We start from the raw sequence: 460,965 nt of genomic DNA, 5'->3' as shown, positions 1-460,965 counted from the left end.
TTTGCTTCCTGAAGAATGTTTTGCCAAGATCTTTAGCAGTCCAAGCCAAAGAACAGGAGGGTGCCCTTTCCCCAAATTATGTACAGAAATAAGTGCAAGAGAGGCTGAATTGTAGATCGACATTGGTGATCAAGTAAAGGCAGTCTGATAGGTGAAGAGATAAACTAATTTAGGAGGTTCAGCAAATTTCATCTGGTTATGCAACATGCTATGCATTAATAAAATTTAATTAATTAGGAGTAAATTGTTGTAAGCCATTTCTATGTTTAGTCTATAGGGTGTGACACCAACAGTTATGGTCTATTCAATAAAATACATTGAAGAAAACCATGATTTGCTTCTGGTGGATATCCCAGACACCATACAGCACATTCAGATGCATCTTTTAACAGAGAGGAACAGCCAGAGTGCATGAAGGCCACTACATTTACACTGGATGTAAAAGTTTCATCCAATGATGTTCCTCACTCTGCCTAATGATAGGATTGGTCTGAGGATGTTCTGTCTTAATAATAACATTATTAATTATTATTAAGTAGTTATTATTAGCATTAATAACTACTTAGCATCTAGTTCAATAACTGCAAAAAAGACATGGTTGATTAAAATCAGATATTTAGTCTGGTTCACATAGAACATAAACTAAGGTTTACAACTGATATTAACAAGGTTCAGACTTTATTTATTTATTTATTACATTTCTATGCTGTCCATCTCATTGATACAGTGATTCTGGGCAGCTTAAATTTGATAAAAAATAAACAAAATACTAAAATCAATTAAAATTGGAAGAATTAAATAGATTAGTTAGAAGACTTTATGCTAACTAACAAAACAGTATGGTTATAGTATAATGTATGAATATGGCCAAAATGCATGGTCTTGATCATGTCTGTTAAAGTACACTATTTTGGGACATTAGGCTTTTATTTGGGAATGTGCCAGTCCCTTACAGTGTTTCACACTTGAATTGGGAAGTTATTGGGGTGATTTTCGCCTCTGATAACAGAGAGAAAGCAAGAGGGGTTAATTCCCCAAGACCAGTGCAAAACAAGTGACACCTTATCAATACAAATCTCTAGCTAGGGCTCTTCTGCAGATCATAATGACCCTTCAAGTCACTGCAGGTCTAGCCAGTATGCCACTCACAAGCACCAATCAATTCTCCACCCACAGAAAGTGACTTAATAAATGGGGGGCCTTGCCAGTTATTATCCTTGCTCACAGCAAACCCATCTTATTTGTCCTAATTAGTAAGACCAGAGTGTCAGAGGAAAGAAGGGAACATATTCAATAAAATCTAAATTATTGAATGACTGAAAGATTGCATCATTTGTTTAGCCCGATTTTTTAGACTCTTCAAAATGTCAAATGCCAGAGGAAGCACATTTTCAATCTGATGTTCACAGCAATTGGAAGATATACATTAAACATCCAGTCACTGCCTCAGCATAAGATTGGAAATTATTAATGAGAAAATATGTAAACAAAGGAAACTAATGTGATGCAGTGACTTCAAAGCTGTATTCACCTGGTTAGATCTTGTAAGTGTTTTGGGACAAGAATGCTATTTGACCAGTTAAATATTACATTTACAGATTCAACAAAGGAAATAAATTGAACCCAAAATGGCTTGAAAGAAGATCAGGCTATAACTATAATCCTGAAACAGAATGTATGAATGCTAGCTTAAAAGTAAATAGGCCAGATCTTGGTACTATTCTTTTTTCATTGGCATTTGAATAATCAATGAATGGCAAATGTACTGGTGAGCTACAAGTGGCATATTAATCCTCTTTCTATGGCCACAACCACCTCACAAAATTATACTATCAATTTCTCGTACTTTGTATTTTTCTTTTTTAATTTTTTTATAAAAAACAAATTTGGAAATCATGTAAGCCTTATTTTAGATTTAACACTGTCTCCCACAAGAAACAAATAATTCTTTAAGGGCTAGCCTTCCTACTAGAGACCCAGTTTTCAAGAGTTTTTGATTGATCATTATATAACTGCTTGAATTACTGAGGTACTCAAATATATATATATTTTAAAAATGCGAAGTGCTTAGCACAATGTGACCTACCTTCTTTCTTGAGGAGTGTTGCTCAGGTGAATTCATGACAATTTGTTAAGACATTTGGAAGTGAATTTCTGAGGATAAACATGCTTGTCCTGTGGATGTTTGTGGAGAAACTCTACTGGAAAGTTTCCTGCTGTATTTCATTCATTCAGATAAAACCAAATTTGCTTCACAATATACAGTACTTTTTTTCCAAAAGAGAAAATAATATCAGAGAAAAGAGTGGAATGTGGCATTTTAAAATTAATTTAATTACAAGATGATTAAGGACTGCAGCCTTCCTAGTTTTCTGCGCTTCAATTAAATCTCAAGGAAAGGTATCATGAAGGATTTTCTAACATTGAGCTTTTTCAGTAGTGGTACAATGATCATTGCTAAAGAACAGCCCTGACCATGGAAATGTCTCCACCCATTAAAGAAGTTCTGAAAAATTTCCCATGCACTTTGAAGAGCACTAGGATATGAATAAAGAATAAAAGGTTTTGCACTCATTTAATGCCTTTATTAATGTGACCAGTTATTAATATAAAGCTAGACATTGCAGTAAACATGAAAGAAAAATGAAAATGGATTCTCCTCAACAATAAGTTCAGCTGTAATTGATGGTGGGTAACTCATCTATATCCCTTCCAGCCTTTCCTTTTTTATAAAAACAGAATTGTGGGTATAATAAGAGCCTAATCTGCACTATATATGTTAACTTATTGCTGTTGGGTTGCTAGCCAAATTCATCTGACAGTCTAGCTGTTTTTCCTACATGCAACACAATACCTAGTAATCGAGGTAAAATACTATCAATCCCAGATGTGTGTGTGTTTGCGCAATGTGCGCGCACACACACACAAGTTCTGCCTATCTACTCATATAGTCCTCAAGAAAAATGTGTTGAGTTGGTTTTGATTGTGCCAGCTTCCATGAAAGAAATTTGAAAAAAAAAGTTCTGCCAAGAGTTCTGATCATCAATGCAGAAGCAGAATGAGGAGGAATAACACAAAATGATTTATTGTGAAGTTTCTTGTTACACTCAGTTGTGAGAATAAGAGAAACTCTAAAAAAAAGATAATGCACAGTATTTTTCTAACTGTTTTGAGCCCAGACTAGATTCTTCAGTCCCTTAGCTTTCCTAAGGAGATTGTTCTAGAATTTTATACCACTAATAATAAAAAGTCTCACTGATTGCTTTTCTTCACAATAAAATTGGGGAGGGGAAGAAGCCTCATCAAGTCAAAGTGAGTATTAAGAGAGAGGTTTTTATTGGCTGCGCTTTAGGGGATAAGAATAATTAGTGTCACTATCGCCTCTCTAAATACACAAGTGAAAATGAAGCAGTAAATATAATTAAAGGCTAATGTCTAATTAAATATTTTTAGGAAGAAAAAAAGACTGATACTTGATGGAATACGCTATCTCTTTTAATTGCATTACGCTGATGGGATCTCATTATTTTTTTGATGTTTGGAACCTTCAAAATCTTCTCGAGTACACTAGCCAAAAAGAAAATAGCTAATTTGAAAGATAGTATCAAATGATAGAGACACTAAGTGTGTCACAAATACCATACTTTTCCACCAGTCAATTTGACTTTGCCTATTTTACTTGGGAATTTAAAAAACTGAAGCCCAACCTAAATGAAGATTACAATGCAGTGAAGAATTATATTACATAAATAAACTACACACTTTAAATTAGTGTTAGAAGTGCTGGACAGAAAATGAAAGATATCATGTTACTACATATGAATTACAGCGATAGGGAGGAAAATTTTGAGTCTGATTGTTTTAACCTATAATGGATTATAAACATAATTTTCTTATTACAAAATGATTGGAATTGGGTATTTCTATTCTACAATTGTTCCATTGTGGATATGTTTTCCAACATGTAAAGCCATTAATGTATTAAAGTTAAACTGATATTTTAGTTGATTTTTTTAATTAATTAGCTTTAAATACAATTGCCTGTTATCCATCAACATGTATACTGGTACTTTTTGAGACATTTTGTGCATTACATATGTAATATTTTAGATGTTTGGAAACTAATTTCCTTTTTATATTTTCCATGTCTTTTAAAGACATTTCTTTTTTTCTCAGAATTCTCTGTAATGTTGTATTTGATTTAGATTACCGATCTGTTTAATGCATTTTGTATGTATTTGTGAAGTCAGGAGTTAAAGTTTGAAAGAGATTTTAGCTTTTTTATAAATAAGGAAAAATAATTTTGCATGATGGAAACAGAGGAATGTGAGATAACATGAATCAAATAAATTCCTGGAATATCCAGGGAAGAGATATAAACTCTGAGAACATGTTGGCACAACAAGTGTTTGTCCATTCAGTCACCAGGAATCAAGAGGAACAGTGTGGTATTGAGACAAGTTAGAAGTTATCTTTTTATTTACAATATAATTAGTTTACACATTTTTAGAAAGTAAATTTATTTTTAATTTCCTCTTATAGTTATTGAGCTATACAATACAATCAAAAACCTTAGAAATACTTTTAAGGCCTAACCAATATAATTTACTGTTCTTTATTGGAATGGATTCTGTGTTCTTTGATTAACTAATGCTCAAATTGATTAGATTTGTTGACTATTTTGCATATTAGAAATGAAAAAATGTTATATTTTGTTATTTGCAAGTGTATAGATCTAGGTGGAGAATTTTGGACATGGGCCAAGCAAAATGGCCATTTTAGATGCTTTCCTCTAGTCCACAGGTGTCAAACTTGATCGCGTCATGTGATGTATCGTGATGTTTTTTGCCTTTGTGGTGGGAATGGCCTGTGTCTGACTCATTCAGCTGCCAGATTGACAGGCTTGCAACTAGTCCATGATCTGGCAGAAAAGTGTATCAGTATAAGGGTTGATAGAAATATAAGACCAAAAGAAGAATTCATTGCTGTTCTCTGTTCTATCTCTACAAAAAGTCTGGCAAGTGGTAGTATTGTCCTTATTGTTTTAATGCAGAACTGGTTATTCCTCCCTGCTTGAATTTTCCCTCTGGCTGGTTGTCATTGCTAATAGAAAAACAGCTACCATTTGCTGTCCATAAAGTGTAGTGGGCAAGGAAAAGTGAGTAAATGTAAGTGTTTCTGAAAAAAGCATTAACCTTATGTCCCAAAAAATAACATGGCTGAAGGATCATAGGCATTGAAGAGGGGCACCAAGAAGGAAACTGAATTGACTTTTCTATGCCTGTGACTTTACAATTAGACAATTTCTGAACATGAGTTTATCAGTCTTCTGAAATTGCACTACACTGGTATTCAAAAAACAGTCCATCTGGAAGATAAGAGGTGCAGTGGAGGGTGTGGAATGAAAAAGAAGGGGGTGATCAGCAAATATCAAAAGGGAATTGTAGTGCTGGCAATGACTAACTAAAGCTGGCAGTGTAAAAATGACATAGGAGTAAGGAAAAGTTATTTATTTATTTATTAGAATTTGTCAAACAAAAACTAGAACAAGAATAAAAGAATAAAAATACAGTGACGGGGACCATAGGCACGTTAGTGTACTTATGCACTCCCCCTCTACTAACCAGTTAAGTATGATGTAAGGTCCACGAAAGTCAATTTGTGACTGAAACTGTGAAAATGTGTAGCTGAAACAACTGAATCAGGTAGAGCATTCCAGACTTTGACAACTCTATTACAGAAATCATATTTTTATAGTCAAATTTAAAACAATTTACATTAAGTTTAAAATGGTTGTTAGCTGGTGTATTATTGTGATTAAAACAAAAAAGTCATTTACAGATAAAATATTACTATGTATAATTTTGTATGCAGTATCTAGGTCTGACCGCAAGCGACACAGTTCTAACTGAGAATTTTGAGACTAGTAGCATAAGGAATTCTATTATGTACAGAAGAGTGCAAGACTTTTCTTGTGAAATACTTCTGAATCCGCTCAATTGTACTGATGTCAGATATGTGGTGGGGATTCCAAACAGTTGAACAATATTGTTGTCGCCTTCCCCAAACTTATTAATGCAATTAAAATGTGAAGTTCCTTGTGGTAGGAGCAACAGAATACCTTTAATACACTCACTGGTGACAAAAGTAGCAACATATAGCTGGCAGAACCCATATTCCATTTCCTAATTTAAATTTATCTTCTGAGCACAAAGAATTAGCACTCTCTCAAGAGATCACTAATAATATTTTAAACACAGATCTAGTGCTTTTTAAAAAGCCATGTTTAAAAACAGAGTGGTGGGCTCTTTGAAAAAAAATCACTAAAACTACGTATATAAGGATTCACATAACAGCTGATAGTATCTTTGGAGAATGTCTGTCAGGCATTATGCATGCAGAGGTTTCTATGGAAGCCAGATGCCCAGTCTTTCCTGAATCCCAAGTGCCATGGAAGATGCAGCCCAACAACCAGATGGAAGGAGCATGTAGCAGCAGCAGCCTGAAGTGTCCAACCATTGACTGCATCATAAACCACACAATCAGTGAGTTGGAGAAGAGGGAAAGCACCACTTTAAAACAAGATTTGCAAAAGGCTACTTTAAGCTGCCTCAGCTATGGGCTGTGCATGAGATAAAGGATGTGTATTTATAAAAACCCTAATTGGGGCATGGTCATGTCAGACTCTCCACGTATTAAATGAGAAAATAGTAAGATGCCTCATAAAGAAGAGGAGAGAGATCAAGAATATCTTCATCTTCCTTGGCTTGACTACTTTAGTTATCTTTTTAGTTAGTTCTTACTGCTCTTCCTGGTAGTGTATTCTTCCCAAATAGGAAAATCTCAACTTGAATCCTTTAAGTTCTGTATTTTTCAACAAGCATGGTTATTGCTAAGAAGACTTAAAGTTGAAATCCACACATATGTGAAGCACTTAGGTTGAATAAGCTCCAGATCCAGGGGAGAAACTGATGTAAAATATGACTTACGGTACATCATTATAAAGCTGATGTCATAGTAAGAGCAAACAGCCAATAAATATATTGCAATATATCCATAAGAACTAGATGAAAATTAACTTCTACTTTAGGGCATCACTGTCATTTGATACCATACCAAAATTTGAGACTGTCCAGATATTTTGAAATACAACTTCCACAAACCCTTCTAAAATGGTTAATAATTAGAAAATTATTCAAATGAACATACTAATACTTAAACATATATTTTCTTCATTGATGCTCTACCATTCATAACTGCCAATATTGTATTGGTTTTTGAAGGTACACATAATTAATACTACATAATGTAGCTTTAAAATTAATTTAACACTTTTGTAATTTTTAAAAATTCTGAAAATTTAATGAGAAGGAATTTGGGTGGTTTTTCCCAAGGGTATCTGAATTAAGATACAATTCATAACTGCTTGTTCTTGCCTGCTTTCAGAACGAAACTTTACACCCACATTTCCCTTTTGAAAAGTTGTTATAAAACCTTTTAGAAGGTGTCCACAGCTCTTTATGAAGGACCAGTTACAAACTTTTCCTAAGACGATATCAGACTCTTTTTTTTGTTAACTTGCAAGCATGCAGTCACCTCCCAAGATTCTTGCCACACAAGATATTTTGCAAGGCATAAGAGGATGGTGACGGTGGAGGGTGGGAAAATCAGCACCATTCAGGAGCAGATGGTGAGCGGCCACTGAGCTCCAGAGGGAGGCAAACCTGGGGGTTCAGCAGCCAGTTGCTCTGACGTGGAGAGGGGGGGGGGTATAAAACTTTCTGGATCCAGAGATCAATCGACACTGAATGGTCTTTCTGGATTATATTTCTGAAAGAAGAATTGTAATTATAACATATTTGAGGCACCCATTCCTGCTTTATATTTAGCACTTTAAACTGGACTAGTTGCAAGCTAGTAGTTTATGTGGCATAATTTTTAATATTCATAATTCTGTGAATCAAATGATAGCAGCAGGAAGAGAATGCCTTCTTTCCTCTCCTTAAGCTATACCCAACTGCCTGTATCCCTTGCTGGATGACAAACCTTTGGTGGAGAAGATTGTAGGATTTAGGAAAAGGAAACCAACAAATGGAAAATCTGCAAATTGATGAAGAGTTTGTTCGTCGGGCTACGGATGCTGTAACTGGACCTTATGTTCCCTGCAAAACAGGCATTTTCCTGTTGAGCCAGAATTAAGATATTCTTTATACCAGGAAACGACACTCAGGAAGTTGATTCAAACCAAGCACTTTCCATTAACGTCCTCTTTCTTGCATTCCCCTTCCCCCCTCCAATTCCTATCCTGCTTTTTTCCGCTATGGTTTAATATGGAACCCAGAGCCCCGGAAGAATTTTCTTACCTAATGATTAGCCTTCTGGGCTTGCTTCTCCCAGCCTTTAAAGAACCGCTTTCCCCCAACTGGAACAGGACTCAAAATAATTATTTGAGTTTCTTAAATCCTTACTCAAATAACCCTTTAAAACCTTCCTTCCCCACCACCCCTTCGACTTCTAAAGCATTGACTGGATTTGATAAACGACCCTGATTTTTATTTGGGCTTTAAACCTGAAAAAAAATATTTATAACTTCTTCTCCATGACAGCAATTTGCCGTCTCTTTTTAATAGGCCAGCTTTCTAAAGGGAGTAGGGTGCAGGGTGGGGCGGGAAGGATAAATTGACACTTGGCATTAGTTTTATATTGCAAAGAGACGGGAGAGGAAAAAAGGAAATTATTCTCCATGGACCCTTCCGTTCTGCCAATTACAGGGCCCTCATCCCTGATAGCAAGCCTTCCCACTGAGGACATGCTCATGAGAAGTCCCCTGGTAGCATTCACATGATGTTACTCTTCCTAATTCTTGTGCTGGACAAGGGTATCGTCAATGGCATCCACAGGTCTGGGAGCACAAGCTTCCCAAGGTTTTCACTGGCTTTAAAGAGCCACTTTGCACCTGAAGCTTTTAGTAATCCTTGGTTAGGAAATAATGAAGAAAGAAACGAGGAAACAATTTTTCCAACCAAAAGCCTGTGATTTGTAATGCAGGAAACCTAATTTGATCGGGATTTAAAGACCGGACTACACTGCAAAACCTGAAGTTAACTCTTGTTAACTGTCATTAATGAGGGAATGACACTCCCCCCCCCAAATTATTATACATGTTTTCTAGGCAAATATTTTCTCTCATAAAATGCATTTTTTATTTTTTTTTAAATGTAAAAGACTCTAATCCTTCCCCAGGTTTAATTTAAATTTTTCTCACTTGGTATGTCTTTCTTGATTTTCTTTCCTTGAATCCTTCATTTATTTCATTGTGTACGGACATCATTAGAATAGCCTCTGTGACACCTTCTGTCTACAGTATATTATATGAAGATAAATCCCTCTGAGAGGTTGGTCTCCTTGTCCTTCACTTCCTGAAAGAAACTACAAAAATAAATGGGAGTTCTGATGCTCCCTCCAATCACATATTCAATATTGGCACTCCGTTTATATAGCCTTTTGGTGGACTCCAATGCCTTTCCACTACCCAGTCCTCCCATTCTTCCCTTTTCTCAGTTCTGAGACATGAGCGTCTTTCATTTCTAGAGTTCATAAATGGGTAATTACGGACTTTCTTTTCCAAGGGAATCTCCTCCTTTGGCCCACGTGTATTGACAAAGAGGAAGAAGCTCAACCACTCTGGGATGCTGAATATAATGGAAAGCCAAGGCAGCAACATTTATTTACTTGTTAGCACATGGAAGACAAGAGTAACTTGCAGGCTGACGCCTACAGTCATTTGTTACTTGTCAGGATATTTACTGGCTGTACAGCCCAGGGGGAAAGCACCAGAGGTTGAAGTAGGCCAAAAGTTCATTTAAGAGCCAGATTCGCAACTCTAAGGATTTGGCTCTGACCAACATTTATCCCGAAGGTAAATGAAAAGGTGAAGTTTCTGTCTGCTCAACGAAAACAGCTCGTTTTCCTTTGCTTCCTAAAGCAATAAGCACCTATTTCAAAACACCTATTTTATTTACTTGCCATAAAAGAAAAGAAGGGATTCTTTGCTCTTCCTCTTGTGCAAAACAGGATTAAGAAATGGTGGCTCTGAAAGTGGCCTTTGGGAGTTGTTTGCTTGTCTTTATTTAAGTGTGAAGAATGATTTGCAACAATTAAAATTCCTCCCTCCCAATAACAGACAAATCAAAGTCCAGCATCTACAAGCTTTTTATTGAATAAAAAAATAGAAGGGGATTGCAAATGATATCAGGGGATAGAGATGGAAAATGGATGGCTAGTCAGAGCAAATAAATAACTAATAGATGGATAGGGTAGATCGAATTTCAATTTCATTTGCCTTTCTCTCCCCTTTCAACAAAACACAATTGTGTTTCTAACTTTATTTCACAACTCATTAGAATGTTGATTGAATTAAATTGCTCTTAAGAACTCTGCTTCTAGACACAAAGGCGATATGCAAAGCAAAGCTATTTGGATTTTTTTTAAGAGAAAGCAAAAGACATTTTAAGCAAACCCCATAAATGTTTAAGTATCTCTTCAGTGATTATTTTTTAATGAGGAAAAGGAACATTTTCTATCATAAAGAAGTCTTCAATACCTTTTACTCTCTTTCTCACACACACATTTCTTTCTCTGTTAGGTGAGTCCCTTATAGCAGAAATGGAGTGAAAGCTCTTTTTGTTTCAGTGAAGGAGAAAAGTTCTGATGATTTTTGTCACCGTCTTTTCTAACACATAGAATAGACTTTGAATAGTTTTAACTTTCCTCTTCTTTTCTTCCTCCCCCAACCTCTTTTCTATCACTTCCTTTTTCTACCCCTCTTCCAAAGTCTTTGAGGGAAAACCCTTTTGACGTATCCATGTTGTTAATCAGATTGATGGGGAAAAGTTTGATTGAAGTCCCTTTGTCATGCAAATGCCAAGGACTTGATGGATGATGGCAGATATCTGACAAACTTTGGGAGGCATTTGCTCATAGGGCTTGAAGGGAACCACGTGTTACCACGTGGTTTAGATCCCCTTCCACCCCACCACCACCTTCTCCCATCCCCCATTCTGAAGCTTCAGGAAGGAGGGGGGGGTTTAAGTCAGGAGATCCATAGATGGGAAGGGTGGTTCTCTTCATCTCTCTCTCTCTCTCTCTCTCTCTCCTCTCTCTCTCTCTCTCTCTCTCTCTCTCTCCCCTTTTCCCCCTGGTTAACTTTGACATACTATCTAAAGGTTGTAGGGCAGAAGGAATCCCCATAAAACAGGGCAACCCTCTTCCATCATTGGCAAAGGAACAATACCTAGAATGAACTTCTTTTTAGACTATGCAATTTGTAACCGTGGGATGAGCGCCTACCCGCCCAAGGAGTACCAGCACCTCGACCAAGGGACCACTTCCTACCCAGCTTGCTCAGGTACCACTCCAGCCTGTGACAGCTATCAGTCAGATGGGCGCTTTGGGGTGATAGGGGTGGGTGCTACTGGGTCCAATGCCCACCACCAACAGGGCTATCCTCCTCCTCTTCCTCATAGCCCAGCTAGCCTTGGTATCTCCTTCACCAGTCCTTCTCATCAAGGAGGAGGAGGGGGATACGCAAACTCAGGTTGCAACCTCAGCTTCACCAACCCTCAGTTCTACCATGACTCCCCAGAGACGGATGGAGCTTACTTTCAGACCTCGGCCTATCCTGCCAGCTTGGCTGCAGCTTCCTCCCATTCCTCTTCCCATCTAGTGGGAAGTATACCTGATGCTTTTTGTGCAGCCACCCCGGGCCAATTCCAACCACACCAATATGGTTCTGATCAGGGGAGCTACTTGCAAGGGGCTTTGGGCAATCTTTCCCCACCTCTATCTGAGAACAAAGAGCCGAGAGCTTGCCGGGCCCATCCTTCTCCCATGGCTGCTGCTGCTGTTGCTGCTGCTGCTGCTGCCACTGCTACCACCAGCCAGACCTTCGACTGGATGAAAGTGAAAAGGAATCCTCCCAGAACAGGTAAATCTCTAACACACCTGGACACCCAGAGAGATGAGTGTATGCTCATATTGCTGCCTTGCCAGGATCCTATGAAAAAGGGAAAGGGGTGGGGGAAAGGAAGCAAGTAGGAATGAGGCTTCTGCACTGGCTCAAGATTCCTTCATCTACCTCTCACTACAGACTCCAGAGACACCTTCTGAGTTGGCTACTGTTGAAAAGAGAATCTGCTCCTGGAAAGCAGGAGTGTCACTCCATCATTAACCTTGGTCTGAGAAGGCAAATCATAAGATGGAGGGAGGGGTGGTAGGAAGGAAGGAAAGAAGGAGGAAAGAAGGAAGCAAGGCCAGATTGAGAATAATTGAGATGGGAAAGACCTCTCTATTTGCAGAATTGCCAAATGGAAAAATAGAAGGCCAGACTCATTTGGTGACTGTGCAATTGACAGTTTCAGAAGTAATTGGATCAAAATGTAGGAAGAGAAAAATGGAAGTATAATGATACATGTGAACTTACAAAAAAATAGGTGAAAGAGTTCCAGAAACTATGGTGCTGCGATGGGGCAGCTAGTGCCATTGTATTATTTATTTTGTAATATGATAGGTAAGGCAGAAAAAAATAATGCTTCCCAATGCTGTTGAATCAATTTTAAAAAATCCAGGTAGACTAGAGCAACTGCAAGCAAATAATAGGTGCTTTGTAGAATTCTCAACATTTCTTGACAATTCTGCCTCAGGCTTATAACAGTGGAAGTCGCCACATCCACCTCCCCCCCCCCAAAAAAAGCAAAACAAAACTGGAGGCAGAAGTTTGTCTAATCTTGATTTAGAGTTTGAGAAATGGACAGTTTTAGAACATACAGGAGCCACAACAGCTCATAGCTTTTCTTTTCTTTGATTCTGCTTCCATATTTTGATCCATGGTTATTCAAAGAGATGTGGGCACTGGGGAGATTTAGTTTTTCTTATATTTCCTAGTGAAAATTAGAGTTGTCTTTTTATTCACAAGAACAGAATCCTTGCCCTAGATGGGCCCAGCCCTGATGAAGGAAACCACCTTTTTACCACTGTTAACCAGGGATTAAGAACCAGAAAAAAGCATTCCCATGAAACAGATGAACATACATGCAGAAGAATGTTCATGGAAAACCAACCCAATTAAGATTTTACTGGGTGATTATTATTTGAATAGGATCCTCTAATAGGAGTTGGTTGAGATTAATTTTTATGCAATTGCCTTCATCATTTGGGTTGCTTTTTGAATCCTTCAAAAGCCATATACTAAACAGTGATTCCCCCCACCCTCAATGAATTGGGTTTATTTTAGACCTTAGTCCTGCCTAGAGTTGGTCCAGATTATTATTTTTTATCTTATCCAATTTTCATCAGCTCCAGGGAAAATAAATCGGAGCAGAACTAATGTCCCTCAATTCAGAAATTGGGATTGAAGTTAAAAAAGACCCTGGTCTGTACAGAATATGTTGAAACAGTTTGAGTGAGGTAGCCATGACATTAAAGGTGAATTCACACATAAGTCAGTGCAATTTATTTTGTTTTGATATTGTAATGGCTTATGTAAACTGTGGGTTTTCAAAGACTTGTTACATGGCTTATTGCTATGTAGAAATCTAATCATAGATTAGATATTGGACCATCAACTACCAGTAAAGTGGAGTTTCCTTCCCAATATTTTTAGTATATAATAAGGCTGGTGGGAAATGTCTTTCTATAGACACAACATACTGTTGCCTCAGCATGAAACGGATGAAATCTTATCACAGCAGGATTTAGGAGAAAAACTTTTAAACAGAGGCAGAAGTTTCTTTCAAGGCTAAACATTTCAGAGTGTCTTTTCCCAGGGGGTTAAAAAGAGTAGTGTTTTGGGGATGAAGGTTTTATCAGCCTGATCTGAGATTTTTTAAAACTTTGTTTTCCAATGTTTTCCTGGATCAGGTTATTTCCCTACTTATTCCAAATCAGATTGACAGAGGACTGACTGATCTAGAATACAAATAACCTTTTGTGCCTAAACCTTGCAGGAATTCTTGTATAAATATAAAGATCAGATCAGAGCACAATATGTAACATAAAGATCAGAGGAGAATCTTTCCTAAACCTAGAATTAGGAACTGAAAAATCTTAATGGGGAGTGAATGGATTGCCATGAAAGCTAAGCCCCCATTTCTGAAAGGCTCAAACTATGTCCAGAATATATAGAGACACCTTTTCAAGTTGATGCCCTCCAAGATGTGTTGTATCACAATTTCCATGCCATCTTGAAAGTACAATATAATACATCTAAAGATTACGGCCAGGAATTACTAAGGTAAAGTAAAAGGTGCCACTCAACATCTTCAAAGGGCTGGACTTTTGTGAGGCACACACCTGCTTTTATCTAGGTTTATACCAGAGATTAATTAATATCAGCTGATTGCTGGTTTATTTTGGAAATAATTCTAACCAATGGTTTGATTGTTTCCTTCTCCGTTTCTGGCTCATCCCAGCAGCGAAAGTGACTGACTATGGATTAGCCGTCCATGCCAGCACGATCCGGACCAATTTCACCACCAAACAACTGACGGAGCTGGAGAAAGAGTTTCACTTCAGCAGGTATCTCACTCGAGCCAGGCGAGTGGAGATCGCTGCTACTTTGGAGTTGAACGAGACTCAGGTAAAAATCTGGTTCCAGAATCGGAGGATGAAACAGAAGAAGAGGGAAAAGGAAGGAATGGCTGGTTCCCATCCCATTGCCGCCGCGGCTTTCCGCGACTCTACCAAGGAAAGCAGCGAGGCTGCGTCGTCGGACAGATCCAGCGGGCCCTCCACCCCCGAAACTTCTCCGAGCTCGGTGTCCTCTTGAAGGGGAAGGAGGGCTAGTTAGGTCGAGTCCTGCCCACTGAAGTAACCTCCCCTTTCAAACAGGCAGCTGCTCGGTTTGTAAAGTGAATGGATTGTCCTAAGCTTATAGGCACAAAAGACAAACCCACCCGAAAGAACCACGAACACAAGCGCATATAATATCTATGCACACGCGCCCCTCTTATGAAATAGAAACGCGTATTTTCGAATGTAGAGCTACAGGAACTTTTGCACAATTTTTTTTCTAGATACTCAAGTGTTAGTTACAATTATACAAACGACTTCCAACAGGATTGCTCATAAAATGTAGATTTTGAAGTTCTCTCCCCTTAAGCTTGTGTTTCTACGCCTTTGTTGTCAGATTCGTGTATTACCAGTATATGTTTCTTTGTTACTTCAAGCTTCAGAGTAGCACGAATGTGAATGTAATCTCCACATCACTAGAATATCAGCAAGGCAAATCCTCATTTCCTTCCTTCCTTCCCTCCTTCCTTTTTTAAAACACGAGATGGAAGAGGGACCTAGATAAAGCTATCTCCAAAGCTTTAAACCTTTCTCTCTTCTATGTCTTGCTATGCTCTTTTTTTATTTCTCATTCTCATAAGGACCGGAACGATCTATATTTTAAAGGCTAGTTTACTACATCTAACATCTCAGGGACAATTCTTTTCCTTCCTCCATCTACTCCCTGAAAGTTAGGAGATACACTTTCAGTAGTAGGAAATTTAGAGGGGAGGGAGGGAATAACATGTTTTTTTCATAAAGAGCCTAGAGATTTTAATTACAGAGGTAAGATTATTTTTGTCTGTCTGCTTTCCTGTTTGTTTTATATCCTTACTAGTCTTACAGTGAATAGTTTAAAAAAAAAATCTACTCACTATTGTAATTAAAAAAAACAACTAGTTTTTTTTAAAAAAAAAATAGAGATGTATAGTAAGAAGAGAAACAAGAGGCCTTGGAGAAATACTTTTCCTTCCACCCAACTTCAATTTTGCATTAGAAGAAGATACCTCTGCATCTTGACTATTGCTCATCTACATTAATTTTTGGCTGAAATTGCTTTTATGTATTAGCTAGTCCATACTGGCTGTGGGAATGAAAAAGTATGTGAGGACCCAGATTGTTGGGGGCAATATGCTGACTCTCTGTAAACCGCTTAGAGAGGGCTGAAAGCCCTATGAAGCGGTATATAAGTCTACTGCTATTGCTATTGCTATTGTTGTTTTTGATTTACCTTTGAAGCCAACACCAAAGTTCTAAATTCACAACCATCATTACATGATTGTGGGAATATGCCTATTTGTTTTAGGTATCTCACCTCTTCTAAGGTGGGTTTTAAGATAAAACAAAGGAAAAGGCAAATGTTAATTTGGATTAATTTAGAAATATGCAAACCTATAAAACTCACAGATTTCTCAACCAGCCATTGAAAAACTTCCTTCCAAGGAGCCTGAGGGTATAATGCAGGAAGGAGGGGAGAAGGGGGAAGAAAACCTTAAATCTGCAGGTGTGCATGCCAGTCCTACGGACTGAATAGAGACAAGACTTACAGCATCACTGATGCTGACTCCCAATTAACCAATGAGTCATAATGCCTGGGACTTCTTGGATGTCATATCCCAACACATGTAGAGAGCACTAAATTTTTTTTACAGAAATTAACCATTTTGGAGAAGATATGCTTCAGGTCTTGGGTTTTGGAACCCAAATATTGAAGTCTGTTTAAATCCATCAACAGCCAAATAAAATAAGACGAAACCTTCAAATTCTAAACATTCTTATTAGGGAAGTTAATTCCTTCCTTTGGACTTCATTTACTTTAGTAAAAAAAAAAACGCCAAAGAATTGGATTGAAATAACTCAGTGAATCCATTTCAACCTGAAAGGAGACTCCAATAAATTCCTTTGATATGCAAATAATTTCAAGGGGGGGGGGAAATCCCAAAATATATTTTCTTCTCTTTCCTGATATTCAGTCCAAATCTTTGTATATTTAAGCTACTCCCATTTCCTTCAATGCTTATTCAGATGACTAGAGCCTTGCATCACTAAGCATGTCAGCTGTGAAGGAAGCCTCACTGAGTTTAACAGGATTGAAGTATTAGAGAGAGTGTATCTAGGACTGCATCCTTATTGCTAGTGTATTCATGTGTGTGGGAAGGTGGGAGTGTTCTTCCAAACTGATGGCCAAAAGGATGAAGGATATGCCCACCTTGGAGAACATATTTTGACCTGTAAAGATGCTTTACAATCTATCAGCCTGTGAAACAGCCTGCTGCACAAACAGATCAAGGGTTAGAGAGATGCATGTATAAAGCAAGGAAGGGTTTCTCCAGAGAAGCAGTAGCTATCTAGTTCACGTTCAGATGCTCACTATTGGAAGAGAATTGTTTTACTTGATGTATTAAATTGGAAAACAATTGAATTGTATTTGTTAGTCATATCTAATTTTAGTATAAATATGGCTCCAACCCTTCGAGATCTTACTTAAGACTTTATTTATGCAGGATGAATTTGGGTTGAATCTATTTATGTATACTAACAGATTATCCTCTATTTATTGTATTTACCTTATAAATCTATCCTTTTTTCCTATGAATGTGGGTGGAAATGGGTAAGAGATGTTGGATTCCTCCCCTCCCCCATCATATGAATATTAATTTTCAACACTCTTCCTCCATATTTTGCTTTCCATGCTGGTTGAAAATGCTAAAAAGCCAGTAAAGAAATAATAAATTGGGGTCTGGGAGGCTGGTTTGAAACAAATATTTAAAAACTTGAATTAGTATTATTTAGATTCTAATGCAATAATCTAGAATTTTAAGATGAAACTAGAGATGCTTCTCCCCATGCTTTATATTTGGAACCAAACCTACCTCAGAATAAATAAAGTTTACTTTTTCTCAGGACTTAGAACTAATGATTTGTTTATCTGTTCTTTTCTCACCCGCTCCACTCACTTTTGAGGGTAGTACCAATATCTCAGGAAAAGCCAGATCACAAGGCAACAAAATAGTGTTGCACTGTCCTAGGAAGTCTCCACTTATACTTGCCATGTGTGTACATCTCACTCTTTACCAAGCAGGAGCAAAGGCAATATAGTACATTTTTCATTTTTATTTTAAGGAAAAAAAAACAATGAACTGGACAAATGAAAATAGACCCAATATCTTAATTTCCAAGATAGCATCTTGCTTGGGACCCATAATCCCTGGCATAGCCATATCATGAATTGAGATTTGTCATATACCTCTGTGTCTTACCCAAAGTTGTCTGTCCCAGCAGTAGGGAATGTATGACTTTCTAAATGCTTTTGGACTATATTTCCTGGCATCTCAGACTATATGCCATGTTCTCTGTGACCAATGCAAGTTAGCAACATTTGCAGATCCACAGGTTTGCCTTCCATTGTATTAACTGAAGATGCTAGGAATTAAAGTTGGATCATTTATTTACTCAGTCATTGAGCTGTGACTAAGGCAGATATTGACAGCTTATTCAGGAGCATTCACTATGGTGCTACTATTATGTGAATAAAATTTTAGGGAAGAAATCAACAACTTTACTCAAGAGGTGGCATGGTGGTGGAGGTTTCCAATTATAGAAAAGTTAATGTCACATTTTGAATATGAATTAAGAAATATACTTAAAGTATTCCTATGGTCATGTCGAAGGCTAAAATCACTGTACCTTCAGTACCAACAAAACATGAGAAAGCCAGAATAATGTCAGTGACAATATATTTAAGTGGACTGCTTAGGAGTTGTACTCCCCCAAATAGATGTATTACAAAAGTTTGCCAATTAAGACAAATGCTTATAAATGACTTGATTTAATAAATGTAAAAATAACATGCTGTAACATGAGCAATATGATCATTTAATAATATTTCCATTTGGCTACATTAAGAATGACAATTTAGTAAACTTTCTGAGGGCTTGAGGGTTACACAAGCCCTGGGGTGTTAAAATTGTACACTCTGACAGAAAATGGTGTTGGTTTCTTTTGTCTTTCTCTCACTTTATGTGGCTTCCATTTTCAGTTAAACTTCTAATGTAGATAAAGTTACTGACGAAGATGGATTTCCGCACTGTACTTTAGATCTCATCTACTCATGGTTTTGATTTGTTAACCGCTTTTTTTTTTTTTTACAAAGCCTGATAGAATCAAGTAGCTAGAAAAGGTCATGCTTGTGTCAGCTTGTCCAGATACAAAACAACTCTTCTGGGCTTCATCTAAAATTCAAAGGAAGTTGCTGGTATTTCTTTTCTTTCTTTTCTTTCTTTTCCCTTTTTTCTTTTTGCATATGTCAAGCTTTCCTCTCCTTCAGAAGCAACAGAACTGGAGGGGATCTTTTCAGTCTCAGGGTCACTGTTCCATTTTCTCCAGATAGCATCTCTTATCTTCTGTTAAATACCACTGCTTTTCTTAATCTCTGCCTTTCAGATTCAAGCCTTATTTGAGCTCTAAAGGAGCTCAGAATGATACAAATATCTTTCTGATCCATTTTATTTCATAACTTATTTGTCTGAGGTATGCTAGGCTGACAAACATGGATTGGCCCAAGGTTAATTCAGCACATTATCATTGTACCACACTATATCTTCAACCTCTGTTTTCATAAAATGTAGCTAATATAGACATAAACAGAGTTCAATAACTTCAAGAGACACACACACACACAAACACACAAAAGCAAAACATCCTGCTGAGGAAACATTAGAAAAGAACACAGTGGTCATAGAATTTAATTCAATCTTTTATTTTGGTCCCAGAAACATAACACAGTGATCAAAGAATGCCAACTAATTGTTGAAGGAGGAATTATCTACATAATTATGAATTATGTTCATTTACCTATGAGTATTAAATCATTAACTATGCAAAAAAAATGTTGTGAATAAATCTGTACAGAATTGCACTATTAAGCTACTGAAATTATTCTAAATCCTTGAATTCTATTCATTTTAATTGTTAAACAATTCCATACATTATTTGTGAGATCTGGTTTTCTTTCTGTTCCATTTGCCAATTATTTATTTTCTCTATTAATTTGCTTAAAATCCATTTTCATAAGCATTCTCTCCAGTTATCTTTGTTTTTTCTTTGCCCTTTTGTCCATCATGGTACTGTTGCTTCATCTCATCTCCCCAATATTTCTCCTTTTTGTTTTATCAATTTTCTCGTTATTCATTATCTCATCTTTTCTATTCATCACCTGCCTTATGTCTCCCATTCCTGTTTTCCTCTTTCCTAAAGTAAGGCTGAAAATGGGGGAAATAGGACTGCCATATTCACTAAGTAGCTCTGTGTGCTATACAGGAGGGATTTTGTGTATAGGTATCTGTGTGAGCATGAATATGTCAGGCAAACATTTCTGACATGGATCTTGAGTTAAACTGTTAAAACCACAGTCTTTCTCAAAGCAGCTGGAGTTCCTCCATTATTACAAATTAAAAGAAATTCCCAGGTTGTTTGTCTGTCTGTCTGTCTTTTTCTTTCTTTCTTTCTTTCTTTCTTTTCTTTCTTTCTTCTTCTTTCTTTCGTTCTTTCTTTCTTTCTTTTCTTTTCTTCTTTCTTTCTTTCTCTTAAAAAAGGCTTCTAAATAATTTATGACGGTGACTTGACTGGTTCTTCTAGTTGTGAAGATCTTCAGAAGGAATGTTGAGCAGTTCCCAGTCATTTCCTTAAAAGCGGCAGAGCAAGAAAAGACGTTCAAGAGACTGTGTGGCTCCCTGGCAAGTTTGTCAGTGCCATCTGTTCTTAGCCCTTGGTGGGATTCCTCTCTCTTCCTTGCCTTAAAGCGTTTGTTCTCGCCATGTGAAGCCTTTTGATCTCAGGAAATCACTTCCTATTTAAAGGGAAGAAAGAGAGGACTTTTGGTCAACTTGTAACTTTTTCTCTGAACTAAAAGTTTAGCTTCCCAGCTTTTTTCTGGTGTTTGTGACAGTTTGTCTGAACAACAGACAAGTGTAATAAGAAATGGTGTTTTGCACACTGTTACTTTATATGCTATTTCTTAAAGCAAACTCCTTAGAGTTTAATCAAAGAACTAACCTTTAACAAGTCTCTGATCAGCCTGACAGTTGATGAAAATAATAACCTTTTGCTTGTGTAAAGTGTGTTTTGTTAAATAACAGCTATTTCTAGCCCACTTTTATTTATTACTTCCTTGACTACATCTTGGAGAAAGACACCTTATTATTTCTTGTGTTTTATTCAGAGGTGGATTGCAATTTTTTTACTACCGATTTGGGTGAGCTTGTGCAATGCTTCTGCACATGCACAGAAGTGTCTGGACGGATGGGAGTCTCCCGTTGCTGCTACTACTGGTTCGTCCGATCCGGGCCAAACTGGGAGCAACTCACCTCTGGTTTCATTATGAGTGTTATAGTTAGTTGAATTAAGGTTCCAGATTTGGGCTGAAAAAATCTAGGTGATCCCTACATGGCAGCAAGCACAACATTAGCTCTTTGCTGCTGTCCAGACATTTGCTGATTGGATCTGGTAGCCTTCCTTGAAGGAATTTCAGAACACAAGTCATTTCCATATCTTCTGAGAATGATGGGAGACGGCTAAAGAAAGCTGGCACTCATCTATCATAAGAAAAGAGACATGGCTACCTTAGTTAACATATTGGATTTTTGGAGGATGTAGCAAGATCTTGGAATGCATGTTTATATGTGATGAGGGGCAGTTTTGCACACTCTAAGCAAGAACCTATCCTGTCTCTGGTACTACAATCAATTTTTATCTGTAAGCCCTTCGGTTCTGTCCATGGAATAGGAGATGTTGAGTTGATAGCTTCTCCTGAGCCAGGACTGTCAGAAATCATTTTGGTAATGATTACTTTCTTCATTAATTTCCAAAGTGAAATGTCTTCAGATTTGAATTCTGAAATGCCAATACATTTAGAGTTTTCCATTTAGTGGCATATTTATAACATATAATTATGCATATCTACCAAATTTCTACCAAAAGATTTATCAGAAGAAATGTGTATGTTTCTGCAGGACAACTTGGAAGAAGGTGAAATAAGCTACCCTACAATATCTTTGTTAAGAGTGGAAGCCAACTTTGAAATTGGAATTTAGTTGATTTAGCTGCAACATTTTCCAGAGAAGAACTGTTTTCTATACATTTATAATGTTTGGAGCTCATTCAGATGGCATGTGGTTCACAACAAATATACACATTTTACTCATTTATTAGATTGTAAATAACTTCCATCAAGACTGCATTTAATTATTAAGGATGGTGAATTTTTCTCCATTCAACATTTTTTTCCACTAGAAAATGTCATGTTTCACTTCCATTGTGATCATGAGAATAGAGTATAGAAACCCTTCTCAACTGAATGTGCCAAGACTATGAATCCCATCATTCACAATGTACTCAATTTACAACCATTCATTTAGTGAGCGATCAAAGTTACAATGGCACTGAAAAAACGACTTGTTTTTCTCATGTACAATCATTTCAGCATCTCCATGGTCACATGATCAAAATTTGGACACTTGGCAATTGGCTCATATTTATAACAGTTGCAGCATCTCAGAGTCATGTGATCATTTTTTTGTGACCTTCTGACAAAGCCAATGGGGAAACCAGATTCACATAACAGCTGTGTTACTAACTTAACAACTGTAGTGATTCACTTAACAACAGTGGCAGGAGCAGTGGTAAAATGGGGCAAAACTCACTTAACTAGCATCTTGCTTAACAACAGAAATTTGGGGCTCCATTGTAGTCATAAACTGAGGACTACTGTATTCTGAAAATTGCAGTCCTAGAGCATCTGGAAGGGAACACAATGCAGAAGACTATATGAACTGTACTTGCCTGAATGTCTCAGAAAATTTAAGTAAAGTTACAGGTATGCATTTACAGGTAATCCTCGACTTACAGCCATTTGTTTAATGACCATTCAAAGTTACAATGGCACTTATGACTAGTTCTCACACTTATGTCTGTTGAAGCATCCCTACAGTCACATGATCAGACTTCAGATGCTTGGCAATTGGAATATATTTGCGATGGTTGCAGCGTCCTGGGGTCTCGGGATTGTCATTCGCGCATTCCTAGGAAACTTCTGACAAGCAAAGTCAATGGGGGAAGCCAAATTTGCTTAATGATAAAATGACTCACTTGACAATTCTAGTGATTCACTTAACAGCCATGGCATAAAGGTCATAAAATGGGCAATGACTCACTTAACAACTGCCTTGCTTAGCAAAAGAAAGTTGAGACTCAATTGTGGTTGTAAACTGAGGACTATCTGTGTTAGAAAACAAAATGTGTTAAAATATAAGTGAAGTGATGTTTCCTGAACACTAATCACAATACCATGGAATTTCTCATGTGCTGACACCTGATTTTTGTTTAATCAGTAAATGTTATATCTCCTCAAGAAAACAATCCTCTCTGAAACCCCTGGTTCTATTTGATTAAGATAACATCATTGATAATTCTATGTGTCTATTACTTCATCAGATTAAGTAAATCGGCTGACCACTTCTGGCCCTTGAGACTGCAGGAAAGTATCAAAAAACAAGGAGCAGGGTTACTTTCTTGTTTGTTGCTCACACAGGTATTCTTTAGCGGAACCCAAATTAAATCCCATGACTCACTCCTCACCCCAACATATAGGGATGCAAATAATTCCCTTGTAGGTTTGAGCCTAACCTTGCTGTGTTTAGAATGAACCGGTGTCTTCTTTGTTGCTCAGAAAAATATACCTATCTTTTCTTCAGTTTACATATTAGTCTGACAGCTCCATTTCAAATCTTCACGTGGTTTCATTCAATATTTATTCAGCCTGAAGGGTTTGCCTAGAGTTTTACTCTTCTGTCTACCTTGTCCTGCTAGCTCCTCTTCCTCTCAAGCTTTGGTTCACCGAAAGTTCAACCCTAAATGAATTCACCAAAGGACCGGCTTGGGCTGTCCAGAGGTCCAAGAATGGGGTCATACATAGGTCTTCCCACACAACAACCCATGCTTTCCGAGGCCTGCCAGTCCATCAGCACTCCAGGCAAGAGGTCTACTTTGAAAAATTATTTTGGGCTAGAAGGGTGGGGGGGGGGGAACAAACTGCAAACTGGTAACAAGAGAACGCCAAACATATTTAGAGACAGGCTTTCAACAAACGGATCAGAGGTCAAGCCTACAGGGAAGGTGAGAAAAGTTCACAAATGTCTTTAATTGTAACAGAGCCCTAACTGAGAGGTGTTCTGAGCTTTTTGTAACCCTGTACTGTACTGTACTGTATATCATACAGACCAATATGATTGGTAGGGTGTGACAGCATAAGGTGTGTTTGGTATGGTATATTTTGTTTACTCTGGTCTAAAATAATTGTTGATTTTGAATAGGAAATAGAAAGCAAATATTATACACAGACAAACACACAAACACACAACATTTTGGACTCTGTTTCTTAGCAAGACTAAAGCAAGACAGGAAGATGGAAGGAGAGATAGATAGGTAGGTAGGTAGGTGACTCCAACCACTATGGATCAAGTCTGTGGATGGACTTGATCCATAGTGGATCATATCCACTATATCTATCTATCATATCTATCATGGATCATATCTATCTATCTATCTATCTATCTATCTATCTATCTATCTATCTATCTATCTATCTATCTATCATCTACCTACCTACCTACCTACCTACCTACCTACCTACCTACCTACCTATCTCTCCTTTCATCATCCTGTCTTGCTTTAGTCCAGTTAAGAAACAGAGTCCAAGATGTTATTCTGCAGAAAGAAACAGACTTGATCCATAGTGGTTGGAGTCACCAAGGGCAAGAAGCAGGCCTACCCCAGAACTGCCCCTTTACTTTTATAAGTGAATGGTTGCTATTCATTCCTGCAAAAAAATGAAAGCACTGCAGTTGGAAAAAGTGAGTAACTAGGATCTTGCTGGCAGAGATTCAGTAGGCCCCTCTCCATGCAGTTGACACAAGAGAGCCTTCTCCCCCTTATGATGACAGGTCTTTCACTAATGATATCATAAACACTGGAATTGGGTTTATGCAGCAAACTAAAAACAAACTCAGATTAATAGAATGTAATTACTGTCTATTTGTTATGTGCTATCTTCAATTAAATCAATAAATCATACTCGGTTTTGAATGATATTTTACTTTGTAGAACATCTTAAAACAATAAAAAGGGACTCAGCTACAAAATAATACATTGTACTTTAACCCAGACTTCTGCAAACCTTGCCTATAACATCTAAGTGATTATTGTACAACTGCTGCCTGAAATTGAGATTGTTACTTGCCACTGCAAGTCCCTCCATCTGAATTAGCTTCTGATCTATTTCTGGGCCCAGTTTAGAATTGCTAAATTCAAAGCTCGGGGCAGTATGTATGTATGTATGTATGTATGTATGTATGCATGCATGCATGCATGCATGCACACACACACACACACACACACACACACACACTGTATATGTATGTGTATATGTATGTTGTATACACACACACACACATACTGTTTATATACTGTGTATATATGTGTGCCTGTGTGTGTGTGTGTGTTTATATATATCAGTTGCTGTAGCCATCAAAGCTGAAGGGTGTGGTAGCCTGGCCGAGGAATGCTTTTCTCAAATAAATTTTTCTTGATACTTCATTCCTTCTATTTTCAGCACTTTTACTTTCCCAGACCTTTTAATTAACTCTGAAACAGTTCTCATGCTATTTTAATGCTGTTTTTATTTATTGCCAAGTTTATAAGTGTTGTATATCTTAATGAGTGGTGTTTTATTGATAGTTATAAACTGCCACGGGAAAAGGCATTTTGTACAGTATTGTAAATGTGAAAAATTAATCACTCAATCAAGTAAAAGTGATTAGTTTTGAAATTAGAGATGCCAGGACTCAAGTTTATCTGAGTCACTCTCTTCTGCTTAATTTCACATGCTCAGGGTATATTTTTAAAATAATATTGAAAACTCACATTGATCAAAATTAGAGGCATGCATGTATTATTACTGATGTTATAATTATTATCCATGCTGAAAAAATTGACCAGATCTTTTCAATCATTTATTGCCTGGTTGGGTAGGAATGAATCAGTTTTTATGTTGCTGTGTATGTGTGTGTGTATGTGTGTGTGTGTATGTAGGGGGAAGAAGTTGCTTTGAAATTTTTAGAATGGGTCTTATCACTTAACCTAATGTTATGATGTGGCTGGTGTTTTTCTCCTTGATTTATTAGCTGGAATCAAAATGCCAAACTACACTCTTGACAAATCAAAGATCCTTGCACCATTCATGTCAGCTGAATTTCCTGTAATGTGAGTGACCTCTCTCCCCAATATATAGTTCTACCTTTTAAACCTGTTAGAAAGCCAATGCTTAGTCTGGGAATAAAGGAGGTAGCTCCAAAACATGTCGGAGGATGTGCAGAGTGCACTTTTTTCACTACTTCATAATCACACTCTCTCCAACCTAGCGACAGAAAGGAAGGTATGTCAAGGTCAGAGATGCACATTTCTAGGCAAGTTTGAATTGTTTCCATCATTTTGTCTTTTCATCACAATTATATTTAAATTCCTCTTGTTCTTCCATGTTTAAAAGCTTGAAAGCATTTCCTTTCTTCTAACCCTCTGCTCCCCCCAACAACTCCATCCCACCTTCAACTATTATATACATACAAATACATACTGTGTTGGTACTCTAGAAGACAAAACTCTTATTCTTCTATTATTGAAATTTTAGAAGGTAACCGTGTTGTATGATTTGCAGCTTCTTTCACCTCTCAGCTGGAAGAACTGACAGATTTCATATTTATTTGCTAGTAGAGAAATGGATAAGAGTGAAGTAGCTGGGAGCAGCAGGGGAATTTTTGAACAAGTTATAAAAAGGAGCATCCAGTTTCAAAGGCAAATTTCTCCTGTTTTCTCCTTCCAATTCCATGAAAATGATTTGAGAACAGTTTTATCCAGAGCTACCACATGCTTAATATTGGAGTTGCCTTAAGAAGCAATTCCTTAAAGCAAACATTAACTAGGCATATTACAGTCTATAGGAATATAGATTGCATCTAGATATAGTCTTACGGTATTTAGATCAAAATTGATGTGATTTAAATTAGGCATTGAAAGTTAAGGTGCTGGTCTAAAAACCAGGAAACTGAGTTTTAGTCCTCCCTTAGGCATGGAAAATCACTTGAGTGACTTTGGGTCAGACATTCTCTCAGCCCAACCCACCTCACAGGGTTGTTGTTATGGGGAACATAGAAGGTAGAATTACTATTAAGCATGCTGCTTTAAAAATCTAATAAATATGTAAATAAATACATTTACTTCAAAAATATATAAATAGGTACAGAGTCTGGGCTTTGCACAATGCAATAGACATGGCTAATATGAAGTTCAACATGCTATCTATAGCAATAGCAATAGCAGTTAGACTTATATACCGCTTCATAGGGCTTTCAGCCCTCTCTAAGCGGTTTACAGAGTCAGCATATTGCCCCCACAGTCTGGGTCCTCATTTTACCCACCTCGGAAGGATGGAAGGCTGAGTCAACCCTGAGCCGGTGAGATTTGAACCGCCGAACTGCAGATAACAGTCAGCTGAAGTGGCTGCAGTACAGCATTCTAACCACTGCGCCACCTCGGTTCATATCTATTGGGAGCAAGTCATTATTTTAGAATGGTGTGATAAACAAATCTATCATATTGTTACAGTATAAGTTGATTTGTAAGAAAACGACGTAATGGATTGTGCTTCATAAGCTGAACCTTGTTCCTTCTAAACAATTGCCTGATATTACTTCCTCACGTTGCATTACATAATTCTAGTTCTGAATGAAAGAGGAAACAGAATAAAAAATTGGGGTTTGAGAGTATGGATATAACGTCACTTCAGGGAGATATTGTCTCTTGTTCCTACTTTTCCATAACTGTTATGAAGATATCCATCTCTCATTTTTCCTTTCTCCCTTTTTCTCTTTCTGCTTCCTCAGCAAACATTGTAAGTAGATCTTCAGACTGGGCCAGCAAACATAAGGCTTCCCTTGATGAATGAGGATTAACACTTTAAATCAGTTCCCAACTGATACAAATTATTTTAGTGTGACCCTTTATGATTTACTGAGATTTTATGAGGTAGCCATTTATATTTTAAGACTTGATTATAAGCCTGGGCAGCCTTAAATGATTAATTCCCTCCAAGGACTAGTTTTTATATATTACTATTTCTATTACTATTATTATTATATATTGATGATTCAGAAAATTTATGAAAGGTGAGCAGCTTGGATAAAAATAATAGAAACTTGATATTTTAATTTTTGGGAAATGTGCAATATGTGTGTGCGCGCCCATTACAAATAAACAGTGTGTTTATGTACAAAATATGTATGTATGTATGTATGTATGTATGTATGTATGTATGTATGTATGTATGTATGTATCTATCTATCTATCTATCTATCTATCTATCTATCTATCTATCTATCTATCCATCCATCCATCCATCCATCCATCCATCCATCCTCCCATATCTCTCTGTCTGTCTGTCTGACTGTCTGTCTATGTATCTCCCTCCCTCCCTCCCTCCCTCCCTTCCTCCCTTCCTCCATCCATCCTCCCATATCTATCTATCTATCTATCTATCTATCTATCTATCTATCTATCTATCTATCTATCTAATATTTTCGCAAAACGATCTGTCCTCAACCTGGTCCTTCAGATTGCTACTATAAAGAAGTCCACCCACTCAGCTGATGCATGTCCTCATCTTCTTCCTTCTACTTTTCTTAGAAGGACCTTGTCTATTTGAGTTTGGCTATTTACACTTCGGGTGATTTGTTTGATTATCTACTGCTTCATGTATGACTCCTCAAGACCCTGCTTACAAAATCCACATAAAATTAAAAATTAAAACTTACATAAAGAAGCAGCCTGGACTAAAACAATTAGAAAAACAAACAGTGCAGATAATAAAATAACAGTACAATATGGGGTTGACCAATGGATCACATCCATATTAACTCAGTACTGGGAACAGAGCCAGATCTTAAGGATTTTCAAGAATCTCAGGAGAGTGGGCATTCTCCATATTTCTGTGGGCCATGACAAAATGGCAACTTTATTGATCTTTCAGGTTAATTACAGAATGTAATTGAAGGTCTGTAAACCATACACTCTGACCAAATATGCTAGACAGGCAGAAACAATTGGGAATAGGCAGTCCCTCAGATAGCCAGGTCTATGCCATGAAGGGCTTCATAGGAGAAGACTAGCAACTTAAATTGCAACCCAAAGCCTACTGGCAACCAATGCAGCTCACACAACACTGGTAACATTTGGGCATACATTGAAGTGCCTGTTAATGCTCATGCCATTACCTTTTGTTTGCAACACTGCAGCTGATCTTCCAGGGCAGCCCAATGTGAAGCACATTGCAGTAGTCCAATTGTGAGATGACCAGGGTTTGAATGACTTTATGAAGAGCCTCATAGTTGAAGAAAAGATGGAGCTGGTGTACAAGATGAATCCATGCAAAGACCTGCATGGCCATAGCTACCACCTACTCTTCAATCAAGAGCTATAGATTCAAGAGAGCCCACAAGCGGTTCACCAGTTTTGAATAGTGAAACATAACCTCATCCAAGATCAACAATGGAAACATTTCCACCACAAGGGAGCCAAACAGCCACAGACTCTTAATCTTGTCAGATCTGGGTAGAAATCTATTCTTCTCCATCCAGAATGAAACAGCCTCCAGACACTGGATCACTACAGCATCAGTTTCACCTGTGCAGCCTACAGTGTTGATATACAGCTGAGTATCATCAGCATACTGATGATCTTGAACTCCAGACTGACATATGACCTCTCCCTGATTTTGTGTAGATATTAAAAAGAAGGAAGGGGAAACATAAAACCCTTAGGCACCCCACAAATGAGAGGCTATGGGTACAATCTCTCCTTTTCTACCGACTGAGACCGGACGCTGAGGAAGAAGGTGAACCACTCTCAACCCATGTAGCTGATCCAGAAGGATATCACTGACAGTGTTGAAAGAGGATGAAAGATCGAGGAGCACCAATGGATAGCTCATCCCAGCTCCACCAAAGGTCACCAACAAACATAACCAATGGGGTCTCTGTACTGTACCCTGATCTGATTAAAATGGGTCTAAATAATCTGCTTCTTTTGAGTTCCTCTACAACTGCTGTCTGATTACCTTTTCAATAATTTCCCCTCAAAATGGAAGATTGGAAATCAGCTAATAGTTATCCAAAATAGAGGGATCCAGGGATGGCCTCTTGAGAAAGAAGTGCAACACTGTCTCTTTCAAGGCTGGTGGTATCATCCTAATGCTCAAAGAGGCTGTTTCCATTATATGGGCCAATATCCTGGGCACCTCCCAGGCTACATTAAAAACCCAAGAGGGGCCAGGTTCTAACAGGCAGGTGATCAGACCTAAAGATTAGAAGACCTTATCCACATTCTCATGAGTCACAGTGTCAAACTCAGTTGAGGCAATTTCAAACATCGGGCAACTCTCTTGGGCCTATGCAGCTGGCTTAGGGCCTAAGGCTGGACTGAAACTCATTGGTCTCCTGGGTTTCTAATTCCTTTAATCAGTACACCAAATTGGCATACAAGCTTGAAGACGTGTGCATGTACACACATATGCACATATTTAACCAAAAAGAGAACTGATTTTTAGAATCTTGTGGAGGACTTGAAAATATTTATTGGGAGAAAATTAAAAAGAACTGGGATGGCCAAGACATTCTATTGCCTGAGATTGTTCTCATTTCATTTACAGAATGAAATTGTCAGTAAATTTAACCTTACTTAAATATTGGTAATGGATAATCTGAAAAAAAATGGCATGTACCCATAATTCTATTTGCTTTGTGAAAGGAATGCCAATGGGTTGAAGAAACAGTTGACATTATTGCTATTTCCTAATAATGATTTGCCTCCTGAAGCATTTATCTTCCTATGACTAATGATAGGGCCATTCCCTCCTCATCCAAAGTCTCAGGAAAAGTTACAGATGTTTTATCTTAAGATACCCATTGCAACAAGTAAGGACCTGAGAATTTTTAGTAACTTTATAACGTTTCCAGATTAGGTTCTACACTAGAGCTACTGAAGAAATACTGGTACAGTATCAGGAAAGAAAATCTTTCTGTCTTTCCCAATAATATTGTAAACATTGCAGTTAAGAAAAGAACTGATTGCAACTTCAGTTGCTTAAAAGAAAAGGAAGAATGTAGTCTCAACATCTTTTTTGAGAGTCAAAGAGGTTATCAAAATGTAAATGCCTTTGCTGGGGCTAAATGTTTGAGAAAGACCAGAAAACATTTTAGACATATTTATAGAGCCTGCCCTTTCCAGCTTCTGTATCTCTTTCAACTGAAGTTTCACAAGTAAAAGGTGTGATTGTAATCATCAAACTGATAATGCCAAAGTCTGGTTTCAGAAAGTCTATTGATGTGGAAACCTGGCCAATGTCAGGTAAAAAAACAGGATGTGTGTAGTCTCTGAGAATTGGACACAATTGAATGGAAGAAAATTTAAAAAGGAAAAACATATTTTATTTCCTCTGTAGCATCCAGGTTTTCATAATAGAAGAGATTATTGAGTCCCATGCTTTAGATGTAGGACTTGAACAGGAGTTTTGATAATCTATTGCCCGGCAGATGTTTCATCTTCAATTCCCATCAGCCCCTTTATGGCCACTGACAAGGAATTCTGCAAACAGTCATCTAAAATATATTGAGGATACCCGTTTGCCTATCCCTGGCTGAAAACTGTTAGCTGAAGCCTTTATTTTTCAAGGATTTCCTAAAAGCAAAGCATATAATAGTAATATGACTCATGCCATTGGGAATACCTCTGAGGGGCAATAAAATATTTTTCTGCTAAACATAGGATCGAGGGATGAGCAATTTCAGTTGAGCTAACTGGACAAAATGAGAAGATATGGCAAAGCTTAAGTCAGCCTTTTCAAACCAAGTGCCTTCCAATTTTAAGAAGCCAAAGTCAATAGGCCTGAGGGTTGAATTTTTGAGTCTTGGAAATACATCTGAAGGATGGCATTCTGGAAAAGATTAATCTACATATGTATGAATTTTCTAGAAAAAGTAAACAGCAAAATTTATACTGCATAAAATATCAATGTTGCCCTGGGATATTAGGTAACTGCAGGCAAAAGGAAGAACTTTGTGCAAAATAAAATTCATTTGGAATCAGATGCATAGAATTCTTATAGATAGCCATTAGCAAATATGATCTGGCCAGATTTATCCATGGAAAATAAATATATTATTACAGATAGCTGAAAATGGAAGTTTTGGTGTAAGTTCTTTCACAAAATTGAACAAAAGGTGGAGGGGGGAATGGTAAGAAACTGACAATTTCCAACATACTTTGCCTGTAATTTTCTCAAGATATTTAAATTGTCTTTGTTGAAACTCTAAGTCAGTGACGGACTTTACCATAGAATCCTGAGACTGTGATCAAGATAACATTGATTTTGGTGATATGGTCTTTTCTTGGGCTGGCATCCTCTAGAATGGCAGAACTTTGCTGCTTTTGACAATCTGAAAGTTGCAATCCTATTGCCCCTGGGGAATACTAGTTTGGGACTAGGGTTAGAATAATGGCTCCTCAGGCAAGTTTGAACATCAAAACTCACGGAATTCTAACTTCAATAATCAAATGGATACGATCAGATTATTCAAAAGGGTACCAAATACATTTTATCAAACATCAGCATCAAATATTTAGCTACTGAAGCTTCCATGGAGCTTTTCCAATATCATATGTTCTTTCTGTAGGCATAGTAAACCACTGTTGAGTAATAGCTAAATAACCCGAAGCATCTTATTTTTATCACCAATGCTGCTGTTATCACCACTGTGTTTAGTTCTCAAAGCAACTAGGCAAGATAGAATCATTTTTCCAACCCCACACCTCATCCTAAAGCTCTTTCACCTTAAAATGGTTGATTGTTTACAGAATGTGAAAAAGGTCTTATGCACCACCTGGTTTCTGTCTGCAGTTACCCTGGACAAGAAGTGAAACTGCTGTTCCATTTATCCTGGCCAGTTCCCTTTGGGTTTAAGATATTTCTGTTCTTTGTGGAAAAATAGGGAGAAAGTTTTGAGACAGAATGCTGTAAGCAATCAATATTCCCCTCAAATGCTCTAAAATAAATGAGGGGGTAAAAATAACACATGTAGCAGCCAGGAATGTGGAACAGTTTTATGAAAACATCAGAAAGAACCTGTTGTTTTCTGGGGTCTTGGCTGTAGCTGACTGGGATCAGGATATGATATTAGTTCCTGTAAGATTTCCCTTGGCCCACATAGGCACTGGGCTTTCTCTTATCTGTCATCAGAGGAAGCAGGATGTTGAGTGGCATGGAACTGCACCCAATACAATTTCCTCAAAATGATAGATTTTATTCACACTCAGAGACTGAGTAATAATTGTTATAGGGGCACTCAAGACAAAAAATATCTCCAGGTCATATTGATTCTAGGCCCAGTATCTTTATTCTGTTTTGCAAGGGAAAAGGGATAAAGCAGTTGTGTTTTTCATTTTTCTTGTAATCATTCTTTCTAGCACATGACTTTTGAATATCATTTGAAAAGTTTTTGGTCCATAGTTGGTACCCTAACTGAGATGTACTTTTTCTATTTCTATTCATTGTGTTCTGTAGATTGTGAGACTTTTGTATCTGTATTGTGGACAAGAAGATTGATTATTATGGAACTGTGAGCTCATATATGCCAATATTTATTGGTTTCTTTTTTCAATTTTCCTCAATCTTCAATTGTAATGTTTCCAGCCACATTGGGAATGAGGCAAGAAATTGTTGCAAGGGATTTTTACTGGGCAGCTACAATCTAACAAAGCAGCAGTAATGCTTTGACCAAGTCTGATGTATCTCATCCAGGTTGACAACTAGTTTTTGGGACACCTTGTTCTGTGGACAAGACCCAGATAAAAAACAAGTCCTCATAATGGACACTAAGTTGTCACCAGATAAACTGTCACCATTAACATTTTCTGTACTCCCTCCAGACTCCTTTTCCATTCTAAATGGAATGGACTTATAAGAATGGGAGTAATGTGAATACTAATTGAGTAAATAGTGTGAATTGCTGCTAAAATTAAAATACATGTGTTGTGTAGCATTTACCTCATGTAAATTTATGGCCTTGGGAAGTTGAATTCTTTTATGGCTGTATCCTTGAATACTTATCTTTAAAAAAAGCAAAACATTTATATAAGTTAATTTTCAAATTCTTGTTTTGATTTCATTTTGCATTGTCAAATATATTATATTAATAAGAATGTTTTTTCACCTTTCATATATGTAAGGGTATATATGTAAGTAAGTCTCTATCAACAAATGATGCTCAAGGTCATTTTGCTCAGGGCCTGAGGAGATAATTCTCATTTAAAATGTGCACATTGCATTTTACCATTATATTATGCACAATTCCTATTGACCCTTAAAACAACTTTCTGAGGAATATCTGAATAGCTATATGTGATGATATTGCTTTCCAAATATCTACAGAAGGATTGCATAGAACAAGACAATGATTGTTTTATCTTGTTTTAGAGTGCAAGCCACAGAATAATTGTCTTATATTAGAAAAAAGGCAAATTCAGGTTCAGTGACAGAGAAAACTTCCTAACATAAGAATAGTTTGACAAACAGTAGAACCAACTACTAAGGTCTTTCCTTACTGGATTTATTCAAATAGAGGTTGAACAACCATTAGTTCTAATTAATTTAATTTGGCCAGATGCTTGTATTTGATTTTATATATGTATTTTATGTATTTGTTTATTGAACTTATTTCTATCCTGCAGCAATGAAAAATGACACTTGGCAGCTTAAATTTCCTTTCTAACTTTAGAATTCATAGAGAATTTCATAGAATACTGCCCCCCCTTTCCATTGGGGGGGGGATGCAGTCTCATATATACTTCTTATTTTGTACCCATGCAGTACAAGTAGCAGTTTTACCAAGCTCTTGACGGGCCACTATAAAAAGGTGGTGGCCAATAAGCTACAGAAGTTATGAAGACATGGATTGCCTACAATAGATACCTCAGCAAGCAAGAATCTGTTTTGTCCTGACAGACCGTGACTTTGCCAAGAACTCACAAGAGATGTGGGAAGTGGCTGTACACTATAAATACTCACTTTAAAAATAAAGTTGCCCATAAATCTCCAGATATGCTGAGTGAGACAGTAGAGAGAAACATTAAACTTAAGACTGAAAATACTCCCCTGTCACCACGCAGGAGGGCTAGCTGAGCCGTCAGCCTGTCTGCTAGGCGTCTATGTCTCCCCTACTTTCTGTGGTTGCTTCTAACAGCTTTTAATTCACAAAACTGAAATGAAGCAATCAGTTTTCATTTCAAATGCAGCCAGGCTTTCAAAAGAATGAAGTCATTTCCTTTCTTTCCCTCCTCCCTATCTACATTTTTCTCCCTCTCTTTTCCATCTCTCCAAAGTTCTTTTAAAAAAATATTGGAGAAGAGGAAGAAGAATAAAGAAAAGAAGGAAAAAAACACACAAAAGATATTTCTCTGATGAAAACAGGCAGCTGGTAGTTGATTTATGAAGTGCTGAAAAGCATCTTCAGAACTGTCATTTATCTTAAAGTCTTCTGCCTAAGCAAACAAAGATACCTCCTCTTCCCTCCCCATACTAATTATAGTTACAGTAGAAACACAACCCTGAGGCCCATTAATGAGCAACTTAAAAAGGAAAACACTTTGAAAACATATAAAGGTAAAACCTATATTTAAGGATATATAGAATTCTGTAATATACTATGATACCTGATATATAAGGAAATATATTTGGGTTTGAGATACACAAAAAAAAATGCAAGCCATTAAGAAGAAAATATGGCCCAAATTTATATATATTTCAAAGATTGTGGAATTTTAGATGACAGGAAAACAAAATCCTAATTTCTGGATGTCTTTATACCATGAGACATTCTCCCTTATGATCCCCCTCATCTCCTACAATCAGTGTAAGTAACCTAATATATGGGGTCTGGACTTAATTTGTGGTGAAGCAAGGACAAGTGAATGTGGGGAAATGAGCAGGTAGCATTATGCAGATGCGCAAGGCCTACTTTTTGATTTTTTTAAAAATAAGAGAGAATGAAATTTTTATTCTTTAATTACTCTAAACTTTGGTAAACTTATAGTATGGCATTTTTCCAGAACAAAATGGCAAGAAATTGCATCACCATGTTTTGGAGATTGTAGTCAGAATGGGATCCAAGAGTTCGCTGATACTTTAGGAACAGATTCTGTCCTCCCTTGCCATAACATGTGGTTTTGGTTTCCTGAATCTTTCTGTGTGAAACCTGGTCTGCATGTGTGACTAGATTATCCTTCTTTACAGAAGCTGGCCCCAGATAATCCTTTGATCTCATTCCTTTTCAATTAAAATTATTTAAACTCATTTGACAGCAAAACTCTTAAATTATCAGTTACAAATAACTTGCATTGATCATATGGGACAGTGGTGGATTTCTGCCAGTTCGCATCGGATCGGAAGAACCAGATGGTGAAATTTATCGATCCAGTGAGAGGAGGTTCCACCGATGGACCCGGAAGTAAGTTCTGGAACGCCTGCCCTGTCCATCTCCCTGTGCTCAGAAAAGCGCTGTGCATGGAGGTCTATTACTGGCAGGCAGGCATCCTAGAACTTGCCTGCCAGCAAAGGACTTAAACGGAATCGCTTTTCTGAGCATGGGGAGACACACAGTAGTTTGCGCCGTCTGTCTCTCCGTGCTGAGAAAAGCGCTGTGCATGGAGGTCCCTTACTGGTGAGCAGGCGTCCTAGAACCTGCCTGCCAGTGCCACACAAACTTCTCCGGTCCGCTGCACCCAAGCTGGTGGAGCTCCTGCAACCGCCCGCCTGTTGCCAGGGAGACAGCCAGTGCAGGTGAGCCACGCGGTTGCTCCGATCGCACGGGTGCTCCACCAGCTTGGGTGCAGCCGGCCCAGAGAAGTTTTTCTTCTCAGAAATGTCTTCTCAGCGAAGCTGTGGCAGCCTGCCTGTCCCTTTCAGGAGGGTTCCCGGGAGGAAGGAGGCCACGGGGAGCATAAAGGGAGCCGCAGCTCCTCTGTGAATGGAGGGAGAGGAAAAAAGTTGGGATTCTCCCTTCTGCAGCCTTTAAATGGCAGAGAGAAGCCAAACTCCCCCCCCTTCACAAAGGAGTTGCTGCTCCCTTTATGTGGATGTGTGATATTTAGCAAGGACAGGGAAATCTCTCATGCAGTCTCTGAACAAGAAAAATGTATTTGCATGCTAATGGGGGAAACAGGTGGGCTAATTATAATCTTAATCTATTTTTGTCTTACTATACAGATAATTTAGTGCATAGCTGTGCACAACAGTATTAGATTTCTGTGGTTTTATCTTCCTTGGTTGGTTTTGGGGAGAGCTATGGAAAGCTAAAACAAATGCTGTGTAACAAGGAAGCATGAAACATTCCTTTTGATTCATTGGAGAATTAAAACCAAACATTATTTCAAAGGAGAGAAGTTTCATATCATGCAACTTTCATCAAAACTGTTTCACATGCCCTTAAATCTTGGGGGGAGGGAGAGACAATAGTGAACATCTAGGAAGTAGGGTAGTTGTGGCAAATATCTTAGAATAATACTTTGATGCAACTATTATAAATTATTCAGCAATAATTTAACTAAGAGAATTGTGCATACTATATATAAATTGTTACTTCTTAGCAGTCCAATATTTTTTTCTTTGAATTTTCCCATTTGGCTGAGTTTTTCAGTACTCCAACATACTATTCTTTTTTTAAAAAAAATTTTTAAATTTTATTTTAAACACATAAGCACATCAACAAAAACAAACACATAACTTAAAAACAACATAGGAACAATAAGTTCCATCGTACATCATACCGTAGTTCCAAATCGGTTTCTTTGCAGTTAGTGTTTTTCCTATTATACATTTCTATCTTTCATTCATAATCTCCTTATTCATTATCCATTTTTATGTACATTTCTTTATTTATTTAAACTTAGCTACTTATGACCAAATATTATTTACCTATATTATGCTTTATATTTTTACTGTCATTTATTCTCTTACATACAGATTATAGATATACATTCGCATAATTATTCTTTTTCTTTGCCATTATTATATTATTATTATTCCATTTGGAAGGTTATAAGGTATAGTTTAAAATGCTTTGTTTACCATCCTTCACACCTGCTAAGACACCACCTTGTTTTCTCTTTCTTTTCTTTTGTCCCTCCCTTTCTTCTCTACTTCCTTCCTCGTCTCCGTCCCCTTCTTCCTTCCCTTACCTCTTCCCTACTCCTACCCTTTTTCTTCTCCTTCCTACCTTCTCTCCTTCTCTTTCTTTCTCTTCCTCCCTCCTCTTCTTCTTTTTCTCTCCCTTCTGCCCACCTTCCCTTACCTCTTTCTTCTTCCCTTACCTCTCCTCCACACTTCTTCTTCCTCTCCTTCTTTCTCTCCTTATCTTCCTCTCTCTTCTACCCTCCACTCCTTTCCTTCGTCCCTCCATTCTCTACTTACTTCCTCCCCTCCTTTCCTTCCTTCTTCTCTTCCTTTCTTTTTATATTGTTATAGGTGTCTCTTTCAAATCCCAGTTCATGTTTTCTTGGGGATGGTATTTCCACACACCCAACTTTGTTTCATATCCTTTCCTTTTTTCTTTAGGATTCTACAGCCTATTTTCCAGCTATCATCCTGATTTGAATTCACAAATCTTGGCCCCTTTGTTTTACTCATAATTATTATTTTTGAATGTTATTCTATTTTTCATTTTATTCCCTTGCTCCATCCAACTATACCAATTATCCCATATCCGATAAAATTCTGATTCTTCTTTTCCCTGTATTTCTTTCGTTAATTTATCCATTTCGGCACAGTCCATAATTTTTCTTATTATTTCATCTTCATTTGGGGTTAGTTTATTTTTCCATTTCTGGGCGAAAGCGATCCTTGCTGCTGTAAGTATATGTAATATTAGATATTGTATTTCTTTTTTGTATTTCGTCGGTATACTATTCTTTTTTATTGGGGATATATTTATGAATTTATTTTTTCAAGCAACAGGTCAGAACCTGTTCATATTAATAAGTAGGAAATCTGTTGGACATTAAACTTATTTTAAAAGTATCATTATGTAGAACTCTTTTTAGTAGTCTGGATTATGGAAGAATTGCAGGAAAATATTAGATAAGACAGAAATAAACTAAAATAGGGGTGGTGGAGTGAATCAACTTGTTTCTTGCCCATGTTTTGTTACAAACTACTCTAACTGCTGCCGTTTTTTTTTAGCAATAATGATTACATTGAATATGATATTAATATATAAAGCATGTAATATGGTTCCAGGATCAGAGCTAGTCTATATTTGAATGGCCTGAAGGTGTGTTAACATTCAAGGAAGCTAAAGCTGCAATCTAGGAAAGGCAGTTCTTGGCCCTCTAAGTACTTGGAAAATAGACCACCTGTGAGCCATACGCAAAACCACCATGATCGCCATATAGAAGAAAGTATGAAATAGGCTTGTATAAATCATTTGGTGGGATTTCAAAGCATTGGAAAGTTGTGTGAGTACTTTGGAACATCTGCTTCATTGACCAGATCTGGAAAAGTGCTCAGAGCCCTGTAAAATAACTTGCCTAGCTTTAGTACAAATGCTAGGACAGCATGGTACTTTGGATTCTGTTCCAAACAAAGTACTGTAGAGAATACAAGACTGTAAATATAGTACCCCACCCACAACTCTTTAAAGTAGATATTTCATGAATCCAGGAAAAAGGTGCTGCTGCTTTAAAAAGTACCATATAGATGCTGTGGGCTTTACATTCCTATATATTCAAAAACAGTGCATAGCACTAACAAACATTATTATTTAATGAATTTAAGTTGTTGCCACTGCTTTGAAGTTAAATTCAGGTGTATGGATGCCTCTTTCTTTTCTGTGTAATTTATACCTCTATCTTGACTAGCAATGCTGACATCTTTGCCACTCCCACCCAGTCACATGACTGGCAAGCCACTCCCAACCGGTCATATGGCTGGCAAGCCACTCCCACAAAGCAAACCACACCCACAGAGTAGGTTCCAAAAAATTTTGAAACCCACCACTGATATGGGATCTTCAACATCATTCAAAAAATATAAATTGCATTAGCACAGAAATGTTGCAATTCTATGAAAATTGGATGGAAAGCTACATTAAATATTGCCATTTTACTTTGGGAATGAATGTGCACAGAAATGCAGTATAAATGTACAACTGAATAAGAACATTAGCTTTCACTTAAGAAAAAGAAGAACAAGCAACAGCAAAATTCCTCTCTGTGTGCCTTAATATATATAAATGTCCTTGATGCCTTTTAAGTGTTTGGGATCATAAGTCCTGCCATTCTGTAACTATTGGGCATGTGGACTGAAGTATGAAGTTTGTCTGATGAAAATATAGTCACCAACAAATGGCCATGTAACGCAGCCAGAACAATGTGGAGTTGAACATGCTTAAAACTGTAGAAATGAGAATAGATTTTATGGAAAGCCCGCCTGTTCTACCATCTCTTACTATATTGATTTGGTTTGGTTTGGTTTATTAGATTTATATGCCGCCCTTCTCTCAAGGATTCAGGGCGGCGTACAAAATTAAAAGAAACTCATAATACCAAAGTTAAAAAAAAAAATAGAATATCCAAAACAAACCCAATTAGAATTGACAATAACATTTTTTTAAAAAAAATTGAATTAAAATTAACAATAATCAATAATTTATTTTGTTTTGTTCAGGGCAGGCTGGCTTGCTGGAAAAGCCAATTTTTTAGGGTGCGTCGGAAGGACCGGAGGTTGGGGATTATACGAAGCTCCGGGGGCAGCTTATTCCAGAGGGAAGGCGCTCCCACAGAGAAGGCTCTACCCCTGGGGGTCGCTAGCCGACACTGTCTGGCCGATGGCACCCTGAGGAGGCCAACTATGTGGGATCGCACTGGGCGGTGGGAGGCTACCGGTGGCAGTAGGTGGTCTCGCAGGTACCCTGGGCCTAAGCCATGGAATGCTTTAAAGGTCATAATTAGTACCTTGAAGCGCACCCGGAAGACAACCGGCAACCAGTGCAGGCTGCCTAAAAGGGGTGTAACATGGGAGCACCTAGGTGCCCCCATGATAACACGCGCAGCCACATTCTGGACCAGTTGAAGCCTCCGGGTGCTCTTCAAGGGCAGCCCCATGCAGAGAGCGTTGCAGTAGTCCAGGCGAGAAAGGACGAAGGCATGAGTGACTGTGCACAGAGCATCCTGATCCAGGAAGGGGCTCAACTGACGTACCAGGCAAACCTGGTAAAAGCCCCCCCTGGTCACAGCCGTCAGGTGTTCTTCTAAACTAAGCCGCATATCCAGGAAGACTCCCAGATTGCGGGCCTTCTCTGAGGGGGCTAAAATTTCTCTCCCTATCATCAAAGATGGAACAAGATGCACAAAGCGAAGGTTGGAGACCGGACGATACTTGGCTAAAGAAGCTGGGTCCAGGGAAGGCTTTTTAAGGAGGGGCCTCACCACCGCCTCTTTCAAGGTGGTGGGAAAGAACCCCTCTCTCAACGAAGCATTGGTAATCGCCTGGAGCCAGCCTTGTGTCACCTCCCGGGAAGCCGAGACTAACCAAGAGGGACACGGGTCCAGCACACAAGTGGCAGCACTGAGTCTCCCCATAATCCTGCCCATGCCCTTGGGGGTCACATGGTCAAACTCATCCCAGATGGTCTCCACAAGATTCATCCCCGTCGACTCGCCTGAATCTACCCAGTCAGAGTCCAAGCCTGTCCGGATCTGAGCAATTTTATCCTGCAGATACTGAACAAATTCTTCAGCCCTACCTGCAAGGGGTCTTTCCCAGTTCCTTGGTTAAGTAAGGAGCGGGTCACCCTAAACAGGGCAGCTGAGCAGTTATCTGCGGATGCGATAAGAGCGGAAAAATGTTGTTGTTTTGCTGCTTTTATCGCCACTAAGTAGGATTTAATATGAATTCTTACTAGTGTTCAATCAGATTCGGACCGGCTGGTTCTCCAACTACTCTCTAGGCATCTTTTCTGGCGTTTCATCTCCCAGAGCTCCTCGGTAAACCAGGGAGCTACCCAGATCGACACAGGGTCAGAGGCCGCAAACGCACAACACGATCCAAAGCCCCAGTGGCTGCCCTATCCCAAGCTTCCACTAGGGCTTCGGTCGAGTTGTGAGCAAGGGATTCAGGAAAAATCCCAAGCTCCATCAGGAACCTTTCAGGGTCCATCAGGCACCTGGGGAGGAACCATCTAGTCGGTTCCACCTCCCTGCGGTGAGGGGTAGCAGTATGGAAGTCAAGCCTGATGAGGAAATGATTCGACCATGACAAGGGTTGGATAGAAATATTCTCTAAATCTAGATCATTCATCCACTGCCCAGAGACAAAAATCAGGTCGAGCATGTGTCTCCCATTATGGGTGGGGTCTTGAATTAACTGAGTTAGGTCCATAGCCGTCATGGAAGCCATGAACTCCCGAGCTGACTCGGATGTCTCGCCAATGGAAGGCAGATTGAAATCCCCCAGGATCCTAAGCCTGGGGAAATCAACCGCCAATCCAGCTAACACATTAAGCAGCTCCGGCAGGGCTGATGAAACGTAGCAGGGAGACAGGCCCACCTGAATTCCAAGGCCCCATTTCACAAAAAGGGACTCACACCCACCTATCTGAGGCACAGTGACCTCCTGAGGTCCGAGACTTTCCCTAATAACCACCGCCACCCCTCCACCCCTGCCCTGGGCTCTTGGCTGGTGAAGCGCCCGGAAGCCTGGTGGGCATAATTCACTAAGGGGAACACCTCCCTTATGGCCCAACCAGGTCTCTGTAATGCATGCCAGGTCCGCTCTACGCTCTTGTATGAGGATGTAAATGAGGGGATCCTTATGTACTATGGACCTGGTGTTAAGCGACATCAACCGGAGACCAGGGTCCTGTAATCCCGAGCACCCAGGGGTGTGAGAAGGATGATGAGGGTTGGAACGCGTGATCGCTCTTAAACAGTGGACCTGGATCCCCGAACATAATTTGGCCCTTGGCCCCCACCATCTCTGTCTCTCCCACAAACAGTAGAGATGGTGACCCCCCCCAATGGAATGGCTTGATGTCTCCCCCGGAATCCCAACCCTTCCCAGCACTCCCGACCCGCATCCATTAGTTAGCTCCGGTCTGTGCCCTGGCAGACTCCCCCCCAAGCCTGTCTGAGCAATCCGTATCAACCCCCCCACCCCTTCCTTAAATTTTGATTTAAAAACCCTTGTAAAAAACCCCTAAGAAGTCTCTTCTTCGCATGCCACCTCTCGGGATCCCAAGATCCATGATTAAGGAAGCGTCTTGATAGGCAAGCAGGCCATCCCTGGGAAAGGGGGAGTTCCCAAAGGGAATAAAGTTCTGTCGCAGTATAGCATAGAGGAGAGTGTGGCATTAACCAAACGGGATGACATTACGGAGAGATGGAATGAGGAGATGACATGTCCACGGGGGAGGGGAGCCGACAGTGTTCAAGGGGGGTAGCGGGAAGCTGCTGCTGAGTACATCCACGCCGGTTGCAGAGATCCCAAGCCGGGCATCCTGCCGCCGCCGCTGACCACACACACACTGGCAGCCTCCGACATTCTTCATTCTCCTCTCACCGCCAGCTGCCCCCTTTCACTCACGATGTTCTGGCTACGAAGCAGTAAATCGCAGCTCAAGGGTATCCCCGAGGTCCCAGGAAGTTCTCATAGCTAGACCTGGAACCAATGATGGGATAGGGTACCCCTGCAAGCCCCCGAGAAGGACAATCATCTCCCCGAAGCTCTCCTCAAACGTGACAGGACACCATCTTGGGCATGCACACAGATTGATCATCCCTTTGCTTTAAACCAGGAGAGACAACACATTACCGTACTTATATTACTCAAAGTTAGTTTCATGATATTGACAACTATAAGCCATAAGATTAGGAATTAGTTATTTTATAATCAAGAATTAGGGTAATGCTCCACTGAAAAGAGTTATAATAATTTTATTGTTACTTTAAATGTACATTAATCGGCATACATAAAAATGAAATTTCATTGTATACAATTCTCAAAGGGTCACCACCCGCAATATACACTACATAAACATGACTAAATAAATAAGTAAAGAAGTAAATAAATAAATATGCATATATGCATATCCACATATATTAATCTGTTGGTACCCTTGAAATAGAGTTAGACGTCTTCCTACTCCTTTAGCTGTGCTACCCTTTTTTTCCATCACATCATCTGCCTATATACCATCACATATTGGAGGAGAAGGAGGATGTGAACTCCCCAAAACCTAGAGCTTCCTGCCACATGTGGCAATAGGTGAGTTTATGGACCTGAGATGGAAGTGGCATGCTATGGCTCCATGGAAACCTACAGCACCTCTTGAATATAGTGCACTTGTTATAAAACTGATCAGGAATTTTCCAGCACATTGGGTAGCAATCATTGTCTTCTTCAACTGAGATAAGAAATAGCACTGAATCAACAAGGTCTCCTTTGTGTCTGCTCCCTTTCTCAACCTTTATGCTCCATGCGTATAGGAGCAGGTTCCAAATAGCAGTGATCAGATAAACACAGGCCTTCTTTTTAATATCATCTGGCTTTGGCTATGGTTAAGAGATCAATTCTGAGCAGATTCTAAGGTTGCATGTTATTGGGCAGGAATCACTGTTAGTCAGTTGAACTGACTGGTTCTGTTGCTGTTGCTGATCCTTCTTGTTAATGTTGCTCACTCATACCTGTTCCATCTGAAGGGTGAAGGGAAAATTTGGACAAATGACAACTGAAAGGACTACAAGATCTAGGCTGAAAAATGCCAACTACTATGCAGCCACAAGGAATGAAAGTTTTTATTTATCTCTGTTACCATTGAAGGGATTATCTAGATTTCTGTACTCAAACAAAGAATGCAAGAATTGCCTCTTCCCCTCAGGCAACAGCAGTGATCCAGTGACCAAATGAATGGACAATAATGTCAAACAAGTGTGGGGTTAACTCTTACAGGGTATTTTTTCCAGAACTTGGATATATTATTTTTGGGAGATAGTGTAGTGTTTTGGCTATTTTTTTTTTAATGTTAAAGCAAATGCAGGATTTGTCATTTGTTGGATAAGACACGGAAGACATGATATTATATATGGCATGATTATATATATGAAATAAGATAAACACTAATTTTTCAAATTTAACCTAGCTATTAAATCATTGGTTGGTCTTAAGTTACTGTATGGTGTTTACCTTTGATGCAGATGGGGACCCTGATCTTATTATATACATGAAGTTCCTGCTGACCTATTTCTTCTGTTTTTTCCCCACTGCTTACCAGCAACAAAGAGTTATTTGATGTATAAATTCTCTGAAATCTTGAAATATGAACATGTAGTTGTCCCTTCTGTTCTATGTTATAGCAAGTTTATTGTGGTCTTTGACAAAATGGACAGTTGTTATATGGCTTTCCTATATGCAGTTATTGGAAAGTTTAAAGTGGATACAATATTTTATGGCTTTGTATAATGTAGGACTAAGTTTGAAATAGAATTACATAAAAATGTTGATCAACATGTTATTGCTAAAATGTATAAACCTTTATTGAAATATGAGACAGAAGAAGAACTAGTGACAGAATGAGTAAAATGGGCTAAAATTTTGGCTGAAATATACAAATGGATCAATGGAAAAATATATGGTTGAAAGGATTGAAATATACATCCTGTTCTAAACTTAAACAAAAAAATAATGAATGATGTGTGCTGGTGTTTGTCTCTAGACTATATATGGGTACTTTGAATCTTTGATGGAAATGTGAACAACATGAAAATATATTTTATCTTCTATGCAAGACATGTAAAAAAGCCAAAAACAAAATTGGATACAAATAGATACACTAATTCACATGATCTTTAAAGACATACAATCGAAACCAAAGACTTTTCTTTCAGGAATAATGGGCAAACAATTAGGAAAAAATATGGAACTTTGTATTTATATATGATGATGGAATTGAGATTACTATATGCTCAAAAGGTTGACACTACCCATTAGAGAGGAATAGATCGGGAAGATGATGGAACTCACAGAGATGGCTAAAATGACTTCTTTGATCAGAGAAAAGACAATATCTACATTTGTGGCTAATTAGAAACCGTTTGTAGACTTTGAATAAAACAAGAAAAATGCTTTTATATTATAAATAGATAGAAAAAATAGTAGAAAAACATGAGGTTTTTTTTTTGTACTCATAGAGATAACTTTGTAATTGTATTTATATTGGCTGTAAAAAAATCAGGAGCTTCTTTCTATTTTTTTGTATGTTTGCCTTTTTTCTTTTTCTTTGATTTATTTATTTATTTATTAGTTTTTATGTTCTCTTTAAACATTTTATCAAAATTTAAACAAAAAAGAGAGTTTTTAATGTCACACATCTGCTTTTACGGATTGGGGGTGGGATGGAAATAGTGGTTTTCAATGTTATTTACTTTACTCTTATTTACAGTCCAGATATGAATTGAAGAATCAGATGATCACTAGATAGCAACAAAGAGTTGGTGTTTTCTTTATTTCTTTGCTGCCATCTGTTAGTCATCCAGATATTTGTAACTCAGATGTGGTAGGCCTAAATTTTTCTGTGATGCAGAAGATAAATCTATACTTGATTTCAAACATACCTGAATATTTGAGAATTTACAGAATTATATGCAGGCATTGTAGAAAATACCTGGTAATTTATGTCTCATGACTGAAGACTTCTTTTGATCTGGAAACACTTTTCAGTTGTAGTTCATTGACATGCTTCTAAGCAATAGTGGACAGATCGGAAAAGCATTAATTTTCATATTGAATACTGGTTCTTCTTATGAAATGCATAACTGCGATGATATGTGGGAATGATCTTGGAAGACAGGGAAAAAACTGCAATCCAGGCAATGGTCTCATGAGAGGTCATTCCCCATCTTCAGATGGGGAGAAAAGCATGGGACACTTTTCAGAAGTGATTCTCCCTAGTTTTTGGGGTCTAAAAACAAAGGAGGGGAGAAATTATTTCTGACTTGCAAGATTCTGTTTAATGTAATCTTAAAATGCTCTAAAGATAGTGTTAATTCTCCAGGTTGTACTACTCACTTGAGCTGTTTGAGTGTAACCATAATGATTATGTAGATTAAGGCCATACTTGTCTTTATGCAAAATGAAGTATTTGCCTTAAACAGCAAGGACTGATGGATGACAAGCAGAAAGACCCCAGGATTGAGTGAACACAGTGCATCTTGAGATGCAATTGTTTATGGATCAATGTGCATTGAGAATCTAGAAATTACTTTACTATATTGTGTGAACCAGGCCATTATGTTAAACCATAATATGATTAATTATTAGGGTATTACTTGTTAACTAATGTTTAGCATGTTGTGTGAATTTAACCAGCATGAAATGTAGTTTCCCTGCACCCTTGGCCAAACTACTGGGTCAGGTGCAGTGGAAGATGCTTCTTTGTAAATTAGTTTTGCAGTAAAATTCAACTGCCAGTTTACTTGAAGGGAGATGGCTGCATCTTGTCCTTTTTCTCTCAATGTAGATTTACCTTTGAAAGTGATGTCTCTTCGATCATTTGTTGTCTCTTCAAGTCTTCTAACTGCTAGGATGGCAAAAGTGATAAGAAAATTATTTGCAGAAGCAACTGAGTACCCAAACTGTATTTGAGAAAATGATGGCCTTTCATTTCAATTGGCCTCTCTGTTGTGAAGGTAGATTACCTCTTCAGAAAAATGGAACACCAAGGTGGTGGAGAGAGATTGCCACGATGTCTTGCCTATGAACTTCTACGAGGCATCTTGCTAACTGGTGCTATAAACATTAGACTTCTTGTTCCACTGATCTGATCCTCCCACAAAATGGGAAATTACCTTCTATCAACAGGAAAGGCAGGAGTCTTTCCAGTTATCTGCAGTGATTAGCAACAACTCTTCAGGTTTTCTGACAGGAATTTTTTACAGCCTTACTTGGAGATGGTGGAGCTGAAACTGGAGTCATTTACATACAAAGCTTGTTCTCTGTCAGTGAGCTATCACCCTCTTGACCATGTCTTTGTCTACTTTCACGTACATATTCATATTGTGGAAAGGTCCAAAGCAACATTTTTTTGCAATTAAGCCATGCTGTCTGTTCATACACAAACACTGGCATAAGGTCTATTTTCAATCATTCCTGTCACAAACAGCCCACTGTAAAAATTCATTTCCTACACTTTTAATATTGCTTTGCTCTTTCCCCCCTCCTTTAATTGCTCTGAGACAAGTAGAGCATTTGTGTTAACAAAGCCATAGATTTTTGATCACATACTGCCCATGGACTCAATTGCACATAACAAAAATGCATGTTAATGCCTCTAGGTTTGGAGCCCAATCCAAAACACCAGATGCTTGTCAGCCACAGAGCTAGCTGGAATGAACAGATGAAAAGACATTGCCACTTCTGAGTGAATTCCATCAGATCATACACAGCTGCTCCTGGTGGCTCTGAAAGCACCAAATACTCATGAATAAATATTAAGCAACGGGTTGGGAGGAAGGGATTAAGCAGTCAAAGAACAAAAGGAGGAAAAATTGAAGATGCTGCCAAAAGAGACTCATTCTGGCAAAAATATATCAGCATTTTTATCAACACACAGGCACACAAGCACTTCACAGTTAAAAGAATTTAGGATGGCTATAGGCAATGTATAGGGAAATAATACAATCCACTCACCTTCCAACTATCTGTGACTTTATGTAGCCTTCTAAATATCTTGGATGGATATAAAAAGGGATATGCAAAAAAATCACTTTCCACCAGAAACCTATTACAATTTTCATTTTCTTTGACAACAGATGTACTATAAGAAAACTTGCCTGTCTGCCAGCTACTCTACTTCTTTTTAATTTGGAGTCAATCAGATATAAATGCATGCATTCCTCTGGGTTGCACGACATTGTGGATTGCACATTCTACATTTGCTGCATCCATAGTAACTATACTCCAAATAGGCAGAGCCCCTAATTTCATCCCTAATTCTAGTTTGAAGGAAGTCCAACTGCAGTCCTAAAATGTTAAAGCTGCTTTGTTGTGATTCACTTCAGTTTATGGGCATTGCTACCATTATATGGCAGCAAGGAGACTTCTTCTAGAAATAATCAGGGGCACTGTCTAAATGGGTATTTGTGTTTTTTTGGGGGGGGTCACAGTTATGGTGGAAGAAGATTAAATATGTGTATGGTGCAGTTTTAATGAAGAAAAGATGGACTTGTACTTACTAATATCCACTCCATTCCTCTTATTTAATTAAAACATCATGTTTAGCTCAATTCCAAATATGTCTTAAGCCAGGGCTCCCAAAAATCACAAATCTAGCAGAGCCACCAAAGGTCACTTTTTCAACAACAATGTCGATTAAAGATGGCCAGAGATATGATGTCATAATACTAGAGCACCAAACTGCACTATCACCTAACTTAATTTTTTTTCAGTTCAAGCTTTACCATGGCTTGATGTCCTATCCTGAAAAGTGTGCTCTTCAATTTGAACTGTAATCTGAAGATCATTCTTACTTTTGTAAATAGATAGATATAGCTTGAAAAAATTAACATTACCAGCGTTTATGTCTTCCTAGCTGCCAAATGTTGCAGGTGAGCAAAGTAGGTCCCTTGCCCATCACCTCAGCTCCTCCAGAGGAACTATACATGTTTGGATAAAATAAAATAAAATTCACAAATTGATTAGAATCAAGTACTAATTGATTGAAAGCTCTTTCTCTTTGTATGCCTAACTGTGTCCTGTATCTGGTCAATTCTTTGCAATACCAGGAACAAATAATAGCTAGAAGGATTTTCAGAAAAGAACTAATCAGCCATTGACCCTTAACTGGAATAATGATATAAGTGAAAGCTCCCTGATTGCTTCTCTTTGAAAATAAAGAAAAACATATATTTTATAGTTGGCCCTTTATTCTCCCCTCTTCTGAACAACCTATCAAGTTATCAGATTCTTTTGTTCCCTAAAGGGTTATTCCTCCCCCGCCCCACTTTCCACGGTTCTTTTTGATTTTCTACGTTTCATTTCTTTAAAAGATGAAATATGAGTGCTTAATTTGTTTACCTTTGCTTAACTAGAGATAGTCTGTTTTTTTCTGGTTGTATGTGTATGTATGTGTACTTATATAAATACTTATATGTTTGTATACTTATACAAATATACATACATAGACACATACACAAACACACTGTAGTGGATATATTCCTATAATTATATAGTGCAATTTTAATGCATTTTGATTTAGGAATACTTGTTTTGAACATTTTATAAAATAATTCAGGAAAAGATAAATCAAAACCAAATAAATTCATTTCTCAATATGTTTGATAGTGAAGACACAAGAATTATAGGAATTATCAATTAGCTCCTATTTGTTTTAGTTTATTATATTATATATTACATTTTGTGACCCAAATAAAGATCTCCAAGGTGATTTTTTCTGAAAACTAATAAAATATATTAAAAACCTCTACAGTTTTTAAAAATAAAATATTAAAGTATTAAATATCAGAAGAGTATTTTGTTTGTTTTCATTTTCTAGATTTAAATATAGCTTTTCTTCGAATCAAATATAGCATATTACAATTAAAAATAATTGAATGTTATCTAGGAGATATGATAAACAGTCAGAAGAGTTAGAGAAAGGGAGAATAATGTAAGAAATCAAAGAAGCAGCTCTCACTTAATATTCCATAATTTTATTTTGACTTTAAGCTTTATTCTACTGTGTCATTCATCTTGTCTCTATTATTTTTGTCCCCCAAAACATAGGCTTATCTTTGATAACATCCTACTTTTTGCTGTTTAATTGAGATCTCTGTAATCCAGGTGGATTTTAAGGCTCCAAAAGAGCAGAACATCATTGTCATGTGCTAATCCCTCTGTGTTATGAGAATATATTAAATACTGTCACTTTCTAACTCTGGGGTCATTTTCCAATGGCCAAGTGAAAAGTGAAAGGGGAAGCAAATATTCATTCATTCATTTTATAATAAGCATATAATGAGTCCAACAAAATCTTTGCAGATCTAAAATATGCATGGTTTAGTGTCTGTTTTTTGAGGAATTACATCATTATTATTCCCTCAAGGTTCTTGATTCTCTTACTGCTGTTTCTTGTGTGTGCACCTGCCCTCCCGAAGCAAACAGGTAGCAAAAGCAAAATTATTCTCATTTTTGCCTTTTCTATGTGTGTTCAAAGTGGGTTTAGAAGGACAGGACTAGTAAATAGGCAGCAGAGAATGATATTAAGAGGCAAATTGTAATATAGCTCAGTGGTTAACATGTAATTTGTATGCCAACCACACTGTTTTATCCCTAGCATTAGATATTCTTGGCTGAAATGTTACCAAGAAGAGTAAATAAATATTGAGAGAGTATTATGTTTTCTAAAAAATTGGAGTATTCAAATTTAGGTAATCTGGAGGGCATCAAATTGGGGATTTATAAAGATCTAGCAGCATAATCTCTAATGTTTCTTTCTTTGTGCTTCTTGCCACCACCTTCTATCATACCCCATGGTTTTCCTTTCAAAATGCAATGTTATAAATGTCTGTTCAGCAATAAGCCCTGTTGAGCTCCTTTTATTGCGGTATAGGATTTCTTGGAACAATATTATTTTGCAATAATTTACCAGTCCTCCTTTAACTGCTACATAGTATTAAGACATTGAATCCCTTGGCAAAACTCCAAACAATTTTTTTAGCAATGTTTTTTAAAATTTATTTTAAACTCTCCATTCTCTAAGAAAACACAGATTTTTTTGGGCAGCTCAGCATCCTGCAACTTCAACTTTGTGTTGCTCTGTTCAATTTTCTCCTCTTCCAAATCTTGTCAGGTTTAATAACAATAAATCAGCAGAATTGCTGCAATGCAACATGTTTAGCCTTTGCCTCTTAGAGTTTCCCTTGTATGAGTTTCCACATCTGGACTTCATTCAGTCCAAAGCGATGACAATCTCCAATAAATGTTAATGGGGAATCCTACACAGTCCATACATTGCTATCATAATTCAGTTTTCTGTACACCTGTCAAATGTTATACAGATACATTGTTACTAGGAAGCTAAGTGAGGCACCATCTTAAGAATTTGGATTTGGGTATTATTTAGGATCTATCAGAAAGGGAAATAGAGAGAACTGATTCACAGGGCAATAGAACATTTTCTAATTGATATTTCTAGGAAATATATAAGAAAATTTAAATAGCTTATGCAGGGTACTTTCCCAACTGGTTATCTCTCTCTTTTCCTTAATGTCAGTTTAGATTCTCTACAATAGGAATTAACATTCTGAATGCAGGAAACGAATCATCTCATGGGATAAATTTTAATACCTAGGTATTCCCTTCCAGTCCCACATAGTGGGGTCATCAATATATGACAGTTAGCGATGAAAACTCAGAAAGTATGTCAAGTGGTCAACATCTTTGCTAATTGGTAGAGAAACAACTTTTTTTTTGCAGCAATTAAGCTATTTAAGGTCAAAGTTCTTGGCACGCTGCTATATGGATGTCAGATATGCATTTATAAAATCTTCTAAAACCTTGAATGAACACAACGTACAAACAAAATTCTTAAAATCAATAGTATATCTCGGCTTTTAACACAATAACCAGATTAGCACTACGTTGCATCTTATTCAACACCTGGCAAGGGTATATCAGTTTAGATTCTGGACAAAACAAATCATTTGGAGAATCTCATTGGTGCATCTCATTCTATATTCTGCAAAAACAAATTAGTCAAAACCTAAGACAATGTGGACTGTCAATACCAATCCTACATATTTTCAACCTAGAAAAAAAAAACTGGCAGAAGAGGTACGTTTGGAAGATGTTTTCTAACAGGCCAGATTATTACACCATCCATCCAGATGGTGGCAGAGATGATGTAGAGGCTCCCAAACAAAGATTTTTCTCATATGGCAATTGCTTATGTTGGGAATGAACTTTTAGCAATTCAGAGCATATAGTTTGTCACTGATTATGGAAGAACAAGCATCAAAGTGAGGAGGTTTCTCACAATCTGAGAATCAGAAAAGTGATTCTCTATATTATCTGTGTTCTTTTTAGATAGACTGGCTTTCTCCTTTATTGCACCTTAAGTAAAACCAAGGAGATGGGAATTGTTGCTATACCCAAAAGTTTCTAGATTGATCTCTCACAAAAAATCAAAAGATTTTTATGTAGCTTTACCTTTTACTCTTTTGCTCAGGAAGAACCATGCACTTGGTATTCTTAGTCCAGGGAAATTATCTTCCCAGTGTCTAATCTTGCGTGCATGAGATTGTCTTTCTTTGAAAGACTGTTGATCCCAGTAGAAACAACTTTTTTCCATCTTCATCCCATAACCTGACTTACCTTGCAGCTTTATTTTGAGCATATAATAGGGGAAGGGGAACTAGATACACAGGCTACTCTTTGTAGGCGGAAGAATGGGTTAAAAATTAAAAACATCATATTATTTAAAATGTAGGCTTACTTAAAGGTAAAGTGCATCAAATTATATATAACAGATATTTATATTTTAACAACAGAATAATAATTTCAAACATTTGAAACAGATATCTTTTAAAATGAAACGTAGGAGCAAGTGTGTCTTGAAAAGACAGTTTTATTTTCCTCTGGTAACTTCTGGTATCTTACAACTCTGGTAATTTACCTAATTTAGAATCAGATATTTTTATTTGTTTCAATTGATAAAAGGAGAAAGGAGCTTGGTCATGTGTATGGTCATTGTGTACATAAAGCAGGTAATGCGGACAATAGAAGTCGGGGCAAGGGTAGTGTATCTGTAACCTCTATGAACTGTACAATCTAACTCTGATATAGAGGAGTTATTTAAAAATAAGCTTGGAAGTAAAATAGGGATATATTAAAATTGTGTTATGAGTGGGCTCTTAACCATGTCAATAAAGTAAATTGGATTAGTTTATGATTAAATTGTAAAAAGATAGGGAATCTATTTCATATCCTTTATATTGTTTTTATTTGCATTACTGCAGGCCTCTGACTTCAAGCTAATAAAATCTAACTTGCCAGTTATTGTTGTCTGAAAATGAATTATCTGCTGTCAGGTTCTGATGTAATAGTGAGCAAAAAACAAAACAAAACACCAAAACCACAGTTTTGAATTGAGTATTTTTTATATCCCTTACAACCACTGGCATGAATTCACATCCATTAACAGGCAATTCAAAGTCAGGATTAACGTCCAGTACCTGTCCCATCTTTTAAAACTGTTCTCTAGCTCCCCCCACCCTTGATTCTTCCCTAAGCTGAGTCTATAGCCATTTAGCAGGGAAGCCAGCAGAGTTCCTTTATCAGCCATATTTAGTTTGCATATCCACAATCTTCCATTTTAGTTTCAGCCACTTGTCCGCCCATCAGCTGTTCAGAGTTGATGGCAGCAGTGGCGACAGGTATGGTGTGGGCTTTGCGGTTTGGTAGGTTTAGCATCATGGTGGCTGTGTCCCTACGTAAAAGGCAATCCCTGCTTCTTGGTTTCCCTAGTAGTCCTGGGTTGCCAGGCACACCAGGGCTAACATGCAGCCCCCCCTCACCATGGAAACGGCACCTGGAAAACAAAAGGCACAATGAGATGGTTTCCTGTTTCTACCTGGCTCCCTACCCAGGTTCCTTGGTTTCTGTCTCTGTTTATCCCATGGAGGTCCCCGAAAGGGGTTGGTCTGAACTGGACGTAGCAAGCAACAATGGAAAACTGGGAGAGTCTTCCCTAATAGGTGCAGGAGTTGGAGTTTCACTGTAACTGGGTTAATCATTTTCACAATTGGGAATGGGCCAATAAACTTAGGGGCTAGTTTTTTGCATGGTACCTTTAACTTAATGTATTTAGTAGACAGGTAGACCAGTTGCCTGATATGGAATGGGGTTTGTAGGCTTCGTTTTTTGTCTGCCTGGTTTTTCTAATTCTCTGTTGATTTCTTTAATTTCACTGTTCCCCACAATATTTTCATCTTAGCTATCCACTCTTTAAGGTCTACATCCTCGGGGTTCTCTAAGGGGCACTCTGGTATGAGCATAAATTCCACCCCATTTGTTACCTAGAAAGGGGTGAACCCGGTGCTACTATTTTTATAGGCTACCTTGGCAAGTGGTAGTAATTCCTCCCAGTCTGCTGGTGCTTTATATAGCAGCATAGATACTGCTCTAGTTAGTTAGTTAGTTAGCATTAGTTCTCTCAGAGGCTCCATTAGCAGCTGGGTTGAATGCTGAGCTGAGGCCTTGGGATGATTCTATTAGGGTTAGGAACTGCCACCAAAATGTAGTGGTAAATTGCACCCTTCGATCGGATACAATTCTCCTTGGTATGCCGTGTAGATGGTATATATTAGTGATGAATAATTTAACCAGTTTTCTGGCTGATGGGAGGCTGGAACAAGCCACTAAGGGGGCTTGTTTGGAAAAATGGTCTATGACTATCCAAATCCCCGTATTTCCTTGGCTCTCTGGTAGGTCCACTATAATGTCCATGGCTATCCCCTCCCATGGTCTTACAGGATTCGCTACTGGTTGTATAAGTCCAGGAGATTTTCCTTGCTGCTTATTCATGGTATTGCATATAACACAGTTCCGTACATAGTCCTCCACATCCTTCTTCATATGAGGCCACCAGAACTGCCAATTTGTTATATGTAAAGTCTTTAGAAACCTGAAGTGCCCGGCCAAGCAGATGTCGTGACAGTGTCGAAGCACGTCCAGATGGAGAGCGCTGGGTTCATAAATCTTGGACCCCTTCCATACTAGGTCATCTTGTTGTATGAGTGTATGTTAGTTTTCCTGGAACCATGGATTATTCAGAAGCGTGGCTTGGATGGAACTGGGCATGTCTCCTTTTTGCTTTTTCTGTCAGATTATTTCTGGTGCTTGGTGAACCGCTTGTGCTCGAAGACGCAATGGTGGTATCATGGCTTGAATTATTTCATCTCGGCCACTAGCATATTGTGATTTCCGGGATAAGGCATCAGCTAAAAGGTTCTGGCCACCTGGTATATATTTCAGCATGAAATTGAAGTGCCCAAAGTACAACACCCATTGGACTTGTTTGGGTGATAATCTTTGTGAGTTTTGGAGGGGATCTAGATTTTTATGATCCATCCAAACTTCAAAAGATAAGTTCCCCACTTCCAGTAGGTGTCTCCAGGTCATTAGAGTCCACTGAACTACAAATGCTTCCTTCTCTCATATTGCCCATTTGCATTTGGTGTTGTTTAGCTTATGGGACATGTAGGCACATCGTTGTAAGTCCCACCTCATTTGTTTGCAAAAGAACTGCTCCTACCACCACATTGTTAGCGTCTGCTTGTACTACAAATGGTAGTGTCTGGGTGTTTTATCACCAGCTCTCTGGCAAATAACTTTTTCAGCTGTTCAAATGCTTGCTGACATGCTAATGTGACCAGGGTGTGGCTTCCCAACCAGATATTTAGTCCATAGGAGATCCATTAATGGGAGAGTCACTCAAGCGAAGGAAGGGATAAATTGACAATAGAAATTAGCAAAACCCAGAAAACTTTGTAATTGTTTGCATGTTTTGTGCGCCTGCCAGTCCAATACCACTTTCACCTTATTCGGGTCCATTTCTATTTCCTTCTCTGAGATTTGGAATGCCAGATAATCTAGTTGTGTTTTATGGAATTCATATTAAGATAATTTTATGTATAGTTTCGCATCTAATAGTTTGCTTAAAACTTGATGCACTAGGGTGACATATTCTTCTAGGGTTTTAGTATATATTAGAATGTCATCTAAATAAACAAGTACTCCTTTATATAGAAGTTGTCAGGCCTGCAATTATATCCCTTTTAGGATATTTGGCCTGCCACACTCTCTATTTCATTATGCTTTTTCATTAGTGTAATAGTTGGGAGGGGGGAATAGAAAGGAGTAGAATTGTGGAATGTGTTGTCATTCTTTTCTAGAAGCTAAGGTCATCTTTTGTCTCCTTACCTGACCAGAACCAGCTGGATGGAGATGCCAGTGTGGAAGAAGAAGATTGGACCATGTGATGGATTTTTTTAGTGTGGGGACAAGATCATGAACTTTCAACTGGGTGGGAATCCTAGGTAACTTCCAGAATTGGGATTCCACAGCCGTTGCCAATGTGTCTGTATTATTAAATTGGAATTTTAAGGATAACTCTGTTTTGGACTCTGATTTAATTCTGCATGATATTTGGAACGCTGACATCCCAATTCTCCTTTTAAAATATATCACCAATACCCTGGCAATGGGGGCTGGTGAGGGGTTGCTGATTCCCAATGCTGATCAGGTCAGCATAAAATATCAGCGAACAATTATGATAAAGCCTTTTGAGATAAGAAGCTGAGATGAGACGCTTCTCTGCAAATCTTCAAAGGCGAAGGAATTTCTGTTTCAAAATTTATTGCATCTGGCAAGAGGCACGGCCTGAGGGGGATGGAATGGAGACAACTGGAGAGGCTTATTCTCCACACGACTAGAGGATGGCCAGAAGATCTGATGAATGGAGATCCCAGTCACCCTCACGCAGTCATCTCTGATGGGCTTCCCATTTTGGACAACTAAACGTGAGTGCATGCTCCCCCTCCTTCCCCCCAGCCAATGAAATGAACCAATACCCTGCAACTGAGTTGAAGACAGATTCCCTATCAAAATGGGAAATTCAACCCAGCCAGCAAGAAGGGATTTGGCCAGCATCTTTCACTTGCCAGCCACCAGAAATTGGGCTGCAGCTTGTGAATGAAGCACCACCAACTTCCCAGAGTATGGATGGATAAGATGCCAGTGGGCACCTCCTTGGCCATCAACATGGGAAAATCCTCCAAGCCAGCAGAGGGGGCTTGGCACATAACCCCCCCTAGCCAGTCATCATTGGTTGAACTGCAACCTGTGAATCAGGCAACCCTGGGATGGGTCTTAACCCCAGATCATGCGTGGAAGGGATGCCAGTGGGCACCTGTCCTCCCTCAGCCGATGGCACCATGGCAGATAACTGGGCAGTGGCCAACTGAGAGATTGACCTCCCCACCGGTTCCAGTCCCCCCTGCAATGCCCCAACAGGTTCTTACCCCACCTTCCTACAGAGAAAGGTTCTCAACAATGGAAGAAGGGATTACCAAGGGGGAAGCTATAGAATGGATAGCGGAACAATGTGATGAGGTAGTTGCTAAGTTTAGAGATGTAACTAGGTTCCTTTCCTCGTGGGGGCCAATAGAATACCACCATTGCTGTCAACTTGGTCACAAAACGTCAGAGTGTTTGGCTCCAGCCCCAATGCCACAAACGTGTGCACCAACCACCACGGCAGTAAAGAGAAGGCCCCAGATGCCACCAGAAAAGAGTCATCTGGGCCAACAACCTCTGGAAGATGATCCTCAACTTAAGGTGATGAAGAGTCCTACCAAGGGGGAGGCCTCAGAGGAGGAAAAGAGCAAACAACCTCTGGAAGGAGATCCCCAACCTAAGGTGATGAAGAGTCCTACCAATGGGGAGGCCGCGAAGGAGGAAAATGCTGAAGATGACCCAATGGTGAATGCACCCACCCACCCCTTCTCCTTCCAAGTCAACCTCCAAGTACCTGAGACAGGGGTGGAAGGGAAATTTGAAGCAGTTGTGGACACCGGTTGCACTCAATACTTAATCAGCATGTCGATTGTCAAGCAACTAGGCATAAGCACAAGACTTATTGAGCAGGTAGATGGAATGCTAATTGGAGGGGCCCAAGTCACGCTAATAACTGAACTGGTGAAGTTACAAGTGGGCCGCCACTATGAGCTTCTCAAATTCACTGTGGCTCCAGAGATGCCGGAGAAAATAATCATGGGCTTGCATGGTTTGACAAGTGGAAGCCTACGATAAAGTGGGAAGACAGTGGAAGGAAATTGATGATTGTGGTTGAGCTGCTACCACTGGTGGAGGAAAAGGGCCAGCAAGGGATTATTGAATTCAAGAGCCCAGAACCTGCAGCACCTGCAGCAGAGACAAAAACCCCAGGGGTCCAACAAGTACCAAAAAACTTGTTGGGGGATGTTTTGTCAAGAAAACTGCAGTACGACAGTAACCGAAGCCAGGATAAGCTGATGACAGCTATGAAATTGGCACTCCCAACAGACCAGTGGCTCAACAATAACCAGGAAATTCTAACGATGGAAAATGGATTAGCCTGGAAGGGGTCCAAACTGTACGTCCCTGTGGGGTTGAGGCTGGAAGTTCTATAGCAAAGCCATGAGGTGGAACTAGGAGGCCACTTTGGATTCCTAAAAACGCTCTACCTTGCCAGGCGTCAATTTTGGTGGCCAAAGATGGAATCGGAAGTAGAAGATTAGATCAAAAGCTGTGCTACTTGCGCAACAAAGAAACCACTACCAGAGAAGTCTCCAGGACTATTACAACGAGTGGCCAGCCCTAACCGACCATGGGAAGAGGTTACAGTGGACTTCATCGTTGAACTCCCAGACAGCAGTGGGAACAGAGTAATCTGGACAGTTATTGACTTGGTTTCCAAGCAGACACACTTCATCGCTTGCTCAGGGTTGCCGTCCACAAAGAAATTAGCCACAATGTTTGTGAAACACATTTATCACCTGCATGGATTGTCCAAAAGGATCATTTCAGACCACAGAGTCCAGTTCACAGCCAGGTTTTGGAGAGAGGTCCTGAGATCCATTGGGTCCGCACAAGAACTGAGCTCAGAGGTTCATCCTAGCATGAACTGCGCAGCAGAGAGAGCCAATGCAGTGGTGGAACAATACATCCGGTGTTATGTGGACTATCAGCAAGACAACTGGTCGGACTTGCTACCCTTCGCTGAAGTGGCGTACAACGATGTGATCCACAGCAGCACGGGATTAACGGCTTTCCATATTACCAGTGACATGGAATTTGTTGCCATGCCTGAGCTGCCTAGAGAACCCCCCTCCTCCATGTCTTTGAATGAATGGATGGACATGCTAAAGAAAGGATGGGAGAATATGAGGAAGGCTCTAGCAGATGCGGCAGAAGCATACAAGAAGGGAGCTGATAAACACCTCTCGCTCCAAACCCCCTTCCATGTGGGGGACAAAGTTTTTGTGTCTACCAAATACATAAGATTAAGAATGCCTAGCAAGGAATTTGGTCCAAAATTTCTAGATCCATTCCCAATAGTGAAGATAGTTAACCCAGTTACAGTTCAACTCAGTCTACCCAGAAGTCTAGGGAAAATTGACCCAGAATTTCATTGCAGCTTGTTGAAACCAGTAATTGGGTCTAGCATAAGAGCATCCACCCAAGCTTTCTCTCCTCCTGTAGTGATAGAAGGGGAAACACAATCTGAGGTGGAAAAGATTGTAGACTCCAGGCTGAATAGGGGTCGCTTACAATATTTAGTGCAATGGAAAGGTTACCCTTTGTCTGAAGCCACTTTGGTGAAAAACTGGAATTTAAAAGTGGAGACGTTAGTAGAACAATTCCACAAGAAGTTTCCCGATAAGCCAAAGGGTCCCCTGGGGGGAGGGAAAGAGGTGGTTAATTGTGTTATGTTAACTTTTATGTTATTCTCTTTTCAGGAAACGGTTTTCTTCTGAGGAGAGGCCGCCTATCAGGCCTGCAGTTATATCCCTTTTAGGATCTTTGGCCTTCCACACTCTCTTTTATTTCATTATGCTGTTTCATTGGTGTAGTAGTTGTGAGGGGGGAATAGAAAGGAGTAGAATTGTGGAATGTGTTGTTGTCATTCTTTTCTAGAAGCCCAAGGTCATCTTTTGTCTCCTCACCTCTGCACCTGACCGGAACCAGCTGGGTGGAGATGCCAGCGTGGAAGAAGAAGATTGGACCATGTGATGGATTTGTGGGTGTGGGGACAAGATCATGAACTTTCAACTGGGTGGGAATCCTAGGTAACTTCCAGAATTGGGATTCCACAGATGTGCCAAGATGTCTGACTTATTAAATTGGAACTTTAAGGATCATTTTGCCTTGGACTCTGATTTGATTCTGCATGATACTTGAAACGCTGACAGAAGTTCCTGTAGGATCTCATTAATGAGCAGCATGAAAACAACTGGGGCCCCGTGTAACCCGAATGGCAGGGCCTTAAATTGGTAACTCCCTAGTGGACAATTGAAAATGGCCTTCCATTCATCTATGGCTTTGATTCTAACTCTATTATGCTTTCCGTATATCTAATTTTATAAAGATATAGCCTTCCGCTCATTGGGCCAGCATATCCTTCATGAGTGGGAGGGGTACATATGTTCAACACATACTGCAATTGTCCCTTGGAAGTTAATGCATAAGAGCAAGCCTCCATCTTTCTTTTCCCTAAAGAGGACTGGGGCCGTTAGCCGAGATCTGCCCAGTTGTATGAATGAATTTTATCTATGTACTTTCTCATCGCTTCTAATTCTTTAGGGATCATTTAATACATTTTGGGCTTCGGTAAACTGGCCGCCTGGAGTATCTCTATTGCACAGTCCATGGGACAGTTGGGATGAAGTGTATCACTCCTTTTCACTAAATACTTCCTTCAAGTCCCTATATATGGCAGGGAAAGCCATTGGTTTACCCATTGGCTTAGCCCTCTCCAGAGCACCCCTTCCTGATCACCTTTCTTCTGGCTTATGGCTGTGTGTTTCACTTGGTGTTGGGTTAGTCCCAACCTCTATCTGAATGTGTTGGCAATCTCCGCCCTCCCAACTTATCGAGCCAGGCCAGACCTAGGATGACTTCTTCTGTTATTTTTGGTACTACAATGATCTGGTATGATCTCTTGGTATGGTCCTATTTCTAAGATGATCCTTTCAGTGATATGTGTCACAGGTTTGTCACCCAAAAGAGAGCCATTCATTTTCTCAAAGCTTAGGGGTCTTAACATTTTCTGGACTTTCACTCCGAAACTGTCTGCAATGGCTATACTCATGAGGCAACGTGTGCAGCCTGATTCAATCAGGACTTTGCACTCTTGGTGCCTACTTGCCATTAACACTACTGAGACCAGAAAGGGTTGGATGGCCATACATACCATGGGATCATTCTCTCCGTCATCATCACTCCCACCAATATTGAGTTCCTCATCCATTTGGCCTCTCCACTCCGGGCCCAACTGGGGTTGATGAACTTGCTTGCTGCATCCTTCTTGATTTTTCCGGGGTTTTCTTTATTGTTTTCCTCTCCAATCCTTGTCATGTCCCTGAGGGGTTTTTGGGACCTGCCTTGGGGCAGTCAACTGCCTGATGGCCCGGCTTTGCACATTGGAAGCATATTATTGGTGGCCTGGAATTTGTGGCCTTCTCAGTTGTTGTCATTGGTGCTGGTTGTGTTCTGGGGTCATTGCTGGCATAATCCAGTCCCTCTTGGTCTATCATCCCATAACTCCACTTCCAGCTCTGTGGTGGCCTGGAACCAGGTTACCATGCATGGAGGTAGGTCTAAGTACACACAAGCCTGCTGCAACGTGTGATCAAGGCCTGTTTTGAAATGGTGTACTAACAACTGTTCCAGCCATCCTTGCAGCTTGCAGGACAGCCTTCGAAACTCCTTGACATATTCAGTCACTGGTACGCTATGTTGCCTGGCCACCAATAACTCCCCCTCTGCTCGCTGGATTCTGGTGTTGTCCTCAAATCATTCCTGAAGAGCTGCTAGGAACATGTCTATGTCCCCTAGTTCCACATCAAGGTCACTGTATAGTTCTGTGAGCCAGTCAGCTGTCTCTCCTTCCATTACTTCTGCTGCCACCATCACCATGGTCCATTGGGATGTATATAGGTGAGCATATTGGTCATGTGATTTAGCACTTGGCCCAAAAAGAGAACCACTTCAACTGAACTACCGTCAAAGGATACTCACAGTGCCGGTGGTTTCCAAGAGCTTAATGATCTTTGGTCATGCCCTGCCTCAGATCAGGAAGGTGTTGAGGTTTGTCTCTCATATCTTAAGGGCCCTGACTTCCTTCGCTCTCCATAGGGAAACTGGGTAATAGGTGCTGTCTCTGATCTCTGCTCTGCCTCCCTAATCCGTCCAGGCCTTTCATAGTGTGCTGTTGGGCTAACCTATCAAAAGTGGATTGAAGCCCTTGCTAGGTATTGAGGCTCAAGAGGAGGGCAGGTCACCTCTCCTTTCCCCCTCCATCTTCTCTCAGGATCCAGCTCTCTGAAGCTAGCAGCTCCAAATTTTTCTCCCAGTACTTCCATTGTTTAGCTTCTTATCATTCTGGAGTGACTACATTTGCCCTCAGAGATACATTGTTCCTTCAACTGGGTGAAATGTCTCCCAGAGGGAATAACCATGGGACAGGGAGGTAGAGGGGTCCCATATCCCACAAGTCCCTGAGGAGCTTAGCCACAACTCTTCTGTTCCCCTGGTTTTTGGGCCCATATCCTGGAAGATTTCTAAGGCCTCCCAGCTGTTTAGGATTTTTTTTGGATCTGGATGTTCATTGGTCAGATGTCCTGGGAAGGGTCTTCTGGAGGCACCGTAAAGGTCTCCAGAGGGGCAGGTTTCATTGGCTCCATAGTTTCTACCAAGTCTGCAGCCTCCAGGCTTGGCTCCATTTCCTCTGCCATATGTTTTATTAAATGGGTAGTTCTGACTTCCTGTCAGGTTCCGATGTAATAGTGAGGGGGATGGGGTGGAAACACCAAAACCACAGTTCTGAATTGAGTATTTTTTTATATCACTCACAACCACCGGCAAAAACTGACATCCATTAACAGGCAATTCAAAATCAGGACTAACCATCCAGTAACTGTCCCACCTTTTAAAACTGTTCTCTAGCTCCCCCCACCCTTGATTCTTCGCTAAGGTGAGTCTGTAGCCATTTAGCAGGGAAGCCAGCAGAGTTCCATCATCAGCCACACTCAATTCGCATGGACACAATCTTCCATTTTGGTTTCAGCTGCTTGTATTGAAGCCTGGACCAAAACAGAGGTGTCGGACTTGTTGAGGTAACTTTAACAACTTCATTAGAACAAAACAGCAAGCAACAGCAAGATAACAACTTCAGCACCTATTTATATCAGAGCTGTCAAGCAGAGCAGCCAATGGCAATAGAGTAAAAAGTCCGCTTCTAGCCAGGCACATCTTAATCAATAGGCATGGACTTTTGGTTGCCAGCTGTTGGTCATAAGTTGAAGGCTTGCGGGAGGTCGTAAGTCGAGGACTTTAGACTGATTGTAAGTTGAGGTCTTTACACTCCTTCCCCTCAAGTGGGTGCATGCACGGTAGATGCGTAATCTGGTAAGTAGGCAGGGCTCTGCCAGCTCTGCCCTGATTGCCTCAGTCCAGGGCATCAGCTGAAGAAGTAGGTTGCACCAGCTCTGGCTCCTCCCCAGCCGGGGATGGGCCATGGATGATGTCATGTGGCTCTACCTGCATAGGTTCACCGACAAAACCGCGAAGCCCTTATCCGCGCCAACATAAGTGCGGAGGGCAAATCGGCGCCATCTGAAGTACTAAGGAAAAAGGCGACCCTAGCGCGATGACATAACCATGGAGGGCAAATCCGCGCCTTCCGAAGCACTCAGCACCCTAACCCTAACCCTAACCCTAAACCTAACCCTAAACCTAACCCTAAACCTAACCCTAAACCTAACCCTAAACCTAAACCTAACCCTAACCCTAACCCTAACCCTAACCCTAACCCTAAACCTAAACCTAAACCTAACCCTAAACCAAACCCTAAACCAAACCCTAAACCAAACCACTAAACCTAATCCTAACCCTTACCTTAATTTAAATTGGCTTTCTGCCGCCGTGCTGTTTTAAAGAGCCCTTAAACCAACCCCCTAAACCTAATCCTAACCCTTACCTTAATTTAAATCGGCTTTCTGCCGCCACGCTGTTTTAAAGAGCCCTTCTGTCGCCGCGCTGTTGTCGCCGCGCTGATGACGTCATGGTGATGACGTCGCGGCTTTAGCGACATGGTTTTGTCGCTGCTATTTTGACGAGTGCGGTTTTGTCGGGCCACGCCTGCATAGGCTGGCCCAGCTCTCTAGGTAAGGTCTTTGATGGGATCGTGGTGGCTTGTCGTGTAGTATGTGTAAGTCACCGGTAGGAGGCGGCTGGTTGCAGGTCTGTTGAGGAAAGGCCTGACTGGGGGAAGGCCTCAGTTGGAGGGCGGCGCCTCAATTGGTTGATGTGCTACCACCATTCACATCCATCTTGCAGGAAGACCCTATAGGAACAGGCTCCTATTAGGTGTGTGACAATGGCTGGCACCCATCTAGGTTCTCCTGTGAAGTTTCTCATGAAAACTGCATCCCCTCCAGGATGTGTGATTCTAAGTTGGTCTGTGCATTGGGGATGCAGTCTGTCTAGGGTTGTGCAAATGTACTGGCCCATCAATAGCTCCACGGGGCTTTTGTTGGTAGTGGGGCAAGACATGGAGTGTTGGTTTAATAGGTAGGATGCCACCTTGTCAGGCCACCCTGCCTACCCCATGCGCCCTAGTGTTTCTTTGGCTGAGCGGATGGCCCATTCCGCCAAGCCATTGCAAGAGGGGGTGATATGGGGCTGTCAGGTTGTGCTGGATTCCTAGGCCATCTAAGAATGCCTGGAACCCGGCAGTGATGAATTGTGGCCCATTGTAAGACATGAGGGTGTCTGGCAGGCCATGGGTGGCAAAGATTCTCTGCAACCCCTTAATTGTTGCCTCGGTGGTGGCTCCACCCATTTGGAGAAGGTGTCCACCACCACCAGGAAGTTCTGGTCGTGCAATGGGCCAGTGAAAGCCATGTGAAGCCTGGAGCAGGGTCCTCTGGGCAGCTCCCATTCCTGGACTGGTGTGGTGGGAGGTGTTGGCTGGGACTCTTGGCAGGGGCGGCAGTTAGCCACCCATGCCGTGATGGGCCACTAGACATAGCTACAGGTGAGTGTCCATCTTGGGCACTAGACATAGCTACAGGCAAGCATCTTCATCTGAGCTATGCCAGGATGGCCCAAGTGTAGACGGCCAGGACATGGGTACGCAGGTTGGGGGGAACCCCCACCCAGTCTCCTCATAGCAAACACCTCCAGGAATAGAAGGCAATGGGGACCTCTGAGCCATTAGGAAAGACATGGCTGAGGACCGCCCCATGCCAAAAAGGGAAGCATCACATGCCAACATCAGCGGTAACCTGTCATTGTAACTGAACAAGGACAGCTGCTAGTGTCAGCATGTATTTGACAGCCACAAGAACATGTGCTTCATGGCTGCCTCAACACCAGGCTGCCGCTCTGTCAAGTAGTCAATGGAACAGCTCAGCTAGCAATGCCTTATGAGGTATGAAGGGGGCATAGAAATTTAAAAGGCCAAGGAACACCTCTAGTTTGGTTTTGTTAGTTGGGGTGGGAGCATTCCTCACTGCCTTAATTTTAAAGGGGGTGGGGTGGAGTCCTTGAGTATTGATGAGGAACCCCAAGAACTCCACCTGGAACACCCCAAAGCAGCACTTGCTGAGTTTTAATTTAAGCCAGCTTCCATGAAACGAGACAGGACCTTCCAGAGCATTTTGATAAGTTCTGATCAGCTGCCAGCAGCGATCAGAACATCATCGAAATATGGAATGACCCCTGGGAGACCATGGAGCAACCACTCCATGCAACCCAGGGGCCACGGACACACTGAATTGCAATCTCCAGCAACGGAAAGCATCCTTGTAGGTGACAATGGTCTGTGGCCTCATCATCCACCGGGAGCTGCTGGTATGCCTGGGCCATATCCAGTTTCACGAAGATGCAGCCCTGCCCCAAAGAGTGGAGCAAGTGCTGCATGATGTGAACTGGATATGGGTTTGCCTGGAAGTCCTTATTGATGGTCGATTTGTAGTTGGCATAGATCCTGATGGACCCGTCAGCCTTAATGGGAATGACTATAGGAGTCTCCCATTTAGAATGGTCGATGTGTTCAAGGATTCCTTGAGTCAGGAGCTTGTCCAGCTCTGCATCAACCTTGGGCCTCAAGGCAAAGGGCACCGAGCGAGCCTTCAGCCAAATGGGGGCCATCTGGGAGTCTAGGTTCAAACTAATAGGAGAACCCCTATATTTACTTAGAGTGCCTTCAAAGAAGTCAGCAAACTCCTGGGTGATGTCTTCTACAGGTTAAAATCAAAATTTTTGAAAATGTATTTTTTCTTTTTTTAAAAAAGTGGTAATTTTTATTTTATTTCTTTAAAAAAAACACAAATATTTCATTATTTGTCAATCATTAAGACATTGAAGTACAATTTTTTTGTGTGTGCCCCTCCCTCCCTCCACGCCCCCACCCCCTCCTCCTTCCCCCTCCCCCGATTTCCCAGAACCCATACACGGTATGGATTTTTAACTAACACAGTCTAAAATCTATTAAGAAAAAAGAAATAAAGAAATTAATGACATTCTACATTGACCTTAGCTTCTTCTTACTGAACTAACTTTTAACCGTTTAAATCATTTCTGATCTTAAGCATAGGCTAACTGGAATTTCTTGGTCCCGTATTTATTTTGTATATAGTCAATCCATTTTTTCCAGTCTCGTTTATATATCTCATTTGAATGATCTTTGAGATATGCCGATATTTTAGCCATCTCGGCTAAGTTTGTTACTTTCAATGTCCATTCTTGTATTGTAGGCAAGTCTTCCTTCTTCCAATATTGCGCCACCAACAGTCTTGCTGCAGTTATCAGGTGCAGAATCAAATTAGTCTCTACCACTGTAAAGTCAGTACATATACCTAGTAAAAATAACTGAGGAATAAACTTTATCCTTCTTTTAAAAATATTTTGCATGACCCACCATATGTTTATCCAGAATGCCTTAACCTTTTGGCAGGTGCACCATATATGATAATATGTAGCATCGAGAGAACCACACCTCCAACATTTAGGCTGTACATTCGGATACATAGAAGCCAACTTTTTAGGATCTAAATGCCATCTATAGAACATCTTGTAAAAATTTTCTCTCAGATTTTGAGCTTGTGTAAATTTCACATTTCTTACCCAAATTCTTTCCCATGTATCCAACATTATTGGTTCCTCAATATTTTGAGCCCATTTTATCATACAATCTTTAACTAATTCTGTTTCCGAATCCATCTGTATTAATACATTATATATCCTCTTTATATGCATTAAGCTTTGATCTCTTATTTGTTTAAACAGATTATCCTCAACTTGGATAAAACCAATTTTTTGATCTATTTTCCACCTAGCCTGTAATTGCCCATACTGGAACCATGTTTGAACTACCTTCTCCTCTTTTAATACCTCTAAAGATTTTAATTGTAATACCCCCCTTTCCGAGGTAAGAAGCTGTCTGTAAGTAATTCTGTCCTGTTTTTGTGCTGTATTCATATTTTCAATTGCGTGTCTAGGAATTGCCCACATGGGTATCTTGTCATTTAATTTATATTGGTATTTCTTCCAAACCCGCAATAAAGCATTTCTTAAAATATGACTTTTAAAATTCTTATCCAATTTTTTGTTGAATAACAGGTAAGCATGCCAACCAAATACCAGATCGTGTCCCTCAATATTCAATATTCTATCATTGGTTAAATGAGTCCAATCACTAATTACAGATAATGCCACTGCATCATAATATAGTTTTAAATTAGGTAGTTTCAATCCTCCTCTCTCACGTACATCTTGCATTATTTTCATCTTTACCCTCGGCTTCTTTCCTGCCCACACAAATTTGTTGATACCCTTCTGCCATTCTAAAAGATTCGCATCTTTTTTAAGTATAGGTAACATTTGGAAAAGAAATAAAAATTTTGGTAAAATGTTCATTTTCACTGCCGCTATCCTACCCAGCAAAGATAAATGCAATTTCTCCCATTTTTTCATCTCTGTCTGTATGCTATGCCAAAGTGGTTCATAATTATGCTTATATAATTTCCCATTTGAAGTTAAAATGTTAACTCCAAGATATTTGACTTTTTTAACTACCTCACATCCTAGCATCACTCCTAATTCTTCCTTTTGTTTAATATTCATATTTATAGCTAATATTTTGGTTTTTCCTAAATTTATTTTAAAGCCAGACACTTGACCATATTGATTAATCGTATTCATTAAAACCATACTGGATTCCTGCGGTTGTTCCAATATTATGACCAAATCATCCGCAAAAGCGCGGACTCTATATTCTTGCTGCCTAATCTTGATCCCTTTCAAACCATCCAAGCCCCGTATTTTATTCAACAATACTTCCAAAGTTATAATAAACAATAATGGGGACAAAGGACAGCCCTGTCTTGTACCTTTTCCAATTTGAAAAGAGTCTGTTAAATTTCCATTGACTACTATTTGTGCTGTTTGCTGTTGGTATATTGCTTTAATTGAGTGTAAAAAATTATCTCCTATCTGCATTTTTTGCAGTATCTTCAGCAGAAATTGCCAGTTAACTCGATCAAAGGCCTTCTCAGCATCCAAAAATATAAACGCAGCAGGGATCTGGTTGTTCTTTCCCAAATATTCTAATGCATTAATAATTAATCTGACATTACTTTTCATCTGTCTCCCTTGTATAAAACCTGTTTGGTCCGTATGTATCAATTGTTGAATGACCAACATTAATCTATTTGCTAATATTTTAGTAAAAATTTTATAATCTACATTCAGTAATGAAATAGGCCTATAATTTTTGGGTTGAGTAGTATCTTGATCTTCTTTGGGTATCAAAGATATAAACGCTGTCTTCCAAGATGGAGGGACTTTACCTTCCATTTGAATCATATTAAATAATTCTCTAAGAGGTTCTACCATTTCTAACTGTAAGTTTTTATAGTAAACCGCTGTCAAGCCATCTGTACCTGGTGCTTTCCCTGACTTTAATTGCTTAATTACCTGCAGGATTTCCCCCGAGGTTATTGGTTGATTCAATTTTTGCCTGTGTTCTTCTCTAACTGAAGGTATTTTCTCTTTGTCTAAATATTTGTCTATGTCTAAACCATAAATTTTATCCCCTTTATACAGTTCTGTAAAAAATTCCCAGAAAGCCTTTTGAATCTCTTCCTGTTGAAACACCTCCTTCCCTCTGTAAATCAGTTTAGATATATTTCGAGTTTTCCTTTTTTTCCTAATCTGATAAGCTAACCATCTGCCAGGTTTGTTTGCATTACAAAAAGTATTGTGTTTTGCATATAATAAATTAGTAGCTACCTGGTCAGAGATCAACATGTCAAATTGAGATTTTAATATGTTAATAGCTTCCTTAACCTTTGTATCGTCTGGGTTCATTGTTAACTCCAGCTCTTTTCTCTTAATTTCCTCTTCCAGTTCTGTTCGTTGTAACCCTTGCTTATTTCTATGTGTTTTATTTATATTCATCAAAACTCCTCTCATATACGCTTTGCTTGCATCCCATACAAATTCCATAGATGTGCCCTTATTCATATTCAAAACAAAATATTCAGATAGTAATTTTTTACAATCATTAATATACTTTTCATATCTAAATAAGTTTTCATTCAATCTCCAAGACCTTCTTGCCTGCACTACCCTTCCCAACTCCATCCAAACTGGGTTATGGTCCGAAAGGACCCTAGCCGCAATCTTTGTTTTCTTGACCCTAGAAAGCAAATCATTAGTGGTTAGAATAAAATCAATCCTTGAAAGGGATTGATGCCTGTCCGAGAAGAAAGTGAAGTCATATTCCTCTGCATTTCTTTCTCGCCAAATATCTCTCAATTCAAAATCATCCATAATGTCAAAGAAAGATTTGGGTAACTTTGCTCGCATCTTGGTATTTAGGCGGCAAATCTTCTTATCTCTCTTAGTGTCTATCACTCCATTCCAGTCACCCAATAGTATACAGGAACTATAGTCCCACTGTACTAATTTAGCATGAAGATTTCTATAGAATCTATCTTGCTGTTGATTGGGAGCATAAATTCCCAAAAGTAATGTCTTTTTCCCTTCTAAGATTAAGTCTAAAGCAATATATCTTCCGAAGGGATCTGCTTCTATTAATTCAGCTTTCATATCTTTTCTTAAGTATACAACTATACCATTCTTCTTTTCCATAGCAGAAGCTGCAAAATGTTGACCAAGTTTTGAGTTGATCAAATATTTTTGATCAGTTGACTTGATATGAGTTTCTTGCAAACAAATTACATCGTTCTTAAACTGTTTGAGATAATGAAATATTTTCTTCCTCTTCTGTGGAGAATTCAGTCCGTTGACATTCCATGTTAAAATCTTAGTTGTCATCTTTGGTTGGTTGAAGCATATTTAGAGCTTCCTGCATGGCCTGTTTAACCTTAGGTCTAGCTCCTCCCACTGCTTCCAGTTTTGTTATTGTAGTTCCTTGATCGATGGCCGATGATTGTTGATGCTGTTGCTTTTTAGCTTGTTTCTCCATACGTCTAGTAGTCATGCGGCTAGGTCTTGGTTCCATAGGACCTTGCACTTCTAGGGAAGAGAGATGCTCCATCTTGTCTGGTGGTTGTGTAGTTTGCTGTCTATCCTGTCCTTCTTGTGGTCTTTCTCTAGGTCCAGATGGTGCAGGGTGTCCGGCCTTCAATATATTATAATAAAAATCTCGGGCTTTCCATACAGAGTTGAGGCGGTACCTTTGCTTATCAAATGTAAATATGATGCCAAATGGTGCATCCCATCTATACTGTATCTGACGATTTCTGAGTTCTTCGACCAAAAAAGCGTAGTCTCTCCTAGCTCTTAACATTTGAGGTGGTATCTCTTTCAAAACAGCCAGGTCTTGACCGCCAATTTGAAGCTTAGTGTTATAAGACGCTTGCAGTACCATATTTCTAAGCTCTCTTGTAGTAAAATATATAACGATGTCTCGAGGAAGCTGCTTCTGCTTTGCCAGCCAGGAGTTAACGCGGTAAGCTTTGTCAATTTGCCAGTCTAGGTTGGTCCCTGGTCTTCCCATCAGGCGGTCAAAAGCTTCCGATAGGATCTGTTTCAGGTTCTCCTGTTTCTCCTCACGCAGCCCCCTTACTCTTAATGCGAACTCCATTTGTCGGTACTGTATCATAATAATTTCTTTTTCAGCATTTTCCACTTTTTGTTCCACCACCTCTGTTTTCAATGTCAAATTAGCATTTGCATCATTAAGAACCTCTAGAGTATCTTCCATTCCAGAAATATGTTCTGTTAATACAGTTACAAGTCTCAGCATGTCGTCTCTAATTTTACCAACCTTAGCATCAAATTTCTCATACAGCTCCTGTTTAAGTCCTTTTATTTCACTTTTAATTTCTTCTTTCATTTCTTTTATTTCCTCTTTTCTCTCCTGCTTTACCACCTCTCTATTATCTCTAAACTTATCTTCCATTTTAATTGTCTGTGCATTAAGAGCCTCGCTTTGATTACTCAGGAAAAATTCTTTCGTTAACACATCCCCAGCAGGGGGCGTAGGAAGTGGAGGCTGCAGCTTTGTGCCAGGCACTGAGGATGTGCCCCTGGAAGTAGAGGGTGACGACTTCAAGTTAATATTTGGTTTTGAGGCCATTTCAAAATTTATCTGCCTGCAGTTAATAAAACTCTATTGCCTGAATATGCAGCTTTAAGTAAAGAGGCTGAGTTCCCCTTTTATTTTGAAGTTTAAGGCTTGGCAAAACTTTCAGTGAGTAAACATTGTAACAAGACCGTTCAGCAGATTCATCACCATTTAACTTCAAGATAAGCAAGGTTAATGAAGGGGTAAAATTCTTGTAGAAATGAAACTAATTAAAAAGCTTCTGCTGGCCTATTGTGAAACCAAAACATATGATAAGCAATCTCTTTTGTTTTGAATTCTTGTGAGGATTAACAAAAAGTGTTCGTTATTACCGGAGAAACCAGCCTGCTCGGCGCCATTTTAAAAGCCTCTAAGTAAATAATTTTTCGGAGGAGAAAAAGAAAAGAAGCTAAAATGTTGATAAACAATTATTGTCCACGCAAACGGATTCAGCTCCTGATAAGATTAAATCAAACAAAACTTTGAACAGAGTGGGGGAGACCTACTTTGTCCTGCACAAGGCAGTTTGAAGTTCCCAGCATGGACAGCCGTTCTGCCTTGGGCTAGCCCCCCTTTCCCTGCAAGCACAATAGCTGCAAAAATCGAAGAGCATTTGCCAGCAAAACAGTTTCTTCTTTCCTTCTTGCCTGAAGGATAAGAAAACCTGATAAGACGTCAGATGGAAGATCCTCTAAACAGGTACGTAGCCAGGAATTTGGAGGCAGCTGATTTTTTGCTGCCACCACCAGCAGGCTCCTCCCAGGAAGTCGAAAATGTATTTTTTCTGTTTGCGCATGCTGAAGATGGTGTCCTGTCGTGTTTGAGGAGAGCTTCGGAGATATGATTGTCCTTCTTGGAGCTTGCAGGGGGTACCCTATCCCATTGTTGGTTCCAGGTCCAGCTATGAGAACTTCCTGGGACCTCGGGGATACCCTTGAGCTGCAATTTCCTGCTTTGTAGCCGGAACGTCGTGAGTGAAATGGTGATGGCAGTGAAAGGAGAATGAAGAACATCGGCGGCTGCTGGAGTGGGTGTGGTCAGCGGCGGCAGCGGGACACCCAGCCTGGGGTCTCTGAAGCCAGCATGGGTGTGGTCAGCGGCAGCGGCGGCAGGACGCCTGGCCTGAGGTCTCTGTGGCTGCCACTCCCCACACCGTGGTGTTATCCTGATTGCTCCTCACTCCACCTTGCTTATGGACATGATAAATTGTATCGGCGGGGAGTGGCTGAGGCAGCTGGCATGGATATTGACGCCAGCGGCTCCGGTAGTTAGCATGGGCGCAGTTGGAGTGGGGGGGGGTCCTTTGTTGTGGTCCCCTTTGGTATCACTGCCATTGCCTGGGCCACCATAGTGGGTCATTTCGCACCTCCTCTTGTGACACTATGGACTGGGTCAACGGAGTGCAGACTGGCGATGGATATGAGTGCAGCTGGCGTCGATGGAGCTTAGCTGTTGGAGTTGTTGAAGTTGGAGCAGCCACCGCTGCCACCGCTGTCCTCACTGCCACCATTATTGGCCGCTTCATCACCTCGTAATTTATCATCTGCTGCGATTTTGACATCTGGCCGTTACTCTTACATATTGTCCTTAACATCGACCATTGCTATGATGGACATAAACTTCCTGCTTGAACACTGTCGGCTCTCCCCCCCGTGGACATGTCATCTCCTCTTTCCATCTCCCTGTGATGTCACCCCGTTTGGTTGATGCCACACTCTCCTCTATGTTATACTGCGACAGAACTTTATTCTCTTCGGGAACTCCCACTTTCCCAGGGATGGCCTTCTTGCCTGTCAAGACGCTTCCTTAATGATGGAGGGATCCCAAGAGGTGGTATGCGAAGAAGAGACTTCTTAGGGGTTTCTTACAGGGGTTTTTAAATCAAATTTTAAGGGAGGGTGGGGGGTTGATTCGGATGGCTCAGTCAGGCTTGGAGGGGAGTCTGCCGGGGCACAGGCCAGAGCTAAGTAATGGGCACATGTCAGGAGTGCTGGGAAGGGTTGGGATTCTGGGGGAGACATTAAGCCATTCCATTGGGGGTTCACCATCTCTACTGTTTGTGGGAGAGGCAGATATGATGGGGGCCGAAGGCCAAATTATGTTCAGGGGATGTGGGTTCGCTGTTTAAGAGCGATCGTGCGTTCCAACCCTCATTGCCCTTCTTGCACCCCCCAGGTGCTCGGGATTATAGAACCCTGGTCTCTGGCTGGTGTCACTTAATGCCAAGTCTGTGGTACATAAGGCTCCCATTATTTACAACCTCATACAAGAGGGTAGAGTGCAACTGTCGTGCATTACAGAGACCTAATTGGCCATGAGGGGGGTGTTCCCCTTAATGAATTATGGCCACCAGGCTTCCGGGCGTTTCAGCAGCCAAGAGCTCAGGGCAGGGGCGGCAGGGTGGCGGTGGTTAATAGGGAAAGTCTCAGACCTCAGGAGGTCACTATGCCTCAGATAGGTGGGTGTGAGTCCCTTTTTGTGAAATGGGGCCTTGGAATTCAGGTGGGCCAGTCTCCCTGCTACATTTCATCAGCCCTGCCAGAGCTGCTGGATGTGTTAGCTGGATTGGCGGTTGATTTCCCCAGGCTTAGGATCCTGGGGGATTTCAAACTGCCTTCCATTGGCGAGACATCAGAGTCAGCTCGGGAGTTCATGGCTTCCATGACGGCTATGGACCTAACTCAGTTAATTTAAGACCCCACCCATAATGGGGGACACATGCTCGACCTGATTTTTGTCTCTGGGCAGTGGATGAATGATCTAGATTTAGAGGATATTTCAATCCAACCCTTGTTATGGTCGGATCATTTCCTCATCAGACTTGACTTCCATACTGCTACCCCTCACCGCAGGGAGGTGGAACCGACTAGATGGTTCCTCCCCAGGCGCCTGATGGACCCCGAAAGGTTCCTGATGGAGTTTGGGACTTTTCCTGAATCCCTTGCTCACAACTCGACCGAAGGCCTAGTGGAAGCCTGGGATAAGGCGGCCACTGGGGCTTTGGATCGTGTTGTGCCTTTGCGGCCTTTGACCCGGTGTCGATCCCGGGTAGCTCCCTGGTTTACTGAGGACCTCCGGGAAATGAAACACCGGAAAAGACACCTAGAGAGTAGTTGGAGGGACAGCCGGTCCGAATCTGATCGAACACTAGTAAGAATTCATATTAAATCCTACTTAGTGGCGATAAAAGCGGCAAAATGGCAACCTTTTTCTGCTCTTATCGCATTCACAGATAACTGCCCAGTCACCCTGTTTAGGGTGACCCACTCCTTACTTAACCAAGGAACTGGGAAAGACCCGTTGCAGGGTAGGTCTGAAGAATTTGTTCAGTATCTGCAGGATAAAATTGCTCAGATCCGGACAGGCTTGGACTCTGACTGGGCAGATTTGGGCGAGTCAACGGGGATGAATCTTGTGGAGACCATCTGGGATCAGTTTGACCCTGTGACCCCCGAGGGCATGGACAGGATTATGGGGAGACTCAGTGCTGTCACTTGTGTGCTGGACCCCTGTCCCTCTTGGTTAGTCTCGGCTTCCTGGGAGGTGACACGAGGCTAGCTCCAGGCGATTACCAATACTTCGTTGAGAGAGGGGTTCTTTCCCACTGCCTTGAAGGAGGCGGTGGTGAGGCCTCTCCTTAAGAAGCCTTCCCTGGACCCAGCTTCTTTAGCCAACTATCGTCTGGTCTCCAACCTTCGCTTTGTAGTGAAGGTTGTTAAGAGTGCGGTAGCACGTCAGCTTCCCCAGTCCCTGGATGAAGCTGTCTACCTGGATCTGTTTCAGTTGGGTTTCAGGCCCAGATACAGCACGGAGACAGCATTGGTTGCGTTGGTCGATAATCTCTGGTGGGCCCGGGACATGGGCTGCTCCTCTGTCCTGGTCCTATTAGACCTCTCAGCGGCTTTCGATACCATCGACCATGGTATCCTACTGCAACGACTCAGGGGGTTGGGAGTGGGGGGCACCATTTTACGGTGGTTCTCCTCCTACCTGTTGGATCGGTGGCAGTTTGTGTTGACTGGAGGGCAGGGATCAACCCCAAGACGCGTCACTTGTGGGGTGCCCAAGGGCTTGGTTCTCTCACCCCTCCTGTTCAACATATATATGAAACTGCTGGGTGAGATCCTCTGTGGTTTGGGGGTACGGTATCATCAATATGCTGATGATACCCAACTTTTCAACTCTACCCCAAACCACCCAAACGATGCACTCGACGTGATGTCCCGATGCCTGGAGGCTGTGCGGATCTGGATGGGGAGGAACAGGCTCAAGCTCAATCCCTCCAAGACTGAGTGGCTGTGGTTTCCCTCATCCCGATTTGTGCATCTTGTTCCATCTTTGATGATAGGGGGAGAAATTTTAGCCCGCTCAGAGAGGGCCTGCAATCTGGGAGTCCTCCTGAATACGCGGCTTAGTTTAGAAGAACACCTGACAGCCATGACCAGGGGGGCCTTTTACCAGGTTCCCCTGGTACGTCAGGTGGTACGCCCCTTCCTGGATCAGGATGCTCTGTGTACAGTCACTCATGCCCTCGTCCTTTCTCACCTGGACTACTGCAACGCTCTCTACATGGGGCTGCCCTTGAAGAGCACTCGACGGCTTCAGCTGGTCCAGAATGCGGCTGCGCTGGTTATCATGGGGGTACCTAGGTGCTCCCATGTTACACCCCTTTTAGGCGTCCTGCACTGGTTGCCGGTTGTTTTCCGGGTGCGATTCAAGGTACTACTTATGATCTTTAAAGCGCTCCATGGCTTAGGCCCAGGGTACTGCGAGACCACCTACTGCCACTGGTAGCCTCCCACCATCCAATGCAATCCCACAGAGTTGGCCTTCTTAGGGTGCCGTTGGCCAGACAGTGCCGGCTAGTGACCGCCAGGGGGAGAACCTTCTCTGTGGGAGCGCCTTCCCTCTGGAATGAGCTGCCCCCGGAGCTTCGCATAATCCCAGACCTCCGGTCCTTCCAACGCACCCTAAATAGTTGGCTTTTCCAGCAAGCCAGCCTGGCCTGAACAAAATAAAATAAATGATTGATTTAATTGTTAATTTTAATCTAATTTTTAAATGTTATTGTTAATATTAATTGGGTTTGTTTTTGGATACTCTATCTAATGTCCTTTTTAACTTTTGTAATATGTGTTTTTTTTAATGTTGTACGCCGCCCTGAGTCCTTTGGGAGAAGGGCGGCATATAAATCCAATAAACAAACAAACATACAAACAATAATTCTTGATTAATTCATATTTGGCAGTTTACTGATTGATTTCCAGGCATCTCTTTGTGGAAGTTAAACACTGAAATCGTATGTGAAGAGATGTACTGATAGAGTGGAAACAGAAATTTATTTCACACCTGAAAATAAGGCCAGTAAGACATATTTCTGAAGAATTATAAAAAATCATAGAGAGTGTGTGGGTTTGTGTGTATACATGCATTTGTGTTTTTTGTATATTGTATATGTCCTTGTGCACGCACATATACACACAAACACATTTTCTATAGCTTTTTGTGTCAGACAAGTGACTCTGGGTGGTAGACAATCATATATGAAAAATAAAATAGACTGACCTTTCATAAAACCTTGAAGTGGCTGCTTAAGACATTCATTGTGCTGTACAAAATGGTAGAAATGATCTTGTTTGAGAAATGGTGGCTATTGACATTTCTTGTCATTGTTATTGTTATTCGTTCTGCATGATATGCTTTGCTAATCTTAGTTACATGAATATTGGTTGCCTACTTAGCTTTGATTAACTCATCTTTAGATAAACTACAGTACATTTCCTATAAACCTTGTATATACAAAGCCCCAGAAAATAGGATTTTTGTTATAAGAAAAGAGGCAACTTAATGGATCTTTTCATTATCATGATGCTGGATTCTGCACCCAGCCAAATTGTATTTCTGGGTTTGCAGAGAAAACAGAACCGGCAGCCAGTCAAACAGTGATTCAAACAGTGTTATGGGTACTTAATTCAGCATGTAGTCAGTTATTCTTGTTTTCTGTAGGGAACTCCCCACTCATTACACTGAAAGAGGCTTTGGATTTCTGTCTCATAGTTCTGCCCTAATGGCCTTACTATGTGCAGCTCTGGACATAGCTCTAATTCCTATTGTGAAAACACTTCCATTTCAGCTCACTGATACACAAGAGACAATAAAAAGCTTCTTAAGGTACAGACTGAATTAACTAATTTCTTCAATCTCTTCAGGAGTGGTATTAACTTACTTTCCCACGGGTGGACAGGCCCACCTGTGATTTTCACTGAATACCACCTCTGAATCTCTTCCTACATAACATATTAATTTCAGATCCTGTTTATTTGAAGATTATCCTTTCTCCATTTCTCCTCACAGTGGTTGAATCACTTAGCCTGTTTTTTAAAATATATAGTTTAAAAAACATTTGGCCATTTAATGAAGCTATAAGGAACTCCAAGAATGTTTTGCTTCTCTGTTTTTCTAAATAACTAAGATTTATTCTGCCAGAATGGCAAAAGGCCTAGAAAATTACAAAGATCCTGTTAAGAAGCTGTTGAACAAATAAGTTGAACAGAGATATGGGATGCTGGCATCAAAGATAGAACCTATGACTTGGTTAATATGTCAGAAAAGAATTATCCCTCCCCAGCCACCAAATCTGCCCTCCTTTCCTCCTCTCCCACACACCATGACCTTAATTATGCTGGATGGGAAAGAGGAAAGATGTAATGCAACACATTTGCAAAACACTGAGCTAAAAGAAAGTGGCAGTAATTCCCCCCACCTCTGCTTGAGAAGCTATAACATTTAAAGCAGGCACTTCACCTACTCATGAAAGGAATGCAACCAATATTGATACATAAAGTATATGAAAGATCTAATGGTTTATTATGTTTTGCTGGATCTTCATCTTCTATGAAATATTTCAAAGTCTTTCTAAACTGCGCACTCATGTTTACAAGTTTCTACCAAAAATGTTTCAGTTTGTCTGATACAACAACTTTGATGCTGACTAGAGTATGCATAGGAAGTCACACAAACTCCCTGCTTCTAGTTTCACTCCCAACACCTGAGGCAAGGGAGTTCAACGGGAGTTTCTTTTCCTGCCCAGTTAAAATGACAAATTGGTACATGAGTGTTTAATGAAAGATGCTGGAAACGTTCATGAAGATCAGAAAAATCACCTCGTGGAGTTGACAGGCAGGCCATCTGCATTCCCACGTCCCTATTAATTCCCTAACGATAAACGACAGGATAGCCTAGAGGGTTAACAGCTTAATTCAATCTTCCTCAAACTCCCCTTCCAAGGCCCTGTCTGTATTTAGAATTAGAAAGGCATTTATAAAGTATTATTTGCAGACTGAGTATTTATTTTCATGTGGCTGTTTGTGTCAAATATCAATCACAGCCTTTGCTCTATCTTTGCTTTCACTCCCATATGAGGTCTTCCTTATCAGCACCAATGTAATTTTGTTGTGTACCACATCTTTTCCAAGGATACAAATGATCTGCCTCTTTGTGATAGTTCCTATCCAAATGGGTGACTTCAAAGATCTTACAGTACCTATTATATGACTATACTCACTAGTTATTCAATTTTATGTTTCCTGGCAATTTACACAGCCCAATATTTTGCAGGTTTAGTTGGGAAAGGAGAGAACTCCATGATGTTTGCATCTAAGAAAGTATGCTTGGTAATGAGCATCCTCAGCATCTAGATTACATTATTTGTGACTCTATAATTGACAAATGCAATTATTGTGTTATTGTTGTTTAAGTTTGTAAATATATTTTCAAATCAGAACTAAATAGAGCTCATAGATTTTTAGACAGTTCCCTTCTTTACTTCAACAGTTTAATATTATTTTATTATTGCTAAATATTTGAAAATCAGAAACTCTTGCAAAAGGGGTATTATACAGAGATCTTCCAATGACTTCCGAGCTACCTTTCTAACAATACAGATAGTTCTCAATTTATGACCTAAATTGAGCCCAAAGTTTCCATTAATAATCAAGAGAGTTGTTAAATGAGTTTTGTCCCATCTTTCTTGCCACTGTTGTTAAGTGAATAGCTGCAGGTTGTTACATTAGTGACACAATCCATAGCTAAGGGGAAACAAGTGTTCTTTGCAGGGAAGGGAGTAAGGAACACCAAGATACAGTACAACTGAAAAGTAGAAGCTTCAGCAACTGCAACAACTTATTGTGATAAATTATTTAATTATTTCTTCATTATTTATTTGATTTATACCTAGTCATTCAGCTGAGATGATTTAAATCATTGATAAAAAATATAGTATATAACATTTTATCCAGCATATCCCTTTCAGACTGGACTACAACGCTCATATGTAGAAATATATAGTCCATTTTCTTTTTAAAGTAACTATAGTTCTTGTCTACCTTCCTGACTGGATATGACCTCATATTAATTCCATATCAATTCAATTTTTATACATACACATTAAGGATAGGGATGATGCTATACAGTATTATATGTTTTTCTACCTCTCTTAATTACTCTTAATCTGGAGAGTAATTAAAGTAAATAAAGATCCAGTTCTGGGATACATGGATTAATTGATCTAATGCCAGTTACTTTCTGTATAGCTAATGGAGAACACCTTCCTTAGTTTGCAAAAATTACTCAACTCTTCCTCCCATGTATATTATGTATTTTATCTCTCCAACTCTAGATTATGTAGATATGTGCCCAAGATACTTCAGGCATAAAATGTTTGCTATTATCAGGTTTTAGGGCTTTGGTTAGGGTGATTTGGGGGGTTCATCACTTCATGTACTACTGAGCTGAACCTTGGCATTTGGTATAGAACCTAAGGTGAAGATCTGATTTAGCTGCTTGGAAAAGATCTATATAATCTTTTCCTTTCTAGTGATTTTGGAGAGAATGTTTTTAAACCTTCCCTTATGGCATGTCATTTTGAGTCACTTGCTTGAGAGTCACCTGGATTTGTCGATTTAGCTAGAATCTACCAGTCCCCTAATTTCTGCTTAGCTACATCTCTCAGGTTTATGACACTGAGCAATTGGTTTTCCTGCAAAGGATCAGACTGAATGACTACATTTATATTTCATTTTTCCTCTACTGAATTGAGGTAAGTAGTCCTCTATTTATGACTGCAATTGGAACTAGAATTTCCATTGCTAAGCAAGGCAGTTGTTAAGGACCTTTTTTGCCATAGTGAATTGAATTACAGCAGTTGTAAAGTAGTGAATCATGTGATTGTTAAGGAAATCTGAGTTTCTCTATTAACTTTGCTTGTTGGAAGCTGACTGGGAAAGCTGCAAATGGCAAACATGTGATCTTGGAATGCTGTAACCATTGTAAATACATGACAGCTGCCAAGTGCCAAAATTTCGATCACATGACTGTGGGGAATGGTGTGATGGTGGTGAAGATTGATCATAAGTCACTTTTTTCAATGCCGGAGTAACTTTGGAGTTCAAAAATTTGTAATAGTTTATAAAAGCATAAAATACAAAAATATAAAGAAAAATAAAAAAGTAAAATATGGGAGGAAAATGGGAAGAGAGAAAAGAATGGGGTAGTAGGGGGAAAGAAAAAAACACATTGACCCAACTATTTTGGGGGCAGTAGAATAACATGAAACCTCAACTTTTTACTTTTATATAATAATATATACTAGCCACTTCTATAACACCAAACTATCTGCAAAACCCTAAATCAAAGTTTCATTTTTGTCCACCTCAAGCACAAAGTCCAAAAATAATTTCCAAATAGTAACAAAATTAATGGTATTCTTTTCTTTAATCAAAGCAGTCCATTTAGCCGTCACTGCTAACTCCATCAACCTTTGCAGCCATTTGTCGATTGTGGGATTCACATTGTGTCCTTTTTTGCACATTTTTTTTTTAAACAGAACTTTTTTATTTTTCTTTAAAAAAAAACACAAATATGTCATCATTTGTCAATCATTAAGACATTGAAGTACATTTTTTTTGTTGTATGTGCCCCTCCCTCCCTCCACCCCCCCACCCCCCCCTCCTCCTTCCCCCCCCCGACTTCCCAGAACCCGTACACGGTATGGATTTTTAACTAACACAGTCTAAAATCTATTGAGAAAAAAGAAATAAAGAAATTAATGACATTCTAGATTGACCTTAGCTTCTTCTTACTGAACTGACTTTTGACAGTTTAAATCATTTCTGATCTTAAGCATAGGCTAACTGGAATTTCTTAGTCCCGTATTTATTTTGTATATAGTCAATCCATTTTTTCCAGTCTCGTTTATATATCTCATTTGAATGATCTTTGAGATATGCCGATATTTTAGCCATCTCGGCTAAGTTTGTTACTTTCAATGTCCATTCTTGGATTGTAGGCAAGTCTTCCTTCTTCCAATATTGCGCCACCAACAGTCTTGCTGCAGTTATCAGGTGCAGAATCAAATTGGTCTCTACCACTGTAAAGTCAGTACATATACCTAGTAAAAATAACTGAGGAATAAGCTTTATCCTTCTTTTAAAAACATTTTGCATGACCCACCATATTTTTATCCAAAATGCCTTAACCTTTTGGCAGGTCCACCATATATGATAATATGTAGCATCGAGAGAACCACACCTCCAACATTTAGGCTGTACATTCGGATACATAGAAGCCAACTTTTTAGGATCTAAATGCCATCTATAGAACATCTTGTAAAAATTTTCTCTCAGATTTTGAGCTTGTGTAAATTTCACATTTCTTACCCAGATTCTTTCCCATGTATCCAACATTATTGGTTCCTCAATATTTGAGCCCATTTTATCATACAATCTTTAACTAATTCTGTTTCCGAATCCATCTGTATTAATACATTATATATCCTCTTTATATGCATTAAGCTTTGATCTCTTATTTGTTTAAACAGATTATCCTCAACTTGGATAAAACCAATTTTTTGATCTATTTTCCACCTAGCCTGTAATTGCCCATACTGGAACCATGTTTGAACTACCTTCTCCTCTTTTAATACCTCTAAAGATTTTAATTGTAATACCCCCCTTTCCGAGGTAAGAAGCTGTCTGTAAGTAATTCTGTCCTGTTTTTGTGCTGTATTCATATTTTCAATTGCGTGTCTAGGAATTGCCCACATGGGTATCTTGTCATTTAATTTATATTGGTATTTCTTCCAAACCCGCAATAAAGCATTTCTTAAAATATGACTTTTAAAATTCTTATCCAATTTTTTGTTGAATAACAGGTAAGCATGCCAACCAAATACCAGATCGTGTCCCTCAATATTCAATATTCTATCATTGGTTAAATGAGTCCAATCACTAATTACAGATAATGCCACTGCATCATAATATAGTTTTAAATTAGGTAGTTTCAATCCTCCTCTCTCACGTACATCTTGCATTATTTTCATCTTTACCCTCGGCTTCTTTCCTGCCCACACAAATTTGTTGATACCCTTCTGCCATTCTAAAAGGTTCGCATCTTTTTTAAGTATAGGTAACATTTGGAAAAGAAATAAAAATTTTGGTAAAATGTTCATTTTCACTGCCGCTATCCTACCCAGCAAAGATAAGTGCAATTTCTCCCATTTTTTCATCTCTGTCTGTATGCTATGCCAAAGTGGTTCATAATTATGCTTATATAATTTCCCATTTGAAGTTAAAATGTTAACTCCAAGATATTTGACTTTTTAACTACCTCACATCATAGCATCACTCCTAATTCTTCCTTTTGTTTAATATTCATATTTATAGCTAATATTTTGGTTTTTCCTAAGTTTATTTTAAAACCCGACACTTGACCATATTGATTAATCGTATTCATTAAAACCATACTGGATTCCTGCGGTTGTTCCAATATTATGACCAAATCATCCGCAAAAGCGCGGACTCTATATTCTTGCTGCCTAATCTTGATCCCTTTTAAACCATCCAAGCCCCGTATTTTATTCAACAATACTTCCAAAGTTATAATAAACAATAATGGGGACAAAGGACAGCCCTGTCTTGTACCTTTTCCAATTTGAAAAGAGTCTGTTAAACTTCCATTGACTATAATTTGTGCTGTTTGCTGTTGGTATATTGCTTTAATTGACTGTAAAAAATTATCTCCTATCTGCATTTTTTGCAGTATCTTCAGCAGAAATTGCCAGTTAACTCGATCAAAGGCCTTCTCAGCATCCAAAAATATAAACGCAGCAGGGATCTGGTTGTTCTTTCCCAAATATTCTAATGCATTAATAATTAATCTAACATTACTTTTCATCTGTCTCCCTTGTATAAAACCTGTTTGGTCCGTATGTATCAATTGTTGAATGACCAACATTAACCTATTTGCTAATATTTTAGTAAAAATTTTATAATCTACATTCAGTAATGAAATAGGTCTATAATTTTTGGGTTGAGTAGTATCTTGATCTTCTTTGGGTATCAAAGATATAAACGCTGTCTTCCAAGATGGAGGGACTTTACCTTCCGTTTGAATCATATTAAATAATTCTCTAAGAGGTTCTACCATTTCTAACTGTAAGTTTTTATAGTAAACCGCTGTCAAGCCATCTGTACCTGGTGCTTTCCCTGACTTTAATTGCTTAATTACCTGCAGGATTTCCCCCGAGGTTATTGGTTGATTCAATTTTTGCCTGTGTTCTTCTCTAACTGAAGGTATTTTCTCTTTGTCTAAATATTTGTCTATGTCTAAACCATTAATTTTATCCCCTTTATACAGTTCTGTAAAAAATTCCCAGAAAGCCTTTTGAATCTCTTCCTGTTGAAACACCTCCTTCCCTCTGTAAATCAGTTTAGATATATTTCGAGTTTTCCTTTTTTTCCTAATCTGATAAGCTAACCATCTGCCAGGTTTGTTTGCATTACAAAAAGTATTGTGTTTTGCATATAATAAATTAGTAGCTACCTGGTCAGAGATCAACATGTCAAATTGAGATTTTAATATGTTAATAGCTTCCTTAACCTTTGTATCGTCTGGGTTCATTGTTAACTCCAGCTCTTTTCTCTTAATTTCCTCTTCCAGTTCTGTTCGTTTTAACCCTTGCTTATTTCTATGTGTTTTATTTATATTCATCAAAACTCCTCTCATATACGCTTTGCTTGCGTCCCATACAAATTCCATAGATGTACCCTTATTCATATTCAAAACAAAATATTCAGATAGTAATTTTTTACAATCATTAATATACTTTTCATATCTAAATAAGTTTTCATTCAATCTCCAAGACCTTCTTGCCTGCACTACCCTTCCCAACTCCATCCAAACTGGGTTATGGTCCGAAAGGACCCTAGCTGCAATCTTTGTTTTCTTGACCCTAGAAAGCAAATCATTAGTGGTTAGGATAAAATCAATCCTTGAAAGGGATTGATGCCTGTCCGAGAAGAAAGTGAAGTCATATTCCTCTGCATTTCTTTCTCGCCAAATATCTCTCAATTCAAAATCATCCATAATGTCAAAGAAAGATTTGGGTAACTTTGCTCGCATCTTGGTATTTAGGCGGGAAATCTTCTTATCTCTCTTAGTGTCTATCACTCCATTCCAGTCACCCAATAGTATACAGGAACTATAGTCCCACTGTACTAATTTAGCATGAAGATTTCTATAGAATCTATCTTGCTGTTGATTGGGAGCATAAATTCCCAAAAGTAATGTCTTTTTCCCTTCTAAGATTAAATCTAAAGCAATATATCTTCCGAAGGGATCTGCTTCTATTAATTCAGCTTTCATATCTTTTCTTAAGTATACAACTATACCATTCTTCTTTTCCATAGCAGAAGCTGCAAAATGTTGACCAAGTTTTGAGTTGATCAAATATTTTTGATCAGTTGACTTGATATGAGTTTCTTGCAAACAAATTACATCGTTCTTAAACTGTTTGAGATAATGAAATATTTTCTTCCTCTTCTGTGGAGAATTCAGTCCGTTGACATTCCATGTTAAAATCTTAGTTGTCATCTTTGGTTGGTTGAAGCATTTTTAGAGCTTCCTGCACGGCCTGTTTAACCTTAGGTCTAGCTCCTCCCACTGCTTCCAGATTTGTTATTGTAGTTCCTTGATCGATGGCCGATGATTGTTGATGCTGTTGCTTTTTAGCTTGTTTCTCCATACGTCTAGTAGTCATGCGGCTAGGTCTTGGTTCCATAGCACCTTGCACTTCTAGAGAAGAGAGATGCTCCATCTTGTCTGGTGGTTGTGTAGTTTGCTGTCTATCCTGTCCTTCTTGTGGTCTTTCTCTAGGTCCAGATGGTGCAGGGTGTCCGGCCTTCAATATATTATAATAAAAATCTCGGGCTTTCCATACAGAGTTGAGGCGGTACCTTTGCTTATCAAATGTAAATATGATGCCAAATGGTGCATCCCATCTATACTGTATCTGACGATTTCTGAGTTCTTCGACCAAAAAAGCGTAGTCTCTCCTGGCTCTTAACATTTGAGGTGGTATCTCTTTCAAAACAGCCAGGTCTTGACCGCCAATTTGAAGCTTAGTGTTATAAGATGCTTGCAGTACCATATTTCTAAGCTCTCTTGTAGTAAAATATATAACGATGTCTCGAGGAAGCTGCTTCTGCTTTGCCAGCCAGGAGTTAACGCGGTAAGCTTTGTCAATTTGCCAGTCTTGGTTGGTCCCTGGTCTTCCCATCAGGTGATCAAAAGCTTCCGATAGGATCTGTTTCAGGTTCTCCTGTTTCTCCTCACGCAGCCCCCTTACTCTTAATGCGAACTCCATTTGTCGGTACTGTATCATAATAATTTCTTTTTCAGCATTTTCCACTTTTTGTTCCACCACCTCTGTTTTCAATGTCAAGTTAGCATTGGCATCATTAAGAACCTCTAGAGTATCTTCCATTCCAGAAATATGTTCTGTTAAAACAGTTACAAGACTCAGCATGTCGTCTTTAATTTTATCAACCTTAGCGTCAAATTTCTCATACAGCTCCTGTTTAAGTCCTTTTATTTCACTTTTAATTTCTTCTTTCATTTCTTTTATTTCCTCTTTTCTCTCCTCTCTATTATCTCTAAACTTATCTTCCATTTTAATTGTCTGTGCATTAAGAGCCTCGCTTAGATTACTCAGGAAAAATTCTTTCGTTAACACATCCCCAGCAGGGGGCGTAGGAAGTGGAGGCTGCAGCTTTGTGCCAGGCACTGAAGATGTGCCCCTGGAAGTAGAGGGTGACGACTTCAAGTTAATATTTGGTTTTGAGGGCATTTCAAAATTTATCTGCCTGCAGTTAGTAGAACTCTATTGCCTGAATATGCAGCTTTAAGTAAAGAGGCTTTTATTTTGAAGTTTAAGGCTTGGCAAAACTTTCAGTGAGTAAACATTGTAACAAGACCGTTCAGCGGATTCATCACCATTTAACTTCCAAATAAGCAAAGTTAATGAAGGACATTGCACATTTTTGTGCATAAAGTAATCCTGCTGCTATAATGCTGGTGTAACTTCAAACAGTCACTAAATGAATGGTTGTAAGTCAAGGATTATTGTATTACACTTATCATCCAAATATATCCTCACAATAACCTTGAGACATAAATTAGGCTAATAAGGTACAAGTATAGTTTTAATCATATTTATCATGCCAGTTTGAAATCCCACTGAGTTCAATGTATGCCATGAATGACCAACTTAGAAACTAGTCTGAGTGCATTTAAATCCAATTTCCCTTAACTTCCCTTTCTCGAGATATTTGGACTTCATCACCCATGATCACCTAGTTTATTATGACCACAAAATTAAATACCTCTGGACAAGATCAGATTTCAGACAGCTGCTTTATATCTTTGCCCCTTAATAAGTTTTGAGGTAATCTGAATGTTTACTTTTCCATTTCAGTTTTTTTTTTTTTTTTTTTTTACTCTATGGCTCCTTTTATCTGAATTTATTTTCAGCTTATCTCTTTGTTCTGAAACTGCAAAGTCTGAGGGTATGGAAAGAGCAAAAGGTGGGTTCCTTTAGTATCTGAGCTAAGTTAGTGAAGTCTCTTTACCTTTAAAGATGAGCCACCCATGGCGAAACAACTCTGACTCCATTTTGGCAGTGCAAGAGGTTTCCATAGAGACGGAAGTGCAGGTCACAACCTCTGTAAATGTAATCAGAACATTGGAGATGTTTGTATGTGTGTAGACAGGTTTAATTCTCTCAGTAGTGGGAGTTCAGTAATGCGGCATGTTATGTATAAGCAGCACTCAGATGACTGACAACCTGTTATCTCCAAGATGGCTTAGCTCAGTGCATGGCTGCCAGTCCATCTTTTAGACCTGTCTTCTTGGCTGCTTTTTCATACACTAATTTCACCACTGAACCCCACTGGGCCTGCTTGTCAGCATGCAAGAGCTTGAAAATATAATAACCATTCCGGCTCTACTCCATTTGTCTAGGTTTACAGCTCCCTCTTCACAATGCCAATTTTATAAAATCAGATTTGGAAATACTTTCCCTCCTGCCCAATTGTTTCTGGGATTGACTGTTTATTTTACAAGATAAAGTGATGATGAGGGACACTGACACCACCGCCCCAGGATTGAGGCTTCGCGATCCACTTTTTCTTTCCTTCTTTATGATTATTGTCCCTTTTCCCATAATTTCTTTTATCACTCTCTTGCCTTGACTAATAAGAGTATAACCTCTTGAGGCTGTGATCTGTATTATATGAATGCTGCTTCTTCAATCTGTATGCATGCTTGTTGCTTAATAATGGAAGTACCTGTGCTTGCAACTGTCCAGCCACACTGGAGCCAAATTCCATTTGTAGTTCTTAAACAGAGCTTGTTTTTGTGGGGATTAAGGTTCTGGACTAAAAACTGAGTCTTCTAGTCCTCTTTTAGCCATTAAACTGGCTGGATGATTTTGGGCCAGTCTTGGCATCTTCTCTCTCTTCTAACCCACTACATAGGGTTGTTGTGGAAAAAAAAAGTGATGGGAACATTATGAATGCTGCTTGAATTATAGAAAATCAGAAAATCCAATATAAGAAGTAAACAATGTTTGATAAGCATTTCAAATACTATATTGTTATGGATCTTGATGTTGAAATTAAAAAACCCAAAGAAATTTCCAATGAAAAACATAACTACAGTTTAATTATTGTTTTAATCTTCTAAGATTTGTTCCTGTTTATATCTCTACACAATCATTAGAATGTGTATTTGTACTATATGGTTTTATGAGTTTATAATTTCATATTGCAATTATATATGGTAATACTTTGAAAATTCTTAGGGCTTAACATGCTCGTTGACTGCTTGATATTCTGGATTTTTGGATTTTTTTTAAAAGAAGAAATCCCAGTGAGTTCAACTGGATTTCTTTCATCTGGATAGGCTGGAAACCTCATAGGATTCAGTTACTTCTGAAGAGATGTACGGTATATAGAGTTGCGCATTGTTAAGCCTTATGGGCAATAAGAGCAACAGATGCTTTAGACCCAACCAGCCATGGCAAGAGATTCTTGGAGATGTATTCTGAAATATCTGCCCTCTATTTCTGATGAACCATGCATTGTTGAGCATTAGTATACACCTCATGGAAAATTAATGGAAACTACAAGTGGTTAACTCAGTTATATTGGGCCTTTGATATTAAGGGTACTAGTTATGTAATCTGATTCACTGTGCTTTTTATTTGCACTTCACTTTTATATAATATGAAAGGAAGACCAGAAAAATAAACACTTAAAACCTTAAATATGAATTAGATAGGCAATTCTCCTGTTTAATTGGATCCTTTCCATATAAGGCTGCACTAATTTGACTAGATTTCCTCAGCTCTAAGTAGAAATAGGAAATATACCATACAGAAAATGGGGAGAGGCAACATAGTTTTCTATTTCTGGGTGCAGCTTTTGTGTAAAAGAATTGGTTGGCGGAAGAGAGGGGACGGAATAGCAGGGAGATGGGAGATTTTTCCACCTTTGATCTCACACTGTCCTGTTCAGCTGAGTGGAATACAAAGTGAGGCTACCAGAAAGCAAGCGTTTTACCTCCGCCGCGCCACCGACGGGGGAGAAGCACTGAGCGAGACCGACAGACTGTCACTGGCAAAATGAACTGTCACCTCCCATTTTTCAGAGGCGCGGAGGGATGAATTGCGGCTTTGAACCGCTTGGCCCGTGGTTGATTGAGTTCCGCTGTCTTCGAACCTCGGCGAACAAGGCAAGTTCATTTCAGGCTGACGTCCCCGCGCTGATCAATTTGGGAGCCCGAGAAATTAACCGCTTCAGAGCTGATTTCCTCCAGTCCGGACTTGCTTCTCCTCGCCAGACTGCTTTGGTCGTTTCGTTATTCAGTATAGCTGGCCAATGAGGGCGCCATGAGGGTGGTTGGGAAGATTTAAGGAGAGGGTACAGTGCCAGGCTACGAAGGATGCTACGAGCCATTCGGGTGCTATCACGCACCAGCACGGAAGAGAGGCCTTCAAGGGCATGCACGGAAGGCAGAGATTGTAACCATCTTGTTTGGAGAAAAGCTACAGTCAGATGCTAGGAACTGAGGATGCACAGCATCGTTTTCCTTTGGCATATTGATCCCTTGTTGGAAAACCCAAAGCTAAATTAAATGGTTCAATTACTGTTCCAGTATGGTTATGTTGGTATTTATCTAGCTTTTTAGGGGTGTGTGTGTGTGTGTGTGTGTGTGTGTGTGTGTGTGTGTGTGTTGCTCTTTTCTCCTTAAAGAAGGACAATTGATGAACGAGATAACTTAGGAAAGATATCCAAAGAAATATTCTTTCCCTTGGAAAACATTCTTCTTAATGCAGATACTGTATGTAGATAGGCTATGATTGTAAACAGCACTCTGCTCATCTACCAAAGTCCTCTAATATTCCACAGACTTTGGGGTTCATCACTTGCACTGAAGTAGATGAGGCAACACTGAGAAGGAATTGCACAGATGAAGATCTCTCTCTTTCTCTCTTTCCCTCCCTCCCTCCCTCTCCCCCCCTCCCTCTTTGGAAATTGGCATTATAATATCTGAGAATGCCCACACAATTTATGCTGTGATGGCAGATTGCTGTACATGAATTTGATTTGCATATTAAAGCAACACAAGTGACACATCAAATTCATATAACTAAATTTGCCAGTATGCTAGAAATTGTTTGGATTAATGGTAATTTATTGATTGATATTTTTCCCTTTTGGGGTTCTTTGGAAAATAAAATATTGATGAGAATTTATCAAGAAATAGGAAATGCGACAAGACTGACTTTCCCAATTATCTTTTTATAACTATGGGAAGATACATTCTGGTTAAGACCAACCAAGTGGAAAGATAAAAAGTCAGGCACTTCAATGACTGAACGTTAAATATATTCACATGACACTCTAAACCAAAAATTAGTCAATGACATTTTATTTAGAAAGCTATATAAACCAAGTCAGTGTACTTAGCTTATGCTTTGTTTATATCTTGGTGTGTGCTACAAACCCAGAAAAATGAATGAGTTGAGTAAATCATAGTTTAATTAATAATAAGTAAGTTTATTGTGTAAACATAGATAGCATTTGTGGAGTGGACAGTGAGGATTGGAAAGGTTCTTAGCCCCTGGATCCCGTTTTAGTGAAACAGAGACAATTCTATGAATTCCTTCTCTCTAGTGATCTATTAGGGAGGAAAGCAATATTAATACCACTGCTACATTGTTCAAAGTATACTGATCATAGGATCCCTTCTTTTTTTGAGAAAGGAAAGTAGATAAAGTATCAAGGATGCTATTAAAAGTATCTACAATTCATCCCCCCTTCTAAAATTAGCACTTTTCAAAACCCTAGAGAAGATGGACTAATAATGACAATTTAATTATGCAGTGTGAATACTTTTGTTCTGTATGGACGTATTATCTTATAAATTATTACATGACTTCTATTAAAATATATCAGTATAGATTAACAATAAAAACTAGATTAGTTGTATAACCCATTGATTTTATGTGATTTGATACCAAGAATGAAAAACTTGAATTGAAACTATGACGACTTCTGAATATTCCTTTGTCTCTTGATTTATTCTTACACATGATTTATGGTACGTCTGTTGTTTGTTGGTACACATATGTTTTGTAGATTTTTAAAAAATTTAATCAGTTACATAAGCAGCGAATAAAAAAAGGGTGGGAGTAATTTTCCTGTAGGTATGGAGCTTTTGAAAGGCTAACACATTTAATCTTTAAACTCTGCCTTTCTATAAATTATTCTCTGGAATAATGAACACTAGATTCAGTGTTATTTAAACATGTTTTACCCTTCTACATGTACAAAATGGTTTCTGTTATTGCATATTTATACTTCCCTGTATTTCTGCAAACATATATGCACTGATCAGTTAGCAAAGGTATTGTGTTTTTTGGGTGTTTGCATAGTATTTAATTTAATTTAATTTATTTATTTGTATCCCATATTTATTATTTTTACAAATAACTCAAGGGATGAACTTATATAATACCTTCTATTTTCCTTAAAACAATCTTTGAGGTAGGTTAGACTAAGAGAAAGTGACTGGCCTAAATTCACCCTGCTGGTTTTCAGGGCTAAAATGGGACTTTAATTCACAGTCTTGCATCTTCTAGCCTGCTGCATTAACCATTAGACAAATGGAGAAACTTGGAATAGTATTGCAAGATATTCATTATTTATTTTACATATTTATTCCATATATCTGATTCCAGAACTTTCTATGAGATCAAGCATGATAGTGATGCATAGCTGTTGATCATTGTTTGATTCACTGTGCATGCATTTGTGCATTTGTTTAGTTGTCATTTGGATAGGAGTGTGGATGTAACAACTTTAATATAATAATTAAATCTTCCAGGTTTGCACTCTCCCACCCAAAGGTTATTTTTTCTATTTTCTATCTCTCCATATGGTACTCTTTATCATCTGGACCAGAAGGATAGCAGCACATGATCTACAGGTTTTATACTGTATATCAGTTCCATTTTTGTGATTTTGGAACACCACAAAATCATATTGCTGAATTCTGAATAAAAATTGGATTATGCCAAACTTCACTAGAACAAAATGTAATTAGGTTCAAATAAGACTATTTTAGTCCCTAGATTCACATTTAGATTAATAATATATCTGTTTCATATTCCCTAGAAATCTGAAAAATCATAATTTGGGAAGAATTTAAGGGTAGGGATAGGAGTAATTGGGCTTCCAGTTACTTCCTATTCCAATTCCCATTATGATCCCTTGGGGAGGAGGGAAACTGATAATATTCTAATGCTATCAAACACCTTCTTACAGTCCTAAAAAAAAGTTGGGAGTTATAGCCACAGACCCATTAAATGATTATTTTGTACTCTGGATTAGAGGAAAAAGAATGCTCTTATGCCTTGATATAGCCCTCATAATCTCTTCATGTGTTGCCATTATTATAATTTTTAATGTGAAAGAAAAATAAATTATTAAAGATTTAGAAAATTATATTAATTATATTTAATGAATCAAATTACACTTAGTATTTATCCTGTACTCACTCCCTTTAGGGAATGCTATTCTAGCATGCCATTCACAGGTCAATATAGTCATCAGCCACCAAATAATATGGATATTGTAAGTAAATAATAGGACAAACCTTGGAGCTAGATTTTCTTTTCATTCTCAGTATGGCGGTTATACTTTTTGGATATGTTTGGGATTAGACTGCAAATAAAAAGTGCATTATCTAAGTAACTGTTGGGATTAGATTGTAAATGAAAAGTGCTGTATCAAAGTAACTATTGTATTATTTATGTCTCATAATAATAAATACATGTCACTCATTCTTTTTCTTTTTAAGCAAAATGACTTGTGGCTTTGGCATACCTAAATAGAGCCATTTATTATTTTTATAATCACACCAATATTTTATTATATAGAATTATAGAATAAGGGTAGGACTATTCAAACATTTAAATTTGATATCTTCAAATATTTCCACCTAAGGACTAGAATGGAGAGTAGTGTTTATAAAATACAAAACAGAAAACTGAATCCAATTAAAGGGAAAAAAATCAGTGTGGCATTGGATTACAGTTTGAAATGACTGTGGGGCAAAAAAGATTGTTTAAATGATTCCAGAGCTTTCAGTTAAATCAAGCCATATGCCATAACAAGTGTCTTGGTATGGAATAACTCCATAAAGGAAACAGAACAGAACAGTGGTTGATTTTTTCACAGATTGTAAAAAATGGATAGTGTGCTGGAATATTTGTTGACATCGGGCACTTAATTTATTTAAACCCAGTGTTAGCATAATAAGAAAAAAACATTCTGTGCTTATTTATGTTTGAACATAGCAAGTTGATATTTAACATTGTTGATTTAATAATCAGAAAGATTAATAGCACTAAGTCTATAATTTTTAGATTTCTACACCAACAAACCTAAGTATGATCTAAACATCAGTAATCAGGACCAGTTGCTTTCCGTTTCACATTACTCATGCTTTATGTGCCAACTAATATAATATAGTTTTAGAATGACTTTGTGAATTACATAAATGTGTTATTGTACTTTTTTCCTCCTAGAATACATCTTGCATTTGTAGGTCAACTGCACATGACAAAAACCCAATGCAATATTCTGCCCAGCATTTTTTCGTGTCTCTCTTCAACAGGGCTATCAGATCTGAGCTGCAAAAATTTGCATTACCACAAATAGCAGGAAAATATTTGTTTTGCATCTATCTCTTTATTGGCATATAGTAATAATTTAAACTTTTCTAGCCCTGATTTGACAGCCCTAATGTCCAAGGATAAATGAGAAGGCATGATTATTACATGGAGGAAGGAGTTCTATTCATGATGGAAAATGTTCTGCATTTGTAAGCCTGAGTTTTGACTTTGTTCTCACAAGTGCCATCTTAATTTGTACAGGGATTTATGTTTGAAATTCACAGGTATTCTGATAGGACAAGAGCCATGGTGCTGCAGTGGATGGAATCAATCCTGACCAGCTCAAAGTTAACTCAGCCTTGCGTCCTTCTGAGATCAGTAAAATGAGGACTCAGATTTTGGGGGGCAAAATGCTTTTGTAAATTGTTTAGGGAGGGCTGTAAAACACTATGAAATAGTATATAAGTTTAAGTTCTGTTGCTATTCTGAAAGATTTTGAACTATTTAGGTGACCCTGAGGAAACAGATAAACTTCCAAGTGACCTCAATGATTCTCAAAAAGAGTGCTAAAGACCAGATAACTGCAAGGTATACATCTTTCCATTCTCCACCATTCAGTCAGAACTGAAGAAGCTTCTTGGATGAGAAGCAAAGTATATTCAAGGAAAAAAACAAAAGTCCAGTTGCCTTTTGAAAAAGCACCTTTGGGATATCCTGGGAGATAATATATCATAAGGGCACCAAATTAATGTACATAGAAATAGGAATAATATGATATGGGATATACTATTGGCAGTATTCTAGGTAACCAAGTTCCAGATGTCACGTGTACCTAAAATAGAACATAGGAAATGCCTTGATGAACCAACTAATTGAGCTGATATTTCCCAGATCTTTTTCTTCTCTACCACTTTTGTTCATACTATTCTGCAAATACTCTATAAATCAACTCCTGCTTGTCGTTCTATAATCCTAGTTCTGTTCCTGATGCAAGTGTGAAAAAGAAATTCTTCCTAAGCAGCCTTTAACAACATATATGGCATGGTAAACTTCCTCATTAAGACTCTGCCTTGTCAATAAAAAAGTCATTAGAGGAGATATTGGGAGAAAGTCTGCAGCGCTGAAGACATCCAAGGGACAAGGAGGTGTAGCTCCATTTCATATTCTGATGGCAAAGGGAAAGAATCAATAAACACTTCAGCTTTAAACCAAGAGCCATCTGTCAATGAAACGGTGGGGGAGAGGAATAAAAGGAACAAGAGCATATATTGTATCATTGCCTATCCTGGTGTGCATTTCCTCTGGATGTTTCTCTTTTGTCTATCAAAAGCTATGGCTAGTATCTGCACCCATCTCTCCTGATTTTCCCATTTATATTTTCTGCTCCTCATATTAGATATTGTTTGCTTTTGGTTGGCTAAAATTTTGGTTAGCTGGGAACATGAGAGGAAAAATAATATAACAGTTTAATAACTCATTTAATCCCCCTTTTCAACAGGTATATTGGAAAGAACATGACAATTGGGAATGTTTAGGATCCTTGTACCCTGTCTCAGTCCCTAGCATCTCCTACAGAGCCAGTTACTGAATATGGCCAGGAGATTTTTAAAAAATCTGATGTTTGATACCTGTAAGAGGAGAGAATGATAGCAAATTCTATCTCTAATGTCCAACATCAGAGAGAGGAATCCAAGCCATCCTCTGAACATCTATCCCAAGGTTTGTAGAATTTTAGAATAAGGATCTGGGCAGTATCTAACCCAGCATAAATATGACTGAATAGTTCAATGGGACTTACTCCTATTTAAGTATGTTAGGAGTGCTAGCCTCAAGCAGTGTTAAAATATGTACAAATATTACTTTTTGCAAGTTGATGTCTCTATATTTAAAATATCAAACAACATGATTTTGTTTGATTTTCTCCACTATAAATGGATTTTCCTCATTTGCTGAAATGAAATTTTTCCCAGTTTCAAAAATGAAAACTGGAATCTTGTCAAAGTTTATATACTGAAAATTTGATTGATGAGGGGCTCTTAGAAAATCAAAAGCTTGCAACTATTATATAAGCTTTCAACTGCTCTAATATAGGTATTGCTTTGGTTTTTCCCCCCTCGTGGGAAGCATACTTTTTTAAAAGCACTACTAGCTATCACTCTCCTATTTGGACTACTGAAATTTATTCTATTAATTGCACCCTCAAGAAGCATTGCCTTTATGCAATTCTTCAGCAAGATCAAGAAAAACATTAATCCTAGGTTCAAGATTTACAGGAAAAATGGTATTTCTAATATAATAGCTTGCTTTGCACAATATACATAACCAAGAGAGTGAAAGATCTAATTGTATTTGCCTAAGTTGCTTAATTTTAATCTTAGGTTTTTTTTCTAATGGCACAATACATTGGGAAAATCCATCCTGTTTAGTTTTTCATCAATTGAATTCTGTGAATTGGGAAAATGACTAATTTAGTTACGAAATTGGACGTCTTATGCAAATTCAAATGGAAAGATTCTATTAGCAATAATAAAGAGGGAAACTTTAATTTGCAAGGATCACAGTATATCTCTATGTGTTCTGAATATAGAAATACTTTGCAAACCATATGGAGTCACTCAGAGGTAGTTGTCACACACCTGGTCACCTAGTAATGAACAGTGTTTCTCATATTACCACAATGTCTCCAACATAAGTACATAGTACTTGACACCACTAGGAAGGGTTATATTTATACTTTTAGAGAAGGTTTCCTCTGCATCGAAACCTGCACAGCCAATGAAGCTCAGTGGCAAAGTTGCATTGTACATGTAGCAGACAGTGCTTAGAAATTACAAGGTGTAATGATGGCAACCGAGACTTATTTTCTTGGGAATAAAGAAGTATTATTATTTTGCCCTTACTTGTGTCATTTGCTGGCTTTCCAAAAATATCTGGCTGGCCACTAGAGAACTGGACTAAATAAGATGGACTAAATAATATGGGTGTTTCAATATTCTTAATTTTTGCATCTGTGATGTTTTCAAATCAATTGCTTAATTGACACAATTTATTTGTGAATATTTTAATCCTTATTTTCCACTTAAAAAGTATGTTTTTTGAAGCAGATTAAAAAAATTGTATAGAGAAATATGTTTTCTGCATATATTTCTCTTGAAATCTGGGAAAGAAGATATGTCCACAACCATTTCCTTTCATTTAACTATTACTATATCGGAAAGTTAAGTTTTCTGGAGAGATGAAGAACAAGATCCCCTGTTGCTGGGGTTCACTTCAATTAAAATACTTCCCTTGCAGGGGAAACCATTACACTTAATCCTAGTTTATTTGGCACTTTACATATACTTAAAGGCACCTCTTTCCTTACCTTCTAAATGCGTTAGCCTTCCAAGGTTTCTGAGAAAGGCAAGAGAACTGCTTCTTATTAGTTGCAGTTGTTGAAACCACAAGAAAGTGAGACACTGTCAAACCTCAAAATGAATGGAGATAACAAATCTCTCAGGGTGAATTCAAGCTGGATTCTGCTGGGGAAAAAATTGGAGAAATTGCTCACCATAATTTCTACAAAATAAGATACCTTAATGCCTAGGTCTAAATGGTGTTCAACATAGCATTAAAAATACATTCTAAACTAAACTTTGTTACAATTTAATGATTCTCTTCTCAGATGGATTGCATGAAGCAAATTGCCAGATAGTTGCCTAATTGGGTTAGATTATCCTCTCTTCTGTGCAGGTACAGGTGAAATTCGAAAAATTAGAATATTGTGCAAAGTTCATTTATTTCAGTAATGCAACTTAAAAAGTGAAACTAATATATGAGATAAATCCATTACATGCAAAGCAAGGTAGTTCAAGCCGTGATTTGTCATAATTGTGATGATTATGGCTTACAGCTCATGAAAACCCCAAATCCACAATCTCAGAAAATTGAATATTGTGAAAAAGTGCAACATTCTAGGCTCAAAGTGTCCCACTCTAATCAGCAAATTAAGCCATAATACCTGCAAAGGGTTCCTGAGCCTTTAAATGGTCTCTCAGTGTGGTTCAGTAGGAATCACAATCATGGGAAAGACTGCTGACCTGACAATTGTGCAGATACCTTCCATAAGGAGGGAAAGCCTCAAAAGGTAACTGCAAAAGAAGTTGGATGTTCCCAAAGTGCTGTATCAAAGCACATTAATAGAAAGTTATGTGGAAGGGAAAAGTGTGGAAGAAAAAGATGCACAAGCAGCAGGGATGACCGCAGCCTGGTGAGGATTCTCAGGAAAAGGCCATTCAAAAGTGTTGGGGACTTTCACAAGGAGTGGACTGAGGCTGGAGTCAGTGCATCAAGAGCCACCACACACAGACGGATCCTGGACATGGGCTTCAAATATGGTATTCCTCTTGTCAAGCCGCTCCTGAACAACAAAGTCAGAAGCGTCTTACCTGGGCTAAAGAAAAACAGATCTGGTCTGTTGCTCAATGGTCCAATGTCCTCTTTTCTAATGAGAACAACTTTTGCATCTCATTTGGAAACCAAGGACCAGGAGTATGGAGGAAGACTGGAGAGGCACACACTGCAAGATGCTTGAAGTCCTATGTGAAGTTTCCACAGTCTGTGTTGATTTGGGGAGCCATGTCATCTGCTGGTGTTGATTCACTGTGCTTCATTAAGTCCAGGGTCAATGCAGCCGTCTACCAGGAGATTTTGGAGCACTTCATGCTTTCTTCCACAGACAAGCTTTATGGGGATGCTGACTTCATTTTCCAGCAGGACTTGGCACCTTCCCACACTGCCAAAAGCACCAAAATCTGGTTCAATGACCATGGGATTACTGTGCTTCATTGGCCAGCAAACCTGTCTGACCTGAACCCCATAGAGAATCTATGGGGCATTGCCAAGAGGAAGATGAGGGACATGAGACCGAACAATGCAGAAGAGCTGAAGGCCGCTATTGAAACATCCTGGTCTTCCATAACCCCTCAGCAGTGCCATAGGCTGATAGCTTCCATGCTATGTCGCATTGAGGCAGTAATTGCTGCAAAAGGGGCCCAAACCAAGAACTGAGTACATATGCATACTTATACTTTTCAGAGGTCCGATATTGTTCTATGTACAATCCTTGTTTTATTGATTGCATGTAATATTCTAATTTTCTGAGATTTGGGGTTTTCATGAGTTGTACGCCATAATCATCACAATTATGGCAAATCATGGCTTGAACTATCTTGCTTTGCATGTAATGAGTCTTATGTCATGGTCGGACCACTACCTACTGAGGCTTGACTTTCGGAGACCAAACCCCACTGTAGGGAGGAGGAACCGATTAGGTGGTTCCACCCCAGGGCGCCTTATGGACCCTTTGGGCTTTCAGACGGAGCTTGGAGTTATTCCTGATACCCTCGTCTGCAGTCCGGCGGAGACTCTGGTTGCTGCCTGGAATTCAGCAGTGACAGAGGCTCTTAACCAGATTGCGCCTTTACGGCCGATCTGAGGCAGTGGATCCAGGAGGGCCCCTTGGTTTACCGAGGAACTCCGGGAGATGAAGCGCCGAAAGAGACGCCTAGAGCAACGATGGAGATCCAGTAAGTCTGAGTCAGACCAAGCGCTTTTAACATCTAGCATCAGAGCTTACCTTCGGGCAATTAGAATGACAAAAAGGACACACATTGCCTCTCTGATTGCTTCCGCTGAGTCGCGCCACAGCCGCCTTGTTCAGGATAACCTGTTCCCTCCTTAACAGGAGGGATACGAGCGATCCTTTGCAAGGCGAGCTGAGGATTACGTCCAATTCCTTGCGGATAAAGTTGCTCGGCTTTGGACAGACCTGGACTCCAATTGCGCAGAGCCAGCCGAGGCACCAGGGGAGAATCTGGAAGGACATCACTGGATTGATTTCAAGCTGTTACCCTGAGGACGTGGACAAGGCCATGGGAGCTGTAAGTGCCTCCACATGTGTACTGGACCCGTGCCCCTCCTGGCTGGTCGCTAACAGCAGGGAGGTGACACGGGGCTGGATCCAGGCAGTTGTTACCACCTCCCTTCGGGAGGGGTTCTTCCCCCGCTCTAAAGGTGGCGGTGGTGAGATCCCTTCTGAAGAAGCCATCTTTGGATCCAGCCGTGTTAAACAACTATCGTCCAGTCTCCAACCTCCCCTTTGTGGGGAAGGTTGTTGAGAAAGTGGTGGCCTTTCAGCTCCGGCTGGTCCTTGGAGGAAACCGATTATCTAGATCCCTTCCAGTAGGGATTTAGGCCTGGCTACAGCACGGAAACCACTTTGGTCGCATTGATCGATAATCTCTGGAGAGCCAGGGATGGAGGTTATGCCTCCGTCCTAGTGCTCCTTGACCTCCCAGCGGCCTTCGATACCATCGACCATGGTATCCTTCTGCGACGACTGCGGGAGGTGGGGGTGGGAGGCACTGTCCTACGGTGGTTCTCCTCTTACCTCTCGAACAGGTCGCAGTTGGTGTTGGTCGGAGGGCAGAGATCGACAACTAGGCCCCTCAATTATGGGGTGCCGCAGGGTTCGGTCCTGTCCCCCTCCTGTTAATATCTACATGAAAGCCGCTGGGTGAGATCATTCGACGGCACGGGATAAAATACCATCAGTATGCGGACGATACGCAGCTGTATCTGTCCGCCCCGTGCCAACTCAATGAAGCAGTTGACGTGATGTGCCAGTGCCTCGAGGCTGTTAGGGACTGGATGGGGGTTAACAAGCTTGTTCTCAATCCGGATAAGACCGAGTGGCTGGTGTGTTTCCCTCCTACTAATTGGCCAAGTTTTCCATCTCTCAGGCTGGGGGGGGGGGGGGTCAAACAGTACGCCCCTCAGACAGGGTTCGCAATTTGGGAGTCCTCCTGGACCCACAGCTGACTTTTGAACACCACTTGTCGGCTGTGACCAGGGGGGCATTTGCCCAGGTTCGCCTGGGCACCAGTTGCGTCCCTACCTGAACCGGGAGGCCCTCACAACAGTTACTCGTGCCCTTGTGACCTCTAGACTGGACTACTGCAACGTGCTCTACATGGGGCAGCCCTTGAAGAGCATTCGGAGACTTCAGCTTGTCCAGAATGCAGCCGCGCGAGCGATCGTGGGTGCACCTCGGTTCACCCACGTAACACCTATCCTCCGCGAGCTGCACTGGCTGCCTATTGGTCTCCGGATACGCTTCAAGGCGCTAGTCGTCACTTATAAAGCCCTTCATGGTATTGGACCTGGGTACTTGAGAGACCGCCTGCTGCCAATCACCTCCACTAGACCGATTAGATCCCACAGATTAGGCCTCCTCCGAATTCCATCCGCCGGCCAGTGCCGACTGCGACTACCCGGAGGAGAGCCTTCTCTGTGGCTGCTCCGACCCTCTGGAACGAACTCCCCATGGAGATTCGAACCCTCACACTCTCCAGGCCTTCGCAAAGCCGTTAAACCTGGCTGTTCCGACAGGCTGGGGCTAACGAGCTGTTGCCGTCTTGAATGGTATGACTGTTGTGTGTTTTTAAATTATGTATTGTTATGTTGCGTTTTATTTTTATTTTTGTCTGTACCCCCCCTTCCCTGATTTGATTTGTTAGCCGCCCTGAGTCCCCTTCGGGGGAAAAGGGCAGCATATAAATATAATAAAATGGAAAAAAAATGAATTATGTCATATATTGGTTTCACCTTTTAAGTTGCATTACTGAAATAAATGAACTTTTGCATGATATTCTAATTTTTTGAGTTTCACCTGTATATACAAAATTGCAGGTATGTAGCAAAGTATTGTTTGCTGTTGTACTTCTTTAAACCTTTTCCTTAATTGTATTAATAGGGATTAATATCAGAAACCAGCCACTAAGCTGGTGCCTCAGTTTAACCTTGTCACACTTAGTTGTTAACCTTTTGGGAAAGGTGGAAGAAAGCAGACATGCCAAGATTTGGATGTAGTTTGGACAGAAGAGGTGGGGGTGCCTTCAATACATTTGAGCATTTAGATATCTTTCCACCTTATGACAAAAGGATAAGTTGAACAGAAGTGCATTCCTCCCCTGACAGATCCTGGATCTCAGCCATAAAGAATACACTTCACAAAATCAGTTTTGCAGCAAACCTTCCTAATCTGTTGATATTCTGATGGCAAAGTATTGCCTGACTTTTGATTATGTTTTTTTTTTACCTTGCTGCTCTTTCAACTCTCTTCAAGTCTTTCCTCTCTCTCCTGAGCTTAGTTTCCATAGTTACCCCCAATCACATCTTCTGCATTTGCTGGGGAAAATTGATTTCAAAATCAGAGGAGACTTCAAAGGAATGTGTCTGTTTAATAGGCTATCACTAAAGAGAGAGCCTGGCTGTTGAACTCCAAGGAGCCTGAGCAAATAAGGTGGAGGTCTTATCATCGTATGTTTGGGCAGGCAGCCTGGCATCTCAGGCAAAGAACATATTGATGAGATATGGCAGCGGTGTGGAGGATTTGCCATTCACTACCAGCAACCAGGGGATTTTTTTTTGTTTCAATTGGTCCCTTCAGTGATTCATTTCTAAAAGCACCAGACCTTTAAGTCTATAAGTTATATGCATAGCTTTAAAACTGTATACAAATGTAAGGGCGTATTGGCTGTGATGACAAAGTAAGGAAAGAATAATTTGCATATGCAAAGATAATACTCATTTCAACTATTATAACTAAAGGTGGTAAAAAATAGCCCTAAAAAATAACATCTCCCATCTTGTGCAAAAGTGCTGATCATAAACCTCACTTGCTTTCTTATTAAAAAACATTCCTCTTTGTACTATTGTTATGGCAAATGCTAGATTTATACAAAATGGCTATAGCTGTGTAATGTGTGTTTAAATATTTGGGGTTTGGAATGAGGCTGGATACTAACCTTAGTAATAGACTCATTACTTTGCATGCCTATTGCAGGTACTGCTACTGTTGACTCTACATAAACCCTTCTTAGGGTTAACTGCAATTTTATATGTGACCAAGTTCACATATACTGTAATGTAAACCTAGTTTGTGATTTATTGAAAGAAATAGTGGGATTGTAAAAGCCCACAATGATTTATTAAAACAGATCATGCCAAGGTAATCATATTGCTCTCTTTAACACGGTACTAGATTAGACAAGGGGAATATTATGGATGTAGTATATTAGATTTAATTTGCTAAACTAGGACTACAGGCTCCTTCTGGACCTGGAATATGAGATAGATATAGAGATATATAGATATCCCGACAACCATAGGGATTTATATAGTTGGCTGAACAAGCAAACTAACATGTGATCCTTAGTGAATCTATGTCTTACTTGGAAAATTATGTACTGGGGTACTCTTTAACATCTACAAAAGTGACTATACAAGAATAGAAGGAATGCTCATATAATGTGAGAATGACAAAAAGCTGAGCAGTTTGTTAAAAGCCCAGAAGTCAAGCTCAAGATTCAAAATAATTTTGATATTGATAACTGGTTCTATCCAACAAGAAATTGTTCAGTGATAAAATTCTGAGGCAGAAAAAAGGATGCATAAGAAAGGATAGGAATTTCATGGCTTAGCAGTAATACGTGAAAGAAGGAACTTTGACAGAACAGAGAATAAACTGAGACTAATATGCCAAAGCTGTCAAGAAACCAAAGCTTCTTTGGGCCATATCAAATACAGTGTGAAGTACATAGGAAGCAATAGTTGTTGCTATTTGCTGCATTGGTCACATCTACCTGGAATACTGTGTACAGTTCTGGTCACCATCATACAAAAAGGATACTGAGGAAACTGGAAAGAATGCAGAGAAGAACTGCAAAGTTGATAAAAGACCTAGAGTAAATCCTATGAAGAATGGCTGAAGAAACTTGGAAGTTAACCTAAAGAAGAGTAGAATAAGGAGAAGGTGATAACAGTCTTCCAATAAACAAAGGGATATTGTTAGGAAGATATTCTGAATCCAGAATATGAAGATAAACAAGAAATAATGGATGGAAACTTTACAGTGAGAGATCCAGATATGAAATAAGGAAGAATTTCCTGATTGTGAAGCTATTAAACATACAACACTTGCCTCCTGAAGTTATGGATGCTTTGTCACTGAAGGTTTTCAAGGAAAGGTTGGATAGCTATTTGAGATGATGTGAGGATACCTGTACTGTGCTGTCTTGGAATAAATAATCTGCAAGATCAATTTCAACCCTATGATCTGACTGACATCTGGTTCATGCAGTATGCTAAAATGATGATGATCCTATCCACTCAATTGTGTCCAGTTCTTGGAGATTTTATGGACCAGCTTTCTTCACATTTTCTGATATTGTATGGTTTCTATCACTTGTTTTATGCTCTGCCAGGGTCAGCTTTGATGATGTAGTCACCATGTTTTTTAGGGGCCTCGTTTCCTTTTACCACTGACTATTCTATGCATGACTGACTTTTGCAAAGAGTTTCAGGTTCCCTCAGTCGATACCCCTGTCGCGACCCTGTCTTCTTTTGCCTCAGTGGTCAGGAGATGTTGCGGACAAACTGAAGCCTGAGGATAAAAAAATCTGAACTCATTTTACGGAAGGGTTCCAGGCTTCAGCAGGGGCCATCAAATCAGCAGCGGTTGCTTCTTTCTTTAATAGAACCACTCTTTATGGTTGCAGAAACTGCAGGAGTGCATACCACCTGAATACGCTCGTACACTAAAAGACCTTACTAAGATTATTGCTGCAACACAATTCTCAGCAGATGCTACACTTGACTCCTTCAAGTTCGCCTCTCGGCGTTGTCTGCTTCTGTAGCTTCCACGAGCCTCCTCTGGCTTGGCACTGGAGGCAGACAACAAAATCAAAGTTCCACCTAGCATCTGCGTCTTATGCAGCAGGGTCTCTTTTTGGTGATCTTGGAACCCATATTAATTGAAAACAAGGACAAATGAAGTGCTTTTTTCTCTCCACTCCAAACAAGCGACAGAGAACCACCAGCTCCCTACCGTAGATGACCCTCTTTCCATCCCAGTCAGCCTTATTACCATCAGAATATTTACTATGACTCTAGGGGTGGATCGATTCTAAAACAGAAATTATTTTTCTGACAGGAGTAGGAAACCAGGGCCAATCTAAAACGGCCTTTTCGGGGGGAGGCGTTTGTCTCTTCTTCTCAGAGGAAGTAAGAGCAATCCCCATTTCCTATAGGGTCTGCCTGTATCACTTTGCGTCACAATGGGAAGAAATGACTGGACACTTGGGTCCTCGCAACTATGCAACAAGGCCTCAATTAGAATTTCTCCCCTCCCTTCTGAATCTCTCAGGGCCTTCCCTTCTTCTCGGAACCCGTTTTAAGTGCAATCTTGTACGCGCTTGCAATTCGACACTTACTGGAATTCGAGCAATAGAGCTGGTTCCATGGAGAGTGGGGGTTGGGATTTTATTCCAACTCTTAGTCCCTTAGGTCCCTAAAGTTTGGGGTGGGGTGGGGTGGAGACCGATACTGGATCTGAAACGTCTGAACAGATATAGTCGTATACAGAGGTTTAAAATGGCCCCATTGAGGTCAATATTACAGAAATCAGGCAAGGAGACTATATGGCCTCCATCCTGAAGCTACCTGCACATCCCAGTATTACCTTCCCACCGCAGGAACTCAGGTTTAATCATGAGGGGTCTCATTATCAATACCAGCAGGTCGTTCCCTTGGGCTGGCTTCAGCCCCGAGGTCATTCACCAAGGTTCTGGCAGCATTGGCAGAACCTTCGTTCCATCCTGTAGACTCCAATGCTACCTTGATGATGTCCCTGTACAGGCCCATTCTTATGATCAGGCAGTTCAGGACCTTACCTCACCATTAGGTGGGTTTCTGTCAATTTTGCTAAAGCCCACCTTAACCCCCCATGAGGATATTGCACCTAGGAGCAATAACAGACTCTGGGGTGGGGTTAGTTTTTCTGTCACAGGACCCGCAGTCCAATTTACAAAAATTGTATGTAAAATACGACCCAGGGGGTGATCCCTATAGTAGATCTGTCACTCTTTTAGGCACAATGATATTGTGCATAGGGATTGTTCCCTGGCACGCCTTCATGCCAGGACATTACAGTGGGCCTTAATCCCATATCAAAGACAGATAATGAACAATTCACCTTTGGCCATTCCAGTTCTCCACAGGTCCGCCCGTCTCTCCATTGATGGCTTTCTGCGGCACTCAACCGGGATCGCAGTTCAGAGAGTTGACGAGAGTAACCGTGACTACAGATGCAAGCCTTTATGGCTGGGGTGCGTTGATGGCTTGAAGCTTGGCAGCGTCGTTGGATGGCCACGATCAGCGCCACAATATAAACTATCTACAGCTCAAAGTGCCTCGTCTAGCTTTTACGCCCTTTCAGCCAGACTTGCAGCACAACATGTGCTACTTCTCACCGACAACAAAGGCAAATGTGAACAGGCAAGGTGGGACTCACTCAAGGCTCTGTGGACAGAGGCACACAAACTCATCTCATGGGCAGAGACACATATGGCCTTGATCATAGCAGACCATATTTCGGGACTGCAATCACCAGGCAGATTCTCAGTCAGGCCACCATGGACCATGGGAGTGCCACCTCCATCCGACCTTTTTCACTGCACCTGCTGCTGGCTTGGCATGGCGGTGATACATCTTTTTGCAACGCCGGCGAATGCCAACTCCTGCGCTTTGTGAGCATATACCAGATAGTGCCGAGGACACGGACGCTCTGAGATGCAGATGCCGTCAAGCCTCTTATGCCCTCCCCCTTCCCCTTCTTCCAGGGACCATCAGGAAGATAGTGTTAGAGGGGGCAGAGATATTCTTCTAGCACCAGACTGGCCCAGGAGACCATGGTAGCCAGACCTGATTCAACTGTCTGTGTCCCACCTTGGAAAATCCCCAGGGTGGAGATTTGTCTGTGCCAGGGGGTCTTGATACACCCAGAGTCCCAGTGGCTCAAAACTGACTGCCTGGCACTTGAACGGGGCCTCCTGAAGGAAGCAAAGGTTTCCGCTAGAGATATTTACGCCTTGGAGGTATCCAGGCTACCATCGCCCAAGATACAATGCCACATGGTCAGCGTTTGTCAGGTCGTGTCAGTGTCCATTTGCCTCCATACCACAGGTCCTGGACTTTTTGCAGGACAGACTGGACAGGGGACTTGCCCACAATACTCTGCAGCATCAAATTCCCTTATCACACCTACCGCTTATCAAGGTTCTTAAAGGTGCAGTAAATCTGACCTCTTCAATCATACACCAATTCCTATGTGAATTTAACACTGGTCCTTCAGGCACTGACAGGACTTTTGAGCCCATATGCACAGTTTCTCTTCAGCTCTGGACTCTGAAAGCCACATTCTTATAGCCATTACATCAGCGAGATGCATTTCAGAGCTTGGAGCTCTTTCAGCTCGAAACAATTTGTGCATTTTCCATCAGGACAGGGTAACACTAAGGTTAGATCCTTCTTTCCTCCATAAAATTAACACTCCCCTTTCAGGAGGTGGTATTACCCAACTTGTGTCTGGCTCCTTCCCTCAAGGGAGCATTTCTGACACAGGCTGGACGTCCGCAGGGCACTGAGGATTTATCTCAGATGAACAGTCTCGTTTCGTAAGTCAGAGGCGTTGCTGGTGTCTTGCCAACCAGCCACGCAAGGAGCTAGAGTAACTCCAAACACCAATAGGCTATTGTGGAAGGCTATTTCATTGGCCTATGAAACCAAGGGCAAGATTCCACCCCAGGGTATTACCACTCATTCTACTCGAAGTGCAGGTACCATGGTGGCTTGGGTGACTAGAGCTTCATTGAGGATATCTGAAGGCCAGCCTCTTGGGTTTTTCCTACATCCTTTATTTGTCACTATAGATTAGATGCCTATGCATGAACTGAAGCGTCCTTTGGACATAGAGTGTTGCAGCAGGTAGTGGCTCCTACAGCTGCTACGGATTCATAACTTTCTTCCCTACCCTATGAACGGTAGCTTGAATACCAATGGTAGCACCTCCCGCTCCCCATCATGGAGAATGAACGTTGGTACTTTACCTGACATCGATTCTAATGATGGGATGAAAGGTGCTACCTCCCACCCTGCTTAGTCATCCGGAGAGGGGACTCTTGTTGTGAATTCTATTACAGATCATTTTACTCCATGTGACCTTGAGGAACTGGGTAAAAGGTAGAGGCGTGGCTGCAACACTTTTCTCTCAGTCTATGTATTTTGTATTTATTTTGTATTTATTGCACATTTTAGGCCGCCCTTTTCCCTGAGGGGACTCAGGGCGGCTTACAATCAAGGGGAAAGGGGTGTAGGACAATACAAAAAGATGTGAACAAAAGTAATTAAAGTAAAACTCAACATTCACTCGGCATTCGGGAGGGGCGAAAGTAGACTTATCCCAGGCCTGACGGGCTAGCCAGTTCTTGAGGGCTGTGCGGAAGGCCTGGACGTGGTGAGGGTACGAATCTCCACGGGGAGATTGTTCCATAGTGTCGGAGCCGCAACAGAGAAGGCTCTCCTCCGAGTAGTCGCCAGTCGGCACTGACTGGCGGATGGAATACGGAGGAGGCCCACTCTATGCGGTCTGATGGGACGCAGGGAGGTAATTGGCAGAAGGCGGTCTCTCAAATAGCCAGATCCACTACCATGGAGCGCTTTATAGGTGGTGAGTAGGACCTTGAAGTGCACCCGGAGATCAACAGGTAGCCAGTGCAGCTCACGGAGGATCGGTGTTATGTGGGCGAACCGTGGTGCGCCCACAATCACTCGCGCGGCCGCATTCTGGACTAGCTGAAGTCTCCGGATGCTCTTCAAGGGCAGCCCCATGTAGAGCATTGCAGTATTCCAGCCTGGAGATCACAAGGGCTCGAGTGACTGTTGTGAGGGCCTCCCGATTCAGGTAGGGTCGCAATTGGCGCACCAGGCGAACCTGGGCAAATGCCCCCCTGGTCACAGCTGAAAGATGGTGGTCAAAAGTCAGATGTGGGTCCAGGAGGACTCCCAAGTTGCGGGCCCTTTCTGAGGGGTGTAAGTTTTGTCCCCCCAGCCTGAGTGATGGTATGTTGGTCAAATTTTTGGGAGGAAAACAACAGCCACTCGGTCTTGTCTGGGTTGAGTATCAGCTTGTTTGCTCTCATCCAGTCCTTTAAACGGCCTCAAGACCCCGTTCATCACGTCCACCGCTTCATTGAGTTGGCACGGGGCGGACAGATACAACTGTGTATCGTCCGCATATTGGTGGTATTTTATCCCGTGCCTCCGAATGATCTCGCCCAGCGGTTTCATGTAAATGTTAAATAGTAGGGGGGATAGGACCGACCCCTGCGGCACCCCATAAGTTAGGGGCCTCAGGACGATCTCTGCCCCCCCCAACACCGACTGCGACCTGTCCGAGAGATAGTAGGAGAACCACTGCAAAACAGTGCCGCCCACCCCTATCTCCCACAGTCGTCGCAGAAGGATACCATGGTCGATGGTATCGAAAGCTGCTGAGAGGTCCAGGAGAACTAGGATGGAAGCATGGCCTCCATCCCTAGCTCTCCAGAGATCATCGGTCAATGCGACCAAAGCGGTTTTCTGTGCTGTAACCGGGTCTGAAGCCAGACTGGAAGGGTCAAGATAGTTAGCTTCCTCCAAGGTACGCTGAAGCTGGAGAGCCACCACCTTCTCAACAACCTTCCCCACAAAGGGGAGGTTGGAGACGGACGATAGTTATTAAGGACAGCTGGATCCAAGGACGGTTTCTTCAGGAGGGGTCTCACCACCGCTGTCTTAAGCACGTGGGGAAGTACCCCTCCCGAAGAGAGGCGTTAACAACCGCCTGGATCCAGCCTCGTGTCACCTCACTGCTGCTGGCAACCAGCCAGGAGGGACACGGGTCCAGTATGCAGGTGGAGGCACTCACAGCTCGCATAGCCTTGTCCACATCCCCAGAGGCACTTCCTGAAACTCAACCCAGAGATGGTTTGCCAAGTCTTCCCCTTGTGTCCCGGCTGGATCTACTGGGGTGGAGTCCAGGTCCGCTCGAAACCGGGCAACTTTGTCCGCCAAGAACTGGACATACTCCTCAGCCTTACCCTGTAGGGGTCCCCCGTCTCCCTCCTATTTAGGAGGGAGCGGGTTATCCTAAACAGGGCGGCTGGGCGGGACTCGGCGGACGCTAACCAAGGAGGCAATATATGTTCTTTTTGCTGTTCTTAGAGTCCGAATATACTCCGTGGTGCAGGCTGTTAAAAGTGCCCGCTCCGACTCGGACCTATCGACCTCCACGAGTGCTCTAGGCGTCTCCTCCCCGGCACTTTATCTCCAGAGCTCCTCAGTAAACCAAGGAGGCCTCCGGGGCCGCTGACCCAGAGGGGCCATAGTGGCGCAATCCGGTCTAGAGACTCCGAAGCTGCCGAGTGCCAGGCAGCGACGAGGGTCTCCACCGAACTGTGGGCGAGGGTATCAGGAATAACCCCAAGCTCCGTCTGAACCTAACAGGATCCATCAGTCGCTTGGGGCGGAAACCAGCTGGTCGGTTCCTCCTCCCTACGGTGGGGGTTTGGCCTCCGGAAGTCTAGCCTCAGTAGGTAGTGGTCTGACCACGACAGGGTATGGTCTCATTACCCCTCAGACCAAGATCGTAACTCCACTGCTCCGAGAGGAATACGAGGTCAAGCGTGTGACCCGCTGAGTGAGTTGGGCCTCGGATTACCTGAGTCAAGCCCATGGCTGTCATGGAAGCCATGAACTCCTGCGCTCCATCAGAGTGTTCACCGAGCGAAGGCAAGTTGAAGTCCCCCAGAACCATAAGTCTAGGGAACTCAACTGCTAGCTCGGCTACTGACTCGAGGAGCGAGGGGAGGGCTGCTGGCAATGCAGTTGGGAGGCAGGTACGTAAGCAGCAGACCCACTTGACCCTTGAGGTCCAGCTTCACCAGCAGGGACTCACACCCGACAAGCTCCGGAGCAGGGATCCTACGAGGTACTAAAGACTCCCGGACTACAATAGCCACACCGCCACCCCTTCCCTGGCTCTCGGCTGATGCAGCACCTGAAATCCGGCTGGGCACATCTCAACGAGGGGGACTCCTCCCTCCGTGCCCAGCCATGTTTCAGTAATACATGCCAGGTCCTGCGCCCTCATCAGTTATACAAGTCCCGGATGAGGGGGGGCCTTATGAACGACAGACCTGGCATTTAGCGACAGCAGCCTGAAGACCAGGGTCCTGATTACTCGCGCCATCTGACCTTGGAGTGGGGACTCCTAGGGCCGGAAGGAGGGATCTCTATGACACAGCGAGCCCTCCTTCCCCGATGATGGCCTGCCCTAAAGTCCCCGCCATATCTGCCTCTCCTGTTATGACCGCAATGCTCCGACCCTCATCCCGGGGATATAACCCCCACCAACCACCCCCGGTGGCCCCCGCATACCCGCCAGGTCCTCCGAATCACTCATACCAAACTCTCACACAGACAGTCCCTCACTGAAAAAGTTAAACACCAATACAACTATATATAATAAAAAGTGAGATCATTCATATCATCTCAAACAATCCCATGCACTCAACATACCGATTAAAAGAAATATAGGAAAAAGTTGCGCAGGTTCACAGCGTCTGTGTTAAGTTCGTAATAGTCCAGAGGTGCCTTCCACCTCTCCTGAGGAGGGTACACCTTAATGGGAGCTCCACTAAGGAGACCAATATCGTCCAAGGGGGGGGAGAAGGGGGACAAGGTGGATCTGGGCAGCAGCTGTAACAGGGGGGAGTCAGGGGGCTAGTCATAGCGAAGAAAGTCCGATGGTTAAATTCAGTTCCAGCCATCCCCTTGATGTTATTTCCCGTTAAGTCCTAGGGTTGGGGAAAAGAATATCTGTCTCTGATGGGAAAGGGTAGGGGAGAGATGTTCTGGTCACCAATCACGCTCTCCTTCAATTCCGTCCCCTCGAGCAGTTTCCTCCCTCACCAGTTCTTTTCTGTGGTTACGACGTGGTGTTCGTCGATGCTAGACAGCCTCCCTAACCAACAATGTCGGAGGCCAGCAATATGCCAGCACCAGCGGCAATGGGAAGGGAAATGCTTTCCAGCGTCTGCGTCGCTTCCCAGACTCTCTCTCAAAACACCAGTTCTCTCAAATAGTCCCCCAGCGGTCTTATAGTTCTCACCCAGTTCCTACCGTTAAACAACAATGTTGGTAGCGTTTGGCGTTAGGCGATGTTCGGAAACGCCCGTAAAACCCCTCAGCGCTTCCCTCGGCCCTCAGAGCTCAGCATCTCCTGCAATTCTGTCGCTTCCGTAGCTCCGCTTCCTCCAAAGCTTCCTCCAGAGCTCAGCAACTATTCGGTGACTTCTCGGGCTAGCAGCCTGGAGTGATGTAATTCTCCATTACCGCTGCCAGCCCCCGCGCCCACGACCAACAGTATCTCAGCGCCTCCGTGTCTTCCGGAGCTCGCGTTCTTTCGAGGATCGGCGTTTCTCCGGAGCTCGGCGTTTTTTTCGGACTGGCAGCCCGATTGATCGAATTTTCCGTTCTCCGCTGCCAATCCTGGGTCGCTAGGTGTTCGGACACTCGTTCCTCCTTTGGGTTGGCTCCCAAGTATGAATACAGACTCTTTTTAGTTTTTAAATTTAATGTAGAAGCCGAGCGAAAGACCCGGCAGCCATTTTCCCTCGCCCATGGCGCAGGAGGAAAATCAGGATTGGATAACAGCCCAATGGTAACACCTTCCTGTCCCCATAATTAGAAATCGACATTCAGGTAAGTACCAATATTTGAGTTCCAGTTCTGTGGACATGTACTGTATTTGTTTCCTATAGGCCAAGCCCAAACACAAGACAGTGAGATCCAGTCAAGTCCAATCCCTTATTTCTTATATCTAATTGATGGAATTTATTAAACTAAGATAGAAGTACTAAATATATATCCTGAGTGATTCTTAGGAAATAGCTACTTTAAACTTCTTCCACTTTCCCCCATCCAGCTCGGGCAGTGCAGTTACTTGATCTGGATGCTTTCTGGGAAAATTCTGAGTTGGCAAAATGCTCCTCCTTCTGTGTTCAGGTGCACATTCCATCACATTTCCTAATTTTCTCATATAGCATTGTGATGATTATGGGCAGTACAGGCCTCAGCAATTCTGTGGGGATAATATCATCAATATCAATATTGGCAGTTGACTCATTCCTATATACTTCCTGAAGGATGTCTAGTTCTATTTTTGTTTCCCTTTCTTCATCATCCTGATGGGCTGGGCCTCTGTTGTTGACATGCAGCTTTTCTGAATATTTTCATTGTCTGATCCCCATTACATCATATTTTCCTGCTTCACTCTACCTTTTAACTAATAATATAGATATGATTCATGGTACAACTACAACATCTAGGCCATGGAAACTTGGATGATTGCAAAATGTAGCAAAGTGTTTGAATTTTGACATGGTTTTTCTGCCATCCGGTAGTCCCTTGGAGATTTTGTCGTACATATTGATAGTCTTAGGTTTTGTGTGGTTTACATATTGTGTGAATTTATCAATTTGTTTGTAAATCCTTGTGTTTCTTACCACGTTATGTAAACATAACCAATTATGATATACTGTAGCTTCCATTAATGTTGCAGTAGACACCTGAGTAGGTAATGGTATTGTAACTGGACAACAGAGGCAACAGACTCGCTGAGGTAATCTTAAAATAACTATTAGAACCAAACAAGCAATTATAGAACAACAACTTCAGCACTAGGCTATCTATGCTTGACAGCTATTTATACTTGAACTGTCAAGCAGAGCAACCAATAGGGAAACAGTAAAATTCTTGCTTCAGCCAGACGTGTCCTCAGCCAATAGGCACTGTCCTGTAGTTTCTGGGCTGACAGGTTGTAGGTTGAGGACTTGCAGCCAGTCGTAGGTCAAGGACTTGCGGATGGTTGCAAGTCAAGGACTTTACACCCCTTCCCTCCAAGATGGCGCATGCATAGTTGTCCTGGTAGGCCTCAGTGACACCAGCTCCGCCCAAGCGCCTCAGTCCAGGGACGTCAGCTGAAGAGGTAGGTCGCACTAGCTCTTGCTCCTACCTGGCTGGGAAAGGGCCTTGGATGATGTCATGAGGCTCCACCTGTGGAAGCTGACCTGGTTCTCCAGGTAAGTCTCCTGCCAAGAACGCTGCGGCTTGAGCTGGGGGAGTGTGTGTAGGTTGTTGGCTGGCAGGGGTTGGCTGTCTGATAGTGGAGGAGAGGCCAGACTGGGGGAGGGCCTCACTTGTTGCACAGTGCCTCAGTTGTCGATGTGGCACCCGCCATTCTCGGGCCATCTTGCAGGAGAACCCTGTAAGAACAGGATCTTGTTAGGTGGGTGACTATGGCCAGCACCCCCAGGGATCTCTGGCATAGTTTTTTACAAAAACATCCCTCTCCTGGAACTGCCGGGTGTCTGGGCCTTATCTGGCTGGTAGTCGCTGCATACTGTGTGTGTGTGTGTGTGTGTGTGCAGCTGCTCTAATGTTGTGAGAAGCCACCAGCCCATCAGCAACTCCGGGGGCTTTTATTAATGTTGGGGCAAGGTGTCGACTGTTGGCCCAAGAGATAGGAGGCCACTTTGTTTGGCCAACTTCCTTGCCCCGTTCACCCTAGGGCCTTCTTGGCTGAGAGGATGGCCTGTTCTGCTTGGCCGTTACAAGCTGGGTGGTAAGGGGCTGTTAATGCGTGATGGATTTCCAGTTCTGCTAGGAACTCCTGGAATCCCGTGGCCATGAATTGCAGCCCACTGTCAGACACAATGGTGTCTGGCAGGTCATGGGTTGTGAATATACGTTGCAACCCCAGGCTGCCAAGCTGTCAAGTAGTTGATGTAGAGGCTCAGCTAGAGATGCCTTATGTGAGGAAGGAGGCATAGAAATTTAAAAGGCTGAGAAAATGCTTGCAGTTCAGCTTTATTGGTTAGTGTGGGGCGTTCCTTATGGCCGTATTTTGGAAAGGGTGGGTGAAGTCCTTGAGTGTTGATCAGGAATCCCAAGAACACCACTTGGAGCACCCCAATGCAGCATCTGCTGCTCTTTAATTTAAGTGAGTTAGGACCTTCTGTAGCATTTTGTTGGGTTCTGATCTGCAGCCAACAGCAATCAGAACATCATAGAAATATGGAATGACCCCAGGGAGGCCATGGAGCAACATTTGAATGTGTGGGGAGGTGATATGATAGCAGAGACAGCAATTTGAGATCGTTTTAGAGCGGAGACGGCAACTTGAAGCATTTGAGAGCGGAGACCCGCGTTTTGGCTGACAGCTCTGTGCTGAGGCTAGGCTGAGCGGAACCAGCCCTGGAGGCAGTGGCTTCTTTAAGAGGCTTGAGAGCAGAGACTGGCCCTGGAGGCGGCTGAGATGGGGAGGCGTGTGAGTTTGCGATCCTGGGCTCGTTAGGAAGGCGGCAGGCAGCAGTTTGAGAATGGAGCCCGTCGGATTTGAGCGCGGAGCCGTTTAGAAGTTTGAGAGCGGAGGCGGCGCCCTGGAGGCGGGTGGCGTTGGACGAGGTCTGTGAGCCCTGGAGGCGGCGTGGAAGTTCCTGCTCGATCGGGAAGCAGCAGGCAGGCTTCTGAGCGTCTAGAGGCTTCAGTGCGGTTAAGTTGCTAGAGTTGCTCCTTGGGAGGCAAGCACCTTTGTAAGGCAAGTGCCTTGTAAGGCAGGCAGCTTTGTAAGCGCAGAAGCACAGCCTGGGCTCGTTCGGAATGCAGCATGCAGGCTTATGAGCGGCTAGAGGCTTCTGTGCAGCAGGCAGGCTTCTTCTTGGAAGGCTGTATGAAGAATCAGAGGCGTCTTAGAAACAGTATCTGTTTATTGCAACAAGACCGTTTGTAACAGTAGCAAACAGTAGACCGACAGTCTCAGTAGCTGTGCGCGGTAGATCGGATAGTATGTAACAGTAGACCGGATAGCTTCCGTAGTTATGTGGTAGATTGGATAGCCGTTGGAGTTGTGCTTGGAAGATCTTCGCGGCAGAGAGGCAGGCAGACAGGCAGCTTCAGCCGCGTTGAGCCGACGCGATTCGGAGCTCGTCCCTGAGCAGAGGCGGCGGCTCCAGCCAAGGTTAAGCGTAGGTTGCCCGTTCCCTGTGACTGAAGGAGTCCGCGCCTGTGGATCTACTCAGGTTGGCGTGATCGGAGGCGAAACCTGAGGCGAGGCAACTGCTGCTGCAGCTCTGACAGGTCTTTAAAGTATTTTCCGTTCGCGTTCGCTTGGTTGCGTTGTGAGTGGCTTAGTGTTCGTTGTTGTTTTCCAGGCTCTGCGGAATCGCATTCAATCCCATCCTCGTCGCCAGTGTTGAATATGTGTGAGGGAAAGATGCAGGAGCCATGGAATCAGAGAGTAAGATGTTTATTGCAAGATGACAAGCGATTCGGAATCTGTTACAACGGTCACTGTATTATACCCTCAGGCCCAACTGTCATTTAACTGTCATTACAACCTCCAATCACAGGCTGTGCTTCGCCCGACCAATTAGAGCGCAGCACAGGCTGTTGCTGGGCTATAACACATACAGCATGGAGCACCCTCGAAGTATAGAGTAAGGTGGATTTTTTTTTACTGTCAGACGAGCAGGAATACATACTACTAATCAAGGCGACTTTGTGGTGGTGAGTTCTGGTGACGGCAAAGCATCTTCTTTTGGTAGGGCCGGGCAGCATTTAGGTCGTATTGTCGACGGCCAGAAGTTGGCTGGGTTGGTGAGGCAAGTTAGCCTGGCAAACGTGGGCTAAATGCTCCTTCTTGTTACAGCATCGCAGAATGGCCTTTTTAAACTGGCATTCCACTCGGGAATGGGTGCCTCTGCAGCCTAGGCACCCTCCTGGAGTAGATCTGGTGGGAACAACGGCTTGCCTGTTTGGCATTGTCTTGAGGCGGCCAATCTGATCATCATCGGGGTCTTCCAGAAGCTTGATGTCTTCTACTTGGAAGGCTTGGCAGCCAGAGACAATAGCTGCTGGCACTTCTGGATTTCAGCCATGGACTTGTCAGACATTTCAGCTGCTCTGGCTTCGTCCATGGCTATTTGCAGAGTCAATTCTGAATGTGCCAGCCGCCACTGTTGAAGGCAAATGTCCCGGACTCTGCATATAAATTGTCTAGAAGTGAGTTGTCCAGATCATGGAACTTGCATTGTGTGGCTGCTGTTTTAAGTGAAGCCAGATATTGGTTCACTGTTTCCCCTTCTGCAGGCATTGCCAGAACGAGTGATATCTGGCAATGTGGCAAGGAGTTGGGGAATAGTGGTTTCAGAGCTTTAAGAGCAGAATGTCCCATGAAATAGAGTGCGAGGGAGCAGCTAGAACTCGAGTGGTGGCGAACATCTCGGGTCCGCAGGAACTGAGGAAGGAACCTCTCTTTCTGTCTGCAGGCAATTCGTGGATGTTGTTAGCTAGCAAGAAACATTCAAACTGCGCCAGGAACCCGTCCCATGATTCCATGATAGAGCAGAAGGGAGCGAAGTGTGGGAACACCGCCATTCTCAGATCCAACGTGCTGAGTTGTGAGGAGGGTCATGTGAGGGAAAAATGTTTTTTTCTCTTGTTGAAGTTGTTAGGCTCCTCTGTATTCCATCCTTATCGCCAGTATTATAAACTGGACAACAGAGGCAACAGATTCGCTGAGGTAACCTTAAGGAACTATTTATTACAACCAACAGCAAGCAATTGTAGAACAACTTCAGCACCATGCTCTGCTTGATAGCTATTTATACCTGAGCTGTCAAGCAGAGCAACCAATAGGGAAACAGTAAAAGTCCCGCTTCAGCCAGGTGCTTCTCAGCCAATAGGTGCCGTCCTGCTGGACAGATAGGTTGTAGGTTGAGGACTTGCAGCTGGTCATACGTCAAGGACTTGCAGCCGGTCGCAAGTCGAGGAGTTTACATAATGTGAAAGCATTAACATGTGCAATGTGAACCTGCAAAAAATGGTGAAGCTACTTCCTCTTGTTTTATGCTTAGTTCACCATCATAGCCATTTTGTGAATGGCAACCATTTTAACGATCCACTAGATGCTTTTAACTGTCCAAATGCACTCTGGTTCCAAAATGGTTGTTTACATGTTGCTTTATGGATTAGTGTTATGTGTAAATATGGCCATTGTGCTTTACTGAATAAATGACTATAAAAGAAACAGTGATGTGTGAAGCAAGCCACAAAGTTACATGAGCTATACAAAGAGAAAATTAAATGCATAAGGAACAACAGTTCATGCATGCATATTACAAAGAGAAGCCTGTTTGTACCAAAGTCATAGATGACAAATTAGCAGATTACTAATTTCTAAATAATTCAATGACAGAGTTTAAAAATGCTTGAAACTATTGAACTTTATCATAAATCAATATTTTCTAAATTAATGAATAAGAGTTGGCTTTAGTTTATATACAGTAGATATACAGGCTTGAAGTATGAACACATTTCCTCAGAATAACTTTTAAGAAAGGATATTACCTTTACCACCTCAGAGCCATCCTGCTATACATTCATAAACCCACTTCCTTTTTCTTTTTCTTTTAAGCTCCAAAACAACCCAAAACAAAGCTCTTAAAAACTGAGTTACCTTTGGTTCATTGCAGCTGCTTATTTAAAATATAAAGTCTTTGTCCTATTTATATTCATACTTACCAGCAATAAGTCTTGTGAATACATGCTTTTCAATGAACGTATTACTTTGCTAAAGTTATTTGCTGCTGCTCTTAGTCTATTTAAATCTAAAAATGTAGACTGCATATCCAATGTTAAAAGCTTTCAGCATGTGTTATAAAGACACTTTCAAGATCAGAGATATTTGACTGCACAGGAAGTCTGATATCAGAGATATTTGGAGCATGTACAGATACATATAATTTATATTTAATCTATACTGCTCTTATAAATTAAAATATATTTGAAATTTGATACATATTCCAAGCAAGGTGCTTAGTTCAGGGGTCTCTAAGCTTGGCAACTTTTAAGACTTTTGGACTTCAACTCCCAGTATTCTTCTGCCAGCTATGCTGGCTGTGGAATTCTGGCAGTTGAAGCCCATAAGTCTTAAAGATGCTAAGGTGGAGACCCCTGGCCTAGCTGACCTTAGTTGATCCAGGAAACTAAGCAGAGCTAGACCTCATTATGCTTGTGAAAGGGACTCAACCCCCCCCCCCCAAATCCCAACATGGTATATTAGATCGAGAAGTTGAAAAAAATCCCATAACGAATTGCAAAACCCTGGTGCACTGATACTCAGAAAATGTTGAGTCTGACAGAAAACTTAGCTCAAGGAAATCATTTATTTACTATTATTCATTTTTTTAAGCTCATCTACTCTGAAAGACTGGGCAAGTTATATTATCTCTAGAAATATTTATTTTTTAAAATGAATCTCCACCACCACCAAGTGTTGGTTATTTTTGAATTAGATTACTTGGTGGATTTGTTAGAGAATCTCTCCAGAAGAACCAACGAGATTGTCCAGCCAAGGAAATAGGACATATTCAGTCTCTGTTCTTGCAGAATTGCCTTTTCTGTCCTATTGCATGAATGTTGGATTTCCTGCTCTAATAAACAAATTTAAACTGATAATATTTAGGAAACATTCTGAATGTTAGGGTTTAATGTTAAAAAAAACAACACTATACATCCAAACAAGCAGGCACTTAAAAAGCGGCCTTTCTAAAAAGCTGGGCCCTTTTATGGTATCCTGTGGAAGCTTCTCTGGCCCAAACTTCTGTGAAATTTGTACACGCTACAGACAGCAAAAACATATCCTTACTATCACTTTAGGTTAAATCAAGGCATATGGTTTGGATTACAATGATGAAGAAGGAGGAAATGCTTCCCCCAAATAACTGAATTACAGCTGCATTTCTGACTCTCACAGGTGCCTGCTCAGCCTTTTCTGTTAGAGAAGGAGGGACTTGCAATTGTAAAGGAGACAAACAGGCCCTTCCCTTTCTTTGTACAGTCTGTTGAATATCCTTGCTTCCTTTTTCCTTCAGCAGCTGCTAATAGTAGAAGAAGCAATAAATCCTAGCAAATTTTGTTTGGGTTCATTTGTTGTTGTTTTTACTCTAGATTTGAACCTAATGAAAGCTGCAGCAGATATCCTTCCTGAGGACGTCCAGAAGCTCTTTGGAGGTAACTATAATGTTTCTTTCAATAACTAGGCATTTCGCCTATAACTCAGATGTTTTGCGAGGGAAATAAAGGTCAAACATGGTGTCTTTAGTTAAAGACACTTGAATACAGCTACCCCTCGCCACACTATGTAGATTGTATTATTTTATTTTTAACCACTAATTATTATTGAAGGTATTGGTAGATTAAATTATTATCTCATGAAGCGGTACCTGATGGTCATCTTTTGAGAAAGCCGATTTCGCAGCAGGAACACCAGTTTAAAATTGCAGCTTGATAAATAAATAGGTATCTCATATTTGAATGATGGATATTGCAGAAATGGAACTTGGCCATGAGTAGGTTAAAAAGCAAGTCAATGTAGAAGTCCAAACCTTTGTTATACGAAAATCCTCAGATTAAAATATTACTTACTGCTAGCGAGAGCATCAACCTCCCTCTCTTCAGGACGTTAAAAATACCTATGGCTTCAATGGAAATACAATCCATCTTGTAGTGGAAAAGTCTTTGACAACTATCTTGTGCCCACTTAGTAAAGGCTAACTGGTGAAGGGCAACATTAGGACATTTGTATTTGTTTCTTGCAGTGCTTTAAAACCAGATTAGGAAAAATAGCTCTTTCAAACAGAAGATACCTGTGTTCTGTCAAACAGGGCAAGCAGCAACTTTAGTACTTCATGTGCCTTTTGTGCTTCCTTTTAAATTTCTTCTATTATGAAAATCTACCCAATTCCTATGTTCTCTATTTCCAATTTCTATATTTTTTTAATCTTACTTCTAGTAAAACAATGAAAATAACTGCTTAAATTATGACAATTGAATGATAAAAATATGATTTAAAAAACAGTAGTTTCTCTCTGCCTTTTAATAGATTACTGTACTCAATTTACCGGTAAATAAAGGGACAAATTGTGGAATCCCTTTGTCCCAGGCTTTATGAAGTGGTAAAAGAAAGGTAAAGATTCAGAAAAAGGACTATTATTGTTAAATGTTAAATTAAAATCTTTAACATTTTATTTCACCCTTTTCTGTAGTAATACATGGATTAAGGCTTGCCTTCATTGGTTTATCAGTTAAAATTTTAATGCTCCGTTGGAGCTAAATTATAGATTAGGGTTGTAGTCCGATAGTATAAGACTGAACAATGTGCTGGTAACATAGGTGACTCCACACTCTAAGATTGCAATAGCAATTTGTATCAGTAAATTGCTTATTTTCAGAGCCATGTTTTGGCAGGATTTTAAATTAAACGTTTAAACATGAAAAATATCTTGTGGGAAAACTATATTGAAAAAGGAAACATCCTCTTTTGGGAAAACTGGCCCCAAATTTTTAGCCCTGTTTTGGTGATGTTACTTAATCTACTTAAACTTTTCTTGTGCTTTCACAGGCCTGCAGAATGATTTGCAATCATTCATTAACAAAGCTTCAAAATTATGATGTCCTTAAAAAAAGTGACTTTTCATCTTTTCACCTGACAATCATTTATGATCGTCACACCAACTTTGTTGTCATGTGATCATAATTTGGATGCTTGGTAACTGACTTGCATTTAAGACCAGTGCAGTATCCTGAACTCATGTGATTGTGATTTGTGATTTTTTTTGTTGATTTTTGCCAAAAATACGCTTTGATAAGATGGATTTGCTTAACAATCACATGATACACATAACAATTGTGGTGATTTGCCCTAACAATTGCCAAATAACAAATTGATTGCAATAGCAATCAGATCTGACTCAACTTACAGCTGTTCCGATTTACAATAGAAAATCTGGTGCCAACTGTGGTTGTTAAGTCAAGGATTATTTGTACTGTAAGTCAAGGAGTATTTTGTTTTTTAAACGTGATCTCTGAGTTTCCTGTGCTTGTTATATATACTTCTTATGAGTAGATTCAATGAATGCCAACATATTTGAAATTGGGGTAAAGAGGGCTTTTCCTTATTAACATGCATTCCTTAATTCCCTTTTAATTCCTTTAATCTAATTGGCGGAAAAACGTTCTGACATATATTGCTTTTATCAACTGCCCAACTAAGAATATTTAATATTGTAAGCCACCCAGAGTTGCCCTGTAATAAGATAGGCAGCTGATAAATTTGATAAATAAGTAAGAATGGTAGAAGACCAATGTTCTTCCTTCAGACAGAACCAATGCATTTTTTTTATTTTATTATAAATTTAGACCTTTTTAGGGGCTCCCACTGAGCTCAGTGGGATCAGTGTAGCAAATTGCTATATACAGGAGTTTGTTATAAGGCGGTACTTGTGTAATTCCCTTCCCCACAAAAAGTTCATCTTGACTGTAATTGGGTGATCATTTGCTGTTTCACATCCAAAAGCAGAATGATTTGAGCCAACATTATACATGGAATATAGTTGAAATATTATGGAAACTGATTCTAATGCAGCCATTCGGACTACCAGAGGCCCTGCAACAAACCCAGATGTCAAGTTTGGCCCTACATCAAGCCAACAATACCATCACAGGTCCCAACAAGTAAATAAATGGTTTGGGGTGGCAGATGTCATCATCTGCTAACAATGCATCTCTACAGGACAAATAAGACAATTTTGCTCGACATAATTAATGGACACAAGTTCATATCAGGACACATCTACTCAAAATAAGGACAAAGTGGTATTGGGACATTTTAACCTCCCTGGGCACTGTTTTGCACATTTTAAAGTGATCTTTTTGGAAAAATGAGATTTTAACTGCACCATTATTAGAAAGGTTGTTGAACTCATATACATTAAAATGTTTTAGGCTGAAAAGGTCTCAACAAATAATGGGTTTTTAACTGAGACGATAATATATAATCTGCTTCACATATAACCTTTATCTGCATAATCATCTCCATTTCCTTTCCCATATTCTTCCTAATTTAAATCCTACATTAGTCAAACCACTTCCAAGCATTTGATGACTTTTAATAACATTTATTAGTTGGAAAAAATGCTATCAGATTCCTTAAAAGACAGGAAGGTGTCTGCATTCTATTATTTTGCCCTATATAAATTGCCTGCATACATTAATATAAAAACAATAACAAAGCATTTCATTCATTGATTATGTATGTGTGTATTTAAATGCTGCAATGCACCTAATATTAGCTTATCTAATCTTTAAAAAAATGCAGAATACTTATGTATTTTCTTTATTGATAATATAACATAACTGTATACTTTGGTCATTGACAAACATATGACAAAAGACTTAAAAGTTTACAATCATGCCATTAATGGTAACCTATGATTGCAAGTTTTGAAAAGAGTATTGTATTCATTTAGAAAAAAAGAGACTAAAGCATATAAAATTACTGTAAAAGTACTTGAGAAGTTACAAGATTAATTAAGATTAAAGCTACATTTGAGGAATGTTACATAATGTATAATAATGTAATATTCTGTGGTCCAAACAAAAAAGAACTAAAACAAGCTATAGCAGTATAAACAGTAATACATAACTATGAGTTAAGGACAACAGGGCAGATATAAGCTACCTAAGTGTTACTATTTCTAACATCATTTCTTCACAAATTTTGTACACTGCTGCATAAAACAGTAATATAATGTGTTAGAAATATAATTAGAAAGTGATATGGTGACATAAAATTGGCCTGTAGAGTCAGGCAATTTATAAGTAATGAAAAAAGATGAGTATTAGGAGTATCTCTATAAAATAAACAATATATAGTAGGATATGCTGGATGGTTTCATTTTTTGCAAGGGGCAGTTGTTTAAAATGAGAGGTTATATATTTCCAAACTATGGTATAACATCGCTTAATGCTTATTCATTTCTGTTTCTTGATCTTTCTGAACCAAGCCTCATTTAGGGTTGAACTTACAACTATGAACTTGTAAGAAGTAGGTGACAAACATTTCCATCCTGCAGAGTTTCTCTAAGCCAAGCCCTTTGCAGCATCAGAAAAATAAATAAATAAGAAAGAAAGAAAGAAAGAAAGAAAGAAAGAAAGAAAGAAAGAAAGAAAGAAGTGAGGAAAGGGTTTGATCAGAAGGTTGGTGACCTTGACCATCTAGCTCAGGGGTGTCAAAAACAAGGCCTGCAGGCCGAATCTGGACTGCAATGTGGTTGGATCCAGCCCCCGGGGCTGTTCTGGAAAATGTAAGGGACCAGCCAGCGTGATAATACGAAGAGGAAACTACGGGCCAATGTGGCTTCAGTCCGGTCTACCCAATACAAAGAGGAAACATGGGGAGTGGCGTCAAGCTGGCCCCACCCAGTCAGCCACACCAACCCAGTCAGCCACGCCCGCCCATCATGAAATTGAGTTTGATCTAGCTCCCCATCAAACAAGACAAGTCTAATTTTATAAAATATGCTTCACACAAATAAACAATTTCATCAATAGACCTCAACTATTGCTATGTGTATTATCATCCATCTATTTAAGAATTTTAATTATAATAGTGAAATGTAGTACAAACTAAACTTAAAGAAAGAAAAAAGAATAGAAAAGAGGAAAAGGGCAAGAAAAAAGAAAAAATAGATAAAAATAAAAATATAATAAAGGGAAAGAAAATATATAAAGTACTGACTTTAGTCCGCTCTAGTATCATATTCTGAAATCATGAAATTGCTTATCTTTGCTTAAAACCCAAATAGAATCTATTTCCTAAGAAAAGCTATTAATTTTTTCTAATGCATTCCAAAAATCTTATTGTAAAAGTTTCAATGTTTCAATTTATCTGGATCCTTAGTCCATTTATAATTTTCTAATATCAGAATGTTGCAGATGATGGTATATTTTAATGATTTATAAAAAAAGGATTCTAAGGTATAATCTTTAGTTCATTTTGGTATGTGGTTTTCTTAATGCTAACCAAACAACTTTACAAAGATACATGTTGAAGGAAATAGAACCTTCAATGCCTTTAATTTATAAACTTATATTTCTACCCACTCCCCTTTTAAGTTATATTCAGATAAGAGTTAGACCATAAATTTGAACTAGAACGCTATCCTATACTCTGTTTGCAGTGCTAGCATACATTTGCAGAACATTTGAAGTTAAAAAAAATCTCTGTATATGTGTAGAATTGTACATAGAAGTATTTAGCAAGTTTCTAAAAATTAATAGCAATATCACTTAGTTTCTTCTGATGCTTACACTTAGCTCCATAGTATTGATTTAACTCCTCCCTTCATCTCATTTGTCTACCTATTTAAGTTGGTTTTTATTATTTTTAATTGGCATAATTAAGTTTCTTCCCATTAAGTTTTTTCTCAGTATTTTTTGTGGCAGGAATGTTTAATCTGCTAAATAAGTTTTCGATTGCTATTTCCACTATAGTGTTAACAAAAAGTTTCAGTTGGCTTATCCAGTGTTGCAAAGGATTTAGTCAGAAAATATTTTAGGGAGTTGCTTTTATAACTCGATCACAACTATTTGATCAACATATGTGTGAATTAGTGAGATGAAAGCTGCAGAGGCTTGTGGATATTCTTATTAATTCATATGTCTCAAAGTTGAAACAAGAAACTAAAAACAGCTTTAAAAAAGATTTTTAGCTCAAATATAAATTTCAATATTTTGGGCTCTGGTTTAGAAACACTTTTTTTTTACTGAATTATCTTACCATCTGAACATGTGGTATTCTTTTCCTTTTTAAAATGGAGGATGTGATACTGTCAACTCATTTCATTTTGCTTCTTTTTAATGTTCGGTGCTTTATTGTTTTGAGCTGACATTTCTCGTAAACAGCTCATTTTCGGCACCTGCCACCTTTCCTTTAGCTTAGATTATTTTCTTGTTAGCTGACTCTTTTTAATTGAAGTCTTCAGATCTCCTTCTAAAGAAGGAGTCTTCTTTTTCTGACAAGTAGAGCAGGCTATGAATGGAGATTAATTGCATGTCATGCTCTCCTATTATCAAACTTGCTGCATTTTTTACAACCCAGAAACTCTCTAGGCCTTCCAATAGTGAAGGCACATTCTATTAATATAAGCCAGAAAAACAGGCTGCAGTGTCAACTACCATGTCTGTCTTATATGTCATCAGAAGTAATCATATTGTTTAGAAAACATAGATCAGAAATATAGAAGTTGGATTGTCAAGTGTGTCATCTACATATAGAGATGTTCATTTGTAAGTAAGAGTGTGTTACTTTACAACATCATCAGAATAATAACAAGAAATTAATTTATAAAACAATAATTGCTAAGGCTTGAGGCTGCATGTAAAACTGCTTCCTAATCTTGGCAGGTTTGAGAGGACAAGCTGTGTTTATTCAGTACTGAAGACATTTATTTAGTAAACATACTTAAAGTATTTTTAGTACATCAGGTTTTAGATCTAATGTCCTCTGGCTAACAATAAACTAGGGCTAATCTGAAATGCAGTTTTTAAACTGGCAGTCCAGAAGACCTTTTTCATTGGATTTTTAAATGTGAAGTTCTGTGTCTTTTCAACTTTATATTTAAATAGAACCTTCTATTTGTAATTATATAATAGCTAATTTATTCTGTTTACAAGTTTTTCTAATCCTTCCTTCCCCATTCCAACATCTTAAAAATGTATTTGAATAGACATACCAGTCTAGGTTAGACAAGGCTGCTTTTGTCTTTCTTTGTTTTTCTCCTTCCCTGGGAAATGTTGTCATGTGAATTTGTTCGCTTGTATTGCCTTTTCTGGATATTTTATAAGATCACAGTTGTGCAGTAAAAATAAAGTAATTCAATTTTTACAGTTTATGTACCATTCTTCCTAGTCTACTCTGAATTTTTTGTTCAGCCATCCTATCTCATTTCCTATGAAAATGGCTGATATCTGTGGAAATGTGAGAGAAAGTTGTGCATTAGAGAAATTTGCAGAAATGATTGGCATTTTTATTACATTACATCCTATTGTTGATCTAATATAACACAGTAATTATAATTAATTATGTACCTTTGGTATTTTTATCAGTCTAAATAATCTAGATGTACCGAAGAATAAGCCATGTTATCCCTTTATATGGACATTTGGTGGTGCAAACAGTTATATATTGTAGAAAAATATATGATCATATGTGATGAAATGGCTCAGATAGCAATCTCATATCCAGGAAATAAAATGAGTAAAAAAAATAAGTTTCTACCTTTTCCTCCCTTCAGAAGTGTTTTTTTAATGTGATTGATAAAATATTTCAAGAAATATTGAATTTTTGTGGCCATTATAAATCATAACAACAAACCAGATTTCTTCCTCTATTTACACACATATATTTATTTACTTCTGGTTTTCTAATTTGCTTTCTTTTATTTATTAATAGATTTAGCTTTATTATATTTTTTTTTACTGTCTTTGTCTATGAATGGCCATTTACCTTTAATTTATTTTATATGAGTTGGGTTATGCTTATTTCTTCTGAGTTCAATAATTTTCAGTATATTGTTTACATTGCTGAATAAAGTCTAATTATTTTTTTCTTTGCAATCTTTTCCCCAACAGAAGTTGAAGATTATCTGGAAAACCTACAGAGTGAGAGCCTTAGTGCTAGAGCACGGATACAGAGAGATGAAATCCTATTTGATATTGAACAACTTAAAGAGAGGTGTGTACATCTGCATATAATTCTCATGAGAGCAATTTCTGTGAGGGGAAGACGACATTGTCTTTACTGTTTTCACAATTATTTCTGGCAAGTTCATAATCCACTCTCCTGTGTCTGACATATCCAAAAAAGATTGCTTCCATTGAGGCAATCCAGAGCTAACAATCTGATTGCCTTTTGTATAGGTCTTTTGTGTTTTCCCAACTTGTGAGAGCCAATCTAGCATGATCAAACTATATGACCAATATATAACATGACGAATATATGAAGGTCATCAAAATACATTTTTAATCATAAAATATGGCTGCATGAGGAATGCAGGATCCTTTCCCCAACTGAAATTTAATTTCCTGAAGTTTGCCTCCACAGTGTTTTCTTTTCAAGCAATAATCTAATACTGAGAGTGTGCTTGGATGAGAGAATTATATTTGGAAATCCATCCTTATATATGTTTTTCTTATGATTACTGTATATTAAATCCATACTTAAATGTATATATCTCCTATATTCAGAAATATGTTGGCTTTTAAAATAGAAAGAGGTAGGTAAGCTTGTTGTCTTCAAGATACTTCTGACTTCAACCTCCACTATGTAACTTGTATGGCAATGACAAGTAGTTCATAAGAACCTGGTAGCAATAAAATGTCTTTCTTTGGTATAATAAACATATGGGAAATCCATGCCTCAAATGCTGCATACTGTATGCTCGGGTTTTATTTTTATCTGTTTCATAGAACATCTCCCACTGAGATGGTACTGTTGAAATTGGATGGCATAGCATATCACTTTATATCCTGGTAATATCATTCTTAAAACAACTTTCTTCCAAATAAACTCTGATTTGCCACCTCTGGGTTACATATTTTCTTTTGGAATGATAGGATTCTAACCTAAATCTTTAATTTGCACTTATTTATGTTCTTCTTTGAGGAGGTCATAGAATTTAACTAGGAATTATAGGCTGATAGCTATATATATATATATATGTATATGTATACGTATACGTATACATATATGTATATCCCATATTTAGTAGGGCCTATCACTCTCATTATTTTGGATGTTGGTGTCTCCAATGTGTTTTTGTGTTCTAAAGTGTAAGAAATTAAGTGTTCCAGAAAGGAAGAATATAGTGAATGTGCTATTTATTTCACAGGTTAGCTAAGAAATTTGAAGAGTTTTGTTGCGAAAACTATTGGCAATACCAGGATTTCAAAAAGAAATAAAGATAAAGACGTTGTCAACTTGTGGAACAACAGTGGAAGCTAAAAGAAAGATGTATCTATTGCCATAGAAAGTTATTCAAAAAATTAATATTTAAAAAGCTCAAATTTGGAGCAGTGTTTACATTCAAAGTATCTACAAAGTGTAATTTACAGTAGCTCTCTATTTCAAGAATAACATCAGGCATAATTGTGGAATAAGTAAAAGGAATGTGCGGCCATGGAGATAATACAAATTTAGAATGCTTGCTTATTTTGTTGTTTGCTGTATTTGTCTTAAGCAGAAAGTCAAATGTATGCACAGTAGAAATATACATTTTCATTTCATCCACTGTTTATTACTTGTGCTATTACCTGCGTCATGTACTGTGCTTACTCTTTTTTGAATGCATTTCTCATTTGTTACAGTGCAATTTGTCTTTACATAGCACATAATAATTGGATTCAATTTTATAGTAGGAATGCAGCCAAAATATTTAACAATGTTAATGTATTGGTTGCTAGACTATTAGCATTAGTGAACAATTAATGAGATAGGCCACTGAAGTTTTTTATGATTACAAGAGCAATCTAAGGTAATTTGAGGAACTTTCATTGGCAAATGGAAGTCTAATTTAGTGACAATGTTTTTCTCCCCTAAGATTTCTTCAGTCTCACATATCTCTTCAGAACTGTAAAGATTAGACATTTGATATTTTGAAATTACAATATATTTCCTTGTGGAACATTGTCCAAATACTGCATTTTATGTTTGACTAGCATAGCCATGTAATACCTCTAAATGTGGCACAAGAGAAGGAAGAAGGTAGGCCTCTTATTGTGATGAGCTGTCTTAGACTCTGGGTATACGGAAGAAGGAGCAAGACCTTTACACGAGAGAATTGGACTGTTATAAAAAAAATCCTTAGTTGAAGAAAAGGGGTAAACATATATCAAGAAAGTAGCTCCACCTTTATGTTGCTGCATATAAACAAAGATGGAGAACTGCTTTGGAAGGCTTTCAAAATTCTATTATATTTGCTATAGTGGCAAATATCTGTCACTCAGATGTAGGATGAGGGTAAAGGTTCATTCTCTGAGCTGGTGGGTTGGTTTCAGAACGTTTCATTATCAGGTTAGGTAACATATTCAGCAGAGTTTAAGGAATGTCAGTGTCAGTGTATATTCCTAATATGGCATTTCTCATATAATTAATTTTGAAATCTACAAAAATAACTTTATCATACTGTAAAAGCCCATGTCAATCAAACTTCAAATTTTGACCTTCAAATTCTAACATTATCCCCAGGTTTGGACTAGAACTATGAGGCCCCTTTAGCTTTATTCTAGAAAAAGGATGTATAATCTGCTTGGTAGTGCAGACACTGGCAGAGATAATTTTGTAGTTTGTAGTTACAAAAACAAAATCATGCTTTAAGTTGGGAAAAGCAGGAAAGTAGAAAAAAGAAATTGGAATTGGCTCCATTCTAACTATGGGATATAGGGGAAAGGAAGGGAATACACACAGGCTTTCCACATTCTGTTACTGGACTATATCTGTAAGGTAAAAGCTGAGGGGTCTGTTTTCTGAGCTAGCTTATCTCATAGGTATGATGGGTATGAAGAACTATGGATCAGTATGGTTATCAGACTTCTCTCAAGTTAGGATTAAGTAGAAACCTTTCAAATAGTTCAGTTGGACTTTATCTGAATAAAACAAGAACTATCACCAAAGTATAAAACAGCACCTAACTTGCTATCTTATTCTTTTAACTGGAAATGCTAAGGATTAACACTGAGATCTGCACACAAAATTATGATCCTCCTGGGCAATGTATGGTAGTGTTAAGAGCTCAGATTTGCTAAAACCTGAGGATTATTGTAAGGGGGAAAAACCCAATCCTCCACAATAGAAATAGATATGTTCAAACCGAATGACTGTATTTAAGAAAGGATTGATGACAACTTTCAACTGGAGAGATATTTGATTCAGGATAATTGAGCTTTCAAGAATGATACACACATATTTATAAACAAATATTGGATAAGGTTGGGTTTTTAAAATCAAATCTTATTAATTTAAAATGCTATAAAATTATTTTAAGCAATTGATTCTATTCAAATAAGTAATCCACTTAAATCCATGTTCTAATTTGTATACTTCTTGTACAAGCATGTATTCTAAAATTAGAAATGCTGGCAGCTAAAAAGAGTTTTGATATCAGAGTTGGACAATATTTAATTGCCCAGGTATTGCTGGATTGTAGCTATTATTATTGCATTTAAGATCTTCATTCCGTAGTTAGGAGAATGGAGAAACAAAAACAAGCATGTGCAATTTGGAATTAGGTTCCTCATTAATTTTTTTAATATATATTTTTATTCTTTTTCTTAAAGAAAAAACAAAACAACACATACAAAAGCAAGAAAAAAAAAAACTTTCCTCTATTTCATCAAGCATGTCGTTTGGTTACAAGTTTTTGTACATCAATTCTTAAGATTAAGAATAACATCACTGGTTTTCCATTAAACATAACTAAATATTTCACTGTCATTGAGCATTATGTGTTCAAATTACCATTAATATTCTTTCATTTGTAACAATCCTTATTTCCTTGAATTCATAATTATCTATCAAATAACAATAAGTCTTTAAAGTATTATTAGAACAAAGAATTCCATTTAATACATTCATATTTTCAATTGACCATAATGTCACTAATCATCCAGAGTTCCAAAAATAGTTCTCCATTATTAATTATTAATCCATATAGTGGTTAAGTATTTCAATTCATGTATATATATATATATATCAATTGTTCATTACATCATCATTGATCCATTTAATATACAAAGATCTTTCTAATATAAAATGGTCACTACATACAATTATACCAAAGTGTTCAAATCATCCCACTCTTATACATTGAGATCATTATTGTCCTTTATATATCATGTGAATAGTGCTCTGTATCATAACAAGAAAAAAAACTTTCATAACAATAACTATAACTTCTATTACTACATAAGTAAATAGTTTCATTCCCAGGTTTTTTTTATCTAACCATTGGTAAAACAAGTCCCATACTTTATAAAATTGCTTGTCCTCTCATTCTCTAATTTCAAATGAAAGCTTACTCATTTCGGCACATTCCATTATTTTACGAATAGTTTCCTCCTGTGATGGTACTTTCTTGTTTTTACAATTTTTGGCAAATACAATTCTAGCAGCTGTTAAAACATTTATGATCAGATATTTCAAGTCCTTATTGTATGTTTCTGGTATTATTCCCAATAAAAAGAGTTCCGGTTTTAAGTCTATGTGTTTATGTATTATTTTCTCCAACCACATGTGGATTTTAGTCCAATCACCACATGTGGTGGTATGTACTCAGCGTGTGATGACATTTCCAACATTTTTCGGATTTATTCTTGGACATTCTTGCAATTCTCGTTGGGGATAGGTGCTACCTGTAAAACATCTTATACAAGTTCTCTTTATATGCAGTTGACATTGTCATTTTATAGTTTTGAGTCCACAGCTTTTGCCATTTCTCTAATTCAATCCCATGCCCAAAGTTTTTTCCACAGGCTAACATAGTTTCTTTGACTTGTTCTTCCTGAAGTTTCACCTCTAATAAGTAGCCATAGAGTTTTAAAATTACTTTTTCATCGGTACCTGTTAAGATTTTATCTAATTCAGTCATTTTATCATATAAACCATCCTTTTTTTGATCTTCATTGTATCTAGAATGTATTTGCACATATGAATACCAATTAACTTCAATACCTTCTGTTTCAAATCTTCTATGGATTTAGTTCACCCTCTGTATTTAATAATTCAGCATATCTAACTGTTTGTTCCTTTTTGTATATTATTGAATATGAAAAAGCTTCAATGGTTGATATTCAGACTGGAATTTTTAAGTAGTGTAACCTCTTAACCTTCTCCCAGTTTAATAACAAAGCCTCTCTTATATAGTGCCTCCTAAAATAACCATGTGCTTTAGTTCCCTTATACCATAAAAAAGCATGCCATCCCAACAGCAAGTCGTGACCCTCTAGGTTCAAGAGCCTACCATTTCTTAACATTATCCATTCCTTGATCCACATCAGATTAGCTGCCTGATGGTATAGCTCCCAGTCAGGTAATCCGAACCCTCCTCTTGATGTAGCATCTTGCAATACTTTGTGTTTTATTCTTGCTTTTTCCTCCCTGCCATATGAATTTCAACACCAATTTATTTAAGTCTTCAAAATAATCTTTCCCCAACCTAATTGGGATTGTTTGGAACAAATATAGGATTCTAGGTAGAATGTTCATTTTAATCGTAGAGATTCTCCCAATCATTGATAGTTGAAGATTTTCCCATTTCACCAAGTCCGTTGCAATTTGTTGCTTCAATCTAAAATAGTTATCCTCTTTGAGGGTACTGCATATAGCTGTTAAAGAGATCCCCAAATATTTGACCTTGTTCGTATCTTGTATCTCCAAGATTTCTGCCAATTCTTATTTTTGTTTTGATGATATGTTCTTTGTCAAGATTTTTGTTTTGTCCTTATTAATTTTCAAGCCTGCTACTTTTCCATACTCCTCAATTCTTTCTATCAATTTAGGTGCGGATTCAAGGGGCTCCTCGAGAATGAAAACTAAATCATCTGCAAACGCTTGCAACTTATATTCTTCTTTTTTAATAGTCATTCCCTTTATTTCTTCCTCTTCGCTGATCCTTTTGTTTAAAACTTCTAACGTTAAGACAAAAAGTAGCGGTGATAATGGGCAGCCTTGTCTCGTATCTCTCTTTATTGATCTGTCAATTCTCCATTTATCATTATCTTAGCTGTTCGTTTGTGATATATTGTTTGTATAGCTTGAATAAAATTCTTACCAAAGTTCATTTGTTCCATTTGTTGTATCATGAATATCCAGTTCACATTATCAAAAGCCTTCTGTGCATCAAGACACATGAAGGCCATTTATTTTTCGGGGTGAGCTTCATAGTATTCCAAAGTGTCCAAGATTATTCTTATATTATCTCTAATTTGTCTCTGGTAAAAAACCATTTTGATCCGAATAGATAAACCCATTTATATATTTTTTCAGTCTCTCTGCCAGTATAAAAGCAAATAATTTGTAATCTGAGTTTAACAAGGAAATTGGTCTGTAGTTCTTAATTTGCGTATGGTCTGCCTCCTCTTTGGGTATCAATATAATGTATGCTTCTAGCCAAGAGTTAGGTATTTTACTTTCAATAATTACTTCATTCATAACTTCTAACAGGGGAAGAGACAAGGATTCCTCTAGTGTTTTGTAAAATTCCACAGGTAAGCCATCCGGACCTGGGCCTTCCCATTCTTTTGTCTTTTAAGAGCTTCAGCTAACTCCATCATTGTTATTTTACCTTCTAACATAGTTCTAATATCGTTGGGTATTAGGGGAAGATTAACATTTTGTAAATATTGTTTAACTTCTTCCTCTTCTTCCTCTTTTATATTCTTTTGTTCATACAACTTGGCATAGTAATCTTGTATGATTTTCTTCTTTTCCACATTTCCATAGTGGGTTTGTTCTTGTTCGTCTTTTAGTTGTTATATTTTCTAAGCCTCTCTCTCCTTTCTCAGTTTATATGCCAACCATCTGCCTGGTTTATTTGCATTTTCAAAATAATTATGTTTAGCGCCTCTAATTTTTTGTGCCAGTTCCTCCTTTTCCAGTAAGTCCATTTTATGTTTAATTATATCCATTTATATTTTAATCTCTTTCTTTTGTGGCGATTTCTGTAGTTCTTTTTCCAAAATTCTATAGTCTTTTTCTAGATTTTTGGATGTTTGTCTTTTCTTTGAGTTTCTCATTCTGTTTAGTCTATTATCAGACCTCTAGAAAAGGCCTTCATTGTATCCCAAAGGTTCTGCAAGGATGTGTCTTCTTTTTTATTTTCTTTGAAAAAGAAAGGTTCCTCATTAAATTTTGTAGACAGGCAATTGCATTTTTTTTCTGAACAGTTAATGGATTAAAACATCCATGAGCTGCACTGGCTACCTGTTGGTCCCCGGGTGCACTTCAAGGTCTTACTCACCACCTATAAAGCGCTCCATGGTAGTGGATCTGGCTATTTGAGAGACCGCCTTCTGCCAATTACCTCCCTGCATCCCATCAGATCGCATAGAGTTGGCCTCCTCCGTATTCCATCCGCCAGTCAGTGCCGACTGGCGACTACTCGGAGGAGAGCCTTCTCTGTTGCGGCTCCGACACTATGGAACAATCTCCCCGTGGAGATTCGTACCCTCACCACCGTCCAGGCCTTCCGTACAGCCCTCAAGAACTGGCTAACCCGTCAGGCCTGGGGATAATCTTATTTCGCCCCTCCCGAATGCTGAGTGAATGTTGAGTTTTATTGTCTAATTTACTTTGTGCACAGTTTTATTGTCTAATTTACTTTGTGCACATTTCTTTTTTGTATTGTCCTACACTCCCCTTCCTTTTTTGATTGTAAGCCGCCCTGAGTCCCCTCAGGGAAAAGGGCGGCCTATAAATAAACTACAAACAAACAAACAAACAAACAAACATATCTTATGTTTTTGAGTTTCAGAAAGATTTCTATTCCTGCTTTTTAATTGACAGTTTTTGACATATCTATTTTATCAGATATGTTTCTGTTGTTTTAAATGTAATATTGCCTCACACATTTATTGGAGGGAATGATAATTTATAAGCATAATATTTCTAATAAATAATCCCAAATAATCCCAAATCACTATGGTTTTTACAGTACAAAATGTATATCTGTTTAAAGCAGTGATGGGTTTCAAAAATTTTTGGAACCTCTTCTGTAGGTGTGGCCTGCTTTGTGGGAGTGGCTTGCTGGCCATGTGACCAGGTGGGAGTGGCCAAGACGATGTCACTGAATTCTTTGCCCCAATGGATGAACTACAATAAGATTAAAATAAGTACACAAAACAATAAAAGAGCTACTTACAGAAGGAAGATGACTGTCCTTGCCAGTCTTCAGTATCACTGACTCCAATGAATGGCCTGCACAAATAAGAGACACAGAAATGAACTCTTCCATTGCATACACTGCATTAGGATGAAACCAGCACACAAAACAATAAAGACAGCTACTTACAGAGGAAGATTACTGCCTTGCCAGTCTTCTGCACCACCACCTCGCCACCTTGCTCCAATCACCTGCACAAAGAAGAGACACAGAAAGGAAGACTTTAATTGCATGCACTGCATTAGGATGAATCAAGCACACAAAATAATAGAAAAGGAAGATTACTGTCCTTTTCTGCGTCTTTTGCACCACCACCTCACCACCTTGCTCCAATAATTTGCACAAAGAGACATAGAAAGGAAGACTTTAATTGCATGCACTGCATTAGGATGAAACAAGCACACAAAATAATAGAAAAGGAAGATTACTGTCCTTTTCTGCGTCTTCTGCATCAACACCTAACCACCTTGCTCCAATAACCTGCACAAAGGAGAGATACAGAAAGGAAGACTTTAATTGCTTGTACTACTATATTAAGGATGAACCCAGCACATCCATCAATAAGACAGTTACTTACAGAGGAAGGATGACTGGCCTTGCCGGTCTTCTGCACACCACCTTACCACCTTGCTCCAATAACCTGCACAAAGGAGAGACACAGAAAAGAAGACTTTAATTGCTTGCACTTATTATATTAAGGATGAACCCAGCGCACCCAGCAATAAAGACAGCTACTTATAGAAGAAGGATGATTGGCCTTGCCGATCTTCTATATCACTAAATCACACTTGCTCCAATGAATGGCTTGTACAAAGAAGAGACACAGAAAGGAAGACTTTAATAGCATGCACTTACACCTTACATAAGAGTAATACAATGAAAGGGATACACTCAAGTACTTATTTGTGTTATTGGTTTTCTGGTTGTTGATATTTCCATATTGTTCTTAGGTTTCCAGACTCCTCAGTTGCAGCTTTCTTGGTCTTTACTCATGGATCATAAGTCGTGTGGTGGTGCACTCTGAGTCACTTTTTCACTGCAGGAATTGGGTCCCATCTCTCAACAGGCATGCCAAGAACACTTATCACCATCAGGTTACTTACATTTGGAACAATTAGGCAGGTTCTTTGCTCTTAGCATATGAGGTTCATTTTTGAGAACCCCCTTTCTGCCTCTTCTGAACTAACAGCAATTGTCTTGATAATATCTTTAGCTTTTCTGATACTGTCAGGAATTTTGTATTTGTTTGTATTTTTGAGCACATTTTCCAAAAAATCTCTGTAGTTGTTCAAATTAATTTCGTAATTAAAAATTTCACCAAATTTAAACAATGCTGCCTCTGCCTCAGCCCATGGAACGGTCGCAATCCATCAGTTTTTTCTTCAAATTGGTGATGATGCTTGACAAAATCTTGTCACGAGGAAGGGCAACAAATCATTGATTTGGAGCTAAATTGATGTTTCTCCATAATGGTGGAGGTAGCATCCAGGCTGGGTTGATCTTCATCCACTCATTGTGAAGACTGAGCCTGACAGTTAATTGAAACCATGCCCCCGTCACTAGGCAAAGGCCAGTTCCGATTCAGTTCCTCAATGAGAATGGATGCATCATTGCCTTGTTACTTGGTTGAGAGGAATAGTTGTGGTATTACCTCAAATCATCTTGATTTGATTCCATCATGCAGGAGTGACCCTGGCTGACTAAAGCTCCTCACAGAGCTAAAGAGCCTTCATGGGTCGGTGTCTTTGAGCCCTTTCAGGGTGTGATGGCATTGTCAGGCGAAGGCGGTTTAAAGTGCTTGTTTGTGGCTTGAAAAAGCGAGAGTGGCTTGAATTACTATATTGCCTATATTACTATATTACTTTCCTATACTATAATTACTATATTGACACTATCACGTCAGGAAATGCTCCGCCGCTCCTGCTTGCAGTAGAGCAGCGAACCACGGTATCCTTGATTTATTGGTAATCACTTGAGCGTCTTTCAGCTACCACGGAGTGATCCGAGCCTTCTAAAGCGGGGAATTCAGCTTGTGGAGCAGCATGCAGTTAAAAGACCCACCGTGCTTTCAGTGACCGGGAATGTTGGAAAAAAGGCGCAAAGCGCCATTTTAATATTTGTGCGCCCTTTCTCCTGTCAAAATGGCGGCCGCCATAGCCTCTGAAGCAATGGACGTTAGCAGGGAGATTACTGCTGAGGCTAGCATTCCCCAGATGGTGGAGGAACAAGTGGGAGCTCCCTCCCCACCCCACTGCCTCCACCTCTGCCTCCTCTGGCATCACCAGGGGGTGCAAGAAGCCCTTAAGGACCTCAGCAAAAACTGGCAAGTCTAAGAAATCCTCTAAACCTGCTTCTTCTTATGAGAAGCAGAAGGAGAAGGCATTAGAACGCATTTAAGGAAAGCTGCTTCCAAGAAGCTTCCCTCCTCTAATCCTACTGATTCGCCTCAGCTTGCCCAGATGCAATTGGCTTTACAGCTTTCTCCTGGGGATAGACAGGGCAGGGAGGCTTCCCTTAACCCTCTTTTTCCCATTGATGTGTCAGGCATCTGGGGGCCAACACAAGAGATAAATTCAGCTGTGACTCCTGCAGCATCACTGGCACCTCCCACTTTGCAGAGAGGTAGACAGTATCCCATCTACTTCAGCAGGCATTGGCCAACCTAATCCCCTCTGCATGGTCAATTTCCAAGACATCATTGCAACTGCCATTTCACAGGGCATTGCAGCTGGTTTGCAGCAAAGGGATGCTCAATCCAACAAGCAGCCAGCCCAACACAGTCAGCTGATAAACCTACGGTGCCTCTACCCTTGGCAACAGTAGAATCTTTGGCCCCAGATGAGGAGGAATCAGACCACTCTTCTAAATCCAAGGAAGGGGAAATTAAAGAGGCCAAAATGTCCGAGGATGAGGGCAGGGAACCCGACCAGGAGACCTTTTCTGGCCTTTTTCCACCAACTCTGTTCCCTTCATTACTATACAAGGCCAAAATGGCTTCAAATTTCGGCACACAGCTGGTGACCCTCCCCGCCCGTCGACTGTGTCCGCAGACACCCTGTTTTCTGAGCTGGCTTCTCCATCAGAAATGATACCTACCCCAAAGGTCTTCGTTGACCTGGTGCAGCGTCAGTGGGAAGCTCCCACCTCGGGTCCGACTCCATCGGCTCTGACAAGAAATTCTTCAACATGGCCAATGAATTGGCTCAGTTCCTGTGATCCCAGCTATCGACGCCCCAGTGACTGCTCTCTATACTTCAGCCAATATGTCCCGGGGGGGGGGGGGAGAAGATGTCCTTAAAAGGACAAGAAAGCAGATCTCACTCTGCAGTGTGGCCACCAGGCAGCGGCATGGGCAGTCCGGGCCTCAACCACTGCCACATTCTTCACCCGTTCCTGTCTTCTCTGGCTGCAGGACCTGCAACAGCATATCCCCATCACAGACCTCTGTCCCCATCAGGATATCACCAAACTTGTGGCAGAGGTTCAGCTTACATCTGATGCTACCCTCTCTTCCACCAGATTCGCCTCCCGAGCCATGGCATCTTCTGTGGCATCTCGCAGACTGTTGTGGCTTTGCCAATGACAGGCTGATGTGCGCCACAAGTGGCATTTCACCTCAGCCCCTTTCAAGGGCAAATCTCTCTTTGGAGACGCATTGGATCCTTTTCTCATTGAGAACAAGGAAAAGAGAAAGGTTCTCCCTATGGTGCCCAAGAAAGGGTTCTCCACTCCCTATCCCAGGTGGTCCCAGGCGGTCTTCCTTTTGGGGCCAAGATGGGGGGGGGGGTCGCTGGTCCTAATTTACTGGCATTTGGAGGCAGATTGGCTTTTTTTGCTGATCAATGGGATAGAACCACCTCCGATGTTTGGGTTAGATCTACTGTTCGTTCAGGGCTCACCCTCGAGTTTATCTCCAACCCTCTTAGGCTCTTCAGGGCCTGTCTGTTATCTAACAACTCAGCTCGACGATGACTTATGCAAGAGGCGATTCAACATCTTTTGGACATATGGGCAGTCCAGTTGGTGATGGCGGACCAACACGGCCAAGGATTCTATTCTATATTTTTTGTCATCCCCAAGGCCTCAGGGGGCTGGTGAGCCATCCTTGATCTTAAAAAAAAATAAACAAGTTTATTCGTTATAAACATTTCAAGATGCATTCCTTCCAGACTATTTTGAGTAGCGTTAGACACAGAGATTTTCTAACATCAATTGATTTAACGGAAGCATACCTCCACATTCCCATCTTACCCTAGCATAGGCAATTCTTATGTTTTTCCTACCTTGACCATTATTTCTAATATATGGCATTGCCCCTTGGGCTGTCCTCTGCTCCTCGAGTGTTCCCCAAGGTGCTTGCTGCACTGCGAGAGGTACCTGTCAGATTACAAGCATATTTAGATGACATTCTCATACAATCTTCATCACCTAGTCAGGTGCGAAGGGACCTTGCAACCACGATGTAGGCCCTTCAGGTCCATGTGTTTTCAATTAACATACCCAAGAGTCATCTCCATCCGACCACCAGGTTAATGCACCTTGGTGCCTTAATTGACACAATTGAGTATAGAGTTTTCTTGTCACAGGAGCGTCAGGGATCCCTTAAGTCATCGGCAGGCCAAATGGTCAGGGGACACACAGACTCCTTAGCCAGACTTTCTAAATTGCTGCGACCATGGTGTCTGCCATTGGGATAGTTCCTTGGGCACGCTTGCATTCCCGCAAACTCCAATGGTTTATCTTGCCTTTTCAGAGGAGACTCTTAAACTGGTCCCTGGCCAAGGTGTGTATCCCAGCAGAGGTTTCCCATTCCCTCCTTTTGTGGACGTCTCAAGCCATCACCAATGGCCGCCTGTTCAAGGACCAGAACTCACTGACTCTCACCACATATGCCAGCCTGTTTGGCTGGGGGGGCCCAACTCCAGGGGTAGATGGCCCAAGGGCAGTGGGACCAGGTGGACCGGACTCACAATATAAACTGGCTGGAACTACAAGTGGTTCACCTGGCTCTCTGCCACTTCAAAGACACAGTGGCGGGCAAACACGTCTTGGTATTGATGGACAATATGTCGGCCAAGATGTATATAAACCGTCAGGGGGGGGGGACCAGATCACATTTCCTGATGGACGAAGCCATGCAGTTGGATCTTTGGGCTAAGAGGAATCTGCTGTCTCTCACTGCGGAGCATATTTCAGGGGTGGCTAACATCCAGGAGGACTGGCTCAGCTGTGAGGTTGTGGACAGTGCCGAATGGCGCCTGCACCCATTGAGCTTCCGGAGCATTGTGCACCATTTTGACATGCCAGTGATCAATTTCTTTGCCACTCCCCCAGAACACCCAGCTCCCTTAGTTCTACTCTCGGTTCTCGGCACAGCGGTCAGAAGGAGTGGATGCCCTGAGATGCAGGTGGGCTCCGGGCCTCCTCTCTGCCTTTCCCCTGCTTCCTCTCCTGCCTCGTGTCATCCAGAAAATCATGGGATAGAAGGCGGAGGTGATCCTGATCGTCCCCCACTGGCCGCGCAGGCATTGGTTTGAGGACCTACGGATTCTTTCAGTGGACAGGCCCTGGAGGATCCCTCGGGACTGAATCTCCCTCAGCCAGGGGTTGCTGGAACATCCCAATCCTCAGTGGTTCCAGTTGACCACCTGGCGCTTGAGCGGAGTGTCCCAAGGGGGGACAATTTTACCTCCAGGGTCATCCAGACGATCCAGGCTGCACGACACCCGTCCACTGAATGAATCTACAATTCCACTTGGCAGTCCTTCTGTTCCTGGTGTGATGGCAAGACCTTGGACCCCATTAGGGCCACCATCCTGCATGTCCTGGAATTTCTACAGGACAGTTTAGATAAGGGTTTGGCCACTAACACCATCTGGTGTCAATTGGTGGCCATCTCATCCATTTTGACCTAGGGGGCTTCCAACCTTAAACAGCCAGCAGTGCACAGATATCCTTCATGGGATTTACCCAGGGTCCTGGATGCTCTTACTTCAGCCTCATTTGAACCCCTTGGAGACACTTCCCTTAGGTTCTTGACTCTGAAGGTATCCTTTCTGGAGGCCATTACCTCTGCCAGGAGGATCTCTGAACTACAAGCGCTCTCGATCAGAGGAGACCTGTGTGTTTTCCATTGGACCAGGTGGTGCTATGCATGGATCCCTCCTTCATTCCCAAGGTGTGCTCCTGTTTCCACCGAGCATGGGAACTTGTGTTACCCAACTTCTGCCCCCGTCCTGCTCATCCTTTGGAACACAAGTGGCACACCTTGGACGTGAGGAGGCCTAACTCGGCCCTTTTGATCCTCAGAGTCACTTTTCGTATATTTCCAACCATCATCTCTGGGCAGGAAGGTTTCGTCCACCACCATAGGCAGATGGTTGCGGGCCTGTATAGCTACGGCATACCAATCCCACTCTGTTCCAATTCCACGCAGATTGACTGCACATTTTACAAGGAATGCTGATGCTTCAGCGGCCTGGGCAGCCCAGGCTTCCTTAGTGGAGATTTGCAGGGTGGCGCCATGGGCTACCCCGTCCCCCTTCATCAAGAATTATAAGTTGGACATTTTTACATCTGCAGCTGCAACTTTTGACCGGCGGGTGCTTTAGTTGGTCCACAGGACTGGCACTTGACAGAATCAGTCATAAGCCCGCCCGAAGGACGGATACTGCTTTGATACGTCCCAGCCTGGATGCTACCTCCACCACTATGGAGAAAGAGCATTGGTCCTTACCTGAGACGCCACTTCTCATAGGGTGGAGGTAGCATCCAGCCCCTCCCAGGGCAGGACTGGTTCCTTTGTTTAACTTTTCCGTGTTATAGTTTTTTATCTCATTGCAGTTGGTTATTATGTACTTTTCTTGTGGCTGACTGTTGCTTTAGAATTCAATATAGTACTTACCTGCATCAGAAGATTGACATTTGACGGACTGGATTGCGGGAAGCGATGATGCATCGAGTCTGACTTCCTTCATCGGAACTGGGCTTTGCCTAGTGATAGGGGCATGGTTTCAATTAACTGTCAGGCTCAGTCCTCACAATGAGTGGATGAAGGTCAAGCCAGCCTGGATGCTACCTCCATCCTATGAGAAGAGGCATCTCAGGTAAGGACCAACACCCTTTTTGAAGGCTTGTGTTTGTAGCGTTGCTTCAAAGTTTGTTTCACAAGTGCCCTTTCTCTGTCTAAGCACTTCAAAAGCTTTGATTGTTCGCAATACTAACTTTTTGGCCTTGATGATATCTGTGTCTCCCCCCTGCAGGGCATTTGACAGAAGAGAAATCTCATTTAGAATATTGATTTGAGGGCCAAATCCTTCAAAATCCTAGATTTTCAAAATGGGAAGCCATGCCTGGGAATCTTTCATTGCCCAGAAAAAACTGATGTAGCGCTGGATAAGAATGCCACACAGGCATGGTTGCCTTTAAACTACAGGCAGCCCATCTTGGTCCCAAAACTCTGCCAATTTTCACATTGCCCAATTATTCAGATATTTGGAAAAAGTCATTCTGGCTCTTGCAGGATTTGTGGAAGGTGGTGTGTATTTTATCAAGGAAGATAAGTGGTTGAGTTGCTTTATATCTCTTATTGCATCATCCAGCACAAGTTGGAGGTGGTGGTTCAAGCAGTCCCAGATTACGATGTTTGGGAAGTCTTGAGCTATTCTGGTGCTGACTCCAGATTTTCTTCCAAGCATAACATTGGCACCATTGGAGCAGAAAGCGATTAAATTCCTCTGCATTGCTGCAGAACATATGGTCTCCACATCTTGTTTCTCTAATTCCAAAAGCTCAACGAAAAAGGTTGCTGGGCATTTTGGATCCTCAACTCTAACAAAAACTATCAGCGCTGCTTTCATTGAAAGTGTTGAGGCTTCATCGATTATTAGGCACACCTTTAGATTCTTTGCAATAATCCTAGAAAATACGGTTTTGATTTTGTTCACAATAAATTCAACTATTTTCACTGCGGATCTCCATGAATGCACGCCAACTCTCACATCCACTCCAACCATAGTTAGCAAATTTACTTGTGCTTCGATGTCTGAGAATGGATTACATCTTTGCACCAGATCATAAACAGTAGAAAATATTTTCGAAGTACTAGATAAATGTTTGTCAATTAACTTATCTACGGATTTGGTTAAAGCATCCTGCTCCCATTGTTTACTGCTCTGCAAACAAATAAGGTGTGCTTTTGATTGATGTATTTTGGATAAAATATTTTTAAATCATTTTATTTAAAAGTATTGAGTATAGAATATTATTAAATGGTTTATTTTAATTTATTATTGATAGAATATTTTTTTAAAAATAATCTAAGACAATTAAAAAAATATTCTACCAACAATAATTTAAAATAAAACCATTTTAAAGTATTCCACACACGATAATTTAAAATAAAACCATTTTAAAGTATTCCACACACAATAATTTAAAATAAAACTATTTTAAAGTATTCCACACACAATAATTTAAAATAAAACCAATTAAAAGTATTCCACACACAATAAATTAAAATAAAACCAGTTAAAAGTATTCTACACACTATAAATTAAAATAAACCATTTTTAAAAAATCTATACTCAATACTTTTAAATAAAATGATTAAAAATATATATACAATAAATAAAACATTCTTTAAAAAAACATTAAAAGCATAAAAGAAAAAAAAAGCCAGGTCACTTACCAGCAGGCAGAATCAGCAGCTCTCTGATGCAATGGATGCAGCAGGAAGCAGGCAGGTGATGAGGCAGCAGATAAACTGGACTGAAGCTTGTGTATGCTAGCCTTCTGCCGCCGCCGCCAATCCTCTTTCGGCCATTGGCTGGCATATGCCCCCCATCACGCTTAGTTGTTTACGTGAGGGAAGCAACAAGCTGCTGGAAGGCAAAGCGAAGCGAGGACCCAATCAGCAGGCACAATGCGACAGTTGCTCGGGAACGAGAAAAATTCTTTTCAAAAGAGATTCTTTTCTAAAGAGGAATGTTGGCCATTGGTGCCACACTTTTAAATTGGTGTTAGAGGTGGGCGGGTTGACTCAAGCCTGCTCACTGATTAGCTGGACTCCAACCAATCAGTGAGCAAAGGGCTGGATTAGTTTAGTACGGATGGGTGGGGGAGCGAGCAAACTGCAATGGAATGGGTGGGCGAGCGAGCGACAAGGCTGGGGCAGGAGTTCCGGAACTTACTTCTGGGTCCACTGGTGGAACTTCTTCTAACTGGTACAGCAGATTTGACAAACCTCTTCTACCGAACCGGTTAGAACCTGCAGGAACCCACCTCTGGTTTAAATGTTATTTTTTTTCTTTTTGGATCATAGTTGGGTCATATTGATATACTTAAAGATACTTAGTAAGATTACCAGCTTGAATACTGAGGCACAAGAAAAAAGAGTGTGTTTTACTGTCAGCAGCAAATGCTGAATAGAATAGAATAGAATTTTATTATTTGTATGCCTCCCTTCTCCGGGAGGACTCAGGGCGGCGAACAATTCAAGGGGGAAAAGGGGGAACATAAAAAAACAAAATACAAATAATAAAAGTAAACAACAGTCGCACAACCATACATGTCGAGAGGGGAGGGAACTCATTACCCCCAGGCCTGCTGGCAAAGCCAGGTTTTGACGGCTTTTCGGAAGGTCTGGAGAGAGGTGAGGGTCTGAATCCCTGCGGGGAGTTCATTCCAGAGGGCCGGAGCTGCCACAGAGAAGGCCCTCCCCTGGGTAATAGCCAGGTGGCATTGGCTGGTAGATGGCACCTGGAGGAGGCCAATCCTGTGAGATCTAATGGGTCTGTGGGAGGTAATTGGCAGCAGGCGGTCTCTCAAGTACCCAGATCCAATACCATGAAGGGCTTTATAAGTTACGACTAGCACCTTGAAGCGTATCCGGAGACTGATCGGTAACCAGTGCAGCTCGCGGAGGATAGGTGTAACGTGGGTGTACCGAGATGCACCCACAATCACTCGCGGCCTGCAGGCAGAAAAGGCAAGAAACTTCAGGCGGCTATCAAATTTAAAATGGAGGACATAGTCATGGCAAGCAGCAAGAGGGAATCTGACAAGGGAACAAGCTCTCCCAGCGCTATCAACTGCTACCTCAGCCCCAATGGCCCAGTCATAGGGCACAAGCGCAGCTCTAAGATTACAAATAAGCAGGCTAAAGCCCATAAGGGCTCCAAGTCTACTTCAAAGCACAGGAGGGATAAGACCCTAGAATGCCTTTGTTCCCAAGCCAGCAATCAAAGGGTTCAGGGCCCCCTGAATAAAGTTGACCCTATTTCTACCTATGTCAGACACTCAGGAGCTCTGTCATCAGGGGGCGCTGAAGAGCAAGTCTCTCCATCCAGCCCTGTTTTTCATGTAAACACCATAGGCCTATGGGGATCAGTATCAGATCTGAATACTTCTTCTGGCATTATAGACCAACCTCATTCCTCAGTCAGGACAGTGCCAGCAGCTGTCTTTAACCCAACCTCTGCAAGCAGTTCCAGTGGGCAAGCCTAATTTGCAGGACATTATTCCCAATGCAATTAAATAAGGCATTGCAACTGGGCTCCAACACCAATCTGGACAGGCATCCTGGGCAGCCTCTGACTTATGTCTAGAGCAGGCAAATATCTTAACAGACCCTGGGCTCATTCACCTACCCACTCACGGCGAAGCCAGTCTCTACCCTCTGAAGAAGGGGAGATAAGCAAAGCAGACTTGTCAGATGATGAGGGCATCACCCCAGATCAGCCTGCCTTCACTGGGTTATTCCAGCCCAGCATGATCAAGTCTTTTCTTTTCAAGACAAAAGACTCAACCAATTTCAGAACAAAGTCTGCTGATCCAACATCAGAGGCTCTATCCACCACAGCAGACCTGCTTTTTTCAGAGCAAACCACACAGGCAGAGTCCATTCCAGAGCATAGACTATTTGTTGATGTGGTGCAAAGGCAATGAGTATCACCTATTTCAGGCCCTATGCCAACCTCTGTAGACAAGCGCCTTTACAATGTGGGTCCTGAGCTCATCCAGTTCCTTCAAGTATCTATGGTAGACACACCAGTAGCGGCACTCTACACTTCATCCTCCATGCCCAGTGTACCTGAGGAGGCCTTGAAACCAGAGGATAGATGGGTGGATTTCACTCTACAGAGAAGCCATCAGGCATCGGCATGAGCGGTCCGGGCATCCACAACCACATCATTTTTTTTAACCGGGGCTCATTATTTGGCTTCAACAACTGCAGGAGAGGATTCCAGTGATGGATACCAGGGCACATCAAGATGTTAACAAGCTGGTGGCGGTGATTCAGTTTTTGGCAGATACCACCCTCAATGTAGCCAGATTTGCATCTTAGTTTCTGGCTTCCTCAGTTGCTATGCAGTTGTTGCTTTGGCTCAGACAGTGAGAGATGGATGCTCACCACAAATGGTCCCCGGCATCAGCCCCATTTAAAGGGGATCCTTGTTCGGAGAAGTCCTAGATCCCATCTTAGTGAAAACTAGGGATAAGAGAAAGGTGTTACCATCTGTCACCAGGAGGCGATTTTCTCATCTCTCAACTTACTTGAGGCGTCCTTCCTTTTGGGCCCCAGAATACAGACCAGCAAATTTCAGGCCATAGGGGAGGTACAACCTGAGACAGCAACAGTCGGATCAACCATCTAGAGATAGACAGTCTAAGTGGCCCTTTTGTGGTGGAGGGGGTCTGTTCTTCCATCATCCCTAAATCGAATGTGCCCATTTTCCCCATCGGAGGCAGCCCTGCCCTCTTTGCCAACTGATGGGAGAAAATTACTTGATTTGTGGGTCAGGGATACAGTAAGGTATGGGCTATCTCTAGAATTCATCTCCACAACACCAAAGTTTTTCCTTCGTTGCCCGGTCTCAAACAATCTAGTAAGGAGAGCCCTCATGCAATCGGCAATTCAGCACCTGCTGGATATTTGAGTCATCCAGCAGGTACCAGAGAGTCAACAAGGACAAGGGTTCTACTCTATTGTCTTTATGATACCCAAGGCCTCGGGTGGGTGGAGAGTGATTTTTGACCTCAAACACCTAAACCGCCATCTGCTCTACAGGCGTTTTAAGATGCACTTGCTGCGCACTATCCTGGAGGAGGGATAGGTGATGGCAACTTCCTTATGTCCATAGATTTAATGGAGGCCTATCTCCATAGTCCCATTTTGCCACTCCATCAAAAATACCTCCAATTTCATTATGAGGGCTGTCATTATCAGTATAGGGCCCTACCATTGGGCCTCTTGTCAGTGCTCAGGGAGTTCACTAAAGTTCTAGCAGCATTGGTGGCTCATCTGCGAGCTATCCATGTGTGGGTCCAATGCTAGCTAGATGATATATTGATCCAGTCCTTCTCTATCATCCAGGCAAGGGAGAACTGAGACGGCCCCAGACATTACAATCTCACGGCTTTTCCATTAATAAAGACAAGAGCCACCTTGAACCAACTAACCAACTGCTCCACTTGGGAGCTCTTATTGATACAGCAGCAGGCAGGGTTAACCTGTCCCAGAAGTGACAGACCAGCCTCAGGGAACTAGCAGAGCAGATCGTGAGAGAGCAGATTATATCTTTGGCCATGCTCTCACAGCTCTTGAGCAAAATGGTGTCCAGTATTTCGATTGTCCCCTGGGCGCCACATTTCCTTACCCTTAAGGTGGCATTCCTTGTGGCAATCAGCCAGAAGAATTTCAGAACTGCAGGTCCTCTCCATAAGGGAGGACCTCTGTATTTTCCACCCCGTCAGGGTAGTGCTGCATCTTGATCCCTCCTTTGTCCCCAAGGTATGCACCTGGTTCTACAGGACTCAGCTCCTCATCCCTGGAGAAGAAATGGTACACCTGGACATCAGGGGGGCTCTCAAGATATACATAAAAGACTACCTTTCAGGAAGTCAGAGTCCCTTTTCCTCTCCTTCCAGCCCTCATCCCTAGGCAGGAAAGTAACATCAATGACTATAGGTAGATGGTTAAGGGCATGCATTGCAAAGGCATTCCATCTTCAGGCTACTCCGTTACCTGCCTAAATCACTGCTCACTCTACCAGGAGTGCAGCCACTACAGTACTGTGGGCAATGCAGGTTTCCTTAGAAGAGGTCTGCCGAGCATCTACATCCCCATTCATAAAGAACTATGAAATGGACACCTTTGCTTTGGTCAAAGCAGTGTTTGGTTGAAGGGTGTTACAGACTGTTCACATGGCAGGGGGAAACTCAGACCAGGCTGCTGTAGCCCACCCATAAGGACAAGCCAGCTTGATATGTACCATTCCTGGATGCTATCTCCACCTCAATGGAGAAAGGGTATTGGTCTTCTCATAAGGTGGAGATAGCATCCAGCCCTACCCTGAAGGAGGCTGTTCCTCGCTCCAGACAAGCAAGACTTTACAAGACTTTATCACAAGACACGTCGAGTCTGTCACTTCAACTTCGCCAAAGTTGGGTATTCTTACAACAAGGGTGTGGCCTAACAGCTTTGACAGACTCTGTCCAATCAGCGAGCAGACAAAGTCAACCCATTCCTGGATGCTATCTCTATCTTATGAGAAGAGGCATATCAGGTAAGACCAACATCCTATTTCGGACATGCAATAGGGATTCTTCTGGGTCCCACACTTAAGTTCTGGGTACTAATATGGCTATGTGGCTTCTATTTATGCATTCATTCTACAGAGGTGGATTTGAATCCAACATAGATTGTACTATGAAATTTCAATGGAGAGAAACTATGTGAAAAAGCTTGATGGAGTTCATATACTTAAGATTCTTTAAAACTGTAATTGCTTTGTTTTAGGGTAGTGGCAGTGTAATCACTGATACGTAGCATTTCTCTGTTATAGACTGGTTGAAACATCTGATCTTTATATCTCCATCTTTAAGTTTAATAACTGAAATAGCAGCCATTTTATCTTTCACAATGTCACAGTCAGATTATTCCTTGCAGAAGAACTTCTGTGATGCTTGCACTGTGGTCAAATCAATCTCTTCTGTTGCTTAATTAAGTAATTACAACTTGAGACGGTGTAATTAACAGCCCTGATTGCTGTGAATAATGCAAAGCTAGAAGTGCTGAATGCAGGAGATAGATAGAAGTTCCTGGATAAATAAACAGGGTGACTTTTCTTCAGGCTAAAAAATTGTGGTTTCTGCTTTCTGATTGTGTGTGTTTTTTCTATTGATGCAGGGAAGTGTGAATAAATACATAAAGAATAGCCCTGTCAAAAACTTCTTGATCATGCTGTATCTTCTTTCTTGAATATATTGCAGGAGGAGAGCTGTGTTAGTTTATGATAGCCAAGAATCAGGAAGAGTCAGATGGCATCTTTTCATACTTAATAAATTATAATTAAAAGGCATATGCTTTCATGAATCATGGCTGCATTTTAATCTCCCAAGATATTCCATTATAGATTGCAAAGCAGCCATTCTGGGATAAAAAAACTTCACCAGTGAAAGAGAGACTACTCAGCCTACATAAAACAAAGGGTTTCAGTCTATACTCAGGCTGTCTTAACAGGTATCAGTTTTTGAATATGTTACTATTTTTTATGATGAAATACTTGTTATCTGTCTCACATATAACCTTTATTGGCATTGATGCTGACTAGAAGTCAGGAGCCTGTGTATTCTAGGCATCTCTTAGGCATAAAAGCTGTCTGGGTGTCTTTAGGTCAATCATTTTCTCTCAACCCAACTCACAGAATTGCTGTGGAGAATAAAGGTAGGAGTATTAGGTATGTTTACCACCTTGAATTATAAGTAAAAAAATGGGATAATAATGTAATACTAACCCACCTTCTGTTACCTACCCCACTCTAGCCCAATTTAAATCCAATATTAGCCATTCTGTATATTTAATGAAGTTAACTCTATTTAATAAAAGTATACACTTTTTAATAATATTTCTAAGTCTGAAAAAAGGGTGCTTTCAGACCTCTGATGTTTCTCTTTCTTGAGTAATGGTTGTCAAGGTGTGCAGGACTAGGGTGTTAGCTTGGGAGAAGAGTTTATTTATCACTTTGCTGCTTTTCATCTCTTTCCCCAAACTCTCTCTACGTGTATCATCAGTGAAGGGACCCTTCTCATTGAGTTTTGTTTGCTGCCTTCTAATACAGTATTTGCAGGCATATATTGCATTTTCCTATTTCCTGTTCGAAACTGCCTAATCTCCTAACTGCCTAATTAACAAATTTCTTGTTAAGACATGCTTGTGTCAGGGTTCCAAATGATGCCCTAATTAAATCATGAGCCTCGAGCCAAGCTTCAAAAGAAATCCAGTTATTTATTAGGAGCTTCATGTCAGCACGGATCAAATGAAGCTAACTCTGACTTCACTTAATTCGCATCCAGGCTCTAAACCTGTTTCCCGTCCCCGCAAGGTGAGTCATCACTCACATTCTCCAACGAAGCAATTTCGCAGGTTGTGGAGGTCCCTGCCTCTGGTCGCTGTGGGTCTGCATGGATATGACTTTGATCTGGCTGACTTAAATGTGCTTTGTTTTGACTGAAGTACAAATTCCTCAATGCAGCTGCGAGGCTCAATTCTCAATAAGGGTGGAGATAGCATCTATGCATGGGTTGACACTGTCCGTGCTCTGATTGGACTGAGTCTGATTACTAATTAACCACTATATAACCCCTCCATTAGTGGTACTGCCCAGTTTTCCGACTCAGTCCACTCTGGGACAGTCGTGTTACCTTTTGCTTCTTCTACAGCTTGTGAGAGGATAAATACTGAAGTCTAAATTCGAATCTGTCACCCTGCTCTCCATTGCGGTGAGCTCTGAGGCTTCTGAAATAAGGACTGCTGCTCACTGCCTTAATGTTCTCCCCCTGCTTGCCTCAGTGAGTTGATTACCTCACCTGACTGACTGCTGCGGCGGCAAGAAACATCAGCCGCCCACACAGGGGGAGCGAAACGCTGCTCAGCGGCTGGGCGGCACACACAGACTTGCCAGAGCGCCCCTGAGGCAGCTGAAGGGCAAAAAAATGTGGCGGTCAGCAGGCTTGGGGAGACCGCAGCCCACTCCGTGCTCCTCGCAGGCCTTCCAGGGGCCTAGCGCAATGCAAGAGACCTTGATTCCGCAGAGAGAAAAAGGCGCAAATGCCATTTTGAAAAAGGGGCAGAGCCAGGGCTGACAGCTAGTCACAGACGCCATTTTGAGGCTCACTACAGCTCCCTGGGCAGCATGGCTGACAGCAGCATACCAGAGTCAGCCTCTAATGGGGGCAGAGAAGCAGCACTGGGGGAGCCTGGCCTTCTGGCTGTGGTGGAGAACCCCCCCCCCCAACACCACTGAGGCCTCATCAAAGCCGGCACACAAGGGATCCTCTGACAAAGGCTCCAAGGCAAGGAATGCCTCTAAGGCCTCTTCAAAGAGTAAGCATTCTGAGAGCCCCTCCCAGCACCACTCTGATAAAGACCTGTGGGCGCCACCACCGCCCAGCCCTCTACACCCACTTCAGTTAAATTTGGCTCAGGGACCATTTAGTCCAATGCTTCCAATAAACACAGCAGGCCTTTGAGGCACCCTTGGCATGCAGGGACAAGGCAGGATGGTTGAGGCCACATTCACTTCGACCGCAGCTGGGCTCCGCCCAAGAGAGACTATCGTACCCACCCTGTATGCTCCCACTACTATACAAAGCCTGCCTCCTGCTTGTCAGGATATTATAACAGAGGCTATAAAGCAAGGGATCACAGCTGGCCTGAGGGAGAAAGCTTTGCTAACCACAGCAGCTCAGGGGCCTGCATGTGCAGGAGGCTTCCCGCCGGCTTCAGATTCTGCCCACACGCTTGAACCTGACCACTGCTCATCCCCCACCTCCGAGGAGGGCGAAATCAGAGATGTCGAGCTATCAGATGAGGAGGGGCCAGTTACAGACAAGCCCTCTTGTACAGGCCTCTTTCCATCCAACCTGTTCACACCATTACTCTGCAAGGCCAAAGCGGCATCTGAGCTGGGGGATCAGACAGCAAAGGAGATGCTTCCCAGCCCCAATCTCCCAGTGTTTGGTTTACCAAACACAAGCTGGAAACCAATATCCTTCTGGCCCCACAACTTTTTGTCGACGCTGTCCAGCCCCAGTGGTCCATGCCCCATCAGCCAACGACAAACATTTCTATAATGTGGCAGACGGCCCCACCAAGGCATTGTTATGGCCAACAATTGACCCACCCGTGGCAGCCCTTTACACCAATACCACCATGCCGAGGGCACAGGAGGATATCCTCAAACCCAAGGATCGACAGATCAACCAGATCATCCAGCGGAGTCACCAGGCAGCTGCCTGGGCGGTGTGGGCCTCGACAGCGGCTTCCTTCTTCACCTGTTCCAGCCTCAGTGGTTGCAGCAGTTGTAGGGGTGAATCCCGGTCGAGGATTCACGGTCCCACTAGGACCTGAATAAAATTATTGCTGCTGTGCAATTCACCACAGACGCCACTTTGAGCGCCACCCGGTTTGCTTCTAAAGCAATGGTGTCATCGGTGGCATCACGCAGGCTCTTGTGGCTGCGACAGTGGCAGATGGAGGTCAAACATAAGTGGCGCTTGGCGTCCAAACCCTACATGGGGGGCACACACTTTGGGGGTTCTCTCACTCCCCTCTTGATCGAGGGTAAGGATAAGCATAAAATCCTCCCTCCAATCCTAAAAGAGGGTTTGCGTGTTCAGTTCCTTATCCTAGGAGGCAAGCCTTTCGCAACCAGGAGTATGGGGGGTCTGGCAGACAAGAGTATTCCCCATCAGGGTATTGCCCACAGGGGATCCTTTCAGAGGTATAGACAACCATAGTATCAGCAGCAGAGAGGTAACCAGTTTAAGCGCTCCTTTCGTTGAGGCGGTAACCAATACTAACGCAGACCTTAATTCCCCCCAGGGACAGCACCCCAGTGGTGGCAGGTTGCGTTTCTTCGCTGACCAATGGGAAGTCATGACCACTGATGCCTGGGTTAGGGCCACGGTCAGGTTCGGTCTGGCCTTGGAGTTTGTTTATACACCCCCAAAGTTTTTTATTCATTGTCCAGTTTCTAACAATCCCCAGAGGAGATCCCTTATGCAGTCCGCCATTCAGTATTTGCTTGATATCAGGGCTATTCAGGAGGTACCTACCAGTCAAGCCGGCTGGCGTTTCTATTCTGTTCTGTTTGTCATACCTAAGGCCTCTGGAGGATGGAGGGCCATTTTGGATTTGAAACGATTAAACAAGTTTGTTAAATACAGGCGTTTCAAGATGCATTCCTTGATGACTATCCTAGAGGGTATTCGTGAAGGTGATTTTCTTTCCTTCTTTGACCTCACAGAGGCTTACCTGCATGTGCCTATTCGGAGGGACCAAAGGCAATTCTTGCGTTTTTTGCTACAGGTCCCACCATTACCAGGATAGGGCTTGGCCTTTTCGCCTTTCCTCCGCACCCCAGGTATTCACTAAGGTTTTGGCAATGTTAGCGGCCCACTATGCTCGGTCCCGGTCAGGGTCCAACTGTATCTGGATGATATATTGATTCAATCTAGTTCCAGGGACGGGGCGGTGTCGGGTTTACACCTCACATTAAGAGTCCTGAGGGAACATGGGTTTTCAATCAATGAGGCCAAAAGCCACTTTGTCCTCACTACTCGTATCTTACACCTGGGGCCGTGGATAGACACGGTGATAGGTCAGGTCTTCCTTTCAGAGGATCAGGTCAACAGCCTTAGGCAACTGGTGACAGAGGTACTACGCAGTCACAGGACATCTTTGGCCACTCTATCCAAGCTGTTGGGCAAAATGGTCTCTACCGTCTCCATAGTACCCTGGGCTAAGTTACACTCGAGGAAGCTGCAATGGTTCCTCCTCCCCTACCAGAAGGCCGTCTGCAGTGCCTCCTTGGCCAGGGTTTAGTTGCCCAAGGAGATTCGACAATCGCTCGACTGGTGGAGATCCCCGACTGTGGAGAGGGGATGTCATTTTAGGGCGGTCGATAGAGTGGCAGTGACCCCTGATGCCAGGCTCCAGGGTTGGGGGCCCTATATGGGTACCCCATTGGCCCAAGGTCTTTGGTCAAGGGAGGAGGCTGAAAGGAGTATTAACTGGTTGGAGCTGCGGGCCATTAGACTAGCCTTATTGAGTTTCCGGGATTCTATCTTGGGCTGTCATGTCCTTGTTCTTATGGATAATATGACAGCTAAGGCCCACATCAATAAACAGAGGGATACTAGGTCTGGTGGCCACATGGTTGAGGTGAACCTCTTATTCTCCTGGGTTGAGGGGAACCTTAGGTCCATCTCCGCTGAACACATATTGGGAGTCACTAACATCACGGCAGATTGGCTTAGCAGATCTATGACCAAGCCGAATGGCGTCTACATCCTTGTCTTTTTCAGGAGGTCACACGACTGTTCGGGCTCCCCATCATTGACCTGTTTGCCACCTGTTTGCCACCGCGGACAACACCCATCTCCCGAGGTTTTTCTCACGGTTCAACGTACCTGGGACAGAAGCAGTGGATGCCCTTCACTGCCCCTGGCTCAGGAGATTGCTTTATGCATTTTCCCCGATCCCTTTTCTTCCCAGGGTTATCCGCAGGATCATCTGTCTGGAAGTGGAGGTCATTCTTCAGGCTCCTCACTGGCCTTGGCGCCCCTGTTTCACTGACCTGTGGTCGCTCTCAATGGAGAAACTGTGGAGAATCCCACCGGATCGGATTGTTCTCACCCAGGGGTCGATCTGTCATCCAGAACCCCAATGGTTGCAGTTAACCGTCTGGAGGTTGAGCAGGTCACGCTGAGGGAAGAAAACCTTTCTGATAGGGTCATTTCCACCATACAGGCCTCCAGGAGGCCATCCACAGTCCGCATTTATAATGCCACCTGGAAAATATCTTCACATTAGTGTGTGGGCAGGCAGATCTCACCAGTTCAGTCTACCATCCCCCAGGCTCTGGAATTTCTGCAGGATGGGTTGGAAAAGGGGCTAGTTCCCAACACCCTTAGGCGACAGATGGTGGCCCTTAACAGTGTACTCACCTGGGGCGGGGGTCAGTCATTGACACATCACCAATGTCTGGGGATTTTTAAATGGGGCAGTCAACCTCAAACCCCCAGCGATACATCAGTACCCAACCTGGGATCTGGCCAAGGTCCTTGAAGCCCTAATCGATCCACTGTTTGAACCCCTGCAGGAAGTGCCCTTGCAGATACTTACCTTGAAGACAGCCTTCCTGGTTGCCGTTACATCGGCGAGTCGTATCTGAGTTGCATGCATTATCTGTGAGGGAGGATCTATGCAGGTTCCATGAGGATAGGGTGGTCCTCAGACTGGACCCTTCATTCGTACCTAAGCTGGGATCCTGGTTTCATCGCACTCAAGAGGTTGTACTTCCAAATTTTTGTCCCTCTCCCACTCATGAGTTGGAACATTGCTGGCACAAGTTAGATGTGCGTCGAGGGCTGAACATTTACATTGAGCGAACGGCGGACCACAGGCACTCAGAGACCCTGTTTATTTCTTTCTATTCTTCTTCCCTGGGCCAGAGGGTTTCCACAGCCACCATCAGGTGGTATATTGCTGCAGCGTATGACTTGCGCCAGGAACCAAGACCGGTTGGGGTGATGGCCCACTCTACCAGGAGTGCTGCCACGATGACGGCACGGGCAACACAAGTGTCTTTGGAGGAGATTTTTAGAGCGGCTACGTGGACTTCCCCTTCCCCCTTTGTGCACCATTATAAACTTGATAAGTTCGCTTCGGCCAAAGCAGCATTCGGACGCAGAGTGCTCCAGGCGGTTCATTCGGCTAGACCAATCCAGGAACAGTTGCTGGCCCACCCTTGAATGTTATGGGGCTTGGGTACGTCCCATGCATAGATGCTATCTCCACCCTTATTGAGAAAGGGCATTGGTAACTTACCTGATACGCCTCTTCTAATAAGGCGGAGATAGCATCTAGCCCTGCCTCTTCTTTGCCTGTTCCTCGTAATCCTTGTACTCCTTATATTCCTTGTACTCCTGAGACTGTTGTTCTTAGAAAGTTGAGCTCGGGCCCTTCAGGGTTCCATTGAATGTTGTAATCTTTTGTTCTTTGACTTACTAAAATTGTTTTTTATTGGGGTAACACGAGGAATCTGCATTCTTTTTCTTCGCCGGAAAACTGGGCAGTACCACTAATGGAGGGGGGTTCTATAGTGGTTAATTAATTAGTAATCAGACTCAGTCCAATCAGAGCACGGACAGTGTCAACCCATACATAAATGCTATCTCCACCTTATTAAAAGAGATGTATCAGGTAAGTTACCATCGCCCTTTTCCCCGTGACCCATCAAAACCGCGCTCGACTAAGCCGCGCCTGATTAAACCGCGTCGCTGACGTCATCAACAGGGCGACAACAGCCAGCGCAGAGAAAGAAGGGCACTTTAAATAGCACTTTGAAAGCAAGCCGATTCAACTTAAGGTAAGGGTTAGCTTTAGGGTTAGCTTTAGGGTTAGCTTTAGGGTTAGCTTTAGGGTTAGGTTAAGGGTTAGGTTTAGGTTTAGGGTTAGGTTAAGGGTTAGGGTTAGGTTTAGGGTTAGGTTAAGGGTTAGGTTTAGGGTTAGATTTAGGATTAGGTTTAGGGGGGTTAGGTTTAGGTTAGGAGTTAATTTTAGATTTAGGGTTTATAGCGTGCTTCTGTCTCCGCGCTGTTGTCGCCCTGTTGATGACGTCAGCGACGTGGTTTAGTCGGGCGCGGTTTTGTGGTGGAACCCTTTCTCCATCCTCCTGCCTATGGCAACTTGAGAGTAGGTCAGGAATGCTTTACAAGTTGACAGCCTGGGGTGTGTATTGGCCTCATTGCTATGGTAGCCTAGATGGGTTGTTGGTTCTGTCTGTTATAAACATGACAATTGGACACATAGTTATTCCACCAGTAGCTCATGTAAGAGAGTAGATATTTAAAAAAGAATCTTAGGCATCCTAAAAAGCACTAAGCTGGGAGGTTGAATTTTAATGAGTTTATAATACGAACTAACTTATAGAAAAAGCTTTTTATTATAGCTCACCAGGCATCACTTTGTCTATTTTCTTAAAGAGCATATTGGCATCAAACTCATTGAGTAGTTGGGGAAAATCAAATTCCTACCTCATTATTTCTATTTTTAAATTGAGCTCTCCACAGTTGTTGCCACACACTTTATGTCTATAAGTTGAAAGGATTAGCTATGGATTTACCCTTGTTGATATTTGGTGTTAGAATACTGTGACCAAGGTGATATAACCTGAAGCAAATTATAATTTACAGTTACAGTTTTCTGGTTAAGGTGCTGTTCCATAGAATAAAAAGGAGAAATTGTTTCTTCCAGCTCTCTTGTTATAATATCTAGTCAAAATGGCCAGTGAATTCTGGAAGTTGAAGTCCGTGTAAAGCTGCCAAGATTGTGAAACTGCTCTAGTTACTATCAAAATAATTTAACTTGAAATGTATGTTCAGTGGTTTTGGCAATTTGAAATGGCTTGTTCTCCATAGAGGTGAAGATAGCATCCAGACATGGGTTGACATTGTCCACTCTCGGATTGAACTAAGTCTGATTAAAGATAGTTAAGACATGCCTCCATTGCCAGGCATACCCAGCTTTTGACTCAGTCCATTCCGAAGGGACAGGATGTGTCATCAAGCTTCTCCAGATTAATGGTTAATGGTTGGACTATCTAATAGTACTTGTAATGTTGAATTGGTGCTATTGTGAGTACCTTTATTGTTCATACCTAAGACTTCCAATATTTGGGTCAGACTGCCACTGTTGGACACTGCATTGGGCTAAGGGGCCTTGCACCCACTAGCTTGCCCAAAAATCGGGGCATTTGAGCAACTACCCATGAGGTGGAAGAGAGCTTACCACTCTTTGCCTGTAGTCTGAGAATGATAAGAGTAGTTGTCACGTTGCTAGACTACAGGTTTCCACCCTCTTGGAACTGTACTTTAAGAACTTGTTAGCGAAGCAGTTCAGTGCATTTGCAGGACTCGGCAGTGAACTACGCTGGTTTTGTCTCACACTGGCACCCTTTGATATCTTTTGGTCGGGTGCAGCCACTGTGGAGAAAGTGGTGAGAGTGGCTTCGTTCTAGTGCCATGATCAAGAGGCTGTGCCTCATGCTGGCAAACCTTGAGCCTAGTCACGGGCAGAGAAAGAACAAGGGCTGTGTGCTCTAGTAGCAATTTGAGCGCCGACAGTGAGTGGCTAAAGCATACAAACACAGCCGATAGCCGTTTTTGCACGACAGTCCCTCCACCACTGTAATTGAAAATGGCATGAACGCCATTTGAAACTCCAAATAAGGGCGGGAACGCCATTTTGATCTCTGGAAAGGGCGCGAACACCATTTTAAATATTGAAAGAGTGCAAACCACCATTTTGAACAGAGCTCAAGGTGGCCGGTACAAGATGGCAGACACAAATGGCACTCTCAGGGAGAAGAGGAGACTGGGAGTTCGAAGAAGGCCTTTAAGACCTCCAACGGGTCTTCTAAACTGAAAAGGGCCTCCAAGTCATCCTCCACTAACTGACAAAGCATAAGGACAAGTCCCTAGACAGGGTGAGCGAAAGATCTAGCTCTCAGAGGCCATCTTCTGCCTCATCAAGAGGGGAGCGTAGCCAGCATTTGGATGCACATTTCTTTCCCCTGTCCCCTGTCTGGTTGGAGGAAGATTCAGCTCTCTTTAGCTCTTTATTCCCCATTTGCACATCAGGCCTCTGGGTGGGTGGGACTGACATTAATACTTCCAGCACAGCAGTGGGTCTTAGTACTCCAGCAGAAGCATCCTTCATGCCTACCTCGGCGGGGCTCTGCCCAGAACTGCAGATAAATACCATGTCCATGCCCAATCTGCAAAACATCATTGCAGATGCCATTAAGCAGGGCATTGTGGCGGGACTGCAAGAGAGCAGGGGAAAAGATTATGTGGCTCCTATGGTCCCACAGGTGGAGGCGGCTCCGGTTGAGGCCGAGGCTCAGTCCCTGGGTCAGTCTCCCCATAGCCAATCTTCCAGTTTCAGAGGATGGAGAGATCAGGGATGTGCACTGTTCTGAAGATAAGAGCCTAGTTCCAGAACAACCTACCTTTTCTGGCCTTTTCCAACCTTCTCCCATTAAGTCACTTTTGTGCAAGGCAAAGGCCTCGGCAGACCTTGGTAGACAGGGGTCAGCGCCTATAACCACAGCTTCTGGCACATCAGCTAGTTCCTTGTTTGCCGAGTGAAAGATTGAGGCAGAGACCATTCCAGTGCCTCAGTTCTTTGTTGATATAGTGTAGTGGCAGTGGCCAGCCCTGACATCGGGGCCATTATCATCCACCAATGATAAGCATTTTTACAATGTGGCAAATGAGCTGGACAAGCTGCTTCAGTTACCTTCTATCGGTGCTCCCATAGCAGTACTTTATACCGCTGCCACCATGCCGGGATCGCAGGAGGAAGTCCTCAAGCTGGAGGACAAGAGGGACGACCTAACCCTTCAATGAGGTCACCTGGCGGCTGCTTGGCCAGTGCGCACATCCATAGCAGCTTTGTTATTTTCCAGATCCAGCCTTTTCTGGTTGCAGCAACTGCATGAGAAGATTCTGGTCACTGATTCCAGAGCCCTCCAGGATCTGAACAAGATTGTTGCAGTGGTTCAATTTATGTCGGACACCACCCTCAACCCCACAATATTTGTGTCCTGGGCCATGGCCTGCTTGGTCGCTTCCCAGCACTTGCTATGGCTGCACCAGTGGCAGGCTGACATGCATCATAAGTGGCGCCTGGCATCAGCACCCTACAACAGGGGAGCATTATTTGGGGATCCTCTTGAACAAAGAGAAATGTAAGATCTTATCATTAATCTCCAGGAAGGGATCCTCCCAGCTGGCTCCCTACAATGGAGGCAGCCATTTCGGGGCCCCAATTATTATAATCAGCATGAACCTTTCATGCTGATTATGCCAACTCAGGTTTTAGGTCCCATGGGGGCTCCACCCAGAGACAGAGGCAGTAGGGACACAGGGCATAGTGGGGCTATTACCGCAGGCGCTAGTTGTGTTGGGGCAAAACAGGTTCCCATTAGCGGTTGTTTGGCGCCTTTCTCTGACCATTGGGACGAAACCACTTCTGATGTCTAGATTAGGCACACTGTCAGGTCAGGCCTAGTTCTGAATTCATCTCCACACCCCTGAGGTTTTTCATTCAGTGCCCCATGTCTCGTAATCCACACAGGCAATTCCTCATGTGATCTGCAATTAAATACCTGCTGGAGATCAGGGCTATTCAGCCAGTTCTTGCGGATCAGTTGCATCAAAGGTTTTACTCCATTTTATTTATTATCCCCAAGGTGGTGGAGGAGTGAAATATAGACCTAAAATGTCTTAATCACCACTTATTATACTGTAGATTTAAAATGCATTCCTTGCAATCCATCTTAGCGGAGTCCGCAGGGGCCACTTCCTCACATCCATCGACTTGACGGAAGCATACTTGCATATTCCCATTCTTTACAGCCATCGCCAATTTCTGCGTTTTTGTTATGGAGACTGCCACTACCAATATAGGGTGCTGCCTTTCCTTTTGGTCTTTATTCCACACCCTGGGGCTTTACCAAGGTTCTGGTGGCATTGGCGGCACATTTGCGAACCATACCTAGAAGGGTACAATGTTACCTCGATGACATTTTGGCACAACCGGTCTCTCAGAACAAGGCTAGGGAGGACTTATCTACCACGATGCAGGTGCTTCAGTCTCATAGGTTCTCCATTAATAAGATGAAGAGCCATTTGGAGCCCATCACCAGAATTCTCCATTTAGGGCACAGATAGATACAGTGGCTTGCCAGGTGTACCTCTCTCAAGATAGGCAGAACAGTCTCTGGCAACTAGCTGCAGAGGTAGAGAGGAAATACAGGGTCTCTCTAGCCATGCTATCATGATTGCTGGGTAAGATGATGTCAGCTATTTTCCATTGTGCCCTGGGCATGGCTGCAACCAGAGATCTCCAATGGTTTCTTTTACAGTTTCAGAAGAAATGAACCAGCATGTCCCTGGCAAAAGTCACCATCCCTTTGGAAGTTCGGCGCTCACTTTGTTGGTGGAGATCCCCAGGCATTCCACTTCAGTGTAACCAACAGACTGACTATTACCACCAATGCCAGCCTATTTGTCTGGGAGGGCCATCTGAAGTCGCAGATGGCCCAGGGCCAGTGGGACCAGATGGACAGAGCTCACAGCATCAATTGGCTGGAGCTCAGAGCTATCCATCTGGCCCTACAGAGTTTCAGACACCCTATTCTGGGATACCATGTACTGGTCCTGACGGACAACTTGACCGCCAAAGCCCATGTGAACCATCAGGGTGGGACCAGATCCAAGCATCCTATGTTGGAGGCCAAGAGACTAGGTACATGGGCAAAGAGGCACCTCCTTTCAATTACAGGGGAGCACATTTCGGGGGTGGCAAATATTTAGGCAGACTGGCTTAGCTGGGCCAGAGTAGCCCATGCCGAATGGTGGCTGCATCCTTGTCTCTTCCTGGAGATCACGCTTCGCTATTCCCGTTGTGGACCTGTTTGCCACCCTGACCAACTCACAACTCCCCAGATACTTTACGAGGTTCCACACCCCAGGAGTAGAGGGGGTGGATGCCCTTTGGTATCCCTGGCCTCCTGGCCTCCTCTATGCATTTCCACCTCTTCCACTGCTGCCCCGTATCATAACCACCAGAGCAGAGGTCATCCTTCTCTTCCGCACTGGCCATGGTGGCCATGGCTCGCCGACTACAGACCTTATCTGTGGACAGACCCTGGAGGATCCCACAGGACAGAGTCTCCCTCAGTCATGGGTCACTGGAACATCCAGACCTTAGTGGCTCCAGTTGACCGCCTGGTGCTTGAGCGGAACACTATGAGGGAGGACAACTTCTCCAGTGTCATTGACACAATCCCCTAGGAGGCCCTCCATGAACTGCATATAGAGTGCCACCTGCCAAGACATTTGTGTCTCGTGTTTGTACAGAGACATTAATCCTACCTCTTCATCTGTACCTCAAATCCTGAATTTTCTTCAGGACAGGCTGCACAAAGATCTGTCCCCTAATACAATCAGACGATAGGTGGTGGTGTTAGCAACCATCTTATCCTGGGGGGCAGTCTTTAGATCATCACCTTACTGTATGGCAGTTTCTGAAAGGGGTGATCAACCTTAGACTGCCAATGGTACATTGATACCCTACTTGGGATTTATCTAAAGTTCTCAATGCTCTCACGGTTCCATGCTTTGAGCCCCTCTGCAGTGTCTCATTGCAGTTCCTCACTTTAAAGGTGGCCTTCCTGGCAGCTATCACCTCCCCCAGGCGGATTTCGGAGCTGCACGCCCTGTCGATCAGGGAGAATCTGTAGTGTAAATCTTATATCTTAGAAATAGTTTAAATATTTAAAGTTTAAGGAAATTAATTCTAAGTAGAACTCTTGTAATTTCTTATTATTGATCAGTCATCATGTCTCTACTTCCATGATGTTTAAGCAGGAATTAATCTGTATAACAGAATATGTGCAACTGAGTAGAATGAAAAGATTTCTACTCCCCAACTTTTTGAAATGTTGTTCAATTAACACTTTTCTTTATTCTCTGTCTCATGTTTTAAAATCATATTAGTCTTCATGAAAAGTCTACAACGGAGGATTTGAGGAAACTGAGGAAAGATTGGATTGCAGAATAGAATAGGGAGACATGTCTACTCAATGAGTAACTACATGTCAACCCAAAGGTGGGATATACAACTTTTTAAAAACTACTTTGGTTTTTAAGCAGTTTGTGAGTTTTCAGTTTTCAATGGAAGAGAATCTGTCTTGTATCTGAATATGGGAAAATATGGGGAAAATACACTTTTAAACAAGTCTTTTGTACATTCTTTGCTTTTAAAAAAATAATATAAATAGCACAAGATTATAGATAAGAACCAGTTTTATTACAGGCCAGGCAGATTTCAGTGCTTTATAATTCATAGTGCTATGGCTAATTTCAGCCTTCCCAAAAAATTTTCAACTCAAAATATTGGCTGTAATTTTCATCAGTATTATCTAGCACGGTGATGGAATAGTATGATGGGAGTTATTTTTCTGGTTTTTTCTTATAATTCACTAAATAATTTCCAAACTTGAAACTGTAAATAATGAATACTGATTAGTCAGGTTAGTTTCACATTTTCTACACTTCACCCCTGTTACTGTGTCAGAAATGTACTTTAAAGGGCTAAGGCAATGATGACGCATTTTGCGATTTTCCTTTGTACTTCCGGCCTCCTTTTCCCTCTTCCCTGCTTGTAAAGCTGTTTAGCTTCAATTATTTTTCCTTGGGTGGACATTACAAGTTAAACCCAGATTTGTTGAGATCTAAGTTAAATACATGCTGTGTTGGTTTTAGTGTTCTCTGTTGGCCAGAAGTGCAGGAGAGTGTAATTATACCTAGACTTTATGGATCTGTCTCATGGCTTGTTTATTTGAAACAGTTTTGCAGGGTAGAGATTTTTACTAAATGGATTTCTTTACCTGCCAACTTTCTAAAACCCTTGGTGGCTCCTTGTCCTTAGTTTTTATATCACTGATGCTGTTATGAGCTTGATGGAACTTTGCACTCAGAACAAAAACCAAATGCTGACTGTATCCATATCTTCTGTATCAAAATGAGAAGTTGAACAAATCTGACTTTGGGAAACTATCTGCTGCAAAATATTATATGTAAACCTCATGGAAAGTGTTTTATGCTATTTGTGTGCAGCTTTGCTTTCATGTTAACAAGGACTTACTCGGGAAAATGTTCTATACCAGGGGTCCCTAAACTCTTCAGCTTATTGATCATTTCATGAAGTTTCAGATTGTTCATTGACTAGCAAATATTTATTATATGAAAATAAATTAATAAATATTATTTTAAATAATAGTAGTTCAAATAACAATATTGACCACAGTAATAATAGCTTTGGAGAATCCTATGCTATAAAATATTTTAAATGTTTCATAGTATTTGATAGATTTTTAAAAAAAACTTATAAATTTATTTTATCATTAGATTCATAGCATCAGGCTATTCAACGCAGAAATGTGGGTAGTCTAAATCTAAATCATTATAGTATTTATCTTCTAATTATAAAACTAAGCATATGTTGTTAAATCTGTTGTTGGAAGTTAAAATATTAGATCAAGTCTAGTGGGAAGTTGAACAAATAAACTAGCAGTTGATATTTTATATATTAAAAAAAATCATGCCCTGTAATGAGCTGTGAGTTGAGCTTAACAGCTGTGAGTTTGTAATGTTAGTTTTATTTCCATCCAGTGCTACAAAATTATTTGCTTAATACGCTAAGTGTCAGAAATAATACACCCAAAGCAAACAGAACTCCAAGGCAGGTAGATTCTTCAAATAATAGTTTTATTGAATATATCATATTGGCACAGGCTGGTGAAAACCAATTCTGAATGATCCCATGGTTTTCACCTAATTAAAAGTAAAAGATTTTCCCCAAATAATCAGTCACATGGTTCAATCACCACACCGTCCAGTTGCCTGGTAACTTCACTCCTCCTCTCTCCAGCCACCTGTGGGAATGTCCTTGGTTTCAAGGAGAAAGTATTTTGTTTTGGCTACAAAACCCTAGCTATTTCTATTCCCCCCCACCCTATCCCTCACTCCAGTGTGGCAACAATGAAGCTTCAAAATGACTTCAGTCAGGTCAGCTTCAGGTTGACAAGCTCTCCCCTCCCCTTAATTGAAAAGGAATTCCTGCAAAGAAAAGAAATCAAAGAGAGTTTACTCAAGGTTCAACTTAGCCTTCCCTTCCTCCCCCTGGAGGCCCCTTAGATTTCTGGGGGTACTCGTGAAACCGTTTGATCAACCTATCTGCCTTCACATCCCAGCTCTTGACCAAGGTGGCTTCGGAGAATGGATATCCCTTCCATTGCACTAGATATAGCAACTGGTCTCTATGTAATCTAGAATCCAGGATTTTCTTTACCTTGTAATGTGTTTCCCCTTGCACCACTATTGGTTTTGGGGCTGCGAGATCTACCAGCCTGATCTAGGAGCCTACTGCCAGCTTTAACAAGCTGTTGTGAAAGACTGAATGCACTTTCACTAACAAGCAAGGGAGTTTAAGCTGTACCATAACAGGATTGATTACTTTCACTATAGGGAAAGAACCTATAAACTTTGCCACCTCAGCAAATGGCAGTAACTCTGCCCAATTAGACTGCTGATAGCTCACATAGCACCTCAAATACTGCTCCATCATGGAGCTTGTTCTGAGACCCCATTGGTACTCAGATGAAATGTATTAGGTCCTAATGGACCTAATGAACTCCTTCCAGAATTTAGTGGTGAATTGGACTGCTTCAGGGTTAATACTAAGTTTTTATTACACAAAAGTAGTGAGGAATTGATTCCAGTGGAATCATGAGATGGATAGAATAGAATAGAATTCTTTATTGGCCAAGTGTGATTGTACAAACAAGAAATTTGTATTTGGTACATATGCTTTCTGTTCATAAAAAGACAAGATACATTTGTCAAAAATCATAAGGTACAACATCCTTAATTATAGGATACAAATAAGCTATCAGGAAAAAATCAATATCAATCTAAATCATAAAGATACAAGCAAAAAAATTACAGTAATGCAGTCATAAGTGGGAGGAGATGGGTGATAGGAATGATGAGAAGACTAATGGTAATAGTAATGCAGCCTTAGTGAATAGTTTGACAGTGTTGAGGGAGTTTAGCAGAGTGATGGCATTCAGGAAAAAACTGTTCTTGTGTCTAGTTGTCTTGGTGTGCAGGGCTCTATAGTGTCGTTTTGAGGGTAGGAATTGAAACAATTTATGTCCAGGATTCGAGAGGTCTGTAAATATTTTCAAGGCCTTTTTGACTTGTGCAGTATACAGATCCTCAATGGAAGGCAGGTTTGTAGTAATTATTTTTTTCTGGAGTTCTGGTTATCCTCTGAAGTCTGTGTCTGTCTTGTTGGGTTGCAGAACCAAACCAGACAGTTATAGAGATGCAGATGACAGACTCAATAATTCCTCTGTAGAACTATATCAGCAGCTCCTTGGCAGTTTGAGCTCCCAGAGTTGGTGCAGAAATAACATTATTTTTTGTGCTTTTTGATGATATTTTTGAGGTTAGGTGTCCACTTTAGGTCTTGAGATATGATAGAACCTAGAAATTTGAAGATTTAGCATTTATAAAGCATTTAGTATTTATAAATAGTTACTCAAGGATAAATCATGGGAACATCACTTTCACTTGTGACCATAATTTTTGAAAAGCATTTCATAAATACCTGTACTATTTCCTCTTTTCTCTTTCTTTTTCTTCTCTGTATGTTTTCAGATCATTCAGATTAATATAACAGACACAAAACCTATGCTCAGGCTTTCCCTCAAAAAAGAGAAAAGTGGAAATGATGAAGATAAAATGCTAGAATAAAGATAAAATCAGGATATGAATTATAAAATGAGTGGGAGAAAAAAATGAAATGATATCCTTGATATACCATGCTGTGTCTATTTGTAACTGAAGTGGTAAAAATCAGTTGATTTCCATGCTAAGTTTCTGCATTGAACTTACTTATGTCAGAATTATAGTGTCCTACTGAAAAATTTTCTTGGCTAGTCTAATGTAACTAATATAATGTAATGCAACTCAGACTTACTTTTGAAAACCATCCAATGTATTGTATTCAAAGTGACAGGGGTTAGGGACGGATATACTAATCCTTTTGGTCAAACTGAAATTGAAAGTGACAGGAAATCATTTTTGGCACCTGGCATGATAAATGTTATGAAGAAGACACATTCAAGAGAGATTAAGCATCCCTCTCAAGAAAAGAAGACACAAATTCACTAAACAAAAAGTATTAGTGGTTTAGAATTAATCTTTCTGATTAAAAATCATTCAGTATAAAACAAAGAAAGAATCCCCACACTGGGGGAAAATAATCTTAACAAATGGGGAAATGCAACTGAACAAATTAATAAGTCAGTAAGAAAAAAAGTTTTGTTAGAAATTGCAAAGAAAGGTTTGTAAAGAAGGAATGTCTGCTTTCAGTTGATAAAACTATTAAATCCATTATTGTGCAAAGAATCAGAACCATGTCTGTAGTTTGTTGTATAAACTATTGAAGCCTATACACAAGAATCTGACTGACCACTAAATTGGTGCTAGATAGGTCAGTGCAATTCAAGGGGGTCTGGACTTGGATCCCTTGTGACAATGCAGACTCTAAATTGATGGCGCATTTTACTTCACCCTCCAGTTCTTCCTGCTGTTCTCTTAAATTGTGCCTGCAATTTCACATTCTCTATTTTTAAAAAATGATTTGATTAGCAGCTATAATTAGGCATACTGAATATTAAAGTTTAGGAACTGAAAGCCTAAAAACCTTTTGTCCCCAATGCCTTTTATAATTGTATTAAACCATGGTTTGCTTCATCATGGCTTACCAAATATATTAAAATTAATTAAATTCACATATTTGTACTAAGCCAAAAATTAAACAGACCATATTTTGACTTAGTTGCTGGGTCATTATCAGTGCAATCCCATGAAGCCTCTAGATTTATAATGGGGAGGGGGGAAGAGGTGATTATTGCTTAAAAGATTAAATATATTTTAAGCAATATTCAGACATTTTGGGACCAGTATTCAACTCTCTTTTCTGAAATTCTGACAGTATACAGTACACTACATTATTAATAGAGAATCTTATTTTATTATATCAAAAATACATACCTAGTTACGGTATATGATAAAACACTAGATTAAAAGTGTTATGTTGGAACCTTATATTAGCAAGTTCTTTTTTTCTGTAGGATTTAAAAAAAAACACCTTCACAACAAAAATGCTTATAAAAATATAACATCACAGACAGTAAGTTGTATATTTCTATTTTATCTGGTTTTGTATTTTATGTTTTATCCTATTGCTATCTGCTCAGAATCCAATGAATGGTGTGGAATGTAAGTAATAGAAAGTTAAAAAGAATGTATCATTTATTACAGCTTAATATTTAATAATATTTATTAAAGTAAATATTAAAGTATCATTTTTATTGCCGATACAATAAAAATATTCTCAGAAGTTTACATTGAACAGATATAAATTACAACAACTACAATAGGAAAAAAACTGCAACAAAAAAAGAAAAAAATAATTATGTGAAATAAACTGCTAATAAACATAAAGATGCACTATTCATACCAGGAAAAAGTTATATGAAAAAAAAATTGGTCTTCAAGGAACTTCTGAAGGACCAACAGAGAATTAGTTGGTTTGGGAAGCTGATCCACATGGTCGGCACTGCTAATTAGAAGCAGCATCACCTCTCCTCAAGGCCCAAATCTCCCCAAAATGCAAGATTTGCAGCAGTTTTTACTTGGTATATCTAACTGGTTGAGCTTATAATTATGGGTGTGAGTATGTAGTTATGAAAGCATATGTGTGCCAAGTCATATAAGGCTTTTAAAGAACAACACCAGTGCCTTAAATTTAACCAGATTCCCACTGTAGCAAAACTGGTGTAATATGTTCCCAATGTTGATCATCCAAAGGATGTGGGTGTTTCATTTTGGGCTACTTTAATTTCTGAAAGCTCTTTAGGAGCAGCCCTAAGTATAAAATACTACAGTATTCTAACTGTTGAGAAGGGAATGGGCTAATGTAGCCAAGTAAATATAACCTGTTCTTATCAAAGTTTGCCCCCCCCCGATACACACCAAATTTCTTTATGATTCTGTGATTCTGTGTATTTCAAAGTTTATTTACTGCCTTTATTATTTTTATAAATAGCTTGCCAACAAACATATCAAGAACTATTTCCTCCCCTTTTGCTCACAATAACAAGTTTGTGAGGTGTGCTGATTCAAGCCAACCTTCATGCTTAATGTAGGACTAGAACTCAGTTTCCCAGTTTCTAGCCTGATGCCTTAGCCATTAGGCCTTATTTTCTCTTTAAAAGTATAGCAGAAATGTCATTTTTACTGCTATTCAAAGCAATATTTGACAAAATAATATTGAAAATTCCTCAAAATATTTCAAAACTCCAATAATGCATGTCCTTGATTACCATCTTCTAACCATATCCTTTCATATTATTGTGAAGCATCCTCTTGTAAAGTATTATCAAAATGAAAAAAAATATATGAATGAAATCAAATATTGATCATGTTACATTACTTTCCAGGACTAGATTCATGGTAATATTAACAGTAGGAACCCAGGAATTACATTCAAGGCAATATGGAGGAAAAAGAACTATAATTTATTAGCAGTTTGTTACTGCTAAAGTGAAAATTGACAAAAGCCTTGAGGTCTATGTAGTTTTATTCCATGGCTCAGTATAATTTGTATATCATACCTTTGCCTCTTAAACTAAGATCCAAGTTATATGTGTGCCATTGAATCAGCTTTTATATTGGGATAGATAATTAAATGATTGAAAGCATGTATTGAAAAATCTTTGTATGGCTCTAGAACCCTTCTTTACTGCGACTGAAATTTCATCATATGATTTCCCTTTGAAATCAATGATATGCCATTATATAGCTTCCACCTGTTTAGTTTTATTGTTTCACTTCCTCTACATTTTTATTTTATTTTATTATAATGCTTAATGTTTTAAAAAATTCCCCTGATTTACTGATTTTGGGTGGGTCCTTTTAAATATTAAGTTTTACTTCTCAAGTAAAATTCAAAAATTGGTTCATTTTTGCTCTAGATAAGCAATTTGCAGGTGATTTTATGGCCAATTCTGCACTTTAGACAAAGCGTCTTGTCTCCTGTACAGCTCCTAGCTGTTTTTAAAGCCAAGTTCAGAAATTCCAAACTGAATTGCAGTTATCAACAGTGTCTGGCTGGTGCTTAGACTGAACAATGGCTACTGTGTAGTGAGCTCAGTAGGCAAGAAACAACCAGCATAGATATAATAGCATTTATTGAATGAAAATTTTTAACTGAGGAACAGCAGGCAATGCCTCTAATTTATACCCTGGGCCCAAAGGGCCTTAACCAATCATAATACTTGAGAAAGCCCGCCCAAATATGAATGTTCTAAGTTTCCCTCCAAATAGTTGGAGCTGTTCATAGGGTCATCTAAAGGTTCGTTTCACTTTAGCAGGGCTTTACACAACTATATATATTCAATACATAACAATAGCCATTGCAAAACCTGATTGATTGTTCTAGCTTTTTGTCCTTTCCACCCTTGCAGGAAAGGCAAATCTCACTGGCTGAATTCATCTACCAATCTTCTTTTATCTCCTCACTAATCTCTGTGACTTTCCTTTCCTTTCCCAGTTATTTGCATACGTGGATACATTCATATCCCGTCCCACACAATTTTTTGGACACTAACACTGACTTTTTATTTTTTATTTTCTCCCTTAGATGTTACAATAATCAAAGCATTGAGAAAACAGGTTGTTCTTTCATTTTTACATTCTTTTGAAGGTCCACAGAAACTTCAAATCAAATCCTTATTATGGTCATAGGACAGTACAAATGCTTTGTAGCAAGAAAGAACAGATTGTTCAGTTTCTTAAAAACAAAATTGTTCATAACTTGCAACTTAAAAGACTTAAAAAACATTTAAAGAGAAGTAAAGTGCTGCATAGGCAAGGAGTGTGAAAACAAAGGTAACAGGGTTTATTCAGTCTGGGCAGGAATGGAAAGGGTCCCCAGTGAGAGGCATCAGAATTGAATACATGACTTTTTAGACTTTAATGGGGCATTACAATATTATTTTTTTAAAAAAACCCAACAATTGCCAACTAACATAGAGCATAGCAGCCCAATAGTTCATGGTAACCAACCAATTGCTGAAGGGAAATATTCCCAGCAGACAGTACTATCAGTTGGATCTAAGTCTGTTACAAAAATACATCAAGGTGCTGGAGTCCTTTTCCTATAAAGTACTTAGACCAGGGTGTCCAAACTTTTTGCAAGGAGGGCCAGATTTGGTGAGGTGAAAATGTGTGGGCCGACCATTCAGCCTGACATTCTTTGAACCATTAACATTAAATGAAAATGAACTATTCTTTGAAAGACTAAATAAATAACTCCAGTGGGGAGAAGAGGCTACGGGCCACTCAAAATTGAAAAACGGGCCGCAATTGTCCCCAGGGCCGGACTTTGGACATTTCTGGCTTAAACTGTCTTGGAGGTGCCAACAGCAGATTTGAACTGCAGCTGGGAAATACAGGCATTTGCAATAGGCCTGGGATAGAAAAAAGAAAAAGGTCACCCATGTCTGCAGTCAGGAAGTGGTGATGGTCAATACTGGTGATTGCCCAAGCAGGAAATGTCAAGCTGTCCTAAACTGCACTTAATGTGTCTGATATAACTAATGGAGCATCTTTCAACTGAAAGAACTCTTCCGGAAAATTCTTAGCGCTAACATTACTTTTTCATCAGTTTTACAATTAGGAATCAAAAGATACTTACTATTCATCTTTCATCATTAAAGATAGTAGAATTTTTGGAAAAAAAATGTAAGTTTGAAAATACAGGTAGTTCTTGACTTGTGACCACAATTGAACCCAACATTTCTGTTGCAAAGTGAGACAGTTGTTAGTTGAGTTTTGCCCCATTTTATGACATTTTTTTCCTACAGTTTTAAATAAATCACTGCAGTTGTTAAATTAGTAACATGGTTGTAAAGTGAATCTGGCTTCCCCACTGAATTTGCAAAAGTGATCACATGACCTTGCGACAGTGCAACATAAACATAGGCCAGTTGCCAAGCATCCAAATTTTGATTATGTGACCATGGGGATGATGAAATGATCACAAGTATAGTTTTTCATTGCCATTTTAACTTTGAACGGTCACAAAATGAAAGATTGTACAGTAAATTGAGGAATATCTGTATGACAATCAGAGAGATAGGTTGCTTCCGGTTTGGCCGAACTGGTAGTAGCGGTGGTGGGAGGCTCCGCCCACCCACCTGGATGCTTCAGCACATTGTGCATGCATGCAAATACGCGCGGGCGCACACCCAAACTGGTAGTAAAAAATTGGTAACCCACCTCTGATGACAATGCTATTTAAGTTGAACATTTTAAAAATCTCAATTCGTTTGATCAGGTTTGGCTAATTTTACTTTTATAGATTTGGATTTGCTAAAAATAGTAAAATAACAGTAGAAAAATTGATTCCAGGTAAATTCCATATAAAATGGAAATTAAAAAACTGCTTAATATACAGTCTGTTAAGATGTCTGGAAATAACGGCAGTCAATAGAAAATACAAACTTTATAGATACAAACTTTTGTGCAGATTCTGTTTTTCAACAGATCTTTGTCATATTTTTTTTTTAGGTATCAGTGGGGATTCCTACCGGGAGGTGAGTGTACATTAATATTTTTTTAAAGAAAGTAGATGATGATGTAGACTAACAGTCTGTTTACAGATGCTAGGGGGATAATATATTACATTGAAATAAATCTGCAAACTTTATTAGCTAGCAAAAACTTTTTCCTAACATGTTGACCTGGGATGTCTGTTTCCTCGCTCAACAACTCTTTACAGTTCATTATATAGCATAGACATGGATCTTCTATATTTTGGCAGTTTGCTTGAATTACTTTTAATTTTGTTCAAGTCTCTGAAACTGGTTTGAAAAAAAAATCTGAAGTATTATATAGAGAATCAAGTTTTTTTAAGTAAAAATCTTGCTGATTCTTTTCCATCATGTTCTTTGATATCCATCTTTTCCCTATTTCCTGGGGGTATTTTTCCTTTTATTTTTCTTCTTTACTGTATATACTCAAGTATAAGCCTAGTTTTTCAGCCCACTTTTTGGGCTGAAAAAAGCTGCCTCGGCTTATACTCGAGTCAGTGAAAAATTTGCCCGAAATGGAGGAGAAAAAGGGGCGGGGCCATGCCGCTGGGTGACACTCGTGAATGGCCCGGTGCCCCTGTGAGTTTCCTCTCCCTCTGTGTCAGTTTGCCGCGCAGCGCACACCGCACCATCCCCCCTCCTCACGTTCTAATGTAATGCAGGGCTGTCTTACGATTCCCCTTCCTCCCCCTCCTGCCGCTCTGCAACGATGTCCCACCTCCTCCTTGTTATGGCAAGCAGCCACATAGCGATGTCCCACCTCCTCTGGTACAGTGATCCAATGATAGGAATCACTGTGCTGTGTGTCATAGGAGGCGGGACATCGCTCCCGCGGCTGCATGGGACATCATCATCACAGCGGGACATCAGCATCATGAGGTGAGTGAAGTATTTCATTGAATACACCGCTAGTTTACTGTTTTTCTTTGAAATAAATATTCAAAAACATTATTGGTATCTATTTTTATTTTTGAAATTTACCAGTAGCTGCTGCATTTCCCAACCTAGGCTTATACTCGAGTCAATAACTTTTCCAGTTTTTTGTGGTAAAATTAGGTGCCTCGGCTTATATTCGGGTCGGCCTATACTCGAGTATATACGGTAATTTTGTATATGATACTTGCTTTGAAGTAAAAGAAGATAAATTTTTAAAGCTTTTTAATTTATGTAATATTAGAAACTGCTTTTTAATGAATTATAAGTTTTACAATTCAATAAAAATGTACTTAATGTTCAGCCATTTTAGTATAGTTTATACAAAAGTGCTACAGATCCATATGTGTTTCATTTTTGTGTATGTCAGTTCTTACATTTAGGAAATCAAATGGAATTCGTGGTATTAAAATGCCTTGACGGATTCAGCATGGTTCCTTACTAGGTAGATTTGTAGAAGGAAAATATTTTTAAGAGACATGATTTGCAGTCTATGTGATACAGATTTCAGGTTCTCTGTAGTACATTGCCAGTTACTCCTTGCCATAAAAAGAAACGGTACCTTTGTATACTATATACATGCTAAAATATGCTCAGAAATTGATATTGGTGCAAGATAATACAGATAGCCATGGACTTATGAACACATTTGAGTCCAAAATTTCTGTTGCTAAGATATTAAATGAGTTTTGGTGAATTTTATGACCGTTCTTGCCACAATTGTTAAGTGAATCAGTACAGTTAGATAAGATAAACTTTATTGTCACTTTTTTCTGTGAACACCCTGGCAGTGCCCACTCTCAAAAGAACACACACATACACACACACACAGACACACACAGACACACACAGACACACACAGACACACACAGACACACACAAACACAGAGTATATATACATATGTATGTACCAGAGGTGGCTTCCGGGTGGTACGGCCCGGTACGGGTGTACCAGTGGCAGCTGGGAGCAGTGGTCACCATACCGGAATGGTGTTTCGGTGTTCTGCTTTGGAAAGCATCTCCTCCTAGAAGGCAACAAAGAAAACCATTTATGGAGAGGATGTGCAACATCCCTGACTCGGTCCAGAATTGCTAATATACTATGTCCTGGATAGAAGGAAATGAACTTCCAATAATGTTTTCTGTCATCCGCACCACTCTCTGCACAGCCTTTCTGTCTGAAACAATACTTTCAAGCTACACAATAATACAATACAACAGGATATTTTCAATTGTTCTTCTATAGAAAGTGGTAAGGATAGGGGAAGGAATCACACAGAAAATGCAGTTGCTGCTGTGACTACTTCATCGGTGTCTCACTGTTGAGTGACCAAGTTAACCTGCTTGTCAGTTCCATACTAAAAAAGCTGATATTATTAACCACCTCCACAGTTAAATCGTTAATACTCAGAGGTGTATGGCTTTGCCTGCCTTTTCTGAAATCAACAGTGATATCTTTTGTTTTTCCTACATTTAAAACCAGGCTGTTTTTATTATACCATTTCATCAAACTCTCAACCTGCTCCTGGTAATCATCTTCATTATCATCTTGAATAAGGCCCACCACTGTTATATCATCTGCATACTTCACAATATAGTTGGTAGCAAACATCACACAACAGTCATGGGTCAGCAAGGTGAATAACAGCAGGCTTAGGACAGAGCCCTGAATAGAATTTGTGCTCAGAAACATGGTGTTAGAAATATTAGTCCCAACTCTCACAAAGGGGGGTCTATCAGTGAGAAAAGTTGTTAAGTTAGAAGCACAATTGTTAACTGAATCTGGCATCCCCATTAGCTTCATTGCCAAAGGTGATCGCATGACCCTGGGACATGCTACCTTCATAAATATAAACCAGTTCCCAAGTCTCCAAATTTTGATCATATGACCATGGAGATACTGCAATAGTCGTTAAGTGTGAAAAACCTGTGAGATTAAACAAATGATTTAAGTTGAGGACTATGTGTAATGATCTGCTTTTTAAGGTGAGAGACATTTTTCCATAAATTGCTCCTTGCATGAAAATAAGTTTATAAAATCACTGTATGAGAACATGACTGCTTCTAAACTAGATGTCACTAATATCAGTCAATTTGTAGTGGCACAAGACATGCCAGACACTGGCAAAACAGTGTTCATACTGCTATACACTTTTACATGGAATCTATCTATCTATCTATCTATCTATCTATCTATCTATCTATCTATCTATCTATCTATCTATCTATCTATCTATCTATCTATCAAAAGACCTTGCATGTTGATGGCTGTGATGTTTTCTGCCTCCCATCTCACAATAGAACTGGTTTGGTTAATATTTGCTTCATGTTCATGAAAAAAATCTGGTAAGGTAAAGATTTTTTCTTCTTAAAAATACGTTTGAACGCATGGATTATTTTTAAAAATGCCTTATATTAATTTAATTTCTTTCATTGGCTTTAGAAATAAAATTCCCACATGATAGCCACTCATCCTCATTCAATGTCAAGGGGAGGGGGAACTCCATTTCTAACACATGTTCATCTCTGGCAACACAGAAATGTCAGAAATGCAATGGTGCCTTGAATTCCCACTAGGATAGTGTTATCACATTTTAATATGAGTCTCGGTACTTCTAATTGCTTTCAAATCATTGTTTTCCTGCATTTCCTTGATGAACTGGGCATCTGGCGTCATTGGAGAGACAGTGAAGATGACAGCTGTGTTTAGAATTTTTTAAAAAGACCTAATTAGAACACATAAAAGGATATTTTTTTCTTCATAGAAATGTTTACATCCATTAATATAAATTCTGCTGTTTGGGTTACTTTGCTAAACAGTCACAGAGATCTTTATACCCATGAGCTAGTATTTTTAAAAATTCATTTATACTGCATACTTGCTTTAAAATTTTGAGTTCACTCTTGCCTTTTTAGTTTGACAGGTCTACAGGGATTTCAAACCACAGCAGTTGGAATGGTTGCTAAGTCTGTTTTCCATTTAAAAGGATAAATTAATCTCTCCCTTTTCCTTTCTCTATACTGTATCTACTCTTTACTTCATAGACAATATATCTATGTGGGGCAGAATATATCCAGATCAAATTGTTTATTATGTGCATAAAACATGTTATCAATGATTAGTATAAAATATGTTGGCCAAGCCATATAATTTACCCCAATCCTTTTGCTAGATAGTGCATCATTTCCAGATCTGTAGAAGAAATATGGTAATTATGATGTTGATTAGAGATTTTTTCTGGTAGCTAAAATTTTTTTCTTTGTATTTCTTCATTATATTCATGTAGTTGTCCTAGTACTCCTTGAAAAATTACCTCTGAAAATATTGCTTCATCATCACTTGTGGCTATTTAAAGGGGATTCTAAATCAACTGTTTTATTTCCCAGAAACATTAATAGAGGGCTTTTGCTAAAGAAGAAAAACACTTTTTCTCATATACTGAATTTTGTCCTTCCTCAAAAATTAGTATTAAAATTTTCTTAATTTTTTGTCTCTATAATATATGAATAAGTAAAAAGTATGTATACAAATAAAACAAAACACGTGTATTACAATATATATGTAAAAACAAATAATTTTTTAAAAAAGAAATTAAATCTTGCATATTTGGAAACATATCAATAATTTTTCTATTATATTGATTCCCAGTTCAGAAGCTGAAAGTGAAATCATTTATTTATTAATCACATTTATATAACCACATTTAATAACTACAGAGAATTGAAGTTAAAAACAATGCAGCCATCTCATCAAATCCTCAGGCCTGTAATAAAAGCCATGTTTTGAAAGGCTTCTGAAAGAATGTCAAGGATGGGGCAAATCTCTTATTGGGATGAAACAGAGTTTCACAGGGCAGATGCCATGGAGGAAAAGCCCATCTTCTGGTCCTGTGGTTTCTGAAGATGGGAGCTGCAGCATAACACTTCTACTGGGAAGAAGAGATATAGTCAGGGGAGATAGTCCCTCAGATAACTTAGTCCCATGCCATGAGGCCTTTAAAGATCAGAACAAACAGCTTTAATTGGACTAGAAGCAAACTAGCAAGTAATTCAATTCATGGAACAGATGTGTAATATACGGAGGGGGGGGCATATAGCTTTCCATTATGAATTTTAAACTAGTTGAAACTTCCAGATATTTATTTTATTCAGAATGCTTCATTAGTCAGTATCCAGTAGCACTATAGTGCAGTGTAGCAGTATCCATCTAATCTTTACATTTGACAAATCTCTCCATTTGTATAATTGTGAATATAATTTTTTAGTTATGCTAAAAGATAAAATGAAATTAATGCATAAAATAACAGTCTATTTTGCTATTTTTGCAATATTGATAATAGTAATAGGGGGGTTAACCCATTTGTATATAAACTTATTTTCTTTTATGCCATTAAGTATTATCAAATGCAAGCTGTTGCCTGTCTTCTTTCAAATCAGGCAGCACTGATAGTACTTTGCAGTTTTTCAGTTGAATTAAAGCATGGAGGGATGTAATGGTTAAGGATAATTAAACATATTGATGTATGTTAGATTACGCCTATTATTTTGGGACAGAAACTCAGGGACTACTGTAACTTCTGCAGTTAATGGAAACATAAATACCTTGGACAAAATTTACTGAATCCTAGGCAAAAATGACATTCTCTTTTATTGAAACATGACATTCCTTTCATTAGAAGAATTGGAGGTTAATTTTTGGTGTTACTGTTTTTACGAAAGTTAATTTAAGACAAATTTCTAGTTTCATCTAAATATTTTCCTGTTACTTCTAAATATCATAGTCTCCTCCTCCCTCCTCTTATACCATTTGTTACCAGAAGGCTGATTGAATGCATGTTTAGGACAGATAGGTAATAGGGGATCTCTATTAATGAAGAAGCATGCTACTCTACTTTTTTTTGAGGAAAAACATGGTAATTTGACTTACTTTTCTTTTCTTTTTCTATTTTGTCCTCTGGATGACATGCAGTAGTTGCTATAGGCTTTAGAGTCTCAAATATGTCTTTTTCTTCTCAGTTTGTTATAAGCACTAAAGTTTAGGGAAGATTGTCTAAACTAAAAGATGACACATTTTGTAAAATGGCAGTTCTTAGGCCGATGCTCCCAATTCTTTAATTCTAACTGCATAATTCTTTCCTTGAGCTCCTGTTTTATATCTGGGCCCAGTTGATGGCCCTTATCTTTTACCTACATCTGTATGAAAAAGTCCTGCACGCTTTACAGTTTACGGTTTATGACATTTTTTAGATAAGCCATTGATTTTATGATATTTTATGCTAACTGCTATGCAAATATTATTATATTTAAAAAAATACTGGTGGTTTTTAGTGAAAAGCATACCCTTTTTGCAATTTGATGCTGTTTGGATGGGGATTGTGAACTTTCTTGCATGCTTATAATGCATGCTTACAATGACTATGAAAAGAAATTAACTGATGCATACCCAGTGGCATACGTGTGGCAATTACTAAGGCTGATGTTAGTGTTTTGTTAACATTTTTATTGTTTGTGGCTCAAAAAAGGACCATTTAGTTAACCAAACATGGTTACTAATATAAAATTGGCCAGCCCTTATTGCTTATCACCAGGCGGCATCGCTTCGGCATAGACTGTATAAGCCTTTGTATGTGATCTTTGGTGACAATGTGGTGCCAGGGTGCAATAATGGATTCAGTCAGCTCCTGCTTGGTCTTCGGATGCTTCTTATTTCATAACCAAACTTGGACCACAGTTCTCAACTGGATTCAAATCCGGGCTCTGAGCTGGCCAATCCAGGAGTTGAACACCATGCTTCTTCGTCCACTGCTGGACAGACTTGGCTCGATGATAGCATTGTCATCCTGGAAGTAAAAGTCCTTCCCTAGAAGTTGCTGAGCTGAAGGAAGCATGATCTTTTCCAGGACTTCAACATACTGCTTGGAATTCATGATTCCCTGCACAATTTGTATTCCACCAATACCAGAAACAGCGATACAGTCCCAGATCATTCATGCAATGGATGCTTCACAGATAGATTCAGGCAATATGGCCTAAATGTCAGAGTTCCAAGTATCATGTAGAATTAAATCAGAGTCCAAGGCAAAACGATCCTTAAAGTTCCAATTTAATAAATCAGACATATTGGCGCATCTGTGAAATCCCAATTCTGGAAATTACATCAGAATCCCACTCAGTTAAAAGTTCATGATCTTGTCCCCACACCTACAATCCATCACATGGTCCAATCTTCTTCTTCCACGCTGGCGTCTCCACCCAGCTGCTTCTGGTCAGGTGTAAAAGTGCGGAGACAAAAGATGACCTTGGTCTTCTAGAAAAGAATGACAACAATACATTCTACAATCCTACTCCTTTCTATTCCCCCCTCCCATCAACTGTACTAAACAAACAGCATAATGAAATAAGAGAAAGTGTGGCAGGCCAAAATTCTAAAAGGAATATAATTGCAGGCCTGACAGGCGGCCTCTCCTCAGAAGAAAAACATTTCCTGAAAAGAGAATAACATAAAAGTTAACATAAAAAAAATTAACCACCTACTTCCTTCCCTAGGGGACCCTTTGGCTGATCGGGATACTTCTCGTGGAATTGTTCTACTAACTTTTCCACTCTTAAGTTCCAGCTTTTCACCCAAGTGGCTTCAGACAAAGGGTAACTCTTCCATTGCACTAAATACTGTAAGCGACCCCTATTCAACCTGGAGTCTACAATCTTTTCCATCTCAGATTGTGTTCCCCTTCTATCACTAAGGGAGGAGAGAAAGCTTGGGTGGATGCCCTTAAGCTAGACCCATTTATTGGTTTCAACAAGCTACAATGAAATTCTGGGTCAATTTTCCCTAGACTTCTGGGTAGACTGAGTTGAACTGTAAATGGGTTAACTATCTTCACTATTGGGAATGAACCTAGAAATTTTGGACCAAATTTCTTGCTAGGCATTCCTAATCTTAAGAATTTGGTAGACAAAAAAACTTTGTCCCCCACAAGGAAGGGGTTTTGGAGTGAATTGTGTTTTTCAGCTTGCTTCTGGTAGGCTTCTGCTTCTTCTGCTAGAGCCTTCTTCGTATTCTCCCATCCTTTCTTTAGCATGTCCATCCATTCATTCAAAGACATGGAGGAGGGAGGTTCTCTAGGCAGCTCAGGCATGGGAACAAATTCCATGCCACTGGTAATCTGGAAAGGAGTAAATCCAGTGCTGCTGTGAACCGCATTGTTGTACGCCACTTCGGCGAAGGGTAGCAAGTCTGACCAGTTGTCTTGCTGATAGTCCACAAAACACCGGATATATTGTTCCACCACTGCATTAGTTGTCTCTGCTGCACAGTTCATGCTGGGATGAACCTCTGAGCTCAGTTCTTGTGTGGACCCAATGGATCTCAGGACCTCTCTTTTTTTTTACTTTTACTTTTTTTTACTTTTGCCTTTATTTGTATGCCGCCCTTTTCCCTAAGGGGACTCAGGGCGGCTCACAATTCAAAAGGGAGGGGGAAGCAACAAACAATAAACAATATAGCATATTAAAAGAGAAAAACGCAACAATCACACAATTCGAGTGGGGCTATAATCTTAGCCCCAGGCCAGCCGGGACAGCCAGATCTTTACAGCAGCGCAGAAGGATTGGAGGGTGGAGAGGGTCCGAATCTCCACGGGGAGTTCGTTCCAAAGGGACGGAGCAGCCACCGAGAAGGCCCTCCTCCGGGTAGTTGCCAGTTTGCACTGGCTAGAAGATGGGATTCGGAGGAGGCCTAATCGATGCGATCGAATTGGTCTGGTGGAGGTAATTGGCAGTAGGTGGTCTCTCTCTCTCCAGAACTTGGCTGTGAACTGGACTCCACGGTCTGAAATGATCCTCTTGGGCAATCCGTGCAGGCGATAAATGTGTTTCACAAACATTTTCACTAATTCCTTTGCAGACGGCAACCCTGAGCAAGCGATGAAGTGCGCCTGCTTGGAAACCAAGTCAATAACTGTCCAGATTACTGTGTTCCCACTGCTGTCTGGGAGTTCCACGATGAAGTCCATTGCAATCTCTTCCCATGGTCAGTTAGGGCTGGCCACTTGTTGTAGCAGTCCAGGGGACTTCTCTGGCAGTGGTTTCATCATTGCGCAAGTAGCACAGCTTTTTACATAACCTTCCACCTCCGACTCAATTTTTGGTCACCAAAATTGACGCCTGGCGAGGTGGAGCATTTTTAAGACTCCAAAGTGGCCTCCTAGTTCCGCCTCATGGCTTCGCTGTAGAACTTCCAGCCTCAATCCCGCGGGGACGTACAGTTTGGATCCCTTCCAGGCTAATCCATTTTCCATCATTAGGATTTCCTGGTTGTTGTTGAGCCACTGGTCTGTTGGGAGTGCCAATTTCATAGCTGTCATCAGCTTATCCTGGCTTCCATTACTGTCCTGCTGCGGGTTTCTCGATAAAATATTCCTCAACAAGTTTTTAGGTACTTGTTGGACAGTTGATTTTTTTGTCTCTGCTGCAGTTTCTGGGTGCCTGGATTCAATCATCCCTGGCTGGCCCTTTCCCTCCACCGGTGGTAGCGGCTCAACCACAATCATCAATTTCCTACCCCCGTCTTCCCACTTTATCGTAGGCTTCCACTTGTCAAGCCATGCAAGCCCCAAGATTATTTTCTCCGGCATCTCTGAGTCACAATGAATCTGAGAAGCGCACAGTGGTGGCCCACTTGTAACTTCACCAGTTCAGTTACAAGCATGGGTTGGGCCCCTCCAATTAGCGTTCCATCTACCTGCTCAACCTGAATGGGACAGGCTAGAGGTCTTGTGCTTATGCCTAGTTGCTTGACAATTGATGTGCTGATTAAGCATCGAGCGCAACTGGTGCTCACAACTACTTCAACTTCCCTCTCCAAACCCGTCTCAGGCACTTAGAGGTTTACTTGGAAGGAGAAGGGGTGGATGGGTGCATTCACCATTGGGTCATCTTCAGCATTTTCCTCCTCCGAAGCCTCCCCATTGGTAGGACTCTTCGTCACCTTAAGTTGGGGATCTCCTTCCAGAGGTTGTTGACCCTTTTCCTCCTCTGACACCTCCCCCTTGGTAGGACTTTTTGTCACCTTAAGTTGGGGGTCCTCTTCTAGAGGTTGTTGGCCCAGATGACTCTTTTGTGGTGGCATCTGGGGCCTTCTTTTTACTGCCGTGGCGGTTGGTGCACACGTTTGGGACTGGAACCAAGCACTCTGACACTTTGTGGCCAAGGTGACAGCAAAGCTGGCATTTTATTGGCCCCCATGAGGAAAGGAACCTAGTTACATCTTTAAACTTAGGAACCGCCTCATCACATTTTTCCACCATCCATTCTGTATCTTGCTCCTTGGTAATCCCTTCTTCCATTGTTGAGAACTTTTCTCTGTAGGAAGGTTGGGTAAGAACCTGTTGGGGCATTGCAGGGGGGACTGGAACTGGTGGGGAGGTCAATATCTCGGTTGGCCACTGCCCAGTTATCTGCCATGGTGCCATCTGCTGAGGAAGGGCAGGTACCAATTGGAATCCCTTCCATCCATGACCTGGGATTAAGACCCATCCCGAGGTTGCCTGATTCACAGGTTACAGTTCAACCAATGATGGCTGGCTAGGGGGGGGTTGTGTGCCAAGGGCCCCTCTGTTGGCTTGGAGGATTTCTGGCCCAAGGTCCCTCTGCTGGCTTGGAGGACTTTCCCATGTTGATAGCCCAGGAGGCATCTTATCCAACCATACTCTGGGAAGAAAGCCCAATTTAGTGGTGCTTCATCCATTAGCTGCAGTCCAATTTCCGGTGGCTGGCAAGTGAAAGATGCTGGCCAAATCCCTTCTTGCTGGCTGGGTTGAAAATCCCATCTTGATAGGGATTCTGTCTTCAACTCAGTTGCAGGATATGGCTCATTTCATTTATCCCTGTTTGGAAGGAGTCAAAATCTCAACTCCAGGAGTTTTTCCAAGCCTTGGCTGGGGGGAAGGAGGAAGAGCATGCACTCACGTTTAGTTGTCCGAAATGGTCCAGAAATCCCATCGGAGATTACTGTGTGAGGGTGGCTGGAATCTCCATTCACCAGGCCATCCTTTAGTCGCGTTGAGAATAAGCTTCTTCATTCCCCTTCTTTCCATCCCCCACAGGCTGGGCTTCTTTCCAGCGGCAATACATTTTAAAAGAGAAACCCCTTCACCTTTGAAGATTTGAACAGAAGCGTCTCATCTCAGCTTCTTATCTCAAAAGGCTTGCTCATAATTGTTCGCTGAGGGGGCGGGGTGCTGGTGATTTATTTTGAAGAGAGAATTGGGATAATGTCAGTGTTCCAAGTATCATGTAGAATTAAATCAGAGTCCAAGGCAAAACGATCCTTAAAGTTACAATTTAATAAATCAGACATCTTAGCACATCTGTGAAATCCCAATTCTGGAAATTACATCAGAATCCCACTCAGTTAAAAGTTCATGATCTTGTCCCCACACCCACAATCCATCACATGGTCCAATCTTCTTTTTCCACGCTGGCGTCTCCACCCAGCTGCTTCTGGTCAAGTGTAAAAGTGCGGAGACAAAAGATGACCTTGGTCTTCTAGAAAAGAATGACAACAATACATTCTACAATCCTACTCCTTTCTATTCCCCCCTCCCATCAACTGTATTAAAGAAACAGCATAATGAAATAAGAGAAAGTGTGGCAGGCCAAAATTCTAAAAGGAATATAATTGCAGGACTGACACTAAATTCTTCAGCTGGAAATCTTCTGACATACTTATTGCACTGATTCTCAGTCAAGTAGAAATTGCTCTCGTCACTGAAGATGACCTTGGCCCACTGTTTGTTGGTCCACTTGGCATACTTCTTGGCCCATGCACATTGACGAGAGAGGGGAGCATGAGCAAAGGTTTATTTCAAGCCTTGCAGCCTTTGAGCCCTCTGGCAAGCAGTCTGCAACGCACTTTTACATCACATGTTTCACCCCAAGTTCTTGTAATCTTAGGTAAGATGAGCTTCCTGTCAGCCATCAAAATGCACTGCAGAGCCTGATCTTGCTGTTTTGTCGACTTTCTTGGTCTTCCAGAGTGGAGCCTGTCATGAACTGAACCAGTTATTTGTATTTTTCAACCACTCTGCTCACTGTGGTGTGATGGCATTTCACTCTCTTGGCTATTTCTGTACAGGAGTAACCCTCATCATGAAGCACAATGATTCGATGCCACTGCTCAGTACTGGTGAAAGCAAAGGCCTTCATCCTTGTCTGCAGCCACAGCTAAATTAAATTTCTCAATGCTTTTCATGCCTATTTATAGTCAGAGAGTATGACAATATTAATTGGCTCATAGATTTAGCCTCTGTGCATTTTGATTGGCCAGCCAAAGCTCGCTGCTCATTGGCTACTTTCGATCCTAAGATTCTCGAAAATTCAAGTTGTGTTTGTTTTAGCACATAAACTCACTTTAAACCTTTAAAAGATTTTGGTTATATTAATAAAAATTATGCATCTCAATCCAACTACAGAAATTTTCATCAAAGTACTAATTTTGTGTGGTTTCTAGGAGTGAAAAGTTGATTAAACATATAAATCAGCTTAAAACTGAAAGCGTGCAGAACTTTTTCATGCAGCTGTAGAGGCGTCGAGTAGACTGAAAATGTTTGTTCATCCCTTTCTCTGGAGGAGTCATAATAGATAGAATACCAGTAGAGGAATAAAATGTTTCTTGTTTCAGAATTGTGAGTCGTGGCTCAACCCCCAAACCTAAGAATGAAATGTGTTTTTCTCTCACCCCCTCAGTGACTATGTAGGTGGTGGAGATGAGGTTTAGCATGCACAACACATGTATGTATTGTCCAGCCACTTCTTCTGTAACTGTTCTTTCTCTGTCAGTTTTGCTATTCATATAGTTATGACAAGGATAAGTGGCAAGTCATTAAAGCAGCAACCAAGAACTCAAGACTTTGCAATAAGAAAGGGACAGGTCAGCTTTGAAGAAAAAGAAGAGTGTTTTTGAATTAATAGCGTGTGCCCTGATTTCTTGGTTAAGTTCTGTTTACTCAAACATCTTTGTGCTTTTGACATGCTGAGGGGTTCTCGCATAACTTGTAAACAAAAATCAGAAACTCTTGCTTGCTTTGATTTTAAGATGTGATGTTAGCTGCCAGGAATAAATGACGAGATTATCAATATTTATACCTCACTGTTAAAATATATATTACATTGAGTACTTCAAATTTCTCTCTCTGTGAAGTGCCAGTAAGGATCTGGAATCTTTCATTTTCTAAGTGAATTTTGATTTTTAAAAACATTTTTGTTCATACAGTTAGCATGTTATTGAAGAGCTTCATTTGAACTATGATAGGATGTATGAAGATGCATACCTTTCTGCCTGGATGGAATGCATTTCTTTCCAAGACATAATTGCAGTCTGTTTTAATATTTGTGTTTGGGGACAGAATAATGGAAATGTGGCTGCATCCACATTTTAAAATTCAGAAGTTAGAAGTTGATAACCAGTCCATATTTAGCTTCATTTGTACATGCTAAACATTATCTTTCTCCACTTACCTTACAATAAAGTAATCCTCTATTTTACTACTGTTAGGAATATAATCTAACGGTTGGGTTGGTAATATATAAATCATGTAATAATGCTATATCTGTTTCTTTAAATCATACTGTAAAATGTGATTGGTTGCTGTTTTCCTCAATCAGCCATAAGAGGGAGCCAGAATGACTGTTAGCTCTCTGTTTTGTTAGATGCTGGGTTGATCTGATCTGAGTGTTTTGGAAGCTGGCTGTTAGAAAGTGCTGTGAGCTATTGTAAGTTTTGCAACTGCTACCAAACTTTGAGTACTGAACTGATTATATGATACTGGACTATGTTATTTGGATTATCCCTTAACTGAAAGACATTGATGACTGACTGTCTTATCTGTGTATGACTTGGACTGTTTGATGGACTCTGATACCTCTATTTCCATGAAAGTAAAAGCCTATTTAAACTGCAGCATCTCTGTATGCTGGTTTGTGTGTTTTCCAACACAACTCTCACAACGCTTCTCTGAACACACTTGCTCTCCCAATTGGAGCTTACATAACAACTAATATGTTTCACCAAAAATAAGACAGGGTCTTATTTTCTTTTGACCCCTGAAATAAGCGCTTGACTTTATTTTCAGGGAGGTCTTTTTATTTTTGAGGTACAGGAGGCAGCAAGCATGGTCACCTCATGGCTCCTCCTGTGTTGCAATATTTTTGGGGAGGGCTTATTTTTGGGGAGGGCTTATTTTAGCACATGTGCTCAAAAGCCCGACTGGGCTTATTATCGGGGAGGTCTTATTTTTAGGGAAACAGAGTAGATACCTAGAAATGTAAACTAATCCTTGCTAAAATCTAAGAGCAAGTATGCAAAGAAGAAATATGAGATTATTTACTTATAAGCATCATTTTATTGTTTTTATGCTGAGAACACATAGAAGTGAATACAGGACATTAAACTAAAATAACAAAAATATACCCAAACATATGATCCAGTTTAATAATTATAGAAAATATGTACTTGTTAGTCTGAAATTCTGGAAATTATGATCTAATATATCAAGTATAATAACTGGAAAAGCTGTTCTAAATATTTTAAAGACTTCATGCCTATCTGCTTAAATTTATATTAATAAGGGGTTGAAGATTCAGAAGCAACTGAGCTATTCAACTGCTAATAGCTTGGGGATTTATACTATAATCAAATGTAAAATATTAACTGAGAATTGATCTTTATCTTAGAATATATCAGGTAATTTTCTCTTTACTTTATTTTTTGGGAGAATTGGTGATCAGCAGTTGTTTGGCTTTCATCAAAAGTATCAAAAGATAGCCTGTTATCCCTGACATATCTGGGGGGGAGGGGCTAGTGTAATTAATGAAAAAAATGATTTTTGCCTTGGTGGCCCTTCTGTAAAATGGGAGTGGTTGTATGCTCTGACCTTGTAATTCTAGCATTCTAGATGAATAAAAACCTATGCAATTTTCTTTTAAAAGACTGCATCAGACTTCTACTGCTACTTAGTCTTGGATGTGAATTGCATATGCACAATTAGGCATTAGAAAAAACATATTCTATGCATGCTCAGATATTCATGTGTAATTCGTGTAATTTACTAAACATTTTGTTTGAGAGAGCTGAACCACAATACTGGAAAAAAATTCAGCTCTTTAGAACATTAAGTTTGGGGTTTGTATTTTTAGCTGATAACCTTTGTTCTTTAATTTTACAGTTAGTCCTCAGTAATGAATGGCCATTTTATAATCATTGGAAGTCAGCATGCATGTTAAGCAGGTCAGCTTTATGACCCATACTGGCATTTTGTGATCACGACAATAATTTGTAATGTTTTTGGTTGATTTCTGGCAAAAATATGGTTGCCAAATGAATGGGTTTGCTTAACAACTGCCATGAACAAGCTAGAAAATTACCTTGACTTGTGACCACAGCATACTTTCAACTATAATTCCAGAGTCAGTTATGGTTGTAAGTCAAAGATTACCTGTATTTTTCTTTCTGAGTAGGAGACTGAAAGTATGACATGATTTTATAAACAACAGGGAATTATCTGGGATCATGGAAAAGCTGCCAAATGTGTAGCAGTTTGGAAATGTTAAGCATTCAAGAAGTTTTTTCAGATTTGCTATTTTAATGCAATATCAGAATTGTGCTCTAAATATCCTGGCACGAAGATTCTGTTGGGAGCAAAATAACTTTTTAAGAAGTTACATCTCCCTGAGATTTTAGAAGCTATGCCTCTTCAGCAAAAGTGGGGGGAGGAGGGGACTACTGCTTTCTATTTGATGATGAAATCTCAATATTTAAATGAATGCTCCAGACCATCATTATTCCATGTTCATGATGAACCAGGAAGGGTCAAGAAATAATTCTGTTGGGAATTCTATACATGATGTATAGTCTCCCTGTAGTGTCACCTGAGTTTAGGATTAGCACAACAGAATCTAAGGAATTATTTTATTTCTCCTAATTTTTAAGGAGGAAATTTTTAAGCAGGCACCATCCAAATACTTTTAATATTCTTTTATCATGAATCTTAGAAACTTTTGTCAGCTTGATAAAATGATTAATATACCCTGCTTGTTATTTCTCAGGAAAAGGAAATAGGCTGAAACTTGATTAGAATATAAAATCTTTTTAATCTGATGATTACAGTTTAATAAATGCAAATCTGAAATCAAAATATATAACAGGACATTGTTTATTTCCCTTTGCTGTTGGGAATAGTCATACCATTTGGTTTGTGTAGATTGCCTTGCTACAGTTTTAGGCAACACAATTCTTTTTCAAGATACGTATGTAGAAAATGATAATCCTTTCTAACCATGGTCCAGAAAAACATTCTCTGATTAGTCACTATGTCTGTACAGACAAATTCTTATTATGCAACCAATCTTTTATCTGGAAATTTTTCCCAGAGGTAATCGTATAATTGACAACTGTTAAATACAAGGCTGGTTTTGTAGGTTGAGGTCCTCAAGCACCTGCTGAGATCCATGTGTATCAGAGGCTGGCTTCAAATCTGTGAAGATCTAGCTCTGACATGACTCCTTGCAGCTGCATTTTCATTCTTATTGAAGTGAGAACAAGAAGTAAGAATGCTATCTCCACAGATATCATCTATTTCCTCCCCCACCTTCCCCTCAGCTCTCCTTTTCTGTAGAAGGCATTTGGCCTGGAGAGAGAATTGAGCAAATGAGTTGTGGTAATGGGGATCAGTACCTTCAAAAGTTCATATTATTCAGGGATCTCTAAATCTGGAAATTATGACTCTTATATGCATGTGCATTTTCACAAACGGCCCAGAACAACATTACCAGTTTATCTCGCAGAATTGTTGATCCACTTGAAGATAGCATATTATGGTTTTCCCATTTAAAAAGATTTCTAAGGGTTCATCTTCAGTTGTTGTGAGTCAGGCACAGCCTTTATGCAAAACATGCAACTTACCTAACAAAAGCATTGTTCTCAAATTTCTGATGGGCCACAATCCATTTTGACAGCTGCAAAATCAGTTAGCATTTTAGGAAGCAGGAAGCACAAGTTACGGAAAGAACATGTCCATACAAAGATGATGGAAAAGGTGCACGGAGCATGACCTGCAAATATAAATCTACTTCCATTTATGTATTTATTTTTAGTATTTGTAATACATTATTCTGTTAAAACCATCAAGGCATTATGCAACAAATCAGAAAGAATAAGGCATTATCATAAAATATACAACCGTGCAAAACACTAAATTCTGTAAATATGCGCAGCACAACATAAAATGACATGCAATTAATATGTCAGAAAGACATATAAAAAGTTCTGAGAAAGGACTAAAAGGCATTGCAATGACTGTGGAAATGTCAACTTTCCAGAGGATTTCAAACGAAGTATTATATAATGTATAGAGATGTCCTAACAGATATGATTGTCAGATGCGGGATCCTAACAGATAAATACATAGCAACATGTGTATGTTTTAAATATTACTCTTTATTCCACAGACATCCTAGGAGTGGGTAAGTGATGTTTGGATTGCATTATAGTGTAATGATATCCAATTTGCAGAATTTGAATCTGCAATATTCAAGCTATATTTCTTTATCGAAATTCATAATTTTCTGCACTTCATTCTTCAGCACACAGATCTGTAAAAACATTGTATGTACAAACTGTGCATATAAGGAAAATGCTTCTCACAACAGTACTGTTTTTTTTAAGTGTATACTGGAAAAAAGTGCAAACAACATTAGATACAGGTTTGTAGGCTGTATTTTTAGAAATACTCCCAAAGTGTTTGCCAAAGCAAACAGAAGGATTGAAAATGATAAACTGAGCCAAAAGGGCAGAATCAAGCATTCTTACCTTACCTCTCTCAATTTAGCATTATTTTCCATGACTGGCACAGTAGATCAATATGTATTTATTTTTATGCCCTGAAAATCTTACCATTTATTTGCCATCATGCCTAAATTCTTGTACAAATTAATTCATTCTTTCCCAAACATTATTTTCAAATTCTGTTCTTTTTCTGACTTCCTTACAGTCTGTTGAGTTTTAAGAATAGGATCCCCCCCTCCTTCTGCAGGTCTTACTCCTTTTTCGAAGGCCTCTGTCACATTAGTAACTTGCCATCTGCCTCCTTTATGATGCCAAGGAGCTTGTCATTGGCTGCAATAGGCTAGCATCTTAACTGATACTAGCGTTTGTATATTGTCATTTAAGTATTTCCTTATTGTTAAGGGAAGATTTTCCTTCTTTTTAAAAAGAGAAATACAAAAGCTGCACACTGCAGCTCTCCCTACTGGCCACTTTTAGTCAGTGCAGCTTGGAAGAGTACTATTCTGCAAAAGAATTACACTATTGAGTCTCTATTTGATAGTTTGCCTGACAATAGCAGTGAAGACCCCTTTTGGGTTATGAATATACAAATTTGCATCTCTCGCTTCCAGACATTGAAGAAAGAATGGTGCTCTAGAAAAGAACATGTATCTAAGGTCTTTCGAAGACCTCTTAGTGAATTAAACAACATAAATATAATATTAGAAAAGCATAGGGCAAGGATATTAGTCAGTTGGCACTAGTATTATATAAACAGAATTTTATTATTATTATTATTATTATTATTATTATTATTATTATTATTATTAATACAATATTGCATTTATTAAATAAACATGCATAAAATAATTTGTACATTCTATTTATTTAAAAATACCGTCTAAGATGATCTAGTATGCTTTTAAAACTTAGTTTTTTGTATAGATTTATATTTTTTGATTTTTCCCTGTTGTGAGTTATGATTTTGGTTTCATACCTAGCCCAGCAAGGCCAAATATACTATAACACTATTTCTAAAAATCTTCCATGTCTGCATTCCCTAAAACATTATACTAAAAGTAGTGTAGACGTAGAATGGATTTTCATTCTATATAATATAGAATTCCTTGTTTTATTTGACTGTATCTGAGGAAAAAAGTATTATTATAAAGCTTGTATTCAACACGTTAATTGATCCAGCATAAAAGTCCTGGTACCATAAAGATGGTACCTCAGCTACCAACAACCTTTTCCTTACTGTTTTTCCAATCTATTTGGATTCTTTCAGGATCCTCAGTTAATCAATTCTGAGTGTTTAATCCAAGCACATTTTAAATGTTCCTTGTAAGTGAAGGCTAAGATAGCTTGAGTGGCTGAGAATTCAAATTAGGAATCAGGATTCTGTTGCTTATTAGATCTTCTTGCAACAGATGCTTTTATACCTGCCAAAGGCCACTTCTTAGAATTGGTCTACAGTACAAAGATATTATAAGAATATATAAAACAGTTACATAGTTGAAAATGTTTTTAACATTTAAAAAATACTATATAATTTAAGTACAGTATTTTTATTTATTAGTTTGTCTTATGGGAATCATATAATTGGAAGAAACATTTCCATTGCACTTTGGCCACTAAGAACCTTTGGAAAATTCTTTTTGTTTTTTTCATGTCTGCCATCAGCTGAGCATTGCTACAACTTTATGATTTCTTAGTAACTTGAAAAATATGTATATTATTAGCTCATAAAACAGTTGCCATTTTTACTGATCTGCTCAGAAAAACATTGATCCTTATCAAACTATTTTTTCTCCGCTGATACTTTCTAGGAGCCTGAGAAGGGCAAAAAACAGCCCAATGTGCAAACTGGAAGTTCCGGAATGGACTTCCGGGTTGCCCATTGGGCCACTTTTCTCCCTCTAGAGTCTAGAGGTTTCAGGATGCTTCCCTGAAGCCACTGGAGGGCGAAAAACAGCCTAACGCACAAACTGGAAGTCTGTTCCCAAACTTCCGGTTTGTGCATAGGGCTGTTTTTCGCCCTCCAGAGACTTCAGGGAAGCCTCAAAAAGGTGAAAAATGGCCGAAAATCAAGGGTGAAAATCAGTTGGCTAGCATGCACATGCGCACTGCAGCTGACAGTGCAATGCTTCGCATGCAGTCAGAAATGACTCTGCGTGCCTAGTGTTAGGGCACATACAACTTCTGGAAGCAAGTCATTCTACTGGTTAATTATTGTAACTGTCACGAAATTTCTCCTTAGTTCTAGGTTGATTCTCTCCCTGATTAGTTTTCATCCATTGCTTCTTGTCCTGCCTTCAGGAGCTTTGAAAAATAAATTTATCTCCTCTTCTTTATGGCAATCCATTAGTTAAGGCAATAACTGTTATTATGTCACCCTAGTCCTTCTTTTCATTAAAATTAACATACCCAATTTTTGTAATCATTCTTCATATGTTTTAGCCTCCAGTCTCCTAATCATTCTTGTTACTCTTCTCTGGACTCTTTCAAGAGTATCCACATCTTTTTTTATATTGTGGCAACCAAAACTGGAAGCAGTATTCCAAGTGTGGTTTACTAATGCATTAAAGTGGTAGTAACACTTCATGTTAATACCATATAGATTGCATTCTCTGTTAATGCAGCCTGTGTTGGCTTTTTTGTAGATGCAACCCACTCCAGGCCATATTTAAATAATTGTCCACTAGGACTCCAAGATGTAGTAGTTGTAGTTAAGTTTATTTATAGGCCGCCCTTTTCCCTGAGGGGACTCAGGGCGGCTTACAACTTATATAGGAAGGGGAAACATACAAAGACATATAGGACAATACATAATTAAAAGAGCAAAGCAACATTCATTCAACATTCGGGTGGGGATGGAATATAACCTTTAACCCCAGGCCTGACGGGATAGCCAGGTCTTGAGGGCTGTGCGGAAGGTCTGGAGGGTGGTGAGGGTACGAATCTCCACGGGGAGATCGTTCCAAAGGGTCGGAGCTGCAACTGAAAAGGCTCTCCTCCGCGTAGTTGCCAGTCGACACTGACTGGCAGATGGAACTCGGAGGAGGCCCAATCTATGCGATCTAATGGGTCGTGAGGAGGTAATTGGCAGGAGGCGGTCTCTCAAGTACCTAGATCCACTACCATGAAGGGCTTTATAGGTGGTAAGTAGCACCTTGAAGCACACCTGGAGATCAACAGGTAGCCAGCGCAGCTCGCGGAGGATAGGTGTTATGTGGGCGAACTGAGGTGCACCCACAATCACTCGCGCGGCCGCATTCTGGACTAGCTGAAGTCGCCGGATGCTCTTCAAGGGCAGCCCCATGTAGAGCACATTGCAGTATTCCAGCCTAGAGGTCACAAGGGCCCGAGTGACTGTTGTGAGAGCCTCCCGGTTCAGGTAGGGTCGCAACTGGCGCACCAGGCAAATCTGGGCAAATGCCCCCCTGGTCACAGCTGACAGGTGATAATCAAAAGTCAGCTGTGGATCCAGAAGGACTCCCAAGTTGCGAACCCTGTCTGAGGGGTGTAATATTTGACCCCCCAGCCTGAGTGATGGTACACTGGCCAAATTATTGGGAGGAAAACACAACAGCCACTCGGTCTTTTCCGGGTTGAGTACAAGCTTGTTAGCCCTCATCCAGTCTCTAACGGCTTCCAGACCCCGGTTCATCACGTCCACCGCTTCATTGAGTTGGCATGGGGTGGACAGATACAACTGCGTATCGTCCGTGTATTGGTGATATTTTATCCCATGCCTCCGAATGATCTCGCCCAGCGGTTTCATGTAGATGTTAAATAGTAGGGGGGACAGGACCGACCCCTGCGGCACCCCGTATGTTAGGGGCCTAGGGGTCGATTTCTGCCCTCCAACTAACACCGACTGCGACCTGTCTGAGAGGTAAGAGGAGAACCACTGCAAAACAGTGCCTCCCACCCCCACCTCCCACAGTCGTCGCAGAAGGATACCATGGTCGATGGTATCGAAAGCCGCCGAGAGGTCAAGGAGAACCAGGATGGAGGCGTGGCCTCTGTCCCTGGCTCTCCAGAGATCATCGGTCAATGCGACCAAAGCGATCCCTCTTGCAGTTATTACTATTAAGCCAGGTATCACCTTTACTATACCTTGCATGTGTTTTTTCTTGCCTAAATATAGAACATTCCTTTTTTATCTTTGAATTTCATTTTGTTAGATAGTACCCCGTGTTCAAGTCTATCAAGATACCTCTGAACTTAACATATCTTCTGGAATGTTGACTATTCCTGCCAGTTTAGAGTTGTCTGCAAATTTGATGAGTTTCCTATCTATCTCCTCATCTAAATCATTTATATTGAAAAGCACTGGACCTAAGTCAGAGCTTTGGGATACTACATACTTCCCTCCATGTAGATGCAGTTCCATTAAGAATAATAGATTGAGTGTGGTTGGTCAGCCAGTTACAAATCCATTGGTGTTACTGTTGTGTAACCCACATTTTTCTTTCTTAACAAGTAATAAGTTTTGGTCTACTTTATCAAGTGCCTTACTGAAGTCCAAGTAAATTATATCCACAACATTTCTCTGTCTGGTCCACTAATTTTGTCACTTTGTCGAAGAATGCAATAATATTTGTCTGGCATGATGTATTTTTGACAAACCCATGTTGGTTTCTGATTATGACTTTGTTTACCTCTAAATGTTCGCACATTCATTGTTTGATTATCTTTTCCAGAATCTTCCCAAATATTGATAGGTCTGTAGTTTCCTGGATCCATTTTTCCCCCTTTAGAAGATGGGAACTACATCAGCTCTATTCCAGTCCTCTGGTAGTTTCCTGGTGCTCCAGGAGCCTTGAAAGTTATGGTTCAGTGGTTCTAAGATCACATCTGCCAGTTCCTTCAAAATCTTAGGATGTAATTCATCTAGTCCTGGTGATTTGAACTTGTCTAGGATGGACAGGTGTTCTCTTACCATTTTCTGGCCTATTTTAACTTGTATTTCTAATCTGTCTTTTACAGTACTGTTTTTGATAGGTTGAATTGTTTTTCTCCCTTTTGTTTAAAGACAGATGTAAAAAACAAGTTAAGCAGTTCTGCTTTCTACCTGTTGTCAACTCCTTCTTGCCATTATCTCCCATTTATGGACCAATAGTTTCTTTGACTTTTTTCCTGTTTTTTAGATGTTGAAAGAAGCATTATTATTATTTTTTGACTTTTCTCACAAGCCTTTGTTCATTTTCAGCCTTAGCTTTCCTGACTTCATCTTTGTAGGTCTGAGCTATTTGCTGATATTCTGCCTTGGTTATATGCCCCTCTTTCCATTTTTTACTATTCATCTTTCAATTTATCAGAGAGCTTTTCATGCAGTCATGCTGGTTTCTTTTGAGATATCTTATTTTTCTTTTTCATTGGAATTGTGCTAGACTGGGATTTTCTAATTTTGCTTTTCAAGGTTTCTCAAGCTTCTTAGATTGTTTTCTCCTTGAGGATTCTCATCCACAGAATCCTCCCCAAATCCAAAAGTTTATTGAAATCAGCTCTTTTAAAGTCCAAGACTCTAATTTGTTTTATTACTTGTGCTTGCATAATATTGAATTCCAATATTGCATGATCACTTCCCCCAACATTTATTGGGAAAACATACTTTCCGAATTGCTCTGCTGCCTTGGATAGAAGACTTTTAAAGAATTATCAGTGTGTTTGCCAAACTTTTTTTTCCAAAAATCATTCCTATCTTTCAAACACTATCTTAATAGGTCTGTTAGGAGGAATGTTTGCAAATTAACAGGCAAATCTAGACAAAAAGCATGTTAACTGAATGGTTTTGAGTGTGTATTTGTTAATGTATCACTTGAAACTTTGGAAATAGTATTTCAGTGACTGGCAAAATTGATACAGAAAGAGTGACATGCCATTCTCCATACTGAGCTAATTGGGCTGAATAATGATTGGTTGCAGTTCTTTTCTATAATTTTCAAACCCATAAATATACAGACAACTATAAATGACCTTAGCTGAAAAGCTGATAAGACACACAATCATGAAAATGATTGGTAAAGACAATTTGGAGGAATTGCAGGTTGGTCTTGAACTGCATCGTGAATGATTTACAAATGGGAAGGGTGGTGGTAAGACAGAACTCTGTATTTTGATTGGCATCTAATAGAATTTCAGAAGACCATGGCAGACAATTATTATCCTGTTCTGGCAGAACTGAGTATGGTTTCAAATTTAACTTTCTTTTGCTCAGCTTTAGATTGATTTAGGAATTTACTTATTTTTAAAAGTTTCAATAATGTCTTGAAGTGATTCAGTGCTAGGTTCTTCAGATATTGTAAAAAAAAAAAATAGCATTGTTATCCATCTCCTCAGATCTTAACTGAATAATCAAAAAACTAAAGTAATGATAGGTGATGTATTGGCATAAGTATTAACATGGGCTTTGGGAGCTACTAGAATCTGTTGAGTGCTGACACCAATTACATTTCAAATGAAAAGTTGATCAATTCCAGAAACTATCTACACTTGTTAAGGGTACAAATAGAAGACAGTGTCATTAGTTGCACTTTTTTTGCTACCCTTACATAAAATAAAATTATGTGAATTAGGCAAAATAATTACATGGTAACAGCTTTGGGTGAAAGCACCCAAAGTTTATAGAACTGAAAATGTTAACCTACTTAAGATCCTCAGCTAAGATCTTCCACCTTTATGCATTTTTGTAAAAAAAATTAAAGGTAGTCCTTGACTTACAACAGTTCATTTAGTGACCATTCAATGTTACAACAGCACTGAAAAAGTGACTTATGACCATTTTTCACATTTATGATTATTTCAGTATCCCTATGGTCATGTGATTTATATTCGGATGCTTAGCAACTGACTCACATTTATGACTATTGCAGTGTCCTGGGGTCATGTGATCACCTTTTGTGATCTCCTGACAAGCAAAGTCAATGGGGAAATCAGATTCACTTAACAACCATGTTACTAATTTAAAAACTGCAGTGATTCAGTTTACAAATGTGACAAGAAAAGTTGTAAAATGTGGCAAAACTCACTTAACAAATTTCTCACTTAGTAACATAATTTTTGGGCTCAATTGTGGTTGTAAGTTGAGGACTCCCTATACTTAGTTTTATCAAATCAAATTGCCATAGTGAAAGTGACCAAAGAGAAAACATGTATTTACCAGAAGACAATGTGATAAGGATGGTTCCCCCATCCATAAGATGTTCCTACCATCTCACCCCTTCTTTTGCTTTTCTTGGATAAATAGGCATCTTTGCTAACAAAGCAAAAGAGTACCCATCTAATATTTGGCTTATGGATGATCCTGGAGTATGATGCATTTAACTTTGTACCATGTGAATTCTTTATTTTCTTTTTCAATTAAACAAGTCTAGACTTTTATTTTAAAATCCAGTTGCATATTGCACCTATGGACATCACATCCCCAATATTGCTCTAGAATAGTGATTTTCGAAGTATGAGTCTGCTGCAGGGCTCCAGAGCCACAGCTGTTCAGTATCTTAATTCCTGCCTGCTCACTATTTCAGCTCCAAATCCCCACATGCACAAAAGTAAGCTGACGGGACCTTGGTCATTGCCTCAATTCCTGATTCTTTGCATATCTCAACAGCCACCTACCTTGTGAAAAAATATCTGGCTGAAATCTGTTCACTGAAGCATGCTAATTTAAAATACGGGTAACAATATGAATATGGTGATTCTCTGATTCATAAAATTCTCTGTGATTCTCTGTGAAAGGATCTCATGTAGCTACTGAATGTGTATCTACATGTGTGATGCTAAGTGGAACTGTGATCTCACGCAAGCACATTCCCTCAAAAGGGTGAATAGGAAATTCAATGATGGATATCTGAACTGGAATTTCATTGGGTTGGAAAAATTTGCTCACTCTTAGATTCTCTATACTCACAAATTTCTATTGAAGCACACTTTTGTGCTAAGAATTATTATTATGGTATGAAGTGCATATAATAGTTCAGAATATAAATATTTAATTATGGATTGGTTTTGTATAAAAGAAATTAATTACATTCCAAATTAATTGATTAAAATGTAAAATTAATTAATTTTGGAACAAAACATACTTTAAAAAGATGTAAAAATCAAGGAGCTAAATCTATAACGATTATCTTACAGTACTTAATGTACCTTCTATACTATCTGTAGCTATTTTTTACCATACTTGCTAAAAACTGTGAGCTATTATGCCTTTAAAGATAAATTCAAAGAAAGAAAGTTCTATAACAGGATGCAAACAATACAGCTGAAAATTGTAATTGAAATGCTAATTATTGCCTTTCTCCCACCCCACCCTCTCCAAATGTATCTCACCTACCATCTACTTTTGCATCAGTTGCAAGGTGAACTGTATGCCTAGTGCTCACATTGCTAATATAGCAGAAAGATTGCGCGCCACGTATCTATTAAGCAGCAATCACATTTTGGAAAACTGTGGCCAGTCAGTCAGATAAGAGTGACTTGATATTGAACTTGACTAAGTCATGCTGCAGTAGGATATAAGGTAATCGCGAGAGACTTCACTCATTGATTTCAGTGGGATAAGTGCAACTATCTTAGGATAGATCTAATTATTATCTTTGTCCCTAAGCTTGGGTTAAAGAATTGTCCTGTTTTATTGTTTCAAAAGCTCCTATTGTTTGTTTTGCCTTCTAAAAACAAATTCATTATCTGCATATTCAAATATGTTTTCTACATATAAATTGTAACTCTAATAGGACATGTTATTAAATTATAGAAAAAAAGATCTTAGAAGTTTATATTCTGCTTTGATGCTGTTTATTCCACTTCTAATTGCATGGACCCACACAAAATAACTGGAGAAAAAAAAATGCACTCTGTATTTGCTCAGAGCTGCTCTTTTTAATACTACTCCATTTGTTTCCATCAATCAGCCTTTGCATTTGAGAGCACATTCTTGGCCTGAGATATACTGACTGAGTCCTGGGTGGTGCTGCCCCATAACGTTTGAATTGGTTCCAAGATTTGCACATATTGGTGTTGAAAGCTAGCTAACAGCACCATTCAAATGGGTATTTAGGAACCGATGAGGCCTACAAGCCATTCTTGCTGAGAAACAGTGTGCGTTTTTCTAGTTCATAAATGTGTTCAAAAAGGGTTGTAATTTATAATGGCAATGTTGACAGAGCCTTTAACTACAGCCTTGCAGAATGGAAGGCCACAATATCATTTTTATGTGCGAAAAAGGTTTACAAGTGCAGCTGCATTTCTTCTCGATAGCCAATAATTCAGGGGAATGGCTGCAGTAAGGAGTGTTAAGCTGCAGTATCAATAACACTTCTGTAAATCTGTTTTGGGAATGTGCATTATTGTTAAAATCTGAAGATACTGACACCATTGAGCATGAAGGCAGATGTACTCTGGATCATCAGCTTTTATTTCCATTGAGATACTTGAGGGTTCATTAGTTAGAAGCAAAATTTTGTTTTTTCATATAGACTCTCAAATATTTAACCAGAATAAGGATTTTTACTTTATTCTTGGCTGGAACTAGTTCTTCATAAAAGTAATCTCAATAAATATATTTTTTTCCTTAACCTAAAAAGATCTTATGGACATTTTATGTAATCATTGAAACACAGAAGTGGAAGTGAGAGAAATTCTTTTTAATAGTCTCTTTCTTACTCATCTTCTGCAAGATAAGAAAGCATTTTTCAGTTCAAACCCTTTTCAGAAATTATGAGAAATTATGAAGCCAGAGTCAGACTTCTTCAAATGAAGATCAAGCACATATCTTGCAGGGGTGAATAAGAACTGTGCAAGAACCTGACATTATTTGCATGGACCCCTCTATTTTACTGGGACTTGTATAGAGGAAATTAGAAGTTGTCTATGGGTAATAGAGATAGTATTTTGGTTATAAATGATAGATGAGTGAATATTAATCTACATTTTTAAAGACTAGAAGGCTAGAAAAATCTCAAATGTTAAATGAGATGTAATTCTTGTTTCTTTAAAATTCAAAATTTCAGCATTGTTGTTACCCTGTTTACCCATGCTATGATCCATCCACTTATTTTCATTTGCATTCTACTGTATTTATCAAATCATGAAGTAGAGTATGTATCAATGATGTGCGGTGAGGCAGCAATTTTTTTAGACTTGTGGACTTCAACTCCCAGAATTCCACAGCCAGGCATGCTCAGTTCCAATTTAAAGTGACAGCATTTGTTTTTCTCCTTTGCTAAATAAGTTTCCTTCTTTCTTTTTCTTTTTCTTCTCTCCTTCCCTCCTTCCTCCCTCTCTCTCCCTCCCCCTCTCTCAAACACACAAACACACACACACACACACACACACAGTTGCACCAGGATTCAGAAAATTTAGTTTTTCCTCCTCAGCCCATGTTAGCAATACCAGTAGCAGCATTTTGGCTGGCAGGTGTAAGTAGAAGTGGAAATTCATTCTACTGAAAACATTGTTTTTGCTTATGATTGGATAATTAAAATTTCAGAAGACCCAAAGGCATAATATTAGAGTGTTACATAGTGCATAAACTAAAGAACTGTTTCAATATGCTCCTCCCCTCTAAAAAACACACACACACACACACAAAATTGCACCAGGAAGATGAAGTTTGAATTCCTCCCCCTCCCTCCAACCCACACGTACCTTTTCCAGCTGTTTCAGAGAAGATTTCAACTCTGCTCTTGCCTGCCATCATGAAAAGAAAAAAAAATGTAAAAGGAAAAAGGCAAGAGCTGAGGTCAGGCTGAGCTAATTGATGTCAGAGTCACCATGGATAACTCTGCTTAGTGCTTAACTGTTTAAAAAAGCTTCTAAAAAGCCCCCTCTACAGGAGGAGGCAAGAGAACGACGTGCCTCATCTACATCAGGAATTTTTCGGCTTTTAACCGCTTAACTCTGCTCGAGTGATCATAAAACTCCAGATTAGATGAGGCACGTCGTTCTCCTGCCGCCTCCTGTAGAGGGCACTTTTTAAGAGGCTTTTTTTAACAGTTAAGCACTAAGCAGAGTCATCCATGGTGACTCTGGCAGCAACTAACTCAGCCTGACCTCAGCTCTTGCCTTTTTCCTTTTACATTTTTTTTCTTTTTATGATGACAGTGGTGAGGCTCTGCCTCCCCTGCTTCCACTGACTGCACGTCCCTGGTATGCATAGGTACAGCATCTTAATATTTCCCAGAATTAAGTAACCAAATATGTGAAGATACATTATCATAATTGTGGGGATTTTCTCTGTATCTTTATGGAGATATTTCAACATGCTATGTCTACATCAGTAGAATGTAAGTAATTATGTGTAACTTGAGAAAAGTCTGCAGTAAAGTCATATCTGGGCAATCAGAAGCTCTGGACATACAGAAGATCTGACTTTCAGCCTATGGGATTGCCAACAACTGGAAATGATAGGTTAGTAGTTTTAAATTTGGAAAAAATAGTAGCTGAGATTGGTATAAACAGTTTCCTATGTGAACCAGCTGTGAGTTAGTAAAACGTGATCTGTTGCTGACCAACTTTTCTGATCCTAGATTAGTTGGGAATGAGTCATGGGCAAAAAGGAATTAAATACATTTTCAAATAAGGAAGCAAATTGATTCAAATCCAGATAATGACTATGCACTCAGTTGTTATGTGGGCTCCCCTAGGTTTCAAGCCATGCAGTGCCATCTGGTGGCATTTGCACAAAAAATGAGGAAGCAGAAATGAATTCATAAGCAAAGACCTTTCTTTGTATTTTCGATTTGTATTTTAGTCCTGGACTATGTTGTTGTGCTGCAACAATAATACTGTTTTGTGTTCAGGATAACAAAATTATATGGCTAATACAAAATTCACTAAGTCATTTTATGCTTTAAAATACATATTTTTTATGTTTTACTATTTTTAATCTGTTTAATAATTAGAATTCTCTGAGTGGATTAAAAAGTTGTTAAAATATTATAAAACAGTAAAGATATCAACAAAGAAAATAAAATATGTAGGAACCCATCCTAATTAATTCAAGCATTTTCACATTTAAAAAAATATTAATAGCTGAAAGAATCTGTTTGAGAACCTGTGAAAGCTTTGTTATATGTGGCGGGTGTCTAGTAGATCAATGATTTTAACGTGGAGTTTAGAAGATGCACATATGTGATTCAACTTTATATTCATTTAGATGTGATGTGTAATCTGACTAAAATTCATCTAATAACCTGAATTTACAAAAGAAGGAAAAGAAAACAGACATTCTGTATTCACTACCAAATGAATCCCCAAATAAATCTCTGAAATATTCAATTTTCTTTCTCCTCCTTGCTCTTTGATTTTACTGCTCTGAAGATTTTGTTGAAAATTCTATTTCCCATCTCCATTCCAGGGAAACAGTCTTGGAATACAGTAACTCTTTCAACTCTGTCTAAATTTAATGTCTTATTGAATTGAATTGAAATGAAATGCTTGCGTAGGTCATGCAAGCCAGGAATCATGGTGGTTGCTAATAATGATACTTGCCAACTAACCTATCTAGAGGTACCATATTTGGAGTAGGCTGATATATCCGAATGCAAATGAAGATGATTACAATCTCAATGGACCCTTTGTGGTGTTCCATAAAAATGTTCAGGATAGCTCAAGCTTATCTGAAGTCACCCTGTGGGCCTGGGTAATACAACTTCTGCTACTGCAAAATATTCAGGATGTGGTTGTATTGAGTGGTTGGTGAGACAGAAAAGCCATTCTGCTTATGGTGAAAATATTTTATTGCTTCTTTCTACCAAGCACCAAGTTATGCAATATTATAACACTTCTCCCCTTCTTTACACAGCAGAATGGTTAAGTCTATTCTGGCTTGGAGTTTGTGCTTCTGCCATCTAGCTCTGTGCCACCAGAGATAGAATCCCAAACTAACACAGCTCGCCTTCAATCAATATATATCAAGCACTCTCTCTTCATTAATTACACATTGCACCTTTGGGCCTGTCGTTTCAGCATAGCAAGGACACAGTGGCCTTATAAAAAGCATGTTAGCTAATAGATACCATGGTTTGCTTCTGTCTTTCCCAGCCATGCTATAAAAAAAATCAAAAGCAAGGTACAGCAAGGCTTAATATACTTCTTTGGAATTAATGCAGTCAGTGCTAGACCTCCTTTGAGATATTTCAGCCTGTGTTGCCTCACTTGCTCCTTCCCTGGGACTTTGTCTTATTTTTGAACCTGTACCAAAGAATAATAGTTCAGGGGATTTGGGGGACAAGCTAATTACGGGTGCTTCTGTGCTATTAAATGTTTAATTCCCTGCATTTTCATTAAACACTAATGAGGCTCCCAGTTTCCTCCCACCCCCAAACAACTTGGGGACAATAGATTCTTAGAATCTGATAAAGTTGTTCCCTTGCATTGTTTTTTTTTCTTTGCAACTTGGACTCATCTAATTGTAGCTGCTCCATAAACTTTATGGGAAAACAAATTGAATAATGAAAAAGTTTATTTTTAAATTTGCTCCTTCATTTCAATTTGGAAAGGACCACATCTTCCAAAGCAAATAGTGATAGAGTGTTCTCCATGGAACTGTGATCTGAAGCTTCAAGGATGTCAGGTTCATGTATATAACTATTTCTCTCCACTCATGTTTTTATTTATATATCTTAGTATTTATTGAATAGAACCTTATTTCCCAAGAAAAAGAGCCAATACATAATGTGCTCAGATGAATATACTTTGCATTTATCAAACACTTGCAAAATTTATACACAAGATTTTTTAAATTGTGTGCATACTGCATGTGCAGATTTCTGTGGTATGAGTATAAATCTATACAAGCTACAACAGGAATAGGCTGTTAGATAGTCAAAATGCTTTGGACTACAACTCCCATGATGTCTCACATTTTGAAAGACATTAAATTATTTCTTTCTGTGATAAAATATAAAGCATGAATTGAGAAATAGCTTTTGGTTAACTTTGGCAGCATGAAGCTTTACATACTGTATCTTGGTGAATAAATCTTCCTTCTATGAATGCTCTAGTTTTTAAGATTGGCAGGTAACTGAAGTGGATTCTACAGTAGCTCATAAAAGAGTATGACATAATAACACTGTTATTCTTTAAGATGCCATAAGATTCTTGTTGAAACAGACTAACATGGTATATAAATGTGCCACATAAATAAGTGAAATGGCTACTCCTATACAGATAAATAATTCAACTTTTTGGAAATTCATCAGTAAAAGAATTTAGATTAGTGTGTGCTAGTAGTAGAATACTTTTCCCTGCAATTGCTCCTCAGAATCTGGAATGAATTCTTGGTTGAAATATAGCAACATAACTCTTAATCAACATTTAATGTTTCCTCTTCTTACTAAAGAATAAGTGCCATTGAACTTATGGGGACTTTCTGAGGAGACATTGTAGTATGTCTTAAATGTACTGTAAAGATGCATAAAGCTTGCACATTTCAGCTGATGTTTAATGTTCAAAGCTTTAGTTATAAATTGATTGTCTTTATTGTTTTATACAGGAAATTTCAGGGACTATTTGTTCATAGGTGGCTTCCTGTGAGATGATTTTGATGAATAGATGTAATCTGATTGTTTACAAAAAAACAAACCAAGCATGAGGATTAGCCAAGTATTCAGATATGTAGTGTTATCATCCACTGCAATATCTCCTGGAAGCCCACCAACCTATTTTTTAACAAGTATTCTATTGTTTTACATTCCAGTTGTTAAATTATTTCTTTCTGCTTCCTATCCAAGCTGATTGGACGTGTTTGGTAGCCTAATAGTTACTAGTTATCCAAGTACATAAGCTGTATTATTGAATAGAAGTGTCTTCTAATAAGCTGTAGCATCCATTGGAGATACATCTTTAGATTTTCACTAAGTAAAAATTTCCTTTGAAAGCTGTAAGAGATTCTGCTGCTTTTTTGTGAACTAAACTTTTGGTTAGTTTTGACAGCTGATTGAGAATTTTAGTTCTTTTCATATCATTAATTCATGATCAAATTAGCTTTCCATATTCTATATCTTGTCTAAAATTGTGTTAGTTCACTAATCCATGTGCTGCTTATGACAAAAACAGGCAGGGTTGCTCTCATGTTCTTTGTTATTAGCCACAAAATAAGTATAGTAGGAAATGTAGTCCAAAATATATGATTTGAACTGCTGGTCCCAGTAAGCAGCTTTCCAGATTTCAGGCAGAAAGCTTTTCCTGTTCTATTTGAAAATGCTGGCTATTGCAAATAGAAATATATTTGATAAAATTATAGTATAAATAAATTTATTTATAGTCTAGTATAAATACAGGATCATCTTGGAGAAACTTGAATCCTTGACCCAACCAGGTTTTATGAAAAACCATGTTTTGTAAATTGCCTTTTAGCAGGCCAGAATGGTAGTAATCTTGATTCTGTAATCTTGATTCTGTAATTATGAATTCTTAGGAAATATTGCTCTGTAAGAGATGAATGGACAGATGGGATTTAATATGTGTGAGTGCAAAGCAGTACATCTAGAAGTAAAAAATAAAATTGGTTTATAGTTGCTGACAGACTCTGAATTGTATATTGGCTAATTCGTTAAAAATCTCAGTAAAAAATAAAAAAAGGCAAATTACAATCATATTTTCATAGTGCTTCCAACACCGGAGCTTCTGAGGAATCTAAGACTAGTGGCAAACTGGCAGGATGGAACAGAGAAATGCTCCAACATACTTTATACAATGTCTAGACTCTAGAGCATATAAAATACTTCCTATGTTGGTCATATGCTACCTGGGGACTGAGGGAAGTTTACAAATAACTTTATATCTATTCTTTTCTAGCATGTTTCCTTTACTGAAAATGAAGGTTTTGCCTTAAAAGTTCTAGACTGAAATGAAGAGTAAGGCAACATCAAAACATTTCATGCTAATATTCTCTTCAACCTATAAGTTTTCTTTTTTATTTTAGAAAGCAAGGCTCAAGCAATCTTATGATTCCTGGCTTATTTTCCTAGAAATTATTAGTTTTCAGCATTAATGTTTAGAAATGAAAAACAAACAACTACTAAACTCAGTCATTATAATAACAGCATTATTTAATTTATGATTTCATTTCATTTCATTTCATTTATTGAATTTCTATGCCGCCCAATCCCGAGGGACTCTGGGTGGCTTACAGAAATGAAAAAATTAAAAAAAAAATTAAAAAACAATGGGACACAACAAAGTTAAAAAAGGAACACAGCAAACACCCAATCGAAAGGGGGCTGGACCTCAATCGAGAGGTCAACAGCCCCAGGCCTGCCGGAAAAGCCAGGTTTTAATGACTTTGCGAAAGGCCATGAGAGTGGGCAGGGCCCGGATCTCTGGGGGCAGCTCATTCCATAGGGCCGGAGCGGCAACAGAGAAGGCCCTACTCCTAGGCATCACCAGCTGGCATTGTCCCGCTGAAGGCACCCGGAAAAGGTCCATCCTGTGCGATCTTATTGGCCTAAGAGAGGTATGTGGTAGAAGACGGTCTTGCAGGTATCCGGGGCCTAGGCCATGTAGGGCTTTAAAGGTGATAACCAGCACCTTGAATCATGCTCGGAGACCAATGGGCAGCCAGTGCAGCTCGTGGAGGATAGGTGTGATACGGGTGTACCTTGGCACACCCAGTATCGCTCGTGCGGCTGCATTCTGGACTAATTGCTGTCTCTGAACACTTTTCAGGGGCAGCCCCAAGTAGAGCGCATTACAGTGAAGTGGTTGACGTGATGTGCCAGTGCCTCGAGGCTGTTAGGGACTGGATGGGGGTTAACAAGCTTGTACTCAATCCGGATAAGACCGAGTGGCTGGTGTGTTTCCCTTCTACTAATTGGCCAAGTTTTCCATCTCTCAGGCTGGGGGGTCAAACAGTACGCCCTTCAGACAGGGTTCGCAATTTGGGAGTCCTCCTGGACCCACAGCTGACTTTTGAACACCACTTGTCGGCTGTGACCAGGGGGGCATTTGCCCAGGTTCGCCTGGTGCACCAGTTGCGTCCCTACCTGAACCGGGAGGCCCTCACAATAGTCACTCATGCCCTTGTGACCTCTAGACTGGACTACTGCAACGTGCTCTACATGGGGCAGCCCTTGAAGAGCATTCGGAGACTTCAGCTTGTCCAGAATGCAGCCGCGCGAGCGATCGTGGGTTCACCCACGTAACACCTATCCTCCGCAAGCTGCACTGGCTGCCTATTGGTCTCCGGATACGCTTCAAGGCGCTAGTCGTCACTTATAAAGCCCTTCATGGTATTGGACCTGGGTACTTGAGAGACCGCCTGCTGCCAATCACCTCCACTAGACCGATTAGATCCCACAGATTAGGCCTCCTCCGAATTCCATCCGCCGGCCAGTGCCGACTGGCGACTACCCGGAGGAGAGCCTTCTCTGTGGCTGCTCCGACCCTCTGGAACGAACTCCCCGTGGAGATTCGAACCCTCACCACCCTCCAGGCCTTCCGCAAAGCCCTTAAAACCTGGCTGTTCCGACAAGCTTGGGGCTAAAGAGCTGTTGCCCCCGTCTCGAATGGTATGACTGTTGTGTGTTTTTAAATTATGTATTGTTATGTTTCGTCTTTTATTTTCTGTCTGTACCCCCCTTCCCTGATTTGAATTGTGAGCCGCCCTGAATCCCCTTCGGGGGAAAAGGGCGGCATATAAATATAATCAAATCAAATCAAATCAGTAATCCAGTCTTGAGATGACAAGGGCAGGAGTGACTGTCTGAAGTGCCTCCCAGTCCAAATAGGGCCGCAACTGGTGCACCAGGCAAACCTGGGCAAAGGCTCCCCTGGTCACAGCCGACAAGTGGTGTTCCAAAGTCAGCTGCAGGTCCAGGAGGACCCCCAAGTTGCGAACCCTCTTTGAGGGGGGCAATTTTTCTCCCCCCAGGGTTAAGGACGGACTGGATGGACTGTCCTTAGGAGGCAACATCCACAGCCATTCGGTCTTGTCAGGATTCGTTTTAAATGTGTTTTTATTTTCCATTTCATTTTCGTACAGTCACATATATACTGTGCATAACCAGGGCCATATAACATTAAACAATAAACACAGCCATTCCTCTTGTTGACAATACCCCCCAAAATAGAAACCCAATGTACCTCTTCAACCCTCCATACACCCTTTCTTTCGCCCCGCTCCAACTTCCCTTCTTCCCTCCATCATTCCCCTCTACCATACTTCCCCTCCCCCTCTACCACTCCTCTCTCCCAGTACACTCCCTCCCTTCCTTCTCCCCCTCCTTCCAATCCTCTCTCCCACCCTCGCTACCCCTCTTTCTTCTATCCCTCTACTCCTCCCTTCGGTGTATTTCTACAGTCTATTAATATATTCAGCTTGTCCTATTTTTACAGTGGAATTAAAGAGCAACAGTATACAAGTGCCGTCACATTACTTTAAAATCTAGCACATACTATATATCCCCCTCCCCCCTCCCCCCTAACACCCCACCTCCCTTCCCCCCCGACTTCCCAGAGCCCGTAAATGGTATAGATTTTAAATAAACACAGTCTAAAATATATTGAGACAAAGGAAATAATTCCTTTGTCAGGATTGAGTGCGAGTTTGTTCACTCCCATCCAGACCCTCACAGCTTCCAGGCACTGGCACATCACTTCCACCGCTTCACTGAGTTGGCACGGGGTGGATAGATACAACTGAGTATCGTCCGCATACTGGTGGTATTTAATCCCGGATGATCTCACCCAGTGGCTTCATGTAGATGTTAAATAGGAGGGGGGACAGGACGACCCCTGCGGCACCCCATAATTGAGGGGCCTAGGAGTCGACCTCTGTCCTCCGACCAATACCGACTGCAACCTGTCGGAGAGGTAAGAGGAGAACCACCGTAAAACGGTGCCTCCCACTCTCACCTCTTCCAGCCGTCACAGAAGGATACCATGGTCGATGGTATCGAAGGCCGCTGAGAGGTCAAGGAGTACAAGGACAGAGGAGTGCCCTCTGTGCCTGGCCCACCAGAGATCATCGGTCAGTGCGACCAAAGCGGTTTCGGTGGAGTAACCAGGCCTGAAACCAGACTGAAAAGGATCTAGATAATCTGCTTCATCCAAGGTCCGTCGGAGTTGGAGGGCCACCACCTTCTCAACAACCTTCCCTAAGAAAGGGAGGTTGGAGACTGGACGATAGTTTTTAAAAATAGCTGGGTCCAGAGAAGGCTTCTTAAGGAGGGGGTCTCACCATCGCCTCCTTAAGAGGCCGTGGAAAGGATCCCTCCAGCAAGGAGGCATTCGTGATTCTCTGGAGCCAGCCTCGTGTTACCTCCCTGCTGGTCGAAACCAGCCAGGAGGGTCACGGGTCCAGTAAACAGGTGGAGGCACTCATCGCTCCCATGGCCTTGTCCATTTCATCAGGAGTGACAAGCTGGAACTCATTCCAGAAAGTCTGAGCAGGACACTCCCTCGGCATCTCTACTGGTTCTGTCCAAATGGAGTCCAGGATCTGAGCGATTTTGTCCGACAGAAACTGCGCAAACTCCTCAGCTCAACCCTGCAAGGCATCCCCCATTTCCCCCCCCCATTCAGGAGGGAACGGGTTATCCTAAACAGGGCGGCTGGGCAAGATTCTGCGGATGCCATGAGAGCTGAAAAATGCGCACATTTTGCCGCCCGTATCACCACTAGATAAGTCCTAATAAAGGCTCTTAGCAGTGTTTGGTCGGATTCGGAGTTACTAGCCCTCCAGCGTTGCTCTACACGTCTCTTTTGACGCTTCATCTCCTGGAGTTCCTCAGTAAACCCAGGAGCCCTCCTGGATCCACTGCTGCGGAGAGTCCCGAAAGGCACAATCCGATCCAGGGCTCCAGTCGCCGCTATATTCCAAGCGGCGACCAGGGACTCTGCCGGATTGTGGGCAAGAGAGTCAGGTATCTCCCCAAGCTCCTTCGAAATCCCAACAGGTCCATCAGGTGTCTGGGGCGGAACCATTTAATCTGTTCCACCTTCCAAAAATCAAGCCTCAACAGGAAGTGATCCAACCATGACAAGGGCGAGATGTCTATTTCCTTAACTTGAGATCACGTCTCCACTGCCCCGAGAGAAACACTAGGTTGAGCATGTGTCCCGCTCTATGAGTCGGACCCTGAATTACTTGGATCAAGTCCATGGCTGTCATGGAAGCCATGAACTCCTGGGCCCCATTAGAGCGTTCGCCTAAGGACGGCAGATTAAAGTCCCCCAGTACTAACAGTCTGGGGAACTCAATCGCCAACCTGGCTATTGACTCCAGGAGCGCAGGCAGGGCTGTTGTGACGCAGCTAGGAGGTAGGTATGCCAACAACAAGCCCACTTGAACCCCTAGGTCCAACTTCACAAGAAGGGACTCACACCCAACAATCTCCGGAGCAGGGCTCCTGTGAGGCGCTAGAGATTCCCGGATAATAATTGCCACTCCCCCTTCTCTGATGTCGTGGTTGATGGAGCACCTGAAACCCTTCTGGGCACATTTCGGAGAGGGGGACTCCTCCCTCATAGCCCAGCCAGGTCTCAGTAATACATGCCAGGTCTGCCCCCTCGTCAAGTATTAAGCCCCGGATGAGGGGAGCTTTCTGGATCACAGACCTGGCATTTAGCAACAGCAACCTGAGACCAGGGCCCTGGCTTCTCCTGCCACCTGGTCCTTGAGTTGAGCTTACAGGGCCGGAACGAGGGATCGCTGTGATGTAGCGAGCCCTCCTTCCTCGGTAATGGCTAGCCCTGTAGCCCCCGTCGTACCTGCCCCTCCCCAACATGACCGGAATGCTCTGGCCCGCCCCATCCCAGAAGGCCCCTCCCACCCTCCCATGGCCCATGCTCCGCCGGCAGGACACATCTATCAAACATTCTAGGATGAGGGGTAGGCCTGGGCCCCCCTACCACTTCTGCTTGTGCACTCAGTGAGGGAGGCACCAGGCCATGCCCTCAATCCTCTTAGATGCACTCTCAATCACTCTCTCATACATACCCCACTAAAATCCATTAAAACATATAAAAATACAATAGTATAATAAAAATAGTTAAAATTAGGTGGGTTCATTCATCCAGCAATCACGCCATACACTCTCCATACACAAAAATTGCGTAGATGTTAACAAAAGTACCACTCAAGTGGGATGGTGCAGAGATCGCGGTCGAAAATCAATGATAATAAATAATAATAAAAAAGGAGAGAGAGTTTCACAGTTCTTCTCCCTCTTGTAGGTCCGGAGATGCAAGGAAGGGGGGGGGCAAAGGCCCAGAGTCCAAAATGGCTGGAGTGGTTGTGGGGGGGGGGGTAGACGCCCGTTGAAATCGATGATAAGATTGCAGTGTCATCCCCCCCACCTCACGATGATGACCCAGCTGACCCGGCCTGGAGTGCGCTCGCAAAAGGTCTTCTTGAGGAACAGCAGATGGCGGATAGTAATATAAAAAGAGAGGGAGGAGGGGAGGGGGGGCTAGAAGGGCTGTTGCAACAGCAAAGGCCAGCCGCCCAGTCCTGGCAAACATGGTTAGTCCACTCACAGCTCCTCCTCGGGGCGCCACTCTAGAACACCAGATCCAAAGGTCCAACAGTCTGAGTCTGGAGATCCAATAGGCCCAGATCAATAAACTCACTTCCTTCTGACCACGCCGCTCAAGCGCCGTCGCCACCGCCGCCACCATTCGCAAAACGCTGCTGTCTGGGAGCTGCCCAAGAGCGACACTCTCCAGCAAGCCAGCACACCTGGAAGGTCTAGGAAGCCCAGCGCAAATGGAGGCTTCAATCCACCACTCAGTGCCCAGCGCAAATGAAGGCTTCAATCCAGCACTCACTCCGGCATTCCCTCCAGCAATGTGGTCAGGAGCCACTCGCTGTCCCAGCGCCGCCACCACCGCTGTTCTCAAAGTGCCGCCGCCATCGTCGCAAGCCAGCATGGGGGTGAAAAAATTATAGGAGCATTCAAAGCGCCTTCCAGGGGCCGCGAAAGCGACCCCTCCCACCAAACGCTTCCCCGGCCTGCCCAATCAATAGCCCCTCATGGGGGGCCCTCCCTACCAAAGCCTGGGAGCTCCATCCCTCGAAGTTTCCGCTTTTCGCTCTTCGCCAGAGCCTGAGCGTTCAGCTCGAGCAGCCATCTTCCGTTCCTGCACATGCCCAGCTTTCAAATATTATATGCAATTATGACTCAACCATTCCTTTACAATAATTCCTTTATTTTTAAAAAGTTTATGCTGCTATTTCTTTCCAATTAGGCTTCAGGCTGGACTCCACAGTTTTGAAGTTTGGAGACACAAAATATACTTTCTCTGATACTTTGTTTAAGTACTTTCAGCAAAATGCTTATTTTCGTTATACTGAGAATTTTGGGATAAATTATATATTATAGGACAGTGGTACCTTGGTACTCAACTAGTTTAAAACTCAATGAATTTGGTATTCAACGCATTTTGACATGAAAATTTTATTCCAATACTCATCATTTGTCTAGTAATGCACAGCTAGAACTTGTCTCTGACGACTGCCTTGTGACTCACTATTTATAGGAAATGTTTGGTATTAATCATTTTTGGTACTCATTGCACCTCTAAGAACCAATTAACAATTAATAGTGAGGTACCACTGTGCTCAAGTTGGTTGGAATTTGAGCATGCAAATAGTGCATCCTGATTTCCTCAAGAAAGAGAAAATATTTGATTTCAGGATGAAAAGGGTTTAGGGGGAGGGAATAGGTGGGTTTGTTTCTGCTTTTAAAGTGAGAGAGCCCCAGTACATCATCCTAACTGAGGTGCTGAAGTATGGAATATATACTTATTATTTTGCATGCTTGAGTGAGATGGGGAAAACCTTTATGTCTCCAGTAGTCATTGGAACTGACTTTTCTGGAAGCTTTTCTGGTTCTAAATTTAATATGATGAACTATTAATTCTCCAACTGATTTTTCCCCTCTTTCTGTTATATGTTTGAAGTTTCCAATTAAAAGTACATGTTTGCTCAATTTGTTGAGATGGGAATGGAGTAAGTAGTTAATAGCCTTGTGTTAAGTTCCATGTTGAAATTAGATAAATCCCTTCTCCCATTTCGGCTTTCATTCCTGATTGTGTTGAGAGAGCTCAGCAGCTGCCTTTGTCCCTTTTATCAGCTGCCTAGCATCTCTGAACGTGTATACATTCATGTGTATGTGCACACACATACTTACTATTAAACCTTTTTTGAAAGGATTCAAGTATGATGTTTGCACATCAGTTTCTCTCCCATCTCTCACCCAATGGTGATTAAAATAGTCTATCATCTGGGTCTATTAACATCACTGTCTCCATTTTTAACACAACTTAGCTGTGACACCTGCACAGGAATATATGATTTTTCCCTTCTGAATGGGAAATGCTCCACCTTTGTCATCATCTCCACTCTTTCACCATTATCTTATTTCTGAGCTGTTACTGGTTGACTTTCTTTGATAAGCACAGCTGATCAGTATAGCAAGGTATTTTTCAGATATAAACGGGCAATACAAGTTAGGAATCTCTCCTGGAGGATTTCTTAATGGTGCCATTCTCTGGAGAATGACTGCAATTTACATTAATTAAATGGTGAAATCTGTACTGTAAAGATTCCTTATATTACTCAGCTGCTAGGAACTTGAATTGTAGAAGATGATTCAGAAAAATCACCCTCATTTACTTTTGGAGTGTGTCAAATTCTATTTTAGTTTCGTAACAACAACCATAAGACAATATGAGGATTAGCATATTGTAAGTCAATCAAATATATTGCTTGTAATAGTATTAGATTTCAAGCAAAAGTGCTATCACACCCATACACATGCACACCCACACGCACAAGCACACGCACAAGCACAAATGTATATATCAACTTAGTTCAATAAGAGATGAACTATCCAGTAAATGGATTTAGAATTGCAGCCTTCATGACTTTTTGTGGAACGATCTACTCATAGAGACCCGGACCCTTACCACTCTCTCGGCCTTCTGAAAAGCCACTAAAAGCTGGCTATTCCGGCAGGCCTGGGGCTGTTGACTTCATGAACGAGGTCCAGCCCCACCTAGATGGAATGTATGGTGTGTTGTTTTTAATTTGTTTCTCTTTTTCTCTTTTTAACTTTTATCTTTTATTTTGTTTTTGTAAGCCGCCCGGAGTCCTATGGGATTGGGCGGCATATAAATTTATTAAATTACTAAATTACTAATTAATTTTCATTTCAACATGCCCAGCAGGGACGTGCAGTCAGGGGAGGCAGGGGAGGCGGGGCCTCACCAGTGTCATGAGGAAAAGAAAAGAATTTTTAAAATAATTAAAAAGGCTAAGGTAGTTGCTGCCAGACTCCAGAGTCACAGTGACTCTGAGTCTGCTTAGTGCTAACTGTAGGGAGAGGCGAGAGAACTATGGGCCTCCTTTGCATAAGGAATTTTTTGCCTTTGAACCCTTGCTCAGAGTTAAGCAACGGTTAAAAGGCAAAAATTTCTTATGCAAAGGAGGCACGTGATTCTCCCGCCTCCTGATCTGGGAGCAGCAAATCATGCCTTGGCAGCCTTGCCTAAGTAAGTTGCTTTTTCATTTAATTTTTTACATTTTCATCATGGCGGGCAGACAAGAGGAGAATTGAAATCCACAGCTGGAAAAGGTATGTGGATCGGACAGTGTGGGGGGGATTCAAAATTATTTGTAATGTAAGTAATTGTAATTTATTTTTATTATTTGTGTGTATGTATGTGTGTATGTGTGTATGTGTGTGTGTGTGTGTGTATTTACCTGCCTCTGCTGGCGCGTGGGCTGGCACATTTATTTTTATTTTTTATTTTTTTATTTTTTAAAGCCATGCCGCTTCAGCCCGCCATAGAGTGAAACATGTCCTGGTTTGTGGCCGGGAGGCACGCTGGCACTTTAAAGTGCATGCTGCCACCCCGCTGTATGGCCGGGGCGGCGGTATACACTTTAAAGTGCCGGCGTGCCTCTTGGCCACAAACCAGGATATGTTTCGCTTTATGTCGGGCCAAGGCGGCATGCACTTTAAAGTTACGGCATGCCTTCCAGGCCGGCCATTCAGAGGGACATGCTGAATGGCCGGCCCGGAAGGCATGCCAGGACTTTAAAGTGCATGCCGCCTCGGCCCGCCATAAAGCAAAACATGTCCTGGTTTGTGGCCGGAAGGCATGCCAGCACTTTAAAGTGCATGCTGCCTCAGCCCGCCATACAGTGAAACATGTCCTGGTTTGTGGCAGGGAGGCACGCTGGCACTTTAAAGTGCATGCCACCGCCGCGGCCATACAGCAGGGTGGCGGCATTCACTTTAAAGTGCTAGCGTGCCTGTTATTATGGCTTGTTCTCTGCTTTAAGGGGGCTTTGTGTGGGAAGGGGGGGCTCTGTTTGGCTTTCCCATTCTCTTCAGGTGCAGCTGGGGTGAGGGGTGTGGATGGCCTGTGTGCGCGCCCTATTCCGGCTGGTGGGGGGGAGGCGAAATGCCACAAGGAAAATCCTGGTGCGCGAGGATGGGCGGAGGCAGGGGGCTCTGCCAATGCCAGCTGCTGCTACCCCTCCTCGGTGCTTCTGGTGTGCGAGGCTGCTCGGGGAGATTATTCATTTCTTGCGTTTAGACACTTGGCTTAAAGCCCCCCGCCGCCCCCCTCACTCAGCTATAGTGAGCAAGCGCGCTCGGAGAGACAGGCTCCGAGGCGAGCCCTCCGATCCTTATGCGGTGGGGAGATGAACCCCGCAGCTTGTCCTATCCCCCCTCCCCAAGCGGGTGCCTTCCTCCTCCTCTCCTTCAAAGGCAAGAGGTAGGCAGGTTTTTTTTTTTCCAGAGCGGCTTGGACCCTGCCTAGATTGGAGGGGTGGGGAGAGGAGAATATAGAGATCCTGCCCGCTTGCCTCACCGGCGGTGAACCTCACCGCACGTCACTGATGCCCAGTCATAAAATGACTATAGATACATTGCAATGACCATAACTTTGTGACTGTTGTGCTCTTTTAATGATGTATTGTTTTTGTGTTTGTAACTTGTTTGTCCTCCCTCCCCCTGAATTGTGAGCCGCCCTGAGTCCCCTCAGGGAAAAGGGCGGCATACAAATAAAGTATCTAAATCTAAATCTATCTAAATCTAAATAAAACTGATCTGAAGATCATGAAAATTTCAGTTCCAAAGAAGTAATTATTCCTGGAATTTTAATGTATTTTTTAAGTTAGTGGATTTTAGGTAACTTTATTCAAAAATTATTATGGAATGATTCACTATTTGAGCAACCTTGAGAGTACAAACAGACAAATACAATGAGAGTTATAGTAGTATATAGATTGGAGAAAAGTCAACAGTTTGTTAAATAGAATGCTTCATTTTACTGGACATGTGTAGAATGCTTTGGATATCAGTATGCATCAGTTCTAGCTAAAAGATCATTGATAACAAATTATAGGAATAATAATCCAAAATATCCTTATAAATATTCTTAGAAAATAAAAATGCGCAGTCCTTCAAAACGTGCCCACCTGGCACAAAAACACAAAAGTAAGCTGGACAACATCCTGGAGAAGTAATGGTAATAATGGGAAGCAGTCTTTTGAGAAATAAGTGTTTATTACTGATTGAACACATTATGGCAGTCTTTTATTTATTTCAACATCACCCAACTCCAAGTGATATTAGGTGTTTCACAAATAATAGCATACAAACAATACAAATCAAAATCAATAAGATTTAGGCACAGTATACAGAAAAAAATAAGAAAGAATGGTCTTCAGGAAATGGTAAATATTACACACAAATGGCTGTGAGGAGTTTGAATGAACCCTTCATTCTGTAAATGAAATACTTTCTGGATGAATGGACAGGATACAGTTTCATTGGGAAGACAAAAATTGTTAAATAACATTAATTACGCTAGTTTGAATTCCTCTGGGGAAAAGAGAGAGGGATACACCCAATTGATACTTAGTAAATAAATGTGGCTCAGGTCCAACAATTTACAATATCACTTAATGACCATAATTAATGACCTTGAAGTGGATTTTTTGTTATAGGTTGACTAAAGAATCAATATTAATGAAAGATTTGGCCCCATATGGTTGCAATAAAAAGGATGTATATTTTTTGTGATTTAAAGATAGTATTCAGCAGGTGGCAGCACTCACCTGACTTGGCTAATTTTAGAAACTTTAGGGTCCTCCTGGTTATTAAATGAATTGGTATAGTGTGGATATTCTATGGTTTGGATTTTTTATATTATAACAAAGCTTTTAAGAAAACTGTGATAAATCATTCATATAACACTAGAAGGAAAACTGCATAGATGCAGTCATCTGCAGGTGAGCTATATAACTTTTATTTAACACACAACATTTCTCTTGTGGAATAAGATGGTGCTATCTGTAATATTCTAGTCAAATCTAGGTACATTATCTCATTTTCGAGATTATTTAAACCTTCCATGTTCAAGGCCATCCTCACTAAGGCCAAAGCATCCTCCATCCAGTTGGGCCTCCCAGGCCAGGCCAGCAAGGACACCACAGAGCAAGGCAATAAGGAGACCACTGGATCCCCGGACCCAGGCGCTGGCCTCTTCAAGGAGGCTTCTCCGCCCCAAGAGCTAGTTCCGGCTCTCCAGCTGTTCCAGGATGTTATCCAACGTCAGTGGGCTCAGCCAGGGTCCTTGGCCAATCCGAGTGGGATAGATAAGAAGCTCTACTCAATGGAGAGCAATATTGAGGATCTCTTAATGGTGGATGATCTCATAGTTGCCCTAACTTCCAACTCCGTTCTTCCAGCCGATCTGCTGGAAGGACTTAAGGTGGAGGATAAAAAGGTGGAGAAGGCCTGTCATAAGACCCGTCAGGCCACTTCATGGGCCATGAAGCCTCTTCCTCCTTCTCCTATTTCAGCAGGGCCTCACTTTTCTGGCTCCATAAACTACAAGCCAAATTACCAGCTGGCGACACTAGGTTGTGCCAGGATGTCAACAAGCGTACCCTGATGCTTCATTTAATGCCACCAAATTTTCTTCAAGGGTGTTAGCTTCCAATGTAACATCGTGCCATCTGCTGTGGCGTAGACATTGGCAGGCAGACATGAAGGCAAAGTGGAAGCTCGCTTCCGTTCTCTTCAAAGTGGGAAAGCTATTCGGAGAGACCTTGGATTCGGTCTTAATAGAATCCAAGGACAAATGCAAGATTTTGCCAGCCATCACCAAAAGGCTGATCGCAAGAACCAATCTTATTACTGCAGGCAGCCTTTTTGGAACACGGATTGTCCAGCTGCCTCTGGAGGTTTTAACCATTCCTACTCACAACCGCAGGATTGCACCCATGATAGGGCATCATTTAGGGATAAGAACAGGCAGCAGGGTAACTGCAAGTCCTTTCGAGGGGGGTTCTCAAACCACTCCTTTCATAGGAATAAGTGACCATCTCCAGTCCTCTCCCACAGGCAGGCGTCTGCAACTCTACACCAACCAGTGGGAGGAGACGAAGACGGATGCCTGGGTCTTGAACGCAGTCCGTCATGGCCTTACCTTAGACTTCCTCTCAGTTCCCTCACGGACATTTGTCTGCTGCCCACTCCCAAAGTCAGCTCACAAACGCCATCTGATGCAGGCAGAGATCAGATATTTGCTGGATATAGCGGCCATTGAGCAGGTTCCCATGAGCCAGGAGCAGAGGGGATTCTACTCCATCCTCTTCCTGGGTCCAAAGTTCTCGGGAGGGGTGAGAGCCATACTCAATCTCAAGAAACTCAACATCCATCTAGCGTACAAGTGCTTCAAGATGCAATCACTTCAGACATCTTGGGTTGCATCAGGCAGGGCGACTTCCTGACGTCAATTGACCTGAAGGAGGCGTACCTGCACTTTCCCATTTATCCAGCGCATCACAAGTTTCTGAGGTTCCAGTTTGCAGACCAGCACTATCAATACAAGGCTCTTCCCTTGAACCTCTCATTGGCCCCCAGGATATTTACCAAGCTTCTGGCCGCTGTAGCTGCACATCTCCAATCTCATCCAGTGAGACTCATTTGTTATCTGGACAACATCCTGTTGCTGTCTTCATCCAGGGAGCAGGCGTGTTGGGATCTCAACGTCATCATCCACATGCTACAGCAACATGGCCTCTCCGGCAATCTGAAGCCAACCTCCAGAATTCAGCATCTGGGCACGGTGATTGACTCCAGAACCTGTAAGGTGTTTCTCACGCAGGAGTGAATGGACAGCATCACATCCCTTGTGCATCAGATCCGGAGGTCCAGGTTAGCACTTCTCGTGACTCTATCCCAGCTGCTGGGGAAACTGATCTCGTGTATTGCAGTAGTTCCCTGGGCATGGCTGCATGCATGGGATCTTCAGTGGTTCCTTCTCCCGATTCAGCGACACAAGGCCAACAACTCCAAGAAGGTAGTGAGCGTTTCTCCAAAGGTGTTTGTTTGTTTGTTTGTTTATTGGATTTATATAGGTGCTTTGGTCTCTCGGGTGGTGGCAGTCTGCAGCACTGAAGAGGGAGTCCCTTTTCAAAGAACAAGAGCGCCTGGTCATAACAATGGACACCAGCTTGTACGGCTGGGGAGCCCATCTACAGACGCACGTGATGCAGGGCAGATGGTCGCAGGTGGAGCTCGCCCACAAAATAAACTGGCTGGAGCTCAGAGATGTCAGGCTACCCTGCACCACTTCCGTCAGTTTATTGAAGGATCCCACATCTTAATACTGATGAACAACATCACCACCAAGTCCTACGTCAACCACCAGAGTGGAACTCGATTGAAGACCCTGATGATGGAGGCAGAAGCCCTAAGGCAATGGGCAGAGCGCTACCTTGAGTCATTGAGAGCGGATCACATGGGAGGAGAACATGACAGCAGACTGGCTAAGCAGAACGACCATCAGCAACTCAGAATGGCGACTTCATCCATCTCTGTTTCACCAACTGACCCAGAGGTTCAGCCTTCCGACGATAGTCCTGTTTGCCAGTCCGGTGAACACACACCTCCCCTGATTCTTCTCAAGATTGCAATGTTCCGGCGCGGAAGGGACAGACGCCCTTCAATGCCTCTGGCCTCCCAGCCTATTATATACATTCTGCCTCTCCCCTTGATACGTCATAAGATGAGGAAGATCTTGTTGGAGTGTGCCAAGGTGCTGCTAGTTGCCCCGCACTGGCCAAGGAGGTTGTGGCTCGCCGACCTTGTCAGCCTCTCAGTGACCAAGCAAATCTCCCTCACTCAAGGGGCCATTCCGCATTTGGATCCTCAATGGCTCCAATTGGCTGTTTGACACTTGAAGGGGACTTCCTGAGGCAGGACAACTTATCTGATAAGGTCATCCACACTATCCAGACATCCAGACAATCTTCTATGGCGCGGATCTATGACACAACATGGACTATCATTTCTTATTGGTGACAGTCCTATCACATTGATGCCACAGCAGCGGCCATTCCACAAATCCTGGTTTTCCTCCAGGAGGGGTTGGGCAAGGGCCTTGCCCCCAACACGCTTTGGAGGCAGATGGCTGCCCTAGCCACCATTTTGTCCAGAGACACTTCTCAACCACTTAGCAGACACCCAAGGGCCCGCAGTTTCCTAAAGGGGGCTACCAACCTCTGCCCCCTGACTGTACACTGATACCTACTTGGGACCTAGCGATTGTCCTACAGACCTTAACATCAGTGCCATTTGAACCGATTTGTTCCATTAGCCTACGATATTTGTCATTTAAGACTGCCTTTCTCGTAGCCACCACTTCAGCACACAGAATTTCAGAGCTAGCAGCACTCTCAGTTAGGGAGGACCTTTGTATTATACATTTGGACAGAGTCATTCTGCGATTGGACCCAGCGTTTCTCCCGAAAATTAATACCTTATTCCATAGGACACAGGAGGTCATCCTCCCCGACTTTTGCCCAACACCCCAGACATCTCAGGGAACGTGTCTGGCACAAATTGGATGTACGCCATGCTGTGCAGGTATACAAAAAGAGGACAGCTTCCTTTCACAAGTCGGAATTTTTCTTCATATCATTCCAACCCACCTCCATGGGCAGGAAGGTGTCATCTTCCACCATAGGACGTTGGCTGCATGCCTGCATTAAGCTAGCTTATGAACATCAAGATAGGCCTGTTCCTCCTCATATAACAGTGCATTCCACGAGGAGCACTGCGACTATGGCTGCTTGGGCCACACAAGCGCCTGCCAAGGAGATCTGCAGGGCAGCTACCTGGTCCTCATTATCTCTGTTCTTTCAGAATTACAGATTGGACACCTTTGCGACCGCAGAAGCTTCCTTTGGAAGACGAGTCTTGCAACGGGTCATCGCGACTCCCACTAACCAGGACATTCTTTATTCCCACCCTGGGACTACATAGCTTGGGTATGTCCCTTGCTTGGACACTCCAAGCAGCGCCTAGGAGAATGACAGTTGGCTTATCTGAATGGTCGTTCTCTAGGCACTGCGGGAATGTCCAACCCCACCCTGGAGTTGTCCACGGGTGCATATGTTACCACCTCTGAGGACATAGGACACCTGGGTACAACATCCTTCTAGGACTCATCCCTTCGTTTTTTAAAACTGGGAGCAGGAGGCTTTGAACTTTGAACTCAGTCCTTGGGCAGCAAGCTGAAGTTAACCCATGCTTGGACACTCCCGCAGCACCTAGAGAACAACCATTCAGGTAAACCAATGGTCATTCTTCAACACACAGCTTCTCTCTTTCTTTTATCCTCTCTTTCTGGCAGAGGGAGATCATGATGAAGAGGTAATTCAACAAATTGGAGAGGGACGGCTTTATTCAATGAGGCACAACCATGTTCTAGATGATGGCCCCTAATGAGCTATTAAGGAACTAATGTTTGTATGGCACTGGGTGGTCCAGGGCTTTCTTAAATGCTAACTTATGTTACTGTGACAAAACCCTGAGATTTTCAATGCTCTAGGCTATGCAGGATGCTAGATTATATGTCTTTCTTAGTCATTTTTCTTTCATGTCTGGGTGTATATGTATGTATCTAATTGTAGGATGCAGCAATTCCAAAGTTTTTACTATCTTTATTATAATATTTATTTTCAATTTCAGAATTTATTTTATTTAGAAAATCAAATCACTTCAGAAAAAGAATAACAAAATAAATTGTTTGACAGAAAGCAGGAAATAGACATTGAATAGATGATGATCTGGCTTCAGTTTTTTATGTAGCTATCTCTGAACTTTTAGATTAAAATAGGCCATATAACAATACTTTCAAAAGGTGGAAATTTGTGTACTGGATATAGTACTGTTGAGTACTGCTTGGTACTTATGGCAGACCAAACTGTGGAAAATATGAAGAAATTCCTATTGTGTTCATAGTGAAAGTAGCTTTTTAAAATGTGTGGGATCATGCTTTTAAACTTGATTCAGGGTCCCTTGGCCATAGCTCTGGGAATCAGTTTTAAAGAGAAATGGCAAGCAAATAGTTTGCTGTAATATTGCTTAGCATTAAATGTGGGGTTATGAATTTTTGATTGTATAAGGTGTTTATAGCAATTCACCCAAGCCCTTGTTCTCATTCTTCTAAATCTGTTATAGTCCTCTGTGTTTCTATGAGTGACTATAATGACCTGTATCAAGATATACTTTTGTTGGGATTTGTAGTTTTGATGATTAGGAGAAAAATCTAATTAAGATTTAATTCATACTTGGAGGAGAAACCATTAAGAAATGAGAGTGCTAGAGACTAGACTAAGAATGTGAATTTAAAAAATTTCAGAAAAAAAACACTGGCAATTCGTTTCCAAATCACTGCTAAAAAATTAGCATGGATTTGTGAATAGAGTCAGCAGGAATTGAATTCAGATAGAATTTATACTTTATTTACTATTTTGAAAAGGAAATGATATAATTGAAAATGAGATACAATTGAGCATGTGAATCCAATTGCTGCTTCAACTGAGACAGTATTTTGGATGTAGGAAAACGCTGAAAGAAAATGCTTGGTATGAATGCCTGGCAATGCAGAAGTCCTCAGAAGAGCTCTTTGAACTGTGGCCTTGTTTGTTTTGATTCCTGACAATGCAATAAAGAAGAAGTTTTCTATCACCATGAAATGAAAGCCATCTACTATTTTGAATTATTTGGTTGCTTCTTTTGGAAAACCAGCCATGTAATGCGGTACTTGGCCCTTAGAAGTAATCCTGGGGCTATGCTGTGACAATATGTGGGCAGATATATGTTACATTAATGGCTTAACGCCTTGTGTTGTAATTGCCTATAAAGGAGCAGTTAAAGGAGGGGGATGGGACTGGAATTTATAGACCAGAGAAAGTAAGAAGAATTCTGCATCCCCCTCTTGTGGTAAAAGGAGATAAATACGGTTGGCATTTGTTTTTCTTAAAAAGATCCTGGGAGAATGTAATATATTTTCATATACACATACGTAAGAGACTGCCTTTGGCTAATATTGATGTCTCTTGCACAGTATTATGTCTTTCTAACAAGCAGTACTGTCCTGAATTTTCAGGATTCTTTCAGGTAGAAATATTCTGTTCTTAGACTTGTCAGTGAGTCCTAATGGAAGCCATACAATTCTCTTTACAGATACATGCCTGAAAATTTTGATAAGAAGTCTTATCACATATCTCTGCAATAATCCATATATTGGAAACTGAATTTAGGTAGAAGAGAAACATCTGTATGTAGACTCTCCAATGGCTAAGAACCCTGTGTAGGCTTTCATTTATGTCTATCTATCTATCTGATCAGAGAAAACTTCCTTCTGAAGAATTTTACTTCCATGGAGGGCTGTGGAGTTAATTCATCTAGAACTGTCATGGTGAACCTATGGCATGCCATTCTTAAGGCATGCAAGGCATTGCCCTGTCAGTTCCAGCGTGCATGTGCATGCTGGCTATCTGATTTCTGCCTCCATTTTTGATCATTTTTTGCCCTCCACAAGATTTCCGGAAAAACAACCCAACGCGCAAACCAGAAATTTGGGAATGGACTTCTGGTTTGCGCATTGGGTAGTTTTTCTCCCTCCTGAGGCTTCAGGGAAGCCTCTTGAAGCCTCTGGAGGACAAAAAACTACCCAACATGCAAACCAGAAGTTCGGAAATTGACTTCCTGGTTGCCCGTAGGGCCATTTTTCTCCCTCTGGAGCTTCAGGGAAGCCTTCTTGAAGCCTCTGGAGGGCAAAAGAAAACAGCCCAACAGGCAAACTGGAAATTCGGGAATGGACTCCCTTTGTGCTTTGGGCCATTTTTCTCACTCCGGAGGCTTCAGGGAAGCCTCCTGATGCCTCCAGAAAGTGAAAAACGGCCCAACATGCAAACTGGAAGTTCAGTAACGGACTTACAGTTTCTGCATTGGGCCATTTTTTGCCTTCTGGAGGCTTCAGGAGGCTACAAGCAAACTGGAAGTTGGAAAACGGGCCGTTTCTAGCTTCTGGGGGAGCGAGGGAGACTTTTTGCACTTCCCAGGCTCCTAGAAAGATGTGTGCACATGTGCCAGGCAGCAGGAGGGGTCACATGTGTATGCGCAGGGGGCACAGTACGGGGGGCATTGTTATGGGGTGGGCACACAATACGAGCAATAGCACGATCACTTGCGCTTTTGGCACCCGAGGTGAAAAGGTTTTGACATCACTAATCTAGAATGTGATTTAGAAGCATAGCAAACAAGCTTCTTTTTGCTTTTCTCTTAACATAGTTCTAATTTTTATAATATCAATATATGAACAAAGTTATTTTGTTTCCTGTATTAAATATTCAATTTGTTTGGAACATTTGGGTTGAATACTATCAACTCTTTCAATCTTTTATTCTGATTCAAGTCATAACTATTTGCTAAAAATACAATAAAAGTGACTATTTAAATAATGGCCTTACATTAAAGGATATTCCCTTTGTATCTTGCAAAGTGTTGCTTGTATTGGGAGTAGGTAGCATTGTCAAGAAATATACTGCAAGCTAGCATTTATTAGAGCAGGCATGAAAGAAAAGATATTCAAATGCTGGGATATCTACAGAGATCAGTATACAGTAAGAAATGCTATTTCTCTGTGGCATTCTATGGAAGTAAAAGTTGGACTTTGAAGCAGTGGGTTAGTACTGTTGAATTTTGGCATTGGGGAAGACTTCTAAAAATATCATGGAAAAATGGGTTATTGAACAAAGCAATCCAGATTCTCATTTGAGGCAGAAATGACCAGGCTGAAATTATCATATTGTCCAAAGATTTAGCTCTCTGGGACAGGGAAATGATGGGGAAGGTAGAATGAATGAAAGGGAACAAGAAGATGACTATCAGAAATGTGGATGAAACCCTACAGTGTCAGGGTTCCCAGAGATACCCTAATTAAATAATGAGCCTCAAGCCAAGCTTCAAAAGAAATCCAGTTATTTATTAGGAGCTTCATGTCAGCACAGGCCAGGTGGAGCCAACTCTGACCTCAGTTAATTTGTAATTTGCCTTTGACCCTATTTTACCCTTCCCCCAATATGTGTCATCAGTCACACCAAACGAAGCAATTTCACGGGCTGCAAAAATCGCTCCCTCGGCCACTGTGGGTTTCCATGGAGATGACCTTGGCGTATCAGTTGGAACATGCCTTGTTTTGAATGAGATGCCAGCTCCTTGATGCAGCTGCAAAGTTCACCATCCCCTTCCCATATGGCAACTCGAGAGCAGGTCAGGGATCCTTTGCGAGTTGACATTAGGCTCCCCTCACTTCCTGAAGTTAACCTCTGTAAAGTACAGGTATACCATGTTTCCCCGAAAATACAACCTGTCCTGACACTAAAGCCTTGCTACATTTTTCGTGTGGGCAAAAATATAAGCCCACCCCTGAAAATAAACCCCCTGGACAACCCCCCTGCCTCCGGCCAGGCAGAACACCGCTCACCGACATAGAGGTTTCTTGAAGACTCCAAGCTGCAGGAGCCGGGGGGAGAAAGGCACTCACATTGCTTGCCGCCTTCAGATACCGCTAGGTTGGGGAGTGGTGTTCTGCCTGGCCAGAGGGGGGAGTGGCCCAGCTCTCCCTGCAGCAGCCGTTGCCGCCGCCGTGCTCCGAGCATAACGTCTTCTTCGGTTCCAAACTCCCAAACTCGGCTGCCGAGTCCTCCAGCAATGGCTGCTCTAGAAATGCACTCTATAATTGTGGGCTGGCTGCTGAAATGCCAGATAATTAAAAAAAAATCTTTGAGCATTCATTTCTTTTAAAAAAAAATATAATATTCCAAATATATGATTAGTTAATTTTCTGCTTAATTGAAACAGTGGGTTTGATATGGTTGAAGGCAGTGACCTCATTTAGTTTAGTAGGGGAACTAATACTATTCCATTTTTCTGACAACTGCTATCCCAATGCACTCCTACACAGAGGTTAATAGAGTGAAATAACTTAAGAGTTAGGAGAGCTATGCCTTTTCACACAGTTCTCACCACTAACATTAGCAATGCTTTTGAGTCAAAGAACCATCCCAATAAGATGATTTATGGGTTTGAAGTGCTGGGAAACGACTGGATACTCATCTTAGACGCACTTGCTGAAACAAAATGTTATTTGAATAATACTCATTATATTAGTTATTATCTCCCTACAGGTAATTACAGAGTAACCCCTTACCAGTTGGAAAGGCTCAAGCTTAATATGCATACTTGAATTTTAAAAAGAAAGTAGAGTAGGAATAAATCTCTATGTGGAGATAGATTTAGGAAAACTGCTTCCTTAGATGAACAGGACAAGCACTGCCTCAGGAAGTTCTGTTTTTCCTTTTCCTTGAACATTTCCAAACAAAGGAGGGAATAGTTTTGTGCATAGGATATCCTGTCTGGGGCTAGGGAAGGTTGGTTTAGATGCTGATAATGTTACTTTTACACATTGTCAACTGAAATACTTTAAAAAATAATTGTCAATGGCTATGTTTTCATGTTACATTTACTGAGAATACTCTTTTATTGTACCTTAGCACCACATTTTTAGAGGAGAGAAAATAGCACTAATTAAAACACAGACAGATTTAAAACACAAACAAATGCAAGAGCTCTTTTACAAAGACAATTATCTAAAAAAAAAAAGCAACCTTGAGATTAAAGATCCTAACAGCATCTCCAAACTGCAGATTTTATCTGAGTGCTGAAAGCTGCTAGATCTAGGTTGATTAGCTACTGCTCCTTTTTCTACTCTGTAACCTTTTAGATGCACCCAGATTATTATCTATTGCAGCTTTCCCCATGCAGAAGCTCGATATTTTGGAATTTAACTTCTGCAACTCCCAAATTAGTTGAGACACAAAGTTCAACAGACCTGGAGGGTATCAAGTTGGGGCATCTTTCAACCTTTCTGTTTTTATTACTTTGTATTAGTGCTGCTGTTCTGCTTTTTCTGAAGACCCATTGTGGGTGCAGAACCCAAGGAAACCTGAGCAGAAATATTTACAGGTGAATTTTTAAACAATGAATGTATCCAAAATTCAAACTAGGGTTGGGGGTGCCAATGTAGTTGAGTGATTAGAGATAGAATTACCGTTTTGCCTCTCAAATATCCAGGAATCCCTTTTTGTTTTAACTGTATTGTGACATACTTGCTGTTGACATTCTTTTTACTCTACACAGGGAGTGTTCTAGAACTATAGAGCATGCAAGTTGCAATTTAATATTGCTGTTCCAGCTGGCTTGTTTCCTTGAGATAGTGGGCAGTACTATATATACAATTTCCATAATCTGGCATGGAAGCATTTTTTTTAGACAACCATTTCAAAAGAAGCATTTCATTTCATTTCATTTATTTGGTTTGTATGCCGCCCTATTCCTGAGAGACTCAGGGCAGCTAACAATAAAAAGGGGAGGGGATACAAAAAAAATAAAAATAAGAAAACAGCAATTTAAAATTCAACAACAGTCGTACCTTGAGTGGGGTTGGATAATTCAACAGCCCCAGGCCTGCCGGAACAGCCAGGTCTTAGTTGCTTTGCGAAAGGCCGGAAGGGTAGTGAGGGTCCGGATCTCCACGGGGAGATCGTTCCATAGGGCCGGAGCAGCCACAGAGAAGACCCTCCCCCGAGGGGTCGCCAGCCGACATTGGCCAGCAGATGGAATTCGGAGGAGGCCTAGACTGTGGGATCTAATAGGTCTTTGGGAGGTGACTGGCAGGAGGCGGTCTCTCAAGTAACCAGGTCCGATACCATGTAGGGCTTTAAAAGTAACGACTAGCACCTTGAAGCGTGTCCGGAGCCCAATGGGCATCCAGTGCAGCTCGCGGAGGATAAGTGTAACGTGGGTGTACCGAGGTGCACCCACAATCGCTCGCGCGGCTGCATTCTGGACAAGCTGAAGTCTTCGAACACTGTTCAAGGGCAGCCCCATGTAGAGCGCGTTACAGTAGTCCAGTCTTGAGGTGACGAGGGCGTGAGTGACTATCCGAAGGGCCTCCCGGTCCAGATAGGGTCGCAATTGGTGCACCAGGCGAACCTGGGCAAAGGCCCCCCTGATCACAGCTGACAAATGATGTTCTAAAGTCAGCTGCGGATCCAGGAGGACTCCCAAATTGTGAACCCTCTCTGAGGGGCGTATAATTTTACCCCCCAGGCTGAGAGATGGAATGGTTGGACCATCTTTGGGAGGGAGCATCAATAGCCACTCGGTCTTGTCGGGATTGAGTGCGAGCTTGTTTGTTCCTATCCAGACCCTGACAGCCTCCAGGCACTGGCACATCACTTCTACCACTTCACTGAGTTGGCACGGGGCGGAAAGATACAATTGTGTATCGTTCGCATATTGATGATATTTAATCCCATGCCAGCGTATGATCTCACCCAGCGGCTTCATGTAGATGTTAAATAGGAGGGGGGACAGGACCGAACCCTGCGGCACCCCATTATTGAGGGGCCTAGGGATCGATCTCTGCCCTCCGACCAACACTGACTCCGACCTGTCCGAGAGGTAGGAGGAGAACCACCGAAGAACGGTGCCTCCCACTCCCACCGCCCGCAACCGTCGCAGAAGGATACCATGGTCGATGATATCGAAGCCTGCTGAGAGGTCAAGAAGCACAAGGATAGAGGAGTGACCCCTATCCCTGGCTCACCAGAGATCATCGATCAGCGCGACCAAAGCAGTTTCCGTGCTGTAACCAGGCCTGAAACCGGACTGAAAGGAATCCAGATAATCAGTTTCATCCAAAGACCATCGGAGTTGAAAGGCCACCACTTTCTCAACAACCTTCCCAACAAAGGGGAGGTTGGAGACTGGGCGATAGTTACTCAAAATGGCTGGATCCAGAGAAGGTTTCTTCAGGAAGGGTCTCACCACCGCATCCTTTAGGAGGTGCGGGAAAGACCCCTCCCGGAGAGAGGTGTTAACTATCATCTGGATCCAGCCACGTGTCACCTCCCTGCTGGTCGAGACCAGCCAGGAGGGACACAGGTCCAGTATACAGGTGGAGGCACTCACCGCTCCCATGGCCTTGTCCACTTCCTCAGGAGCGACAAGTTGAAACTCGCTCCATAAAATTCGCTCAAGATCTTCCCCCGGTACCTCTGCTGGTACCGTGCAATTGGAGTCCAGATCTGTCCAAATCCGAGCGACTTTATCCGTTAGAAACTGAACAAATTCCTCAGCTCTACCTTGTAAAGGGTCGTCCGCATCCCTCCCTTTCAAGAGGGAGCGGGCTATTCTAAACAAGGTGGCTGGGCGTGATTTAGCGGATGCAATAAGAGTGGCAAAATGCGCACATTTCGCCGCCCGTATTGCCACGAGATAGGTCCTGATAAAGGCTCTCATCAGTGCTCGGTCTGACTCAGAGTTACTGGCCCTCCAGCGGCGCTCTAGGCATCTCTTTTGGCACTTCATCTCCCGGAGTTCCTCGATAAACCAAGGAGCTCTCCTGGATCCACTACCTCGGAGAGGCCGTAAAGGCGCAATCCGGTTTAGGGCCTCCGCCGCCACTGTATTCCAAGCAGCGACTAAGGACTCTATCGGATTGTGGACAAGAGTGTCAGGTATTTCTCCAAGTGCCGTCTGAAATCCCATAGGGTCCAGGTGCCTGGGGCGGAACCACCTAATCGGTTCCTCCTCCCTACAGTGGGAGATTGGTCTCCGAAAGTCAAGCCTCAGTAGGAAGTGATCAGACCATGACAAGGGCAAGATCTTAATGCCCCTCAAACCTAGATCATGTCTCCACTGCTCCGAAAGGAATACGAGGTCAAGTGTGTGCCCCACCGAGTGAGTCGGACCCTGGCTTACTTGGGTCAAGTCCATGGCTGTCATGGAAACCATGAACTCCTGCGCCCCATCAGAGTGTCCACCGAGAGAAGGCAGGTTGAAATCCCCCAGCACCATAAGCCTGGGGAACTCTACCGCCAGCTCGGCTACTGACTCGAGGAGCGAGGGGAGGGCTGTTGCAACGCTGTTGGGAGGAAGGTATGTTAGCAACAGGCCCACTTGACCCACAAGGTCCAACTTCACCAACAAGGACTCACACCCGACAAGCTCCGGAGCAGGGATCCTACGAGGAACTAATGACCCTCGGATGATGACAGCCACTCCGCCACCCCTTTTCTGGGGTTGTGGCTGATGAAGCACCTGAAACCCTTCTGGGCACATTTCAGTGAGGGGGACTCCTCCCTCCGGGCCCAGCCAGGTTTCAGTAATACATGCCAGGTCTGCCCCCTTGTCTAATATTAGGTCCTGGATGAGGGGAGCCTTGTGAACCACAGAACTGGCATTTAGCAACAACAGCCTGAGACCAGGGCCCTGACCACTCTTGCCATCTGGCCCTGGAGTGGAACTAACAGGGCCGGAAGGGGGAATCGCTGCAATGTAGCAGACCCTCCTTCCCTGGTAATGGCTAGCCCTGAAGTTCCCACCGTACCTGCCCCTTCCCATCATGACCGTAATGTTCCAGCCCACTCCCGCGCCCTTAGACCCCATTTCTCCTCCCGTAGCCTCCACACTCTCTGGCAGGCCATTTATCTCAGTCATTCTAGGACGGGAGATAGGCCTGGGCCCCCTACCACTTCTGCAATAGCACTCAGTGGAGGAGGCACCCGGTTGTTCTCCCAGTCCCCTCATGCATACACAGTCACTCACTCATATAGTCCCCACAAGTTAGTTAAAAATTACAAAATACAACGACAGTAGAATAATAAAAGTGGGTGCAGCATCAAACATCCATCACATACATACCACATACATATCCCATACAAAGGCAAAAGATTGCGCAGATGTTAAAAGAGCAAAGTGCATATAAGGTTGGTGGCAGATTCGCCAAAGTCCAGTCTGCCAAAGATGTGGAAAAAGGCAAAGTCTGGGTGGCTGAGGTGGCGTCCCTGGGCGGCGAGAGATGATGCTGGTCGAACAGATGGAATGAGTTCGTAAGTCCAAAGGCCCAGGGTCTGCGGCTGCATGAAGGTAGATGGGTGCCAGCTGCTTGGAAGATAAACTGGTGAAAAGAAGACGAAGAAGGCACCAGTCAGGGCCGGCAATGGCGGCCGTTGGAGAGAGTCTGAACCCCAGGTGCACTGCCTGTCCAGAATAATGGCTCCAGGAATAAGATGGTCCAGAAAATGGTGCTGTCTGGAGCGGCGCTCCTAAGGCAGTGGCAGCAGCAGATGACACTGGCCACAACAGAAGGCCAGTCGCTGAGCTCTCGGGGTCACAGTCCAAACAGGTGAAAAGTAGGGCGCATGGAGCCCTGCAGCGGCAGCAGCAAGGTAGAAAGAACGCTGTGCCAAAAGGGAAGGAGGGGGGGTCAGAAGAACTGCGGTGGGAGCAGGAATACAGCCCCCCAGTCCAAGTAGACATTCCTGTAGAGCTCCCCACCACCTCTTTGGGGCACAAATTGCCACGCCGGCACCGCTCGGGACAAGTCCAACGCCTCCCAGGGCAACGAGGCCGAAACTGTTGCCGCCTGCGCAATGCCGTCTCCGCTGCCGTCTCCGCCGGCCAGCTGCAGCCCAAAAGTTCAGAGAAGCCGCCAAGGGAGGCAACGCCGTCCAGGAGCTGCCCGAAGGCAGCCCCCCCAGGTAGTTACCTCCCCGAATAGCCCAGACGCTGGTCTCTTACGGGGACCCCTCCTTTACCATGTCCGAGGTCCAGGTCCCCAAGTTTGTTCCATTGTTATTTTTCAATAAGCCAGAGCGATGAGGCTCGGCTCTCTCAGGCCTCCCAAGTCCCCAAGGTCCCAAAGTAAAGGCAAAAAAAAAAAGCCATGGATAAACCTTAAATATATATTATTCCTGAGTTCATATTATATTAATATGAAATATATTTTCAAAAGCTTAAGAGCAGCAACAGATTGTGACTTAGTTTATGAGGAATATTGACTATTTCAGGCATGCTATTTAGTTACCTGTCTTTTTTGAACAGCTTGTAAAGGATGCAACAGTTACATGACTTTTACTTCCAGCTGAACTAATAGCATCTGGGGAATGGTTAGGTCATGGCTGGTGAGTAAACATATTTTTTCTTGAACCAGTTTGGAGTTCCCTGATCCTGTAGTTGCATTTGCTTTCTAAAAGAAGAATTGGGGAGCACCACCTTTTTCTGTGTCCTGAGCAATTTTACTTTTGGAATATTTGAGTATTTGTGCCAAAGGGAGCTCATCATTATTCTTAAAGAAAGATTGATATGCTAATATAAATTTACCTTATTGTACTTTTAAATCAAGAAGTAAACTAAAAAACAGTGATCCATTTGATTTCTACACTTCATTTCACACTTTCGTCATTCACTGAAAATGTTGAGAAACAAATATACATAAAGCATGAGTACAAAATGTTATTTAAAGTAATATTAGGGAAAACTGGCTCTAATAATATATTGTAAAATATTGATAAGGATCGTGACCCGTCAAAACCATGGTCCACTAAAGCGCGCCCGATCAAAGCGCGTACGTGACGTCATCAGCAGCGCGACAAATAAAATTAAAAATAAATAAAATTAAAATTAAAATAAAATTAAAGCAAGCCGATTCACATAAAGGTAAGGGTTAGGTTTAGGGTTAGGGTTAGGGTTAGGGTTAGGTTAAGGGTTAGGGTTAGGTTTAGGGTTACGTTAAGCGTTAGGGTTAGGTTTAGGGTTAGGTTAAGGGTTAGCGTTAGGTTTAGCGTTAAGTTTAGGGTTAGGGTTAGGGTTAGGTTAAGGGTTAGGCTTAGGGTTAGGTTTAGGGTTAGGTTTGGTGGGGTTAGGGTAAGGTTTTCGCGTTAATTTTAAATTTACCGCTCACAGCGTGCCGTTTTCGTCGCGCTGTGATGACATCACGTACGCGCTTTCGTCGAGCGCGCTTTAGTCTACCGCGGATTTGTGGTGGAACCGATAAGGATATGCATACAATGTGCAAGTGCAGATTGGAACAAATTTACAAAAGTTTTAAAACTAATTCATAAATGCAAAAACCAGAAAACAAAATAAAGATTCATCTATTTCTATAAAACAAGCAATTTGCAAGCTCCTATTTTACATTTTGGATGGTTTTTGGTTCTAATCGTTTGAAGTGTCCTAAATAGATTATTGACACCATGATGTTTTGCATAATTTTATACCATCATGAACAAACATTCCATAAATGTTACTGTTTAAATCTACTGATCAGGGCCAGCAACTGTTTTGTATCAGAGGCATGGTTGGTAATAAAGGTACTCCTCTACGTACGACCTCAATTGAGCTCAACATTTTTTGTTGCTAAGTGAGACATTTGTTAAGTGAATTTTGCCACATTTTACAACCTTTCTTCCCACAGTTGTTAAGTTAGTGACATGGTTGTTAAGTGAACTTGGCTTCTCCATTGACTTTGGTTGTTAGAAATTTGCAAAAGGGGATCCCATGACCCCAGGATACTGCAACTGTTATAAATACTCTGGTTTCTCTTCAGATTGTATAAATCTTTCGCAACTGTTATAAATATGATTCAGTTGCCAAGCCTCTGAATTTTGATCACAGTGCTGTGATCTGGGGATGCTGCAACGGTCATGAGTGTGAAAAGCATGAGTCACTTTTTTCAGTGCTGTTGTAACTTTGAATGGTCACTAAATGAAATGTTGCAAATTGAGGATTACCTGTATAGCAGGAGTGAAATCCACTTACCTTTGCTACACATTCAGTAGCAATGTGAGTGTTTGCGCATGCACAGAGCACCAAAAACGGACGTGATGATGTCAGGGCAGGTGGATGGCGTCTTCTACCAAGTGCACCTGCAAAGGTAAGTGAACAGAATCCGCTGTGCCACGCTTTAGATTAGCCAGAAAGCAGGAAATCTGGCATACAGCTGATCATTGGAAAAACCAGTTCGCCCAAACCGGTTTCATTTTTTTACTACCAGTTCGGGTGAACTGGTAACATTTTGATTACTGGTTTGGGAGAACTGGTCCAAACCAGTAACATTTTACCCCTGCTGTATAGGTATGTCTTTGGAGTAGACGTGGTGAAATATAGGCCCCTTTTGCATTTTCCTGGGAAGTTGGGGCTGCTATCAATTTCAGGGCCAGAATCACTTAGCTGAAAAATGTTGCTGCAGTTGATCTGCATAATAGGAGTGAAATATTTCCTAAGATTAGAATGAGAGCCACAGGGGTAGGTGCCCATATAAATCAGGGGATTAAACTGGGACTGCTTAGTTCCCAGTTTAAGTCTCTGATTATAACAGAGAAGCAACCTACAGAAGTTCCGGGTGCTTCATCACTGGAACCTTCAAAAAGAGTTTGGACAATCATTTCTCTGAAATAGGTTTTCTGTTTGAGCAATGGGTTAGAATAGAAGACCTCCAAGTTTCCTTCCAATTCCATTCTATGTTCCATGCATCTGTATCACATTTTGGAACATATATTGAACTTCCAGCAATTGCCTCAGTTCTGTTTTGGATAAGGTAGGAGAATTTGTGACATTTACCATATAAATTGTTTAATTCTTTAAATTTAGTGTACTCTTAAATACTGTATTTTTCAGAATATAAGATGCACCTTTTTCCCTCAAAAAAGAGGGTGAAAATCTGGATGCGTCTTATACACTGAATATAGCATTTTTGGCCTACCAAAAGGCTGCCCCCTTTGCAAAAATGGATGTGCAGAGGGTTTGGGAGGCTTGCAAAGTGGTCCTGGGGGCTGGGGAGGGCAAAAACGAACAAATAATGGGCTGTTTTTGCTAATTTTTGACCCCCAGACCCCAGGAGCACTCTACAAGCCTCCCAAAGACTCTGCATGCCCTTTTGTTTTTGCAAAAATGACCCATTTGTGCACAAAATCGCCTGTTTTTTGCCCCCTCGGTGGCCAGAAGCACTCTAGAAGCCTCCCAAAACTCTGCGTGCCCCCTCTTTTTTTTTGCAAAAATGGCCCGTTTTTGCAAAAAAGAGTCTATTTTTATAAAAACAGTCCATTTTTGCAAAAACGGCCCATTTTTTTTTTTAAAAAAAAAACAGGCCATTTTCACTTGTTTTTGGCTCTCCCTAGCCCCCAGGAGCATTTTGCAAAAAATGAGGTGTGCAGAGGGTATGGAAAGCACGCAGAGTGCAAAAACTTTTAAAAAAAATTTACCTCTTCAAAATCATGGTGCGACTTATATTCCAGTGTGTCTTATAGTCCGAAAAATACGGTATGTAAAGTAAATAGTAAGAAAGTGAATCCGTAGAGAGCTATATGAAAGAGTTGGGTTAAAATCTGAATGCAGTAAAACCTTGTTTTAACAGAGTTGGGATAATGCCTGCTTATTAAATACAAATGTCCATTAAATCCCTATTCATATTCATATTTATATTGTTTGTGTACTTTTACATCATTTGTCTAATTGCATGAGTATATAATTTATGCAAAGGAGATAATTACACGAGTCCGACTAAATTTAGGTTAACATACTGCTAAATAAATGGTAGAATCTGAACATGTTTTTTCCCTATTAAATCCAACATCTTGTAGATAGGATGTTTTAGATTGATATTCTACTATGGTTTTGTTTTGATTAACAACCTTATTCTTTTTTAATTCAATCAAATGTATTTAACCAGTAGGGAGGAAAGGTGAGAAAGTAATTTGGTTCAGATATTGGGGTAAATTGAAATAAATTATAATTCTTGCAAACAACTGTAGAAAAAGCATTTTTTTAAAAAAAAAAAAAGCAGAGTGGAGTTTTCTATTGTGAACCCACATGTATGTATTAAAGAAAATACACCTGGCTTGACAACAGAAAACTACACTTTAAAAAAATGCCTTTTCTATAGTAAAAGCATGCATTTGGGTGAAGATAACTCATAAAACATTTTAAAGGAAAATTGCAAAATGTATAGATATTCAAAAAGTGAATACAAAACTGTCTACAATAAGACAAATATGTGTAAATTACATAAACATATGAAGAAGAATTTTTCATAAATATTTACTGAGGTGGCAATTGAATATGAATCTACGTATAGAAGTAGGATAAGATGTTGATAGCTTGTTTGTCCTCAGAATCTTACAATGAAGTTAGTCATCTTTGAGCTGTGCTTATTATTTCTTACTGGATTCATAAACAAATCCTCAATCAATTTCATTGGGTAGAGCTCTTCATATTGTTCCTTTCTCTGTATGATTGGACAGAAAATCGGATATTACAACAGATGTATCCTCTTAAGAAAGTGGGTAGTTTATTGAAAGGAAAGAGATAAGTCTGGGACAGAGATGAAAGTAGATGCATAGGTATTTAATGTAACAAGTGTTGGAAGAAATAACCATCCTGCTTAGAGAATGGATTGAGAAGAAGAACTTCTAAGAGAACTGATGGTATGAAAAGGGGTTGGATGAGAGCCAGACTAAGAAAAAAACAATGCAAAATCATTGATAAATGTTGGTTCTTTTGAACTTGTTCCAAATTCTGGGAGGTGTTTTGCTCTTTTAGATCATTCCTGATGCATGAGGTGAAAAGGAAGAGATAAGGAATGGAACAGAGAGGTGCACCTGGAGAACAGTTTTCTTTCACTAATTTGTAGTGTTTGAATATTGTGATAAAAGGAAGGCCAAATATTTCCTTGTGTAATTTTGCCCACCTAGAATGAGACTTCATGCCTATATTCATTAAGTTTCTCTGCTCTGTAGAATAGTTAAGATGAGAGAGAAATTATACAGAAAGTGGTTCAGATAAGACTACAACAAAAAACAATGGTGCTGGAACATGCAGTTCAAGGATTTTAACAATTTTATACTGAGAAATGATTCCTACCAATGCAGAATTTTTAAGTGTAATTTTATACAGGCCATACTGATCTAGTTCATATATAATATTAAACTTGGTTCAGACATTATGCCAAGCCAGATAATGGCTTAGTTTTATTGTGTATGCCTCGGAGGAATGTAGAAATGGTTTTGGCATTTGAAAATGTTGACTGGTCTGAATAAAACATTGCTTATTATTTTTCTTCCAATGTTGATTTTCTTTTCTAACACAATATATTCAATCCTCACTGGCTATTGAAGTTTGATTTTGTTTTTTAGTTATTTTTTTAAAAAAATTCTACACAATTTAATTTCCCCCCCAATACCATTTACTCCTTTTTAGTAGCTGTTTCAACTTGGTTTCTGTTTGCTGAATAGTTGATTATTAGAGTTGGTATTTTCTTCAAATCTTCTATCCCATTCAAACCTATACCATTCCGCTGTTTTGAGTCTCTTCAATAAATAACAGGTCTTACAGGGAATTGTTCCTGACTATTCTACTAGAATGTGTTCAAGATTAAGGGAAATGTTTAGTATAATTATATTCTTTATTAAGCTAAATGTCTGTAAATCCTATTGTTACCAATCATACTAAAGTCTAGAATAATTAAAAAGCAATTAAAGTGAAACAGTTGATTATAATCTGAGATGAAGAAAGAAAGGTTAGTAAAAATCTGGAATCCATTTGTTTCACATGACAGATGCCAAATAGGATCTTTTGATTGGTGATGTCTGTGCTGTAGCAGAAGCTATGGGGGGATATTTGATTTCTATTCCATGACAATGGATTTCTTTTACATTACTACCTAATTGTTATGTTTCCTAATATATCCCTAGTATATTCAAAAACTGAAATGAACTTTTGCATATTTAGCGCTTTCCAATTTTAGTATGTTTTATTTTGTCCTTCATTAACATAAATATTTTCAGTCAATTACTGAACAACTGTGTGAATTATTACTATAAGAAAGATAAAAATGTTTAGGCAGCTTGTTTCTTCATCCTTGCATCCTTCTATCTATTAGTTGTTGCTAAAGATTAAACTGGTAGTTAATATAGGGATAGAGTTTGTTCAAGCAAAAAGTTGTTGATTTGTAATCTCTGGATAATTTCAATCTTTAAATGAGTAATCTCTGGATAATTTCAATCTTTAAACGAAATAAATATTTCTTAAATACTAAGAAATTGACATTGAATATATTAAATTAAATAATTAATTTAGTTTTAACAACTTTTAAAATCTACTGAGCATTAATAATTAATCTATACCTATATACATAAAACCTACCATATACAAAACCTCCATCATTCCTCTCAAATATGTTACTGCTAATAGTATGTGGACAGACAGTAGTTCTTAATGCCAAAAGGGAGGCAATATGCATCATTATAATGAAGATTTAGAGACTGAGCTCTAGTCCAAAAGAGAAATGCTTTATAAGTATAATGCAGCGGTTAGATAAATGGTTCTTGATCTTTAACTTGCTGCCATTCACCTAGTATGCAATACCATAAAAGCAGGGACATAAAAACAGTATGTTGGTCAGGGTAACTTAGTATGCTATAAATTATATATGAATACAATACTTAGATGTTAGTTATATACTCAGAATTTCATTTAGTCATGAAATTTGCCAGTTAATCTTTGGGGAGTCATTGTTTTTCAGATATTTTACTCTAGAACATTCTTGTATCAGATTTTCTGAATGAAGAGAACTATAAAGTTATTTGGTGGTAATGTATAATATATTGGTATGATAATAATGATAATAAAAACGTGTATATTGTACTATAAGTATTCCTGACATTTGTGAAAATGGCCAACTATTTATATGGAGATATATAAATCTGTTTAGAATCAGTAGGATATTGGATGGGCATGGGAAGGAGAGTCCAGCCGCCTGGATGTACAAATAACAGGTGCTGCTAAATACACAAGAACACTGGTAGCAGGACTCTAGTGGCAGGCATGGAGTCATGTCACTAGAGTCTATGTGTCAATCAGTTCTTTGGCGATTCTTTCTGGTGCTGTAGCAAGTGAGGCAAAATGTGTGTTTTCACTCCTGCACTTTTCTCTATTTTTCAGAAATGGCCGGCCAGTTCCTAGGGCTGAGGGAAGTGCTCAATGTTACCCATCTAACTTTGTGCCTTAGGTGGTCTCAGTTTCCTGTTTCTGGCTCGATGCTTTAACTACTATTCCATACTGGGTGGTGGTAATGTTAAAAGCCATCCTCTGGGTTTCAATACAGTGTACTAGGTACACTAGTATAGAATGTATAGAATAGGTCAGTGGTTCTCAACCTGCGATCCACAGACCCCTCGGGGCTATGATGTTGTCACATGGGGTCCACAAAGGCTTGAAGAAATGTTATGACTTAAATGTTGAGTTAAGTCTTGGTGGTCTGTGGTCATGATACATGGCCACAAAAGAGTTTTAAAGAAAAGATTGAGAACCACTGGAATAGGTGGTCCTTATCTTGACAATACATGTTCAACCTGTTCTGAAAAGGATAGCATTTTCTCTAATAAATTGTAATAAATTGTTTGTAGATTTGGGCTGCTTATGGATCAGCCTTCTCCCAGATGATTGTATTTTACTGAGTGCCTTTTACTAGTATAGACTAGGAGCTCACTAAATTAATAGAACTGCTCAGTTCTTGGTGGATACCACCTGAATGCAGCAAAGTATGCTTCCAGAACTCTTTCATTCTCCATAATATCTAGGAGGATGCTTTGGCTTCGTCACTGGCAAGCTGATGCCAAATCCAAATGGAGGCTAGCTTCCGCCCACTACACAGGTGGCCCACTATTTGAGGATTGGATTGGATTGGATTTATTTCATTTATATGCTGCCCTTTTCCCTGAAGGGGACTCAGGGCGGCTCACAATTCAGTCAGGGAAAGGGGTACAGACAGGGGATAAAAAGACAAACATAACAGTACACAATTTAAAAACACACAACAACCATACCATTCGAGGAGGGGGGCAGAAGCTCTTTAGCCCCAGGCCTGTTGGAATAGCCAGGTTTTAAGGGCTTTGCGGAAGGCCTGGAGGGTGGTGAGGGTTCGAATCTCCACGGGGAGTTTGTTCCAGAGGGTCGGAGCAGCCACAGAGAAGGCTCTCCTCCGGGTAGTCGCCAGTCGGCATTGGCGGATGGAATTCGGAGGAGGCCTAATCTGTGGGATCTGATCGGTCTATTAGAGGTAATTGGCAGCAGGCGGTCTCTCAAGTACCCAGGTCCAATACCATGAAGGGCTTTATAAGTGACGACTAGCGCCTTGAAGCGTATCCGAAGACCAATAGGCAGCCAGTGCAGCTCGCGGAGGATAGGTGTTACGTGGGTGAACCGAGGTGCACCCATGATCGCTCGCGCGGCTGCATTCTAGACAAGCTGAAGTCTCTGAATGCTCTTCAAGGGCTGCCCCATGTAAAGCACGTTGCAGTAGTCCAGTCTAGAGGTCACAAGGGCACGAGTGACTGTTGTGAGGGCCTCCCGGTTCAGGTAGGGACGCAACTGGTGCACCAGGCGAACCTGGGCAAATGCCCCCCTGGTCACAGCCGACAGGTGGTGTTCGAAAGTCAGCTGTGGGTCCAGGAGGACTCCCAAATTGCGAACCCTGTCTGAGGGGCGTACTGTTTGACCCCCCCAGCCTGAGAGATGGAAAACTTGGCCAATTAGTAGGAGGGAAACACACAAGCCACTCGGTCTTATCTGGATTGAGTACAAGCTTGTTAACCCCCATCCAGGCCCTAACAGCCTCGAGGCACTGGCACATCACATCAACCGCTTCACTGAGTTGGCACGGGGCGGACAGATACAACTGTGTATCGTCCGCATACTGATGGTATTTTATCCCGTGCCGTCGAATGATCTCACCCATAAGGATGCCCAAGAGCCAATCCTTATCAAAAATAAGGACAAAAGGAAGACTCTTCCATCTTCAGTTAGGTGGGCTGACTGGTGCCCCTCGCCATACTACCGCAAGTCTTCCTTTTGGCTCACTGAATCAGCTTTTCTCCAGCCACAGAGATTATTTTATCATAGATTAGAATGCCAGCCAGAGCGATAACATCAGACACCAGTCTATTCAGCTGGGACGTCCATCTCTAATCTCACATGGTTCAAGGTCATTGGGCTCAGGAAGACCTGAATAACATTGGCTGGAGCTTCAGGCAGCACATTTGGCCCTTCGATGATTCAAGGACTATCTCAGCAGGTCCACAATAGGCCACTCCAAATGGAGGCTACATCCAGACCTCTTCAGGAGTTGTCCAAGAGGTTCTCTTAAGTTTGCCAAAGCCTGAGTTTAGTGCTAGGTCCAGATTCCTGCCCAGTTTATCGAAATCTAGTATCTTTCAGATGGTACTGGACCACACCTCCTGTAATTTCTAACCAGCATAGCTAATAGGATGCTCCCAAATTGTGAAAGATTATTCCAGAGTACAGCTAGCATCCTGGCTCAAATAAGCCTGACAAGGAATGCTTTGTTTTACTACCATCATACATTGTTATAATTTGACTTTTTAAAAATCTCTTTTACACTGATAGTATAAAATGTGAATTTTCCATGTTGGTGGTAGCTGGACATTTCCCCCCCTCATTAAATTGATATGAGAGTACTTCGTTAGTAGTCTTCTTGAAAAAACACAGCTTTATAAAATCTATTTTAAGTCTTATGTATAATATACTTACATATAATACTTTGTACACTGCATTCAAAGATTTTTTGCTAACCATCATTTCAATTACCATTATCTTTACATGTTTATTTCTCGTGTTTTTGTAATGCAAGATAATAGATAAAACACTCTTCTATAAATGCCTTTCTTCTTTTCTGTATCCTTGCTCAACAAACCGAACCTTCCCAAAATGCTTAAGTTTTGAACACGAGATGGCTTGAAAAAGAATTCCTCAGGGAGCTTTGTTAAGTCAAAGGACATATCCAACAATGATAGGCACAAAACAGTGAGTCTGAACAAAGGATTGCTTAATAAGATGGAGAACTTGCTTTGTAATAATTAGAATAAAATTGTGGTATCAGGAATGCTGGGTCAATTTCACTTTGCACCAATCTGCCTTTCACCTTGTATAAAGAGGCCTACACCAGGTAATTAGGTCAAATCAATGATTATATATCTTAAGGCCAAGTGGAAGGGGCAGTAATTGTGATGAAATTTGTCTGAAAGACAGGGAAACACAGAGTTACTTGGGAAGCAACTTGCTTTAAAAAAAGGTAACAAGTTCAAAGGGGAAATTAAGTTCAAGGTTCAGTTCCTGTTCACTTCTCATACTTGAAAAAGAATACTGCAGTTAATATTTATATTTCTATTCTATTCCATGTTGTTTTATTTGGTGCTGAAGAGAGAAAGCAAGAGATTATATCAGAGTGACAGAAGACAATTAAAACAGAGACAAAGGCCTCTAATGAGATTCCCCACCCCCATCTTTAGAAGGGGAGAAGGGGCAAATAAAATGCAGTGAATCTCCCTAGGTTTCTCACATCCAGTTGTTAATGTACAAATATACCACATCTCTTGATATGATATGTCACTAATGTAGCTGGTTAGACCCAGGAACACTTTGCTCATGGTGCTGCAGAAAAATACAACTGCTTTAACAAATAGATTGGCTGAGATTATGAAACATCTTTTCTTTTTTTCTTTTTGTTTAATTTTGATAAAAAGGTGTGGCTAAACTATACAAATATTTTAAAAAAATATTTTCATTGGATCCCACCCACAGCATCGCTAGTTCTTCAGAGTTTCTTAGGCATCAATTTGTCAATACTATTGACATTTCCCCCCCCCCCCTCTACAAGCTATCTGTGGGCTATTTTTTACATGCTCTTGCCAGGTTTGCATGTTTGGTATTTCTTAAGATGCTACCATATTGATAGCAGCAAAAGAAAACTGTGTTGTATACATGTATGAGATTATATTTCTGTTAAATAGCATATGCCAAGTTTCTGCAAGAAGAAGCAATATTGCTTAATGATGGAGGCTTCACTCTTATTCAATGAGTATTATCTCCAGGTGGGCTGATGAAGATTATTCTCTCAAAACTGGAAAACCACTGCAAGTCAGTATATCTTAGGTTAGGTTAACATATTAATGAACTGATATAATATTAGGCAATTTATTACTTCCTAAATTCTATGAAGCAAGCTAGAAATGAAGCAAAATGAAACAAATCAATAATTAGGACCAAGTATACTACCATGGAATGAAACTCTATGATGGAAGTGTTGAGGGGAGAGGAATGAATGAGTTAATTGCCTTTCATTTGCCATAAAGAAAGAAGGTAATTGGTTGAAATTATAATCATGTAATATACTTGATCTTAGATGTGGAATAGTAAAAGAAGCAAATATAGTATAGTTTATGACATGGAGTTATTTATTTGTACTTCTTAGTATTCTGTTAATTTCAGATCTATGGTTATGGCATTTGAGATTTTTAAAACTAAACTTAGATTTGAGTTTAGCATGTAAATTTTCCCATAACTGAGAGAAAGGCTTAACTGGTGAAAATATTTAATTTGTTCCCACAGAATTCCTGAAGTATGGGAGAAACCATTGTAGGCCCACCATGAATCTAGATCTGACTATTGAAATTTATAGGTAAAATCTCCACAAAATAATTTTCCATTTGATGCCTTTAAAAAAATGGGAGTTGCAGCTTACAGACAAGCTTATTACTCAGATAATTGGATTCGGGGTTGAAAAGATGGACATAAGAAAAATTATCTGGAGATTCCAGAAAAAGATCATTCATAACATGTAGTATCATTTTGGGATATAGAGCTGCTAAAACATCTTTCAGATGTTTCAGATCTTTCAGCCTCTGTTCATCAGCCATTATTTCTTGAAGTGATTCTTATTTATGGTACTTTTAAAAAGGTTTTTAAAATGCTATTATAAATATAAATCTTGTTATAGTTTTCTTAATCAAAACCTGACTGAAAAAAATGGTTTGATAAATGATTGCCCCAATTTTCTTCTATATAGACTATTAAAAACTTTTGAGAACTACCAGATAAACTTAATATGACACAAACATGACACTAATGACTCCTCCATGGTATTTTATAATGCATGAAAACTTATAGGATTTCTAAATATCATTTTAATATTCTTCCTGAAAATATGTTGGTAAGGGTGCCAAACCTTCACAAGCTTTCAAGTAATAATATTAACAACTTGTGAGATGTTGCAAGTTCTTGAAATTCTTGACACTAAATCAAGATTTACAATTTCCTTAAGGTTCATCAGTGTCCCAAGATCAGAAATTTGAAAAGATTAGTAGCTATAGTCTCAAAGAATCAGTTAGCTTGTACTTACCACATGAATTCCATTTGTATTTTATTGGTCTTTTATCATTTCCTAATGTTGTACCTAGTCTAATAGGCAGAATGCTGCGGTGAAGAAATAGAATTTTCTACAATATTTCCCTTTTGTTTTTAAAAATTCCCATTCTAACAAATGGAACAATTACATTTTTCTCAGCTTCCTCTAGGACTTCCCTTTTTGTTAAAAATGGTTCAAGGGATAACATCTCAGCTTTTATCCAGACCAATGCTCTTCCTATTGATACTAGAGAAATGCTGAAATAGATGTCCTGTAGAAATTTCCAGGGAAAAATGTGGTTTTCTATTCCAATTTTATGCATATTTTATAAGATATGGCATAGAATGGCATATTTTATATGCCATTCTGAATGGCATAGAAGAATTTTGCATCACTAAATAGCTTCCCTAAATAGTAACCCTAAATAGTTATTTTAAAATGAAATTCAAATAATGCTCAAGCCTTGCTTTTGCCTTTGACCTTCTTTTATAATGGGCAGCATTTAGTATTCACATTTTGATGCTATTGATCTAGCTGTATAAAAAATAAACATAGCACTTTGTGGTGTCATAAAGCCATTATTAAAGGATTAGCTTTTATGGAGTGCAGTTTACTTCAGCAAATTTTTGAAATGTTATATATAGATTGTGTGTGTGTGTGCGTGCGCGCGCGCGTCTGCATGTGTGTGCATGCTAGTACTAGTGGAATTTAAAGAGAAAGCCTAAAGGGAAAGAAAACACATAGAAAATGTACAATGAAATTTTAGTATTGTGTTCATACTACAGAGTATTAGTTATCTGCTTTTATCTATATATTTTCCATCGTTTTTGCTCTTAGATTTTTCTGCCCATGTATTAAAGTTTATAGAAATATTTTGGCTTTTGAAACTATAAACCTGATAACAAGTTCTTTTTGCAAAGCATTTTAACCATCATTTTACCCACCAACTTTTTTACTGTATATAATAAAAGTTGATTTTTGTCTAGTCTCCCCACTCCTGAATCCCAGTAGGATAAAAATACATTAAAACTTATAGCTTTTGATTTGATAGCCTTAACAGATTATTTATACTGAATACAATTGGAAGCTAACTGGACAGAAGGAGGAAAATTGTTACAGTAAGTAAAATCTCATGCTTTACACAACATGAGTAAATGGCAAAATTCACTAAAAGTTCATGGCCTAGCCTCAGTACAATATTAATGACCACTGAGGGCAAATGAAGTTCAAAGTCCGTCTTTTATTTTACAATTTCTTTCTTTCTCAATAATTCCTCCCTCAATTTCCAATATAAATTTCCCCCAACTTTCGCCTTCTCAAATCTTTCTCTTGTCATTTAAAATGACATCTATGTTGTTTTCTCAAATTATTTTTTAAGGGAAAATATTATTCACAATATCCACAAATAACGTAAGTTTTATCTTTGGTGTAATAGATGAGAGGAATAGCAGTGGAGAAATGGAGAAAAGAAGGGGGCGATGGATCAGACAAGGTTCATCCTTTGTTTGTGTGCCATAAAAAGTCCTCAGTTATCAGGTATTTAAACCCAAATCAGCAGTTCCATATCCGTAACCCAAGCCGAATGTTTTTCCACCTAATAACTGCGCTGCTGTCGTTTTGCACCAACTTGGGTGACACTCGATTTGTACTCTCTGACAGGAACAGATGGGCCTTCATTGTGAAACCCCGCCTGTATGCAAATGTGAACCTAGATTCACCCGATCCCGAGGCCTGACCTGACCGTGTCTATGCATTTTACACAACACGCTTCAGCCTTGCCAAACAGGGGGTGGGGTGGGGCAGTGTAGATAAAAAATGGCTGTCAGATAGTACCAGCGTCAGGTCAAGTTTATCATCTGTCTTTTCACAAGACCAAGATGGCAATACAGTTATTTAATTTTATTATCTGATGTTTTCTGTAATAAGCTCCAGTTTTACCTGTTTTTGAACCTAATCTCTTCCCATGTTTGTTGGTTTTCTTACAAAATTGAGCAGACTTGTAATAGTGATTCCTTTATTTTCAACAACAGTAGGAATGTTAAGGTGATGAGGTACTTTAAAAAAGCCTTTCTCCCAAATGCTGCATTTTTAAGCCTACTTCTTTTCCTCATTATTTGTGTATATTAATTTCTTCCCTCTGGAAGCAGCGAGAAATCTTGTCTGTTTCAAATTGGTAGCAGCATGGAAATGGTAGGTTATACACAGGCACAGCCACATACTCACACCAATATATATATCCATATACTCTAATCCCACCACTTCTTTTTTCTTTTAAATTAAAATAGAGAAAAATGATAATTGATGTCAAAATAAACAAGAAGCATTTTAGACATCAATTAACAGTTTTGCCTGTACACAGACGTTATAGACTTGCACCATAAATCTCACTATTTAAATGCACAACCCTTCATTAGAGTGAAAATATGAACAGCTGTAATGTAATCGCACATTTATGCCAGTGACAGAGAGAAATCTGGCTGGGGTTATCATTTTTCATGCTGATGAAGAGCTGGAAGCGGATTCAAGACATGGTGATTCTAGAGCTCTGGCAGACATCCCTCACTTGTTTACTTTAACTCTAATATACACGTGTGTGCACACACGTTCTCCTAGAGTGTGGCAAATTGACAGTCTTTGCTTCCAGCGTTTTCTATTTTATGTTGTTTTTCAGTTTGCCATAAAACAAAGTAAGTTTCCCCCTTTATTCTATATCTCTAGGCCAGAAAGTCTTAGGGGACAAGGCCCCTAAACTGTATTTAGGATGAATTGTCGTAATCCTTTCTTTCTTCTTTCTGTTTCTTTGCTGTTCAGCAATATTTTCGTAGCTGGTCTGTAACAGAAGAGTAGAACTATTTATTTGAAAGAGTAAAAGCAATGTTCTTCAACAATCTTGCATCTTGCCTTTAGGCATGCCAATACTACATTGTGAATGGAAAGGTGTCACACCTAATTACATTTATAGCACAAAATTTGAGGGGCACTTTAAAAAGTACTTTTTTTAAAAAAAAATGAAAGACTGCTATAGAATTTTAATACTTTTTATGAAAATTGTTTCATATAATTAAGCCATACTAAATAATTCTTCATTCAAATATAATAGCATGAGAAATGATTTCAACAGTAGGAAACTATTACTGTATATATTATCAAATATAGGAGCAACCAATACTTACTTTTTCTTTCTTTGTAGTTATCAAAACCATGTTTCATTAGAAATATCTGGGAAAGGACATATTAATTTCAGAACAAACTTATGTTCACTATATTTCTCTATATGCTATGTATGTGCAAGCAAGCACATGTGTACTATTGTTAACAATACTGTACTATTGTATTGCTACAGATATTTAGTTATCAATTACAAACTGAGGAATCAGACAGAAAGCTGTGTTTGTGTGTGCACATGTACATATTTGTATAAAGACTAGACCTCACTATTCCCCTTAAGAGAACTTTGTTTTAAACTGTGATTTGGGCTGCTTTAGGGTTCTCAGAGGTTAATGAAGGTTCCATAATAAGGCAATTATTGAAGGTAAACAAGGAACCTGAAAAACAGCTTGTTTACCACAAGTGACTTTTCCTGAATGTTTCAGCTGTAAGGAAGGATATTGGGAATACTGTAAGTCTTATGGCATATACTCAGTTCACATAAAACAGTGGTTAAGCATTTGGCAATACCCTTTATAATATTCAAAAAGTTTGTAATAAATATGATTTCCTTAGCAAACAAGTTACAAAAGGAAGGAATGTCTCAAGGAAAAACCTTTGAATTTTCTAGAATTGTTTGATCACTTTTCTTTGATTTCTAGTAATTTCAACAGTTTGTAGAGTTCTTAAGAGTTTCCACAATAGATCTTTATGGGGATAGTTACTTCCTATATGATACTACAAAAATATTTTGATATAGAATTCTCTTAGAACATCTAACATGGGAATTTTAAGAGAAAGGAGACTAGGAGCTCTGGTGTAGCAAATGTAGTTTTTATAAAGAAAAAAGTTTATGCAGGTGGAAGTTTAGAAAAGGACAGCTTGAAAAGCTTGTGTTGAGCCATGAAAAGATGCATATGACATTAGATAATTTGCCTCATAGGAATCCTATATCCATCCCAAATTGGCCCTACAATATATTGATCTGCTCATAAAACTGCTTTGGTGTAACAAAGATGAGACAGTAAGAAGGTTCCTGGTAGAACGGATCAAAGATCATTCTAGTCCAGAATCCTATTTCCCAGAGTGACCAACCAGATGCTTCTGTGAAGCCTACAGGCAGTACATGAAAGTAATAGCCCTTGTCTGTTGTTCTGTTCAGCAGCTGTTACTTAGAGCCATATTGCTTCTGAAAACCATGTGATCTGTTTTCTTTTAAAATCCATCTAACCTATATCCTATGGCATCATATCTTATGATACAACTTCCATAAATTAGTTATGATTGGTATAAGTATTTTATATCTTATCTCACTTCATTCTTGTGCCATTCAGTTTAATTGGATAATTCTTAGCTTCAGTTTTATGATAGAGGGGTAAAACTCTAAAAGCCAAATTAAGCTATTACAGAATGAGGTAATGTTTCATAAGCAGACATTTCATTTATGACAAATTAACTTTTTTGCCTTTGGTGAAAAGTTTTCTGCTTTTGATAAAGGTAAGATATTACTTTCATTTTATAAGCACATATCACTTGAAGACTGATTTTAAAAGAGAACTAAATATGACAAAGCGTCAGCTCTTTGATTTTTGAATATCAGCAAACTGTCAAGGGAAATGCATATTTCTATGAATATTTTCAGAAACATTTCATGTCTATAAAAAGTCTTATAGGAAAAGAATATTTGGCTTTATCTTAGGGATTTTCCCCACGGTTGAGCTGAAAACTGTACCGGAATGACATTTACTGTTCTTCTTGCCAATCTCTACTTTGTTGCTCTAGCCTCTGGTTTGAGTCACTGAAGTCAGTTGATTTTCTCCCAAGAAAATTGGTGATTTTGCCTATATTGAGCTGTCCCTGGGTCATTACAAAACAAGGGATTCTGCTTTAACTGTTGCTACATATGATTGAAGTACGCTGTCTTACTCATAGTATGGCAACAAGATGGAGGCAACCTCCCAGTTCAAGACGGAAAAATGGTTTATAGAACATGTTTGTACTGTGATTTGCACAAGAAGGGAAAGGGTAATGATTTATCTTAAGCTTGTTATACAGTATTAGCCTTATCAATAAATATACAAAAATTTCTTGTGTATTAAAACTTCAGTGGCTTGTATAAATTAATTAAAAAAATGAAGAACTGTTCATCAGTGATGGGTATTAATGAGGAGGATAAAGCTACTTTTCCTTAAAAACTTGATTTCTCCACTGGGCACAAAGGAAAGAGAGTATACTAAACTACATCTCTCCTCTGCCAGCCTATTCCTGACTGGGACTACTATTATTCATTGGTTTCAAGTAAGATAATACAGAGACATAATAATTGACTATTTCTTTCTTTTTGAACTTGTATTTCACAGAACAAATAGAACAAATGCTTTTTCATACCTATAATCTCTTAATGCAGTCAAATACAAGAAGTTGGAACATTGGAAGTCTTTGGAAGAAAAATAAGAGAAGCATCTGTTATTCAATATTCTGTATATTGGAATATAGTATATGATGTGAAAATAAAAACTATTTTGAATCTCTTTCTGTAATTCACATTAAAGTTTTCCTTAACTGAACATTTTCTATCTCAGTATCGCAATTATTAAAATTCTTAAAATTATTTTTTCAAATGTAGTTCTTTGTTAACTATAAAGAACATCTTTGCTCATTAAAATTAAGACCAGTTTTCTGATTTTATAAAGTTAGTTCTGGATTTTGGAAGATCGTATATCAATATGGGTGTCTCAATTACAATTTCCATTGTTAACATTCCTGAGCTATGTGTCAAACACTGATCAAAATAATATTAAGTTTTATTCTCTAAATGGTTTGAGTTTGCTGTGCTATTATATAGCTCAACTTACCACAGCTTTTTGTTTGTAAAGTTAAACTTGGATAATATCCAGAACATGCAAATTGCTAATCATCATTCCTTAATCTATGAAGTAAAGCAGGATTTACATTTCAGTGACATATTTTTGACATTCATTTTTATTTGTCTGAAACAGAACAGGTAATCTAGATAATTAATAATCCTATTATAGAGCTTGTCTATCCTATATTCCACATTTTTATGCTCCTGTACAAATCAAAATCAAAATCTTTAGTTTGGTATCCCTAAACTTCTGACTCAGAGGAAGACATCTGAAATATTCTGAGGGTTTTAGTTCTTATGGCAGAAGGCCCTTTGTTCCATAAAATGGCTGCTATGATGGCATTGCCAATCACATAATGACAGATAGTCACCCAAAACACCATGATGGGAACCTGGGTTTTAGATAAATAATATAAATTAAAACTGAAAGTCTTAATACTGTATTCTCTGTCATGATCTTGCTTCTTTACTTACTAGTGCTGTATTGCCGAATAGCTAAAATAATACAGAAAATACCCATATGGAACAGAAAAAGCTGTCTACTGTCAACCATAACTTATTTGTCTGGTTGTTAATATTTTCCTGTATAACTTTCTAGGCATCAGGCTTTTTGTTCTACCTTTACAGGTAGTGAGTAGCTTGGCAGGTCTGCTTATTCATTTTGTAGATCTTACATTATAGACATCTTTTTATACTGAATCAGTTCCTTGTGTCTCAAGTATTGTATAGGTGTAGGATATGTTCAAGACATTTTTCTGCCTCAAACTAAAGAGAAAATTATCTTACTTCCAAGTCTCAATATTAAGAAATAATATGTCAAAGCCAACTGGCAACTTAGAAAAATATTATTTCTTCCTCAGGCAATACTTTCCCATACAATAATAAATTATTTAGCTAATATGTTGTCCTTTCATGACCTTTCAAATCAGCTGAGATGGACTGGCCCTGTAGGTTGCTAAATTTGTATCTGGATTTTACCACATCAAATTGTGGAAAGAGCTTGTTTAACATTATTCCTTAACCATGCAAAAAATAAGGTGCATTTTCCTTTATAATATGCAAAAAATATTTTTGTACGGAAGAATATTAAGGCATTCCTGTTCCTGTATGCAGTTTCAGAGATAGTTCAGACACAGTTTTGACAACTTTATTACTGAAAATTAGCCAGTGGTAGAAATTGGGTAGTCTGCCTTATATAAGTGTGGCCAATCTGAATAATAGCTTTTTAGTTCTGTTTCTCTTTTTTTTGGCATATAATCTATTTTCTTTCATTTTTACAGCAGCAAATAAAATATTTTATGCTACTATATAGAAAGATGGATTTATGAGGAAAGTTAGTGTCAAGAACATCATGGCTGATCTGTGTTCTTTTGCATTCCAGCTTATTGCACCAGTGATTATGCTGTGGTGTATTTAAGTCACAAGAAAATATCATGGCATTTATGAATCATAGTTGGATCCTTCCACTGTTATTCTAACAGAAACTTTAGCATGTTTCCAGTCTGAAACCAGGTGAAGGAAGGGGTACAGGGAGCCATCTTGTGGTTGGTTTTGCATCTAACATCTTGGTTTTATGAAGATTTTATGTTTTGGGGAATAGGGGAAGAGAGAAAACACCAGTTCATGGTGATGATGGTTATCTGAAATCAGAAACAAGAGGAGGGTAGATCCAAATCAAATTCAGAATCCAATCAAATAACTATAAATTTGGAGAAAATGGCATGGAGTATAAATAGGAATTGGAACAACAACAGTTAGACAGTATCATGTGTGAATATTCATTGTGACTGACTTAGAATGGCAGAACCTCAGGAAATTAAAAAAAGATCAAGAGGAGATAAAAGCGATAAAAGTAAAATGAATTAGAATGATGCAATAATATTTTTAATATTTTTAATTGGGTGTAGTAGCATTTGTTCCTTGAAATAAGTTAAGAGAAAATTCCCAGATATACAATGATGTTTGTTTTGTTTTAAATAACAACCATACAAGTTATCAAGTATTTAGATGTTCTGTCCCTCAAGTTCTGAAGCCAAATAGGAACGTCCTAGTTTCCTTTCCATCCCTGAACATCTGGTTGCGTAGACTTGGGTGTCAATCCACATGAGAGCTGAATAGAATTTATCTAAATTTTATACGCATGGGTTGATGTAAATTGAAATATATTGTACAGCATACCCCTCACTGCCGACATATTGGTTTTTCCACTGCTGCTTGAACTTTTAACCTTAGGGTTTCCAGCCGGTCACATGCTGACCTGTCTGAACTCTGCTGGTACAAGCCAAGTCTAGAAGGCACACTGAGCAGCCATGGCAACCAATGCAGCATCCCCCCAATTTTACCTCTTCTTTTCCCCACCCTTTTCTCTCCCCTTATTTAAACAATTAAAAAGGTCTACAGTCATCATTTAGAACACTTGGGAATATTTTTTTTAAAAAAAGCAAAAATGGTCACTTTTGGTACAGCTCCCCTGTTCAGCAATAAGAAACTTTTTTTGTATAGCTATTTCCAAATCACACTTTCTTCATGCACAGGTTGTTGCACAACTGTAGGAGAAGGATGAAATTTAGATTTCAAGTAGGTATTACTTTAAGCCAACATTTACAGAGGCTAAATTATGGAACATACTATGAATAGGAATGAGATTCATTCAATTTATAATTTCATGAAAAATTATGTAATTCATACTTTTTGAATAAATATGAATTAAAGTGCAAGTGTACAATATTTTAACCTTTTCACAATCTTTCCGTTGAAAACTACTTAAAAAACTGACCAATAAATCCAGTAATAATGAAAATAATATATAACATGTTTTACAAGTATTAGATATATTTCTTCCCAAAATTTGAAGAAATAACCAAACTGAAGTGAAAATAACCTAAAATAAAACAAGCATTAGAAAATCTAGAAATGCGAGAAACTAAAATTGATAGATCATTCACATCCAGTTTAAAGGTTAAATTTAAGTTTGAAATATGGAAATAATAAAAAATGAGCATATGCAAACCCCACAAGCTTACTCCATTCTCCCCATCAAATTTGACCACAAACTCTTTGCTAGGTAGAATTTTCTTGTAATATTATGCCTTTTAGAAAACATGAGCAAGTTGGATACAGGTGCCTTAGCATGTGACTTGGGAACCGTGCATTCTTGGTCAAACATTCACTTTAGTCTAATCATTAGTGACTATAAAACAAACTGTAATCCAAACAGCAGGTCCATAAGACTGACTTGTAAAAATTACTGGGCTAATAAATGAAACATTTTGAGCATTTGGAATCAGAGTTTATATCACACACATAACTATAACCAGCTTTAACTAAACTCTGTTAATATGTTCATTTAACATGTTATATCCAAACAAATAAATTGCATTAAGACTTAATGCAATTACTTGGTTCATATAACTGCTGTAACAATGACTTCCCACTACCCAAAGGCATTCTAGCCTAGTACAATGAGTATATGAATACAATCAGTATGCAGTGTACAAGGTCAAATAGTTATGAGCAAGGTGACATATTTCCTAGGATTGATTCTTCTTAAGGGATTACTATAGTTCCAGTTCCACTTGGGAGAATTTTATGTGGGAAATGGAGGGAAGATGTTTCTCCATCCCAAACTGCTTTCTCAAGCACGCTTGCCCATGCTTGATTTTAGATCCCCATGGTTGGAGAAGTCACTGTGGGGTATGATTTAGAGTGAAGAAATGGCAAGCAAAGAAGTTTTAAGCTTCTACTTTCTACCTCATTGCATTTCATAAGGCTCTTTTTCCTAAGCAAATATTTACTTTTTCAATTTTTAAATGAGACCAGGTTTCAGTTAAGTTTTATTCACTTGTAAGATGAATATAGCATTTTAGCATGGGTGTACATAAACTTTTACTCGACTTCATAAAAGTATAAATTATACTAGACTATAACTAGCAATGCTATTAAAAGTTACAGAGGTCACTTAACATATCCATGCTATTTTCAACTATATCCATAAAATACAAGAATTCTTTTTTTTCCTTTAAAAAATACTGGAGTTGTCTTTCAGAAAGCCAAGATCTCTGCACATACCAAATAATATTTACAAACAATATGGCTCCTTCTGTGGTACTTCACAACATAAAATATGGGATAAAAACTCAATGCTGTCTTTATATAAACCTTGTGAAATAGACTAGATTAAATTACAGCAACTTTCCCAAAGTCATCTAGTATACTTCATGTTAAGCACCATTGTACTTCAACTTCATACAATCCTCCCCAATATTATGTATTATTACAAAAACACACATTTGCCCACATTTGCCAATATTTAAGATTCCTTTCCATAGAAAAAAGGAGCGACAAGTGACAAACTGAATTTTATGATGGGTTATGATGTAAACTCCAACCTATTGATAATACAAGTGTACATTTTGTCATTATGCTTAGGATTGAATGTCTGTCTATATCTTAGATATCTAGATGTGTATCCTTGGATGCCTTGGTTAATTAGTGTAATCAAAGATAAATGGAGCCTTATCCATGTGTGGAATACTGTACATGGGAGTGTCTGCCTTTAATGTTTTCATCAGTTAACAGTTTGTAAATGTTTTTTCCTTTGGTAAACATTTCTGAGATATCCTTATATTGTGGTAGATCTATATAGGTTTAAGGCATAATTCCTCTTAATCAAACATATTTTCTTTAATCTTGTTAATTTTTAAAACAAAGGCTAAAATATGACTTCTGAGTATGCCTTTAAGAGGATCTTTTTTTTAATCTCTCATTCTTTACAGAGGTCTTCAACATGATGGTTAATTGATGCTTTAATTTGCCCATACTTAGAAATAATATCCATACCATTTCAAGATGTAGTAGATGACAATCTGTTTGTAGTCTATAGAACTTCATGTGGCATTGGGGAAAAAGGACATGGGTCATGCATCATAGTCAAATGTATATTATATAGCTTTAAAATTATGATTTGGCCTCAGAATAAGTTATTTGAAACTATGTAATAAATTACATAACTTAATTTATATTTAAATAAATGGGAAAATGCCATTTTCACCTCTATATTAGGAATTTTTATTTTGTTTATAATCAAAGTCTTACATGAATTATATCTATACAATTATTATTTTAAAACAATCCTTATCTTGGTATTGCTTTGCACACCTATGATCTAGTTGCAACTGACCCAATAAATTAAATGTTTATAGTGTAAAATGTGTGTGTGTGTGTGTGTGTGTGTGTGTGTGTGTGTGTGTGTAATCTGTCCCTGTCCCTGTATCTATATGTCTATATAGCTATAACTAAAACTATATAATTTATATTTATATCTTATATCTTTAAAGACAATGTTCATATATGTTTTTTAAAGATATCTCATTAGATAGAAGCATGAAAGATGCATAATATATGAAGTGATTCTACAAACTGTTAGGATAGAGATTGAGACCTATGAGAAAGCACAAGAGTGGGCTGTCTATATTTGGAGGAGTCCTAGGCTCAGGTTCTTCTGTTTTCTTCTTGAGTGAAAATAAATGACATTTTGATACTTCCACAACTCTTAAGGTCCAGGTTCAAGTCTGTTTTCAAGGTTTAGATTGAAGGTATCTTGGGGGTCATCTATGTTCAGCCGGAGAGCAAGAGGTTCCCATGGTACAAAGCTAGCTTTGGGAAAATGGAATGTGTTCAAGGAAAATATCTGTTTTTGAAAGAATCTGGAAATGCATTCGGGAAAACAAATGGCTCTTTTTGCCCCTTTAGAAAAACGTATGGGTCTTTCAAGTTCAGCAGTTGAGGTCATTTGGGGGGCAGTCTTGGTAAGTTTACCATTCATCTACAAACTCTCAAAACAGGGGTGTGTGTGTGGGGGGGAGCAGCTTGAGAATGTGGGAAGAGATAATGAAGGAAAGTAATTTTGCCTAAGTTTATCACAGTGTGCTCACACTTTGCTTTGCATTTAGTTTATTGCTTGTTTCTCAAAACATTTAATGATAGACTCATGATAATTTGTCCAGTGGATTTACACTATAGTTTTTAAGCATCAAATCCACAATATCACATATAGTTTTGACCTACCACCATTTTATCCTAGCTTAATAAGTTGTTTAAATTAATTTATAGAGTAAACACAGCATGTTTATTTGATTAAGCTTAAATGAACATGTGCACACCTAGAAATAATATCATTTTTAAGATATAGTAAAAGACAATCTGTAGTCTGTAGAATTTCATGTGGCATTGAAAAAAATGCCAAGTATCAGGTATCACAATAAATGTATATTATATAATTTTAAAACCATGAATTGACTCCAGAATAAGTTACTTGAAACTATGCAATGAATTATATGACTTAATTTCTATTTAAATCAATGGGGCTTACATAGAAGATGAAAAGGCATTTTCTTGCTGCTAAAATGACTGAATTATTGGGCAAATTTCAAAGAGGAAGAACAGATCAAGCTGACATGATAGAAAAATGTTTATTTACATACATACATAAAAACAAGCATGCATAAACCCTCACATAAGCCACTGAACTTTACCTTTTTTATGTGTTTTGTAAAAGATCCTTGTTTTTTAGCTTTTATGTGCCATGACCTAATATAAGTTCTTCCAGAAAGTGATACATTAAAAAAAACATGTACTTTAAATATCAAATTTAAATAGCAAAAAGACAGTCATAGTAATAGTGTATTATATGCAACTGAAATAAATTATCTATATTCTGATATAGTTGTACCTGGAAAAATAGCTGCTGAAGATTGCTACCAGTCTTGTGACCAAATTTGTCTTCCTTTCTTAATATGGATCATTACTATGAAGTACTAATTTAGGATGATTTTCTCAATTTATTGTTCTCCAGGTAGTGAGGTGTTGAGAATTCCCAGACAGGGTAGATTTGGGCATCAGCTAAGAAAAAGCTGTTTTAGGATAATGGTAAACAATTTTCCTGAATAGGTGTCTGCATTTAGAATTGTGAGAAATATTTTGCAAATATTTTCAGAGATTTGCTGCTATAAGTCACAAATTTATTACCCATTTAGTAAATGGCAAATTGATTTAATTGTTTCACATCACTTCTTTCAGTCTTTTCCGTCCCCTGGATGATTTTTACAGCCCACTTGTCTCTTGTTTCAAAGAGTATGATACTTTTCCAAACAAGGCTTCAATGGCAATTTACCATGATAGTCTGGAAAGCCAATGAATTCAGAGGTTCACCTGGAAATTCATTTTATAGTAGAGGTTTTGATTATAGTTTTCTATTTAAATCTTAACTTTCTTTTGACTAACTTTCAGTTCAATTCTTAAGTTAAAAAATCCACCTATTTAAAAATCTGTTGGACAGAGAAGTTCAAAGAGTATGATTGGTTGACTGTAATCCCTTTACAACAAACTAATTTCCCTTATTTTGCTAGAGATATTATCCAACAGTATCATCTTATTTACCTTAATCTTCATTTTATTGATAACTATAAATTGTTTGTTCACAGTCACATCCAAATGTTTATTTAGCATTGCTAATTTTTATTGGCTGTGCAGGAATAGTAAGTATTGGTCTATTGGTGAAAGGGGAAATTCTTCATTGTTTTTACTGATTTTTAAGAACTACAATTCCAGCATGATTTTATAAGCTTTGATAGGCAACCAGTTGTACCCATACTTAGGACTAATTTGTAGTATTGCTAAGGCTGTTGAACTGGTCTAGCTTTTATTCCATATGATCCTATTTTGTTCTTTGTCCTAAGGTAACTAAGCAACTATAAAGTACAGCCATTTTACAGATCAGGAATGGATGTATTGGCAGTTCTGTGAACAAATGCTGTTTTTATTGAATTGCTTTTGTGTGATTCAAGATATGTTGGAAGTGTTTTTGTGTCTCAGACAGTATTCCATCAATTAAAATGGGAGCCAATTCATCAGAAGTTCTCCTGTACAAGATGTCTTTTATTTCATAAGAGTTCCCATAGAAGAATGCCTGGTTATATTCTTAGTATATAATGTGCTGTCAGCAGTGGGTTAAAAAAATAAAATAAAAACAGCCTTAGTGTTGTGCCTGCTCGTTGAACTATTTTAGGAGAAGGCTATAGCTTAGTGATAAGATATAGCTTTATTTGCATATTTAGGATTACAGATTTAGTTTAACTATAAAAGGTTTATGTTGAAAACTTCAGAGGGCAACTCCTAATCTGAGTAAAAAAGAGTAAGTTAGCTCAATGATTCTACATAAGTAAGATAATGTCCAATGTTCGAGATAGTTAATATAATTTTCTATTTATTTTTGGAAAATTAAACTCTATTACTAGTGGAATATTTCTGAAATTGTAAGATTTTGTGCAGGGGATACAGTTGGGAGAAGACATGTCACAGTTCTTTTATTATTTATTTATTTTTATTTATTAAATTTATTTGTTCTTGCAACTCTGGGTGGATTACAATAAAATGATATTGTAAAAGATTGAAACACTTAGATAATAAATGCATTAAAGATTCTACAGTATAGATGATTTTATAGCATCTCAATTTTAGTTCAAGAGAAATGTTATAATTTTTTTTTATTAATTTTAGAAGCAGTATATCCTTTTCTTTTTTCAACCGGGAAATGCAACAAAATATCCTGAAGGTCTATTGATATTTGAAAAGTTGTCTTTTATTTTAAAGCACATAAATTAATCAGTTTTCCATCATATTCTTTGCTCTTTTCCAAAGCCATCTTGAATTGTGAAAAACAATGCAATTAATTTTCTCCCAGTGCAATCATGCATAGATTTAATAAGCATCCAAAGGTGGGATCCATCTGTAACGTATGTGCTGCATTCTAAATTACTTTGCTTCTGCTATTTTTCCCCTTTCCAAACCTTAATTAATTGAGAAAAAAATGTTTATTAAAGTGGGAACAGGCTGGGCTCTGTCTTTGAGTATCTGGTTCAAAAGTTCATGTAAATCCCTAAAGACTCATCTGTGTCTCTGTGTGTGTGTGTGTGTGTGTGTGTGTGTGTGTGTGTGTGTATGTGAGAGAGAGAGAGAGGGAGGGAGGGAGGGAGGGAGGGATTGATTTGTCTTTGGGCGTCTGCTTCCAGATTATTTCCTTTACCTTCCCCACAAATTCTACTTTGGATTTTCTTCTTGTAAAGTATCTGTTCCCAATCCTCCCCCCCCCCAATAAATACATTGCTTTACATTCTGTATCTTAAACTGTCATCAAGTTGTATAAAATAAAATATGTACATTGTGGGAATAGCACTAAACAAGCTTGGTATCAACTTGGTACCTCAACTTGGTACCAATACTGAGATAACACTGAACTGATCATGTTAACTCAGAAAAAAGTCTGTGTCTTCAGGTACATAGAATAGGAGAACATGTTTTATGAACCTAAATTTATGAAATTTGTAAGTATAGTGTCAGCTGCTACTTCCTGCTTTCCTTTTGCCACTCAGTGCCAGACTGAACTGTAGGGGGAACTGGATGGGAGGGGGAGAATTTAAGGAAAATGAAAGTTCACTGTATCTCCCTGAGATGCAGTTTCAAGGTTGACCGGCTGGGAATGGAATACAGCTGCATTCCAAACCACACTTGAAGTAACCATTCTGAAAACATCATCTTTGATTTTGATTGGACATTGGGGCCCAGTATGGGATGTACCTAAAGGAATGGAAGTTATATTTGGAGATTTTGATGCATAAATTTCAATTATGGCTTTTCTCTACTGCATTTCACTTAACCTTTAATAAACTATACCTTTCTCAACAAATGGAGTTAAAGATTGTTCTTACTTAAAGATTCAAGTTGAGGCAGATCTTACATATAGTATTGAAATCTGTTTTTCATAAGGTAGGGGAATAAAGATATTCCACAGAACATCTTAATAGATATTTTTGTTTGTTTCCTTAGATGCACATGCTTGAAATAAGAATAACAAACCCACACTTTATATCAGAAATTGTGAACATTTCATATGAAATAAATACATTTTAAAGATAATTTAAAGACTTCCAGTCTATGTTGGAACAAGTATTAGTCCTTCGTGGTTAGATATCTGCAGGACTGTCCTCTCCAACCAGAATCAATCGTAGACTATTAGACTGTTCAAAATAGCTGCTGGTGATCTTAAACTTCATGGAAATAACGAGGTTTAAAATGAAACTAGATTGTTTTTCTATTGTGTGATGCTACGCTGGAAGAGACAATTCTTGGAGATTAGAATTATCATCCCACCCATACTGGTCTTTCGAAAATTGCCTCCAAAATGAACTATTCTGGCAAGTGTTTTCTTGGTTTAATGCATTGCCACCATATTTTCCTTTTGGTTCCATTGAATAAGGTATTTGACTCCTGGTGTCTGCCTGCCTGACTAGTCCCTATAGTTTTCTTGGCTAAGTGTTTTTGGAAATAGTTTGCCATTCCTTCTTCCTAAAGCTGAGAAAGAGTGTCTGGCCCAAAGTCACCCAGCTAGCTCTATACCTAAGACAGAACTTGAACTCACACACACCATTTTTAGCCTATTGTCTTAACTACTATAGCAAAATGGCTCTATTGAGCCATTTGTATTACTTTATTTACCTTTATGTTTATTGTCATTTACATTTCTGTTTGACCATAGATGTTTTAATTATACTTTTAAAGAGTTGGTTGCAGTTGTGGGTATAACCTCAACCAATTAATTAATCAAATTTCTCTTTTGGAGTCTGAATTTATCATGCTTTATTCTCTTCCTAACCATAGAAAGTAAATAGATGGCATCATTTAGTGGCGTGTTTATGAAGAGAATGTAGGTCCCTGAATATTTATCCAGTAATACAGGTAATCATTTTAAAATGCCATGAAACTGTTTTGTTCTCACAAGGTTGGCTGGAGATGGACAAGGCTCATAAATATAAAATTATTCCCAAAGATATATGGTTCTGCTAGGCTTTGAATGTTGCATCCTAGAAGATAATATCAGACCAGGAGCCCAACAACAATATTTAGTAGATGATACTATTGCCTATGTATATCTTTTCAGAAGAGGATTAAGGAATTATTAACTCTATTTTATTTAGGGTAATAACTGTGTCTTGCTTTCTAGTGCAGAAAATACCATACCATTGAAGTGAATGTAGATCTTGTATGAATTTTCTAGGCCACACACTTTTCATTCCATGGATTCTAGCATTTTAATATAGCTACTTCTTGAAGAGGCAATTAGTAAAGAATAAGTAGTACTGGAACATTTTTGTAATATATTTCCTTGAATTGAATTTAATTTAATAAAATTTATATGCCGCCCAATACCATAGGACTCCGGGCGGCTTACAAATACAAAGATAAAGTCAAAAACTAAAATATAGGGAAAAGAAAAGATAGATTTAAAAACAACACACCATACACTCAGTCCTAGATGGGGCTGGACCTTAATATCCATTATTCAAAACATGATTGAATAGTTGTCAAAAATATTGCTGTAATTGGGGAAAATGAGAAAATTGAGGAGAGAAAAAATACAATTTTTGGAGTAACATTTCTATCACAAACTTTTCCTCCCCCTTCACCATTTCTCTACCTTCCTGCTTTTTTCTAACCCTAATCCAACCCGGGTTGTTTGCTTGTTTGCTGTACAGTGACTCTTTGACCTATTTAGTTGCTATCTCTGAATTAACAAATTGCCATTGATTAATTTCTAATAACTTTGTTGCTGTTACAGAATAATCCTCCACAAAATTCTAAAAATGCAAAAAAAAAGTTCACTTTGTCTCTTCTCATCTCTTTGTTGCTGATCTACTTTTCCCTTCTTAATGACTAAAATTCTGCTTATAAAATTCACTTGCATTAAGAAAAGCTTTTGGTTAATGCAGAGGCTTAATGAAATGAGTTTTGCAAACCAGAATTGTATAATAGTGTGATACACAAATGTAAGTATTTTATGTGAGCAAATAGTGTCCATTAATTGTGCTGAGCCTTTCACTTAAATTACCTGTACTTATATTCCTGTCAACAAATAATACCCATCTCACTTTGTGTATCCATTCCTATCCTACAACAGAGAAATATAAATTTTAACAAATAAATGCAGAAGATGAAAATTTACAACTATCTATTCTTGCTTTCCCATAAAAGAAAGTTTATATTGTGGTTTCTTTCTAGCTTTATAGTGAATTCTTATTTTTAGCCAGCCAGCTTGTTGCCAATTAGGGGGGGTAATAGCCTAGCAAATGTCTGCAGTCACACATAGGAAAATTATGAAAAAGCTTTCTACAGGCAGTACCCAAGAAAAAATACCTTACTTCTCCTTCATTCACATATTCAAGGGTAAACACTATTCACTGAGTGTATGAAAATTAAAGAAGTATCTTTCTACTGTTGAATCAGTAGATAAACACTAATGTAGTCATACTTTCAAGTCCCATTAAAATCAGTAAGACATGAAAAATGATTTCAGCAGAACTGATATGCAAAATAAATTGGATATAACTACACATAAACTAATTTCTTCAGCTTATAGAGTTTGCTGTTTCATTATTTGAAATCCTGGGCTAATGTTTTCCTGGTGCATTGTATGACTTCATCCAATTCTGTATACACATATGCGAATATAGATATTTCTGCTAATGTGATCACAGAAGAATCGAAGAATCCACAGAATCCAGGTAAGGAATTCAAAAATCCACAGAATACAAGTAAGGAATTATAGTTGGATATAGATATCTCAGGCTGATATTTTGGCAGTTTCTTCCATATTATAATCCCATGTTTCAAATGCCACGTGAGAGGTTGGAAAAACAGAAGTAGCTAAGTAGAGAAGTTGTCAAAAGCTTGAGTCTTTCCCAAACCCATGCATTTGTCTCCAGTTAAACTTTGCTTTGTCTCTTAAATGTTTTGGAGCATGGTCTGACTCCCTGCCCCAAAGAAATATGGCCTACTTTATTTCTAATTGTTGTGTCCTTTTTATTTCTGGCTAACTCTTTTGTGAAGGTCTTTGAAACTCCAACCTGTTTAAAAAGTCCACTCTTCAAGATTGCCAATTTAGAACGGGCTTCTTCCCATTCATCTATTTGGAAATTACCAGTGAACTACACAAAGGATAGTTTGCTTTCTCTTTTCTCTTTATCTGAGATGTACTGTAAATTCACTGATATCCAGTCACTAAATGCCATCTTTGAGAATGTGAAAACTCCCCCCCCCCCGATTTTTAAGGCAACCCCCACCTTTCGCAGGGAAGTATCCAGCAATGTTGCTTGCATTCAAGAGATTGCTAGTTAGGAACAGTGTGCTAACAGGGAGAAATGAAAGAGGAGGAGGGGAGACTGAGAGGAAAAAAAATGTTGTGGCCTCTAGCTGTAATCAGCCTTGTTGCTGTCTGATTTCTCAGACTAATAGCTGAGCAATAGAAGTCTGGGAGTTCAACCAGAGGTTATCTTTCCCAGGTAGCATCTCGCTCAACGAGAATTTGATTTTTTTTCTATAGGACTTTACTCCATTAGATTAATGAAATTTCAATGAGAGCCCGGCACCCCCCGAAGCTTTGTTAACAAAACAAATGGCAAATCTGTAGGTGAGACAGCTTGTGAGGGAGACAGACGCGAAGGTGAAATTCTTCTCCTCTATCTGCCCGTCCGGCCTGAAAACCACATTGATCTCTATTTAAAACCACCAATTGGATTTTTTTTTGTTAATTATAAATGATTGATTGGCAGGGTTTTGCCTCCCTCCTTATACAGGTCCTCTCTGCCACTCCTGCCAGCTCCCCCTTCCTTTGCTTCTGCACTCATGCTTGAAAGCTTAAAACTTGGCATGCTGTGTGTGGATGGAGGCTTTTAGGTTTTTTTTATTAATGTTAAAGAAAAAGAGAACTTAAGCTGGCTTGGTATCATAGTTGTGAGCTTTTATGATTTAATAGATTGTATTGCTCTTTTCTGTTCACATATAATGATAGTTTAAGTCTTTTTTGGACATAAACTTTATATATAAGTTTTGCCATAAATTGTTATATTCTTCCTGAATATTCTGAGACTTAAACATCTCTTTGCTAATAGATTTTTTTAATTTTTTCCTCCTATTGATTTTGAACCTGGAACATTTTTAATTGTATTGTAAACACAACTATTTTGTAGTTGTGAACTGATACGTTTAAAGGTCCTCTTTTCTGTATAATTTCTCAGACAATTTTTAAAGTATGTACTCATATTCATAAGTTTGGAGATCCAGACTCCAATAAAACAAAAACCCTAATCAGAAATTAAACAGCCTTAGATGAAAAGACAAAGAGGAGTGTGGGGGAAGGATGGCAAAGGAACCACATTTGGTTTGTATAAGATTCTGAATCAAGAAAATTAAGAAGTAAAATTGCTGTTGTAGGTTGTTACAGGATGAGATTGTGGTATAAATAGTCTCACATTTCTTTCTAATTACATAAGAAAAAAATCAGTTGTTTCAGTAGATTAAGCTTAACTAATTGCTTCCTTATTAATCTGTGGTAATCCATTGTACTTGCTCTTGAGTACATGCCTAATAATAAATAAGACTGGGGACAGATAAACATCTGCATACAGTAAAAATATCATAATGACTCCAGATATTCTGAGAACTATATTAGTCTTATTGAAATATAATGCATGTGTTTTTATGATAGAATATATTGTATAACCACAGTACTACATTTGATAAAACCATAATATATTCTGGAGTATTAAAATAAACAATTTCTTGGTTTTTAAGGTAGATCAAGCTTCTTAATTCTTTTAGTCTAATTGAGGTTTGAAATTCCATGCTACCTTGTATTTTAAAAATATTTCGTATTTTATAGTTTTGTGCAACATTTACATTTAATATAGCTTTATTTCTGTTAATAATTATTGCTCTAAATACATTTCAGTTGTATAACTAGATGTCATAACTAGTCAAGTAGCACAGAATATACAGTATTGAAACTACCATATATGTATTTACTCAGATGTAAGCCTCACAGATTCTATATGTGAGGTTTCTGCATTATAAAGTTATGTGTGCAAGACTGTTTATTTCTAATGTTGAGAATGGTATATAAAAATTAGTTTTCAGGCTGTGTCTGCTTCATCTTGAAGGATCTCTCTTATATTTTCAGTTTGCCTTAATAACATTTAAGGTATATATGGCTGATGCTGTCCTTTATCTTGCACTGATTTGACTTTACAAATTCAAACTTCTTTTATATTTTCCACTTTCTCCTTGTGTGTGTGTGTGTGTGTGTGTGTGTGTATGTCTAAATAGCTGTCTAACTTGCATCAGTATGCCACTGAATTAAAATTTCACCTCTTCATTAATCCTTTTTCTATTTAGGCATTGCACCATTATTTATTTTAATACTTCTCTGGAAGTATATGTTAATAAATGCTGCATATCTGCTCTGTTTTTAACATAACTGTATCCAGGCTTTTTTTGGTTCCACCACAAATCCGCGATAGACTAAAGCGCGCTCGATGAAAGCGCGTACGTTGACGTCATCACAGCGCGACAAAAACGGCACGCTGTGAGCGGTAAATTTCAAATTAACGCGAAAACCTTACCCTAACCCCCCCAAACCTAACCCTAAACCTAACCCTAAGCCTAACCTTTAGCCTAACCCTAAACCTAACCCTTAACCTAACGCTAAACCTAACGCTAACCCTTAACCTAACCCTAAACCTAACCCTAACCCTTAACCTAACCCTAACCCTAACCCTAACCCTAAACCTAACCCTTACCTTTATGTGAATCGGCTTGCTTTAATTTTATTTTAATTTTAATTTAATTTATTTTTAATTTTATTTGTCGCGCTGCTGATGACATCACGTACGCGCTTTGATCGGGCGCGCTTTAGTGGACCGCGGTTTTGACGGGTCACGCTTTTTTTGTGTGTGTGATACATGCCACCTTAAGCATTGCAGTTGTAAATACCTGCCCAACTTTGCAATAATGTAGATTGCTCTGTAGGAATCTTACACTTTTCAGAAGTGTCTTTTCAGTAATTAATGACACAGGAAAGAAGATGTAACATAGAGAACTGTCTACATCTTAAAAGAGTGGCTTGCTACTTTATCACTAGAACCTGCAAACATCCACATGTTTTTCTTTACTTAGAAGATGAATTCCAACCTGTCCTTAGATCTTCCAGTGATATTGTTGTTGGAATTAACTTACTACAATTTAGAAAGAAGATTGAAATATTAAAGATTAAAATACCAAAAGGATTTCATACATATAGCATATCAATGATAATGATAATTCAAATTCTGCACTTGTTGCTTCTCCAGGTAATCTAGTTATGTCTGATTCACATCACTAGAGAAATTGTAGAATTTAATGAGAGAAAAAAATTGAACATCTGAATCCAACCAGTGAATTTCGGAATAAGAAGATAAATAGCATATTAGTAGTCTGAACATGATATCTAAAAGGGAAAAATGTAATCTATCCCAAGTTTGAAACGGGAGTTAAGCATTGCAGTCAGTTATGATGGCTTTCACTGGATGGTACTCAGTGTTTCCCCCATTTATTCCTACCTCCAATTATTGGAAAATATATGACTGAGAATCAGTTTCCATCCATGGCTCATTGGTTAGGCTGACTCCTCTGACTTCCCCTTCAACCTTTTTAATTTTGTGTGGTTTTAATAGCTAAACTCTGTGTACATGACGGGGGTGGGTGGGGAGTATTCTAGTCTTTGGACAAAAGCATACTCCTTCCCTGATGCAGAATGAATGATATTTTCCTCCTTGAATTAAGGATTTAACTACATTGTGGGATAAATGGTGATTTTAAAGAAGGAGAATGTTCTATGTACTAGTGTCCCTTGCATTTTACATAAAGGCTTGACCTATCTGTCATTGTGAAATTCTTGGAAAAGTTAACTGTGTTTTTTATATCTGCCTTTTTTGTTACAGCAAAATATGTAACATCTTTTCAAGTTGTTTTTTATTCCATTATTTTTAGATATAACTCAAAGTGGTGAATATACCTGATTACTTCTTCTTCCTCCTCCTATTTTCCCCATAACAAAAACCCTATAAAATGAGTTGGACTGAGAGAAAGTGACTGGCCCAATGTGACCCAGATGGTTTTAATGGCTAAGGTGGGATTAGAACTCACAACCTCCTGATGTTTAGCCTCAACTACTAAACCACACTGGTTTACTTACATCAGATTGTTGTTCTTAGAACTACTCTCTGGGTTTCTTCCTGAACCAAACAAATGTCTATCCTAAGTTTTTCTAAACCGTAGGAAAAATATAGAACATTAATGAACACTTTGAAAACAATAATTTTCAATGGTTTTTAAAGTACTAAATTTTGGAGATAAGATTAAATAGCAAACCTCATAGAAGAATGAGAAGCTGCTGTGCATTACAGAAAATTCTTCTTCTTCACTGGAACTTTTGCCCCATTCTGAATACTCAAGATTATCTTGGTTTAGTTATTTTTGCCCATCCATAACCAAGTAGAACTTGAAATATCAACTTCCTATGGAATTAGAGGGATGCACAGGGGAAATTATTGTAATCTTAGAGTTAAAAAATATGTTATTACATACTAATAAACTAACATAAAACAGACTTTTAGAATGTTCAGCATTCTGTAGCAGTCCTGTATAAAACTGGAAATTTGATAAAAATATAAATGCTACATATTTCATGAGGGTGCTAGAAAGCAATGAATTGATTACAGTCCCAGATAAGCCAAAGTAGCTCCATCAAATATAATAGTTTTGCTTCCCAGTAAAGGTTACAGACTTTAACATCTCTAATGTGGCCTTCTTAGTAAGGAAAGGCTGCTTTTGGATGTTACTTTTTACAAGCATGGATAAAAATTTCCTAATCTTGCAGTTCAATGAGAGTGAGATGCTTGATGATTTTATGTTAATTTCCCTCTTGGAGACTGAGATTCTTTAGAAAAGCTTGCCTGGAAGTGAAATGCTCATGAAATAGACATAACAAACATTAACTCACAGAAATATCATGGACACTGATCTGGAATATAATTTCTCAAGGATGATCACCATTTCATATGTTAATGGTTGTATGTGTGTGTGTTTGTGTTTCTGTTACCACTTGCTGCTACATGGCTACTATCTCTCAGGCATATTCCTTATTTGAGAGATGCAGGTGGAAAGTTATATGCTATCTGGGTGCACGTTTATTCTATGGGTTCTGATAACATGTTTTGAATATACTCCATAAAAATATGTTGTCTTCAACAAACACAGTTCTCACAAGATCCTCTCGGAGGGGACAACATTCATGAACAATGATACATATATTTTGTTGGTGATTTTTGTGTGCAGCTTATAGTATTACAGAGCATGGTATGACTTCATGCAATGTTTTCCAGATGCGGTAATAATCTGATACTATAAAATAACCTATGGGTGCAAAAATACAGCATGGGAGTTAAATTATACCTGCCCTATTAAATATTGGAAGGAAATCCCTTAAATAGATTTGAGCTTAAAAATCAGAATCTCTTTTTTAAAAAAATAGCTGACTGTGATACCTTGCTGAATTCAGAGTAGTCACATTTTTATTTCTTCTTAACCTTAAAGGGGAAAAGAAGAGAAAGAAAGAAAAAGTAATTCATGAAAGGTAGGCATTTTCTACTTATGTGACTGTGTTCAGCTTCAAGCTGATATCGTTGGTGGAAGAATTATTATTGCTCTTCTTCATGTAATACTTATGCTCTTCTTCATGTAATACTTACTGGGGGATAGCCTAAATTAAACATGCAATGTTTATTACTTAATGGTTGAATAACAGCCCACGGCAAATGTATTTAATTTGACATTCTACACAAAATATACACACATATAAACATGCATGCACATATACACTACCACTTCACTTTTTACCAAGTCTTATTTTGCTCTGAGTTTATATTTTATCTTCTAGAGACTTCGGGATCAATATAAGTGATTTAAAAAAAGATGATAATACTGTAGAGAAATATTGCTGCTTTTGATATGCACATTTGTTTCTTTGATTTCCTTGTTATGTCTGGCCAAACTGATTTTGCAGGTTTTGAATCAGTGCAAAGTCCTACAATACCTGTTTACAAAAGGTGGAAGAGGTACTTTTAATGTATCCCCCTAGGATACATAAAAGGAATTTTCTAAACAGCTGCTGTCTTTAGTGCAAGGTATAACTGTTATAATTTCTCTCTTTTCTTCATCACCATTCATTTTGTCTTAGTCCTTAATAAATGAATATGTCTAAGCAGACTGAGAAATGTAATTTAATATATATTTTTTTTGATAATAAATGCATTTAATACAAATCTGCTTTTGAGTCACTTTCCCTTTAATTCTGAATCATTCTAATGTGGGTAATGAATGCTGTATCAACATTTGAAAGATGTTTAAATTCCTAGACTAGAATTTGTTGCAGTTACTGGCCTTGTTTTAAAAAACACCATTTTAAAAAAATAAATGAAAAGATATGTTTGAAAGACAAGGCATTGGTCAGTTTACACTTCAGTTGGTTCTGCTTCCTTTCTTTGATTCTCATCAGCAAAAACTTTGGACATGTATGTGCACATGGCTGTATTTATAAATCTGACAAATTCTGAGTTTTGTAATGGGCTATTTGGGGTTACAATAGAGAAATAAAGCAAGTCCCTGACTTAGAATTACTCATTTAGCAATTGTTTGAAATTATAATGACAGTGATTGAAAAAAGTGACTGGCAACTGGCCCTTGTACTTACCACTATGACAGCATTCCTCTGATGATGTAGTCAAAATTTGGGAGCTTTCAACCAGCATTTATTTTCATTAGTTGCAGCATGCTGGAGTCATGTGATCACCATTTGCAACCTTCCAAGCCAGTTTCCAACAAGCAAAATCAGTGGGGGAAATCTGGATTTGCTTAACAGCCATATGATTCATTTAACTACAGTGATTTGCATAATAACCATGACAAAAAAATCACAGAATTGACCATGGCTCACTTAATAACCAGACATTATGGTCCCAATGGTGGTTGTAAGTTAAGGACTACCTGTATGTTCAGAGCTATGGCATTATATAGCTTTTAAGGACTATGCTATCTTAAATATCATGTTAGTTCAAAAATCTAATGATATGAGATTATAAGTTTAGAAGGCCATCAGGAGTAAAACTTAAAATGAAGCAAAATGGTAAAATATTCAGGCTTTTCTTTACTATTGAGTTGAACTTCTAGTTACTCATCTTTGAGTCAGCAGAAAATTATACTGATATGAAATTTGAGGTCCCCACCCATTGCTGATTCCTAGCCTTTCTTTACTGATTCTGAAGTCAGCTGACTACTCTCAAAAGTAATGAATGACAATGCAGAACAAATTTTACATAGATTTTGAGGCTGCCTTTGGAAGGTTTCACAATACAAGTCCATATAATATTAAATATTTTAACATAGTGAATGCTGTCTTAATATACATGTGGTAACTTTAGACTTAAAGTTTATTGCTCAGTATTTCCATCAGTTTGTAAGAACTGTATTTTGTTCTTTAAAAATGGCTTATAAAGAGAAGGGATGAAAAAATGAAAAGCAGTTATCTCCTTGTGATGAGTGTTTATAAACATACATTTATGAAATATAAAACTCCTCAAATGAAAGAAAAGGATTTGGGAGATAATAAAATATGCTACCAACATTAAGTGTTTTTTCTATGACAGTCAAGGTCAAACATCATTTTGGTTAATAGATCAAATGCATATGAGAATGGATATTATTAGCAGCAGTCTATGCCAATTTTTAATGAGTGGTTATGATTTGATGATTATTATGTAATTAATGAAATTGACCATTTGTATCATTCAGCAACAAGAAAAGTTCTCTTTCTAAAATTCTATAAATGTAACAGAAGTTGTCATTTTGTCTAATTAACTTGATTACAACACTGCTTGATAGAGTAGTGTATTTACTGAATGACCTAGTTAAAATGAACAAAATTTTGGATAAGGAGATATCATTTTTTTTCTTTTTTACATTACTTTTTTTTAATAAACCTTGTTTCTGTTTTGCTTGTCTTTTTTCTTTAGGAATAACCTAACTAATGTTTTTCATTAGCATGTTTTATAATTTATGTGGTCCCAATGGGCTCTGCCATGGTTAAATAATTTAAAGAAATAAACTCCCCCTCCTTCAAGCTTATCTAGCTTAGTGGAGTACAAGCTGCCTCGTTCTCTTACATAAAATACATTTGAGAAAAGCATGAGCAGGCAGCAGCCCCAAGCCTACAAATCTCAACATAAACATATAGCAAGATGTGAATTTTATTTTATCTCTCCTTTTAAAAATAAAAAAGGGGAGGGGGAGCCCATAAAAACAGATTATTCAGTAGTATGGTAGTTCCGGCTGTTTTGGATTACAAAAGGATATTATGGGAATGCACTTGACGTTCCCATAAATTAAAAATCAATTCTTAATGATGAAGCCAACTTGTTTTAGCACATTACCCAGGTTAAATGGGAGCGTGCGGAAACATCAAGCTCAATAAGATGAGGAGAATCTGTGTATATTAATATGATTTAGAGGATGGTCTACCTCGATGGAATAATTGTTATTATATCTATACAGCCAGATGGTACTTGGGGAAACAGTCACTAAACACCTCAGATAGAAAGCCTGTTGGCATTCCTTTCATGTGTTAACTCTGTGTCTATTGTATTGTATTTTCAATAAAGGGGAAAAGTCATTTTGATGGTTTAATTTTTGAAATCTTTTTCAAATCTATAGTTTCATCATTTTCCTCAAGCTGCATTTCATTATTATAATTATTTTTGTTAATAAAAATGCATTTTTTTCTTTGAACCGAGGCATGTTGAAATGCAGATGCTTTCTAAGAACACATTTTGAATTTAACAATTCAATCCTATGTATCAGGGGTGAGCAATTAAGTTTCCCAAAGAACTGTATCAGAAATTTGGCTGTTGTGGAGAGTCAAACCAATAGTGCTGTGAAGGTGTATAGGCACACACACATGCACATATGTAAATTGAAAAAAAATACAGTTGCCTTCAAAATTAAAGCAGTGCAGTTGTATTACATGCATAGTAGCCACTTATTTACATTTGATTTCTAATTTCTGACTGATCTCATGCAGGCCAGACAGAAACAGCCAAGTGCTGTATGTGATCTGGAGACCATGAAATGCCCAGGTTTGCAATTTGTTCATATGCAAAAATAAGCTGCATTGAACGTAGACAGACTACATCAGTGGTGTGTTGCTCCCGGTTTGGCCTGGTTCAGCTGAACCAATAGTAGCGGCGACAGAAGACCCTGCCACCCACCCGGACACATGCACAAAAGCGTTGCACGTGAGCGCGTGTGGGAGCAAGCCCGAAACAGTAGTAAAAATATTTGCAACCCACCACTGGTCTACACATGTTCAAATTTAGTGAGGCATTATAATTTTAATATGGTTTGGTATATATTCAAATATTTGAAAGATATATCTAATATGGACTATCTGAAATGCAGAATGATTCACAATTAGTAAACATAATTTTTTTTTTTAATAAGGAAACTTGCATGGAAAAATTGCCAAAGGAATTACTTCTAAATCTATTTATCTGAGTGCAAAGACAACCTTCTGCACCTGAAATTTAACTGGTAAAGGATGTTTATTTGTTTATACAGAATCATTGATAAACCCACATAGAAGTTTATTCAAAATTGAAAATTTACTTATTCATGATATTATTGATAATGGAAATTCCTTTATTTATTGAATAGAAGAATTAGATAATTGGACCACAATAGAATCCAAAGTGCAGTTAGAATATTCTGTTAGGTTTACAATATTATTTCTTGTTTTGAATGTACCATGTGTAAAACTATATTTAATATTGGGCACATATTTTTCTTGTTTGTCTACATCCACATGGTGTGTTTGTCAAATATATGAAAGAATCTACTGATTAAGAGATGGTGATTGCAGGTTATTTATTTATTTACATTATTTCTATATTTTTGACTCATAAAGATTCATAGTGGCTTACATTATGGGTATTAGAAGTCTGGCTCTCATAAACCAGATTTTACTTCACAAAGTGGTACATTCTTATTTATTCTCTATGTGGACTTTCAGAAAAATAGTCCCAAAACTATCAGTGGAATTTAGAAATTAAGGAGGAAAGTTTTAGTGAGGAGCCAGAAGGTTTGATTACAGTGCAAAGGTTTCAATTGCTAGTTAAATTCCTGATTACTTTAACTGCTTCTGCTTATAGCCAAATAAGAGTAATATGAGAGCATATGTGTTTCTTAGTATCAATAAGCCATCAATGCAACAATTTTGAACAAAGCAATCAATGACTGTGTTAAACAATAACACAAGGACCTGCAAGCCTTCAGTTTATGCATTTCCCCTTATGCTTTCTTCTTAGCAATAGCAATAGAAGTTAGACTTATATACCGTTTCATAGGACTTTCAGCCCTCTCTAAGCGGTTTACAAAGTCAGCATATCACCCCCACAGTCTGGGTCCTCATTTCACCCATCTCGGAAGGATGGAAGGCTGAGTCAACCTTGAGCTGGTGAGATTAGAACCGCTGAACTGCAGATAACAGTCAGCTGAAGTGGCCTGCGGTACTGCACCCTAACCACTGCGCCACCTCGGCTTTCTCTAGACAGGCTTCAAGAAGCACATACTGTATATCCTACTTCTGTTTAAATCAAACATAAACTAATATATTGCTGTGTGATTAATCCAAACCATACTTAATTCCAGCTTCTTAATTTTATGAGCTACTGTATATCCAAAGCTGTTTTATTTCAACAAACCATTGTTAAAATGAGCTATATTTTGTGTGGATTTAGATGAAGTGTAAGAGTTAGTTAATCTAAAATAGAAATAAGAGTTTCTGAATTGTTTGTGGCATTGCCAGAAAAGTTATACATGAACTGAATCTCTGTAGGGTCATTTTATATTGTTAAATTATTAGTTAATGTTACATTCTTAAAGATACATTTTAGCATGTAACCATCCAAAGCTGAGAAGGATTTTTATTTATCAATTTAAAAAGCAAAGAGGCTTCAATTGCACCTTTTCAATAAAAATAATTCCTGCACCAAGTTTTGCAATTGTACATCAAACAGTTGGTCACATAAAAAGCCCAGTGATCTGCTATTCTGGAACCAAAATGCTGAATTACCAGCTATTTTGATAGATTATTTAAATTCCTAAAGGGACTCTCTGAGATCTGTCTGTACAAACAGGACTTTTATTGCTACATTTTTTTTAAAAAAAATAGAGCCTTTAAGAAGAATGGATAATTTTTAAATTTAGGAGGAAGCTGAGGAATTTTCCATCCTAGCATCTCATTTTGGCCTACTAGTCCTGCACATTTTCTCTCAATTAAAGTGGTTTGTGTTTCATGTTTTTATGGTGTGCTCTCATGATTCTAATTGAAACTCTGATAAGGTCAGTTGGTTGCCAATTTTCCATCTAGGTTGCTAAGGGATACAAAGCTTCTGCTGCTTTAAAATGGGTAGAAGATACCCAGTGCATGTAAAAAAAAGTTATTTTCTTTCTCTTTCAACTATAGATAGCTAACAGGTTTTTCATGTGTTGTTTATGTCATTAATGAGCCTTTGGTTGTAGTAATACTGAAAAAATATTGATTTTAATGAAACTGAAAACGTTATGACAAATGTTTAGAACAGAACAGAATGTCACTTTTAATGTACATTAATCAGCATGCTTAAGGTGACCAGATTTTCAGATTGGTGAAGAGGATAAGGTGACCTTTGACCGGGGGGGGGGGTTGATTAAAAATTTTATACAGAGCAACAAAAATTTTCATACAACGCAAAAATAGTATTGTAATGTTTTTTTTATTTCAACATAACTACAATTTACAAATATAAATTGTAACTGTTGCCAAACATCCAAATTTTGATCATGTGACCATGAGGATGCTGCAAAGGTTGCTAAGTGTGAAAATGGTCGCTAAGTGTGAAAAATGGTCATCAGTCACTTTTTTCAATGCCATTGTAATTTTGGTCACTATATCACCTTTCTTGCCACAATTCTTAAGTGAATAAATGCAGCTGATAAGTTAGTAACATAAGTGAATCTGGTTTCCCCATTTGACTTTGTCAAAAGGTGATTATATGACCCCAGGACACTGAAACCATCATAAATACGAATCTGTTGCCAAACATCAAAATTTTGATCGTGTGACCATGAGGATGCTGCAACGGTCGCTAAGTGTGAAAATGGTCGCTAAGTGTGAAAAATGGTAATCAGTCACTTTTTTCAACGCCATTGTAACTTTGGTCACTAAGCCCATTATACCACCTTTCTTGCCACAGTTCTTAAGTGAATCTTAAGTGAAGATGTTATATCTTAAGTGAATCTTAAATCTTAAGTGAAGATGTTATACAGTAGAACCTCTGGTGACGAACGCTTCTGACCAAAATATTCACATTCTCCCCCCCCCCCCCGCTGCTGATTTCCCCTTCTGCACCATTTTTTTTTGTAAGCGCCAAATTTCCAAAATTAGGTTTGATTCATGACCAAATCAGTTTGCGACCAATGTTATGGAACGAATTATGGTTGTAACCAGAGGTTCTACTGTATTCATGCCTTTACATACTCTATATCACCTCAAAATGTTGCACAGCCTTCATAAGTTTCTAATACAGATAAAATTAAATACAACATCAAAACCATAAAAAAGTAAAATTAACCTGGCTGGAAAATCCTATGCCTGTCTTGCTATTATTACTGACACACTTGCCGCAGTATTTGATGGCTAAAAGAAAAAAAAATATTGTTAAAGTGTGTATTATGTTCACTCCCATGTCTTGTCTGCTGCGTTGATTTTGAATTCATTAAAAGAGCTTATTTTATATCAAATCCCTCTCATATTATTCTCCTATGTTCAATAAACCCTAAGAGACAGCATACTATACATGAAATTCCTGTAACTGTATATTTAGTAAATTGTGGAGCTGAGTTTATCCAATTAACTCAGTTTTTGGACTTGAGTAATCACATACAATAAAGGAAATAAAACTATTTAGAATGAAGTGTAGTTGGCTATTTGTGATAAAGGGTGTCATGCAGAAACAATTATAGTTTTGATCAGGAAAATACCCTTAAAACCCCTTTTGTTCTTTCAGGGTTTTTTTTTAATGATTTTTCCATGGCACATCATAGTGTTACACATATTGCTTTGAATAAAAAAACAGCAGCTGCACATTTTTAAAAACCTACATTATTTTAAAATGCATTTAAAAATAAAAGAAAAAAACCCAGCACACTTACCAGCAGGCAGAAACTCCAAGTCAATATTTTTCAAAGAAACTTTGCCACCATTTTGGAGCAGTCCTCCAACCTCCGTGCCCCTCCCCTCTGGAAAATCCAGGAAGTAACACTGGCGACCTCTCTAGCCATTTCCTGCAGCTCTATGGTACTAGATCATTTTTTTCTTATAAAATGAAGTAAACGCGACGCGGTGCGGCGCGGGGGGGGAGGTCCATTTTGTTGCTTTAACGTTTTAATATCTTCAATGAAAGTACTGAGACAGAGAGAGAGGGGGATTAGACAGGGTGTCTTTTGTCTTGCCCCAGTTAGGATTTCTTAAGCAAATCCACTGGGCTTTCAACATGAAGCCAGAAAATCGGGACTTTTTTAAAAGGCGGAGGGACATGGGAAAAATTGTTATAAAGCGTGCTTGTCACACTGAAATCGGTATGTCTGGTCACCTTAAGGATGCTTCAAAATGAAATTTCAGTGCATACAGCTCTTATATTTCATTTTTGTTTGTACATATATGTGTATGAAGGAATGGTAAATGGTATGAATATATGTACTATATATGATTCAGAATAGTTGATATGTTTATCTAATTTGTTTGTATTTAAAGCACATTAAATGTATAGAATAGAATAGCAGAGTTGGAAGGTAGTTTGGAGTCTTCTAGACCAACTTCCTGCTTAGGCAGGAAACACCACTTCAGACAAACGGTTATCCAATATCTTCTTTAAAACTTCCAGTGTTGGAGCATTCACAACTTCCGGAGGCAAGTTGTTCCACTGATTCATTGTTCTGTCAGGAAATTTCTCTTCAGTTCTAAGTTGCTTCTCTCCTTGATTAGTTTCCACCCATTGCTTCTTGTTCTAGCCTTTCTAGCATCAGGTGCTTTGAAGAATAGCTTGACTCCCTCTTCTTTGTGGCAACCCCTGAGATATTGGAACACTATCATGTCACCCCTAGCCCTTCTTTTCATCAGACTAGACATACCCAATTCCAGCAACTGTTCTTTATATGTTTTATCCTCGAGTTCCCTAATCATCTTTGTTGCTCTTCTCTGCACTCTTTCTAGAGTCTCAACATCTTTTTTACATCGTGTATTAAAACATATGCATCAAATTAGAGCAATTAAAACTAAGGTTATTAAAATGAAAAGGGATAATGTTTTGAAGTTTGAACCCATATTAAAAACCAAAAATAAGCACACACCCCAACTGTTTTCATTGATAACCTATATCCTTTCAGAAATAGATATAGTTGGAGTGTGTTCCATAACTTGACTGTAAAAAATAGGATTTTTGTAATATAGATTTGTCAAATTTGGAATTCCTACCTAATTCAGTTGTCTCAGCTACAAATTTTCACAGTTTCAGTCAAAAATTCACTTCTGTGGACTTCATACTTAAGTGGTCAGTAGAGGAGATGTGCATAAGTGCACTAATGTGCCTATCATACCTGTCACTGTATTTTTATTCTTATTCTTGTTCTCATTTTTGTTTGACAAATCCCAATAAATAAATAAATAAATAAATAAATAAATAAATAAATAAATAAATAAATAAGGTAAGTAGGTAGGTAGGTAGGTAGGTAGGTAGGTAGGTAGGTAGGTAAGTAAGTAAGTAAGTAAGTAAGTAAGTAAGTAAGTAAATAAAGATTGCTATCATAAGAAATTCCACATCCAATCAAGTATTTTTTAATATTAAGACATGTAACCAGGACTTAGAAGTTAAATCAGTTTCCAGGCAGTTTCAAATGAAGGCAAATGATTCTGGTGTCCTGGCCTTGAACTCTTTATTCAGAAATATATAAGATATCCAGAACAAAATATTACAATGCACTCATTTACTCTTCAGCCTTTTTCAATGTTGTCCATCAAATGCATTAAGACCTCTGTAATTCCCATGAAGAATGGTGAATACTAATAATGAATGATGGTAGCTGTTTCCTAACACACAAGGTTGTTTTTTTCTTTGAAAGATCCTCCCATTAATTTTTCCTTTGTTTGAATTTTCCTCAATCCAAATACTTCCTGTTATGTGTGAAATATATGTTTTTGATTATTCATATATGAACATATTAAATAGTATAAACCTAACTGTTTAGATTCTAGAAGCTCTGCTTACTATCAGAAACAATAACTATATTTCCTAAATCTTTCAAATCATTCTGTAAGGCATCAGCAAACTACAAGTTATTTCTATATCTTCTACTAATAAATTCCATGTATTAATTGGATGTTACATGAAATACTTTCTTTGTACCATACTTCATCAATTAATTTAATTGAATGAATATAAATTTTAGTATTCCAAGAAAAGAAAACCGTATTTTTGCTTCTGATTCCCACCATTCATAACTATATGTACCTCTATCATATTTTCCCTTAGGAATCGGTTTCTTAAATGTCATTTCTAAAACCTATTTAGCTGTTTCAGGGCTCAATTGTTTAGGCAAACCTTCATCCAGGAATGGTTTCATCGCCAGCTTATCAAAGGTTTTCATACATGACATTAAATTGCCTTTGAGCCTTTTCTCTCTAATATTTATGTGAATATATGATCAATCTTAGTATGCAACAAAAAGTGATGGAGAAGAAACATCTGTAATTCAAATGAGCATTCAGCACAATGTGTTTTCACATTTGCATTATCAAGTGATTTAGAAAAAAGATTTTGTGAGTCTCATGTGTGAAAGGGAAATAGTGCACCTACAACCCAAAGCAGCGGTGTTTCATCTTATTCTCCACTGCTCCTTGACAACACCTGAGCCCTATTCAGATATTATTAAAAGTGATTGACCCAGTAAGATAGCAAGAAGTGGAACTGTTAGTCAAGCTGTGACTTGAGTTCTGAGTGCTGGAACTTTACAACTGCCCGGTAGGTGGAAAGCAGATAGTTTGGAGGCTTACTAAACAAGGCAGATGAAGGGTTTGATTCCCAGATTTGAAGCTTTGTCTCTTAATTTGGTTTGAGTCTATATATGTAGTTAGGGTTATTTGTAGTCCCTCTTACGTGCAGAATTTTCATTCAGAATTTTCTCTATGAGCATCAATGTATGAAGCTATATTTCACAGGTGATTTTCCCTGCTGGCTACCTATGGGTTACATGTCTGCATGCATGTAGAGGCTTTTCCACATCCTACACTCAATAATAATTCTTGAAGAGACAGTTTGTATTTCTAATTCTGCCAACTCTCCTTCTCTTCCAACCCCTTAGTGATAACATGGAGAACATATATAGAACATGTATGCAACCACGTGCACCCATGAATCATTTTCCTTTTGCAGCCCCTAAAACCTGCTTTGTCTTCAAGTGCCAACAATTGATGACATAGTTCTTTCTTTTGAGATTTAGGAGAATTTTGTTTTAAAAAAGGCTCCAATATTGGCTCTGTCAATCTCAATGAGATGATGCCATCCACTTTACATGCATAGCTTTGGTTTAAATTGTATTATAAGTTTTAAATCTTCTCTGTTAGATACCTTTGAAGAAATATGTCTTAAAAACATACTTTGTACATACGTAATGTATAAATGAATAAAACAAATATGAATAAGGAAGTCAGAATTGTTTGAATGAAGAGTAACTGTTTTTCCAGACAAATCTTTTAATATGCTATTATGTTTCTTATTTCTAGTTATTTCATATGGTCCTTAGAAAACGGATCTCCATTTCTATATCTTCCTGTTTTTTTAACTCCTCAAAAAATCATCAAAAAATCCAAAAGATGTGTTATTTAATTAGGAAAGAAAAGGTGGAATGGAAATGCTATATTTTTTTTTACTTTAACACTAAGAGACAAGTTAATTCAAAAACATCCCAAGTAATAATACCTAATACCCCATGTTCATATCATTATGTAGTAGTAACAATTTTAATTTGCAAAGTGCTTTGCAATCTTTTATGAAGAAATATGTGTATGTGAGAGAGCACATTTGACTTTCCTGCCTTCACTCAATGAATCCTTGTATTGGTAATCTTCCAATTATCTAATAACGTGATCACACATTTTAAAGAGACGAGATTCAGCAGCCAGATAACTAAGCAGGGTGCCCAAAGCAGGTTTTTTTTAAGCTTACATAAAATATTGCAGAAGAGAAAATAGCTAGATTGTATAAACGTGTCTATACAGTGGCCTGTGACAATTCCAATTTATGGGATGGGGTTTCTCAAGAGCTGCTCACCTCCAGGCGACAGAACCGAGAAACCGAGCTGAACGAAGCAACCAATCTGAGACGGCAGAGCCTTTTATGACACACAACTCAGGTTCCCCCTTGGGGCACTGGGCTAAAATTACATTGCAATGAAACCAACAAGCTAAGTTAATTTTATTGAAATTAACATTTGAGTTCCCCTTTTCCCTTTAGTGCATAGTTAAGGTGCAGTCAGTATTGTAATACTGGGAATGCTCAGGAAGATAGTGAATGATCAAATAATATGTGCATACATATTTCTGTTTGTTTTGAAACATCCTCATATACATATTGATTCAGCTTTAGGGGCTCTGTGTGTGTATGTCCAAAACACAAACCCACAAACTCAGAGGTTTATTTACATTGTTCTAGGTAATGATAGTTCTTTTTAGTTGCAGTTATTTTAACTGATGTAAATGCTAAATATAAAATACTTAGCTTTTGTCAAAATATTTTTTAAAAAATAAAATGCAATGAATGACCCCTAAGTAGAATTTCCAGATTTCTATTATGGCATTTTGCAAGCTACTATCTCAAAGATTTTAGATAAAGTTTTAAATAATTAAGTGCAGGCTAAATGCTTAGATGCAGGCTAAATATATTTGATTGGACCCAAGTTTTATTAAATTAAAATAGACCCAATGAGAGTAGTTAAAATGTTGAACTGCGAGTGGGGAAATTTCCTCAGCTCTGGAAGTTCCTGGATGATTTTTGAGTAAATCCCTGTCTTTCAGTGCAATCTACCTCACAGTGGGTTTATTTGTGAGGGAAAATTAGAGAAGAAAAATTATACACTAAAAAAAAAGGGGGGGGGGAATCTTCAAGTTCAGATTTTTTTTTGGTAGTCACATCGACCCAACTATACAGTTATCTTAGCAACAGTAGGAAAGTATTTTGATATTCTCCTAGGTGCTGCTTGGAGTGTCCAAGCATGGGTTAACTTCAGCTTGCTGCCCAAGGACTGAGTTTAAATCTTTAGTGTAGCTATTCCTCTAGCTCTCTTTGGAGGTCAGTTTGAAAAACTCAGTCGCCCTAAAAGGATGTATTTGAGATTTCTAGTCCTTGGATAGCAGGCTGGATTTCTCCTAATTAGTTTACTGTAACCTTTTTTATTTTCTTCCAAAGTTGTAGCCTTAGATAGACCTAGATTTTTTGTTTTTACCATTGAAAGAAGTTATTTCATCTAAACAGCCTTCCTTATGCGCCGACAAGGTTTCTTGGAGCATTTCCAGCCTCCTGCGCTTCCACGCGGTTCTGGCAGCACCGGGAGGCTCGTCAGCGGCTGCTGGCGAGCTTAGGGGCCAGGTAGGGAATTCAGGTGCCCCTGCGAACTTTCGGAATACCCCTCTTAGTTCTGGAGGCTCTACTGAACACTCCGGATCACCGACGGCAGCGCAGTGTTGCTCCAAGCTTGCGGTGGCCATTTTGGAAGAGAAAGAAAGTGCACGCTTTAAATCCAAGCCATTTTTTCTCTTTTCCTGTGCTGCAGCTGGGAGGGGTGTTGGTCAAGTGGCCTTGCTCTGGGTCTCCAAGGAGGCCTCCCCCTCCCTTGAAGACATTAATTGGAGGCTACAGGGACTTTGGCTTTCCAGGCCATTCCCTGTCCTGATATTACCAGTGTGGATCTGCGAGCGCCCTAAGAGCTTTCTCTTGGTGCCTTTTTATTGCTGCTTCACCTGCTGGAGCTGTTGCCTCAGGATTTCATTGCAACTTGGGACTCCATTTTCTCCAAGCAACCTTCTCTGGATAACGAGGTTTGGGGGCTGGAAGTTTCCACCATGACCAGCAAAAGTGTGGAGAAGATTGCAGAGCAGGCAGGGCCTACCATCAGTAAACGCAGCAGGCCCAATCCTGCGGCCAAGGGTGTTAGTGCAGCATGCCCCACTAAAGGCAAATAGCCCAAAACAAGGAAGGTGTCCAAGGCAGAAGAGAGGCTGGCTGAGAGGCATCAGAGAGCCCTAGAAAAACAATTTCAGAAGGCTCAGAGTAACCAGGGGCTTGAAAAGGATCTCCCTCCACCTGCTGAGGTTCCTGCTAATCCCCCCATTTTAGATCTTCCACCAGAAGAATCTCCATCTGTAGTGGTGGAGGGTGATTTTGGGTTCTCCCCTAACCCCTCTAGGGCATCTCCCAGGTCCTTAGCCTCATTGCTAGAGGAGGAATACATGGAGGAGGCTTGTTCCCTGTTGGAAGAGGAAATTCTGCCTCCTAGGCCTGTAGCCAGGGATTTGCCTCAGAACCAAGATTCCACACCTGAGCTAACCCCAGCCATGAAGGAGGTGGTTGCAAGGGCTATCTCTCAGGGGATTGCTGATGGTATCCAGCAATTGGGCCTTTCCTTACCCCTCCCAGCCCGTACCAAGCCAAAGGGAAGGTTGTTGATCCCCCACAGCAAGAGGGTAGGGTCTCCCCTTCTGCCTCCTCGGCTGTCATCGAAGCATCTGACATGGAGGAGGGCGGTCAGGATGCCCCAGATTTGTCGGAGGATGAGAACCTGATCCCCGACATTCCCACCTTCTCAGGGTTATTCAAGCCCTCTATGTTTCAGGCCATTCTTACCAAGGCTAGGGCCTCCTCTATTCAGATGGGGCTTCCCACACAAATCTGATAAGAATTCTGCCAAACAGGGCAATAAGCCAACAGCTGGATCTCAGGATCTAGGGGCAGGCCTGTTCAAGGAAGCCACACCTCTTCAGGAGTTGGTCCCTTCTCCCCAGTTATTCCTGGACATTATACAATGTCAATGGGCCCAGCCGGGCTCCATGGCTAATCCCAGTGGGACGGACAAGAAGCTTTATTCTATGGAAGATGGCATGGAGGGTCTCCTGAAGCTACCCTAGGTTGATGACCCCATAGTGACCCTAACCTCGAATTTGGTCCTCTCAGGTCCTCACCTGGAAGGACTCAAAACTGAGGATAAAAGGGTGGAGAAAGCCTGTCACAAGACTCATATGGCCACAGCGTGGGCCATGAAAGCTTCCTCTTCCTCTTCCTACTTCAGTAGGGCAGCCCTATTTTGGCTGCGCAAATTGCTGTCCAATCTCCTGGCTGGTGACATTAGGTCGTGCCAAGATGTCAACAAAATAATTTCAGCGGTTGAATACTTGGCCGACGCTTCGCTTAATGCCACCAAATTCTCAGCTAGAGCACTTGACTCCAATGTGACCTCGCATTGCCTGCCGTGGCTTAATCACTGGCAGGCAGATGTGAAGGCAAAGTGGAAGCTTGCTTCCTCTCCATTCAAGGGACACAAGCTTTTTGGGGAGGCCTTAGACTCCGTTTTAATTGAGTCCAAGGATAAGCGCAAGGTCTTGCCAGCTGTTACCAAAAACCTGGATTGGAAAGGGCAGTTGTTTTTTTCTAGGCAGCCCTTTCGTAATGAAGATGCCCCTTCTACCTCTGGGAGTTACCCTAGGCCTTACACCCAGTTGCAGGACTGCTCCCACGAGAGGTCCTCGTTCAGGGACAAGAATAGGCAGCAGGTGAACTGCAGGGCCTTCCGAGGGGGGGTATTCCAACTGCTCCTTTTGGAGGACTAAGTGACCATCACCGGTCCCCTCCTATCGGGGGTCTTCTACAGTTTTATGCTGACCAATGGGAGGAGACAATGATGGACACTTGGGTTGGGAACATGGTTTGGTATGGTCTGACCCTAGAGTTCCTTTCGATGCCCCCGTGGACCTTCATCTGCTGTCCCATTTCCAAATCACCCCTCAAATGCCAGCTGATGCAGGTAAGCCAAAATAAGCTACAGGAAAATAAAAGTAATGAAAAGATAATAAAAATAAAGACTAAGAATCCAATAGCTAACTCTTTAAAGGTTTATAATAGCACAGAAGGGAAAAAGGAAACCCTCTTAAAAACAAGGAAAAGGTTATAGCTGACCATCCAAATGATGCAGCAGAAGGAGATAAGGGGCAAGGCAGAAGGAACATTTGAATTATGTAAAAATACTTGAAGGAAATATAGGATATCAAGAGAGAAATATAAAAGAATTACCAAAAAGTCAATAAATGATGAAATTCAAACAAGGCTGAGAGTTGATGGATAGATATATAATATTTTTTGTAATACTGGGATGACATTAAATGAAGACTGTGATTAGACATATTTAAATATATTGTTATGATTAATAGTAAGCAAAACATATTGGAATTGATAGCTTTAAGGATTACAAATTCAGGAGATTTAGAGACATAATTTAGGACAGAGTTTTATTAATAAATAGTTTTATTAGTTATTAGAGAAAACATATAAATTTGGTGATATATGAGTGATATTTAAAATATTGCTGATCTTATAGGGCTCAATAAACATATTGTAAGATATGAAATTGATGCTTAAATATATCTTTGGAGAAAGCAGTAAAGAAGTATTAAGATAGAACAGTATTGTTTAAAGATAAAGAGATGAGTGTGGAACAACCTCAATAAGTGGGGGGAGTATAAATTGGGACAATAGTACTATATAAATTGATATATCAAAGAATGTTTTATAACCATAATGACTTTATTAAAATTAGAAGTTGGAAGACAAAAGTTATGTAATTGTATTATCATTGTTAGAGTTGTGTAAAAATGTATCGACCCAGTCATTATATTGGTTGTTAAAGGAAAACTGCAAATAAAACATACACCCCTCCCCCCCAAAAAAAACTCTAACCCTAACCCTGTCCAGGCCTTAATTATAATAAATACAAATGGATGAACAGTATGTCTCAATATCACTCAACAAGTAGTAAAAGACTAAGAGTATTGGGATTTAGGGGGAAGGAGGATGTTAAGAAAATAATTCTGAAGTGAGTAAAGAAAACTATTGACCAACATTTATTGAAAAAGAATCAAATGCATATTTGAAATCTTGAGTTCAACTTAGAGATCACTTCACTTTATATTTTAGTTTTCAAAGAGATTTTAACAATCTGATTTATTCTTTTGGAAAATTAATGGTTGATGCCCGCTTCCTTAAGAAATTATAAGAAAATTTGTTACTTATTTTGTTATTTACTTTACAAATTAAAACTCAAAAATAATAAATAAAAACATCCCAGAACACTTTGATTTCTTGATTTCTTCTTTCCTTTTTCTACTCTATTCTACTGTATCAAAGCACTATAGTAAGTGTTCATAAAATGCTTCTATGTATTATTGGTTAAATAATCATAAATTTATTGCACCATTGCCATCTTCCTGCTGCATATCAGTGCCCTGTTCTTTTTTTCTTCATCAGTATAAAATCAGAGATTTTCAATTTGATGCAAAGTTATTGTTGCAAGCTCCTTTTTTGTATTAATGCTAAACTATAGCCACAGCTATGATTATTGGTGAGGCTAACTTAGTACCATACTAATTGGCTTGTGTTGTTCCACAGAGCTTAGTGTTATCACCAATGCTGTTAAATATCTAGCCATTGGGAGAGATCATCTTGAGCTTTGGGGCTATCAACTCATCAATATGCTGATGATATCGAGTTCTATTAACTAAACATTAACTATTAACACTATCTCAGTTGTAAACCAGAGTCTGGAGTCTATAGCAGAATGAATTAAGTAAAACAGCTGAAGCTGAATTTTATCAAAATGCTGGTAGGAAATCCCAATGCTGTAGATGACTCTTTTATGCCAGTGATAGAGGAATACCAATTTCCTCTATCTGAATTGTCTGAAACTTGGAAGTGCTGTTTGAGCCTGTCTAGCCTTTGAATAAGCAGATAACAGTTTCTCTCTGTTTATCTTTTTAATCAGTTCCATTTATTGTAGAGATGGGGTGTTATGAAAATAGTTACGGTATATTTTAGGATGAGCATTGCAGTACATTTTACATAGAGCTGCACTTAAGGGTAACTTGTAGTTAGCTAGCTTGATGCTGTAACATCTTTTTTCTGTAATGTTCACTATCCATATATTTTTCTGGGGATGTGGCACTTGCACTGATTTCTGGCACCTGCACTGATTTCTGTCTGTGATTTGATAATTTCTATTATTTCAAGAACAATGGAATGCAGGAGATTTGATTTCAGCAAGAGATTATAGACCAGTATCATTATGAGTAATGACAAGTGGTTTACAACAATTTTAGCTGAGTGAGAAATTTTGCAAGAATTAATTTTGCAAAAAATTATTCATAAGGATCAATGTGGATTTTTATATAAAACACAATTGAAAATTAATGTAAGAACTGTATTGGTTATGTTAGAATATTTGGAACACCATAATGAAAAACAAGCTACATCGATCATTTTAGATGCAGAGAAGGCTTTTGACAATTGAAACTTTACTTTCTTTTTTAAGGTTTTGTTATATGTGAATTTTGGAGATAATTTTATAAAACTTTTAAAATTAATTTATATTTCACAGAGGGCACAAATAATTGCTAATAGAAATTTAACCAAATAATGTGAAATAAAATAGATCAAGAAAAGGTTGCTCAGTGTCACCCCTTTTGTTTATTTTAGTTCTTGAATAGAAACATAAGATAGGATGAGAGGATTGTGAGTATAAAAATTAAAACAACTTATACAAGTTAAGAGTTTTTGTGGATGACTAGATTCTGGTTCTTATTTCAATTTATTTAAAGGGAATGAATAAATTAAAAGAATTTGTGGCAACAGAAGATGTCAAGATTAATAAACAAAAAAAGTTGTTATAAAAACATGAAAATACAAGATCAGAGTTGATGATTAAAACAAGTTTAAAGATTGAAAAGAAGGTAAAATATTTGGATAAAACTATAATAAATATGAATCATAAGTTATTTCAAAATAATTATGTTAACTTGTTATAGGTTGCCCAGAGCCACCTTGCAGCAAGATGGGCAGGAAACAATTAATTAAATAAAATTTAAAATGATACATTCAGATAGAATAAATTACAGTTGTCACTGTTGGAAAGAATTTCTGTGAATAAGATTAATATTTTATTGAGATACTTATTTTTGTTTTATATATTTTAACAAGTAATTTACCATTTAAATGGTAAATTGTTTAAAGAGTCTTTACTAATCAACTGCAAACCATTTTATTCTCCACGAGAGTTTTCTTCATTTCTCCTAATTGCTGTGTATGTTCCTTCACAAGTTTATATAAACAAGGCATCACGAACTCTAGCTGATCAAATTATGGAGGCTGAAGCCAAATGCCCAGATTCACTGGTCATTATTCTAGGGGATTTCAACAAAGGTAACTTAAAGAAAGACTTAAAACTGTGAAACCAACAATTAAATCAGTGAGAACTTAAACTGAGGAGGCAAAGTTAAAGCTACAGGCTTGCTTTGACTGCACTGACTGGAATATTTTTGAAGATATCTCTGCAGATCTGGATGAACTCACAGATAATGTAACATCATATGTCAGCTTCTGTGAAGACCTATGTGTACCAACCATGAACATGAATATACAGTAACAATAAACATTGGTTCACAGCTAAACTTAAGCAGCTACGTTGTTCCAAAGAGGAAGTCTACAGAAAAAGTGATAGAATGTTGTACAATCAGGCCAGAAATGTATTAACAAGGAAGATCAGAACAACAAAAAGCCAAGGAATCAGTTCTGAACAAATGAACCATCAAACATGTGGAAAACTTAAAAATATCACCGGTTACAGCAAACCTCCTTCCTAGGCTGAAGGAAACCAACAACTGGCAGATGACATGAAAGTGTTTTGCTGCAGATTTGAAAGGAAATTACAACCACCTATCTCCACAACCCCCATCCCAAACACACCAACAACAGCAAAACCTCCTACAACTGACCCCACCCCCATTGGGTTCACTGCATCTCAAACGATCCTTCTGTTAAACTACTGAAGTTTGCAGATAATATAACCATGATTGGTCTCATTCGAGACTACCATGAAACCACATACAGTCGGAAGATTGAACAACTAGCCTCGTGTTGTGACCAGAACAATCTGGAACTGAACACACTAAAATTTTTAGAAATGGTGGTAGACATTGGTAAAGGATATATCTAAATTTGCATGGCAATGAAAAAAAAAAACAAGTTAAATACAAGGTATTGCAAGATACAAAGGAAAGAGAAAGTTTTTGGCTTTTGAATCCAATTTGAAATTATATTTTGCTGTCTAATGTCTAGCTTAGATTTAAAAAGTTGGTGTTTTTTAAAAAACAGAAGGTTACCTAAATTAGAAGGACTTGATCAGAGATGAGGGCATAAATATTTATGATATGACAAATTTCAGAATAATTTAAAATTTAAAAAACATTATGTTATGTGGACTATTCTTAGAATACAGAATATATAAATTTAGCTTGTGCTCGAAACCATATTTATGATTTTCAACACAAGAACAATTTTATAGACAACAACTGATGAGTAAACATAAATGGTTAACTTACCATGATAGTAGAATTTCTCAAGAGGATAGTAAAATGGTGCGGGGCTTGACGTCACAATGACACAACATGCAATCTTGGGGCTCCAGGATTGCTGTCAATATCTCTGTTTCTGGATGATCTTTTTGGACCTAAACTGTTCTGAAGGAACAGTGATAGAGAAGAGCATGTCCTGCTGATCTCAGGGGCATCGTAAAGCCCCTGATTGATCCAGGAGAAAGCTCTTTTTGCCAGCCACAAGAGAAGCAGCCAAAATGGCTGCAGAAGGTTGGGACAAGCCTCTGAAACAGAAGCAGTATAGGAGTGGTGTTGAAATGGTGAGAAATTTTTTTATTATTAGAGATGGGAAAACTGAAAAGAATTGGAATTTAAAATAAAATTGAAGACAGAAGAAAATAAGTGGTGAATTAACCCTAATGTAAGACTATAGTGTTATCTTTTCTACCTTAACTTCGTTTGTTTTCTATGGATGGACTTTTTACAAATGCCTCTTACTTTTAAACTGTACTGGTCTCTTTTTTTCCTTCTTCCTCTATACTTTTTCCATTTTTTGTATTTGTGGATTAAAAGCTTCTTCTCTCGCAAGGCTTGGATGGAGCATAATTTTTAAACATTTTTTTTACCTCTCTTGGAACTTGGTGTTTACAGAGGGATGCAGAAACAGATGGAAAAGAGATAACACTGCCATCTAGTGGCTAGAGGCTTGGCAATATCTGATAAAGCTATAAGCTTTGTTTACTGAAAGGCTCAGTGGAAAACATTTTGTTTATATAGGTGTTCCTTTGAAGGAAAGAGAAAGCTTTGATTTGAAAAACTCCACTGAATTTGTTTGACCTAAAAAGTCTCGGATGTTTTGGCAGTGTCTATAACCTGGAAAATGGCACAATGTGCAGAAGAAAAAGCACTAACTTTGCAAAGAATTTTCTTAGAAATTTAAAAAGTTTTAATAATTACAGAGAGAATTGAAAAGAGACTTTAAATTATAGATCAAAATACATAATGTACGGGGACAATGATGAAGTTTGAGGACAGAGCTGAAAAAATAACATATGATAAGAAAATTGTTGACACTGACAGCAAACTGAGAGTGGAGGGAAATGACAAGTGTGAAATACAGAAAGGAGAAATCGATGAACCAGAACTTAATTTCAGATGTCATAAAATAGATGAAGAAAGGATAGAAAATTTGGCAGAAATAATGAGAGTAATCTCGGCAGAAGCACTAATGATAACAATAGTTAAGCTGATAAAAAGAACAGATAGAGGGTTTCGAATTCTTATAAGACATGCAATGAATAACAAGTTCTTAAGAGAAGTCCACATAAGACTTATCAAGAAAACACTTAGAATACAGACTTTACAAATGGCAAGAGATATTGGGCTATACTATCTCTGGAAGGATACAGGATGATGAAATGAAATATCACAATAATTTTAGTTAAATATAGTTAAATTTTGAGTGCTATGCACAACGTAATAATAGCTATAGTCAAATAAATGATTAATAATGATAACAAAGCATTTATATATACTAGATTGATAATATGAAATCTTATACAAACTGTAATTGAGGATCATGGAGATTATCTTTATAAAAGATAAACAATTCTATATAGAATAGAATATAAAGATGTAATATCATTGGATAATTTCAAGATGATGTAATAAAATGTCATAATATAAATTTACTTCAAATTTAATATGCTTTATGTTGAAAGGATGTAATAATAGCTAGGCGTAATGGCTTTTAATAATTATAACAATTTGTATACATGTATATTATATTGATGATACTAATAATGGAGGAAAAAACATGGAATTGAAAATTATTAGAGGATGTTATCTAAATTGATAGAATGACTTAGAATAGGAGGAAGCATAATAACAATGCATACAAAGATATCTTGATTGTCAATATGTGAATTGGGATAAAATTCAAGTGATGACTATGGAAAGGACACAGAAAGATCTTGTAACCAATCGACACACTGTGTGTTGTTGAAGAGGCTTTTATGTTGTATGTGTTGTGCGTTTGTGTTTGTCTGAAAATAAAAATAAATATTTTTAAAAAGGTGATTGTAAAATAAAACCAAGAGAAGAGTTGACAACAGAAGGATATATTGTCAATGATTTTCTTATATACAAATCATCACAAAGGTTTAAAAGTAGATAAAAGATTTTATGTGTTTGAATAATGTAAAAATGAATTTGAAACAGAAGTATATACCAGTGATGAGCACATTATTGCTTAAATGTATAAAATCTCACTAAAATATGAGAGAAAAGATGTAATGAAGGAATGTATGATAAAATAGGCTAAAAATTTGGATTACAAAATACAAATGGTTCGATAGGAAAATATGTGGTTGAACGAACTGAAATTTACCTTATGTTCTAATCTTAAAGAGAAGTTTTACAAAATGATGGTATTATTATTATTGGTATCTTTCATCAGAAAAATTTAAAGAATGTATAAAGAATCTTTGTTGGAAATGTGAAGAATATTAAGAAATATTCTACCATGTAAAAGCAAAAAAAAAAAGCCACTTGGATACAAATACATGCATTAATTCAGAATATTTTAAAGTACAATTAAAACCAGAGATTTTTTTCTTTTGGGACCAATAAACAGGCAAGTAGAAAAAAATCATGTAACTTTGTTTTTATATATGACAATTGAAGCAAAATTATTATGTTCAAATGTGGAAAGTTCAACACTTATTTACCACCCTGGCGAAAATGATAGAACTTGCACAAATAACAACATTAACTTCTTTGATTAGAAAAAGAAAATATCTATATTCATAGCTGACTGGAAATTCCTTTTTTGTATGAAACAACAAAAGTGTCCTTATGACTTATGGTTTTGATGATTATAGAAAAAGAGCTTTTAATTGCAATTCTAGAGTAAGAGGTAATTTTGTAACCATATTTACATTTGCTGCAAAAGAATTTGAAAGCTTCTTCTATTCTTTTTTATTCTTTTTTATTATTAGTTGTTTTTTATTCATAAAATTTATTTGCTACCCATCTCATGTCCAACAACTCTGGGCTTAAAACAACAATTTTGTCTTTTCTTTCTTCTTCCTGTGCTTTTTTAATCTGTATTAGTTGGTATTAGTTTTTATGTTTTCTTTAAAACTTTTAATAAAATTTTATATAAATATATATAAAAAGAAAATGGGCTAAATCCAGCCAAAAGAAGTTACACCATTCAGTAGCAAACCAGCAATGCAATTGCTGAGAAGAGAACAAGTTAATAAGTGTATGAAGTATATTCTAAGCAAATTAAAAAGGGAAAACAAAGCAAAATAATTAACAAAGCTAAATAAAACAAATAAAATATAATGTTTAACATATTAAAACAAAATAAAAAAGAAACTCCCCACAAAAAGAGAATGAAAATAGAAATCTTGGTTCTCCTTATATGATGACTACTGCAGTTCTCTCACACACATATGCACAGATCTAATTGGTCTCCAGTGACTGAATAGTTGCTCATCCTTTGCTGTGTGTAATCACATTGAGTTATAACCACATGTTCTCTGAGCATGTGGTAGAGTATAGAGCAAGCACATGTCTACCTAAATATCATTAATGCTCATAAAATATGAACTGACATAAGAATGAGGGAGAAAATGTGAGGAGGGAAAGAAGGATTCCTAATGTCCATAGGCCAGGGCAGTATGTGGAAAATGCGTGGATGTAAATATTTCTCACCCAAAATATTGGCTGTAGATGCTCGGGATGAGTGTTCAAATGCCTTACTGCTCAATGGCTACCTTCTGAAAGTGCTTCCAGCCTAACACTCTTCTGCTTGTAAGATGCACAAAAAATGGGGGAAGAAGAAAAGATTTCTAGAATGTGCAGAACTATTCTCAATGGTCTGTGACATGCAAGTAAATCGGAGCTCTAATGTAAAAGGCAATAAGCCGTTTGCTGGCAATGAATTCGCAATTAAAGTGGTTATAGTTAATTTAAATGATAGAAAATGAGGTTGATTTAATGCTTATTGATTTGAGGATGAGTGTCTGCCACACATGACCGAGAGACTCTGGGTCAGCTATGGGGCAGCTAAATGAGGAAATAATTCTCTCAAAGAACAGGCATACCTTAAAACTCCAAAGCTCAAGTATTCCTTGATGAAGCTAGATAATATGCCATACCTTTTGTTTTTCTCAGAGTTGCATGTTAGAAATGTGAATTCAAATCTATTTTCAGCTTTAAAAACTCCTTGGATGATTTTAAATTTGGACTATTTCTCACTTCATACAAAGAAAAATAGTAAGAGGGAATGCTATGAACATCTCATTTAGCAGGAGAAAAAGTGGACTAGAAATGGAATAAATGAATAACACAGTATCTTGTGACACTCAAAAGGTGAAAACATTTTTCAGTATTACTTCCAAATATATTTATATAATCTGTTTCACATAAATTATACACTGTGAATTAGAATGATTAACCTTCAGTAGGCAACATAGTGCAATTTCTTTGGTAGAAGAAAGGCCATAAAACTTTTGTTAAATTTAAATACATAAATAAATTAGTAGCAATAGTAACTGACTAACTTCGATTTAGGCATTTGCATTGTGAATTGAATAAAGTAACACGTGCTAAATTATCCATAAAGCATTTGACTAAGATTTCCAGTGGTAGATCTTGAGCCCATTTTAACAACATGAAATAAGAAAGAAGTCTGGCATATGAGTCACAGTCTACTGGGGAATTCTTTTGCTCTAACTATTGTGAAGCTAGCTAATTTCAGTGATTCTTAGGATAACTTTTTGATTGTGCTTATAGTAATTAGGAGGAAGAAACAGACCATTTACATTGTGAGCCTTGAACACCAAAATGTTTTGGGCAGGACATGCCACTAGTAGTAACATATCTGTGGAGTTATTTTAATTAAAATTGATTTTTGCCTTAAATCTCTAACTACTATTTGGATTGTTTCGTGGTTGGCTTTTTTGTTCCCATTTCATTGTGGAAATGATTAAGGGCAAGCCAGACTTGTTTTTCAGACAAGAAATTACTTTTACTTATCTCCCTATTCTATTCCATAGTCATATTATATTAATATATTTAAATAAAGCATTTATACCTTGCTCTTCAGTCTGAAAGTTTCATATTATAGCATGCATAATAATGAAAACAGACAACTCAGATTTACCACCTAGAAAGTTGTGACAAAGGAAGAAAATAAGATGAGGAGAGCAAAGGAAAACTAAACTGAAATATTTATTCTTAAATGTTTAATCTTTCCTATATTTGCCAGTTGTGGTGAAAAAGGAATGCTCATGAAATCCAGATTACACTATCTCTTCTGGAATCCCTGTTGAACTTTTCAAAGGGCATTTGGCCTCTGTGAAGAAAGGGTCTCAATCTACCTTAACCCAACAATAGCCATTGAGGATAAGAAGTCTCTTCTTTACCCCCCCCCCCCTTATGATGTTGCTGGTTACAATGGCATTTGTGAAGAAGGCAGAAGAGTCCTCAGCTCACAGGCCTTCGGCGTACTTGTTTCTTCATTGAATTGTTTATTCTTTTTTACTGCAAAGTTATTCAAACAGAAGTCTAAATGCATGAATGTCTCTTTACTCAATTAGAGGTTGAGGACACATTGAAAGCTAGGAGAAGGTGGAAATTGCTTGTACATATGGTTTATATATGATCAGGCTGTCTAGTGATTTTCAGAATAGATCCTTACCATCTTTATTTAAGTTGTTGATTGATTGATTTCTCTGATATTTTTGGTGATCTCTATAGATCTTTTGGTTTGTGAATAATTTTTTACAAATAATTTAAGTTAGATACCTCTGTTTTAAAAGATAGTTAAATACACATTATGTTTTTGAGTATCAAGTTGAGGTAACAATGGCCTATGGCCAAAATAAAATTGATTGCATGAAAACTTTTTATTCACAGGTGTGGCAACATTGATTTAAAATTCCTGAATTTTACACTGTACTATATGATACTCAGTTTGGAAAAATAATTTCTATCTTATCAACCTCTCATTTAATTACATGTTTAATTGCCAATTGAAACATTGGACAGTGATGATTTCGCTCCCTGAACACTTTTGGGTGTATCTACAAGTATCCATACTTTTGGATGCTAATCATGAAAATAACTTGTAATATAACCTATCACAGTTTTATAGAAATCGTCTGCTTTTACATAATGGCAACATGTCAGTTATACTGCACACATAAGAGAAATAGGAAATCATGGAACTGTTGAAGCATATTCAGTACACCTGGGTATATCTATGGAGGAATCTAAAAGTAGTGGCTCTACTACCTGGAGTGCAGCTCAGATATATCAAATACCATTGTTACATATGCAAATGGGACAGCCATGCAAGAGAGTCTCATTACATTATAAAGAAATGACCAAAAGACTTATCCCAGGGCAGAAAAACATAGCACATGAACTACCTGTTGACCCAATAAAAATATTTTTGCCTCCACTTCACATAAACTGATGAAAAATTTTGTGAACAAAGAAGATGAGGGTTTTTGTTATAAGAAATAGATGTTTCCAAGAATAACTGATTAGAGAAGGTGGTGTTGGTCCACAGATCAGATATGTCATTAATAACAAATAGTTTAAAGATCTGCTAGTGGGGCCAGATAAAATTGTCTGGAAAGCATTCAAGGATGTCTTTGAGAATTTTCTTGGCAACTACAGAGCATCAAACTTCATTCAGTTGGTTGACAAACTTCTTAAAGCATGCAAAACGACAAAGTATAACAAGTTACTGAAAATTCATTTTCTGCATTTGCAGTTGGACTTGTTTCCTGAAAATCCAAGTGCAAGTCAATGACAAACTTGGTCATTTCACCATGACATTGCCATGGAAGAACAGCACTAGGCCAACTGGAATCTATCAATGCTAGCTGACTATTATTGCATATTGCCGGAAGATACATCAGATACTGAAAATCAACTGCATAGTATTTTTGGCCCTGTTGAATTCATGTAGCTTTCCAGGAACATTATGTGATTAAATACATTACAATCAGTAAAAGTTAATTTCATATTCTCAAGTTTCCTACGTGATGCAGTGATTCTGAGATTATATTTGTGCTCAGTTTGAAGCAGTCTATTGTAATCACTTTTTTTTTCAGAAAGCAAAATTTTTGGGGAAAAAAGTTGTCCAGTATAATGGAGAGGGTAAACCGTAAATAATAAATAATTAGCCTCTTTCTAGGGGGAAGCAAAAATCTATAAAAGATTTTAGAACTCATTTTTTCAGACATGTAATTTCAGTGTAAGTCTGTGTATCATTGTATTTTCACAACTTTCTTTGTCTAGTAAAGCAGGAGAGGTACAGCTGGTAATGTCCTTGTATAGATTGTCCAGAAGTAAAATAGTCACATTTTCTACATGCTTTAAGCATGAGTTTTAAGACAGACGGTGATTGGGAGACAGGGGAAGAGGCCTGAGGTCATCCATGTGCAATCAGGTGAAAAGGTTACAGTCTGGAACATTAGATGGACCCCCAAGCTGAAGCAGCAAAGGTCAGGAGTACAGTATTGTACAGCAAAAGAAAACAGAGCAGTGGACCAAATGATAGGCCAGATGTGAAACTGCTGTTCCTTTCAAAGTTTTGCATAGCTTTCTCAAATGTTACCTAGCACTGAATCTTATTTCAACTCAGGTTCATTGTTATTTATCTTTTCTTCTTGTCTCTCAATGAACAGTTCATTTAAAAGTGTCAGGAACAAGTATGTAGGGCAGAGAAAAAGGGGACTTTTTGTGGTTTACGAATAAAATTTGGGAGGTCAATTTTTTGGTTCTGGAACTATTTTTCAAATCCATGTGGATATTAACCAGCAATAATAATAATAAAAATTGAACGGCATTGAATTGAAAAGAAAAGTAATGAGCATAGTGCTACAGTTAGCACCATCCCAAGCCTTCCCTAGACATATTTATTTGGAGTGGCTAGGATGATTTCTTGTTAGGGAATGTGATTTCCAGACAGGCTATCTTTTTTGTTGTTAATGTGATTATGCACGGAAGTGACTTTGTGAAGTGGTTTTCAATCTAGCTCCAGCTCCTACTCTAATCAGCTTGCATATATATCATGTACACAATATATTGTATTCCAGGTTAATTAGCCTGCTTACCAACCATGCCTATGTGAATTAACATTACGCATTTTTGCAATAGCTGACTTGTCTCAATATTTCATCCTTTTTATCTTAGTATTATAAATAAAGAATTATATAGTGCCCAGATATGTTAATCTTGCCATTTTAACCTTCTTGGCATAAGTGCTATATAGGCAGGTGAGAAGACCAATAGCTAAGATTTTGTATGTTGTTCTGAAAGTTGATGCATAAGAATCTAGGGAACATGATATAGAAAATAGCTAAATAATGAAGAGTGATATAATTTTTAGTACTTACAAAAAGCAGCTTTTAATAGCTGGGACAATTGGGAATAAAGTACTGAAGTAGATCATGTGAGGGATATATAAAATTGCCATTGACTTGGCAAAAATAAATGAAGATAATTGGTGTATCTATTTGAACTATGAGGCAAAGGATAATCATTTGAGAAAATAATCATGTTCATATAAAATGGAATTGCTAAGCTGAGGCTTTTTAACAATGGTGTCTCCTTACTGTTCTCTTCTTCTCCTTTACTGTTTGCAGTGTTGTTTAAGTGTCATACTTCTTCCTCTTTCTGCTTTCATTTTATAGATAGAATGGAATAGGGATGAGGGAGAAATTCAATATTTTATTTAATATCATATTTTAATACTGAGAGTGAAACATGGGGAATACTTTACTTTGATAGATAAATAAAAAAATAAACACACATATAAACTGCTTCATAATTCCCAAGGCATACTTATTTAAATTTGTAATGCTGTTCTCCAATTTAAAGAGTATATTGATAACATATTTTAGAGAAAGGTGCAGACAAAGATATGAGTTTTAATGAAATTAATATACTGAACCATATTTGGTTCAATAATATATTTATTTTTTTAAACAGGGTGTGTAAACATGCATAAAATGTTCATGTATTTGGTCAGTAAGGTTTTATTACCTAGGGATTATTTATTTAGGAATAAATGTTACATGAGTTTAGTGTTGACATAAAAGTTGTGGTATGTAAGTAGTGGATTTTCTCTTGCTTTGTTCTCCAGCAATTTGCTGTTAGTCTTTTTTTTTTTTCCTGATTTTTGAAAATGAATCAAGATCTTTTCATTTATCCAGACTTTTTAAATAGGTCAGATAAGATTTGACTTCTGTGATTATTTTGAAATTATGTTTAACTATTCTACATGTATAGGTATATATATTTTGCCTGTTGGTCATGTATCTTAAGAATGGAAAGGAAGATGAAAAACTAAATAAAGAAAATAAACAAACCTGAAATCTGGTAATAAATAGGGTATAATTAATTTAAGATTGGGAATATATGAAAATTGCAGTAACTGACTGAATTTCCTTGAGCTTTGAGGAAAATAACTATGTATTAAATTGATAATTTGGGGCAAAATGGAGAGTAATTCTTACAGAGAATAAATTCATCTCCCAAAAGAAAAGAAAACAATTTAATATATATAGTGATATTGTCCTAAGTTTTCCAAATTTACAAGTACTATGAAGCAGGATATTAGGTTCTGGGAAGAGGGGTTGATTTTCCCCCTTGTTTCAACTATAACAGAATTTTCATTGGGAAACCACTGTTTCCTTCTCTTCTTTCCCTCTTAAAAGGTCAGGCTGCTTCAGTGGTTTATTTCTGTATAGATTCCGCTTATTGTGAAATAAAAAATAATAATGCTATTTTCTTCTCAGACTTTGAAATGATAGAATTTTTCAGGCATTCATGAGGGTCAATCTGTCATGTTCCTTTATCCCCAGATGAATCCCCCTCCCCCAAACTACTTGCTTTAATCTTGGATTATATCCCAGCAGAGTAGGGTCATAGCTTAGTCTAATCAAAAAGTAAGTAAACCAACTAGCATGTATAATTTCAGAAAAAAATAATGCGCAGAGAAAGAATTGAGAGAGCAGATTGTCTATCAGGACAAGCAGCCATGAGGTCACCTGGCGGTCAAAAGCAACTAATTTCAACCTAGTTCGGAGGATTTTGGCTCAGAGCATGCAATTCATTGTCTCTTGCAATTTCAGCAACCTTTCCCTTTTGTTATAACTTCCCCTTCTCTTCTTTCAAAAAAGAAAGAAAGGAAGGAAGGAAGGAAGGAAGGAAGGAAGAAAGAAAGAAAGAAAGAAAGAAAGAAAGAAAAAAAGAAAGAAAGAAAGAAGCTCTGGGAAAATATTTCCACCTTAACAACTGATGTTTACTCAGCACCAGCAGTAAATAGCTGGTTAGTAATTTTTCCCATACTCTTACAATGGGTGTTTACATCCTGGAGCTAATAAGCCTTTTGTATACAGTATCTTTTTCTTTGTTGTCATTATGAAATCCACATTAACAAGATTGTGTATCATTTGCCTTACCTTCTGAACTAAGAATATTTACATGTTACATATTCAAACAAGAAAGTACAAGAAAGGCTCAAAATTAAATTTTATTTAGTGTGAAAATTTCTGTATAGTTTAAAGTATGAACAGCTGCAGAACATATGTTCCTCAGGTCCAGTCTGAAGAGAAGAAAAGGTGTGCAGGGTTAAGTACTGTGATTTAACAAGCAACATGAAGCTTCTGGATCAATCAGGCTTAGGACACCTTCAAACAAGATCTTTGAGCCGGTTTGGAATCAATTGTAGCTCTGGTCAAATCTGCCTGGTTTTGGGAACTGGATTCCATACTTTCATCCCTACTCCATTAACACACATACAGACACACATACATAGAGTGAGGGGAGGTGGGGGGAGAGAGAGAGGTTTGGCTACAGATTATTTAAAACCAGAGCAAACCTGGTATTGCTTTTACTTTTTTTAATATTCAGGCTCTGAAGAACTTGTGGAATGTTCCATTTACTGTAGGCGGAATTACTTACTGAACTTCCGTATTCTTGAACAATTCTCTTCCATTGCTCACTTCTCCTTCCAATATCATTTCATCTTCAAAGGCTGCATGGAGGCATGGCTGGCAAGGCAACTTAGATTTTTGTAAATGATTTTGCTTTGTGCAAGTGAGTTGGCTGTGGCGAGTTGTCCCATTCCCTGTCAGAGAACCATGGCTCAATAGTAACATACATGATTTGCATGCAAAGAACCTTAGTTAATCATTGGCTATGAAGTACTTCCTTCAATTATAAACACAATTTTAGTTGTGCGGTAGAATATGGTTTAATTTTGAGCCATGTCATTAAACCTAAATATTGAGCCCACCAATATGGGAAACCATAATAATAAATAAAAGGTAACCCTTTTCTTTATCATTGAACAAAAACTAGCTATCACCTTCAAATAAACCTGGAAGTAGGAATTAGAGCTTTTCTGCCTGATTATATAACTGCTAGACATGTTTCTCATTTAAATATAGGTATTGTGTCTCCTATTTGAGCAGGGGGTTGCATTAGAAGATTTCCAAGGTCCTTTTCAACTCTATTATTCTATTAAGTTAATCATTCTGTTAATAGACTTCCGCATTGCCCACAATATTAAAATTTAGCTATGCACTCTAGATGCCAAATGGCTCAGCAAGGGATCCTTGAATAGGCAGATCATATTTCCATCTATTAAAAGTAGTGAAGCAGATTTTTATTTTAAAGATTAACCAAACATAGAGATCTCCAGTCTAGATTTAAATTATATTGTGAAGAAAGTGTGTTAATCTTTATCTCTGTTCTTTTTGTATTTGTGTATATATGTGAATTTCTATGTACTGGGTGGGGAGGTTATTTTACTTACCCCATATAGAATTTGAAATTTACCTCCACGTTTGGAAATTATAATTGGGTAGTGTGGAATGGGTCTCATACATTTCATTTGCAAATCGAACCATATATAGACTAGTCTTGAAGGCTTATGATTTTATCTCACCAGCCACACATTCCAACAAGTTTAGCATGGTATGCTATCCATATGTGGAACTTGCAGGGAGCTTAACTCACTCTGTGAAACAGTAAGAGATTCTGTAAGAAGCAGGCAGACTTGAAAATATAAGGTACCTCCTTGTTCTTCCTCTCCTTTAGCCATGCCACAAACATGATATCTTTGGAAGGATAAAAAGGGGGATTTTCTGGGTACATTATTACCAGTTAGATCTCATGGCTGCAAACTTCTCTTCCCAGCAGTATTCTTGTATTGGTTTACAGATCCAGGAAATATTCTGTGAGCTCCACATAGCTATGCACTTGTTGGCCACATGTAGGAGTCTCTTTGCTCCTTATGCTTTCCTTATTTTCCTCCTCTCATAATTATCTTACCACCCCACCATTACCACTGGTTTCTCATGAATTTGAGCCTGTGAAAGGTGAGCAAGCAATTCAATAGGCAGCAAAAGGCTAAATTCTGACGTAAGATAGGTAGTGATTTTAAAAAGTCCTGATTTTCTTAGGAGTATCCAGAAGCCATGCATTTTTCCTCTTGACAGTGCATTGGTCTGTGTGTTGTAAACCACGGATGATAAGCATTCCATCAGAAAGTTGTAGGAATTTCTTCATCTGGTAAGGTTAATTACCAACGAGGAGCTGGGGAAGGAGAACCAGGAAGTGATGGACACTTTCAATCCCTTATCACTTTTCATTATAGTTGTAGCATGTTCAAAAGTAGGCTTATTTTACTCCACATTTATATGACTATTACTATTTGGTATAGGAATGTGTATTTACCGTATGCATACTTTCTTCTAATATTTTTATTCACCTTCTATGTGTATGAATTTCCTACTCATGTACTTCCTAATGAAAGAACTATATTACAAAAACAGATTAAAGGATAACTATATTTAATTTGTATATTAGCTCAAAAATGTGAATTAGGTGATTTGCATTCAAAGATGAACAAAATATATTTTCCCCATTCCAATTATCTGTTCTACTCTCTAAATTAACTTTCTTTCCCCTCATCTCTAATAAACGCTTTAAAAATGAGGTTTTACCCATTCACAGGTTTTCCATATCTATTTTGGCCATAGAATTAGATGGTAATATTTATATATTTGGATTATTTTAATTTCATTTATAATTGCTGAGTTGTCTGAGTCCTACATTTTCTAAATACCAAGGACTGTTTATTCCTTTTTGGGTAGCATTCTAAATGGTCCATTAAAATCCCTAATGGTATTCCCATGTTATTGGTATCTCTTATTAGTACAGTTTTGTCATGGCACAGCATGTTTTACAATTCAAAGAGTATCTCTGGTGTTTGTGTTGGTCCAGTATCAAATATGTACTTCTGTGTTCAGCATAAGAGGGAGGAAATAGAGTAGAGCTCTAACCAGGACAAAGCTCCAGGAAATGGAGGCTACAATGGAAAAACTTTGCCTCTGAATTCATGACAGATGAGAATTCTGCAGAGATGGCATCTAGAGATACAAGACCCTATGAGATCTGATTGCACAAGTGGATGAATGCCAGAGGAGATGATTTCTCAGATAAGTAGAACCAGGGTCATAGTGCTATACACTCTGAATCACACCTAGGGGAGTGCCAGCTACCAATAGAGTTCCCAAACCTGAAGGGTTTTCTGTGCACACTGGAGCATTCATCACAACCTACATTGCTGTATTCTGTACCAGCTATAATTTTCAGATGGTTTTTAAGTTCTGCCCCATGTAGAACTCATTAGAGAAATATTTTTAAGTCTATATCAATAACATTTGGAAATAGCTCCCTAATTAATTAGAGTATAAAAAAGAAGAGAAGGTACAGTACAATCAAACTTGAAAGATTCTGTTATTATAGCTAATAACAATAAAAGTAGTTTCAGATGATCTATGGAGTTGATTTTCTGTTCTACTATACCTTGTGGGACTGATGGATTCAATCACCGTCTGTTCCATCAAGACATTGGTCAGCACTTTTAAGACACTGCTTCTTCAAATGAGTTCTAGGCTGTATAGCTGGGTATCATTAGCATATTGATGACACTAGTATCCCATGCTGAAGAATAATCTCTTGCAGTGGTTTCATAAAAATGTTGAAAAACGAGAAGAAGGAAATCTAAGGCACACAACAAAGTAGAAATCTCTTCTGTTCCATCACCACCATTGATTGAAACCACTCCATTTGGAAGAAGAACCTCTGCAAAACAATGTCTTCCACTGCAATCCCCTAGAAGTGTTCAGAGGAATACCATGATTGGTGGTTTTGAGAGCCATCGAGAGAAAACGGAGGATCAGGATGTTGCACTCCCCTGATTCCCCTCTCTTAAAGGTAATAAACAAGTACAATCAATGTTCTTGTGTGATCTAGGCAATATCTCATTTTGATCCTTGTTTGCCAAGAGTCCAAATAGTTTTCTTCTTCTAGGCTTAAGATAAGTATTTCTCTTGTACTAGTGTGGGCAAGTCCTCTAGTGCTATATTTTCCTGAACTCCTGAGACATTAAGGAGCAACAGCAGAACTGCCTACAGAGAGAAGCTGTTCTTCACCCCAACATCTTATTCTAATGGGTGACGAGAATCTGCCTTCCAGATCCCTGGGAAACTCTCCAACATCCTTCTGAACACCTGTAGGTTCTATTAAGTACCCAGTGTGGTCCAGTCTAATAGGTCATTCCCTGTTGTTGAGAATGGTGAAAAGTAATGTTATATTAAGGATAAAGAGTATTATTGTAAACCTCATTAACAGAGATAGATAGCAGGGTTGTTGGTTTATAGCACTAGGAATTTATATTATTTTTACTGTAACTGAAAATGTATTGTGGTGTATGTTATGTTTATTGCTTTCGTGTAATGTTAACTATTTTTAGTTTTTACTCTGTTAATTTTCATTGTGGTTGAATTGTGCCTTGACATGGGACAAATTATAAATAATTTAGAGGTTTAGAAAGAGCGTCTTCTTCTGCTCCCCCTGCATCTTGCCCTCAGAAGTTAGAAGACCCCCAAACCTTTGGACTTCTGCAAAGAGATCAAAACCTGACTGTCCAGGTTTGGGGATACTGGCAACCTGCCATGACAACCTCCCATGCGTATTGACAACTGCTAACCCCCAACTTGGAATTTTTCATCTTTTGAAATTTGATAATGTTGTTTTTATCATTTTAAAACTTTTAAATCTTAAATTATTTTGCTTTTAATGTTAATTTTATTATATTGTACACAGAAGGAGATGGGCAGTTAAGAAATATGTAAAATAAATATATTTTCATTTTTCAGCTGTAACATTGGAGCTTGGTTACTGGTTTTGGTGAGAATGTCCAGTTCTTGGGCTATTCTCATTTTCTTCAGAGATTCTGCCCCAGAATTCTCATTATCGGATACTAAGGTTAGGAAAGTGAAATTAGCAACATTCTGGAAATGGTAGAAGGCTTTTTAAAAGCAGAACTAAAAATAATGAGCAGGTATCTTTCACTGTCATATCTAACCTTAGAAACCAAATTTAGGAGAATTTATTGGATCACATATAGCAGATTAAATTTGGGAAAACAATCCCTTTCAAGCTTTTTGGGGTACATGTATTAACAGGAACTAAGCAGTATGTTTGTATTTTGTATATATTATATATATATATATATATATATATATATATATATATATATATATATATATATATATATATATATATATCCCTTTCTCCTTAATTCAACTGATATTAATTATGGTATATTAAGAGAATCTTGATGGTAATGCTTTTCCATGAGGATTTCTATCTTTCTATCTATATATATCACTTTAACTCTGGTAGCGTTGCTTAATAATGGCCCTGTGGGGAAAAAATTATTAATGGCTTGTATGATCTCAAAATGCTTCCCCCTCCCTTCCTCTTAACACCCCAGAAGCCAATTCTGAAATTTCACAGGGAGAACAGCTGATGTTTGCATCCACAGGCTTTTTTGTATAGCTAAAAACGGATCATTTTTTCTTTCTTCTGTGATGGCTTTCATGGCTTCCATTTATCTATTGTTTTTTCTTTGTAATAATCTGATACAGACAGAAGAGTTAACATTTGAAAGACCTATTTGTTTTCCATGTTTGTCACTGCTGGAAGACATTTCCCATTTCCCCCTTCCCCCTACTGTCAGCTTTTTGCTTTTTTGTGTATTAGAAAAATTTTCCAGCAATGACTACAGTGCCATCTACTTGTTGCTTGAAGGTTGACAAGTGTTTCTTATGTTAAAATTCAAGTTGCTGCTTTTCATAAAGATCACTTCTGTGGCAGTAAAGAAGAATAAAATACTTTTTTCCAAAATACTGGTATGACAGTGAAAGGTAGGCATTGAGAAAAATCAAGGGATCCTCCAAATTACAGATTTGGAGACAATTATTAATTAGTATCATGGACTGTAAAATAAGCCAATTAGTCCTTGATGAAATAAAAACTAACTTTCCTTTTCAGGCAATAATTAGCAAGATGGAATTCATATACTTTGTGTATAATGGACTAAAAAAATAAGAATATTCACTAAATTTGAAGGAGATAGAAGGAAAAAGCAATGCATAAGTTGTACAGATAGGATCTAGATTTCTGAAATATCTTTAGAATTACATACTGATGCCAGGAACAGGTTGAATTCACAAGGATTTACATTTGGTGGCATTTAACCAACTAATATTATTTTACATAAATTAACAAATGATGGAATATGAATTTCTGCTCTGCAAGGAACTGAAGCATAAGGTAACCTGTGATAATGCTGTTCTATCATGATTATCTTTCTTTAGATGGTACTGTAGGAATTTTTGTTATCACACACAGACACACACACAGACACACACACAGACACACACACACACTGTACATAGTCCTATGGTAGAGATCCCATTTAGAAATAAAAAAACAGTAATTCACCTGCAACATTCTTAACAGATTTTGGGATGGAGTAGAGGAATAACATGGAAATTAAATTGTGCCTCATAAAATGGGCTCCATCCAATATGACAATTTTCAAAGCAATAAAATAATTAATTTAACATTTGAGGTTTCCTTTTGAGCGCCTATTTACTGGGCCACTCATTTAGTAAAAAGAAGAAAGAGGGAATATTTAAGCATTCTGTCTCTGGGCCTCTCAGATTCTTAAGAAGGCTTGTGCACAGTTATTCCATCCTATATTTAGTTGATATTATATTTTGCTGTTTATTTAATTATAATTTTCCTAGAAATAAAAAGTATATTGGAGAAAAGAAAATATCAGATGAAAGGCAAGATACACTAGCAAGCATTGGTTTAAACTACAGTACTAGCAATTCACTTGAGCCCATTATATATGTATTTATTAAATTTGTATGCCACCCATCTGATTATAAAACAAGATATAATGATATATATTTTTACCAGCATATTTAAAGTCTGGAAAGTGCTTTATATCAAGTCAGAATACTTGCCCCTCTAGCCCTGCAAGGCTTACTGTGAGTGACTGTGTCTTTTTCGATTTGTTGGCCAATGAGATTTTCATATCATCTTCTACTCAACACTTTCCACCTAAAAATATCAGACATATGAACCTACTGCAGACAAAGAAGTACTGTGTATACACATTCCTTCTTTCCTCAGCTGTGACATTATTTGATTCCTCAATGGTTGATTAAGATATACGTTAATAATCAAAAGCCAAGTATGTAAGCTACATCCATGAAAAATGTTGCACTTGTGATGGTATGCCTACAGTTTTGCATTTAAACATTTATGCCATTCATATTTGTATAAAGAGTAATTATTTTTCTCCATATCTCCTCATGAATAAACTCTAAACTTTTTTTGTCATCAAGCTAAACCAAAAATTTAATGAGTATTGTGGAATGGAAACATGGAAAAATATGAAATTGTGAAATGGAAACATGGAAAAAATATTTTAAAAATGACCTTATTTTGGAAAGTTGCATTTGACTTTAATTATAAGGGGGATAGGAAATCAAAATATTTGTTAAGAATGAAGAGAATATATATGTACTTAATTTTAAAATTAATGTTGCCCCTCCCCACAATTCTCTTAAACCCAGTGGTATCTTCCAATTTGGAACTATAAATTCAGCTATTTATAAATAGTTTCAAACTGTGGGAGTTAACTTGGGTTTCCATCATTATTTGTTTAAATGTACTTGCTCTGTAGTTCCTGAAAATGCCGTGCATTAGAGGAATGGGAAGGGAGAGTGGTAATTTAACAAGTTGAAATGTCAAGACAGGAACAAACTGGAGAGGCTAAGTTAAGTTCTTTCTTTGTAAGGCTATTCAAACTATAGGAAACAAAAATGACAAAAGGAACAGGAACAGGAAAGAATTGGTTGAGAAGTAAAGGTGACTGTCATTCTGTAGAGAAGATTATGTAATCACTGAATGTGTGTTGTCTACAGAAGTTGGTTCAGTTCAGTTTCTTTATTTGTTGTCTAAGACCAGTAATAAAATATATATTAAATATATTCTCTCTCTTTCTCTCTGTGTATACATATATAAAAATATAAAATTGCAATACAAAACTCAAAGAATTAACAATATGAAGACACAAAATGACTTCTATTAAGTCATAGTTATTGGTAAAATTTTTGAATGCTTCTTAGAAATATTTGGAAACTGGTTTTAAAAAAACTATGATCACACAATCATAAAAGCAAATTTTCAGACAATTAGTAATATGAGATTGATTTGCTATTGAGTGTAGATTGGGTATTTTAGTAGTATTATATCCATATCAGAGGATACAAGAGTGAGTTTTTATTAGGGGAAGTCTACCTTGATCCAATCTACCATTTGTCACCAAAATGGGCAGTGCTTCATTTCGAGACAGGGATAAAACTCCTGTGTGGGTCAGATAAAATGTTTTCTGTTTCTTTTCCTTCCTTCCTCCCTCCCTTCCTCCCTCCCTCCTTCCCTCCCTTCCTTCTTTTCTCCCTCCCTCCCTCCCTCCCATATTCATAAGATGGCAACATAGCATTCTGTCTCTTTCCTTCTAATTCAAGGAAAAATACCCATTGTAAGGAAAAAGTAGAAATAAGTTATATCAAAGAAACTATTTAATTTTCTAGTGAGAGAATTGCAGTTTAGGACAGATAAGTAGACAATAAGAAATAATTTAGTTAATTTAAATCAAATCAAGTTTCCAGGACAAATGGATTACACCCAAAGACACTGAAGGAACTAATGGTGGTAATAGAAATACTCTCAATAACCTTTGAGAACTGGATGACTCTGAGATCCCAGAAAACTGGAGGGAAACGAATGTCGTATCCGTTGTGAAAAATGAAAAAAGTTGGCTTGGGAACTTTGACAGGATCTGAATAGATTATCAAACAGCATATTTGTGAGCATTCAACAGGGATAGATCTGTATGCATAGTGTATCTTTATCTCAGTAAAGAATTTAATCTAGCTCCTTCATAAAATGGTAAAATATGGGATAAGTGATCTATACTGTTATATAGAGTCATAGTTGGCTGAATGGATCTATCCAAAAGAGTGTTCCTTAATGACTCTGCTTCAGCTTGGTGGGAAGTATTGAATGGACGGATATGTCTTGTTCTGTTCAAGATTTTTATTAATGACTTGGATGAGGGAATTGAGGGGACGTTTATAATGTTTACACATGACACAAATTGTGAGGGTAACCCATAAAAGAGAGACAATTAAAAAAAGATCTAGATAGGCTTGAGTAATGATCTGATGAACAGTAAGGAATTTATATGAAAAATGTAGTTTTTCATGGAGACAGGAAAAAATTAAGACACAAGTACAGAATGACTTGGCAGTAGTATGTGGGAATGGGATCTGAGTGTCCTTACTGACTTCACGTTAAACATGAGCAATGTAGCTGTCAAAAAGGCAAAAATTGACTTGGGGAACTTTAATGAGATCATAGAGTCCAGATCATAGAGAATAATTCTTCTATTCTACTCTGTCTGGTCAGACTCTATTTGGATTACTATGTCAAATTTTGGATACAACTGATCAAAGAGGATAGTGACAAATTACAGCAAATTTGGAAGGCTACCAAGGTGGTGAAGCATCTGAAAAGTAACATCAATAAAGAATGATGACAGAATATCTGTATGTTTGACCTATATAGATTAAAAATAGGTAAGAGAAGTTATGGTACTTACTATATTGCAAAAGCCTTCTGATTAATAAATAATGTAAACATTAGTATCCAGTTACCCCGATTAATAAAATTGTGCTATCACAATTGCCCAAAGTGAAATGTGGTTTTTCCGAGAGTGGTAATGTCTCAAAATTTGTGTTTATTTAACATTTCACATACAAGCTTTATGGTACCTCTGGATTTGTGCCCCACCTTTGTAATTCTCAATCATATGTTTGGTTTTGTAGTAGAAACACTGGAACAACCCAGAGCACAGAAGTAGGCCATTTTCTCATTATTAGTAAACTTTAACTCATAAAATTTACCCCTTCCCATATTCCAATTATAATGGCATGAAGTGACATTCTTGTATTTCACCTTGTGAAGCAGAAGGATGGTTTCCTCCATTACAGGATCCTTCCTTCCTTCCTTCCTTCCTTCCTTCCTTCCTTCCTTCCTTCCTTCCTTCCTTCTCATAACATGGGGCAGGGAGGCTGGTAATCTACCAGTTTGAAGTGAAATTTTAATTTTAATTTTAATGTTGCTTATATAATATATTTCATATTTCATTATACATAGATAGTTAGTATAATAAATATAGCACAGAAAGCATTCCAATGAACTAAAAGAGAAAATATGCTGATGATCTCACAAGCATTACCTTATAAGATGCCTATACTGTCAGCTTATCTCAGTTCAGCTTAAACTATTCAAAGCCTCTATATCTGCTATTGAGAATGGAAAGTTTAAACAACAGAACCGCTTTCGAAATACTAAGCAGTATTGTTAGAGTCACCAGCAAAAATTGCAAGTGTCTCAATATTAGTTTTTCTATTTTAATATGTCTGGCAATTCTCTGTACATTATGATTTCTCTCTCCCCTCCCCCTCTGTCTCTTTCTCTCTCCCTCCCTCCCTCCCACTCTCAGAAATACATGCTTTCTCTTTCTTTATTAGTTAATTTTTTTCAGACTTTTGTTACATATAAACATATAAATCTGTCCTAACTCACTTTTCCCCCCATACAAATGCTGTAACATAACTAGTGTGATATTTCTCCATCACACATGCACACATAAAAAACACACACTCCCCACAAGTCTTTGTTTATAATTCCTACTGCTCTCCAGTTAGCCATCTAAATTAAAGGACCATTTCATAAAATGCCTTATTCATATTAGACAGCAATTACCATCCCTTGCCATATTCCTTAATAACCTCTTATAAAGCAGGTTATAAAAGTCACTAGTAATGATAGCCAGCGGGCAGATACCATTTTCTAAGCAAAGCATACAAGCTAATCATGGTTTATATGCACATCAGTAACCTAAAGAGGAAAAAAAATATTGGTAACTCTTTACCAACTTAAGAATGAGTGTATTAATTGATTAATAAGTCTGTTAATTGACAAATTCATTGACAGCAATATTATGTGCATTTTCTCTTGATTTCAATTGGAGTTGCTATAATATAAACTAAACTCAAAAATAATTGGGTTAATTTTAATGATTTATTGCTAAATAAAGTATATTCGGTATGATCTGTTTTTAAATAAATGCATGCTAATTTTGATTTTACAATTGCTTTTTTTTGTATGTAACTGCAGCATTAGAACATATGCATAAAGACAACTTTATCTAAACTGAAGCATTACTATTACACCCATATTCTTTGATATTCTAATTTTTTGAAAAAAAATTAGAAAAAAATTAGAATATCAAAAAATTAGAATATCGTGCAAAATTTCATTTATTTCAATAATGCAACTTAAAAGGTGAAACTAATATATGAGATAGACTCATTACATGCAAATCAAGATAGTTCAAGCCGTGATTTGTCATAATTGTGACGATTATGGCTTACAGCTCCTGAAAACCCCAAATCCACAATCTCAGAAAATTAGAATATTGTGAAAAGATGCAATATTCTAGGCTCAAAGTGTCCCACTCTAATCAGCTAATTAAGCCATAACACCTGCAAAGGGTTCCTGAGCCTTTAAATGGTCTCTCAGTCTGGTTCAGTAGGAATCACAATCATGGGAAAGACTGCTGACCTGACAGTTGTGCAGAAAACCATCATTGACACCCTCCATAAGGAGGGAAAGCCTCAAAAGGTAATTGCAAAAGAAGTTGGATGGTCCCAAAGTGCTGCATCAAAGCACATTAATAGAAAATTATGTGGAAGGGAAAAGTGTGGAAGAAAAAGGTGCATAAGCAGCAGGGATGACCACAGCCTGGAGAAGATTGTCAGGAAAAGGCCATTCAAAAGTGTTGGGGACTTTCACAAGGAGTGGACTGAGGCTGGAGTCAAGAGCCACCACACACAGACGGATCCTGGACATGGGCTTCAAATGTGGTATTCCTCTTGTCAAGCCGCTCCTAAACAACAAACAAAGTCAGAAGCGTCTTACCTGGGCTAAAGAAAAACAGATCTGGTCTGTTGCTCAGTGGTCCAAAGTCCTCTTTTCTGATGAGAGCAACTTTTGCATCTCATTTGGAAACCAAGGACCCAGAGTATGGAGGAAGAATGGAGAGGCACACACTGCAAGATGCTTGAAGTCCAGTGTGAAGTTTCCACAGTCTGTTGATTTGGGGAGCCATGTCATCTTCTAGTGTTGGTTCACTGTGCTTCATTAAGTCCAGGGTCAACGCAGCCGTCTACCAGTAGATTTTGGAGCACTTCATGCTTCCTTCCACAGATGAGCTTTATGGGGATGCTGACTTCATTTCCCAGCAGGACGTGGCACCTGCCCACACTGCCAAAAGCACCAAAACCTGGTTCAATGACCATGGGATTATTCTGCTTGATTGGCCAGCAAACTCACCTGACCTGAACCCCATAGAGAATCTGTTCTGACCCCCCCTCCATCCAGTAACAAATGCCGAGACAAGCTTAACTTGAATGTACTTTAATAGCAAGAAACCAAAACCTCGGTGGCTGAAAGCCAAGCATAACAAACAGATCTTGGCAGCCGCTCAGACAAACCTTGGCAGCAATCCAGCCTGCCAAGCTAGTTACGAAAGTTCTCCAACTTTTAGTCAATGCGTTGACTTCTGCAGGGGTGTGTGCACAAGCAGTTTTTTATAGTATGGAAAGGAGCCTAATGACCACCAGCTGAGTGCAATTACCTCTTGTACTTGTGCAACAGTTCCTATTAGCTCTTCGATGCCGGGCATCCAGGAACAACTCACTACTGGCGTCCGGATCACACTCCCTTGTCTCCCCCCCCATTGGTCCAAGGTTCAGGCGCCTCCTGGTGGCCAACCAGCCTCTCTGCACCCTGCTCGGAGTCGGAACCCTGTCCAGGGTCCTCCACATCCTTCAGAGCCGACTCATAGGGCTCCTCGCTGTCGGAGTCTGGTGATAGCTCCAACAGCTCCTGCTGGGTCACAACAGAATCTATGGGGCATTGCCAAGAGAAAGATGAGAGACATGAGACCGAATAATGCAGAAGAGCTGAAGGCTGCTATTGAAGCATCCTAGTCTTCCATAACACCTCAGCAGTGCCACAGGCTGATAGCTTCCATGCCACGCCTCATTGAGACAATAATTTCTGCAAAAGGGGCCCAAACCAAGTACTGAGTACATATGCATGCTTATACTTTTCCGATATTGTTTTATGTACATTCCTTGTTTTATTGATTTCATGTAATATTCTAATTTTCTGAGATGGTGGATTTGGGGTTTTCATGAGCTGTAAGCCATAATCATCACAATTATGATAAATCACGGCTTGAATTATCTTGCTTTGCATGTAATGAGTCTATCTCATATATTAGTTTCACCTTTTAAGTTGCATTACTGAAATAAATGAACTTTTGCACGATATTCTAATTTTTTGAGTTTCACCTGTAACTAAGAAGTCTTGTGGAAATATATATCATTATATTCCTTTCCAAAGCATAATGAATAATTGGAGTAAATAAGAACTTTAACAATGCACCAAACTACAATGGATGTTGAATTTGGCCCCCAAAAGCAAGGATAGATCTGGTTAAATTGTATTATTACTATATATCTGAAAAAGACACTTTATAAAAAAAAAAACTGACTTATGCATTGATTCAAGAACAATGAAACCTAAAAGTATTTGCATGTAACATGTAGTTGAGTCCTGAAATAAGAAAATGAAAGTTACTTACTCCTGGGAATCTAAAGACTATTTCCATATGGCTTTGGTGCTGCTTTAAAATCAGCATTTCACCTTGCGTTCCCACATCATTGCTACTTGACTGAGGTCATTTACTTGTGCAATTCAACCCACTTAGCAACATTTGTGTTTTCCAGCTTGTTCTACAGAACATGAGGATTTATTTGTTTAATTAATTCAGTTTAGATTGTGGTTAACTTCAAACTGACTCTAGATGGCTTACAATATAATGAGCAAACAAATAAAACGTAATACAAAACAACATGTGAGCCATTCATTTTGTACAAAAACAGACAAAAACATACTCAACAAAGGAACTACAGTAATCACAATCCAATATCTAGGAAAACAACCAGATTTTTTAAGGCCATACAATATGTGAGTAGTGTGGGAACTGCATAGATTTCAAGGGGATCTCATTCCCGGGGGCAAGTGTTGTGATAGAGAAGTCATGTTTCCAGGGTCCTAATAGATGGGACTATTTAATTAAAGGGACCTGGAGTATGTCAGTTCTGCCTGCTTCCTTCAATGTTGAAAACACCATCTGTTCTCTCAACAAGGCTGACACCACACCACCAACCCAAATACAGATCATCTCCTTGGCTGCCTAAACTCAAGAGGAACTTGGGTCCAATAAACAGGTAGCTAAACTAACAGTTCAGAAACAACTGTCCACTTTCTAAGAAATCACTAACTCAAATTTATCCTAGATTATACGACAAAACTGGGTCCCAGATATCTTAATCTGGGTTCTGTGCAGTTAGAGTCCAGTTCAGAGCAACTTTATCCACTAATTAGCCAGAACATTCATAGCAGCCTATGAATGCAGGTGATCCAGTAGCCTTCCTTTCTTTAGCAGGAACTGGGTAATCCCAAAAGAGCTTCTTAGACAGCTACAATAAGGATAGAGAACTATTGATATTTGGCACAAGGTAATCCCAAAGATGCAGAGCATGGACTAGTGTTTTAGCTAATGAGAAAGGAGGGGAAGGATACTTCTAACAAGAAGTGACATGACTGGTAATGTTTGAAAAGGAATTATACATAGTGAAAGTATATCGTTTTACATTAAGGTTCAGTCTAGATAAACTTGGGAGAAACAGAAACCTTCACCTGCCCCTGAAAAAATTACTCAGCCTCTGGCTTGCAGCACATCTGTTTGACATCCAAGTGACCAGCATAAGCTCACCTTTTTAACCAAGAATGTGGCTAGGTGGTTTGCTTTCACCAGAGATTGAGTCATTAGTTTCGTCTCCCATCACAATATCATATTGGTTCAGGAAAGATGAACTATTGAGAAACTGATATTAAATGGTTTTCACTCATTCTCAATTGGGGTCAAACCAGGTGGAAATCACAGACGAGTAAAATGGGGCCTGAGAGTTCTAATTTACATGGCATATCAAGCCCCTCTTCCCCATTCAAGTCATATACAGTATTGCCCTGTTCATAATAAATGCCCATAGACCCTCAAAGTAGGAATTGTGTGATTTATGCTGCTGAACTTATAGTGTAGAGTCCAAATAACTTCATATTCCTGGGAGAGGATCTCAATGCTAGATTACACCCCAATGAACCCACCTTCTATATGCAACACAAATGCCCCCCACCCAGCCCTGAATATGATGAAATATTCCTCACCCATTGCCCCCAAACCTCAAATCAAATTATGCAAGTCTATATTTGGCTTAAACAACTTTGAGATTAAATCCTTGCATCTTAAAAAAGTATTTTTGAAAGTTATCATCCAGTTGAATTCACTTATCTTTTTGGCTCCATAATGAATGCTATTGACAATGTAAGTACGTATCTCTAGGGACTTTCTCCTATATGCCAAGACTATAGAAATCTAAGTTTGGCAGCAATAATTTTCCAGTGCTGCTCCTTTTATTCAAGGAACATGCACCACAGGCCTCTACCAATCTCAATTAATACCATCAGGAAGAACCCACTGTTGACTCAAGTGGACCTCCCAACTAAATCAAAAGTAATTGAGATAGTTTACCCAGACATCTACACCTACCCACACTTGGAGAATTATGACAACTTTATCCAAGAACTCCACCACCAGGTAACATATAGTCATAGTGCTTCCTCTATTCAGGTAGTGAAATCCAAAAACTCAAGCCTATTCTGGTATATCATATATGATATCATATCCCCAAAGCATTGGTCTTTCCATAGTAGATTGCCACATCCTCCCAGGGATCTTTTAGAAATTATACAAGGACACCCAAATATGCTTTTCAAAAATTAGCTGAACCTTCTTGGGTTTTTTTCCTTTGAAAACATTTTACTTCTCATACAAGAAAAAAGGTAAAAGGAAAAAAGAAACCAAGAAAGTCAACTTGCCTTTTGAAAAGAACTTTAGGGACAACTATGACTTGAATGATTAAGAATCCCCATAGACATTTATACTTAGACACCTTTGCAGATGCCCTAGCAAAACAATAGGAAAGCTGCCAATGTGGGCACTAGAGCAGTGACTGAGATTTTTTTTTTTTTTTAAAAAAAACACTTGTTGCTTAACTAAGACTGGGAAAGTGCAGAAAAAGATGTAATTCATCCAGAGGTCATTAAAAACAATTGAATTTCTGAGCCACTACAGAGTCTTCATCTGCATAGACACCCACGGCCTAGCCTCCAAGGATTGGAGCTTGCAATCATTGTCTTCCTCAGTAATGTGTGGTGATGTTTATGGCTGGTGAGGCACTGACACAGTGATGGGTTTCAAAAAATTTTAGACTTGTGGACTTCAACTCCCAGAATTGATGCTCAGTTCCAATTTAAAGTGACAGCATTTGTTTTTTCTCCTTTGCGAAAGAAGTTTCCTTCTTTCATTTTCTTTTTCTTCTCCCTTCCCCTCCTTCCTCCCTCTCTCCCTCTCCCCCCCCTCTCTCAAACACACAAACACAGAAGTTAGATTGGACTATCTCTCCTACCTTTTTTAAACAGTTAAGCAGAGTCATCAACGGTGAGGCAGCAACTAGCTCAGCTTTTTCCTTTTACATTTTTTTCTTTTTATAATGAGAGCAGTGAGGCTGTGCCTCACTTGCCTCACCTGACTGCACATCACTGGTCTCCCTATACAAATAAGGGGGGAAAGAATGATCCTGTGGAATGTCTGCATAATCAGCAAACTCCATGGAAAAAAACTACAATGAAAATTCCGGGATTGACTGGAACAAGTAAATCATACCTGCAGAAGAGCAAGTTGACTTTCTATCAATCTAGACTAAGAGAATCAATATATAAGTAAGTAAAATTTTCCTGATAGAACTATTAATCAGTGAAACAACAGGAAGTTATGGGTGCTCCAACACTGGAAGTTTTTAAGAGGAGATTGGATAACCATTTGTCTGAAATGGTGTAAGGTTTTCTGCTTGAGAGGGTGACTAGAGATCTCCAAGGTCCCTTACCATTGATCAGTGTCTAGGACTCCATCATCTCATTAAAAAAAAAAAAACTCCTTCCATAATACAACTGATTTCCAAGAATACCTACTGGTCTTAAAAAAGCATTCAAAACACTAGCGGAGTATTGCAAGAAAGACTAGTTAGAATTCTGTTACCAGAAAACTAAAATCATGACATTTATCAAAAGGTCCAGGAGCCAAAACACTCACTTTGCTGAAAATGCACAGCAGATATGCTATCCTCTGAGTGAATATGCTATCCTCAAACTTCTCATAACAACTTTGTACCATTAGAAGTTGTTCAATCCTAACATCAACCTTTTAACTCCAAAAATGTGTTTCTAATGCCTTTCTGAGATTGGACATAGACTTCATGAAAGTGGAAGTTATTGGGTGAATGACCATATTGAACTATTGGCTAAAACTTTCATTATTTCTCCTTGGTCTTGCCTCACTAACTATGATTTTCAATCCATATGGAAAAGTAGTAGCAACTAAAATCTCATCCTTTGGCTTCTATTCAGGTCTTTTATTCACCATGGGATATGATGGAGGCAAAGCTCTCATAGCAGATACAGGGTACCAGTTAGACCCAGCCAAGTCCCTAGCCTGTATTTCCAGTGAATCCAATAGGTACCCTGCCTCTCTCATGACATACTTAATCAATCTTAAATTACCTAACCACTAGACTAGATGACCTTTGCATTGGCATGAAGTTTTGCTTCCCCTCAGCTGTCCTGGAGGGCCAATAAAGGAAAATTCCCTGCCCGAAGAGACATTGCCCCTGTGATCATGAACACACAGAAACAACAAAGTATGTGCTTCTCCAGGCACTATATTACAGAGACAGTTGTCCTCTCTCATTTTACCATTAATGTATAAATATCCAGGGTGCACAGGACAATTTTATATTTTTACACACACACACACACACACACACACACACAAAATGCTTCATGAATTTGCATCTTTCTGTGCTGCTTGCAAACACGAATTCTGCCACAACATACAATAGTGCCAGGTTTTGTGCAACAGGGCTTAAAATCCTTGTGCAACAGGGCTTAAAATCCAGAGCCCCCACGCGTGGAGCCCGTGATCATTGAACTGGTTGTTACATATGCATATATAGGGCTTTTTGCAATTCAGATTCAAAGGAGAAATGGTGGCCATGTGATCAGAGGAAAGCTTACCTTTGATTTAAAGAAATAGTGACTCGTGAAGTATGTGAAACATGCACTTTAAATCATCTTTTCTCTTTCAAAACTGGATTAGCAATAATAAAAAGCACCTTCCTTCGTCCATTTGTCTTCTATAGCCCTCTTGTCCAACAAAACTTTATGCTTGTCCAACAAAGGGAGGATTTTAAAAGAAAGAGAGGTTGAATTTCTCTTGTAATATTACAGCTCGCACCAATGTTTTATTTCTTTAACAATTATATTTGGTTGTTCATTAAAACATTCTTAAACATTGACCCTATCACTTTAATATTATTTTAAGATTAGTTACATCTTTAAAGTTACATTAAGATTAAGATTACCTTTAAGAATCTACAGAATATTCAATTCCTTCTGATTTTAGAGAGTTGAGCAATGAGGTATGTAGACTTTCTTGCAATGAACAAAGAGACAAAATGTTATGTGGCCATCTAGCCTGAAGCTGGAGTATCTTGTCTCCAAACTACATTAAACCTCATTATAATTATTTTCTTAATAATATTCACTGCAGCATGTGAAATGCTTGTTTTTACTGCTGTGGAAAAACTGTAATACTTCATTTTCATATAGCTGTTATATTAAGGTGCATTAAATTGAACAAAGTCTACTTTTACAATACATTTATTGTAATTATGAAAACATTCCGTGTGTGTGTGTGTGTGTGTGTGTGTGTGTTTCTGTAGAGTATGTGTGTACACACACAGACACACATATACACACACACACACAAACACACACACACACACACACACACATGTCTTTTCCCATGTAAGATTGAGATTGTCTTGGCAACATTTCGGTGAGGTCTCACTCACCATCTTCAGGCTGGGTTTTGGGCTTAAAGTATGATCGGAGCTGCTGTCTTTCTATAAATCTTGGTGGAGTGCTGGCTTTGTTTCAGTAAGTGGAAAGATTGGTTGTGTGGTTGCATTATGATTGGTAGATTGGTGCAGGCTGTGTATCCATTGTTGTTTTGTGTTATAATGGCCTGGGTGGTGGGTGGGACTCGTTTGTTATTTTATTATTTATTTATTATTTATTATTTATTTAATTAATTTGTATGCCGTCCACTCTCAAAGAGACTCAGGGTGGCTTACAAGTAAAAAAGGGGAAGGGAAGGACATACAAAAACAAGACAACATTAAAAGATCACAACATTCACAACTTAGGATGGGGCTGGACAAATTCAACAGCCCCAGGCCTGCCGGAACAGCCAGGTCTTGGTCGCTTTGCGGAAGGCCGGAAGGGTAGTAAGGGTCCGGATCTCCACGGGGAGATCGTTCCATAGGGCCGGAGCAGCAACAGAGAAGGCCCTCCCCCGGGGGGTCGCCAGCCAACATTGACCGGCAGAGGCCTAATCTGTGCAATCTTATAGGCCTCAGGAGATAATTGGCAGGAGGCGGTCTCTCAAGTAGCCAGGTCCGATACCATGTAGGGCTTTAAAAGTAGGGCTGGTTTCCAGATGTCTGGTAGGCGGGAGGTATCATCATGTTTATTCATGTTGTGGGGGTGTTTCTCTATTTTGATAGCTTCCATAATTATTCTCTTGTTGAAGTGTTCAGTTTTGGAGATTAACCTGGTTCCTTCAAAATTAATTTCATGTCCTGTAGCTTTAAGGTACTGGAAAAAGGAGGAGGTTTTTTCTTTTTTTCTTACTGCGTTGTTGTGTTCTGCGATGCGTGCATTTATTCTCCTGTTTTGTTTGTCCTATGTATGTTGCAGGGAAGATTTTGCATGGTATTTCATAGACTCCTTGGTTTTCTAGCTGGATTTTGTCTTTGGAGTTTCTTAAGATGTTGGCTATTTTTGGGTCAGTGTTGAAGGCTGTCTTGATATTGTGTTTGTGGAGAATTTTGCTGATTTTATCTGTGGTGCCTTTGATGTAAGGGAGGAGGGCGATGCCGTTGTCCTGTTCTGTGTCTCGGTTTTTGGAATCCATTGGAGATTAATACGTTTGTGAGAGTATTTAATTCAGTTTTCAGGTGGTCTTTGTCAGCTAGGCGTTTGGTTCTGGAGATGAGAGTCTTGGCTACAGAGTTGATCTGTGCAGGGTGGTGATGGGATTGTGCATTTAAGTAGCGGTTGGTGTGTGTTTTTTTCCGGTAGATGGTGTGTCCTAGGGGCCATTGGGTTTTTTGTAGATTAGGATGTCCAAAAAGGGAAGTTGGTTGTAGCTTCTATTTCCACAGTGAATTGTATTTTGGTGTGTAGGCTGTTGAGATGTGTGAGGAAGTTGTCCAGTTTTTCTTTCCCATGTGGCCAAATCACGAAAGTTTCATCAACATATCTAAGCCAGGTTTGTGTTCAGATTTATCTAAGGCTTTAGTTTCAAAATGTTCCATGTATAAGTTTGCGATGACGGGTAAAAGGGCTGATCCCATGGGTGCTCCTTCTATCTGATTGTATCTTTGTCCATTATGGATGAAGTATGTGTTGGTTAGGCAGTGGTTGGTCAAGTCGTGGTTGGTCAAGTCGAGGGTGTTTAGGGGAGTTGTGTTTGTTCTGGATAGCTGTCAAGGCTTCTTTTATAGACACTTGGGTGAAGAGGGATATGACATTGAAGCTCATTAATAGGTCTCTGGGTTGTAGGTTTTGTTTCTTTATTGTTTCTATGAAGTAGAGTGAGTTTCGTACATGTCAGGTGATGGATTCTGCGTAGGGTTGGAGTTGTTTGGCGAGGAATTTGGGAAGATTCTGTAGAGGTGAACCTATGGAGCTGACTATGGGTCTGAGTGGTGTTCCTTCTTTGTGTATCTTGGGGAGGCCATAGAGTTTGGGGCATCTGGAAGATTTCTCTCTGGGGATGATTCTTTGCTGGATCTCTTCACTGATGGGAGAGGCTTTTATTTTGGATTTGGTGGTTTTTTTCCATGTAGGTGGTGGGGTCTGTGTTTAGAGGTTTGTAAGTGGGGTCTTGGAATAGGTTGGATAGTTTGGCTTGGTAGTCAGACGTGTTCATCACATGCTCATACATTTAATTCACCTCTTTTTTCCATAAGATGTTGGATCAGCCATTATATCTGTTATATTGCCATCATTATCTTCCCAGCAGTAAAAAAAAATGGTAGAGATTGAAAAGTATGAAGAACTCTCTATTTTCAGTGGTGTGATTAAATCACTCCATCCAAGTAGACCAATGATGCAGTTGAGGAGAGAGGTTCTTTCTTTTTCATTCTCCAACTCTTTTTCCAAGAGAATTTGTTTTTATGCTCTCAAGAGACCTAAGAATACATATGTTCCCAAAGCTCTAAATTCTGTGCCATGTTTGTAATTTGTAAAATATAAGTCCAATTTCCCAGGCAAGATGAATTAAAGTTAATAGAAATGTAATTAAAAGTAAGGAGAAATAAGGTTTATCCACATGGGCAAATTTTGATTTTGCAGGATCCAATCTGGGTCAGTCACTGGAACCAGAGGTTTTGTTTTTTGATATTTCAGATTTGTGCTGGAGCCCATCTTCAGGAAACCTCTCACTAGCAATGTGTGTGCTGTTCTGTGTGTGGTATTTATAGTGTCTGTTGTACAATATGTAGCCTTTTAAATGTTGATTGGGGTGTGTTGATGTTGATTCTTAAGTCATTGGCTGTCATTTGCTTGTGCTGTACAGCCCTGACCTTCTAAGAACTTGATAGGCTAGTGATAAATGTGCACTTCTGTTGACTGACGAAGAGCCTGTTTTCCAGTCTTCAGTCACTTTCCTGACTATTTTTTGCCTGCTCGTCCAACAGTTTTATTAACTGCAAAATTTAATGTCTGTCCTTGTTCATTGCAGTGTGAGACTATCACTGAGCTTGGGTCTCCTTGTCTGACTGCTTGCTTGCGTTCTTGTAATCTGGTGGTTAGCTTCCTCCCCATCTACATAGCCACAGAGGCAATCCATGCAGGGCATTCGATAGATTGCATTGGTAATATATCCCACCTCCAAGTGATCTTTACAATGCATAATTTGTCCTCATATGGTCACCTCTGCATGTGCAGAAGCAAAAAAAAGATGCAACACCTATGACACTGCCATATTGTCAATTATCTGCTTTGAAATTAAAGAACAATAAAAAGGATAAAATCTAACAAATGAATTTATTAAAAAGGAACCTGAAAACAAAATTACAATAGATCTTGAGTATGTTGGCAAAACTATATGGTACAGGATCCAGCAAAATGAAGGTTACATAATGATTAAATGTTATTTAAAATGATTATATAGGCTTGTTCTCCCAAATAGTATTTATTTGTTGATATAAGTACACATGGCCTTCATCTGACAGGAGTATTTGAAAAGTTATAAAAACAGTTGAGAATTACTCTAATAGAGAAAAGTGTAATATTGGTGAAGACATACAGTAGGTATTTGTTATAAGTGCGTCTTGAACCTAATTTTCTCCAAGGATACAGCAGGATGGCTCAGAAATGAGTATTCTCATAACTTGATTGGTTGAGAGACTGTGTCAATAATTCAGAAGTCACACCTATGACTCTCCTTCTTCCTTGGCCCAGTTTAACTCAGTCTGGTCTAAGAGAAGAAGTATTTTCCTTGGCTCCAATTCTGAATTAATTTCTTAATCCTCGAACAACTTTAAAAAGAAAATCAGATTAATTGGACAATTCAAATTCTAAATTGCTGGATGGTCTAGAGAGGCAGTCTATCGGGTTGCCTAACTTCACAAGGGGAAGACCCTTGCCTGACTGGCCTCAAGGAGCAGAGGGATCCTCCAGGTTCGTGGAGGTTGAGAGGCTCCTTAAAATCACCACTTTGGGCTTCCTGAGGCAGCTGCACAAACAGTGGTGGCTCCATGGAGAGGAACAGTGGCCATTTTGGATTCCAAAAGCACAGGCAGCTTGTGGTAGCCATTTTAAGCACCACCATGTGGGAAAAGCTGCAATCGGCTTAGAGATAAGCCAATCACTTTGATCTGAGTGGGAGGAGAGCTGTGGAAGAGAAAAAAGTCTCAGACGTCGTTTGGAGCACCCTTGCTGTTATCAAGGGCTGTGAGTGGCAGAGCCTGGCTTAGTCATGCCTTGCAATAGCCCTAGTAGGAGAGCTGGCACTTCCAATGCCCGGAGCCAATCTAGCCCACCCAGGAAGGCCAAGGCCAAGTCCAAGGGAGGCAGGGCCCCTACGGTTCAACGCCAATCCAGGGCAGTGGAGAAGGATGAACAACACAGGCAGAAAGCCTTAGAAAAAAGAGTGGCCAGAGTTAAGAGGCTTCTAGTCTCTGCAGACCACAGCATCAGCCCTGCTCATAGGACCAGATCCACCAGCAGGAGAAAATCCCTTTCCCCTTCTCCCCAATGCTCTGAGAGGGGCAGGGAAATTTCTTCCCCTCCCTTATTTGGTAGAAATGTGGGTGAGTTACAGGGTAATCCCTTTGGCTGCACCACCTCCAGCAGGATTCCTCATACCTCTCTGGCCCCTAGGGGTTCTCCAACCATTAGGGATGAATCCCCTTCAAGGGATGAGTCACCCCCTGAAGATTTCATGCAGGACATCCCTGAGCGCATGCAACAAATCATCGCACAGGCCATTTCACATGGCATTGCCTTTGGCCTGTGCCAGCAAGACAAGGCCCCTGCCAAACAACCTGAGAACAAAGGGCATAGCTCCACACTCAGGGAGACCAGAGCCCCTACTGAGGTCAGGCCTACCTCACCTTCAGTAGCCATTGAAGCATCCTTGTTGGGGGAGGAACCCCAGAGGGACCTTGGATTTGTCAGAGGACGAGGAGTCCTACAAACCAGACCCTCCTGCATTCTCTGGCTGTTTCTACCTATCACTGTTTGTCCCTCCTTTGCAAGGCCAGGGCAACAGCTGAATTAGAGTTACCTGCCCAGGTTCTTCCTGCTCAAGCACCTACTGCCCAACCTCAGCAGGCTAAGAAAGGTACGCTATTCTCTCAGCCAAAACCAGACAAGGAGGAGATACCTGCCCCATAACTTTTTCCCGAGGTTGTCAAAAATCAGTGGGCCCACCCAGGGGCTTTTCCCAGCCCAGGGAGTAGTGATCTCCAATTCTATAACATGGATCAAACTTTCATCAACATCCTTCAAGTTCCAACAGTTGATGCACCAGTTGCGGCCCTGGCTACATCTTCCACCCTAGTGGTGGAGGATATTGCTGACAACCTCAAACTCGAGGACAGGAAGGCAGAGCTCACCCTCCACAAAAACTTTCAGGCGGCTGCCTAGGCAATTAAAGCCGCCTTGGCTGCCTCGTTCTTCAATAGAACATCCTTGTTGTGGCTCCAACAGGTTCAAGAATGACTCTCCCCTCAGGATGCATGCCTCCATCAGGACTTTAATAAACTGCTGGTTGCCACTCTGTTCTCAGCGGAAGCCACACTCACAGCGGTGAAGTTTGCTTCCTGTGCTCTGTCATCGTCAGTTGCCACCAGATGTCTGATCTGGTTGTGCAATTGGCAGGCAGACTCTAAGTCCAAGTGGAGGTTAGCAGCTGCACCTTATTCTGGGAGATCCTTATTTGGAGACTCTCTCAACCCAATATTGGTCGAGAACAAAGATAAATGTCTGCCACCAAGTGCGCAGTACAACGGCCGGCACCTTATTTTTGCAGACCGGCCTACAGACCTCCAGACTATGAGACACTATCTCATAGGTACTATCAGCCTCACCCAAATAGACAGGCGGATAGGAGGTTTAACAGGGACAGGCAGAGGTTTCAGCCTCAGTACCAGAACCACTATCAGTCCCAGGGCAGGAGGCCCTTTCGAGGGGGAGGTGGCGATTACTTCCGCAGAGGGAAGTGATTCCTCAGGGGATCATCCCATCAGCAGTTGCCTCCACACCTTTGCGGAAGCCTGGGAGGTGGTCACCACAGATGCATGGGTACTTAGCACAGTATGTGAGGGGCTCATGCTCAAGTTCTTCTCCTTCCTCCCAATTGCTTTAGGATCTTGTCCATGTCCAAGGTCAGGGAAAAGCACAAATGTATGAGAAATGCTATCACTCATCTCCTTGACATTCAGGCAATAGAACTGGTCCCAGAAGCAGAGAAGCGGTTGGGGTTTTACTCCAACCTCTTTGTGGTCCCTAATGCATCAAGGGGTTGGAGGGCTATACTAGACCTGAAATCCCTCAACTGCTGCCTGGTGTATCGCAGGCATCAAAGAGTGACTATCTGGCCTCCACTGACTTAACCGAGGCATACCTGCATATTTTGATCTTCGAAAATCATAAGAAATTTCTTAGATTTTTGTATGCAGGTATATATTACCAATACAGGGCACTCCCATTTGGTTTAGCATCGGCATCCAGGACCTTCACAAAGGTTTTGGCAGTGGTGGCAGCCTACCTGAGAACAGTCCCAATAAGAATCCAGTGCTATCTCAACGATGTCCTCGTCCAAGCATCAAGAGAGGCCCAGGCACGACATGACCTGCAGCTGAAAATACAGACACTGCAAACTCTGGGGTTCTCGGTGAACTTTCAAAAAAGCCACCTACAACCCATCACGAGACTTCAGCACCTGGGGTGGGGGGGATCATCGACATGGTCCAGGAACAAATCTTCTTATCACCGGACCGCCGGGAAAGCCTTCTCCAATTAATACATCAGATACATGGAACTCGGTCAATGTCTATATTCATGTTATCCAGCCTTTTAGGAAAAATGATTTCTTGCATAGGCATCGTGTCCTTACACTCCAGAACATTGCAATGGGCCATTCCAGCGAAAGGGCACCAGCACATCAATGGCATTGGTGCACGTTTTTTCTGCAGGTGCTTCTGTCCCTACGATGGTGGCTGTTTCCAGCCCTAAGTCTGGGATCGGACACTTGGGAGCCACCTCATCTGACACTAATGGATGCCAGCCTTAATAGTTGGGAGTGGTGCTAGAGAACCAGCTAGTGCAGGGGCGGTGGACAGAAACTGACCTCCTTCACAACATAAATTGGTTAGAGCTCAAGGCAGCTTACCTAGCACTACTCCACTTCAAGACCTGACTCAAGGGCCAACACGTGCTCCTGCTCACGGACAAGGTGGTGACAAAAGCCCATGTAAACCAGCAAGGGGGCACTCACTCAAAGTCCCTATGGGTCTAGGCCCTTAGGGACTAGGCATGTGGGTGGAGAGACACCAGGGATCAATTATAGCGGAGCTATAATGGTGAATATATATATAATGGGAATGGTGAACCTGCAGGCCGACTGGCTAAGCAGGGCCACTGTGGACCATGGGGAGTGGCAGTTGCAACCCAAGCTGTTCCAGCAGATTTGCCATCGCTTTGGGATGCCAGTGGTCAACCTTTTTGCCATGCTGGCGAACACTCAGCTGTTGCTATTCGTCTCCTGATTTCAGTCACACAGAGCAGAGGATGTAGATGTGTTTTGTTGCTGCTGGCCGGCAGGCCTTCTCTACGCCTTCCCTTCCCTTCCTCTCCTCCCACGGGTAGTCAGGAAACTAGAGACAAAGGGGGCAGAGATAGTGCTAGTAGCTCCACACTGGTTTAGGAGGGCATGGTTTGCGGACGTTGTCCGCCTGTCAGTGTGCCCCCTGTGGAAGATTCCTCGGGATCAGATCATCTTGTGCAGGGGATATTAATCCACTCGAAGCCCCAGTGGCACTAGCTGAACCACCTAGCACTTGAAAAGCAGATCCTGAGGGCAGCCAACATCTCAGACAGGGTAATTGAGACCATCGAGGCAACCAGGAGGCCCTCAACAATGCGCATCTACAACACGATCTATTCAGCATTTGCTAGGTGGTGCGGGACAAAGGTCATTGACCCCATATGGGAATCCCCACTGCAGGTCCTGCAGGTCCTCCAGGACAGCCTTGAATAAGGCTTGGCACACAACACCCTAAGGCGTCAGGTGGTCACCATTTCCATGGTCTTGGGGGTGGTCGTTACCCTACCTTAGCCCAGCAGCCGATCATCTGACGTTTTCTTAAAGGGACCTTCAACCTGTGGCCCCCAATGGTCCACAGATTCCCCTCATGTGATCTTCCCACAGTTCTCCAGGCCCTAGTGGGCAAACCATTTGAGCCAATTAGGACTTTTTCTCCAGTTCCTAATGCTTAAGGTGGTTTCCTAGTGGCGGTCACCTCTGCCAGGTGCATTTTGGAACTTGGAGTTCTGCCATCTCGTTCTAACCTATTCACCTTTCATGAAAACATAGTAGTCCTCCGATTAGACCCAACCTTTCTTCCAAAAGTCAACACTCTCTTCCACAGATCACAGGAACAGCAGGATGGCTCATGTCCCCCCACCCAATAGTTGCAGCTGGCTGTTAGCTAGTGGGAATGGGGAGAAGGTTCCCTTGTTTGTCTTCCCTTATTTGTTTCAGTTCCTGGAAGCTACGACCTCGTTAAACTGGGCCAAGGAAGAAGGAGAGTCATATGTGTGGCTTCTGAATTATTGACTCAGTTTCTCGACCAATCAGGCTATGAGAACACCCACTCCTGAACCATCCTGCTGTTCCATGAGAATCAACGTTCAGGTACGATAACGTATGTTCTCTTGCTCAGTCAGATACAATTGAAGACTTTCAGTGCCCCTTCCCCTGCTAACTTGTCTAATAACTTGTATTTAGACAATATACCACAGACACAAACAGTCCCATAATGCTCTTTTATTTTTGCATTACTGCTGTATTTTACTACTATAGCAGCTTCCAGTGTTTTCCTTCTTAAAGATAGAAAAAGATGAAGAAGTATGTGGAAGGAAATGGATGTCAACTGCTGAACTGTCTCTCTAATTTGCAGGCTAGGTAGAAAATACGGTGGTGTCAGTCCGGTTTCATTTATACACTTTATTTTATTGAGAAATATTGGTAAAAATAAATTTCCTAAGCAAATATTATGGCCTTCTCTGTTGTCTTCTCTCTCTTTTCCCTTTCTCTCTTTTTTTCTTTTCTGCTTCCTTCCTCTCTTCCTTTGGGAAGAAGGGAATAATTGCAAATCATTTATCTAAACAAACTCTAGAACACAGAGGTGTGTGTGTGTGTGTGTACATGTACACATAAGAAGGACGGATTTTAAGAACATTAGAATAACAATGGGGCATTTCTTTAAAGCTTATGCTATCTGATCATGCTATTATTTTTTACTGTTATTAATATTACCGCTGAGGGCAATAAAGTGCAAGGCCGTAGATGGAATGTGCCTCCATCCTAGCATGGTAGGGGGAAATGTGTGATAAATTTCTTAGAGGAATGGCTCTACATTTATGCAAGTCCCCTTCTGTACAGCTAAGCCCATATTTCTGCAGTTTATTTAGCCATATATTTGTATTTATAAGGATGGGCACATATACTAGCAGTAAATAGGCTAATCTGTTTTAGTGTTGCGAAACCACTATGATAGGCAGGCAGGCAGGCAGGCAGGCAGGCAGAAAGCTTAGGAAAGAATCTAACTAGAACTTAGAAAGTATGTTCTACAGCATGCTTTTATCTAACTGCTTTTCATTTTTTTAATCATATACTCTGGTTATGATTTTTTTTAAATTATCAGGTACTTATCAGGCCTACTAATTACTATGAGATGAAGGAAGTATTGATACCATGTCTTGAGCTCCTGTCAGAAAGACAGGGTACGAATCTAGCATATAAAAATGAGAAAATCCTATCATAAAAAGTTCATCAAAATATGAATATTACATGCTATCAAATATAACTTCCTACTATACAGAAATTCAAATTCACACTACAGATGATTTTCTAGTGATTGCTTGAATACATCCAAAGAAAGAATATTCAACATTTTCCTAACTAATTGCTTCCATTGTTTTTTTTTTAATATAATTTTTATTAAACATTATTACCTTTAAAAAAACAGAAAGAAAAATACAACAACATAAGAAAGACAAATCATACATAACAATATAAAGTAAATATACAGCCTTTTGTATCGGCATTCATTAGTTATACATTTTTTTTAAGCGTAAAACATACAGATACAAATACCATTTTAAACATACAACCCCCCTCCCCCCCCCCACGGTGACAGTCATTCACAGCCCAACTTTTTCTTTCTTCCTCATTGTTAGGTCTCTAAGCCACATCTTCTCATTGCAAAGTTCAGGGATCTATTACAATACCCATGTTAACTTTCCCCATTTTAAGTCCCTGCTGTTCTCCTTGTCGCCCACATATACCATAGGTTCCAGCTAAGATAATGTTCCGTTTCTCCTTTGTCCCTCAGCCAACCTGTCATTCTGTCCATTTCTGCACATTCATAGATCTTTTTAATTATAGCATCTTCCGACGGTATGGTAGTGGATTTCCAAAATTGTGCATAAGTTATTCTTGCGGCCACAATTATATGTAGGCTCAAATGCCATATTGAACTGCTTATGTTTTCTGGTTTAATGCTTAGTAGAAGGTTCTCGGGTCTCCATTCCATGTTTGCCCCAGTAACCTCTTTTAACCATTTTTTAATCCTTTTCCAATATTTCGTGGCCTCAGTACAGGACCACCAAATATGGTAGAATGTGCCATCCTTTCTTCCACATTTCCAGCACAATGGAGATAACCCAGGGAACATCTTGGCTAACCTCGTTGGGGGGAAGTGCCACCTATAAACCATCTTGTATATGTTTTCTTTGAATGCTGTAGATGTTGTAAGTTTAATGGTCTTACTCCATAGATCCCACCATTTGCCCATTTCAATTTCATAGCCAAGGTTTCTCTCCCATGCTATTAGAAGGCTTTTGTCCATCTCTCCATTAGCATCTTGGCAGGTCAAAAATTGGTAAATCTTCGATAACATTTTCTTGTCTCCACCAAACAGGATCTTATCTAGCCCCTGAGGGTTTGGGTAGATCCCAAAACGTGCCTTATCACTTTTAAACCTGTTTCTAACCTGTAAATATTCCCACCATTCCAAATTCCTGCCCTGTTGCTCTAATTCCATCTTTGTTTTCATGTTGCCATCTTCTGTCATGATGTCTTTATATGTTATGTTTCTTGTCCAATTAAATACACTCGGATGCGTTAAGGCCTCTAATGGTGCCAACCAGCACGGAACCCTAAGATAGTATTTTTTCCTCATCTTTTCCCAGACCCCCATCAAAATCTTCCGAATATAATGTCCCATGAAGTACCTATGGGGAGTGTCTCTTTCTTGCCAGAGGGAGGCATGCCATCCCTGGGGGAGGTCATGTCCCTCTATAGCCAATAGGCGCCTTCTACTCAACATCACCCAATCTTTCACCCATGTCATGATTGCTGCGTTATAGTATGCTTCCCAGTTGGGTACTCCGAAGCCTCCCAGTTCTCTACGTTTTTGCAATGTTTGGGCTTTGATTCGTGCTTTCTTGCCTTGCCATATAAACTGAGTCACTATTGTCTCCAAAGATTTTTAAAAAAATTTGTCCAATTTAGTTGGTGCCGTTTGAAATAGAAACAAAAATTTTGGTAATACATATGTCTTGACTGTCACAATCCTGCTTCCATTGTTAAGTAATTCTTTTCACTTGAAAATTTTCCCAGAATCTCTCTTCCTATAATTTAATACAATTATTCCAGGCTCTGCATTCTGGATGATAAACAACAGGTTGTAATTGTCTTCTGTGTTAATACTTCTTCAATATTTGAAGAGCATAGTCAGTTTTACTCAAGGTTCAAGATACCCATTTTCCTCAATCTGTTCAGGGGACTTAGTTTTTAAACCCCAGTTGGTCTTTTTGATACTATTCTGATTTGCCTGCCATCACTTAAAATGTTCTGCCTAGAAAATAAATAACTTGAGGAAAGTTTTGATTAATCAATTCAGAATAAATCAAACTATTACCTCTCATTATTTGGAGACTTCTATTAACACAACTTAAAATTCCATTTTATTTGCAGCCTCATCACACTGCTGACTCAGTTAATTTGTGATCAATTAAGTTGCCAAAATTATTTTCACAAATATTATTACCAAGCCAAGACTTATCAAGATCAAGTTATAATTCTATTACTCCAACTTGTTCTTCACAATTATTCAGTGGAACACATAATCTCGTCTTGGAGACAATCAAGTCAAGATATGAGTAAATTTGAAAACATTCAGTATTATGTTTGCAAGAGAGATGGAAAACATAAATTAGCAGTTTGAAAGCTACTTCATATAAATGCTTTCAATTTGAAATGAAGAAAACCACTGTTATTTAATTTCATGTCTAGTATAGAGCTTCTTATGGCACAGGACAAAATTTCTTATCCTACATAACAACTTCTGTTTCTTTGCCTATTATTTGCTTTTATCAATATCACATCATGATTATTATAAATCTCAATATGATCCAGATTCCACAGTATACAAAATATGTGGGCAAATAAAGGATCCCCTAAATTCCAAGTTATATTTAAATATTCTAAATGTTTTCTATGACTCTGAAGCACATTTCAGTTTGAATTTCTCTGGGGCAATTCAAAGCAGTATTTTATATACTATGGAATATAACTCAATATTCCCTATACATGAGAGGTAGGTAATCCTTGTTATTTGTGTGAGTGTCAAATCCTGTGAGAGAAATCATGTAAAATCTCCCTTAATCACTGGGTGGGTAGTGGATCTAGTTTCCAAATAAATGGTGTGCTATAGCAATCCCTTCTCGGAAAGCTTGAGAATAGGAAAGAAAAGGTCAGTGGACTAGTGGGGAAAAATATAATAAGAAAAATATTAGTGTTTTCTTATGAGGAAAATATTATGAGTTCCTTCCCTCCTTTTTCAGCTTTTATGGAAGGAAATTCTGCCAGTTCTCCTAGAAAAAAAAGAAGAAAAAGGAGTTTTAAAATGAGATTATGCACCTTCAGGGTGCCATTTGGAAGTTTTACTGTACTGAGATGACATGAGAGCTCTGGAATTAATATCCTGGAGATGCTTGAAACCTGCAATAGCAATTATTGTAGTACGTGTCCCTGGATAAATAATAGGGCCATTCAACTAATTAGCTCCAGTGATTTCAGCTCCCTGTAAATCCTTTCTCACCTAGCTATAAAAAATAAGGCTAGGCAAACTTTTGGTAACAGAAAGGAAACTTCTTCAGCTGGAAGCAAGAAAAGGAAGGAGGGCTTCCCCCTTTCGGTTTTAATTCACAATTGCCATCATAACAACAGTGCGATAGCAAGAACTCGAAATATTAACAGGCTATTATATATATAAAGCCAGTTATTAATTGCCACTTTGTGGTAATAAAACTATCATAGAAAGGGCCATCCTCATGCATGCGCAGCACTATTACATATTAATGGGAGACCTGCACATGTAAATTGACAGCAGAATTTTTGTTGTTGTTGTTGTTATTGTTGTTTTGCTCTACAGATTATATTAAACAGCTCAGAGTTTTCTGGATAATTTCAAAACATATAAAAAAATATCCACAAAAGATCTCTGCTATTACAAAACTAAAACCGAATAGGAGAAAAACAAATTTCTTACAGATTCTCTTTCTGAATTCAAATATAAAGAGGTCCTAATAAACCAAAGAGAAAATAATGATTACCTTCCTGCCCGTACACTCTATTTCAATTAATGTATCACTACATACGTCACTTACATTGTCTGGAGATTCTGAAAATGAATAAGTAATCTGACAATTTATGGTAATGTTTGCTTAAATCAAGACATATGTACATCAGACCATTGCTTTGGACTTAATGTCAGCCATTATTTTTGCCAGCAGTATAGATTTAAACAGTTCTAGGAACAGTAAATGCGAATCTTATACTGGTCATCTGCCAGTTCTGTACAGCCTTCAGTCCTCCATGTATTGAATTGTTTCTGGTTCCAAGCATCCATTTATCAACCAATTAATTTTATTATGGCCACAAACATAACATTACAAACATCCATTTAAGGGCTAATCCTCATATCCTCTATCCATGCCATAAAATTTATCATTATTATATTTGTACCTCATTTTTACTATTTTTATCAAAATTTAAGGCAGCAAATGTATCTAATACTCCTTCCTCCCCCTATTTTCTCCACCACAACCTCCCTGTGAGGAGGTTTGGATGATAAAGAGTGACTGGCCCAAAGTCACCTAACCAGCTAAGGTGCAACTCAGTCTCCCGCTTTTTAAAGATTAGCTGTCATGATGTTGGCTTCATCTAATTCCAGCTTACAGTTAAAGTGACTTAACATTTTTAGCTATTTCAATTTTACTATTGTTTTCCCTTTTCTCCTGAGACTTTTTTTTAACCTAGTGTATTTTAGCATAGTTCATTATTATGTGATGATTAATACATCAAGGATGGGATCTATTTAATTTCTCTTTTCTACTTTAGGCTGTTGTAGTCATGCCTCTTCTACCCTCATCATTGGTCTTCAATAGTCTTCCATAACTATTTTGAATTGGGTTGCAGAAGAGATCGGAACCTGTAGGAGAAGGAGTACAGGACCCGGGGACAGAGTTAAAAGAGAAATCAGCCTGGAATCTCTATGTAGCCTCAAACAAATTAAAACCAAACCTTCTTGAATTCCATTAACTCTTATCTGGCACCAAAATAGTGTTAACCATTAGTTGCTTAGATTGTGGACTTGGCCTTTTGCGCTTGACAGATACCTGGCTGCTGTATTACTTTACTGCTTTAAAAAATCATTAGTCCTATATTACACAGTTTTAAAGAGAGCTGGGTTATTCCATGTGTGCAATGCTGGGACCATTACATATTTTTAACTGCTTCTGCTAATAACAGACCACATTTGTTATTATTTTGTTGCTTTGGTGAAGGCTACTTCCAGATGGTCCAAACACAAGAACAGGATTGAACTCACTGCCAAGATTGTCATTTTTTGCAACATTAATTGAACATTAGGATTGTTCATAATCCATCACTTCCTCCTGTTTCACTTTGTGCCTCTTTTACTTCAGGGACTCATAGGCCATGCTATTTGGTATGAGTTTAACTTTTTCAAAAGACAGATCTTTGCTCAGAAGTAATTTGCCTGCTGGATCATAAGCACAAAGCACAAAGCACATATATGCCTGTAATCTCTTAATTAAGCACTTAACAGGTGGCTAAACACACAGTTCCAAGTACCAGTAGACCAGTGGTTGATAACCTATAATCAATGGGCTGGAGATGGCCGGCTTCTTTAGGTGGCCATTCTAACCAACCATCTTGATGAAGGCAGAGCAATGTCCCCAGAAATGGCAATAGCAGTGGTGGCATTGTCTTTGGCCCCTGCACAGAAGAAAGTTGCTAACCTCTGCACTTAGTGGTAACTTGTGGAAACAAAGCCATTGAAAGCCACTAATTACATTCCTTCTTAATTTTTCTTACAATTAAATAGTAAAAACAGTAATCATTATTGATTCAGCCATTATTATGGCAGAATAGAGATCAACAACTGAAGCAGTAAATATTGCGATGAGCATATTTTTCTCGTGGGCTGCTAAAGAGCCCTAACCAATGTGGTCTTGAGATCTCCTAGGCTCTGTTACAGTAATAGGCACTCATAGCAAGTGTAGTTGTATTTCAGGGTTTTAAATCATGTTCTACTTGTGAGTCAAGCAAACAGGTAGAAAGATTGGACATTTAAATTACTGTAATCTGATTAGCCAGAGAGAAATGCAACATCTAAAATAGCACTTCTACCAAAGAAACATCTTAACATGTTTCTACAATTCAAAGAATCTTTGTTTAAAATTGTATGTGTTGGAGTATAAGAGACATACATACACAAATATTGTGTATGTGTCCTATAATGCAAGAGGATGAATAGTGGTCCTTTAGTTTCACTTTCTTCAGTGTAATATCCATGTAGGGATAGTACTGTTACAAAATGCTTCAGGTGATAAGATGGTTAATGAGAGGTCCAATAAGATGAATATATGTTTTTTCCTCCATAATTATCAAATTGGGAGGGAGGGAGAGGGAGAGGGGAGAGAGACAGACAGACAGACAGAGACAGAAAGAGAGACTTTAACAACATAAAAAGTAGAGTGCAACCATTATATTGCTATCAATTTTGAATCTGAATCAGAATATTGAGAATTTTACTTTTCTTTACCACTGCCATGAGAGAATAGCTGTCCTCTTTGAATACCTAGTTTAGTTTGTAATGTCTTCATGCATATAAGCCACAGAATCATGTGTGGTAAAGCTAACCCCACCTTAATCCTAACTCTTTGGCAGATATAATCATCTAATGTATTGTGATATGATGTGACGTAACATCATGTGCTATGTTTGGTGCTAAGTTTAACCAGTTGGATATTTTTGGTAGCTTAGCATGTGTGAACCAAGCTGATATTACCAAGCCTTGTTTCTTTGGGTGGAAGTGGTGGTGATTATCAGATTTGTTAGATCATAGCACTTTTTTGAGAAAGTTTGGCAGTTTTTACCATATTTTATTGTGTTGTATGGTTCTTATAAATTTGATGAAATACATACATGACAAATAGAGTATGTAATCTTTATTATGGTACCATATGGACAGTGCAACCCCCCCTCCAAATATCCTCCAACACTTGACTGAGGAAAATAGAAGATGTTGTTTATATGAACAAGAGATTCATGACATAGCAGTGAGCAAGAAAGCAGAACAAGTTTTTCTCAGAAAATCTGGTGAATCATCTCCCTAAATAATTGGATTACAACTCATAATATATATTTTAAGGGTTGCTTGTTTGTATTTTAATTTTTTTTTAGTTTATTTGGATTGGAAATTCTTTTAAAAAAAATATTCAGCTTTATTGTAAGAGCATCTCAGTTTACAAATGATACTTGTAATTCAGAGAGACTTCTGTTAGTTAAACATTAGGCAGTTGGACTCCAGATTAGAAATACTTTTAGAATATACTATCAGCCTGTATAACCAGAACAAATAGGTACAAAACCCATCCAATACATATCAGGAAGTAGGCTTTGTGAGTGATTAATATACCTATTAACTATCTTGACAGCTCCTCATATCCCACAAAGCAATAAACCATATATATCCCATCAGAGTTTAAAAAATTAAAAAGTCAACTGGAAATGAAAGTAAAGATTGTGATATTTGCATGACTAATAATTTTTCTTGGTAATTAAATGACACTGGCATCCCATATAGTAAGGTATTTTTTCTTTTTCATTTCTCTCTGATTTTATCATTTGCCCATCCCCATATCAATGTGCTCTTCAAGATAATTATTTATGAATATTATGGCATGGATTTTAACCCACAAATGTTATGTGATCATAAATATGTTAGTCTTTAGGTTTTAAAAAGATATAGTTATTTTCACTACAGTAACTAAGCTAACCCTCTGGCTATATATTCAAAATAGGTGTTCTATATTGTAATAAAGTCACAGAATGTTAGAGAGTGCTGGAAGCTGCACTTACATTCCCAAAATCTCTGTTTAAGTACTGCAATGATAAAAAGTTCACCACTGCTCAAGGCATTATATTCCTGTACTGAATGACTCTTACCATTAAAGATTCTTACAAATGTCCTACCAAAACTTATTTCTGTGTAATTGTCCTGTCTTCTGGAACAAATCTCAAATACCTGGAGAAGCTATTATGTTCCCCACCAGTCATCGTCTTCTTTTTCTCTCTAAGCCAATTATACTCAGTACTTCCAACTAAAATCATAAGATTTTTCTTCTAGGCCCTTTATCATTTTGTTTACTATCTTCTGGATATGCTCCAATCTGTCAATGTCCTTCCTAAACTATGATACCAAGAACTAGATGTAGTATTTTAGAGAAAGGAAAAGCTACTATTATTGAGTTTGGCTAATGTTTTAAAATGCATTTAAGCTGATTATAGATAAGATTAATAAAATTAAATGTATATCTATCAATATTAGTCACATTTTAATATTTAATATTTTGATGTCAGTCTTAATTGTTATGAACAATTATGAACAATTTATTCAAGAAATGAATGTATGAGAAGAACAACAATATAGCTCTGAAATTGCAAATTCCATTTCAGGAGTGGGTAACTTATAATCTATTAGCAACCTATACTCTATGGACATATTAAGTTTCCAATGCCATTATTACTGACTTGAATAATAAAATCGTGCAACTGCAGTTTGGTTATTGCAGTGCAGGCAGAAAGAAACTCAAATTTCTACTCATCTGTGAAACTTAGTAGCTAACTTTTGGCATTGATTTCCTTGATGAGCATAACTTACTTCACAGGAATGTTAGAAGAAATAGGATATCTTAATGCATATACAATACTAAGATATAGTTTGTGAAATTTCAGGTTTGGTTTCTTTGTATCTTTTGATTCTAGTGTATGGATTATTATTATTCTGAGTATAGAATATCACTGTGCAAACAAGCTTCCAAAATAAGGCTTCCAGAATTAAGGTCTCCTGGACATGGGACTGGATTTTTCCACTCTTGTTATTGATAACAGCTGCATTAAACTCCAATCTAGGATACCCATTTTAATGCTGTTCATACCTTATTAATAAGGGAGTCAATGAAAGATAGGCAAGTGATAGAAAAATTTTCTCCATCTTTGTGTCCTAAAGATATGTTGCAACTCTAACCCTCAGTATTATTAGCCAGATGATTTTAAAAGTCTCGGAACTCAAAGTTTGTGAGAGAAACTGCTTACTTTGTATGATATCTGTCCATGGTCCTACTACATTTTGTCTTACACTGTACAGTATCAATCAACTTGGTCCAGTTTCTATCTCCATTCTGTGATCAGAGCTCTGAGCTGGACTACCTACTAGACTGGGCAGTAGTTTGGATTCAGTTCTAAAAAGACATTTTCACATGTTATGAAGCAACTTTGAAGATTTAATTAATCTAAACATTCACTGTATGTAAAACACATTCACAGATCACACCTAGAGGTATATTTCTTTTTAGGTACAATAGTCTTTCCATTTAGAATTTTCAACTGAACATAACCACCATTAATGAAAGATCAATGTGCATGCTCCTTTTTCTATTCAGTTTAAAGGTTTCACATATTCAGGCAAATCCTGAGGAGAACTATAATAACTGACCCAAGCCACCTGTGACTGATATCCAGCCAGCATCTTAACCTTAAGAATTCATGATTCTTATATCATGACATGCTAAGATATAAAGTTAAAAACCCACATTACAAATCACTGCATTCTCTTTTTTGGAATATCTGTTTCTAGGTAACAACGTTTAAGTATGCATGTATGATTTTAGTAATATAGTGATGTTAATAAATGCATTTATTTATTAAGAACAATGAAATGACATTGGACAGGTTTTATAATGTAAAACATTTAGGAACAAATGTGAAAATAGTACACATGATTGTAATATACTCTATAGGGCACAACTGGATTTAACAGGAAGAAATTTAATGAAAAAAATAAATTAATTAATTCAAAATTAATGATTTTTTTAGCGATTGTATTGTATTAATTGTATTTGATTAGTAGGATATGTATGTGCAGAATGCTTGGCCGGTATGGATGGGAGGACTGAGAGCGCAGTCCGGAGCCCCCACCACTGAGTGCACTAGTAGAAGTGGATGGGGGGGCGGTTCTGCCTCTCACTCTAGAATGTGTGGTATGAATGGCCTGCTGGGGAGAACGGAGGCTTCGGGAGGGGAAGTGGGGCCTATGGGTGCGGGGATGGGCCGGTGCATCCCGGTCATAGTTGGGAGAGGCAGGTTTGACGGGAGCTATAGGGCTAGCCATTACCGGGGAAGGAGGGTTCGCTACATCACAGCAATCCCTCCTTCCGGCCCTGTCAGCTCCACTTCAGGACCAGATGGCGAGAGTTGTCAGGGCCCTGGTCTCAGGCTGCTGTTGCTAAATGCCAGGTCTGTGGTTCACAAAGCTCCCCTTGTCCGGGACCTAATATTAGACGAGGGGGCAGACCTGGCATGTATTACTGAGACCTGGCTGGGCCATGGGGGAGTGGCAGTCATCATCCGAGAGTCCCTAGTTTCTCGTAGGATGCCTGCTCCGGAGATTGTCAGGTATGAGTCCCTTCTAGTGAAGTTGGACCTTGGGGGTCAAATGGGTTTGTTGCTAATGTACCTACCTCCCAACAGCATTACAACAGCCCTGCCTGTGCTCCTCAAGTCAGTAGCCGAGCTGGCGGTTGAGTTCCCCAGGCTTATAGTGCTGGGAGATTTCAACCTGCTGTCGCTCGGTGAACGCTCTGACGGAGCGCAGGAATTCATGGCTTCCATGACAGTCATGGACATGACCCAGGTAATTCAGGGTCCAACTCATTCAGCGGGGCACTCGCTCGATCTTGTGTTTCTCTCGGAGCAGTGGAGACGTGATCTAGATTTGAAGGGCATTAAGATCTTGCCCTTGTCGGCTTCGGGGGGTGGAGCCTGCCGCCGTCGGGAGCTCAACGAAGCTCCTGTCAGGATTCTGGTTCGTATATCTTATAAGATCTATAGATATCTCCCCTTTCTGGCAGAAAGGGGCAGGGAGCAGGTCAGTCGTTAGGATCTCTTTGTAATTCATAGCTTTTTTTTTGCTGTGAATGGAGAAGAGGTTCAACATTAGCTGAGCCTTTACTCCGGCCAGTTTTCCGCGCTGCCTTTTTTGCAGCCCTAGGCAGATTGCCCCCCCCCCAGGACAAAGCTAAGCTATTTAAAAGTCAATCCGGGCGGGGACCATTCCTGAGGAATTTCTTCTATTACTATCTAAAATACCAGCTTCAACTTCGCAAAAGGCTCCCTTTCTTTTTTAGCTGCGTCACAAGATGGCGATCTCGTAGCTTTTGTGTTTGATGTGACGTACTTAGTCAGCCCTACCCTCCTGAAGGCTCCTCCGTACTAATTGCTAAAAGATTAACTGAGGGGAGCAGAGACTTTGATTTTTGGCTCGCTTGATTGCTTGTCTTTTATTTTTACTCTGGAATGGCTCCCAAATCTAAACAGAAGCGCTTCCTTAATAACATATCTCTAAAAACTGCTATGAAGCCGCTACCCTTGCCTCCTACACCCTCCACGGGAGATTTGTTAACACAAGAATTTCTTCTCAAAACGCTTAATGATTTCAGACAGGAAATTAATCAACTGATATCGGATTTATATGATCAATTTGATGCTAAAATTGCTCAGGCAAAGAAGGATATGATCGGAGTAATGACAGTCATGACAGATTATATTGCTGAAACGGAAGATAAATTGGAACTTTTGGAAGAAACTAATCTTAATTTGATATCCAAAATTCAAACGTTACAACAGGAAATTGAAAATGCTCAAAAACAACTTGTCATGATAAATTATAATAAGACTGCCTTTGCCATAAGAGTTAGAGGATTGCGTGAAAACCAACAGGAAAATTTGAAACAGATCTTCTTTGAGGCTTTCAGCCGCTTGGTGGGAAGTCCGGGATTTAACTTTGATTGGCAGATTCAAAGAATTTACCGCCAGAATTCGTGGGTAGCAAAACAGCGACAGCTTCCGAGGGACATAATTATATACTTTACCACAAGGGAATCCAGAAATGAGATAATACAGAGGCTTTACAGCAAGAGGTTGAGAATTGATGGACAGGACTTGATTGTTTTTAAAGAGTTACCATCTCAAATATTAAGATCAAGGAGAGAGTACGCTTTCTTAACCGAAGAACTCAGAAATTCTCAGATTCCATACAAATGGGAAGTCCCAGCTGGTATTACAGTTACATTCGGCAACCAAAAACACCGCATTAATTCTGTCTATGAAGCCCGAGAATTTTACTACGAGACCCTGAAGGCGGGACTTCCTGATTCATCCGGACCTGGAGAGAGACAAGGAGAAGGAGAAGACAAACAGCGAGACACGTGGCTACAAGGCGGAGGGTGTTGCTTTCCTCTTCCGGAAGGGCAGAAGACTAAAGAATAAAGACTTAGCGATGCTCTTAAAGCTTTATGATTTCCGTCTGGGATAAAATGGAAAAGTTGTATATCAATGATGAGACATGGAGACTGAAAGAAGCGTTGCTGATTGTGGACACATATTGTATATAAGATTTGTCTGAACTCTAACTCAAATTGCGCATGAATTATTTTCCTAGGCGAGGAGAGCGGAGATTGCGATCTTTTTGAGTTGTGGTCTGGGACGAACGGAGTTGGGAGGCGCGTGGGAGAGGGAAGGGTAGCGAAAGCTTAATTAGACTACCTGGGGCTAGAATGCAAGCTGATGTTTGTTTGAGTTGCTATTTCAATATAAGGTCAAGAAAGATTGGTCGGAGAGTCTTCAGGAAAGTGGAGTAAATATGGGAGGAGCAATGGATGCGGATAAAATATATATGTGGATATGGATAAAGGCAGGGTGGAAGGTAAAAAAATTTACATGTGGAGGTGGGTAAGGATAGAAAGGGAGGTGTTGGAAATGAAAAATGAAAGAAGTACTTGAGTTTAATGGTTTTATAGAAAGGTTTGGATATTCGGATAAAAAAGAGATAAATTAAAGGTCTGAATAGATAGACAAAGCAATGAGACTTTTAGTTGGGGAATCCTAATTGACCAACTTACCTGGCTCTAATACAGTTTGAAACCCTGCAAGTAGTAAAATAACCGAAATTTGGAATGAGCTACATTGTTTAAGATTTACAGATAATGGGAAGCTGTGTTAACGTAGTGGGTTTATTGACCCTTCTTGTTTCTCCTTTCTTTTTGTGTGTGTGTGTGTGTTTTTTTATTTTGTATTTTTTACTATTTTCTTTTTTTTTTTTCCTTTGGCTTTACTTTTATTTTATTTTTTTAATTTCAAGTTATCTGGCCTTATTATACTCAAATGCTTGTTAAAGAATTATGCCGGGTATGGGACCTGCGAAGCCGTAAGGGGGTTAGGGAGGGGGGATTATAGGGGGGAGGGGGGAGGGTGGAATTACAGTTTCAATTCTTAGAACAATAAGAATTCACTTGTATACTGCGGCTCGTTTTTCTTTTTTCTTTTTTTCTTTTTCTCTTTTAAAACAAACTGAAATGTATGGATACACCAAAGCGAGGAGAAGAGGGAAAGAGGAGGGAGAAGTAAAGAGGGAGTGAGAGGGAATGTAAGGAGGGTGAGATGGAGGGAGGGGGAGATGTCTGAGGGGGAAGGGAAGTAGAAGAGGGGAATGCTGGAGGGGTGAAATGAAAGTTGGAGGGGGAGAAGAGAGGGTGTATGGGGGAATGAAGTGTCATGTTGGGTTTTTTTTTTCTCTTTTTTTTTTTTTTTTACGCACAGTATATAAGTGATTGTATAAAATGAAAATGAAAATGAAATAAATAAAAATATATGTAAAAAAAAAAAAAGATCTTGCCCTTGTCATGGTCAGATCACTTCCTACTGAGGCTCGACTTTCGGAAACAATCCCCCACTGTAGGGAGGGGGAACCGATTAGGTGGTTCCGACCCAGGCTCCTGATGGACCCTATGGGATTTTAGACGGCACTTGGTGAGATACCTGACTCTCTGGCTCACAGTCCGGTGGAGTCCTTGGTCGCTGCTTGGAATATAGCGGCGGTGGAGGCTCTAAACCGGATTGCGCCTTTACGGCCTCTCCGTAGCAGTGGATCCAGGTGGGCTCCTTGGTTCACCAAGGAACTCCGGGAGATGAAGCGCCAAAATAGATGCCTAGAGCGACGCTGGAGGTCTAGTAACTCAGAATCCGACCGAACACAATTAAGAGCCTTTATTAGGACTTATCTAGTGGCAATACAGGCGGCAAAATGTGCGCATTTTTCCACTCTTATTGCATCCGCAGAATCTCGCCCAGCCGCCCTGTTTAGGATAGCCCGCTCCCTCTTGAAAGGGAGGGATGCAGACGAACCCCTACAGGGTAGAGCTGAGGAATTTATTCAGTTTCTGTCGGATAAAATCACTCGGATCCAGACGGACCTGGACTCCACTTGGAGAGTACCAGCCGAGGTGCCGGGGGAAGGTCCTGATTGGATTTTATTGAGCGAGTTTCAACTTGTCGCTCCTGAGGAAATGAACAAGGCCATGGGAGCGGTGAGTGCCTCCACCTCTTTACTGGACCCGTGTCCCTCTTGGCTGGTCTCGACCAGCAGGGAGGTGACACATGGCTGGCTCAAGAGGATTGTTAACACTTCTCTTCTGGAGGGATCCTTCCCGCATCCTCTAAAGATGCGGTGGTGAGACCCCTCCTTAAGAAACTATACCTGGATCCAGCCATTTTAAACAACTATCACCCAGTCTCCAACCTCCCATTCGTAGGGAAGGTTGTTGAGAAGGTGGTGGCCTTTCAACTCCGGCGGACCTTGGATGAAGCAGATTATCTGGATCCCTTTCAGTCGGGTTTCAGGCCTGGTTACGGCACAGAGACTGCTTTGATCGCGCTGATCGATGATCTCTGGTGGGCCAGGGATAGAGGACATTCCTCTATTCTAGTGCTCCTTGACCTCTCAGCGGCCTTCGATACCATCGACCATGGTATCCTTCTGTGACGGTTATGGGAGGTGGGAGTGGGAAGCACTGTTTTAAGGTGGTTCTCCTCCTACCTCTCGGACAGGCTGCAGGCGGTGTTGGTTGGAGGACAGAGGTCGACCCCTAGGCCCCTCAAATATGGAGTACCGCAGGGTTCAGTCCTGTCCCCCCTCCTATTTAACATCTACATGAAGCCGCTGGGTGAGATCATACGCCGGCACGGGATCAAATATCATCAATATGCGGACAATACTCAATTGTATCTGTCCGCCCTGTGCCAACTCAGTGAAGCAGTGGAAGTGATGTCCCAGTGCCTGGAGGCTGTCAGGGTCTGGATGGGAGCGAACAAGCTTGCATTCAATCGAGACAAGACCGAGTGGCTATTGATGTTGCCTCTCAAGGTTAGTCCAGATATTCCACCTCTTAGCCTGGGGGGTGAAATTATACACCCCTCAGAGAGGGACAATTTGAGTGTCCTCCTGGATCCACAGCTGACATTAGAGCACCATCTGTCGGCTGTCACCAGGGGGGCTTTCGCCCAGGTTCGCCTGGTGCACCAGTTGCGGCCCTACCTGGATGTTTCTTTCACCATATTGTATGGGTTGGCGGGTTTTTTTTTATGGGGCCAGGTTGCCAACCTGACCCCAACCCTCCTCCTTTCTCATCTGGGCTTGGGACTGGCAACGGCGGAGTTGTTGTTGTTATTATTATTATTGAGCAACTGTGGAAAAAGAAATCATGTGTTATCCCGATTGTAATACCTAAAGGGCTACCTCGCTATTTGGAAATTTTAAATTTATCAGACTTGAACATTCTGATTCTATAAAAAACCACCCTGTTTGGAACAGCTTAACAGTTCCTAGGTCCTTGGTTAGCACTCAAGCTGTTAAGCTACCAACCAGCCCCAAAGGCTGTGAATCTCACCAAAGATTAACATAATAATAATAATAATAATAATAATAATAATAATAATAATACTCCGCCATTGCCAGTCCCAAGCCCGGATGAGAAAGGAGGAGGGTTGGGGTCAAGTTGGTTGGGGTCAACCCGTCAACCCATACAATATGGTGAAAGAAACGAATAAAAATTCTATACCGCATTGGTCGTCGCGCAGGTTAACAAGGGCTGCGGCGGTTGTTGGGGTCCCTGGACATCCGTCAACAAGTGGGCTACAAGTGGACCAGCCAACAAAAAGACAATATAGTGCAGATGAAAACCGTGCCATAATGGCCTGTTACTACAACTCAGAGCCAGAAAAAAGAGGTTATTTAAAGCGAATGTATAAATTATGGAAACAACAATATCCAGATTCAAATGTTAGTGAACAATGACTAGCAGATCAAAAGTGATTTATTATATGGAATAAAGTGTTTAGTGAAGTTGAACTTGAGGGAATTCAGGCAAATTGCAAAACCAAAAAAACAACATCACAAGCGGAAATAACTGATATTCAAGACACAACTAAAGACATTATAGTAGAACTCCCAGAAGAAGGTGTTGGGGAGGAAATAACAACACTACCACTAGAACCAGTTATCACTAAACCAAATGATGAACTAACTAAAAAACAAAAAGAATTGAAGGATAAGGTCATGGAGCAGTTTCTGCTTAATGAGGAAAGGCAACGTTTACCATCACTAAAAACTTTGCCTAAGAAAATTTTGGCCCCTATCATGAAAATGGTTAATGCAGTATTTTCAACAATTGAATCGGGATCCATCTTGGAAATGAACCAGTTAATGCACAGCGCAGCTGTAATAGTCACTAATGAACTAGGCATTAAAATCAAAGTACCTAGTCACACAACCGAAAAAGCATCAAAGCCAAAGTGGAAAATCCGATTAGAACAAAAAGTCAAAAAATTAAGGGCAGATGCTGGTAACTTAAAGAACATGCATGTGCAATGGCTTAAAAACAACAAAATCATAGATCAGCTAATCAGAAGATATAGATTGGATACAAGAAACATCAATGAAGCTGTAGAGATTATAAAACAGCAGATAACAGCAACAGCTAGAAAAATTGAAAGATATGAGGCACGAATCATCCAATATAAACAAAATCAGCAATTTCGATCAGACCAACGGCGTTTTTATCAAAGTCTTAATGTGAATGGTGACACCAAAAGTGAAAACCCAGAAAAGCAGGCCACAGATGAATTCTGGAAAGAATTGTGGGAAAATGCAAAGGACTACAATAAGGAAGCAAAGTGGATACATGACTTTGAGAAAAGCATTGGCAACAAACAAATGCAAGTACCGTATTTTCACCCATATAACCCGCGGGTTATATGCGGTTTTTACATGCACAGCGCCCCCCTGCGGGTTATATGCGTGGGCGGGGTATACAGAAAATATTTTACACGATCGGAGGCTTACACGATCGGAGGCTTGCTTCTTTCTCCGTTTCTTCCCCCACCCCGATCTCAGCTGTTTCCTTCTCCTCCGTTCCTTTCCTCTTCCCCAGCGTGCGCAGGGTTCTTTCTCCGTTTCTTCCCCCACCCCGATCTCAGCTGTTTCCTTCTCCTCCGTTCCTTTCCTCTTCCCCAGCGTGCGCAGGCTTCTTTCTCCGTTTCTTCCCCCACCCCGATCTCAGCTGTTTCCTTCTCCTTCGTTCCTTTCCTCTTCCCCAGCGTGCGCAGGCTTCTTTCTTTCTCCGTTTCTTCCCCCCCCATCTCAGCTGTTTCCCTTCTCTTTTACTCGCCGCGGGTTATATGCGTGTGCGGGTTATCTGCGTGTGCGGGTTATCTGCGTGGGCGGGTTATATGCGTGGGCGGGGTATACGGGAAACATTTTACACGATCCAGAAAACCCGCGGGTTATATGCGTGTGCGGGTTATCTGCGTGGGCGGGTTATATGGGTGAAAATACGGTATTAGAAATAACAACTGAGATGGTCAAAAATTGAGTAAAAAAGGTAAAGAATTAGAAATCACCTGAAAAGGACCAATTACATGGTTTCTGGCTCAAATATCTGACAAGTTTACATGCGATATTGGCCAGGCAACTGAATGAAATTTTACAAAAGGGCCAAATTGATGAATGGTTGACAACTGGAAAAACATACTTGATTCAGAAAGATCCAACTAAAGGAACAACACCTGAAAACTATAGACCAATAACATGCTTACCAACAACCTTCAAATTACTCACAGGCATTATTGCAGATAACATGATGGATTATTTGGAAACAAACAACATCTCACCAGTAGAGCAAAAAAGCTACAAAAGAAAGAGCAGGGGCACAAAAGATCAGCTCCTAATTGATAAAATGATATTAGAAAATTGTAAGAACAGAAAAATGAACTTGAATATGGTCTGGATTGATTACAAAAAGGCATTCAACTCATTGCCATATAGTTGGATCATAAAATGCTTAGAAACAATTGGCATTAGCAAAAATATTACATCCTTTACTGAAAAGGCGATGGAACAATGGAGAACTGAGTTGGCAGTAGGGAATGAGAACTACGGAATGATTAATATCAAGCAAGGAATTTTCCAGGGTAATTCACTTTCACCTCTTCTCTTCATTATCGCGATGATCCCACTATCAGTAATCTTAAAAAAATGAAATTAGGCTACCAAATAGCCAAAGAAGCTGAAAAATTTTCTCATTTATTATATATGGATGATTTGAAACTCTATGGAAAGTCAGAAATAGAAATCCAATCACTGACAAACACAGTCCGAGTATTCAGCACCGATATTTCAATGCAGTTTGGCATGGAAAAATGCGCCACTGTATCCATAAAAAGGGGCAAAATCACTGCATGTGAGGGAATTGAAATGCCCAATGGCCAATTAATTAAATGCAAAGAAAATGAAGCCTACAAATACTTAGGCATTCTGCAGTTGGATAACATCAAGCATGGAGAAGTAAAAACTATTGTCAGGCGAGAGTACACCAACAGAGTTAGGAAAATTTTGAAATCTAAATTGAATGGTGGAAATACAATCAAGGCCATAAACACCTGGGCAATACCAGTTATAAGATACACAGCTGGTATAGTTAACTGGACACAAGCTGATTTGGACCTTTTGGACCGAAAAACCAGGAAACTAATGACAATGCACTACAGTTTACATCCACGTGGTGATACTGACTATACCTGCCCCGAAAATCAGGTGGCAGAGGATTATTACAAGTGAAGCAAATAGTTGAAGAAGAAAAACATGCACTGCTAATTATTTAAAAGAAAGTCAAGAACATCTATTAATCGAAGTAAAGAATAAAAATCTATTGAAAGTCCAACAGACGAAACAAAAATACAGAAAAGATGTGATAAAATCAAGAATGGAGAGTTTGCAGAAAAAAGCATTGCATGGCCAATTTCTGGAAAAAATAAAAGATAAAGTGGACAGTGAAAAATCTTGGTTATGATTAACAGCAGGTACATTAAAGAAAGAAACAGAGTCACTAATCCTGGCTGCGCAAGAACAAGCTATCCGCACAAATGCCATTAAGGCCAAAATTGAAAAATCCTCTGATGATGCCAAATGCAGACTTTGCAAAGAAGCTGATGAAACTGTTGATCACATACTCAGCTGCTGTAAAAAATCATGCAGACTGATTATAAATTGCAGCACAATTCAGTAGCACAAATGATCCATTGGAATTTGTGCAAAAATTATAATATTAAAACAGCAACAAACTGGTGGGAACATAAGCCTGAAAAAGTCACCGAAAATCAGATGGTCAAGATCTTGTGGGATTTTCGCATGCAAACAGACAAAATACTGGAGCATAATACACCAGACATCACACTGGTTGAGAAAAATAAGGTTACAATCATAGACATCGCAATACCAGGTGATAGCAGGGTCGCCGAGAAGGAATATGAAAAAATTGCGAAATACCAGAACTTAAAAATTGAAATTCAACGATTATGGCACAAACCAGCATTGCTAATTCCAGTGGTAATTGGCACACTGGGTGCTATTCCAAAAGCACTGGAATTACATTTAAAACAGTTAAAAATTGACAAAATCACCATCAGTCAAATGCAAAAAGCCGCACTGCTGAGATCTGCATGCATATTACGAAAATACGTTACGACGTCCTAGGCCCCTGGGTGGGGCCCAACTAGTAATCAATGCCAAATCCGGCGAAACAACTGGCCACTGTGATACAATTCTGTTGTTGCGAATAATGATAATAATAATAATGCAGGCATTGTAGGTAATATGAAAGTGTTGTGGGAATTAGTTGTTTAGCAGAGTGGTGGCATTTGGGAAAAAACTTTTTGTCTAGTTGTTCTGGTGTGCAATATCCTATAGCGTTGTTTTGTATTATATTTATATTATTAAAAGTAAAAAGTTGAAGTTTGATGCAATTATCTTATTCTACTGCACCAAAAGGAGTCAGAAGTCAACACTTTTTCTTTCTTTTTTTCCTTTGTTCTACACTTTTCCTGTTCCCTACCCTTATTTTTCCATTATTTTCTTTTGCATTTTGTATTTTATTTTGTATTTGGATAAACTAATAAAAATGTTGAATTCGATCCAAATGCATCCAGTGGTGTTGGTAATGTGTGTATGTATATATGTAAGTAGCATACACACACACACAAATGTGATGCTTATTCTTTTCTGTCCCTTTTAATTTGTTTTAATTGTGGAGTTCCTTGAGTGTTTATATGCTCCCAGGATTAACTGCTAAATCTGGTGTGTTCCATTTTGTAAATCATCTTGTTTCTACTAAACATCCTCTCCCTTGAAAGAACTCTGTAGAATCCCATAAAACATTATTTATCTGTGTGCGTTAGCAACACGCCACTGTAATTTCCAAAATAAATGCTGGGTGTAAATTGTTGTTTATGTCAGAGTCTGACTGTCTTTATGAAAAAAAAAGTGAAAATGGGAAATATTCACAGGTTTTTTATTTCTTCCGCTGAAACCTCTCCTGCATGAAGAGAGGAATACAAGTGGGACTGTACGGGTGGTGAAGTACTATATTGAAAAGCTACATAAGGATAGTGATAGCAAATCAAATACATATTAGGGGATCTGCTTAGCGGACAATCTGAAAATTGGAACCCCAAATTTTCAAATCCAGATGAAATTCATTTATTTATATTCAAGAACCTTTCTCTACCAAAGAATCATTTTTGATATCTTAAAAAAAACAAAGAGTCATAAATCCACAAAACTATATGCCACATTATTTTTGCGACAAAAACAGACCAACATAGTTTTTTCTTTCAAATTATGAAGCTGAAAGGAGCCATTTAAGTCATGGAGTTCATCCCTCTGAAGAAATCTATGAGACAATTTCAAGCTTCCACCTCATTTCATCCAGTGACGGGGGGAGTCCATCATGTGCTTGCATTATTCTGATTACTTTTACTGCTAGGAATCTTTCTTTTGTATCCCAAAACCATAATATGTTTAGGAACACATGAGGGAAGAATAGAACTTGATCCTTTTCTATACAGCATCATTTCCTGTTACTTCCCTCTCAGCCTTTTCTTCTCAAAGCTAAGCATTTCCAATTGCTTCAAATTCAAATTCACAGGATTTCATTTCCTGTCCCTGATCAAAATAACAGAATTGGAAGGGATCTTGGTGATCTTCTAATGCAATCCCCTGCACAAGCAGGAGACTATACCTGTGATGGCAAACTTACGGCACAGGTGGCACATGGAGCCATTTTTAAAGCATGTGAACCATTGCCCTGTGAGCTCCAGCGTGCATGTGTGCACTGGCCAGCTGACTTTGGTCTTCTTTTAAAGCTGTTTTTTACCCTCCGAGCCTTCAGGAGGCTTCCCTATGAGCTCGGTCATATGAGCAAACCAGAAGTCACTGGGTCATGCACATAGCATTATGGGTGTGGGCACGCCCGTGCACAACCCCCTGCATCCCCCCGCTTTTGGCACGTGATCCAAAAAATCACTGCTCTGTACCATTCCAGACAAGTCTCTTCTTAAAAGCTTCCAGTGACAGACCATCCGCAACTTCTGAAAGCAAGCCATTCCACTGCTTGATTGTTCACATTGTTAGGAAATTTCTCCTTAGTTATAGGTTGCCTATAACGTTGCAAACTTCTTGCAACTGTTCTTCATATATTTTAGCCCCTAGCCCAGGGGTGTCAAACTCGATTTCATTGAGGGCCGCATCCAGGTTGTGTTTGACCTCAGGGGCTGGGGTGGGCGTGACCAGCTTGACATCACTCATGTCAGGGGCATCTGTGGTGGCTAAGCGCTAAGGCAAGACTTCCCTCAGACCCTCATTATAATCTCCTTCCTTCCTTCCCAGCGTCTCTTCCGTCCTTCTTCCTTCATTTTATTCTTTTTCCTTCCCTCTTCATTTTCCTTTCTTCTTCCTTCCCCTCTTCCTTCCTTAATCTCTTCCCATCTTTCCTTCTTTTTTCTTTCTTCTTTTCCTTCTTCTTTCCTGTCCTTTCTTGCATGCTCAAATGCAAAAGGGGAAACATTTCACCTTTCGTTTTGTTTTTACTTTGTTTTGCTAGCCCTCTGCCCACAAAAACAGAGCCCAAAGTGGGGGGGTCCTGCGCATGATCCTCCCAAACTCAATTTTTGCTTGCAAAGGCACTGCAGGCCGATCCTTCATTGTTTCTAGGGCAACTCTGTGGGCCAGATCTAAGCACTCTATAGGCCATATCAGGGCCTGGATTTTGAATTCGACAGCCCACACATGTGCACATGTGCATGCACGCACATACACACACAAGGGATGAATCTAAACCCTGCATGTAAGAGGTGTTGGGATTGGGGAAGTATTTATTGTTCCCTCTGATGTCATTTTCACTACAATGGTATCTACATTAAGAACAACTTCCACTACAATTTCTTTCTATTTGGGGAAGTTCTGCATTCATTGCAAGAAGTTTTCACACAATGTATGATAAGTTGCCTCTTTGAATGGAGAAGATGCTGTTATTATTCAACTGAAATAAGCTACTTCTGAGGACATACTTCAGACAATATCAGTTCTTTAGTTGAATTTCTGTGAAATAAATCATGTCCTTTTCAACTATTAATGGGGAAATATGTAAACTTGATGCAAAATGGGCAGTTTCCATTTGGACCAGGTGTATAGGCAACCTCTGTTACTGATATGGTTTTAAGATTGGAATGTACAGTATGGGTCATAGGCCGTTGCTTCTTGCTATTGTATTAATCGTTGTTATGCCATCAAGGGTCACTGTTATGAAATGGTTGGCCATGTAAACTATTTAAAATAAGTTGAAACTTCTCTTCAGCAACAGTTCTTGCGTGCATATGAAAGTCAATTCAGCTTTATCAGATATTCTGCTGAAAAACTCTTCTTCCTCAATAATGACAATACCAGATCTAGGCTGCTGCTGCTGTTATCTCTTCTTTCAACACATGTGGAACTCAGTTAGCCCACAATGAATGCAATTGAACATATAGATATATATATATAATAATTGTGTTTAAGTTGAATTTCATTTAAAAAGTTGGTATTTGATTTTTATTTTATTTAGAGTTTTATTTTATATAGTGTATTTTTATCTATTTGTTGATGACTTGAATGGGTTTTCAGTCCAGTCTAATATCCATGATGTTCTCCCAATTTCATCAGTCACTTTGAAATCTATCTGCAGTACTAGAGGCATGCTAGGAATGAGGAGGCATGATGTTGGCTACAGTTACTGCAGTTTTGATTTTAAATAAAGGTTGGAGCACAAGAAAAAGAAAGAAGTTTTGCCATTTCAAAGGCAATTATTTTTCAGATGACTTGTTTGATTTTGTTCAAGGGGAAAAAACATTTTTCTCAATAAAAACCTCCCTTCTCTGAACAGGAAGCAGATACAAACAAATAAGATTTAGAAGATCAGATTGTATATGTCTGATTTAGACTATATTAGAAGAATAGGCAAAATAGTTGATTGTGCTTATTGAGGAAAAATAGCAGATAGAAGATATAATTACAACTAAGTTTCCCAGAGAAATTGTTGATTTTTCATAGAAATTAGGATGTTCTATTAAAGAGACCTTGCTCTGATACCAAGTTTTTTTAAGTTATTCATTCTGTGGATTTCTTTAAACAATCTAAGATGACCCTGTATCTTATTTTACAGAAAGCCATTCTTTATTTGAAAGATTTCCAGTCCAAATAATTATAGTCTTTCCCAGGAATAACATGTGGTATTTTTTAATTTAAATTATAGTTATTATGTGTACATAATTATAGCACACTAAGCATATGTATATGGGTTTTTTTGTTGATGTAAATCTGTATTTTTCTCTAGTTCTCTTTTGACTTCAGTAATAATTCAAGAAGATATTCCTTGAAAGATATGCAGCAGAACTAACCTAAATTGTTCCTTTTTCTTATTTCCTGTTGACTTCTTTTCTTTATTAACGTTTTTACTGTATAGTAGAGAATTGCAAGTTGTATGGAGATTGTTTCTTCCTTGCATTTGAAAGGAGCTTTAGCTTTTTTCCATCCCTTCCTTTGAGGATTACTGTTAATGGGCTCCGTAAATTTGGTTGAATCAGGGTCAGCCCCATGCATTAAGCTCTTTAATAGCAGGAAAAGATTATACCATAAAACTGTGCACTTGGAGAATTATCTTTCTTTCATCCAGTGGCTTTACAGGAAGCAAGCTGGGTTTTGAATACTCTAATTTACACAGGTTGGTGGTGGATGGCAGCACCAAAGCTGAATCCTAAAATAAGGCAAAGATGGATCAGAGGAACAAAGCCAGAGCTTAGGACAAGAAAACAAAGGGGTGTGAAGGATTACAATAGAAGGAGGCACCAAGTGCCAAGAAAAACTGATTGCATCAATATATTCTGTTTGAACTATAATAGTAAACAAACAAATAAAAAAATCATTGCATTTTGTTTCAGAAATGGAATATTTCACTTGGATACTTTATTTTTAGATGAAATATCAATAGCAATAGCAATAGCAGTTAGACTTATATACTGCTTCATAGGGCTTTCAGCCCTCTCTAAGCGGTTTACAGAGTCAGCGTATCGCCCCCACAGTCTGGGTCCTCATTTCACCCACCTCAGAAGGATGGAAGGCTGAGTCAACCTTGAGCCGGTAAGATTAGAACCCTGAACTGCAGATAACAGTCAGCTGAAGTGGCCTGCAGTACTGCACCCTAACCACTGCACCACCTCGCTTGTCAAAATCTTGTGAAACCTCTGCCTTTTCCCAGTTTGTTTTGGATGTACACTTTTGCTGTGTTCAGACCAATTGTTCTCATTTTCCCTCTCACTTTGCAACTTTTCATGATCCTGGAGATACTATTAGGGGTGGGTTGCTGCTGGCGTTACTGCTGTTCACAACCCACATGCAATGTGTGCATGCCAGACGCCCACTGCATGTGTGTGCACTGTTCAATGTAAATTGTTCTTGCATATATGCAGAACAATTTACAGTGAACTGCACATGCAGTCACCAAAATCCAAAATGGCGGCAGCCAAGCAGCAGTGAGGGAACTGGTTGGGGGGGGGTCAGGCCTGGGTCGCTGCTGGTTCTGCGACCCAGGCCTAAATTTCACTACTGGTTTGGCAAGCCACCTCTGCTATAGATGAAGATCACTGCAGCAGTGTTTTGTATCTGTTCCTCTATTATGTTTACCCAAGAAAGCAGCAGACTGCAAAGTCCACTCAAATAAGGAGTAAAAAAGAGTAGGACTGTTTGATAATCCTTGAATGCTATGTTGTTAGCTCCAAAGAACAGATCTAGTATTTTATTCCATTCAAGCAGAATGGCTGATAAGGAAGCCCTGCATTTTCCATCAGGCATTATAATTCCTCTTGAGTTCCTTTTCTTATTGTTTACATTATTATGACTGTTGTCTTGGTATGTATGTAACTATGTATGTATATATGTAATGTATGTGCTCCCCCCACCCAATAAGGTGACTCTGACTCCACCCAATAAGACTCTAAGGCTTACAAAACATAAAAACATAAATATAGAAACAATTGCAATGCTATATAAAAACTTGAACCAAGGAGATGGACAGCATGGGGATGAGATATTCTTAACTTCCAGCAGTGAGGGACCCAAGCCAACTGGCAAAACCAGGTTTTGATGTTCTTCCAGAAGGCAGAAAGGGTAGTAGAATATTCTACAAGGCTGGGAGAACAACATAAAAGGCTCTTCTTAACCCCACCAACTGGATTTTTTTGGTCAACGAGGTCTGCAACAGACCCTTCTGTTGGAATGAGTGGGGTGGGCTAGTCTTAATGGAGTGAGATGGCTCCTCCTTTCCTTGGATTGGAATGAGATTGATCAGAGATGGGCAGGAGTCTGGCCCTGGCTCCTTAAATACATTTCTGACCATTTAAACTATTATTTCATTTAAATTATTTCCCACATGTTTGAGGGCTTTAAATAATTGGTAATGAAACTTTAAAACAGAATTATTACAAATGATGCTTTAATTTAAGACATTTCACTTTCATCCACTATATAATTACAATTTTGCACATTCTATAGATTGATTATCCAATATCAGCATGGAAAAGTCATTACTTTTTCTTCTTCAAGACTCCTTCAACCTGCATTAAAATAGATTCACAAGTTTTCATTTACAATTACAACTTTTCAAATAATTAAAAGTTGGATTTCCTTCATTTTGATATTTTAATTGTTGAGTAGGAATTATTATGATGGTAAACGTCTGACAATGCATTGGTATTTTATCAATGTGGGGTATCTGTGTGCATCAATTACAAAATTCAGGTAATTTATATAAATAAAGGGCATTTTCAGGTAAAGATTCTGTATCCATTGAAAACAGTTCTGATTCTTTGCGTTTTCTCAAGAACAGATTTTTTAGATCTTGGACTTGAAATCTGTGTAAAATCTATGTAAAGTTTGTTATTTCAAGACATAAACACATATTTTTTTCTCATTGGACAGAACTCAGAATAACAGATCAGTAGTAAAAATGGTGGCTTGCCAATGCCCCCGAACCTGTTCTCCCATCACAAGCTTTTTTAAAAAAAGTTTTCCCTCCTGCCGGTTCAGGCAAGTGGGAAAAAAACTTCAAAAAGTAAGAGAGAGAAGGAGGGAGGGAGGAAGAAGGAAGGAAATTCACTTTTCTGCCAGGAAAGTTTTTCTCCTTTCAGCAAAGGAGAAAAACAAATGCTGTCGCTTTAAATCAGAACTGAGCCTGCCTGGCTGTGGAATTCTGGGAGTTGAAGCCCCCAAGTTTTAAAGCTACAAACTTTGGAATCCTGCTTTAAATTGAAAAGCTGCTCAGGTTTGCAAAGTGACATTCAGCAGTTATTTTGGGGAGGGGGATTGCTTCCCACAGAGGAAAGGGAGGAAGAAAGAAAGAAAAGAAAAAGAAAGAAAGAAAGAATAACATTTTTCTAGCCTATCAAGAAGTAGATTTGCCAAATGCCTTACTGAAATCCAAATATACTATATCTACAGCATTTCCCTGGTCCCCTAATTAAATCACTTTATAAAGAATGAAACAACATAGGTTTGGTGTGATCTGTTTTTGACAAACCTGTCTGACTTCTGGTTATAACTTTATTTGCTGCTAAGATGTTTGCAGTTCTGTTTTGATTATCTTTCCCATGATATTACCAGGTATTGATTAGGTTGATTAGTCTGCAGTTTTCTGGATCTGTTTTTTTCTCCAGTGCTCCAGAGTCTTTAAAAGATATGGTTCAATAGTTCCGATATCATTTCTGCCAGTTTATTCTGAATTCTGAGGTGTGATCCATCAAGTCCCAGTGATTTGAACTTATCTAGAGCAAACAGGTATTGTCTTACCATTTTCTTGCTTATTTTAATTTGTATTTCTAGTCTGTCTTTTACTGTTACGTTTTTGATAAGGTGGGCTATATTTTCTTTTTTGCATGAAGACTGATGCAAATAATGAATTAAGCGGTTGTGCTTTCTCTTTACTGCCCATTACTTTCTTGCCATCTTCTCTCATTACTGAACTGATTGTTTCCTTGATTTTTTTTGTTTTTTATATGTTGAAAGGAAATTTTAATTATTATTTTTGACACTTAATGCACATCTTATTTCATTCTTGGGCCTTATCTTTCCTGACTTCATCTTGGACTTTTTGATTTTTTCCCCCCCAATACCAATGGTATTGAACTGGATTTGGCTTTTATGATAATATTTTTCAGAATTTCCCAAGTTTCTTGGATTGTTTTCTCCTTTAAGATTTTCAACCATGGAATTCTTCCCAAGCTAAGGTTGTTTAAAGTCAGCACTCTTATAGTCTGAGACATTCAGACTGTTTTGATTATGTCCATGTCTCACTCTTCCTCCCAAACTCCAAATCCTGAAGGGTAAATGTAAGCTTGGTCACTTTGCAACTCATCAGATAGAAGAAAGAATGGTGAAATTGATAAAAAAAATGGTCAGTTTGAGTTTCTGCCTTCTTTTGAGCAGTTGAACAGCCACCAAGCAAGGCATTTGCAAGAGAATTTTTGTTACCGTAGGATCTGCAATAGTTTGAAGTGGGGCTGTGATTTTCTTAACATTTCTCCACAGATCAAATCCAAACTGCTTCAAAAGGTTTTGGCAGTGGCTCACTTGAGTGTGGAATGAAAGTACTATAATAGGTTAATTGAATCTAGTCCAGCTTTGGGCTCCAATCCTAGTCCTGTTGTATTCTACCAGCCAGGGAAAATATAGTATGAAGTGTTAATAAAACAAAAGGGGGTAAGGAGGATCATGATTTCAAATTTAGATTAATAAATCAAATGCCTAGAAAGCAAATCAATACATCCTAGTTATTCTTAGTTCAGAAACTTGAAATGGTTTAACAAGTACTGTTATTTTTATAAGAATAATCCCAGCTTCAAAATTTACCTATATTTGGTTAGTAATGTTGTATGTGCTCTTGCTTCTCCAGTATCTGTCACGGAATACATTATTGCCATAACAACGAAAAGGGGTGGGAAAATGATTACAGGTGCAATAACTTGATGGGATTTTTTCAACAATTCTTTTTTCCAAGATTCTTTGGCACTTAATAATATTAACAGTGTAAATATTTGTGGAAGCCATTGCTGAAATTAAAAGCTAGTAAAAACATTATTTACAGAAACTGAAAAGTGGATTTTTCCATGAGAGCCCTGTTATTGAGGAGCCAGAAATGTGGTCGCCTAAAACCTCTTCTTTCTCCTCCTATTCTTACTATAGATTTCCTGAGCTATTTCACCCTTTAGTGCCATGCCATTTACTGCCATTTCATATTTGCAACCGTGCATGTAGTTTAAAATTTGGGCACTTTCAGGCAAGGGTTTATGCCACTTCAAATTCAATACTAGATCTAAGAGCTTTCATGACACTATTTGGCTCTGATAACTGAGACAAGTTTTCCAGGATCTGTAGTAGTTTCCTTGAAATTATATAAAAGTAAGTGGATTTATTTTTGTGTTGCAACACTGTAGTTCTGCAAAGCTTATGAAGTGTGAGGTTTCTCATTGGCAAGAACTGTTGCCTGATCCCAACTTTTGGCTCTTGAATTCAGTCTTTCCTATCCCATTATTAAACCTTCAATATCCTGGACTTGGTGCCTCCTGTTTAGACCACATATTCATTCTCTTCCAGCATAGCCAACAAGTATCACTACAGTTACTAAATGTCTGGTTGCAAAAGATATGGGACTTCTATTATTTTATCATATCAACTGTCACTAAATGTTACATATATATGATTGATGATGGCATCATATCTTCACATCAATCATTCAGATTTTTTAACAGTATGCCAGACAAATTCACATCCTATTTCACAAAAATGTGGAATGATATTAGGGAAGATTTCTAACTTCTTTTTTAATTCCTTTTTTGGGTAGAGCAAGGATGAGGGATTATTTATTATTCCAGGTGAGCAGGGTTGTGGGTTTTTGGGTTGTTTTTTTTGGAGAAACTAATTGGCTTTTTGTATTCTTTTGTTAGCTGCAGGGAATGGAATGAAGGACGAAAGGTTTGTAGTATTCTCAATGTGTCCTCAGCATCTAAAGCAAGCAGAAGTAGCAATGATTGCACATCTACAAACTTTGTAAATTTGGGTATGGGTAGAAATGGTTTTAGCATGGAACATTTGTTCTCTTTAAAGCATGTATAATTTTTTAATGAATGCTTTCTCTTTTTCCTAAAAAGTCCATTTTACCTTCTTTTTTTCATTTTCTTTGAAATTGACTTGATTTCTATTGACTGCAAAAATTCCTTGAACACCTATTATGCCCTGTGAAGGTGGGAGCATACTAATTTGTCACATTATTTTTATTTTCTGGTTCAGAAATGTCTTTTTATTGAGGACTTTATTCATTTCTTTTATGATTTTGTTACTGTTTCACCTGTCCAATAAATTTAGCTAAATCATTTTTGAACTTTGTGCTCTTTTAAATAGGAAATAAAGTAGGAAGTAGGAGATACTCTGTTCTTTCTTCCTTGTGAAAGGGTCTTCACCCACAACTGCATGTCTGGTTTTTTATTATCACAAAGAATATGGTTGCAGAAGAAGGACTCTCCATAATGTTTTCTCTAAGGGACCCCCTAGATTTCAAGTGTCCTGCAGAACTATTTCTCTTAAAGAACAAATGTTTAATATTAAGTTATATTTGAAATAAAAGCTGTAGCACTATATGGATGATAGATGGCAGCAACAGAGGAAGAGACTAGTATATCAGGAGCATAACAGCAGTATGTATTATGTCATAATTAGAATATTTTTCACCATCCTTCTTAACTATGTGTCTTACTTTGGCTCATGAAAGTGCTGGACCTCACAAATGGTAATCATATTTATGGAAGGAAACAGCATGACTTGTATTTCAAGTACAATTTCAAGTATGTTGTTCATGTAGTTTAACACATTAAATTAAATATAGTAGGAACTGCCCATGTGGCAGCTCAAGAAATTCTCTAAATTATATGAGACAAGAATATCTTCCAAAACTTGTTTTTCAAGATAAACTTTGATATTTGAACTGGTCATATGAATATGGCCATTGGATACATTTTGCTGAGGAAGTACACATTTCACACGTCAGACTTAAAAGTATTTCTTTACACACACACACACACACGATGAATAACAAAAACAATAACTTGAGGAAGCAGCAAAGGAGTTTTCTTTGCTAAACTTTAGAATTTGGTTCTAGTAAAGACCACAAATTAGGATGGGATGGGGGTGGGGTGGGGTGAATCTGGGATACACCGTAATCCGGTACTTAAATCTATTCTGAGTATGGAGAGGTTTGTAATTAGTTCAGATTGGTGGAGCGATGATGATGATGATTAAATAGTTAAAGAAACAATCAAGATTCTAAAATAAAATTCTCATGATATTAAACCTTTCTGTGTTAATAACAGTCAGATCTAGCTGAAAATATTGAATATGACAGGGTTTTCATAATACAATTAAGAACTGTGGCTTATCTTTTGAATATACTAATACTAAGGTTTAATTAAAACCAGCCTGTAAAAGTTATAAGAGAATTAAGTCTGCCCACAACTTCATAGTTTCTTTGTTGATTCATAACCATTTCTAATGGGTTACCTGTAGATTTTAAGTAGATTGCTTGAGGACCTGCTATTTGGCTATTGGATATGACAAGTTTAGGAAAATCGAGGTGAATCTATCTCCTTTGAAAAAACAGTGTACACCTCTTCAGACTTTTAACTCGAAGAAGAGAATATTAGAGAATAATAAGAGATTATTCTGAAGTATAAAAACCATTCTTTATCATAGAAGATAAGAACAGTATGAAACAGATGAGGTGTTTTTATATGTTTGTTTGCTTATTAACTTTTTACATTACTCAGTTCCAAAGTAACTCTGGATGCCCACACAAGATTGAATTATTTCTACTAGTTATATCAGCTGGTAACCAGCTAAAAGTATCACTATCACCCACATTTTATTCCATTTTGTTTTTGATCTTATCATATTTCCCGTTTTCCTTTAAAGGTCAGGTTTCTTGGTTTTACACCTTTTCCTCTCTTACTTTCATTGTTATGCGTATTAACAGTATTTTGGGTATGTAAAATATAGACAGATTTATCTTCAGGTGGTTTAAATAGCTGGATGTTGGGAAAGGAGAGGATAGCTTTCTAGCCAGCTTTATCCCTAACCCATCGCCTTTTGTACTGACTGGAAAACCTGCACCAAGGTTTTCTTGCACAGTAGTAAACTCAGCAGGCCAGGTCTTCGATCAGGCCTGTAATAGGTTTAAGATGGGAGAAGGGAGAGAGATAAAAAATGTTGAGTGTTTAAATTGTTAATGGGTTTCATGTTCTTGTCACTGTCGAAGGTTTGTTCCCCTTTTATAAACTCATAGTTTTCGGCTGACATTGCCTTTATGTGAGCTATCAACCAGGCAGTGATGGTGTTCCCGTGTTAGACCGTTACTGCCAGATTGTATTTGCAGTAAAGGAAGAGAATAGAGGCAGTAAATCCTATAAGTAGAGATTTAGGGTCTTGCTAAGCACTGCAGTTTTAAGCTCATGTTCCAAGAAAGTCCATTCTCCTCCATGAGAATTACACATCTCAAAATATTTCTTTTCCGATCACCAATCAACAATATTCATGGATCAGATGTTTATTTTTCCAAAGGCACTTTATGCTGTTAATTTAGTTTAAAGTAGCTACACAAGGATGATGGAGGTGAGAAGATCTTTTCTATATGTCAAAGTCCAAATTCAGCTACAGTCCAAGTTCAATTATTATTATTTTTGTTATGAGTGGGGAAGAAGAAGGAACTGCTCTTCTTTTTCTTCAGTCAAAAATAAAAAAAAAGAAATATACTGTATAGTAAATCAGAAAACAAAGCAATGGATTCCTAGTTGCAAGGAAGTAAAGAGCTTGTTCAAATCACTTCTTAATGGGAATAATATTTATTGTTGCAGAACAGTTGAAATATTTTGTCAAAAGCCACTGTAAATCAATTAATATGTCATAGTAAAGCAAAGATCATCAGTACATGTTCCAAAAGATTCATTAGAAGTACTTCATAATATGGGTCAAATTAAGTTGAGTTCTCTTGGACCCTGCATTTTTTGAGTAAACTTTTTCTACTCCAGGAAAATCTGATTTACTGAGATGTTATATCTTTTATTAAAAAAAATTGAAAACATATTAATCCTTAGCTTGATTTGATTTGATTTGATTGCACTTATATGCCGCCCTATTCCCGGAGGGACTCAGGGAGGCTAACAAATCAAAGGGAGGGAATACAAACAAGGGGAAAAACGACAAACAAGCAACTACAAAAAAGAATTTAAAAACAATCAACAGCCACACAGTTCGAGCGGGGATGGGAACTCGTCAGCCCCAGGCCTGTCGGAACAGCCAGGTTTTAAGGGCTTTGCGGAAGGCCTGAAGGGTGGTGAGAGTCCGAATCTCCACGGGGAGCTCGTTCCAGAGGGCCAGAGCAGCCACAGAGAAGGCCCTCCTCCAGGTGGTAGCCAATCGGCATTGGCCGGTAGATGGGATTTGGAGGAGGCCTACTCTGTGCGATCTAATAGGTCTGTTGGAGGTAATTGGCAGCAGGCGGTCTCTCAAGTACCCAGGTCCAAACCATGAAGGCTTTATAAGTGACGACTAGCACCTTGAAGCGTATCTGGAGACCAATAGGTAGCCAGTGCAGCTCGCGGAGGATAGGTGTAATGTGGATGTACCGGGGTGCACCCACAATCGCTCGCGCGGCTGCATTCTGGACAAGCTGAAGTCTCTGAATGCTCTTCAGGGGCTGCCTAAGGGCTGCTTAATGATGCTGTCATTTAAACTAGATGACTATAACTACTATTATTATTACTACTACTGTATTACTACTGTTTGGAATTGTCAGAAAGAGTAGATAAGCTGAGAAGCTTATCTTTAAGCTTTAGCTATGAAGAAAATAAAGTTAGTTTTTAGCTGCATAATGTTTTAAAATAAATCTTTTGAAATAAATGAAGAACAAAGATATTTGGTATTAGAATATTATGTTAGTTGAATTCTTAGGTATTCCAAGACTGGGTAACAAGATTTTTTTAAAAAAAACATGGAAGGATCAGTGAACACACTTCCTTATTATGTGTGTCCCTATAATTTTCTGGGCTATAACATTATTTACAGTAAGCCTAATTGGTTAGGTTGCCAAAAGATTATCAAAATAATGTTATATTTTTCTGGATCATTTCCAGATGGTAGCAGTTAAAATATTAGTGGTTTTTAATAATATTATTAAATAGATAGCCTTATTTATAGAAGCAGCATGATGGTCTCATGATGAAGACACTGTCACTTGGAAAGTTAAGAGACCAATACTAAGTAGCGCCAGATGTTGTTCTCCTATGACTGAAAGAAAAAATATCTGCTGCAAACTCCAAGTAGGTGTCAGGAAGGACATCCAGCCAGTAAATGCTCAATTCAATCCAGTTGCCCTGACTACCCCAAAAATACGGACTACAGGATCATTTGTCACATCTGTGTGCTACTGGTTATGCATCGATGTTTGTTGGTGTATATGCACACACCGGGAAGTAGTTTGCATATGTTCTATTTTTCCCTCTTATAAAATTTATAACATTTATTGACAATCCCCCTAAAAGTATGTCCTAAAATAATACTCATTTTATGTTGTTTAATTTTTCCTCTCTTATACTTATTTTATTAAATTCTATGATCCTAGTTAGTAAAAGTCCATTAATAGTTACTAGAAATAATAACATATCTGCTTTAACTTTAGTCAAATAAACCAACTTTATATTAATTTCTGTTATTTTTAATCTTGAGCTTTTCATATTGCTTTTCTTTACTTTTAACAATCTTGATCCTAAATATGTTCAAATAAAGACATAGCATTTGTTTTCTTCTCATTTTTTTCTTTTTCCCTTCTCATAGAATTCTTCACAACTTTAAGTCTCATTTGTGAATCCAGTATAAAAAAAGTTATCCAGGTCATTCTTTTGTAAGAATCATAAGACATCAACCAGTTTCATTCCTATGTACAGTGTGGCATCTCCTTCCACATTTTTCCATGGCCTGTCATTTTCAGATCCACTTTCAAGTTTGTCTCGGTTCTATGCAGTAAAACTTGCACCTGTTCCATATCATCTTCCAAATACAGTCTAAAATAGCAAACATTTTAAAAATGAACTTCTGGGATTATTGTTCACAATCATCCTGTCGGGAGCATTTGTAAGTGGTCCCAGTCCTCTTCTTGTCCATTCACCGACTCTTCATTCCACTGTATTCCACTGAGACAAGAGCCATCTTCAGTTCACCATTTTTCCCTAGAAGTCTTCTGCTCTCAGTCATGTGACCAGGAGAAGGAAAAAGAAGGAATCAGCCACTTCCAAGTTATTCCTCAATTTCATCTCTCAAAGAGGTAGATTGGGAAAACTTTCTCTGCTACTTCTGGCTGAAACCTGTCCCTTTTTTAAACAAGATATTTTGCTGACCTTTCCTATCACACCAGATTTGGCCTATTCTATTTCATTTTCCAAAAAGTCATCCTGCTGATAAAGAACATCTTGGTTATATAATTGCTTTCCAATTGTGTTCAAACATCACCTTACCAGTTTTCCCCCTGAAATCATTCTTTTAATATTAGCATTACAATTACATTAGGAGAATATATAAGTTACATATATATAATATGTGCTGATTTAAACTAGGTGTGTTGGGGACTAGGGCTATTCATCACTTCTCAGCCTGTATAACCTAGGAAATAGATATCTGCATATTCTTCACTCCTAATGGAATATAATTCATTACTGTTTTGAATGTAAGAATTTCATCTCTGTTCCTTGAAAAAGTATGAAAACACTTTCCTGGTTCAGCTCTCTTTAGCTTGCCTAAAGCTGTCCCGCCCTGTCATCAGCTGCATCTAAAATATTTGTAATGTGCACAGCAATACAACAGCTCGTTAAGCCATTTGCTCTGGACAACCTTCCTTTCAAGCTGTCAGCTGGTGAGCCTAGGGCCTGATGTTTAAGAGAGCTAATTTTCATAATTACACTCTTCTGTTCTCTTTGCTACCTCAACTCCCCCAGTTCATGTGTACATACAGAAGGATTTGCTGTCCTGGGACCCATCATTCCCTTTGCCTAAAGAAATAGCGAAAGTTCATCACAGGGTCACAGTTAGATTCTGCTTCCTGTTTAGAAATGTGGTGTGCTCACAGAGCCAAAATGGATGCATATTGTTGAAGAGGAAAGAGAATTAGTTGCGGGACCTTTTGCTTCTATGCAACTGTGTCATCATCATCAAAACAGCTTTAATGGGTGTGGCTGATAATTATTTGTGCTTATGCATTCCAAATATATGTGCACACAGGCTAAATTTGCCTACAGGCTGAATGTGCATACAAGCTGAAACAAGACAGTTTAATACTTGAAAAAAAGCTGAAAGCTTGCCCCACTTCAATTCCTGTTTTTAGATTACTTAGAATGCTTGGTTATAAATAAAGTAAATAGCTGGTGGAAATATTTCAGATGCCTACTGAATAAAATAATATTGCAAAGTTTTAAGAGCACCATCATAATGTTTTAGGTAGACTTAAGTTGGCAGAGTTTGATTATAGAGTTAATCCTCCTGTTTGAGAATTAGTTCAGTGACAAAGAAGAGTGAACGGCTTTACATAAGTTACTGTTTCACTATCCAAATATAGCTTTAAAAACCAAAAGGACAATACTTTTATTCTATTTTTAATAGAATAATATGATGTATGCTCATCTTATTATAAGATGATGTATCTCATCCTATTATATTGCCTAATGTCTAGAATTTTATCTATCTTAAGAAAAAGGGTGGCTCATGAGACCTATGAGTTCTTGTTACAATACTCTTCTGTAAGAAAACCTAGGGCGCCATCTACTGGTGGAGGTACAATATAGTTCCACTTTAAAATGTTGACAACTTTGAGGGAGGAAGGGCTTGCTTAACACTTTCCTTAAGAATTACATATGCCCTTCAAACAGCAGCCCAAGAAACTTTTCTATTATAGGACATATATCAGAGTATTTTAATGTATGTTCAAATGTTTGAGGAATAATAGAGAGTAGATAAATTAGGAGAAACAATAAAGAGTTAAACCACCCCTTCTCTGCTTTTCTTTTTTCCCCACAATTTTTCCACTCAAAATCTCAATTTCTACATATTTTTAATTGGCAAATCAAAGTTATTTTTAGACATATACCCATCATAAACTTATTATTTTAGTAATAGAAAATTGTGCCTGCAAACAGGTTTGTAACATCTGTTGAGTTTTAAAAGTTGGCTTTTAGTGAATGAAAAATGCATACATAAGGCTCTTTAACCAATATTAGTAATCTTCTTGTTGCATCATAGCAAGATCCCACCTTTTTAAAATGTACAATTGAATTTCTTTTAAAAAATACTTTATTTAAACCGTGTATGATTCATCTTGCATTGGTGCATTAGTGTTTCTTTGAAATATTTAAAATTTAATCTTGATTTTAAAAATTCCTCTGAGTTTACGAAGTTTCACATTTTTACCACATTTACACCATTGCATCCATATGATTAGAATAAAACTGAGTTTCCATCTACCTCTGTAATTTAAAAACATTTATTTGTGAATGAAGTTTCATGAGGGTATTGCGTTTTTCACTTTAAAAAAGATCCCAGGCTAATATTCTTTTAAAAATAAGAAAGGTTTTGTGGAAGCAGTGTCAATAGTGCTGAATCACAGCATGCCTGTTTCAAAATTTGGATTTAAGGATTTAACGTTTCTATCACCACTTGTCGCATCTTATGTATCTGACTTCACTTCCTTTCTATTATGAGATTTGTATGAAAGCATGTGCTTATGTCCTTGCTAGTATTTAATCCCAGGAAGATGTGCAATGTATTACAAACTCTGCAAATCCTTTCTAGTACATTTGTAGCAATACACTTCATTTTAATACATAAATAATCTCTCTAAGAATTAAACTCACTCTACTATGTCCCTAATACTAATTACCTAGTAAACATAAGATTAATTCATTTTTTGTTTGAATGGATACTTCATTCATATTTTTCTTTGAGTAATTCAAAAGAGCCATAATAAATTATTATGTTCTACATCTGTATGCCAATCAAATCTATAGGATTCATCCTAATAGTATTTCAACTATAGCATAGATGATTTATTAAGGAACTTGCCTCTATTCTTATCCCAAGGTTACTACAGAAGTAACCTAAAGTTATATTTAGTTTTTTGCTGTTAAAATGATATTTTTGTCCCTTCTCCTAAGACATTTATATCATACAAGCTATCTACAATATCTTGATGATGTTGATAATGATGTGGTTATGGAGTGGGATCTTTAATCTCAGAAACATACTTGGAGAATCTTGCTCCTTCAGCTTATTACCCTATGGAATGTATAACTGTAAAGGAGATAGTAGGTCTGCTATTAAAACTGTATTTTTAAAGGTCCTCCTCCTTTAAGAGATTTTCTTCTGTGATATGTTCATCATCAAGAAACAATAATATTTGAGAAAGTGGACCAAGGATCAATACACAGAATTGCCAGGGGTCGGACAGCGATTAATACATCTTTGTCCTAGCTGATGCCCAGCAGGTTCATATGCCCTTTAAATTTTCCAGACAACTCTTAGAATAAAGAGTTATTTGGGACATAGGCAACTGACTCATTTGTCCTTGACTGAAAGAATTGAGAAGCAGCTATTTGTTTTAGCTGCTTAGTAACTCTTGTGTTGCTAAGCTTGGAGAAAGAAAGAAGCAATACTGCCTTAGAAAAATTAGAGAAAAGTAAAAAGATTGAGTTCCTTGAATGTGCCAGAGGATTTAAAAAGAGAGCATTCTGTAATGACTAAAAAAAAAATGCTTGAGGGTTTGAAGTTTTTCACTATTTTGCCTGAAGTCATTACATATAAATACCAGTTGTCGTTTTAACTTCAAGAATTCTTTTGGACAGTCTGAATGCTACAATTCTAAGAATAAAATATTAAAATGGCTTCAGTCATTAACCTCCTATAGTAATGACATTATCTTTGTAGGAGAAATTGAATGGTCATTTAACAATTGCATTTATAGATGGAATATATACTGTCGAATTCTATACATAATTACTCAGATATAATTGAGATAATGCATTGTTGTTTAATTAGTTTTATAGACATATGTTGATGACTTATAAACATGATAGTAAAATACCTTCTTCTGTTTTTATTTGATTCATAATACTTTTTTTCTGATAGTCATATTTTTTGCCTGCTTTAATTCCAATCCTAAATCAAGATTGAATCTAGATAAAATTAACTGAACTCGGTCTCAGAATAAACTAGTAATTAATTATGGTGGAAAATGTGTGAATAATTTATTCTGTACCCAAGTATAATCTATAAAAAGCTGCTATCTGCTAGGAAACATATTATTCAGGAATTATAATTTTGTTCGGTTACGGTGCACTAATACTTGAACTATACAATAGTGCAATTATGGGGGAAAAGATACTGTTGACTGAGGAGTTGCGTCTGTAAATAAACAACTCAGGCATGTTCATTCAATAGACAGATTTGAAAATGTAATAGCATGTTTTATGTGTGTCACAAAATGGCTGCCTTGGGAAAGCTTGTCTATTCACCAGAAGATAAGCTGGCATGCCCTACACACTATGTCCCACTTACTGTATTTTTACATCTTGTGGTGAGAGAAAAGACATTTTAGCTTATTAAAAGCAAAACATTGGCTACAGTTACTTCCCTTCATGTATAAAAATAACAGTAACAACAACAACAATAGGTAATAATAATAATATTTGAGACTCACATGGTTCTTTTAGAAATAAATCAAAAAGTTGTAACCAATTGTAGTATCACTAGTGATTTTATGGGTGATATTTTTTAGAATGCCATCATTTTACTTTCCCCCACCTGCTCCCTAATTTACTTATTTATTCTGCAAGACACTGCTTTGACTATCTTATGGAGTATTTGGAAATGAAAAAGAATGCAGAGAAGCACAGAGACTAAGGAGTACCAGTGGAAGTCAGAGTGCCCTATTTGGGGCTCCCAGTCTATAGTGGTCTTCGGGGATAGCAAATCATTTTTATTGCTCTTCATGAGTTTCATACTTTATTTTTAAATTCAGATTTGGATATATCCAATGACAGAAATATTAGGAAATTTTATAGTTCTGTTAAATAGCCAACATTAGATTTGCTAGTACCCTCAATGTCCTGCTATAATTTATAAGTATAAGTATAATCTTTATTGTCATTGTACTTAAATACAACGAAATTGGTTATACAACAAAATTGGTTGTATATGTACAGCAGGATAGATTGGTAGAAAACCGAAATAGTAAAATGGGGTAGAAAACTTTAGTTTGTAGGGAGAAATATAAAATACTATAGAAAATCAAAAGCACATCTCCATAGAAAGAAAGCTAATACAATAGAAAAGTGTTGGGTTTATTTACCTAATATTTCTCTTTAAAACTTAGTGCTTCTCTTGCAGATTAAAAAAAACTTAGTGCTTCTCTTGCAGATTAATAAGCCTTTTTCAAAGGCTTATTATTCACTTGCAGCTTAGGCTATATCACTTTCTCTATTCTTACATAAACTATACAGGATTATATGACCAGTGAGAGCTTCCTATGAGAGCTGCTATTGTGGTTCTCAATGAATCAAAGCATTCCAACTGATTACCCAAGCTAATAAAATATGTAAAAAAAGGGGATAGTAATTTGAAATGTCAAAGTATGTTTTAAGTTATCATTTTTACCTTTCCAATAAAATGCAAGCACCTTTTTGTAAGGAACAGGACAGGACAGAGCAGAACAGAACACAGCAGAACAGAATAGAATAACAGAGTTGGAAGGCACCTTGGAGGTTTTCTAGTCCAACCCCCTGCTTAGGCAGCAGTGTAGGAAATTATGTCTAGCTATGTGTATGGTTTACAGATCAAGAGGACCAGTTATATCCTTTTATTTTAATGTAAAAATCTCATGCGATTGCTAAATTATGTGAGATTTCTGTATTGTTTCATGAAATATTTCATACAGAATTCTGAAATTGAGATTACAGTACAGTACAATAGTTTTCTCATGAGTTAAGCCCCTTTCTGAGTAAACAGAATTTTAGAATTTAAATATAACATATGGAGATACAAATATAATGTTAAATCTTATATCTCTTTCTCTCAACCTGTGCGCATTTTTTCAAAACTGGTTTGTGCGTTGCTTCTGTAACAAATCAGTTCACTCTCGTTCTTGCTGATCTAGCCCTCATCCATAAAGTTTTCTAAGATTTAAACATCAAAAGATTCATTTTATTTATTTATACTCCACCTTTATTATTTTTGTAAGTAACTCAAGGCCATTAACATATCTAATACCCCTTCCTCCTTTTCCCAAAACAACAATTCTGTGAAATAAATTGAACTAAAAAAGAGTGACTGGCCCCAAATCACCCAGCAGTTTTCATGTCTTAAGGCAGAATTAGAAGTCAGTCTCCTGGTTTCTACCTGGGACTTTAATCACAAGACCATACTAGTGTAGTGAGAAAGAAACATTATTTATCTATTCCTTTTTGTAAAATAGTGTGTGTGTTGTACCTCACGTCTCAAAGGTTTGAAGACCCTTGTTGTATAAGGAATGTATCATGTGATTGTTAATGATACAACAATATTTTGCAAAGGAGATATATTATGTGACAATATCATTACAGAAGTTACACTTTGTTGTGTTCTATAACAGCCATATGTGACTATTACCTGTGAAAATGTCTTCAGTTTGCATGTACGAATGCTAGGGAACTGGTGTTTGGTATTAGACTTAGTCATGCTTTGGGTTTTTTTTAATAATGAAAAACAAGATATAAATTCATTTCAATTATGATTATACTTTATGTCTATGACATAGTAATTCCTAATCACATGAAGTTTGCAAAATAACTATGGAGAATTCCATGTCTGATGCCTAAACTCTTGATTTAAATAGTCAAACAAAAATGCAGACATTTTAAAAATTGATCTTTGGTTTCAACTTCCCACTTTCTCAACTGCATTCAAAGTTGATCTGTGATCTGCTATCTTCAAACATTGAGAGCAGGAAACAAGATTCTAATTCTACCCTAATACTGACTCCAGGTCTTGCAATAACAATATTCTTACTTTACACAAACAGGAAATAAATTTGTGGCATGTATAAGGCCTTACATCATATAAAGGCCAGACTGCTAGTCTAAACAATTCCTGAGAATTATAAAAGAGGTATGGTAGTTGAAAAGATATCAAGTCACTTGAAAACTTGAAGTTTTGGAACATGGAGCCTCTGCAAGGCGATTCTGCAGATATGGATGTTTGACAGGTTTTTTTCTTACAAAATAACTGCAATCAAACATATGCATACGAAGTTAGTCTGTGTATTTGGGGAGAAGGTGTCTTTGCTGTGGCTTCCAAGGAAGCAGCAGTTTCTTTCTGTTCTTGTTGCGTCCTTTAAAAAATAAGACTAGGCAAAGAGGAGCTAAGATCTTGAAGAAGGATGTCTAGCTTTTTAGTGTAGAACATGTTTTCCACAATGAAGCCTCTGGCTTATTCATCCATCCACCCACCCACCCACCCACCCACCCACCCATCCATCCATCCATCCATCCATCCATCCATCCATCCATCCATCCATCCATCCATCTATATATCTATTTTATTCTTTGACAAATTGAGTACATTAGTAGACCAACAAAATGCTGTGGACAAAGGATACTGAGACTTTATTTATTTATTTATTTATTTATTTATTTATTTATTTATTTATTTATTTATTTATTTATTTATTTATTTATTTATACGATTTATAGGCCACCCAATCCCGGAGGACTCCGGGCGGCTTACAACGAGGAAAAAAAGAATAGTACAAAATAAAATGAAACAGATTAAAATCAACACACATACATTCGTTTTGATCGGGGCTGGACCTCAACAGTGAGGTCAACAGCCCCAGGCCTGCCAGAATAGCCAGGTTTTAACAGCTTTTCTGAAGGCCATGAGAGTGGGTAAGGTCCGGATTTCTGGGAGTAGCTCATTCCAAAGGGTCGGAGCAGCCACAGAGAAGGCTCTCCGGGGAGCCGCCAGCCGACATTGTCTGGCTGACGGCATCTGAAGGAGGCCCACCCTATGGGATCTTACTGGCTGTTGGGAGGAATGTGGCAGTAGGCGGTCTCGCAGGTATGCTGGCCCTAAGCCATGTAGGGCTTTAAAGGTAATGACCAGCACCTTGAATTGCATCCGGAGATCAATAGGTAGCCAGTACAGCTCGTGGAGGATAGGTGTAACGTGGGTGTACCTAGGTACACCCAATATCGCTCGTGCAGCTGCATTCTGGACTAGTTGCAGTCTCAGAACACTTTTCAAGGGTAGCCCCATGTAGAGCGCGTTGCAGTAATCCAGCCTTGAGGTGACTAGGGCTTCAGTGACCGTTTGGAGTGCCTCCTGATCCAAGTAGGGCCGCAATTGATGCACGAGGCGAACCTGGGCAAAGGCCCCCCTGGTCACAGCCGACAAGTGGTGTTCCAGTGTCAGCTGTGAATCCAGGAGCCCCCCAAATTGCGGGCCCTCTATGAGGGGTGTAAGTTTTCACCCCCCAGGATCAAGGATGGACTGTCTGGACTGTCCTTCGGGGGCAACATCCGCAGCCACTCAGTCTTGTCGGGATTGAGTACGAGTTTGTTTACCCCCATCCAGATCCTAACAGCTTCCAGGCATCGGCATATCACGTCCGCCGTTACACTGAGCTGGCACGGGGCAGAGAGATACAATTGTGTATCATCAGCATACTAATGGTACTTAACCCCGTGCTGTTGAATGATCTCGCCCAGCGGCTTCATGTAGATGTTAAATAGGAGGGGGGACAAGACCGAGCCCTGCGGCACACCACATTTAAGGGGCCTTATCAAGGCATTTGAAAAAATAGACCACAACCTACTTCTTCGTAAACTAAAAAATGTGGATAGATTTGTAACTAGCTGAAAAACCTTACTCAACAAGTAGTCCTTAATGACACTACACTAAATGGAGGGTAGTGAGGTACTACAAGGTTCTGTCTTAGGCCCAGTTCACTTCAATATCTTCATAAATGACTTAGGTGAGAGAATAGAAAGGGAACTCATCCAATTTGCAGATGACATTAAGCTAGCAGGAATAACCAACATCCCAGAAGACAAGCTCAGGATCCAAAAAATCTTGACCGACTTGAACAATGGGTACTATCCAACAAAATGAAATTCAATGTGGAGAAAAGCAAGATTTTACACCTAGGCAGGAAAAACTAGGTGAAACCTGGCTCAAAAACAGTAATTATGAGAGGGACCATGGAATCCTAGTGGATGATGATCACTTAAACATGAGCCAGCAGTGCATAGCAGCAGTGAAGAAAGCTAATACAATCCTTAGTTGTATAAACAGAGGCATAGAATCAAAATCACATGAAGTATTAGTGCCAATTTATAAATCATTAGTAAGACCACACCTGAAATACTGCATCCAGTTTTGGTTACAAAAAATATATTGAGGCTTTGGAAAAAGTGCAAAGAAGAGCAACTAAGATGATTAAAGGCCCGGAGACAAAAAGAGATGAATGGTTGCAGGAATTGAGTGTGGCCAGGATAGAGATAAGAAGGACTAGTGGTGGCATGATAGCAATATATCAGTATTTGAGGGGCTGCCACAAAAAAGAGGGGATCACCTTATTTTCCAAAGCACCAGAAGGCAGGACAATGGATGGAAACTAATCAAAGAGAGAAGCAACCTGGAATTAAGGAAACGTCCTAAAAGTGAAGACAATTAATCAGTGAAACAGCTTGCTTTCAGACATTGTGGGTGCTTCATCACTGGATATTTTTATTAATAGACTGGACAATCATCTATCTGAAATGGTATATGGGCTACTGCTTGAGCAGGAGGTTGGACTAGAAGATCTTCAAGGTCCGTTCCAGCTCTATTCTGATTGTTTGAATTTGTTTGTTTGTTTATTATTTATTATTTGTCTATCTAACCTCCTTGTTGTTTGTAATGTTTATATCTTAGTGATTTACATAGCTTCCCTCAACCTATGCTCTCTGGGTTTTTTTTTAATGATAGCTTCCAGAATTCCAAGCCAAAAGCATTGGAAGATAAAGTTTGGAGGACAGTTTGCTTAAAGTCTTTGACTCAAAATCCATCTTAAAATATATTCAAGGAAATTTGGATTTCAAAGCTGTGAAGGACCTCTACCTAAGATTGAGGATTACTATTTTTCAATGTGCAGAGTATGGGTCTCAGGCACCAGCTATTTAGATCCTTATCATATGATTTGATAGAGGCACCCCTTCTTTCATCTTCCTACCCATTTCATTCTCCCCCCCCTTTTCCTTTTCTTAATTCACTGACTAGTGAGTTTCTGATTGACTCAAAGACCAATTAAAGTAAAATTTAATGGGAGAATAGATTAACTCCCTGAGGTTTCCCTCCCATCCATCACATTTTTATAGCAGGAGCTGCGTGGAGGCTCATAACTTCATGCTGTGAGTGTGATAATAAAGGGGGCACGGAGAGGATTCCAATTTACTGCCGTGCTGATGCGCTCTGGGGATGGGATTTACTGCCCTGTCCCTTCCTCTTTTTATTCAGAGGGAGGTCACTGGATCCGTGGCCGGCGATGGGCTGCTGACAGATGAGATGTCAGGCAAAGAGATCATGACAGGGAAGGAGGGGGTTATGTGTAAATGTAATTGTGTCCAGAGTATGGGGATGCGGAACGTTCACCTTTCGCGCTCGAAAGGCTGCGATTACTGTAGGGCAGAAAGGCGCTTGTTGTGCAGAAATTTAGGAGCTAGCAGACAAATTGAGAAGGACGGGAAACAATTCACTTTTTCTAAAGCTGGAGAAGGAATGGTTGAATTGAAAATAGTTTGTGAGAGAAGGCATCATTTCTCATGGCCCATGCCTACAATTCTTTTGTCACTTCCAGACAAACAGGTTTTGCCATTTGTATGGACCACTTTTTTAAATTTCAAAGAAAAATGCTTACCGAACCTGTCTTGAGGCAATCCTACAAGCAGTGAGTTTGTCTCTTCTAAAATTCTTATCCAACTCTTCAGCTCTATAGGCAGGTTTGCTATTGTTGCCAATAAATATTTTTCTGCAGAGATAGAATGTGTTGCTCTTTCATATGAGATGACAGTAGAATTTTTTAAGGATTGTGCATCAGCTAATGTGAGGAGCAACTTTTAACAGATTTTCAATGTCTACTCCACGTATATCAATAACATATTTTGATTTTAAAAAAGTGTAGCATCTCAGTGATTCACTTGGCTTTTGTGTCTGAAGTTTTGAATGCTTTGTTATTTCTATCTGCTGATTGAATCCCATCATTCACTTGCAAACAATGATTTTAAATAGAGTTGAAAGTGGTTTTATAAACTTTCTAGAATAGGTGTGAGCACCCTACATGCCTACGGTAGCACCTAATTTCATGCAGCCTTCAGCTTAATTTCAGAAGTCTTTTGCAATTAATCGGTTTAGACTTCTAACGAAAGCAGTTTGTCTTTTCCTTAAGTTTGCTTATATGAAGAAGAGGAGAAAAAGAGGGGAGTCTTATCAGAGAAGCAGACTCAGGGAAATTCATGGAGGAAGGAGAGAAAAGAGGTCCAGGAAGAGAGAAAAAGGTAGTTCTACTCATCTTTTAGGCTGTGACCTCCCTCAGTATTGGCTTCAGACCCAACATTGATATATGATGTGGGCTCTGATAGATTTTTTTGTTTCTTGTTTCTATTGTTATCTTCAACTGAAAAGGTTTTACGCTTTTCCCCTGCAGTGTACACAAGCATTTCTTCTGTATTGGTACTTGTTTAGGCCAAACACATTTTGAAAAAATTTGATGGGCCTGAGCAGTGGTGGGTTCCTACCAGTTCGCACCAGTCTGGTAGTGGTTTGGCGGCCTCGGTTGCTGGAACCAGCAGTGACCCAGACTTACTACACCCCTGAACCAGTTCTCTGAGCAGCACCATAGGCGCCATCATCTTTTTTTTTTGCTTCTGTGCACGCACAGAACAATTTTTATTGCACTATGCATGTGCACCCAGCACACATCAAGTGCGCCCATGAGTGAACCAGCAGTAGTGACTGCCAGAATCCACCCCTGGGCCTGAGTGATGGTTCTTTCATATCACATTTGTTTTATTTGGTATCACGCCAAATCATACTAATTTTGTTATAGGTAGTCATTAACTTAATGACTGCAATGTAATGGAGGCTGCCCATTTTGTTATATGTTCATAGAATCTTATTTGTCATTGTTATTAAGCAATTACCACAGTTGTTAAACAAATACCATGGTCGTTAAGCAAACCCATTGTTCACTATTGGGTGTTTTTGCCGAAAATCAGAAGTAAATACTAGTTTGAGGCAAAAATGTTGCAAATCTCAGTCATATGACTGCAGGATGTTGCAAACAGTAAACGGAGTCCAATTGCCAAGCATCTGAAATGTGACAGTAGGAGGGGGGGGGCAACTTTGGAATCAGGTAGTACTGTTTGGAAAATTGTCATAACTTTAAATGGTAACTAAGCAACTGGTTGTAAGTTGAGGATTACCTGTACTTTTAACTTAGCGATTCTTAGTACATAGATGCAATCACAAATGACTACTATACATGTGGTATATCCTGCCTCAGCAGTTCAACATCCTTCTGCTAGTTGCACAGAGGAAAACAACTGTAACTCACTGTAAGTTCTCATATGCTAGTTTCTATGTATCTTTTGAAAAACAAGGTTCCTTTTATCCTACTCTCACTTCCACTCTTGCAGGTGTTGATTTTCTGACTAAACACTCATCTCATCTTCCCATCTTATAGCTCATGATTCTTTCAAACAAGAGGAGGAAAGAAATATAGAGTGACTCAAACAGACAATCTTTGTATAAGAGGGAGGAAAAGAAAATGCTGTTAGGCTTTCATGAATCAAGTCAGTTGGTCTGAGTTAATTCTGAACAAAGGTTTATCATTCTTTTGGAACAGTTCAAAAGAAGGTCTTAGTGGATAGTCAGGTTCCATTTGAAAGCATCACTATGATTTCAAATGCTTTCAAACCAGAATGGGTTTTGATGGATAGCTAAAACCACTGATGTAGCTAGCTGTCAAAACCCATCCCCTCCCACAGTAAGAACACCATCTGACTTTAAGGACAATGATTAGTAAATGTTTTCCTATCAAATGTTGACATTTGGGAAAGGGTAGGAAACCTCTCTTAATATGCTCTGCACATCATAAATAAAGATTGTATCACATGTCAGCATTCTAGCTGTAGGACAATAGGAAATGTCAGTGAGATGCAGCAAATTTTATGCTGATATCGTTTTTGAAAGCTTAAAGACTGATGGATTGTCTCTGGATAGTACACAAGTTTTAAAGATATCATTGAAAAAAACTAAATGATAAAAATATCAACTAACCCACACTGAACAAAAAGCCAAAGGCTCACTGGAACAATCCAATTTAAATAGCTTCTTAAAACCAAAGAGAGTTAAAGCTGCTAATGGTAGAGGACACCATTGAGAGGGCCTATGACTGCTCCACATTACATGAGCCTCACAGAGCTTATCTCGAGTTCTTCAAAACCTCAATCCTTAAAGCTTCCCTGCTACATTAGCCAAAGAGTCAGTAGCTGCCATGATTCCTCTTGTCTTAAGATATTTTGATCCAGACATTACAACGATTCTATACATTCTCATTTGGAAGACAGGCTCATTAAACTCAGCGGACCTAGCTTCTAAGAAGATTTATATATAATTGTGCTGTACACTAGCTGTTCATTGACATCAGTAAGATGTGTTAGTCTTGAAATCAATAGAGGTTTAGCACTTACTTGGGAATAAGACTGAACTAAATGGGACTTGGTGAAAATGAATGAATAAGTGAACATGTGCATAGATGTCCACTACAAAACATGATAAAAAAGTAACAATCCAGCCTTTCATTCTTACATTTCAATTTTGGACAGAAATATGTAAGTCACTGGCGTGTGTTAGGCATAACAGTGCATGTTGTACTAGAGAGAGAGAAAAGAGAGATAAGGAGGGAGGGAGGGAGAAAGATTATTTGTTTCTTAGCTTAACTCCAATACAAATAATTTCTGTATGCTTAGAGGAGTAATCCATAGCCAATGACCACAGCAGAATAAAGTGCCAGTGAGTGAATCAGTATTTCATGTCTTCTCATGGATGTTCCAGACAGTTCTCCTCGTGAGGAGAGAGCAAGGAAGCCATCTCTGGGAGATGAAAAAGCATGATCTTTGTCCAAACTGCAATTGACACCTTTATGGACACAATGATTCCTTTTCTAATCACATGTGGAATTTCCTTGCTAAATCCTTGTCACTTATTAGTTAGGGACTGACCATTTTTTCCAGCACAGAATGCATTTCCATCACTCCTTAGCTAAATCATTATTCAATATAAGCTTAAGAACCTTTTAAACTTTTAAAATGTTTTCTAAAAACCTCTTTTTTAAAAGTCACAGTGTGATATAAACATTAATTAAATTTTGGAAAGTTACAAATGGAGTAAGGATCCAAATGCATTTAAAAAAATAAATTTGAAGTTGATTGTAAATATCCTTCCCATGGGAAAATACTATTGTTTTGTATTTTTTAAAAAATAAGATGAAAATTTGAAGATTGGAAACTAGAGTGAGGTAGAAGGATCTGAAGATTACATTAGAGGAAAAGAACTAATCCTAATACAAACTTGAGTAAAATACTTTAACATTGAATATATTGAAGGATATTTGTAAACAAAGAACCCAGATGTTAATTTTAAAAGTGTCTGCCATTATGGATAGATTGTTTTTAAAAGATCTAATATAGGAGGAAATAATTTTAGGGGTAAGATTGAGACTGATCTAAAAGTGGAATTAAAAATGACAAGTTATAAGGAATTGCAAATGAAACCAGCTGATTCTTAACAATTTAAAAGGTTTGAGTTATTTATAAAAATAATAACAGTGGAATAAAAAAAATCACAAACACACACACACACATAATACATACATACATACATACATACATACATACATACATACATACATATTTGTTTTCTGAGGTTCTCGTGGGTGTCTGTATGTAGGTCTTTGGTTATTCGGATTTTCTCCCGCGTAAAATCCACCAAGACACTTCCAATTTTACGCGGGAGAAAACCCGAATAACCAAAAGACCTACATATATACATACATACATACATACATACATATGTATTGTGTCACAACCCCTGGTATGCCCAAATATGGGAGGGAGCATACTGCTTCCCTTTTCTTTCTATCGGCTCACTCTGGGAGCCATCTAGGCAGAAAGCCATTTTTTTAAATGTTGCCTTGTTATATTTATTTATCAGCACAATTGCAACATACCAGTGACTTGCGGTGAGGTTTATGGCTGGTGAGGCAAGCGGGCAAAAGCCACCCTATGTCGGACACAGTGGCAGAGCTTTCGGACACCCCGGTGCTGTGTCCGCCATAGAGGCGGGACGCCTCTATGTCGGACTTAGCGGCAGGGCGGCTTTTGCCTCTAGCGTTGGGGCGGCAGGGTGGCTTTTGGCCGCTTTCAAGAAATGGACAAAAGCTGCCCTGCTGCCCCGGCACTAGAGGCAAAAGCCGCCCTGCTGCTATGTCCGACATAGAGGCATCCTACCTCTATGGCGGACACAGCACCAGGGCATCCAAAAGCCCTGGCACTATGTCCAAAAGCCCTGGCGCTATGTCCAAAAGCTCTGCCGCTATGTTTGACATTAAAAAAAGTGCCAGCCCGCACGCCAGCAGAGGCGGGTAAAACACACACACACACACACACAAACACACACACACACACATTACTTATAATAATACAATTACTTACAAATTACATTAATTTTGAATTCCTCCCCCTCCCTCCGACCCACGTACCTTTTCCAGCTGTTTCACAGAGGATTTCAACTCTGCTCTTGTCTGCCATGATGAAAATGTAAAAATGTAAGGAAAAAGGCAAGAGCTGCTGATGTCAGGCTGGGCTAGCTGCTGCCAGAGTCCCCAATGGATGACTCTGCTTAACTGTTTAAAAAAGCCTCTAAAAAACGCCCTCTACAGGAGGAGGCCAGAGAACCAAGTGCCTCATCTACATAAGGAATTTTTCGGCTTTTAACCCTTGCTTACCTCTGCTCGAGTGATCATAAAGATAGACTAAATGAGGCACGTGGTTCCCCCACCTCCTCCTGCAGAGGGCACTTTTTTAGAGGCTTTTTTAAACAGTTAAGCACTAAACAGAGTCATCCACTGTGACTCTGGCAGCAACTACCTCAGCCTTTTTCCTTTTTTCCTTTTTTTTCTTTTCATGATGACAATGGTGAGGCCCTGCCTCCCCTGACTGCACGTCACTGCAACATACACACACACACACACACACACACACACACCAAATGAAGAGAGAGATGAGGATAATTTCTTATTTTGGATTTACAAAAAGGCTTGTTAAAGTTTTGAAGAATTTTAAGAGAAAGAAAAAAATAAAAAATAAACCAGGTTCTAGGGTTAGGACTAAGAGCAAAGCATCTCCTAAAAGCAGCCTGATAATTCCACACTCTTTGTGGGGAGGAAAGCAGCCCATCCCAGTAGCAAAACAAACAGTCATTGAAACAGAAGTTGGTGTGTTTATGTTTGTATGCATGCATGCATGCATGCATACATACATACATACTACAAAAACTCTAACCACTCTGAATCTAAACCTACAATATGAGAAACTCCAAACTAAGCAAGAAGACTATATTCAAATTGAACATAATAAGCAACAAACAATTTCTAAAAGAAATGAACCTGTATATGGATTTTTAGAGGAGGACCATATCACTCATAGAATTAAAAACAAAAACAATGCCGCTGCTATTGTCTAATTCAGCCCATCCCAATGCAGCCCCACTGAACCTGAGAATCCCTCTGGAAAACAGCATGCAGAACCTAGAAAAGAGTCATCATCAAGTGTCCCTAGAAAAGAAGTATCATAAAGTGCTCCTGTAACAGGAAGTACAGTAACCCCAACTTCCCTAGGAATAAAAGATGAGTGTTGGTGATAGAAGATTCAATTCTTGAATAGAATTGGGAATAGAACCAGCAGTCTGCAGACTGGGTATTCAATCTAGGGAAAGTATGTTGTCTTCCTGGAGTAAAAAAAATCAAAAATGTAGTTGAAATCAAGCCCACATATTACTACCCCTTTCTCTTCCTTCATTGGGGACAAACAACCTAACAATTAATCTAAAAACAATATCGAGAAATTATGAACAGATAGGCAAGAAAGTTAAGGAGTTAAGAGCACAAGTGGTGATTTCATGTTTACTTCCAATGGTAGGTCAACATCCAAGAGAGGATTTTAGAAATGAACTACTGGCTCAAGGGTTAGTGCTCCCATGGATTCCTTGATCATGGTCTGTATAAACTCCATGAAGGGCTTCTGGCAAGGAATGGGCTGCACCTCACATGAATTGGGAAGAAATGACTGGCTCAACTTATCAAGAGGGCTTCAAACCAAAAACAACGGGAGAGTGATTATTAAGATCACTAGGATAATCTTTAGATCTTTGGGGCTTAATTCCAAACAGAAACCCCAATACAACCAACTAAACAATGAGATATAGAGTGATAGGAAGGATGGGAAACCCAGTTACAAAGTAAGAGATATAGGAAATATATCCAAGACTACTCATAAAGGACTCAAATGCTGATACACTAAATTTGGGGATAAAACAGGGTGAACTTGAAGTACTAGTACATGAGGGCAGGTATGATATGGTTGCCATTGCTGAAACCTGGTAGGATGAAGCCTGGACTGAAATCAGGGGTGGGATTCAGCTGGTTCAGACCAGTTCAGGTGAACAGGTAGCACCAATGATCAAGTTTGCCTTCACTACCTGCGCCTGTCCTATCCTGTCCTTTATTTCCTGCTTTTTAGCTCATTTCAATCATGCAGCACAGCTGTTCTCCCCCCTTGCTGTTTTATTTACTGTTGCTGACCTGGAAGGTAAGCAGCTGTGCTTCTAAATGCTCCATTTTCAGAGCTGCTTGCATGCGCTTTAGGCACATGTGCACGTAAAACATGTGCTCAACAAATTGGTTGTTAAACTGGCAGCATTCTACCACTGACTGGAATGTACTGATGGAAGGATACAAATTATTCAAAAGAAAAAGACCTAACAAAAGAGGAGGTAGGGGTTGTATCATATGTAAAAATCACTAATCTCTATAAGAATGCACAAAACCAAGGATGAAAACTTCCTAGAATGTATATGGGTCAATGTAAAAGAAAAAAAAATGACATTGCTGTAGACATATATTACATGCCATCCAACCAACCAGAAAAAATAGATGAATCTTTTGCTAACCAATTAATAAATGTATGCATGAAACACATCATAATAGTATTGGGAGACTTTAATTACTCTGACATCAACTGGGAAACAAACTCTGCATCAAGTGGGAGATCAAACAGATTTCTAATGAATCTACCTGACAACTGCCATCCAAAAAGTAAAAGAAGTAACTAGAGGAAAAGTTATACTGGACCTAATTCTTACTAACAGAGAAGAAATAGTAGAGAAGGTTGAAGTTGCAGTAACTTTGGGAAGAGTGACCACATCATATTAGAATTCAATATAATGTAAATAAGTAATAGAACCTAATCCAATCTGTATCTTAAACTTTTAAAAAAGTTGATTTAGCAACTCAAAGAGTGTTAGGAAATATTCCATGGATGAAAATCTTAGAGGGGAAAACAACTCAAGAAGTTTGGGAAACTCTGAAAAATATGATCATAAAAGACAGGTCCAACACAATACCACTAAAAAAGAAACAAGAAATCCAGCATGGTTTCATAAAGATCTATTTGATAAACTGAGAAATACAAAAAAATGGAAAGGGACACATAACTAATGCAGAATATCAGCAGATAGCCCAAATCTCCAAAGTTTCTTTCTTTAAAAAAGTTTCTTTCAACAAATAAATAATAAAAATATCAAAGAAATGGTCCATTAAAAAGAGATGGCAGGGAAGTAACGGGCAGTAGGGAGAAAACAGATATTATTTCAGAACCATTGAGCCTAACTTTCAAATATCCTGGAGCACTGGATAACTATCTGAGGACTGGAAAAGAGCTGATGTGGTTCCCATCTTCAAAAAAGAGAGAAAAAAGTGAGATTCATTAAAGACCAATCAGCCAGACATCAATTCCAGGGAAGATACTGGAAAAAATAATTAAAAAAACAGATCTGTGAACATCTAGACCAGAGGTGGGTTGCTCCCGGTTTGTCCCAGATCAGATGAACCAGTAGTGGTTGTGGTGGAAGGCTCCGCCCACCCACCCAGGCACTTTTGCGCATGCGCAGAAGCATTGCACACATCAGCGAACCAGTAGTAAAAAAAGGGAAACCCACCACTGATCTAGAGGCAAATAATCAGAAACCAGAACAGATCATGCCAAACCAATCTTATTTCATTCTTTGACAAAGTAACTAAATTAGTGGACCAGCAAAATGTTGCAGATATACTATACTTAGATTTCAGTAAGGCATTTGACAAAGAAGACCACAACATACTTTTGATAAGCTAGAAAAATATGGGATAGACAGAATCACCACCAAATAGATTTGTAACTGGCTGACAAATTGTACTCAACAAGTAGTTCTTAATAGTACTACATCTACATGGAGGGAAGTAAGATTCTGTCTTAGGCCCTGTACTGTTCAATATTCATCATAAATGACTTAGATGAGAGGATAGATGGGGAACACATCAAATTTGCAGATGACTTTATGTTGGCAGGAATAGCCAACATCCTAGAAGATAAGCTAAAAATCCAAAAAGATTATGACAGACTTGAACAATGAATTATATCCAATAAAATGAAATTTAATGTAGGGTCAAAAACAAATAAGTGTGATAGTGATCTTGGATTGTGCAAGTTGACCATCATTTAAATATGAGCCAGCAGTGTGCAGCAGCCACCAAAAAAGCTAAAGCAGTCCCTGTTTGTACAAACAGAAACATAGAGTCAAGATCACAAAAAGTATTAGCACTACTTTGTAAAGTTTTAGTAAGGTCACACTTGGAATACTGCATCGTTTTGGTCACCACATTACAAAAAAGATGAGATTTTGGAAAAAGTACAGAGAAGAGCAACTAAGATGACTAAAACATATGAAGAATGGTTGTAAGGATTGGATATGACTAGTGTAAAGAAAAGAAGAAATAGGGGTGACATGGTAGCATTGTTCTAGTATTTGGGGTTGCCATAAAGAAGAGGAGGTCAACTTATTTTCCATAGCACCAGAAGGCCAGAAAAGTAACAATGGATGGAAGCTAATCAAGGAAAGAAGCAAGCTAGAATTAAGGAGAAAATTCCTAACAGTGAAGTGGAACAGCTTGTCTTCAGAAGTTGTGGGTCCATTCCAATTCTATTCTGTAAAGTAAAGATTGCTAAAAGGAAGGAACATAAAGTTGATTTATTTGATCAAGGTTAAAATATATATGTTGTTATACCTAGTAGCTCTTAATGGACTTTTGCTAATTAGGACTGAATGCCATGTTTTAAGGATTGTTTATTGATAACAGATGAGATAAGGGACCAAAAGATCAGTTTTTATATTTTAAGAGAAGATGACATGTAACTAAAATTGAGAAAATCATTTATTTATTTATTTTCTTTATCTTTACTGTATTCTTGTTTTTTCTTTCTTTCTATTTTTTGCAGTTTCTATTTTTCTTCTTTTGTTTTTAAATGCATTTTGAATTGTTTTTATCTTTTCATTTATAATAAAATTACTATTTAAAAAGAAGTTGGATTCTTGTTACTATTAATAGCTTCTCAAAACATTAATAGTATTTCTCAAAATGAGGGTTTTCTTTTCCTTGTGAACTAAACTCCCTTAACAGAAAAAAAGGAAAACAGCTTATTTTTCCTTTTTGTCACTTATTTATTGATGATGATGAGCCATAAATGGAAAAGAGGCCTTAGTTTATTCATGGAGTTTAAGCATTAATTCTGTTCAGAGAGGTGGCCCTATTGTTATGCAAAGAATAATTTTTAGCACTTACTATTTAATAACTGGCTAGCATTTAAAGTTCCTAGCCTTTAGCTGAATTACCATGTCATGGGAAGATCATAAGAACTACATTGAAAGGGAAAGGTCAGTAACAAACGTGGAGACCCAGATCTGTCATAAAATCAGTTCCAGCCTTCTTATTGTTGATGTAATCCTATGTTCCACATATTCTTCTTCCCACACACGGCTACACCTAACTTGAACCAATCTGCCAAATTGATGGCTTTCTTCAAAGAAGATTTCAGAAAGGTTTGAGAGATATGTTTCTTATGGGACACATTATACCGTACCATGAGGCCTACAAGAAAATCTGTCTTTTTTCCCTACCAAGTATCATTCTCAAAAGATGCTGTCCAAAACAGGAACAGAAGAGGAAGAAGAATATATTTGGAAATAATAGTCACTATTTGCTATTTGCTGCTTATATACCTACTGTGAAGGTCTGGAGTTAATCATTGTTTTGTAAAATCATGAAAGATGTTCTTTGTGGTTCCTCTACACTGAGAGTATCCCAGTGGGAATGCTACTGACAGTGTTTTGTTGGATGCACTCAGCAGTATTGAGCCAGCCTGAGCAATCTGTTATTAATCCTTTTTTCTTGGTGACATGACTGGCAATTGATGTTCTCAACAAGCCATTGAAACTGCAGCAATCAGGCAGCCATCAGCTAATCAGATGGGTTATGTACCTGCAAGTGTTTGGCTGAAAATGCAAAGTGGGCAGAGAATAAAATGCTTTGGATAAGAGGACTGTGAATTGAATCTAGTTGTTCTGAAATAATCTGTAAAAGATATCTCAGGATTGTTAATATCTTTGGTATCTGTAGTAGCAAGTAACTTTTCAAAAATCAGCTAGTAAAATGCTGCTGTACAGTGAATGCATATATATGGAGTCTTGTGGTGTGGTTTGTTTCTCTGTGCTAAGCACAGAAAGATTTCTTGGTTATGTTGTTTATTTAAAATACTTATGAACTATATTTCATATTCATAGAATATATCTCCAAAGTACAGGAGTAAAAATAAACATAAAATAAAATAATATGAAAAGAATAAATATATAGTAACAAGAACATGTTGAAAAATTAGCCATATTAATTTGGATGCATTTTCATGGTCCCTCAAAGACAGAAATGATAAAAATATTTTCATCAAAAGCTGCTTGGAAATACTATTGGCAAGTTTTGCTCTCAATGCAGCATGTGGTGCTTAAAAATTTGAACCCTTCTGAATATTCAATATTTCTGCAAAAAGATGTCCTAAATGTTATCTGTCCTGCACAGATGCAAGTTCTAAAATTAGATAAAGAGAAGCCAATTAAACAAGTTAAAAAAAATACTTGTTCATTTATTTGTTGAGGAAAACTGTTCAAAGCTACATTCACTTTATTCCATGGGAGTAGGAGAATCACTGGATGTTATGGAGAAGTCTGTTAATATTACAGCATCCATTAAAGCAAATTCCAATTTGGTACGTGACATTAGAACATAATGGGAATTGGTTTTTCTATGTATATGCATATATTAACATAAGTCTACTCATAAAGCCAACTAGTAAAGCCATTCTTAGCATGTGAGTTGCATTCTATGGATCAGAGATGTGGAGGAACACTTGCTTAGTTCTTAAAAACTTTTCTCCTAATGCAGTAGAAATAAGTTTATGCCAATTTATAGGGCAATTCAGTAATGCTAACTAAAGTTCAAGAAAGTGATTTTCAGATTGCCAAACCTTGCTTATATATATCAGAAGCTGACTCTCCAAAGCTTGCCCCAGGCACAGCTGCAAATTATTAGGTTCATGGAATGTTTACTAATAAGCCTGGTCATTAGGGCAGATCTGTGATGAATGGCTTTGAGCCATGTGTCTCAGTTCCAGGTATGCTCAGACAGTTTGTGATCAGTAGCCATCGGAACAGCTGCCTTGTTAAAGGGCTCCTCTCATTGAAATCAGCTATATATCAGTCAAGTTGATATCCTGGATTATTTAGACTCCTTGTAGCTTGATGGATTGTGCCAATTGATCTCTCTGTCCCCTTCTTTCTTCCCACTCAGTGACTTTGCCAGTCCTCACTCTTTCCAGTGCACTTTCAAAATGCTGCACAAATGATACAATCCCTTTTTGCATTCTCAGTCAAGTTTTTTAAATTAAAAAGGTCACTATTTATTTCTCCACCCTTCTTTATGTATTCATCCCTTTTCATGAAAGTTTGGGGAATATGTAAGAGGGATAAGGAATAGCAACCTTATGAAATAGGCTAAATTGATTAATTAGATATTAGAATAATCTAAGAATTATTACTAACCAGGTTTGAAATCCAGGTCTTTACTACCTATGTGGTAATTTAGACTGTAGCTACTCTTACTTGGGACTAAATGAATTTGAAACTTCGGTTTCTTGTGTCCGTTCCTTGTCTCTTTTCATTATCCACATATAAAAGGGGAGAAAACCTGGAGTGATTATTAAGAGATGCATTTCCTAAGTATGTTGCAAACACTTTTTTTCCCCATAGAACCACTTTGGATAGTACAACAGTCTTAGAAAAATATTCTTAATTTTAACTATTTCCTGCTTACTATTTACTGACAAAAGTACTGAATTTTTGCTGCATGTTTGGGTAAGTCACATCTGAGAGTTTACTTAATTTTGCTTTAAAAACTGTTTTTCCTGTAGAGTAGCTCAAATATAATAATTTCATTAAATAATCATTTTAGCAATATTAAAGGTACAGATCCGAAGCATTTGTGTGAGCACAACCTACCCTGAATGACTTGGGAATGATGTGGATTTGCTTCTGCTTTGTCCCAACATTCTGATGGAATAGCAAATAGATAAGTCTTTCTCCAACACCATTAGATGCATATAGTATTTCAACACTGAAGCCCTTTTAATTGAGCCAAACAGATTCTTTATTCCCAAAGTTATGATCTGGTAAGACTTTTTCCTAGTAATATAATATCTTACTAATGATGAATTTGATGTAATCATCAACCATTACCCTTCTGCAATTTCTGACTGACTTTTATTCCAGTCGTTTCTGGCACTTATTTAGGTATTCATTATTAAGTTATTCTTGTAGTTATTTCTGTGAGGAGAAGCTGTGCAACTTTAGTGGATGGAGCCTGGGAATGGCTTCAGCCATAAAAACAAGTTTGACAAGCTTGTTTTCTCACTTTCATCTTTCAACATTTGGGAGAAGCAAATGGCCATGTGGGAGAAAGTAAGAGGATCTCTCTGTTTTCACTGATGAAGACACATCCTCAGCTTTAATTTATTTAACAGTTTAAGTAGCACTTGACAAAACTGCAGTATTGTCACAAATGGAGCATTTTTTTCTATTACATAGTCTGTGACAAAGCTGCAGAACAGTGCACAACAGAAGTTCCACAAGTAGGAAAAATAGCTGCTCTAAGGAGAAGGAATAACAACAGCAGCTGCCTTTTCTTTCAGACATGAGGGCACAAATCAGCCTTTCTGGACAATTTCCCATCTTCTACTGAAGGACTTTGTCTCTTCCTCTCTTTCTGACTCATTTAATAAAATGAAAAATGAACTCAGTGTTGCTTACCTCGCTTCCATTCTCCTTTGGAAGAAATAAAGTTTGAATATCTTTTTAAGCTTCCCAATTGTCCCCATTTCATTTTCCCACTGCAAAGCATTAGTCACAAACTAATAATGTAATGGCATGGAACATTAAAAACAAAACAAAGCAGAACACTGAGGGACAAATAGCCAACTGCTTATTCAATGATTATTGAATACTTTCAACTTCTTTCAAGAAAGAAGAACCCTGAACAAAGATTTGTATAGAGTTCAGGGCTACTCTAGGGGATTTGATTTGTTGGCAACTTTTGGGAAAGCTAGGCAGATCCTTGTCCACAAACATAAGGTCATCTCTACTGTTAGCAAAACTATAGATTTTGTAGAATGTGTTGAAGTAATCAGTTGAATGTCTCTGATTATGGAATGAGTGGTTTCTCACCCTGTTAGTGGTTTGTCACCTTGTTAGTATGTTGTATGCAGTTCCCTTATTAGAGCTATGAGGCTTCTATTCTGTAGTTTAGATAGCATTTCAGGGGCTTTGTCTGAAAGTAGGGTGGATTGGAAAGCATTAGGCAAACATTTGGTTTGTCACATTTTTTTCACCGCAAGTACGTGGTATTATTTTCAGAAAAGCTTATTGCTGGCTACTTCTGTATAGTAGTTGCTGTGTCCCTGAGATGTAATAGTTGGGTGAGAGGGAGAAGATATTGACTTTTATATTGGGTGTTTTTGATGGAGAAGGAGAAATGAACATGGGGAAAAGAGGAAAGAGAAAGAACTTTTGACATTAAGTACCAATAAGGAACAGCAAGATTTGGGAGGAAGTGTAATATTCTGAAATGCAAAAAGAGAAAGATGATAGTTTTCTATACTGCAGTCTTAAGCTGCAAACTTCCTGTATAAAAATTGCAAGACATGAAGCTGGCTTCAGAAATGTTTTTCTGAATTTCACCCTTTCCTCAGCTTTGGGCACAGTGATGCCTTGATAATCTGTCTAGGCTATATTTGCCATGATCCTGGTTGGTAGATTCACTTACTTCTTTACCCATTCTGGACAATTAAAACAATGAAGGAAAACATCATACTTTTGCTGTTTTTCTTCATGCTAGAACTTAAGGGAAAATAGCAGACTACTTGTCAATAAAAGATAGATCCATTGTTCCACTGATCTGCTGTTCCATGAAAACAAACAAGAAAAAAAGGTCCTCATTTTACTGTTATTTAAGTGAGCCTGAAAGAAAAAGGAAAAAAAAAACAGTTTTTCATCTCTATTAGATGTGTTTAAAATGGCTCTGACTGGAAAGGAAAGTTCATTCCTGCCCTTAAGAATTGACCAGTGGCCCCTATTTGTCCTGGAGCAATTTGGCAGTACAGATCATCCCTGTACTAATGAAAAAAGACTAATGAGAAAAAAGGCAAAATTAGGAACTACTTTCTAAATATATGGAGTAAAGATTTGGGTAATTTATCCATGGAGCAAGAGGTGTATCAGACTTGCGTGATACTAAAGAGTTAAGGTCCCTGCTTGTTTGAATTAGTCTGATTCAGTCCATTTAACCAGAAAAAATGGAATCTAAAGGAAGTTTAGTAGGGAGAGGATTTCAAGAAGTCTAGCCCTGCCTACTTAGAGACCTGTCATAGATGGAATTGTACAAAAGGCAATCACTTTATTTGCAATTCTGAAGCTTTGCAGTGCTATGTGGGCTTTGTTGTTTTTCATTGGTGAGGTCTTGTTTTGCTCCATCTCCTACTCCACCTCCTAATCAGGTCAAGCCAGTCTCTCCTCCTTCCACCTGGAGTTTGGCTGATGTGGCATTACATTGAGTGAATATTTCACTGATCTTGTATGCAACAGGACAGTGTCTTGCTGGAGTCCACCCCCACCCCCCGGTGACAATTATAATTTTTGGGTTGAGGAGTCAGGCAAATACATTCAACATTAATTAATAATGTGAATGGTGGTCATCCACTGATTGAATTGTATGTTTCAGTATTGAAAAAAATTCATCATTGGCTTATGCCAGAGGTCCTCAAACTTTTTAAACAGGGGGCCAATTCACGGTCCCTCAGACTGTTGAGGGACCAGACCAACTAGATGGGTTGTGGCTTAGTGGTCATAGGTGGGCGTGGCCAGGTGATCATGTGATTGAGTGCATGTGGCCAATATAGTAGTCTATTAAACAATACACACAAATTAAACTTTAATTTGTTATGCTCCTGGGGATAGAAATCATCATTTGGTCTCTTTGGACTCCAGAATCATTCTGTTGCCCAAAAACAGACTTGTTTTGGGCCTCCTGAGGCCTTTACATGTCCCTCCTCGGCCTCCAGAAGATGGATGGGGGCCAGTGGGTAGGTAGGGCGATGTGGATGGGATAGCCTCATGGTGCCATATGGGCTAGATTAATGGCTTCGGTGGGCCATATGTGGCCCCCAGGCCTTAATTTGAGGATCCCTAGCTTACACTGTTCGAGTTCCAGACTGATGGTGATTTTGACTTCTGATCCTGGAAAAATGGCTATGGTTCCAAAGGGAGAAAGCTATGATCTGAGTGTTTCACAGGGCGAAATAGCATAGCTATTTCCCAAGAAAATATTTGGATCAGTAGCAGAACATTTGGTCATAAAATTGTTTGGACAGCAAAATTTTGGAAGAAACAGGAATATGCCAATTTGGTCACAACAGGAATATGGAAAATCAAGGTTTCAAATGTTTTACTTGAGTGAATAGAGTCTTCAGAGACAGCCCCTCTTTAAAATAAATTTATGTATATTAATTAAAAGTAATAAAAAGCTAGACTACCAAGGATGCAAAAGAAACTATGATGAATTTCCAGATGTTTTTAATGACCTATTAATTTACCTTAATAGGAAGATACTTTAGTCTTGGAAACTTTTTTCTCTTATGACTTTAGATTGGTCAATTTGGTGAGTACCTAGTGGAATATTTTTCTAGATAGCAATTTAAAGGTCAGGAAGGCATTTGCACATCTGATAGTTTATCTATTCATAGAGATCAACTTATATTAATTTAATTACAGTAGATAACATTTACATTGTCCATGCAGCTTTTTATAGATCAAAAGTCATATTGAACAACAGTAGAACATTATGACAATGAAATGACTGGCTAAAAGCCATTTTGAGATCCGTAACAAATGAAGGAAACATGGAGCAATCCCTGGGGTACATCAGTTCATTCTGTCCTCATCCATTGGCAAAAGAACAAGAGCCATCAATTGCTATTTAAGCAAGATCATCAACAAGGAAAAATCAGACTGGCTCAAATTGGATAAAAATGTCCACTTACTGTTCACCATTTTGTTTTAGCCTTGAAGAAGTGATGGCTTTCCTCTGTCTTTTACCACTCCCCTTCCTTTCTTGTCCTTTTAGTTTATGAATCTTGTTTTTAGTTAGTGGCTGCCCTTGTCTCTCTTTCTCTCTTTTTACTGATATGAGCTATTTTGGAGATATTTGTCCAGTGTGATACAAAAATACAATATTTATCCATTTATTTACTGTAGTCATATAAGTCTGCAGAACAATATTGTTCCTTTTGCAAATCAACAGGACAAAATGAAAAATACAATATAAAAATCATAATTTGCAGTAAAATATTTTCTAGTAGAGGGAAAAATAAAAGAAGATAATTCCACATACATTGTATACAGATTGTGAACCAGAACATAATGTTATATAGTTATTAAAGTCACAAATGTTTAACATGTATATGAGCATAATCATTCAATTTCTATGAAAATTACATTAAGGTAAGTTTCAGTTACTTTTCATATATTAAAACTGCAACAGATGACGTAATCCTACAATTATATTACATGATTGTTTTTAAACTATTCAAGGGAAGAATTGTTTAAATAATAAAGGGAATAGGAAGCCATATTTAGGAAGGTACTACAACAAATTTTGCATTGAATAAACATGGGAGAAAAAGTGCCTTCGTCCAAAACAGCAACAGATCCTGCTGCTTACTGGTAGTGGTAAATAATATTAGTTGTCATTTCAATAGCCTGTACAGAAGAAATTATAGTCCTTAATTACTTTGCAAAAAAATCAGTGATGAAGAAAAAAATATTACCATTTCTATTCCAAGGGGGAAATTTTGGTTAAACTACTTTGAACCTTCCCAACTTTTCCCAAAAAGTACAAATCTTCTTCCTTACTCTAAACAGCTGTTTACAATTCAATGGGCACTTTAAAAAAAGAGGTGGAAAAGAAAGCTTCCCCTTTGAAATTCATCTGGGAAATGGAAAAAAACTTTAAAATACCTTATTTCAAACAGAACAAAATCATAAAAGTAACAGGTTAATGATTTTTTGTTCAGCCTAGATATTAGAAGCTCCAATATTGATTGGTTGGTTTCCCTTGTCGTTCTAACCTCTGGTGGAACTGATTTTTTTTTGACAGGGAGTGTAATAAAATGTACAGTTTCCCATTTGAGAGCCCTATAAATGTCATCTTGACATGCAAGTTACAAATTCTTTGTGTGGCGTCAGCAATAGTACCATCTTTTCCAGTGTGCCAAGAGGTACTTATGCTGGTTAAAGAGCTTGACTGGCATTTGCTGCTTTATTCCTCCTTTGAAAGGACAAAAAGTTCATGTTGGAACTGAAATATTTTCTTCCAAAAATATTGAGCTGACTTTAATGTTCTGTATCTATTTTCTGCTGTCTAGGGGTTTTGGTATTAGCTTGTTTTTAAATCAAAAAGAATGAAATTCATAAAACCAACAGCAGCAACAGCAAAGCAGAGTTTCTGTCCAAATTTATTTATTACAAAGTTTTTTTTATCCTGCTCCTGGAGTTAAATCTTCAAACCAATCACAGCTTAATATTAAAATACAATAAAATATAAAGGACAGTAGGCAGTAATAGATAAAAAATGAGACAAATGAAATGTATTCTTAAAATTAGAGAAATGCCAAGAGAATGAAATTAAGAAGTGAAAAAGGAAAACATTGTCTTTGAAAGAAGAGAGTTTGGAAGCCCAACAGCAATGTAGTAAGGCATATGAAGTGAGAAGCAGCTGCCCTTCAAATAACAAACTGTTAAGTGCCCAGAGGTTCTTTAAAAGTTCTTTTTTAAAAAAAATACTAAAACACATCAAGGGAAGCCCTCAGAACATGTGGCTATTCCAAGTGGACTTGCATCAAATCTCAAAAAAGACCCCATAGGAGCTCCTACATAACAGACAACAAAGAGAACAATAAATGAAGCAACATCGACATCTCATACATTGCAGAAATATGGGGAAAGCTCAGGAGGATCTTCAGCCAACATAACATATGTGCACACTTCAAACCCAAGAATACACTAAGGCAGAAACTTGTCCACCCCAAGGATAAAATACCCAGACACAAACTGAGCAATGTGGTATATGCAGTACAATATAGTAAGGCATGTGCAGATCTGTACATTGGGGAAACAGAACAATCACTTCATAAACGGACGGCACAACATAGGAGAACAAACTCATCTGGACTAAATTCAGCAGTTCATTTTCATTTAAAAGGCAAAGGTCACTCTTTTGAAAGCAGCACAGTCCACGTAACCCTTATCAGAAAAGAAATCATCTTCTTTGTCAGTTCATCAAAAGGCTATTAGAAAGAGGGAACATGGAGATACATTGGTTCTAAATTGAGAATGGTTCAATTGCTGGAAGTCTTTTGAGCCCATCCCATCCATGTCAATAACTCTTGCTAAAGAGAACTCTATGAGAATCATGAGAATATTTAGGTGGCATTAGCCTGTATTTCATTTTAATGTACAGATTGCAAAGGCATTGAGACAGCATGAGAAGAGCAGCCAGGTACACAATAAGGAGGTAGCACTGTGAATGATACCATCTAGGATCCAAATGTATCTAACACTCCTTCCCTTCTATGCATAAGCAGGTAAATTGAACACTAAGCACACTAAAATAGTTATTTGCCTTAAATGTTCTTAAAGCAGGAAAACAAGGGATTGGGATAACTGACTATGTTACGGACCTGCATACAATGACATCAGATGTCATTGCAATAATACTTATACATCGCTATTTGTTCTGACCCCCCTCGTCCCACACCAACACACTCCGAGCCAAAGATAAGTTACAGCATTTAATTAACAGACAGGTCCTTGGCACCAAACCGGCACAGACAAGCTTGGGCAGCAATCCAACACAGATAAGCCGTGGCAGCAACCCAGCCTGCCAAGCTCTCAATAATGTTCTCCGACATTAGTTCCTGCGTTGACTTCTGCAAAAGGGGCGTGTGCACAAGCAGCCCTTTTATAGTCTGGAGAGGAGCCTAATGACCACCAGCTGAGTCCAATTACCTCCTGTAATTGTGTAATTGTTCCTTACGCCTATTAGCTCTCTGGTGCCGGGCATCTAGGAACAATTCCCTTGTCTCTTCCCCACTGCTGACGTCCGGATCACACTCCCTTGTCTCCTCCCCACTGGTCCAAGGCTCAGGGGCCTCCTGGTGGCCAACCAGACTCTCTGCGCCCTGTTCAGAGTCGGAACCCTGTCCAGGGTCCTCCACATCCTCCAAAGCCGACTCATAGGGCCCCTCGCTGTCGGGGTCTGGTGGCCGCTCCAACGGCTCCTGCTGGGTCACAACAGCTATTTATAAAAGAAAGGATGCATTTTGCTTTCATAGAGTATCATCCAAGCTAACTGTTTACTGCCTATTTCTGCAGGCAACCAATTGTTGCCTATATCCCTGTAGCTGTAGGTAAGAGTTTATTGCCCTCTAAGCCGATTCTTAGCTTGTTGGGTGCTTGCTTTTTAGCAACAGCCATTACTTTATTTCTGTTGGGCCTGCATTTCCTTGTTGTATCCTTAATATTTTTCAGTGAATGATTCAAGTCTTCCTAAGTCATTTCATGGGTGATTAGGGTTTCTGAAATCCAAATATATAGTATGCATGTATGTATGTATGATCTATGTTATGATCTGCATGCCTATAAATCTAGAGTGGTTTGGTTTTTCCTTCTTTTTTAAAATACTTTTATTGAAGGGCTTAACAATATAAAAGTTAATAAAACTGAAATCAGCAAGCAAAGAAGAGAAATAAAAGAAATGCACAGTACAAAAAGAAAAAGGAAGAAAAGGGATATTTAAAGAAATGATTCTTGCTCTTCCTTATAATAAATATAGGAAGATTTCATATTTTCCTACATTCTGTAAGATTATACTCATAATTCACTTCTTTCCGTAACATCCCATGATTCATTCACGAATTTAAAAATCATTATCATTTCTGTCTGTCAGCAAAAAGTCCTAAAGAGTTTCCAGCATTTTATTAAACTATTTCTTATTTTGATTCTGACTAAAAGAGTCAACTTTGTATTCTTTGCTTCTGACAGTTTTGATCTGTAATTATATCAGGTTATTCTTGAGCATTGCATCTCCATTCAAACTTACTTTCCCTCATCTCAAACTATCTTCAAGGCTTTAGAAACACTGTTTTCAAAATCCAATGATATGTCTTTTACAGAGTCAGTTTTCATTATCATGGCTTATCATTTCTACTGTATTTCCATTATGAAAGTCCTCTCTATCTTTTAAACCACAATTTCTTTAGTTCCCAATGTTTCTCAATCTACAAAGGAATTCCCCCCCCCCCTTTTTCCCCTACCTGGAACTTTCATCTCTTTTAGTATTCCATTTCTATAATCACAAAGACTCATATTTCTTTATTTTCAAATTTCAATGAATTATTCTAATACACCAAACAATTTCTGTTTCCACAAAGATATTGTTTTGTTTATTTAGTTAATTCAAATATCTTAGAAAAATTCTAATATTTCCAATTTTTCTAGCCCCTTAATACATTTAACACTTTCTTAAATTAAATTCTTATTTTGCTTAGTTGCCATTTATTTTATATTCTTTACAATTTTTACATTTTCTATATTTTGGGTTAAGTTCTATTCTTTAGGTAGTTTTTCAAATTTATTACTTTTAAAATAATTGTAAGTCCAGAAATGTTCAGAAAATAAGGTTAGATGAATCCAGTTCCTTAATGGTATAACTACTGTCTATGATCTCCTTGTGAGGAGCAGTTGTTTGGAGCACAAGTGGGCAGCCTGAAATAAAGGATTTTGGAGGGAGTATTGCAAGAAATATATTTTTATGCATAATTTCTGATGTTTTTATAGGATCTGTGACAGTTCAACATGGGGCAATGAGTTATATTACAAAATTAATATTGCAGAGTTAGAACTAAAGAAGTGGATGGATGCAGATTATCTTTTGAGAGATTGAGGATGGTGGTAGCTTGAATGTACCCAACCTGTTCATGTTTCATAGATAGATAAGATAGGTAGGTAGGTAAGTAGGTAGATAGGTAGATAGATGCTTTGATTTTATTTGATTTGATTATATTTCTATGTCGCCCTATTCCCAGAGGGTCTCAGTGCGGCTCACAAACCAAGTAAGGGGGGGGATACAAACAGGAAGAAAGACAACAGACAAACAACAACAACAATTTAAAAACAATCAACAGCCACACAATTCGAGCGGGGACGGGAACAGCCAGGTTTTAAGGGCTTTGCGGAAAGCCTGAAGGGTGGTGAGGGTCCGAATCTCCACGGAGAGCTCGTTCGAGAGGGCCGGAGCAGCCACAGAGAAGGCCCTCCTCCGGGTGGTAGCCAATCGGCATTGGCTGGTGGATGGAATTCGGAGGAGGCCTAGTCTGTGGGATCTAATCGTTCTGTTGGAGGTAATTGGCAGCAGGCGGTCTCTCAAGTACCCAGGTCCAATACCATGAAGGGCTTTATAAGTGACAACTAGCACCTTGAAGCGTATCCGAAGACCAATAGGCAGCCAGTGCAGCTCGCGGAGGATAGGTGTAACATGGGTGTACCGAGGTGCACCCACAATCGTTCGCGTGGCTGCATTCTGGACAAGCTGAAGTCTCCGAATGCTCTTCAAGGGCTGCCCCATGTAGAGCACGTTGCAGTAGTCCAGTCTTGAGGTCACAAGGTCACAAGTGACTGTTGCGAGGGCCTCCCAGTTCAGGTAGGGACGCAATTGGTGGACCAGGCGAACCTGGGCAAATGACCCCCTGGTCACAGCCGACAAATGGTGTTCAAAAGTCAGCTGTGGGTCCAGGAGGACTCCCAAATTGCGAACCCTGTCTGAGGGGCGTACAATTTGACCCCCCAGCCTGAGAGATGGAATACTTGGCCAATTGGTGGGAGGGAAACACAACAGCCACTCGGTCTTGTCCAGATTGAGTGCAAGCTTGTTAACCCCCATCCAGACACTAACAGCCTCCAGGCACTGACACATCACGTCAACCGCTTCACTGAGTTGGCACGGGGCGGACATATACAACTGTGTATCGTCCACATACTGGTGATATTTTATCCCGTGCCGGCGAATGATCTCACCCAGCGGCTTCATGTAGATGTTAAACAGGAGGGGGGACAGGACCGAACCCTGCGGCACCCCATAGTTCAGGGGCCTAGGGGTCAATCTCTGCCCTCCAACCAACACCGACTGCGACCTGTCCGAGAGGTAAGAGACGAACCACTGAAGGACGGTGCCTCCCACCCCCACCTCCCGCAGTCGTCGCAGAAGGATACCATGGTCGATGGTATCGAAGGCCGCTGAGAGGTCAAGGAGCACTACGACGGAGGCATGACCCCCGTCCCTGGCTCTCCAGAGATCATCGGTCAGTGCGACCAAAGCAGTTTCCGTGCTGTAGCCAGGCCTGAATCCAGACTGATAATAGATGATAGATAGATAGATAGATAGATAGATAGATAGATAGATAGATAGATAGATAGATAGATAGTCATCTCTTCTCATGCCATCCGAGACTATTTCTTTACTTCTGTACTGGATTTGTGTAACATTTTCCTGCTTGTAGGCATGCACTAGGGTATTTTTCCTTCCCATTTTTCAACTTTGGGAAGAGTAAGCTAATAAGCTCCCAATTTGGAATAGTTTAAAAACATGGCATTGTTTACCTTTGTAAGATCATGATCCTTCTGGCCAAAATCCTGAGTTCTCAGACAGGAAAGTTTTGCAGCATTGTTTCTTGAGATGTTTTAAAATAGAAATGCTTAAGTTTGATTGTAGGATCTTCTGTACATAGAGTATTATCTAGCTGTTGAGCTACTTTCTTCTCTGTCAACCTTTTTACTTTTCTCCTTTTTCAAAAACTAGTGAATAAATTCCATCAAGTAGCAAAATGCACAAACTGAACACTTGAGATATTCACATGATAATTTGAACCAAGTCTTTAGAACTATGCAAACAGATGCTTTGAGCTCTGTTTTGATTAGATAGACTTGGTTTAGTGACTAGGAAGTTCATGTTAGTGCACAAATTTAAGGTGCATGGAGATTCCAGATGTCTTAATTAGATTGCTTTTGTAATTACCCACCCTTAATGGATTATTGTGTACCCAGTGCAGCAGATACGAGAGGGGAAGGGGAGGGAGGGAGAGAGGGAGAAGGCTTGTCTGAACTATATATGCAGAATAGCATGAAAAATTTACTTAATACTGTACCATCTTTTATGATCTATTATCAGGATGTGATCTATTCAGTTGTGCAGAAGTGTGTGCGTATTTAGGTGTGTGTACTATGGAAATCTTATGGAAAACTTGGAATAGTGTGTTACTTTTTCAAGCAGCTACAGTATGAAGATTTGACTCTGGACACATATTTGAAGGCTTAGCGTAAAACAAGAAAATGACATAAGTTTCTGTAGATTTAATAATAAGTTTAAGGACTTAATTAAATTTTGTATTACATGGGCTTTTTCTGCTAGTTTTTTGGGGGGGCTGTTGTTCACATTTAATTTATTTTAATCATGATAATATAACTTTTCTTTCTTCATATGTAATCTGTCTTTTTCTTTGGTGTTGTAACTTTTATACTTCACTATTTAAAAAGTTATTATTTAATTGAAACAGCTATTCCTCCTAGATATCATCTGACAAATCTAAAATCTTAAATAAAATGCTGATTTGTGAACTCTGGCAGTTTTTCATTGTGATAGCTATATATCTGAATGTCTTATATCTTATAATGACTACTGATTTATTACACTATTCTAGATTTATTATGTTATTAGGAGTTGAACAGGTAATAGAAAGAACTGTTTCAGAATCTACTTTTATTTATGCAGCCTTGTCATTTATTTACATGTTTTGAAGTAGGACTCAGAAAATAAGATCAATATTTTTATTGCCTTTTGCTGATAATGTTTTGCCTTTAATCAGAGTCTTTACACTTATCTTCTTCCTCTATTCCTAGGATTTGGTTAGATAAATATAGGAAATAAAGCTGAATTCAGTTTATTGAGTATATTTAAAAAGACAAAAATGCTAGTGCCTTTGTTCAAGATTTCAATCAGTCATCCAGGGGCAGAATTTGGAGATTCTCTGAACCAGCCATAATGTTAGTTACAGGTTCTCCCGAACACGGGCAAACCCGTAGCAGCCCACCACTGCCTTATAGTAAAGAAGCATAACCAGGCATGAAAATATGCTGTGAAAGCATAGCAACAGCAGTAGCATTAATTAGCAAAATATTAGTTCTCTAGTTATGCTATTGTAGTAATTTCTCTCTGTTATAATACTTTAGAACAGAATTTCTATACTAGATTTTATTCTTATAGCTGTATTTCACAGTTTTACATTTTGAATTATTTTATTTTGGCTACAGACATATTTAAAATCCTGAATTAGAATAAAGAGGACAGTTGTACATCAAGAGACATAGAATAAGGCATATTCTATAGGATGCTTATTTTCTTGATAACAACTAGAAACAGGGACAGTTTTTCCTTTGTCTCATCACTCTGCTGAATGCTTAATTTTCACAATGCTATCTAATGTCTATGTGTATTTACACATATAGTATGGCTGTAGTATTATTATTATTTATCCTTCTTATTATGTTCTTTATTCCTCCCTCTTAGTGGGATGATGATGATTTTGTTGCTTTGTGTGTATGCTGAGAGCTACTGTACTCAAGACAAATTTCCTGTGTGTCTAGTGGCAATTCAATAAAGAATTAAATTCAATTATTTCCCATTTATTTGTGGGGGTACAAATTCCAAATGAAAGATTATAATATTTATATAGGCTTGAACCTCAATACTGTTAATGTTAGCAATTTCCTTAAGTTGTCATGTGTTGTTGTCCTCGCCCATGGAAAATTTCTGACTAACTTGAGGATTTCATTTTCTTACACCAACAGGAGATGAGCTAATAAATAATATTGCCTTATATATTTTGAAATCTCCCAAGGGTTGATGCAAGAGAACTGAGGTTCTAATATTATTCACACACACACACACAGAGAGAGAGAGAGAGAGAGAGAGAGAGAGAGAGAGAGAGAGAGAGAGAGAGAGAGAGAGAGAGAGAGAGAGAAATCTTACAGTGCATCCCTGTGGCAATATGTTGGAATTACATTTCTTTTGGTGTAAAATTGTCTCTTAAAGACTGAGATCATATTCACCTCAAAATAAAAATGAAGAAAGGAAGATATTTTGAGCAGACTGGAAACAATCCTGTAGGTAACATGCAATTTCAAAATATCCCATGAGCTGATTAAAATAAATGCATATTCAATTCTCACTGGTGAGAAGAACTTGTTCTGGCCTGTACCAGTTTAATGCAATGGAGATAAGGGAATAGATGCAGAAAATTAGCATTCAAACATGAAAAGTAAGATTTCCTAATATAGCCTTTTCCCTGATGTATGAACTATTTATGAGTAGGAACCATTTTTCATTGTGGAGCATTCAATTACATAAAGCCCCACCTGCAATAAAATTGGTATAGGCCACGCACAAGATTATTATCTTAGGCTGTAACAAAGAAGAAAAGAAATTTCACCCTTGTCCATCCATGTACTGACCTTTTGCTTGTCTCCTTATAACTCAGTCAGATTTCTGCCCATAAGCTCTTCCCGGTGACCATAAATATGCCAAAGGAGCCCATGGAACTACTTGATTTCCTACAGATGTGTTTTTAAAGACTTGAAGTGCAGCCCTGGTGTCAGTTTGGGAAGGCATGCCATATTTATGATGATTCTCTGTCTCCATGCCCCCACTGGCTCTAATTGAATTCAAGTAGATTTTTATAAGTGTTTGTGGAATCCCCTTTTCTAGAAAAGCATTTCTTGAGAATATTTTTTAAACCATGTGGATTTCAATAGGAGTATCAGTTACAAAATAATATTTGGAGAAAAGAAACCACTTTGACATTAATTCTATACTTGTAAATGTTGGGAATAATAAAAATAAACATACAATGATAATTAAACCAGACAATTAAAATATGCAAGCCACTAAAATTCAATCCTTCAAAAAAAAAAGAAAGTAGGCAAAGGAGAACTATCCTATCTTATTATATATATAGGTTTTGTTGTATTCGTGTCTTTCGGCCTTGTGCCTGTGCAAATATATATATGTATGTATGTATGTATGTATGTATGTATGTATGTATGTATGTATGTATGTTTGTTTTCATAGATTTTCACGGGTGTAGGTATGCTGGCCTTGTTGTATTCGGGTCTTTTCCCGTATAAGATTGAGATTGTCTTGGCAATGTTTCGGTGAGGTCTCTCTCGCCATCCTCAGGCTGGTGTTTTTGGCTATATATATGTTTTCGTAGATTTTCATGGGTACAGGTATGCGGGTTTTGGCGTATTTGCGTCTTTTCCCATGTAAGATTGAGAGTATTATTCAATACATTATATACTCAATATGTTCTTAATGACTACTAGGTATAGATACAAAATAATTAACATTTACCGGTAGATCTAGCAAGAATTCAATATGCTTATAGCCTTATTATACTTGATTTGCTAAGTTATGAACCTTCTCTATTAATTAGTATAAATTATATTATAAATTATAAATTATATTATATTATATTCATTAGTGTAAATGAATAAAAAAGTATGAGGTATAACCAATCTTTCAAAAATAGTAACTTTTCTGCTTCAGATGAAATTACCAGATAGTATCTTTATACTACCAAGCTTTTGGCTGTATTATGAAATGCTTCTGGGAGACGAGGAATACTTTTCTGCAGAAAACATATAAGCATGGTTAAAATCTAGAACTAAAAACACAGGAATAGCATGGAAACAGATGTTCCTAGTTTTGAGGCAGAGATTCAGAAAATAATCTTATTCTTCAGAATCTCTGCTCAAAAGTCCCCTTTTTAAGTCTTGTCAACAAGATTTCTGTGGACACCTAAAGTCTTGTGCATGAAAATTATTTAAATGTAATCTACTAATCCAAATTAAATATTAAAATGTTAAATTTTATGATTTCAGCATGCTAGGTAGACTATCATCTCTAATTCATCTAGAGATTATTTTTCTAATTAAATGATTGCTGTTTCTATTTGTGTCAGTCTTTTCCTGCTTGAAAACTGGGACATATGGTTAATAGAATCTGTTAAGAATAGCTGGACTTTTGGTGCCATTAACTTAGCCCCAGAATTTGTTGGCAAGCTGATTTTACCATTTCTTGAAATTACTCTGATTAAGAAGGATTTTGGAATTAGTTACAAGGTTTTTTAGTATTATAATTCATCTTGATTATTCCATTGTTCAACAGTATAGGCTTAAACATACTGTCTCTGTTTCTGGTAATTTGTTTTCTAATTTGTATTTGTGATCCTAACTGTAACTCTAGCAAAGCAAGCATTAATTCCGTATGGCAATATTTATCATTAGAGTTCTGGAGAAACATCTCTCTCTTTTTTATTTGCACCTTCCCCAAATCTTTGAATTTATCAGTAGGACCAATGACTTACAGTCTGTGTACAACTGGAATGGTTCCATTCTATAAAGGGACTCTGAGAATTGTTCACATGTCTATAGGCTTTCTCACTTTGTGCTGAACGTTCAGTTCTATGAGTGTTCTGGAACAATAGGTTGTTGACTTCAGCTGTTTTTCATGAATTGGAAGAAATGATCCATCTAATTCTATAGCTGCTGGCAACATTCAGTAATATGCCAATTGACATCACAGAATATCAGCCTTGGAGCAATCGGTACATTTGTTTTTGTTTAGATTTCCAATGTCAAATTGTATCTGCTTTGAGCATTTGTAAAAGGGTGTAGTCCTCTGCCAATAGTGGCATAATTTTTTTAAGATACTGCACTATTTCCCATCTTATTGGTTTAACTACAGTTTTAGGGGAGAAAGAGCATTAATTCCTAAAAATAGCCAGATCCTTATTTATATTCATCCCCTTGTCATTTATTTTATGTCCAAAATATTCAGCTTTCAAGCATGAGAAATATTTGCTTCAGTGAGGATATTAAGATCTCATGGGATTGATAGTCATGAAATTTTTATCTCTGTTTTTAAAACCATTAAGAACTTTCATTTATTTGTTTATGTGCTTGCATCATTTTTTTAAAACTGCATAATGGCAATTGTGACCTGAAGAGATTTCCAACCATTTCATGTAAGTATTGACTCTTCATTGATTTCAGATCACATTTCAGTACACTGTTTCTATTAGATGCTACAGAAAAATCAACAATAACAAATTACAACATAAATTACCCAACACTTTACTTATTCTTCCTAATCTGGCTGCTGAATTTTATATCAGTTTTTAGATTAAACATGGAGCCTGAAAAAAGACATTGCAATAATGAAACCTGTATGCCTTGTGTATAAGGGAATGTACTTTCAGAAAGGGACATAACGTATCAATTGAAGCTGAGAAAGATGTAGACAAGCTGCTTGGAGTGAAACATTCGACTACTTAGCATCTAATTTAGCTTGCTGACCATTATCTCTATATAGGAAATTAAACAGAGATCTAGATTCCAAAATACATCCAAACTATGAATCTTCTGTTTCTGGGAAACTTAATACCATCCAGATTAGGAAGGATTCTAAGTACTTGGAATTATGACCTCTCACAATGAGTATCTAACTATTTTGTCAGTTTCCATTTTTTATGATTCACCCAACCCATTACTGATTGCAGGGTATCAGTGAAGCCATACCATTGTCTGAAGATGTTTCAAAGAGATAAAGTAAATGCCTTCAACATATTAAAATCTTTCAGCTATAAATCTAAGTTTCATATAGATATTGGAAAACTTTAAAAGATGTCATATAATAGTTTCAGTCTCCAAATGACACTATCAGTGCCTATTTCTAAATTGCTCAATGAACTCTGAGGGATATGGTGGATGGAATCAAAAATCATGAAGAAGTCAAGAGGAACCAATGGAATCAAAACCCTAGTTTTCATTTAAATATTATGCATCAAGCCAGCAAAGGATATTTCAGTTATGTAACACACTCTGAATTCAAATTGAAATGGAATTGAATAATGTTCCTTCCAAGACTATCTGCAACTAAGAAGCCACTAAATTCTTCTACAAATTACTCAAACATGGAAGATTACAACTTTTTAAAAGTGGTCTAATATTTTGCCTCCTTTAACAAGAAGGCACCTCTTCTCAGAGAAGCATTTGTAATATTAACTAAAGCATTACTGATAACCTCTAAATAAAAATTACAAGCTAAATTAGATGCTAAGTAGTCGAATGTTTCACTCCAAGCAGCTTGTCTACATCTTCTAGGACAGAAATTGAAATTGATTCTAAGTATTCAAGGAGAAATTCTAGACTTTTGGTAATTAACTCTTCATTGGCAATCACAAATAGACAAGCCCAAGTGCAAAAGATTTTTTTTCTACCAAAAAACTAATTAAAAACATAAAAAACTTAAAAAAATAGTTTTGTAATTGCAATCTGAGAAGCTGCAGCAGTGGTATAGGACAACCTGAGAACTCATTAGGTTCAATGTAAGCATAAAACAACCATTATTTTCTCATGGTTGCTATAATATAATTGGCTTTGTACTTTATCAAATTCAGTATGAATCTTCCTCCATCCAATGTTCAGTCTCTCCATCTCTGCCCTTGAGTACATTATTCAGTTCATCTTTCAAGTAGGTTAGATTGGGCAATTTAATTTGAAGATAATGTAGATAATGTATTTTTCCAAGTAAAATGATGTAGTAAGACATTACAGTCTTGGGCACAGCAGTCTGAGAGTGAAGTACCAGAAGCTGATGCAAAGCCAAATGGAGTGTAATCTGATATTTATGAAGTTGATAATGAGGAATTCCAGGAAAGTGGTAATATTTATTTTGTGGATGTTTTTATTGCTTTGATGTTTTTTCATTGTTTTATAATTTTAGAATTGTACGCTGAGTTCTTGGTTAAGTTGGGTGCCTATTGAAATTGATTGATTGAATAGATGGGTGGGTGGGTGGATGAATGAATGAATGAATTGGGCATGGCAAAGGGTCAGTTTTTTGTGTCCCTCTTCTGCCAATGTATTTCATTTATTTCTGTGCTAACTAGAAAGAGGAAAATCTTCCAAAAAAATCTTCCTCATAAACATTTCATAAATCAAACAGTTTGGTGGATTGCTCCAGCCTTTTACTAGTTAACACTTGATAAAAGCCTTCCCTTGACCTTGCCCTTGCCCTTGCCCTTGCCCTTGCCCTTTCTACTATACTAAGTCTTCATAGTTTGTATTTTCACACTGATTGAAGATGTTACCAACATGGAGGCACAGATCATGTCTCTTGATAGGCTATCCAATTTTTTGGCAGGTGAATTATTTTTGTAGCCTTTTTTATAAGGTTGGATGAGTGAAGAAACTTATAGCAAATGTTTTGCCAAACATTATCTACAAAAACTTTATTAAGAAATTGGATCTTAAAAAAACAAATTGTGGAGGTTTTGGGGGGAGGCAATTCAGTTTTAAAAAGTGGCATTTAAGGAAGCAAAGGTATCCAAGAACCTTGTCATGATACATGGCTTAAAAAGTTCTTGAAAGCTTTAGATAACAATATTGTGGTCTGTACCATAACTGTACAAAGGGCTTATTTTTTGTCTGCAAAATAAGTGCTTAAAAATCATCCTTGCTCAATTTATTGATTAATCACACTTATATGGCTTCCCGTGTCATAAAAAGTTATTCTGAATGGCATACAACAATCAATAGAACAGCAAATAGTATATAAAAATTGCAATGAAGTTATCTTAGAATATTTCTGATTCCCCAGACCTAAAGACATAACCAGGTCTTGAGGGACTTTCAGAATGATAGCAAGATGGAGCTAATCTAATTTTTTAGGGGGGAGGAATGATCCATAGGGCCAGTGCTGTGGCAAAAAAGAACCACTTCTTGGGATCCAACAAATATAGGTCCCCACCAGATGGTACCCACAATATGTCTTCTCTGATAAATTTGAGACAAACTAACTGGAAAGCATTGTTCTTGTTGATGCTATTATGTGCTTCAATAAACTGGTTACTCAAATACCTAAATTACTTCACTTGTTCAATCTCCTTACCATCTGGGGTCCATCTATGTCTCATTGGCCTTTTAGCAAATACTACTTCCTTGATTTTGTAATAGTTTGTCTGTAAGTATTCTTTCCTAGAGTAGGTGCCAAATTCTGTCAGGAGTCTTCTCATTCCAATTATTGTTGATGACATGAGTTGACAAATTGTGTTCTTCCTCCTTAAGCCCGTGAGCTGCTAAAGCCACAGATATTTTTATGAACCCCTGAAGCTACACATTTTTAATAGTCAGTTCTTAGATATTCATGGAAACATTTACTTGAATACTACGACCAACCATTTCTAGTAATAGGAAATCTATTTTTAAGTATTGGGGTTCACAAGTCAGATGTTCTTATCCTGAGGACTGCCTATATAAGTAAAAACAGTCTTGATACTGAAATTTATTCAATTAGTTTATCCTGACTGAAAGAAATGACATCTTTCAATTCCTTTAAGATTTTGCCCTACAGGACCTGGGATGCTGGTTGTGGTTGTGGTTGTTGTTGTTGTTGTTGTTGTTGTTTTGAGGACAAGAATCTAAGAAAAATTATGGCACACAGATGTAAACTTGTGCTTTAGACCAATGGTATAGAAACAACTACAAATGAAATAATGGCAGGGCAAGGTTAGCAAAGAAGGTGTAAATTACATGCACTTTACCTTCCACATTTTTTCTCATGTCCTCTTCCTTTAGGGGCTATAGAGCAAAGGCTGAAAGTTGAAGAGTCCAAGTCTATCAACCTTTCCTCTCTTGTGATCGTAAATGAAAATATTTGGATAAGCCATAATACAGAGGCCATTTTTATTTACATATGCAAGACCTATCTACACATACATCAAAAGCCTCCTTCTTTCATTCAACCCTCCTGCATCACTCCTCTTGTCTTTCAAGCAGTTAAATACATTATTTAATGTTCCACTTTGCCATGTTTACATTAATTAGGGTGGTTAAATCAATATTGTCAGACTTTCTGTACTCCTCACTTCCAAGCTTGGAAAAGGCACAATAGATCACAGACAGGAGTGTTTGGAGGGTGGAAGTGAAAACTATCAAAACTCACCTTGTGCAGATGTCCACTGCCCTTTCCCCCATGCCCTTTCAATATGTTTTCACTATATTTACAGATAAAAGCTTCATATTTACTCCGGAATCAAGTGAGCGGGCCATGTATTTCTTTATAATATTTGGAAATAGTGTGAAATTATATACATGTGAGAAAAGTAGACTAATAATGAATAAAATAAAATATGGCACTTTAGGAATATTCAAAATGCTTGATATGAGTTCTTTCATAATCTTTCCAGCAGGCAGGTCAATATTATACCCATCCTTTGGGGGAAAGAGAGTTAGAATCTGTGAAAATATAAATTAGACTTAGACTGAATACTAAGTCTTTGCCAATATTTTCAGATGAAGTAGTTTACAATTCAAAGGCTCTTCTCACAGTAACTAACTGCTTCTCTTATTCTGTGCTATAATCGTGCTATTTTCATTAGAGCACCTGTAGCTTTGGTAGATGAGAAAGGGAGATGATTGAAAGGCCATTCACTGCCAATGGAACAGCAGAAAACTATCACTTTTGCTACCTTGATCTTGTTTCCTTGCTATAAAAGAAAGGAGGAAATACTGCCCTTCTGACTGACCTTGAAATGGGTGATGGTAGCAAGATGATATGGTGGTTTTCCACCCTTTTAGATGCCATAGTAATGGCAACCATTCACTGTAGTTCATTGCAATAGTTCTCCTGCAGTGGGAATTAAGCTATTAATTAATTGGTTCATCTTTCCATTGTCAATACTATCCTTCCATTATGATGGGAATGTAAGAGGTAGCTCTGATCAATTGGAGTGTCTCCAATTATTATTTCAGATAACAGCATATAGTTCAGTGGTGGGTTGCTCTTACCATAGCTCCTGGTGCACTGATCATGGTCTGTTCATGCACGCAGCTGACATGCACTGCACAAACATGCGTAATCCACTACCCCTGCGGCAACCAGTTGTTTTGGGGGCTCATGCAAGCACCACACGCACCGCATGCTGTGCACACATGCGCACTTTGCCGTTTCCCATAGAAACAGCCATAGATTGAGGACGGGCAGGTCGGCCAAATGAGTCACCATACCAGTATGCTCTCCGCTGCTTCCAGCCACCACTGATACAGTCATACCAGGCCATACTCTCAGCAACCCACTACTGATGTTGTTCCATGAATGAACTTTGCTTTTGTTAATATATTACAAGAATAGTACTGAAGATACACAAGCTGACGATGCAAAGTTTCTTGAGTTTCTCCTTTTTCATTTTAGATGTTGTGATAGAATCATACACTGTTACTTGTTATACGTAGTCATTGTTTAACAGTAATTGGAACCAAGAATTCCATTGCTAAGCAACACAGTTGTTAAGCAAGACATCAGGTGACTGTGACTTGCCTATTTTGCTGCTGGCTTTTCCATTGACTCTACTTGTCAGAAGCCGACTGTGAAATGCACAGATGGTAATCACATGACCACAGAACACTGTGATGGTCATAACTGTGAAGGACTAGTTGTAAAGTTTCTTCTTCAGGAGTGGAGAGAGAGCTGACGTCACGACGATACGATGTGCGATCTTGGAGCTCTTTATACTGCTGATCTTAGGGATACTGCAAAGTCTCTGATTGATCCAGGACAAGCTCTTTTTCCTGATGACAGAAACCCATCCCTGAAGCTCTGAAGTTGGGACAGCTCCGGAATGGAAAGAAAATGGAAGATAATAGTGTGTCAGATTGGTGAGGAAATTGTATTATTAGAAAAGAGACTACCCAAAGAAACTTAAAACGAAATTAAAATTGAAGACAAAAGAAAACAAGTGTCAAAATTAAGCTACGTTAAACTTAGTGTATTATCCTTTTTTTAAAATTCTCTTTTTATGAATGGAAGTTCTCCAAATGTTTCCTATTTTTTAAATTGGAAGGCTCAGTTTTTCTACTTTTTATTTTTTACTTTTTCTATATATATTTGTGGATTAAAAATTTCTTGCTTTTCTACAATGTTTGATTGGATTTTTTTTTAACTAAGAATTTTTCTCTGTAAGTCTGCTATTTAAAAAGAGCTGTAATAGCAGAGGAAAAAAAGTAACACTGCCACTTTAAGGCTGGAGGCTGAATCATTGTATTTTCTTTCCACACTTTGATCATCGGAGCTCCTTTCAGTTTGTTTATTGAGAGTGATAGTGGAAAGAGCACGGTTTGTTTATACAGCTGCTGTTTCAGAGTTTTTGAAGTGAAGGCAAAGTTTTGACTTGAAAGATTATAATGAACTTGTTTGGAATACAATAAAAGCCTCAAATGCTATAATGGCAGTGCTTATAAATTGGAAGGATGGCGCAACATGAAAAAGAAACATTAATATTGCAAATGATTATGTTTAAAACTCAAAAGATATTTATAATAGAGAAAATTCAGAAGAGAATGTATGACGCAGAACAAAGAACAACAAAAAGATGAAAAAATTGAGAATATTTATCAAAAGAAGAAAGTTGAGGACAGAGTTCCAAAAATTGAAGGAAAAAAGGAACAAATAGATAAGAAAATTGTGGCTACTGACAGCATACTGAGCGTGGTTGGAAATAGTAAGAGTGGACTATGGAAAGGGAAGATAGGTGGACTGGAACGCTACCTCAGACAGTACAGAAGAAGAAAAAAGAGAAAATTTGATGGAAGTAAGGAAAAAATCTTGACTGAAACATTGATGATAACCAAAGATAAGTTGATGAAAGAAACAGATGGAGGGTTTCGAGTGCTCATAAGATATACAATGAGCAACAAGCTGCAAAAAGAAGTCCATAAAAGACACACTAAGAAAACAACCAGAATATTAATTCCACAAATGACAAATGAGATATAAAACTACACTACTACTGGAAAGATACAGGTTGATGTAGTGAAAGTTTATAATAAAAATTAAGTCAAACTTTGTTAAATTTAGAGTATTATATATAGTCATATAAATGAGTAATATTGATAATAATACATATATTGGTACTAGCTTGAGGATATGAAATTTTATACAAACTGCAAATGAGGACTACGAGAGGTAAAAGTATTTGTTATTAAATATAATCAATTTTTATTTAGAATATGTTAGAAAGATGAAATGTTATTGAATGGAATGCTATTATATAGTTTTACTTCACATTTAGGATATTTCATACAAAAGGATGTTAAAGCAATTTATAGTCAAATGAATGTTTAATAAGTATAATAATTTTTTATATAATATACTGGATTGATGATATGAGGATTTGTTTGAAATGAGTTGATAATTTGTGATCTTACATACATTTGAAAGTGACTATGGAAGGACTATGGAAGTGATGCACAAACTTTACAACCAAAGAAGGTTCTATGCATTATTTGTTGTCTGTTTTTGTCTGACCAAAAAATAAAAATATTCTTGAAAAAAAACAAGAAATGATATACAAAGATTTTTGGGTTTGCGGAAATACCACCCCAAGAAAATAGAAATTAAGAGCTGGAAGAGACACTTGCAACAATAGAAAAAGAAAGGAAGAGAGGAAAAGAGGAAAAGGAGGGAAGGAAGAGAGAAGGTAAAGAGAGGAAGGGGGAAGCAGAGAAGGAGAGATTGGAAGAAGGTGAAGAGGTAGAGAGAAGTAGGGGCAAGGTAAGGTAAGAAGGAAGGGAAAGGAGAAGAGGAAAGAAGTAGAGAAGAGAGAGAGGGAGAAAAAGGAAGAGAGGAGAGGAGAAAAAGAGGAGGGAAGGAAGATAGTGAGGAGGAGAGGGAGATGGAAGGGAGAAGTAGAGAAGGAGAGAGGGTAGGAAGGGGAAGAGGAAGAGAAGAGGAGGGGAGAGGTAAGGGAAGAAGGAAGGGAAAAGAGGAAGGAAGGAAGTAGAGAAGGGAGGGAGGGAGAAAAGGAAAGGAGAAGAAAGTGGTGTCAAAATAGGCAAAGGATGGTAAATAAAACAACCCAAATGGAATATTACAATTCCATAAATGGAATGACAAATGTATTAGAATTATGAATGTAAAAAAAGAATAATTATGTGAATGTGTATATATAGCGAACAAAAAATAAAAAAAACCTTATTAAAAAAAGTTTCTTCTTCAGCACTGTTGTGATTTTTGAACAGTTGCTAAAGAGGAAAGTGTTTAAGCAAGGTCTACCCATATATCTCTTCCAACAGTGCTTGAGTTCTCAAATAATTGGGGGGAGGAAATGAAAAATGAAAATTGTGCTATCTGACTTAACTATGAATTTTTAACTCCTACATCTTGATGTCCACAATACTTATTCATGTAAACTATTCATTATTATGCCTTCATTCTAAAAGTTTTTGACTGAATTTTATGATGAGCAATAAGAATAGCCTCAGACTGAGGGATAGATTCAAGGTCAACTTCAGGGACCTTCACAGCAAGCTGAGACTTTGTCACAATGATGAAGCAACCATTCCAATCATAATACACTTTTGCACCTTATATACTTAAGGACAGTATCATGATCAAGCACTAAAAGGGTGGGATTTGTACTGCAGTACAAGGTTTTATCTTGTTTATCTCTGCAAACATATACATACAATCATGAACCAAGCTGAGAAATAGATCTTCAATTATATTGCTTCATGTATGAATCTTAAGTTTTAATGATGAATTACTCATGTGAAGTGATGCTTATGCATAAACATATAAGTGTACTGTTTATCTAAATAAAGACATTATTGTGAGACCCATATCATGAACGTACATTAACATTAGAATGTTTCCTCCATTAAGTGAATGGGATGCAATGTCATTCATGCAAAAGTTAAATAAGGACATCAGTAAACAATGCTGCTTGAATCTGACCAAGATTGTTGTGGGCTCATTTTTACTCTCCTGTAATATCAATATATTTCAGAAGGTGCCTATGGATCACTGTTTTCAGTGTGGTTTTTTTCCATAGTCAAGTTGAATCAATGACAAAGATAATAGCAATAAATGCATAGAATTGTTTTGTAAGTTCCCTGATATATTTTTAAAATAGAACCTTCAAAGTGGCACACACATACACTGAGTTTGTTCTTTTTGAAATCCAGCCTTCTCTGGAATGAAGAATTTTGTTTCTTCCTCCCAAACTTCCAATTTATTCAGATGTCTCGTCTAAAGCTTAGAAAAATAACTGGCAGATTAATTATAATTAGCAGGTTCTTGTCTTTTGCCCTTTTTAAACATTGAACACAATATACTTTGTTTCTAGGTGAGATGCTTTTATCGATTTCTAAGAAAAGTTTAATCACGATGGTGATCTACCAGGAATCATTCATTTTTAGAGGTATCAGACATACACTGTCCGGGATAGGGTTGAAATAAGTTCCTTACACTAAGATTTTGTGATAGCTGGCTACTCTGATAATATAATTAAATAGAAGCTGTTGTTGGTTCAGTATGCAGGCAATTATAGAATGAAAATGTTGAGTCCAGTTTTGTGCTGAAATGCATGCATGGGGTAGTATACAGAAATATCTTTGCTAGAATTTATTTCTGGTTTTTTAAATTAAGGGAATGCCAAGTTTTCTCCATTGATTGCTATGATTATTGTATTGGGATCAGGAACTGGATCAATAACCAAATCAATAACTAAATGTGCTTTCCTTCCTAAATGACATAAATGTGTTTTCCTTCCTAAATATACTCTGTAGCATTCTCAAAGTTTGCCTTTTATTGCTACATCTTGGTTGTATCATCATTCCTTATATTATTCTTATAGTATATTAGTAGTAATGATTAGCTGGAAGCATAGCATGCTATTGATTAATCTAAAAATATAAATATACATTGGAATTAGATTGCAATGCAAAATGACTTTGATTCAACATCTGTGAGATGTTTTTTAAAAGTAGTGATTTTCTTGCTGAGGTTAGGGTTCTATCTGAGGAAGCATTTAAGATGAATGATGCCATTATGATTATGATACAGTGATATAAGCAAAACAGGTCGGAACGAAAGATAGGTACTCTGCTTTAAACATCAGGACAGTGGTGGTGAACCTATGGCACACATGCTAGAGGTGACACAGAGGTGGCACTCTCTGTAGCACACATGTTGTTGCCCCAGCCCAGCTCCATCACATTTCTCCGTCACATTTCTAGCCATTGTTTTCAGGAAACAAAAGTTTGTGGGAACTAAAAAATATGTGCAAAACAGCATTCCGCCTTTGTTGTGGTACATTTGCTGTTGCTGCCTCCATGGCCTGTCTGCTGCTCTCACAGCACCTTGCGCAGCACAGTGAAATTTAGCACGCTTCACAATGGATGAGGTGAGATACCCTCCTCCTGGAGCCCATTACGACATGGAGCCACAATGTGACCCTGCATTGGTGTCAGCTCGCTCTCGCCTCCCGAATGTCAGTTGTGTTTCCTGCCCTTCTTCCCCACTGGCCAGCTGATCTTGAGCACACTGCTTCTGCACTCATCATCCTCTGGACATCAGATTTCCACGACCCAGCACCAGTTCAGGGGTTCCTTCTCTCCCTCCTCCCCGGAGGGAGGGAGAGGGAGAGAAACACAGTGAGACATGGGAGAGGGAGGGAGGGAAAGAGAGGGGGAAGAGAAATAATATTACAAAAGTTTTTCTTTTTTATTGTTGCTAAACGTAATATTTCAAAAGCAGGAAAAAATGAAGGGCATAAAAGTGCATTTATCACATTTTTCTTAGAACAATTAGCTGAAATCTGCCTTGTTTGTCATTATTTTAGGTAGTAAAATCTCATTATTCAGGTTAAATTGCCATGTTGGTATTTTGCGATAAATAAGAGGGTTTGGGGTTGCAGTTTGGGCACAGTCTCTAAAAGGTTCACCATTACTGTTTCAGAAGAACCAACCCAGGGAAGGGAAGCAGATGAGCTTAGAAAGCTGTGATTCCCATTTGAACTATCAAAGTTAGAATGATGGATACACCCTATATCTATATTCTCTAATAGAAAACCCCTTGTTTGTTTACTATCTATCCATTTGGGACCATGGCAGATAGCATATATCCTCTGGATTTCTGTGTATCATCAAATCTCCCAGCAATTCTTAAGTTCTGCCTTTTCTTAATATCTTTATATAGCCAGAGAGTGGAGAAAGCAGTCTCCTTCTTCTCTCATGATCACACACCTAAGGCATTGTGAATTAGGAATAATAATAGTAATCTACCCACCACTCTGATTGGAAGGGTCAGACCAACAGAGATATTAAGGAAAGAGTCACTCTCAGCTAAGAGTATATCTACTGATCACTGAAATAAATATTTTCCTTTGTCCCCTTCCCACCATGGCTATTTACATAGCACAATATAAGTTTATTTATTTTATTTTTGGCATATGTGTTTAATAGTGTCTGTCTAACTAGAATGACATTGGAGCTTTGTAAGGACTGTTAAATCAGATCAAAATGAGCTGCAGCTTTCCATTCAGCCTTACTTTATTTGCTTGTTGATTTGCTTTATTGCCACCCATTTTGTTTCGAAGTGATTCTTTTATATCAATGAAAATCTAAGCCAAAGTACTTAATTTTATTCCATGGCTTCTGCAGGAAAGGCTGAAGGAGGCAAGCTGACTGTTATATCAGATCCAAGCTTCATCCCTTCGTATTTTTTGGCAGTGATCCTAGTACTGCAAATGCCATTTTGCTTTTTTTAACCTCCACCTTTAGAGATATGACTGAATTGGGTGTATCCAGTACCCAACAGCCCTAGCCATTGTTTTAAAAGCAACTGACTGGAATGTTTTTCAGAAGATCATGCAATATTTCCTCCATATTTAAACCTGAATAGTCAAATATTAGGTCTCTTACTGCAAAGTATAGTTTATAAACTACAATATTTGGCTTCACATCATGTGCTGTTAAATCCAATGAAATCACATTGTAACTTTGCATACTTAAGAGATAGTCCAGACAGGAAACCAAAACTCTGTCTACTAATGCTATATTTATTGTTAGGTCTTACAAATCTGAAAACATATTCTTCCTTCCCTGTCTTTACTTTCCAGGAAATGAGGGGTGGGGTGTCCCTTTTGATATCCTTTCTCTACCCCCCATCCTTTTTTTGTGTGCTCAGATTTCTTATATTGTTATCTAGGCTCTTCCTCTCTCTATCAAGGTTATTTATTCTCAAACCTATTTCATCATGATAAGTAATCCCAGAATTTGAAAAGTGAGTTGCGGATACTGTTAAATTAATGGAAACTGAATATATTTATGCTGATATATAATTATTCCAGGTTTAATCAAATTAAGATGAGGTTTTTTTTTTTAAAAAAAAGCTTGAGTAGTTCTTGATATAAAACTAATAATGAATAAGGGAATCTCTGGTTTATAGTTTTCTTCTACAGTATGGTAGAGGGCTGGAATCTCAGAATTATCAACTGCGGTTCATTCAAGAATATTTTTTTAAGCCAACCAAAATGCAGGATTAGGCTGGATTGGGACTCTGATGTGGAAGTAAGAGGATTTTTGCACTAACCTGCTCTAATTTTGATTAGAATTTTATTTCTCTCATGCCTACTATTTCTCAAGGAAGAAAAACGTTGCTTAATTTAGCCCTTTTGGAAGCCTGTCCAAGTCAGTCATCCATCTGCAGTAAGGAATATTAATACTAATTTTAATGGGATATTAAATGTGTTCAGAGACCTGTCTTTTATTAAAAGTACTGATATGCTGTTTCACTAGCTTCATCCTTTGTACTGTCAAGATTTTGAAAGCAAATTGAGTAATAGTATAGTTAGCACTGGGTCAAGGAGTATGTCAGATAAACACCAAAATCAATAAATACCTAAGAAATAATTTATATTATTAACCACTCATAGTAACAGATTGTGGCAAGAAGGGATGTACTATAAATGAGTTGTGCCCCTATTTATCTGCAAATAAATTCCATTGATAATTTTACTGATCATAAAAAATGACACTATATGGAGAGATGTAAGTAATACACTGGAATAATATGAACATGTTTGGGTAAATCTGGGTTTTGGCTGCATATACTGGCCCAAATATGCCAAAAACTACCAATATTATTCTTATCTTTACGCTGTATATAGCACAGACAAATTAAGGTTAGTAACCTACTGTATCCTTTCTCAGTTTTACAAAAAAAGTCTATGTGAAAGCCTCAATTGAACAAAGCCATTATGGGAGGTAGAGGTTAATATCTATGAGCTCATTTAATAACAAAATTGATTTATGAAAGAGTATGATTTGGAGTGTAAGAGATAAAGAGCATAAATTAACAACTAAAATGAATGAAAGAAAAATAATGACTATAGAAATTATCTTGGAGAAAGAATGTGGCAGTTAGAAATACTCCTTTTTAAATTTTCTTTGACATAAGAAGGGAGGAGACATTCCAGATGTTGTTTCTATAGTCTACGTCAATAAAGTAGAGCTCGATATTTTATCTCCTGACCTGGCCAACCTAGAAAGTTTTCCAGATAGATACTCCATGTGCCTGAAATATAGAGAAAAGGATTAATTGGGAACTTATACAATAAATTATGGATTTATATACGAAAGTGTAGTTTTAATTATAAATGAAATGGTTAAAGTACAATTCCCAAAATGTGAATTAGTGCCATATGCTTGGAAAGGTACCAGAATTATGATTTAGGTCAGTATGAGAGTTGACAATTAGCAAAATATTAGAATTGTGGTGCAACTTTATACTAGGGAGGGAATGCATATATCCTATTTTTTTCTTTTCAGCAGGTCCTTGAAAATACATAAATGTGAGAAATAAAATATATTTTACATTTGTTGACTTAGAGAAAGAATATGTTAAAATGAATAGGCTAAATTTATGGAATGTTCCATGTAAAGATTGAGTTGGAGAGAGATTACAGAATGTGATTAAGAATATAACACATATACCATTTTCATTCTTTTTTTATGGTAATAAAAATAATTAAATATAACAAGGGTGAGAATAAATATAAAGAATAAAAAGAAGAAAGTGTGATATCCCTTTAGATAAAAATATAAGGAATGGTTGTGGGGTTTTTAGACTTCTGTTGGTTGAGGATATTAATGTGTATGAACTTTGGTATTTAGATGAATGTTATATTGATGATTGAGAACCTGAATGATTTGCAACAAATAAGATAATCTTTATTAGACAGATTACATGATATATTGAGAAATATGGAGCTGAAAATGGAACGAAGTATTAATCTGAGCAAGTGCAGGTTTTATATAAATAGCATAAAATCATAGCAAGAAAATTCATTTCAGAATCTTGGTGGAATATTTACTAAATATGAGAAAAGTATGAAAAATGTGCAAATCCTGGTAGAAAAATAATAGATACAGTCTACTACTAGGATAAAAATTGGATAACCTATCTGGGGTGGGGGTCATTTTTATTTCCTTCAAGTGTAAGTTGTATATTTAATAGTATGGTATTTTATTTTTAGTTTAGATTTTTGAAAATTATCTCAAGGTGGTAAACATGCTTTCACCTCTTTTTCCCCATAAAAACAACCTTGCGAGGTGGATTGGGCTGAGAGGGAATGAGTGACCCAGAGTCATCCAACTGGCTTTCATGCCGATGGGTTAGAGGATTAGTATTCAAAGTTTCATGGTTTCTAGCCTGGTGTCTTTACTACTAGACCATACTGATTCTCTTCATTATATTCTATATTTTTATTATATTTTGCATTTTTTATTCTAACTTTTCTATAATGATGTGCACTTTTCAGAGTCACTTCGGCTGAGATGGGTGGCAATATACTGTAAATTTGATAAATAAATAAAACTAAATTAAAAGAATTAAAAAATGGAAGGCACATAAAAGAAAAATAGAAGGTAAAATAGAAATGGATAATAAAGAATAAAGAAAAGAAGTATATAAACGTGACTTTGCCCTTCATTGTACCAGTTTAAAAAATTTTAGTAACTTGTCACCTTCTCTTAAAATACAGCCAATGATTTATTCTTCTCATATCCCATCTATTATCTATTTAGCTATTTAAAAAATCCTAATTTTACTGGTAACCCTTAATGGACCAGCAAAGGTCCATTAAGGGTTACCAGAAATAGCAACATAGTCATTTTAACCTTGATCAAATAAACCAACTTTGTATTCCATCCTTTCATTTTTAATAATTTAGATTTTTATCTCCTCAAATAATGTACTAGAGCTTGATTTCCTTTTATATTTTCTTTGTCTCTTCTCACAAAATTGATCAAGCTTTTAAAAATCCTTGTTTGCAACTTTTGAATTGCACCCAGAAACCAACTATAACAAGTGCAGCTAATGAACCGGACGTTCCAGACAACTGTACCAAGATGTTTCCCTAACCATTCATGCAGGCATATTCTGTGTCAGTTGTAATTCTCAAGTGGTCTTCAGTGGTCTGATGGGATCAGCTTTTGTCAACTCTCTCTGCTTATCCTATAAAATCTGGTAGGATAAGCATATTCCAAATTCTAGTAGGATTTTGGCAATGTCTTCTATGTCACTGCATCCCCCCACACACACCTCAAAGATATAGTTAACCCTATCTATTCCTATTTTGGGAGAATGTTCTTTTTCTATATATATTTCCCAATATACTGATATTATTATTATTTCATTGTTTATTGTGAAGTTTTTAATAATCTATACATCAATGCCTCGAGTCATTTTTGATTAGGTGACTTTATAAATTAAATACATCTTCATGATCATCATTATCAACCGTCCTTATCTAGTTTGAGTCAAGTAATGAATGCCCTCCCAATTAAATATGGGTATGTATAAGAACATTCTTTATGCATTTTATTATAAGGAAGTGAGAGCTGGGTATATTAGGAAAAATATGAAAACAGTTAAATACAAAGGTGATAAATTAAGAATCATTCTTGATAAAATGCAATGAAGTAGGTTCAAGAATGCATATGTCAAAATGTTGCAAACTGAACTAAAAATGAATGAATGCTATGAAAGAAATACCTTGCGTCAGTTTGATAATGAAGATTGAATTATAGAACAAATGTACTGTATGAAGTAAGACCAAAGGGACTGGGAGGAAGGAGAAGACTGGGAATACTATGGATAGTGGGACATGATGAGATCCTGGGGGGAGGGGAAGATTCTTTAAAAAAAGAGTTTAAGACAACGCATAAAGAAGTGTAAAAACATGGTAGATATAAGAATGGAACATATATAGTTGCAAGAATAAATATAGAAAGGTATAATAAATACTATAGTATTGCTAAAAAATAATTTTAGCTAGTTTTTCTTTTCTCTTATCTCCTTTTTATCTGCTATATCTTTTTCTGTGTTTTGCATAGTGTGAAAACATAAAGCACATATTCCTTGTGCTATTTCAAAAAGGAATAGCATGAGGAATATGTTTGTAGGTATGTGGATGTTACAAAGAAATAGATTTCTTTTCTTTGGGACATACCAACAGTTAATTCCAAACAAATGTGACATCAAAAGAAAGGTCTTCCGGTAAAGATGAATTCCCATCAAACCTGCTCATATATCAGAAAGTAATGTTTCTAATTCAGTGAGTCTAAAACTTTCCAAAGTAGAGTGTTAAACACAAATACAGTTGCTATGGGAAAGCTGTTTTTAATGTATTTTTTTCACAGTTAAAAGCAAAGAAAGCTATTTCCAAACATTGTTAATATTTTCTGTCTTCTTACAAGGCTTATTGAGATTCAGCTCTCTTAAAAGAAGTATAAATATTTATATTCCTATCCATGACTCAGTGAAGAGGTGAGGTCAGATACAGGCATCTTTCATGTCCTTTGCAGTGCTCAGCATATCCCTGGAGGAGGGACAGAACAGAGTCAATATGTCTTAAATGGAAGAGGTCACTTGAGACATATGTCTAGAAAGCAAGGCCAGATGACACATATGCATCTTCATGTTACCAATGTTTCTATGTGACAAATGGCATATTGCTAGTTGTGCCTTTTAACTTTGCCTCTGACTAATCTTGTCCTCATCTTGAACTTTGGTCTTCTACCATGTCCAATAGGAATTAATTGCAATAAATTAAACAGTATAAAATAATTGGGATAGCGGAGAAGTAAACTAAATGTAAAAGGTTCTAAATCAATAGATGTCACTGTGAAAAACTGTAGAGTACAAAAATTGAAACTGAATTTTGTAACTTGTCTTCACTGGTTTGGGGCTTCTAGTGAAATATTGAACAGCAAATCCAAGTCTAGAAATCTGGATTTGGCCTGAACAATAACTAGGGATTAAAGGGACTGTGCAGTTTGCTATATGAAAATATAGATCTCTTTCTAAGATGCTTCTTCTTTTGTCAACTTCCCACATGTCCTTCGACTGTTGATATCCCGTTTCCAACTACTAGAATAGAGATGGATCCAGGCTTGAAACAACAGGGGGAATAGGGCAATCACTACATGCAAACTTCAGAAAGAGTTATAATGTAGCTAGGTGGTCAGAAATCTCACAAATACTGCATTGATATTTGAGATTCACTTGATGAATTCTCCATGACATCAATTTGAAAGGTGAGATATTTTCCACAATCAAAATGTAACTATATCTATCTCTGCATCCTGAGTCAGTTGTTAAAGCCTAGATGAAAAATGTCTCAACTCAAATCTCAATTGTAGGCTTGAAAAGCATTTTTCCTTCACATATGTATATTTGGAAGATTTCTGATAGGTGTTTCTGCCAACTTTCTAATTGGCTGGGTTTTCCTAATCATTCTGCTAGAGGGTATAAGTCTCAACTGTGGAAGCATACTTGAAAATTGGGATCAAACTGTATGAACAATGGATGAGACCAAAGTGGTCAAAATAAGAATTCTAAAAATTCCAACTGTTCAAGTTTCACTATGATTATTATTTGTACAAACAATGTGGTAGGATCATTTTATGGTGGAGATTAAGGTATATGTAAAGGAAGCCTATGAGTGTGGCAGGTGAGGTCATAGGATATAGCCACAATCCAAGTCTGACAGGGTGCTTCAACTAGGATTGGTAATGAGGAAGCACAAAGCATTTCAAGGAAATGAAATACAGATTCTTCAAGGAAAAACATTAACTGGAATGCTCAATAAACTTGATTATTAGAGTCTCTTTAAGCCTATATCTTAAGAATGCATCCTCCCCAAGTTGTGCTGTGGGGGAGAGTGTTCCTGAGAGGAACAAGTGAGGAATTCCAGGAATGTATGCCAAAAATCTATATTCCCAGGAAGATCCCACAAGGCCTGGAGGTCAGTCAACCCAGCTGCACAGATAAACTAACAAGAATCTATATTGCCCAGTAGTGATATGGAAATATGTTGAATACAGATAATTGGAATATGTTGCCAGGGGAAGGCAAAATCTTTATCAAGAAAAATAAATGGACAGAAAATATAAAATATTTGATAATGTTTGATATTGAGACCCTCAACATTCAACATGCTACCAAAGAACAGCTGAGAAACTTTTAGAATATTAATTAGATTTCATGGATATCCCTTTAATATGACAATTATCCAAGTGTATGGTCCAAACACTGACACAGAAGAACAGATTTTTATAATCAAATTCAATTTGAAATTGAGAGAAAATGCATGTAAGGTTTGTTGCTTATAATTGGAGACTAGAATCCCAAAGTTAAAAATCTTACTGAGGAAAATTCCAAAACAAGCTGTGGAAATTATTAAGAAGAAATAAGAAAGACAAAGAAATGAATTTAACAAAAAAATTCAGAAACCTGTTAGTAGAGACAAAAAGCAGCATTACAAAAACTTATAAGTACATTTAAGAGTGAAATAGATACAGAAAAACAAGGAAAGTTTTCCAAAAGATCTCTGAACTCAGAAAGAGGTTCCAAATAAAACATTGATAAAACATTTCAGAACAGATTAGCTCCTGATTGGCAAAGCTCCAGTTGAGACAACGCTGTACACTCTCCCCTGGTTTATGCAGCCTCTATGCAGTATATACAGTATATTGAAGGAACCTGGAAAATAGTGTAATTTTTAAAATGGAGGAAGGAAATGGATAACTTATAGAAATGCCAATGAACTTCTAGGAGAAGGGAGTCAAACACAAATGCATGCTGAGGTTTTTGGCAGGGTGAAGGAAAAGGAAAAGTGGTATGTTAGCAAGAGTGTTTTGTGTGCAATTATGTGAGATTTGTAGCCATGTTTGCCTAGTCTGGCTGAAAAATCTTTTTTGTTGTTTTGTTTTTTTGGGTAAGAAGATTGCTCATTGCCTGAGGAATGAGCCTAGAAGCTGGATGTAGGAATCAGAAGCCCTACTTGGGAGCAAGGGCCTTGTCCAGGTTACCCTATATAATGCTTCCTTTTCCCTCTCTTTTATGGAGCTACTGATTTACTAAATTTAGCTACAAGGAGCCTCCAATTGGTAATGGAATATCTGTATTATGTACAGACTTAAATTACAGGACAAGAATACTGTATGAATTAGCAAGCATCACAATGTATAGGACTGAAATATAAGATTCCCAAGCAATACTATGATAGTTGAGAGGATGTGAGTCAATCCAGAATAAAAAAATTACTGATGCCAGTTCTAACTGATGCCAGTTCTATTCTATAGAAGAGGTTCCACAAATCTACCGTGCTGTTTAGAACTGGTTCCAGCTCCCTCCCCCTGCCCATCCGCACCATGCTTGCACCGCCCACCGTTCTCTGATTGGCTGGCTCACCAATCGCCTGCCCGCCTCTAAGAGTCCTATCTAAACCTTAAAGTCTTAAAGCTGTCAAGTTTGAACATCCCTGGTTTTTTTTTCTAAAGGGTTAGGAGTGCAAGGATCTTGTAACTTGACAGCTTTAACACTTGCACACTTCGATGCCAGAGTTCCTGAGACAACATGACTGGAGGAGGAATTCTGGGAATTGAAGACCACCAGTGTTAAAGCTGTCAAGTTTGAACATCCCTGAGGGTTTTTTCTAAAGGGTTAGGGGTGCAAGGGTCTTGTAACTTGACAGCTTTAAGACTTGTGTGCTTCAAAGGCCAGTTTCTGAGCCAACATTTTGTTGCTAAGCAAGAGCGTTGTTAAGTGAGTTTCACCACATTTTACAAGTTGGCCACATCCACCAGTCACATGACTGCCAAGCCACTCCCACTCAGTCAATAGCAATAGCAATAGCAATAGCAGTGGACTTATATACCGCTTCATAGGCCTTTCAGGCCTCTCTAAGCGGTTTACAGAGAGTCAGCATATTGCCCCCAACAATCTGGGTCCTCATTTTACCCACCTCGGAAGGATGGAAGGCTGAGTCAACCCTGAGCCGGTGAGATTTGAACCGCTGACCTGCTGATCTAGCAGTAGCCTGCAGTGCTGCATTTAACCACTGCGCCAACTTGGCTCACATGGCTGGCAAGCCACTCCCACAAAGCAAGCCACACCTACAGAAGGGGTTCTAAAAAAATTTGAAACCCACCACTGCAACAATACAAATCTTGAACTTCCAGATAGTCAGACATCCTTAAGTAAACCAGAGCATCTGTCCTGTCATTGCACAGCTTGCCCATATGTTATCACTTATACATCAACCCTCTCTGAATAATGGCCTAAGGCCAAGGCAAAGCCAGCTTTTGCTAAACATATATTTCAGGAGAGTTTAAATAAACCCTGCAAGATGTATGCCACGTGAACCTGTCTCTCCCATCCATCTGCTCCAAGCTGCCTGCAGAACAAAATGAATAAAGAGGTAGGGAGAAAGCTCTTTGAACCTGCCTTTCTCCTTTGGAAAATGAGCCAATCTAATTTAACAATAAATGGTGACCAGTTTGAGAGTGCATATAACCAGTCTAGTGAAGATTGAGCAAAGTAAGTTGAGCTTAATGAAGTCCCATGTCTTCTGGACAGGAAAGGACGGATGTTTTATAACTGTTTATCGGAGTTAATGGTAATAAATTCCTCACTTATGATGCATTAACTTTAATTTTTCATTATGAGTGATATAGGGCTTGCCTTTTAACATAGTAAATCATGTTGTCCAATAACATGGTGTGTTCAACAGCTGACATAATGTTATGTTAGGAGAAAAGTAGAAGAAATGAAATATATACATCACTGGAATAAAAAGCTTGATTCTCAGTAAGTTCTTAACATTGTCAATAAAGATTCACACCATAAGGGCAGATAGATCAGAGCAGAACTTTTTAAATATTATTTTGCATTAAATGTTTTTTCTTAATATAAAATACAAATGAAAATAAAGACAAGGAAAACAGGTAGAGGGAAAGGGGGAAGGGAAAAGATGAGGAAAGGAAAAAGAAAAAAGGTAGTGATTGCTACTTTTTTAGGGACAATAAATTAATAGCAAAATTATAATCTCAACTATTTACTTATAGAGAACCTATTTAATCATCAAAACCCATTATCAAATTTTAAGCAGAAAATCCAGAAGCAGTTTCCAGTTGGAAAAACAAAGCTAATTACATCCTTTCCCTTAACATTACCATCTCTGCCAATTCCATCATGTTTTCACTTTTTCATTCCATTCTTCCATTGACTCTTCTTTCCATTTTTGTGCCTATTAAATTCTTGTACTCAGCATATATAAAGCTCCAATTGTTTTCAGTTGTTTATCCGATACTCCTAAAAACAAATTATTATTGTATATTTATTTTAAGTATCTTTTGAATTAAAGCATAGTAAATCTGGCCCTAAAACTTTTTTGCTTTATCACAAATCTGCCACATATGATTAAAATGTACTTTCTTTACAATAACTTTCCAACAAACATTTGAAACACCCTATATATCCCAAAGGCGCTTTTTCAAGAGGCAACTGGACTTTCTGCTTTTTCTTTGAAGATGTTTTGCTCATGGGTGAAACATCCTCAAAGAAAAACCAGAAAATCCAGTTGCCTCCTGAAAAAAGTGCCTTTGGGACAACCATGATCTGGATAACTGAGAATCTCCACAGACAACACCATCTTTGACAATTTATCAAACATTACATATATTTTATAGGTTTTCTTTAAGGTTGCAATTCAATGTAACTTTCAATCCTTTAGTCCAGCAGTCCTAAATCTTTCCGGCTTTGCAGCCTGGCAGTGGTGGGGAGGGGCAGGGATGGTTTAGCGCAAGCAGCACATGCGCACATGCATGCACATCTCCATTTGCACAAGTGGACTGGCCATGGCCCAGGAGTTAGGGACTCCTGTTCACATGTTTTTACATTGCTCAAGCTTTGTATTATAATCAAACATCTTTGCCCACTGAATCATAGAATACTCACATAGATTCAGTTCCAACAATATTTTGTGGATCAGAACAGAGCAGAGCAGAACTTTTAAATTGGAGTTACTAAGTCACGATGGAAATTGTCAGAACCAAAGACAAACCACATTCTGTTTGGGTGTCCGGAGTGCTCTTTTTAAATTCCTTTTGTCTTCTTTCATTTTGTGTTGCAGGCTAGATTCATGTATACCTATACCTAAACAAAAATTGAAGTGTTAAAGTATACCACACTTTGAAATAAATCATGCTGGCTGGGAAATTCTAAATGTTGAAGTCCACACATCTTAAAGTTGCCAAGATTGAGAAACTCTGCACTTGGCATTATAGGAAACGGCAGTCATCACTGAATTTTTACAGTCTGAAAGTTATTGTCCTTTCAGAAGGCATTGACTAACATAGTCATAATTGCAGTCAGAACTCACCAGAAAAGATCACTCTGTTTCACCCATGAGCAAAACATCTTCAAAGAAAAACCAGAAAGTCCAGCTGCCTCTTGAAAAAGCGCCTTTGGGATATATAGGGTGTTTCAAATGTTTGTTGGAAAGTTATTGTAAAGAAAGTACATTTTAATCATATGTGGCAGATTTGTGATAAAGCAAAAAAGTTTTAGGGCCAGATTTACTATGCTTTAATTCAAAAGATACTTAAAATAAATATACAATAATAATTTGTTTTTAGGAGTATCGTATAAACAACTGAAAACACTAAACTGTGCACACTTGATTAGGATGGAATATCTGTGGTTTCTCACCTTTTTTCTAGATGATAGGATTAAAGACTATTTTGACAGCAGAAACTCTCAGATTTCTTGATAACTTTTACTATGATTGGAAATACCCTTTTGCTCCCTCCCTTCCGGCACAACCAAGCCTCGTGGCTACTGTTTTACTGGGTACTGTTCCTTGTTGTTAGGCTATGTCCAGAAGGTGATAGTAAAGAACTGTTTAACACAGTGGTTCCCAAACGTTTTCAATCCACTGCCCCCTTGGTGCTACAAACTGATCCTCATTGTCCCCCACCCAGTGGTGGAATTCAATTCATTATATCTCAACTACTGCAACACTAATTGCAACACTCTGTATATGAGCTTCTTTTGAAAAGTTGCAGTTGACTCAAATTGTCCAATCAGGTTGCTAAGGTACACTAGCTGACAGGATGCACATTGTAGTTTTGAAGTTAGCCATCATTTGGAGATGTGCGATCTTAGTTTCTCATTGTTATTTAAAGACTAGAAATATGGAAAGTAATAATATCAAAGGAATTATAGTTTCATAATGCAAAATACAGGTAGTCCTTGACTTATGATCACAATTGAGCCCAAGATTTATGTTGCTAAGCGAGGCATTTGTTAAGTGAGTTTTGTCCCATTTTACAACCTTTCTTGCCACCATTGTTAATTAAACCACTGCAGTTAAGTTAGTTACACAATTATTAAATGAATCTGGCTTCCCTATTGACTTTGCTGGTCAGAAGGTCCCAAAAGATCATCATGTGACCCTGGGACACAACTTCCATAAATATGAGCCAGTGTCTGAATTTGATCACATGACCATGGGGATGCTGCAATAGTCTTAAGTGTGATAAATGGTCATGTCACTTTTTCAATGCCATTGTAACTTCAAATGGTCCTAAATGAATTGTTGTAAGTCGAGGACTACTTGTATTACTTACCAGCTGCAAAATAACAGAGGGTCTCTTTGGAAACTTGTGTGGATATATGACAGGTTTATATGAAGGTATGGATTATTGCAGACAGTTGCAGATATTTTTCAGAGAACATATTATATGTGTTTCATTTATTTAACCTAGTAGCCTTCCTATGCTAAATACTTAGGCAGATCCATAGCCCTTTTATAAAACTACAGCATCCAGAATTTTCTAAGCAGAAAGAATTATTGTCAAAGCAGCTAATATTCTGTGGTGCAAAATATCACACAGCTTGTTTTGCTGTTTCAGGTTACCAAGTAATCAGTAGAAGCTATAATGCTAGTGATATGTGGTGTGTTGTAATCGGATATGTTGAATCTGCACAACAGAAGCCTTAAAATTGTTGTGTGTCTTTGAATTTATTGGGAATTTTTTGCTATATAATTTTGTAAAAATAAATAAAAAATACTCTATTTGAACCGACTTTTCAAAATGCAAATGACCTCATTTAGGCAATAAATCCATCAGCTGAATAACTCTTCCCCAATTGATTTGCTGCCATTGATTGCTGCTCCAGCATTGACACAATATGGTTAGCTTCCTGTTGATGCCCACAATTTCTGAATTTTTGCTTACTAGCTTCTTACAAAAATGTCCACATAAAATACTTCTGCTTAATCCTTTCACATACACTTTTCTTATTTACTCCAGTGAACAATGTAATAAAATTAATTTTATGTAGTATCAATTTGAGGAGATCCATATGCTGACAATTGTATTAAATTTCTCAACTACTTCCTGCCATTATTTCTTTTCTGAAATATTTTTTTATCTTGTTTTCTCTTCTCTATGAAGAGTTTCTGCAATAAGTAAGGGGATAGTAGCAATACTTAAAACTTTAAAAAAAATTATTCAGCTGAAGAGTAATACAAAATACAGATGACAAAGCAAGGGTTGTAAGACCTTACTGATAAATAACAAATGGAGAAAATTGAGTTTTTAATTAAAGAATGTCAAATTATTACAATCAATTTTCTAATTGGACTATTGGAAAGTAGCCAATGCAATAAAACTTTTTAAAAATGATATAAGGATTTACCAACTCACCAGTTAGATTGCTGTCCCAAATAAATTGGTGGAAAACATTGTGAAGCATATAGCAAAACAAGAGTGCTTAGCCTTCATTTGTAAAATGGTTTTTTAACCCAAATTAGATGACTGAACTCATACTGATCATAGATTCACTGAAATCAGAGTTTAGATTAGTCATGACCCACTAATTAGTTTACTTATATTTATTTAAATGGATCTATTCTAAATATAATTCAGAATTAGTGGAGCTAATAACAATTTTTAAAGAATTTTTGATTTTGGAATTTCATAAGTATTAGTGGAATGGTAAAGGATCTCTTCCTGAGCAGGGGATTGATGGCGAACCTTGTCATGCAGAAACATCACATGTATGTGCACATGTTGGGGCTGTGCGCCAGAAAAGCTGAACTTCTGGGTTCTAGCCCGCATACATGTCCAACAATCAGCTGGCCTGCGCGCATATGCAGGCCAGTTTTCGACACTGTGCACAAAGGGATTGCGCTCTGGAAAAACTGGACTTCTGGGTTCTGGCACACATGCACTCCCAACAATCAGCTGACCACCACACATGTGCACACCGGTTTTCAGCACTGCCACACATGCAAAGGACAGCTGATCATGCGCCAAAAACCCTTGAAGACAAATAGGCAAGGCTGTGTGGGCCGGGCAACATAGCTTGGTGTGCCACTTTGGCAAGCGTGCCAAAGGTTCACCATCACGGGACTAGAAGATCTCCAAGGTCTTTCCAACTCTGTTATTCTGTTATATCTGTTATGACTCTTCTTCCAGTGCCTTTTTCTCCCTTGATGCATTTAAAGTAGATGTTGTAGTATGGAATATTGCCATCCAAAAGTAATAACAAGAGTGAAAACATCAACCAGTAAAAACTCATCAAATGTCCAAGGGGATCATAATTCAAAAGAAGAGGAAGAGAAATTACTGGGTAAGGTAAATATTGCTACTGTGCAAATGATAGTCAAGCCAACTTGGCTTATATCTTCTATATACATCTCATCTTTTTGAAAACCAACTGAATCCTTTATTTTTCAACTTCCACACATGCTTTGGGGAATACAAAAAGGAAAGAAAAAATGATTCACATGCAGAACTGAAGGAAAAAGGACACAACTCACTGGGATTCTTAAAAACTTAGACCAAGCAAGGGATAAATACTTTAAATTGTTTAAATTGTAATAGCTATTTTAAAAATATTTGAAAGGTTATATACTAATAATGACTAATCTGAATAATCTGTTTAGCACTATGTACAGTTAAAATATGTAAGAAAAAAAGAGTGGTCTAGATACAATTTGAGACTCCTGGGATCTCTAAGAAATTCTACATAAAAGTTTAGATTTTATATGAAATTTAAAACATGGAATGAAAGTTAACATTGGTAACATATGTGAAAGGTGAAATGAAGAACTGCGATATTCAGTTTTGGAAAATCAATGGGTTGAGTTTTAAGAAATGGAAAATAGAGGTAGTCCTCAACTTACAACCACAATTGAGCCCAAAATTTATGCTGCTAAGTGAGAAATTTGTTAAATGAGTTTTGTCCAATTTTACGACTTTTCTTGCCACATTTGTTGAATCACTGCAGTTATTAAATTAGTTATATGGTTGTTAAGTAAATCTGGTTTCCCCATTGACTTTGCTTGTCAGAAGATTGTAAAAGGTAACCTTCCCTGACCCCAGGACACTGCAACCATCATAAATGTAAATCAGTTGTCAAGCATCTGAATGTAAATCACATGACCACAGCGATGCTGCAACAGTCATATGTGTGTTGCAACAGTCAAATGGTCATTAGGTTGCGAGAGGTGGGAGTGGGAGGCACTGTCTTACGGTGGTTCTCCTCCTACCTCTCGGACAGGTCGCAGTCGGTGTTGGTTGGAGGGAAGAGATCGACCCCTAGGCCCCTCAATTATGGGGTGCCGCAGGGCTCGGTCCTGTCTCCCCTCCTATTTAACATCTACATGAAGCCGCTGGGTGGGATCATGCGCCGGCATGGGATTAAATACCACCAATATGTGGACGATACTCAATTGTATCTGTCCGTCCCGTGCCAACTCAGCGAAGTGGTGGAAGTGATGTTCCAGTGCCTGGAGGCTGTCAGGGTCTGGATGGGAGCGAACAAGCTTGCACTCAATCCTGACAAGACTGAGTGGCTATTGATGCTCCCTCCCAAGGATGGTCCAGCTATTCCATCTCTTAGCCTGGGGGGTGAAACTATACACCCCTCAGAGAGGGTTCGCAATTTGGGAGTCCTCCTGGATCCGCAGCTGACGTTAGAACATCATTTGTCGGTTGTGACCAGGGGGGCCTTTGCCCAGGTTTGCCTGGTGCACCAGTTGCAACCCTATCTGGACCAGGAGGCCCTTCGGATGGTCACTCACGCCCTCGTCACCTCAAGACTGGATTACTGTAACGCGCTCTACATGGGGCTGCCCTTGAAGAGTGTTTGAAGACTTCAGTTAGTCTAGAATGCAGCCGCGCGAGCGATTGTGGGGGTACCTAGGTACACCCACGTTACACCTATCCTCCACGAGCTGCACTGGCTTCCCATTGGTCTCCGGACATGTTTCAAGGTGCTAGTCGTTACTTTTAAAACCCTACATGGTTTAGGACCTGGCTACCTGAGAGACCGCCTCCTGCCATTTACCTCCCAGAGACCTATAAGATCTTACAGATTAGGCCTCCTCCAGATTCCATCTGCTGGTCAATGTTGGCTGGCGACTCCCTGGGGGAGGGCCTTCTCTGTAGCAGCTCCAGCCCTATGGAACGATCTCCCCGTGGAGATCCGGACCCTTACTACTCTTCCGGCCTTCCGCAAAGCGATTAAGACCTGGCTGTTCCAGCAGGCCTGGGGCTGTTGATTCATCCAGCCCCATCCTAAGCTACATGAATGTTGTGCAATTTTAATGTCTGTTCTTTTTTAATTTTTGTATGTTCCCCCCTCCCTGTTTATCTGTAAGCCGCCCTGAGTCTCTCGAGAGTGGGCGGCATACAAATCCTAATAAACAGTAAACAGTAAACAATTAGTCACTTTTTAAAGGGCCTTTGTAACTTTGAACAGTCACTAAGTGAACTGTTCAAAATAAAGGACTACCTGTATACCTCTTCTGACTTATCAGAAAAAAAAATTGTTTCGTTTTTATTACATGCCTCAGAAATTTTTTTTATAAAAGATTGGAAGTCAAATTGTTTATACTGATATTATAAGAAATTGAGGATTCTTTGATTCATAACATGGTCGTATCCAATCACGGCTTCTTTTTGGTTTAAAGTCATTATACATAGGAATATAGCTGTAGGAAAAATCTAGCATAAACCTTTAATAGATATTATCAAAATATGCCATTTGCGTGCACGTGCACACAAACACACACACACAAAAACACACACACATATATATATGCATATGCATGCTGGTCTTGTTGTATTTGGGTCTTTTCCCGTATAAGATTGAGATTGTCTTGGCAACATTTCGGTGAGGTCTCACTCGCCATCCTCAGACTGATGTTTTTGGCTGAAAGCGTTGCCGGAGCTGTCGTCTTTCTATAAATTTTGGTGGGAAGTGTGTGGACTGCTGGCTTTATTTCAGTAAGTGGATTGATTGTTTGTGTGGCTATATCATGATTGGTAGATTGGTCCTGATTGGTGCTGGCTGTGGGTCCGTTGTTGTTTTGTGTTGCAACAGCCTGGGCGGTGGGTGGGACTGGTTTGTTGACTAGGGTTGGTTTCCAGATGTCTGGTAGGTGGGAGATATCATCACGTTTATTCATGTTGTGGGTGTGTTTCTCTATTTTGATAGTTTCCATAATTGTTCTCTTGTTGAAGTGTTCAGTTTTGGAGATTAACCTGGTTCTTTCAAAATTAATTTCATGTCCTGTAGCTTTAAGGTGCTGGAAAAGGGAGGAAGTTTTTTTCTTTTTTTCTTACTGCATTCTTGTGTTCTGCGATGTGTGCATTTATTCTCCTGTTCGTTTGTCCTATGTATATTGCAGGGCAGATTTTGCATGGTATTTCGTAGACTCCTTGGTTTTCTAGCTGGATTTTGTCTTTGGGGTTTCTTAAGAGATTGGCTATTTTTTGGTCAGTGTTGAAGGCTGTCTTGATATTGTGTTTGTGGAGAATTTTGCTGATTTTATCTATGGTACCTTTGATGTAAGGGAGGAGGGTGATGTCATTGTCCTGTTCTGTGTCTCAGTTTTTTGGGGGAGTCTCCCTTTGGATTAGGTTGGTAATTGTTTTTCTTTGGAATCCGTTGGGGATTAATACGTTTGTGAGAGTGTGTAATTCAGTTTTCAGGGCGTTTTTGTCGGCTAGGTGTTTGGTTCTGGAGATGAGGGTCTTAGCTACAGAATTGATCTGTGCAGGGTTACATCAAAGGCACCACAGATAAAATGAGCAAAATCCTCCACAAACACAATATTAAGAGCCCCACCCACCACAGCATAAATATAACAAATGTAACAAAAAAGGCAACAGTAAAAAATATTGGGTTTCTGTCTGGATGGACTCTTGTGACGAGCCTAATGACAGAGAGTGGAAGTGTGACCTTCCTCCCATACTTGGGCATACCAGGGGTTGTGACTTTAAGTATATACCTCCCACCCTGGCTGGCTGATAAAAGGAGTCGTTCTCTGTAGCTCAAATGGTTAACTCCCTGCCTGGGAGGCAATAGAGCACAGGTTCGATTCCCAAAAACTTGGATATGGCTAGCTGATGAGAGCTAAATAGGTTGAAATAGATCTATACTAGTCTCCCTTTATTTATTTATCAGCATAAATATAACAAATGTAACAAAAAAGGCAACAGTAAAAAATATTGGGTTTCTGTCTGGATGGACTCTTGTGACGAGCCTAATGACAGAGAGTGGAAGTGTGACCTTCCTCCCATACTTGGGCATACCAGGGGTTGTGACTTTAAGTATATACCTCCCACCCTGGCTGGCTGATAAAAGGAGTCGTTCTCTGTAGCTCAAATGGTTAACTCCCTGCCTGGGAGGCAATAGAGCACAGGTTCGATTCCCAAAAACTTGGATATGGCTAGCTGATGAGAGCTAAATAGGTTGAAATAGATCTATACTAGTCTCCCTTTATTTATTTATCAGCATAAATATAACAAATGTAACAAAAAAGGCAACAGTAAAAAATATTGGGTTTCTGTCTGGATGGACTCTTGTGACGAGCCTAATGACAGAGAGTGGAAGTGTGACCTTCCTCCCATACTTGGGCATACCAGGGGTTGTGACTTTAAGTATATATATATATATATATATATATATATATATATATATATGTGTGTGTGTGTGTGTGTGTGTGTGTGTGTGTGTGTGTGTGTGTGTGTGTGTGTGTTTTGTGTGTGTGTGTGTGTGTGTGTGTGTGTGTACACATACATACATACGCAGGCACGCACGCACGAAAATGTGGTGTTGTAGGATTAATCACCCTTGACAGAGAATGGATTTTCCCACACTAGGCCGTTATATAGTCACACAAAGGTACTTAACCATGCTATAACATGCTTGTGATTTAAATAGATGTTTTCTGTTGATATACAACCTATATTCCTCATGACTTCTGGGCTGAAGGGAGCAATCAATAAGAAGTAAGTTTCTTCCTCATATGTGGACAGCCATAGAACCACAATGGAGTTCACACACTGGTGTCATCTCCTTACAGGAATTTAAAACAGTAAAATGTAAAAAAAAAGTACAAAAAATTGCCTGTTGATAGCAGCAATGTTCATTATTAATGTATCAATGGTGACCAAATTAGCAATCCATAGCTATCTTAGCTTTCTTTCCCATTTTAAATAGACTTTCCCAAGACTAGCACTGTCTCAAGAGAATAATACCTCTGCTTTTTAAACACAGATCTAGCATTCTTTTTTTTAAAAAGTGCTAAACCTATGTTTGCAAAACCGGTTTAGTAGTTTTTTTCAAAAGAATATGAAATGCTGTGTTAGACTTGACAAATGCTTCAGAAGTTATGCATTATATGGACAGATGCCTTTGTGGAAGCAGATGTCAATGGCTACTCACAGTAACCCAAGAAGCATACACACAGCAGTGTAGAGTGGCCAATAGGAGCTGAACAGATTCCAGTTCTCACCATGTAACCATTTGTTGATGAAGTATGTTAGATTGTACCCATGTCAAAAACAGCATTGGGGATAGAGAAAAAAAACATTAAAATGTCAATTTTGAGTGAACAGTTAATTACAAAATTCCTCAGCAGGAATGGAGATGAAAAGAAAGGATCATCCTGTGGACATGGCATAAAAATAATCACCTTATATGGGAATCAAAATGATTATTTCCACCATGATTAGGAAATGTGAGTTTAAATACAATGGTATGAAGACACTGCATAATGTTTATTAGGGCATTCTCATGCTGCAATTATGATATGTGCGGATAATTCATATAATGGCAATCCTATCTCATATATGTGTACCATGGACACACATACCACAAACAGAGGGTTTTTTTTTCTTGAAAATAAATTGTTTTTAAAATAGTTCCATCATCTTAAAGGAAAATGTTCTCAAATTCTCAGAAGAAAATGCTCGGAAGCTCTTACTGAGTTTTATATTGACTAATATAAAATTGCTTTAGTAAATATGATAATAAAAAATTTTGGGGAGAAGAATAATACCTCAAGGTTGGACTGATGTATCTTCTGTTTTTTAAAAACTGTCACATCAGTTTTTTCACCCTATTGCAAATGCAAATGAAAACCTAAAAATCAGCAATATTTTTCTACAGTATATGAAGTAGGGGACTGAGCGAATGGTAATATACAGCAAAAAAAGGTAACTTAAAACTTTTTAATGTAGCTGATTTGAATGACAGTTCCCATAATCTCTTATCGTTGGTCATGTGATTAGAGTTTATATGAATTACAAGACATACTGGGCCTGTCTTCACATAATATACACCAACTGGCCAACAATTTAGTAGGAAAGTCAAAGCTTCAGTGATCAGACTGATGTCAAAAGTGACAGAGCCATATAACACCAATGGGTGAAGTTGAAATTTATTTGGGGGGAGAGGAGGGGAAGGCTTTTGCTTTGTATGTGTTTGTATCTGAATGTTTTACCGTATATACTCGAGTATAGGTCGATCCGAATATAAGCCGAGGCACCTAATTTTACCACAAAAAACTGGAAAAGTTATTGACTCGAGTATAAGCCTAGGGTGGGAAATGCAGCAGCTACCGGTAAATTTCAAAAATAAAAATAGATACCAATAATGTTTTTGAATATTTATTTCAAAGAAAAACAGTAAACTAGCTCTGTAAGTGGAAAAGAGGGTCAATAAAAACAATATGGTATCAACAATAACTTTAAAAGTACAAAAACCTTAGCTCATTCAGCAACCAAGCTAAAACACGAGTTAAAATCCTTCAAAACTCATAGGCTCATAATATACATTCTACCAGTGTCCTGCCTGTGCCCATTGAATATACAGCCTGTCCTGTGTCCATTAATTACAGCCTGCCATTGCCCATTGAATAACATATACAGCCTGCCTGTGCCCATTAAATATACAGTAGCCATTGTAAAAATTTGCTCTGGATAACAAATTATTATCACACAATACCGGTGTATTCAATGAAATACTTCACTCACCTCATCTCCATGCAGTTTAAATTCATCTCCCTGGAACACTAAGTTCTCTTTTTATTTGCTAAACTGTTGGACTCCTACAGTAGCATGCAGCTTCATTTCAGACTTTGCTCTATTGAATGATGCCAAATAAAACTTAAAAAAGAGGAGATTTCTGCAAAGTTTGTCCAAATGTATGCATGTACAACATACCTGTGTTAAAAATTCTTCTCTGACACACACACACACACACACACACACACTTATTTCTTGGTTATCCCAAAGGGCCACAAAAGCATCCCATTGCCACTGTTGCTTTCAGCATGTTACATTCCACCATGGATATCTTTAAAGAAAGAATTTGAAACTAATAAAGGATGTGCTGTCCAATTTCTTAAATGAATTATATTTGGTGTAAATAAAATGAACCCTGAAACAATTACGTTGGCCATTGATGTGTTTGACCCTTCCCTTGGGCTCAGCTTGGTCATCTCCTACAGCTATCAGTCTTTTGCATACGTGGATACCAAAAGAACAGTATACAGATAATCCTTATTTAGTGAACATAACTGGGACTAGTATCTTGGTCATTAAATGGTTGTTAAATGAAACTGTGACTGGGCTGAGGATCCTATTCAGTTTTCCTTTGCTTTACAGGTCTTTTTCACCATCATTATAGCTGCAAACAAAACAATCACTAAACAAGGCAGCAGATACAAGGGGGTAATTCAGTCCACCTCATCCCTTTGTAAAACACCCCCCACCCCCAGCCGCTCTGTGAAACACCCCCCACCCCCAGCCGCTCCTCAGCCCCACCCGTTCCCAGACACCTGATGAGTCAGCACTACTTTCCCAGATGGGGACAGCGCACCCAACGCTTAGGTAGTCCGAGAAGAAGCGGGGAAGGGCCCCACTTCTTCTTCTTTCCACCCCACCTCCGCAGAAGGAAAACTCAAAGCATCACGGCGATCCCGGGAAAAAAGAGGCGAGCCGGGGAGCGGCGGCATTTCTCTCTCTCTCCCTCTCCCTCTCTTTGCCGCGACCTGCTGCCGGCGGGCAACAAGGACGGCCACCCACGCCGCAGATCCACGTCCAGCAGGGAGGAGGAGGAGGGAAACCCACCCACCTGTCAGCCACGGGAGAAAGGAAGTCGGCGAGCGGAGGAAAAGACGGGGGAAAAGGAAGCTCGGCGGGTGAAATGCGGTCCCCGCCAGGATCTCACCTCGCCCTCTTAGCCTCCCCACCCTTGACACACATGCACGCACACGCACCCTCCGCCTAGCCCGCCAGAACATTCCCGGGTGGGAACAGCCGGGGGTGGGGGGAAGAGAGAGAGAGAGAGACGCGATCGCGTTCCCGGCAGTCCAGAGCAGGAGGCGCTTTTTTCCAAAATAAACACCGTGGATCATCTATCTCAGTGTTTCTCCACCTTGGAGACTTGAAAGTGTGTGGACTTCAACTCCCAGAATTCTGGGAGTTGAAGTCCACATATTTTCAAGTCTTCAAGGTGGAGAAACACTGATCTATCTAATTAATATAATTAGTTATAATTAGTTGGGAGGGAAAAGCGCTTGGTGCAAAGAAGGACTTTCTTTCAACCAGCGGAACCCCCTGGCGCAATCGGGCTGCGATTGGCGGCCGTCCTTGCTACAATCCGCGCCGAGCTCTGATGAGGGGGAAATTAGATTCCGGCTGATGCGGCAGGGGCTGCGCTGGTGGGGACGGGTGGAGGGGATGGGACTTGGAGTCCTACCATCTTGGCGAGTGGGGAGTCTCATCCCACCCCGCCCCGCCCGTCCCCGCCAGCGCAGCCAGGCTGCGATCGGCGGCCATCCTTGCTACAATCCGCACCGCCCGCCTCATCAATGGGGTAAAGTCCTTACGTCCAGCTCTGATGCGGGCGTAAGGAAAGTCCTCTCTTTCCCCCTCATCAGAACACAAGCCCGGGAAGCGAGTGGAAGTTCTCTGCGCGACTGAAACGGAAGCCACGGCAGGAGAGTGAGGCTGCTGCCGGCCATTTCACCTTGCGCAGAGAACTTCCACTGGGTCCCGAAATGGAGGAGAAAAAGGGGCGCCCCTTTTTCTCCTCCATTTGGGCAAATTTTTCACTGACTCGAGTATAAGCCGAGGCAGCTGTTTTCAGCCCAAAAAGTGGGCTGAAAAACTCGGCCTATACTCGAGTATATACGGTAATCTTCCAGCTTTATTTTTACTCATAGTTTTTTGCAATAATAATTAGATCTATTTTGAAGAATTGTGAGAAAAGTGTGTGCATTACCCAACACATTCATATTATGGGCAATTCTGAATATTGAGTTTAATTATCTGGCTCAGGGGTTGCTTTCTATTAAATTTAGAATATTTTGCAGAAACATACAATTGAATAAAGTCACCAATACTCAGAACATTTGTTTAAAAATATCTTTCTACTAGTTTCTATTCACAGATGCAGCTCCTCAGCAGATACTAATGTTAAAAGGCAATAGGGAGCAAGAGGGGCACCTTCTCATGATTTAGCTGAAAGACCATTCCTTAAAACACACTCATTTCAGTTGGGCTGAGCTTGACTTGCCATCTATGGCATTAACTAATAAAAAAACAGGTGTGGGGAAGAACATCATAACAAATATTCCAAGAATAAAGATTTATGACTATAGGAAGAAAGTTGTAGCTAATTTGTCATCATTTGGTAATCTGTCCTTTCACTTTCTTAATGCTCTTCTTCATATTCTCTTAATTGTGGAACAAATATGCTGTGCTAACAGTTTCAGAGGAGATGTTTTGCGATCTTTGTGTCATTTCCAACCAACTACATCCCTAAATTCACCCATAACTATTTCAATTTTAAAATGATGTTTTTCATCATTTCATAACACATGTCCCACCAAAAAAAATGATCCATGAAGTTTTATTTATAGTCTTGTTAAGTTGGGGTCAGGGATTGGCAGCTGCTGTGTTCTCATTGTTCTGTTGTAGAGAACCATAGAGAAGAATTTAAGGAAATTATTACATAAAGAGAGGTAAAACAAATCTTGAGAAGCAAAATAGTATTCAGGAAAGACTAAGGAAAAATCCTTCATTATTCACTGAGTTCTAACAGAGAAGAAAGGCAAAACACAATCAGGCTTGAGAGATTTTGTTACTACAATCCATCTCAATAAATTATAGTTATAATCTTCTCTTCAGTCACTGGGCACTGTTTTCCTTGGCCATTTTGCATGGATTGCAGAAGAGACTGGATATCTAATTTCCAAAGAAGAAACTGCTAGCATAATGCTTGACTTCCACATCACAGAACACCAGGCAGACACTTTATTGATTCCTTATACACACTGGGAGATTATAGACTTCTTATTAAGTACGGGTTCAGCAATCTTTAAAGAGACTTCTGACTTGTTTTGAGGGAGAAAGGATGATTAGTCAATTTAAAATTGGAAAGTAGTTGCCTCTGGTTTTCTCCCAAAAGAATATATTGCAGGTTTTTCCCTACTTCCGCTGTCAAGGTCCTTCATACTACTGTTTACCTTTCTTTCATGGAGAAATGACATGTTCTCTATTCCATTACCACTATGCTTACTTCGTAGGATAATATACTGCATGCTGCAGCCTCAGCACATTCCCTATATTTCTTTGCAACTCTTATATATTTGGGATATGTTTAATCTGGGATGAAATTGACAAGAGTGACAGTAGTTGTTCCTTCTAGCTAGGTAAAGCCCTATCCAAAATTGGCTGACAGGTAGTTGTTGCAGAGGCTTGGTCAGGTCTGAATTGGGAGGGAGGTATCTTGATGTGCTGTTGAAGTTCCCTTCTGCTTTATCTTTCAACCTCTTCCTCTTCCAAGCCTTTGTTCTAGGCATAGCCCAGCAAGGGTCAAGTCTTTTGCCTCACAAAAGGAGAGTAGTTAGTGGATTTTTTCCCTACTAGCTAGTGATAGGTGAGAGGGAAAAAGAAGTTAGGGAAATCCACCAATTACTGCCCTTAAATTGTACCACAGTAAAGCTATGAGAATAGGACTATTCAAAAGCCTCATTACTGAGGTAGATTAGAGTTTGGCCATGGGAACAGTGCAAATTATGCTGGCATACTTTTCTGCCAACTCAAGCACTAAAGGAACGCACATTAATGCAACCACGAGGAAGAGCCCCTACAGGCAAATTTGTGGAAACTACTAAGAAATGTTCTGCAGTTTGTTAAGATTCTACATCAGCTTTTCACTAAAGATTAAAATTTATTTCACTATGAATTGTTTGGAGCTTTTTCCATCTAAAAAGTACTTACTCCTTAACAATGACCTTATAAACTAGGTTAGATGGAGCAATGGTAACTTGTTATATCATCCAGTGACTTTGCAGAGTGATTACATATAAAAAGAAAAATATCAGAGAGCACCGGTGCCTAACTGGAAACCATTCTGTGGTTAAGATACATCGAGAAAGAGAATGAAAGTGAGCAACTACTACATTAAATGACCAACTGATATCTGCCTTTTCATTAAGCAAAATTTTAATTGTTCGCTTTTGCAAAAGGAATGAGTCTAGACCATTTTTCTGCAGCTTATTTCTCAGGAATGGAGACAAGGGGAAACCCCATGCTGACAATGTACTGATAGTAAATGAGATTAAATAAGCATGGCAACTCACTGTCAGCTCCCTGCCTTCCCCCTGGTGTAATTCAATTCGAGCACAAGCAGTGATAGGAACGCACAGGGGCTGCCTCTGTCACCCCTGCTGAGGCTCAGAATCTTTTAACATCTAAATAAAAGTTTAACTCAAGCATTTTTATACTCCTGCCAGCGGGATCGGCAAACTGGCATTGGGCACATTAATGTTAATATTCATAGTGGCAGATTTCTCTCCATGTCCCAGGCTTGCTATGGTAATTATAAATGTGTGCTGCAAAATGACAGTTAAATTTGCAGGCCTCAACACAAGGGGCATGGGGATAGAATTCAATAAAGTAGTCGGCAGTAATGCAAACCCGGTCCTTCCAAGAGGGAAGCCAAAAGAGGCTGAGACTAAGTTTGAGCTTGGCCAATGTTGACAGAAATCCAAAATTGTTTTGTTTTAATTGTGGAACAGGGTGGGTTTCTGCTCAGGAGTGGGCCTCTAGTAATATCCGTACAATGCTCTGTTGTGATTAGTGCAAACATCAGGCTGAGCTGGTTAACATCTGGAGGCCATTGTCCAGCCTTGACTTGTAAAAGAAGATATCTGTTTTCCCAACACCTGCTAAGAAAATGTGGGAACAAAATGAAACGATACAGGTAGGTCTGAAGTAGCATTGCAGTATAACTTTTAATAATGCTTGTAATGAACACACAGTTCCTATAAAATAGGGTAGGCTACAAGCCAATCCTTGTGCTAATGCTTCCTATTTATCAGTGTCACCAATTGTTTTATAAAGTATCTCACCATGAACAGTCTAGCAGTTTAGGCTTATAGTATACACAGACAGTGAAAAAACAATTGGGAAGAGATTCTTTTAAACATTTTGAAATGTTCATATCTTGTTAGCATATGTGAAGTATCAAAACACTTGAAGAAGATCACCCTATTGCTACATAGAACAAAAAACAAAAACAAAATAGTAATGGAAATGCAACAGCTCCTCGGCTGTGTCACACCACTGCCCTTAGGATTTTCCAGGAATATGCACTTCATGATGATTTCTAGAATACTGTATTGTCTGTATTGTCTTTACAGATTTCATTCTGGATTCAGAATGACAAACTGGTGAACAGAAAATTTTTGAGGCTTCTCAATACAATTTATTAATGTTTTTAAAAATGGTCCCATACAATTTGTAACCATCGGCAACCATTTATTTGTCAAATCCCAGTAAATATTCACAAAAAGTGTGTGTGTGTGTGTGTGAGAGAGAGAGAGAGAGAGACAGACAGAGACAGAGACAGACAGAGACAGACAGAGAGACAGAGACAGAGGGGGGGTGTCTCATTTTGTGAAGAAGTATAAAAGATTTTTTTTCCTTTTTCATTTCACAGCACTGTAAAGTATGAGGACAGTACTTTCAGCAACTGACATGTTGAATGATTGGCAAATAGAAAGATTGATGATACAGCAGATCTGCATCTCTGTGCTTTGCCCAACAAGGGTGGAAAAATTTAGGGCATGACTGAATCCTTGGGGGAAGGGAAGCATTAATTGAAGAGTGATAGTATTAATTATACTACAACCTGCAACTATATTTAGAACTATTGTGAAAAGTGCTTAATTAAAAATATTATCCATACTATCCTTCCTAAATCAATGCTGTTTCCTTGTGACTCTGCAACAATTGCTTTTTCCAACTAATTAATTAATTTGAAATATTTAATTATTCATTTGCAAATGGGAAAAAATGCTTCCCAACATTTACTAATTACATGGAAAGGCAGGGTGCTAGCAATTTATTTTCTTGAATGCATGTTGAATGAGGCAATTTCTATATTGGTACTGATTTCTAGAATCAGTAGCAAGAGTGAGTTTTTTGGGGGAGGAGGATTATCCATGGGCTTGTTCGAGGAAGAACTGATCGGTTATGTTATTGCCTCAATAAGGCATAAGTCCCCTTGCTTATTTCAAAGATAGTAGAAACAAAGACAATTGAAGGTTGACTTCAAATTGGTATGTGAAGGATTTGTGTGATGAAAAAGGTATGAAAATTGTGTTTTATGAAAGTTTCTCCAATTTACATGGCAGTTGATTCTGGGAAGATGAATGGGGTGGTCGTGCAAAATTTCTCTTATAGTAGTTCAGTCTTCTTCAATCTGGTGGACTTTAATTGTCATCATATCTAGACAGAACTGCTTTTCATTTGGAGGTAAGGTTTTGCACATCTGACAGCCTTGGTTGGGAAATACTTATTTAGTTCCTATATTGTTAATAGTTGATTGTAATTATGATAACAAATCTGAACCAGGATATATATTATAATACATTTATATTAGGTTAATTTTATATTAGAAATCTATTGTCTTACATCAGAGGAATACTGAGAACAAATATGAAAGAAAATTGGTCAGTCTGTCCTTTTTTTGTTCCATACTTGGATGGTTTAATTGGCTTGAAGTCCTTATTTTCCAGCACATTATTTCAGCTTTCTTTTTAAAATAATTTTTCTAATATCCCACCTTTCTGTTCTGTACCTGTTACAACCTTGCAAGAAGATATTCCAGTCAAACTCATGCTTTTTCATCAAATTGTTCCTCTTATAAAACCTGCATTAGTTTGATATTTGGTGAGAATGCTGTAATAGCAGTGATTCAGTCAGTGGCAAGAGGGACATATATAGAAAGTGGGTTTTTAAAAAAATTCGTTTAGTATAAAAGTCTGAAACTTGCAACAAAGTCACTGACCAGTAAGACTTTTTCAGCTCCATTTTACAAAAGTCATTTGTTCTCATACTGTTTCCCTGTAAAGAGAGCAGTTTCCAGAATTTTTCACACTCTTCTTTCCATGGCTCTAATGTTCAATCTTGAATATAGGCAGTGACTTACATGTCTCAGGAAATCCTTAGTTATGAAAATAGAATTAAGCATTATATATCTTGCTTGGGGAGAAAGGAAAGTTTCTATCTCTCTAATAAAAGAGCTGAGCATGGGGTAGTCTGGGGGAATTTGCACAAATGAACTCTTATGTTTGGCTGCTGCAGTTGTGCCTCATGCTCACCTTGAGACACATTTGCAAGGATTTATGTCTACCCCCAGAGTTTTCCAGAGTCATAAAACTCTAAAATGAAAATAGTTCAGTGAAGGAAGAAAAGAATAGGGAAGGAAAAATTTGACAACATGGATGAATTGGCATATTAAGAGAGACTGCTTAGCAAAACAAGAAGGAACCCCTTCTGGTAAAGGATTCATACTTTAAAAGCTAGGAAAATGGCCACTGGGGACATGCTCAGTAGCACTTTTATATAGTTATGGGGGAGGGGAGAATTGATTCACTATAAATTAGGTAGTACATGGAGCAGTGCCAAGTTTCCAACACAATTCTGGTATCCTTTCTAATCAATTGGCATCATGCTCCAGAAGGTAGAATTTATTACCCTCTAGCATTGGGGAAGGTGATACTGGTTCTTTTGATCACTCTAACAAGTTCCAAAGTAATTTTGAAAGTTTCACAAGCCTGCTGCATTCAGTTGGCAAAGTTTCATCATAATCATCATTATTTTTTTTGTCATTACCATAGGACAGGCACCAAACCACCATATTGTTAAAGTTTGTTTGCCAGTCAGATCCCTAAACTTTACCTTCAGTTTTCTTTTATAATTATGTTTCAATGGCTAATTAGTACTTTTTTGCTGCACAATCTATATTTTGCTTTTTTTTCCTTTGTGCTATTTACCGTATGCAGTTTCTATTCTATTTCAGAAAAGCTTAATATTCTCCATGGAAATTTCATTATTTTTTAAGTCATGCTTACCTATTTCATATCCATAGGCAAATAATATTATATAATTAAGAATGTCATCATGTAAATGATGAAATTGATAATACCTACATTACGTATCATTTTTATTTCACTGCAATTTGCTATAGATAGCATTACAAATATCTTTTCTATTAATTCTGTTCTCCATCTTCTCATCCTCAAAATCTTCTATTTTTAATTTATTTTTTTCACCTTGTTTTCCTAATTTTTTATTCATCCTTTTCATTTTGTCCAAAGCTTTATTCACCATTTCCTATAATTCATTCCTCCCAACCCCCATTTCTCTTTTCTTCATTTTATCAGAATTTCTTATATTTTTTTGTCTGACCCAGTTTCTTTTCTGATTTGCATTTCTTTTTTAATTAAACTAAAATATTTTTTTTCAGTTCCATCCTCTTTCAACTTTTCTCTGTTTCCTACATTTTATATGACGGCTTTGAATAAATTTGGAAACACCTGCAGACCTATATAATTGTATGAAGTTAGTAGCTTTTAAGAATAAATAAGATGTGTGTTTATGTACATATGTGTGTTTCTTGGGTCTGCTGCTCTTTGTTTGATACAGACGCTAAGCTACTGCTTTTCTTTCAATGCTTTAGCTCTGCTAGGTTTGCAAATGATCTGTTTTCTTGATGGCAAGATTCACACTGTCTCTTGCATTCTAGTCTCTCTGACTTCCACCAAAATGCTATCTTTTACTTTAAGAGACTTGAAAAATGATAAAGAAATTATACCAAGATGCTTTGGATACTTCTTTTTACATCAAAGATCCCCATCATAGTAACATGAATGAAAGGTGACTACCTATTTAGTTTTTATGAAAACTTTGATTTAACAGGCATTCGGTAGAAAGGATGTCCCTTGTTCACAACTGCTGTTTAAATCAAAGAGTATATCAAGCCAAATCCATTCTATCACTGGTAAACTGAGCTTTCACTGTATTTCTGTATACAGAGTACCTGACTAATAACTTCTTCAGCATAAGTTACCTAGTCAGATAACAAAATGCCTGCCAGCAAACAACCAGGCTCAGAGAATATCAACAATTAAACTGAAGCTACCTATATTCTCTTTTATTGTTACATTACTTTTTGTCAGTTAAAAAAAATCATTGATTGGTTTACTCATGTTTTCACTGAGGTTGATGAATGTAAAGATGATGCCAAATTTATCACTTTATAATCTTTCTTAGGGATGGGCAAACAGAAATCCTGAGGTATCGAAGTGGCCTTGATGTCTTGTGTATTAGCTTTGAAAATGGAATTCTTTCCTCAATTTAAAAAAAAATGGACCCATATATTTTCATCTCTTCCCAAGGGTGATCTTGTTTCTCTTCTTTCTAAACATTTCTCCTTTAAAATATGAAGGGAAAAAATATACAATACAGTTTTTGTTTCATTGTTAATCTGCGTTAAATTTGAACACTTTATGTGAACCTTCAAACGTCCCCATGAGTTTGTATTTTCTCATCTTTCTTATATTCTTATTAAATTTCGTATTTCTACTACTGTTTCTTATCACTGTTCTTTTTTCTCTCATGATCTCACAAGTATATAGCTCTCTTGGTCTAATATTTGCCTGGTCTCTTTAGTTCCACTTAAATAATTATTAAAAGCTAACCTTTACCTTGTGTTTCCCCTTGATATTCATTTTATTATATTTTGCTTTCCTACTTCAAAGTTATTTATTATATTAACACTATTTCCTTTTTCTTCACCTTTCCCTCCTTCCCTCAGTTAAAATTTCCTCTTACCTTCCAGCACACATAACTTGAAAATCACAATTGCTATGGAAGCTGCCATAAATACACTTTGGGAAGAATGGATTTTAAAAATCAGAGAATACATCATATGCCACGTGAAGAAGCCAAGGTGCAATAACTCAAAGCAACCATTAGAATCTGTTGCTAATTCTGATTATTTATTTACTTAAAGGCCTGCCCAACTCATAAAACCGTAATTCCATGCAGCATACAGCAATTAAAGCAGTATTACAAAATGCCCCATATCAAAGCAACTAGAAATTAACAACAACAAAGCACATATCTCTTGGACAAACTCTCCAAACATTCTGGCCCCAATGCCAAGTCTTCAAAGACTTCCTGAAGGTTAACAGGGTCAGACTTGTAAATTCTTTTTCCTGGACAATGATGTAGCTTTACATGTGGAAATAAATGTTAATTAGAATTTATTCTAAATCCTGGAATTCTTGTGTTCTGAGTATTTTTTTAAATTATATTATTTGCAATGAAAAAGAAGAAGAAAGGAAAAATGTATGTGAATATTTACCATTTTGAGTTATTCAATCTTGCGTATGTTCATATACTATAGAATCAGTTTGTTTACCTCTGAAGAGGAAAATTATAGATTAAGCACATAGAGTAATACAAGCAAATCTACTTTCTAAACACACCTCCAAATGAGATCAATAGGATATTTGCTATTGTATAAGAAACCAAGCATTCTATCAATGAGAGTGTCATATAATGGTCATTTCTTTGGCCATTATGCTTTACATTATAATGTAGTACGATGAGTACACTTTTATTGCTTTTAATTTTTTGCATATGTGTAGTTTTTGACTTACAACCACCATTAAACATGAAATTTAGCTCATGTCATTGCAATCATCAAATGAAATACCCAGATGACAACCTTGCTCAACGACTGCAATCCTTGCTTTCCTCATTGCAGTTGTTAAGCAGGTGGAGCAAAAGAGCAAGACATCCTTGTCTCCAGTCCAATGCTACAGTTCATCTGCCCTTCATGGAAAGGAATTCCATCTAAAAATCAAGCAGGAGTTTGTGTCATTGAGCAATCTCTGGAGGTCGGCTGCAAACACCCCATTCTGCAAATGCTCTGTGCCAAAATCTTGCTTGGATTTTGGGAGAGACTTTTTCAGCCAGCCTCCTGAAAAGTAAAATGCTTCTTAGCAGAGAGACTCTGATCTGTTTCTGGCAAAATCGATCTGACAGGCAGTGCTTAAAGAGAATAATTAATTCAGAAAGGTTAAAGTACAACTGAAACCATAAACTTTTTGTGTGGGACTAAGGAACAGGAGCTAGAAAAGTCATAGAACTTTGTTTTAATATGTACAATTTTACCAAGGCTATTATATGCACAGAAATGGAAAGTCTCAATTATACCATCACAGAGAAATGGTTGATAAGATGATGGAACTTACAGAGAAGGTTAATGAACCTTTTTGAAGAGAGAAAAAACAATATTCACATTTATTATTGACTGGAAATTTTTAAGGCTCTTTCTATGAAACAGAAAAACACACTTTTCATTAGTGGTTTTGATGAGTGCGTGTGGGGGGGGAATGGATAATAGAAAAAGATGAGGTTTTTTTTTAAACATATAATAAGAGAGAAATTGTAAATATACTTATAATTGCTGCAAAGAAATTCTTTCTATTCTTTCCTTTTTATTCTTTCTACACTTCTGCCTTCCTTCCTTCCTTTCTCCCTACCTGCCTGCCTGCCTGCCTTTGCTCTTTATTAGTTTTTGTTTTGTTTGTTTACTAAAACTTTAAAAATATTATAAAACAAACAAATATGAAAAACTACCTACTGAATATACCACATACCAAAATAAATATAAAACAAGTTGCAGGCTTGATGCTCTGTGAACTTGGTTACTTGCTTGCAAATATACTGAATTAGACAACTACATCGGTGCTAGTGAGTGTGGACTTTGTTCCCTGTTTATAGACAGGTTATATTTGCTTGATAGTTTGTTTGGCGTTCAGCAAAGGTGAAAGAGTACTGAAAATGCCACAATGGAGAAATGGATAGCAAAATGTTAGAACAGATAGAAATGGCAAAACTGACCTATGGGACCAGGAAGAGAAAACAAATGCTGTTTAAAAGACTGGAAACTTATATGGATTTTGTTCTTTTTTCTTGAACCTTTTTTCTTTTATCTTTAGGTTTGATACAAAATTTTAATAAATATCTATTTTTAAAAGATCAATTATTATGTAGGCATCCCTAAAATATTCTAGAGATGGCTGTTGGACTGCAAGAAACTGTTTGAAATCTCACAGCAAATTCTGAGAGGCAATACACTGCACATATGCCATGAGCCAGATATCTCTTTCTTTGCAACTTCTAGGGATTCTCAAATTATTCATCTAGATCATGTCACCAGAGACATCTAGAATGGGCCCTGTTTTTTTCTCTAAACTCTCACAAAAAAATTGAAAGAATTCACTGACTCTGTGTTTCTAGTTTTCTGCTAATTAACAAGAAATACAAGCAGAAGAGGCAACAGGTTATGTAAATGTCTGAGTGAGTGTAAATCTCTAGTGACAATGACTGAAAACCAAGGCCGGGCTCAGTGTGCCAGGATATCTTTTAAGTACATCCACAATATGTGTAGGATGCATCTTGAAGTAAGGGTGCAAGAGTATATTTATTTCATTAAATATCCAAAGCTCAATACCAATCTGATATCTGAAACAATTATGTTGTATTTAAGTACAATGACAATAAATATTATACTTATATTAATGCCATAATTTATTTGATTCTATTTTCAGTACCCGCAATTTCTTGTAATTTCACCTCAGAAGATATACTATAGAGTTTCATTTTTACTACTGAAATACTAAAATATCTGAAACTAAAGTGTTTTGGAACAGCAGATATAGAATTCATATGAAATACATCCTCAGCAATTCTCATTTATGTAGTTCACTGTAAAATGAATCCTTTCTTGATTTATTTCAGGGTCAGGGTAGGTCCTTTTTGCAGAAAGATCCAGAAGAATCAAGTGAGAGGAATGTACAGAGTTTCTATATCAGTGAGATGGGCGACACAGAAATTTAATAAATAAATCTTTCCTGTAATGCATAGGCTGTCTGAAAATGTTCAGCCTTTTTGCAGAAAGTGGGATAGGAATAATAGTGATCAGGATTACTTAGAAACCTTAGTCGGTGTTGTCCTGATCCATAAACAGAGGCCTTCATGGGGCCCTGTATAGTGGAGTCATCAGATTTTCATACCATGCTTCTTTTTCCATTTAATAGTACTATATATAATAGATTATTGATATATTACTAATTTGTCACATCTTGTTGATCCTTGGCATTTGGACCATTTATGATTGGAATAAGCAAGTAAGATCTCATACTGGAATTTATATAAGAATCTACCATTTCTGGAAGTTATCCACATTTCATGCTATGAGATTGTACTGAGGCCTAAGGGTGGATTGAGAAAACACTGATGACAAATCTAATTTTATATGACACCAAATCTCTTTTAAAGCTGTAAACAATATATTTCTATACTATTTCTTTACTACTCTTCCTCCCAAACTGCCCAAAGCACTTTACAAAGAACAATTAAAAGAACCTTAAATGTAACTATCAACAATAAAACCAACAATCCTAAGAGTCAATAAAATACTAAAATTAAAACAAGATTCTTTTTTTAAAAAGCAATTAAAAAGGCAATTGAAAAAAAAAAGTAAACTTGCCCTGTAGTAATTGTTATTCTACAAATGCCTTGGTGAAACCAATATGACTTCAATAGACTTTCATTGAATCCATTTGTTGGTGCTTAAGGCAGCAGTTTTACACCATCTTTCTTAAAGTAAGTTCTGTTAAATTACCAGTTTTGCCACAAAAATGAGTGGTTTATTGTATGACTAGATGAGATTCTGAGTTATAATGCATCAAGAATTTCTAATCTAGCAACTCTCATTTTATTAAAATATACGTGATTTTAAAGAAAATAAAGCATAAAACTGACTAGCTTAATTTAGCAGAAATTCTGAAGTATACTCAATTCAAGCCTAATTTTCATAGATGCTCTTGCATCTTTCAAGCCTGAGTTCCATAGATGCAAGTGAGTCAGATAACATGTTTCTAAGTTAAGAAGAAAAGTATTTTTTAAAACTCATTGCACTGTGCACTGACTGTGAGCCGCCCTGAGTCCCCCCAGGGAAAAGGGCGGCATACAATAAAGTATCTTATCTTATCTTATCTTATTGCTGACTTAAATGCCATTTTAACTATGCTGGCTTTCTCATATCTAAAGCGCTCCATGGCTTAGGCCCCAGATACCTGCGAGACCACCTACTGCCACCAGTGCGATCCCACAGAGTTGGTCTCTTCAGGGTGCTGTCAGCTAGACGTGTCGGCTAGCGACCCACAGGGGGGAGAGCCTTCTCTGTGGGAGCGCCTTCCCTCTGGAATCAGCTGCCCCCGGAGCTTCGCATAATTCCCGACTTCCGGTCCTTCCGATGCACTCTGAAAAGTTGGTTTTTCCAGCAAGCCGGCCTGGCCTGAATAGAATAAAATATAGGATAATTTGGTTGTTAATTTTAATTTAATTTTTAAATTTTTATTGTAAATATCAATGGGGTTTTTTGGGATACTTTATTTAATGTCCCTTTTAATTTTTGTAATATGTGTTTTCTTTATGTTGTATGCTGCCCTGAGTCCTTGGGAGAAGGCGGCATATGTGTTAATCCAATAAACCTAAACCTAAACCTAGCGACGTAGTTGTCTGCAGCATTATATGGGTAATCATTCCATTATGACAACTTGTAAGCCAACATGAGCTTCTGGTCAGCTCTAATCTCAGACCTGAACTTTAAACACAAAGCTTTGCATTTTTCAATTGTGTTCATGCAAAATGATATTGTATTGACTAACCATCACACTGTGTCAAAAATCTCTCTCTCTCTCCCTCCCTCCCTCCCTTCCTCCCTCCCTCTCTCTCTCATCTTAATCAGAAATATATATATTTTTCCAGTGTATAAATCTATCTTGTGTTGCATTGTAAGAACTAACACAGCTTATCAATATAACCAATATGTACTTTACTGTTATGTTACTGTCAGGAACGTAATTACCAGCCTCATCATTTAAGCTTTGTGAATTTGGTAGTAGTCAAGAATAGATAAAACATAAAACTGACTTTTTTATTTTTATTTAGTAAAAATTTGAAATGGCTCTCTGGACTGGTTACAACAAAAACAAATGTATTCCGTCTTGGAATAGTTGTCATTTATTATTATAATTATTATTTTTAGATGAGAACAATATACAGAAGGCTACTGAAGATCAAGGAATCGTTTTAAAACAAGGCTATTTGGAAAAGAGAGCTAAAGGTGAACATCTACTAATTGAATATTTATTTATTTGTGTATTTATTAATCAAATTGATATGGCTACCTATCTCATGGAAAATTACACTGAGTGGTTGATAACCTCCCAATAAAACAATAAATATAAAACAATTGTATCTAAACCTATTATAAGTTAAAATATTGAGGACTATCAAATATCACAAAATAATAGAGTTGGAATGGATCTTGGAGGTCTTCTAGTCCAATCCCCTGCTCAAGCAGGAGACTTTATACCATTTCAGACTAATGGTTGTCCAATCTCATCTTAAAATCCTCCAATTTTGGAGCACCCACAACTTCTGAAGGTAAACCATCCCTCTGATTCATTGTTCTAACTGTCAGGAAATTTCTCCTTAGTTCTAGTTTGGTAATCAGAACTAATAAGAAAAGAAAGTAGTAGATGGAAGGATGTTAATAATAAGGGAGTCATCTCACAAGTTCATCTGCCCTTGAGGTCTCAGCTGGCAATAACCAGCTTTGAAAGCTCAGGAGTGCTGAGGTTGACCTAATCTTTGTGGGGAGAAGATTCCACAAAGCAGAAAAAGCTGCCACCTAGGGCCTGCCAAATGAAGCTCCCTAGATGGGAGAATCGGTAACATGTTGATTCTGTTGGATCTGGTGAGGCAGATGAAATTAGAAAGAGGCAGTCCCTCGAAAGGCCTTGTCCCTTGCCATTGTAGAGTTTTTAAAGGACAACACCAGCACCTTGAATTGAACCAGAATAAGCTGGCAACCAATGCAGTTCACCAAACGGAGGGTGAAATATAATATATATATATATATATATATATATATATATATATATATATATATATATATATTATATATATATATATATATTATATTAGATTTTTACAACCCCTGGTAAGCCCCAATTATGGGAGGAAGCTAACTGCTTCCATCATCTGTCCTTCGGCTCGTCACAAGAGTCCATCACGACAGAAACCCAACATTTTTACTGTTGCCTTTGTTATATTTGTGGTTTTTTATTGTGCTGATAAATAAATAAAGGGAGACTAGTATAGATTCTAAATAGCTTGAAATAGATCTATACTAGTCTCCCTTTATTTATTTATCAGCACAATAAAAAAACATATATATATATATATATATATATATATATATATATATATATATATATATGCTTGTGCTTTTGCATTTTGCGTCTGCTGAAGTTTTTCAGATACTTTTTAAGGGGTAAGATCCTTGGCATAAGTAAAATCCTTATCATTATTAAAATCAACTGTGATTGATTTATGAATTCACATTTCTGTATCCTATGTTGTCCATGTTTTAAAACTTGTAACCCTCCAAGCAAAAATTATGGTTAACTTTTCATGCAGACATTTGATGCTGAGAGAAGTATGTAACACAAATACAACATCAATTGCTAGAAGTGATTGTATTTGCTTCTATCCATTTCAGTATGATTATTATTGTGAATACCACGTATTAAACAGATTTTTCTCTTGTTGTCACATGTCATCATATACTAATTCTATAGACATGCCCTTTATGGAAGCCAAGTCTAGAAAATAACTTAAAATGTATCAAAATATCCTGGTTGCATCAGTCCATCAATTCGCCATTCCTTCAGTTAGATGTAGATAAGGTGATAATAGAAACCATATTGGAGCAGAAAAAGATAGATAGGCAGAGTAAAAGAAGAAAGAGAGAATTAAACAGTTATCCCAGGAATTTCTTATTCTTTAAAGAATTGTAACAATACATAGAAAAGGATACTCTTTGTTTGGTCAAATATCACTTACCTATTTGGCACTAGAGGCAAATAAATCAGTGGGCCCTTGAAATTAGAAAAAGTGACCACATTTTTTGTATTTTGGAATAATTTAATCCCTGCCAAATTAATTAAATATTTAGCAAATAATGAGAGCTTTCCAGATGTTTTAACTTTAAATCATATAGAACGTGCCACAAGTCTATGGAAAGGCTTATATACATGACTTGTCAAGTATTATGTAAACTGGGAGTTGAAGTCCAGCACATTTTTTCAGGTTGAAAAAACTGCAGTAAACAGAAAATATATATATCTCTTCTGAAAATACCTTGTATAACAAAATGCCTTGGAACAATAAGTATAGTACCAGAAATAATTGTGATTGATATTCCAGCTTTTCAGAAATACAGAATCCTTACTCATTCCACCTTCTTTCTTTTTCACAGACTCCAAAATCTTTGGTTCTGAGTGGCAAGGAGATGGTGTGTTCTTGACAATACAGCTTTCTACTATTATGCAAATGAAAAAAGTAGGTGCTTTCTGTTCCTTCACTGCATTCATTTGAACTGAGGTTTTAAAAAAGCTGTTCTCTTTTTAAGAGACTCTGTTCATGAGTAGTCATAAATGTCCAGTGGATCAACTGGAGAAGACAGCAATAAAAGAACTACTATGTCCAAAATTCATTTTACATTATAGCTCATTTATTCTCTGATATTTTCTGCATTTATTACAAACATTAAAGCAGTTCTACGCACAAGGAACCCAGGGAGATGAAATCAAATTGTTAATCTCCTATACCTCATGTAAACTTGAGGGGGGGGGGATAGCCACTAAAGTTTGCAACCAGTCGGAAGTTGTATATGGATATTCCTGATCCAAATGCAACAGAAGAAGTGTTACATCATATTGACTCTTTAGCTGAGTGTTGAATAGCCACAATACAGGGTGGGATGTTGCCATTAGATGCAGCCTTAAGATGAAGAAGATTGGCTGGTTGTATTCTAACACCGTTGTCAGTTAAAGATGAACAAAAAGGAGAATAGAGGCACAAGGCCCTGTGTATATAAAGTAAACCACATTTTCCCCCATTAGTTGTCAGGTAGGTTTAATTCTCCCCTAAATGACCATATAATCTTGTATGTCAGTATGTATAAATATATTTCAGTATGCACAATCATATGCATATAAACAAGCTAATACTTCCAACTGAATTTAGCAAGCTTTAGATGGGCTCTGATTACATTGTACTTCTATGCAGAAAAATTGAATGTAGGTTAATATGCATATATACACATGTGTGTGTATTGTGTGTGTAGACAAACATAGAGAGTGGGAGGAGAGGGAGAAAGAGAGAGGAAGAAATAAAAAACAGAGAAAGGATTGGACTTTCTGAACTAGTGATGTGTCTTTTTCCACCACAATTCTTGAGATGGCAGATGCTGCATCTAGGAAACTGTAGATATATATACCTGCATACAAGTGCATATTAATAAAGCCAGTCCCCATTTCCCAAACACACTGTAGTTTGACTGAGAAAAAGGAATATGGAAGAAGGTGCACGAATACATTTAATTCTCAAAAGCAAACATCATTGACATCATAGAAACAAAATGCATGTATATCAGGAGACTGAACCTATAAGGCTGGTGTTTGGAAGTTTCAAAACTCATCTCCTCAGAATTTCAACACCTTTTTGGTGTAGCACTGAGGAGTTCCTGCTGCCACTGGAGGCAGCATATCCGCTCACAACCCCAGTGTGTGTGAGAGATATGGTTTACCTCATACTCTGCTGCCTTACTGGTCAATTATAATGCCAATGGCACAATCTCCTACTTATGTAACATAGAGTAATGTAGCTAGAGGATTCATCACTTCCTTTTAGGGGGGGAGAGAGACAGACTAATTTCAGAAGAAATAAACTAAATCAAAATTTTAGAGATAAAATAGAAAAATATTTTTTAAATTTCACATTAATCCGAACATTCATTTTTTGAAAAAGATAATTTATGATGGTGCTCAGCTCATGAGAGAAACAGCCAATAAATTAGAAAAACAAATATAAAACATTTGGAAGAAAAACATAATGCTCCAGGTAAGCAACAATATAGTAATGGTTTGCTGCATAAGGCAATAAAAGAGAATATCAAATTAATGTTATCAGTTACAAGAAGGTTCTACAGAGAAAAATGTATTTTTGGGCATCCAGACTGAAGTATTTAATACAAATTCACACTGTGAGTTGAACATTCAATTTCATACATTACACAAAGAAAAAAGAAATTCAGTATCACATAGAAACATATATCAATAATCTGTTGCAAATCCTGGCTAGATATAGATGGCAATTTTTGTAAAAATAGTCTTCTTATAGCAAAAGGTCTATGTTTCTGTTTTACCTAATTTTACTTAGGGTTCATAGTACATGTAAAATGGGGGAGGGAGGGCTTGAAATATTTCATCCAGCCACTGGTATGATATCATAAAATAATCCTTCCCATAGCAACCAAATACCCCTTCCCCACTAAAATAGATATGTTTTAATAAAACAGCATCTTCCAGCAGTCCTAATCAATGATTTAATTGGGAGGGCAGGGAGAATTTTTGAGTGAGGGCAGAATCTGCCTTCTGATCCTGCAACTTGGATCCTGTGGAAAGATGCTCCCTTTTTATCACCCTCCTGCATATTAGCTTGAAGCAAATGCATATGTCAAATCTGCCATATGGAGACAGCTTTAAATTGCTTCATCTAGCAGCTGTTCAGAAGTGGAGAGTTATTTCTGTTCAATTTTTTCCAAGCTGTTGCAAACTTGAGAGGAAGGGTTGTTGATGCCAGAATGAGGAAAATCTAAAATGAAAATCCTTGCACACAGATCAGTTCATCAGACATAGATCAATTAAAAGCTTATTCTGCATGGCACTTGTAACATGAATATTGGTCCTAAGTCCCACATAGCTCTTTGATATATCCAGAATATTGCACATCCAAAATCAAAAATACCTTTTCAACAACAATTTAAGATACCAATAATGCCAATCAGCTCATATTCTGATGAAAATATAACAAATGTATCATTCTAATGGGGTGCAAGTAATCCCTAAAATAAAATGCAGTTTGAAGGAGTATAGAGAGTCCTTGACTTACAATAGTTCATTTAGTGACCATTCAAAGTTTACAACAGCACTGAAAAAATGTGACTTTGATCAATTTTTTACTGTTATGATCTATGCAGCAACCCCATGATCATATGATCAAAATTCAGATGCTTGGCAACTGGTTCATATTATGACGTTTCTGTGTCCCAAGGTTATGTGATTACCTTTTGCAACCTTCTGAAAAGCAAAATCAATGGGAAAGACAGTTTCACTTAGCAACTGGGTTACTAATAACAACCGCAGTGATTCACTTAACAATTGTGCCAAGAAAGGTCATAAAATGGGGCAAAACTCACTTAAGAACAGAGGTTTTTGGGCTCAGTTGTGATGGTAAATCAAGGACTGCCTGTATGGCAGGCATAAAGAATGATTAAATTCTTCTCTGCTATCCATAGTTCAATCATCATTCTATAAGCTGCCTAAAGGTCACTTTGGATAATGATATGGCTGGCATATAATTTAATTGTTTAGTTTAGTTTAGTTTAGTTAGTTTAGTAATAGTTAGTTTAGTTTAGGTAGTTTAATAATAATAAAATAAGTAAAAAATGAATATAAGGAATCTTGAAGACCTCGGGGTTCTGTATTGAATACTAATAATGATTCATCATTGCTATTGTGCAGGCAAACAACCAAAAGGCATGTTTGCTATTGAGCACTATCATGCTCAGTTGGCTCCCTATCTGCGCAAGGATTCCCGAAGAGATTGCTGCTTTGAGCTGATTTCTCCTGGTAAACGAACCTATGAGTATGATTAACAGACAAGGAAAGCGTTTTTTCTGCCAACATGAACTGTAGGAAGAGTTTTCATCAAGAAATTTAGTCACAAAATATGTTTAAACAAGGGGAAAGATAACATTCTATATTCTGTATTTTGGAAAATACTCAATGAAATGTTTGTGCTTCCTTTGTCATTGATCATGTTTATAGAGGTCCATTCAAGTAGAATTTTACAAATAGCACTCTCTATCTGTTTATTTATCCATACATTTTTTAGTTATCTGTAAAATTCTAATATCCTAGCCTTAAAGAATAGTTTGCTATATAAAGCTTAAAATGATTTGAACTGTTTCTGTGATGCTTGCCACAGAATTTAGCTAGAAAGTCAGCATGGCATCATTATGTTTACCACATATATATTTCATTGCTGTATTTTTAATCTATTTTATTCTGGAATTATTTCATTTGACATGGTATAAGAACAATGAAGAATAATCAACTGCTATTACTACTATTACTTATGAACTATTTTAAAGATTTGATTGCCCTCTGCCAGTGTGAGATACAGTTCCTTTTTACATCCATTTAAATCCAGTGGTTCTATTTCCTGCCTTTCCCATGGTTCAAACAAATGCCTTGCCTTTGCATTCCTAAGGCTTGGTGCTGTCTGATAGTTGTTGACATAACCAGTGCTCTTGTTCTGGGAAATTCTAGCTCTCAGCATGAGTCCTATATTCTCCTGTGCACAACATGCAGATCCTATAATTTTTTGTTAAGAGAATGGGATATCCCTCTTCTTTCTACTAATATATATTTAATACATTATTTAAAATATGTAGAATTAAGAATGAAATTAAAATCACTGTTATCCCCCTGCACCATTGTTTTTATCATTCTGCTCGAATTAACTTTATTCTGGCATTTATAAAAGTTGGAGGGACTGAGACGTTGCTGCTTCAGAGCTAATTATGAATTAATTATGTTGTTTGAAGTTCATACAACCCAATCAATATGTGAAAATCCCACCCAGTAAATTTAATTGAGATTCAAGGCTGTTTTAAAATATATTAACTGAACCAACCTTGTTCTTTGGTTCTAATAGATTGCTGCTTCTCATTCCCAGACTTTCTCCCTAGTTAGTCTGTTAGCTATTCTTCTGACCCTTCTTTCCGTGTTTATCTCTGTATCCTTCCTTCGGTGATCTTGAGCAAGCGTTTTGTGATAGTGAAGCAAAAATATCCTCTACCTCATTAGTAGAGTGAAATAATTACCCTAGAGTATCACCCAAAGAGGTGTGGCATTGTCAGTCCAATATCTGAAACTTCATCTACATCTACATTGCTAACATAAACCTATTAAAGCATAACTTTCTCCATGCATGTTATTATTGGTCCCCAAAGCTAGTCCAACACCAATGTATTCCTGTGGCAGAGTTTGCATTTCAATCTGATGAATCTCTGGTCATTACACATTTTCCATTTTTGGTTTTCTTTCAATATATATGTGGACAGCCTCAGCCTCATTCCTCAAGAAGTCTATTTAGATTTTTTAAATAAGTGAACAAATGTAAGAATAACATTTAAAAAGGGGGGGGGACTATTTTACATAAAATGAGAAGAGTTGAACAGTGGTGGAAATGAAAGACATGATGATATTTATCCAGACAAAAACATTACAGACTAAGGCTTATTTGCCTATTCACTACTTCTTATTGTTCACTGATTCAGCAAACTGATAGGTAAACTGTCTTTAAAAACTCTACTGCATTTCAAATGATCCTAAGCAATAATAGATATTATTGTTGCATGCTGTTATGAATTCATTCTTAATAATGAATTAATGAATAAAGATGGATGTGATGGATGGATGGATGGATGGATGGATGGAT

The 460,965-nt window shown here is 38.7% G+C and overlaps 2 protein-coding genes and 1 long non-coding RNA gene across 3 annotated transcripts; 2 read left to right on the top strand and 1 right to left on the bottom strand.

The window, feature by feature from the left end:
* Nucleotides 1-11,298: 11,298 nt before the first annotated feature.
* Nucleotides 11,299-14,824, top strand: HOXB1 (homeobox B1). The gene is made up of 2 exons (XM_032237196.1): nt 11,299-11,986; nt 14,472-14,824. Exons 1-2 carry the CDS (start codon nt 11,299-11,301, stop codon nt 14,822-14,824), a joined length of 1,041 nt encoding a protein of 346 aa, XP_032093087.1.
* Nucleotides 14,825-120,967: 106,143 nt separating this feature from the next.
* Nucleotides 120,968-459,101, top strand: LOC116520829 (src kinase-associated phosphoprotein 1-like). The gene is made up of 6 exons (XM_032235226.1): nt 120,968-121,086; nt 128,548-128,650; nt 174,201-174,226; nt 453,374-453,451; nt 455,654-455,736; nt 458,982-459,101. Exons 1-6 carry the CDS (start codon nt 121,035-121,037, stop codon nt 459,078-459,080), a joined length of 441 nt encoding a protein of 146 aa, XP_032091117.1. The 5' UTR covers nt 120,968-121,034; the 3' UTR covers nt 459,081-459,101.
* On the bottom strand, nt 413,821-428,024 carry LOC116520833. The gene is made up of 4 exons (XR_004256845.1): nt 427,956-428,024; nt 427,532-427,729; nt 426,748-426,886; nt 413,821-415,790 (listed from the first exon to the last, which is right to left on the bottom strand). It is a non-coding gene; the product is annotated as an uncharacterized LOC116520833 (long non-coding RNA).
* Nucleotides 459,102-460,965: the final 1,864 nt, after the last annotated feature.

The sequence above is a fragment of the Thamnophis elegans genome, chromosome Z (genome assembly GCF_009769535.1).
Source record: "Thamnophis elegans isolate rThaEle1 chromosome Z, rThaEle1.pri, whole genome shotgun sequence".
In the NCBI taxonomy this organism is placed as follows: domain Eukaryota; kingdom Metazoa; phylum Chordata; class Lepidosauria; order Squamata; family Colubridae; genus Thamnophis; species Thamnophis elegans.
Note: the sequence above shows the minus strand (reverse complement) of the source record. Positions and strands in the feature narration are given on the sequence as shown.

Coding starts and splice junctions, on each gene's coding strand:
- LOC116520829 (XM_032235226.1), top strand. CDS start 121,035: ATGAAAGCTGCAGCAGATATCCTTCCTGAGGACGTCCAGAAGCTCTTT. Junction 453,452..455,653: donor TTTGGAAAAGAGAGCTAAAG/GTGAACATCTAC, acceptor TCTTTTTCACAG/ACTCCAAAATCTTTGGTTCT. Junction 455,737..458,981: donor CTATTATGCAAATGAAAAAA/GTAGGTGCTTTC, acceptor GCTATTGTGCAG/GCAAACAACCAAAAGGCATG.
- HOXB1 (XM_032237196.1), top strand. CDS start 11,299: ATGAACTTCTTTTTAGACTATGCAATTTGTAACCGTGGGATGAGCGCC. Junction 11,987..14,471: donor AAGGAATCCTCCCAGAACAG/GTAAATCTCTAA, acceptor TCATCCCAGCAG/CGAAAGTGACTGACTATGGA.